Source organism: Marmota monax, unplaced genomic scaffold (assembly GCF_021218885.2).
Source record: "Marmota monax isolate L192 unplaced genomic scaffold, Marmota_monax_Labrador192_F-V1.1 WCK01_AAM20220418_F8-fsc00007, whole genome shotgun sequence".
NCBI classification, from domain to species: Eukaryota; Metazoa; Chordata; class Mammalia; order Rodentia; family Sciuridae; genus Marmota; species Marmota monax.
In genome coordinates this window covers 21285527-21862242 of record NW_026692781.1, presented here as the reverse complement: position 1 = coordinate 21862242, position 576716 = coordinate 21285527, and the positions used below count along the sequence as shown (strand labels likewise).

The window sequence follows — 576716 nt, the reverse complement described above, 5'->3', positions numbered from 1 at the left end:
CAACCTAGGTGCCCTTCAACAGATGAAATGTGGTGTATATACGCAATGGAGTATTAATTGGCCATAAAGAAGAATGACTTTAGGACATTTGTGGTAAATAGATGGATCAGGAAACTATCATGCTGAGTGAGATAAGTCCAATCCCCAAAACCAAAGGTCCAATGTTCCACAATAAAGGGGAGGAGGGATAGAAATTCAGTAGATTAGACAAAGAGGAAAAAAGGGAAGTGGGTAGGAAAGGAGAAACAGTGGAATGAATCTGACATAACTTTCCTATGCACATGTATGAATATACCACGTGAATCTCACCATCAAGAGATTAATTTGAAAAAAAAAATAACTGTTGGTAAATGGCAGAAAGACCAATAGAGGGAAAGGAGCAGAGGGTGGGGAAAGAGAAGGGGAAAGAGAAGTACTGGGGTCTGAACTAGAACATGATATTTTCCATGCTTTTATTATTATGTCAAAACAGATTCTACTGTCATGTAAAAGTAAAAAGAACCAGTAAAATGTCAAAAAATACACAATGTGCACAATTATTAAACAACATAAGTAGGTTTATGGAAAAATAAATTTGTACAAGCCACAAAATCTTGTTTTAATTTGTATCCAGAGCACTCCAAAGAATTGGCTCTCCTTTTAAAATATTAGCACAGTTTTAAAGACTTTTATAATTCTAATATGTAAGGAGAAGTTATTGTAAATACAAATGTTTGCCCATTGGAGATGATGATGGCAAATAGAGAAAAGGTGGTATAAAAAAAAAAGCTTCATCCTGCTGAGGTATGATGACAAGGATAGATTGTAAATAACCAGGGCGAACTACAGAATAAGCACGTTAGACATGAATACATGCTCAGGCTGAGCCAAGAAGAACTAGGGCTGGATGGGCTCATGGGTAGTACTCTATCCTTCTGTAGACTGGTGCATTTAAATCTTGGTGCACCATGCATTCAATGGCCATTCTTCACTATGCTAGGAAATATTTCACATAGACCTACATGAATTCTGAATTATACTGACCTCACCTTCCATTTACCAATTGCAAATGCTCACATTCTTCTTACTGAAGAATATGTAAGGGGTTGAGATTGTGGCTCATTGGTAGAATGCTTGCCTAGCATGTGTGAGGCACTGGGTTTGTTTCTCAGCACTACTTTAAATGAATAAAATAAAGGCTCATTGACAACTAAAATTTTTTTTTTAAAAAAAGGAATATGTAAGAGAACACACTGGGTTCAGTTTTCCATATTTACTAACCATATGGATAGCTTAATGTTTGAACTCTCCTTTTCCTTTGGCAGATTTTTGCATATATATTTTTACATTTCTATGATGGAAATAAATAGGTCTAAACAAGATTTCGTCTATGAAAAAATAATTTTCCATCTGTCATGTTCTTAAAATGAGGTGTGAGTGTGATGTTATCCTTTGGGTGGTAGTTGTAGAACTCTATTTCACATGGAAAAGTGTTAGAATGCCTCTAGCCAGCCCAGCAATAAAAACCTAGTATGCACCTGCTGTATGATGAATTGCCTTCTTTGTATTAAATAAAATTCTGTCAAGTGTATGAATTAAAGAATGGCACTCAGTAATATATTATGAGCTCACACTGTATTGCTCTACTGTTTCTTTTAAAATTATTAAATTCAAGGTGACATTTTAAGATCATTTTTCATACAATAGAGAGGATATGATTAGTTATATATAAACAAATAAAAGGATCTGTTATAAAGCTTTATAAAATAATATCACCAATGTTATGTTTCTCAATGGCAGTATATTATTTATAATTAACAAAACAATAAAAATTAAAATTTGGTTAACTTGCAACCACAATCACTACGTTGTGGAAGACATTTCTCCAAAATGTTCAGAAGCTCTGGACAGCACAAAACAATGTGGCTAGGCTAGACTAAAACTACATGGAGGCGGAAGAGAGATTATAGGGTCAAAATGAAATAATGTTTCATTTCCCAGATGAACTATGAATTATGTAGAGGAAATGCAACAAGTCTAATAGGCTAGTGGATACTAGGCAGCTTTTAAGATCATTGACACCACATTTAAAAAAATCTAAACAAACAAAGATATTGTGTTCATCTACAACTAAAAATATATATTTTAAAAATATCATTGACAATAAGTTTTTGCCTACTTTTTGAAAACAATTTATTATGAATACCATCTAACCCAAATGGAAAGCAACTTAGTGCTAAAGGGAACATAGGAAATGCATGTTTTCCTTAAAACATGACAGAAATTTAAATGATGCACTAGATTTATGTTTTATTTTTTTTCAGTTTTTTCAATTGAAACTTAATTATTATTAATATCCTAAAACAAAGATATATTACCATAAGCATTTATCAAATGACACATTCAAGATAATTATTACCAAATATTTATGTAACAACTTCTTCAGAAGTGCTAAAACCAATGAAGTTATTATAGAAAATTATGCGGAATATAAAGCACATGAATTTTCTCCATTTTTAGGTGTCCCATTTCATTTCTCATTGCCAGTAACCATAAAGAAAATGTATGCAAGAATAAGCTTGAATTATATTAATAAATTATAATTAAAAGAAAGTAAAAGACATTAGATTAGCTTTCCATCTTTGAATAAAAACCAAAATAGCAATTAGCTGATGTCATTGAAATAACTCCATCTGTATCTATTGATCAATCTATGTAACTATTAATATATTTGTTCTCTACTGTGCTTCAATAATTATTTAATGTACTTAAAATAGCAAAATATAACACATACAAAATACTTGCATACCTAGAAATTATACATATATTCTCATTATTGCTCTAAAATCAGATCTACCTCCTCTTTCAAATGATAAGTTTCAGAACAAATTGTGTCAACTTCTAAAAAAAGGTGGCATACGTGTCTAAGGCTTTGAAAAGCCTTTTGCTGAGATACAGGAATAAGATCCATGTGAGGTTACAAGCTATCCAGTTGGCAGGAGACCTGTGTAGCTTTAAGTTTAAAAAATATAGTGTGATTACCTGTGACCAAATGCAGAATCTCACCTTTAGATGGCTTGATATAATAAAGAAGCAAGAAAGGGATATGAGATTTTATTTCCCAAATTAGCAATGTGTGATTTTGAGCTTTTTGATAGATCTATAGTCTCTGCTATCAGGGTAATGATCATTTATACAACAGTGAACAGAACTTGAGAGATTTTCTTCCTCATATTGAGGTACTCAATTCAAGAGAACTGCCTATACTTCAAAATTGTAGGGAACATTTTTTTCCTTTATTCTCTTACAAATCTTGCAGTATCTATTCTGAGTTCCAGGTGAGGTACATTGATGGTTTGAGAGATCAAAGACGCAGCCTCCAGTGTTACAGTAATTTATAATTTAGCAAATACAGTGACAGATTTTCAAATCATACATGCATAAAAGGGAAATCTTAATTGTCTTAAGGATGTAGGCTATTTTTATAAAAGAGAGTGTCAACCAGGCAGAGAGGAGTCTGGGAGTGCTCTTTCCTTTCTGCATTGGACAAGTGCTCTCTAGTTCAGAGTGATGGATAAAGGCTGTAAGTGAGGGATGACAACAGTTCCTATTTGACAGGAACATTTAAATTATTTAGGATATAAAAACTCTCTCTCTTTTAATATCTAGGCAAATTGTATAATTCAATGTGACATTATTTAAGGATCTATGCTTTATAGAGTCCAGTCTAGGTTTATTTAGTATCAACAATCCTTCAGTTAGAGGTATCTCGATAAGGGTGTGCAATAGGTAAGATTTCTTTCTTCTGGTAAATATTATTAATTTTCTGACCCAAAGTTCCAGTTATAAGGCAATTAAACCAGAAAGTCAGTTTTCCTTTTACTATGTTCCTCCAAAGGAAAAGATGGATTGCAGAACAACTTCTTGAATTTCCTGAGCCCACTGATGTAATCAGAGAGATATGTAATTATGATCCATATTGGATCACTCTGCTTAGCCTGTGATCATGATGCTCATAGCTAACATATACCGTGTGCTTACTTAAGGAGAGGTGCTTTTCTAAATTTATTTTGGTCATTTGTTAATTTAGTCATCTTAGAAATCCCATATAATAGGTATAGACAAAATTGAGTAACAAATTATTTAGGAAGCTTGCTAAATATACAAAAAATAAATAAATGGTAGATCTTGAAATTGAAGTTTGACAAATAGCTCCATAACCCGCCACTGTAGAAAAATGTATGCTTGGCTATAGTGGTATAGAAATTTTCAATAGAGTGCACCGCCTAAACAAGGCCAAGGAGAAATAAGAGAAAAGTTTTCAATAACAGATGTTGGGTGAGCCATGTTTTCCATAATGGTAGTTGGATAATGGGTGGGGGAAAAGGCAAAGGGCAAAACTTTCAATGAAGGTTTGTTTAATTAAGTAAATGCTTTCAACTTCACATGAATTTGCAAAAGCAAGAATTTTATATTTTCCTGAGAAATATTGAAAGGACAGTCATATATCTTTTTAACTCTCTAAATTAAGTAAATATTTAAATAATTAAGCACTTAAAATAGAAACTTTCCCAAAGAGATGCTTCACTTAACTAAATATTACAAAATGAGTATGATGAAAATATTTCTGAATAAATTAGATGAATATAATTAAAAATAACCCCCTAGGAAAGTATTTAGTACAGTGATTGCTTGCCTAATGATTTCTAAGCTTCGGATATTTAGGATATTTATATTTTTAAAATTTTATCTTTAAAAAGTGTTGCAGCAATATCAGTGTGAACACAGCCAAATAAAGAGATGAAATTAAAAGGTACCAAATACAGAATGAACTCAAGTATCTTATTAATCATCCAAATAAGACTTCATTTAATCATTTACAAAAGAGAAAAAAACAAACCAAAACCAAAACCTATACCCCTGGATAATCACCAAAATGAAATTGCTGACCACGGGGTTAGTGTATGCTTACTTTTATGAGAAATTTTCCATCTATTTTCCAAAATGGTTGTACCATTCTATACTTAAACCATATTCAGCTTTCCGGTTTCTCACAATTGAAGGTTAGCCATTTTAGTCAGCATAAGCCATATCTAATCGTGGTTTTAATTTGCAAGTCTTGGGTAACAAAGGATAATGATTGACAAATATTGCTAATTCTTCTATCTTCCTTTGAAATGTATATATTGAGTGCTTTATTATTTTTAATTGTCTATTTTTGTTATGAAGCTGTACATATACTTATCTTCTGGATACAGGTCCTTTAACAAGTGTATGTATAAGAAGTTATTTTCTATTGTTGCCTGGCCTCCTAGTTCATTTTTTTACAAGTGTTTTTGATACCACATGTGTTTAATCTTTATGAAATCTGATATACCCATTTCTTTCTGTTGCTATATCTTACTATATTCTGGGTAAGACATTGCTACTTTTCCTAAAACAAGAATATATTACATTTTTTCTTGTTTGGTTTTCAGTTTCATTTCATTATATATTCAGAACATTTTTTATAAAAGGATCCTTGACATTCATCAAATTTACATATAGATATAATATTAAACTATCATTTGTTGAATAGAACTTTTTCCCAGTTAAGATATAAGCTCAACTCATTTGCTCTTATTTTTCAAGATTGCTTAGTTATCATGTTGCCTTTGATTTTACTCATAACATTTCAAGTCAGCATATCTAATTCCAATAAAATAAAAAACAAGCTGAAATTTTGACTAGGATAGCACTGAATACACAGATCAATTTAAGGAATTTTTTACACCTTAACTATGGAATTTTTTAAATCATTATGGGCCTCTCCATTTTGTTATGTCTCTTTCTTTTTTTCCTTTTTGCACACTTTTACAATGTTTAGTGTCAAGTTTATAATTTTTAAACTTCTCCTGAATATTTTAAGCTTTGGTGTCAAGTAGATTAAACATTAGAAATGTTGTTTGACTCATAATTTGAATATCCAAAATGTAATTCATTAAATTATTAAATTATCACATAGTCTAATTCATTAAATAAGAATGTTATCATTATCTCGAAGTTGTAAAAATCACATTTTTTGGCACACATCATTATCAATTTATAGTTTAAATATTTCTAAGTACACCAGAAACAGAGAAGTTCTTCTGAAAATCACAAAGAATATCTAAAACCTCAAATGTTAAAATCATTCTTTATTATGAAAATCTAATAGTTTTCCCTTAAGATTGGAAGCATGGCGAGAGTTTTTATTTTCAAATATATATTAGCCAAAGTATAGTGAAAACATCACCAGTAATTTTAATAGAGAACTTTCAATATAAAGAATTGTTAACTAGTAACAGGGGATTTGTGACTAAGGTATAAGGAGGAAATAAAAGAATAGGAAAATCAGGCTGGGCGTGTTACTTAGTGGTAGAGCTCTTCCTAGCATTCACAAGGTCCTAGATTTGATCTCTGGTACTGCAAAGGAAAAAAAAAGTACAGAAATCAGAAATACATAATAGTCACTATGTCTAGAATTGAAGAAGAATGCACAAGGATGGAATAACTTTATAGAGAGACCACATTTCTACTGATATTCCGACCTTGCAGAGAGGGTAAGACTGTGGTCCACTTCATGGTGAAAACTCACTGAGGGAGCACTGGATAGTGGGTAAGCAAAACTCACTGAGATGTTTCCACTGGGCTGCTGGCAATACTTCCTGGTGCCCAAATACAACTGGATATCTTATGTATCATTGAACTCTATGAACCAAAGGCATAAGAATAAAAAAATAAATAAATCATACTAACACCAAAAGGAGAACCCCCTTTTACCAGTAGTGTTCCTCCAGTACTGAAAATATTTAACATGGAGCCAGCTGACAAGGAAGAAATGTTCATATGGTCCATTTATAAATAAATATGAACAGAGAAGTATGGATTTGGAACTGTGAATAAATAAATCAAATAAACACACATTTCACTGCTATTCAACATTGAATCAGACATTGTCTGATACAACATTTTATCAACATTGTCTTTCCTCAGTATAATGAATCAAGACAAAAAATACATGAATATTAAAAAGAATTATGCCAAATTCTTTTTATTCATAAATAAGCTAATTGTTTACAACCAAAGTCCTGAGGAATCTATGAAAACTATTCATATTATTAACTGAATTTAATAAGGTTTCAGGATATGATGATATCAGATTTACTTCATTTGTATTTACTAATACCAGTCACATTAGATTAAAACAAACACATTTAAAATTACACACATGATTTTCAAGTAGTCACCTGGATGACCTTACTAGCAACTGAGAACATGTAGGTTAGACATTAGCCATCTCATACCTGCATAAACTCCCTGTATGTGAGACCAGCAGAGGAACTGCTCAGCTGACACCTGCCTCCCCTGCAGAGAACCTTGTGACCCTTGTGCAGAGAACCTGGGGTTGTTTTAAATAATTCAATTTGGTGATGGATTTTAAGATAGGGAGAGATAAGTACTTCAGTTCTTTCAGCTATATTTTACAAATTTTGCCATGTTGTATTGCCCTAATTATTCAGTTTGTTCTATTTTCTAAATTCCTATGTGATTTTCAACTTCATCTCATGGGTTGATTAGATTCTATTGCTTATTTTACACATAATGGCAATGTTTATTCTCATTGCTATTAATTTCTAATGTTCCTCCTTTGTAGGACTATAAATATTTTCTGTTCTTGAAGTTTACAGAGCTTTGTCTTATGGCTTAAAATATAATTTAAGTTTTTGACTGCTTCCTTTCTACTTGAGAAGAAAGTTTATTTTGCAGTTATTTGAAATGGAGTTCTATACATTTCAATGAGATCAGGTTGATTGTATTGTTCAAATATTTATATCCTTATTAATTTTGATCTATTAATTTTAAGGTAGTATTAAATGGATAATAATATTACAAGTTTATTTCTCCTGGTATCTCTGTAATATTTCATTTCATATACTTTGAAGTGTTGCTCTTTCACACAATCATAGAGTTACCAGCCCCTTCCTTTTAACAAATATGCAATAAACTTACTAATAAAGTTAAATTATTGACATTTAAATTATTCATTCCATTATTTTCTCTTTCCATTATATTATTGTTCACCTACTAAAATAAAAACTGTATAATAGAAAATAATGATATAATATCCACTCTAACAACTTTAATTTTGTCAGACATTTTCTACATTATTTTAAATCATTATGACATGTAAAATAGATATGATTATATTTTGTTATATTGTCAATTTGTGACATGCAATGTAAAGTGAATGATGTCACCGAGATTTCAGTGAGTGAAGACTTGCCTGACCCCAGAAGTCTTCCTTTGATGTATAAGCCTATTATTGTTTACATTGCATTTTCTAATGCATGTTTGAATTTCTTAAATTCAACCATAAATGACACTTTTAAAGTTTTAATCATTGTTGTCTGATATTTGAAAATCTTTTTAAAATTCATTATCACTGATTGTCTAAATTGAGCTTTAACTTGTTCGTGCCCACCATTAGAATGCTTTCCAATTCATCACTGAATTGTTGGAGAATTCTTGTTTTTTTATTCTGAAAGCACAATCTAGTATAACATAAGTTTTTTTTTTTTTTTTTTTTTTTGAGTTAAAGAGAATAAATGGATCAGATATTTGTGGTTTATTACAAGGGACAGGTTTGTTTTCTCCCGTAGATACTAAGCTATTTTTTATGGAAGTTAGCTTATCTTTCCTCATAGGCACCATGATTACAATAATCACAGAGCAGACCTTTGGATAAGTACTCATAGGACATAATGAAGTACTTAAAGATTTAAATATTTCATTTCCTCATAATTAGAATGAATATGTTCTGTTTTTATATATATGTGCATTTTTACATAGTATGCTACTACCACTTTAACAATTATTTATAGCATCAGTTTTAACAAACCCTTGCTTTTAACTTAGTGATCAATTTGCAAAAGGTACATGAAAAATCTTACAGTGATATGTGAATTATGAAATTCTTTCGTTTTTTATTTTTTTTTTATTCTTGGTACTAGAAAGTGAACCCAGGGGCACTTAAATACTGAGCCGCATTTTTATTTTTTTATTTTGAGACAGTGTCTCCCAAAGTCCCTTAGGGCCTCGCTAAATTACTGAATGTCCTGAAAGTTGTGATCCTCCTGATTTAGGCTCCTGAGTTGCTGGGATTACAGGCATGGGCCACAGTGCCCAGCAATATGTGAATTCCTCTGAATATTTTAATCTATTTACCACAATAAATTTTCTCTGAAAAGTGAATACTTTCATATAGCATGGTAGTAGCTTAAATACAGATGTATAGACTGGAACAGAATGATGTGTGTCCTCTTAAATCCACAGGTCTACAGCTAGCTGACCCTCCACAAGGGCACTAAGAACATGCCTTGAGGAAAGGACAGTGTCTTCCACAACAGGGTGTTGGCAAAACTACATAGTCACATGTGGAAGGGTGAAACTAGACCCCCATCTTTCAACATACACAAAAGTTGACTCAAAATGGATTGAAGACATAAATGTAAAACCTGAAGCCATGAAACTATCAGAAAAAAAACATAGGAGAGATGCTTGGGAATGGAAAGGGATTTTTTTGATAAGATAACAAAAGCACAGGACACAACATAAAAAAGAGATAAGAGGGAGTACATCCAACCAAAAATCTCTGCTTCTGTAAAAATGTGTCTTTTATGGCATTGTTTATTAGCAGGCTTACTCTTTCTGAGCTAGAGTCAGATATTTCTGAGTTCATTCATTTGCCAGATCTCTAATGATGTTATACAATATCTTTTAAAAAACATTTGTCTACATATGATCCTATTCCTATTCAATTTTTCAAGAGTTCCAAAATTATGGTGGAGGGTTTATATTTTATCATTTTTGCCTCTAAAGGATCACCAGAGTTTAACTCTTGTGATATTCCTAAATTCATTGCTTGTTTTTGGTGGAAGAGACTGAGGTTTCCAGATGGAAATGTTGCCTTAAAGAAGTATCTTCATCTTAATGGTTGTAAAAAATAATTTAAATTAGTCCCCCCGAAACTTCCTTTCCTTTAAGCAGCTTTCTTTGAAAAGTTTCCATCTTACTTTTGTAGCAGTAAGCTGTACATATTTTTTAAATAAACCCTTTTCTTTCTCTGTTGCTTTTATTAAGTGCACTCTGTGCCTATCCAGCTGTGCGGGCTGTGGGCCAGTACTGTGAGTCACTGCCCCAAGTTCTCCATACACGAACATGAACTAACACAAAGGAAAATAAAAGATACTGGTCTTGGATTTTGCTTACAGCCAAACATTAGGGAAGGGAGGAAATCTTGTGATTTTCAGTGAAGTCTCATTAGCCATAATTCCTTCAATTATGACATTGATCTTTTTTTATTAGTTATAGGAGATCAAAAGATGGAACTGGGATAAAAGAGAAATGGTCCTCAGAGACATCCTTGATTATGTTTTAGCTAGGAAATCCCTCAACAATGTTAGCAAATATTTTTACAAAAAAAAAATGTCATGAAAGCAAAACATTGGTGATAAAGTGCAAACTGAATATGAGTTTCTCAAAGCCGTAAAATTTTGCAATATCCAACCTTCATATCATATGGGTACAAACTTTCTGCTGTGAAGTCTTTTTCTGTGTTGATTAGAAGGACAGGACCTGAGATCTAGAGGAAATCTTGTAAATTACATAGTGAAATATTTTGAAAATATTGCTCAAAAATTTCACAGATTAGAAAATCAAGTTCCAGAAATTTTAAGGGATTTACTTAGCTTTATTAAGGTAAATTTTGCCAGAATCAAAGCAAGAATTCAGTTTCATGCCCTTGTCTATTGTTATTTCTAGTACATTCCCTGCATTAGTTCTTTTCCTTGGCTCTAACATCAACAACAACAAAATAAATTGTGGTGGTTGGTGTTTAGCTTATTCCTAAGGATACTTTAAATTGTCATTTGATCTACATCACCAGCTTACACTTGGACTGGAGGTGGGTTCAACACCTGGTTTAAATAATGTTGGTGGGACCTAGAACTTTCTAAATTACAGAGCAATTGTACTTCTCATTGCCAATTAGAAGAGAAGCAGATTCACAAACATTCTCATGTCTCATAGATGAGAAAGCTTTAATAAAGCCAGTTGGCTGAAACAGCACATCCCCCACCCCCGCCTCCCAGCTTCTCTCCCTAGGGAGGGGAAGGGTGAGTAAGAGTCCAGGGCAAAAGTGAATCTGAGGATGAAAATATGCCACGTAGCTTCTAGGGAAAAAAAAAAAAAGTCCAGATCTTTCAGAAGAGTAATCAGAACATAAATCTAACGTTCTAACATTTTCAGAAGTTTAGTTGCTCTGTATCTCCAAAATGACTTCTCAGAGTTATTCTTACTTTTATTATTTATCAATTTCTTTCTTAAAAGATATAATTCTGCTTTTCATAGTGTGGACAAGTCTGCCTAGATTCAAAGCTACTTCTGTGCAAAGTGTAGGGCATGAGATTACTTTGAGGGATTACTATGTGGTTATGTAATCAAATATTTGCATGTTGCATACTTTGTGTGTCAGTAAGTTTAAATCAATACAGGGTTCTTTGAGAACCTAATGCTCCTGCAAGTGGCAGGGACCAAAAATCTTTGCTACATGTCACTTTTCCTGGCCATGTTATGAACAGTGAAATGTCTGTCTTTTATCTTTATGACATTTAAATAATGTCAACCACGTGATTCCTGTTATTTTTGATTCTGACTTTTTTCGGGGTCCAAATGCTAACTCCATTTTACTGAATCCTCCTCCAGTAAAAGTTCTGGAAAGTTTCAAGTGCATATAATAAAAAACAGTGATGAAGTACCTTAGGAATGCAGCTTTACAAAATGGCCATGTAACAGTAAACCTACTGGAGCTGGGGAAATACTGTAAAGTGTGGTAAAAACGTCCATCTGAGGGGAGGAAAAGACAATGGGCATTGCAGCTATCACCTCTGTCCTCTTGTACCCCAAATTTAAGAGTGATATCACAAAACTTAAAGATGGACCACAGCTACTGTGGGAGAAAAGGAAAAGAGGCAAGAAAAACAAATACAGGGATATGAAGAAGAAGGACAAAAATTGTGAGTCAAAACTAGCTTTGGAGATTGTAGCTATTAGACCTGGGATAGGAGGTATTGCCTTCTCACTGGAGGTACCCTTGGCTTTGGAACTCTGGAAGGTGGGGTTGGCACACACAGATGGAAGTGAGTCGATCACTGTGGAGGACTTATTTTCAACATTTGGCTCAAAGACAAAAGGTTGTTGCCTGTAGCTATGTTCACATAGTTTTTAACCTTGTTATGAAAGACAAATGCTCTAAGCTCTCAGTCCAATATAAAGTTTGAGTTCCCCTGGTGTCATATTTTAATTTGTTCTCTCAGCCAGAGCCATCTGCCTCTTCCAAATGACTCACTTCTGTATCACACAATGTGCTTGCTGCTTACTGTTCTTTCCCAGAGACCAGTATTCTCATTTTTTAGAAATGCTATTTGGAGGTATTGTATATTTCTTCTGGGTAGAAAAATAAAGATTATCAAGCAAAGAAATGCAAAGTCATGTAAAAAAATAGAAGAAACCTTTATTTAAAAACTGGACAGCACTGTCTGTATCATTTCTTCTATCTATGCAGTAACAAAATTTACTTGGGGGAGGGAAACTGGCTTCTTGTTTTGGAAAGTTCTTTAATAGACTTTTTAGCTCTAGAATGTAAAGTGTCTATAGGGAAAAGTTAGGAAAATACAGCAATTCTATTTCTAATGTAGTCAAGAGTGTTTACCTCAGGGAGAGAGTGTTTCATTATTGTTTATATATTTTATTATTTGTTCTAAAGTATGTGGATTTACTCTATAAGTTGTTGGTTGGTGAGGTAAGAGGAGGGACCATAAGCTATGAGCATCTTTCAGTTCTAAAGTTCTAGGCCCTAGAGTCCTCAGAGGAGGCCTGTACCTAAAAAGGGCAGGAACAAATAAGCCCTCTTCTATGGGAATGACAGAAATAACCTACTTAAGGAACATGGTATCTATATTAAGTTTTAGAGGATTCCAAGTTTTATATTGCGATTCTCCTCTGTCACCTCCAAACTTCATGCAATCTGATGTACACAATAGCTGTGAGGTAATGGGGCCTTAGTGGGTACTTTCTGCCTACACTTGAGATCAAGTGGAACAGGGAGAAGACAGCACCCAGGATGAACAGTGGGCAGTGAGCTGGTAGTGATTAAAAAGAAGGTAGGAGTTCAGAATGAGACGTGAGTGACCAAGAGAAAAAAATACATGTTCCAGTAATCTTGGAATTATAGTGGAAGGTTCTGAACTTGGTATAATTACATTAGATGAAAGCATGAGGGTTTGGGAATACTTGGCATATCTAGGAAAATAAGATTATCCAATTACTTCAGAATGCTGAATATATAAAATTAGAATGTCTAAAAACCTATAAATAATGTTTCCAAAAAGTAATATACTTCCAATGGTTTAAAAGTAAGTACTTTCCATCTGAGCCAACCCAGAGGATGGGAGAAGAGAAAAGATACCAAGGAGATTTGTTGGTCTCTATTACTCCTCTGAGGTTGACACAGTATAGAGGATTGTGTTGCTAGAGGGAAAATTCAGAGCTAGTTCATATCATCCTCTGTACGTAAGCACATCTTTGTTATTCAAGAGTGATGGCATTGTACTCTTCCCATGAGTACAACTAAAGGACCACACATATTTTAAATTAATTTCTGTATCTTTGAATTGTCCATGCATAAACATACTTGAAGACTGGTAAAATAATACAATGTGAACCTTTAATCTTTAATAAAAAAGAACAATCAGTAACAAATTTCAATGAAGCTTTATCTGTTACAAAGAACCCAATATTATTTTATCTCTCTAAGCTACTTAAGTGATATTATTTATTTTAATAATATTTTACATAATTGGTTTGAACAGACTGTGAGCTCCTCAAGGGTGATTGCATATTCATTTTCTTGACACCCTTGAGGGCCCACTGTCTAATAGGCAATCAAATAAGCTTATTAAGTAAAGTCTTTCAAGAGGAACTCAATATTTGAATTACTCTGGATTTCTAAAACATAAAAGGTCTTTGGGCTACTGTAATTTGATGGATTAATATTAAAAACATAAACTCTTAGTATCCATTTGCATTATGTATCCTTTGACACATATACAACATTCCTGACACATATACAACATTACTCAACATGACATGTTGAGTAACCCTGGGGGTTATTCAAGTAGGTCCAAAACATTTTTACATTTGATCTTTAACCTCCGATGATTATTATGCCAGCAACAGTAAAAGTCTCTGGAATCAGAGCTTGAGTCAGTGAGGCCCAATTCTCTTTTCTTTAATTTTTATTTTCTTTTTTGAACATAACATGTTTTCCAAACTAAAAATGCAGGTTTCATTTTTTCATAAGCCAGTGTGCACATATGAGCTGCTGTGTGCATCCCAAGATGCCTCACAAGTGAATGAAGTTTTTCTTTCCTCTTTTATTATTGTTTCTTCCCTCTTTTATTACTATTACCAGATATTATACTGCAATTTTGGCTGAGGCAGATATTACGTAATCAGGAAGAAAAAGTAAATTTTGCTCTCCATTAGACATTCCCTTAAAAAATGTCATGATTTAGTTTTATTTGCACCCATTAAAGACCTTTCTGATGCATTTAGCTGGAAATGTGGGACATGAAGCTAGAATAGACATGTGACTTTTGAACTGAGAATGAAGAACATTGTTATATGGTACAAAGATCAGACATTAGATCAGGTTGAATTCCTTTATATTAGGTGTTGAATTTTATCCACAGTCACATTCAAGCACACATACATATAGTACACATGTGACTGTAACTCAGATATATATCTGGTAGATTTTTTTCTATCCTTTATAATTCATACTGCTAAAAGTGATGCTTACTTCAGGTAAATATCACCTTTCCCATTCACTGACATGATCTGAAATACACACATGTATACACATATAAAGTTGATAAGAGCATACAGAATGCCAAAATAACAATTAAATAAAGTTTCTGAAACAAGGTATCATGCTGGGGAAAATGAAACAGAATTTTGTTAGATAATCTGCCACGGTATGATTTTGATATTTAGTTGTATTTTGTTAACAAAAACTCTTTGATAAAAAATGAGATATTATTACTGGTGAGATTTACAATCTATTAAAAAGTAGAAAACAATAGTGACATTTTTGTTTTCTCATATTCCCACTTTAATTTGAGCTAGATTCTTCTCTCATTCTAAAGCAAATGAGAAAAAAATCTAGCTTAAATTAAAGTCAAAATAATTTGAGCATTAAAAAATAAACTTTTTAAGCAACAAAAAGTATACTAAGAGCAACATTCTAATATAAGTATGCCCTGGTAAAGAAAATTCATCATGGAGCTAAGGATGTAGTTTAAAGGAGAGAGAATGCAACCCCTGTTGTATGATCAGAACTATGACTGAGGCTTGCTGAATTACGTAGATTTGCGATCCCCAAGGCATCTATTCCTTGCTTCAGTTAGAGTGGCAAGAGTGGCATCTGGAAGATTCATCTCCATCATGTCTAAAAGCTTATAAATGAGGAATTTACTCCCTTCTTAGTATTTCTAAAGTTTGGCCTCAAACTCAAATTCCTGCAGTTCATCCTCTAGATAATAAGGAGAAGTAGAAAACCAAATATATTATAAATGCATCCATCAGATGATGTAACAGAGTCTGGCAATCATTTTACTTTTCAAAAAATACACCATTTTGGTATAATAATATAGTAAATTTAGGGGTTACTCTGGGACCTAGTTCTAATATTCCCCAAATTTCATGCTTTATTACAAAGTGAAAAGGATTTAAATAAGAGGGTATATGTGGATTATTGGGGTAGGGATGGAGCCAAAGGGAAGAAAGAGATCAAGGAAAGCTTTATGTCGATGAAATCTAAAAGCAAAAATACTTTTTCTTCTTCTTCTTCCCTCTTGTTTTTCTTTAGTCAGTTGAAGTATGCTCAACTAACAAGTGGAGTTCTTTGCTATTTCTCACTAACCTGAGTCTCAGCTCTTGTTCCTCCCCTTGAATTCCAGGAATCCATCTCATTTTCATGATGTCCCCTCAATTTTCCTGCCTCCTTGGCTGTGGCATTGCTCTGTGCCCCAGTTCGCTCAGTTTCCTGTTCCATACTCCTCAGGTAAGATACTGTGGTGTCAGGGCTCTGCTGACACCAGAATGTAAGAGGCAGGGAAGTGAACATAGTAAAGCAGGTGGAAAAGCAAGAGCTCAGGAGTCAGAGCAAAGTGTGAATTCCTGTCACTCACCTGAATACCTCCCAAACTCTTTTATTATTATTATTATTATTATTATTATTATTATTATTATTATTACTTTTTTTGATACCAGGGGATTGAACTCAGGGGAGCTTAACCACAGAGTCAATCCCCAGCCCTTTAAAAAATACATATTTTATTTAGAGACAGGATATCTCTGAATTGCTTAGTGCCTTGCTAAATTGCTGAGGCTGGCTTTGAACTTGCCATCCTCTCAAGCCATTGGGATTACAGGTGTGCGCCACCACACCTCATAACCCCCTACTCTTTTTTTAAACTGATAAATGGGATAAATTTTATAAACGACTTAGCACAGTGTGTCTGGTCCATAATTAGCACTCATTCATTGCTGTGGGAGGTGATATACGAATAAAGCCATTATCATTATTATGTTGTTTTTGTGACTGTTAAAATTTATTATTATTATTATTATTATTATTATTATTATTATTATTATTATTATTATTATTTTACTATATGGTTTAATCCCTTCTCTAATAATTTTGAGCTAGATTCTTCTCTCATTCTAAAGCAATATATTCTACAACGTAACTACTTGATGATTATCCAATATTTTATTAAACACTTATGTTTAGTTAAAAATGTACTGCATAAGCTGTACTGCCCAACTTGTACACTTTGGTTCTATCTATTGTTGCTACATAGGATTAACTTATCCTTTCATTTATGTTGAAACAAACACACATGTATGTGCCACATGTGTGCTTGAGAATGAGCTAGATGGAAACAATATAAGAAATGAGGCAGATATCATATTATATTAGTCACTTTTGTATTACTACAATGAAATACCTGGGGCACCTAAAATATAAAGAGAAAAGGTTTACTTAGTTCACAGCTCAAAGTCCAAATTAAGTCAGCCCTATGTGTGGGTAGGGGGCCACACATCATGGTAGGAAGTAAGTAGTTATATGTCAAACAGGAGCAGAAAGAGGACAGGTGGGGCCTTTATAAACCATTCCTTCAGGTGTCACACAATAACCTAAGTACCTCTCCAACAGGCCTACCTCACCAAGATTTTACCATCCCCCAACAGCACCATGCTAGGAACCAAGACTTTAGTAACTGAACTCTTGAGGCACAAAATCCATATCTACAGCCTATACCTACAACGGCTAGTCAGAAAAAAATATATATGAGTGTTATAGATACAAGGATAAGACATATTGAAATAAAGGAGTGATCATTTCTCACAAAGAAGTTCTTAAAGCAGATTGTGATTAAGTTGCATTTTGAAAGAATAAAGGATGTTTCACCTTTGAGTCAAAGGTAGAAACAGAAACAGAAGGATGAGGGAAAAATCCAGCAGAATGTGCTCTATGGTGAAGACATGAGGAACTTGGTCACCCCAGTATAAGAGGGCTTTCATGATGGGTGTCCAGGGCAGGAGGCACAAAGAGAATGGGTGCAGATGAGGCTGAGATTTCATCCCAGGAGATGTGTATGTCATGCTAAATTTGCCACATATTACATACTTTTGCCAAAACAATAGGAACTCATGGAATGATTTTAAACTGGAAGATTTCATGTTCAAATTACAAAATATCACTTTGCTTGTGTAAAATGGATTGAAGGGACTCTAATAAAAGCAGAGAACCATTGAAACAGAAGTTAGTGATTCTGGCAACATCTCATTCCTTGAGATAATGACCTTTATTGTTGTTAAATTGACTACAAAAGCAACATGTGCTTTCATGATTTTGTAAGCATCTAAATCATACTGTTCATTAATGGCAAAGCATTTTCTAGCATTACATGCATAAATATTATCTCTTAATTTTGGCCTACTTTTCTAACTATCAAGATATAGTTTTCCTTTATTGATTCCAAATTTAAGAGTATCTGAAATTTTCAGTGACTAAATCTATCACTTAAAATCATTATCACTTAATCTCATTTGGCATTTATTAATCTTTTTTATAGAAAAGGAAACTGGGTGATGGATTCTAATATTACCTAAATTTGTGCAGCTAAAATGTGGGAAAAGAAGTCTGAACTCCAGATCTTCTGAGACAATGTGTGTCTTCAACTTCATGATGCTTTTCATTCAGTGTGCATTCTTACACAGATAAATTATTTAAGAACAGCAACAACAGACTAATTTTCATGTTGTCAGACAAATAGAATTGGAATTTGAAAATGCATGAATGTGGACAATGGAAAATTAAAATGGAAAATTAGCTCCTTTTAAAATAAAATAAAATCATATTTGTTTTTTTTTCTTGATTCATTAGAAAAATATTATGTTCATTAGTAAAATTAGAATAGTGTTTAATTTGTCTGGCAGAAAAGGAAACTTAAAACAAAAACCAGTAAGGAAAGAGTATTAAAAATACACTACTAACCAAATTCTGGCCAAGAAAGCTTCTGTTACATTATCCATTCACATAAAATATGTATCCCTGACATATGTAGAAAAAAATGAATTTGGATTTGATTATTCAGTGGCCAAAGCTTTTCAAATTATATTATCCATGCTTTAAAAATATTAGAAAATAAAATTTTATTATTATGAGTGACATCTTTTATAAATTTCTAATGCTGTATGAACTATAAAGTGAGGTTGAATCAACTTAATATGTAACTAAGCAGATACAGTAACATCTAGTGAGTTTTCATTAAAACTACAGTAGTTATAGCAAAGGAAAGGTTAGAAGGTTTTAAGTTTTCTCATGCTACTCTAGTAACTACAGTGTGTCCATCCTCCAAAGTGAATAGTGTTATGCCTGATGCCAGAGACATTCAGATTATAAGAAAAGTATCTCCTACCATGGCAATGCATCTCATCCATAGAGAGGACCAGTGCATGCAGCAGCAATGCAAGGTACCAAACACGTTTTTGAAGTAATTCTTTTTTTCCATTGGCATTTAAAAATTTGTTTAAATAATTTTCAAGGCAAAAATCAGAACATTTTATAACTCTTTACAATTACTTTATAATTTAGGTTTATTTTCTTTTTTTTGATTTTAAAATCAAAGCATGGAAACCATATCTTTTCATTGCTTAAAGACTTCAAAAGTTCTTTCTGGCTCTGCTTCTTTTTTATTTAATGCTATTTAAGTTATATTTAAAAATTACCAGGTTTGGTTGCCATTTGAAATCACAAAGGGCATATGAATTCTAAAATTATTTTCAGATTCTGGGAACTGAATAATCTGTTTTATGATTAATGACCACCCAAAAAGAAATGTGGTTTTAAACTTGTCATTGCTTTTACTCTTTAAATGATCCTGATTACTTTGGTTGTCACTTACTACAAGTGCTATTATGATTTGGATCTTTAATATCTCCCCCAAAAGCTTGTGTGTTAGGTAATGCATGACTGTCAGGGGTAAAATTATTATATTATGATAGCTGTAACCTCATCAGTGGATTAACCTATTCAGTGGATTAATAATTTGAATAAAATCCTGGGTGGTAATTATAGGCAGGTGGGGCACTGCTAGAGAAAGTAGCTGAGGGCATGGACTTGAGTATGAGATCTTGTCCCTGGTTCCTTGCCCTCTCTCTTCCTTCTTCTTTACTATCATGAAATAAGCAGCTTCTCTCTACTATATCCTTCCATTATAATTTTCTGCCCCACCTCAGGCCCAGAGCAGTGGAGTTGGCTGACTATGAATTGAACCTCCAAAACTATGCATCAATATAAACTTTTCTTCCTCTAATTCATTTTTCTCAGATATTTTGATCACAGTAACAAAAAACTATCAAACACATAAATTGGTACTGGGAATTGGGTTTATTGCTGTGACATATATGACTATGTTGTTCAAAAGCCTTTGGAACTGATTTGTGAGAAGAGTTTGTAAAAGTTTGGAGATGTAGACTTAAAAAGTCTTAGACATTGCAAGCAGAGACTAGTGGGTGATTCTGGTGAGAGCTCAGAAGATAAGAATTTGGTTAGTAAAGACTGTGCTCATGAAGTTTCAGTGGAGAATGAAGGCTCTATTTGTAATTCAACCAGAGGCCATTCATGTTATATTCTAGCAGAGAATTTGTCTGTATTCTGTCCATATCTTGAGACTTTCTGTGAGAATGAATTTAAAGGTGATGGATCTTTATTAAACTGGTGGAGGAAATTTAAAGGCATCACAGAATCCAGGAAGTAGTGTCTTTTAGCCAGACTTACCACAAGAATCAGAAGCAAAAAAGCAAAGGAGAAATATTTTAAAAGCTTACAGTTTGGCCAGGAAAGCTTATGTAAAGTTGGAGATGGGTATCAGAGAGGCTTCCACCAAGATTTTAAAGGCAGGTAAGGAGGACAGGCAAAGTGTAGCAGGTTCAGAATCCCTGTTGACAGCCCATGGGAAGGCAAGGCATGTAGCTGTAAAATAGTCAAACCTAGAATGGAGATCCCAGGTGTTAAGAGATGTCAGGAATGTGAATATCTGCTGAGCAAAGCTGCAGGGAGCAAAAGAAAAAAACCTGGCCAATGGGAGGGCATATGGGCTGCAACCAGCAAGATAATAAGGGAAGGGCTGCCCCAAACCTTTGAAACTCACATCTTGTCATGACCATGTGGCATAGGTGCCAGGTATGAAGCTATACAGCCCAATGTTTGCCCGGGTGGTTTTTAGTCTTGCTTTGGTTCCATCCCATCTTTCTGTAGCCCTATTCTCCTTTTTGGAATGTGAATGTTTATTTTGTGCCATTGAATATTGGTTGTAAGTAACTTACTTTTTATTTTTATAAGAGCTAACAGCCAAGAGTTTCCCTTGAGTCTCAGATGAGACTATGGACTTAAACTTTTGAGCAATGCTAAAACTGATAATATGGAGACTCATGTAGATATTCTGAATGCATTTTGCATGGTGAAGAGGCATGACCTTTAGAGGTGCAGGAGTACAATGTAATGGGCTAGATCCTTAACAACCCTGAAACTGAAAATGTTCATGTATTAAGCAATACAGTAGTGTTTAGAGGTAAATGACTACAAGAGTTATAACTTCACCAGGGGATCAATCCATTTGATGGATTAATAATTTGAATAGACTACTGAGTGGTAACATTAGGCATGGTTGGGGCATGTCTGGGGCATGTCTGGAGGAAGTAGAAAACTAGGGAGGAGGTGGCATGTCTTTGAGCATACCTTTGGCATATCTTCTCCCTGGCTTCTTGCTCTCTTGCTCTGCTACCTGGCTGCCAGGAGCTGAGCAGCTTTCCTCTGCCATGCCCTTCTTCCACAATGTTCTGCGACACCTTGGCCCACAGCAATAGTATCAACCAATCATGGACTGAAACCTCTGAAACTGTGAGCCCGAAAAAACTTTTCTTCCTCTGAATTTTCTTTTTCAGGTATTTTTGTCACTGTGACAAAAAAACTGATAACATAAGGAAAACTTCTCAACTTTTCCTGGAACTACAGCCTGCTGCATTCTATGGTTCCCTGCCCCCTTTCCTCATCTTCAAAGCCTGCAATGGTGTATCTAGTCCTTTTACATCACATTAGGCTCAGGTGGCTCCTCTTCTTCGGTATCCATCTTCCACTTTAAAGAACAACTCTTGTAATTATATTGTTCTTTTCTGATAATCCCATGTGTATTCTAAGGTAGTTGAACTTGCTTACTTCCTTTAGCAACTTTGAATTTCCTTTGCCGTGAAAACTAATATGTTCACAAATGTCAAGGAAAAAAAGAAAAGAAAAAGAAAAAAATTTCAAGGATTGGGACAAGAACGTCTGTCTTTGGGGGCAGAATAACAACCTCCCAAAAGATGAGTATTAAAAGCAAGATAATTGAAAAAAAGTTAATCATGAAGGACCACATATTACATGTTTGGCAAACCCAAAATAGGCAATTATATAGAAAAGAAAGTAGGCTGGAGGATTAGATATGTGGTGGGAGTGACTGCTAATGGGCAAGGAGTTTCTTTTTGGAGTGATTCAAATGTTATAAATTGATTGTGGTAATGATTGCTCAACTCTGAATTTCCTAAAAACCATTACCTTGTACACTATAAAAGGATGGGTTATATATGATATACATATCAAGACATATAAAATTTAAAATAAAATTATATCTATATGTAAAATATATATACATATGCTTTATCTTCCTTAGTTTAAAGAGGAAAAGTGAATAATTATAGCTATCTGGTCACTCAGTAGTTCACAGATAGGTACAAAGTATCCACTCAGCAGCACTAGTGAGTACCTGCTTGTTTTAAAAATAAACTTTAAATAGTGGGACAATGTAGATTTATATGAAGTTATAGAAGGTAAATAATACAGAGGAATCCTTGTATATAGTTCATCACTATTGAAGCATAACTGCAAAACTATCACACGGCTGAGACCAGAGTACTGATAGTAACACAGAAGGACACAGTCAAGATTTGTCTATGGCATTCAGTATAGAATATGGTCTGTAGTGACATATCCTATTTCATATCTAATATTGGTAATTTATGTCTATTTTTTTGGTACTGGGGCTACTCAAGGATGCTTAACCACTGAGCCACATCCTCAGCCATTTTTTTTTTACGTTTTATTTTTTGTTTTTATTTTGAGACAGGGTCTCACTAAACTGCTGAAGGCCTTGCTATGTTTGAATTCATGACCCTCCTGCATCAGCCTCCTAAGACACTAGGATTATAGGCGTGCAACCTCATGCCCAGCTGGACCATATTTTTAATTTATTCTATCAGTCGTTTTTATTAATCTCATTAATAACCTTCATATTCAATATGATAATTAATAATTAGTGCTTCAATATGGTATTTAATTTTTAATTTTCTATTTTTTCTCTCTGAATTTTTTCCTTTTGTTGTATTTTTCCTGATTTCCTATGTACTATTTGAACATTTTTTTTAGATTTCCATTCTTATTTATATTGAATTTGATTCTTATTACACATCTTTTTTGGGATTACTCTAGTTTTTACATTTTATGTGTAATACACACATACACGCCCACACATAAACATCATATTATCCTATTGCTATTTTACCAGGTAATGTATAGAAACCTCATATTTATTTGTTTTTCTTTGCCTTCTCCATTTGTAAAATATTTTCTTCACATTTAGATCCACATTAGAAGTGTTATCATTTTGGCTTTTGTTGTTAAATATAAGTTGGAAAACCCAAGAGAAGAAAGAAAATCTTCAAACATCAAGTAGTTCTCTGTGAAAAAGCATCATTTCCTCCTAGAATCCTAAGAGTTTGTTGTAACACTTCTGTTGGCTTCACAGAGAATACACTCAGCATACTTTATCTACCACAGGTATGTGTCATTGGATCTGCCTTACTATGACCTAAATGGCACGGCGAGATGTATGGCATCCTCAATTTGCTACACTTTCTTCTGTTGCTCTAGGTCCCAATTGAAATGGTAACTTTAGACGTAAACCAATAAATAGGAAAGAGAAATGTTTCTGAATGTAGTATATGCTGCCTTCAAAATCCACAAGAACTTCCTAAGTGGTATGCTTCTTCATCAGTGGCAAGAAGTGAAAGTGGCAATAACTTGTCTTTTACTTCACAAAAGATCATTACAGCACATGCCTGTGCCCAAAAGATTGACCAATATAGCAAACCCCCAAATCCTCTATTGGCCATTGTCATGTGTTATTAGGATATCCATAATGCCTTGCTAACCATGTCTAGCTAGCATGATGTCATAACTACGGCAGAGATGATGACATTTCATAGACAACTAAAATGATCAGTTGACTCTACAGTGACCCTGCAAACCACATTGTGACACAATAGAGGAGTGTGAGTAAGGTAGTGAATGTGCACTATTATATTTGCCATAGAAAACTAAACTGCTTTTAATTCTCTTAATTGGTAAGTGGAAAGAGCAGGCACTTCTATTAGAAGTACAATGTGGTTAAATTTACAAAGATCATCTGTCACTGTCTGGTTTGTGTTCGGGCCAGGCAGATTAACTAGACCTATGATAGAGACTATATCCTACATCTTTAAGTCTTGGATGGTGCTAATCTCTGTAGTTATTCTCTGGATGTTGCGTTGTTTCAGAATTAATATCTTAGCCAGGTCAGGGTAGTTGTGTTTAGATTGGTCAAAATGGTGGTTGTGTAATTACAAGGGTTTCCATTTGGCCTTTCCTATCTTAATGGCTCTCATTCCATGGATCAGAGAACCAATGAGAGTGTTCTGCCAGATATTACTTAAATCCATCTTATTTAAGTATGCTGAGGCTGGGAATTCACCACTTATTGCCTTGCAGTCATAGATTTACATTATAGCCACGGGATGCCCGTTCTTCAGGCAACAGTTACTCTGGCAAATATCTGCAACCCCCTCTGAGGAGACACTGGGGGAATTTTTCATTTAGTCAATGGCCTCTTGGTCTAAAATCAAGCAAATTAATCCCTACCATAGCTACTTTGCAAGATGCTATTCCTTCTGCATGTGGTTTATCTCCTGTTACCCAGTTTTCTTCTGCTAATTACCTCCTAGTTTTATCTCATATTTCACCTCCCTAGAGAAGACTTTCTGGGCACCTTAGGCCAAGCTAAACTCACTAATTTATACTCACAACATTGTGCATCAAATTTTGTATAGTGCCTAATCATATACTAGCTTATTAATGTCTTTCCCACTAGACTGTAAGCATGTCAATGACTGTAAGCTCCATGAAGCAATGATGGTCTGATCACCATGCCTAGAATTTAATTAGCACCTAATAACGTTTCATTCAATAGACTGAATTCCAAAAGCATGCAACATTACAAATGTCATAATTAATAAGAAATCATCATCAGGGTTACACACCTCTTAAAATAACTTTTGCTCTTTCCTAGGTTCTATTCCCAACATGGTTGTGGCAGCTAGCACAGTCAGCTCTTTTCCAGCCCTGCAGTCCCATTCCTTCTCTTTCGCCCATATCTCATTTTATCCAGAACACATTTTATCCAGCTTCAAACCTAATAGCAACAAGAGAACTCAGTTTATCTCTTATTAAATTTAAAACAGACAGTCTAAATTCTCATGATGGGACATGAATATTTAACAAACAAATAATACCCACCCCAACAATATCTTTAGATAACTAATATGAAAAGGGGAAGACTGAGCTGAAATTTATTATAAGAATCAGAATTCTATATCATGAAAACATAATAATTTTGTATTTCTATATAAATGTGATACTATTAATAGAAATAGCATGACCTAACTCTGGCTAAATTACTAGCAAAGCATAGATAGCTTTGTGAGTTTTTTTTCCAACGTATCTCCTGTGTTTTCCTCGACCATTTGTTTTCCTTCTTTCTTGTTTCTTTTTTTTTTTCCATTAGGACTAGGCCTTGTGCCATTTTGGTGGATACTGTGCATGTACTAGGTGCATCTGAATAGTGAGCAAGTCTAGGAAACTAGAAAGGGGGCTATTGAGCAGTGACGATGGGAAAGCATCATTTACAGATAATGTGGGGCTCTTCATTGTAAAGTGTCAGAAAACTTATTTTCAGAGCAGTTTCATTTTAATCTTTGGTTTCTAAGTAGATGCTTACTGTTTTCCCAAAATAGTTTAAAGGAACTAACATAAGTATATGAAATGGTAAACATGACCAAGTATTGCTAACATCCAAATTCACTGATAATTAACTGGTGTAACTATAAACCTGATATTTTGTGTAATTTGTGTCTGCACTATGCATATTAAACACCAGTTGCTCACAGAGTGTTCTCTACTTCTTATATGTCAATACCCTAATACTTTCATTCTCCCTTATTATTCCCTGCACCTTTCATAAAATTATTTTAATCTTCCATTTATTATGCATAAAACCTCTGAGCTTACCATTGAGGGTTGAAATTTCCTCTCTGAGTCCTACTAGGTCTGCTTTATCTCTTAGGTTGTCAATTTTTAAAAAGTTATATGAGTTAATTGTGGCTGGACTAAAGCCAAAGTTTCTCTTTCTGCAGCTTCTTCCTGTCTGGCCTCCTTTTCTCTTCTTTCTTCCTATGGAAAGGACAAGTGTCTGAAGGCATTTTAAGGGATTAACAGGACATAGGCCTTCCCCAGTGAAGTTAATCATTTGATCTAACCAGCAAACTAATAATTTTATGTCCCTCCAAACTGATATTGTTTAAAAATATAGCCAATATTTCATAATGGGGCATGTTCAAATGAATGTAAAAAGGGTTTTATTTAAAGTTATTTAAAGTCTTGTTTGGGAGAGGCCAAATCTATTTACATTTTAACAGTTATAGGGGAACACCTGAGATAAGTAGCAACCATCATAATTTGACCTTTTTGTGCCCTGTTTTAGCAAAGTTCAATTGAGAGATGGCCTGGGTGCCCTTCTCTGGGTCTCCTTTAATTTGGCTCTGAACACACAGAATTCACCAAGAACACCAATGCCATCTCTTTTTCCTTTCCTTTCATTTGTGTCTCCTTCCCCCTACTCTTTGTCCTACGTCATCATACTACCTTAGTTTCAGCCTCTCAAATCCTCTTGGTTGCCACATCTCCTTTTCTTTCTGTGGCATTTCTTTTTCTTTTCTTCTGAGATGAAGAACAAAGAAGACGAATAACAATTAAAAGGTAATGTAATGCCTCCTCTTTCTCCTACTCCATTATTTCCTCCTATGGCTACCAAGCTATCTTTCCAACTTTCAACACATTCATTTAACTTCCCAGCTTGAAATCTTTCTATAACTCCCAATTTCTGTAAAATGCTTTCCAATATCTTTGGGATTCATATATAATATTAATATGCTCATGCATCTGCATTCCTAAACTGAGGCTCTTACAGGACAGAAAAAGTTCAATGCACATGTTGCAGGGCATGTAGGCTTTTGTGCTTATCTTCATTTATTTTGTGCAGAACTTACTAACTTCAGGCAGGGAAAAGACTTGTCATAAACAATTATTGACTAAAACAGCCAGTGGACTGTTTCATATTTTTTTCTGTAAGAGTATACTCTCTAGTTTGTAAAGATGGAAAGCTTAGTTTAATGACATGATGAAGATTAACAAAAAATATGATATCCCTCTCCTTGACCTCTGTCCCAAAATAAAAATCACAAAGTTCAATAGGAATGCTCTGAATAAAAAGATTTGTCTTTGTTATATGATTATAAGAAGTGATTTTAACAGTAAACTGTTCATAAAAAAACAGGGAACAAAGCCAGCACTCTGGCAAAGCTGCGAGGGGATGTTTGGACCAGTGGGTGGTTTTAACTTCATATTAAATTAAGTATCACATATGTGTGTCTAATTAGGTGTGCTAAACTAGAAAGACCTTTCTAGGTAATAAAATATACACTGTTTTTTAAATCACTTAAATATCATTAAACATTATTAGATATGCTTATCTTAGAAGAGTTTTTTCACATAATATGTGGAAAACATTATTATTTATGTTTTAAGTTTTACAAACTACAGTAGAGAATTTTCCATTGTAATTTTGACATTTGGTGGTTTCATGTTTTTGTAGTATTTTGTTGTTTGTTTTATGAAAATAGTAGAACTTCTAAGGGGGAGAGAGTAAGAGATGGCCACTATGCCACATCTGATTTTCTAAGAATCCATATGTCATATGAGGCCACCAAGAAATTCTCTGTACATAGTGTTTACTCTCAATTGTTTAAAAAGATCTCCACAAAAGTGGAAGGTGGGATTCGATACAAAATTAGTTATACCAAAGGAAACTATTTTTTAGCATACTGACATAGAACGGCACATGAAATATAAGGTCAATTGTAAGCTATTTTCTGTGGATTTTAGTGCATATGAGCAAAAATCTTGTGGACATATCTGTAAGCTCTCTCTACTGTCTTTCCTCTCTCCAGTTCACAGTTCAAAGTCTTTCTCTGCCAAACCCTGTAAACATAATAGAAAACAGTTTGTCTTAATTAAGTGAATGGATAATGGAACACTTTTTAGGACCCATTTTTACCAATGGATAATTAATTTAAGGATAACTATTAAATCTATATTTACCTTTCAAAACCACGTTAAATATAATTCAGGATATGTTTGTATCAGAGAGGCTTTTAACTATTGGTGGGAATACAAAGAATACATGAAGAATAGAAATGTTCTTTTAAAAATATGGTATTGATTTATTCAAACAGATGAAAAGAGCTAAATCTTTTCAGTTAGGCCGACTGATGAGTAAGAGGGAAGAGGGCTAAAAGAATTTGAAGGGTGTGAACAAAACACACAGACAGCAAGTGTTTAGCATTATGCAAATGCCCACTGGGTAAAACAGCAACATTCAGGATACACTCTGGTTCTAATAAAATATTTAGACAAAAAAAAAAAAATTGTCATTGGATGAAAAATTCATGGCTTGAATTATTTAAACTGAACAAATAAGAAATGTTAAATGTTTTAGCAGCTACTAGGAAATGTAAAAAGGTCATGTATAAAAACTTACTGGATCATGCAAATCAAACCCCAAATTTTTTCAGGTATCACTTTTCAGGATATCAATTAAATGCTAAGTCAAAGATGTGGAAGATTTCATTGTATCTGGTTGCATGTTTCATTGTGATCTAATGTTCAGAAAGTGGGCAATATGTGTTTCTGCTAAGAGTGTTGAATGATTTAGGCCAGGACTTCTCAATATCCTTGTCAGGTAATACAGGATCTTGAGAACTACCTAGAAGAATGCCATGGATATCTCAAACCCCACTGCCCCTCAAAGCCTCTCAGAACAGAGTATATCTAAATTAATTCAATCATTATTTTTTTAAGTCACAAGTATTCAGAAGACAGGACACTTAGGAAAGACAGGCACCATGAAATAAAAGCAAACTCCTAAGGACTTAAGAATCACTGCTTGGGGCAATAATTGTAACCATGAAATGAGTAACTTTTCTCATTGGTAAAAATCCTCCCTGTGATTTGGTTCATGGTTAGCTAGCACTCTTGATGGCAGAGTTTTATAGTCCTAACAATATAGGGATATGGTTTTGTTCTGTTTTGGTTTATATCCTTTCCAAGACCACTAATTATGGCGACTATTTATTTCTTTAAACTAAAATCAGATTCTAGCATTTGACAATCCCTCAAGAGTATAATGGGAAGGAACACAGCATGGGACAATTCTATTTTGGTTTAATAACAGAGGAATGCAAATCATACCAACTTCAGAGCACTTAATATTCAGTTCTGAGTATGGCAGCTTAGAAAAAACACAAGAGGAAAATAAGGCTTATTCATGTTTCAGTTTGATTATTCAGTTGATATTTAATGAGTCTGCTATGAGGAAGGCACAGTGCTGAGCAGACAGACCAAAATAGCCCCTGCCCTAAAGGAGTTATCCAAAAAGAAGGGGACATTAAACATTCACAAAACTATGAAAAACTGTAAAAGTAATGAGTATCATAAATAAGAGCTATTGGTATTCACCAGAAGGATGAAAAATATTTTAGTATACAGAAATACAGAAGATAAGACATTCCAGTTGGAGAGAATAGACCAAATATGCACAGGTCACAATGGTTTATATAGTTAATGGCTCCCTATGGCTGGAACAAAGCCAGTGCTAAGGTTAGATTGGAAGATGGGATTCAATATAAAATTAGTTATACCAAAGGAAACTTTTTTTTTTAGCATACTGACATAAAACAGCACATGAAATATAAGGTCAATTGTAAGCTATTTTCTGTGGATTTATATTGTGAAATATAAGGTCAATTGTAAGCTATTTTCTGTGGATTTAGATTGTGAAATATAAGGTCAATTGTAAGCTATTTTCTGTAGGAAAGCCACTGTGTTTCATAACAAACAGGTCCAGTGATAGAATATTTGCTTTAGAATGATTAATTTTTTTTTGAAATATGCAAGAATAGCTGAAGTGGGTAAAAGATGTAGACATGAAGAGCAATTTCTGATTTTTAAGCCACAGCATACTTAAAATGAGGGTAAGAAGAGTCTAATGTTTGGGACTGTAGTCAATAATGGAAAGGAAGGAAGACGAAGGATAGAAGGAGGCATTTTGAATTATAAATTGCCACATACTTCCAAAATTTAATGCTATCAAGATATTTTTGTAACTAAATTTCAGTACTTTTCACAAATTAAACTAGTTATAGTATTTAGAAATAACATGCATTCATGCATAATATTATAACATTAGCAACATAGTTTATTTTTGTTTTGTTGTTATTTTGGTTTATTGCTTTTTCAATATTGGGGATTGAGCCCAGGGACACTCTACCACAAAGCTACATTTTTAGCCTTTTAAATTTTTTTTTTAAATTTTGAGACAGAGTCTAAGTTTCTGAGACTGGCCTTCAACTTGTGATTCTCCTGCCTCAGCATGTTGAGTAGCTGGGATTACAGCTGTGTCATCATGTCTAGAGGATCTATTTGATTTTTAACAGTTCATTAGATGTTAGTAATATTCTGCATTGTTCAAAATATTTGTAGAATTCCTAATTTTAAAAAATTCAATATTTGATTCAATTAAAATGTGAATGAATTAATTAAAGTTTACCTAAGTAGGCAGGTACAAATCTAATTGCATCAGTGTTAATGAATGAACAATAAAGCCAGCTAGTAATTGCTGAAGACTTATAAAGTCAGTCTTTGCATAAGTGTTTTATATAATACAACTGTGTGGGAGTAACTTTTGGCTTGCAGCTAGCATCTATGAGTAGCTCAGAGTGCTAGGACAACCTACACTCATACAGGCCTGACAGGCACACCTGCAGAATGGGGCACTCCGCTCTAGGGAGCTGCTTGAGCAAAACCACATCCTCAGTGATTGACGTCAGCATTGCCAGAAAACCCAGAGACAAGGGCCCCAGGACATGGTTCCCCCAACTCATAAGCCCCCCTTTTCATAGGGACAATGATCCTTCCAGACAGCATTCCACTACATAGCAATATCTACAGCTTCCTCATAGTGCAGTTACATTGATCATAAGATGATTGGTTTCTAAATGTTAGGTAACCTGCTTGCTTATGTATGATTGGAGGATGTGCCCTATATCATTCATAACCTCTTCTGCATTAAAGGAGCTTGCTGGAGGTCTGCCACCTGCTTCCGCTCAGCAGCACCCGGTGTCTATATCTTGACTCTGTATCTGTACCCACCGCGACTGAGTGTAGCCGAGGGACCCAGAAAACCACACCTGTGTAAATAATCTAGTTCTTTTAAATGATAGGAAATCCCAAGTTTACATAGCTAAATTGAAATTAATGACACTAGATGTAAAATTCTATTATATCACAAAGGGAAAGTTAAGACATCAACTCTACAGTGACCCTAAGAAATAAGTGATATTGGAGTGCTTAATGTTCTATAAAGCCTTTTAAAATTTAAACCTGTGATAGAGAACTATTTCCCAAATAAAGAATGTTTTACTGTTTTCTTAAGTCATTTCACAGGGCTGCACGTATAAAACTGGAGATTCTCTGTGTGTAGTGTGGGTCAACGACTAAACAACCTAGTCATTGTTATAACCAATTGTTCGTTTCTCTTATATGCTTCATTCTATGTCTTGTCCCATTCCCACACTTTCCTGTTTATGCCCTTAATTTGTATCATCATATGACAGTACTGACCAAATAAAATCCTCCTTTCCAACTTTTTGCACTGCCTGTAATTGGGGTTTTTGTTCCTCTCTGTGGTGTTTGTTGTTGCTGAATACTAGGGAATTGCTTCTTTGACCACCAGAAGTTTTCTTCTTGGCATTTTTTCCTTCCTTTAAACTTGGGAAACATATTATTCAAAATAAGTCCATCCACCATTTGCCACACTGAAAATATTCATCAGAACTTAAAGGGAAGAGTCTTTGGAAATGCCAAAGATCCCATTGAGAGTCCTTTCTACAGAAAGAAAAATACTTATGTTCCATGTACTTCATTTATTCTTTAGTAAATTCAGAGTCAATTTCATTTCTTTATATTTTTACTACTTCTATTGTCTAAGCTGAAAAGCTTTCACCACTCATTCTTGGAAATCAAAAAATGATAGAACTGCCTTGGAAGTCAGATAACCTGATGTTAAATCTGGTTCTTTATTAGGAGCCGATTTTCCTTTCTGAGTATAAAATGGGAGTTAATCGTTTATAATTGCTCCTCCAGTTTTTGATTTCTAGGAATTATAACTGAGTTCTGGAACACAAACCTTGAAAATGATTAAGCAAAAAAGAGAAATAAGCAACAGAAAAAAAACAACAACATAGATTCTAAAGCATGAATTACTTGGAAGTTATATGAACATTAAATTTTTATTAGTTCTTTAATAGTCTTTCCTCAAGTGTGTTTTCTGACTATAAATATCAAAATATAAATTATATATTTATATAATAAATTTATAAAACATTTACTACTTTCAACTTAAATTCTGATGGGATTTAATGAAAATATCATTTCCTCATTTCTTTGAGTTTTAATCTAAATATACAGTCAATTATCATTGTGCTGCATTTGTTCAATAAAATAGTAGAGTCATTTATTTTCCTTTTTTCAAAAAACCATTGTGATCTTTTGATGCACTTATTATTGTACCGGAATAAAACTAAAGTTCTTTTGTATTACCTGCAAGAATCTACAAGAACCCAGCACCTTCCTAATTCCTCAAGCATCTGATGTTAGGTTCTTCATGTACTTGCCACACTCCTGAAGACTGAAGAAACTAATGAGATTAAAGAATTTTGGAAGTTACAAAGCATGAGAAATTATGAAATATAAAGCTCACTGAAAATATAATTATTTAGGGCAACTCCTGTGTGATGATAGGTTCCCCAGAACCCTGAGGCAGCATTGGAAACAATATCCTTCAAGAGGCAATAGTATAATTATGCAGATACACATTGTATTGATGGCCAAGATGATCACAAATCAACCTAGTAAATTGTATGCTCAACTATTTGGTAATTATAATAATCATAATCATTTGAATTGATTGGCTGTGGTCCTCAAAAGCATTCTCTTATCATCTACAGCAATCTTAATTAAGTGGTAAAAGCTTGGTTCCCAATACAGTGATAATGGTAAGTACAAGAGACTTTAAGGAATGAATCATAGTGGGAAGGCTTTGGCTTCATGGAAAAGTTCTCTTGAAGTGAACCATAGGACCTTGGTTTCTTTCTCTGTCTTTCACTTCCTGACCATGAGGTGAATGACTTTGCTTTGCCACACACCTCTTGCCATGGTATGTTACATGACCATAGTCTTCCAAGCAATAGGGCCGTGGGGTGTGGTGGAGCACACCTATGATCCCAGCAACATGGAAGGGGGAGGCTCAGTGGTTATGCGCCCCTGGGTTCAATTCCAACAGACTATGGACTACTCTCTCCAAAACTGAGCCAATCAATAAAAACCTTTTCTCTATAGAAGTTGACTACTCAGGTATTTATTATAGTAAGAGGAATCTGACTAACACACATCATTTATAGATAAGGACATGGAGGCTCTGAAAAGACAGTATTCTAGTGAAAGTCACACAGTTCATGCACAGAACTAAGTGCCAATCAGAGTGCATACGCTTACTAAACATTGTCCTGGCTCACTCCATCTACAACCTCAAATAGAGCACATTTACAACCTCCACAGAGCACAGTTATGTTATTTTGCATAAATTGTTCAAATCTATCTTTTAGAGACTCTTGAATATTTCCTATCACAACTGGTTGCAGGAGATTTCACTCTAGTTTTATTTCAGGTATGAGTTTTAGAAGAAAGGCAAGGCTGTGTTTGTGTCTTTTCCTCTAATGCGTTTTAACATTTACAACACAGTTTGATCCCAGATTCACTTAAGAATGAAATATAATTGCTTTTTTGAGAGTAGTCATATATTTTCATTTTATTACTATTCTATGCTTCATATGCACTTCCACTTACCATTAAATCTCACAATTCCTACACTTAACATCTGGATAAATACATATAGATTCTATGCCAAAGAGCAATACATGGAAAAAAATCCTCTTGGCACTCACCAAAGATTTCCATTTCTTTAAAATTAGACTTTGCTTCTCTAGTAAGTAGAGATGAAAGCATATAATTAACTAATTTTTTTCAACTTAATGTTATTTTCTATGTTAATTCTCCCCCAACACATCTGTGGCTTCTATTTTTGATGAAGCAGTGTCTCATCCTAATGGTAGTTAACTACTGAGTTTTTTCTCCTTTCCTGTGTACATAGGAGCATACATTCAATTTTGAAAACTTTACATTTTTCTGTGTTCTTCTCCTGGTGATCTCAAGCCGATTAAAGCATATATTAATGTATTTTCAGAAAAAAAGATGCTTAATTTGCTCACACAGACTGCCAAAACAAACTGCCATTAAAACAGCATATCCATTTGTATTTTACTAAGTTAATGGGTGTCCCTGATATTTCTCAATTTGGCACTGCACCTAAAAATTAAAAAGGCAGTTGGAAATTTCAGACTCAGTGAGTTAAATGATACATATGACATCAGTATTAAGAGTGAAGAAATTTCACAAAATCCCTATACTTTCATTTCATTTTGCTTGCCAGTTATTATAAAGAAAGTCACTGTGATTTTTACACAAAATTTTTAATGGTATACAATATTGAATCATCTAATTAATTTCAACCATGCAAAACCAGCCACCCAGAAAAATGAAAGCTATACTTGCTAGTTATGAGACCAGGCCATCATTTCTGCCAATTTGTACTTCAAAGCTGAATCATTTTCCCTAAGAAACCTGAGCTTTTTTTTTTCAGACCAGCACTTTTTATATCATATTCTTGGTTTAATTTTTCTCCCCAAATAGCAGCTACTGTGTTTTCTCAAAGGGAATCTCATATGATCATTTGAACAGCTATGATTGAAAGGCCCATGTTTTTGCAGAGTATACTATTTTGTGAAGAGTTTTCATTTTGTTTCTTAGTTGAACACTTACTCCATGTCTGAAATGGTCAAGAAGAAATATAATTATTGCTTCACAGATATACTTGCTAATTCAACTCACCTGTAAAATAAACCAACTAAATGTTTGACAAGTTAGAATTGTTCATGGAGATAGCTCTCTATTCATTCTACAATAACCTCAAATGTTGGAATCATGGACGCAGGGTTACAGCGCTGCAGTTTCTGCCAGACGCGCAAGCACCGCACTCAGGGCTGAATTCTGGGTTCGAGACGGGGAAGGAAGCGGTCCATCTCGGTTCTCCACACCGGTCAGACCACAGAGGAGGCCAGCAGCCACCATGTTGGTAAACTGACGTCACCACACCTGTTTTTGACTGACCGCAGCTCATTCAGCCATAGAACAGGTAATTTCAGGCTGCAATTCGCCTGCGGCTTGCAGACAGATTGCTAGGGTTCAGCGCCTGGGGGCTTCTTAAAATCTGATCTTATCGGAGTGAACACGGAGCGCGGGGCGGCCAAGTCCCGGCTCCCGGAACCGTCCCGGAACCGCCCTGGCTCCGGGCTGCGGAGCCTGCGGAGGCTGCTTCTTGGACCCTGCTAATATCAGAGCAAACACGAAACACCAAGAAGCCGAATTCCAGCTCCCGGAACTGAGCCCGCGGGGACTGCTTCTTGGAGCTTACACTTATAGGAGCTTACACCGAGCACAGAGCGGCCGAGTTCCGGCTCCCGGAACCGTCCCGGAACCGCCCTGGCTCAGGGCTGCGGAGCCCGCGGAGGCTGCTTCTTGGACCCTGCTACTATCAGAGCATACACCAAACACTAAGCGGCCGAATTCCGGCTCCCGGAACTGAGCCCGCGGGGGCTGCTTCTTGGAGCCTACACTTATAGGAGCTTACACCGAGCACGGAGCGGCCGAGTTCCGGCTCCCGGAACTTCCCTGGACCGGGGCTAGGAGCCCGCGGAAACTGTGTCTCGGTCCGGGTCCTGCTGAGGGCAGGTCAGGACTCACCCATTGCTTGGGTTGCCTGGCAAGGGGAACGAAATGCTGCCATTCGCATAGGATACCAACATGGCAGAGATCTGATGTCAGCAGAAAGCGGTGGAGGAGAGATCTTCATCAATACCAGCGGTGACATAAGCAGTTGGTCTTCTGGTAAGGGGGGTGAGGCTCAGTCACCCGAGTCTCCTCAATTTGTCCTCGAGCCGGAGGGAAGGAGCCGGGCCGCCGCCAGCCCCCGGAGCAGGCCCAGCGGCTCGCCAGCGTGGTGACCGCGTGACCCCAATTGGAGAGGGGGCGGAGCGGAGCCGCCACCCACACCCGCCAGGTGGGCAGACCCACGACCCAGTAGTACATGGGCGTGGTAGGAGGGGCAGGGCAGAGCCGCCCTTCGCGCTTGCAAGGTAAACAGACCTGTGACAGCCTGGCGGGTCAGGCCCAGTGGCCTGCCAGTGTGGTACACACGTCACCCCAACTCGAGTAGGGGCAGAGCAGATCCTTATCCCACGCCCGGATCAGGCCCTGCCGGTGTGGTGGTCACGTGACCCCAATTGGAGTGGGGGTGGAGCGGAACCGCCACCCGTGCCCGCAGGGTGAGCAGACCAGTGATCAACCTGCAGATCAGGCCCAGGGGTCCGCAGGCGTGGTAGGAGGGGCAGGGCAGATCCGCCGCCAGCGCCTTCAAGGTAGGCAGACCTACAACAGACCGGCGGATCAGGCCCAGGAGCCTGCCGGCGGGGTACAAACACCACCCTAATTGGAGTAGGGACAGAGCAGAGTCGCCTCCCTTGCCAGGAACAGACCCAGCATCCTGCAGGCGGGGTAGTCACGACACCCCAATTGGAGTAGGGGCAAAGCAGAGCCTCCACTCGTGCCCGAAAGGTGGGCAGATCTGCGACCGACCAGCAGGACAGGCCCAGTGGCCTGCTGGTACGACAGACACGACACCCCAATTGGAGTAGGGGCAGAACAGAGCCGCCACCAGCTCCCAGAACAGGCCCAGTGACCTGCCGGCGTGGTAGCCACGACACCCCAATTGGAATAAGGAGAGAGCAGAGCCGCCGCCCGCACCTGCAGGAAAGATACGCAAGCAGTATGAAAAGACAAGGAAAGAAAGGACCACAAGCAATGCAGGTCAACGCAACTTTAGAAGAGGTAACAGCTGCAGCAGATGGAATGTCAGATAAAGAATTCAGGATATACATGCTTCAGATGATCTGGAGTATCAAGGAAGACATTAAACAGCAAAATCAGACAATGAAAGATCACTTCGACAACGAATTACGCAAACAAATCCAGGAAGCAAAGGATCAACTATACAGGGAGATAGAGGTTATAAAAAACAAGCAATCAGAAATCCTAGAAATGCAGGAAGCAATAAACCAACTTAAAAACTCAATGGAGAATACTACCAACAGAGTAGAACACTTAGAAGATAGAACATCAGACAATGAAGACAAAGTATTTCAACTGGAAAAGAACATAGACAGCTCAGCAAGACTGTTAAGAAACCATGAGCAGAACATCCAAGAAATATGGGATAACATTAAGAGACCAAACTTAAGAGTCATTGGGATACAGGAAGGTACAGAGCTCCAAACCAAAGGAATGAGCAGTCTATTCCATGAAATAATACAAGAAAACTTCCCAGACTTGAAGAATGAGACAGAATCCCAAATCCTAGAAGCCTACAGGACGCCGAATGTGCAAAATCATAAGAGATCCACACCTAGACACATTATAATGAAGATGCCCAACATACAGAATAAGGAGAGAATTTTAAAAGCTACAAGAGAAAGGAAGCAGATTACATTTAGGGGCAAGCCAATCAGGATAACAGCTGATCTTTCAACACAGACTCTGAAAGCTAGAAGATCCTGGAATAACATATTTCAAACACTGAAAGATAATGGGTTCCAACCAAGAATTGTGTATCCAGCGAAATTAAGCTTCAGGATGGAGAATGAAATTAAAACCTTCCACGATAAACAAAAGTTTAAAGAATTCGCAGCTAGAAAACCATCTCTTCAAAACATCCTAGCCAAAGTATTACAGGAAGAGGAAATGGAAAATAACAATGAAAACCAACAGTGGGAGGTAGGACAGTAAAGGGGGGGGGGAAACAATCAAAGAGGAAAACAAACAATGTTTAGTAACAGAAATAAACAAATATGGCTGGAAGAACAACCCATATCTCAATAATAACCCTAAATGTTAATGGCTTAAACTCACCAATTAAGAGACACAGGCTAGTAGAATGGATCACAAAACAAGACCCAACAATATGCTGCCTACAGGAGACGCATTTGATAGGAAAAGACATACATAGGCTGAAGGTGAAAGGTTGGGAAAAATCATATCACTCATATGGACTTCGGAAACAAGCAGGCGTGTCCATACTCATATCAAATAAAATAGATTTCAAGCCAAAGTTAATCAAAAGAGATAAAGAGGGACACTACATACTGCTTAAGGGAACCATACACCAACAAGACATAACAATCATAAATATTTATGCCCCAAACAATGGTGCAGCTATGTTCGTCAAACAAACTCTTCTCAAGTTCAAGAGTCTAATAGACCACCACACCATAATCATGGGAGACTTCAACACACCTCTCTCGCCACTGGACAGATCTTCCAAACAAAAGTTGAATAAGGAAACTATAGAACTCAATAACACTATTAATAACCTAGACCTAATTGACATATATAGAGTATACCACCCAACATCAAGCAGTTACACTTTTTTCTCAGCAGCACATGGATCCTTCTCAAAAATAGATCATATATTATGTCACAGGGCAACTCTTAGACAATATAAAGGAGTAGAGATATTACCATGCATCTTATCTGATCATAATGGAATGAAACTGAAAATCAACGATAAAAGAAGGAAGGAAAAAGCATACATCAATTGGAGAATGAACAATAGGTTACTGAATGATCAATGGGTTATAGAAGACATCAAGGAGGAAATTAAAAAATTCTTAGAGATAAATGAAAACACAGACACAACATATCGGAATCTATGGGACACATTGAAAGCAGTTCTAAGAGGAAAATTCATTGCTTGGAGTTCATTCCTTAAAAAAAGAAAAAACCAACAAATAAATGATCTCATACTTCATCTCAAAATCCTTGAAAAAGAAGAGCAAAACAACAGCAAAAGAAGTAGAAGGCAAGAAATAATTAAAATCAGAGCTGAAATTAATGAAATCGAAACAAAAGAAACAATTGAAAAAATTGACAAAACTAAAAGTTGGTTCTTTGAAAAAATAAACAAAATCGACAGACCCTTAGCGATGCTAGTGAAGAGAAGAAGAGAGAGAACTCAAATTACTAGCATACGGGATGAAAAAGGCAATATCACAACAGACACTTCAGAAATACAGAAGATAATCAAAAACTATTTTGAATCCTTATACTCCAATAAATTAGAAGATAGTGAAGGCATAGATAAATTTCTTAAGTCATATGATCTGCCCAGATTGAGTCAGGAGGATATAGAAAACCTAAACAGACCAATATCAATTGAGGAGATAGAAGAAACCATCAAAAGACTACCAACTAAGAAAAGCCCAGGTCCCGATGGGTATACAGCAGAATTTTACAAAACCTTTAAAGAAGAACTAATACCAATACTTTTCAAGCTACTTCAGGAAATAGAAAAGGAGGGAGAACTTCCAAATTCATTCTATGAGGCCAACATCACCCTGATACCTAAACCAGACAAAGACACTTCAAAGAAAGAAAACTACAGACCAATATCTCTAATGAACCTAGATGCAAAAATCCTCAATAAAATTCTGGCGAATCGGATACAAAAACATATAAAAAAAATTGTACACCATGATCAAGTAGGATTCATCCCTGGGATGCAAGGCTGGTTCAATATACGGAAATCAATAAATGTTATTCACCACATCAATAGACTTAAAAATAAGAACCATATGATCATCTCGATAGATGCGGAAAAAGCATTTGACAAAGTACAGCATCCCTTTATGTTCAAAACTCTAGAAAAACTAGGGATAACAGGAACATACCTCAATATTGTAAAAGCAATCTATGCTAAGCCTCAGGCTAGCATTATTCTGAATGGAGAAAAACTGAAGGCATTCCCTCTAAAATCTGGAACAAGACAGGGATGCCCTCTCTCTCCACTTCTCTTCAACATAGTTCTCGAAACACTGGCCAGAGCAATTAGACAGACGAAAGAAATTAAAGGCATAAAAATAGGAAAAGAAGAAATTAAATTATCACTATTTGCAGATGATATGATTCTATATCTAGCAGACCCAAAAGGCTCTACAAAGAAACTATTAGAGCTAATAAATGAATTCAGCAAAGTGGCAGGATTTAAAATCAACACGCATAAATCAAAGGCATTCCTGTATATCAGCGACAAATCCTCTGAAATGGAAATGAGGACAACCACTCCATTCAAAATATCTTCAAAAAAAATAAAATACTTGGGAATCAACCTAACAAAAGAGGTGAAAGACTTATACAATGAAAACTACAGAACCCTAAAGAGAGAAATAGAAGAAGATCTTAGAAGATGGAAAAATATACCCTGTTCATGGATAGGCAGAACTAACATCATCAAAATGGCGATATTACCAAAAGTTCTCTATAGGTTTAATGCAATGCCAATCAAAATCCCAATGGCATTTCTTGTAGAAATAGAGAAAGCAATCATGAAATTCATATGGAAAAATAAAAGACCCAGAATAGCAAAAACAATGCTAAGCAAGAAGTGTGAATCAGGCGGTATAGCGATACCAGACTTCAAACTATACTACAGAGCAATAGTAACAAAAACAGCATGGTACTGGTACCAAAACAGGCGTGTGGACCAATGGTACAGAATAGAGGACACAGAAACCAATCCACAAAACTACAACTATCTTATATTTGATAAAGGGGCTAAAAGCATGCAATGGAGGAAGGATAGCATCTTCAACAAATGGTGCTGGGAAAACTGGAAATCCATATGCAACAAAATGAAACTGAATCCCTTTCTCTCGCCATGCACAAAAGTGAATTCAAAATGGATCAAGGAACTTGATATCAAATCAGAGACGCGCCGTCTGATAGAAGAAAAAGTTGGCTACGATCTACAGTCGGTGGGGTCGGGCTCCAAATTCCTCAATAGGACACCCATAGCACAAAAGTTAATAACTAGAATCAACAAATGGGACTTACTCAAACTAAGAAGTTTTTTCTCAGCAAAAGAAACAATAAGAGAGGTAAATAGGGAGCCTACATCCTGGGAACAAATCTTTACTCCTCACACTTCAGATAGAGCCCTAATATCCAGAGTATACAAAGAACTCAAAAAATTAGACAATAAGAGAACAAACAACCCAATCAACAAATGGGCCAAGGACCTGAACAGACACTTCACAGAGGAGGACATACAGTCAATCAACAAGTACATGAAAAAATGCTCAACATCTCTAGCTGTCAGAGAAATGCAAATCAAAACCACCCTAAGATACCATCTCACTCCAGTAAGATTGGCAGCCATTATGAAGTCAAACAACAACAAGTGCTGGCGAGGATGTGGGGAAAAGGGTACACTTGTACATTGCTGGTGGGACTGCAGATTGGTGCAGCCAATTTGGAAAGCAGTATGGAGATTTCTTGGAAAGCTGGGAATGGAGCCACCATTTGACCCAGCTATTCCCCTTCTTGGTCTATTCCCTAAAGACCTAAAAAGAGCATGCTACAGGGACACTGCTACATCGATGTTCATAGCAGCACAGTTCACAATAGCAAGACTGTGGAACCAACCTAGATGCCCTTCAATAGACGAATGGATAAAAAAAATGTGGCATTTATACACAATGGAGTATTACTCTGCATTAAAAAATGACAAAATCATAGAATTTACAGGGAAATGGATGGCATTAGAGCAGATTATGCTAAGTGAAGCTAGCCAATCCCTAAAAAACAAATGCCAAATGTCTTCTTTGATATAAGGAAAGTAACTAAGAACAGAGTAGGGACGAAGAACAGGAGAAGAAGATTAACATTTAACAGGGATGAGAGGTGGGAGGGAAAGGGAGAGAGAAGGTAAATTGCACGGTAATGGAAGGAGACCCTCAGGGTTATACAGTGGAGGGGGTAGAGAGAGAGGAGGGGAGGGGAGGGGAGAGGTGGGGAGGGGGGAGGGTGGATGATGGGAAAGGCAGCGGAGCACAACAGACACTAGTATGGCAATTTGTAAATCAATGGATGTGTAACTGATGTGAATCTGCAATCTGTGTATGGGGTGAAGGTGGGAGTTCATAACCCACTAGAATCAAAGTGTGGAATATGATATGTCAAGAAATTTGTAATGTTTTGAACAACCCACAATAAAAAATTAAAAAAAAAAAAAAATGTTGGAATCATGCACTGACCTCTAAATAACGCAGTTACTGAACTGTTAGTACAACTGGAAGGAAAAGGATTGTATTTGTCCTTAAATCTTTATAAACATTTTGCTGACATAGATTTAATGGCTTTCAACCTTCTTTCCCCCAGCTTTTTTTTTTCCTTTAATTTTTGTATTGTAGATAGACAGTATGCCTTTATCATATTTGTTTATTGTTATGTGGTGCTAAGGGTCAAACCCAGTGCCTCATAGATGTGAGGCTAGTGTTCTGCCACTGAGTTACAGTCCTAGGCCTCCCCCAAACTTTTCATAAGCAGAAATTGGGGAGAGTAGTGAATAGATATTTTCACCTTTCTACTTAATATTTTTGAGAAAAAATAGGTCCCTGAATTTCAGTGAAAAATATTGTCTTGAAAACACTAATTATTTTTGCATTACAACCAGTGAATATTCATTTAGTTGCTCATGGTGAGTCCCATGTTTTCACACATATATCTTACATCATTGACTTTTATAAAGTTATCTTAATTAAATCTCTGTTCAAATAAAGGTAAATTTTTTATTTCCCATTTCCCTCCCCACCTCCTCTTCCTGTTTGCTTTCCTGCACATTAGCAATCTTTCTTCTATTTATCTGTGGTTTTTATTTAATTAGTGCATTATGGATATATACAAAGGTGAAATTCACTGTGACATACTCATATATGTACATAGGAAAAGTTTGGTCAGATTCAGTTCACTGTTTCTTCCTTTTCCTTTCCCTTTTCCCCTCTCCTCTATCCCCTACAATGTTTGAGGTAAGTTTCTTTTATTCCTAGGTTCTCTAGGGTTTTAAACATGAATAGGTGTTGGACTCTATCAAATGCATTTTCTGTATCTATTGAGATATTGTGTGATTTTTGTTTTTAATTCCTCTTATGTGGTGAATTACATGCATTGATTTGTACATATTCATTCAAACACCAGGGATGTGTTTTGAGTGCAGTTTGCCAATACAATATAAAGAATTTCTGTGTCTGTGTTCATCAAGGATATTGGTCTGAAGTTTCCTTTCTTTTAGATGTGTCTTTGTCTAGTTTTGGTATACTGGCTTATTAAAATAAATTGGTAATGTTCCCTCCTTTTACATTTCATGGAATAATTTGAGAAGGATTGGAATTAGATTTTCTTTAAAGATCTGTGAGAACTCACTGGTACTGGGCTTTACCTTGTTGAAAGATTTTTAATAGCTGCTTCAAATTCATTACTTGATGTTGGTCTACTTATGTTTATATGTCCTCATAGTTCAATTTGGGTAGGTCATATGTTTCTAGAAGTCTGTTAATATTTTCTAGAATTTCTAGTTTGTTGGACTATAAATTTTCAAAATAGTTTTTAATTAATTATCTTCTGGATTTCAGAAGTGTCTATGGTGATAATTTCATTTTCACTTCTAATTTTGTTAATTTGGGTGTTCTTTCTCTTTTGGTTTGTTTGGCGTAGCATTTATCAATCTTGTTTATGATTCTCAAAGGACCAACTTTGTTTCACTGATCTTTTGTATTTTGTTTATTCTCAGTTTCATTGATCTTATCTCTGATTTTAATTATTTTCTGTCTGGTACTGATTTTGGTCTTAGTTTGTCCTTTATTTTTTAGGGCTTGAGGTGTGATGTTAAATTATTTATTTGGTATCTTCTTATTTTTTAAGGTAGAAAATTGGTACTATAAACTTCCTCTTAGAACTGCCTTCACACTTCCCCCCAAATTTTGATATGTTATATCACTATATGTTCTTTCTGTTTGCTTCTGGGAATTTTTAAAATTCTTCTCTGATTTATTTTGCAAGCCATTCCTCATTTAAAGTGTATTATTTAATCTTCAGGTGTTAGAGTTATTTCTATTTTTTATCTTGTCATTGATTTCTAATTTAATTCCATTAAAATCTCATAGTATTATTTCTATTTTTTGGTATTTGCTAAGATTTTTCTCTATGCCCTAAATATGATTTATTTTAAAGAATATTTCATGTGCTGCTGCTAAAAATTTCTGTTACGTCTGTTTGATTGATAGTATTTTAAGTTCTGAAGAATCTTTTTAATTAATTGATTTATTCTAATTTGATATACATGACAGCAGAATGTATTTCAATTCATAGTACACATATAGAACATAATTTTTAATTTCTCTGGTGGTACACTAAGTAGAGTGGCACCATTTGTGTCTTCATACGTGTACTTACAGTAATGAGTCCATTTCATTCTACCATCTTTCCTACCTCTTTGCCCTCTCCCTTCTCCTCTCTCCCCTTTGCCCTATCCAAAGTTTTTCCATTCCTCCCATGCTCCCACCCCCAACCCCATTATGGATCACCATCCACATATCAGAGAAAACATTCGGCCTTTAGTTTTTGGAGATTGGCTTACTTCACTTAGCATGATATTCTCCAGTTCTATCCATTTACCTGCAAATGCCATGATTTCAATCTCTTTTAATGCTGAGTAACATTCCATTGTATGTATATGATTATGTATATATACACATACATATATATCATAGTTTTTTTAATCCATTCATCTATTGAAGGGCATCTAGGTTGGTTCCACAATTTAGCTATTGTGAATTGTGCAGCTAGAAAAAACTGATGTGGCTGCATCACTGTAATATGCTGTTTTAAGAAGTATAAACTGAGGAGTGGGATAGCTGGGATAGGTGGTTCCATTCCAGGTTTTCCAAGGAATCTCCATATTGCTTTCCAGAATGCTTGCACCAATTTGCAGTCCCACCAGCATTGTATAAGTGTGTCTTTTCCCCCACATCCTCACCAGCACTTATTGTTGTTTGTGTACTTAATGCTGCCATTCTGACTGGAATGAGATGCAATCTTAGAGTAGTTTTGATTTCCATTTCTGTAATTGCTAGAGATGTTGAACATTTTTTTTTCATATATTTGTTGATTGATTGTATATCATCTTCTGAGAAGTGTCTGTTCAGTTGCTTGGCCCAGTTATTGATTGGGTTATTTGGAGTTTTTTTGGTGTTAAGTTTTGAAAGTTCTTTATATATAGTAGAGATTAGTGCTCTATCTGATGTGCTTGTGGTAAAAATTTGATCCCATTCTGTAGGCTCTCTATTCACCTCACCGATTGTTTCTTTTGCTGAGAAGAAGCTTTTCAGTTTGAAAAGCTTTGTCTAGTTATCTCATACTAGACAAAGGTGCCAAAAATATACATTGGAGAAAAGATAGCCTCTTCAACAAATGGTGAAGATTCTTGATTTTATTTCTTGTGATATAGGAGTCTTGTTAAGAAAGTTGTGGCCTAATCTGACATGATGAAGATTTGAGCCTACTTTTTCTTCTATTAGGAACAGGGTCTCTGGTCTAATTCCTAGGTCCTTGATCCACCTTGAGTTGAGTTTTGTGCATGGTGAGAGATAGGGACTTAATTTCATTTTTGTTGCAGATGGTTTTCCAGTTTTCCAAGCACCATTTGTTGAACAGGCTATCTTTTCTCCAATATATGTTTTTGGCGCCTTTGTCCAGTATGAGATAACTGTATTTATGTGGGTTTGTCTCTGTGTCCTTTATCCTGCACCATTGGTCTATAAGTCTATTTTGGTGCCAATGCCATATTGTTTTTGTTACTTTTGCTCTGTAGTATAGTTTAAGGTCTGGCATAATGATGCCACCTGCTTCACTCTTCTTGCTAAGGATTGCCTTGCCTGTTCTTGGTCTCTTATTTTGCCAGACGAATTTCATGATTGCCTTTTTCTCTTTCTATGAGGCATGTCATTGGGATTTTTATTGGAATTGTGTTGAATCTGTACAGTGCTTTTGGTAGTATAGTAATTTTGACAATATTAATTCTGACTATTCATGAAGAAGGGAGTTCTTTCCATCTTCTAAGGTCTTCTTTAGTTTCTTTCTTTAGTGTTCTGCAGTATTCTTGTACAGGTCTTACACCTCTTTCGTTAAGTTGATTTCCAAATATTTTATTTATTTATTTATTTTTGAGGTTATTGTAAATTGGGGTATTTTTCCTAGTTTCTTGTTCAGAGGATTTGACACTGATGTACTAAAATGCTTTGATTTATGGGTGTTGATTGTATATCCTGCTACTTTGCTGAATTCACTTATTAGTTCTAGAAGTTTTCTGGAGGAATTTTTTGGATCTTCTATGTATAGAATCACGTTGTCAACAAATGATAGTTTGAGTTCTTCTTTTTCTATCTGTATCCCTTTGATTTCTTTTATGTGTCTAATTGCTCTGGACAGTGTTTCAAGAACTATGTTAAGTAGAAGTGGTGAAAGAGGGCATCCCTGTCTTGCTCCAGTTTTTAGAGGAAATTCTTTCAATTTTTCTCCATTTAGAATGATTTGCCCTTGGGCTTAGCATAGATAGCTTTTATAATGTTGAGATATGTTCCTGTTATCCTTAGTTTTTCTAGTGTTTTGAACATGAACTGGTGCTATATTTTTTTGAATGCTTTTTCTGAATTTATTGAGATGATCATATGATTCTTATCTTTAAGTCTATTGATATGATGGATTACACTTATTGATTTCCACATGTTGAACCTACCTTGAATCCCTGAGATGTACCCCACTTTATCATGGTGCACTATCTTTTGAATGTTTTTGTATTCAATTTGCCTGAATTTTGTTGAGAATTTTTGCATCTATGTTCATTAGATATATTGGTCTGAAGTTTTCTTTCTTTGATATGTCTTTGTCTGGTTTTGGAATCAGGGTGAGATTTGCCTCATAGAATGAGTTTGGAAGTTTTTCCTCTTTTTCTATTTCATGGAATAATTTGAGGAGTAATTAATTATATAATTATATTAATTAATTATATTAATCCTTCTTTGAAGGTCTTGTAGAATTCAGTTGTGTATTCTTCTGGTCCTGGTGATGGCATCTTCTATTTCCTTGCTTGAAATTGATGAGTTTAACCTGTATGTTGTACTGATTCAGTTTGAGTAAATTATACAATTCTAGAAATTTGTCAATGTCTTTGATACTTTCTAATTTATTGGAGTACAGGTTTTTAAAAATAATTTCCAATTATCTTCTGTATTTTTCTTTTTCACCACAGATTTCAGTAATTTTAATTTTCTCTCTCCTTCTCTTTGTTAGCATGGCTAATGGTTATCAATTTTATATATTTTTGAAAGAACCAACTTTTTGTTTTGTCAATTTTTTTCAATTGTTTCTTTTGTTTCATAACTAGTTGAATTATATACTTCAAAAGAAAACAGAAAACTTTGTTATGCAAGAAATTAAATCAAGAATGCAGAGAAAATTATCATGCAAATACAAACACAACAGAATTTGCAGGAATCTTGGGCAGAACATTTGACTCAACAAAAATGAATTGCATGTATTGTCTTAGTGCCATAAAAATGTCAAAGGATAGAGTTTCCTTTGTTAAAAATTATTCAACAAATATTCAATAAACTACCTCTATTACTATTACCAGTTCTCAGTCTAGGATACCATAAATTGTAAAATACATCAATTTTTTCTGCAAATGAATACATAAATATTATATCAATTATGCTTTTTAAATTAACCTACAAACAACAATTTAAAATTTTATAAACTATTCCACTAGTCATTATTAGGCTGGAAACTATTTTTCCTCAAGCTTTCTATATCCCAAGACAAAACCCGAGTCCCACTCAATTGATTGTGAAGATATAATTTCTAGGCTTAAATACAGTATCATAAATTTAAAAGTTTAAGGTTGGTGTGAAGTACTACTAATCAATACAAATTTACTTTACCTTGAATTCCCTGAAGGTTCCTAAATAAAATGGGAAAAGAATAATGATATAATGATGCAGAAAATATTGGGTCATTGAGCAAGTGTTTCAGCCCATTTAATATACAGGAATAACTGTTAGTTTCATCAACTCAGTGCAGGTTAGGGATGATTTTTACCTGATTTTTTTTGAGGGGTGTAATATTTAAGCAAAGCATAAATATTTCTCAAATCCTAAATTATTTGAAAACATAATAAGGTATTAAGTGGCGTTCAACACATTCTAGTAATTTGAAATAATCATTTAATAGCAAAAAAAAAAAAAACAAAAACCTGCTTTAATTCAAGTGTCAGCACTCATTCTAAAAATCATGTATTCAATTCATGAATTATCATAAACTGTAAATTCTTTAGTCAGACACGAAAGCAATTTTAGCTGCTTTTTGGCTGAGATAAATAATTCAAATAAGTTGTATTTTAAAAATATGGATAATATTATTATTTGAAAAGTAATTTAAATTTCAGCATGAAAATACATCATTCTTACACTAATTGCTTCATGCTTTTTATCTAATATCAATTTAAAGTTTTGGAAAAATGGGAACTAAGACTTTATGGAAATGAATTCTCCTTTTAAAATGTTTATTATCTAATAGATATTGAGTAGAAGATGATTAGATTTTGCATACAAGATATCCATTAAGGGAAATTCATTATATATAAATAAAATATCTTCACACTTTAATTCAACAACTTTTTCAGCAAATGTGAAGGAGAGTAACAGTCCCCTGAAAACAAAAGTATAAATATAACCTTATAAAATTTATGAAATGAGTGGAGAAAACCTAATCAAAAAGCCAAAAGTCAGTCACCTATGACAGAAAATGAACCAATTGTTTATTTTACATTTAAAAGTTTCTAAAAAACAACAAAATAATCCAACAGTGCATGAGGCAGGGATGTAGTTCAGAGGCAGAGTGCCCAGCATGTGGGAGGCCCTGGGTTCCCAGCACCAATAAAGCAATGACAATAACCCTAAATGAGTGCCGTACATAAGAAGAAAAACAAATAACTTTAAACTTACCAAAAAAATACATAACCTAACTTGTAATAAAAGAAGTAAAAAATTAGGCTGTAGTTGGTTTTCACCAAAGAAATTGTTAGATATATTTTTAATTGTAACATAATGTATTAATAGGGTAAGTAAACATAACCTCTCTGGCAATCAATTTACCAATATCGATCAAAGAGTAAAATATATATATATATGAAACCATGTTCAAGAATTTGTTTTATTCTTCAAATGCCCCAAATTATACAAATAAGAATATACACTAGAACATGTTTGTTTATAATAATAAAAATTGGAGAGATATATAGATAAAAGATATCAATTAAGGGAAATTAATTTTATATGTTTTATATATATAATACAATAAGAAATATATATTATATAATGTACCAAATGATGTTACATTTATACAGGAGAATACTATGATATTTTTAAAGCAAATATTGTCTTTATAATTATTGTCATGGTGTTATCTCTAAGATATATTATTGGGCTGAGATTGTACCTCATTATCAGAGAGCTTGCTTAGCCCATGTGAGGCACTGGGTTTGATCCTTAGCACCACATAAAAAATAAACAAAAAAAACCAAAGGCCTTCTGTTCATCTTCAACTACAAAAAATTTAAATAAAATTAAAGCTGTATTGTTAAATGAACCATGTAAATTGAAGAGCATTATAGAGAATGTCTTATAATCTATGTGAACTATATAAATGTGTCAGTGTGCTTTTCTGTACATAAAGTAATTTATGTTTGTGTTTTCATATAGTTTGTGTAGAGATGGAACCTGGGGTCTTGGGGAAGTATGGAGAAAAATCATAGTTTACTTCATATACTCATTCTTTCTTATCATTATAATAACCATATAAGTTATACTATAAAATTACAACAGAAGGAATTTTTCAGTAACACAGGTAGGAGATGAGTGCCTTAGTTTGGGGACTAAAGTGAAGATGCAATTAATAAAATCAGATGGTATCATTTGCATAAGAATACTTAGAAAATAACACGTATGTTGACATATTTCTGGCTTAGTATCTGCTGGACCTCATGATCAGATTCTGTCAAATTCATCCTCTCTCATTTGTAAAAACCTTATTTTTACTTTCATCCATTATTAATTTCTAAAGTTTCATTGATATAAATTATATGCCTTTTTTGTATGTAGTAAAAAGTCATCTTATTTGAGTTGAATAAATAAAACTGAGAAAATTTGCTTGTCTACAACAGCATAATCTACTGGTCCATGGAGAAGTAGCTGAAATAGCAGCACCTGAAAGCCGGTTCATTAGCTGATAATCTAAACTGTGAAAGAGAGTGGGGCACCCAAAATACATATCTAGCTCTGCATGTGTTTTGTATCTATGCTTTTAAAATTTCCTTTGTTCATATGTTAATTAATTTTTAAAATATGCCTGCTTTTTTTTTTTTTTTTTTACTGGGGATTGAACTCAGGGGCGGTCAACCACTGAGCCACATCCCCAGACCTGTTTTGTATTATATTTAAAGACAGGGTCTCACTGAGTTGCTTAGCACCTTGCTTTTGCTGAGGTTGGATTTGAACTCATGAGCCTCCTGCCTCAGCCTCCAGAGCCACTGGGATTATAAGTGTGTGCCACCTTGCCTGGTTATGCCTGCTTTTTAAAGGTATTAGAAAATATATTTGAACTGCTAATAAAATACAACCAACAAAATGTTATTTCCATTAGATGTTAGATTTTTATAAAAGTGAAAATATATTTCTACTTTAGCATATGTTGTAAATTATAGTCTATATCCACCCTGCCATGAATCCCACACACAAAGTGACAGAAGCACATGATAAATGTTTCTGTTCCTTACTGCTGAGGCATGTCTGAACTCACGTCTTCCAATTTGGCAAAGACTTTTTTTTTTGTTCCAACATTAACTATTTTTAATTCATTAGTTTGGCACACTATGATAATAAGTAATATGGAACATATTCTATACCTTAAAGACTTTCCATAAAAATCACAGACACAGAACACAGCTCTAAAACAGTCCTCCGGATGGATTTAATCCAAAAGTAGACCAACTGGTCAAGGAGTACTCATAGAAAACTACACACTTTCTTTTCTTTTTTCTTTTTTTTTTGTCTCTTTCCACTGTTTTTTTGAACTGAACAATGGTTCTTCCAGGTCATTATGTCACCTACCCTAACAGTGACCACATAATGTCATTTCATTTTTATAAAATTCTCATAATGTCACAACACAGCTAAGGATGCACTCAGGGGTTTTTTTGTTGTGAATTTCTCAGACTTCATGTGATAATCAAAATACTTTTTAAAGGTCAGTAATAAAGCTCCAGTTTTTATTTTACCAGGAAGTACAGATCTGTCTTTAAGATAATCAGTTATGAGTAGTAAGTGACTATCCTTAAAATCATCAGGACTCTCATAGACGAAATATTTCACTCTGGCTTTACAACAGCCCTATAAGGATTTCAGGGCAGTGGGGAAAGTGTGGAGGAATTGTCTTTACAGCATACTGCTTCAGGGAATGCCTTTGGCTACCACCAAAGCAGTTCCTAAGCTGATACTGATTCAGTCTAAGAAGTTCCTTTGGCCAGACCACATACATAAGCCACTGTCCACTCTTCTGTATGCTTCTAGTGCAACAGAGACAACAACAAAAACCCGTCAGCAAATATTTTCCATTCTATCAGGCAGGATCTAGATGTACTCTCAGACCTAGAAGTAATAATGAGTCTGGCCCTGGATCAATCAGGGTGTCAGGATCCTTCCTCCTCCAATCTTTCTGTGGTGGAAGGTATGTTAGTGGTATCAAGTGCCAAGAAAAGAAGAAAAGGGTCACCTGTGGGCTGAGGGCATCTCAGTCGTGGAAAGCAGGGAGTGGGCTATAGAGCTGAAGCTGGTCCTTAGAGTGATGGAGCCTGGATTCTCATGATGAGCAGCCTTTGGGCTCTTTCCATGTTTTTTATTGGTGCACTATAGTTTTACATAATGGTGTGGTTTGTTGTTACATATTCCTAACATGCACACAATATGACAATATAATTTGGCCAATATCAGCTCTTCCCGTCTCCTACCTCCACCCCAGTCCCTTTCTTCTACTGATTTGTCTTTATTCTCTTACTTCTCAGCACCTGTCTTTCAATAGCTCATTTTACCAGCCAGTAGCATAAATAAAAGAATAAACAATCTCTCCAATCCAAATAGCATTTTTCTGAAAAGGTATTTGATAATCGGTATTTTATTAATGTATATCAATAATGAATGTTTTTCCACCACAATGGCAATCACATTTCAACATGAGTTTTGGAAGGACACATTCAGACTATATTAGCAAGAAATTTCCAATAATTGTCATAAATTCCTATTAATAAGAAATATTTGAGTTTTGAAAGTCTTTTACTTCTTACCAGATATCAAGGTTCAGGGACTATTTTGTTGTTGTTGTTGTTTAATCAATATTATAGTTAAAGAAGGAACATATGATAAAAGACATTTTACTTGATCTTAGAAAAACACAATGACTATTTTTCTTTTAATCACATATATTTCAATCTGTTGTTGTCCATCTTTACATAGAAAGCTTTAAAATAAAGATGACAGAAACACAAGATGACGTTTATTCACTTCTATATAATTTCTATATAATTCTTTTATAAATCCACATGATTAATGGATTTATTACTTCAGTAGTCATTGAGTAAAGATGTTTTATTGTTTGTGCCCTCTTGAAATTCTGGGCATGTAAAGCCCTAGAATAAAATAAAACTATAGAGGAAGTGTAATTAATAGAATGAAGCTTAAGGTGTTTCACATAGGAGGTTACATTTGGATTGATTTTACAGGAAAACTGTTTCCTAAACAAAGGAAGAAAGAGGCAATGAATACCAGAATGACAGCTGGTACAAACACCCAGAGGTATTTATAAAGATGATATTATAAAGAAATAGTTTAAAAAAAATCCCTCAAAATGTAAGCTGGAAGGGCCTGAGGTAAAAGCAGCACAGAGGTAGACAGCAGTGCTAAGTGGTTCTCATCTTACCCTATAGACCATGGGAGCCAGAGGTATAGCATCAGAAGAGTTACAAGAGGGTGTCTGTCTATTATTACAAATTACAAATAATTTTATAAATGAGGCAATGAACAATGCAGACTTTGAGATCTTGGAATACTAAAGAGAAACTCCTTGGAAAGTTCAAAAGAAATCTAGCCTCCCCTTGGCCAGAAAAGTGCAATGATTTCACCTACAAAACATTGCGTATGTTACAGTGCACACCCAACATGAAGATAGAGTGGTTATAAAGTATGCTCTAAAATATTCTTTTTTAAAAAGGAAAGCATACATGAAAATTAAATTTTCCTTGAAATACATTAACTACTGTGAACATAGATGGCCACAAAATATTTACTTTTTATGAAGCATATTTATTTAGTTTTTCAGTATTTTATTACTATGATTTTTGCTTAGTTTGTTTCATAAAAATGTTACAAAAATGGCAATTTTACCCATTAATTTAGTCATATTTTTATTAGTAAAAATATAGCTCAGTTGATAGAGGGCTTCTCTCGCATGTACAAGCCATGGGTTCAATCCCCAGCACCACTAAACAAACAAACAAACAAACAAACAAGGGGAAAAACACTTTAATTTTGTAATCTTAATGTTTACATACCCAAGAATATAGTAGTAGGTTGCTATGCTTGCTATTGTTCTGTTTCATTATGGAAACTTCAAGGAACCCCTCAAGATTTGCTTGTTAGAAATATGAAATGTTTCTGAACATTTTGGGTGTAAAATAAATAAAAACATCCTTGTGTAAAAATTTTTAACATTAAAGCTTAGATTTCTCTTTCTTACATATGAGGAATCTTAACAATACCACAACATAGAATAAAATTTACTTGAGCTCTCTCAGAAAGTGAAAAATATGTATGATTCTAATCAAATAGCTATGTATTCGAGAGTACTGGATTCAGGAGACATGGTCACTTAATTCCTGGAAGGTGTCTACTCCTACCTTTGACTATGGCATCTAGCAAACTAAATTCACCCAGAGGGGGGAAAGGATTCAGTCTTTTGTTCTCTGGGTCTGTACTCTGCATGGGTAACTCCTGGAATTGCTATAGGCATCTTGCCACCATCATGGAAAATCACCTGTGGCTCAAGTAGAGCATCACAAAGAAATGATACCTGGAACTCTGATTAAACTATTGGTGAACACCTCCTCTTCCTAAGTTTCAAATTTCATATGAACTGGCATAGACCTTTCATTTTTTTTTAAAAAAAGTTTCAATTGTACTCTCTGATACTTGTAATTGAAAACAATATAATTAAAATACATTGAAATAGTCTATAAATAAAAATAAATTTCTCTCAATTTGTATTTTTCATTGTATCATAAGAAAATCAAAAGAGAAAAGAGAGACAGGAGGCATGAGCTCTAATTTGATTTAGTGTGTACAATGTCCTGGACACTGAATACTCACTAAAAGTAAAGGTTCCATGAAAACATGTGTCTCACTTCAGAAAAATAAAATGACTAGGGCTGAAATTGGCACAATAAATAATTTTACTAAAACAGTACAGGTACTATGGTTAAGGTATTCTCTCAAGACAGAATTGCCACAACTTCTGAGGGTGTTTTAAAGAACCAGTGTTAGCAAGGTGAAGTAAGCAAGGTGATTTTAACACATGAGCAAGAGCATGTGTCATGAAACAGCTCATTGTCATCAGGGACTATTTGGCTAAAACATAACATATGACAAGTATTCTAGAGATAAATAAAATTGCAGAACTCATGAAAGGATGATGTGCATATTTCTGAGTTCTGGTCTTAAAAAGACAAGCCCTGATATTTACTGTGCTCAATAAAGCACATAGGGTACATTGGAATGACTGATAGCTGGAAAAATATATCATGCCTAGGTATGAAGAGAATAACAGTCCCAGACAATTATTTAAAATAGTAGTCCCTGAAATTTAAGGGATTATTTATTCAGACTAAGTGATCTAACAATAACAGTTCAAAGAATGTCATGTACCTGAATTTGAGATCTCTAATGGTCCATGGTGGGAGGATATCAGTTATATTTAGTCTGTGTCTCAAATATTCTTTGAAGTTTAGAAATCACACATTCCATTTTCACTGGTTGGAAACTGCCTCTGAAATATGTCAGTGTTGAGGTCATTGGATCTCACTCTTTTCATTTTGCCACTTTACCAACTTCAATAAATTTTATATTCTTTTATAGACATGATCACATAACCACAAGGAGCTTTGTAAACACCAGCCCTATTAAAGTCCAGCAGGTATATTTTAGCACACACTTAAGTTTGGGTGAGGATGCTGGAAATAGTTTTCTTCCCCATGATGATACAATTCTGGGTTAGTACATGGACTCTGAGTAACACATTCCAGCTACAGAACAGTTCAGATTTAGTCCACTGCTCTCAGAGGTGGAATCAATGCCAGTGAACATCACTGACTAGTTCATACCACACCCTGAAACTACCAGAGGTTGATTCTCTTGTGCTTTGGAGGAATCAATTTATAATATTTTATGATAAAAATCATTGCATCAACTAACCACATCCCTTATGCATAGCATGAGGTCAGACTAACTGATTATTTTAAAACCTAGGGCCAATTATGAATGTCTGGAATTTCCTTTTGTCCAGAATAAATACCAAGAAGAGAAATGCAGTGTAAGTTTATGTGAAACTGAGAAAATTAATATCCATTCCATCTTCCTAAAAGACTTTGAAGTCTACAGTACTGTGAGCCTAAGAAAAAAAATTCTCTGGTTTCTATTTTTACTTGTTTTAAGAGATATATATATATATATATATATATATATATATATATATATATATATATATATATATATATATTTTTTTTTTTTTTTTTTTTCTTTTTAAGCTAGTCAGGGTTAAGATGTGAGTTAAATAATGCTTCTGTGTATCAGCAAACCAAGCCAAGCCAGAGATTCTGAAATGATCAGTTGTCCACTTGATAACTGACTGAATAAGGGAAACAAAATAAATATAAGTAAATACAATAATTAGCAGTAAGAAAAATAAATAAAATAGGAGTAAATACACTAATAAATCTTTCTACACACACAACCACGCACATTCATAGCATGCAAAATCCTCAGAAAATACCCTCATGAAATCAAAACAATGTATTAGTGCTCTCTAGACAGTGATGTCAGGAAAATGTCAGCTGCTGATTCCTGTCTGACAATATCGGATGTGTAGTAACTTACATATGTTGAAATTGTTCTTAGCAACCAATCTGGTTTATATTACAATTCCAGAATCAGTTCTTTTATCTGGGAGGCCAAATCTGTGACTGCATAATATATTTTAAATACGTTAGAAACAGGTGCAAATTGAATTCAGAAACTCTGTTAGCATGCTAGTATGAGTGTATAAATTGGCATGTGTTACTTATTACCCATGAAACTTCAACTTTAGTATTTGTTGAAAATTATATCATTAACACTAGTTAAGATTTTTGAGAAATAGAATAAAATAGCAAATGTTAAATTACTTGTAAATCGTTAAATAATATGTAATTATTTGATATTGTGCACAAATTTCTACAGAAGTTCTTGCAGTCTAGTCCATGAATCATTAAAATTCTTTTCACTTTTATTTATCTGACAATAGCTTTAGTTTACTTACTTATGTAGATAATAGATTAATTAGATGTCAGAGTCTAGGTTGATAGTTTTTTCATTGATGATATGTTATTTTGCTCAGTCTGTCCTTTTCCTCTCATTTTTTCCTGATGTTTCAATTCCCAAAGTATATAGCTGTGGATTTTTATTTTATTTTTTGTCATTTATTTCTCACTCTGTACTTTCAATTAGCACTTCCAGTCTGAGGTTATGTCTTCAATTCTGTAAAAAAATACCTTACCCATTTAAAAAAAAAAAATCCCAGGCATTTTCTAAAAGAAGAAATAAAAATGGCCAACAAGTATATGAAAAAAAATGTTCAACATCCTTAACAATCAGGGAAATAAAAATCAAAACTACATGAGATTTCATCTCACTCCAGTAAGAATGGCGATCATCAAAAACAGGAAAAAAAAATGCTGGTGAGGATGTAGGGAGGAAGGATATACTGTCCAAAGTACAACAACTTTGGAAAGAAGTATGGAGATTCCTTTTAAAGACTAGGGATGGAATCATTATATGACTCAGCTATCTCACTCCTTGGTGTTTATGAAAAGAACTAAAATCTTCATGCTTTAGTGATATATGTATGACAATATTTATAGCAATGCAATTCACTATAGCCAATTTATAGAGCCAGTTCAGGTGCTGTGAACTTATGAATGAATAAAGAAAATATGATATATATATATATATATATATATATATATATATATATATATATATATATATATATATATATATACAATGTAGTTTTACTAAGCCCTAAAGAAGAATGAAATTATGTTCTGTGCTGGTAAATGAATGGGACTAGAGAACATCATGTTAAGTGAAATAAGCCAAACATAGAAAGGGTTAATTTTTTTTCCTTAAATGTGGAAGGTATAAGAGGAGTTGGGGGACAAAAAATAAATGAAAAAAAAAGAGAGAGAGAGAGACTTCAGGAAAATAGAAGGCGGAGACCACTAGATAGAGGAAAGGGATTGAGATTAGGGAAGAATGAAAGACATAGGGGCATATTAGGGGATTAAACTACCAAATTATGCGATGTCCATGTATATATACCACAATGAAGAGTGTGTGTGTATTTATATAATTTCAATGCACTTATAAAAATAATCATTACAATATTAAAAGGGAGATTGTAGAGTAGCCCAAGAGGATCTAGGGAAGGATGAAGGAAGGAAAAACAAGATACCAGGGAATGGGACTGATCCAATTGTTATGTGCATGTTCAGATATGACATAATGAATCTCACTATTATGCAAAATTATAAAGCACAAATGAAAAAAAAAATCTCTTTTCTTCCACCTTTCATTATTGTCTTTTAGAATTCTTCTTAGAACCCTGATGACTCTTCTAAGATTACCTTCCATTTCTCAGACTATTTTTTCATGCTTTACTTTTTAATCTCTTTTTTTAATATTTATTTTTTAGGTATAGATGGACACAACACAATGCCTTTTATTTTTATATGGTGCTGAGGATCGAACCCGGGTCCTGCCTGTGCTAGGTGAGCACTCTACCACTGAGCCACAATCCCAGTCCCTTTTAAATCTCTTTACATTGTGTTTTTGGAGAATTCCTCAATACTGTCTCTGAGTTGGATAATTAGTATGTTTACTTTCAATAATTCTAGTTTTTAATTTCCAAGATTCTTAATTAGTTCTTATGTCAATTGTGCCTATTTTCAATATTTTTATTCATTGAATAATTACTGTTCATCTCTTGAAGAAGCATAACTACATCTCTTATTCAATCAGTTGCAGATTGGTATACTACCTTTATTGAACTTACACATAAATATTAATTTTGTTTACTATGCAATTTAGAATTTTATTTGTGCATGTTTTGAATTCTTATTTATACACTAATACTTAATTGGAGGGATTTTTCACTCATTTTTTATCATTATTTCCTTGCATATTTCAAGAACCAAGTTCCATATCTGTAATTCAAATAGCCACATTATATTTAAAAGTAACAAAATTCTTATTAAAATCATTTATACAAAGGAGTTCTCTTAGATAGAAAACTTTATTTAGGAAAATACCTTGTTTTGTCTTTGGGGAGCTTAGTATTGCAATTGTTTCTTCTTTTATATATGAAGTGACTTTAGAACCTCCCATTAAGTGACTATAGAATCTCCCATTTTGTAGATACAAAATGTTTGTCTCCTTTATCCTTTATTGATTTTGATGTGTCTTGGGCTTATAAATTTCTTTAGCCAAAAGAATATTAGCAAATATGACACAATGCAAGGCTTTGCATGGGCTTACATAATTTGCCTGAGCCACTTGAGTTTCAAGTATCAATAAGAAAAAAAAAAAAAAAAACACCCTTGGTAACTGCAGATAAGAATGCCAATCTGTAGCACAGGTAAACCTAGATAAGATGAACTGAACTATAACCAACCCAGAAAACCATGACTGGGAAAATTATATTTTATTGTTTTAATCGATTGAGACTTTGGGGTTCTTATGTAGCACTATAGTAAATTGACAACTACTCCAGAGGAGGAGAATATGAAGAAAGCACAGTTTGACAGAAGGCAATAAAGAAATGCCTGAAGTCTCTCCCTAAGAAATAACATGAATTTCACTGAGCAGGGAGCAGAGAAGAGATGAGGGTTATGGTAAGGTAGAAAAACAGATGCAGAGACAGATTTTGGTATCATAGCAGAAAAATGGAACTTGAATACAATGTATGTTAGTGACAAATTCCTGATATCAAGTTGGTCAAGACTTGACAGTTTAATCTATTATCTAAGTAAATTCAATTTTTTTATAATCCCTTCTGATTTCCTAAACTGGTTGTAAATTCAAATGCCTTATAGGTGTGAGTATATGTGCAAATGTGTGTTTTCAATGGAAAAATAAAGTAGTTGAATGATATACTTCAAAACAAAACAGAAAACTTAGTTATACAAGAAGTGTTAGAAATAAATCAAGAATGCAGAGAAAATTATCATGCAAATACAAACACAATGGAATTTGCAGGAATATTGGGCAGAACATTTAACTCAACAAAAATGAGTTACATGTATACTGTTAGTGCCATAAAAATGTCAAAGGACAGAGTTTCCTTTGTTAAAAATTATTAAACATATATTCAACAAACTACCTCTATTATTATTACCAGCTTTTCAATCTAGGACACCATAAATTGTAAAATATATCATAAATGGAGTATCAAATTTTTCTGCAAATGAATACATAAATGTTATATTAATTATGCTTTTTAAATTAACCTACAAGCAACATTTTAAAAATTGTTTTAAGTTATATTTTAGTTTTGGATTCTATGAGAAGGAGACCCTCGGTTAAGATTAAATATGCAAATGTTTATTGGAAAATGCCTGAGGGGAAATGAGGTGGGGTGGGGCAGAAGAGGATGACAGAGTCTTCAGATCATGGTACAGGTCCATCCCTGATGGAGGAGAGAAGAAAGGAAAGTTTGGATGAAATCTGCAGTGCAGTCCTATTAAAGTTTCAAGGGTCTTCAAGTAAATTTGAATTTACTTGAATATTATATAAATTTGTGAAGTCTTGACCAACCTGATACCAATGTTGTTTCCACATTACACAGTTCAGAACAGATTAGGAAATTAATGCAAGTCTTTAAACCAAATAGTCTGTAAGAAAAGGATTTGGCTCTGAGTCTGTGATGCTAATCATTGGTTAGAGTGGCATCCGGGAAATGTGGCCTCTGTGCATGGGAAATGATGGATACCAAAACACCTGGCATAATTGGCTGCTGGGAGCCATTAGCCAAGTAGGTATGACAATTTCCTTGCCAGCATACCCCATGTTGCTGACATTTTGCAGTGACATTGAATGTAGGTGACCTTCCTCAAGGACCAGGGGGATTAGGGTGTTCCCGGTTTAAGATAATCGGGTTTAGGGCATTCCCAGTTTAGGTTCCAGGTTTAAGGTTTAAGATTATTCCTGCTGGGAATAGGGCGTATCCTGCTGCCTGAGTTCCCCTTGAGTTCTCATGGGATTCAGACAGTATATTTTGGAAATAGAAGCCCAGTGGATGTGGATTTGGGCAGAGAACGTGGATTTGGGCAGAGAACGTGGATTTCCCCAGAACGTGATTGTAGACGGCTGGTGTGAGTTCGGGAATAAAGAGTTGCTGTTTGAATCTACAAGCTGTGTGGTGGCTCGTGATTGTGTGCCCAGCCAGACTGCGGCGTTTGGTGGCCCGTACGGGGAACTTCTGAAGCTTAGAGGTAAGTGAAATTTCTCACCCTTGAGGAAGAGAAAAAAAAATGGGTGAACATTTCAAAAAACAATGTGTTATTGTTTTGATTTATTTTGTTTTTATTTCAAGTTGCCTGTTCCTAGAACTTTCTCAGGCAAACTGGGGAAAATGGTTGACTCAAGGTTTGAAGTTGTTCGCCTCCGAGCAAGATAAATTGTTAGAGGAAGGAGGCACCCCAGTAAGACCAAGAACAATTAGGGCATATGTTGATACAATACAAAAATATAGCCCATGGCTTTTTAAAGACAAGTTATTAAGTATATCAATGGGACCATCATGGTATCCTGTAGAAGGATTTTTCTTCAACAAGAAAGAGATGGCTACTTCTGTTTACTACATTTGTCTAAGATCTTGGTTTTACAGACATCTAATTAATTTACAAAGCTAAAGTGTTAAAATATCAACCACTAAATATAAGATCAAGTACTGTTTACTTATTAAGTTCCATAAGGTAATATATTTAAACATTATGTGTGTTTTCATAATTTGGTAAATGGAAAAATGTTTAATATTGCTTTGTGTCTGTGTCTTTGCTAAAACAAGGTTACTAAGTGTTAAGATTCTATCATGTGTAATTTATATACAAAGAGTAGAAAAATTTTCAGTTGGGTTTCAATTATAGTATTATAGTACCATAAAAAACATGAAAGTCTTTCATCTTATTAAAGTGGAGTAATTTGTCTAAATCAGAAATTTTATAAGAGTTGTTTCAAAATGTGAATTTATAAAAAGGGTTAATGGTTGAAAAAGAGAAAAAGATTCAAGATGTGGAAATATATTTTAATATAAAAGGTTAAAGGAAAAAGAAATGTTTCTAGATGAGATAATCTCTGTGTGGTAAAGTAAAAAGTTGTAAAATGCCATTTAAAAAGATTTTGAGGAAACTAGACTTACTTTAAAAGCTTGAGAAAGGAAGAAAGAAGAAAAAGGTATTTGTACATGGCAGATTGAAACAAAGCTTCTCAATGGAGTTAAAAAAAAAAAAAAGGCCTTTGGTTGAAGGGCAGCCATGTAAACTAACATTAAAGCGATTTAAACAGAATCTAAGCCTCGTTTAAAAGAGTGAAGTTGTAGGTGGTGAAAAAGTACATTTAAAAGTACAGTATAGATGATAATTGGAAGGCTTTAAAAGGTTAAATTGAAGGTGGTTAAAATGCCTTCATGACGGAGGAAAGATTGCATCATTCGAAGCCTAGTTAATCGTAAAGGCATTACTTAAAAAAAAATGGGAAGATAATAGGATAAAAGATATTTAGATGAAGAAGATTAAAAATTTAAAGTGAAAAACTTTAAAGACTGAAGTATAGAAAGTTAAAAAGATAAAAGACAAAGAAGATGTAGAAAGATAAAAAAGATGTAGGGAGACAATAATTTTAAACCCACAAAATAGAAAACAACAACAACAAAAAAAACTAGGAGGAAAATAAGCAACTAAGGGTAAATATACAAACCTTAGAAAAAAAACTAGAAGATAGAAATAAGATAAAAAATGGTTGAAAATATCAAGTAAGGTATTACAGATAGAAAATGCAAAAAGCTAAGACAACTATTAGATACAGACATATACTTATTAAAGCAAAAAGAGGGAATTTAAAAGGGGTATATATCCCCCAAAGATAAACTTAAAATAACCCTTTTTACTCTAAACTTTTTAAATTTGGATTCATCAGGACTTAGTGCTGCAGAAAGGCATATGTATCCAAAAAATGTACATAAGCCTAAGGTACTTTGGAAAGATATTCTAACAGGACAATGGAAAGGTCCTGACCCAGTGATTGTCTGGAGTCGGGGTTTTGTTTGTGTGTTTCCACAGGGAGAACAGCAGCCAATTTGGATTCCAGAGAGATTAACTAAAACAATTTCTACAGATAGAAAAGAAGATGATTTGACTCAAATCCATAACAGCCGATATCCAGAACTCCAGCTTGGCCATTCTTACATCTGCGACAGTGATTAACCAGTGATGCAATTTTTATTTCCTTGCCAGCGCACCCCATGTTAATTATGATAGTGCTGGCATATCTTTGCTGATGGTGTCACCAGTGATGCAATTTTTCCCAAGGAGCCGTCAATTGGCTTGGTGTCGTAGCATTTCTGTATCCTCCTCCCTTCTGCTAGTGATGGTCTAAAATTTGGGGGCCAATGGCTATATGCTGGACCGGTAGTCAGTGACGGGTATGATCCAATTGCAGTGGTATCAACCTAAGACAGGAGGCTGACGCCTAAAGGTCAGTTTTCCGATGACGGGTAAGAACCATATGTTGAATTGGACAACCTACCAGGCACGGTCCTTAAGCCACATTAACCTCACTCCCCCACTGGCACCAAGGCCAAATTTGGGGGCCAACAGAGGTGAGGCAAAGAACCTCACCCCCCCACTGGTGCATAGACCTATCCACAAGTATGGCTGTATGCTGGACCGGTAGTCAGTGACGGGTATGATTCAACTGCAGTGGTATCAACCTAAGACAGGAGGCTGACGCCTAAAGGTCAGTTTTCCGATGACGGGTAAGAACCATATGTTGAATTGGACAACCTACCAGGCAAGGTCCTTAAGCCACATTGCTTGTTGTTTAATTAATCAGAAGGGGGGAGATGCTGGGAGCCATTAGCCAAGTAGGTATGACAATTTCCTTGCCAGCGTACCCCATGTTGCAGTGACATTGAATGTAGGTGACCTTGCTCAAGGACCAAGGCGGATTAGGGTGTTCCCGGTTTAAGATAATCAGGTTTAGGGCATTCCCAGTTTAGGTTCCAGGTTTAAGGTTTAAGATTATTCCTGCTGGGAATAGGGCGTATCCTGCTGCCTGAGTTCCCCTTGAGTTCTCACGGGATTCAGAGTATTTTTTGAGAGATAGAAGCCCAGTGGAGGTGAATTTGGGCAGAGAACGTGGATTTGGGCAGAGAACGTGGATTTCCCCAGAACGTGTTTGTAGACGGCTGGTGTGAGTTCGGGAATAAAGAGTTGCTGTTTGAATCTACAAGCTGTGTGGTGGCTCGTGATTGTGTGCCCAGCCAGACTGCGGCAATTGGCATTGGTCAGTTATCATGCCTGTAGTGGATATTAGATATGAAAGGAGTATTTTCATGGCTGCCACAGTTATACAGTATCTTCTTTTGCAGATTGAGATGAAAGATCAATTTCTTTCTACAATTTATACCCACTGACATTATCTTTAACACAGATATCAGAATTTGAGATATTTAATGAATATTCATCCCAGTAAAGTCTCAACATTTTTAAATTAATATTTGTCTTTTAAAATTGTGTCTTATATAACACTCCGACATATAAAGCAGATAGGGCCAAGATTGTTTGGATCAAATTTGGAAAATGTTTCCTGGAGCGCACACTCAACCTCTTCAGTTCTTTCTCCTGTGGACAGTGTAACCCTTCACCAATATTTTGTCCATAGAACACAGGTCAGAAATAGATTGTGAAATTCATGTTATGTGAGTGGAAACACCTACTTTTGTTGTGATTGTAAACAGAAAGCACTCAATCCAACAATGGGTATTGAATCTGCTGTGTGTTTTTTACTGATGTTCTCCGCTAGACTGAAGAAATGCTCTTCTGGGTTTTGGTTTGAAGAGTTCCTTGTCACAAATGTCTTTTGGTTTTAGTCAAATGCTTTTTCTGCTTTTGGTTTTTAGATGACCATTGCTCTGGTCTTGATTTTCTGTGAATGCAGTGAATCTCATAACTGATATTCAAATGGCTAATTTGAATTTCTTATTATCATAAAATACTGTATTTAAAAAATATTTCTGGATCCAATTTGCTACTATTTTATAGAGGATTTTTGCATCAATGTTCCTGAAGAGTATCATTGTTATTCTGCTATATTCTCCATATGTAATATCTTCATTAGGATTTCTATGGATATTATGACCACAAAATCAGTTGGAAAACATTCTTTTTTTTTTCATTTATTACATTGGGACATTTGCACTTTCTTATTGTTTCTTTTCTTTCTTTCTCTCTTTCTTTTTTTGGGTCAATTTAGTTAGAAGTTCATCTTTTTTGTTAAAGTTTTCAACAATTTGAATTTTGGCCTTATTTTCACTTATTGTTTGACATTTTTCTCGATTATTTCCTTTCTTAAGCCTACTTTAAATTTAATTTTCTGTTGTTTCTACTTTCTTAATGTGGAAATTTCAATCCTGAATCATAGACATTTCTTTTTTATGTATAATTTCAGCATTAATAGTTTCATATCACTGAATGATTCAATTGCTATTTCAATGTTTCTGATAATTCTGGGGGGAAAATTCTCAATGGGGAAATTAATTATATTTACTGAATTTAAAATTTCAAGAAAATTCTTTAGGAAAAAGTTTATCAAATGCATAATCCATCTTCTTCAATGATATGTTGTATTACTATTTCAGTAAATCATGGAAATCAGTAAAACATTAGTCAAAGTTGCATTATACCTGGATTATCAAGAACCATATCCAAATTAACAACTGTACCTCATTTATTATCATTCCTAAGTTCTAAAGTCTGCAGGATATATTCAAAAAGTCCCAAAGTAATTTTGATAAAAAAGGAGACTTTGGTTATCTAGATATTACTACTTTTTCTTCAAAATGCAATAAGAAAACCCAGAAGTGTGGTTAAGTATTCTAAAGGATTTATTGTATTCCTTCATGGCTCTATTCATGTTTCCTTTCTCAACTTCACCTTCTCCAGTCCTAAAACTCCATTGTTTTTAAATCAAAGAACACACTATTAGCTGAGAAGAAAAGTATTTTTGCTTAAGGTAATGTAGAATTTTAGATACTTCAATAAATCCTCATATATTTCAAAAGACAAACATGAAAATAAAAATTTTCTGTGTTACAATTCAACTCATATCAAATTATAAAGTAATATATGATTTTAAAATATGAGAAGAAACATTGTTTTCTTTTCATGGCATCAGCTTTATACTGTTTTGTTGAAGGTACAGAAAAAATGATTGAACATATGCTTCCAAAGGCTGTTACTTAGTTAATTCTTCAGCAGTTCACCATTGTCAGACTATGAAAGTTTTAAATCAGACTTTGAGTAGTCACTGCTATTTGGGGTTATATTTGGCATTTTTAATTCAGTATGATTTCTTATCTTTTCATCTTCATCCTCACATAATGGGCGGCATGTTTTTAAACATAATGGCATTCTATTTTGTGTCACTGGCAAGAAGCCCTATGTGACTTCAAACTTAGACTAATAGACAGAGCTCCTTTTTATCACTGACTATAAGAGAACTTGGAAAATATTTTATAAAATTAACAACCACACTGAAAAAAAAAAACAATAACTGCATTGACTGTATTCTCAGAAACAACAGAATATTTTGTAATTAGGAATATTAAGAATGTAAGTTTAAAAGTTCATCTTTTTATCATGTGCTATCCGGCTGCTTATGATGATTTCCATGAATTTATGTCAATCATAAGAACAAAGTACTTGTTAATAACATATTGTATATTGCAGGCAGCCATTTAAAAGATATTTCTCTCAAATTGTATATAAGACATAAACACTGTATCTTCAATTGGTTAGAGAATCTATGTCAACATTTCATATTCACAAAATTAGAATTAATGCTTGTTGAGTGTGCCATGTGTCAGATTCTAAACCTTTGCCTAAATATCATTTTTAATTTAATCCACTGCATACTCTCACAAGGGTATGAAGTTTTGAATAAATTAGGTAATCTGCCCTGTTTACCCATAGTAGTGGTGAATAGTCATTCTACCCACACAAGTCTGACTGCAGAACCCAGACTGTTAAACTTGTCACCTCTTTGTGCTGACTCTCATTCTTGAATTTTACATTCAGAAAAATAAAAATTTGTAGGGAACTGAAGTAAATTTTACCAAGTACAAAACCTGGAATCCAAAGACATTCAGATCATTAGTTTTGATTATCTCTTTCCTTGTAATGTATCTTTTAATATCCTAGATAATTACGCATCTGTTCTCTAACACAATGTATATATCAATTATAAAGTATGTGAGCATTCTAAAGAATAATTTTCCACCTTTTTTATCTCTAGCATCTATTATAGTACCTGGAAATATAAAGGTTTTTTTTGAATAAAACTTTCAGAAATAAATTTCCAAAATAGTCTTTGATATTCTCACAACTGTAAAGGTGGCATTGCATATAAGATAATTACAATTAATAAGAAAAATATTAAAAATTGGAAAAATTAACTAAATCCAACAAAATCTCAGGATGTATATATCCTGAATTATGGAATTCCAGAGACATGCAATTTATTGCACATGTATGCCATGCTTCAGAGTTTAAGTAGGGGCTACATACATCCCACAAATTGATTTCACATCTGAATACAGACTGGGAAGTTAATAAATATTCACTGAATGTCTAAAGTGGGGTAAACATGTGTCTTCTTAGCATGTATAAAACAACTTAATGTTAGATTGCAATTTTCAATGAAAGATACCCAGCTTTCTATTGATCCAGGTAAAAAAATGATTCATCTGACTGGGGTACATAATTTCCAGAATAGGCAAGATTTCCATCAGAGTGGATTATATGGGATAGAATGAAAACAGTTAAAGACATAAAGTGATGAAGAACAATGTCACACTGGAGAGCAAAGTTTAAGACTGTGATGAAAATAAAAACCAGAAATTTTTATTTCATTATTGACTCATGTTGGGTACTAATATAAGTTATTTAGAACGATTACCTGATTTGTGCTCCAGCATGGACTTTGTGGTAAATATAATAATTATGAGCCCTATTTTGCTAAAGAAAAAAATCAAAGAAATTAAGTGACTTACCAAAATAATATAATTAGGAAACAAAAGTCAGGGTTTGACCTATACTATGTGTCTCTAAAAATTTACAATATTAACCTTAAAATATTAAGGATATCAACAACACATTATTTAAATTCAAATATTGAAATATGTTACATCTAAACAGGCAAATAACATGGAAGACAATCCTAACATTCTGTAATTTAGGGGACTGGGAGATTATCTCTCGTCTCAACAAATTAGCTGTACTTTATATTTATTTTCATTTATCTTTCCTGTGCCTAGATTTGCCAATTTGAATATTGAAAAGGCCAGAGCTGATACATTAAGAAATAACTGCCTTCTTCTGAAACACTTCAAGTTTGCAAAAACCCATGCACATTACAGGTTATTTTTTTTCTTTCATCTGATTCGTTTCACCCTTAGTACACAGTGATATTTACATGATCAAGAATGGGATTAAGGGGCTGGGGCTGTAGCTCACTGGTAGAGCCTCAGATATGTAAGGGACTAGATTTGAGCCTCAGCACCACATAAAAAATAAATTAATGAATAAAGATTAAAAATAAAAGACTTTATAACATAAAAGAGTGAGGTTAAATCATTCATAGTGCTAAATTGAACTTCTAACTATTGCTAACACCAATCAAGGTAGTTTGATAATTTGAGACTGTGTTACAAAAACTAAAATATAAACAACATTAAACTGCATTTGGGATATGGGATTTCAGCTAACTAAAGGGTAGTGCTTAAGGGTGGTGATAAGATAGATATTTTTTTAAAAAAAATTGAAGCTGTAATCCTATAGAATAAAATTTCTAAACATATCAAACTACAAATTTTTAAATCATGTAGCAAATAAAGCTAAATTTCCTATACATAATATTAAAAACATTAAAAAAATAAAATATTACATTTTAGCAAGTCATCAAAAATGTTATAAATGAGTCAGAAATATAATATGTCATTTTTGACTATGACTTATCATTTAATCCCTAGAGAAGGTATCCTAAATTTTGTTTTAAAGGTAAACAATATCCACATGAATGAACAGAAATCATTATAGTTTTATTTATAGAATATATCTTATTTACCTTATTCTCTGATCCCAATATACTAATCCCCATTTCAGAGATCTTAGCCAAATATGTTTTCATAAATTTTAGCATCAATCCTAGTAGACATCAATTATAACATTAGCTAATAGTGATAGCATTCTTATGTGCAACAGAGAAATCAAATAAGATGAATAAGCTTAATATATTCAACTGGTTCTGTTGTACAGAGAAACAGCCTGACCACCCAGTCTGATAAATGCCTGTAGCTTACATGCAGTCTGCCAATATCACTGTCCCACCACAGGCCAAAGGATCAGGAAACCTGTTTCCTGTTAGCTGCTACTTGGCAATGCCCAGCTCATGTGTACACAAATCCAGAATGTTCAGGATTGCTCTCTTCCTGCTCCATTGGAGCTGTCCATTTTATCAGGTACCCCCTTCTGAAGATCAAGAACAAAGGATCAACTTTCTATTAGGTCCTAATTGAAAAGTATGAGGGTAAAGCCCCGCTTTCCATTTAGGAAATGAACAAGATTGAACCAAGCCCACCTCACCCAACTGTTACACAGTCCTAGGGCTCACAGTATCTTCTCCCTCTAAACGGCCATAATCTGTCTAATGTAATACCTCTAAATGTCTAATCTGTCACACCCAAATACTTCATCCAAAAAACATCCTTCTCTATTCTTATATACAATCAATAATGTATTATGTCTCTCATAACTGTTATGGGTGTTATTATTTTTTAAAAGAGAATAGAAGTAAATATTATGCTGACTTTCATCTAAGGAATAATATAAAGTTTAATCCCTATACTAAGTTATTCACAAAAGAAAAGTGAATTTTTGTTATATTAAAAACCTAAACATTTATTTTTTTAAATCTACACAATGTTGAATATAGAAATGAGAAATACAGTAACAATTTTTAAATATAAAATTGGAGGGAATATCAAGTAACATAATGTAAATTCTAAGAAATGAAACAGAGATACTAGCCTGCATTAAAAATAAAAATACCATAATATATACTATAAATCAAATTAAAAGTGGAAGGATTCAGTAAATATTCATGATATATAAAATAAAGGATTCACACACACACACACACACACACACATATACATGTATATTTCAAAGATCTAAAACTCCACTTAAAGATAAAAACTCAATGGAAAGGAACAAAGATATGAATACACAGTTCACAGAAGATATAGTAAGAATTGCCAAAATTATTTAGAATATGTGTACCTTCACTAATAACTAGGAGAATACACTTTAAAACAATTATAAAGTTTCAGTCGTCATATAGACAAAATTTAAAGAAGTGGTAATTATTGTTAGCATAATTGTCAGAAAATGACAACTTTGAAATAATGTTGCAGAGATTAAAATTGAAAGATTTTTGGTAAGGAAATTTCACTACAAATATTTGTGTAGCATAGTTATTTAGAATGCAAATTGCCTGAATTAAGAGTCTGAGTCTTTCATTTACTTGCCACTATTATCTCTGTACCTGGAATTCTTTTACAAAACACACACACACATACACACACACACTTGGATGTTAATAAATAACTTACAGATTGAATTCTTTGCTCAAAAAAAACTTCCTCTTTTCTAAAAATATGACATATTAACAGTTACATTTGTGATATTCTCCTTCCCAAGCAAAACAAAAACATTTGATATATACATAACAATTGGCTAACAAATTAATTCCAAATAACAAAGATCTACTTTAATACAACATGATTATTTTTTCTCTCTAGTCTCCTTCAATTTCTTTGTCTATATTCCTTTATTACTCCCACATTCATCCTAGCAAGCATTTATTATATAGTTATCTTTCATGCATTTTGTTCTGGATTATACAGAAAGAAAAAATAAATACAAGATGGTTTAACCTTTAGAAAACCAACTGAGGAAGTAGCATTTATACAACCAACAAAAAATACAAAGATGATGAACTTTATAAAAGATAAAGTTCAGTGGAGGTACAGGTCAGAGACATTTTTTTTGGCATTTGGGATTGAAATCAGGGGTAACTATACCACTGAACTACATCCTCAGCCCCTTTTTGTTTTGAAACAGGTTCTTGATAAGTTGCTGAGGCAGGCCTTGAACTTGAAATCCTCTTGCCTCAACATCTAGAATTGCTGGGTTAATAGGCATGCACCATTGTACCAAGTGCGAAAGACAAATTGTAACTCTGGTTTTAGAGAAAATTTCATTAAGGATTTGCTATTCCTGTGCATATTACATTTAATTGATACTGAAATATTGTCTGAAAATTATAGGATAAAGATAGCATCACAGTTTTTTTAACAATTATGTTTTTCAAAATGTTTCAAATGAACACAAATTTTGTGAATATTTAGAAGAGTTTAATAGAATTCTTTAGTGAACCCTGGCTGAGATGAATAATTGTTCTCTGGTGTTTCTTTTCTAGAAACTCAGGTTCCTTAATATGGGAGAGTGGAATGAATATGGGTTACATAGACCCATATTTCCTTCAGTTTGATTTGGAATGATGTTACAAAAGATATGGATGAGAATTTTTTAAATTATTTTTTTAAAACTAAAGGAAACTCATAAGAAATTACTATGACATTAAGGGTTTTTTTTTTTTTTGCATATGCATTGTATCATCATAGTAACTAGGAAAAAGAATAATTTATGTAAAATGTGAATTACTTCTATTTTTAGTGCTCATTTTGTTTTTGTTATTTAAATTTTTCAGCAATATTTCCTATTACTGGCTGAATTTTCTCTATTCATAGGTCACTGCCACTTAAAAAAGGCAAATAGTTCCCTTTGCCTCTTTGGTCCTTCAAAACATCCCAACCCCACTTCTGGATCTCTGTTCTGCTACTTGTACCTCTCTCTTGATTGCTAATCCTCCAAACATAGATTTCCCATTCCCATCTCTGCCACAGGCATCCATAAGACCATTGTCCCTTAGGAAAGCATGGAGTTGTTTTCCCTGATTTTTGCATTAACCCAGAAAATAAAACGTCTGGGTCGTGGGGCTATGAGTTGCCAGTTTGGGAGGGCACAAACATGATCACCTAGCTGAGGGATGAAGAGAAGCAACACAGCATAGGTGAAAACTTGCACAGAATAAGGAAGGAAGAAAGACTAAGGACAATGACTGGATAAATATTTTTCTGGTCCCTGAAAGGGAAAAGTGGAGGACCTATACCTGTAGGATACCTGTCACTGACTTTTGGCTGTTTAGTTAACTATTTCTCAATGATTAAATCTTACTTTAATTGCTGCCGCTTTTTTTGAAGTCCTCCCTGTCTGTCTGTGTTAAGGCATACCTTAACACAATTTCTTCCATTTAATTTTACATACATTTTTATGAAAAACCCGTATCTTACTGTTTTGTGTTACTACCATAAAGAAAATCTGATTTTCTTAGCAGGAAAACTCAGCCCCTGCCATAAAAGACAGAATACTTATCTGTAAAATGCTGGAGTTACTGCCTGCAAAGCTCCTATGTCAAAGAAATGTTTCTGAAGGAAGACTCCAGGAGCCAGGCCACTATTTTACTCTTGTGGAGTGCGGTAAGCAAGGTGAAGGTCAGCACAGAATTACCTGACATTGTCCATGATAATAGAGAGGAGGAAAGGAGAAAGTGGGGAATTAAACAAAGAACAGTAGATAGATAAAGGGCCTAGAAAACAAATGGAGTTTTCAGATTTTAAAGAAGTAATTCCAGATATAGGGGGAAATGCATTGTACACTGAGGTGTCTCCAGAATTGCAATTGGCTTGGTAATAGTGGTGAAGATGGTAAAAGGGGTTGGTTGGTACATGGCAACATGGGAGGCCTGCTCTCTAAGTAGCTGTGAGTGCAATACCAATTTCCACAACTGTAATTGTTTAATTATAAACTGTCCTTCTTTTAAGTGTAATCTAATTAAGTACAAGGGCTTTTTTAAAATATTGATATCGCTGGTAACCTGCATAATTCATATTCTATTTTTTCAATAAATAATGATGGAATGAATGGAAAAAGTGTTTGAGAACCTCAGAACACTGTTGCTTAATAAGATTTTAAAAGTTAAGTTCAAGTTGTAAATATGAAAAGTTTTAGAAATCTTTATTCTAAAATTACACTGGAAAAATAAACCATAAATATATACTCAGTATGTATATTTCAAAGCATCACTATGCATTTAGATAAAACTGAGGAAAATTTTTGTTTAAAATTATCAATACTTAGATGTTAAAGATGAAACAATCCTAATGAAAGTAATACTTTGATAACATTCATTATAATTATTGCTTCAAATGTTAGGCTCTGAGAAATTAGTATTTCTTTTTCATTTCTTAAAAGTGTGTCAATTATTATCAGCCAATGAAAAAGAAGTAAAAGATTTATTAATGTTAATTTTAATGAAAGACAAAAATTTTCAATGTTTTACAATTATAGACAACACACAATAGGAATGAGAATGAATTTGAAATTAATGAGAATGAAATAGGACAATAGGAAATCAGAAGGAGTTTTCAATGTGTTTTAGTTAGCCAGTTAATTTACCTGTGTTTTTTTCATTCTATCCAGTGAGTTATTATATTTGTACTTGCATATTTAAAATACCAGAGGGATGCATTTAACTGGAGAATTCAGATCAAAGAAAAATATTGTTTACATAGAAGGAAGCGAGACTGTTCCTGTAAGTGGAGGGCCTTAAGATATCTTTCAACTATCCCAATGTTAACAGATTTGTTGAATTTTAATATTCTTGGCAAATGCATACATGTTCTGGTCCAGATTATTCAAGTTCAGCCATAGAATCCCTGAAAGTTATTCAGGATTATGATTCCTCTAGATTTGCTATCTCCTAATCTTCTGTTAATGCTCATATACTGACATTAGAGAAATTGCATACTTATGAGCTTTTACAGGTCTATCAAATAATTTGAGAAGATTTATACTAGACAGTTAAAAAATTATGCCTGCAAAAAATGGAATTCTTAAATTACTACTTTTTCTTCCTATCCTCAAACCAGTCTATAACCAGTCACTAGAGGCAATAAATACATAAATAAATAAATATAATTTGTATCAATTTATAGCCAGAAAAATCTTTGCAATTGTTCAACTTTCTGACTTTTACAGATGAAGAAAGTCAGAAAGTTTGTGTTGCAGAGATGAATAAAAGTATATATTTATGAATTTTAAGTATTGTGTTTACTTTTAAATTAAATTTGTTTTAGCTGGTACATATAATAATATTATGCATATTATTGGGGTAATGTGATGTTTTAGTACATATATAGATTGCATAATTTTGAAATTGGGTTAAACATACTAGTCTCCTCAAATATTGATTCTTTTTATAACACAAACTTTATATAGTATATGACACAGACTCATTATAAATATATACATGAATACAAACACATATACAAAATCCTGGAGATTCAACCCTTTTGTACATATTTCTTCATATATATTTAAGCACCTGTGTATTCAGGGATAGGGGACAGAGCAGGAATCCATCCTTTTATCTTCCAGAACGTTCTTTCCTTTCCACTATAGTCTTGTTTATAATTTTAAAATGAATGGCTTTAATGGTGTGGATGTTCTCTTAATTTCCTCATTAACAAAGCTAATTTCCTACCCTTATTAAAATAGCTTTCAATACAGTGGAGATGCTTATCTAAGTACCCAAGAAGCTTTAACAACTTTAACAAGCTTTGACATCCCTCCAAGTTCTCTGGTAGACTGCACATAATAGAGGGCAAGGTTGATGGAAGTTACTGAGCAAACATTTAATCTTTTTCTGGGTGTTTTTGTAAATATTTTTATGCTTCTGTAGTGAAGGGAGGGAATCTTCTACTGTTATTCAGAGGGCTGGTGTCAGCACCAACCCTAATTTTGTCATTTCAATCAGGTATCAATTCATCTAGTGAGATGATTTTTCTCACAGCCAGAAAATATTCAAGACAGATATGTAAAATCTATAAGAAGTGAGTGTATCAAAAGGAAATCTCTATAATGGTTTTGGCTCTAGAGTTACTGAATCTTTAGCCTCTAAGAAAAGAATACTCATAATTAGTATATTAATTTTACAGCATAATTCACACAATTACATGCACACTGCTAAATGTAAAGACATGAAATAGTCTCATATATTTCTTATTTCATCACAGATTAAAATTCACTTTGTATCTTGAGCTCTTTATTATAATTTTACATTTTCATCTTTTCAATCTCCACATTAAACATTGGGCCCAACACATAGTAAGAACTGAAATCATGGCAAGTAAAAAGCCCTTTGCATTATTCTTTCAGTAATAGAAAGATGGGCTTCCCAAAGCATCAGTGCTATTATCTTGAAAGGTTACAGTTGAAATAATAATTTTAAGGAAAAAATATCAGGCCTTCAGAGTGGACCAAAATCCTCTTGTCAATCAAGTAGTACTTCCTTTAAAATTCTTTGTCTACAACATGACTGTATCCAAAGCCCAGGCTCATAGTGTGTATGAGCAACCAATTAAGATTCAACATGGCCCATGAGAAAAGGAAAAAGAACTTTTATAACTTGTAGGATAATTCATTCCCTTTAATGTCCATTAAAAACTACAACGATTTCCCTGTATCAACCAGAATAACATGTAAAATTTTATCTTGATAGAAATGTTGCAATACAAACATGATTTATATCTGATGAACATGATGCAATCTCTTGGCATGAGTAGTTTTACGTAAAGCCTGCTGAACAGAAAATGAGGAGCTAAGTAATCATATTCAATTGGTGTCCTATAACCAAACAAATAATCTACAGAATTTCTCACCTTCCCCACATTATTAAAGGGGCTGAAAATACAAATAAGTATTTCATAAATTCCTGTGCATGAATAATGAAAACGTTTTCATGTTTCTAGGTCACCCCAGCTTCTTCTATGATTTCATGTTACTGGAGAACAACACAGGGCAAACTGAAGATGAAGTAAGAAACTGAATGAGCCAAAGCTGTCTTTCTCTCTACCCTCAACTCCCATCAGTTTCTCTCTCCTCCCTTGCTTTAACTGATTTTCTTTTCTTTCTTTCTGTCACAGATGTTACTAATGATGCATCTATTGCTGAAACCAATGTGGAAAATATTTCACAAAAGAAAAACTATCCCTTTAGTTTTATTGCCAGGTATAAATTGATTCCATACTGTCTGGCTATCATTCGTGTTGGTTCTCTTTTTTTCAGCACAAAATGTATTCTCTTGCACTGACATGCAATGTTTTAGTTCTTTGCAATCCTTAATATGACACTGACTCTTTCATCTGAGGTAGAGGAGATACAGATATAATAGAATTTCTCTAACTACTTAGAAAATGAAATATAAGAAATTCCATTTATAAGCCTCATTAACTTTGCTTTATTTTAAAACATTTATATTTTAACTCATTTCTCTTTGAAAATATAAACTATATCTTGATAATTAGCATTATTAAATGTTCAGACAGTATTTTTAAATGCATAGCTATAGACAATTTGCCAAAAACTAACATTTTACCTGAGGAGTAATCCCTAAATGTCTAGCTTTTAGATTGCAAATTATTTTGCAGCTGCCTTGATGCTTGAGCAAAAATCTAATGATGATGTGTTCTTCCCAAAATCTTCCCAGAAAAGATTCCTTTCTCACAAGTCATAGATTTCAGATCCTACTTGAAATATAAATCATTCAAACTTTTAAAATGGCTAATTTGACATTTTTATGATGATTTGTGTTTTGAATAAGTTGAAACCAAGAAAGAAATATTAGAAGATAAATTATCTGGTATATATCTATTTTTTTCACTGTGAATAAGATGTGCAAAGCAAGTTCATGATGCCTCCCCCAGGTACATGAAATGCAGACTTGAATGATCTCACAGATATTTTTCTTCTTTATATTATTTAATCCATAAATGATGTAGGTCATCCTTTAAAAGATAATGAGTATTTGGAATGTTATAATTTCCAAAGCACCCCTCCCACTCCCCAAAGCATATTTATTTCTCTTCACATTATTCCACATTGTTTATATAAAAAAAGAATTACAGAACATAGGAAAACATTTGCAGAAGTATCACATAGCCACTCTAATAGGACACCTTTTTAAATAGGTGTCATTTTACACTAATATGTTAAGGTCTGCTCATCATTCACTGTTTTCAAGAAGTCAGTGCAAAGAATAACTGAATGTGGATTAAGTTTTCCTATAATTACATAAAATTATTTTATCTTATTTCTTCATACCTTCTCTCCAACAGTAGAAGACTTAAAGACTAGACAATAGACTATTCCAGCAGCCCAGAGAATTAGTTCAGAACTCACATGTAAGTTAAAGTTGAAAAATTAGGTGATAAGGCAAATTTAAATTGAAAACAAGGATCCCAATTTAGCAAAAATAAAAGAGATAACAAGCACAATTTTATGTGTCAGAAACACCTAGTACATACAGATTTTGTGTTCAGACAAATCCAATACATTCCAATATAGTCGAAGGGAGAAGACACCTAGCATATAGAGATTATTGCCATACCATATTAAGATTGAATCTATTTAAAGTGCAACTTTAAGTGTATGTTAATGATAAACACTGTAACTGAAAGAAAATTTAGTGATCATTTTCTTTTTTGAAGTATAAAAAATAATATACTGAAGTATAATTGATATATAAAAACTACACATATTTAATGAATACAATTCAATGAGTTTGGATGCATGTGTACACCCATAAAGTCATCACCATAGTCAAGGAAACAGATAAGTCCACCATCTCCAGAAGTTTTCTTGTGTACATTTGTGTTTTGTTTGATGGTTTGTGGTAAGAACATGAGATACACAATCCTAACTAATTTTTAAGGGAATAGTATGGTATTACTCAATTATAGGAAGTATGTTATAGAGCATATCTCCAGAATGAATTCATATTGCATAACTGAAATGCTACACCAAATGAATGACAACTCTCCATTTTTCAATATTTTTCCTCTCCTCAACCTTTAGTAACTACTGCTGTTTTCTCTGCTTCTGTAAGTTTGACTATTTTAGGTTATTCATATAAGTGGAGTCATGCAGTTCTTGTCCTCTGGTGACTAGCTTATTTCACTTAACTTGATGTCCTAAAGTTATCCACAATATTATAAATGGCTATATCTACTTCATAGTAGGAATACATCATATTTTATTTGTCCAAACAACATTTGGGTTATTTCCATCACTTAGTTTTTGTTTGAATAGTGCTGCAGTGATTTGGGGGACTTAAAACATCACCTTGGGATCCTGAATTTAATTCTTTTGGACACACAATCAATAGTGGGATTTCTGGACTATATGGTGGTTCTGTTTTTAACTTCATACTGCTTTCCAAAGCGACTACACCATTTCACATTCCCACCAACAATATAGTACAGTTCTAGTTTTTCTACGACCTCACTAACACTTGTTAACTTTTAATTTTTGATAATTCACCTCCTAATAGGTTTGAAGTGATATCACATTTTAGTTTCAATTTTCATTTCCCTCGTGACTAGTTATGTTTATCATCCTTTCAAATCTCATTGGATATTTGTTTGTTCTCTTTGAAGAAATCAGTTATAAAACATAATACAGTCCAGGGTTGGTGCAAACCTGTAAATCCCAGCAACTCAGGAGGCAGAGACAGTAGGATCACAAGTTCCAGGACAGCCTCAGGCAAATTAGTGAGACCCTGTCTCAAAATAAAAAATAAAAAAAGGCTGGAGATAAAACTCAGTGACAGAATACCAGTGGGTTCAATCCCCAGTACCACAAGGAAAAAAAAAAAAGACATAGTACAGTTAAATCCTGATGTTTGCCATAACTATTTCAAAGCAAAAGTAGTTTAAGTACCATGGACTCATCTGACTGGAAGACAAATAACTTAAGCCCCAAATAAAGTATTGTGTGCACAGATATTTATAGGGTAATTATCATATTTCAAAGAATATTCACTGTCTTCAATATAAAATTTAATTTTGAAATAGAAAAACGATATTAACTTTCTTACTTTTACTTTTGAAACAGAGGACAAGGTGGACACATCTGACTGCTAGGGCTGTGGCTTAGGCAGGTCTGCTTCTCTTGGGTACAGGGTTGGTTCACCATGAGTAAGTGTCAGTGACAAAGCTGGAGTTATCCCTGGTTTCTGTCCTGAAGTTGAAGGTTACTGTGTGGCCAAGAGTTTCCTCCACAACTTCAACTAATGGCTGGCATCAATGAAAGTTTACTTCAAACCTGAAACCAGGGATAATATTATCTTTAAACTTTTTTTTACATTGAGTTCAGTAAAATGTATTATTAAGTAGTTGTATTCTTCTACACATATTATGGAATTTTCACATTGAGAAAAACAAGCAGATGTAAATTCAGATTAGTCTTGCTGTGTGAAAAAAAGTATAACTTTTGTGTTACAAGTAGATTTTTTCTGTTAACTCCCCTTTTATAATGGCATTCAAATTTCTTTGTATCATCTCCCTCTTTTCCCCCTAAAAAACTGAAATACTTCTCTGGCTTTAATTGGCATTTCCATTTTGTTGATTCCAAAATCTCTTAAAGGCCCTAACGTAGGCTAAAGCTCAGAAAAGTTCCTCTGTATTAGAGAAATAAATCCTACTGCACATCTCAGGTAGTTTCAGAGACAATTCAGACTCATTGCATACACAAGTGATCTCTAATCCATTCTCATAAAAACATAAAGAAATCTTTCTCCTCTCTTCTCACTTTTTACAACCAGTCTCCTAATGTAAAATAAGAGAGTCACCCTGGAATCTTGTCTCTGTGAAGCATTATTATAATCTCTCCCCCTGCATCTGCTCTTCTTCCTAATATGCACACTCTCTGAGTAAAATTTCTAAATTAAAAAGCAGCAAACTTTGTCTCTGCTTTTTAAAAATATGCTCACTACTTCTCATTACACCAAGGTAAAAGTTCTTTGTATAATATTTAAGATCTCACAAACTGATTACTTTCTTTCACTCATCTCTATGATACTCATTTCCTACAGAAACATAATCTTTTATGGACATTACAAATATAAAAAAAAAATTATGTTACCAAAAGAACTTTTCCCTTTTGCAACCTCAGGTCTTTGCAAATGCTAATTCAGCTGCCTGGAACTTAGAACTCATTTACCTTCTTCTACCTTTGTTGGGCTGGTGGATGTCTATTTACCTTTTCACATTAACATTAAACATGACTTCTTATGTCCCTTCTTTCTCAAAGCTTTACTATGATTATGTGTTTACATTGTATAATGTCTGACTAGACTTTGAAAAATATGGGTTTAGAAGCATATTTTTGACTACATTTGCCTTTTTGTGTTCTTAGTCCTTCTTGGACACTTTTGCACAAATGATGGCATGGGTATATATCCATTACATGTTAAAAGACTTCTAGAAAAAGGATGATATTCTCATTATAGATCAATTAATGTCAAAGTTTTCTTTCATATTAATAGCTCCTATGGATCTGGAAATCATCCACTTGTCAATTTCTCTATAATCTGAAGGACAATTCTATCATCAGAGGAAGGAATTAATGAGATTTAAGAGCAGAAAGTTAAATTTTGATGGTCATTCAGTTAATTTAATAAAGTGCTGCATTAAAGAATCTGCTCAAAAACTATCACATTCATATTTACTTTTAGCTTCATGTAATCTTATGGGTATATGATATCACCCCCCCACCCTCCACCCCCTTTCTTTTGATGAGGGCATTAACCATTGGAGAAATTATGTGATTTTTCCAGACAGAAAATTTAAAAAACATAAAAAACAAAACTTAAACCCATAGCCTCTGGCTCTGATTTCCAACTTCTTCCCTTTCACCTGATCAAATGAGGTTCAGAAGCATGTTTTTGATAAAGTGTGAAGTCTATGATAATATCTGGTCAGATGTTGAAATGGAGTTTGGAATCCAAGAGATAATTATTGGGAGGTAAAACCTTGATCAGAGGAAACAGGATTGAGTATGGAGGAAAACAGAACATAATGTATATGTAAAAACAAACAAGCAAAAATAACTTGGCCAACCCAAAGGGGAGTTCTGGTGCAATGACTAATGACTGCTAGTCAGGTTAAGTCACACTGTGCAGAAATTTCTAGGCCCTACCATCCTGTCATCAGTCATTTTTGTGGGGCTGCATGAGAGGTACTGGGGCTTATTCAAGAGCTGAGGCAGATCCTCAAATCAGCTAGCTGGCCTCCTTGTGTCTGGATGTCAATGTTTCTCATGACACTGCATTATATTCTATTGTGGGGGAAATAAAAATTTTGAAGTTGTTAGAATGGTGGAGCAAGGGACCAGCAGCTAATTTCCACAGATGCCCTCAAGGTGCATCTTCTCTTCAAGATGATCATAGAGAAGGAGTTGATTCCGAAGGGTATTGAGGTTATATGTGTTTTTAAAAGTCTTACTTCCAGAAAAATTGTGTTCCACCAAAAGTCCATGTGGCTGCAGCCCTTTATGGATTGTCCTCCTTCTCCAAGAAACCAAGCTGGCCTTGTTCAGTGATTATTTTTGAATAATCATCAGAATATGAGAAAATATTTCCTTATGAGTCACATAATTCTATTTTAGTGCCTTGTAAGCAAGTTTGTACATGAAACATGAAAATGAAAAACAGCTGGAGTCAACATTTTGTAAATTAGAAACTTTCTTTAGAAATCTGGAAGTTTACAGAATGTGCAAGATGGTTTGGAATTATTTTTTGTAAATGGACAGACCCTTGAAAAGAAAGGAAAATTTTAACAGCAGGGCAACTTTAAGTATAAAAATATTTCATTCTACTGATCAGATTCCTAAACAAGAAAGATTTTTTAATTTGTATAGCTAAGTATTAGATAGATCAAATAATTGGCTTGTGGTTAGAGAAAAGAACTTTGCTAAAATCAGTTGAAATTACAGCACTACTTTTATTTGCTATTGGTAAGTAGTATCTATACTGTAAAAATGTTTCTAAGCATTCCACATGGGAGTCACAAATATTTTGAATTATAATTTTTGATAAAAAATGATGACTATAGGTAATTACAGAAATTCATAACTAAATTTGTATTTTATGCTTGTATTCACTGAGCTAAAGAAAATATTAATACTGAATCCTGATGACAATGGCCCATTGGCAGCTAATTTCTGGAAAAATAAAGTTATCATTTGGAAGAAGCAATACCTCACAATACACGATCTTATGTTCTTGCCTTTTAAAAATAAATAGGTCCTTCCAAAATCATCATTCTCAAATAGAAATTGACTCAATTAACTTAAGATGATTTTCAAATACTGTATTCAACTTCATGTGTCCTACGAGCTTTTAAATCTTTGCAATATTGTTTGCTTTTAAAATTCTATATTTTTTTTCATCCAAACTTAAAAAAAAAACCAAATAACTGGAAATATTCTCAGTAACAGTCTATAGCTGTTCTTTAATTTTTATTCTGGGTATATTACAGGAATGCTTATGAATATGTCAGCTGGGATTAATGATGTTACATCTGTGGTTGTGTCCAGACTAGAGGCCAAATAAATGGAGGTCAGCAACAAACGTATTTTTCAAAATAGCTAAAAAACATTGACTTCTATTTTCATAGTGTTACAAGAGAACTAAAGAATATAATGTTCATGGAATATAATTTATAACATCCCCCTTTTAATCCTCTTTCTCCTTTATTATGTTTAATCAGCTCTTTTTCCCAAACAAACATGCGTGTTAAAGTTTTTTTCTCACTTCCCTTTCTCTTAAGTTTGGAGATTGACAAAAAAAAATGTTAGGAAATGTTAATAAAATAAGTCTTCCTTAAGATAGTTTAATTTCAGGGTGAAAAGAAGGAGGAATACAGGCTAGCAATAGTAACCTCCTCTTTTGGTGATATATAATGAATATAATCTAATTAATATAATTATTCCTAAGGTCATATTTGTAGGACCCATTCTAATTTAACAATTTTACAAAATGTTCAGACATTATGGGAAAAACATTTCAGGAGTATAGAGCAATTTAGTACTGTGACTAGAGAAGCCAGTACGTCACTCTAAATGTTTTCTCTGGAGGCTCAATAGCCTAGGCGTTAAAGAGCTTTTTAATGACAAAATCACAGTGGTTTGAAACTCACATAGGCTTTCCTTTTAACAGAATCCCATAGCTTCATCATTCTTGGAATTTCTACTCACTACACAAATCCATCTTGGATGTCACTAACTGCACAGTTTGCATCTGGCCTCTATTGCACTTTGCCCTCAGGTCACCTCCAGCTGGCTGGAGGTCAGGATTCCTAGGGCTTCTGCTGCTTGTGATAGGAGCACTTTTCTCTGGGCAGTAGCACCCTACAATTTATGATTATGGTTAAAGGTGACAAAGATGTGATGTTTTGAAGGACTTCAATGAGTGGCTGAGGATAATACAAGAAAACAAAGAGAAAAAAAAAAAAAAACCCTCTAGCTTCAAATCAGATACTTTCCCAGGATTTTATGACACAAAATTAATAGAATGCCACATTATTCAAGTTCCACAATTACATAATAAAACTTTTAAATACAGAAAATTATGTTTCCTGTGGAAACTTGAGGAACTGTAAAGAAGAGGTAAGTGTACTTGGGAGAAACTATGACAGGAAGTGCTATGCTTTTGAATCTTTTTATTTGTTTTATTTATTTATTTGTTCTGTTTTGTTTAGGTTTTCACTCTAGAAATCCTCAATCCCTCAGTTTATATTATTTAAATTTCAATTGAATTACTGTTCCTCTTATGTAGTCACTTCTTAGCCAACTCCCTGGGGAATCAAGGCCTTCATTGAGCTCGATAAGTTCAAAGAATCCAAAAGGTCTGGGCAAAATCAGGTAGACCCCAGGACTAGCTTGGACTCTGGCCCAGATTTTCTCTCACCTCCTGGAGCAGAGAAACAAAGAGAAAGTCAACAGGAGGTTGGGCTCTGGCTGCAGCAGTCCTTCCTCAGAAGGACTTTCTGGGAGTATGAGGGATAGGCAGGGAGAATGGGAGAATCCTTACCAATACTTCTGAAGGAGCAACTATTCCTATTTTAAGGGTTAAGATTGGAGACTGATAAAAGAAGAAATATTTGGTTCTTCCTACATACTCAACAACGGTACCTTATAAATTAGAATTAGATTTGACTGTAAATAATCTAAATATGCAGGTATTGATCATTCTCTCACATAACAAATATCCTGAGGTAGCTGGCACTTCTGACCTTCAGGCATTTTTTGGTCTGTCAGTTTATAGATAACCATAAAATTTGATCCAGAATGAGGACCAAACTTAAATTTTTATGCCACAAAAATATAGCACCAAATTATAGAAAGTAAAAAACCTGAATTATAGTTATTTAATAGCACCATACTGTCCTACTAATTAAATTATCCAATAATGCAAGAAAATAGAATATAAATAATGTAATTAATGGAGTCCATACAAATACTTACAAACATATGCATACATATATCTGTATCTGTTATGGTTTAGATGTGAGGTGTCCCCCACAAGCTCATGTGTGAGATAATGCAAGAAGATTTAGAGAAGAAATGATTGGGTTATGAGAACCTTAACTCAATCAATGAATTAATCCCCTGATGGGAGTAACTGAGTGGTGGCTGATGGTGGGTAGGGTGTGGCTGGAAGAGGTATGCCATTGGGGCATATCTTTGGGTATTTATTTTGTTTCTGGTGAGTGAAATCTCTCTCCTTCTTCCTTATCATCATGTGAGCTGCTTCTCTCCACCATACTCTTCCACCACGTTGCTCAGCCTCACCTCAAGCCCTGAGGAATGGAGCTGGCTGCCTATGAACTGTGACCTCTGAAACCACGAGCCCTAAATAAACTTTTCCTACTACAGTTGTTCTGATGGGTCTTTTAATCTCAGCAGTGAAAAAAACTGACTAATATACTATTTAAATTGCTTACATTATCTTTATGAAAAGATACACAAATATCTAATACATATTCATTAAATATTTTACCTTTTCAGTGCCAAATGTACATATTTCTATATCTAATATTTTTCTTCTTCTAACTCAATTCTTTGAAAATCTCTTTCTCCATATCAATGAATTGATTTTATTAACTCCCAATTTTGCTGCCTAACATACTTAAATTATGAGTTAATTTCACTGTTTTACGTTGGTTAACAATGTTTTATGTAATTCTTCCCCATCAATCTCATCTCTCTTCTCATTCAAGGAGCTGAACTCCATATGTGCCCACAGACATAGTAAGACTGTAGCTGTTGGCTCTACCTCTTCATTGTGAAAAGATCAAATTTCCAACAAAGAACACAGTAGCAGAGAATGTTGAGGAAATTTTAGCTAACCCACTTTTTAAACAAGCATTCATTTATTATATCTATCCTGAGTTTCGTATCTCTCCCATCTCCAATGTTTGATACATAGATTTCAGTGAAAAATTGAAATGAGATTTATTATGGAATTGGTCACTGAATGGCACTTAATGCACTGCTTTATGTCTTTTAAAAATGTAAATTTTGGGAAGATGGCTGCTGCCTATGGGGGTTGCTGAAGTGCTGAGCGTGGTGCTCAGAGCAGCGGCTTTAATAGAGATTTCGCACAGTCTGTTAGAGCTCCTTTCACCGTTAATCTGTAGCGGACCACTTTGCCAAGCAGCAGGAAGAACAAAGAAATCGAAAAAGAGACGCTTGGCTCCCCGATGCTTGGCTGCTCAGAGCCGCGGGTGCTTTGCTCCCATCTGCTTCCTCTTTCGCTTCGCTCCGGGCAGAGAAGCTGAATGTGTAATCAGCAGTGGATTGTAAGTACCCGAGGCAAAGAAAGCTCAGTGCGCCCCACCTATTTTTTTTCTTTTCTTTTTTTTTTTCTTTTTTTTTGAATATTTTTTATACAGAGAGAGTTTGTGGATTGGGATTGTTGGTGGGGCTGTGGTTTCTGTGCCGAAAATCCACTCCGTGGGAGCCGCCATTTGCTTTCTGCTTGCTGTCTTGATGGCTCTGTATACATTGTCCGGCAGCAGCATCTAGAGGTTGGAGCTGGGCTGTGTGCCGAGCCCTGTCCTCCGAAGGCTGGACTGCAGCCTCGAGCGCCTTGGTGGCCTGTTCGCCGCTGCACCTTCGGGCAGAGCCTGCTCTGGGGTCGTTCTGCACCCCCCTGCCAGGGGACCCGTGCTCCAGAGGAGGGGGACGGAGAGCCGCGGCGGCAGCCACTTGGGCCCCAGGGGCCGGGCACCGGACTGAAGAGCTGCGGAGGCCAGGGCGGCTCTGCTACGGTCGCAGACGAGCGCGGCGCCCGTGAGTGTGGCCCAGAGATGGAGGCGACGGCGGCAGGGTTTCATTTCTAGAAATCTGGACTGGAAACAGAAGCAGCAGTTTGTATAATCCCAAGAACTTGCTTATGCCAGGAAGCTGTAAGGGCAACATGAATATCATTGAGGAGATCTAACATGGTGGCAGGCGCAGAGAGATCAAGTCTCTGACATCTTCAACTGCGCAGGCATAGGGAGCCGTAAACTGTCTAAATGCTGTTTGCTCAGGATCACTAGGCAATGCTGAGCTGACGTGGATCTGGGGTGTACAGGCTGGGCCCCTCAGAACACACACACAGAGCCCGAATCGGAGGCAATTAAGCTCCGGTTCGCCTGCTTCATGTGACTCAGCACTAACAATCCCACTGAAATAATTGGTCGGCCCTTAGGAACTTACAGAGGTAAAAGCCAACCGAGCCTTCATAGGCAGTGGCCACAGGACTGAAACGGGGATTGGGAGAGACAGTCAGGACCCACCCGTTGCATTGGTCACCCGGCAAAGGGAACGAACGGTCACCATTTGCATGGGATACCACCATGGCAGAGAAATGGTGTCACGGGCGGAGGAGATAACTGCATTGAAACCAGCGCGACAGGTGTGTAATCCCCTAGTCATCTCTCTCCACACAGCGGGGAAACCTTAAGGGCCACTCCCAGCTCTCCTGTGCACGCAATAACCAGACCGAGGGAATCAGGAGTGGCGCGGGACTCGCGGCACGGAACTCCCGGCTACCGCTCCCACCAGTGCTGACAACTGAGGTCTCTTGCACCAGCTACCGGGGGCATGGCTACAGGAGGGCAAGCAAATTAGCTGGGGGATCTCAGCCCCAAGCTCTACAAACTTAGGGTCTGAGGGAGGCAAACAGGGAGAGTGAGCCCAGGTGTTCATGAAAACAGGGCTCCCAGGAGCAGCAGACCTGGCGTGTAGCCAGTATTGTGGTGAGCGCCACAGGTGAGCATGGCCTGGCTTGAGGAAACACAAGACAAGGCCCTAGACACTCAGGATTGGAGACCCACCCAGTCTAGGAGAAAGAGCTGCTGCACAGTGAATGGTTCCCACCTATTGAGAGGAGAAGCTTGGCCCAGTGGGCACAGCTCCACCTACTGGAAGAGAAGTTAATAGAACTCTAGGACTGCATTTATTATTATTATTATTATCATTTTTTTCTTTTTCTTTTTTTTTCTTCTTTTTCTTTCATTTTCAATTTTTATTTGTTGTTGTTCTTTAACTTTTTTTCAATGTTTCTAATTTTTTTAAAATTTTTTTTATTTTATTATTATTATTATTATTATTTTTAAATTTTAATTTTCATTTTTTATTATCATTATTATTTTTGTTAAAATTTTTTTTCTTTTTTTCTTGTCTTTTCTTTCTTTATTTTCTAATCTTTGTTATTTTTGTTTCTTTTGTCTTTTCATTTCTTTTCAATTTTCTTATTCCCCCTTCCTTGAATTCTACCTGCCTACTCTCATTCTCTTTAGTGACTTCTTCCCTTCCCTTCTAATATCTTTCCTCCCAAGCATCAAATAAATCTATAAGAGTAAACAGTAACTCAGCAGTCAAACAGAACAAGAAGTAACAGGAGCAGCATAAAAAAGCAAGGAAGAAAAGGAGTGCAAACAATGAAGGACAGCCTAAATATTCAGGAGGACCTAGAGTCAGCAGAAAAATGGTCATATAAAGAAGTCAAGGAATACCTTAGACAGATGGAATGGAACCTTAAAGAAGATACAAGACAGCAAATCCAAACAGTGAAAGAACACTTTGAAAATGAATTACATAAACAGATAAAAGAAGAAGTTAAGCATCTTTATCAGGAGATAGAGATTATAAAAAAAAAACCAAACAATAATTCTAGAAATGAAGGAAACGATAAACCAAATTAAAAACTCAATTGAGAGTATCACTAACAGAGTGGAGCAAGTAGAAGCCAGAACATCAGATAATGAAGACAAAATATATCATCTTGAAAAGAGCCTAGCCAACTCAGAAAGGCTGGTTAAAAACCACGAGAAAAACATCCAAGAGATATGGGATAACATAAAAAAAACAAACCTATGAGTCATCGGGATAGAAGAAGGTACAGAGATTCAAACCAAGGGAATGAGTAACCTGCTGAATGAAATAATTACAGAAAACTTTCCAGAAATAAAAAAGGAAATGGATATACAAATTGTAGATGCATACAGGACACCGAGCACACAAAATCACAGCAGACCAACGCCAAGACACATTGTTATGAAGATATCCAATATACAGAACAAAGAGAAAATACTAAAAGCTACAAGAGAAAGGAGGCAGATTACATTCAAGGGTAAACCAATAAGGTTAACAACAGATATTTCATCACAGACGCTGAAAGCGAGAAGATCCTGGAACAACATATTTCAAACACTGAAAGACAATGGATGCCAACCAAGAATTCTGTATCCAGCAAAATTAAGCTTCAGGTACAACAACGAAATAAAAATCTTTCATGATAAACAAAAGCTAAAAGAATTTGCAGCCAGAAAACCAGCATTGCAAAGCATCTTGAGCAAAACACTACACGAGGAAGAAATGAAAAACAATAACCAAAACCATCAGTGGGAAGTGCCTCTATAAAGACAGAAGGCGGAGGGAAAGCTAACCATGGAGAAACAAACTAAATTAAAAAAAAAAGAAGATAAATAATCAAACATGGCTGGAAGTACAAACCATATATCAATAGTAACTCTAAACGTTAATGGCTTAAACTCTCCAATAAAGCGACATAGGCTGGTAACATGGATTAAAAAAACAAATCCAACAATATGCTGCCTCCAGGAGACACATCTGATTGGAAAAGACATACACAGGCTGAAGGTGAAAGGTTGGGAAAAAATATACCACGCAAACGGTCCTGGTAAGCAAGCAGGGGTGGCCATCCTCATATCGAATAAAATTGACTTCAAGACTAAATTAATCAAAAGGGATAAGGAAGGACATTATATACTGTTAAAAGGAACCATTCACCAACAAGACATAACAATTATCAATATTTATGCACCAAATAATGGTGCTGCGACGTTCATAAAACAAATTCTCCTCAAGTTCAAGAATCAAATAGACCACAACACAATAATTATGGGTGACTTCAACACACCTCTCTCACAACTGGACAGATCCTCCAAACAAAAGCTGAATAAAGAAACTATAGAACTCAATATCACAATGAACAACCTAGACTTAACTGACATATATAGAATATATCAACCATCATCAAGTGGATATAATTTTTTCTCAGCAGCACATGGATCCTTCTCAAAAATAGACCATATATTATGCCATAGGGCAACCCTCAGTAAATATACAGGGGTGGAGATAATACCATGCATTTTATCTGATCATAATGGAATGAAACTGGAAATCAATGATAAAAGAAGGAAGGAAAAATCCTACATCACATGGAAAATGAACAATATGTTATTGAATGTTCAATGGGTTACAGAAGACATAAAGGAGGAAATCAAAAAATTCTTAGAGATAAATGAAAATACAGACACAACATATCGGAATCTATGGGACACAATGAAAGCAGTTTTAAGAGGGAAATTCATCGCTTGGAGGTCATTCCTCAAAAAAAGGAAAAACCAACAAATAAATGAGCTCACACTTCATCTCAAAGCCCTAGAAAAGGAAGAGCAAAACAACAGGAAATGTAGCAGAAGGCAAGAAATAATTAAAATCAGAGCGGAGATCAACGAAATCGAAACAAAAGAAACTATTGAAAAAATTGACAAAACTAAAAGTTGGTTCTTTGAAAAAATAAATAAGATCGACAGACCCTTAGCCATGCTAATGAAGAGAAGAAGAGAGAGAACTCAAATTACTAACATACAGGATGAAAAAGGCAATATCACAACAGACGCTACAGAAATACAGAAGACAATTAGAAATTATTTTGAAAACCTATATTCCAATAAAGTAGAAGATAGTGAAGACATCAATAAATTATTTAAGTCATATGATTTGCCCAGACTGAGTCAGGAGAATACTCACAACTTAAACAGACCAATAACAATAAATGAAATAGAAGAAGCAATCAAAAGACTTCCAACCAAGAAAAGCCCAGGACCGGATGGGTATACAGCGGAGTTTTACAAAACCTTTAAGGAAGAATTAATACCAATACTTTTCAAGTTATTTCAGGAAATAGAAAAAGAAGGAGCTCTGCCAAATTCATTCTATGAGGCCAACATCACCCTGATTCCGAAACCAGACAAAGACACCTCAAAGAAAGAAAACTACAGACCAATATCTCTGATGAACCTAGATGCAAAAATCCTCAATAAAATTCTGGCGAATCGGATACAAAGGCACATCAAAAAAATTATGCACCATGATCAAGTAGGATTCATCCCTGGGATGCAAGGATGGTTCAATATATGGAAATCAATAAATGTTATTCACCACATCAATAGACTTAAAAATAAGAACCATATGATCATCTCAATAGACGCAGAAAAAGCATTCAACAAAGTACAGCATCCCTTTATGTTCAAAACATTAGAAAAGCTAGGGATAACAGGAACTTACCTCGACACTGTAAAAGCTATCTATGCTAAGCCTCAGGCTAGCATCATTCTCAATGGAGAAAAATTGAAGGCATTCCCCCTAAAATCTGGAACAAGACAGGGATGCCCTCTATCACGACTTCTATTCAATATAGTTCTCGAAACACTGGCCAGAGCAATTAGACAGATGAAAGAAATTAAAGGCATAAAAATAGGAAAGGAAGAACTTAAATTATCACTATTTGCAGACAACATGATTCTATACCTAGCAGACCCAAAAGGGTCTACAAAGAAACTACTAGAACTAATAAATGAATTCAGCAAAGTGGCAGGATATAAAATCAACACGCATAAATCAAAGGCATTTCTGTATATCAGCGACAAAACTTCTGAAACAGAAATGAGGAAAAACACTCCATTCAAAATATCCTCAAAAAGAATTAAAATACTTGGGAATCAACCTAACAAAAGAGGTGAAAGATTTATACAATGAAAACTACAAAACCCTAGAAAGAGAAGTAGAAGATCTTAGAAGATGGAAAAATATACCCTGTTCATGGATAGGCAGAACTAACATAATCAAAATGGCGATATTACCAAAAGTTCTCTATAGGTTTAATGCAATGCCAATCAAAATCCCAACGGCATTTCTTATAGAAATGGATAAAGCAATCATGAAATTCATATGGAAAAATAAAAGACCCAGAATAGCAAAAGCAATTCTAAGCAGGAAGTGCGAATCAGGCGGTATAGCGATACCAGACTTAAAACTATATTACAGAGCAATAGTAACAAAAACAGCATGGTACTGGTACCAAAACAGGAGGGTGGACCAATGGTACAAAATAGAGGACACAGAGACTAATCCACAAAGCTACAACTATCTTATATTTGATAAAGGAGCTAAAAGCATGCAATGGAGGGAGGATAGCATCTTCAACAAATGGTGCTGGGAAAACTGGAAATCCATATGCAACAAAATGAAACTGAATCCTCCTCTCGCCATGCACAAAAGTTAACTCAAAGTGGATCAAGGAGCTAGATATCAAATCAGAGACTCTGCGTCTGATAGAAGAAAAAGTTGGCGCCGATCTACATATTGTAGGGTCGGGCTCCAAATTCCTTAATAGGACACCCATAGCACAAAAGTTGATAACAAGAATCAACAAATGGGACTTACTTAAACTGAAAAGTTTTCTCTCAGCAAGAGAAACAATAAGAGAGGTAAATAGGGAGCCTACATCCTGGGAACAAATTTTTACTCCTCACACTTCAGATAGAGCCCTATTATCCAGAGTATACAAAGAACTCAAAAAATTAAACAATAAGAAAACAAATAACCCAATCAACAAATGGGCCAAAGACCTGAACAGACAATTCTCAGAGGAGGACATACAATCAATCAACAAGTACATGAAAAAATGCTCACCATCTCTAGCAGTCAGAGAAATGCAAATCAAAACCACCCTAAGATACCATCTCACTCCAGTAAGATTGGCAGCCATTATGAAGTCAAACAACAACAAGTGCTAGAGAGGATGTGGGGAAAAGGGTACTCTTGTACATTGCTGGTGGGACTGCAAACTGGTGCGTCCAATCTGGAAAGCAGTATGGAGATTCCTGGGAAAGCTGGGAATGGAACCACCATTTGACCCAGCTATTGCCCTTCTTGGACCATTCCCTGAAGACCTTAAAAGAGCATACTACAGGGATACTGCTACATCAATGTTCATAGCAGCACAATTCACAATTGCTAGACTGTGGAACCAACCCAGATGCCCTTCAATAGATGAATGGATAAAAAAAAAATGTGGCATTTATACACCATGGAGTATTACGCAGCACTAAAAAATGACAAAATCATAGAATTTGCAGGGAAATGGATGGCACTAGAGCAGATTATGCTTAGTGAAGCTAGCCAATCCCTAAAAAACAAATACCAAATGTCTTCTTTGATATAATGAGAGCAACTAAGAACAGAGCAGGGAGGAAGAGCAGGAAGAAAAGATCAATATTAAACAGATATATGAGGTGGGATGGAAAGGGAGAGAAAAGGGAAATTGCATGGTAATGGAGGGAGACCCTCATTGTTATACAAAATTACATATAAGAGGTTGTGAGGGGAATGGGAAAATAAACAAGGAGAGAAATGAATTACAATGGATGGGGTAGAGAGAGAAGATGGGAGGGGAGGGAGGGGGGATAGTAGAGGATAGGAAAGGTAGCAGAATACAACAGTTACTAATAGGGCATTATGTAAAAATGTGGATGTGTAACCGATGTGATTCTGCAATCTGTATTTGGGGTAAAATTGGGAGTTCATAACCAACTTGAATCTAATGTATGAAATATGATATGTCAAGAGCTTTATAATGTTTTGAACAACCAATAAAAAAAATAAATTTTAAAAAAATTCACACAGAAAAAAAAATAAAATAAAATAAAAATGTAAATTTTATATCATTATTTTTATCTGTAATAAATTATCAAAAATTTTAAACAATAAGAAAATTGTTATATTAAAGATCTTGGACTGAATTATAAACAAAATGCAATGAAGACCATTTATCCATATCTATTCAAAGCAAGGTGGTATAACCACCATTTCAGGTTATTACAAATATAATATATATTTTAGATAATAAGATATGGCACTTGTTGATACAATGCATGGACTTAGCTAACATTTTCCTCATGTGAAAATTACGTTTTGTACATGAAATAAAATATCTCATTCTTTTATGATTTGTTATTTTGATATATTGTAATAGATATGTTCTCAACATAAAAGTAAGAACACTTCTCATTCTCAATTTAAATTGACAAATCATATCATTTTATACCCGTTATAATAAGCAGAGAAGAAAATGTTGATTTTTTTTTTCTCTTAACTTTTGTTTATAGTTCTAGTCACAATTTCAAATTCTTTATTCTCATGTTGATTCTGTCTTCTCAGGTACAGAATTGGAAAGTCTCACTTTGTCTTTTTTTCTGGTACTGGGGATTGAATCCAGAGGTACCATACCATTGAGCTCCAACCCCAGCCATTTTTGCTTGGAGACAGGCTGTCACGAAGTTACTCAGGCTGGCCTTGAACTTGCCATCCTTGTGCCTCAGCTTCCTGAGTCACTGGTGTTACAGGTGTGTACCACTGTGTCTGGTTGAAAGTCTTCTATCTCTGAATAATTTTTGTTTTGTTATTTTTAAAGTGTACTGATCTAATGTGGTAAAGAAGGTAGCAATCCTATGGAAAAAAACAAGAATGTTATAATAAAACTAGAAAAGAGAATCTTGCCTTAAAATCTTATCAATCTTTCAAACATAATCTGCTAATAAACTTTATATTTATTTTTAATTAAAAAAGAAAGAAGTGTATTATCTACTTGGAAATCTAATATTGCAGGATGTATTTGCCATCTGATTAAGGTATAAAATTTAAATATGATGAAATTAATATTCCTGAGCCACTAACTTTCAGAAAACAAAATACATTTTGGCTTTTTAAATAGCTATCAACCATTTAATATGTGACTTTATTTGTTAAACTATTAGTACATGATTATTCAATACATGCTCAGCACAAAAAACTTAATACATGTATAAATTTATAAAACGCAACAAACGTGAAAAAATCATAAGTCACTAGATCTCTATAAACCTTTTGGTAAGTTTATATAGATATGGACTAGTTGAAGACTTACTTTGGATAACTTTTAAAATCTCCCTTAATAAATATCTTAATATTAAATATAGAGGAACAATTTTCATGTCAGAAAATCTTTTAATATTGGTTTCATAGTTATACCTGTAGGTTATCATTTACTTAATCATCACAGTATTTTGAGATATTTAATTTAGGTTTAGTATTTGCTGTTATAAATATTGTAATTATGGGGTGTTTGAATATGACAACAAGAGTTAACACTAGCTAGTACAGAATTGTTTATCACATTTTTACATAGGCTCATTTAATACTTATGACTACTCTGTGACCATAAGTACCTATATTTTACAGATGAATATCAAAGGCACAGAGAGGAGAGGGTTACCCCAAAAGAAGATTATAATGCATTTAGTCTTCCTCTGAAGACCATCTCTGCACCACCACTATGTCATACCTTGCCCCACCAACAACTTCAGTATCATTGCCAGAATATCTTTTTCCTTTAGAGAAATCCCTGTGAGTCATGTTTTGGATGACATTGAAAGAAAGAATAATTTTTAATGAACTTACTACATTGGAAAATAGTTTTCTTAGTATTATTCCAACATTCAAAATTGTAAGAAATCTGTAAGGATTCTGTTTAGCCTCACTCATAAAACTTTTTAATTTTTACTTTTAAAATATCTCTTCAAAATCAAAAGCTGTGTCTTTATTTTTATCTTTAGTTTTTAAAATATTAAATCATTTTTAAAAGTTTAATGATTATTTTTCTTTTTTACTTTTAATACTTTCTCTTCATATCCTAATATGTATTTTCTTAATAATATATAAAATATTTGTGTTTGATCCTCAGACCACATAAAATAAATAAATAAAAATAAAGGCATTGTGTCCACCTACAACTACAAAGAAAAGAAAAGAAAAGAAATACAGATTTAACTTTGGCTATGTCTTCCTAGTATTAATAAAACTCTTATATTTAATTTTAATTAAATGAAATCTCTAAATTGCCATAAAACTGGTAGAATTGTTAAAATTCAGGAGATTATTTCTTTACCAAAATAACACCTTCTGAAAATATCCTTCTAAAATTAATGTACAAATATTATGAAATTTGAAGTTATTGGTTTTTTATTCAGTTATACATTATTTCTAAATGTTATTTCACACCATTGTAAAAATTTTGAAACTCACATATAATACATAAAGCAGTAAAATGATATACCCATATACACTAGGTACTGATTATTAGAATTATTAACATCTCTGGAGACTCTTAAAATTATATTGCAATTACCACATTTCAATTTAATCCCTCTTATTAAGGATGATAAAATATACATCTATGTGTCTCATTCCTCTCACTCCCTTGATTTGTGCTAATAGAGTTGTGTGTAGTCTTCCATTCTATAATATGAAGTGCTACCTGATTTCAGCTTTATACCTGAGAGGATTCAGAACCTCCCACAGGTTTCTTTTCCTCCACCTAAGGTAGTTTCCGCAGTGCTGAGCTCTTTATACTCATCACCTCTAAGTTGTTTGTTGTGAAATAATTTTACTAATATTTGCTTTTGTGTCTGGTGCTGAACTTTCCAAAGCTCTTTGACACATGTTATCATCTAACTGTGGCTGTGATACTCAAAGAAAATTTACCTGGGTAAAACTCTGGGGTATATTTCTTTCTTTCAATGTTTTGTAGACATAATTTACTAGATAGAATACACTGCTTTCCATCTTTGTCTGGACACCAATTATAGTTACATTAAAACCCCAAGACACATCTAGTACCTATTCTTTGTACTCTGGTAAATAACATGCTTTATAACTTCACAGATTCCAGTCTTCATTTGTTTGTCGTTGTTGGCTTTTTTCATTGAAGTTTTCTCCTATTATGTATTTGAATAGAGTTTGTATTCTATGCATTCTGTACTCTTCAAAACCACCTATCCTGTGTGGCCCAGATGTCTTAATTATCACATTTTTAATGTTTTGTAGGACATTTTATTTAGCTGGTATTTTCCTTTTGTTAGGTGATTTGGCTCAAACCTATCCACACATTTCTGACATTTCTTTCAGTCATTTCACTCTTTGTTTCCATGGTAACTTTAATAGCTTTAATTAACTTCATTTCTTCCCCAGGCTCTGTTCTCAATTTATCATTTGTACTCCTCAGAGTCTTTTGATTCCATAAAATTTACTTCTTATTTCTTTACTTCTTAAACAATGATGATGCTAACATATATTACTTTAGATCATAAAACATAATTTTCTTATGCCTTTCCATATTGTGGTGGGGTGATTTCGCTACAGATATTTCATGTTTATATTTTGATTATTCTTTTAAATTGGTAGCTTCACACACAAAAGATTTTTTTTTCTTTTTTTCCCCCTCATTAAACTTATCTTTGAATGAGCACTGACTTCCTGTAAAATATAATCCAAATGGGGACATTTGGAAGTGAGAAACAGAGTGAACTAATTTTCTAGAACAGATATCATTCTGTTTTTACTTTCTTTTATTTTTTTGGTAATCCTACTACATTTCTTATCCTAAAGCCAGGACTTGCCTATACTTTTGCTCTTTGAGAGACTCTTGGTTCTTAGGGCACTTCTCCGTAGTTTTAGGGTCTCTATTTGGTGGTCTGGCTTCTCTCTCCTTTTTCACTCTACTTTTGTACAGTCTCTTTGAGGTAGGGAACCACATCCTGCATAAAATAAATTAACATCAGCTATATTTTTCTTTAGCTTTCCTACATAGTCATTCCAAACTGAATTTCTTTCTGGACATTTCACAGAAAACTGTGATCAATATGGAACTGGGTATAATCCTTCTATTCAAACCACAATTGTGTTCCCCTTCATTTAGGTGATACTAATTTTTGGAAATTATGTACTTGGCTGAAGTTTCAAAGCAACCAGTGTTAGCGCTCAGAATGTTCCTCCTCTGAGTCTGGTCTTCAGTGTTGGCAAGCAGACTATATGGATTGAGGTTAGGGCTGTCTTCCTCATGTCACCAGTAAGATGTTTTCTCCTGATCTTGTATGCCTTTTTGTTGTTTTCAATGAGTCTGAGGGAGAAGAGAAATCTCTTCTCTTTCCTCTCATTTTATTTCCATATGTTTTACTTGTCTGTTGTAATGCACAAACAACTACATTTTATTCACAAACAAATTTTAATATTCTGTTGGTTATAAGATGCTGTATATTTTTTAAAAGCTAGATGAAAGAATTTTGAAGGTTTTTTTAAAATTTTTTATTGTTGGTTGTTCAAAACATTACATAGTTCTTGATATATCATACTTCACACTTTGATTCAAGTGGGTTATGAACTCCCATTTTTACCCCATATACAGGTTGCAGAATCATATCAGTTACACATCCATTGATTTACATGTTGCCATACTAGTGTCTGTTGTATTCTGCTGCCTTTCCTATCCTCTACTATCCCCCCTCCCCTATTCTCTCTCTACCCCCTCTACTGTCATTCATTTCTCCCCCTTGTTTTATTTTTCCCTTTCCTCTCACTTCCTCTTGTATGTACTTTTGTATAACCCTGAGGGTCTCCTTCCATTTCCATGCAATTTCCCTTCTCTCTCCCTTTCCCTCCCACCTCTCATCCCTGTTTAATGTTAATCTTCTTCTCATGCTCTTCGACCCTACTCTGTTCTTAGTTACTCTCCTTATATCAAAGAAGACATTTGGCATTTGTTTTTTAGGGATTGGCTAGCTTCACTTAGCATAATCTGCTCTAATGCCATCCATTTCCCTGCAAATTCTATGATTTTGTCATTTTTTGATGCAGAGTAATACTCCATTGTGTATAAATGCCACATTTTTTTATCCATTCATCTATTAAAGGGCATCTAGGTTGGTTCCACAGTGTTGCTATTGTGAACTGTGCTGCTATGAACATCGATGTAGCAGTGTCCCTGTAGCATGCTCTTTTTAGGTCTTTAGGGAATAGACCGAGAAGGGGAATGGCTGGGTCAAATGGTGGTTCCATTCCCAGCTTTCCAAGAAATCTCCATACTGCTTTCCAAATTGGCTGCACCAATTTGCAGTCCCACCAGCAATGTACAAGTGTACCCTTTTCCCCACATCCTCGCCAGCACTTGTTGTTGTTTAACTTCATAATGGCTGCCAATCTTACTGGAGTGAGATGGTATCTTAGGGTGGTTTTGATTTGCATTTCTCTGACTGCTAGAGATGGTGAGCATTTTTTCATGTACTTGTTGATTGACTGTATGTCCTCCTCTGAGAAGTGTCTGTTCAGGTCCTTGGCACATTTGTTGATTGGGTTATTTGTTATCTTATTGTCTAATTTTTTGAGTTCTTTGTATACTCTGGATATTAGGGCTGTATCTGAAGTGTGAGGAGTAAAGATTTGTTTCCAGGATGTAGGCTCCCTATTTACCTCTTTTATTGTTTCTTTTGCTGAGAAAAAACTTTTTAGTTTGAGTAAGTCCCATTTGTTGATTCTAGTTATTAACTTTTGTGCTATGGGTGTCCTATTGAGGAATTTGGAGCCCAACCCCACAGTATGTAGATCGTAGCCAACTTTTTCTTCTATCAGATGGCGTGTCTCTGATTTGATATCAAGCTCCTTGATCCATTTTGAATTAACTTTTGTGCATGGCGAGAGAAAGGGATTCAGTTTCATTTTGTTGCATATGGATTTCCAGTTTTCCCAGCACCATTTGTGGAAGATGCTATCCTTCCTCCATTGCATGCTTTTAGCCCCTTTATCAAATATAAGGTAGTTGTAGTTTTGTGGATTGGTTTCTGTGTCCTCTATTCTGTACCATTGGTCCACCCGCCTGTTTTGGTACCAGTACCATGCTGTTTTTGTTACTATTGCTCTGTAGTATAGTTTGAAGTCTGGTATCGCTATACCGCCTGATTCGCACTTCCTGCTTAGAATTGTTTTTGCTATTCTGGGTCTTTTATTTTTCCATATGAATTTCATGATTGCTTTCTCTATTTCTACAAGAAATGCAGTTGGGATTTTGATTGGCATTACATTAAACCTATAGAGAACTTTTGGTAATATCGCCATTTTGATGATGTTAGTTCTGCCTATCCATGAACAGGGTATATTTTTCCATCTTCTAAGATCTGCTTCTATTTCTCTCTTTAGGGTTCTGTAGTTTTCATTGTATAAGTCTTTCACCTCTTTTGTTAGGTTGATTCCCATGTATTTTATTTTTTTGAGGATATTGTGAATGGAGTGGTTATCCTCATTTCCATTTCAGAGGATTTATCACTGATATACAGGAATGCCTTTGATTTTTGCGTGTTGATTTTATATCCTGCCACTTTGCTGAATTCATTTTTTAGCTCTAATAGTTTCTTTGTAGACCCTTTTGGGTCTGCTAGGTATAGAATCATGTTGTCTGCAAATAGTGATAATTTAAGTTCTTCTTTTCCTATTTTTATGCCTTTAATTTCTTTCGTCTGTCTAATTGCTCTGGCCAGTGTTTCGAAAACTATGTTGAACAGAAGTGGTGAGAGAGGGCATCCCTGTCTTGTTCCAGATTTTAGAGGGAATGCCTTCAATTTTTCTCCATTCAGAATGATGCTAGCCTGAGGCTTAGCATAGATTGCTTTTACAATATTGAGGTATGTTCCTGTTATCCCATCCGGTCCTGGGCTTTTCTTAGTTGGTAGTCTTTTGATGGTTTCTTCTATTTCCTCAATTGATATTGGTCTGTTTATGTTGTCTATATCCTCCTGAATCAATCTGGGCAGATCATATGACTTAAGTAATTTATCGATGTCTTCACTATCTTCTATTTTATTGGAATATAGGTTTTCAAAATAATTTCTAATTGTCTTCTGTATTTCTGTAGCGTCTGTTGTGATATTGCCTTTTTCATCCCGTATGCTAGTAATTTTTTTTTTTTTTAAAGAGAGAGCGGGGGGGGGGGGGAGAGAGAGAGAAGTTTATTATTTATTTTTTAGTTATCGGCGGACACAACATCTTTGTTTTGTATGTGGTGCTGAGGATTGAACCCGGGCCGCATGCATGCCAGGCGAGCGTGCTACCACTTGAGCCACATCCCCAGCCCGTATGCTAGTAATTTGAGTTCTCTCTCTTCTTCTCTTCGTTAGCATGGCTAAGGGTCTGTCGATTTTATTTATTTTTTCAAAGAACCAACTTTTAGTTTTGTCAATTTTTTCAATTGTTTCTTTTGTTTTGATTTCATTAATTTCAGCTCTGATTTTAATTATTTCTTGCCTTCTACTTCTTTTGCTGTTGTTTTGCTCTTCTTTTTCTAGGATTTTGAGATGAAGTATGAGATAATTTATTTGTTGGTTTTTTTCTTTTTTTAAGGAATGAACTCCAAGCAATGAATTTGCCCCTTAGAACTGCTTTCAATGTGTCCCATAGATTCCGATATGTTGTGTCTGTGTTTTCATTTATCTCTAAGAATGTTTTAATTTCCTCCTTGATGTCTTCTATAACCCATTGATCGTTCAGTAACCTATTGTTCATTCTCCAAGTGATGCATGATTTTTCCTTCCTTCTTTTATCATTGATTTTCAGTTTCATTCCATTATGATCAGATAAGATGCATGGTATTATCTCTACTCCTTTATATTGTCTAAGAGTTGCCCTGTGACATAATATATGATCTATTTTTGAGAAGGATCCATGTGCTGCTGAGAAAAAAGTGTAACTGCTTGATGTTGGGTGGTATATTCTATATATGTCAATTAAGTCTAGGTTATTAATTGTGTTATTGAGTTCTATAGTTTCCTTATTCAACTTTTGTTTGGAAGATCTGTCCAGTGGCGAGAGAGGTGTGTTAAAATCTCCCATGATTATTGTGTTGTGGTCTATTTGACTCTTGGACTTGAAAAGAATTTGTTTGATGAACGTAGCTGCACCATTGTTTGGGGCATATATATTTATGATTGTTATGTCTTGTTGGTGTATGGTTCTCTTGAGCAGTATGTAGTGTCCCTCTTTATCCCTTTTGATTAACTTGGGCTTGAAATCTATTTTATTTGATATGAGTATGGACACTCCTGCTTGTTTCCGAAGTCCATATGAGTGATATGATTTTTCCCAACCTTTCACCTTCTGCCTATGTATGTCTTTTCTTATCAAATGTGTCTCCTTTAGGCAGCATATTGTTGGGTCTTGTTTTGTGATCCATTCTACTAGCCTGTCTCTCTTAATTGGTGAGTTTAAGCCATTAACATTTAGGGTTATTATTGAGATATGGGTTGTTCTTCGAGCCATATTTGTTTATTTCTGTTACTAAACATTGTTTGTTTTCCTCTTTGATTATTTCCCCCCCCCCTTTACTGTCCTACCTCCCACTGTTGGTTTTCATTGTTATTTTCCATTTCCTCTTCCTGTAATGTTTTGCCGAGGATGTTTTGAAGAGATGGTTTTCTAGCTGCGAATTCTTTAAACTTTTGTTTATCGTGGAAGGTTTTAATTTCATCTTCCATCCTGAAGCTTAATTTCGCTGGATACACAATTCTTGGTTGGAACCCATTTTCTTTCAGTGTTTGAAATATGTTATTCCAGGATCTTCTAGCTTTCAGAGTCTGTGTTGAAAGATCAGCTGTTATCCTGATTGGCTTACCCCTAAATGTAATCTGCTTCCTTTCTCTTACAGCTTTTAAAATTCTCTCCTTATTCTGTATGTTGGGCATCTTCATTATAATGTGTCTAGGTGTGGATCTTTTATGATTTTGCACATTCGGCGTCCTGTAGGCTTCTAGGATTTGGGATTCTGTCTCATTCTTCAAGTCTGGGAAGTTCTCTCATATTATTTCATTGAATAGATTGCTCATTCCTTTGGTTTGGAGCTCTATACCTTCCTGTATCCCAATGACTCTCAAGTTTGGTCTCTTTATGTTATCCCATATTTCTTGGATGTTCTGCTCATGGTTTCTTAACAGTCTTGCTGAGCTGTCTATGTTCTTTTCAAGTTGAAATACTTTGTCTTCATTGTCTGATGTTCTATCTTCTAAGTGTTCTACTCTGCTAGTAGTATTCTCAATTGAGTTTTTAAGTTGGTTTATTGCTTCCTGCATTTCTAGGATTCTGTTTGTTTGTTTTTTTATAACCTCTATCTCCCTGTATAGTTGATCCTTTGCTTCCTGGATTTGTTTGCGTAATTCATTGTCGAAGTGATCTTTCATTGTCTGATTTTGCTGTCTAATGTCTTCCTTGATACTCCAGATCATCTGAAGCATGTATATCCTGAATTCTTTATCTGACATTCCATCTGCTGCAGCTGTTACCTCTTCTAAAGTTGAGTTGACCTGCATTGCTTGTGATCCTTTCTTTCCTTGTCTTTTCATATTGCTTGCGTTTCTTTCTGTTTGGTGAAACTGTTGTGTTTTTGAAAATTTTTCCCCCTATATATTTATATTGCTCTTGTATAGTTGAAAAGTCTCCCTTGCAGTGTTGGGCAGCGGTCTGCCTACCTTGCAGGCACGGGCGGCTGCTCTGCTCTGCCCCTACTCCAATTGAGGTGACGTGACTACTGCGCCTGCGGACCGCTGGGCCTGTCCCGGCCGCGGGCGAAAGCTCTGCTCTGCCCCTACTCCAATTGGTGTGACGTGTGTACCACGCTGGCAGGCCACCGGGCTTGATCCGCCGGTCGGTTGCAGGTCTGCCTACCTTGCAGGCGCGGGCGTCGGCTCTGCTCTGCCCCTCCTCCAATTGGTGTGACTTGTCTACCACACCCGCGGACCGCTGGACCTGTTCCGGGCGCGGGCGAAAGCTCTGCTCTGCTCCTACTCCAATTGGGAAGATGTGCCTACCACCCCGGCCGGCCGCTGGGCCTGTTCCACCGGTCGGTCGCAGGTCTGCCTACCTTGCGGGAACGGGCGGCGGCTCTGCTCTGCCCCTACCCCAAATGGCGTGACATGTCTGTCGCGCCAGCAGGCCACTGGGCCTCTTCCGCTGGTCGGTCACAGGTCTGCCTACCTTGCAGGCGCGGGTGGCGGCTCTGCTCTGCCCCTACTCCAATTGGGGTGTCGTGACTACCATGCCAGCAGGTCGCTGGGCCTGTTCCGGGCGCGGGCGGCGGCTCTGCTCTGCCCCTCTGGCTTGATGACAAAGTGAGAGAGACTCGGGTGTTTGTGACTCACTTTCTTTACCAGGAGACCAACTGTTTCTGTCGCCGCTGGTATTGATGAAGTTCTCTCCTCCGCCGCTTTCTGATGACATCAGATCTCTGCCATGTTGGTATCCCATGCGAATGGCAGCATTTCGTTCCCTTTGCCGGGTGACCAAAGCAAAGGGTAAGTCCTGACCAGCCCTCACAAGCCCCGTCTCAGTCCTGTTGCCATTGCCTATGAAGGCTCGGTTGGTATTTACCTCCACAGTATTCAGCAGGACCCGGACTGAGAAGCAGTTTCCGCAGATTCTTTAGCCCTGGGCCAGAGCAGTTCCGGGAGCCGGAATTCGGCCGCCCCAGGCTCGGTGTATGTTCTGATAGGAGCAGGCTCCAAGAAGCAGTTTCCGCGGGTTAATTAGCACTGAGCCTGAGTAATTTGTCTGCGAGCCGCAGGCGAATGGCAGCCTGAAATTACCTGTTCTATGGCTGAATGAGCTGTGATCAGTTGAAAACAGGGATGGTGACGTCAGCTCTCCAAGATGGTGGCCGCTGGCTTCCTCTGTGGTCTGACCGGTGCGGAGAACCGAATTGTACCGCTTCCTTCCCCCGTCTCAAACCCAGAATTCAGCACTTAGTACGGTGATTGCACAGCTGGCAGAAGCCTGCGGAAACTGCAGCGCTGTATCTTTGCGTTGCTATCTCCTCGTTTCCCAGTGCGTGCCGCAGACTCTAGCCGCGGGGTGATTTGCTGAATAAGCAGTGTGACACTCTGTGTGGACAAATCTCTCACGTTTGAGCCCCCGTAGCTGATCCTCATGGGATGGAAATCCTTCCTCTAGGTTTTGGAGCACCCCATTTTTGCTGGAAATTCCTAACAAGATAGCTTTTAGGCTTTCTAACTCGTCATTCTCCCGCACAGTGATGCAGTACACGGGGGTAATGCACTCCCTTCGCCGCCATCTTCCTTCCCTCCAATTTTGAAGGTTTAACAACAAAGAAATGATAAATGTTTTAAGGATACTGACACGTTTACCTTGATTTGAACATTATACAATTGTAAACATGTATCAAAATATCACATAGTACTCCATAAATATGTATAATTTTTATGCATCAGTTAAAATTCTAAAAATTTAAAAAGAAAAAAATTATGTTAGTGATCTTCTAGTGACGGACTTTTGCTTTGTCTTCTCTAGTGATGTATTAATGCAGGATCTGCTATTTTCACAGATCATTCAACTCTGTTTTTATTAGTATTGCTTTAGTTTGGTTTAGATTTGATCATTCTCAGATTCCAATCCAATAGCATTTTGGATACCTTCTCCTCAATATTGGGAATTGAGAAGATATCCACTTCCTTTCTTCATTCCTTCCCAATTCACAGTGAAAAAAACTGGTGAAGCTAATAAAGCTAGTTTAGTTAAATTGGTTTAATTTGACATTTTAGATATAGTTCATCACTGATACTTTAAAAGAGAAATATAGAAGTCTATGAAGTCTCAAACATTTGTGTCGATGCTTATAATATTTGCAATTACTTTTTCTTTACCTAGATTCATTGCCGTACTTCAGTTTTTTTGTGTGAGTTTGTTGTTATGAGATTAATTTTATCATGATCTTCACTTTATTAATTATATATTCAATTACTTACATATATTTTAATTGATTTTACTTACAAAAGAAAACCTGTCAAGCTAGTCCAGTCTCAAGGGGCAATTTTCCCTAAACATTGTTAAGTGGAATTCTATTCTGTTCTCTTAAGTTATGACACAGATTCTAAGATTGGCTCATTTAATCCCTTAATAAGTACTGTGTGTGTGTGTGTGTGTGTGTGTGTGTGTGTGTGTGTGTGAGAGAGAGAGAGAGAGAGAGAGAGAGAGAGAAGAGAGCGTATGAGTGTATTTATGTTTAAAGATCATTCTATTTGCCCTTGATCTTCGCCTTTGAATTTCAAAGACATTGCAAAGCCTCACCAGGCTTGATGGTGCACGCCTGGGATTACCAGCAGCTCAGGAGGCTGAGGCAAGAGGATCCCAAATTTGGAGGCCAGCCTTGGTACCTTAGCAAGAACCTTTGTCAAAATAAAAAATAAAAATAGCTATAGGGCAGGGAGTGTAACTCACTGGTAAAGGGCTCCTGGATTCAATATGCAGTAACACAACAACAAAAAGAAACAAAAAAAGGATATTGCATAATTTTTTTCTAAGTCCAGTTTAGTTTTGCCATGATCTCTTTACTGAGGTTACATTTCTTTATGTCACTGATAATTTCCCAACTCTATATTTGTTTATTTCCCACTATCTCCTGTTTCTCAGATCTCTGATATTTGAGGGTGAACAAGTATAGCATATTCATGGACATGATTTACTCTCAAATTTTGTCCTGATTCTATTTCATCCTGTGCTTTACTGAGGCAAACTTGCATTCCAGAAAACACTGGAGTGTAACTAGTTTACTCCTAATGCTTTTCTAGATTTGGACACCATTTCCCCCAAAGAATTCTCAACATCTATCCATTTGTATAGGAATAAACTACATATTTATGTTCACTAACCTCCAACTGAAATTAGCATTTGCTTTAATGATAATGTGGGTTTAGAAACAGAACAGTAATAGTATAACTGTGACACCATTAATAGATCAGAGATATGTTTTGGTCACATTACAGATATTGCATCAAATTCAAAATAAAATTTATTCTAAATATTTGCAATTACTTTGATATTATAACAGGCAACAGATTCACTGCTTGTGATTTTACTTGTAGCATTAATAAGAAAGAACATTATTCTGATAGCACAATTTTTCTTAATATTTTAAGGAACACATTTAAATTCAGTTGATTTCCTTTGAAATCTATAGCATTGTATTTTATTTTGTGAATTAAAAGATCATCCTTTTGAGACAGAATCTGTAGGCTTCCTTGGGTAAGGAATCTATGGGTAGGGCATCCATGGTATTCAAAACGGAAAAGGAAAGGGGAGTCACTGCAGACCACTATGCCACTCTTAACTAGCCATATGTGTGCTCTGGAACACTGGCCATGGGGAAACAGCTGTCTCCTGGCACTCCTACCATGCTCTATCATTCTCTGTCCTGCACGGACTGTGTGGCTTCTAAGAAAAACTTGACTTCACTTTGAGATATCAAGTAGATCATTAAAGTACCCATAACTGAAGACTATCAAGTAACTTTACTACTCATAAAAGATTCCATCTTGAAGGAAGGTCTGCGTAGCACATCTTTTTGATTGTAACAGATGTACTATGGACAAATCAAGGGGCAGTGAGGGACTCAAGAAACTCTATGCATTCATTCTACTTTCTTAGGCAGTGTCTAGAACAATTATGGAACAAAAGAAGTCAGTTATCATCAGTGTCAAAGACTTTTTTGATATTACAGATGAAGTTCTATTATTACACTTAAAAATCAACTAGTCTTATTGACCTGATTTATACCTGGTCTACACAACTTGAGTTTATAGTGTGTGATAGTAGCCAATATCCCTAGAACTTGAGAAAATTGCATTTTTTAAAAAAGTTTGAAGTATATCAATATGCCAGGAAATTTTTGATTCAAAGAAATACACATTTAATATTAAAACATGGTAAATAAATCAATAAAAGTAGGTATAGGATACAATATAGCATTAGTTAGGGTTTTACTATTCCTCCTACTTAATGATACAAAACACACACATATAATGTCTATAGGAAAAAGAGCTTAGCATGAGCTATATATTTATTGTGTATGTATTTGTGAGGGTGAGCTTTCAAAAAATTTTCTTTAACTTTTTGGCAGATATAAATATAATTCTACCTTTACAGTATTTTCCTTTCCTCTCATGATGCTTAGATAACATATTCCATTATATGAACAGGACTAGTGCTATGGCTTGGATATTAGATGTGTCCTAAAAACCTCATCTCAGAAATATTAAGAGATGCAATTATTAGATTATGAGAGCTGTAATCTAGTCAGTGAACGAATTCATTTGACAGATTAATAATTCAAATGGATTACTGCGTGGTAACTATAAGCAGGTGGGGAAGGGCTGAGGAAGTAAGTCAGTGGGGGTGTGCTCTTGGGGAATTTATTTTGTCCCTAGTTCCTCCCTCACTGTCTTCATTTCCTGGCTGTCATGGAGCAAGTAACTTTCCTCTGCTGCACCCTTCTGCCATGATGTTCTGCACCACCCACCTCTGGCATAGAGCAATGGACTCAGCAGACCATGGACTGAATCTCTGAAACCATAAGTCTAAATAAACTTTTCCTCCTCTAATTGTTCTTTCAGGTATTTTGGTCACACTGATCAAAATCTGACTAACACAAGTATAAATTAAATTGATTTTTCAATCACACAAAAGCTTTCTTATAGTGGAATGTTGTTTGTTAATAACATCACATGGTTAGTCTATAGCTTATTATATAATAGATAAATATCTTATAATATTCTAAATTGATATAATATTTCATTTATTTAAAAAACAAAGAACTTTGTGAAAATAGAAACAACATTCTCAAAATAGAACTCTCTCCTTTAGAGAGAAATTCCAGAGAATTCTCTGTAGTGACATCTTCTCTTAAGCTATTAGGAAATAGTCAAATCTTGACAACCCTACTCCCCAGCTGGGACATGCAACCCTCTCCTTTCCAAGAATTCATCCACTCACATGGACTTACAGTAAGTGAAAAGGCCCAGAAATTAGCTCTCATCATTATATTCTGCATTTTATCTTCCATTACTATGAGTAACAAACATAGCATACTGATTAAGAGTGTGGTCTCTGGAGTTGGACAGGAATGTGAGTAGGTGTCATGCCACTTAGGAACTGTATGACGTTGCCAAATTATTTGATCCTTTTTGTGCCTTTGTTTTCTCTTGTAAAACTGAATTAGCAACACTTAAACCATGGGTTTTCTGGAGAAATACCTGACTTCATAAATACAAAATCCCTATGGTACTACTTGGAACATATTGTATTGTCAATTAATATTACTATTGTTTTTAAATTGTAGGCAATTTATTAAATATCAAAGTTTTCTCAATTGGCTTAATATTTGACTTTGGTTTGTAGTTTAACTCGATCATTACCACCTCATTCTCCTTGTCAATAACTGATTGAAACTTAAGTAAATTATCACATTCTCCAGGATATCAAACCATAATCCCCTTCATTCTAACAAAACTCAAATGGAAGTTCACTGATGCTTTTAAGTGAAACAAAAACAACAACAATAAAAACTTCATTTGAAAGAAAAAAATGGAATGATTTTTCCTCTGGCTATCATATGTATAAATGTGAAGTATGTAGTCAACCATCTCACTATTAGTCTTAACATGCAGCCAACACCTACACACACAGGAGAGAGAGAGAGAGAGAGAGAGAGAGAGAGAGAGAGAGAGAGAGAGAGAGAGACCATAGAGAACCAGAGAAAGACTGAGAAAAACACATTGAATTGAGCCAGCCATAAGGCAGAGCATACCTCTTAACTTCCAAGTGCACAACAGATATTTTAACTGTAGTAAGCTACTCTTAGCTTTCTTCTTCTATTTGGTGAAATTGGTACTACCAGGGATCTTCTTCTGAAATATGAATGTACAAAATATATGTATGTGTATGTACAATGGTTGTGAGACTTTTAGTTGCAACAAACAGAAAATAGACAGCAGGTTTGAAAAGTAAAAGGATTATTTTATATCACATAACTGAAAAATTCTTCCACTAAGACCACAATCTCTTGACATTAAGTAAGCGCCATCGCTCTAAATTTTCTTATTTTCCTGGCATTGTCTTCTTTCCTGTGCCAACATCCCTTTAGTCCAAATCAAGCCCCCTTCAAGAAAGGGCAGCTTCCTTTCATAGAGAACAGATGCCTACCTAAGCAAGAGTGAAGCATCTAAAAGAAAATGATGTTTCAATTGGAAAGGAGAAAAAGATAGGTAATCAACAATGTCAGCAAAGAGTGTTGCTTACCCTTCCTCTCATTAACACCATATTACATACCCTGAGGTAGTAATGATAAGAGTGATGGTACCACTGCTTGGTAGGTGCCACTCACTCTTGTGAACAACACAGATTTATTCATTTAGTCCACATAATCACTATGTTGTGGTGGTGTTATTATCTCCGTTTCACAGAGGAATTAACCAGGACATGGAGAGGTTAGGTGACCTGCCAATTGTTCATCCTAAGAAGTTATTGAGATGGAGTTTGAACAAAGTGATCAGGTTCCAGAAGAAACTGTCTTTACCATTGTGTATTAAGCATCTTTTTATTGCTAGTTTATAAAATTCAATTCAAGCTTGTTTTGTCCTTTCTTCTCTGAAAGCCACTGATAATAGAGCACGTGGGTTGTTTGTCAAAACTTATGACTGTAATTGAATAAACTTCTGAAAAGTCTTATACCTATGGGACATGGAAACAGGAAAAGAAAATGAAGAAGGGAAATGATTAATTATATATTGAATTTTGAGTGAGTTTCCTCTTTTCACAATATGTTGGTTTTGAATTTTAATGGACTATGACTTAGACAAAAAAAAAAAAAGAAGAAAAAACATGCTGAAAGATTTCCACCAGAAAAAAAGGGCATATCACTAATGGCAAATCATCTCCAAATCCTGAGATGACAATGACATGTGAATCTACCAAAATCTTGGCACCAAATTTCTAGGACAGTTTGACCACTATCGTTATAATTAAAATGGCATGAGAATAAGGTGTCACCATCAAAGACTTTGACCACTGATCCCGAAGTGGTTTTGATTATGAATCAGTTCTTCTTAACAATGCACATTTAGGGAAATGCTTATCACCAGGGCTACAACTAAATCCTTATTTGTGAATTTTTAATTCACTCAATGAAATGTATTAAATGCCTATTATGAGCCAGGAATATGGACATATAGCACTCTAGAAAACAGGTGAACTTTTCATTACATTATAGATTAGAATGGTTTGAACAAATACAGAAACATAACCTCTCAGTAGAGTGAAACCAATAGTTGGTGCAACATACTATTGTAGAGAAAAACGATGTGGTATATAATAGTAACCAAACATGTGATAATCTACTTTGAAAATGGGCTTTTGAGATGTACATGGTTCCAAATCAGATCTACAGAAGTTAACCAATGTACAACTGTAGTCATATCTCAAAAGGCATTTTTATATGTCTGCACATTTGCTTATCACTGCCCTGAGTGCTGTAAGGAATTGCACCCTCAACATTTTTACTCTTTCCACCCTTTCAACCAACCTACCACTGATGACTGTTTACTCACAAGGCCATTGATGTAAATACAGTAACATGATATTTAAATACCAAGCATAAAGAGAAAAAAATGCATAAATGATTCTTGGTCAACAAGAGTTAAGAAGGCATCATTTATTTACCACCGTACATCTAAATTACTGGGCTTAGACCCTGGTAAAGTTGTCTACCCCAACAATGAAAGAGTGACTCAGATTTTTCATCTGGCCCCAATAATTAGCATGTTGTTCTGGGAGAATGACTAAGGGTCTTTGCCTAGTCATTTAATTGTATATTATAAGTAAAGGACCCAGAGAGTTTTAACATTCTCTTCCAAATATTATTGGGTTGAGTTTTCCAAGATAACATACACAGAACTTCATGTCTCATACTTTGTTTTTTTCTTCCATAAGAAGGTTCTTTTTTCTATTCTTTGGTGAATTAGAGTTTTGAAGAATCCACAAAAATTTGGAAAATGTCTTATATGAACATTTTGGGAGGAAAATATATATATATATATATAAAAGTGGTCCCTTCCCAAAGTAAATTTCTTTTTATTGTAACAATAGGAAAAAACAACTGCATGCTTCATCATGTACTTAAATTATATCTTGCCCATCAATGTGCCCTACATGTTTGAAAAAATTTCATGGTTACTTTCAAATTCAGGGGGAAGGCTTGGCTTAGAGACAGATTGAAGAATAAAAAAAAGGATATTTAGGAATTAATAGCAATGTTTAAACTTGATCAAAAATAAAATGACACAGCACTATTGAAAACTAAATCTATGAAACTTTGAAGAAATATTCTAAAGCATACAGAAAAACAGCAATCAGAAAGTTAAAAATGAGAATTCTGTGGACAAAATGGAGTCAATGAGGAGAAAAGGAAAAAATCAGGGGATAACAGAAGATTACATTTTCTATTTTCATGAGTGTTTCTTCTTCTTCCTCACAACCATTATATATTTCAGCCTTGTTAAACAGAGGGGTTCCAGGTGATTCGCTTTAGCAATTAAATATTTCTGGATGTAATATGTGTCACTTCTGAGCAGACACTTCAAGTGCATTTTTCTTTTGTCCCTTTTCCATAACATCTGCTTATGTCCTAAATAAAGACCTTTTGTTTTTTGAGTCTAAGTTCTAAAGTGAAAATTATAGGGGATTGTTCTTTTACAAAATATTTTGTCACTGCATAGTACTCTAGATTCTAAAGTCAGATTTCTCAATATTCTTACCTGTCCCCTGTCCTAACTCTCAAAGAATACATACAGTATTAAAAAATAAATAGTTTTATGTGGTTGTTTTGAGGGATTAGTGAAGTTTTATAACTACAACATATTATATAACCTATCATGCAAATTGTATGTGACTGTATTGGAAAACCTCAAGCATGTGGCACTTACTTCATGGCCAGGCAGTAGGCTATGACAAAACTGCTAGGACATTGACATAATGCAGTTTAACATCTTTAAAACTGCACCAGGTCTCAGTTTGGAAACAGACCATTTACCTACTGAGTTTCTGCCTTTGGTCTATAAGATGGTAGTATTGGTTGCCTGTCATGTGCTATTGGCTGCATTAACAAATTTCTACAAGACAGAGATAACTCAGAAGAGAATTGGCTGGATTGCAAATAAAATTTAAGGAGTATAGAAAGTCAAGAATATTGGCCTTTTGTAAAGTTGAGATATTAAATGCTCAAATTTTGAAAACTCGACATTTCTTTCTCTCTCCCATATTCTCATTCTCTCTCTCTCTCTCTCTCTCTCTCTCTCTCTCTCTCTCTCTCTCCTCCCTCCCTCCCTCCCTCCCTTAGTAGAAACTACAAAGGAAATGATTGACAGCTCTGACTACCAAAGGAAATGATTTGATAGAGTTATGGTAATAAATTTCAAAACTAAGTTAAAAAAATCTGTGGTAGAAATATTTCTATCATATAAAAAAACCACAATATCACATTCATTTATATATAAATTGCTTCTACAAAAGCAGAGCCAAAAAAGACAAATAAGTAAATTCAGAAAAGAATAGGTAATACAGCAAAAAAAAAAAAAAATAATCAGTCAATAATTATATAAAAATATACTCAATGTAAGCATTTAATAGCAAGGTAAATGAATTGGAACCACATATAAAATAACCCTAATGCCTGTGCTTCTTGAACTGTAGGGAAAGAAAAATTCACATTCACTTTTGAGAAGAGTAAGAGTTTGTGTAGTCTTTTAAAAGGGAATTTTGGCAATATATAACATTTTTAGTTATGGTTAATGTTATTTCTAAATATATACATCATACAATGCTTGTGAATGTAAACATACTTAATGGATTTTAGGGCATGAATATTTTAAAAAGAAAAGATCAATCAGGAAGAAAGTTGACTGTTACGACACATTCATATAAAATGACAAATGTGAACAGTTAAAAAATGGTCTGGCTCTAGAAAGATAACTTAATTTTTAGTTTTTTTTTTTTCTCTGACATATAGATTGTTTGGAAGAATGTTGTTTAATTTCCACATATTCCTGAATTTTCCAAGATTCCTCCTATTATTGCTTTCCTGCTTTATCCCAATGCAATATGAAATGATATTAGAAATGATTGTAATCTTCTTAAATTTGTTAAAACTTATTTTGTGGCCTTTCCACAAATAATTATCAAAAACTTTGTGAATAAGATAATTTATTAAATTGCATTTGCTAATTTTCATATGGAATTCTTGCTTACCAGGTATTGATAATCTTCATAGTTAAAAATAAATTAATATAGAATTTCTTTCTGCTACCCTTGAATCTGAAATAGAATTTCTTATTTTGGGGAGTAACTTAAATAGTGACTTAGATTCACTTATAACACCTCAGATAAATACATTATACTTATATATTTCCTTTTTTTTTTTCATTTACTCATTCTCAAAGCCTGAGGTCATATTTGTCATGCAGGTCAAATTTGACAATGAGCAGAAAATGCAGCCAGTCATCTAGATGTTACTGTCTGCACAACTTAGAAGCTTTTTGAAAATAAGATGATGACTAATTGAAAGCTTTCTATCTTTGTAATATTCAATAAATATCCTAGAAAACTGGAGCCCTTCCCATTAGAAATAAAATGGAGTGGTGAACATCCAACTGCACTTTCAAAATTCCTTATGTATATTGCAGGTAGGACAAAGCTGAAAATAAACAAAACTTATAGATACTCTAATGACAAATGCATTCCTGAGGTTCCTAACGCATTTTACACACACACACAAATATGTGGACCTGTTTAACTGACATTGTGATTGTGATTTATCTGGAAAGCATTTATTTTTATTATGAGATTTTAAGTCATACACCTCAAGAATTAACCATAAATGTTTAATATTAAAAATTAATTAATTAAAAAATAATCTAACCTAATTAATCCTTTACATAAAAAGAATGTGAACCAATGGTGTGATACCCACTTGATATCCTCCAAAATTTTAACCCACTTATTCCAAAGAGGGCATTCCCAGTACTTAGACATCCAACAAATTAAATACTGGAAATGCTTCAAAGACATATTTTTTTTTCTTTCTATAAACACAGTTATCCAACTTTCCAATTTATTTCTAAACTGTCTTGAGAAATGAAAACATACATAGCAAACTCAAGGCTATCTGCCAAAACTATTTTGCAATTAAATGTGTAACTCCTACATGAAAACAATTTTAATTGGTAAAGTATATTTAAAAACACACCTTTACTTAACTATTCATAGAAATACCTTTTTAGTAATAGGTTTGACAGCAAATACTATTAATTAACAAATAATTGCCAAAATTGACTACATGAATAAGTGGCTTACAACAGACACTTGTTATAATATATGATTGCAATAACATTAAAAATAAAGTTTATTAATTAAGTAGTGGGAATAATGCTAAGGTATGATGTGCTTAAAGAAGGTACATACACAATTTAGTGCCTGATGAAACCTGAAGTTAGTACTCAATAAAATGACATGCTAAAAGTTTTTAATTGATTTTCAATGCAAAAGGAAACCATCAACATAGTCTGGTTTGAAAACTACTACAGATTTTGGAACACCCTATAGTGGTTATATATTAGATCAGAAAACAATTGACTTGGTAATTACAGTAGGAAAGAGATGCTAGGTGAGTTCAGATGATAGTTGACAGAGAAGCAATTTAATGGTTCGAAAGGAGAGTATAAAAAACCCCAAAATAATATATACATTATATATGCTTCAATGTTGTTCTTGGTGAATGTGAAATATCCAAATGTAGTACAAAAATTATGTACTTTTGTTTATGTTTAGACAATAATTTTCAAATGCTATTTTTCAATTTATTGATTGCTTAATCAGTGTACATCTTGTTTTTGAACATCCACCATGTTCCAGGTATTATTAAAAGTGTTGAATATATTTCACATGATTTCTGCTCTCACGAGGTTATATTAAAAACTCCAGATAGAAAACATTGCATATAAAATCAGATGTGAAGACAAATGTAGCAGAATAGAAGACACAGAGACATGCCCATATAGAGCTGCCTCATAATAGAAAAAGGTGCCATAAACATACATCAGAAAAAAGATAGGATCTTCAATAAATGATGCTGGGAGAATTGGAAAGCCATACGTAACAAAATGAAATTAAACCCCTACCTCTCGCCCTGCACAAAACTCAAATCAAAGTGGATCAACGATCTAGGAATTAGACCAGAGATCCTGCACCTACTAAAAGAAAAAGTAAGTACAACTCTCCTTCATGTTCCTGTAGAAACTGACTTGCTTAACAAAACTCCTAAAGTACAAGCAGTAAAATAAAGAATTAATAAATGGGATGGTATCAAACTAAAAAGCTTCTTCATAGCAAAAGAAAGAATCAAGAGTATGAAGACAGAGCCTACCAAATGGGAGAAAATCTTTGCCACCTGAACCTCAAATAGAGCATTAATATATATATATATATATATATATATATATATATATATATATACCTGAAAAATTAATATAATATATATATACCTTTTATATATATATATATATATATATATATATATATATATATACCATTAATATAATATATACATATATATACCTGAAAAATTAACACCAAAAAAAACAAATAAACAAACAAATGGGCAAAGGAACTGAACAGGCAGTTCACAGAAGAAATATGAATGGTCAATAAATATATACAAAACAGTTCAACATCTCTAGCAAGTAGAAAAATGCAAATTAAAACTACATTGAGATTCTATCTCACTGCAATTAGAATGGCAACTATCAAGAATACATGTAACAGTAAATGTTGGGAAGGATGTAGGGGAAAAGGTTCATTCATATGTGGCTGGTGGGAATGCAAATTGGCACAACCACTACAGAAAGTAGTATACAGATTCCTTCAAAAACCTGGAAAGGAATTCCCATTTGCTTCAGTTCTTCCACTTTTTGGTGTATACCCAAAGGACTTAAAATCAGCATACTACAGTGACACAGCCACGTCAGTGTTTATAGCAGGTCAATTCACAATAGCCAAGCTATGGATTCAACCTAGATTCCCTTCAACAGATGAATGGATAAAGAAAATGTGGTATATATGTACAATAGAATATTACTCATCCATAAAAAATAACAGAATTATGTCTTTTGCCAGTTAATAGATGGAACTGGAGAATATCATGGTAGGTGAAATAAACCAATTCCAAAATGTCAAAGCCTGAATTTTCTCTTTGATATGTGAATACTGATATACAATAAGTGAAGGGGAGGGAGGATTGGAAGTTCATTAGATTAGACAATGGGGAATGACAGGAATGGAGGGGGGGATGGAATAGGAATGATAGTAGATGGACATGACTTTTCTATGTTCAAATATGTATACATCAACAGTGAAACTCCACATCATGTACAACGGGGGATCCTAATTAAAAGAAGTTATACTCCATATATGTATAATATGTCAAAATAAACTCTACTGTTATGTATAACTAAAAAGAACAAATAAAGAAATTTAAAAACCAGTTGCATAAACAAATAAATGGAAAATTGCAATTGATGAATTCTGTGATGGAGATTTAGTATGCTTTCAAAGTGAATAACAAAATGGGTGAAACAAAGTTTTTGGATAGGATTTTAGCAAAGGTCACTTTGAGAATTTGACATAATAAGATATAAATAATGAGAGACCAGATATGAGTGTGAATAATGTACCATGTACTTTAAAGAAAGTACCATGTAGTTTACATAAGAAATTTGAGTGTTCAGCATATGTACAGAACAGAGAGATAGTTAATATGGCTAGGACTATTATAAATTAGTGGCAGTATATGAAATAGAAACTAAGGTAGAAGAAAAATTATGCTTTCTAAGCAATAGAACCTAGATTTAATTTTATTCTAAACTCAGTGAAAAAAAATCTGAACTCAGTTTCTTCATTATGAAGTGATTATAACTGTACACCATAAGGCTTTCACAAAGATTAAATTAGTTACAATAAACAAAATAGTACCCAGCAATAAGGAAGCACTCTATAATGATTATTGTATTATTATTATTTGTAATACTGAAATATTGAAAGCCTTGAAAATAATTTGATGGAGAATGTGGGGAGAAGGTACCCTTAAACATTGTTGCTGGAACTGCAAATTGGTGCAACCACTCTGGAAAGCAATATTGAGATTCCTCAAAAAACTAAAAATGGAACCACCATTCAACGCAGTCATCCCACTCTTCATTATATATTCAAAGGGTTTAAAATCAGCATACTACAGTGTACAGTTACTTGAATATTTACAAAATCACAATTCATCATAGCTAAGCTATGGAACCAACCTAGATGCCCTTCATTAGATGAATGGTAAAGAAAATATTATACGCACACACACACACACACACACACAATGGAGGATTATTCAGCCATTAAGAAGAATGACTGTATGACATTTTCCAGTATATGGATCAATCTAGAGACCATCCTGCTAATGGAAATAAGCTAATACCAAAAACAAAAACAACAAAAAAAACCCCAAATATCAAATGTTTTCTCTAATAGGTGAAAGCTAATCCATAGTAAGGAGGTAAAATCAAAGAATAGATGTTCATTGGATTAGTTGCACAAACACGAATAAACCACAGAGAATCTCATTACCATGTACATCAACAAGACTAGGGGCCAAATTAGAATAATTAGGAAATCATAGTATATATTCCATGCTTCTATAATAATATCAAAATGAAATCTACTATCATGTATAACTGAAAAGAACTAAGAAAAAATGAAAGTTAGATTTGGTACTATTATCAATGAATTAAGCAGATGACTAATCTTTCTTATTAGGTAGCAGAAACATATTTGATATGAATAGTAATATTTACTGAATCTAAATGATTACTATATGTAGGGTCCAGGCTTGTAAAATATACCAGAAACCAAAAAAAAAAAAAAAAAAAAAAAAAAAAAAAAAAAAACATGGCCTCTCCTCTCATAAAAGGTTAACATTTGACATGTTCAAAAACGATTAACTACTGTAAGAATTGATTTCTGTTTAGTCAGCTATTTTTGTTGCTGTGACTAAAAGATCTGACCAGAACAATTTTAGGGGAAGAAAGTTTTATTTAAGGATTCACAGTTTCAGGGGTCTTAAAAGGCCAGCTCCATTCCTCAGGGCTCAACTTGAGGCTGAACATCAAGAAGGAAGAATGTGACAGAGGGAAGCAGCTCACATGGTTGTCAGGAAGCAGAGAGAGACTCCACTCTCCAGATACAAAATATATACCCCACAGCCATGCCCCCAATGAACCACTTCCTCCTGCCACACCTAATCTGCCTCCAGTCACCACTCAATTAATCCAAAAGGTATTAATTCACTGATTACTTTAAGGCTATAATCCAATCCTGTCTCCTCCTAACTATGCATTTTCTCACACATGAGCTTTTGGGGGATACCTCACATTCAAACCATAACAATGTACCTTTATACAAACATGAAGTACATCTTATTCTAATTAGGATCTCAATCTTGAGGGTGTACATGATGTGGCGATTCACTCTGGTGTATTTATATTTGTACATAGGAAATTTGTCAGATTCATTCCACTGTCTTTTTCTGTTCTTGTCCCCATTCCCTTTCCATCAGTCCCCTTTGCAAAATCTACTGAACTTCTATTCTTCACCTCTCCCCTTGTTGGGATCTAGTATATTCTTATTTTGTTTCTCATTGTATTCTGTTTGAAGGAATGATAATTAGATGATTTTTTTTAGATTTTGAAATAGGCAACATGTTGAATTCATTTAAATATTGGATTAAATTAAAATGTCAAACTTAAAACAATACTTTGTAATTAAAAATAGAAATGAATAAAATGTTATTGAAAGAAATTTGTAAAAAACTAAATGAGAAGTATAATAGGTTTATGGTTTGCCTGAAATTGATACATAGATTCAATATAACCCCATTTAATATACTTCTATGTTAGTTCTTATTGTCTAACTAGAAATGTTACTAAAGTGCAAAGGACCAAGAAGATTCAAGACAATATTGAAAAACAAAGTTGGAGGACTTGTACTATCAGATGTCAAGATTTACTTTAATGTTAAGGTAATTAAGACAGTGTGATGTTGGTATAAGGATTTTTTAAAAAATATTTTTTAGATGCATGGACCTTTATTTTATTCATTTATTTATATGTGGTGCTGAGAATTGAACCCAGTGCCTCGTACATGCTAGGCAAGTACTCTATCACTGAGCCACAGTTTCAGTCCCGGTATAAGGATGTTTTGTCAGTTTTTTTTTTTTTGCTGCTGTGACTAAAAGATCTAACCAGAACAATTTTAGGAAAGGAAAAGTTTATTTAGGGGCTCACAGTTTCAGAGATCAGAGTGTGGCAGAGGGAAGCAGTTCACATGGTTATCGGGAAGCAGGAGAGACTGCATTTGCCAGATATAAAGTACACACCCAAAGCCCAGCCCTCCTATGCTCACCTCCTCCAGCCACACACTACCAGCCTATAGTTACCACTCAGTTAATCCATATAATGGGATTAATTCACTGATTGGGTTAAGACTCTCACAACCCAATCATTTCTCCTCTGAACCTTCTTGCATTGTCTCACTAGTGAGCTTTTGGGGGACACCTCAAATCCACACCATAATAGTTAACCAACTTAAAGAATACTTAGCAGTGTTTCAGCTGCAAGTAGACTGATTTATGACAAAGAGGACACTGATATTTTCAATAAATATGCATGGGTAAATTGGGTAATTATATGGAAAAGTATTAACCTTGATCTTAACCTCACATCCTAAACAAATATGAATTCTACTCGCATCACCAATTTGTGAAATATAAAGCAGTAAACCTGTGAGAAAAATTAAAAAAAAGAATTAATTAACCTTAATATAGAAAATAATACATTTTGGGCATGATCCAATCAAATATCAATCATTTGTAATGAGAAAAATCAACCCGCAGAAATTTTTTATAGATTGCTGAATGAACCTATAAATGAATAATTGTAGTCTTACACCACATTAGAGTTTTAGGAAATGGGTATCACTGGGCTTCCTCTTTTACTGGTTGCTTCTAAAAAGAGGACTAATGAGGTCTGCTCTTCTTTTTCCACTTTTGTTCTGTGGGGCAGGATTTTTTTTTCTTTATTTTTTCCCCTTTGAGTCTGCTGCATGTGGGAGCTGCAGGTTTGTGAGACCAGCGTTTTCCAAGCACCCTTGGCAGACCTCCAGTCCTTTGAAATTTAGTTCTGCTCTCTAGGCTGTAATGGTTTCCATTCTAAAGCTTAACCTCAATATCATTCATCTTATAAATGTTTGATTTTGGGTTCTTTAAGTGGACTTCAAAATTCTATAACTTGTAAACAATAAGATGACTATGTACATAATAACAGCCTTAAATTTATTTTACCCATTTGTACTTTAAATTAAAAATTCAGAGAACCAAATGTCTCTTTGTCAACTGCTTACAAACTACAACGATCCTATTAAAATGTATGTGGTAGAATATGTCAAAATAATGTTTCTCCATTCACAACTTCACAGAGATTTTTACATATTTTTTAAACAGAACTGAGATCTGTTGCACATTTCCTAAACTTTAAAATCCCTGCCATTTCTGAGGCGAAGAAAATAAAGAGAAAGGCAAAGCATTTTGCCCGTGGCCCTAAGAGTAGGTTCAATGTTACTGAAATTGTTTACATAAAAAAATATTAAATTGAATATCAAATATAAAGAAACACACATTCCTCGATATTTTGGGCAATCATTTCATCGCATGTACTGTTAAAGCTTATTTTAAAAAATTGAGAATAAAACCTTCTTAAACTGTAATTTTATGTGAATTATATTAAAACACTAAGGATAAATTTTATCCATTTTTTGTAAACTATACAAAGAGAGAAAATGTAATTTTTTAATGTAATAAATTAGCACTTTTGTTCATGCAGGGTATTATTTTAAAAAGTTAACCTGTGTATTAGGTTAACATTATTTTTTCAGTTATCTTTTATGTGGAGTAATGCACTAAAATAACAACTAAATAATTATAATATTTTCTCAAATCTCAAAAAAAATGTTGTGTCAGAAAACCAAGACTATAACTCAGACCATCAGTAACAGGTGCATTCTAGAAAGAAAGAAGCTGGAAACAAGTTATACTAACTCTCCTGTTGATGTGCAAATTGTTTGATTTTGAAAAATATTAATAAAAATACTCTCAACAAAGAACTAATGAAGTATTTATGACTTCAAATATATTGATTTTGTTTTCTTCTCACTTTTTTTTTGTTGTTGTTGTTCCAGGAATTGAACTCAGAGGCACTTAACCACTGAGCTACATCCCCAGCCCTTTATATTTTTATTTTGGGGCAGTCTCACTAAGTTGCTTAGAGTTGCTGAAGTTGCCTTTGAATTTTCAATCCTCCTTTCTCAGCCTCCTGAGCAGCTGGGATTACAGCTGTGCAACACCATGCCCAGCTATCTTGCTTTTTGTATTCTAAAAAAATTATTATCCGTTTTTTTATGTATCATAGATAAACTGGTCTATGATAAACTGAACTATCTTATTATAATAAAAAATTAAAAATCTCAAATTTAAAACCTAACTGCTTGTGTTACATATATGTTTCATATTCTCAAGTTTTTAATTCAAGTTATTTTTGTTTTACATCAGTATATGATCTTGCTTTTAAAAGAAAATTTCTTAACCTAAGGTTCATCCACCGTGGTGTTATAGAATGAGCACAAGTAGAGAGCCTCATTATTCCTAGCAGGAAATTGACGGAGATCAACTGCCAACGCTATGGAAGCATTGGCAATTTAGGGGTCAGTATAAGAGATGAGGGACCACAAACAGAGCAGTCAAAAAAACCTGAATAAAAATTGTCTTTTTCTTACCCAGCTCCTAAGGTGCAACTTCAGCAACTCCTAAACTGTAAATTCACAAGGTGCAACTGCTGGGAGTCTGAGAACTGAACTGTGATTTCAGAGGTTGGACAATGCTGAGAAGACTTGAAAACGGGTGTGGCAAAAGTGAAGAATTCAGGTGAACATTCTAGGCATGCAATTAAGGCCAAAACAGACCACACGTGTTCCCAGAACCACACACTAGGAGTAAACGCGATGGCAATAGGTCAGGGCAAAACCTAGAATACAACAACAACCAAAGACTAAACAGAGACCTGCAAAGGTCAAGATCTTGACCAGGAGGTTAATTGCTTCCTAAAACAGAACCCAACAAATCTGTGGTGTTATATACACACATAATATATATGTAAGTTACACATATAAATGGTATGTATTTATAGTTTCATTGGATATGTGTATAATAGATAAATGATTTCAAAAGTTATAATATATGATTGGGATTTTTATCTACATCACTTTCTTCATGCAACTGTGGCTGATTGAGTTCAATATTGTCCTCTCTCTTTTTTAGTTATATCACAAAGCTTTCATCTAAGATACCGATTCACATTTTAACATTTCTGAAATTGGGGTATGCCTTATAATCAATATGTGTCATAATTTAATTAGCAGCATTTTAACTTTGCTATCAATATATAAAATAATATTGCATAATGCTATCCATGTAGTCTTTGGTCCAATGAACTCTGGTGAATATTTGAAAATGTAACTAATTATCTGTTATTATGGATAAAATACAAAGAGAAATTGTTTTAGACAGCCATAAATGTCACCAAACTAAGAAATGATGCATTAAAAGCAAAACATTGACCTGTCAATATAATGATCAGACTGAGCCATGGCTGTCATTTACTAGGCAGATCTTGGAAAATTTCTTATGATTGTTCAGCTTGGTCTCCTCATCTGTAGAACTACATCAATAATAATAATGCACAATCCTAAGAGTTGTGAAAATTGAATAAAATTTAATATGTACAATATATTCAGGCACTTGAAACTATGGCTAGAATAAACTGAATGCTGAATGAATAGTAACCATTTTTATTACTATGATGATGATGATGAAGATATTGAGTTCTTCAATTTCTGTCATACACTGTTTCAAATAAATGTATATACTTATCTTTCATTCCTGAAGAAAGATAAAGGAAGACACACACCAAAAAAAAGGGAGACAGGAATTAAAGTAAATAAAACATCAAAGGAAAAAAAGAAGTAAACAAAGAAGAAAAGATCAATGGAGGAAAGGAAGGACTTATGTAATACAATGATAGATATAAAGGCATCTTCTTATGTATAAGTAAATTTGACAAAAATTAAAAGTCATTTTGTCATTATACCCACTAGACTGTAAACTTTATGTAAGAAAAGATATGACTTTTTTATTTTTCACTCAATAGTTTGCTTAAATGGTGGGAAATATATGATGAAAATAGGTTATAGGTTGTAGAATTCCAGTTTTCTAAAGGAGAAAATTACCAGGTTATGAAAAAGAAATTGGATAAAAACAGAAATGAAGAGGTTCTATTTAACAATATTCAACTTAGTGTTAAAACTACTCAGCACTGTTATGAAGCAAACATTAAGATAAATGATTATAATATCCAAATGACAGAGAAATATAAATATTTATAATGGATTTCAGATTTTAAATGATATCCATAATAATTCTTTCAAGATTCTCATTTGTCTTCTCTGCTGATTAGAAATAGCAAAATTACAAATAGAGTGTAACACAGATCTTAGACAAATAGCATAGAGAGAAAAACAGGAGCTTGTGGGAGAGACTCTGCCAGTGAAAGAGAAAAAAAAAACTACAAAAAAAAAAAAAAGGAAATGTAAGAAAGGTGCAGTCCTCAGAGGTCATTAAAGCAGGTCTGGAGTCCTCACACCCAATGTGACCTGGGTTCACATTCCAGTCCCCCAGTGATAGTACCTTAGGCAAGAACTGTCCCACCCCTTAAACGTATAAGATTTAAAGAACATAATCCGTGGAAATTACTTAGTTGAACATTTGCCATAAAGTAGGCCTCTGTCAATGACAGCTTTTATTATTATTACTATCTTGGTAAATATCTTAAAATTACAATTTATAAAACTAAATTTATTACATGCTGTATCATCTGTTTATAGAACAGGTAAGAATGCTTTTCAGAAAAACATGTAGCATCCAAGATGTTTAAAAAATGATGACAACCTTTTGTGTTTGACTGAGTATGTTTACTTTTGGAAATTTATCCATGTAGGGTATCTCCTCTCCCAAGGACAGCAGGAAAACTAGAATAGACTATCTAGTATACATTTCATCCTCAGTTACAATCATTATAACTTAGAGTAAAAGGGTATTCTCTTTACAGATGCTGCTGTCCTTGAAAATAAATGTCTGAGCCTTATCATTTTTGATAAACAATGTAGAAAACTCTGGAGATCGTTCAGCTTGCTAAGGGATTTGATTTCCTTTATCACTCCTATTCATTCTTTCATAACCTCGTGAAGGGTGCAGCTGTGATGGGGCAAATTAGCTCAAAACAGAGTGAAAACTGACCAAAGATTTGGAGACTTTTTTCTCCTGCTTTCAGAAGAAACACTCTGTCTTTAATGTTTTCCCCCTTCAGCCACTCTGTCACTTTGCAGCCACTCCCCTTGGCTCCTAACAACAAGAATATGTCATGATTCTCAAAGAGGCAGCTGCATGTGGTTACTGTGCTGTGGCCTGCACGCATATCAGGTGGACACCTAATTAAATACTGAGATCGTTAAAAAATAGATGTTCAAGTTCTGTATGTTTGGAAGAAACCAATAGTAAAATGACTACGGCTCATTGTATAGGCATAAAAAGAAAATGTTCGTAGAAAGGGTGACCTTGAAAGTGAACATAGGCACATGTATAGTGAGAAAGTGTCTCAGCTCCTTCATCCTGCAAGTCTTTGACAGCTAAGAGCTGAATGATGTGCAACCTTATAAACATTTTCTCCAATTGTCTGTGACATATTTTGTGTATTCTGCTCAAGTTCCTTCTATCCTCAGATGTTTTAATTTTATATTATCCTTTATTCAGAAAGCAACTTAAGGCAAAATATTCTGATACATTAAAAATATACTAAAAAAGAATGCTCGCCAAGTCATTTATGTGCCAAACACTGATAAAAGAGCATATTTCTCAGTTATATTTTTCTATAAAATTGGATTAAGTAAAGATTGACATATTTAAGTAAATATATATTTAAATAAATTATATGTATCATATACTAAATTTATATGTCTGTGTTATCATTTTAGTACATTTGTATTTTTTCTTTTCAAATTTAATAGACATTTTCTTATTATTTGCCATTTATTCTGAATTTCTTATTTTTTGTGGAATTTATTATTTATCTCCTCACTTACTTTCATATTTTTTAAAAGTATTTAATTGTAGAATCAAAGAAAAGTCAAAACTCTCTCCTTTTAAGTTTCCCATCACTCTATGCATGGAATGCACAAATCAGGCAAACAAATATTAGAAAGGATGAGTTTACGACTATTTCATGTTGTGCAACTTGGTCTCAGAGCATTTTTAGTGGTATCTTCTTCCCAGGCAGAGTGGAAATGCAAAATTATCTTTATGGGGTCCAGATGTGTCTCAAATAAAAAGTTACTCTAGAACTATTTGATGTATTATTCACTTTTTTCCACATTTATCAGGCAGAGAAAAACTTGACCTTGCATTATATAAGATATCTTCTTTATGAAACTGTTAAAACCATCAGGATGGCTGCTCATTAATGGGCTGTCTTCATAGTTAAGATTTCATGGACAGGAAATACCCTGATAGTGAAGACCCACAGAATTTTTCCAAGTATATGGATACAGTCCTTTCAAAAATCCCAAGCTCCTTGGAACTTTGCTAGTTTCCCTGTGTGAAGCTTAAGCTACACAGTTAAATGAAGTGAAGTGTACCTATCCTACAGCTTCAGTGCAGACAGGACTTGAATTTGAAGCATAAATTTGTTCAAAACCAAATTCAGTTAAAAGAGCCAGTCACAAATAGACTTTTTTTGTCAGTACTTCTTTCTGATATGGAAAAGAGCATGTTTATCCCCACTTAAGTAAGTTAAGTCTTAGATCTCTTCAAAAAAGAATGTAAACTATTTGTAAAGTTTTCCAAATATTACAACTCACTGCCAATACACAAAGGGTAGAGACAGGCATAGACTATTAAAAATATATATTTCTAATAATTTTGATAAAGACTGAAAAGGAGGAAAAGTAGTTGATATCAAAGTTTGTAAATTCAAATTTTATCTTAGACATTTTTAGTGATAAATTAGAGTTCTCATTAGCAAGGCACAGAAGAACATTTCAACAATGGCTAATCACCCATTATAATTTTAATAATGTGTAATCATCAGAGAATAATGCACTTAAATTTTAGGTATTGCTTTGTACTTGGTTCAAGTTACCACATTCTTCTTTAAAACCTTACATACTTTTGTTTTTAATTTTTTTCTTTGTATATGGACACAATACCTTTATTTATTTGTATGTGGTGCTAAGGATCAAATCCAGTGCCTCGCACTTGCAAGGCAAGCACTACACCACTGAGCTACAACCTAAACCACATAAACTATTTTCTTCCAGTCTAATCTCTCATTTGTCTACTGTCTATTTTTATGTAAATAAAATGAATTCAAAGTTGGTAAGGTGCATGTGCATCATTTTTCTTCCACAAATATATAAATGTAATATTAAAAATCCATTTTTAAAATCAAAACCACTGGATAGTTACAATCAGTAGGTGTTTGGAATTAGAAAAATGGAAAAAATGAAAAAAGTGGAGAAATTAGAACACTCCTACTTGCTGGTGGGAATGTAAAAATGGTTAATTCACTGTAGAAAAAATATTTAGTACTTCTTTGGGATGTTAAACAGAATTCTCACATGACTTAGCAATTATCATATGACCCATTCTAGGTATATAACCACAAGAATTGAAACTAGGTATTCCAACAAAAACTTATACATGAATGTTTTAGCAACACAATTAATAATAATCAAAAGGCAGGAACAACCCAAATGTCCATCAACTGATAAACACATAAATCAAATGTGTTACCATATTCATACAAAAGATCTCATCCTATCACATAAAGAACATAGAACTATTTGTTGAAGATGCTATCCTTCCTCCATTGCATGCTTTTAGCCCCTTTATCAAATATAAGATAGTTGTAGTTTTGTGGATTGGTTTCTGTGTCCTCTATTCTGTACCATTGGTCCACCCGCCTGTTTTGGTACCAGTACCATGCTGTTTTTGTTACTATTGCTCTGTAGTATAGTTTGAAGTCTGGTATCGATATACCGCCTGATTCACACTTCCTGCTTAGCATTGTTTTTGCTATTCTGGGTCTTTTATTTTTCCATATGAATTTCATGATTGCTTTCTCTATTTCTACAAGAAATGCCGTTGGGATTTTGATTGGCATTGCATTAAACCTATAGAGAACTTTTGGTAATATTGCCATTTTAAATCCATATGCAACAAAATGAAACTGAATCCCTTTCTCTCGCCATGCACAAAAGTGAATTCAAAATGGATCAAGGAGCTTGATATCAAATCAGAGACACGCCGTCTGATAGAAGAAAAAGTTGGCTACGATCTACATTCGGTGGGGTCGGGCTCCAAATTCCTCAATAGGACACCCATAGCACAAAAGTTAATAACTAGAATCAACAAATGGGACTTACTCAAACTAAAAAGTTTTTTCTCAGCAAAAGAAACAATAAGAGAGGTAAATAGGGAGCCTACACCCTGGGAACAAATCTTTACTCCTCACACTTCAGATAGAGCCCTAATATCCAGAGTATACAAAGAACTCAAAAAATTAGACAATAAGAGAACAAACAACCCAATCAATAAATGGGCCAAGGACCTGAACAGACACTTCTCAGAGGAGGACATACAGTCAATCAACAAGTACATGAAAAAATGCTCAACATCTCTAGCTGTCAGAGAAATGCAAATCAAAACCACCCTAAGATACCATCTCACTCCAGTAAGATTGGCAGCCATTAGGAAGTCAAACAACAACAAGTGCTGGCGAGGATGTGGGGAAAAGGGTACACTTGTACATTGCTGGTGGGACTGCAGATTGGTGCAGCCAATTTGGAAAGCAGTATGGAGATTTCTTGGAAAGCTGGGAATGGAGCCACCATTTGACCCAGCTATTCCCCTTCTTGGTCTATTCCCTAAAGACCTAAAAAGAGCATGCTACAGGGACACTGCTACATCGATGTTCATAGCAGCACAGTTCACAATAGCAAGACTGTGGAACCAACCTAGATGCCCTTCAATAGACGAATGGATAAAAAAATGTGGCATTTATACACAATGGAGTATTACTCTGCATTAAAAAATGACAAAATCATAGAATTTGCAGGGAAATGGATGGCATTAGAGCAGATTATGCTAAGTGAAGCTAGCCAATCCCTAAAAAACAAATGCCAAATGTCTTCTTTGATATAAGGAGAGTAACTAAGATCAGAGTAGGGACGAAGAACAGGAGAAGAAGATTAACATTTAACAGGGATGAGAGGTGGGAGGGAAAGGGAGAGAGAAGGGAAATTGCATGGAAATGGAAGGAGACCCTCAGGGTTATACAGTGGAGGGGGTAGAGAGAGAGGAGGGGAGGGGAGGGGAGAGGTGGGAAGGGGGGAGGGTGGAGGATGGGAAAGGCAGCGGAGCACAACAGACACTAGTATGGCAATATGTAAATCAATGGATGTGTAACTGATGTGATTCCGCAATCTGTGTATGGGGTGAAGGTGGGAGTTCATAACCCACTTGAATCAAAGTGTGGAATATGATATGTCAAGAAATTTGTAATGTTTTGAACAACCAACAATAAAAAATAATAATAAAAAAAGAACATAGAACTGAAATATGCTACAACATGAATAAACCTTGAACACATTATGATAAGTGAGTAAATCAAACACAAAAGGGCATATTATGATTTTCTTTATTTGAAATTCCCAAAATAAGTAAACACATAGAGTTGGAAAGCAGAATAATGTTTGTCAGGGGCTAGAGGTGAAAATGAAATAACTGCTAAACAGATATGCACTTTCCTTTTAGGAAGATGAATGTTCTGGAACTAGGTAGCAGTGATGATTGCAAATATACTAAGTTCCCCTGAATTTTACACTTAAAATGTGTTTTATACCAAAAAAGTTGGTATAAAAGGTTGACATTTTTGACAGTCACTGACCATAATGGCCTATAATTACTTAAGAAATTATGTATTTTCATTGGATTTTATAATACTTTTTTACTGAAAAAATGAAAGCATGAATATCTCTGTTTCTTCTTGACAGAGGGATTAAGATTAAGTAAGATGACGGACAGCAAATAAATTCATTCATGGATATAAACCTATAATGAGGCCAATGAGAATGAAATGATATCAGCAAGTATTAATTATCAATGATATTCAGGAAATGAAAATGATGAATGCTGCAGTCGAAAATGTTTGTGGTCCCCAGAATCTATTTTCCATACTTTATTTTAATAAAATTTAAAGGTGGGATGATGAAAATAAATTAGAAACCTATTAACAAAATATTTAATTTCCAAGGTCAATTTTGAATCATAGATTAAATTTCTCAAGGGATAATAGTAACCTTTGTTTAGAATCAGGTTTCATAGTCTGGATTTATTGATCACTGTTCTTTGTTAAAGCCAATCACTAAAAGTAGAGACTACCAAAAAGTTTCAGTATATGTAAAAGTTTCATGATTATTTGTAATTTCTGCCAAGATATCCACAATGAGAAATAGACCTCCAAGCTTTGCTTATGCAAATTATTCAGAAAATATTATTGATACATGAGAGGTCTTCAGTTTCTTGTTGTGCTCTTACTCTGTGTGTGAGCTATGGCAAAAATCCCAGAATCTGGTTTAAAGCAAGAAGAATGAATCTATGTCAACTTTAAAAGAACAACACTTTTGCTGAGAACATTAAAACAATAAGCAAGAGGTATTAGGAAGAGGAGCATAGGAATTCTGGAATGTAAACTGTTTTGTTATTTAAAATATGTGTGTGTTTGAATTCTTCAAAGAGCAGCCCTTCTGTTATCTCCAACATGCACAAATCTACTGTATTGTAATAGCCTGTAGAGCTCTGGGTTTTTAGAGTTTACATATGGCATGTTATCATTTTATGGAATTTAAAAAATATTTTTAAAATTGTATATTTCTTACTGCACTGGTGTTTGGGCATAAGGAAATGCAGTGAGATGGTGGACAAAAAATTAGAAATAAAGTATTAAGAAATCTGAAATTTGACAGGTTCAAGAAATCAAGAGGTGCTGAAGAGGAAGCCTAAGGGTATTTGGTAAGCTTGATGTTGGGACACTGGGTCCCAGAGGAGCTTAAACTCTTGATTGAACTAAAACAATCCTATCCTAATTAGCTCCCTCAGAAACACCAGGAAAATCCTGCAGGACAACTGCTTCAGTGGAAATCACCATACTAGGATCAAAAATGTCAAAATTTTCAACTCTCTTTCATCCTAACCTCGATTTCTTCCACCTTTGACTGAGAATATACTCTTAGCTTCTTATCATATGCTCAAACTTTCCATTCCATTTAAAATTAAAACATCTTAAGGCTTTAGAAGATAGGAATTAACATTTTGGATTATAATTTTGAAATCAATCTCTTGAAATAATGTCTACCTTTAACTCATTGGTTTTCAATGTGTGAAAAAAAATCAAGTTTTGTGGGTCAAAATAAGCAAAATGAAATAGAAATATTCCAAAAGACATTCTGGTCTTGTTTTTAAACTATTAATTACTGTTCTTTGTTTAAATAAAAAGATTGATAATTAGGTAAAATATAAATATTTACATTGCAGTATTTTAATCCTTTTTAAAAATTTTATTCTCACTTTATAAAACAAAAAACAAAAGCTAAAAATCATCTTCTTAAGAATCATTTGTCTGCGATTTTTATACTTTTGATGTCATTGTATCATTTTGGTTTCAGAATAATTCAGGTTCCTCTAAATATGTTGGCAAGTATTTAATCCTGTTGTATTTTTCTTTTAATAGAAAGTATGGAATTGGTTTTATTTTCTTCATAAATGTTTGATAGCCCGTGAAACCAGTGAGGCCCCAAATTTTCTTTTGGGGGGAATGCTTTTATATATAAACAGCACATGTGAAATGTTCTGGTATAAAACTGATTAATTATTCAGATTATCTATTTGATAATTTATATCCTTAAGGAATAATAAATTAAACTGTTTTTTAAATTTATCTGCATAGAATTTTTGGTGGTACTATTATGTTTTTCAAAGTTCTGTTAATCAGCATTTAATTGCTGTGACAAAATACCTAAGAAAAAATAACTTAAATGAGGAAATATGTGTGAGGGCTCACAGTTTCTGAGGATTTGGCACACAATGGCTGGGCCACATTGTTATGCATCTGTAGTGAGGCAGAATATCATGGCAGGGAGAGTATAGCAGAACAAAGCTGCTCACCTCATTGTGGCCAGGAAGCACAGAGAGAAAGGGGAAATGGAGGTGAGGTCAATATATACCCTTCTAAAGTAAGCACCCAGTGACCTACATCCCCAAACTAGGCCCCATTTCCTACAGTTTTCACCTCCTCCCAATAGTCCATTCCATTATTATGAACCCAACAAGGGATTAACCCATTTATGTGGTCAGAGCCCTCATGATTCAATTACTTCCTAAAAGCTCCACCTCTGAACATTGTTCTATCATGCTCCACGCCTTCAACATATGAGCCTTTGTGGGTCATTCCACATAGTGACTGTAATAGTGTTTATGAGGTCAGTAATGATGTTTCCTTTTTCATTTCTTACTTGGTACTTTTTGTTCTCTCTTTTTCCTTCATAAATCCATAAAGAACTTTTTTTTTAAATCGGTGATTGTGTAATACAATCATTTCTTGCTCTCTTTTGCTCCTCCTTGTATCCAATTCACTTTTAGCTGACTTTATAAACTTGATGCTGCCTACAACTTGAAAAATCCTAATGTGCCCTTATGTTGCATAATCTATAACCTAATAAAAATGTACAGACTATTTTGGAACAAGATCCCTGAATGAATGAAAACATAATTAAACTAACTTTTATAGGGAATAATAAAAAAAGATTTTGCATGCAGTGATGCTGCTTCCCCTTATTTCCAACTTGCTCTGCTCTAAGCAGTTTTTTAAACTTTAATTATTTTGGATATTTTTTCTCTAATAAACAAAATTAATAGATTTTGTTTGTTCACAGCATCCTGTGATGTTCAAAATACACACACATAAATCCTTTGCAATAGCATCATTTTGTTTTCCTAGGAAAAACATCCTTAAGATTCAAAATTCAAAAATATTCAAAATTATGATTTTACAGGGTTATCACTGTACCCAGGCATTCCTTATTGATTCTGTAATCTTTCCATATGATTCATTAATTCAAGTTTTTAGATCCTTAATTATTTAAGTTTTTTATAGGAGAATCTCTCTTGATTGAAGTCAGGTTAAAATATATCATATATGCTAAAGCAAATAAAATTAATTATGTTTGGGAAGTGCCAAACTTCTCAAGATATATCGAAGAAGTTCATCACACCACAAAAAGAGGGGATGTCAATGCTTTAATTGATAAGCATTTATCCATTTAGTTTGGGAAACAGCTGGTTTCATATTGACCACTTTCCATCCACACCAAAATAGCAAATGCAATGATTTTTAGATTCTGCTTTTTCTAGTTTCTATGTCTTGCTGACAGACAAAAATATTTTAATAAAGAATTAATTTTTCTACCAATTGTACCATTTTTCTGCCAGGAAAATATAGTTTGGTGTGCCTGGTATATTCTTTGAAACATATTCAAAAGATCATTATTTTCATAAATTATATTACAATTAAACTTATTCCCCAATACACTTAGTTACAAAAATATGTAAATTTTTAAATCTTTGACTATCAACATGCACATTTTAAGATCAGCTTTATAAACTTCATAATCTTAAAAAATAAAAATGGAAAATGAAGTAACTTTCTTCATTCAAAACAAAACAAGTATAAGAAATACAAAGATATAAAGCTAGATTACAGAGATTTTTCAACTTTCCCTGAAATAATATGTGAATTGTACTCTTTCACTGACATTTCAAACAGCTATATGAAATGATTTTCCCAAAGCAATTAAGTATAACAGGCAACTATTCAGCTATTATCTGCTCTTTCCAGTAGAACTATTGAATCTCATCAAATCCATATAATGAGTCTAGTAAGTCATAAAAAGTGCTCAATTTTCTTTTTGATGTGAACAGTTTAGTATTTGGCTCCCTATACTAAGTGGAGGGAGTGGAGCTGGTGTGTAGTGTGGTGGAGTTGGTGTGTAGTGTGGTGAATGAGGGAACAGAAAGGATATGAGGTGCCACAGACCCCATCACCCAGTTCCAACATTACAATCATTCAAACACTATAACCCTTCTTCACCTCATATTACCTGTCTAAAAAATAAGGGCAGATATAATGTGTAAAATATATTTTAAAATGTGAAGGAAATGATAACCCTATTTAAAGCAGTGCTTAAAATCTTCCTGATGTTTGATTTTGATTTCCATTTGAGGAAGTAACTTATCTAATGTGCTACTGTTATGATGAACATATTGGCATTTACTGGATCATTTATGCAATTGTTGTAATTTCCAAGTTGATAAGATTAAACCCATATTGATATTTCCATGAATGTATCCGTTGTTCTGCCCAACACTTTTTGGTTGTTGTTTTAATATAGTGATGTTCTTATGAGAGCTTGCATCTCACATGATTTGGACTGTCAGTTTGAATTAAATTTGCTGTGGATATCGTTTCCTCCTATTAAGAGAGATAAAGTTTATAAGTTGAAACCCACAAAACTCTTGAAACCAAAATAACTACGGTTACTCTGGCATAAAAATTCATGATCTGGCTACTAATATCATCTGAAAATGTTGCCAGACCAAATGACACAAAACTAATTTGTTTTGAGGGTGTATTGTCTAAAAATTTGATGTCTTTTCAGGCCTTCATCATTGCCATTGATTTATGTTTGTGCAATTTATCTGTCATGATTTTAACATCCTTGGAAGGAGATGCACAACTAGAATGTTCTGATCACCAGGACTTCCTGTGCTGATCCCCAAGTTTCTTACATCAGGTGGTTTTGTTTTAGCTTATGAAAGGCTTTGGCCCTTCTTTTCACCAAAAAGTTCTAGAACAGAAAGTACCTTCTACCCCTGAGTTTTTCAATATTGATGTTGAACATTTTAATGATGTCAGGAAGAACTCTGGCCATTTGTCTACCCTACTACATAACAAAATGTGGTCTCTCGTTCCAATTTGAAGTTGGATGTGAGTGGAAAATTGCTTCTCATGCTACTATAGGAACCTTTTTCCTATTAATGGAATGAAGTATATTTCTTTGGGGCATGATGCATGATATATGCATATGATATACTTAAGATATTTTGTTTTGTTAAACCCTTTGCATATTCTAATTTAATTAATGATTTATATGCTATCTTACACCAAGATGAAATAAAACTGAATCCTTCTGCAAGATTAAACAGAGCAAGTTAGACACTTTATAGTCAAGTGATGCTTTGAATCTCAAAGCCCCAGTGTCTTTAGATCCTATGTAAATATTTCTAGAAATCCTATGGCTGCGTATATCTCCAAACCCAGACTTTCTTTCCAGGGTACACTAAAGAGCCAGATCCACATTGAAAGAAGGATTGGCTGTTATTTGGTCAATATTGTTTGGGTGAATGTGATCTACAGCAAGATACTGGAAAGACTGTTTCAGAAATGAGTCTCTATATGTTTATCTCTTTATAATCCTCAACGACTTGAAAGCAGGATAACTTGGCATACTATTGCAATAAAATCCTTCAGAGATGCCTTTCAATTTCTGACTAATGTGTAAAGTCTGTTTTTCAATTAAAAAGTATAAAGACAACTTCTAGTTCAAAAAATAAAAAGCAGTGTGCAGGAAAATATAAAGGCAAAATAAAGATGATATTTTGTTTTCCTATGAAAATGGCTATTATTAAAAAGACAAGACATATTAAGTGTTGGTGAGGATGTGAAGGACAGGGAACTCTTGCATACTAATTAGCAGGGATGTAAGCCAGTAGAACTACTCTAGAACTCAGTATGAATTATCTCTCAGTATTTTTATCTCTCAAGAGATAAAAATAAAACTACTATGCAGCCCAGCAACCCCACTACTGAGTATATATTCAAAGGAATTGAAATCAGGATGTTTAAGAGAATTTGCACTCCCATGTTTATTACAGCACTATGTATAATAACCATGTGGAAATACCTAAGTGTCCATTAATCAATGGATAAAGAAAATGTGGTACATATGCACAATACTCTTTGACCACAAAAGAGGACAGGATGAGATTTTGTCATTTGTGGCACAATGGATAGAACTGGATCACATTATATAAAACAAAATAAGCCAAGCACAGGAAGACGAGTGCCACACGATCTCTCTCATCTAGGGAATCTAAAAATGTTGATCTCATAGAAGTTGAGAGTAGAATGTTGGTTACAGAGGCTGAGGAGAAGAGTGGAGAGGGATGGGGAAAAGTTGACCAATGGGTAATAAGTTATAGCTAAACAGAAAAAATTCTGATGTGTTACTTCAAAGAAGAATGGCTATAGATGACAAAGTCTATTGTATATTCCAAAAACCTAGAAGACAGCTAGTGGTGTTGCTCAGTGGAAGAATGCATGCCTGGCAGGTGGGAGGCTTGGTCCCACCCCCAGAACTGCAAAAACAAACAGGAATAAAAGAAATAAAGATTAAAAACTGATTTTGAATATTTTTCCTGCAAAGAAATGATGTGAGATAGAGATGTTTACCTTGCTTTTAACATTACATCATGTATGTATCACATGATGTCCCAAAAATGTGTATGATTTTTTATGTTTTAATGCACCACTTTTAAAGTTTTTAAAATAGGAGGGAAAAGTGAGATGGATTTTTAAAGAGCATATAAAAAATTTTGTCACATATAGCATCCTCAGGCCAGAACATTAGAACTTTAGGACATTCACTTGTTTTGGAGAGAGGGAAAGAAGATAACATCCATTTCCAATATTACCTGATAGAGGAGGCAAAGTAAGGATAGAGCTCCACAGGGTCAAGGAAGACTCAAAGGCATGGTGAAACCTATAATTATGCTTGCATGTATTCTCTAAGTTAAATTTTACCTTAACTGTCCATTTACTCCACCATTCTTCTCACTTTTAAGACTAGACTTTGTTTTTTTTTTTTTTTTTTACTCCGGTTAAGAGAAAGAAAATATAAAATCTTAATAGAATTAGAAACATGGGCAGCTACGTGATGTTTTCCTTTGCCTACCTCAGAGAGCTTGAATTATTAGTTCTAATTCTTCACTTTTCTGTGATCATCATATTCATCTATCCCAGTGTCTAGAATTTGAGCTTGGACTTGTGACTTACTTTAGCCAATGCATTGTTAGTGACATACTGTGAACTAGACTTGAAACATGTTTGTGTAGATGTGTTTCTCCTCATTCCTGTCTGCTTTTCATTATAAGTATTTGCCTGAGGTAGTCACTGGCACAAAATGGAGCAAACCTAGATTCAATCCAAGCCAAACTTGGAGGTCAGCCCTGCTGAACGCAGGCACGATAAGCCAAACATCCACAAACCACGTGTCATGCACCTGTATTGTAGGACATCACACAGTTGGAGAAAGTGTGTTCTACAGCATTATTTGGCAACAACCAAGTGATCTATTCTTCACTTCAGTGAAGAGGTACGAGAGCCTCCAAACTGGAGAGGGGCACAGGAAATGTTGGAGAAAACATCCTAGTGAACAAAAATTTACGGGTTCATTATTAATAAGGTTTTCCTACCATATGATTACCCTACCTGGGCTAATTGCATGTAAAAATGTAGTAAATGACAGAATCCTCTTTTGAGTTTGGAGGTCCAAGATTAAGGGCCATCTGTGGTAATGCTATTCTGCTAGCATCCAGGAAGTTTTTAAACCTCATTTGGAAATCTGCAAGAATACAGTATGAAAGCTATAGGGAAGAAGTGATAGCATATTATTTACAGGCATATTAAGGCCAGACAAGCACCCCGTCCTCATGTTGCTCGGAAGAGCATTTAAAGTTTCTCATGCTCCACTCTCCCCTGCAGAAGGAAATGAAGGTGTGGGTGGTTTGGAAAAGCACACACCATGGAAGAAGATGCAGACTTGATATCTAACCAGGCAGTTGACAGGATCCCAGAGAATGCCAGTAAGGGATAAAAATATGCTAGAGGCAATTATTTGTAGCTCAAACGATGCCAACATGAAACATTGACCTGTTCTCCTGTAGCTTATTATCATCCACAGGAAAAGGATCTGAACTGCAAACCTCCTGAATCACAGTGCATTAAATTGATTTTTGGACAGGAGATGTTACAAGCTGTAACATGAATCTTAGCTAATACTCCTCAAAACTGGAGTTCCTGCCTATCAACATATTGCTAAGATTTTAGTGGTCAAGGAAGAATTCTTCTCATTGTAGAGAAAAACAAAGATGTCTAGCCCATTTTATTTAGGCACTATTTTAAAAAACTAGGTCAGCATATTATATTTGGAAAAGAGCCAAAAAGTCTGATATTAATGCCATGAGGAAACCAGAAACTGAGGACTGTGTTGTGGTAAATATGATAGCTCCCCTTCCTGAAGAGGTCTTAAGAGATTCACAAACTACTTTATGCTTATGCCTAAGCACGGGATCACCCACGAAGCAAAGCTGGAAAAGATTAGATTATTTAAACATCCAGAGAATTCTTTTTAAAATACTTGCTCATCTTTCAGATGAGGGGGAGAGGGAGAGAGAGAGAGAGAGAGAGAGAGAGAGAGAGAGAGAGAGAGAGAGAAAGAGAGAGAGAGAGAGAGAGAGATATTACATATATTAACTTCTTAAATATAATACCATATTAATCCACATATTTAAAAATCTGTGAATCAGGTTGTTTTATTAACCAGACTACTAAGATTTAGGCATCATCCAAGTAGGAGATACAGAATTGAACTTGAGCCTATAGGATAAATATACCACAAAACAAATACACACCCGCTTATTTATAACTTTGAAATTCCTCTTGTGTATCCTGGTGATATTTGTTTTAAGTACTTGAATTTTGATTTCCTTAAAATTCTTACTATTCTAAGCTCTCTTGTCATTGAAACAAGATCTATTCATCTGTAGTGTGGCTTTTTTTTTTGCCATGAGTTTGCATGTGAATCCACAGAAAACAATTTTTTAAAAACAACTCAAATCATTTTGAAAGATTTCTTAGCATTTAAATGTATGCTTCCAACCTTTAGTTCCCACCTTAAAACAATAGGTTGATGACTTTAAAATAGGTTATCTTGATAATCTGTATATATATATATATATATATATATATATATATATATATATATATATATAAATTTAGGTACACAAATCTACATTTTATGTCAAAGAAAATCAAATATGTACTCCACATTTGATAATATTCTTCCAAACATTTAATGTTGAAAGAAGCACATACCAAAAAATAACCATTATGTATAGTTTCAATTTAAGAATAAAGGCAGATTGAAGATATATTTTGTGTGAAACTAATTGTTGTTCACTGAATTTAAGCAATGTCCTTTGCAATTTCTTACATAAAAGCCCTAAGACCAACTTCAATTAAATGCTTAAAAACATAATTGCTTGATATCATTGAACCTTATTATAAGAAAGTAGCATAGTTGACACATATCTTATTATTGTTCAGATTAGCAAGAGAAAAATTAATCAGTACCTTTGTCATTCAAATCTCTCCTTTAACTGCCATTATTTTAATCATCTTTTTCACTGCTACAAACTAAAGAACCCAACCAGAACAACTTTAGAGGAGGAAAAGTTTATTCAAGAGCTCACCGTTTCAGAGGTCTCAATCCACAGACAGCAGGCTCCATTCCTCTGGGCTGGAGGAGAGGCAGGACATCATGGCAGAAGAGTGTAGTGGAGGGAAGCAGCTCATATGAGGATCAGTAAGTAGAAAGAAAGACTCTACTCACCAGATACAAATATATACCCCAAAGCCACACCCCAAGCCCCTCCTCCTCCATCCACATCCCACCTGCCTCCAGTTACCAGTCAGTTAATTCCATCATGGATTAATTCACTGGTTACTTTAAGGCTCTCACAACCTGATTGTTTCTCCTTTGAACCCTCTCGCATTGTCTCACACGTGAGCGTTTGGTGGACACCACATCTAAACCATGAACACGTATAACTATTTTATTTCCAATTACTTACACATGACTCACCAATTCCAAAGCAATATACTTAGTGAGTTACAAATATGATCTTTTGATATCTCGTAATAACCCTAGAAGTTATTATCATCTCCATTTCACAATAAAGGAAACTGAGACACTAAGAAGTTAGGAAATTTAGGTAGGTTCTGGAAGCCTAAAGCAGAGGATTGCAGTCTCAGCAATTTAGCAAGATATTTTCTCAAATAAAAAAAAAAAGAAGAAGAAGAAGAAAAAAGGCCTGAGGATGTAGCTCAGTGATCATCATCATCATCATCATCATCATCATCATCATTGTCAATAACAAAAACGAAAGAAGAAAATTTGTCATAACACAGCCACTGAGGAAAAGGCAGGACCCTGAACCAGGCAGTCTGCTTTTAGAGACTGTTCTCCAAATCATTACTCTACCACAGATTTCTTTTTGTATTTGTTTCATATGGGAAAAACGTATTTTCAATTTAAGTTATTTATAACTATATCATATGGATATTAAAATCATGGTATCATTAACCAATATGGTAAGCAATAAATAGCATGAACTACACAAACTTCATACTTATAATAAATAAGTTTTTCATGCTCCTTTTAAGTAATTGTTCAACTTATTTTTTTCTTTGCTATCATAATCAAAAAGCCATTTGAGGCATGGTCTTTCTTCGTTTAGATCAATTTTTTCATTTTTTAGTAATCATCCTGTATTGTTCCTTCTTCTGCACTACCCTCTCTCTTTCACTCTTTTATAAATAACCCTTGATATCCTACTGTGAGGAAGTCTTAATACCATGAAAGATTCTCTTTCCACTGAAGTACTTGAGATCTCTGAGCCAGCCATTGAAATATTTTTGAGAATTAGAGAACTATTCTTAAGATAACTCCTCTACAACAAATATAAAATTGATCTCTTTTGCAAATCTGAATTTATGTCTACTCTAGACATGTAATTTAGGCCTCAGAATGAAGACCATTTTTTAGACAAAGATGGTACAGAAGTGTTTCAAACATAAACAGTAGAATCATTAAAAGCAGAAAAGCCTGACTTGAGTTTAGGAAAAGGAGTAGAAACAGAATGACTGAGATAGACAGAATTCCATGTTCCTCTGCAACAGAAGATAAAACTACAGAGCAGTTATTTGTAGTAATAATGTAGAGAGGACTCTGCAACTTCAGACTCAGGAATTTGACCTTAATTTAGCAAAAGAGAGGGTGTCTTCCAGAGATTCAGGGTGAGGAATGGCAGACCACAACATGGCAAACTACTATTTAAACAAGATTAATTTTGGTTGGTGGCCATCACTGATGGATCATCGTATGCACTTGGAAGGTGAGATGGCTCATCTGCAAGGTGATGACTTGATTTAAGAGAACTAGAACCCTTTTTGACACAATAGTTTAACTGAATTTTGTAATGTAGATCAGTCTAAGAAATTTTTTTCAGGTAGTTTTCAAAATCTCCTTCATTAATCCTTAGCAATCAAATATGACTGTTATTACCAATTGTATTAAGTTTACTAAGTTCTTCTCCATGATGCCTTCACATCATCAAGAGCTCTTTTGAGCAATCTTCTAAATAATATCTTTCATGAATCATTTCATAACTACAAATGTTAGTAAGATTCCTTGCTCTCACTTAAACTTAACCTAATTTATGTTGTTTTCAATCTGATTTTCTAATTAATTCACTAAAATGTGTGTACTGATTTTCTTAAAAACACTTAACTGTACTATAAAACTGGATTTTAATTCTATTTTTAAGGATTTTCCAGAAGGCCATTTTGTATTTTTCTTAAGAGATCTTGGTCGGTCGGTCGGTCGGTCGGTCGGTCTCTCTCTCTCTCTCTCTTTCTCTCTCTCTCTCTCCACCCCCTCTCTCTGGATATATTCTAGGAATATAAATGAATATATATTTTTGTATAAAATTCTTCTTATTTTGCAAAAGGGTTTCTAAAACAGAATTTAAAAATTATCTACCACAGTATTACTCAGAATATGAATCTTTCAAAAAATTGTCTTTCTAACTTACTTGTTAAATCTACTTACCACTTAAATTTACTGGCTATGAATTTTCTTCCACTGTCTTACTTAATTCACATTGTGATAGTATTTTTTTTAATAAATATTCGCTGTAAAAATAATCTTAACATTGCAAACTCTTCAAGTTTTCTATAAGTTGGTTGCTCTTTCTAAAGATCCAATGATTGTTAACAAGTTCATCCATTATCTTCTTCTATAATCTATAATATGTTTGGTTAATTAATTTGGTTTTACAAATTAATTTTTATTAGTCTTATAATTTTTAGTAGTATTTACAAATAATTTTAGTGGACCTTTCTCCATGTGTGTGGAGCAGAGAGTACACTTAATGTAAAATTGACTTTTCTTGGAAAGGGCAGCTAATCCTTACAGTATACATCCTTTAATTTCATACAAAATTATTTTTCTAAATCAATAACATAGTTTTGCATAATGTGTGAAAATCAAGTACATCTGCCCTCTGAAATAAGATATTAATTTTTTATATCACTTTAAATCTTGTTTGCTCCTCCATTCTAGATATCTAATATCATTCATTATTTGAGAAAAGGATGGGGGTGGGTTGTTTCTAGAGTAGCTGTTCCCTTGGAACTTGGGAAATTAGATAGGAAGCCACTCCTCAGGCCATTTTTGTCACTGTTGAGATTACTGTTCAAACACAAAAGTACTTTTGAGAATCTAAATTTTCTTTCTCAGTGCCATCTGGACCTGTGGGGCTTTTCTACAAGTATTACCCAGAGGTACCTAGATTTGTTGTTTGTGTAAGCCACATACTGTCCTTCCTGCAGAGATGGAGGTTCTGATAGACCTAAAAACTCCAAAATTCTAATCTCCTCTCAGTGACTGAATCCCTTCTTTTCACCATCATATGACTACATTATCCCTTTAGTGCCAAACGGCTGTGCATCCCCAGAGTCTGTAGTCAGTACCTGTACCAGCTGTGTTGTCTCAGCTATCTTTTAAGTCAGATGTGCACAAAGAACAATAAGGAAATGAGTGCTCAGTCGGTAACAGTGTGCTCCTGTCTAAAGATAATGCTAACAATCTGCTCTGGTTCAGCTGGCTTGGCAACTTTTCTGAACCCTAACCTTTAAACTCTCTTCAACTTTTGCTGAAACTGTCCAATCTAGTTATTTAAACTAAAGAGCTCCTGATGTTCTAACACTGGAGTTGAACTCTTTTCACTTTAACATGCATTCAGGTTGGTCAGATTTTTCTCTTGTAATATGTGACCTAATAAAAGTTTTGCATGATTATTGTAATCCATTTCTATCAGGCTTAGTGGAACTTAAAAACTTTAGTGATGATTTCCTGATGGCAATATTTTTTCCAAGATTTATTCCAAAGCTATATCAATGAACACAGCTGCAAAATCAAAATACAATAATATGTTCCACAATTCATAAGATCAAAAATTAGGAAATGATTTTTTTCAGTCTTTGTGTATGATTTTAAGCAAATAATTAAAACATGTTTATGATCATTGGTCAGCCCCGCTCACACACTATCAGACAAAAATAAATATATACCATGATAGGTTTCCAAACAAAATGATGCAGAAACAATATTGTACATTGGTAATCTTATCTTAATCTTTCTATAAAATTAACTCATTAAATTTTTTCTAAGTAATCAGATTCTTATGATGAAGACTCAAAGGATCAGAATCAAAGTTAAGTAACTTTTTTCTTGTCCTACACAGCAAATAAGTGGAAGTAAAAGCAGAACGTGTCGCTCAACAGTTCAATGTCTGTCTATTCTTTCTACTAAGAATTTTGTAAGAAAACTGAAGAGAGATACTGGGTCACAAAATAATTTTCAAGGCATTGGACAATGATATTGTATAACTCCTGCCTTCAAGTGTTAGTCAAGATGTAGTGGATATCTGTTATTCTATACTTTAAAATTATGAATAGAACACTGACCTAAAGTTGCTCTGTGATGTGATCAAAGGAAGTCAAATTGCTGTGTACTTCCACACGTGAGGCTAACAGAATGAGTAGTCCAGGAAAAAACTTAAAAGACGTGTACCAGGGATAAATGTTCAGACTGATGTTAGTGATAAAACATTCCACACCAAAATCTTTTAAAGAACAGAGTGTGGCCTTATAAGCATGGAGTATGCTTGATGTCTAGTTTCATTCTAAATGCATTAAATTGACAGGTAGATTTATCTGACTATGACAATACATATAATTCTATTCTATTACCTCCAACAACAACTTTTTTCTCTCTACAAAATAGTGAAATACTTACAATGATATCTGTTGAAAAATGTTTCCCAAATATACCTCTTTCTCCTCTACTCTCCCCATGTAATATTTCTTATTCTGGGCCTGGCTTATATGACTTAATGTAAATAGTCTCCACATCCATCTATGTTTTCACAAATAATAGGATCTATCCTTTTGGATGGCCGAATAGTATTTCATTGTGTATATGTCCAATATTTTCTTCATCTATTCATCAGTTGGTGGATACTGAGGTTGTTTCCATTTCTTGGCTATTGTGAGTAATATTGCAGAGCATGAAGAGTACAGAGGTCTCTTAGGCATATTGATCTCATTTTTTTAAAAAAGAGAAATTGTTATCAAACAACATTTGTTATCTTTCATCTTTTTGATAATAGCCATTCTAACTGAAGTGAGGTGATAACTCATATTGTGGTTTTGGTTTCCATTTTTGTGATAACTATTGATATTGAATACTTTTCATGTACCTTTTGAATCTCTATATGTCTTTCTTTGAAAAATGTCATTGGATAGCCCAATTTTTAGTTGGACTGTTTGTATTTTTGCGATTATGTTGTTTCAATTCCTTATATATTCTGATTATTAACTCCTTTTCAGATGTATAGTTTCCAAATTTTTTTCTTATTCTGTAGATTGCCTCTTAAGTCTGTTGATAGTCTCCTTTGCTGTGCAGAATTTTAATTTGATGAAATCACATTAATTTTCTTTTTGCTTTTGTTTCCTGTCCTTTTGAGTTCTTATCAAAAAACACCCTTGTCTGCTCCAATGTCCTGAAGCATTTCCCCTATTTTTCTATGTAGTTTTGATATCATAAGAATGTCAGTCTTGTAGAATGAGTTTGAAAAAATTTCCTTTTCTTCAATTTTTTTTGACACAATTTAAAAATAAGTGGTATTAATGTTCTTTGAATGTCTGGTAGAATCCAACAGAAGCCACCTAGTTCTTGGTTTTTCTTTAATGTGAGAAATTTTTTTATTACTTTGGAATTACTGATCTGTTTCTATTTCTTCATTATTGAATCTTGATAAAATGTATATATCTAGAAACTTGTCCATTTCTTCTAAATCAGTGAGTTGTTTGGCATATTCACTGATTTAGAAGAAATGGACAAGTTGTTCACACCACTTGCTTTTTTTATTTTTCAATCGTAAGAGTTCTTGTTTTGAAAAAAAAAAATTTTACTCTGTTTCATTCATTTTTATTGACTTTCCATGATTTCATTGAGCTCCCTAGTAGTTTTGCTCTTCTCATTTTCATTGATTTCTGCTCTTTATGATCATCTTCTTTCTGCTTGTTTTGGATTTATTTTGCTTTTTCTAGATTCTTGATGAAGACTTAGACTATTTATTTGAAACATTCCACTTTTTTTAATCTTAAATATTTAAAATGATGGTTTTTATTTTTCTTTTTTTATTTAATTGATTTTATTTTTTTAAATACATGCCAGCAGAATGCATTACAATTCTTATTACACATATAGAGCACAATTTTTCATATCTTTGTATATAAAGTATGTTCATGCCCATTCATGTCTTTATACATGTACTTTTTTCTTTTTGTATTACAATTCTTATTACACATATATACCACAATTTTTCATATCTCTGTTTGTATATAAAGTAGGTTGACACCCAATTCGTGTCTTCATACATGTACTTTGGATAATGATGTCCATCACATTCCACCATGCTTGCTAATCCCCTGCCCACTCCCTTTCCCTCCCACCCCTCTTCCCTATCTAGAATTCATCTATTTCTCCCATGCTCCCCCCTCCCTACCTCACTAAGAGTCAGCCTCCTTATATCAGAGAAAACATTTGGCATTTGTTTTTTTTGGGATTGGCTAACAGCATTACCTTCTCCAACGCCATCCACTTACCTGCAAATGCCATGACTTTATTCTCTTTTATTGCTGAGTAATATTCCATTATGTATATATGCCACATTTTTTTATCCATTCATCCATTGAAGGGCATCTAGATTGGCTCCACAGTTTAGCTATTGTGAATTGTGCTGCTATAAACATTGATGTGGCTGTGTCCCTGTATGCTGTTTTTATATGGAAAGCAGTATGTAGGTTCCTTGGAAATCTGAGAATGGAACCACCATTTGACCCAGCTATCCCTCTCTTAGGAAATATTCCACTTTTCTAATGTATGCAGTTAATGTTATCAATTCATTTCTTAAGACCATTTTAGTTATCTCAAAAATGTTGATGTTGTATTTTCATTTTCATTTAGTCAATGTATTTTGTTATTTCTGAGATGTGATCTTTAATGAAAGATTATTTAGGAATTTCTTGCTCCTTTTCCAAATGTTTGGAATTTTTTCTCCACATTATTATCATTATTATTACTACCAGGGATTCAACGCAGGGGCACTTAACACATTCCCAGCCCTTTTTTATTTATTTATTTATTTATTTTTTGTATTTTTATTTAGACACAGGGCCTCGGTAAATTGCTGAGCCTGGTTTTGAAATCTTCTACCTCGGCCTCCAGCACCACTGGGATTACAGGCCATGGCCTCCCAAGCCCCTGGGATTACAGGCTGCCTCACGATGCCTGGCAAGTTCACTGTTCTCAGGGAGAGCTAAACACTGTGGAGGATGAATGAGGTGGTAGGTTTTCTTTTCCTCTCATCTGGGGACTCTGAATAACAAAGCTTTCTGGGTTCAGACAACTCACAGTGGCACATTTCTCCAATAACTTGTATTTAAAAAAGATCGATAATATATGTGAAAATTTTTGATAAAGGATGATATAAATTTATGGCAATATTGTTTTTCAACCAACTTCAGTTTTGCTTTTGAATAACTGAAATATTCAATACTAATGGTATTTATACTGATGAATAGTTTACTGGAGGAATTCAGTGATAATTTAATTGTCACTTTTTAACAAAAGTATATTGAGAGATTGGGCGGGGGGAAATAGAAACATAGAAAGCCTGAGTGAAGTCTTGAGAACAATGGTGCATTAGGGAACCTGAATCTGAAAGCCTTACTTACACTTGAAAGGATGTAGGGGCCTCTAGCATCAACCCATGTCCATAATCATGCCTGTAAAACCTGCACTGGTTGCAATCTAATAAACAGCAAATATATTGAAATAATCCTATGCTCTGCTTCTATCTCACAGTCTTGGGGGAAGTAAAGTAGTAACTACTAGTGAACAGCCTACATTTCTACACAGCTATAAATCTGTGTAAAGTTCCCTGATGGGAACTCTGTCCAATCATCTTTGCAACTCAGAGCCAACCATGCACCGGAAACCTAGAGAAGTTTCAGCAAACTGATATCAGACAAATATTATTGATGGGTATCAAGAACTACCAAAAGTATTCTCTAAAGCCTTATTTTATCACTGAAGCCTTATTTTATCACATCAAAAGTGGTTTGGCTAAAATTTGTTATAAAGTCAAAAGTTCCTCTAGAGTGTGTGTGTGTGTGTGTGTACTCTTAAAAATTATGTATTTTTAGGGCTCACGTAGCACATGCTAGGCCATGGGTTCAATCCTCAGCACCACATAAAAATAAATAAATAAAATAAATGTATTGTGTTCAACTACAGCTAAAAAATAAGTATTAAAAATATGTATTTTGCATTTATCTTGCTATTAATTCAAAATTTATTAGAAAGCAAAAATTACGTATTATATTCTAACTTTATTCTGTTTTGGCCAAAGAACTCTATGACTAAGATCTGCATATTTGTATTCTACTGTCTGTCACACAAAGGGATAAGCCAAATTTTAAAATTCAGCTCTTTTATAGGAATGATTTGAAATATAGAGTTTTAAAAGCCAGGGAAGGGAATATCAGATCTTATATAAGCTCCTGTGTAAGTAGCTGGATAATTTTAATTAGTGGCTAAAAGCACTGTGAAAGTCAAGGTAAAATAGAGTTAAATTCTACAGTTAAAATGAAATTTAAGACAACTGGGCCTGACCTCATTAAGAAGAAATTACCGATATTAATTCTGTCAGATGATATTTATAAGAACCATAACCACATAATTAATGAAATGAGTTAATGAAATCCAAAAATTAAAATTCTTTTATATATGCAGTAGTTTTAAATTTAAACAGTATTAGTGTTATAACAAATATTGCCTTATTTTTACTGTAACCTGTGTTGGATTCCAAACTGAATAATTTCCAAGCATATATATGAATTCATAAATATGAATATGAGAACTTTTCTTTTCTAGATGGATCTGATATAGACATATGACCATGATATAATTATTTTGAAATAGCAGGCAGGTTTCATCATACCTTTCAAAATATGTACAGCTTTGAAGGCAAGAAATGTGTCTTATTAAACTTTTATTCTTCCAAATACCCAACACTATATTCTGCACATAACGAGTTGCAAAATATGTAACATCAACATTGGTAGGAAAAATAAAATAAGAAAAATTAGACTCATAAAATTTATTAGAACTTATTATTTTGTCCTCTTTCACATTTGCATTTACCATTTATATGGTAATCTTCTGGAATAAAAAAAAAGCTTCTATAATAGGAAATGCATCAAAGCAACATGATCACTTCAGAGAAAACAAAAATAAAGCAAGATTCTTGATCCAAAATTGAGGCTTTAAAAGAAAAAACTGAAACTTCCTTTACTGAAGAAAAACATAAAAATCATTCCAAGGATGTTTTGAATAAAGTTGATTAAGAACAAAACTATTACTTTTAAAGAATTATGAAATTAATTTGTGATACCAATTTAAAAAGTTGTAAATGCTTGGGAACCTCAACTTAATGTTAGAACAAACTTTTAAACTACATGCATATATGATAAAAGATAATTTTAATTAATTCTCATTAGATGAGAATTCACTACTAATTCACTACTAATTATTACTCATATTGCCAATTTATTATCTAAATAAATTATCTAAGTGCAAGTGCATGCAATTTAATTGAACATTATCCTGGTGACTTGCACAAAATGTCTCTACAAACTCTCAGCTGTCTATAAGTTAAGTCAATATAGTGGGCTTAAGTAATTTTTTCTGTTCATGTATGAATTCATTTTTAGTTATAAAAACAGAGTATGAAACACAGAAACTTACATTATGAGGAAGAATTATTTTCTCACATGATCACTGTCTGATTCAGCTAATGTGAGCCATTGCTCAAAGGTGTTGGTGTTCTGGGTTGTCACAATTTTGTTTTATTCATAGTTGCAAGATGACTGCAGAGGCTCCAACTATTACCTCATGACTTGCTGAGGCCTAAAGGAAATATCACTTTTTAAGAATCAATAAATATTTCCCAGACACTCTCTAGCAGATTTTCCTTGCCAGTTGTTGTTGTTGTTGTTGTTGTTGTTGTTATTATTATTATATCTTTGCTTTTTAAATCAACCATTGGCAAACACATAGAGTTTCCAGGATGTATTTATACTAATCATTATTCGTTCTTCGGGGGTACTGAAAGAGTTCACCTTCCATGAACACATGAAGGAGGAAAAAGAAAAACAAACAAAAAATGGGATTCTGGTGGCAAGAAATAAGGTACCCAAGAGATATCACCAAAACAAAAACAAAAACAAACACAAACAAACAAAAAACAACTCTCTTAAACTCTCTTAATTATATTTAAGTAAAACTGGTTTCACTGTATTATTCAACTTTCACAATTAGACTTTATTTAAAGACTTGATCTTAAAAGAGGATTGTTTCATGTCTACCTTTCTAGTTTTTGATTCTGTAGCCATATCATATATCTGGGGATGTTGGACTCATCGTGATTTAACATGCTCTTGCAGAGGCTGGTGCCATGTTTATTTCTGCCCAGAATCCCATTTCTAACTTACTCATTCAAAGAATAACTTAAAGCTGTGACAAGACTTGACAAGAACAATTGTAGAGGAGAAGTTTATTTAGGGACTCATGGTTTCAGAGGTCTGGTTTATAGACAGCCAGCTCCATTCCCCGGAATTCTAGGTGAGGCAGAATATCATGGCAGAAGAGTGTGTGAAGGGAAGTAACTCACATTATCATCAAAGAGCAGAAAGCATCAGATCGCTACTTGCCAGATACAAATACATATCCCAAAGGCAAGCCCTCAGTGCCTCATCTCTTCCAGCTATACCCTACTTGTGTCTAGTTACCACTCAGTTAATCCCATCAGGGGAATAATTCACTGATTGAGTTAAGGCTCTTATAACCCAATCATTTATCCTCCAACCTTTTTTGCATTGTTTCACACATGAGCTTTGTGGGGGTCAACTCACATCCAAACTGTAACACTCAGTATTCTGAGTTTTAACATGGTAATATCTTTAGTGGCTGCAGGTTATTGAGTTATATACAGATTTAGTATAGTTAATATTTTCTCTGAGGGATTTTAAAATTGCTTGAAATTCTTATTCTTGAATATCATGAAACATTATGAAGGTGTGCATGCAATCTCCTAAAATAAATTCCTAAAAGTAAAATTTCTGTATTAAAAGGTATACTGATAGAAATTTTGAAATGTTTTCTCAACTCCTTGGCAAAATGGTTTCACTTCTACTTATGTTTAATCAGTATGTAATGCTGCTCACTTACTTGCATCTAAAAGATAGATATTATCAATCTTTTTATAACATTATTTTAGTTGCTTTCAACTAGTGAAATATCTTTTAATTTCATTTTATAAATCATATAGCACTAAGTATTAGGACCTATCCTTAGGACTATGTCTTTCTTTTTTAAAAAAATTTGGTGCTTTTAGATATACATGAGAGTAGAGTATATTTTGACATAGTATACATAGATGGAATATAATTTATTATAATTAGGATCCCATTCTTGTGGTGGTACATAATGTAAAGTTATACTGGTCGTGTATTTATAGATGGGCATAGAGATGTTATGTCTATTTCATTCTACTGTCTTCCCAATTACTATCCTCCTTCTTTCCCAACATTCCCCTTGTATAATCCAACAAACTTCTATTCTTTCCCTCACCACCCTAATTTGTTGTGGGTTCACATCCACATATCAGAGAGAACTTTTGGGCTCTGTCTTTTAGGGACTGGCTTATTTCACATAGTTTATTTCACTTCAGTTCCATCCATTTACTGGCAAAAGCCATAATTTCATTCTTCTTTAAGACTGAGTAATATTTCAGTGTGTATATAAACCACATTCTTGTTATCCAGTCATCTGTTAAAGGACACCTAAATTGGTTCCATAGCATGGCTATTGTGAATTGAGCTGTTATAAACATTGATGTGACTGACTCACTGTAATATGCTGATTGTAAGTTCTTTAGGTATAGACCAAGGAGTGGGATAACTGGAACAAACAGTGGTTCCATTCCAAGTTTTCTGAGAAATCTCCATACTGCTTTCCAGAGTGGTTGTGCCAATTTTCATTCCCACCAGCAATGTATGATGGTACCTTTCTCCCCAATCTTTGCCAACATTTATTGTTACTTGTATTCTTGATAATTGCCATTCTGATTGCAGTGAGATAGAATCTCAGTGTAGTTTTAATTTGCATTTCTTTGATTGCTAGAGATGTCAAATATTTTTGCATACATTTTTGACCATTTATATTTCTTCTTCTGTGAACTGCTTGCTCTATTCCTTTTCTTGTTTATTGATGGGGTTATTTATTTATTTATTTATTGGTGTTAATTTTTTTTGAGTTCTTTGTGTATCATGGAGATTGAAGCTCTATTTGAGGTGTAGGTGCTAAAGGTTTTTTCCCACTCTATAGTCTCTCTCTTCACATTCTATAGGCTCTCTCAATAACATTCTTTATTAATTCCTTTGCTGTGATGAAGCATTTTAGTTTGATACCATCTCATTTATTGATTCTTGATTTTACTTCTTGCAGTTGAGGAGTCTTATTGAGGAAGTCACTTCCTAAGTTTATGTAATGGAGACTTGGGACTACTTTTCTTCTAGTAGGCACAAGGTCTCTGGTCTAATGAATAGGTCCTTGATCCACTTTGAATCAAATTTTGTGCAGGGTGAGAGAAAGAGTTCCATTTCATTTTAACATATGGATTTCCAGTTTTCTCAGCACCATTTATTGAAAAGGATATCTTTTCTGTAATATATATTTATGGCACCATTGCCTAGTATGAAATAACTGTATTTTTGTGGGTATGTCACCATGTCTTCTTGTCTGTTATATTGGTCTTTATGTCTGTTTTGGTGCTAATACCATGCTGTTTTTGTTACTTAGCTATATAGTATATATAATTAAAGGTCTTCTATTGTGATACCTCCTGCTTCACTTTTCTTGCCAAGAATTGCTTTGGCTATTCTGGGCCTCTTAGCTTTCCAAATGAATTTCATAACTGCTTTTTCTGATTCCATGAAAGACATCATTGGGATTTTAATGGGAATTGCATTAAATCTGTATAGTTCTATTAGTAGTATGACTATTTTGACAATATTAATTCTACCTATCTAAGAACATGAGAAATCTTTCCATTTTCTCAGGTCTTCTTCAGTTTATTTCTCTAGTGTTCTGTAGTCCTTCATCCCTTTTGTTAGATTGATTCCCAAGTTTTTATTTTTATTTTTTGAGGCTTTTTTGAATTGGCTAGTTTTCCTGATTTCTCTTTCAGAGCTGATTAGTGTATAGGAATAAAATTGATTTTGCAGAGTTAATTTTGTAGCCTGCTACTTTGATGAATTCCTTTATGAGTAGTAAAAGTTTTCTGGTGGAGTTTTTTTGGTCTTCTAAATATAGAATCATGTCGTAGGCAAATAGGAATAGTTAGAGTTCTTCTTTTCCTATTTGTATCCCATTAATTTCTTTCTACTCTCTAATTGCTCTGGCTAAGGTTTCCAGGACTATGTGGAATAGAAGTGGTAAAAGAGGCATCCCTGTCTTTTTTTTTGAAGTTTTTAGAGGGAATGCTTTCAATATTTCTCCATTTAGGATGATGTTGGCCTTTGTTTTAGCATATATAGCTTTTATAATGTTGAGGTATGCTCCTACTATCCCTAGTTTTTCTAGTGTTTTGAGCGTTAATGTATGCTGAATTTGTCAAATGCTTTTTCTGCTTCTATTGAGATACTCATGTGATTCCTGTCTTTAAGTCTATTGATGTGATAAATTATGTTTATTGATTTCCATATGTTGAACCAATCTTGCATGGCTGGGATCAAACCCATTTGATCATGGTGCACTAACTTTTTAATGTTGTGTATGTGATTTGTGTCAGTATTTTATTAAGAATTTTTTCATCTATGTTCATCAGGGATATTGGTCTGAAGTTTTCTTTCCTGATGTGACTTTGTCTGGTTTTGGTATCAGGGTGACACTAGTTTTATAAAATGTGTTTGGAAGAATTGCCTCTTTTTATTTCATAGAATAATTTCAGAAGTATTGGTGTTAATTTTTCTTTGAAGGCTTTGTAGAACTTGGCTGAGAATCTGTCTGGTTCTTGACTTTTCTTTCTCAGTACGCTTTTGATGGTGTCTTTAATTTCATTGCTTGAAATTGATCTGTTTAAATTTTCTGTCTTCCTCATTCAATTTGGGTAGGTCATATGTGAGAAATTTGCTGATGTCTTCAAGATTTTCTACTTTATTAGAAAATAAATTTTTCAAGTAGTTTCTATATTTCAGTAGTGTCCATTGTATTATTACCTTGTATATTACAAATTTGAAGACTTTGAGTTTTCTCTCTCCTTTTCTTTGATACTTTGACTAAAGCTTTAAGAATTTTATTTATTTTTTCAAAGAATCAACTTTTTGTTTTGTCAAATTTTTAAAATTTGTTTGTTTCTATTATTTAATGTTGGCTCTAATTTTAATTATTTCCCTTCTTCTGCTGCTTTTGGTGTTGATTTGTCTGTCCTTCTTTTTCTATGGCCCTGAGAGGTAAAGTTAGTTTATTTATTTGGTGATTTTCTATTCTCTTAATAAATGAGTTCAATGTAATGAATTTTCCTCTTAGAATTGCTTTCATAGTGTCCCAGAGATTTTGATATGTTGTGTCACTAATCTCATTTTTCCCTAAGTATTTTTTTATGTCATCCCTGATTTCTTCTATTACCCATCATCATTCAATAGCATATTATTTAGTTTCCAGCTATTAGAGTAGCTTCTATCTTTTATTTTATCATTGATATCTAATTTCACTCCATTATGGTCTGACAAAATGCAAGGTATTATATCTTTTTTTTTTGTATTTGCTAAGAGTTGCTTTGTGGCCTAAGATAGAGTCTATTTTAGAGAGGGATCCACATGGCTATTGAGAAGAAAGTGTACTCGGTTATTGATGGATGAAATAGTCTATAGATATCTGTTACGTATAAATTATTAATTGCATTTTTTAGTTCTATAGCTTCTTTTGTTTTTGTTTGAAAGATCTATTGAGAGATGAGATAGGCATGTTAAAATCACCCAGTAATATTATTTTGTGATCTATTTGATTCTTGAAATTGTGAAGGGTTTGTTTGAAGTATGTAGATGCTCCATTGTTTCAGGCATAAATATTCAAGTTTGTTGATATATATTTTCCTTAAGTGTATAAAATAGCCTTCTTTGTCCCTTTGAATAATTTTGACTTGAAGTCCACTTTTTCTGATATGAGAATCAAAATCCCTGCTTATTTATAAGATCCATGTGAATGATATATTCTTTCCCATTCTTTTACTTCAGTCTGAGGATGTTTTTGCCTATGAGGTGAGTCTCTTGGAAACAGCATATTGTAGGTCTTGTTTTTTTAACCCAATCTTCCAGTCTGTGTCTTTAGATTGGTGGGTTTAGAATATTTACATTCACTGTTATTATTGGGAAATGATTTTATTCCCTTTCATTTTGATTTATTTCTTGTTTTTAATATGAATTAGTTTCTCCTTCTTTGATTACTATTCTTATAGTGTAGTTCCCCCTCTGCTATTTTTCAGCATTATTTTTCCTTTCTTCTTCATGAAATATATTATCTAGTATATTTTGTAGTGCTGGCTTTCTAGTTGCGAACTCTTTCAACTTTTGTTTATCATGGTTGATTTTTATTTCATCATCAATTTTGCTGTGTATAGTATTCTTGTTTGGCATCCATTTTCTCTCAGAGTTTTGTATATATTATTGCAAGACCTCCTAGCTTTCAGGGTATGGGTTGAGAAATCAGCTGAAACCCAGATTGTTTCCTTCTAAATGTGACTTATCATTTTTCCCACCTCTGAAACTCTTTAAATTCTATCCTTATTTTGTATATTAAGCATTTTCACAATAATGTGCCTTGATCTGGATCTGTTGTAATTTTGTATATTTGGGGTTTTGTAAGCCTTCTATACTTGAGTTTCCATTTTATTCTTAAGTTTTGGAAATTTTTCAGATATTACTTTATTTTTAAAAATGTGCATTCCTTTGGTTTGTATCTCCGAAACTTCATCTATCCTAATAAATCTTAAATTTGGTCTTTTCATGTTATCTCATATTTCTTGAAAGTTCTATTCCTGGTCTCTTAACATCTTTTCTCCATGGTCAACTTTATTTTCAAGATTATATATTTTGTCTTCATTGCCTGAAGCTGTATTCTATGTGGTCTAGACTGCTGGTGATACTTTCCAATGAATTTTTGATTTGGTTTATTGATTCCTTCATTTTGAGGATTTCTGCTTTTTTTAAAATCTGAATCTCTCTTTATTGAAGAGACCTTTCACTTTCTGTATTTTCTCCCTTACATTTCCCTTTACCTTTCAGATCAATTTAACTATGAGCATTCTATACTCCTTCTCTGATATTTCTTATACTATGATGTTGATGAATCATATTATTGGAGTATCTTGATTTTGTTTAAGGTCATTTGTTCCCTTGCTTGTTCATGTTGTTTGTGTGTCTATCTATTTAACAGTTGGTTTTGAGGCATTCGAGTTTCTACCTTGTGGACTTATAGTGTCCCTGAAGGTTTCTAGTACTCCACTGTTTAGGGGGAGTCAGATTAAAAACAGCAACTAATGCAAACAATTTACAGCATTAAAACGAATAGTTCTTGCTATGAAATATACAATGTTGATTTTCACAATAATCAGAAATGATATGATCAGTTTTTGCCCACAATAAAAACTGTAAGTTTATAAAAGGGTTTAGAAGTTCAAGTGGTGGGGGCTATGTTTGTTGCTCAGCGGTAGAGTGCTCGCCTAGCACATGTGAGGCCCTGGATTTGATCCTCAGCACCACATAAAAATAAATACATAAATAAAAGGTATTGTGTCCAACTACAATTGAAAAATGAAAATATGGTTTTTAAAAAAAGTTCAAGTGGTGAACAGGGATAGCACAGAAGTGATGTAAGTAGGATGTGATGATTATGAAGGAGGAAGAGAGAAAATAAAAGTAAAAAATTAAAGGAAGTGTAAAAGAGAGGATAGAGATTAACTGCTAGCAGAGGAAAAAAGAGAGAGCTGAGGGAAACCAATAAGTGACAGAAAAAAAAAACTGTATAAAATAATTTTTTTTTACAAAGAAAAGGTTACAAGAACAAAATCTATATATAGTAATCAAACATCTGAGTCCTCAAAATATTCATACATGAAAAATCACTAGCTTCAAAAAATGCTGGAAATGAGAAAAAATAAACAAACATAAATATGCATAAGTATCCAGGTAAAGATAGAGTTCATTGAGAGGAAAGAAGAAAAGATTAGGGGTAGAAAAAGGCTGTAGATTCAAGAGGTGAATACAGCAAATTCAGAGGCAATATAGGATGTGTTTTTTGAGGGGAAATCAAAAAAAAAATGTAGAGGCAAAAGAATTAAAAGAAGAGTGAAAGAGAGGGAGAACAATAGAGTTTGGCTGTTAGCAAGGAAAAGGAGAGAAATAGAAACAAAGGGAAACAGTTGTGAAACAGATAATAGAAAATCAAAATATACTAACCAAAAACCCTAATCCTTAAAAAAAAACAGAACATGGAAAAATGCTACCTTCAAGAAATGCTAAAAATGAAAAAGCAGAAACAAATCTGCATGTGTACAAATGTATAAAGGTCATCAAGTATCAATCAGCATACATTTGAAAACAAAACAAAAAGAAAAAATAATAATAGAATAGTCAAGGAGAGTCTCTTCATGCTGTCTGAGCCAAAGTGTTTTTCCATTTCTCAGCTTCCCTTCTCAGCAGGTGTGAGGAGCCATGGAAGATGCTATGGGCTTCACTTGCTGGGTATAGTTTCCACTGGGTTTTGTGAGATAAGTTTCTGCAAGTGAAGCTCCCAGGGATGGGGCTATGGTCTGGTATTGCCCCAGGTGTTTTATTGCATGGAGAGTTTGGGGGCATTAATGAATCAAAGCACTTTTGGGAATGGATCCTACTACTCTCCTCAGTACACTCTTATGGGAAGGGGAGTCAGTCCTTCACCAATTCTTTTGTTCAGGGATACTGCTCTTTTTAGCCTCTCAAGAACTATTTCCAAGCCCCAAGCTCAGTCACTCTGTCCCATTCAGATTCTTCCTTGCCACAGGTCCTGTGTGCTGCCAGGTTCAAGGGACAGAGGCTTTTTCAAGCCTCTGTGATCTGTATTACCCCCAGTCACAATGATCTCCATGCTAGAAATTTGCCATGCCAGAGACTCTCCTGATTTGCTAGACTCAGACTAGATCTCACAGTTGGTGTCTGCCATATTCATGTATTGGGTTCAGCCCCCAACTCACGGTTCTAAGATGCCAGTCTGAGTTTAGTGCCTCAGAGGTACTGAAATGGCTCCCACTTGCTCCCTGGGCACTGGCAGGTAGACTGTGACTTTCTTGCACCAGCTTAATGAGTCAAAGAGCCTCTACATTGGCCCAGGGCAGGCTTTGCCCCTTCCATCCTGGGATTCTTCACGCCTAGACTTGCCCAGCACTTCTCATCTTCTCTGACCTTATGTATTAGAGTTCCCCGCTGCAGCTCAGAGCTCAGCTCCAGCTCTGTTCCCTATCCTTGACTGATGTACCCCAAATTTCCTAGTCTTCAAGGCTCTCTAATATTGAGTTTTTTTTTTTTTTTTCACTCGCCTCACAGAGAAGTAGTTTTCTTACTCTTGAGTCCTGAGTCCTGGAGCTGTGAGAAAAGCCACTTCCCGCACAAATCTACCATCATGTCTCCCCTCAGGACTATGACTTTCTTAATTTACCTAGTCTATAAGTAGGTGCTAATATGATCACTAATTTAAAGAGAAGAATTAGGCAAAAAGAGATATCCTCCCAAAGCCATATGATTAGACACAGAAGTGCCAGTGTTCAAACCAGGTAGCTTGGATCCAAAGCTTAAAAGTGATTACAACTTATTCTTTTATACAGTTCATTTTTAATTTTAGTGTTAAATTTATTCATCTATCTAGAATATATTATGTGTATAATGTATGCATATAATTTTTATTCATTTTAAAATGAATAATTGTCCAAACAGCGGTGAAATACACATTTTATCCATCAATTTTCTTTCCATACCTGGAATAGTTTTTGAAGAATTTGATTAGGAATATTGGATTAATAGACTTTGTGAAATTTCTTTCTCAATAGATTTAAGCACAATCTTTATAATGAACATATTCTTACATGTGCTCTTTGCTAACCCAAGTATTCATAGCTGTGCTAGCCTACATTATATTAAGTGTAATTTAATCTTATAGTATGTGCTAAGAGACTATAAGATTCCTTGTATACTTCCAGCCCCCATTTTTAAATAATTTTAGTTATTTACAGATTTTCTTCCAGATGGATTCAAAATTAATTCTAAATATGAACTTTAAAGTTCTATTGACAAACAACTCTTAGAAATTTGACTTCTAAAGGAAACTGGCATTTTTTCAATGCTGTTGTCTTATCCTGACAAATGGAATAACCCTTCATTCTATTTTATATGTTCTTATTTTATTATTACTTGTATTATTTACTTCATAAAAATCCAACATATTGTTCTTGTTCCACTTACTTCTTGTATTTTATGGACAGTTTTGTGGTAAATGCATATATTTTATTGACAATTTTCTTGTTTATCATCAAGTTTTTGTTCTATTTATTTATTTGTTGGATATTATTGTAGAAGAGGCTCAGAGTTTTCACACTCAAAAAATTAATAATAATAATGATAATAATTTAAACTAATTTTGCTTTTCAAAATGTGAAGGTTCTTTTTGTTAGATATTTGTGACCTCAAAGCAGTACCTTTCTAGACCTAGGTGAAAGGAGTACCTGCCCCAGAGCGTGCTCTTCTGAGAGCCCCATGTAGCAAAAATGCCACTCATGTTCCAAATATGCTTTTCTGCATGTCTTACCCAAAGTGCTCACATCAAAATGTATTTCTCTCTGGGCACCACGAAGATCTTTGTGCTGTGCGGCTTGCCATCCCTCCACATAAAAAGTTACTTCTGATAGTGAAGAGGATTTCAGTAGTAAACCACTTCACCAAGAGAAAGGGCAGGTTTGTTAATTTATTAAATTATTTCTCTCAGCTTCAATCAAGAATGTCCATGTTGTCAGGGTAGAAGAACAGATTACACTGTCCTTAAGATTTTTGTCTACTTGAATTATAATTTCAAATATTTAAACCTATGATGTGTGGCCCTACATTTGTACCCCTGTCCTGGACCTTACAAATGTTATCAAGTGATACAATATAATGGAAGTAAAGTTAGACCATATTCTGCCAAACATACAATTATTTGAAGCAGGCACAAATAGTCATATAAATACATCCTTGTAAGTTCAGTGAGTTCTGAAGTTTTAACATTCCAGGAAGTGCCCACATGGAGGTGAGTTTGAGTCATATTCAACATTATGTCAGTGTCAGGATTCTGTTAATTTTCTAATCAGATTCAAGTTAGAATCATTTGTATGTCACTCTGCACAAGACCAGTCAAAATTCTAATCTTAGGATATCATCCTACCAAATTCTTCCCTCCATTCACACAGACCTGAGCTGCCTAGGCTAATCTGCTAATGCTTAAAAATAAAAAAAGTAATTGACTCTGTTAGGTAGATTAAAATAGAATTTTAAATCTCCATTATGCTACCTCCCTCTGGTATGTGAATTCTTACTTAGTGTCTTTAATATGCTAATTCTTGAATCATATATTCTCAGGCTACTTGCCATAGTGAATAGATTAAAACAAATAGTATTCTAGGTACTGATACAGTAAAATGGATATTAAGTGTAATATAAAGGGCCTTCCTAAAATTCTCCAGTAGAACTAGGCTTCCAGAAGCCTACTGCAGGCACAAACCTTAATGCCTCCCTTCTGGAATACAGTTAATTTGCTTCAATTATGGACGTTATATGATTGAGTCTCCCCATTCTTACTGGGACTCAAACAGTGTTTCTGTTTTTGGCAAGTGATGCTGACCGTTTTGCAATTGACTCTACAGGCCTAGAACAGTACTTAGGAATTCGAATAGGAATCTCGACCAAGAGTCTTCTGTAAAACTATCAAAATTGACTGCTTTATGTCAACACCAGACTGCTAATGTAGGAGCTTTTAAGGTCTGTTTGTACTTGTTCTCAGCAGAATTTCAAAGATGCTCTAAGTTTCAGGAATGGAATGAATCCTGACTTCTAGCCGTCTTTATCTCCCCTAGTTGAAGCTGAGAAATAGTTTTTGTAATCTAAATGTTAGGCTGTATTCTTTACTTCTTCCTTTCTCTCTCCCTTTCTTTCAACAGATTCAGAAAAAAAAAAAAAAAAACAGAGCTTTCCGAGAACGTTTCTCTTCCTGGACCTCCAGGAGTTTGGCTGCCAGCCCTAATGTCCAGAGGGGGGAAAATAATGATGCATTTGGTTCTCTGCAGAGCCCATTACTTTATCCCTGCCCTTCCTCCAGGGGTTTTCTTGATCAGGAGTTAAACAAAGGCTTGTGAAATGAATATCAACCTACGAAGGTTTTCTTAAACTCACCAGCCCTTTTCATTTAGAGCCAAACCACTTTGAGCAGAGCAAGGCCCTGTAGACCATAACCCATTGCCAGACTTCAAGAGGGCTGCACTTCGGAATAAAATGCAATCAATAAAGAAAAAGCAAATTTTATCTTGCAGTTCACTGGCTTGGTTTGATTTTCTCACTGTAGAACTGCAGTGTTCACAAACAAAGCATTTAAAATTACTCAAAAGAAAGACAGCACCCTACATTTTTTTCTAACTTTTGCCATCCACCACTGCTTTCCCAAACCCAGTTGTCATATGCTCTTGAAGGAAGCATAAAAGGGATTTGTTCAAGGGCCCCATTTCCCAGGGGTCCCTTCCCAGTTTAGTGCCCCATGCTTGTAAGAATTAAAGTAGCTGCTCCAGAAAATTCCCTCAACTGTGCCTGTTAGAGGCCCTCCCTTCCACGTCTCCTGCTGAGAGCACTCCAAGTCTGATTTGAGATGTTGGCCAGGAGTGATTTTTAATCACTCACAGGGTTCTCTCTTGCAGAACTGTTCACATCCCTGAGGCTAGTGATGGGATACTGATCTGTAAACAGAAGTGTAATAACTGCCAGATCCTGCAGTCCCAAAAGAAAGATTGCACTGTGAAACCTTGGGAGATGAGATTGTCTAAATTCTGAATTCCATACAGTCAGGGAATTCCCTAGCATGGGACTTTTGCTGGGAGCTATGCCTCTTGTTCCTGGTTTTCAATGATGTTAACCACAAAAGAAACATTGCATGCCTCTATAGTAGTCATCCTTTCTTCTTACCCTATCTCCTCAGGTTTTCCCAGGCTTCTGGTTGATTCTGCCCAGAGATTAGAGGCTAGGGATAAGATTCCAAAATCCAGAGTCCTTGAGATAAATGACCCCTCATCTTCAATTTCTTTTTTGTCTTATTCCTTAAAGGGCAATATAGATTAAATGACTTGAATGAGGTAAAACAGAATGGTTGTGTGTATATGTGTGTTTGTGTGCACATGTGTGACCAGAATTTGTAATGCAGTTAGTTTGCATCAATTAAGGAAGTCACATGACTGAGCCTTCCCATGTCTCCTCTACATGGTGCTCAATGTTCACTGGTAGTGGGACTTTTGCCTTCTACCATGGAAGGACAAGACAAGGTAGATTTTTTATTTCAAAAACAACATTGCCCAGAGAGAGAGTTTTAGAACACATTTAAGAATGTGATAATAATAATAATTTAAAAAATGGGGCACAAGACTCACAGGTTTCTCTATGAAATTGGAGCTTTACTAAAAAAAAAATAAATGTACAGACAAGGAAGGCATTTCTAACTTGTCCAAAGAGAACTTGTCCAAAGACTGTATCTGGAAGATACAGTCGTGATGATCTGACTATTCAAAATTAATTTTAATCTTATTTTGTCTAAGTGACAGTAAACCCTTGTCAATACTAAGGAAAGGGGGTTTATAAGATTATAAAATATGTCATAAACTATTCACATGGATCATCAGTTATTCTCCTCACTAACCTATGAAATCAGGTTCATTTTTAAAAAGAAAGAATCTTAATTTGCCATTTTTATTCTTAAACCTCCCTACAAGGAGCTCTGATAACTGAACAAAGGTTTTATTCTGTTTTCCAGCTAGGTAAATTCAAATAATAAAATTTCAAGATAGAAAAATTCAAGCTACAGGATTGTCATTTAAAACTCCATTACATTTTTTAAAAATATCTTAGTTATTTAGGATTGTGTTTGGTTGCATGCAACTGAAAATTGAATCTTGTATCTTGTTATTTTTTTTTAATTCCTAAACAAGACATTTGGAGATAGATTGCTCAGAATTGGAATAAGGGATCAACCATGTATTAAATAGGGTTTTGTGTATTCTTCTTTGCATCTTTATTATCTGGCTTTCTTTTTTACAGCCCCAGGCTATTGTGCATCTAGGAACCATGCCTGTGTTCCAAGAAAAAGAGGAGAATAAGAATTTCCAACTGACTTGTCCACTTTATATCAAAGACTATTATAAATTTGCCCATAAATATTATTTTATAACTGAAAAGGGGTATGAGTAGTTAAGTAATTTTAGTTAGCCATGAGAAAAATTAAAGTTCTTTTAGCAAGAAAGAATGGGAAATGAGTATTAAGTATACTACAAGTAATATCTTTTGTAGCATTTTTAATATTTGAATTGCTTATAAATTTTATTCAATTTTAGCTTCTAATGTGAGCTCATGAGAAAATCAAACATGTTTTTTTTAATCCAATCCTGTCATGTATCCATTTGTTCATCATTGAGACACAAGACTACAATATAGTACCTTACCCTACAGTATATCATCCTATATGTGTGTGTTTGTGTATTAGGCTAGGTGAGGACAAGAAAGGGGAAAACAGCAACACATTTCTATATAGAATATATATGAGTACTACTTCTCAAACATTAATTTGGTGGGGAAATGAGAAAACAAACCCTAGGTAGGGAAATCTTCTTAAATGGGATGACAGGTAAGATTTATCATGTCTCCAAGAATTTTAAATGATCTCTATAATTTCACAAAAATCTCACAGGGGCAGAAAAGAAGTGGAATTTAACAGCCACTCACATTGGTGTCTACTCTGAATCTGCTCTTTGGAAATAGTTTCAACCTATTTAACCTTAACATCTAGTAAGGACAATATGTCATTTGATGAATTGTAAACCTAGAGTGTTTTTGTTTACTTAATTTTTTGATTGATCATATTTAAAAACTGAATTATTAAACTATCTTAATTAGTGTCAGTGATGTTGACATGCAGAAAGAGACAAGTAAAAGTCCGGAAAGCTATGGGAATAAAGGATATTCTCTAGGAAAGAAAATGCTAACCGAGTTTGCAAGGGGAAAAAATGTGTATTTCCTAATGAAAGTCTAGTTATGTGATAGGCCAGCCCTTTCATGTCAGACCTCTGGAAAAGCAGAGACTGATCACAGCATGCAACTCACCAGGTCCAACCCAACCAAAATCTAACAGTTTTATAAGAAATAGACAGTTTGCAGATATTTTACAGCGACACTGTCTGAGTCTCATGGACCATGCACAGAGACTTAGATCAAAGCCACAAGACATGTTGAGGTTAAGCTCGTGCTTGAGTTTATCCAGAAACAACGGAAACATGATATCATACCACATCAGGGAATAACCAAAGTGGAAACAGCACAGTTTCACTGAAGGGTTCAGTCTGTGGTCAGGTCACGCAAGAAAAGTAGGAGGAAAAATAAATTGCCCTAAAAACTATATTTTCCTTTGTAAAAAATTATCTTTAAATTATGATCTGTAAGTTCAGGAAGATTTTTACTAGAGTAAGAAAAACCAACCACTGAAGACATTTTGTGCAATGAATTGCTTGTAAGTCTTGCTTTTCTCTTTCCTTCCCAAGTCTCAGCATTCTACATCAGAGGCTCAGGTTTCACATCAGGCAAGCATGTTCTGGTAATAATTGCAAGTGTGAACTCTTGTGGAAGGAAAGCAAGGTGATCCCTAGTTCTTCCAGATAACTACATAAAACCTAAAGGACTGTTTTGATAATAAATGCATTCTGCCTTTCTCAACAGCAACATCAATAAAAATGCCAAATCATTTCTCTTCGACTTTCAAAGAATGATAATTATCTTATTTTGTACCTTAAAATTTTCATGCAGATTTTTAATTTAGTGTTCACTGAATATCAGGCCCACATTTATTAATAAAACATCATGTTTACATCCTCTTGATTACTTCATAACTAAAATGAATGAGGATAATATCTTGTACAATAATACCTTGCATTTGGTCATACTACTTTTTTTTTCTGCTGTAAGATCCAGTTTTCTACTTATTACTCACATTCATCTTCTTCTCAATTAAATAAGCACAGATCTTTCTTATCTCTTAAAAATAAGGAAGGTAGGGGTTGAGGATGTGGCTCAGGCGATAGCGCGCTCGCCTGGCATGCATGCGGCCCGGATTCAATCCTCAGCACCACATACAAACAAAGATGTTGTGTCTGCCGAAAACTAAAAAATAAATATATATAAAAAACTCTCTCTCTCTCTCTCTCTCTCTCTCTCTCTCTCTCTCTCTCTCTCTCTTTAAAAAAATAAAAAAGAAAAAAAATAAGGAAGGCACGAGTCTGTGTATAGAGGTCAGTGTTGAAGCACTTTCCTAGCATGTGCAAGGCTCTGGCTTTGATCCCCAGTATCACAAAAATGAAATGAAATTAAAATAAGGAATGAATAAAGGTAATTTTCTCTAAGACACACCAAAGTAATATTTCAGCAGGGATTAGAAGCCTATCTCTTTTTCTCAGATCCCATTTCATCATTTGAATTTGAAAACAACAGTAGAAAAATTTCAGAGACACACCTATTTACTTTCACAGGTAAATATGGATATTCTGGGACTGATTATTTTTCCACTCTGTTTAACTGGTTTTAGCTTCCTAGAATGTTTTTCTTTAAAGGTAAGGATGTTTTCAATCAAAATTGGAAATGTTTCTAAGTGTCATTGGGAACCTCTCTGTTCCTTCATAGCTGTTGTGTACAACATGAAATGAAAGAAACCTAACTTCTGCTGATCTGGTTCCTGGTGTGTACAAGGACATTGATTTCTCCTTTTGGTCTCTTAGATAGACAGCACTTGACTGCTTTAAAGCTGTAAACCTTTAATTCAACAACTAAATAGATCAACTGCCTGACATTTCCAAAATTATAATAGACAAATGTATCAACAAGTCCCCTTTCTCTCTTCTTCGTATGTCATTTCTTTTTTCCTAATTTTTTTCTCCCTTTGGCCTCTTTTTATATTGTTTCTTTACTTGGCAGAATGGTTAGATAAATCACCTCAAATTAAATGTTGAAATTGTGTTTTTACTTTTAGAAAAGAATCATTTTACTTTACAAAATGAATTCTGGTGACAGCCAGGAGTTGCCTAGGTGGCAAACCAAGAATCAGTGGTTTATCTGAAATTCAAATTTAATTTGATTTTAAAAATAGCCAAGAGTTTGGAAACTTGTAAAGGTAAAATCTAGAAGTAATTCTGAAGCACTACAAGGACCATTGTGAAGCACCTGTAAGCAATAAGAAAAAAAAAATTGAACCTAGGTATAATCAGCATATATAAAGCTCTTCCTATATGCTCCCTGCCTTTTCAAGAAAAATAAATCAAACATTTAAAGGAAAAATCTTGTCTTTAACACTTGTATTTTATCCAATATATAATCTGAATTTCAAAAGACAATCTTAGGGATACTTGTAAGTAACCAATAGCTAGCAAGTTAATGTATAAAAATATACTGGAAACCTCTTATTTCCTCACTCATGGAAGTGATAGAAAACTGTTCTGAGATAATGAAAATTTCTTTTTAACATGTTAAAAGCTTCAATTCCCTCTAAATCTGTCTCCAGTTCAAAATTTAGATTTAGAATTGGAAGGATCTGATATCACATAACATTTAAACACAACAGTGTTTACAGGCCTGCATCAGCCTTTTCAAGCAACAGAGGTTGAAGAAACCCATATGGGTGGGGTGGGTGGAGCTGAATGCTGGGAGATCTTCACTGTGGATTAGTAAGTGTTCCATATGCCACTCACTTTCTTCATGATCCCACTTTACTGCTGCAGCCCCCAAAGACTAAGTGCTCTGTCTCCAAAATGCTTATCAGTAACTGTAACTTGCTCTGTTCTCATCCTGTAAATGTCTGGCTCTGTTTCACTATTTACCTTAGTAGTTAAGTCTGTTTTATGTTGCTTGGATATTGGGAGCAGAGCTTTTTTTCTACTACTTGAAAATATGCCACAATAACTTCAACATATTCTTAGAAACATTCAGGTTTTTGTTGCGGTGGTGGTCTCAATTGAGAGTTTTTATTTTGTTGGTTAATTTTTGGTGATAAAACAAAAAATAATAACAATAATGAAAGGCAACTGAACTATAATAATGAAAGGCATACTGAACCATATTATCGCAAATATCCCAGTAGGGAGTAAGTTTCACCATGACTATATTACATCTAAAACTGAGGCATAGAAAGTTCAAGCAAATACCCTATGCCACATAACTTGCCAAGAGCAGACATGGGATTCACTAAGAATCCACTGCTGAACTACAATATTATACCATCTGTCTTATAAATCAAGTCAACAATTAGTTATGAGTTATGCAAGAACAGATCTAGTCCCCCTACACAAGTTCTTAGTTGTTTATTTCTGATCATAAGCTCATTAGGCTGGTAGTTAGGAGATACTAGTTGTTGATTCTAATTTAGATTTTTAAGGTCCCTTTTGTACCCTAAATCCATTTGCTTATAGGAACTCCATTCAGTAGAATATATATATCCACCTTAATTGCCTCCCTGTCTTTAAAAAGTTCAGCTGGGAATGACAAGGATGTGGGGGTGGAGATTGAAAGTCCCTCTCTCTAAATTTTTGTTGCATCTTGTGAAGTAGGTATAAAAGGTAGACTTGGTTCGGCTTAGATACATATGACACCTAATTAATTAGAGACCATATGTTCCATAGGAGATAGAAGATAGAAAGAAAACGGATTAGAAGATGTGGATCTTGGGTCTTGAAGAATGCACAGGACTTAGATAAATAGAGTTTATGAGAAGAGGATTCCACATCAAGGAGACATTCTGGAAACAAATACAGAGGCAGGAATGAAAACCATGTGTTTGCAGGGGTGGGGGAGTCAGAGAAGCTGGGAAAAGCTGAAATAATGTTTTCATTTTGGCTTATCTTTTTTTTTTTTCATTTTGGCTTATCTTGAGAAATAGCAGAGGAAAGATAAGTTGAGGTTAAGTTATAGAATGTCTCAAATGTTGGTGATTAGGGATCAATTGCTGCATAACGAAGTACCACAAACCCAGTGGCTTAACACAACACCCATTTATTATATCAGTTTATTTAGGTCAGAAGTCTGATCATGGCTTAGCTGAATTCTCTGCTCAGTGTCACACAGGCAGAGATCAAGCCCTTGGCAGGGACTGCTAGCTTATCTGAGAGATGGCCATTCAAGCTCTTTCAAGCTCACTCAAGTTATTGGCAGAATTTACCACCTGGTGATTGTTTGGTTGGAATCCCCACTTTCTTCCTAGCTGTGAGTGTGGAGGTTCTCCCAGCAACTGGAAGCTTTCATATACAGGCCTTCTGGAAGCTTGGGAGTTTATAGCTTCTTAGAGATCAGCAGGAGAGTGCTTCTCTGACACTTCATTTACTTTCACTTGAAAGTAGTTGATTATGTCAGGTCCAGCCAAGAGAATCTGCCTTTTGATTAACTCAAAGTCAAATGGTTAGTAAAATAACCAAGAAACTAACATTGTATTATAGCCATGGGTCCTGGCCCCATGAAGGAAAGAGGATTATATAGGCCATATAAACTAAAGGCTGGGAATCTTGGGGGTCCTTTAAAAATATTTCCTACCATAGTTGGACAGAAAAAAATACTATATGATAATAGAAAATGATAAGTTTTTGTGTTTGAGAAATTTTTGTTGTATAAATCAAACGTAGAAAGGCATATTAGAATACAATGTTTAAAGATGATGCTGAATGTTATGTATCTGTGTTTCAGTAACTCATTTCCCCATATGTGAGTGGGGTTCCCCTGATGGAACATAGCTGGGTCCCTCCATGGGAATTGTCCTCTTCCAAAAAGAGCTGCCCCACCTAACACTGCACCTTATCCTCAAGGGAGGCTACATACAATGACTGATCTAAGTAAGATGTACAAATCTTCCCTAATTCAGTACATTTCTATAAAAAAAATTCCAACTACATTGATTCCAACAGGATCATTTGAAGTCTCTATTGCAAAGAAGGTACATGGCAACTTCCTCTGCCCAATACTATTTCCTCCATTTCTTTATAGGTGTTGTTCTGCAGATTTCCAGCATACAGTCTGTTTCCACATAGGAGAGGACAGGATCACTTCTGGCAGACTGGCAAGGAGAATTAATCACTGCTAATAGAATACTGATAAACCCAGTAGCAATGCAATTGATAATAAATGACATAATGGAATAGTTTAGGTATTTAAGAATTTGGAGAAAGTAGTGATAAGGAATATGCAATTGAAAATTCTTATTTGGACATGTGAGTACATTCAGCAATAAATAAAAATAAAACAAATGGTGGCCTGCTAAGGATAGTCTTTCAGTTTAAGGCAAACTATGTGAGACAAGAGCTCCTTGTAAAAATGCAAAACCTGGGGGGAGGTGGGGGACATTGAGAGTAATGCTCCGGACATAAAGGGAAGGCTGGCTCCAGGTAAGGTTTGATTCCTGTATCTGGAAACTCGCTAGGCCAAGAACAATGCTTTTACTGGGAAAAACAGGACTCTGAGACATGATATAAGACATGGTTCAATTAAATAAAACAATGAATACTTTTTCATTTTATATCCATCACGCCAACAGAAGAGGCCTAAACATTCTGTTAAAGGTTTGTACTCTTCATCTACTGTTAGAGGTTCAAGAAGTCTTAAACATGAAAGAGAACATGCATTATTTTGGGGATCAGCACCTACCCATCCACCAGACAAAGGAACCAATAACTAGAGTCAATTCACAATATAACCTAGCAAAGGTAGTAAAGAGCTTTCCTCCTGAGGGATGAAATAGACTATGCCCCAAAGATGTTGCAGCGCTATATACTGGCAGTAAGTGGAAAAACATTTGGTGGCCAAGAGAAAAGAATGATCAATTTGGATATTGGTATGTGGTCATACGCCTGTGATACCTGTTTTTAAAATCTGGGAACACAATATGAATATGCCGATAAGAAGTTTTTTGGATTCTTTAAGAAAGTGATGGTATAATGTGGTGAAATAGACATACATAACTTTATTAGGGTAGATGGTGAAAGAAGATATAAAAAGATTGCGAAAGAAGATACAAAAAGTTCTATCAGAGTGGATAAAATGAACAAGGCCATAGAACTCACCAGTTATGTACCTGAAAATCATACAGAGGACATCTTACGTATCAAAAAGAGAGAATATGCTGTGTGAGGAGCACTAAAGTTGGTGAGAAAATCAGTGGTTGTTGTCCTCTTTAGGATGATGGTGGGTGGTACTGACACAGAAATGGGGTTCCATATAGCAAAGGGAATGACAGACTCATCATACATAGGTCAAGTGGAAGCATTTAACTGTCAGAAGAAAAGTTCTGCAATGATCATAATGAACAAACAAGGTTTGTCTCTCAGGCAAGGTTTTTGAAAACTATGGAGGTGGTCAAGTAAAAATGTAATTCCTAGGACCAATGTAGATGGTTAGCCAACAGAAGGATTGCTCATTCTATAGCTATAGAAACAGTATGGATCAATCTTTATAAATAAAGCACAGATAATCATCTGCTCCCAGTAAAAAGCCATCACCTGTATTCAGAATTGAACAAGTTTTCAGAAGCAGAGCCCATTTGAAGGGAAGTCCTAAGGAAAGTCTTTAGGAATAAGGACTCTGCATAGCATTATCAAGCGTATAGGCTAATTACACTCCTTGACTTTTTTCCATAGAATTTATGACCCATTACTTGAATAATTATACATTGAGGAAAAAATAATCAAGTATTTTGAGGACAGATGGACACAAAACATTATCAACCTGTGTGTGTGTGTGTGTGTGTGTGTGTGTGTGTGTGTGAGAGAGAGAGAGAGAGAGAGAGAGAGAGAGAGAAACTTGGAGCCTTAAAATAAATGAATTCCTGGCCAAAATTCAACTTTCAGGGGATCTCTTGGGTTCTCAGTCATTTCCCTGTTAAGGAAACTTATACTTTGTTACTAGACAAAACCTCTCAGGTGGTCCTTGGCATTTGGGATTGGAGACATTACAGTAGAATAAATAAAATTTAATCAATTGGAATTATACACCCTTCAGCCAAGATAGTAAATTAAAAAAAAATGGGTATTGAATTCTGGGGAAAAGAATGGTGAGAATGGCAGTAATTAGTTGCATTCCTAAAAACCCAAAGGATGCAGAATTGATGATCACAATAATCCCACTCAATTTAGCTGTCCAGTCTTTCAAGGTAGATTGTAATAGATGACAATGGCTCTTGTAAATGATATGTTTTTCTGATCTGGAAAACAGATACTTTTCCATTCTCCTTTCCAGAAAAATAGTCATGACAGGAAATCCTCCAAATGGCCAGAGCTTTGATGATGCACCTGATCATCCACTTTCTGAGGAAAGAAGACTGTTTCTAGGAATAATATTTCCAGATGAAAAAAAAAGTGGTGAGTTTGTTCATTGTTCCCATAAAAAATATTGGAAAATTCATGCCATGGAGATCTGGCTTTAAGTCATGTGAATGGAACTTTGGGAGAGAGCATGGAATGTAAAGATTTTTGTATTACACACTAAAAATCACCATAGAGCATCCACATGGAAGTAGCCAGAAGCAACCAAGAAGATAGAATGACTTGGCCATTTGACAATTGCCACCTTCTGTGTTGAACAAAATGGGCACAAGAACAAAGTGGCATAGTGACAAAGAGGAAAGATGTGCCTACGTCCAGAACCCTTGGCTTCTACTTTCTAAGGCTCTCTAGCTACTATCACTGTCAAATGTGCAATAGGCAAACAATAGAAAATATCCCAAATTTCTTGAATAGGTACCATTCTCTGAGATGAAAAATTAGTATTTGATGGCAAGTTGATTATATTGAACCACTTCTACCCTAGAAAGAATAATATGTCATCATTGAAATCAACATATATTCTGGTTATGATTTTAACTTTCCTGCTGATGCAATCTTAGGAGATATACATATATATATATATATATATATATATATATATATATATATATATATATATTTGACAAGAAATTCCCAAATAACATCACATCGTATCAAAAGAACCTAGTTAGTAATATAGAAGGAATGGTGTGGGAATACACCCATGAGGCTCATAGGGGCAAATTACAATTACAAACTGTTCAATGCCAAAGCTGCACTTCTATTAGTATGAGGGCCTTTTGACACTGCAGCAAAGGTATCAATTTAGAGATTTCCTGTGATCATGAAGGTCCATCCCCTAGGATGCAGTATATACCCTCAATCAATTACCATTTTCATTGATATGTCACTCATAAGTAGAGTATGTTATGTCAAAGGGTAAGTGTAATCCTACTGTAATTCAGTAAGCCACCTGGAGAATTCACTTTTCCAGTTCCTGTAGTTATTGGTTTCATGGTTTCAGAAGTTTTGGTTCTTAGCACTTTCACCAAGGAAAAAGCAAAAATCCCAACTGAGATTTAAGCTATCAATACTATCACTTTCTTTACTCTCCAAGAGATCTTATACAAGTAAAGAAGCACTACCCTTGCTGAAAATAATTGCCCCGAACCTTAGGTAGAAGTAGGGTTGCCATTACATAATGGGTGTGGTCGATCCATTGAAGAATTGCCTGGTAATTTTCCTGCTTAATTTTTATGGTAAATAAGTGAATGTAGCAACTATAGCCTAAAGAGAACATGGAGCCCATACTCTCAGTGGCCTCATTGACAGGGGTCTTGCTCACCCTACTAGGATAAGCATGTAGAGTGGGATTGATACCATCTAAGATAAGAATTTAGAGTGGATAGTAGTAGAAAAAAAATGGTAGGTATCTTTTACTTCCCAAATACTAGCTGCAGAGATGGAAGCTCTAAGTTTCTCCCTTAATTTTTCTTCTGAGAATATCCTCAGGAAAAGAAGACCAACCAGAATCATAAAGGATTTTTTTATTCATCCATGAATGAGTACAGAGAATGTGCTTCTTCTTCTCAGTGTGGAAATCTTGGTGGGGGCAGGGGGCTTCCAGCAGCACAGCTCCCTTTGCTACTGCATGGCAGCCCAACATCAATCTCTGCACAGATCTTTTCTCTCACTCTTACATAAGGGTCATCACTAAGAGCAATCTCCAGTGAGTCACCTGCAGGTAAGTATCCATCACAGAGTCTGTTCCTTATGGAATCCCCCTATCACATTATTATGTTATGATGAATGTAGCATTTATTTAAAACATTAATCAGAATTCACTGAGGCCAACCTGCCTCTCACCGCTCAATGCACTACTTTTCAAAGGCCTTCCCCTAGGTTCTGATTCTTGGAGTTACCCTAGGGCCTTGTGCCCATATTTTCTTCTTCACACTGTGGAGGAGGGGAGTCATTTCCATCTGGGTTCACCCACGTTATCAACCGCTGCTCTGCTTATCTTTTTCCCCAGATGGGAATACTTATGAAATTCCTATTAATTTATAACTTAAATGCCCACAATTTAGCAGCCTTTCCTTGTTAATCTTCTTTTCTTTCTCTCTTGTGAAACCCCGTTGAGGGTTGCATATTTCATATCTTCCATTCTGGGTAATCTATACTTTAATAATTCTCAAGTATTCCTTTTGTAGCCAACCTTCCAGATAAAAGTATCTCTGTTCAGTTCCTACTTTCTGCATGGAAAGCAGCTCAGTATTTTCAACCCTGGAAATATCTCACACATACATTTTCAGAAAATCATGTTAAGACAAGTAAGAATTTAAATTATGCTTTTCTTAGTGAGGTCTCACACTGCTTCAGTTCTCTCAATTAAAGTTGATCTAATACTTTTTTCTGGGCCAACCCTCAGACAATAAATTACTTTGGGAAAAATATAATTTTGGAGATAGGACTGCCGTACAACTAAAAAGAAATGTGAACACAAAGGTAGAGGTAGAACTGTGAATCAAGTAAGAGTTCATCAACAAATTGTGTGCTATTAATAATTCTATTTATAGCAACTCTGTACTGCATACTATTAGTGAAGCAAAAAGCATACTTTGTAGTCATCATTAGTAAGCAGTTTGCTAACTAGTTGGAAAGGCAGTAGGCATCACATAAAAAAAGAATAAATGTAAGATACCAATCATGCCCGAGTAGAAGTTAATAAGACTGAGAATGTGATAGAAGATATTTCTTATTTTTTAAAAATGGATTTAATACTTATAAAAGGGGAACACTGGAAGAGTTGAGAGTCACACAAGTCAAATGCTTTTAAGAGGAAAAAAAGGTAAGAAGAGTACATTTAAACAGAATGTAACTATTTTCTGTTCAGTGTCTATATTGCTGAAAGAAGCAAAATTGGACAGTCAGTCATCAGCCACATACAGTTCAATCCACATCTCAGCTGCCTAAGCACTCATATTTTCGAAGAATTTTTGCCAAGTTTGGTTTTGGTTTAAATTCTTCCTTGAGATTAATTCCAAACCATAGAAAAAGCACAGAGTGTTTGTCTTACCAGTAAGTAACCTGGATTATAGTTTGTGGGAGTCTTGGTTCTCCAGCCTTGCTTAGCCCAAAGACTTCTGGTAGATTTAAGACATTTCAAAAGGCATACTTCGGGCTGCCATGGTGAGGAAAGCCCTGTCCTAGACCAGCATCCTGATTCCAGTTATGCCAGTCTTGTTAGGATTTACTTAGTTTTGGACATACAATTCTAAAAACACTGAATCTCATTTTCATTAAAGATACTAACTATATAGAGCAAAGTTTTAGGCAAATAAATATTTTTTATTTTGTGGAACAGAGAACATAAAATTACTCTGAAGAATACATCAAATTTAATTGTTATTAGCTCATTCAATGCTGTATAAAACAAATACGAAATTCAGCCTTTTTATATTAATTTTCTTAATGCTTTAATATTATCACCTAAAATTTAGTTGAGCTATTAAGAATTATTGCTGTAACAATACCCTACATTCTTCTGTTACATATAATAGTAGCTACCATTTAGTAAGTGGATCTAGCTTCAGATACTTTACATATTCATTTTCATTTTAGGATTAATTTCATGACTAAATACTGCTCATATTTTATAGGTAAGAAGGATTAAAAATAGTAGAGAATTTTCTATGGTTGTAATGGTAGTGAGGATCATTATAGGTATGATAGAATTTCACTGCTTGCCAAATTCTTTGGCTCCCTGTTGAACACAAGTGTTGCGTTCCTATCGAACTCCTGAGTATGCATGTCTTACTTGGTTAATGAAATCACATCTTGCTTTCTAACCAGAAGTGACATGTGGTGCTACCAAGCAGAACTCTTCAGTCCAGTAACTGTCTTGATGTGACTCCTCTTTACTACAAGATCAGTAACGCCCAGTTAAGATATGTTAACCTGGTGCACAGCTTCCTGTAAAGCAGAATATCGACAACCCCTAATAGACATGTGGTGTGAATGAGAAACGTTTTCATTAGTTCTTGGTACTTGGGGGTTGTCCATTGCGAGCAAATCATTGCCTAGAATGATTAGTTCAATAGAAACAATAGGTAGAATCACTATGATTTAAAAGGCTTTCCATTACCCTTATTTTAATTCCTCTTGAGTTATTCATATATAAAATCTTAATATCCTTAATCTGTTTATATTTATATATGTTAAGTTTATATTTTCATATTGCTGTCTACTCAACATATTTATGTGGCATCTTCTGTGAATGAATGATGTTGCATTCATTTACTTCCAGTACTTTTATTTTTTTTCGATTTAAATTCATGACAACATGTATATAGTATATATGTCTTTCCCTTTTTAAGAACTTAGGCATAATAAGTACAACTATTTTTTCCCATTCCACAAGGTTCTTATTTTCCTGAAAGACATTGAATAACTCTTGAATTGAAATAAACAGGACTTTGAAGATAGTATAGGAAATTATTTTGTAACATTTTTGCAACTTAAAAAAATTCTAATGTTTCTATTGATGTTCTGTATAATTAGTGACTATGCAAGTCAGGCTTAATTATCATCACTTCTGTTTATAAGTCCATAGTTCTCTTACTTTTTTAGACTGCACTGACTTTTTTTTCTAGGGAAAAATGAGCATTTCTACAATTAATTTTATTTTTATATCTATATTGGATGCTTGATATTTTTAAGGTTATGTTAATTTAAAAAAGTAAGTCAGTAAACAATTAGATTACTGTATCTCTCAAGTACCTGGTACTTGTTTATTGTGGAACAGTGTTTAAATTTACAGAAAAATATAGGCCAGCTTGGAAAACTTAAGGAGATACAGTCTCATAATAAAAAATAAAAAAGGGATGGAAATGTAGCTCAAAGGCAGAGCATCACTGGGTTCAAACCCATATACTGCAAGTAAATGAATAAATGATTGAACAAATAAATAAATCAAAGCAGAGTTCCCATTGCCTCACATATATTCCCCTATTTTAATATCTTACATTGTATAGTGCATTTGTTGTAATTGGTAAATATTAATACACTATTAATAATTGTTCATATTTCATTATTTTTTTTTGCCTAATTTTTTTTTTTTTTTCTGTTCCAGGATCCCATGAAGGGGATTTAACAGTACATTTGGTAATCACTGTCTCCTTAGGCTTCTCTTTGCTGTGGAGGTTTTGCAGACTGCTCTAATTTTGATGACTTTGTCAATTTTCAGTAGAAGTGGTCAGCTCATTTGTAGCATATCCCTCTTGGGGGATCTGTTTGATTGTTTTGATTTTTATCATCAGACTAGGGTATGGGTTTTGGGGTGGAAGTTCTCAAAGGTAAAGGCCATTTTCATTACACCCTATCAACATGATTGATAATGCTTACCAGGTTTCCCCACTGCAACTTTAATTATTGCTCTGTAGTGTACTTTCTCCACATCACACTGCTCTTCTTCACAAGCAACCTGCACTTAAGAAATGGGGAGTCACACTTTACCTTTTTGGAGCTAAAGTTATCTACATAAATTATTTGGAATTCTTCATTATGGAAGATTTGCCTTTTCTCCCCCAATCTATTCCATCACTTTAAATTAAATCAATAGAAACTCATGAATATTTATTTTTAATTTATTATAGTCCAACAGTGTTTTATTTTCTTGCTCAGATTATTTGATCTTTGGACATTTTAGTCTCTTTTACTTGATGCTTGTATCCCTTTGGGACACCCCAATCATTATATTATTTATTTTACTTTATGTTTTTTTTTCCTTTTTTAAAGAAATCTTTTTTTTTTTTTCAAAAGCTACAAAATGTCCCCAGCTCATCTCGTATATTTCCTTCCCCAAACCTTATTTTTCCAGGAGAATTCCTGGTTCCTATTGAAAAACAGTATTGGAAACCAAGATTTGGTAACTGATGTGTACATTTCTAGTGAAACATTATTGATTTTAGATCCTCTCAGTTGGGAGAGTAAGAAATGTATGCATGTACACTGAGAATTAGAGATATATTTCTATACATATTCTCCATATGACAAATAGTATCTGTATTAAACTAAATTGGAGTCCTACTCATGACTCCAAGTCAAATCCACTTCCATGTGCCTCACTCTAGCCTTCTCTCCTTGCTTATCTGTAACCATCTGCTTCCACAGTAAGACACTAGCCACCATCATTTGCCATAGGATTTCTTAATTGTTTAATTTCAAGAGTATAAAGCTCATGTGTAATTCCTTTTGCTTTATCCTTTAAGATTCCACACAAATCTAAGTATTCTTAGGTCATCCATTTATTAGCACCCCTTTTGGTGTGTTTATTTTTATTTGTAATATAGTGAAATTAGTAGCATTCTGCATTTCACCCTGGCATCCCCAATATCCTAATTATTTTTTTGCTTAACTTGTATCCATTAGTGTTCATTTTTGTGCTGTAAAGTTCTAAGGGTTTTAAAAATGTATATTATATAAATAATATATTTTACAGAATAGTTTCACTGTTATTCAAATACTCTTTCCCCTGAACACTAGGTAAACACTGATTTTTTTTTATCTCAGCAATATTTCTGTCTTTTCCATAATGACATTATTAGAATCACACTTTATGTTTCTTTTTCAAACTAGCTACTTTAAGGTAACAATATGTATTTAATGTTCATCTGTATCTTTTCTTGACTGGATAGCTGATTACTTTTTTCCATGAATAATATTGTAGGGGAATACATTCACAGATGTAGCATGGTTTGCTCATATATTTAAATGTTGGAAGACACCTTGTTTGCTGCCAATTTGAGACGATAATGAACAAAATTGCTGCAAACATTCAGGATAGTGTAGATATAGGTTTTTAACTCATTCGGATACATACCAAGGTCATGATTGGTGAATTAAATGGTAAGAACATATTTAGTTTTGTAAGAAACTGCCAAACTGTTTCCCAAATTTGCTGTACCACTTTATATTCTCACTTCAACAACTGAGACTTCATATTGCTCCATATCCTCACTGGCAATTGTCAGTATTTCAAATTTTATCCAAATAATATTATGTAACTTGGAAGTTCTAGTTGAGAATGATATCATCAAGAACAGTCACAGTCCTAACATTTTACGATATTTTTCTTCTGATAATCATTGGCCCCAGTAAGTTTCTTCAAAGTTCACTTCAGAATATTTTAACCTTAGCTACCATGGTAAACTCAGCACACCATTAACAACTATAACTGTACTTGCATATAATTTTATAAAAAGAAGCTAAAACCCAAATTACAACTAGAAATTAAAGGAATATATGTTAAAGTTCAGTAAAAAACATTAAAAATGTAATAGAACAAACCCACATTCTATCATATGCCTAACACAATTCGCGTTCTACTTAAAATTCCAATAGAGAAAAAAAATTTTGTGAATTAAATTAAATTTAATGATATAAGTGCCATTTATTTTATAGTTACAGAACACATATACTCATTAAGTCATCATTAATATTTATGACAATTTTGATCTTGATAACTTTTAAAAATCATGAATATTTTCCCCATTTTTTTGTCTACTTAAATGTTACCTTCTATTTTTAGTTCAGGCATTCTTAACATTATCTGATTTCTTAGTTTTCATCAAAGAAAATTATTTAAGATTATCTAAGAATGGAGTGAGCTGTAAAGGAAACATTTGAAATAATATGTTAATTATTTATTTCAATAAGAAAATATCTATGCCTCGTGGATTTTAAGGCATTCATATGAAAATCCACTAGTTTCTATTGTACTTTCACATCTATAGGCATAAAGTATTGATATAATAATCAAAAATTTCTGTTAAATAATGCACACAATTTTATATACACTGGGGAAAAACATGTTAAAATTGTTGATAATAAATTATCTCTGTCACCTCTAATCCTGGATCTGCCTGGACTATCACTATAAATATTAAATAGAAATTTAAATATCACACTTTTCTATATACATAATTGTCTTGGCTATAGTTCATATTAACACAACTAATATGAAGTATCAAAATAAAAGTCAATAATAACTTATGAACACATCTGGGCAAGTATATAGATAAAATAAGAATAATATTCTGTATGGTTACTTGTTACTTATACATGTGGACATATATTCTATTCAAAAAAAAGAGAAAAAAGACTTCCATATATTTTTTGAGAAAAATTCACTTAGGCAGAATAGGAATAGGAATTCCTTGATGCATTCCCTGGCTTCACTGAATGAATACCTGGCGGTGATTGTAACTATCTTTGAGATCCTATATCTAAAAAAATAAAATAAAAATCATTATGAAATGCTATTCAAGCTATCTCCTTTAAAACCACATTTCTGTAGTTTGATAATAGCCATTTCATATTCTGCTGATCTGTAATTTTTAAAGCCATGTTTTTAACCCAAGTAGTTGGCACAATTCTGAAGCAATGGCTTTATTCTGGGAAATCTTGCCGCCATGATTAGTGGTTTGACTGCAGTATTTCCAACTCACTGCAGTAAGTTCCCACTGATGTGCTTGTGGTTTCACGTATACCAAAGACTGTTCTTTGATGAGTGCTGAAGGAAAGGATTGTTCATCTCATAATGGTCTTTCTGGCCTCATAGATACCTCATAATCTCTAGCAGTAATCTTGAAATTTTGGCAGTCATAAACAAACATTATTCTTGCCAATATATATTCGTGTTTATAACATTTTCCTTTGATAATTTTGCCTTTAGGAATTGAAATTTTAAAAATATGTGCCTAAAATGTTTCCAAAGTGAATATCCCAAGCTATTTGGATATTTGGTTTAGACCAAATTCAGAATCACATTTCTAGACTCCTCAGGTCTGTACACATCTCTCTCTCTCTCTCTCTCTCTCTCTCTCTCTCTCTTCCAGTGAGAGAAATAAGTGTGTATGAATGCGTATGTGTGGGAATGTAGCCATGGTGTAGATATTTTAATTGTCCCATCAGAATATGTACATTGAGGCACATATTGTTAGTAAAAGACAATAACTTGCTTTTTATTCCACTCTATACCCACTCAGGGGAACGGACTTCAGTTGGTACAAAAGGGCCTCATCAGAGAAGTCTTTTAACATAAAGCATCTGTCTCAAGTATTAAAAATGAGACTTCAGTTTTCCTCATAAATATCATCACAGCTGACCTTTTGAAACAGAGCTAAAGTTTCTTTCTGCTTTAAATTGTTCATTCTCATGAAGAACAATAATGAATTAATGCATTTATTTTAATCATGTTTGGCCTTTCTTGAAAGCAAGCACATTCCAAAATAACTCCATTCCTTTAAACATCCACGAAATGAATTCACTATTGCAATTTTCCTGATAATTAAGGGAAAATATTCCTGGATGCAAGTTAATATTAAATATTATTATATATGTATGAAATGCTATTGAACAGACTTTAGAAACATAGAAACCAAGATGGCAAAATATCTTCCTTCTATTGTTCCACTTATTTTATTTTGTTTTTAGTTAGATGACTTTCATGCATTGCTCTTCTAACATTAGTCCAATTTTCCTTTGGCCTTCTAATTTTAGTTGTGGAACAGTGCGGGAAACAATCTGGTTTTGATGGAATCCCAAATTTTTGTGAGTGTTTGTGTGTTCTAAATAAATTCAACTAGGTCATATGACTCATGTGCTTTCCATGGTCTCACTGGTTTTATTTTCTGGGTAGAAACTAATTAGTCTTATTTGACTAGATAGACATTCTTGGTTGCCTCTTAAAAAGATGAACTATTTGCTAACAGGGATGTATTTTAGGTTTCTTTCTTTTAAAAAAAATATTTTCTAAAGATTAGTGGAAATCTGATCAATTTGTGCAGCAGAGACAAATACTGGAGCCCCTTGTGGTTTACAGAGCCAGCTGTTTTCTCGAGCTTCAGCTCTGTGATTAAGCTTAAGGAGGGGATGCAGAGTGATGAGAAACGCACAGGGTAATGCCGCCTTTGGAAGATTTAACAAGCATCCTGGGGATTTTTATGTTCTCTGCATTTTCATTCCTTTATAGTAAAACAAACATAAAAAAACGTTGCCAAAAAATCTACTCAAGGAAGTATAATTCAACATGTCAAAGGCAAATTATACTTGAATCCATTTAAAGAAAGTATTCTAACATTCACACTCGCACATTGTAAAACCAAACTTCATTGTAAAACCAAAGCACCTAAAGGCAAGTTTCTATAAAAATCCAGATATATGATAAATTCTCTGCAAGTCTGCATATCTCTATGCATGTGAGCATAGTTAAGAATACCTGTGTTTTGACATTTTGGCATAGTATCATCTTATATATTCTAGTATTTTCTTTGCTGGCACTTTCAAAGGTTAGCTTTCAGTTGGAAAGAGGGATGCCTTTGAATTTTTGTGTGGCACATGTCATTGATGGAGAAATTACTCTGAAAAAGTGCCATGCCATTGATACTTCTGTAGAGAAACAACAGTTCTATTCTGGTGTGAAGATTTTCTGAAGTCTGTCTGCAAATGTGTCCCTAGGAACATGAAAACTTGAGAAAGGAGAGGATCTGAATGATATTTTTGCTTTGTCCTGTACTTTTTATGAAAGAGAATTCTATATAAGAAGCATGGTAATAAAATGATGCAAAGATGGTGACAGTTTTGGGATCCCTCCTTCCCTCTTTCACAGGACCATTATCACCTCTGAGTTCCTGCTAGTTGCTCTTTTTACCTGGAAGTCTTTGATTCATTATTTATTTACACTAGCATGTAAATAAAATGTGAAATGCATAGTTCCCTCTGACATTTTTTTCTTAATCTAAGGTTTATCTGAGGGATTTTCTTCTTTTCTACATTAAAATAGCTAATATTTATGAACTTCAGGAGCCAGGATCCCATTATATGACTTTCCTAAACTCAAATAAAAGACTAAAGTGTTCAGCATAATCTCATCATGGCATAGAGATTCACATTTTAGTTCAATGATTCCCTAGAGATCAAGCTAAGCTATTGTAAAGCAAAGGTAATTAATGTAAGTAATCTTAAAAAAAAAAAAAAAAAAAAAAAAAACTACTTAAAAATTCAAGTAAGGTACGTTGTGAAAATTTTAAAAGTGGAGTAATTCCAAATATCCAATATTTATTTTTCTAATTCCTGCTGGTGGCAGGAAGTCATGAAACCCTAGCCAGTTTATTTTCAGGTAATTTTCTTTTAAATTCCTTTTATCTAGAAAAGAAGAAAACTGTAGGCATTATCAGAGAACTAGAGGAAACAAAGAGGAATCACTATAGAAAAAGCCTGCCATAAAATTGCATCATTGTTATTACTCCCTGTCCCACAAATGTTCAAATTTGTCTGGAAAATGAACAGGACAAATATCTGTGCACAGTCACTTTGTCAACGTAGGTAAGTTGATATCTCTGACGATTTATGACTTTTCCCTCATTACTTCTCCTCTCCCATCCCCTGGGCTGTCTACAGTCTCGCACAACTTAAGATAATCTAATTTCTACTAGAGCAGCTACCAAAAACAAATAAGTGGAGTGTATAGGTGTGTGTGAGAGGGACAGAAACAGAGTGAGAGATCAGAATTTGCTGCATGTTTTAAAAAGTTTCCTATATGTACTGGTGATAATTATCTATTAAATTATATAAGGATACTGAGAGCAAATAACTGATTTTTAAAGCATATAAAAAGTGTAATGGGGCTGGGACTGTAGCTCAGTGGTAGAGCACTTGCCTAGCATGTGTGAGGCGCTGGGCTCAATCCTCAGCACCACATAAAAATAAATAAATGAAACAAAGGTATTGTGTCCATCTACAACTAAAAAACATTTTAAAAAGTATAATGAAGACAAAGCATAAGAAAATAATACCCATTTTAAATGGGTCCTAGTATAATATTAATTTTTTTCAAGTATTGGTAGATGCAGCCATAAAATTTTTCTACTTTTTTTCCTTTCAAAATGCAGCCAAGAAACAAATATCTCTCTTCGTTTTCTTTGCAAGAAAGAACCAGTCTGGATTATTTCCAGGCCATCCAGACAGCTATTTCTATTGGAAGGAGTGACCTCTGGAACAGACTAGAACATAGCAGGCTGACCAGACAGAGGGAGGAGTAGGCAACTGTGAAGGACCCCAGCATGTTCTTGTGAAATCTCATTTGAAGATGACAATGAAAAGTTAAGGAAAGATAAATGAACTTAAAGATATTTAAAGCCAATGAAAAATGTGTGCCCACATATGGAATTCAAGTGAAGTTACAGTGTGAATTTCTGACTCTCATTCTTTAATACACATGCTGAACAAATACAGCTCTCTACCCTTTTGAATGTAGGGAATGTTTCTTAATTATATAACATTCATCTCTGAAGCTCAATAATCATTCTTTTGTTTTCCTACTTCAACTGAGCCAGGCTTCCTTAGCCTGTGATTCTATGGTTGTTGTTAGATGCTTTTAGATAATTATCAAGAGTTTTATTTAGCAAATTATTGCTGTGGAGTGTTAACACAACAGTAAAGATTTAATTTACTTATAGAGGATAAAGTAGTTATCTTCTCCTAATATTTATCTAGAAGATATGTTATTCTTCTCTAAGACAGCACAAGAAACCTGAGTTCACATCATGAGCAGGAAGAATGATGAAGAATGATTTAAACTTTTCCTGAATGCTTATGGGTAAAAATGTTGTGGTTGGTACCAAAGAGGATACAAGGATGTCAAAGCAATCCTTCACTTCAAGATGGTGGAACAGAAAATTTCTAAAGAATATTTTATTAAAAATAAAAAGTTGGGTGTTTCCAAGATTATATTTAATAATTTTTGAAAAAAATATTAATAAGCTGATTAAGCCAAAGGTACCAAGAAAATGCTATGGGATTTCAGAATATTTAGTAGGAACAGTGTAAACAGGAGAATCAGATGATAACTTTTACATAATCAAGTCCAGTCAACTTTAATGAAAATAGCAGCACTTAAAAGTCATAAAGAATGTTCTAAATTATCTATAGAGTTGTCTGAAAATTGGAAGAGTTTATTTCAATGAGTTTTGAACAGTCATCTCAACAAATGCCAAATTGTGGCTAAGGTAATTAAATAAGGTAGATTTTTGCAAATTTTGTTACAGTCATGCTGGTAGTATTCATTAACACAAAACAAAATTTAGTGATACAGAAACAAGGATTTCAGCTATCAAGTTATCATGTAATGTCAGAGAAATGAGGAAAAAGATTTTAAACTCAATGCCTTCTTAAGTATGCTATCTTTTGTGTATTCTTTCACTCTGGCTTAAGAAATAGTGTTGCTGAAAATCTGTGAAGTCAAGTGGAAAATTAATCTAGAGAAAGGCAATGTATTTAAGTAATATCCTTATTTCATAAAAATTCATTAGAAAGCAAAGAAATACAAGATTTAATGATTTTAGGGATTGGTGTCTTTGCTGGAGTAAAGGGATCTCCACTATGGATGAATTCAAGAGAAAATTGATTTTGTGGAAGAAAATTTCATAAGCTTGTTACCTTGGACCTTATATAACAACATATGATCAGACCATGAGATAATTGTATAAGAATTAAGGTTTGGGTAAGGTTTTTGAGAAGGGCATTGGAGAGATTAGTTCTTAAAAAATTTGTCTGAAGTTATAAGGAGAAGATACTTACTGTATGAAACACATGAGTCTGTGGAGAACACGAGTCATGCCCATATCAACAATTTGCTAGCTGCTTATGGGGATCCAGTTTAGGTGGAGTCTGAGATTTAGTTGTCAAAAGTGAGTCCAAGATTCGATAAGTTATTTAACAGAGCCTGAAACCCAAAATCCTGAGTAAATATTGAATTTGGAACTATAGTTGGAAACACTGAAATAAAAAAAAAATATTAACAGCCAGTTTTTGTTTTCACGGTTATAGTAACATCAAAAATAATAAAATATATCAGTGGTTAGAAATGCAACATCATAAAATCTATCAGAAATTCTATTTGAAAACGAATTCCCATCAAATCACTAAATTAAAAAACTTCAAATCCAAAACCCAAGAAACAAGAAGAAAGGAAGAAAATTATTGCCATTATCCTGTCTTGATAAACCTCACACTGGATATCTGACACTATAGACACTAACATAGGAAAAGTACCTGAATTTAAACACAGTGAAATACAAATGTTCCCAGGGAAGGTTTTGTTTCACTGGTTTTCATTTAGTAGCTCTATAATTTTCTTTTTCCTTTATGACTATAAAATTACTGAAGGCTGGGAGCCTGTCAATTTAACATATCTATTAGCATATTTACTGCCTGTTTTCCTACCCACATAATACATGTTATTCACATTTATTGAGTAATAAAGGAATTTTATTGTATGAATTTGGGACTTATTCACTGTACAAAGGCAATGTACGTGAGACTTGTGTGGTTCTAAGATGATTAACACTATGTTTTGGATAGATTCAAAACTTCATAATTGCACAATTAGCCATAACAAAAATTATATTATCAAGTCCACATTTTGAGACTGTGAGCTAAGACACTCTTTGTCTTACTAGTTTAAAAAGTCCCCAACAATGGGAAGAAATTATTTACATAATATAGTTATTGCACCAGATGCTTCTAGTGAAAGGAACAAAATCGTGACCTTTCTCATCAGCAGGATCATGTCCATGTTTTCACAACTGAATGATATTTTCTCAAAAAAGCTAAAATGTGTGTGGGCTGTAGGAAATAAAGCTAAAAGTAAAGACTTTTTCTTTCTTTCCTTCCTTTTTTTCTTTCTTTCTCCCTCCCTTCCTGCTTCTCTTTCTTCAGCTTTAATAACCAAGGAAATTTATTGTACATAGCTGCAGATTATGTCTAGAGATTATTTAATGAGTAAATGATACAATTTAATTTATTTAAAAACTTTTATTCTCAGCAAAATCAAACATATCATTGAGTTTACATAGAAATACAATTTCCAATCATATATTCATAAAAACGCACTGGTGAAATCGATGTTCATAATTAATGACCAGTTATGCACTATTTAATCATGCCAGTAGCAGAATTGATTACCATTAAAAATTGGTAAAGTAACATCTTAAATGTGCAAATATCCTCTTAGTACTCTATTGTGTTACCACTGATAATAAATGGCCACTAATATATATATACCTATTACATAAAGCTTTTTAAAATACAATAAAAATACAAATTCTATCTGTTAAAAAAAGCCATTTATGTGGCTTCTAATCATCCTCATTATATAAATTCCAAAATACTATATGACAAACAAAATTATAAAGACTCTTCATTATGAAACATATACTACCTCTAATTAACATATGACTTAGCAGATAACAACACAAACAAGAAGGTTCATATATACCATAAAATATAATGGAAATACATACAATTTTGCATAAGCATATTTGATTTGTTTTACTAGTGAAAATGTACCTTAACAATTGAAGAAATTTCCATGAGTAAAAGAACCTATTTATATATTCATTTATTTTTGAGAGCTACCCTCAAACTAAGCCTATATTTTCATTAATTTATTTTTCTTATAATGTGATAAAGATAAGCCACATTAAAATTTTTACCATCAATTTTTGCCACATGGATATTGTTATTCTGTTATATGATGGGCAAAGATATAGAAAACAAATATTTTCAAATGTCAGGGTTCATCAGCACATCACAAATAAGGTTCTAGAGAATTTTATATTGCTCATGTTCAAGAGGAAGCTGAATAGAAACTTAATTTTCATGAAAAATGAGATTTTGATTCAACAAAACAAAGACAAATGGTATTGACTAAATATTTTGATAATTTATATAGATAGCTATCATAAATTTTAAAGTATCAAATGAATGGGGGATCAGAAAATAAACTTTGGTGAGGAAAAATATCTCTATCAAAGAAGAGAATATGACATGATGATAGTCCTTATTTAGTGACGAGAAATGCATTTGGCAAAGTAAGCATGGTTGCTAGGCATTGCACCTATGGTGAGCAAATATTCCAAATGTTTCACATGATGTTCAGCTGTCATAGGAATGTAACTTAACACATTAGAAATGAAATTTTAAGATTTCATAACTTTTTATTTTTTCCACATTTATGAAATAAATTTAACATTTTTTAATATAACTAATAACAATAATTAATATTATTAGCTTGTATTTACTAATATTTGAAATACATTTGATTGAATTGTTATTGGAATTTCTATCATTTTTTAACCAACTAAAAATTTGTGACCTGGTAGCATAGTAGGCAAAGTTCAAATTTTCCCAACAACGTGAACATTTTATACATAGAATGACATCTGTCAAATGAATGGCAACATGCTTTTTCCTTTGAAAATAGGGCATGTTTAGTTTGGCATTGGTATATTTCTTCAGAATTTTAAGTAGTTTCATTAAGGTATGGCTTTTTGAACATCAATAATAAATTAACAGCCTGGAGAATGAACACAAATTTCAAGGTGCTAATTATTTAGAACTTAGACAAAGCAGATATTTGCATAATCTCTTTCAATTATAAATTCAACTACAACAGAAACAAATGAATTTTAAAGTATGCTATACATAATACTAAGTTGTTTTAAAATAAAATTACAGATCAACAGTGTGAAGAAATTTTATCGTGATGACTTTCAAAATATTAAGATATTAAAATATATTTTGGCACATGTATAATACCTTTCAAAGTAATAATGAATGATATATGTGTATACAAAAAATTAACAGGGATGGACTCTTGTTCTTGACATCAGCACCTACTGTCTACTGGGTCGAGACAAAATACAGTGCCTTCAAGAGTTAGTCCCATTTTGAACCCCTCCTGTAAGACAGAATAAAATCATTAAAATAGAAAATGCCCAAGACAAAGTAAAATAAAATCAGTAAGTAGAAGAGAAGATGAACAAAAGTTGAAATCTTTGTACTTCAATCAACTAAAAAATAATCATATGCAAAATTCTGGCTTGTCGAATTTTTATACAGATGTACATCACTGGCAGTTCTTTTATACTTATTAAAATTTTAATGATTTAAATATATGTGAGGTTATCATGCATGAGAAACAGAAGAAAGTAACAATATAGGAAATTAAGTACTTTTAAGACTTAAATGCTTCTTTTTCAGTAGAACCTATTTAATATTCAATTCTACTGTGGCTTAATCTGTTGAATTTAAAGATAATTATTAATTTAAATATTATCAAGAGAGCTACACCTCATGGTGAGGAGAAGTTCAAGATAGCCTGGTAATCTTCATCATTTTTTCCCTGGTTAACTCTGTCAGAGCCTGGGTAATATACAATTTGTAAATGTAGTGCTGTTTCTGGGTGCAGCAGAGCCCTGTAGACCACTGTGCCTTAGAGAAACTTTCCCAAGTCCTGCTATTGTTCTGCCTTCTTGAACTCCTGTTTCCACCAGCATGTTTTAGAAGTTAAGTTGCTGCTGATTTATTGACCTTAAGTGCGTCACTGCCATGAAAATTTTGTGCTTTTTATTTCCCCTAACATTTTTTATTATAACTTTGTGGCAAAAAAAAAAAATATGTGCTTCTCCACCACAAGCTCTTTTATTTTGCATAAGACAATTGAACTGTGGGCCACTGCTAGGTTTACCCTCTCCCTACATCTTCTTACTGGCCCCTAGTCTATGCACTATGAAAAGTGTAGACTCCCAACAATCAGTGGAACTAAAGGTCACATTGGAGGTTTCCTTGTGGAACCAATTAGACTACGTATTTAAAAGCATTTATCTTTCTAAATGCCAATGCAAGCATTTTCATATAGAGGAGACAGTATTTATAAACCTGCAAGACACCCTTTATTTGTAATTAATATTCTAACCATGCTCTTTACTATATGTATAGCATAAAGCAAGGCTATCACTGCATTTTCAAAACTTCTTTTCAGTATATGAAATACAAATTATATTAAATACAAATACAAATTAAATTCAGTAAAGGTCAGAGTACTGACCATGATTTTTTTTTTAAGATTTGTTAGTATTACAAAAAGAAATATTTTCCCATATTATGCATAGTTTATGCATAGTTTCTAGTGGCCACCAACTACTTTAAAAAGTGAATATTTTAAACTGAAAATATTGGAAATAAACTATACTTTCAAAACATTTTATGTGGATATCTGAAGGGCTATGTACTATCATCTTCTAGTATATAATGAATGATATGGGATAGGTACATAGGTAGAAGTGATAACTAGAGAGATAATTACCTTTGGAAAGGACTGATACCATATGGCATTTTAATTTTATCAGTTCATTCTGAAATTAAACTAGTATCACTTCATTTATCCTGAAAATATTAACTATCAATATGTCATCAGTATTAAAGGCAAAACAGCAAAGTTAAGTAGGTATCAAACATTATTTCAATACTTGTTTGTAGAGCAGAACAATATCTCCATGGTGATTTTTAAAGGATCCTTTCAAAGTTCCCTTAGGAAATCTACTCATCCTAATTAGCACATACATCTTATAAAGCTCCTTGGTTTTATTTCCTCCTAAAATGAAATTTCCTGCACATTTTTGACCTTCCTTCAGAAGTTTCATTTTGAGAATCATAATTTAATTAATTCTGCATCCCTCCAACATTTCCATATTGTCTTGAATCTTAAACTTCTGAATGAAAAATGAGTCCTTTTTTTAGGAATTTATGGGATTTATCATTAACTAGTATCACAAAAAGAATAATTTTATAGTTAACATTAATCATATAAATTATATAAAATATTTTGCTCAACTGCATTGCTTATTGAAATAGAGAAAAGCATATCAAGGAAAAACGTGTCATATGTAACAACTGTTTAAATGCTGACATAAGTATTGAGTCTATATTTTTCCTATGTATAGTTTTTTAATGATTTTAATGGCAGCATAAATAACTTTTTCATTTATGTAATATATTATATATATCAGCTATAATTTTCTATTTTTCTGTTTTCTCTACCAGAACCAACTTCCTGTATTGCAGTTCAAATAAAACTAATTTATCCTGACTATACAATATAATTTTAAATTTTACAATTACTTATTAACTTCCAGTATTTTACAATCATGAATACAGATAGTATCATATTTTTGTGCATAGAGATTTAACAAATTTCTAATTATTTTCTCCTCAGAAAATAATAGACTATTTCAAAGATTTTAATACCAGATACAAATTAAAATATTATTAACAAATTACCATCCAAAGGGAAGCTGTGAATGACTTAAAGTGATTGTTGCAGCATTCTTTCACTTGTGCTAATTACTAGTAAGAAAATGAAGTAGTTAATTTGCTAGATCAAAATGGCATTGAAATTCTTTAAATTTGTATGTTTCCTTTTATTAGTCAATACCTGTATGTATGTTAGCTGCATGTGGTCTTCTTTTTTGATCTTCTGTTTTTTATTTTTCTGTTGATTGTTTAGTTTCCTAATTTTTGTCTATTTCTGTGTGTGTGTGTGTGTGTGTGTAGTATTTATATATCCCAGTGGAACAGATTATAAAAAACTTTATAAAACTATATGTGGGGCTGGGGTTGTGGCTCAGCGGTAGAGCACTCGCCTAGCTCAGCGGTAGAGCACTCGCCTCGCATGTGTAAGACCCTGGGTTCGATCCTTAGCACCACATACAAAAATGAAAAAGTGAAATAAAGATGTTGTGTCCAACTACAACTAAAAAATAAATATAAAAAAAAACTACATGTGTATATTCTTCCTTATAAAAATCTATCTCCAGTTCAAAAGTCTGATGAATATTCACATATATTTCAAACATTTTTAACTGCCTAATGCTTTTGAAATTTACTTGGATATTATTGTAAGTTTTATTTACCTGGACATTAATATTCTCCTAAATTATTCACCATTGACTTGACACCATTTGTGCGTAATTCTTTCATCCTTCATGACTTACCCATCTTGTTTTTTAGCATATTAAATTATTATGGCTCACAAAGTATGTTTCTGGGCATCAATATTATCCCACTGATTAGTTTATAGGAGACATGTGCCACTCGGTTAAAATTATATCAGTTCAAATAACTATATTATAGATTTCAAATAAATATCTAATTTTCTAATTAGTTAAAATGAAATATAGCTTAGCATTTCTGCTTATAGTCTTAGATGCATGAGACATTCTGTGATTTGAAACAATTGAATTCTCTTAAGAATTACTAAGTCAAAATCCTCTGTAAATCAAAGAGGAAAACAATATTTCACTAGGCTTATTAACTCAATGCAGCATCCAGAAACTATTATACTATATTAGCCTTTTACATGATATGCATAGATAGAAATAGTAGCTAAATGTGCACAATAGTTAATTAGGAACAGCAAGGTTACTAACAAAATTCATCAGACTTAAGTAAATAAAACATTATTTTACTTTAATGTGATCTTACAAGTAAATTCTGCACTAGAAGAAACAATCAAAAAGATGAAAAGCACAAGAGTGACTAAATCATGGAAAAAATAACCTTAAATTGTGAATAGTAAAACTTTAACCACAACTAATGATCTGATACATTCATATGAAATTGCTGTTTGAACATTTATTAAATAAAGCATGCAATATTAAGCTTTTAGCTTTAAAAAGGTTGTAAGTTGCTGAAAATAATATACCAACCATCGCTGGCGCTACCCACCATGAAAGCAGATGAGAATAAAAAAAGAGATTAAGAAAATATTAAAAACAGCAAAAACAAAATCAAAAGCACCACAGTTTAAAGTTCTTTGACCAACACATCATTCAATCATTCTGATAGTGTTTCTCAAACTTGAATGACATAAAAATCGTGAGATGGAGGCTCGTTTTTTAAAATCTATAGAATTTTTAAATTTTGTGATAAAAATCCTTCCTAGCCAAGTAGTTTTTATGACCTGCATCACTCTAACAAGTACTGCCCTATCAGTGCCCATGTTTGTGTTGCTCCTACAAACTCATTAGTCCCTGGTTGTATAAACCTAATTGGTTAAATGATGAAAATAAAAGGAGTTGATTTTACATGAAATACATCATCATCAATAATTAATCATGCAGGTTTTGAGTAAATTTTTCATAGTATTTGAAATACATAAAAAGGTAGGGAATTTGCATAATCAGAAAGGATGCTTATTGAAAAAAGCAGAAATTTAATACAGTCATTTTAATTTTAGCCATATAATATCACCCACTCTGTAACATTAAAGTTCTTAATTTGCATTTTGTTGGTGATTCAATGTCATTTTTATTTAATTATTTTTTGCATTCATAATTATGTAATAAATGTAAGGGTAAGTTGTTTATAACTTTTTTGTCAATATTTGGGAAATAAAAATTTAAGTAGGTTGTACAGATCGAAAAAAATTTTTTCATAGAAAAAAGAACTACAAATCATCCAACTTGAAAAATATTGTTTTAACATCTACTTTGAAAACACAAGATAAATACGTTTTCAAAACTCAACTTTTAAAATGTACACAGGATTAAATCTACAAAAATAAGGAGTTCACATAATACTTGGAAAATAGGACAGTTCAAAATGAGTGGAAGGGTATTTGTATTATTTTTCCAGGAAGAGGAACATGTTTACTAATGTTAGATCACAGTTCACCCACTAAGTTTTGGGGGGTGTATGTGTGGGAAGGAGTGAAGCATGGAGAATGATGGAGTAACTCAGGACTAATTAATGGAAACACCCACTTCATATTGCCTTAATGTCTTCACCATCTCTTCTCAAGAACCTTCATTTTATTGGTGTCTATCTGGATTTTACCATATAGAAACTTTTTCATAAATAATAGGGCCTAATACCTTCATCAAAATGTAAGGGAAAATATAAAGAGAAGACTTTAGTCTTTTCAAGCCTGCTTATTAATCATGGAGCATTGTATAAAGCTTTTAAACCCAATTTGCTCAATGTTTCAGAACAGTTTAGAATTCAAAAGTGAAAAAGGAGACAGAAATGAAAACCCAACTCACTACATTCCTAAAGAAGCTGTCACTGGGTGTCTGCTTTTTCAATAATAGCCCAGAAGTTATGAACCACAGCTACAATGCTTCCTTTCAGACAGAATGACTTTACTCTTACAAAGATTTTCCCACATCTACCCATTTACAATTTTGAAATTGTTAAGACTGAGAAATCTTATAAATCTATTGCAATGGCCTTTTAATTTCTGGATTTCAAACAACAATCCATTAGAATCCATGCCATATTGTTAAAAAAAAGGAACCATCGTATTTCCATGGTAAATTGAACCATAAAAATAAAAATCAACAACTTAATCCTTATCAGTCGTATTTTTAGAACTAGATGTAATTTTTAATGTAGTTACTTTTAAGTAATTTTTATATTGACAATAATTAAAGAGTAGTTTTGATATATAACATTTTCTTTGTCCCAAATTTAAAAGAGATAAGCCATTTATAGTTCAATGTGTTAAGATGGTTACCTGCATCTCATCTAATTTTGATTGAATATCTGGAGGGAAATCCCCTGCTCCACAGTTAAATGGGTCAAAAGGTTCAGCTCCGAACAGATCCCGTTCTAAAAGGAAGAAAGTATTTTAGTAAAGGAAATGACTAGAAACAAATTGGGGCAAATCTGATTTCAAAGGCAGGATTATATAAATAAATACAATATTTATATGATCAAATAAGCCTCTATACACTTACATTTTATGTTGATCTTTCTGGAGTTTAGACTAAAGAAGTAAAAATCCATTTTATGAGATTAAAAACTGTTTGATTATAAAGAATTATAATCCAGAGATGTTTCTGTGTCTTTAATGTAGAAATATAAACCTCAACAAATATTTGATAATTAATATAACATTTGAATGTTTGCAACATGTAAAATGTACTAAAATTGACATAATTTTCATCAAGACTTTCCTAGTTCCATTTATTGTTATGTCACAAAAAATTAGAAAGTGATAAGACCGAAGAGATTAGTAAGAAGTTTTACATACTTTTATAACACTTTTTACTCAGAAAAAAACTCAAGGCATTTTATCTTATGTACTATGAAATCATATCATCTTCATAGATAGCCACAATGAGACAAATTTTGAACAAAAATCCTCCTATATCAGCAATAACCCCTGCTCTAACCCCTGAGCTATGAAACTTTTATCCTTATATTTATTTTTAAGAAAACAGCAGGAAAGCAGTATTTTAAAAAAGTTCTTTTTGTGTGTATTCTTGGGTATGTGCCACTTTGTGTCATTAAAGAAGTAATAAAGTTAAAATTATGTTTGTAACTTATAGAACACGTGTGACCTATTATATACTTTAAAAATTTGAAAAATATTAACATTTGATTCCTCTGAATCAATTCAAATGAAATCTGAATTGGAAAATATTAAATAATGTATAGGAAGAATATTGATACATATTCATACCATTGTTTTGCTGAAAACAAATTCCCAGTGGGGTTCAATGGTATATAAGAAGTAATATTTATGCTACTTCTTTTTATCATTTCCTCTAAAATCACTCAGGCACTCTCATCATGAAGGATCCTTGCTTTTCCCAGTTCCAAGTATTTTTCAGTTTCTTGAGTTATAAATAAGTTAATAATTGGTAAAATGTTTGGGAGTTTCTGGAACTGGTGAGTATTATATAAATAAGGGGGACATATAATTCATTATCCAAATAAGGCACTTCTAAAGTGAAAGGAGCATTCTCAACAATTACATTGGGACAAAACTCTAAAAACAGAAGTATTCTCAACAATGGGAATGTATTGTTACTTTCTATGTAACTGATGAATATACTATTACTGTTTTTACCTCCCTCCCTCGGTCTGATAGGGCTCAGGCAATAAATAAAAATTAGAGAACAGAGGAAATTTTGTTTGGAAGCATGTTCTGGTAACCATGATACTACAAGTACATGACCCAGTGTTTTTTACATTGTAGGTGTTTGTTTAAAAGAACAGATTAACCTAAATGACAGACTGCTGATCAGAGAGAATAGAGATTTTCATAAAATAGACTTTTCTCAAATTGGAACTACAGAATCACTAGAGATTTCAGGTGGGTTTTGGGGAGTATGTGGTATGACTGGACATGCTATTTTTTTCTGTCAGGAGGTTTCCCAACTTATTCTCATGAGCCCATGATTCTCTTCCAAGTTAAAGAACAAACCACCTTGCACATTAAGAGACTAATTCCATGTAAATTAATAAACATTACAGAACTCTCTGGTGTTTTTTTTTGTTTGTTTGTTCAGCTCACATGGGTATCAATTCAGAACAAAAATTATAAACAAAATTAAAATTAGTTGAGTCTGATCCAGGGGTAAAAGAATAAAAACTAAGAGGTGGTGCTTCAGTCAGTCATTCTTTGCTCTATTCAGAAAATTTATTGAACACATATATCATGCATTTTCCTAGATAATGGTTTAAAGTAGCAAAGAAAGGACATTATTCATTCATTCACCGAGTTTATAGACAATTAGGGAACATAAGTGAATCTGTGAGGAGGTCTAAATGTGTGAAAGGCAAGGATAAAGAAAGACATGCAGACACACTCATAAGATAAAAAACAAATTAAAAACACTCTATCATAACATCAGGGTGTTGGGGACATTTTCTAAAACACACTATGATATGTATGTCATGAATTATTTCCTCAATTTTGCATTGGCACAAAATATATCCAGAGCAATTAAACATATAAGTCAACTAATGTATTGCAATATATAGTTTAGTTTAAATTTATTTTAACTGATAATAAAAACATAAAACATTTTATTTATGGAATACTGTGTGTGTATGTGTGTGTGTGTGTGTGTGTGTGTGTGTGTATATATATATATATATATATATATATATATATATATCAGGCAATTTTTTAATTAGATGAAGCATATCTGTTAGAGCGTTATACATAGTAGTTGGGCTCATTTTAACATAATCATACATGCATGAAATTTTATGTACTCAATTTTAGTTCCTGTTCCCCAATCTTTCCCTCTCTTTCTCATTCTCCTTCCTCTACTGATCTTCCTTTCACTCTCTAATTTATTTACTTCTGACTGGTAATTTCTACATATACATAAAGGTGGAATTCACTGTAGTATATTTATGTTTGCAGAGAGTGTGATTTTGTTAATTTCATTCCACATTTCCTCTTCTTTCCTGCCCCTCTTTCATCCCTCTTGATCTCCTTCTGCTCCACTGATTTTCCCTATATCTTTATGATACCTGATCCCTTCACCATTTTTTTAAATTGTGCTCTAGCTTCTACATATGAGCAAAAACATTCAATCCTTCATTTTTTTTAATCTGATTTATTTCACTTAGCATAATGTTCTCCACTTACATCCAATTTTTGGCAAATGCCATAATTTCATTCTTTATGGTTGAGTAAAACTTATATATATATATATATATATATATATATATATATATATATATATATTGCATTTTCTTAATCCATCCATCTATTGATGGGTTGATTCTATAATTTGGCTATTGTGAATTGTGCTGTCATAAATATTGATGTGGCTGCATCATTGTAATAAACTAATTTTAGTTATATGGAATAAACTAAGGAATAAGAAAAGTTGGGTCATACAGTGATTCCATTCCTAGTAATTTGAAGAATCTCCACACTGCTTTCCAGAGTGATAGTACTAAATTGCATTCCCATCAACAATATGTCAGAGTCCCCCAGCCCCACATCCTCACCTGCATTTTTTATTTGTATTCTTGATAATTACCATTCTGACTGGGGTAAGATAAAATTTTAGTGTAGTTTTGATTTCCATATCCCAAATTAATTGCTAGAAATGTTGAAAATTTTTTTTCATATTGGTTGATCATTTGTATTTATTCTTTGAAATTTCTTCTTTTGTCCATTTATTGATTGTGTTATCTGTATTTATGTTGTAAGTTTTTTGAGTTCTTTAAGTATTTTGGACATTAATCCCATTCAGAGGAATAGCTGGCAAAGATTTTCTCCCATTCTATGGGCTGTGTCTTGATGCTCTTAATCATTTTCATTGTTGTGAAGAAGCTTTTAATTTGATGGTATCTTACCTATTGGTTCTTATTTTTATTTCTTGAACTTTAGGGGTCTTGTTAAGGAAGTTGGTGCCTAGTTGGTGCCTGCAGTAATATGATGGGTTGTTGACCCTACGTTTTCTACTGCTTTCAACATTTCTGATCTAATTCCTAAGTCTTTGATCCACTTTGACTTTTGTTCAGGGTGATAGATAGGGATCTAATTTCATTATTTTAGAAATGAATATCCAGTTTTCCCAGCATCATTTATTAAAAAGGCTATCTTTTCTCCAACAATTATTTTTGGGACCTTTGTCAAGTATCAGATGACTGCAATTATGAGATTCGCTTCTGTGTCTTCTATTCTATTCTGCTGATCTTCATGTCTATTTTGATGCTAATACCATGCTGTTTATATTAGTGCAGCTCTGCAATATAATTTGAGATCAGGCATTATTATGCCTCCTTCATAGCCCTTCTTGTTTAGAATTACTTTGGTTGTTCTGGGCCTCTAATTTTTCTAAATGAATTTTAGGCCTGACATTTCTAGTTTTGTGAAGAATGTCACTTCTATATTAATGGAGATTGCACTGAATCTGAATATTCCTTTTGGTAGTACAACAATTTTGACAATATTAATTTTGCTTGTCCAAGAACATGGGAGGTCTTTCCACCATCTAAGATCTTCTGCAACTTCTTTTTTCAGTGTTCTGTAATTTTCATTGTAGAGATCTTTCACCTCCTTAGTTATATGAATTTCCAAATATTTTATTCTTTTAGCTATTTAAAATATACAGCACATTTTCATTTTCTGAAGTCACTGTATTGTACAATAGCATACCTACTACTATTAAACTGTAACTGGGTCAATTGAGTAACCTCTCCCCATCCCTCCCTTCTCCCTATTCTCCCCAACTTCTAGTAACTACAGCTCTAATGCCAACTACTACATGATCAACTTTTTAATATTCTACATATGAGTGTGATCACATGCTACTTCTTTTTTCTGTGCCTTGCTTATTTCACTTAATATAATAATGTTCAGTTCCATCCAATCCACCTTTCCCCAAACATCAGTGTTTCATTCATTTTTAAGCTTGAAAAATATTCCATTGAATATATGTACCACATTTTTTTTTAATCTATTCATTGTTAATGGACACTTAAGTTCTTTCCATTTATTGGCTACTGTGAACTGTGCTACAAAAAACATAGATGTCCAGATGTGTCTTTGACAAACTGCTTTCATTTCCTTTGGATATACAACAAGTAGTGGGATTGTTGGATCACGTTACTATTTTTAATTTTTTGAGTTACATCCCTACTGTTTTCCATAGTGGATATACTAATTTACATAATGTGCAAGAGTTCCCTTTTATCCTTCTTCCAGTACTTGTTATCTTTTGTCTTTTTGATAATAGTCATTTTAACTGGAGTGAGATGATTTCTCTTGTGGTTTTGGTATGAATTTTCATGATGATTAGAAAGGTTTAATGTTTTTTTCATAAACTATTGGTCATTTGTATGTTTTCCTGTGAGAAATGTCTATGTAGATCTTCTGTCCATTTTTACATTTTTCCTTTAGCTATTAATTGGTTGAGTTCCTAACATATTCTAGATATTAACTCTTTGCCAGATGTAACTTGAAAATATTTTCTCCTATTCTGTAAGTTGTTTCTTTATTCTGTTGTTTCCAGTGCTATGCAGAAAATTTTGAGTTCAAAGTAGTTCCATTTGTCTATGTTTGCTTTTCTTTCCTATTCTTTTGGGGATTTCCCCCCAAATTCTTGCCCATTTCAAAGTCTATTTTGAGTTGATGTTTTGAAATATTTTCATAAGTTGATTTTAAATGTCCCTAATATTTTACTTAAGTCCTGTAAGTGAATTAAGTACACAACATGAGCAATGAATGATGTTGTGTTCCATAGGTGAAAAGAAATAAACTATAGGTCCTGCCATATATTAAAGCCTTCAACTAAACCTTGAAAGTTATATTCAAAATGTATTAGTGTTAATGAGAAAGAATTTAATAAAGCATAAGATCTCTTTTCTTCAGTTTCCCTTTGGGCTTAGTGACTGATTTATGGTCACTGGAAACTATTTTTTTATATTCTCTGACAGGGACAGATCAATATGCAGCTAAAATATCAAAAATGAACATTTGTTATATGCTTTTTAACTTAGCAAAAAGGTACTTTGGTGTTTCTTCCAGATACATTGAAAATAAAACATAAAAGCAATGTTTTTTAAGCATTTTTGAAACCCTGAGAGTGGGGAACAAAACTTACATATCATTAAGATATAAATTGATTCATAGAATTGATGTAATTTATATATTTTCCACCAAAAATACCTATATAGTCTATGATAACAGTAATATTTAAACTAGGATGTATTAATAAAGTTAAAAAATAGCTAAAATTATTACCTCCAGTTATTTTTTACAAAAATTACTGATAAAATCTCAAGTATAATAAACCTATAACTAAACAATTTTATTATGATGTAAGTAAACCTACACCAAAATATCATTGTTTGTTCAGTAGGTTCAAATTCCAAACAAGGATGTCTTTAGTAGTACTCTCTGAATTATAAAGTAAATTAGCTGCATTTGGCACATACAGAAAAACATAACACTTTAATAATTAGAGTTGTTAGTGAGCTTGGGAAGATATGCAATTCTCACAGTGTTAATTAAAATTCAAAATGTATCCAAATAGAGCAAGAAATATTTATTTATTTAGAAAGCTTACTAATCTCAGCAGATCTTGAAGGTACTGGGGGTGGTTGTGTGCCATTGTGAGTAGGTATGGAGGACTGGTGTGATACTGGAGAAAATGGAATCATATCAAAGATGTCAGTGGAGGGTGACTTCGGTGTTACACTGCCAGCCTGCAATGAAGATGATATGAATTAGGTTGGCATTTCATATAAGCACTTATCAAATAAGTATTTCAAATGTATAACAATACACACAAATAATACATATAAACAACAAATTTTGTTGAATCATATAACTTGACATTCTAAGATCATGCAATAAAATAAAACAAAATAAAATACACATTCTTCAATAAGCACCCTAATTAATTTGACAATAGGTCAGCAGTCAAGCAAAGATGGTATATTAAAATAGGCTAGTTCATCCTCTGATTATAAATAATTTTTAAAAATCAAAAAATTAACAATTTCATGTGGCTCAAACTGTGGTAAAATGCTCATTTGCAAGAAAGCAATGGAAAATGTCTGCAATATTTTCAAAGATGATGGCAAAAGGGTGACAATACTAGTTTATATGGATACCCAAGATGCTAGAATTTTGTATACCTAAAATTATTTCCACTTGTATCAGACAATTAGAAACATGTTAGAAATTATATGTATAACGAAGTGATTTCAGTAATATATTTTGTATAAGGTTATCAATTTTAAATAGAAATAATTGAATGTAAGTAACTCATCTTCCCAAGTATAAAGATTTATATGAAATGAACAATTTATACATTTTTAAAAACTAAAGTATATTTTAATTTGTATTGATAAGTACAATGACAATAAACTGTTATTTATTGTAGTTTATCTCATTTCTGAAAAATTTCATCTTGTTTTCTATAATAAATAGGTGACTTATAAAATAAATTAATAATCACCAAGATACCAATAATATTATTGAATTATCAGATAAATGTTTGTCAGGACTAAACAAATGCAGAGAAACAAAAATGAAAATGTAGCCAAGAAGTAACATGAATATGAAACAATTATCAATTTACCAACCAGTGGAAAAATATATATGTGTGTAACCTCCTATGAAAACTATCTCATCTGATCAGGAATGAAAGAAAAAGAATTTCCCTTCTGAAGAGGGATACAGGAAAAATGTGCTTTTCCTCTACACCATGAACAGGGATTGTTTCAAGTGGTTCTTATTGAAGTTAGAGATTTAAGACTACACTCATTTTTCTGATTCACTGATGTTGCATGAGATTTAAGAAATATACATGAGGCTGATTGTGTACACACAGAGTGAAAGGTTTCCGATTCTGTTAAAATGATTTTAAGTGCATTTCTTCAAGCAGCAAAATTGTGTCACCTTTTGTTAAATATTGAATTACTGTACCCCTTGCCCTTCCTTCTTATTCATGAATAATATACTTCCCATACCTCCCTGGCTTCCATATCTTCTTCCTTTCTTCTCAGGATGTAAAAATATTTAAATCTTGCCTGTCATTAAAAACAAAACAAACTGACCAAAAATGCCTTTACTCTTTATTCCTCCTGCCTGTTGTCTTTCTTTCTCCTCCCTTCAAGACTAAGCTTCTTGAAAGAGAGTAGTTTTCCTTTTCCAACCACTTATTTAATTTCAATCTAAACTTTGTTCTTTTTGCACTGAAATCTACTGAAGCTGCTTGTACCTGTATCACCAAGGACCTCATTTCCCAATTGCCGTGACTGGTGGGTCCTTCAGATACTTTATGTACTTGTCCTATTTCATCTTTTAGATTTCTACATTATAACCACCCTCTATTTGAAACTCTGATATCAGGGAACCAAAAGAAATGAACATGGCACACACAGAGACTCCTATTCCATCACATTAATTCAAGACCTACCTGACTTTTTTATTAGTATAAAAATGGCACATTTCTAGAAGTATAAAAAAATAGGGGGATAATAAAATAAATTTACTGCTTTGAAAATTTACATGTGGTCTTGAAATGCTGCGCTGACTGACTGGCCTGGGAAGGCCACTTTTAGAAGGCGGTGGTATTAACAGTCCCAGTGATAGTCTGGAATCAGGCGAGTTGACAGGAGGGACAGAAGTGGAAGACATGTTTAAACAGGGAGATGAAGCGTCACCACTAGGCCAGAAAGTGGATGAGCATCTCTGAAACCTGTGTGGCTCATGACCAGACGTTCTGTGCAGCAGCTGCGAAAGAACGACAGAGAGAAAAACACTAAGGAGAATAAAGAAGGCAAGGAGGAATGGGAAGGATACATGAAAACGAATGTGTAAAAAAGGGTATTTTGTGAAAATATGATTATTTCATAATAATGTTAAAAAATTAAAACATGTACTTCAAGTTGATTTCTCCTACTGTGAGGGTTCTCAAGATTCTCACTTGCTTAGCTTGATCGTTTTTCAGGGAAATATTTTGTGTTTAGATATTTAAAATAGAATATTGTTTTCATCAGGACCTGAGAGAAAGGGATTAGAGCAGGGAACGAGGAGAGCCCCAGTTTTATTTTGGAGAAGTCCTCGGGATAATGAGATGGAAAGAGAAACTATTACAATAAGAGAAGATTAGTCACTGAAGGAGGAATAACTCTCTTAAATAAGTTATAGCTTTGTAGAATCTACAAAAAATGGGTTACACTATGTGTTTTAGATTCAATATTCAAATCAGTCTTTTCCAATGTTACTAATGGCAAGAGTAACATGTTTTTATTATAATAGGAATTAAGACCCATAGATCTGTGACTTATTCTTCTATGACTAAGAAACATAGCCAAAATTCAGAACAGTATCCAGTCATGATAACCTTCCTTACAAAGTGAGGAGTTTCTAATGGCAAGGCACAATGAAGATGGGGAGAGACTCTAAAAGAATCTCAAATAAATCACAGAGAAAATTTAAAAAAAATAAGCAAATAATACCCTGAACTGGGTCTGAATATCAGACTTTGGAAGGCTCTGGGGGATATTTCCCTAACCACATAGAAACCTGCTCTCAAGAGCTGAGCTGGAGAGAACACTGACCTGCCAGATGCTACAGAAGTCAATTAAAACAAGCCAAAATGAAAGTAACAATTAAGCCTTTACTCTGACTGTGATCCCATTAGTGCAAAGCCAGAAAGAAGGTTCCTGTTTCATCAATGCTCCATTTTCCCCATGAAATGGCTGTGGGCAAAGTTCAGAAGCATCACTGCAGAAGTGGGACATTGCCTCATTGCTGAGGGAGCCTGAACAAGAAGTTCCTAAGGGTTTTGCGCTGTTGTTGGCCAATGGTCCTGAGAGAGCAAAAAGGGTAAAGCAAGGAGTAGAAAAGTACTAACAATTGACTCATAGAGGAGAACAAAAAGGCAGTTTGGGCAAAAGCACTCAAGGCAGTCTCAGCCAATGACCCTGTAAAGAGGCCTCTGAATAAATGATCAAAATGCAGAGATACATGAAAGCATGGCTGTCCAGTGGGGCGAGTGCTTGGCTAAACTCCTCTCTAGCTGTGCACTGATCCTGATGGAATGGGGAGAGCAGCTTCCCCAGAGGGCTTGCTTGGGACCTTTGACAATCCTAGGTGATCAAGGCTGAAAGATCACACACTGGGTGTGGGTCTGGACTTGGATTCCCCAGCTGCCAGTCACACTTCAAAGATTTTTCAACACCAAATAAGACTTAGAGGCAGCCAATTTTGATAAGCTTCATTGTGAAGAGTTACCAAACTAAAATTAGAATTAGAAGAGACCTTAGTGGATGACCTTAGCTGTTTCTCAATGAATGCTTCATCATCCCAACCCCATTCTCTAGTCTTCGTGTACATTCTTTGTGTTACCCCATGTCTTTTAATAAAGTCCTTTTCCTTTAAAAAAAAAAAAAGAAGGGAACAACAAGTTTGAGGGACATCCTCTACCTGGGAGTCACCTCTTTACACACTGTGGAAGCAGAGGGGGAAAGGAGACAGTGTAAAGTGAAATATTTACATTGAACGAAGGGTGCAGTGAGGAAGAAACATCTCTGATCATTTCAGTTATATATCACTCTATTAATATGTATATATAGCTCTAAAATTATTGACTTCCCTCTTGATCTCCATAGTGATATTTCTTCATCTGTTTAACTATATAAGGATAATTCAGGCTATAATTTAAAAAATTCATTTTGAGCATATATCTTTTAGTGAATGATTCTGTCATTAGTGGCCTCCATAATTTTCTGGTTACAATTAAAAGCTCCCTGTGCCAGCAATTTTGTTTTCCAAAATACTCTATAAAACATGTTGGAGTACTATATACATAAATGTATGTATTTTATGAATACATATTAAATTTCAATAAATATTTGCCTAAATTTACTATACTTTATGTAAAGCATAAGTTGTCCATATTTTTAGTAAAGTATAATAAAATAGTAAGTAGTAAATATCCTTAGTATCATCTGAATTAAAAATTAAATGGAAATATTCTATATTGGTTTATGAAATATAATGGCCAAAAGATATTCACTGGATGCTTCAAAACAGACTGAAGACCAACATAACCTAATACAAAAGCACTCTAGTATTTTTATCATGGTGTTAATACTATGGATTTGCATAGTAGTACTTTCTGTGGGAAGGTACATGTAAAAATGATGTTTGTATATAATATGAAAATAATCAAGTATTCAAATTCCCCAATTAAAGACAGTTTCACTTTTAAAATGGATACAGTTGGCATATCTGGTAATGTAATAATTTGGGTATTGTGAGTTTAAGATTAGCACTCTCTCACAGGTCTTCGTTGTGTCATTGGTAATTTGGCTTTTTTTTTTTCCTCCCTGTTTGGGTCATGTAGATCTTTTAAAATACTGAATTAGTTGTTTCCAGGTAAAATAAAGAGATTTCACATAAAATTCAGACTACTCCTTGAGATTTAGCAACATAAAATCGGCCCACGGACTTGGACAAGAATCACTGACTGACACTGACTATCTACTGAGTCTCTGAAGTGGGCCTGTGCTCTCGAATTTATTGCTACCTCTAAATGCCCATATCACACTCTTCTGTCACAGCCTGGGCTTACTGACATTTGGGTTTGTGATCCCTAACCTAGGAATAATTCATGTCAAGAAATTAGATGTAATATTTCTTTCATTATAAGAAAGAAATCTAAGCCGGGCACATTGAAGTATGTGAGTATATGTCAGTAGCACCTAATTCTTCACCAGTGTTAAATAGGAATAAGTATATGGACATAGCAACTAAATGGTATACATTAGCATTTTTGTCACTGGATTAAATGTTTTTTTTTTGTGGTTTGACTAAGTGTAAGATTTCTGGAATTATTATTAGTTTTTAGCAGTTATTTTTAGCTATTTGAGACTGTTCTCTTTTTTTAAAAGACTTAATTACATTGCTTAGATAAAAAACAGCTTGATCTTTTGGGGGTTTCTTCTGTCAGAATTTTGACAGATGGCTAGAAGCCAAATATTTTAGGCTGTCTCATAGGATCACATGGCACCATTGCTTAACACACCCTTTATGCTTATAATTCCAAGTGTTATGATCTTCAGGAGTATGCACAGGATTTAAAATGTAATGCTAAGGGAAAATCTGTGCTTACCTATTACATGTTAATTCTGCAGAATTTGTTAGGTTATTAAGATATATTAATAATGAGTGTCAATATTTGATATTTGTTGTTGCTGAAGTTTTGTAGCTATTTTTTCTAAGTAAGTGTGGCTTTAGGTGTATTTAGGCCATAGCACAGCTTTGTAAATGTTTCAGTGTAGTAAAGTGCCACAACAGTGTTTGAATCCTATCAATCAATCCTGAGCACTTTTAAACTAAAGCAAAAACTGAATTAAAGTTTAAAAAGTTTTGTGATAATATCTGTGGAAATATTGACACTGAAATTTTATTAGTGCTATTAAGTTGCATTGGCAATAGAAATCCCCAAATACATTTTAAATGTAAAACAAACAATTTCCAAGATAAAACAGCTATGAAAATAGTGAAGACTCAAAATTCTATTTAGGATTAAGTTTAAAAAGTGAATTCCTTCAAATTTATAATTTAAACAGAGATACTTTACTTTTTTTCTAGTTAAAAGAATATAAAAAAAAACTCTGATGATGGGACAATATAATGGTAGTGTACAATGTTCTAGCAGACCTTTCTAGATTGTCATGCAGATTCATACTTCCAAAATTCATTCTTATGCCATGTTGTCAACATCACTTCTTAAATAAGTTTCAAATGTAATGAATTTTCCAGTTTAAACTTAGAGCACTAGGAATATTTTTTGTTTATTTGTTTGTTTGTTTTTCAGTTTTCTAGGTCCATAGCTGGCTTATATTCTTTCTCAGTTGTAAGACCTACTATCGAATAGTTCTCACAAGGACCTTGCAAATTAAGTGGAGATGATTATCCACAAAGAATAGAGAAACCTGAAAGAAGGAGTGACTATAAGACTTGACCAGGTACTTCTAGTCACAAATGAAATGAGAATGGATTTACTTCTCATTGAATGGAATTTGCTCGTTTTGAATCATTTTTTACACAACTAGCAATTATGAGAGTGAAGCTGTGGACTGGTAATTCACTTTTTGTGGGCACCAAATGTTCTTGTACCAATGTTCATGTTTAACATTTATGCCTTTGTTTAAAGATTTGCATTGGCTTGTTGTGTAATTGAGACTTTTCACAATCTGCTCTTGCCCATCCTGACTTCAAGAGTAGTTTAGAAAGCACTAGAAAAAATAAACAAGCAGGTTTGTTTACCCACAGTGAAATACACGTTTTAGGTCATAATTGTCTTATCAAGTCTAATCAGGGGCTGCATAGTTGATTACATAAAAGTAGAATTTTATCTAATATTGGGTTTAACTGAAAGAGAATGTTTATTTAACTCTGCAATAGAAAAGACAGTATTCCATAGAACTACAATTTTATTCATTTAACTTCCTGGCAATAGTCTGATTTGGTTAAAAGTTTCTACAGCCAGCAAAGTTAAATGTAAGCACTCAGAAGTAAGAGTCAAAAGGAACAATTTGATTTAACTTTCTATGCCCACATCTTATAATGGAACAATCTTCTGGAGGTGTTCATGAGGCTAGGAGGGCAGAATAAACCCCTTTTCTAATATAAATACAGGCAACACTGCCATGTGAATGTAATAAATGGAAATCAGATTGTTCCTAGATAATTAGAACCAAATGGTGGAAAACCCAACCTCTAATCTATTGCCAAACCACTAGAACACAGCAAAAAGCAAACAGCACAGTCAAGTAACGGAAATTTCTCAGTGTATGTAAATGATCGTTTAAAATAAGGACCCAATTTCTAAAACCAGTGAAAAGATTTCCACAATCTCAGTGTGCTGCAGAGGTATGTATTATGGGTATTATCAAAAGATATTTCATTTGCCAGAAAAGAAACCCATGACTAAACCAATTGGTGGTATTTAGGAGACATGTAAGCATTCTGGGTTGGGCTGGTCAGTGGTGAAGAACCATCAGTCTTGGGAGCCCATGTCACATAACATACTGAAAGCTCATGGAGAATACTAGGACAAATTAATTGTATAAAATAAACCCATCTATATCATAATTTCAGTGCACATAATGGGATTCATTATTCATTTCAATTCTTCCCTAAAATATGGACTGCTGATTAATCCTTGAAACAAAGTATGTGAACTTGACTGTTTTGGAGAATTCTATCCTCTGAACTCAAAACAAACAAAACCTACAAGGTCTCCTTTCCAGAGTCATAAGCTCAATGAACAGTCACTTTGCCAGCTTGGGTGGCTTCTGTGAGGTGCTTTGTGTTCTGGCTCTAGATTCTGTAAAACTGATATTCAAATTTCATAAGAAAAAAACTGATGTAAAACATTTTTAGTTCAAAAGAAATTTGATTGTTCCAACATGATGGCAAGAAATTAAACAAGAGATGCTCATATTTTAAGTTTATACTCTAATTATTTACAATTTTCATTGTCTTTTTCAAATTTAACTTCAATTGCTTGAATCATCAACAACTCCTCTAAAGTGGCAACGTTTCATACTGAATAACTGTAGATAAATTTATTTTTTAATTTTAATATCAGAAAGTTGGTAGCTCATTTTAACAGATATGAAATAAATATACTTAAACTCAGTGTTACATTAGTTTATTTCACAGCTACATAATTAAGCTTGTAAATGAAAGGCAAAAGTGTTTGTTCATAATCTGTTTAAAAAATGGGAGCAAATCAACAAATGCCTGTAACAATATTTTCAAAACCATTTGATTTAATCAGTTATGTCAATAATTTACATTTTAAACATTGACACTTAATTGCACATTTAAATTTTAGCAGTTTAAAAATATTCTTGAGGTCATTTTATTTTGAGAATCAAATAATTTCTACTTTCCTTTGTTCACAGGCACATAATTTGTTTCTTTTGTTCACATACATATTTATTTGTGGTGAGAATATTTAAAACACCCTGGCAATTCTCAAGGATTAGTGGTGGTGCCATGTTGTATAGTATTCTTCCTGTCAAACTGAAATTTTTGTTTCTTTTGACTCAAGTCTCACCTTGTTCAGCCTTCCCCACTACACCTCTGTAGGCTGTAACCATCATTCTGTTTTCTCCTTCTGTGTTAGACTTTTTTAGAGTCCACGTATAAGTGACATGATGCAGTATTTGTCTTTCTGTGCCACGTCTATCTTATTTAACATGATTCTGTCTTAGAGAAGATGTGTATGTTCTAGTGTATGAGATTTAATCTTACATGATTAATTTTTTTTATTTTAATCATGTAAGATTAAGATTAAGGTAAAGAAAAAGCACAGAGATATCACTGTGGCAAAAGAATATAAATATACTACAAAGTTAGAATTTGAGTTATTTTTACAATGATTATTTTCTACCCATGAGAATTAAGTGTAAAATGCAGAGAAAATGATTTCTTCTTTTGATTCATCCTATTAACTGTAGTCTTTGAAGCATGCATTCAGATAGATTCAATCTGAGATGAACACAACACCTAAAATAATTATTAAGTGGGCTTATATTTTAAGAGCCAATTCATTTTAATGACTAGCTATTTTAATAGGTTTTTATTTGTTTTGTATAACTGATTCTACCAATGAAAACTTCTGAATAAATGAATATGCTCACATTCTGTCTTTCATTTACATTAACTTTCTTGCTTACCACATATAATAGCTATTTCAGTCAAGTGGTCAAAAAACTGAATGCAATGATCATCACGTCATTCCTTTTACCCCTTACCATTTCTGAAGGTGAGTTGGTAAACCCAAGAGATAATGAGGACCAAGCCTAACCCATCCTCTCATTAGTTACACCAGTTCTATTCCTGAACATTGACAACTTGGAGGACACAGGAAAAAAGGAGGGGGAATCAGTTTTATTAACATGCCTCAAATCCCTCTAATCCTCCCAAATCTTGCCCCTCAACATGGTATCCTCAGGGTTCTTTCTTCAAAAAAAGCAGAAACACAGTGGAAAAGCTCTGCTTCTGTATCCAAAATGATGACGCATCCATTTTATACCTTTGCCAATATAAAAGCATTTGTCATAGATTCTACAAACAACTGTCTTTAAGACTCCTTGAAAAAGTAACTTCCCCTTTATTTTTATACTTCATCTCATAGAATAGTTTATATAAAGTCTCAACAAAAAGGGTACACATTCCATTTGGGGACCAAAAGTTGAAGAAAGTATTGGAGCGAATTTTCTGTCACTTGGGAAGAATGAGGCAAGAGAAAAATTGTAATCCTTGAGAGCAGTAAACAGTGAAGAGAAAAATTAGGAAGGCATAATTATAATAAAGCCAGAACTCAAAGAAGATACCCCGCCACCTCAATGTGCTTCTCATAGTTACACAGGTACCTTCCTGGGAACCTCTGTCTTTTCAGCCACATCAGCCCCACATTACAAAACCTATGACAAGCAATGGAAAGCCCAACTCTCTCAGTGTGAATGATGGAAAGTGTGAGTTTATAACTAAAAAATTTTTTTTTGACCCATCTCCAGGGCATGCCACATTTGAAGCCATAAGTCCAATTTCTTTCTTTCTTTTTAAGAATTTAACCTTTATTTTTATTTATTTATTTTTATGTGGTGCTGAGGATTGAACCCAGTGCCTCACTTATGCTAGGCAAGCACTCTACCACTGAGCTACAACCCCAGCTCCATAAGTCCAGCTTTTTATAGAAGCATTTTTCATAATGATGAGCTGGTGAACTATTTGAGTTTTTAGATGTAAACAAAATTACATATCTACATATGAAAATTTTCAAAATTCTTTCAAAAGTTTACCTAGACCACAATTGTGTTTCAGTTAATAGTATCATTCAATAAGTTATATATTAATTTTAAATATTTAATAATAACAATAAAATATACACATTAACAGAGATTAATTACAGTAGTACGGAGGATTCAAAAGGAAAAAAAAAAGTCCTAAATACATTTTGCCTACAAAAAATATTGTTTTCAATTTCAATTACTTTCAAAATATATCCTTCTGCACAAATCAAATAATAATGATGTCATACATGGTATTGGGAAAAGGATTTCAAAACTGTGGCAAGTCAGAAATAAATAATTTAACTACAAGTACTTGAGTGTTGTCAGCAGAAGCAACCACTTATTTCAGTGTCTGAAATAAAATTGCCTCACTCCCAGTGGGAACGCTTGCCATGTAATATAAGAAACCATGTTTAGTCTCCGTATCAGTCCATTTCCTATAACAAAGTTCCACACTCCAGGAGTAGACAGGCATGGGTCATTAAAACTGACCTCAGTAAATGCTAATCAATAAGAACAAAAGAAAGAATAAACCACAAACAGAAAGATAATCTTAAACCTTAGGACCACATGGGAGGTTGAATTATTTTAGAAAACATAAGGGAAAGAGCAACATGGAAAACAACTCTGGCCTGAACCCCAGAGGCAATTTTAATTTTGAATTATCCTGTTTTATCACACTTCATCGCTATCTGTGTTTAATTTTAAATTATGGAACACAAAGTATTATAATTTGTTGCAGAATTTACAACTCAGAGAATGTTTTATCACCATATAATCTTGTTTTAAGGAAAGCATACACATATTCAATACACTTACTGGAGATGTTGATACTTGAGTTATTCTCAACTGATTTTCCAAATCTTGTACTTTATTTTTAAGTTCCATATTTTCTGTTTCTAAGTCTTGGATCTAAAAAAGCAAATGAGTACTGAATAACTTCCAGAAGTATTTCTTGGTAAATATTGGCTATTACATTGACTACATTAACAAATAACATTTTATTTTATTTACATATGTATTTTTAATATACTCTTTTGTGCACAGGGGAGAAAATTATTTTACAAAATAGGAATCATAGAGGATTCTAGGTCACTGGAAAGATAAATTCAATTTAAAATACATTTTATGTGTGTGCAAATTTTATGTTCCTAATGTGTCATCTTCGTCTTTTCTTGTTGCACTGTGCAATCTATACCCATAATCTTGGAGTATAACCACAAGACAGTGAAACTTGCCTATGATGTTTTGAAGAGTGGAGAAAGGGTGTAATTTAATTACAAAGGAATCTGATCTGCATGGGAAACCACTTACCCAGCATCTGCTGCTTCTGCTGCTCTGATCCCCATGAGAAGCATCAGGAAGTGAAGCAAAGTCACATGAGAACACTAAGTTCTTGTGGGAATTCAATATAAAATAGTTAAAAACTGTGCAGGGGATCAGGAATGAAAAATTATAGGAACACAGTGAAAGCAGTTCCAATCAGTGTGGGGGAAATTTAATGGCAGGCTTTCTAAATTTGTTTGATGATATGCAAGCTTCCCTGTACTTACAGCATACAAATGTGAAACAACAAGCTTAGTTTACTCACTCTTTTCTGTAACCCTGCAATCTGTTTTCTTGTTTCAACATCTTTTCCTCCAGATTCTAGAAATTTCCTGTATGCCAGGTCAAATGCTTGGCCAATTGTTAAAGTTATCTCTTCAGCCTTTACAAACAAACAAACAAACAAACAAACAAAAAATATTTGCATTTTAATCATAATATGCCAAACTGTACTTTAAATTAATAGAACACATTCACATGAGGTACTCTAAGACATTCATAGGAGGTACTTCAAAGGAGCAATAGATAGGGACAGGGATGAGTAAATAAGTGAAGGAGGTCATGCTAATATTAATTCAATGGCTACAAAGACAATTAGGTGTGTGTTGGGGGCAGGCTATTAATGAACCACGAATAAATAGCTATTGAGTTTAGAAGCAAGAATTCCTTCTTTATGTCTTTTTATTTCTTTTATTGTATTTTTTTCCTAGTTGTTTTCTTCCCCTCCCCAAATATTCAGTGCCTATTAAATGAAAACCCAATGCTAAGTGCAATTTCTCTTGTTGCTCTGCTCTCTTTTTTTTTTCCCCCTAGTAAGAAAATGTGGCTAAATGCTGAGCAGGTAACCTGAATGAGGCCACCTGGGTGGAGTCTGTGGAAAAATTGAGGAGCACATTCTTTAAATGAGGCAAGTTCTGTTCAGTTCCACTTAATCGTTGTCTGGTAGAAATGAATAATTCCAATCCAGAATGGTCAGGTCTTAAGTATGCAAGATGAGGTCAGAAACCCGAATTGTAATGGGAGATCTCCCAATTTTAAGTGAAAGCGAACCATTTGTATTTTTGTAAAGCAAGGTGGATTGAACAAAATATATTTGTCATCTGAATTCATCCTGGTAAATAATTTACCATCTATGATCCATCACCTAGAAACTGCCAAAAATATCCACCAGAAAGTCCACCAACTCATTCTCTCTCCATTCATATCTTCACTAATTTTCATGGAGTCTATCATGAAGTCCACATTAAAAAATATATTTATTTACTATGTTAACATTTAAAAAATTAGAATAAAAGTATGGCAAACATATTGAAGAAGACAAGTATAATGTTTTAATGACAGAAAAACCGATAGAAACAGTATTGAAAAGGCTATGCTTCAATTAATCTACTGAATTTCTAATACTTCGTGATACACTATGATTAACCTAATGTAAAAAACATAATTTATTATTAAGCTTGGACTATTTAATTGATAACATAATTTTTGGAGCTCAAAATTTATTTAAGGAGAGCTTTAGCTATGAGAAAATATTTATGGTGCTTAACTGAGCTAACTAAAACATGCAAAATATGTACATAAAATTGTATAGAAGGCCCAGTTGTCTTACAAATATGTAGGAAAAAGACAAGAAAATAAACTATGATAAGTTACATTAAAAATACCAATGAAATGAAAATGCCAGATACCAACTTATGTATGCTTAGTTATTCAAGCCAATGAAAAATATTTAAGGAAAGAAATTAGTTGTGGTACATACTTGGATCATATGTAATATTTAAAAGTAGTGAAAGTGATAATGATAGGTTGTGTGATTCTCAACATATTTTTTTGTTTCTAATGTAAAAAATTGGGGTAACATGTTTTTACTTTACAATAAAAATATTTATATTTCATTGTGATTTATTGTTTCTCCTTTTTAAATCATGGTTTCAGTGTTTCCTTTTAATGAGTCATTGTGTTATCCTCAAATTCTCACTGTGTATACAATAATCCTTTAAATGATAATGTTGATGATACATCATTAACAATAGTCCACTTCATATTGTTTATGTTAGTGACTTTTTTAACAATCATAGTCTCTTTTTATAACAACAAATACTTATGAAGCATGAAACTGTCTGGTAAGTATTCTGTATATATTACCTTTTTTGATTCACATAATGACTCTGACATGGGATTATTATCTCTACAATACGGATCGCAAAACTTCAATTCTCTATGGTTGAATATCTTGCCTAATATTTCAGTGAGTGGAGAAACTTGAGTTCAAATACAGAATGTCTGATTCTCCAACTTGTGTATACAATACACCACCTATGTATACATATACATTTTGGAGGGGGAGGTGTAGGAGGATAAAATTTATATACCAAGAAATGTACACATCATAACTGTACGATCAGATTTTTTTGATAAATGTATATAAGTACCATATAAATTAAGACATGAAATATTGTCCCCTTAGAAAGTCTTCTGTGCCTACTGCTAGTCAAATCCCATCTATTATGGACAGCTACTGCTTTAATTTCCATTACCATGGTCAGTTTTGTCTATTCTAAATATCAATAAAAAATGAATCAAACAGTACTTGTTCTTTTGTGTCTGGCTTCTTTTAATAATGCAATGTGTTTGAGTTTCATACACATTGCATGTTTCAATAATACATCTGTTTTATTACTGATTTAATTTTTCATGTTATGTATAGACTATAACTGGTTTATCCATTTTCCTATTGGAGGACCTTTAATGGTGTTCAAGTACTTAGTTATTATAAATAAAAAGTACAAACATTCGTGTAAAAATCTTTTTGTTGACATGTACTTCCATGTTTCTGGGTAGATACCTAGAAAGTAAAAATTGCTCTATCATAGGATGAGTCTGCCAAATGGTTTTTCAAAGTAATATAACATTTCACATTCCAACCAGGAGTAAGAGATTTCTAGCTGCTCCACATTCTAACCAACATTAGACATTAAGTCTTTTTATCTTGAGTCATTTTACTGGATTAGTGACACTCTATTAAGGTGTTAGTAATGTTTATAGATTAACATAGAATTCTTATTTTTAATAAACTACATTGCATCTTTTTGACATGTTTAATGCTTTTGTGATCATTTCCGAGAAATCACTGTAATCCAAAAACTCACATGTATTCTTCAATATTATGAAAAATGCAAGTTCTATATAAGAATATAAGTTGACCCACCTTAAGTTATTTTTACACAGCATAAGTAGGGGTTAATTCTTTGTAACTTAAAAATATACTTAGCTAGTTGTTCTAGGACTATTTGTCAAAAAGACTACTTTCTTAAATAAATTATCTGTTCATATTTGCATAAAAAAGAATATATGTTTGGATATTTTTGGACTCTACAATATTGCTATTATTTGTCTGCCATTACATTGGTACTACTCTGCTTGATAAAAATTTTTTTAAAGTAAGTTTTGAAATCAGGAACTATATGTCCCCCCCCCCGACTTTGGTGTGTCTTTGAAGATTAATTTTTTATTTTCATGACCATTTGTTTTATCATATTAGAGGTAATTTCAAATTTCTTCTAAAAATACCATTGTGATATGATTGTGAATTTTTCTTTTTCTATTATATTTTTTAAAATGAAACAGAAAATCTAATAGAAAAAGACACGAACATATATTGGTCCTTTAATCATTATGACACCTTTAATAGGATTCTTTAATCATTACTAGCACCATTTTTTTCTTTTAATTCCCTGAGTACATTTGTAAAGCAGCATAGCATTGCAGATAAATTTTAAAAAGTTTTCTTTAACTCTAACCTTCACCTTTGCCCTTGCCACCTTTGTGGATGTAATGCCTAGATACAGGTCATAAGGACTGCATTTATTTATGTGTATATACATGTTCACATACGCTCTAAGAGTATAATGATACTAAATTTTGATTTATAGCAACTTTTTAGTATGGAACTCTGTATTAAATACCCTATTCCTTTATTTCAACTATATTAATTTCGCCAATATCACATAAAATGTGAGTGATATTAACTTAAAACAATAATCTCATAATATAACGTATTGTGTTCACAACTATGTAAAACATAGTTTTTCCCCTATAATATTTTTTAAATGAAAGCTATTTTTAACTTAGAGATGAAGAGCCAAACATTTTAAGAAACATAAATCTGCCTTCAGAAATAACTTATGAATGATGGGACAGTATTTTGAGTTTCTGCCTCAATAATGTTAAAGTTCATGTCTTTATTAGTATGTCACACTGTTTTTCTACATTAGAAAAAGTGTATTTTAGTCAATAAACTTTATATAATAAACCTCAGAATTCAACTAAAATCATATTCAAGTATCTATGACAGAAATTACACACTCCGATGCTTTACTGGTTATTAGAATAAAATGTCTGGTTATATACAGTATCAGATCACAGAAAAAGATCTCAAATCAAAATAAATAACTTAAAAATTTTCTAACTATAATTTAATTTTAATAGTTCATAAAGCAAAGTATGCCAATTGAAATTTAAAAAATAAAAATGGCTTTATGCATAATATCTCATAATTCAAAAAAAGAGATTCTCTAAATAACTACAACAACTTATTATTTGGGAAATATGTCATAGTCCTACAAAACTGTATTTTTAAAATCAAATAATGTTTCCTGACTCATAAATAAAGAACTTAATGATATGAATATATAATAAGAGAATTACACTTAGATAATTTCATGGTTCTTGATTTAAATTATTTTAAAAATTAAAAAGAGAAACAATAAGTAACTTAAGTTTTTAAAATTTATTCATTTTTTATTCTAATTTGTTATATATGACAGCAGAGTGCATTACAATTCATATTACACATATAGAGCACAATTTTTCATATCTCTGGTTTTATATACAGTATATTCACACCATTTGTGTCTTCATACATGTACTCAGGATAATTTTATCCATCTCATTCTACCATCTTCTTTACCCCTATGCTCCCTCCTTATCTCTTTCACCCCTTGGCCCTATTAGATTTTTAACTCAATTAGCAATGTGGAAAGGTCAATATAGGGCAGTAGTCCTATGTATTTCTAATAATTACACAAAATTTGAGTGCCTGGCTGAAAATATCAAATATGTCAGTATTATAGTAATCACATAGAAATGAATATCAGACAATTTAATTAACTTAAATTATTTTTCTGGTTTACAGTTGCTTACTCCTGCCTTTGTGTCAGAATAAGCCAAATTATTTGTTTCTTAAATAAATTTTGCTATTTCATAAACTGAAGAAATGAATATAGCAGTAAAGGAAAATATTTAATAACAATAAGCTTTCAGATCCTTATTATCAACTAGTTATATTAGGTTGGATTACTAAACTAGGAAAACGGTTTTCATTCCCTGATAATGTAATGAAATATAAAGAGCAAGAATATTTTTAGTTAAAAAAAAAGTTTGTGTCAGAAAATTTAAAAAGGAAAACAAAATGTAATTATAGAATAATACATAATAAACAACTTCTCCCAAATAGACCTTATGAAAGGACTGCATATAGTGATTACTTCTAGTAATAATGTATGATTCTATGGACAATGAACAATTTTTTCTACAAATATTAAGCAGGTAAAGGAGAAGTTTTACACCTTGCCATATTTTCATTGCACTTCACATTAAAAAAAAATTAAGCTGGAGGGGATGTGACAGTTTCATCCGCTTATTGGGAGAAGCAGTATCCAATAAAGAAAAAAAAAAAAAAAAATATATATATATATATATATATATATATATATATATATATGCCAATGCATACATTGGAAAAATTGTGAAAACAAAGAATATCAAAATACTGCCAAAATGGTTACAGTGAAAATATTGGGCTTATAATAAAGAAGCCAAATCAACCATATCAAAATGAATTCTGTATTCTAATATTATTTTTAAGTCTATATGTTGTACTTTTAAAAAATCCTTTTCAGTTATATGCAATACCAGGATACACCCTGACATAATCACAACAGCATGAAACATGGAACCTAACTCACTTCAATTCAGTCCCCAACACTACCCATCCCCCAAACTCCCTCCACTCCACGCATCCCTCTTAAATGCATTTACAGTTTACTTGTTGTTTTTTTTTTTAATTTTAAGTGTCATATGGATACATCTTATGCTGAGCCCCACCGTGCTGCATCCATGCCTGCACATGCAAATATTCAGTCGGATTCATTCCACTCTTCTTTCATTTTCCTGTCTTTTTTTCATCCAAATCAATGCCCTAAGTTTTCCTTATTGATCTTTCCTGTATTTTGGTAAAATTTGCTTTCCCCTTTTTTCTTTCCCAGTCTCTTTTTGTTTGTTTTTCTTTTTTTATTCCCTCTCACCTTATTTTGGGTTAGCTTCCGCATATCAGAGAAAACATCTGACTTTGACTTTTGGGTACTGGCTTATTTTACTTAGCATAATATTCTCCAATCCCTTCCATTTACTAGCAAATGCCATAATTTCATTCTTTTTATGGCTGATTAATATTTCATTGTATATATATGCCACATTTACTTTATCCATTTATCTGTTGAAAGGCACCTAGGTTGGTTCCATATTTGGCTATTGTGAATTTTGCTGCTGTAAACATTGATGTGGCTGCATCACTGTGATATGTTGGTTTTAATATATACCAAAGAGTGGGACAGCTGTGACATATGGTATTTCTAGTCCTAGTTTTCTGAGGAATCCCCATACTGTTTTCCACAACAGTTGCATTAATTTTCATTCCCACCAACAATGTATTAGTGTACTTTTACTCCACATCCTTGCCAGCATTTATTATTATATACATTCTTGATAATTGCCATTCTGATTACAGTGAGATGAAATTTCAGTGTAATTTTGATTTGCATTTCCTTAACTGCTAGAGATGTTGAACATTTTTTCATGTATTTGTTGACCGCTGTATTTCCTCTTTTGAGAAGTATCTCTTCAGTTCTTTTGCCCATGTATTGATTAGGTTATTGGTTTCTTTGGTGTGTTAAGTTTTTGAGTTCTATTTATATTCTAAATATTAATGCTCTACCTGAAGAGCAGGTGGCAAAGATCTTCCCCCATTTTATGGCTCTCTTTGTGCTGATATCCTTTGCTGTAAAGAAGCTTTTTAATTTGATGCTATCCTACTTATGAATTTTTTTTTTTATTTCTTGAGCTTTAGAAATTTTGTTAAGGAAACTGGTTCCTGTGCTGACATGCTGGAGTGTTAGACGGATATTTTCTTCTTGCAGTTTCAGGGTTTTTGGTCTAAATCCTAAATCTTTGATCTGCTTTGAGTTGACTTTGGTACAGGGTGAGCGATAGGGTCTAATTTCATTCTTCTATATATGGATTTCCAGTTTTCCCAGCATCATTTGCTGAATAGGCTATCTTTTCTCCAATACATGTTTTTAGTGCCTTTGTCTAGTATGAGTTAACTCTATTTACATGAGTTTTTCTCTGTATCTTTTATTCTATTCCATTGGCCTTCATGCCCATTCTTCTGCCAATACAATGGTGTTTTTGTTACTACAGCTCTGTAGTATAATTTAACCTCTGGTATTGTAATGCCTGCTGTGTCATTTTTCTCACTAAGAATTACTTTAGTCATCTGGGCCTCCTACTTTTCCAAATGAATTTCTTTTTTGGGTGTTGGGGGGGCTAACCAGGTATTGAACTCAAGGGCACTTGACCACTAAGCCACATTCCCAGCACTATTTTGTATTTTATTTAGGGATAGGGTCGCATTGAGTTGCTTAGCACTTCGCTTTTGCTGAGGCTGGCTTTGAACTTGTGATCCTCCTGCCTCTGTCTCCCGAGTTGCTGGGATTACAGGCATGTGCTGTTGCGCCCAGGTCCAGATGAATTTCATAACTGCCTTTTCTATTTCTAAAAGGAATATCATTGGAATTTTAATGGGAATTGCATTAAATCTGTATAGAGCTTTTGGTAGTGTAGCTATTTTGACATGATTAATTCTGCCTATCCAACGACATTGAACGTCATTCCATCTTCTATGGTCTTCTTCAATTTCTTTCTTTAGTGTTCTGTAGTTTTTAGTAGAGGTCCTTTACCTCTCACAAACCACATACAACAACACATTAAAAGACACTTCACCATTACCAAGTGGGTTTCATTCCAGGGATGAAAGACTGGTTGAATACACAGAAATCAATAAATGCAATTTATCCCATAGAGTGAAGGCAAGAATCACATGATTATTTCAATAGTTGCAGAAAAATCATTTGACAAAGTGCTGCACCCATTCCTATTTGAAATACTAAAAAAATTAGGAAATAAAGGAACTTACCTCAACATTGTAAAGGCTATATATGACAAACCCAAGGCCAACATTATACTGACTGGAGAAAAACCAAAAGCATTTCCTCTAAAAACAGTAACAAGACAAGGATGCCAACTTTCACCATTCCTATTCAACATGGTTAATGAAACTCCAGCCAGAGCAATCAGGCAAGAGAATGAAATTAAAAGGACACAAATAGGAAAAGAGGAGCTCAAGTTATCTCTGCTCATGACATGATCCTATATCTAGAAGACCCTCCCCCAAAAAATACTCTACTAGAAGACTTCTAAAGCTCATAAATGAACTTATAGTAGCAAAATATAAGATCAACACTCATAAATCAATGATATTCCTACACTCCAATGATGAGTCTACTGAAAAAAGAAATTAGGAAAACTATTCCATTCATTATATCCTCAAAAATACTTGGAAACAATGTAATATTATTTTTAAACTTAATGAGATAATGGGCTGAGGGTATAGCTCCATGGTAGAGCACTTGCCTAACATGAACTAGGATTGGATTCAATTCCCAGCACTACATAAAATAAAATAATAAAGTTGCATAAAATCATACTATAAATGAAATGTCTAAAGAAGTTGTATAAATATTAAAACTTAATAATACATGATCTTATCAGTAAAGGAAATTCCAGTTTTGTAGCATACTAACATTTAAACTTCAAGGAAACTGAAAACTTATGGGTCTGATTCTGTTACTATCTATCTAGCTTTGTGATTCTCAGAACTTCAGTGAATCTCTCTGCCTGTATTTATTTAAGATAAGATAAAAGGTTTGGTTCAAACAGACCATGACTTATTTTTCTAAGTAAAATTTTCATTCTGAGATCATTTTAGGCTTAGATTCATTTAAAAAAGAATACATACAGGTCCTGTGTGCACTATATCTGGGTTATCCCAATGGTAACATATTTCAAAAATCTACTACAAATCACAACCAGGATGTTGACAATAAATAGTCAAAATGTGAAAATTCCATCTTTCATCTTGTTGTTTTGTACGTATACCCTCTTATAGCTTGTTCTCAGACTTTCTTTAATCTTCTGGCAAACACTAATCTATTTTCCATTCCTATGATTTAGTAACCTTGAGAATGCTATAGAATAGGAATCATGGAACACATAAGCTCTGAGAACTGAATTTTCTCATTCCCTATTTTCTGGGGAGTCATCAGTGAGCTGTTATTGTATTCATAGTTCATTCCTTTTTATTGCTCAGTAGTGTTCCATGATTAGAATGTACCAGAGTATTTAACTATTCAGCCATTTTCTGTGGTGTTTGTAGATTTTTCCCATTATGAGTAAGCTATTATAAATCTTTGTGTATAGGTTTTTGTGTGAGCATTTTAAGTTTTGATTTCTCTTAAATTTTTTTTCAAATAGTGTATATGATAGTTGCATGTTTAGTTTCTATGAAATTGACAAACTGATTTTCTCCAAGTGTCTGTAGCATTTGGTACTTTTATTGCAGCTTTAATTGTGTACTAAGTTAATTTTGTAGTAAGTTACTTCACATTTTGATGTCAGTTTGCATTTCCCCAATACATAATTATTGTTAACATCTTTTCATGCACTTACTTGCCAATTTTCTATACTTTTCAATAAAATGTTTTTTCAGTCTTTTGCCAGTTTTCTAATTTGATTATTTTTATACTGTAGGTTGTCAAAAGTTCTGTATACTAGTCCTTTGTCTGATAAGCAGTTTGTCAATAGCTTTTGTGATTTTATTTCTGTGTTCTTTACTCTGTTCTATGGACCTATTTATCTATCCATCTACCAAAATTACAGTATTTTGGAGTAATACTTTTTGGATTTCACTGGATTTTTTAAAAGTATAGGTTTATGTTATTTGTTAAATTTGGGGAGTTTTCAACCATTTATTTCTTTGAGTGCTTTTAGAAGGCACAGCTGCCTTCTTTCTCCTCTCTTTCCAGGACTGGAAGGACATACAAATGTTGGACATTATGTTACAGTCCCACAGGTCTCTCAGGTTCTGTTTCATTTTTGTTTCTTTTTGGGCCTTTCTATGTGTGTGCATGCAGACAGGCACATTCATATGTGTGTGTGTGTGGTGTGTGTGTGTGTGTGTGTGTGTGTATACTTATTATGTCTGAACTGTTTAGAATGGGTATTTTCTATTTGTCAGACTTACAAGTCACTAATTCTTCTGATTTCTATTTCTTTGTTTAGGTTTTTTATTTATTTAATAAGACTTTCTACTTCTTCAGCTGTGCTTGTAATTGTTTACTGTCTCACATTTTATGTGGGTAGTTTTAAACTTTTTGTCTTATAATTCTATTATCTCTGCCATAATGGTTTGGGGAATCTATTGGTTCATTGTTTTTCATTTAGTTTAAGATGGTTTTGTTTCTTGGTGTGAAGAAAAGTTCTCAGTTGAATCTTGGATATTTTGGATACTACTAGGGTATGAATTCTAGAAATTATTTAAGTCTTCTGTTTTTGATGGTTTCCTATGACACACACCAGAAGGGAAGTGAGGGTTGAAAAGCCCTGCCTCATAGTTCCCTGGAGGGGACAGAGGTTCACTCCATCTTCAGTGATGGTTCACCATGGAAGGAGGGAGACTCATGAACATGAATGGACAAATATGGTGATGGGAATCTAAACTCTTGGATTTTTGTCCAGATTCTGTTACTACTTAGCTTTGTAACTTGGGGAAACTAAATAAATGTCTGTGGCCATGATTTGTTAAAATAAAAGGAAAGAATTATGCCATTAAGTTATCATTTATTCTTTCATGTTAATACTCTATTTAAAATAAGAATTAGAAAGGATGGCCTATCAAACATTTTTTAAACCTATCAAATAACACTCATGATTTTAATTAGAGCCAATTAAATTTCATAGAGAATGATACAATGAAATTAAGGAAACATTTCTCTTTGAACTCATGAAGCTGATACCAACTTGTGACTTGAGAGATATTTTTTGCACACTTATTTTTTAAAACCCAGGCTTGCATCTACCTGCAGCACAACTGCTTGCTAACTGTAGATTTCCTGAAAAAAAAAATATATTTTGATATGAGACTTAAGAATATTTTAAAGTCACCTCTTACAATTCTTATATGCACAAACTGGTTGTGAATCACTGCTTTCACTTTAATAAATTGTCAAACTTCAAGAAAAATGAAATTTGATATGCTATTCCCAAAAAGAATAGTAGGTCAAAGGAACAGAAATTCTAGTAATCAATTATAGAAATTTATGATTGAGAAGAAATAAGGTCTATGCGATTTAAAAGATATGACTATACATTTTGGCAAACATTTTATGAGCAAGTAGAAGATTTGGATGAATATCATAGAAAGGTATAACAAGTGGTGTAAACATATAAAGAAGTATGATATTTATAATTAATTATGATTATAAACATTACAGGGGACCCCAAGGAAGTGTATTTCTATGGGTACGAAAGGAAAGACAAGTGAGTTAATTGTGTAGTGCACGTGGTAAAGGTTATTATGTTTTACACATAGAACATATTCAACAAATATCAACTTTAATCTTTCCAATCACATAGAGAAAAACATCTGCAAATAATCATGATTATGAAACACTTGAAATATGTAAATGTAATGCATTAATTCAAGAGGATAAATTTCAAAAGCAATTTGAGCTTCATACAAAATATATTTTTGTGTATATAATAGTGTCTTATATGGGTAATCATATTTTTCAGATGAGATATTCCATAATATCCACTGGTTCTTAAAATGTATTATTATACCAAGTAGGTTAGCACATTAGCTTGCCTTTTTAAAGCACTAATGTTTAAAAGATACAGAAAAAAAAAACTTGAGCTACTTTTGGTAAATTTTCATCTTGAGTTTTTCCTTAAGGAAAATTTATGGAGCATCTGTGGTCCACCTGATGCAGAAATTACATATAAATAGAAAGGCATTTGTTCTCAAGAAGATCACATTCTAACACTAGAGATAAATGACACAAAATGATAATAATATTAGTAATACTCTATTTTTGAGAGTGAAAATAGCAAATAATCAACTAAGTTTTATGTCCTTTTTAAACCAATAATATTGAGAATAAATATTCTTCCTTCATTGAAGAAAATGACTGCAATGTGTACTTGTAACACATATTTTAAGTTTCATAGAAGAACTCAGATTAGATTATGATTAGAATTAGTCTATGCTTTTAAAGCAAGACACAGGATTTTCTTTAAGATTCCAGATAATTGATGAATGGTTGCCTGATTTACCTCTTGGAATAGCCTAACTGGCCTTACTAAGAATTTTAGATTAAATTCAAAGCAAGCACACTCACATGTACACAAAATATTACTACCTTTCATTACATTAAATATCTGAATTACAGACATCAAGAACCAAATATTTAAGGTATTAGAGAATTTTTTAAAGGAGCCATGCAGATTTTATTTCATGGACCTTAGAATACTATTCTTCATGAAATCTATCACATTCCAGGAAGACTTAAAAAAAATAAAAAAACAACAAAAAATAGTTTCTCACCATTACTCTTTGCATTATGTCCATATTGCTAAATATTTTTTGAGATTAAAATTACAAATGACTGATTACAAGAGATATAAATGCACAGCACAAGTAGGACTATTGTTCTAACAAAAGAAATTTGCATGCAAGCTTTTCCTCATGAGCATAAGAATTTAGTTAAAGATGAAATCCTGAAGGATATTCTCATGACAGGATGAATCTATTAGTGTACTTAAGTATTTACAGACCTTATTCACTTCCAAATACTTTATTAATGTCGGAAACAAGGCAATTCCTGGCTTGTAAAATGGAACAAACCACCCTAAAACATCTGGCATACTTACACACTTTTCACTGTCAAACACATAGCACAAATGTTTATTTGACTCAGAATCTTTGCATATGAAAGTGAATATCCTCTTGTCAGTTTTATCATCTGCACAAAATGATATTCTATGAAGCTGGCAATTGTGTTGGACTTCCTGTGAACACAGATGGAAATAAATACTGTTGATGGCAATTTTTTTTCTATTTTCTGAAACACCAGCATGTGTTAATAACATATAACTTAACACTTGAAAAGTGTAATAATCATCTGTTAAGCTTTAGTTTAACAATTACATATACCCCAAATTTAAACAAACATGCAATGTAGATGAACCTTCTGACTCAGGATTAAACTAAGATATTCATTTCAATAGTACTCAAAAAAACACAAGAATATAAGAGAATCTGAGTCCCACAGACTTCCAGAGCTTCAAAGCATCTTAAGAGACCATATACTTTAAATCCTTCATGTTTATACAGGAGAACTTTGAGGCTCAAAGAGATTAAGATACTTCAAAAAAGAATTAGCCTAACCTTTTTTTTTTTTTAATCCCAAATTCTTTTCATTTTATGTCATTGCTACTAACTAGCATTACAATTAGAACATAACCTCATCTGGAGAAAAATTTCACCCAGAACATACCACCATTTTCACTCCTAGTTTTTTTTAATTGAATTTTATTTTGCATATCTTCATAGTTATTCATACACTCCTGAACTGTTTATGTCTAGGTAGGTCAACCTTGCAAATTATGTAATGTTCTCAATGGGAGAGGCTTCAAATGACTGCATAAACCCTGCTAATTGGTAGAAAGACAAATAACTGCAACCAGACGTAGAGCTGCAGTACACTAAGTGCACACACATACAGACATAAACACAAATAGTGAATTATAAAACTCATGCAAAACATCAGAACGTACTTAATTAAAGTAAAAAAAATATATAATTAAATAATAATGTTTTACAATACTATTATTTATTCAAAAATTGAGTATTCAATACTACTTATATACTTACATTCCAATAGATCAATATTATTTATTTATCTATCACAGTTTTCTGAAACATGTTGAAGGTGAAGAAAAAAAAACTTATCTATTTATTTAATTATGAATGATGTAAATAAGTAAAAAAACCTACTGTGGCTCTTAGTATCTTTTTCCTCCCAGAATGTGTTACAGTACTAGGAATAGGAATCAGAAAGTCAGGCTACCTGTATTATTTACTGGGTATTGTACATGATTACAGATGGAAGCAACTATAGTTTCAGCCAAGAAAGACAAGTGAATGTCCCCTTAGAAAACCTCATTTTAGTAATGTTTCTCTAAAAGTGGTTTCAGTCTACCCTTAGGACAAATACCTGGGTTGCCCATTGCAAACACTTGCCTCATCTTCACCCAGATCAATCAGAATCTCAGAGATTTTGATCAAAATAAATATCACTAAGGTAATAAAAATTCTTATCCTCTCAAGCTCAGAGTTTGATATGTCAGCTTGTTAAGATTTGATCTATCATTCTGATTTGCATTACTGTTCATCAGACTAAAGATTAGCATACAAAATGAGAAAGATAAAGAAATGTTAAGAGAATTTGCCAACAACATTGCATTTTTCCTTAGATGTAAACCAAATAGTAAACCACCAATGAATTTCTTGGCAAGCCTGAAAATTAAAAGAGAAAGAATAGTGTTTGCTTGTAAAGTATTACTAGATAGCTCATATGTCTATGTCAACAGTTGAGAGGAACAGCTTTGAAGAGAAGGTTCAACTTATATAGGCTTTTTTATACAGAAAAATCAAAAGATTTGTTAATATAGCTGGGTATACCTGTAATCCCAGCAGCTCAGGAGGCTGGGGCAGGAGGATCCAGAGTTCAAAGCCAGCCTCATCAAAAGTGAGGTGCTAAGCAACTCATTGAGACCCTTCCTCTAAATAAAATACAAAATATGGCTGGGGATGTGGCTGTGGCTCAGTGGTGGAGTGCTCCTGAGTTCAATCACTGGTTCAAAAAAAATGTTAATGTAACAGCAATGCAAAAGATATAATGTGGATGAATTTAATTCTTTTTCAATTGATACATATTAATCACATAGGCTTTTCCTTGTAGTCTGTGCTTAGATTGACAATGATCACTAGGTCTACATCACTTTAATAACTACATAATAATGTTAATGGTACATGAAGAGGCAACATCACTGCCATGCCATATAGAAAAATTATTCTAAAGAGAAATGACAAGGAAAATGCAAAACACCATTCATATAGCAGGTGGTCAAGTCTAGGATGTGCTTTATTTATCCACCAACCAGTATGAACAGAAAGCCTTAGTTATAAACAGTGTGAAATCATCCTAATATTTGTGTTAGCAAAGGTATCTTCCAACAAAAGAAGATTAGGGAGCTGAAACTTGTAAGTTCCTTATTTTTGAGGTATTTGAGATTTTTGTTTTTTGTTTTGCTATTACTGTGATAGATCTTTATGGATATTTAATGTAGCATTACTTTTGGTAAAATGGGATTTAAAAAACCAGGAAAACAACAAGCCACAGTGCAGACACACATATCCTTTAATACTATTTCAATGGAGTTGAAACAAAAAACAAATGAATAAACATCTTAGCCCCAGTCATCTACACCACATGCTTCCCACATCACATAACCTTCATCAGGAAAATGAGTAAGAAAAGAGAAAGGGAGAAAGACAAGGTACCGATAAAAAGGATATAGGAGTCAGGTGTTAGATTGCTTTGGGTTCCATTTTGCCCTCTCAATTGGGAAAGAAAAATATTATATTTTCTATAATGTTTTAAAATCCTGCTTCACACATTTAACTATAAACAAATTTATTTTAGAAGTTTCATATATGATTTTTTTTCTTAAAAATATAAAACATAGACCTAAAATGAAATGAATGACAGGGTGTTTTTTCTGGTCCGTTCATGTCTCCCTGGTGTGGTGTGGTTTCTAAGTACATGTGTGTGAACAGGCCGTACTGAAGTTCCCTGGAGCATGCTTGTTCCACCCTCTTCTGCTCTCCACTCACACACCTGTCCTTTTTCTGCAGATTTAAAATGCCCAAGCAGACTGCAGCAGTCACTCCACATTCTTTAGTGTGCCCTGGGACACTAAGGGTCTGCAGAGTTTGTAAATCCCTTTTTCTGTACCAGAGATCGAACCCAGGGCACTTAACCATTGAGTCACATCCACAGTCCATTTCATTTTTTACTTTGGAACAGGGTCTTGCTAAGATGTTCAGAAACTCTATAAATTGCTGAGGTTGGCTTTGAACTTGAGATCCTCCTGCCTTAATCTCCCAAGTTGCTGGGATTACAGTTGTGCACCACTACACGGCTTACCTTCATTTCTTAATGGAATAAAAGAAAAAGAAAGAAAGAAATACTTTACATATATGAGTAAAGAGTAAGATACAATATACTCATATGCAATATCTGAGTAAAAGTCACTTATTATATATTCATAGGTAGTATAATTGAACATACATATCATCTCAAAGATCTTAAAACTCCGAGATTATTCTTCATATTTTTTGGGAATAGAACTTCAGATGCTTCTTTCCCATTCAAAGCTTAGAAAATTCAGTTTTGGGGAGAAAAATACAATTGAAGCTCTTTAAAAATAGCTATTAAGTATAAGAAATGAAGAGTTTTGAATAGGAAATAAAATTGGCATTATTGATTTGAGTAAGGTCATATAGAATAATTATAAGTCTTGGTTTTATCCATTCATCTGTTGATGGGCACCTAAGCTGGTTCTATAACTTGGCTATTGTGAATTACACCTCTATAAATACTGGTATGCCTATATTAGTAGAGTATACTGATTTTAGTTCTTTGAAGTAGGACAGAAGAAGCTGGACACCCAAGAAATTTTCAGGAAGCAGGTTTATCCACTGCTGTTGGTCCAGAGGGGTTGTCACCTAAAATTCTCTGGACCAAGAGAATTTGGTCCATCAAGAGCTATGTAATGTTTTGAACAACTAATAATAATAATAATAATAATAATAATAATGAGAATTTGGTCCAAATTTGAGAGTAAAAACTTAAGAGAACAGAATGATGGTTGATAGGCTACACTTATTGGCAGAAATTTGGAAATGCTCTGAACTTTATATCCAGTGGGAGGAGGGGCTTAGAAGTTTACATAAAAATAATTTTTTTCTTTGAGTTCCCAGAAAGTGCTTTTTGAACCAGACAGAGATCTTATAAATCTTTACCAAGATAACAGAGAGAATATCTTTTTGCACAACAACCTTGACTGTAGATTCTAAATCTATCATACCTTTTGTGTGCAAACCTGGCATTTATAAGAAAGAGGAAGCTTCAAACCACAATTCCCTTTGCAGACATTCTGCTGATACTCTTTGTAAAAATCTGATGAGAGGAGAAGCTTAATTATGGCCAGAGTCTTCTGGGTGGGGGTCTCTGTTCCAATTTACATTTGGATAAGTACCAAGGAGGGAGATAGCTGGGACATCGGCAGTTCCATTCTTGGCCTTTTGAGGAATCTCCACACTGCTTTCCAAAGTGATTAAACTAATGTGCAGGCTTATGAGCAATGGTAAGTGAACCTTTACTTCACATCCTCTGCAGCAATTATTGCTATATGTATTCTTAAGGATTTCCACTCTAACTGGAGTGAGATGAAATCTCAGTGTAGTTTTGATTTGACTTACACTGATTATGAGGGTATTCTTACACAATGAAGTTTCACTCAGTCATAAAGAAGAATGAAATTATGTCATTTGCTGGTAGAGGGATGGAAATGAAGAATATCATGCTAAGTGAAATAAGCCAGACTCAGATGTTGGGGGCTGAATGTCTCCTTTCTTGCAGAAATTAGAAAGAAATAAGGGGAAGAACAAGAAGTGGAAGATATCGTGACAAAAAGGAGAAGAGTAGAATAAAGGAAGGAGATTAAGGGGAAGGAAAGAGGGTTATGTAAGGCAAGCAATTGTGGAAAGAAATTAACAAACATGTGCATATAGGAATACCTCAAAATGAATTCCACTTTTATGTATACCTATAATGCACCAATTAAAAAAAATAGATAAACAGAAGGAAAACCAGTACAATATAGGAAAGGGATCAGAGGGAAGGAAAGAAGGGATAGGAAAACTCTGGGGATTGGGATTGAGGATCTATGTTTTATACATATTTATTTTATGTCAAAATGAACCCCACTATTATGAACAACTCCATTGACCTAATAACAACATAAAAAGATCAACTGATTAATGCTGTTGAGTTGAACCCCATGTAACTGATATTTTATAAATGGAATTTAGATGAGGGAGGCATGGAGATTTGAGAGTAAAAACTTAAGAGAACAGAATGATGATTGATAGGCTACCCTTATTAGAAGAAATTTGGAAATATGATTTTTCAACAATAAAAATGGTAGATGGCAATCACCCAGTTTCTTATCATTTTTTGCCTTTGTTTCTTTATCACCAGTAAAAAATTTTTAAATCCATGAGAATTTTTAAGACTATTTGCATTATTTTTTTCTTTGCTCTACAATATCACCCATATGATTTTTTTAAATGTAATTTCTAGTTTTACATTTACAAGTTTAGGAAAATTTTTTTTCTGCATTCCAGGAGAAACACAAAGATTAAGAGAGGAGCTAAAACAAATAGCTTGGCAAACCCTAAATTATTGGTTAATGAGCTTTACAATAGGTTTTCCCAAATGGTCAGGAAGCCAAGAAATAAAAAGCAAATCAATATGCTAGCAGAATGGGCTGATGATACTGGAGATTAAAATCAGTATTTTTAATTTTGACACTAAGTCTTGCTAAGATGCTCAGACCAGCCTCAAACTTGTGATCCTCCTGCCTCAGCTTCCAGAGTAGCTGGGATTAGTCAAATGCCACTGCATCTTGTTTGAAGGTCTTAACTTTTCACACACCTTTCACTTGAATAAAATACTGTTTTATAAAAGGTCATATGAAGTCATACAGGAAATAATAGGTTTAGTTAAAAAAGAAAAAGTTGCAATGCATACCCATATGCTCTTCACTTATCTGAGGGTAGCAATGTGCCACATTGCATTCACATGATCTATCTTTACATATAGACAGACTCCCACACATGTGGTATTAGTGGCAGTCATCTTATAGTTTTTAATTTTTTTATATTTTGTACTTGTCTGAGGACACACTGTTATTAAAGTGTCAATTCTAAAAACTAAATAAATCCATATTTGTATTTTCTAAATACCTATATTTTATATAAATTGAATATTTTGAATTTCCTGAAATTTTTAATAATAAGAGAACCATTTAGTAGATTATAGTGCATAGACTGCGTGTATGCATTTGGGAAAATTTTGTAGCCTACAATACACCATGTTAGTTCTGAATCAAAAAAAAAAAAAAAAAGAACATGTGAAAATGGCACATAAAGTGCACATTATTGACACTACATATTTTATATTTCAAGATGTGCTTTGATAAGTTCCAAACAAGGACATAAAAATTTAATTAAAAAGTAATTAACATACACACACAAATATACACATACACTGAAACAGCTACACAATTTATAGGGTTTAGAAGAAAACTTTCAACACACACATGGGCTCCAAATGACCTACTCTGGATGGATGTGTGCCAGGATATACCCATTTAATTTTAAAAAGGAAATGCAGGAAGAGGATCATTTTTCTTTTTGATTACATGTAAAACTACACCTAGGTTACTATACTTCTGGCTGCACTACCCTCTGTAACTAATTGTTTCCTCATTATATTGACTTTTTTATAACCACTATTTGCCCAAAGAATATTCTCAGCTCATTCACATATTCAAAAGATAAAGCATCACTGTCACTTGCCTTATTTCAGAGCTGACTACACATATTTCATTATGTGCTTCAATCATTCTTCCATTATCCTTTTACCAATTCCTTTCTTCGCGACTTCCACAGCAGTTACTTTGGCATAGCTATAACTTAAGTAAAATCTCTATGTCTTTGTTGCTATTTAATATTGAGGATGGCTAATAGAAGGATCCTAGATTAGATGGTCTATTTGTGAGATGTCTTAAATCCATGTCTTGAAAAAGTTTGGAGGAATGCCATTGCTCTTTAAGATGGAATTGAATAAGAGTAACTGTGGGTGTATCCAAGTTATAGTCCCGTTGTTCTTAAACATTACAAATGCAAAATTTTCACATTGAGAGATTATGGTTCCATAGGATCACATGGGACCTTACAATTAATTTTTGCAACTGCTTCAAGGCAATTTTCATGCAGGTATTCCATGGACTACAATTTGAAAATGAGGCCTACTGCACATGCACTATACCAGATCTCCTCAAACCTCAATGCACACAGGAATTACCAGGTTTTTCCATAAACTGTGGATTACATATTCAGTGGGTCTGGATGATAGTGCTACTGGATCTTAGACTGTACTTTGAGTTCTTGGAAGCTAGTATTCACATAGGTGAAGGTACCAATGGCATCTGCTGGGCTGTGGTCTAAAAGTTTCAGACCCATGAAAAAAAATTTCACAGTCTGTTCATGGGCTGGGTTTCTTTTGCCTTTATAACTGAATTAATTTTTCAATAAGTATTCTACAGTGATAGAGAAAAACTGACAATTTGAATTTGTAAAATGATTGGAGTTGAATTTTAATGAACTTTTCCAATCACGGTCTACAAAATTATTAAATAATTCAGAGGCACTGGGAATAAGCTATTATATTAGCTTAATAAGGCTGCCATCACCAAATATCATGGTCCAGGTGCCATAAATAACAGAAATTAATTTTTTCACACTTCTGAAGGTTAGAAGTCCAAGACTAGGTTGTCAGTAGGTTTGTTGTTTTTGAGGCCTCTCTTCTTCCATATCCAGTGAAGCACATTGGGTGCATCTTTTTTCATATCACTCGAAGAAGAATTTCTAAATATAAGTGCAAGTGCTGTTGAATACATTCAGTATAAGTTATTGCATCTCAAACACCGGCTGAAGAACAGACTACTCAGAAAGAAAACTCCAAAAGTTTTTCCCCTCTAAAGATCCTGTAGAGTTTTAAATCACCACTGAGAAATAATAGGTTCATCAGTAATGAATTTCAAATATTCATTAAAACAGATATAAATTACAATTAATTAAACATTAGAATGCTCTGATGTGCAAAAATAAGCCTTACCTTTGTTTTGGGTTCTAGAATTTTTACTCCATAAATTGATATTTGCAACTCAACTTTAGGGATTTTCTGGCCTTCAGATTTCTTGATGTGTCTTGCAAACTACAAATAAAAATTATTCATAAAAAACTTAATTCTGTTTTTGTGGAGAATGAACACAAATACACAAGTTTTCTTCAATGTCAGATTTTCATTAAATGAATTATTGCCCATTATAAAGCATTTTGTAAAAATAATCTCAAAGTATTTAGTAATCTCAGCACTTTACCATTATAATTCAGATTGGTTTTCAGTAACTTTATGAAAACATGATTTTCTAATGTACTTCTTTCATGATATTTGGAAAATTGAATTCATACAAAACAATTGAGAAAACTTCCTTGATAAATAGAGATAATTTTGCTTTCCTGTGGATCCTTTGCTTTTAATAGCTTGAGAGAACTTGCAGTCCATCAACTGTTGGATATGCCATCTTTGTTATTGCTAGATAGTTACCTAGTTTGGTGCACTACCCTACCCAATACCAAATTGTTGAACAAAAAGAGACACACTGTTATATCACAGTCAAAGCTAAGAACTGAGGTAAGTACCAGCTAAAACACTGAAATGTAGATCTAGATTCAGGTTAGAATTACAGGCATAGTGAACAGCTAGAAAACAATTTTCACATTTTTTTTTTGTAGTAGATATTGAACCCAGGGCCTTATATGTACAAGGCAAGTGCTCTACTAAGCTACATCCTCAGTCCAAGAAATATTTTAAGTGCTTTCAGAATAGTATTTATTATATATTTGTACTGAGTTAGTTAAATGTATATAAATGTATGTTAGGTTCTACTATAAAATCAAAAAGAAATATCAGAATACTCATTTACTTAGTAGATGCAGTTTCTAATATCTAATTTCTTCCAGCTTTACCAGATTTATTGGTGTAAAAAGTACAGGAACCCAGTTAAATGTGAATATTAAATAGTGCATATATTTTAGAACTTTATTTGAGAATACATACACACACTCATACACATATCCCAAAACACAAATAACAAGTATGCTATTAAGTATAAATATTTTTAGGCAATAATTTAGAACACACTGGCGTTTTTAAAAAGTTATTCATTGTTTATCTGAAATTAAAATGTATTGGGTGTTCTGATTCATCTGGCAACCTCACTGTCTCTTTCCTTTCCTTCTCACCTTGGTCCCTTCACCTTTCTTTCTAAGAAAGGAATGAGATTTTTTAAAATAGCTTCTCTCACCCCTCTTCTAGGACTTCCAAAAGTTATTTTCTAGTTTAACATTTTTTCAGCATCTGGATACTCTTCCTAATAGACTCAAAATAGATAATCTGTAAGGCCAGGCAGAGCTCCAGTCCTCTTTGTGTCATATTTATTTGCATTGCGCATTTCACCCTAATTTAGGGCAGATGTGAATACACATGGTATCTTTCAGTCCTGGAGCAGGGAGTGGTTAAAAGCCTTTTTCTCTGTGCACAGCTTTGCACTGCCATGGAGAGTAACATAATTAATGCATATATGAATGCCTTGAAGTGTCTGCCTTCATATACCAGGGGGTACCATTTGTTTTTTCCCTTGTTAGGTGGTATAACTGTTCAGCTTACTGACTTTCCTGTTCTATGGATGTAGCCTGCTCTTTCTTTTTGCTTTTTCTGCGTCTGGAATGCTCACATTCTACACATGAATCAACTAACTTGTACCAGATAATTTTCTTTTTTGTCTTTAAGAAATGTGTTTCTCTTTAATGAAGATCAAAAATTCTTCCAGTTCTATCCTAGAGAATCTGCATTAATTTTCTTTTCCCTTCACCATTTCCTACGTAAATTGGCATCATCAAACAATTCAGGAGTTTTCACATATAAAAGCTTACAAAACAAATCAGCTGCTCTGCGTCTATGTGGAGGCATCTGTCTAAGCAAAGCAAGTCCCAACTGCTGGCTGTGGAACCATTTATTCTACTTGCTTCCTCCCTTCTGTCTTTTCCAAACACAGTAACAGTGGCTCCCCAGGCCTCTTCCACATCTGGACACAACCATCCCTCTGACCTCTGCTGAGAATTGTGCAACTTTTTATTTTGTAAAACGTCCACCACAAAACGAACAGTAATATTAAACTTAGTTGTCAGTAAGGCAAAAAAAGAAGAATGGAAGGAAGGAAGGAAGCAGGGCCTGATGATACACAGACAGACAGACAGACAGACACACACACACACACACACACACGAGGGGTGAGAAGGAAGAAAGGCAGGGAGGAAAAGGAAGGAGAGAGCATAAAACAGAAAACATCTGCCTCCAAGTTCCTGAATCTTTCCCTCTGCTTCACATCAAGATAAGTAATGGTACTCACAGCAGCTTCAGAGATCATCCAACCCAATCTTACCATTTCAAAAATGAGAAAAGTCCCTGAGAAGTTATGTAGCTTGGTCATAAAATGGGTTTGTAGCAACTAAGCCTAGAACATACCTTTCCAGATGGGCACCCAACTATCCTTCTTGTTAGTGCACGTTTTCTGCATTTAAAAAATAAAATTCACAGCTCTGTTTTCATGTATATCAAGGTTTATACTGGTTATTGGACTTGATTGATGAAAATATGCTGCAAAACCCTTATGCTTAAGAGTTTTTCAACTTCTATTCTAAACAATCTAATGTTCTCCTTCCTGTTTCCTTTTTCCTAAAACTTAAGCTTCCTGTGTTCTCCACTGTGCATATTCCCCTCTGACTCTGCTCCTTTTTTCCTACTTGTAGACTTCTTAATTGTGCTCCCAAGTATTTCTAAGTTTGAAGTTTCAGAAGACATTGAAAGACATGCTGATAAACCCATCTTACATTAAATTCTTCCCCCTATTTACTGTAAGAGTGATTTTGCCATTTCTTTTCATTATTTCTTCAGTGGGTTTGGTTCTTGGTAGAGCTAGCTACCTAGAAGGATCTACCACTAAAACTTAATATGATAATCTAATATAAACAGTCAAAGGGGATGAGGCTTACACATACTGAATAGTATCTGGACACAACAAAAACACAACAAAACCTTTTTCATCAAAAACGATGAGAAATGATGAAGTTTTGCCTGAAATGTATGAAGTACTTAGTTAAATATATATTACTAAGTAGAACTGCTAAAGAAAATTTAAAGGGAGCCCTGAGCTTCAATGTCACCCTTACAGAATTTCTATTTCTCAAAGGACTTTTTAAAAAGTGAAATCTTGACCATATTACTAATGAAACATACACTTTGTGGCAAGAAAAATCAGTTTATACTTTGAGCCTATTATTCTGAGTTACTATTCACTTCTGTTGTTTGTTATATTTAAATTATTAAAGTATTCATAATAATTGAGTGGGGAAATCAGCTATGTTTGTATATAATATGATGAATCTCTAAACCTTTTATTAGTTAAATACTAGTTGCAAAGATAAAACAGTTATGCTGCACAGAAAGAGTGAGGTTGAATGGAAAAACTGCTGGGCTGAGATTAACAGGACTCCACAGTGAATCCCAAAGGCCATATTACCTTGAAGTAACTTCATATAATATCAGTGCAGCTCCACCAAAGTGAGGATTTTTCCTCTAAAATTGGGGCTCAGGAATGCCACCCCATGGTTATCTCCTAGGAAAACTGACAAGTTTTGAATCTGTATTTCAGTACTCATTCATAAGTAAACATTATAAATTGTTTATGAAATATGAGACCTCTGATATTTATGCTAGTTGTGTTAACAAAACAACTAGATAAATCACTATTGAAAATGTAATTCAGTATAATAACAACAATAATTATATAAGTAAACACATAGGAACTGAAAGGGTTTTAAATTATTACATTTCAAAATATTTGGAATATTTTGAAATCTCAGGCTAAAAAACAATTAAGAAATAGAAATTACATGATTAAGAAATAGAAAGTATGTTGTATTCATAAATACAGCTTCCAAAAGTAAAGACTCCAATACTTAACAAAAATTATTACGTTTAAGAACAACTTACAAAGTCTAAATCTCCATTGACATAAAATTCTATATAAAAAATTGCTTAAAATTTTTCAAAAACTAAGCAGATGTTATGAAACAAAGAAACATGAAAAATAGATTATTGAAATCCTTAGTTTTGATCAGCTTGAATTAAATTTAGAATTCTTATTTAATGTTAGAAGGCAATATATTTAACATTGCAAACTTTTGAAAAATAAGTAAATATAAATAAAACGATACCTTATGTGTCAAATGCAGTCAAATCCTAAACTACAACAGATTTCAAAAATCATTCAGAGTATATATGTTTGAGAAAAACAAGCAAGAAATTAAAATGGGGCTGTTTACACAAGGCAGTTAAGCAGAATTTTTTGGTAGAGTCATAGCACCACCTGCTGGCATTTACATGTCAACAAAATTTAAAAGTCAACAGGATCAACTTTTTAAAAATAAGTGCAAATATCTTTGGTATAATTTGAATTGTAGCTCTGACCTCAAATATAGATAAATTAAAACTTACAATAAAATAGTTCAAATTTATTGTTTTATTCATTATCATTAATGCACGAATCTTTATTGGTACACTTTCCTGAGATACAAACTTTTTGAAATCAACCGAGTAAAGATTACGTATTAAACATATAATTGTTCTTGAAGACACTCGAGAGACAAAAGCTACTGTCAATTAGGTATACATTTTAAAACTACACTACATAATTTTTATCTTATTGTAAATCCTATTCATTCAAGCATGTGAAGAAAGAAGTAATACATAGGTATTTTTAACAAGATAAAGATGAGAAGTCTGTTGAAATAGTTTTTCTGATTTTAAAATCTCAGTGAGAACAGTATCCAGATGAGAAGCAATTAGATAAACATGTAGTGTGGCATCTTACATAATATTGTTCTAAGGAAATATCAATTATGAATATGTGGAATTACTTCTGATTTTCTCGGGAAACTTGTTGATTATGAATGTACAGTTTTGTTTAGATTTTCTCAGGAATCTTGTTGTGTTGAGTCTATGGGGCCTCTATTCAATGTCCTCCTCTACCCTATGATTCTTACCAGTTCCTCTATAGCTGCTCATGGGCATGGCCTAATCTCTTATATTTGCACAATATACAGGGTCACTACAAAATTCTGCTTTGCAATCACCTCTAAGTGCATATTGCTGACTGGTGGATATGGATTGCAATATATATTTTTTTATTTCTAGAATTTTTATTAATTTTTTGTTTATATATGACAATAGAATGCATTTCAATTCTTATTACATATATAGAGCACAATTTTTCATATCTGTATACAGAGTATATTCACACCAATTCGTGTCTTTATACATGTACTTTGGATAATAATGTCCATCACATTCCACCATCATTAATAACTCCATACCTCCTTCCCTTCCCCTTTGCCCTATTCTCTATTCCTCCCACGCCACCTCTCCCTACCCCACTATGAATCAGCCTTGGATTGCTATATTATTGCCAGTTTTTGAGTGAGGGCATTGTCCAAGCAAAGTGAAGTCAAGCTACTATATGTCGACCCTTATGAAATACTGCCACTAAAGATTTTAGGGCTTATGAGAAATTAACACTGTACAAAATACAATGTGCTGTATAAAGAAAAATAATTGTGTGTACATATTTATTATTTAAAAATGTCTCCTTGGTCTGGTAGTATTTATTCAATAGCTAATTTTTACCAGTGAGAAGCTATCCCTGCCACAAAACATTTTCTGTTTTTATTTCCATCAATCTGTGATAACATGACAGGTTCCACACACACTAGGCATTAATTAAAGGAGTTTCCTTACCTTTAGTTTCCTTACAGCATCTCTCACAACTTCTGTTCCTTTCGGCTGCTCCACTTCTGTGCTGCCAAGAAACTGAAAATGGTCATTTGTGAGAACACGTGCTATTCCATATCATTTATCACCAGAACACTGTGAACTACAGCACTGCACAACTGAATGGTTTCATAGAATGCAAACTTAAGTTCTAATTAAGTAGAGGAACCATCAATTAATTTCTACTATTTTCAAAACATACGGAAACATAAATATATTACTTGAGCATTTGTAATTCCTATTATTCAGACTTTAATAAAAAAAGACTTTTCTTACATATTTCATTTTCAATTTTTTACTAGAAAGAAAGCAAACTGATGATTGGGTCCAAAGGAATACAGTTGATCTCGACATTAAAAATTTAGTAAGTATTAACAATTAAAAATTTTCTAAAAATTCAAAGCACATAAATATTTTTATTTGTTACTACAGCTAAACTTTGATATATTTCAGATTATAATTTCACTATATTTTTCCTTGTTTTTCAACCATGAAACTCATACAGCATGCAGTGTTTAAAAGAAAAAAGTTTTTAAAGCCCAACATATATTATTCAGTAAGCTATATCTGGGTTTGACTTTTAAAAAGCACACAATTTATAATTTAACTGTTTCAAAATGACCCTGAAGGCAGTCACTGAGAGTGTTAGGTTAAATTTAATGAGTCTCCAAAAAGAAAAGTTTTCCTAATAATTATCATATTTTGAAAAAAAATCTCTACCCTGGAGAGAATTAGGTCCTCCTAAATGGAGTCCATCATTATAAGATGCCCAAGACCAATCAGATGAAATATGCAAGTTTTATTCTAGAAAATATTTCTATGAAATTGCACATATTTATTAAATTAATGAAGTATATAGTTTCCCAACGGCTGGTTTCCCTCTTGTCACATACCACCAACTAGAACACCATTGCCATCACAAATCTACCACTGCTCATATGTGTGCACCAGATTTCCATTAAGTGATTGAGGGGATGTGTGGTGAGCCGCTTCTGCCGTTTCTGCAGACTATGGTCGCCATTACAAGATGGCGCTGGCTCCGCTGTGGTCTGTGACAAACAACTCCTTATTTGGGAGAGTTGGCGCGTGGTTTTTCACCACCCTATGAGAAAGCTCCACGTGGCAGCTTCGCATTGGGGCTTGAGATGCTTTATTAAGGCTGGGAGGGGCATCCGAGAGGGAGAAGAAGAAATATCAAGGGCCTGAATAAACTGCTGAAAGAAGATTCCTGAGTTGTGTCTTCCTTGCGGGCAAGGGGTCGCGACAAGTGGTGCCGAAACCCGGGAACCAGAACTTTCAGCAGTCAGGGGTGGTGCACCGGTTAGTCCCAGGTAAGTGGGATCCGCGACCAAAGCGGGGTTAGTCCCAATAAGTGGGATCCGCGATCAAAGCGGGGTTAGTCCCAGGTAAGTGGGATCCGCGACCAAAGCGGGGCAGCTCCTCTGTAAAGAAAGAGAGAGCATTACATTTTATTGCAGCTGCACTGTGTACTTTCGCTTCTACTTTTGTTTTTGTTTTCTGTGTTTCTTTTGTTGTGTCATTTCGCTTTTGTTTTTTGTGCTTCTTTTGTTGTTGTGTCATGGGTGTTGCTTCTTCAAGCCCAATTTTGTTGGCCCTGGATGGGTTGCTACGTTCAAAAGGACTTAAGGTAAAGCAGAGCACTTTGCAAAGGTTTTTGAGGGAAGCTGATATAGCGGCTCCTTGGTTTGCTTTTTCAGGGAGTCTAACGATTCCTAGTTGGGATAAATTAGGCAAAGATCTTGACTTTGCTTCTGAGCAGGGCATATTAGAGGGTGGGGTGATACCCCTTTGGAAAATGGTCCGTAGTTGCCTTACAGATGGCAGATGTCAGGAAGCACTTACTAAAGGACAGGAAGTTCTAGAGCAATTACATGAGGAGAAATCGGAGACGGCAGGAAGTGAGGTGCCTCAGGAGGATGGGAGTGTGCGGAGCGTGAAACAGGGGAGGAGACGATTGTATCCAGATCTCAGTACGCTGCGCACACCCCCATGTGAAAGTGGGTCAGAGGAAGAGGAGGATGAGGAGGAAGAGCTCGGGAGGCTGTCTCGTCAGCTAGAGAGTTTAGCTATAGGAGAAGGGAACAGAAATAAACAGGGGCTCAAGAAAAGCGATACCCCGGATCCACCGCCGTATGGTGGGGGTGTTTCGGGGAGAGCTTTCCATGCCCAAACATGGAGGGCTGTTAACGCTGAGATGGGTCTTGCTTATCCAGTTTTTCAGGATGACAATAGGGGAAGATTCCATGAACCCTTAGATTTTAAAATTGTGAAGACCCTGGCGGAATCTGTCCGCACTTATGGCATAGATGCCGCTTTCACTCTCACTCAGGTGGAGGGACTTACTAGATTTTGCATGACTCCCTCAGATTGGGCTAGTATAGTCCGCGCTTGTGTTTCCCCAGGGAAATATTAGGAGTCCAAAGTTGGCTGTTTAATGTTTCTGGCAGTACCCAAGACTCGGAGCGAGGTAGGAGACTTAAAATTACTTCACACAATTCACAATTGTTTAATGCTACATTACCCTCCGCAGCAGTCTGTCTCCAATCTCCGTTCCTGTTTCTTTTGGCTAATGATACATCACAGGGGATGCTTAATTGCTCTAATATTACCTGTTATTTGTCTGAGTGTTGGAATGGCTCCTGGACTACGGCAGTGATTATGAAAATTCCAACTTTTGTCCCGATCCCGGTTACTGCGGATCCAGAGTCATTTCCTATTGCTGAACTGATTAGAGCCCGTAGAGATTTTGGAATTACGGCAGCTATAGTGACAGCTGTGGCAGTGTCTGCTGCTGCAGCAGTTACAGCTGGAGTAGCCATGGCCAGCCAGGTACAAACTGCTGCCACTATTAATCAGGTTATTCAACAAACATCCACCATACTTGAATCTCAAAGTAGAATTAATCAACACATTTAATCTGGCATTCTAGCTGCTAATCAAAGGATAGATCTGCTTGAAGCTCAAGTTGAGGAATTGTCTGACCTAGTACATTTGGGTTGTATTGATCAACGTGCACATTTATGCATAACCTCTGACAGATTTAATGATTCCAGGAATGCCTCCCGCATCATTGGCGAATATTTGGCCGGAAATTGGTCCATGGCAGCGGAAGACATGATCCAGTCTCAACTAACCCAGATAGCTGTCTTGAACAGTACCCGTGTCGATCCCGTGACTTTGGGTCAATTCACCGATTGGATATCTTCTGCTTTTTCCTTCTTCAAAGAGTGGGTGGGGGTAGGCATTTTTGGTGCAATGTGTTGCTTCGGTATGTTCCTCTGTTTGTGGTTTCTCTGTCGCCTTAAGGCCCACAGTGCTCACGATAAGGCTATGATCATACAAGCTCTTGCAGCTTTAGAAAATGGCAACTCACCTCAAGTCTGGCTTGCGCATCTTAAACAGTAAACCTTTGACATGGTCGTTACACCCCAAGTTATTATAACATTGCACTGGGATCGACATGACTTTCCTTGTTACTCTCTTAGTGTTGGAAAGCCCTTGCACTCTGCCGGTCTTACTGCCATTGCACGCAGATGGGTTTCCACACTAGTGCTTTTCTATCGTCTTAAAGTCCGTGCCTTTCTTTCAGGGTGCTGTCAACTTGTTTGTCGTTATAAACAGCCACAGTTCAGCCTCAGCTATCCCCCTTCGTCCACCATCGTCACGATACAGGATGCGAGGCAAGGCACTGCACTTGAGTGATCCTTGACGTGGACCTGAAGGAGAGCATGTCCTATTGCATGCGGGTTAGACGCGTCCACGCCCCGCCCCACGAAAAAAGGCGTCGGCTGATATGGCCTCAGATCTGGGGAAGGGCCCTCCTTAGGACTGAGCCATACTATGCAGCCACTTCTGCACAGTGGGATAGGACCTCTACTCTCGCCTGTATTGTTTTAAGAAAACAGAAAGGGGGAACTGTGGTGAGCCGCTTCTGCCGTTTCTGCAGACTATGGTCGCCATTACAAGATGGAGCTGGCTCCGCTGTGGTCTGTGACAAACAACTCCTTATTTGGGAGAGTTGGCGCATGGTTTTTCACCACCCTATGAGAAAGCTCCACGTGGCAGCTTCGCATTGGGGCTTGAGATGCTTTATTAAGGCTGGGAGGGGCATCTGAGAGGGAGAAGAAGAAATATGAAGGGCCTGAATAAACTGCTGAAAGAAGATTCCTGAGTTGCGTCTTCCTTGCGGGCAAGGGGTCGCGACAGGGATGGATGTGTGTGCATTTCCAAAGTCGAAGGGAATGATATAATAAAGTCACAGTATTTCTCATTCTTCCCTCCACTCTTGAAAAAATAGCAAATTCATTAAGAGTCTTAGTTTTTTGAAATGAGCTTTCTGTGTTACCCAGGAAGGAAGTTAAAAAGTAAAAATACAGATTTTTTTGGACAAATAATCCACAAATTTTAGGGTAGCACTAGGAACTTATTTATCTAAAAGCATTGTAATTGATGGCTTGGGCTGAAATCTGTTAGGCAAAATTTGAAATCAGCGAACAGATTATGAGGATAGTTGAAAGTAGATAAAAAGGGTAAGTTGAAAATACAGATGATTGCTGTTCCTGAGAACCTAAGCTGGGTTGCCCTGAGGCAAAGTGAAGTTCTGCTTCTTAGGTTCTATAAGGTACAAAGTTTCTTTTTCTAATAAGTTCAGATTCTACCAAACAAATGCTCCTGGGGCTTAGGTAAGATATGTCAGGCACTGTGACCCACTGTGACCTAAAGATGTTGGTGGACCAGGCATATATAAAATACCAAAATGAATGAGAAATACTCACCTTAAAAGGAATTGAAAACCTGTTCCCTCTCACCAGTGAGTCTGCTCATTTCCTGTGTTTTTTTTATAAGTGTTTTCAACTCTGGCTTCAAGACAGATTCACAGGAGGAGATTTAAACTATTATCAATGCCTACAAGTCTGATTCAACAGATAACATGTGTATGTTTTCCAGCTCCCAAGGTGATTTTAATGTGCTGACAGTTTGAAAAGCAAGGATAAAGGGTTCAAGTTACAGAGGAGGATGTAAGGCAAGAGGAGCTATTTAGCTGAGAGGAAATCCATGGGGTAGACTTCTTCTTCTCTACTTCTCTGAATTGATCAAAGCACTGAGAGACAAGTAGCTCCATCCTCAGCCCTTATTATTATTTATTTTGAGATAGGGTCTTGCTAAGTTGTTGAGACTGTCCTTGAATTTGCCATCCTCCTGTCTCAGCCTCTCAAGTAGGTGGAATTACAGGTGTGTGCCACACTGAGCAAAAGCATATTCTTTATGGATAAATTATACCTGTACTGAAGAAGAAAGGATCTGAAGTATTAGTGACAGTCTATAAGAGTAACCGGAAATATCTTTGGAAAAAGATTCATACTTTGGCAGAAATGTTGAGTCATTAAGTATTATATGCAAATAGGATCACATGGGAAAATTATGGAAGAACTCCAAGGATATTCTAAATGAATCTACCTCTAGCAGTGCTCTAGGAACCTTTTAATATATTTCTTTCACACTGGCTTTAATTAAACCAACTAAGAAATAAAACAGTGGTAGAAGCCTTGAATGATGGTAGAATTAAACTAAAAGACACTTTAATATGAACTTGCTACTTGACCCAGCTTTTTCTTATGTAATTAGTAAATAATTTTAAAATTAAAAAAATAGTCTACCCTTTATATTTCTTGCATATTTTTAAATTATAAAAGTCATAATTATTCTTTCTCAGTAAACAACTCATATTTACATGCGTCTAATTTCTATATAAAATATTTATAAAACTTAAATATGATGTATCTGTGCTAGAATGAGCTCTAGGCTCAGAATCTGAAGACATTAGAAAATTACTTAATCTCTGTCTTATATGACTCTTTTGAAAAATACAGATAATAATACACTTCTCATAAAATCATTTCAACAAGCAACTGCAACAAGAAAAGGAAACACACTGTAAACGGTGACATGTTTTATAATTATGAGGAATTACCATTCCTTTATTTAATGATGGTCTGGGGAAGACACAAAGGTTTAATGGACACAGTTGTGCCTGCTCAGCTTTCCTGGGATCAGTGTCATCAGCTCACGGACCCCTCCTCCAGCTTGCCTGTGCTTTGCAAGTACTGACTCACGTGCAAGCCCTTCAGAGTGTTCTAGTTAGGCAATGAAGTCCGCTTGCCAGTACTGAGAGCTAGGAGCACCTGGGAGATTTTTGCACTGCTCCCATCCTCCTCCCATATCATCACATTCCTTAGCCAACCTCTTACTTAGTCAGGGGGTAGAAAAAACCTTCCTCCTTTGCCTGGAGGCATAAAGGTGTGATGCAGAGCTTCCTGGGGACTCAGGATGAGTAAGCTTCCCCCATGCATACTCTTCTGTGCTATCCTGCTTAGGTTCCTCTGCCTTTCCTGATTCTGTATTGATTTCACTGGGAGCACTCTCTTCACAAAGCACAGACACCTAAATCTTTAATTTGGGGTCAAATTCTGGGGCTTCCAGCCACTGGTTAAATGTTTTAAATGCTTACATTTCAGAAACATACCACCTTATACACAATGCCACAAACAACTAAAATTTACTGGCCTAAGTGCTACTGAAGGCTTGTACAAAGCACACAGGTGGGACGGAAGACTGTTTTTCATCATTTCTATTCTGCGTGGTGCCTGAATGGTGGAGGAAAAAAACTGAACTGAATCATGCCAGGGCCAATGAATTCAACCACCCTTTCTCCATAGAAGAGGTGTCAACTAAACCAGGCCAGGGGAACTGCAGACTGCACCATGCTAGGCATGGCTGAGAGATGAAATGAGGTGCCTACCATGTTAGGCAGAAGTGCATATGCTGTGTGGATCACCTGACTCTCTTCCTTTGCCCGTGTTCTAGGATACCAAGTGTCAGTCTTATAAGTCTCCAGGGAGGAAAATTCTTCCTTAGTGAAAGTGGCCCAAGAAAAATAACACAACCTATGCTGACAGCTGAGGTTCCTACATGGAATAGATGGGTCACCTGATCAATCACCAGCTGACAATCCCTGCCCAAGCATATGTCACTCAAGTTGGCTTTTGAAGGTCTCAGTCTTAAATAGAAAGCACAGCAAGTATGTGTATATATTTTAGAAAACCCTCTCCCCTGAAGAACTGCTAAGAAAACAAACAAGAGCAAAAAAGAATGAGAAAGAAGGAAAAAGAGGGCAGAGAGGAAAACAAGATTGTTAAAACTCTAAAATCAATATAAATGTATTGAATTCATGATAAAAAGAAACAAGACACTCAGAAAAGCAGCATTTAGAGAACAAACGAGAGACCATAGAAATTAAAAATGTGACTTAGATGATTTTTAAAAGTAGTAAGAATACTGTAAGATAAAGTTGAAGAAATTCATCAAGAAATAATTACTGGATGCTTACTATTTTTTCAAGTAATATCCTGGGAGTTGAGACTATAGCAGAGAAGAAACCAGAGTAAATTCCCTGACTGTGAGACTTACATGTTAGTGGGGCAGAAGAACAACAAATGAGATCATATAAATAAGTAAATGGTATGGTGCTCTAGAAGTACTCTGGAAAGAGGGCAACACTAAGGGGCTGAAGCTCAGAGCAAGTGGGTGTGTCTGTGGGTCTGGTGCCTGCTGTGCCATTTTAGAAGTTGGAGGAGACCTCCCTGACAGGGTCAAACAATCCAACTAGAAAGGGTGCAATCCAGCTAGAAATTTGAGTAAGGCAGAGACGGAAAAAGGAATAAAAGTATGAAAGTCAGATATTGATATGGAAGAGAAAATGAAACACAGATGCTACTGAATCAGAAACTCTGATTCTACTTGCATCCATGGAATTCAGAAACTGAATTCTACTCAATCAGAAACTCAGGAGCTGGGCCCCAGAAAACAGTTTCAATGTGCCCCAGGTGATCCTCATGTATGCTTAAATTTGAGAATCACTGTAGAAGGAAATCCAACATCAAATTATACAGAGTTCTAGAAAGAGAATTGGAAACCCTGAGGAAGAAAATTCCCGGCTTTCCAAGAACCAAATCTATGCATTCCAGATTAAAGAATGCTTACATCAGATTAAAGAATGGTTACACTTCTATGTAAAAATACATAGAAGCACAAACAGGTTCATCATCAATACACTGGGGATAAAGATCAGAAAATTCCAGAGAGAAACAACACGTATAAATGACGACAGACTTCTTCAGGACAGCAATAGTGGAAGAAAAATGACTGAATTCTGAAGAAGAAAAAAATGATTTGAGCCAAGTTTTGAGTCTATGAGAAAAAAAAAAATTCATACTGATAGGTACATGGGCACAAAATTCTGCCCGCCTATGCCCCAGAACTCAGTAACAAAAAAACAGTGTAAAATAAAACACAGAGAAAATGAAACCCAGGAAATTGGAGAGATGACAGGAGAGTGTTGATAGCCACTGCAAATATGATAGATCAAAGCACAGCAGTCAGCAGGTTATCCAGAAACAAAGAACCAAATGACACAAGTAAAAGGAAAGCAAAAAGCATCTGCTTCAGTGAGACTTGGGAAAGGACCTGGGAATTTTTTTTTTAATATTGTTTTCTTTTTTGTTATAAATCCTAGAGAAATATTTGTTTAAAATGAACATAAGTTACATTGATGAAGCAAAAAATAAATTAAGTGCCCAAATGACATCGTGCTAATTTTGCACATATTCATCTATTCCTTAAGAATATGAGTATTTCCTGGTATGGTGGTGCATGCCTGTAATCCCAGCTCTTCCAGAAGCTAAGACAGGAGAATCACAAGTTCAAGGACAGCCTGCATAACTTATGAAGACCTATTTCAAAATGAAAAATCAAAAGACCTGGGAATCAATCTCCAGTAAAACCACACACACACACACACACACACATAGTATTTACTACCAGATAAGCATTTACTAAGTTCTAGGGGGAAAAATATTCCTATTTTCATGAAGTATACATACTAGTGAATATTTGTGTGTGTTTGTATGTCTATACTATGTCTCTGTTTAGGTCTACATCATAGACAGATGCTTTACATCTTAGATGGCGGAAGTAAAATAATACAAAAAATGATAGGCAGACTGAGCAAGTATGGATATTAAGACAGAGGGAAATAGGAAATTCCTCTGTAAAAATGCGTCATTTGGGGGCTGGGGTTGTGGCTCAGTGGCAGAGCACCTGCCTCGCACATATGAGGCACTGGGTTCAATCCTCAGCACCGCATAAAAATAATCAAAGAAAATAAAGATATTGTGTCCATCTATAAATAAATAAATAAATAAATGTGTCATTTTAATTGAGACCTAAAAGAAAGGAAAAAGTGAAACTCAATCTCAAGCATATTGATATTAAATGCTTCTGACATGTTAACTAAAGATATAGACTCAGGAACTATGCATACAATGCTGAAGTTTAGGGATGAGATCTGCATAGAAAGATGGGGGTTAAGGGAACCCACTGAGATCTCCCATGGGAGGCTGAGAGACTGAGAAGAGCACAAAAATTATGGATCCCCAGGTAGTTTCCAGGCCCAGGCCAGAAAGGAGAGAATGTTGCTTTAAGGGGAATGAAAACAGTACTCAGGCAAATGGCCAGGGGGATTAGAAAGTGAAATCATTAATACTGCTAATTAGAGTTGTCAGACTCAGCAAATAAAATTATAATAGGTCACTGCTGGTGGGAATGCAAAATGGTACTTCCAATGTAACCATCCAATGATAGCATTAGATAAACTTATGAAAGCAAATAAAATGTCTTCTGTTACTAATATTATTTATTCATTTATTTATCTGGCATTATTATGCTTATATATGTCTAGCTATAGTATGTGTCTGTGTCTATACATATTGAATTTTAGCTACTAATTGAGTTATTAGAAAGGTTGAGATTAAAATACTAGACATGACCATCAAACAACATGGACAGATAGGGAAGACATAAAATATCAGAGACACATTTAGAATATTAGACTAAAAAACTAAGATGATAGCATTACTTCCCTAAAACTGTTGTTGTATTATTTATCTATATTGGAACTTATGACAACATGGCATATATTTTCCCCCAATTTTGCAGAATCTAAAATGCCTTTAAAATATTCTATAAAGAGTTTGATAAATAAAAAATATCTGATGCTATAGACCTGATTTCATATTCTGTACAAGTACTGTAACCCATGCGTCTCTCTGCTCAGATGGAACACTATTGTCTAGGCAGGTGTACTCAAAATAGTTATTTTATAGGCTGTAGTCTGTCTGTTGAAATTGTAAGTATAAAAATGTCATCATTTTTCTCCCATTTACAAAGTATATACCGTAAGGCCTCTTAAGTTAAAAATGCTATTAATATGATAAGTTTGATTAATATATACATTATGGGGGTATATTGGGCATTGAACTCAGGGGTACTCAACTGCTGAGCCACATCCCCAGCCCTATTTTGTATTTTTTTCTCAATTTAGAGGCAGGATCTCAATGAGTTGCTTAGCACCTCACTTTTGCCGAGGCTGGCTTTAATTAATATTTTTCCAAATTCTCACAACTATTTTTCAATTAACTGAAATACAGACTCTTCTTTTAAACTAATGACTGTAAGTGATATCTATAATTAGTTCCTTCCATTTTTTTTCCTGTATTGAATTATGACCACCACAGAATTTTCACAAAAGAATGTGAAAGTTTAAGAATCCTACTCTCATTTGAAAATATTATTAAAATGGACTTTTTTTTTTCCAATTTAAAAGCTGAATGGTTTATGACTCACTTTTATGCCAGTAGAGAGCAGTGTTGGACATCATTTGGATTTAATAATGTCTGCTCTTTCTCAAATGCTTTAGAATCACTCTATCATTAATGTAGAATTGTTTAAAAATGAAAAAAACTAACAAATAACTAAAGAGTTACTGAGTCTAATGGTTAGGACATTATTTAACATAAGAAGGAGCTAATTTATAACAGAAATATAAGAAATACTCATTTATATTAAATTCAAAATATGCCATTTTTATATATTTGTATATAATGTTCCTTACACAGTTACTTTAAAATATAAAGAGAAAATAATTCTTACTTTTTAAAGCATCAAAGATTTAACTAATATCATTTCAAGATTTAAAAATGATAAATTATTGGTTGTTAACCAATTATGTACAAATTAGAAAAAAAACATACTTGTGTGTGTGTGTATCTTTGTAAACATTACAGAACCTCAAATATAATGGAACAAATTTTTTGAGTCAATTTGATACTGTATATGTAAAAAAAAATTAAGAAAAATTAAACTTTTAAGCTACTTAACTGTACCTAATAGAAAAGTCATTCAGGAGTAGGACAGTTTAATTTTATAGTCTTTATTTGGTTGAATTGCCATGTCACAGCGCCAAGTCCCACAGGAAATGTCATTTTGAAAAGCACATCATAAAACTTGATTGCTAATGTTTGATCAGAATCAATAATATTTAAACCTATTACTTGATCACCAAAAATATATTCCTGAAAAAAATTAAAATAATTAAATTAGAGAAAAGGTTATATGCTTTAAATACTGTAAATGTTGCCCTTTAAAGGAGCACCAGGAAATTTTGATAGAGAATTTTTAAAGATTATGGTTAATATTAAAAATTTCACAACATTTATTTATGTTTTGATTTTATATTTCTCAACCTATTGAAACAATTTGCTATTAAATATACTATTTTTATATGGGTGTAGTGTGTATTATGTTAGTAGCCTCTTACATTTAAAATAAGATTACTAAATAAATAAAAAAATAAGATTGCTAAATTTAAGCCCAAACAAACCTACTTGCTATAAATAAGAACCTGTGCTCATTGCACAAGGGACTCCCAAGCTGAATTTGTATTACATGTCAGTAAGAAGCAAGTTTTTGTCCTGTCTCTGGAGGCCCGTCCACAGTCCAACATCTTTCACATCCAAGAAGTGAAAAAGGTGGAGTGAAGAACAGGGAATTCTCCTGTATTTTTATAAATAGAAGCGTTATAAAAATAAGTAAGCACCAACTTGTATAGAAAACCAAAAGCATGAGCTTTGAAGCCACAGCCTATTTCCTCCTTAGAGAGCCACATGATTGTAACATGGACTTTGGAGCTCTTCTCAGTCACTTTCCATTATTTTTTAGGTGTAAAATGAGGATCATGGAAGTGAAGTGACTTTCCAAGGTCACAGAGCTTGTTAGTGGCAGGGCTAGAGCTACAATGTCAGCTCTCCTGATCTGGGGCACAAACTTTTTATGTTTCTATCTAAAATACAACAAAATAGATTGAAAAGTATATTACATATGTGACCATTAGTCAGAATTATATAACTTTCTATGCCATGTCCATTGGGCTAAGGAAGATTTGTTATAAATTCTTCTTATTGTGAGATCTACTCAAAATCTGAGAGAGTCAAAATAATATTTGGTCTGCTCTTCAGTCAGATAACCTGAGTTTTCATTTACTAATTCCACTATTTATCTACCAACTTATCATTTCTTCAGTTTTCTCATTAGTGAAATGTGGAATACAGTGTGGTGAAATTAAATGAGAAAGTGCAAGTGACTAAAATAGGGTGAATATTTGATGAATTCATCTTTGTAAATTAAAACTAAATAATAAAATAGTTGTAACAGGTAAAGAAAAAGAGTCAAGCCCTCACAATGAACTGTGAAGTAAGCAAGAAAAAAAAGTGAAAAAGAAGAAAAGAAAAAGAAAAATGCTATTTTAAGCCCCTAGATTTGATTTTTGACTCTTGAGGAAGTTAGAATCATTATCAACATAAGTATATATTTTTTATAAAAACTGTATTGGCTCCTTTTAAATGTTCATTCTTCTGCGTTCTCATTGCAATTTACTTGCAATTCACATTACAATTTAATCAAGTTTATATATAATGTGAGACAAGTGGATCTATACTTACTGATTCGTCTATTTGTGGATGTCTTTGTATAAGTGTTTATTCTGTTTCTTAGAGAGGCTGAGTACATTTCTTGTTAAATATATTCTTAGAAGTTGCATTATAGATTTTGGTAAATAGGATAGTTCTAAATCCTTTTTAAAACAAATTATTGCTACTCTAATAAATATTTACCCAGTTTCTAGAGAGTTTACCTTTTTTGTTTGTTAAGCATACTGACATATAATTATCAATAAAAGGAAATGCATTTCCTTTTCTTTTCCAATATTGTTATCAATTATTTATTTTCTTATTATATTTGTTATAAAACAATGTTGAATAACAGTGATAATAAGGATTCATATCTCATTCTTAATTTCCACTGAACTTAAGTTTTTGATGCTATAATACATTGTTCAACTTTAAGTAAGCTTCCATAAAGTAATCTTCCCAAATCTGCTTGTGTTTATAAATTCCAAATATACTTATTTGGATGAAACCCTAAAATTTCAAGTAACTTCTCCACTCTCTTGAGCTGAATTTATGCCTATTTTTCCCCTTCTGAAGAAAATATTTTTTAACAAATGCTGCAGTACACCTCCTATTGCTGGGGACATGATTCCTAGTACTTGCACTCCAAAACACTATTTTTTTTAAATTGATTTTTTAAAAAAAATAAATGACAGTGAAATGCATTACAATTCTTATTACACATATACAGTACAGCACAATTTTCCATTGTGCTGAATCTAAAAATCTCTGGTTGTATATAAAGTATGTTGATGCCAATTTGTGTCTTCATACATGTACTTTGGATAATGATGTCTATCACATTCCACCATCCTTGTTAATCCCCTACCCCCCTTCCTTTCCCTCCCACCACTCTGCCCTATCTAGAATTCATCTATTTCTCCCATGCTCGCCCTCCTTATCCTACTATGAGTCAGCCTCCTTATATCAGAGAAAACATTCGGCATTTGTTTTGGGGGGATTGGCTAACTCTGGGAATGGAACCACCATTTGACCCCGCTATCCCTCTCCTCCGTCTACCCCAAAGACTTAAAAACAGCATACTACAAGGACACAACCACATTAATGTTTATAGCAGCACAATTCACAATAGCTAACTGTGGAGCCAATCTAAATACCTTTCAGTGGATGAATGGATAAAAAAAAATGTGGCATATATACACAATGGAATTTTACTCAGCAATAAAAATAACAAAATCATGGCATTTTCAGGTAAATGGATGGCGTTGGAAAAGAATGCTAAGTAAAATACTATTTTATTATTATCATTATCACTATTATTCTCAATATGATTTCTGTATCCTAATCCAAATATATTTCTTGTGCATCATCGAGTGTCAGATACTGGTTTAAACACTAAGGGAATAGCAGTCAATGAAACAGACCCAAGTCCCTGACCTACTAATGCTGCTTTAGCTACACTCTCATCTTCAATGACAAGAGAGGTACCTGATTTTTCTCACAGATTTTATCTCTCCACTCTACCTAAAGCCATTTTATTTGAGAACAATCCAAATAGAAAATAGACTATAACAAAAAAGCTTCCAAGTACACATAGTTGTCAGAGCAGAGGTTTCTGGCTATGAGTGATAGTTGTTTGTTTTGAAATCTTAAGCCATTTTGAAGAACACCTTATCTTAAGCTACAAGTAGATTTTCTCTTTCATACTTGAATTTCATAGAAAATGAGTGATCCTATTATGGGACTTTAACTCAGACTGCTGTCCTCATTTCTTTAGAAAGGGAGGAAAATCCACTTTGCAGATCTTCATAGGCTGTGCATACTGCCTTTGAATAAAAAAAATGGATCTGGGATAATGAGACATCTGAAATACAGTTTTATTGATTTCCAATAGATTTTTGGTCAATAATGAGTCTGGCCTGATGGATTCTGCAAAGCATTGGTTTGGGTATAACTCCTATTAGTGTGGTATGGTGGTTAAAGCAATGAATTCTAGATCCTGCCTCCCCCAGGTTTGGAGATGCAGACCCAATCAAGGAAAGGCAAAACAAGCAAATAAAAACCCCTCTGAGCCAAAATAGATTGACATAGCTTAATTGTTATCGACTATGAATGTACCGTTCTACTCCCTTCTATCAGGTAGCCCCAGCCCCAGAGGCACTACAGAGAGCAGGCTCTGCACCAGAATAGGCCTTCTTTTATTCAGCAGTTGTTTATAGAAAACTTGCTATGTGCCAGGCACTTTCCCAGGTAGTTGGATATAGTTATAGATAGAAAATTCAAAGATTCCAGTTGATATGGCCTGGTAGAAAAATGTGAAAAGAGGCTTTAAGGTCATAATCACATGGACTCAAAGTTTGAATTTTGGTTCTGCCACTTGCTGGGCTAATGAAGGTAAAGATGCCTGAGTTGCAGTTTACTCTTTGGTAAAATGTAGGTAAGTACAATCAGATTTATAGGTGGGTTATGCATAAATTTGCACAGGCAAAGTTCCTATAGTAGGCATTCAATAACTATTTGCTTCCAAAAACAAATGCTTCCAATAAAGTGCCCAGATATGCATTATTTGGTTCTAGAACCTAGAGTGATGCTGGAATATCAGGGTTTATGGTTTTGTTTTTTTCAGCAAAGGTAAGTTTTTTTTCTTATTATTTTAGAGTCAACATAATTCTATGAATAGGGCTTAAAGGAATAAACAAATCTGCTAGGAAACTAACTCTGGTGCCTGAAATGACAGATGGGGAACAAAAGAGTGAAGCAGATATGTGGTGACCTAGCAATGTTTACAGTGGAGCAGAGGAGGAGTGAAACACTTTGGTTTTGCATAACTGATTAGATCCATCATCCTTCAATGAGTAGGCCTTGTATTCAGGTGCAAATATGAGGCAGTATGCTGTTCTATGACAGCAGCTAATAGCCTAATTCTTTCTTCCCCATTTGTAAAAGTGAGCAACTATACTACTTCCACTATCACAATTAATATTCTCTTTACAGTTGGGCCAATTTTGTATGCTTTTAAATTTAATTTGGTAATTTTACTTATGTTCTTAAGTCCACACTTTTTCTTTTTGAAGACAATTTTATTTAGTTTTTTCCCCCCCAACACTCAAAGGCAATTATCACTAATTAGCACTACTTAGTCTTCACTGTAATGTTTAATCACTTTTGTTTGAACCCTACTACATGTAGATCTCATTTGATTTTCCTTGGCCTTTACAAAAATCAATGATAGCATTTTCCAGGGCAGCTCCTGAGAGTATTTTTCAGCTGCCCTTTGAAAGTTCTAATTCCAGTATTAACATAGACCTTTATGTTTTTATTGGAACACTTCTAAAAATTTAATAACCTGATTAGTGACTAAAATTCCAAATTACATAAGAACTTCCCTTTTTACATACAGAACTGTATTTCAGAATATTATTCTCAAAAAATTAGACCTTCCTATTTCCTATGATACATTTGATTAACATATCAAATATTCAAGCTTGCTGCTTGCAGACTACAGAACTGGATTTTGAGATGAGCCTTAACTCTGCATTTCCATTTATGAACCATGCACTTAATAGTTACATATGAATAATGATTAATGAAGTAGGCACTTCCATTTATTAATATGTCTGAAGTTTAGAGTAAGCCACTTATTCTAAACCTATTTTTAATTTAAGAATTTTGTGACATGCCATTTCAATTCCTTGCCCATCAGGCTTAAAACAAAATACAGGCGCTGGGGTTGTGATTCAGGGGTACAGCGCTTGCCTAGCATGTGTGGGGCACTGGGTTTGATCCTCAACACCACATAAATATAAAATAAAGATATTGTGTACACCTATAACTAAAAAATAAATATTTTTAAAAATACATTTAGTGACTCAATTCTGAGATTAATTGGATTGTTTTCATTTAAAAGTGATAAATTTCTGCCTGGGGCAGTAGATCAGTGGTAGACTGCTGGCCAAGCCTGAGTGAGGCCTGAGGCTTGATCCCCACTACCACACACAATCTCTCTCTCTCTCTCTCTCTCTCTCTCTCTCTCCCTCACACACACACACACACACACACACACACACAGTAATAAAAACTATTAAAAGCACAAATAAATTAAGTGTGGTCAAGCATATGATAGCAATAGAATCATGACATATATTTGCATCTCATTTTAGGGCCAATCTAGTATAAATTTCCAAATTACATGTGATCAGAGGACGGAAGAGAAAGGGAAGGAACTAGTAAGAAGATTGAGTAAATTATATGTTACATTTTAAATTCAATTTGATAATTTTATTTATTTTTTAAGTCGATAGTTTTTCTTTTTGAAGACCATTTTATTTGGGTGTTTCCCAATACTGAAAGGCACTTATCACTAATTAGCACTATGTAGTCTTCACTGTAATGCTTAATAATTCTTGTTTTTACTCCATCATATGTAGATCTTATTTGATTTTTCTTGGCATTTACAAAAATCTATGATGTTGACAAAAAACAATGATAGCATAATGAATCCCACTATTATGTATAATTATAAGGCATCAATAAAATAAAAATATATATGTGACTATAGATGTTACAGATTCTACTTGCTGTATGTAAGAAAGAAACAAATGGTATTCTTTCTTTGCTCCACAAATGTATACTCTTTTATGAATATTCATGTTGAAACAGCTGCACAAATCCAAGATGCATGGCTATGAAAAGTCCAAATAAGCTCCAAGGCAGAATTTTAGAGAATCTGAGAGCTACCACCATTTTATCATGACTTGTTATCTGAAAGTAGACTGCCTTTCATATAGCAGACAGGTTGGGAAAAGGCCTAAGTCCTCCATGACATCACATTGGAGCCAGAAGGGCCCCAGTGTCCAGAACTCCATCTGTCAAGCTCTTCTCCATCTACAGAACTTATGCTTGCAGCCTGCAGGATGGAGTGTAAATCCCTGGATGGCTGGGCAGATGCTTAGGGCAAACACAGGGAGAGAGCAAGTATCTTTCTCTACTCTTAACCATCATGGCCTCTCCTCAAGAAGCAGGTTGGGTTTACTGCTGTAAAAAACACTTCCTGAAAGAGGAAGTTCAGGGTGAGGTTGGTTCTTCTTCACTTTGATTTAATCCTCAGATTTTTATTAGGATGGAGAATTTATCAATATATGACATAAACTATGTGTAATACATAAGGCCTGTGCAAACATAGAAGTCAAGGGGCTTTCCTTTTGTTAATTGTTTTTGACCTCAAGATTGACTGTTTACTGAAAGACAAGGTCAAACTTCACTCTGCACAATGACTGAGAGTTTAGGGGAATCTATGGCATCACAGAGATTAAGATGGAATCTTCATTGTGTACATCGTGTATCTAATTACCATACTGTACCCTATAAATATGTACAAATATTATGCTCAATCATAAAAAATAATATATCCATAAATGGAAAGAGAAAAAATTCTGACTCTTGGTTTTGCTGTTACTAAGACATTTTGGTGAATATAATTCGCATCTTTAAGTCTGTAACTTTATAAAAGGCAGCAGTGAGACTTCTGAGGAATGCTTGAGGCAATGAGACAATACAGCTTAGCATGTGCTTAATATTTAGTAAATTAATATTTAAAATATTTCTATCCCTGGTTCAAGTGGGAGAATGAAAACTATTTTATAGACATAAGCCAAAGAGTCTTCTTAACTAAGTTGTTTCATCCTACATAATCCAGGTAGATTGTAGAAAACAAATGCAATCAGCTTCTGGCTTTTAGCTACTGTTTTGAAATTAGATAAATGCAAGTGAGAAAGAAAGGCTATTTTTCATGCTAGTTTTTCAAATGATTTTCATGTTCCATTTTAATTCCAGGAATTTAATAAGTAAAAATCTGAAATTTAAAAAACACAATAAAATGTTTGCCTATATTACTAAATATACTCATGACACTGTAATTAAATTTAAAAAAAAGGAGGAGTGGATAAGTAGGGTACCATTTATCAAATGTCAAAAATTAAAAATCATAGGAAACATCTCATTCAAACTATTAGACAGTAATTATACTGCATATAATCTTTTCCCAGAAATCTTTCTTCTAAATTTAATAAAGTAAATAATTTGCTAAGTTACTATAACCATATCTGTTAAACTAAGTAGTACAAGTGAACTGTGTAGGTGTGGGATGATCTCACTAATAAGATCACATGGTTGGCCCACCACATGGGAAAAAAAGTTAGTGTGAGGTATCCACAGGGGCACACTGGTTCAGTGACTACTAATTGGTGAAACTCTAAAATTTGTCCTGTTAAATTACCTTGTTTAGGAAGGTCCAGGTAAAGCATTCAAAAAACATGTATCAATCAAATTATTTCAGTGTCTCTAATTTATATATCCCTAGTTCAATAGAGAATTTATTTATTAATTTTGTGGCAAGGCATTTAACATCTTGGTTATAAATGAAATATTGCAATAATATAATTCCACTGCTAGTTTCAAATAGCTCATCTTTACCCTATGGTTGAACAAAAACATAGGCCATAGAGGATGGATGGGGCATTGCCTCACAAAACGATGTAATTCTGTATTATTAGGATATCACATATTTTATTATGCTTCTGTATATTATTATATGCACATTACACTCTATACATATAATGTTCTTCCTAGTATGGAATTATTTCAGGAAGAATGACAATGAACAGGGAGTTAAAATATAGAAAGAATAAATGAATTAGTGACTCCGTATTATAGATGACTTCAACAAGGACAGAAAAGGGGATGTATTTTGATGATAAGAGACTCAGCGTTGGCAGATTTGGGGAGGAGGACAGTCAATTCACCTGCCATAGCAGGTGATATATAGAGAGGTGTGGGCAGAAACACCCACCCTCACTTTAGAAAAGCAACAGGGAATTTAGTGTCCTTCAGAGAACACTGATTTTCATGTGGTGCAAAAAGCAGCAGCAAGGTTCAGAAGAAAGATTGAAGACAAGAGGATTTCATGGATGACTTATCTTGGGTTAACAGGGGTTCAGGAACAGTCCTTCAAAGAAAAAATTTCACTAATAAAAAAAATCACCCTACTACATATCAAATGTATTTAAAGTGGCTTATAATGATTCAGAAAATAGAAGATTGAATAATTTGGGGACAATGAAGCAAGAAAAAAAAGCCAAAATATAGAGTAGAAATAGTTGATAGTCAAAAGCCATGTTATCCTGTAAATTTGCTAGAGGTTATTCATAAACTAGGCTTTGACGTAATTCAGTAGCAGCATAAAGTAAGAAACAAAAACTGTATGATTCATTGTTGATGAAGCATTGTAAAAAGAAAAGCTGTTTCATATACATGATGGGGCTTTGATTTGCAGCTGGATTAATATGTGATTTCACTGGTAGAAGTGTTTGATAGTTCATTAAATTTCAAATAGCCTACTAGATATTTGCTTTATTTTTACAATAGCTATGAATATGAAAAACAGCTTCACAGTTATGATTGACTTTACTTCAACACCTCATCTTCTGTAGTATTTTCAAGTACTCAGGAGAAATACCTATCAGAATCAATCCAAGAGAATGTATTAACCACTTTTGCCTTTAAATTCTGTTCTGCAGTTGCTTGTCTAATGTTCTTTATGATTAACAGATCAATATTTAGTTTATTCCATCATGAAATAATTCTTGGATGTTAAGTGCATATCTGCTACTTAGGTCTCCAAAGTATCATTGGTAGCATTGCTTTTGAGATATTCTGTAGCACTGAATTAGGGGAGGGTGATTACAAGGGGAAAGATTCATTGGGCAGATTAAGATAAACATTTTTAAAATAATTGTCTAGGCTTTATATATTTATATATTATATTTCAATATAAAACTAAATATGAAGTTAGAATGTGGAATTAATCGCAATGTGACTGTATTAATAAAGCTTTATATTATACAGTATTATCAAAATACATGATAATTGAATTACTAAGGCAAGAATTCATGTGGCATTAGCAGTGTAATTGTGCTCTCACTCATTTGTAAGAAAGATTCAGCAAATAGTTTTACATGTAAAGTCCATGGCAGTCTTATTCACGTCTAGTTTTATTTATTTATTTATTTATTATTAGTTGCTCAAGACAATACAATGATCTTGACATATCATACATTTGATTCAAATAGGGTATGAATTCTCATTTTTCCACATGTACAGATTCAGGATTATATTGGTTATACAGCCACATATATACATACAGCAATACTAGTGTCTGTTGTATTCTGCTCACATGGACCTCGGAAGCAAGCAGGGGTGGCCATAGTCATATCAAATAAAATTGGCTTCAAGCCTAAGTTAATCAATAGGGATAAAGAAGGACACTATCTACTGTTAAAGGGAACTATTCACCAACAAGACATAATAATCATCAATATATATGTCCCAAACAATGGCACTGCTATGTTCATAAAACAAACTCTCCTCAAGTTCAAGAGACAAATAGACTACAACACAATAATTATGGGTGACTTTAACACACCTCTAGTTATATTTATAAGAAAAGGAGATTTGTATGGTTAGAATACTGTGTTCCCTCCCTAATTTACGTTGAGACTTCATCCCCAAGGCAACAGTATCAAGAGATGGGGCCTAAAGGTGGTAATTAAGCCATGCAACTCTTCCTTCATGAAAGCATTAATGCCCTTCTTACAGGGATTAGGGCACTAGCTAGTCCTTTATTGTCCTGACACTCCTTCAGCTATTTGAAGACAAAGTTTATCCCTTCTAGAGGATACAATGTTCAAAGTGCCACCTTAGAAGCAGAGATCAGGCCCTCACCAGACACCAAATATGCCCATGACTTTATTTTATATATATATATATATATATATATATATATATATATATATATATATACACACACACACACACACACACACACACACACACACACTTTTCAGCCTCCAGGACTGCAAATAGATAGATAGATAGATAGATAGATAGATACAAAGATTTCTTTTCTTTACAAAGTACCCAATCTCAGATTTTTTTGTCATAGCTGCACTAATGGATTAAGACTGGGTTTTCCTAGAAAACTCTATGCAGTGTAATGTTTCAAAGCAGGGGTTTCTATCCTTATATCAGATAAAGCAGACTTCAAGCCAGAGTTCATCAGAAAGGACAAAGAAGGACATTCCAGGCTGCTTAAGAGAATGATATGTCAACAAGACATAGCAATTGTAAATATTTATGCCCCAAACCATGGAACATCTACATACATCAAACAAACCCTTCTCAAGTTCAAGAATCAAATAGACCACAACACAATAATGCTGGATAGATCCTCCAAGAAAACACTAAATAAGGAAGCTGTAGAAATAAAACATACATTTGATAATTTAGACTTAATAGACATATATAGAATATTTCATCCATCAATGACTGAATACACTTTCTTCTTAGTAGCACATAGATCCTTCTCTAATACGGACCATGTTATGTAAGCAATAAGCAATATGTTGGCAAACAATTGTAATATACCTTAATATGTTTTTAGCATCTATAGGGTTATTTTGATAGCTCCCTTTCTATTGATATTAATTTTTGTGTTCTTGCTTTTTTCTTGTTAGATTTTTGTCAACTTTTAGTTGTATTATTTATTTTCTATTTCATATATTTCTGCTTCTATTTATTCTTTCCTTCCTACTACCTAATTTGAAAAGTTCCTTTAAGAAGTAATGCCCTGGTAGCACTTTAAAATTCTCAGATTAAATTGAATTACTGCATATATTATAAATATTGTAGAAAGTATAAGGAAAGAGATTATTTTTAACATAAATTGATTTTCTCCTACTTGCCACACACTGTGAAAGTTGTTTTCAGATATAACATCCTATTGGAAGGAAATGGAAATCTCATAAAATGATCCATAAGTCTGTAGACTAAAGCAGACAATTTTCACTTTTAGTAAGATAACTAATATCTCTTTCTACATTAATTCAAATTGTAAACATTACCTCAGAGGAAAAAGTGAGTAATTGACTCTACCGTATTCATATAGCACTAAAAAAAGCAGCATCTATATTAAAACTGAGTCCAGGATCAAAAAATGCACAATAAGTTTTCTAACACGTACATATAATCTTTCCTTAAGAATTCTCACCAATCATGATAAATGAAATGCATATGGAAACCTCTTTCCATGGCCCTCAGGTATAGCTTTCTCCCCTCTTCTTCCCTCTTCTCATTGGAACTGGCCTCGTTTTATCAGGTTCCCTTTCATTTTGCTAGCATCTCCAAGGAACCTGCACAAATCCTTCTTACCCTGCCATGGCTTTCCTATTTACTCTGAAGCTAACAGAATAAGTAGACCATCTTTCTGAAATCAGTACAGATGAGAAACAAATGTACTTTCTCAACAAAATAATGTTTTTAAGTCAAGAGATTTAAAATGTAGAAAATATGGCTCTGGAAATCCTGGTGTGCAGAAGAGAGAACACAAAGAAGGAAGACTGGGAGAGGTAGATTGGGAGGGGAGGGGGAGTGGCCTGCCTGACTGAAAACTTCTGGAGAGGCAGTGACAACAGGACACTTGTTCTTGTCTGTTAATGGAAATTTTCAGGAATAAATTGAAAGAAACTACTTATCATAACAGTGGAGCTTATCAAGCAGTAAGATAGGACCATCCTTTCCTAATTGAACAGAATTGAGGGCTATCCAGTTATATGGGAAGAAAATTCAGGAAGACCAAGTGTCATCAATTTCTTTATTCCCCTTGAAATTTTTTCCACCTGTTTTAAGACTCGGGGGCATCTTTAACAGAAGACATTCTCATTCCACACAAAGAATTTAGAATTCTCATACCTAGTGGAATGCTCTAATGACTAGAAACTCATGCTGTAAATGCTATCTACCCTTGAGTACAATAATGATTACCAATGGTCTAACGTGGGGATAGTTAGGTTCTCCAAACTTCAATTTCCAATCGACATAGGTAAGTAAATATAGGGTTGTTCTAACTATAGTACTTACCTTATAGGAACACCATGAGAATAAGAAGAAAATATGTGCCTGACAAATTACAAGCAGCCAAAATGCTAGTAGGATTATTATTAGTGCTGAAGTATAAGTTTATGAATCAGCACAGACCAATGACCAGTCCTACCCTTACTCAACTTGGTAGAACATGGAACGTTTCAAGATATGAATTCAGGAAGCAGAAAATTGGAAAATACAAGGATTTTCACTGAGACAGTGTGGATGAACAAATGGAGAAAGGAGGGGACTAGAAGGAGAAACTACCTAATTTTGATTCCATCAGAACTTACTCAGGATGGACATTCAGAAAATCTTGATGGATGTGTCCATACTGTGCAAATGTATCCAAGAACAGTTTGCAAGAAGCATTTCCACAACATGGGAAAGTTATTCTTTATTTTAGAATAATCAACTTTATTTTGTCTTTTGTCCTCAAAGATATATTTGTCTAGCTGACACCAGTACAATGGATTATTCAATTCATGACTTTTTTTCTTAATCTCCTAAATCATCACCTTTGTACAACTTTGATGCTTATTAACACTGCCACAGCTGGAATGCAGAAGCCAAGAGAATTAAAACTAACAGCCCTCATCTTTGCTGATTATTATTAGCTTCCTATGAAGATTGGTTGGGAACAGGCAGACACTATTGATTAATACAGGCTTTATCTGTGCATTTTATTTGTTTTGCTATTTGCATGCTTCAACGCAAAGAAAATAACCTTATCTTTCTCAAAGCTTCTCAAGAATACTACAGTCAAAATACAGACTTCTAGGCGGCATTTCCATGGATTAAATGTTTAACATGCTCAAAAACAACTGTCTCTTTTTTAATGTAAAAATTTTTAAAATGTCAAATATAAAAATAAAATTTGTATACATAAAATTACATTATCTCCTAATGTGCTTAACTAATATAAAAGTAGTTAGAGTCTATATTACCGTACTCTTACATTCCTGAAGCTAGAAAATGTAGAACAAAAAGGAAACATTATATGTCAAACTGGTTAGAATCTAAAAACATGATATGCATGAAAGGCCAGGCTTCAAGTTTTACATGGTGTGATCTTGGACACATAATTTATGCTATGAAAGATTTTATTCTTATTTATAAGATCTAATCATATTATTCTGACTACCTCACTGTAATGTAAAAGCACAAAGAGAAACGATAGTAATATTTGGCTGAAACAGGGCAGTTTGCTAAGGGAGCAAGGCCAGTACTCTAAACGACATACACAATTTTGTAGCTCATGGGAAATCACTTTTTGCTGTTTATGATTACTTTTTAGACATTTTACCATGAGACAGTATGAGATACATGCACAATATAATATTGATTATCCTTGCTATTTGGTACTTGAAAGGGACTGGCTTATCATTCTGGGGCTGGAGGGCGGGGGTGCTCATTTTGCGTATTCTCAGGTTTTAAGAGGATTACTTATGTGAACAATTTTTTGCAAACACAAGACAGCTAGATTTAAAAGCTGGTTCTGGTTGTCCCTGGTCTGTAAGAAGTTCTAAAGGCATAGTGCTTGTACATATGTACATTTGTATGTATGCATACATGTGTGTAATGCTCATGTGTGTACAAATGCTACACATACACATAGATGGGCTTAATTACAATAGATTTTAACTTCAGACATTAATTCAAATCCTTGGTTGAAGAGCCAATTGGAACAGGAAGAAGTCTGATTGACTCCATGTGAGAGAAATGAGCCATAATGAAATCCTCATTTTAAGCCCCTTCTCCACAGGAAACTGAGACTCCACTAGCTCCTGTGCGAATCTTACTGGAGAAAACAACCTTTCTTTTGAGGATGTTGAAACTTGAAAAGAGTAATCTGTTCTAACATATGTGCAAAACCTCAAAGTCATTTTTTTAAAAAATATATTCGTGTGTTTTCCTATTTATAACATGTTCTGGCAGGAACTGGTACAGCTCTTCAAATTAGTCTTTGAGTTGTTTACTATTTACTTAATGATCATAAATACTATGCTCTATATTTGAGGGTTTTAATGATTTTAGATAGTTTCAACTTACGTATTTCATAGGACCTGAAAAATGCAATGCCTAGAACTAAGAAATATCTTTGACCCAGTATCTCAGATTCCTGTCTCAATTTCAAGTCTCTGACTGTAGTTCTGTTATCCAGGAATGGAACTAAAGCAATATCCTGTTAATTCTTAATATATTTTACTAATACACACACCAAATTCTAGCTACATGGAATCTTTAGACCTTCTTAAATGTTTTACGTCCTGATATGTCTCTGGAATACTGTGCATATTCTCTATAATGGGTCCCTCACCATGATCTCTAAAATAATTTCTCCTGCTTCTTTATCTCTCTTCAGGAATTTCTCTTTACTCTTCTCATGGACACTCCTCAGTATAACTCAAGATGTCAAAGTGTGTAATATATCAAGCTAACTATGCATACCACTGGGATACTAATCCTTGGCCAGTTATCGTACAGGGGCTTTTGATAACAAAAACCTTCCCACATATGTTGTTGGTTCATAATCTGGAAATAAGTTTTGTATGATTCACAAAGGAACTTAGAGATCTGTGTTTGTAAGGTCCCCAGGCTCCTCATGTTTTGCATATGACCTTCCTTTTACCTTAACTTTTCTTACCTTTATTAGAGCTTTGTATGAAACACAAAGGGCTTATATGCCTTTTCAATCATCAAAGTAACAAACTTTGTGTAACCCTTACAGGAGGCATCTTCCATGAGTTTTGAGAGCATGCATTCTACATACCCTTCTACTTATGTGCACCCAGAACTTGCTAAAGAAAAGTAAATATTCATGTCTTCTTGATCAGATATTCTGGAATAACAAACTTGCCTCTTTTAATTAGGTTAAAAGGTTGCTAGTATGTGCCCTAAAAAATTAAACAAACTCACTCCAAACAAAATAATAGATTTCATTTCACTATAAAGAGATTCATGGTGAAAAAGATAGCAAAAACAATTAGACATTTTAAAACTATATCCATTTTCTACTGTGGCCCCTGAAAGAGACATTGCACCCACTTCCTCAATTAACATTCTGTTGTTTGGATCATCTACTATAATGTTATGTGTGTTTGCATTCTTTCTGATTTTTTGCAGCACTAGGAAATCACAGAAGAACATTATTTTAAAAATCTATTAAATAACTTACATAATAATATTGATTTGTTAATTCATTATAAAATTTCAAACTGAAGTCATACAAGTATTGTTGATACAATGCTCACAGGTCTGTGCTCTGTTTCACATTTCTACCAAAACTTTCTCTAGTTTATTAACTTTTCCAAAAAGTAGATAATATATTGTTAACATTTTTAATTTGCTCCTTTAGCTTGTTATTGCCTCACTCACACACAAAAATATAAAATAACCTGTAGAATTCTAAGTTCATTGCTTAAGTTACTTAGGTTTTCCCTCTCTCTTTTTTTTACACACTTTTTAAAGCAATTAAATTCATTGAGCTGTTTCTCCTGCAAAACTTAAGCATATTCAGTCTTGCTCTTTCCCCCAACAGTTCCTGAAGTAGATTTTTCAGTCTGAATATTTGCAAATTGAAATAGCTTCTTCACTGCTAAGACTTGCTTTGTTTTTATTCCATCATCTCAGCAAATGTTTGTGTGAGCAAGACTGAAGTAATATCATTTGAATGAGCAATAAAAACAGACATGTAACCAAGAAGGTGATGTGGCAATCCTTGGAAATCAGCACAGGCTCTGAGGGAGCTAGAGATCAGCTTTTAATTATTGAGGATTATAACTAAGGATTAACTAACAGCAGACCAACCTCCTTCTTCACTTCTTTCCTGCCCAGGGTAACAATTCTCATCTGAATGTGCAGAGTCTGAGGTGGAGTAACTTATGCTTGCCTGAATTTAAATCTCCTAGGAAGTAATTAACCATTGCTGCAGTGCCTATGTCATTAGTGAGTAATTCTGTCACAGATAAAATCTGCCTGGAAGACAGGGCCAGGAGAGAAGGAGATTGTGCAAGTCTATTCAGCTTAGTTCTACGATGTCATAACAATGGGTCTTGGAATGGTCATGTTATTAAAGTATGCAAGAATTAGAGACTAAACTCCTAATGAATATGCCACATTCTAAAAAATCCCATCTGTAGTAGTGGTTAAATGAAACTGTGGAAACTTTTTCCGTTGTAACAATTTTTATTAAGTCTTTGTTAAACTCTAGGATAACTGAGAGAAAAGAGGCAAACTAAAATTTAGCATAAACCATGTGCTAAAGTATGCATAGGTATTACCATATTTAATTGCCCCAAAGACTTTATAAAGAAGATATTATTTTTCATTTTGTAGATGTGAAAACTGAGTTTTTACATCTAAAAAAACAGAGAATTTTAATACTTATTTTTTAGTTATAGGCGGACACAACATCTTTGTTTGTATGTGGTGCTGAGGATCGAACCCGGGCCACATGCATGTCAGGCGAGCGTGCTACCGCTTGAGCCACATCTCCAGCCCTAATTTTCTGACTACTTTTCCTATGGGATTCTTCATAGTAGACCTGAGGATTTTACTTTCTTGTTTAAAGACATTAGAGAATTTTGCTGAGGACTTAAACTAGAATGGATCTAGTAGAGAGGGATAACGAGGTTGATGGCTGGGGGTGCTGAGAAGAGGATGTATGATGTTATAATGTAGGCACTGGGTGTAGTCCTGCAGGGCATGAACAGTTGGCTCTTGCTTGAGGTCCTTTGTATCTCTTCAAATGGATCCAGAAACTGAGTACATTACCACAGTAACCACTGAAAGTTATTAGTGATAGTATTTGGGGCAGAGGTTTAACGGCAAAGATGTGGATTACTTCTGGGGATCCTATGGTGTAGTGAAAATGTACTTACTGGCAAATATACTGGCAACTTAGAGTACAGAGTTATAAGAGATCAGAGAGGATGCTCAAGTACAAGGAACCTCCTCCCCCAAATCCTTAAGTTGCAGATTTAGTTGGGGATGGGGATGAATGATATCAAATAAGTCTTCCAGGAGGGAAGAAAGAACTAAGTTATTTAACTCACAGACATGAGGATTTAGCAAGGAATTATGGTGGAGTCTATGTGCAAGGTAAATGCAAGGAGAGCAAGAGTGCAAAAGAGGTGGCAAGAGAGAACTAAACAGTCCACACTGGAAACAAACAATATTAAAAAGAGGAGGCTGAAGGATTAAGAGGACAAGTTCAAGGCCACCTTTAAGAAGTGAGGAATAGATTATGAGGCATATGTAAGGTTAGTAAGGATTTTTAGGTAGGGAAGTAAAATCATTTGTTTTTCATTTTTAAATGATTATTTCTATCTTGAAGAAGGGTAAGAACTGGAAAAGAGAAGAGATACTCCTGAGATGCAGAATCTAGTGCAGTGGTCTGTGTGAGAGAGCTGAGGACGACCTGCAGCAGTTCAAGGCCGGCTAACTAGCAGATACAGGTCAGAGCAAGAACCATCATCATGCTGCATGTGAGATAAATACAGATCCCAAGGATTAGCATTTATACATTTTTATAGCATTTTGACAAAGAATCTGCATCTTTTAAATGTATTTAGGTAAGATTTCTGAAAACATCAGTCTGATAATTTGGGGGGGGGAAGTTTACAATTTCTTCACAGACACTCTGAGAGGCACTGGCCTATATCATAGCAGCTATGTCAAAAAGTGGACATTTCTGAGATATTTTTCAGAGACACATGAAATCTTCACATTTGATTAGTAGTGCATGAGGGAGAGAAATGCTGCATAAAGCTGATACTGGGGTTAGCGAGTGTTGTTTCTGGCATGTGTATCTGAAACATCAGTCAGTCCATGGGCCATGCTACAAGGACAGAAGCAATGAATCCATCCTCCTTCTACAGAGATTGGCCTGGGAAGGGCACATGACCCTCTGCATCAAATTCAACAGGGCCAGCAAGATTCTTTTCAAGGAACTGTGCTGGAGCTTTTAGAGAAGTAGGTCTAAGAGTGGTAATAATGGAAATCTGACACTGCCAGGGGCCATCCCTGGTCTGAGAACAGAAGCAACTTAATGAAAACTGAAGTAAAGAGCTTATCCTGATGACTTCAAAGGAGCCCGGAATCAAGCTGCCCTAGAAACAGCCCTCCCTGTGAAGTGTCCTTTTATGTAAACCAGTCCATTCAGCTTCTTATTTAAGCCAGATTGAGTCAGTCCTGCCGCTCAAAACCAAGAGTTCTTAGTGGCAACTCTGATGGAGAACACTGAAGGAGGATATTAAAGAATATCACAAGACTGATTTGGGATATGTCCTTATGTTACATTAAGGTCATCCAGAAGCCATGTGGCGGCTGGGCACATGTTTTACGTCTAGAGTTCAGGAACGAATTCAAGGCAGAAAAATCCTTGAGAGATGGATAGTGATTGAAGTCATGGGTGTAGGTGAAATTGCTCAGGGGCAGTAGAAGAAAAAAGGAAGAGGCCTAAGGACAGATCACAGACCAACAGCAATACTTAGAATAACTAGAGCAACCAGGCAAAGCAACTGAGAAGTGATCAAAATAAAAGTAGGATAAACACAAGAATGCAATGAGATCCCATATAATGAAAAGGGAAATTACTTGCAGATATAAAAAGAGACCAGAAAACAAAATGACCTAGGGCAATCAACACCAAAACACATTCATTATGTTATTAAAATATAAGAATAATGTGTCAAGTGTCCATACAGAAAATGTAAGACACCTTCAAGACACCTGCAAAACGGAGGCATTTAGGTGTTTTCTCTACAGTGGAATGAGGGAAGACTGTGTAACGGTGACTAATGTTCTCAGGGTAAGATAGATCCAAGCAAAAAGATTACAAGCAGATATTCTCAGAAGAGAAATATTCGGCCCAGCACAGTGGCGCATGCCTGTAAGCCCAGTGACTCCAGAAGCTGAAACAGGAGGATGGTGAGTTCAAAACCAGACTCAGCAAAAGCAAGGTGCTAAGCAACTCATTAAGAACCTGTGTCTAAATAAAATATAATATAGGGCTGGGGATGTGGCTCAGTGGTTGAGTGCTGCTGAGTTCAATCTCCAGGGCCCCCCACCCCAAAAAAGAAATATCCCTCAAAATGTTGGAGTCACTGGGTCTATTTTTTAAAAAAATATATTTTAAAGAAGTAAAACCATCATTTAAAAAGAACTTAGGAATGGACAAGAAATGGTAAGCAGTGAGATGGTGAGCTGAATCAATTTCAATATGTACTTATGGAATTATGATGTCAGAACAAAGTGTAATTGTTGCAAATCTTAAGAAGTAAAACCGAAAAATAAGTAACAAATACAGGGGAGTTGACATGCTGGCAGGAGGAATGTAAGTAGGCCATTTACCTCCTCATTCACACATTCACACTGCCAAAACCCCAAATGTGCCATTAAGGAAAAAACATGGGGATGTCAGACGCTTAATGACTTTCACAATCATCTCCCTTTAACCTTAGAGCAATCTTGTAGGAAATAATATTCCATTCTGACAAACAGATCCATAAATTTAGTAACTCTATTGATTCACACTGATTTCTTTTTCTTCTGTTGAATTTCAAGTAAAGTTCAATGCTTTTTATTCCAACATAGCATGAATATTATAATTTCTCTTTTATAAAGTTAATTCCACCCATCTATGTATTCATACCTATTCTGCTTAATGAGAGATATGAATAGTTCCAATCTTCTGGGGCTTTTGTGAGGATTAAGGGAGATGACAGATATAAATATTTAGGTTACTAGTATAGAGTTGTTTATATAATGTGGAAAGCTATTCTTTTTATCTATAGGTTTTTAAACTCATAAATTCTTAAACTCATATTTAAAGAGATTCCAGAAAGACTGATAATCAAAACACTGGATCATTTGTGCCTGATAAGATTATTTTGAGCATTATGTTAATTTCAATACTTCTATCCTTTTCTTACTGCTTGAATTTTAATAATTAGTATATATCATATTTCTGATATAGTTATTATTCTCAGAAAGTATAATACATTGTAGACCTAATAATGGGAACAATTGATTTGTCTGTGATCTACCTTTTGCTCTCTATATTTTGAGATTCATCATTTCTCAGACTGTGGTTGTATAAATTATACCAGGTCTTTCACTCCGTGGGGATGTTTCTTTCCACGGCTTTGCTATTACAAATGTGCAAGAAAGGAGATGTTCTGATTCTATCTGATTGACATGCAGACTGATCCTGGAGTTTTCTTTGACTTTTTTGAATACGATACACACTTGCCCGGAAACTGAAGAAACAGGCACACAACAGGAGATTATTCTTAAATGTAAAAATATGCAAAACTGCTCTGCAGATAAAGTTTCCCAAAGTTCCTAACATTAGAAAGACAAAAATAACTTTAGCTTGATTTAAAATAAATGTATTTATGTGTGTATTTCCTAAGGAATAAAAGACTGTTTCTTCTCAACTGTCTCTTAAAATGTAGGAGAATCGTGTACTGGGATCTTACTTTGTCTTTAGAAGTTATTTTGTGTCTCTGGAGTTAACTGGCCACCTGCCTTATCTCACACCATGTAAATAAAATAACAGAAAGAAACTAGAGGTAACTTGCCTCCACCTAACATCTTTCTCATCAATACAGCCCTACCTTGCCATCCCGAGTAGACTGCTTTCAGAATTCCCATGCATTCCAAACATATAGAAATACTCAAGTACCTGTATAAAATGGTGTAGTACTTGCATATAATCCAAGCCCACCCTCATGTATTTATAATTTATCTATAATTTACTTCTAATAACTAATACAATGTAAATGTTATAGAAATAGTTATTTTACCATATTGTTCAGAGACTAATTACAAGAAAAATGTCTGTACTTGTTCAACATGGACAGTTCCCCCCCCAACTAATTTTGTTCTGCAGTTTGTCAAATGCACAGATGTGGAACTTACGAAAAAAAGAGGGCTGACTACATTTGAAATGCAACCATTGTAATCCATTAATGATGCTTATGCTGTGTGCAGACCTAAATCCTCTCCACAGCCCAGGTGTTTCCTGTAACATTTACCTTCTGTAATAATCCCTTCCCATTCTTGTCTCTCATTTCTCCTCTCTTTGCTAGTTTTCTTGTATTTAGCATATTCTGACTTCAGTCACTCATTACAGCCACTCATGAAAGGAGCTTGATAAAAGCATTAAACATCTTGGATTTTTTTTTCAAACATGTTTTTTCTTCTTCTCTTATACAACACCCCACTTTTCCTTTGTCCTCAGTGTTTTGAATTTCACATTCCAGGCTTCAGAATGCTACTGCTTGACCCTTTTGAGATCAACTCAGATCTTTCCTTTTTCAAAAGCATTCTTTGGCTATGAACATGCTTTCTTGTTATTTCACATAACACCAGACATATCCATGTAGAAACATGAAATAAATGATAAATATACCCACATCGAGTATATTCTCCAATAATAAGTTGTCGTGCTTGAAGAAGTATTTAGAAACACAGGTAACACCTAGGCATTTTTTCTAGGGATTAGGTAAACAGAAATAACATTTATAAAAAAGCAGAATAAGGGAAATAAAATATATTATAGAAACTGAGACACTGTGGCCTCAGGGTTAGGAAGGCAAATATATAGAGTTTATTTAGTCTGCTTACCTCATGCACATCTCTGCCAAAGTCCTGGCTGGTTTTAAATGATGTCCAGAGCATCACTTAACAGACAAGGACTCCACAGATGAAAAAATTTGATACATGACAGATACAAAGGGCAGATTTGTACATATATTCTATTTTGTCTTTGTTTTATTTGTTCACAGCTAAATAGGTCAATTTCTTTAAAATTAGGAACCATATATTGCAATGGAAAGCAAAATAGATATTGAGACCTGATTCTTACACTTAATTTTACTACTATTTTCCTGTATAAATTTAAGACAATCACTTAACCTTTCTGGGCCTCAAATTGCTTTTTCAAGAAAATGACAGATTATAATAAATTCTGAAGTCCACTTAAATATTAAAAGTTTTTGAATATGTAACTCATACTAATATTTTTTAAACAAATTATTTAAAACAACACCATAGTCCACAGTCACATGCTATAATATGATGATTTTGGTTTCTATTCACTGATTTCTAGCAGCTGTATATACTCTTTTAGAACATTCTTATATGCAGAGTACTAGTTTACAATCAAGACCTTCAAAATTATGTTCAATAACTATTGCAATTATGTGAGAAAATTTGTTTGTGGGGGGAAATAGGCGTTCTCTTTGAAAGGGCTTTTAAGCACCAAACTGGTTTTATTAAATTCATTTCAAGAATTGAGAAGTCAAGTATAATTATGTGTTTATTCTCATTTCTTTCTTCATTTATCCTTGCCTTTTATAAGTTCACACCAAGTATAAAATCACCATTCAACAAACATTCAGCTACTACTATGCTCTTCTTACTTGTTTTTTTTTTTTTTTTTTTGCATTTTTAGCATGAAAAATACCTTATCACTTCCCACTGTATAGAAGTCAAGGGAAGAATAACATTTTATAGATTTTTTTACTGTCCTTTTAAATATGTAGCAGTATACTTTGGGCGCATAAAAGAACATTTCAAATGACTGCAGGTGCAGAAATATCAATGTATGTTTTAGAGTATATTAATTTTTAATTGGAGAAAGTGATAGTTAACATTTAATTACAGATGCTTATTCTTCAATTTTCAAGTATTTAGAATGAATATATGTGATATGTATATTAGCATTATTAAATACTAATTGACCAAATAATGTTGTTCTACTGTGTGCATGTATGAATATGTAACAATGAAGCACACTATTATATATAATTATCATGCACCGATTTAAAAAAGACCAATTCTAAAATCTAAGAAAACCTATAAGCTTCTGTTTAAAATTTTTTTTATTAAGTTCCTATGCTTTGAGATTGATTAAGTTAAGAATTCATTTTGTAATAAATCAAATGGATTATATGAAATGCAATTGAGCTCTTTATGTTCCTTCTGTATTTCCCCTTGTATCTACCACCAGCAAAATTGGCAAATACTTATGTTTACTGCCATCGTACAACTGCTCTAGAGAATGTCATGAATTTAAAAATCTAACCCATCTTGGATGGCTTCAGTAAGACATCAAATCAATTACAGAGATATAGCTTTTGCTTGATTTGCAATGATTCCACAAAGTTCAATTTAAATATGTTGTCCTTCCTGGTTTCTTATTTTGACATTTTTTTAAAAACATTTGACAGAGATACCATTTATTTCTAACATGTAGATTTTTTTCAATTAACTCATAAACCAATATTAACATTTCATTGAATGGCAATTTTTCATGTATTCACCAAAAATGATTTAAGAAGCATTACCAAATTGATGTGATTATATTAAGATCTTTCTCTACCATGACTCATTAGGCTACATAATGTTGTAACTTTCCTTCTTCATTAACTTCTTACTTGTATGACTTCCTGACACAGTTTTTAAAGCTGTGCATGAGCTTCCTCATATTTCTGCATTTGATTTTAAGACTAGGACAATATTTGCATTAAACATTTCACTACCAAATGCCGTTGTTAAAAACTCAATAGGAAAGTATAACCACAATGGTAGTTTTCTTTAATGGTCAAAACACTCTCCTCTACAAAAGTCCAGCACACTAGCACTATTATCTCCTATTGTGACTGCAGGAAAGGTCATTCTTTCCCCGATGAAACTCTCAGGGTGGCCACTGCAGATACCCTGACTGATGTCATTGTTTCTGATGCAAACAGAACAGATAAAATACATGACATGTATTCTGAGTGGTTTGGTCACTGTTTTTCAGATAATATAGCAAACCCTAAATTATTCTCAAGGACTATGACTAATGCCAACTATGGAGCTGATAAAATATTATAGCAAAAATATTAATAATAATTTTATGACACATTAGACAAAGATATATAGTATATGTGACTATATGTAGTTATTTAAATCTCATGAGGCACAAGCAAATAATCTCATTTTATAAATGAGAAAACTCAAGGATAAAAATTCACATAATTCAGATAGGAGTTGAGAGTGGAAATTTGAACGCAGATGGTTTGAGAAGAGGCTGCTCCAGTCACTGTAACAGGATGAAGCAATTATGTGGCTCTACAATATGGGGAGCATCAGTGGAGTTGTTAGTGTGGAGTTTGCTCATGGGGGTGCATCTGAGCATACCACATATCTAGGCTTCCATGTCCCTATTATAATTACTATTGAACAGAATTACTTATAAATTTCAAATATAAGATGCCAAGATGTGATTTTCAATCAGCTATGAAGTATTAGCACACTCAAGTTCCAACATCTTACAATCACATTTTATCTTGTTTGTGTATTGTTTTTATTAATAAAATCATACAAACTAGTATGGAACAATGTAATGTTTTGATACATGTATACATTGTCTCATATACAAATCAGTAAATATATCTGTTTCTTGAAATATTTATCATTTTCTTGTGATGACAATAATAAATTCTTTTATTCCACTTTCCTGAAATATACAATACATTATCAATTTGTTTTTGTCTTTGCTCTTTTATTTTTTTTATATTTTTTGAAACAAATAAGAACTTATGGGTCATAAACGTGGAGGAAGATTCATTGTAAAGGTTGAGAAAGCCTAGATAGAAACTATATGACTTCCTAATTCAGCAAGGCTTCTCTCTCATAAAACAGGTTAGTGGCAAAGGAAGCACGTTTCATAAAGAAAATAATGCCTCTAGAAAGCATTGAAATATGATGTAATCTTCTTTTCTAAACTTCTCTTTATCACTTACACTTTGTTTTGATGGTTGTCATCTATGTTGTTGTTCAAAGTCCTTTGTCCAAAACTCTTTGCTCCACATGAGTCTTTTCTCCCTCCCAGGAAGACATAATTTTAACGTCAAGGTCCCTGTTCATATATGCCTTGGATTTGCTCATTTTTAGAGGTTGGAAGACAATAAAGAGATAATCAAGCATCATCCAATTCAGTTGTGCCACTCTGGTATCTAACCACAGGAACTAAAATCAATGTACTATAGTGATACAGGTATGTACATGTTTACTGCAGCACAATTCACAGTAGCCAAGTCATGGAACAAGCCCAGGTGCCTGTCAATAAATGAATGGATAAAGAAAATGTGGAATAGATGCACAACAGAGTTTTACATGGTCATAAAGAAGAATAAAAGCATAGTATTGCATGGTAAATGGATGGAACTGGAGATCAGAAAAACGCCAGGCTCGAGAAATCAAGGTTGAAAGTTATCTCTCATGTGTGGAATCTGGAGAGACAAGGAGGGATGGAATGACGGTGTCATGTTGTGAAAATAGAAGGGAGTTCAGTGGAGTAAAGGAAGGGGTTGAGGGGAAGACGCACAGATAGGAAAAGAGAGGAACTGCAGAATTAAATTGACCATATATGAATATTTCACAGCATTTTCTACTTTTATGTGTATCTATAAAACATCAATTTAAGAAATAAGTAAAAACAAGGAAAAGCAATAGAGGAAGGGTAACAAGAAGAGGGAGGAGAATAGGAAGAAAAGAAGTCCTCGGGACTGAAATGGAGCAAATTATATTCCATGTATGAATGATTGTGTCAAAATAAATCCCACTATTGTATAGAATTATAATACACTAATAAAAAAATTTTTACAGATAATCTAGGGGAGAGTTTCAAGATGGCGGAATAGAGAAGGTTGCTTTCCTGGCTGCTTTGTGGCATAAAACCAAGAAAGTGGAGAGGCAGCTTCTCGGCAAAGTGGGTAAAAAAAAAAAAAAATGGGAGGGGACTTTACTGGAATTTAAAACTGGACAAAGCAGATCGGGAACTCAGGAGGTTGCATATAATAAGGAAGAAATCTCTAGTGCCACAGCTGCTACCATGGCCAGAGGCACCAGCCACAGCCATCCCTTCACAAGCAAAGTGGAGGGATAAGGGAATTAAAGACACTGCATTTTTAGGAGGCTGAAAGTGTCTGGGTAGGAGAGTTTAGATACTGCCTGACTAGACTGAAAGACGCTCTGCACAATATCCTTGTGCCAGAAAGAGGCCGAATTCCTATTGGCTGCATGTGGAGGAGAGGAAGGAAACATTTTGCATCCATGGTGCTAGAACCAGTAGCTAAAAGGCTGATTCCTGGCAAATCCAAGTTTGGCCCAAAATATAGGTGTGGCAAACACACTACACAACATAGAGTGTGCTTAAGTGACCAGGAGAAAATAAAATGTGGAGAGAGGTTTACACAGGGAAATATTGGTCATGGAAACCCACCCAGTTCTCCTCCAACCTCTCCAATCCAGCTGCTTGCAGGAAAGGCTGGGAGAGACATGCCTGAATGGGAATTTGAAAGGGCAGGGATAGGAGAGATTGGGTTTGGACACTGCATCCAACACTAGGAAACATGGGGTCTTCAGGTGACATAGCGGAATAATAATTGTCTTTTCCATCACAGTGGAACCCAGGAGAGTTCCCTAACTGCAGACTTCCAGTTAGGACCTGCAACTGCTGGGCCTGGGAGGTGCAATGATTTAAAACCTCCAAACCAACTTGTGTTCAGAGAAGAGCCTGATGCCTACCTAAATCTAAACCCTACCTCCAGGAGTTCCACCTACAGGATTACCTCTCTCACTGCAGCAATGTGGAGGGTGGAGTGTTACACTCCAGATGACCCCACCTAATACTGCTGAGAAGCTGAGAATCATTTAACCATCAATGGAAAAAATTCTTTAACTGTTCACTAAGATTTTTTTTCCTTTCCTGTTTTTTCCCTCCTTTTCTGTGTTGTGACCTTTATGATTCATGGATATGTATACATACACATACTTGGCTTCCCCCCCTCCTCATTTTTAGCATTTTTGAAGCCAGTTAGTTTATTTGGATCAGTTTTTTGAGGAACGAGATGTTGATTAATATACCTCAGTTCTGTGTTGTATTCTTTCTTTATTTTTAATATTGTAAATTTTACTCTATTTTTTCTTACTTGTTTCAATTGATTCTCTCTCTTCCAATAACAGTAAATCTCTATTATTCTCTCTTTTACTCTTCCTATAAGTTTTATTTCTATCTTCTCTCCTCTTCCTTCATAATCATCACATCCCATGTCACTTCTGTTTTCCCCATTTATCATTTGAAATTGTAAACCCTTTAGTTGCAAACTTACTCTTTTTACTGTAAGCAATAACTGACCATATCATTTCTGTTTATTGTAACATTGTAGATGCCATAGCAGAAACTATTTGGTTTAATGCTGTATATTGTTTGCATTGGTTGTTGTTTTTATTTGTCTCCCCCTAAAATGTGAGGTATGTTCAGGGACATTATAAGTCCACAGGGTAGAAACTCTACTGCCTCATAGCCATACTGTTAGACGAGTAGACACACAAAAACATGAAAAAAGCAAGGGAACAAATTGCCCCAAACAAACCAATATGCTTCAATAATAGAATCTATCAATACCACAGTGAAAGAATGTCAGAGAAGGAGTTTATAATATGCATAGTTAAACTAATCTCTGACATAAAGAACACTGTAAGTAGTGAAACCGGAGAGAAAATACAGGGAGTAAAAGATCACCTCAATAAGGAGATAGAAATTATGAAAAGAAACCGAGCAGTAATCCTCAAAATGAAGAACTCAAAAACAATGGAAAGCATCATAAACAGACTATGTCACTTGGAAGACAAGAGTTTCAGGAAATGAAGACAAAATATATAAAACTGAAAATGAAGTAGACCCTGGAGAAAAGGTGTTAAGAGACCACAAACAGAATTTCCAAGAAATATAGGATAACATGAAAAGGCCAAATAGAAGATTTACTGTGATAGATGAAGGCTGGAGAAATAAATCAAAGGAATGCACAATCTTTTCAAAAAAACAACATCAGAAAACTTCCCAAACTTAAAGAATAAAATGGAAAAGCAAATACACAGGAGGCTTATAGGACTCCAAATACACAAAAATGCAACAGACCCACACCAAGGGACATTATTATGAAAATGCCTAACACAGAGAATAAGGAAAGAATTTTAAAGGATGAGAGAGAAAAATGGTAATTTGCATGTAAAGGAAAACCAACCCAGATAGATCACAGCTGATTTCTCAACCTAGACCCTCAAAGCTAAGAGTTCTAAGAATAATGTATATCAAGCTCTGAAAGAAAATGAATGCCAACTGAGAATACTATACCCAGCAAATTAGGCTTCAGAATTGACAATAAAATAAAAACCTTCCATGATACACAAAAGTTAAAAAGAACTAACAACTAAAAATCCTCCACTACAAAACATACTCAATTAGATATTTCATGAGGAAGAAATTAAAAAATTAAAAACCAATAAAAGGAGCAACTACACTAGAAGAATAGCCAAAGGAGAAAATAACTCAAATTAAAAACCAGAAATAAATCAAAATGACATGGAATAAAAGTCATTTCTCAATAATAACATTGAATATAAATAACCGAAACTCATACATCAAAAGCCAAAGACTGAGCTGGGCTCAGTGGTACACACCTGTAATCCCAGTAGCTGGGGAGGCTGAGGCAGGAGGATGGCAGGTTCAAAGCCAGCCTTAGCAAATATAAGGTGCTAAGCAACTCAGTGAGACCCTGTCTCTAAATAAAATACAAAAGAGGGCTGGTGATGTGACTCGGTGGTCTAGTGCCTCTGAGTTCAATTGGCAGTATACCTGCAAAAAAAAAAAAAAGCCATAGACTGGCAGATTGGGTTTAAAAACAAGACCCAACAATATACTGTTCCCAGAGACTCACCTCATAGGCAAAGATATCCACAGACTGACTGTAAAATGATGGGTAAAAAGATATTATTCACATGGATCTCATAAACAAACAGGAGTTTCTATCTTCATATCAGATAAAGTGGACTTCAAGTCAAATTTAATCAGAAGGGACAAAGTTTCATACTGCTTAAGAGAATTATACATCAAGAATACATAACAATTGTAAATATTTGTGTTCCAATCAATGGATCATCTATATACACCAAACAAATCCTTCTCAATTTCAAGAATCTAATAGACCACAACACACTAATATGGGGTGATTTTAACACACCTCTCATCACTGGATAGATCCTCCAAACAAAAACTAAATTAGAAGGTATAGAGAAAAGAAGAGGTGAGAACGACACTCAGACCAACCAAAGCCCCACACCACTGCATCCCCTATGTCCAGCACCTGCCATCATGCCACCATTACCACCATGCCCAAGAGAAAGGCTGAAGGGAATGGTAAGGGAGATAAAGCCAATGTAAATGATAAACCACAGAGAAGATCCACAAGGTTGTCCTTCAAAGCCAGACCCCAAGCCTAAAAAGTCCCTTGCAAGGAAGAAAGAGAGGTACCCAAAAGGAAAAAGAAAAGTTGACACTGGCAAGGATGGAGACCATGCAGAAAATGGAGATGCCAAAACTGAACAGAAGGTGTTGGAAACCTGAAGGTGCTGGATATGTCAAGTGAAGTGTGTGCATTTTTGATAACTGTGTACTTTTGGTGACTATACAATTTGAAATACTATTTCTATCAAGTTTTACAAAAATGCAGATTTTTTTTTTTGCTTTTATTTTTTAAGCTATGTTGTTAACACAAAAAACAAATGCTTCATTGTGTTGGGGGGAAAATGCATATGTCACTAGTAGATGTCTCCAAAGCTGGATTGCTGTGAGGGAAAATACCTTTCTCTGCTAGTCTTGAGAGACTTCCTCTTGGCTTCCAAGAAGAGGGATTCCCTGATGTTGGCACATATAGCTACCTTGGCAAAAAAAAAAAAAAATGGAAAAACCTCAAGTACATCTTTATGTTGTCCTCTCCCTTTCTGCCATTGGCATAGACTTAACTCCCTTAAACTCAGACTTGTTGTAACCTGATTCAAAACAATTGGTTTTACCAGTGTGTTGGATAATCTGGACTTTCCAGTGAAATTGTTGAAACAGTGTCCCTCAGATGGGCAGCAGCTCCTTTTCTAGATTGTGGATCTTCAGACTAATAATTCTGCTATTTTCATTTCATTTATTTAAAGTCAGGATAGGTTTGTGAAAAGTTCTTAAACACATGCTAAATGTGAAAGCTCAGCCCTCACTCTAAACTTTCCCAATTCAGAGCATCAAATGAAGACTTCATTGAGTTTTATAGTGGCTGTATAATTTTGGTAGTCCATCCAGGAATGGAGTTTGAAATTTGTTATATACTGTTAACGATTGTCTGCCCATGTCCTGCCTGAAATACCATGATTGTTTATGAAAAATATCTTTAAAAAAGCTGGATACAGTTTGGCTTCCAAAAAACAAAACAAAACAAAAAGCTATAGAACTAAAAAAATGCAATTAATAATTTAGAACTAAAATACATATATAGAATATTTCATACATCATTAACTGAATATTTCTCTACTCAGCAACACAGATACTTCTCTAAAATAGATCATATTTTAGACCGCAAAGGAACTCTTAGCAAATAGAGAGAGAGAGAGGGAGAGGGAGAGAGACAAACCATTCATTTTATTACATCATAATGAAATGAAAATAGAAATGAATGGTAAAATAAAAAAAATAGAAGCTATTCTAACTTCTGGAGACTAAATAATATGCTATTGAATGGCCAATGGATAGCAAATAAATCAAGGATGAAATTTAAAAAAATACTTAAGAGATAAATGAGAAAAACAACACAAAATATCAAAATCTCTGGGACACTACAAAGTCAGTGCTAAGGGGAAAGTTCATTGTATTGAACTCATTCATTAAAAGAATAGAAAATCAAAAACTAAATAAACTCACATTACATCTCAGAGCCTTAAAAAAAGAACAAGTCAACACCAAAAGCAGTGGAAGACAGGAAATAATTAAAATGAGTTGAAATCAATGAAACTGAAACAAAAGAAACAATCCAAAAAAATTGACAAAACTAAAACATGCTTCTTTCTTTGAAAAAATGAGTAAGATTAATAAACTCTTAGGCAAGCTAAAGAAGAGAAAGAAAAAACACAAATTACTAAAATTCATGATAAAAAGGAAATATCAAAACAGATACTATTGAAATATAGACAATAATCAGAAACTATTTTGAAATTTTATACTCTAATAAAATAGAGAATCTTATAATCATAGATAAATTTCTAAAGACATAAGACCTAACCAAACTGAACCAGGAGGACATAGAAAATTTAAACTGATAGATTTCAAGCAATGAAATTGAAGATGCCATCAAAAGCCAACCAAGAAAGTAAGATCCAGGAACTGATGAATTCTCAGCCAAGATCTACCAGACCTTCAAAGAATAATAACACCAATCCTCCTCAAATTATTCCATGAAATAGAAAAGGAGGGAATATCTCCAAATTTATTCTATGAAGCTAGTATAATCCTGATAACAAAACCAAAGACACAGCAAGGAAAGAAAATTTCAGATCAATATCCTTGATGAACATAGATGCAAAAATTCTTAATAAAATAATGGCAAATTTCATACAAACATATTAAAAAGATAATGCACCATGGTCAAGTGGGGTTCATCTTAGCAATGCAAGGTTGGTTCAACCTATGGAAATCAATAAACATAATTCATCACATCAATAGATTTATAAACAAGAATCCCATGATTATATTAATTAATATGGAAAAAGCATTTGACAAAATTCAGCATCCATTCATGTTCTAAATACAAGTAAATCTAGGGATAGTAGAAACATACTTCAATATTGTAAAAGCTGATATACCAAAGGCCAACATCAGTCTAAATGGAGTAAAATTGAACGTATTTCCTTTAAAAACTGGAACAAGACAAGGATGCCTTTTTTCACTATTTCTATTCAACATAGTCCTGGAAACTCTAGTCAGAGCAGTTAGACAGTAGAAGAAATTAAGAGGATATGAATAGGAAAATAACTCAAACTATCTCTATTTGCTGAGGACATACTTCTATATTTAGATGACCAAAAAAAAAAAAAATCCAGGAAACTTCTAGAACTCATAGATGAATTCAGTAAAGTAGCAGGACATAAAATTAACACCCCAAACTCGATTGCATTCCTATACATTGGTAATGAATCAACTGAAAGAGAGATTAGGAAATTATCACACTCACAATAGCCTAAAAAAAAAGTTAAGTACTTGGGAATCAATCTAACGAAAGAGGCAAAAGACCTCTACAACAAAAACTATAAAACACTAAGGAAGAAATTGAAGAAGACCTTAGAAGACGGAAAGATCTCCCATGCTCTTGGATAGGCAGAATTAATATTGTCAAATGGCCATACTACTAAAAAACACTATATAAGTTTAATTCCTTTCCTATTAAGGTTATGATGACATTTTTCACAAAAATAGAGAATGCAGTCATGAAATTCATTTTGAAAAATAAGTGGCCCAAGTAGCTAAAGCAATCATCACAAGAAAACTGAAGCATGAGGCAACACAATACCAGACCTTAAATTATAGTACAGAGCTACACAAAAATGACACAGTATTAGCACCAAAATAGACTTGAAGACCAATGGTAAAGAATAGAAGACACAGGGACAAACCCACATAAATACAGTTATCTTATACTAGAGAAAGGCTCTGTAACATACATTGAAGAAAAAATAGCTTCTTCAACAAACAGTACTGGGAAAACTGGAAATACACATGTAAGAAAATGAAACTGGACCCCTATCTCTCATCTTGCATAAAACTCAAAGTGGATCAAGGACCTAGGCATTAGACCAGAGACCCTGTCTTATAGAATAAAAAATAGGCCCAAATCTCTATCATAAAATCTCATATTATGAGGAACTGACTTCTTCAACAAGATTCTTGAGACACAAGAAGTAAAATCAAGAATCAATAAATGGGATGGTACCAAACTGAAAACCTTCTTCACAGCAAAGGAAAAAATCAAGAGCTTCAAGAGAGAGCCTACAGAATGGAAGAAAGTCTTTGTCACCTGCATCTCAGATAGACCACTAATCTCCAGGATATATGAGAACTCAAAGAATTTAACTCCATAAAATAAATAGCCCAAACAATAAATGGGTAAAGTAACTGAACAAACACATCACAGAAAAAGAAATATGATTGGTCAAAAAATATGTGAAAAAAAATTTCAATATCACTAGACATTAGAGAAATGCTAATTAAAACTACACTGAGATTTCATCTCAATCCAGTCAAAATAGCATTTATCAAAAATAGATGCAACAATAAGTGTTGGTGAGGATGTGAGGAAAAGGGTGTACTGATATGTTGCTAGTGGGACTGCAAGTTTGTGAAACCACTCTGGAATGCAGTATGGAGATTCCTCAGAAAACTTGAAATGGAACCACGATTTGATTCAGTTATCCCATTCTTTGGTATCTACCCAAAGAAATTAAAATCAACATACTACAGTGATTCTGCCACGTCAATGTTTAAGCAGCTCAATTCACAATAGCAAAGTTATGAAACCAACCTAGGTGCCCTTCAACAGATGACAGGATGAAGAAAATGTGGTACATAAAACACAATGGAATAGTACTTATCCATAAAACAAAATGAAATTATGGCATTTGTCGGTAAATGGATGGATCTGGAGACTATCACGCTAAAGGAAATAAGCCAATCCTCAAAAATCAAAAGCCTACTATTCTCTCTGATATGCGATGCTGACTTGCAATAGCTGGGGTAGGGGAGTGGAGGTTCTCTGGATTGGGCAGGGGAGTGGAGGGAAGGGACAAGGAATGGAAATGGAAAAGCCAGTAGAATGACCAGGCATAACTGTTCTATGTTCATATAGGAATACATGACCGTATAATTTCCCATCATGTGCAAACATAAAAAAATGGAAATTTATACTCCATGTTTGTATAATATGTATAAATACATTCTACTATCATGTCTAATTAGAATGAACAAATAAAAAAGAGATGATCTGGGAATGCTAACAATTTTATTGCTGCATGGTACAAAATAGGTAATGTCTTTAAAATTGTATTCATGTATATGTATGTATACATATGTGTGTGTGTGTGTGTGTGTGTGTGTATGGTTCTGCGGATTGAACTCAGGGCCTGTAGCATGCTAGGCAAGGTTCTACAACCTATCTGAATCCACAGCCCCATTTTTAGATATCCTAAAACTAGATCTTTCATAGAAGAACAAACTTTCTTGGAGCAGTTATATATTTTAGAATAAAATATTTAATAAATATTTTACATGAAGCCTGTTAGTGTTCTTTATCAAAGAAGTAACTATTGTAAACTAACAGAGTAATAATAAAAAATAAATTTTGCCAGTGTGTCTCCTTTGTAGAAAGGACAATTAAGCATTCTCATTGAAAGTCAGAGGGAATAGGAAACACTATTGTCTCCCTTGAGGGTGACCTTTTCTTTAAAAATATTCTGTTTTAATTTTTCATTGTAAAAGCAGTAGGAAACTAATAAGCAATCCACCTACAGATCTCCTCTGCTTTATTTTCAAATTGTATCCAAAGTGTCACTGCTTTTCTTCTCCAGCTCCTACCCTGCTCCAAGCGAAATCTCTTGCCAGAACTCAGTGCTTCCACATTTGATTCCTTACAGCCAATTTCTGTTGATAATTTGTCTCAGCTTTTTTACTCTTTCTTTGAAACCTCTACAAAGTCACCAATTCCCAAAGTTTTCAGAGGTCTAAAAATACTATAAGAGCTTAAAGACACCCTTGTCCCCTAGCTCTGCTTCACTGTGCCTTTTGATGGCAGTCACCGAATTTCCCACAGGGTCGCCTCCCCAGCTAGTCCTTGAGGAACATCATCCTCCTTGTCCTTGTCCTGCATGTCTGGAACACTCTTCTCCTTCACAGGAACATCTCACTTCCTCATTTTCCCATAAGGCCGCTGTTCTCCTCTAAGATCTTTCAATTTATGTAAAACAGTAGCCTGTTTTCTACTCCTCCGATTCCAATATTCTGTTATCTTGCTCTATTTTTCTCTATAGCAATTATTTCAACCTGGAATATTATAATAATATATAAAATATTATATCAATATTACATTGTAAGTACTAATATAAAAGATTGATACAGTATGTTTGTGTCTTGTTTTGTCTTGAAATGTTGTATTGTCTTTGTGACAAAAATATAGAAGGGTCAGTTCCTAGCAAGAGGTTCCAGCATGCCCTTCCTAAAGGCCTATCACATACTCCAGACTTGCCTGGTCAGCTTCCCCCAATCTTTAGTATGTATGTAGATATCCTACCTATTCTATTTCTTGGATGGACCCTGACTGACCAGGTCAGCTTCAGTATTTCATACTGACGCCCAGCTCCTGCCATATTTTGTGCCTCATACTTTACTGACTCTCCTGGTCTCCTACCTTTAAGACTTCTCATCTTGAAATGGCCCCTGACTTTGTTTTGCTCCTGAATATTACCTTGTTTCCACTCTTATAACATAGGAGTAACACACTTCTCTGAATATCTACATCTTTCTGTGCTTTTGAATGACAGAACATGATGTGTCTTTTATGTTGGTTAATATTACAGTATTTCTTTATGATAATGAACACCATAAGAAAATAAGCAATGTGTTATAAAGCTGTGAAGTGTCAACCAGCATCCAGTAAAGTTTAAGCAACATGCCTTCTACTTAAAAGCAATTTAAGGAAGGAGTATGTTAGAGTCTGTAAACAAGTCAAGATGGCGCCTGGCATTTTGCAGAGGGAGTGGTTTTTGAAGTAATGCCAGCGAGCCATTAAGTGTGGAGATTCCTTATTGGTTGACTGCTGTATCTAGTTTATGTTAATTAAGATAAGCTGTGTGGAATGTATATATACCCCTCCTGTCCTACAATAAACAGCTCCCACTCCTGCTGTATCAATGTACACAAGTTGCTCGTCACCCCCCGGTTATTTTGCTGCAGCCGGACTGTGGCAGATGGTGGCCCGTTAAGGGGAGCCCCGGGATACTCAGGGGTAAGTGACAAAAAAAAAATGTAGCAAATTGAGCTGGTCATGGTGGCATACCACTTAATGCCAGAGACTCATGAGGCTGAGGCAGGAGAATCCCAAGTTCAAGGCCAACCTCAGTAACTCAACAAGGCCCTAAGCAACTTAGTGAGACTCTGTATCAAAATAAAAGGAAAAAGGGGCTAGGAATGTGGTTCAGTGGTAAAAAGCCCCTGAGTATAATCCTCAGTACCAAAAAGAAAAAAATAAATGTAGTAACCTGAAAAAAAGAGTAACAAAATGAACTTTTTAAAAAAATATTATTAAAGTTTTGTTCGTTAATATTCTTGGATGGTACTTACACTCATTAAAATTTTAGTTTATTTTTCTCATTTCCAGGCTAGTTTTTATTTTTAGTTTCAATAATGCACCATTAAAATATTTTTAAAGGAAGATAATTTATTTGTTCTTTTCTTGCCTACAGGAAATTATATTGCAAATAATTTTAACAATAGCCAAAATTACTAGAAGAAAACACATGCATGAAATATATGACAAACAGAAATTTAAAATGACATACTTTGTAAACAAGAATCATTTATTTGGATAAAAAAATAACTTCCTATATCATACATTACTTAGCTATTTTATTTATGTAACTTTTTTTCAGGAATCACTTACCAGGGAATGTCAATGCATACTCAAAATTTTTCTAATATCAACCATAAATAGTAATAATACTATCCAAAATAAAATTAAATAATATTATATGAACTACTTTTACCTTTGCATTATAGGGAATGTAATGTTTTGATAATGCTTCAGGTGTATGCATCCATGTTTTGTCTGCAACAAAGAAAATACAGTCATTGTTAAAGTAAATTATGGCTTCCTATGGTGTCAGTCATGCATTAACATCTATAGGGAGTCTGAGCATTTCTAATTTTGAGTTCCCCATTATAAAATAATAACTAGTCAAATATAACATCAATGTAGCTGGAGAATGATTATAGGATTCTTTTCTGGTATAAATGTCCCCCACTTTAAATTTTTTTAAACAAAAATGCTGAATTTTTGAAGAATATTTAGAAATAACATCAGTGAGATATGAATAATATCAATTATTCAATTAAAGACAGCTATTTTTTCTTTAATTTACTACAGGTTTTTTGTTTTAATTCTCAGGACAGTAAAAAAAAACTCTCTTTATTCATTGTGATTATGTTTTAGCATCAAGATTTAAATATTCTAAAGAAAAATTTTTATATTAAGCTACCAGTTGCATTTGTATGAAGCTGAAATAAATTAATCTACAATTTCATTAAGAAATCAATATAATATTAGAATATTATTCTAAATTTAGAGAAATATTGATTATCAGAAATTATAAATATAAAAAATCTTAGATGATAACTACAGTGAATGTTTCTTGGATAAGTGTAATAATTATTAGAAATGAAAATGGGACAAAATCATAGATTTTTAAGACTAACTTACATTGTACATTACTTATTTTTGATATTTATATATTTCATTCAATTTTTGAATATTATTAATACATTCAATATAGTTTCACAAATATTTTATGAAGTGTATAAGAAGGGAAAACATTAAAGTTCACACAAAGCAAACTGACTTCTTGTTTTTTGAAACTGCATTTGTTTTGGACTTAGATTTCTTAATCTTCAAATACATCTTGTTGTCTCCATTTGTGAAGTTTTGTATTTTAATCTCCAGGGGAGTCTAAAAAAATTAAATCAATATTATAAATAGAAAATAATTAAAGATATATTTTACCATGGAAAGGGATTATCAGATTACTAACCAAGTACTTTCAACATTCAATTGAGAACATTTAAAATAGTGTTTACAGAAACTAATTAGATATCATTAAATTAGAGCTTTTCAAACTGAGGGAATTTGAAAATATAGGAAAAATTATATATATTCATGACACGTTAGTTATTTGAAGGACATTGGACCATATTTTTATTAAACATATTTATGGGTATAAAGCAATATTCACAAGATCTTCCCTGATAAGACATAAGAATCAACAGCATTGGGGCTATTTCTCTCTATTGGAGTGGACAAGTGAGAACTGCATTTCAATGAAATATTTTGAAAAGCAATGCTCTTCAAGCTTCAAAATGCAATATTGACAATAACATTTTAGGGTTTTTTTTACTTTTGCTATGAATTTTATCTTATAATTTTTAAATTGCTAATGAACAGTGACATGTTTAATTCAAGAATAATTTGTACTTAGACTTGGCATGTAGTCTTTCTTACTCTTGAACATTGAAGAAGTAAATCACAATTCTGTATACAAAAACAATAAAAACACCAAACATTTGCCTTTTGGAAGCCTAAAAAGATATCCAATTTTTCTTTTTATGGCTTTGCACAATTCTTCTCATGCCTCCTTCCCATAATATACAACATTTCTCCAGGAGTTATAAAAAGTCTGACTAAAGTCTTAATATGAGTCTCATACCAATCCTGAGGCAGAGAGATAATTGCTTTCTCTCAAAAGCCACTATTATTTGAAAACTGATGATATTGCCTGTGTTATAGTCTCACATTTCAGTGACCTTGAAAGAGGGTAGGTATACCTAGGTGTTTCTGGTTTCAGACTAAAATAAACACAGTATGAAATTACCAGTGGATGAGCTACACAGTTTCTTCAATAACTAAAATCTGCATTCACAGAACATAAAATGTGGATTTTTTAGTGGTTGCTCATTATACAATTTCTGTTATAGGTAGTGCATTTATGAAACCTGAAGGACTTCCAAAATGAGTTATTAGTGTCATCTGAACTTATACTTTGTTAAAAGAAAAACAAAACAATCAAAGAATAAAACTGTTGATATTAACTCACATAGATGTTTTGGGACCTTGAGAAGACATTACAGATGATGGTCTTTGGTCACTAGTTGTGTCCACAGAAGCAATTAGATAAAGAGAACTAGTATAAACATGGGAATATAGACATTCCAGAATGTGTTGCCCTTCCTTGAAATTACATTAAAATTGCTAATTCAATATTGAACACTCATGTGAGAGAAAATATTGACATTCTTAAATGCTTGACAAATGTCAAACAACTGAATACTGGATCAATAAGCTTAAATTTTTAAAATGCAGTTAGATTAGGAGCTCATCATGAAAGATGCAGTAACTTCAAATATATATATTAAGCTCTGGTGATTATATATATATATATATATATATATATATATATATATATATATAAATATCTTATAATTTTCATTATACGATTATATATAAATTATCTTATAATTTATATATATAATATATAAATATTATATATATACTATATATATAAATATATATAGTATATATATATTTATATATATAATCACCAGAGCTTAACATAATGAAAATGCCTAATTTGAGTATGTTAAATTTAAAGCTAAATATTGTTGGGTGAAATAATACATTTGAATGGCATTTTTCATAAAAAATAAACTAATTCTTAAATATTTAATTTTATGTGTTTAGACATTAGGATTATATTTACTCATTAGTACATCAACTGGTAACTTAAAGAAGTAAAGTGTAATTTGTTGAATTATTCAATAGCACTATTCACATACTATATTTTATACTTTTTTGCTAAATGGTTTAATTTTGATGGAATAGGTAGAAGATTTTCAAAATTCAAAGAGACTGCTAACTAAGGAAGTCTCTGTAAAATAAATACAACCATCATTAAAAATTAATCTATGATTATATGAGACTAACTTTTAAAGGACTTTTCTAAATAGCTCAAAATGTTGCAATTCCAGTCTATTCAAACCTTTTCAGTCTCTGAATGACTATAATACTGTTATAGTATTTGCAAAAAACAAAAAAAAAGTGAAATATCTGGCTAATTCAATATAAACACTATAATAATAATTCTGAGACTTAATAAAAAGAAACAACTATGTTTAAGTTAAAGAGAGAATCTTTCTTTCTTTGGTTTCTGAGGCTTTTAGTAGGGCTATGTGAAATGACCAAATAAACTGGGTATCTATGAAATAAGAAATAGGCTTTTCCTAACAGAAGACCATTTTACTTTGTTTAGAATACTCTGCACAGTATATATTGTTATTAGTTATTAGAAATATCACTTGAATTATACATTCTCTAAGACTTTCAGGATATAGGAATTCTGTGATAACATTCAAATTCCCCACCTCCAAGTAAAATTCAGCTAATAGTACTATTACTTAAAACCTGGAACAGAGGTTCTAAGATTTTTTTCATTTAACAAATGGGACTAAGAACTAATTGCCAAATTTAAGCAAAACTTCTGGTATCAAATTGTAAGTTAGAGCTGGAGCAAAATATTGATCATTCATTACCAAATAAGGATATTTAATCATTAGACTTGTAAAATAAGAAAAGGTGATAAAAATCAAAAAAGAACTAAGCAAAGGAGGAAATCAGTGCTTTTGCTTCTGGATTCTACAAACCACTCCAATTTTCCCCAAGGCAGCACCCCACTGGGTGCAAATGAGACCAAAAACAATTACTGGTTACTTATATCAGTACCCAGTCCTCTGGAATAGCCACTCTGTATCTCCTTAAAATAAATAGTAAATTAGAAACAAGCAGTTGCAACTTCAAAGCCATGGGATGGGGAATTGTGTGTGTGTGTGTGTGTGTGTGTGTGTGTGTCTTCCAAGGTCAAAAATGTTTTCCAAAAATAAGGTAGTGTGATTATAGTGGTGAATTGTGATGTAAGGTTTCTATTACTTTATTAGAAATACTATGATATATCATAAAACTATTTTTACTCTTACTAGTAAAGAGAATAAAAAGAAACACAAAAAAGAGACATCATTTTACTTTGGGGATATGTTTTAAATCAGCATGAAGCTATAGACAGCAAACAATGTCATTTTGCTTCCTCTTACTCAGAAAAATAAGCAAAATAATATATTTCTAGCTTTGCAGTCTTGAAAAGTGTTTGAAAGGTCACAGTATCTAAACTCCCACTGAATGCATTAATCTTCTGTACCATATCCAAATGTTCGAATGGCTCTCACTTCTGTGACACAAATTTAGTAATTTGAATAATCCATTATACTTTTACAGGACACTGCTGAAATGCTCTTTCCTACATACAATCAAGGACCTTATAATTCACACCTATTTCTCCTTTATTAAAATAGTCCCATGGCTAAACGGCAACCCTCAAACACTGAAAAGCAGCTGCTCCAAGGGTCCTCAGTTATGGCTCCCATTATATATCAAAAGTGCTGATATTATTTCAGCTTTTATCATCTGGGCATATTATAAGGTGTCAGCTAACTATTTAAATATTTGGGAGAGAAACACACTAGGCCTGATTGCGTGAAATAGAACAGAACACTCTGGTCCCTAGTTCTGGACTGTTCATTACCCATCTATTAGAATATAAGCTTTAGCTCTTAAAAATCACAGTGTTGATTATTAGGCCTTTTTTTTTCTTCACTAAATAAGCACTTAAGGTGCATCTTTCAAATAATGAAAATATATGAATAATAATAAATAATTATGTTTGGGGAGCCCTTAGTTGGCAATTTATAATATTAAAATTATAGTGCAGAATATAACCTAGCTGGTCATTTTCCCCCACATATTTGTAATCCTATTTTGTCAGTAATTTCTTCCTCTTTTCAATCATCTATGAATTTGATTAGCATTGTTTAAATATTTGTTTCCAATTCATCATAAACCAGGGAGCCCTCTGCCCTATACTAGAGAACTTCCAGAATTAAATGCACACATTATTTTAGCTTCACTGAATTAGACAAAAAACATAAAATATTTCTTTCCAACATAAGTATTTCATAAAATATTTTGTCAAATTCCATTTTTCTTGCCCGTTAAAAAAAATAGCACGTAACTAGTTAGTTGTTTCATTTATGCCTTTGTTGATGATTATGATACATTGAATTTATCTTTATTTTATATTCCTACCATAGTATTAATAGCAAACTTATTTTGGTCTCATTATTATCAATTGACCTATCATGAAGCCTCCCATACAATTCAGTAATACATCAAGTGGGCATATACATACACACATACATAAATACTCAGGAATGAATTTATATTTTGCAACCGTATGTAAACCCAGGCAAGTTAATATTATATGGCTATATAAACTGAACTTAGGACTGAGTTTCAAATTAATTTATTCTTTGCAATTTTACAACATAGCATAAAATTTCCAGAGAACATATTATCACATATGTATTGTGAACTAAGTGTATTAACCCCACTCTTTAATTAGAGTGATAACCAAAGAAGGTTAATTAGCAATATTTGCAGATTAACATTGTTCTAATCTAATTTCATTTTTGAGCCATGTGGTCTCATAATGGGAAAAACCAATTTCCAAACATCTCTGCTTTATTTTTAAAGCAATGTTGATTTGATTCCTAAGTCCTTTTTAAAATGTGCATATTTACCTTTCTTCCTGTTAAAAGCACGGTTCATGATGAGGCTCTTTCAAATAAGCGTTCAGTTCAATCACAGTTTGTATCCTACAAAAATGACAAAGCATTAAAACATTTTGAAGGACTGTTGACCAACTTCTTGTGTTAATATATTTAACAAACCTTTTAAAAAATTTTTTAAAATATATACAAACAATATTCTAAAATGTATCAAGGGACAATGAGTAAGAATAATATTATGATTGGCACAGCGATGAAAAACAATATATTAAGTAATATTGGCTAAATTATGTTGTTAAATTGAGTACATGTACAAACATGTAACAACAAATCCCATCAGTACATGCAACTATAATGCACAAATAAAAAAGTTGAAAAAATTTTTTTTCAATTGAAATTCTATGAATTGTTTAATGTTAATTTTTTACTACTATATCTATCCATTATTAATTATATTTATTTGAAAATTTAATGAGAAAGAAGATCAATACTTTTCACTGCACTTGTTGGTAAGAAGTATGGTCAAATTTGGGGCTCTCGTTAACAGTATTGGTAGATAAACAAAAGCTTTTCAATTGTGCCTTTAGGAATAAAATCTCTTTTTGTAAATCCACTCAAACATATAAAGACATATATTTTTTATTTCACTGAGCCCATAGGGGTTCCATGATGTTTTCAAAGTTCCCAAAGCAGGTGACATATGCGCAGTACTGGTTATAAACGTAAGGCTGCTTTGCACTTTAGGTGAGGCAGGAAAGCATCTGGTGCATACTGAGCTCAGAAAGTATCAGCAACTGTAACTGTGTTCGATACAGCACAGGCCTCAAATCTTCTTTATATGCATTATTATTGATGACAGAGGTCATGTTAGTGTTCAATCAGTGTTATGTTTTCCTATGAGAACTCTTCATCAAAACCAGTAGCTTGGTTAGGGGACTTTATGGTCTCTAAAGAGGTTGTGCAATTGAGAGATTTTCATTTTATTTATCCAGAGTATTCATGTAAGAAACAAATACTTTATAGATTTTGTGCTAAGAAACTCATAGCCATTAGGGACTTGGAAGGCAAGTAAGATTCAATATTTACTAGTACTTCTTTATAATCTATATTCAGAGTCCATGAAAGAGCTATCTTGGTGTTGAAACAGACAAAAGTAACACCCTTGCTGCTCTGGCACATAAATATTCTTGAACTGGAAAACCTCTCACTTTTATTTGATTTCCATATATTTCAAGGAAACTCAACTTTGTTAGAATTAAAAAATAATATTCTTTCCAGAACTTGCATTTCTCACATTTCTTGGTTAATTCAACTCCATGAAATACAAATATCTCTTTAGTAATCTGCTCTCACAATAATTCAGAGACCTGCTTCAAGAGAAATTAAAGGCCATTCCTGTGCTTAGTTTAAGAGCCCAGTTCTATGGACTTATGTTTTCAGGTAACAGGAGAGTAACTGAACTTTGGGTAAAACCCTCCCCACAACTGCCCAGACATTTCAGTGGATAGGATACAAGTGACCATGAGCGATACATGATTCTGAAATACCTTCCCCCATTCTACTATGAGATTCAGAAACTTAACACCACTTCCTGCTCAGAGACCCTCATGATAATTTTGTCAAGTTCTTTATTCTGAAGTATACTGGTCCACAAAAGAAGCCAGGGTTCCCAGGCCACGCTCCTCACTCAGATTCTGATTCTAATGCACTGCACTCTGTAATCACATCTGTTCTCTCTCCCATTTTCTGGAAACATTTTTCTGTCATCTGGCATTCACAGGAAATCAATATCAAAATAATATTGTTTTTCTTTTTTTCCCCAGAAGATTCCCATCACTTTGCTGCTCTTAATTCTAGTTGTTGTTTGAGGAAACTGCTTCCATTTTAGTCCTCACAAGAGTTCAGAGGGTTTTTCTCCACAGATAGTATTCCAATGAGGATGTAGGTCTTGTTTTTTAATCCAATCTGCCAACCTATGCCAAAATTGAATCAGTGGACATAGAAAATTTAAAACAGATCAATTTCAACCAATGACATTGAAGACACCATCAAAACCTACCCACAAAGAAAAACCCAGACAAGCTGAGTTCTACCAGACCTTCAAAGAAGAGGTAACCCCAATCCTCTTTAAACTATTCCATGAAATAGAAAAGGAGAAAACCCTTCCAAACTCCTTCTATGAAGCTAGCATAATCCTGATACCAAAACCAAACAAAAACACATCAAGGAAAGAACCCTTTAGACCAATGTCCCCCATGAACATAAATGCAAAAGTTCTTAATAAAATGCTGGCAAATCACACACAAATCATATTAAAAAGATAATGTACCACAATTAAATGGGGTTCATCCAGAGATGCAAGGTTCTTTCAACATAATTCATCACATCAATCGAGTTAAAGACAAGAATCACCTGATTATCTCAATAGATGCAGAAAAAGCATTTGAGAAAATATAGTATGCATTCATGTTCAAAACAAAAGAAATACTAGGGATAGTAGGAACACACCTCAACATTGTAAAAGTCATGTGTTAAAACCAAGACCATTGTCTTTTAAACGGAGAAAACTTAAAAGCATTCCCTTTAAAAACTCAAACTAGGAAAGGATGCCCTCTTTCAGCATTTTTATTCAACATAGTCTTGAAATTCCAGCCAGAGAAGTTAGGCAAAAGAAAGAAATTAAAAGGATACAAATAAAGAAAAGAAGAGCTCACTCCCTATTTGCTGATTAAATGATTCTATGTTTAGAAGACCCAAAAAACTCAACCAGTAAACTTCTAGAAGTCAAACAATTTAAGCAAAATAGCAGGATATGAAATTAAGACCATAAATCAATTGCATTCCTATAAACCAATGATGAATCAGCTGAAAGAGAAAGTAGGAGGACTATTTCATTTACAATAGCCTCAAAAAAAAAAAAAAAACAACTTTCGGAATCAATCTAACAAAAGACGTGAAAAACTTCTACAATGAATACTACAGAACACTAAAGAAAGAAATTGAAGAAGACCCTAGAAGATGGAAAGACCTCCCATGCTCTGATAGGCAGAATTAATATTGCCAAAATGGCTATACTACCGAAAGCACTATACAGATTTAATGCAATTCCTATTAAAATTTCAATGATGTTCTTCATAGAAATAGAAAAAGCAGTAATGAAATTCATTTTGAAAAACAAGAGGCTAGAAGAGACAAAGCAATCCTTGGTGAGAAAAGGAAAGCAGGAGCACCACATTACCAGACCTTAAATTTTATCACAGAGCTATAGTATGAAAGTGAGCATAGTAATGGCACAAAAACAGACGTGAAGACCAATGGAACAGAAGACACAGGGATAAACCCACATAAGTACATTTATCTCATGCTAGATAAAAGTGCCATAAACATACATTGGAGAAAAGGAAGCCTCAATAAATGATGCTGGGAAAACTAAAAATCTATATGAAACTGAACTCCTATCTCTCACCCTACACAAAACTCAACACAAAGTACATCAACAACCTAGGCATTAGACCATATTCCTGCACCTACTGGAAGAAAATGTAGTCCCAGCTCTCCATCATGTCAGCTTAGGAACTGAATTCGTCAACAAGACTCCTAAAGCACAAAGAGTAAAATCAAAAATCAATAAAAGGGATGGTATCAAACTGAAAACTTTCTTCACAGCAAAGGAGACAAACAAGAATGTGAGGAGAGACATACAGAATGGAAGATAATCTTTGCCACCTGCACCTCAGACAGAGCATTAATCTTCAGAATATAAAAAGAATTCAACAAACTTAACACAAAACCAAATAATCCAATCAATAAGTGGGCACAGGGACTGAATGGACACTTCAAAGAAGAAGAAACAGGAATGGTCAACTAATACAAAAAAATGTTCAACATCTCTAGCAATTAGATAAATGCAAATTAAAACTACACTGAGATTTTCATTTCACTCTAGTCAAAATGGCAACCACCAAGAATATAAGCAACAATAAATGTTGGCAAGGATGTGGGGAAAAACGTGCACTAATACATTGATGGTGTGTCTGCATATTGGTACAACCATTCTGGAATGCAGTATAGAGATTTCTCAGAAAACTTGGAATGAAACCACCATCTGACCCGGTCATACTACTCCTCAATAAAAATCAGCATACTACAGTGATGCAGCCACATCAGTGTTTACAGCATCTCAATTCACAATAGCCAAACTATGGAGCCAACATAGATGCCATTCAACAGATGAATGGATAAAAAAATATGAACACAGGAATATTACTCAACCATAAAAAGACTTATTTTATGACTTTTGGCAGTAAAGCATGGATCTGCGGACTATCATGCTAAGCAAAATAAGCCAAACTCCCCAAAAAATCAAAGATTGGATGTTCTCTCTAATTTGTGAATGCTTACACAGAACAACCAGGAGATCGGAGGGGAAGAGTAGAAGTTCAGTGGATTAGATAAAGAGGAATGAAGGGAAGCAGAGGGTATAGGAATAGGAAAGACAATAGAATAAATCAGACATAACATTCCTGTGTTCATATATGAATACACTGCAGTGAAACTCCACATATGTACAATCAAGATAATGTGATCCTAATCAATAAATAATTCAATCAATAAATGGGTATGTGTGTATAATATGTCAAAATAAACTCTACTGTCATGTATATATAAAATAATTTTTTAAATAAAACAAAAGAACTAAAGATGCCTTCAGGAGATCCTGCTGTCAATTGGAATGCATTCTGATCAAATGGCTAAGCCTGAACAAAGAGTTACCTACAAAGATTAGAGAGAACAGACCTTATAATTAACATGGAAGCTTACAACAGGGAAGAAATTTTCATATTTCATAAGACAACAATTACTATGAAACATTTCTATTAATAGGGGAAATTAAATTAAAATTAAAGACCAAACTGTTGTTTTGGTCTCCCTTACAAACATTCAGAAAAAGATCATGATTTTTTTCCAAGCGACTTCATGTATTTCAAAACTATGCCCAATGATATTGTAAAGAATAATAAAAAAAAAATCAGCATTTAACATAGTAAAATGCACAAAGGAAAGTATCTTCAATAGCAATCCGGCATGCAAAGACATAGAAAATACAGTCCATAATGAAAAATCAATCAAAAGAAAAATCAATCAAAACTGACCCAGAAATAAATGAGATAACAGATAGACAGATGATAGACAGGTATCAGTCTGAGTCAAACTTCTAGGAATAAAAACAAAATGTGTAAGATAAGAATACATATATAAATTAACGGCAGATGAGACCTTGTAGGAGAATGGCGAAACTGAAAACACAGATATATAAACTAGTCAAATTTGACCCAGAGAGAAAATAGGCTAATAGGATTGAGGGCAAAAAGGAGAAAAGGAGAAAAATTTACGACATACTACATCATAACTAAACTACTTAGATTCACTGACAGAAAAGAAGGAGGGGGAAAAGGGGACTGGGAGATGATGCACAGAGGTTTTAAAGATGAGGATAGCAGAACTTTGCATATCTGAAAAAAATGCAAACTAGAATATAGAGTGCAACATCTTTGAAATAATAAAGGAACCAAAATTCAATTAGAAGAAATACATGATCTGAGTATATATGGGGAACAGTAATGATTTATTTTTAGGCTCATTTTAAGTTTCTTATATATCACAGTTAAACATATTTGCTTTTATCTTTGATAAGATTCCAGAGGCAAGATCCTATTCTAAATATTTGTAGTATATTGAAAATAACATTAGACAACCTTAGAAATTCATTCGATGACTACAGGGTCTGGTTATGTTTAAACCCCTAATAGAGTATTTAAATGTGACCAAGAAAAATTTGTAATTCATAATTTATGAATGATTTATTGAAATGCTACCATTCACTTCTACTTTGGAAAAGTTGTAAATCACTTTTTTAAAGTTTTAAATGTATATATTAAAGATAGACACCATTAGATTTTTTTCCCCTCAGTACTGATGACAGAAACTGGAGGCACTCTACCACTGAGCTACACAGCTACACAACCAGCCCTCTTAATTTTTAATTTTGAGACAGGATCTCATTAAGTTGCTGATGCTGGCCTCAAACTTACTATCCTATGTAAGCCTTATGAGTTGCTGGGATTACAGGTGTGTGCCACCACATCTGGCTTAATCTCAAATTTTACTTAAAAATCAGCAGTCACAAAGCACTGTGAGGTGAGATTAACTTACTTCATAAATTTAGCCTTTTATAAGCTTACTATTGTAAAAAGTTTGGCATTAAAAAGCATGTCTTTAAATAAATTCAGCACATTCATGTCTGAAAATTGATTGACTCAAAAAGAATCTGCTAATATTTATAAACTAGTTTAGAAGTTTAGTGTATCCTCTTAATGAATGACAGTTTTCTGCTATGCCACCTGTTACTCAAGATTTTATTGAAAAAAATTACATCATATTGTTATGATAAGGGAAATTAGATATGTGGAAATAATAAAACAGTCAGTTCTGATTTTATTTTTATCCATGTGAGTGTATGTGAAATCAAATTTTCCTGGAAAAACATTCACAGTATTAAAAGAAAAAAAACCCTAAAAATTTATTAAAACATAGCTTATATTAATATGCCACAAATCAGTTTAAACTCCTGCTGTTCATGAAGAATCTGAAATGAAATGATACCGAAATAATGAAGTCTAATCATGATATTTAGTTCTACATAGAAAGGTAGTTACTAGGTGAAGTTAAAAAAAAATAGTAATTGCTTTTTTGTGAATGCATAGTATACACATTTTTTACCCTAAATCTTTCACATATTTTAAAAACATGTAATTTGGTGAGGTAATTTTTATAGGATGTGAGGTAATTTTTATATCTTAAATTACCTCCCACTGTTTGCTGAACACTCTAAAGGAGTGGCTAACTATTGAAACTTCATTGCTTACAATGGATAATGAAGCTCACAAATTTCACTAGGAGAATTCACTTCACTTTTGGCATTTCTTGATTTGACTAGCGTCTGTTGTAAAGGTTCTCTACTTAAATCTCCCAATTGTAAGACATCTTACAATGTTTTCTTCATTGATTTTATGACCATAAATTGCAAGTGCCTTTGCATTTATAGATCAATACTGAGTGGAGCCAAGAAAAAGAATCAGTGCACAGACAGCAGTTTCCCATTACCGGGAGAGGAAGCCACATGACATGTGGTAAAGAGAATATACATTTATAGCTTGTGGAGAAACAGCAACAGTAGTATTTTCTGAAATTCCCTCACTTAACATATATATGCTTATCATTATTTTCCTTTTACCTAATGTTGACCTATATCTTAAAACATGCATTAAAAAGTCTCTGTCCTTTTTTTAGTTGTATTTTGAGACCATTTTATGTGACAAGCACCATACCAAGTATGGAAGATAAAAATAAGTATGACATGGGCCCTGCTTTCAAAAAGCTTGCCAGCTGGGGAGGTAGGGGGGAATGGTGTGGGACTCTGTGGATGAGGACAAGCCCTGGGAAGGAAGGAGATACCATTGAACTCAAAAGGAAGACGCAAGGAATGACTGTTGAGTTCAAAGGGACAGCTTCAGAGAGATTGAGAATAGTAATTTCCTAGATGTTTCAAAGGCTAAAGGTATAAAAAAGAAAGAATGTTCTAGGCAGAAAGGCAAAACATGTGTGCTGCATGTTGATGAGGCAGACAAAACCCCTAGTCATCTGGCTAGTATCAGGGAGCCATCAACAAGCCTCCCCTGAGGCTCCTGTCTACCCTACTTTGCAATATCCTTGACTCTGGGCAGGGAAAGGTCTATCAGGAACACTTAGGGCACTCAGTAAATTGGTCACCTCTGCAGAATGCCTAACATGAGAAAACTTAAATGTTTAATGCCCAGAAATACCAAGTTTGTGGGCCAAAATAAAATTACATGCATTTACTCTAATGCCAAAAGTGAAGTCAAAATAAAGTGTCTAATGAACTAAAAAGGAAAAACGGGAACACAGAGTCCATCCTTCCTGACATTTGAAGCACAAAACTTAAATCATTTCATTCTGACAATAATGAGGTATTTTCATATGACATTTGCACAGCTGTAAATTCTCGTATTGTACATAAGTATCTTGCAAATAAGTATGGCAATGTTGGGACATCGCAAGATTCTGTGCCGGGACTTGGTAATGCAGGGGTACACCTTGTTCCTCATATCAGCCTGGAAGGTGCTTTTCCGTGAGGATGTTTATAGTCCTTTTTTATGCCAACCACCAAAGAATGAAAGCTCCAGGGAAGGAGCTACACTGGAATTCCCAAATTGCCAGAGCCATCTCTTTCCTGTCAGTATGAAGACTGTCCCAGCAGACATCCACAAGCATCTAAGATTCTGAGGTAACATTGGCAGGCTTTTGGCAATTGGCTTCAATAATTAGATGTTGAGATTTTTTTCATTACAACTCCTGAGTTTTCTATGGGTTTTTTCACCATTATCTTGTGTCCGTAATGAAAGTCAGCTACCTTCCTCTAAAATGAGACAGTCACACAGCAAATAGTTCAGTGAAGAAAAATATTCTTGAAGACCAATAAAACCTTTTCATAGATTGTAAAGCTCCCTATGTTGAAACTCATACTATTTTTAATCAAATTAACTTGGAGAGATTGTATGTAGACGCAAAAAGTAGCTTCAGTTTAGTTTCATTTGGAACCACAGATTTTGAAGTACAAATGTAGAAATCCTAATTGATATTTCATCTGGTTTTATCATAGCAATTTTATTATAACAGTATACTTTTTCAATTTCCTTTGATTATCCATATCAGCACTACCTCCTTTTAGGCCTGCTGTTTTAGTTATTTCACCAAATATTTCCATATCCACATCCTAACTGTGAGGGAGAACTTGTGGGATTCAATTACACAGGTAACATCATCTGTCAAAACTGCCTAAATTCCTTTGAAAGACTAAACAGCTTTAATGCACAATTAGTGCCATTAGAATCTAAGTGTTAAGACTAGAATATGTGAAATATATGTTTCTTAAGATCCAGTTGATCTATATACACAAAGCAACAGCTATAAAATTTTTCTTTCAAATTTTCTAACTTTTATTAGGATGTCTCACTTGAAAGATTAGTCTTATTTAAATCTCTTGCTTTAATGTAAGCTATTTATAGATTGGTATTTTATAGAGTAAGCAGTTAAAAAAAATACTTACATGAAACGCTAAAACTAAATAAGTGTGTCCAGACTTACCATTTAAGCATTTTCTAAGGTTTAAGATAATATCCTTTACCAGCTTTCAAGGCAACCCTCAGAAGAAAACTCACCTTTTTGCTTATGTACAGAGCATCTCTTGGTAATCTAAGAGGCTGCACTAGGAGAAGATTGAGCTACAGGGAGAAGGAAAGTGAATCCTCTAAAACAGAGTCTTCAAGTACTCACACAGGCAAACCACCTGGTCCTTCCTATTGAGGACAGCGTGGATGCTGCTGCCGTGCTTGCTGACACGCAGCAGCCCTTGGCCACAGTGCATACTTTCTGCTTCTGTCCCTGTAATCATGCAGGTTCTATTTTTAATTTTAGTGGGACAACAGCAATCTTAAATTTTCTAACCTTAGTTCTTTGGTCTTTCTACCAATCTTTTATGTCTAGCTACAAAACATTTCTTTTCAGAAATCTCTCTGTGTTCTTCACCTTCTTGAAAATGGTGAACTTTACCCTAGCTCTGTGATTCTGGAAAAAAAGCGAATGTTAAACAAATTCTCCCACTCCTTTGTATCCTAGAAAGAGCTTACTTGGGGTGGGGGCAGGTGGGAGAGGGACAATCTTCCCTGTAGGATTTAGATGCAATTTTCAGAGGACTCTTTTGTATCTGTAACAAAGGTAAATGTAACCCTCTGACTTCCCATTCTTTGCTTCATGAACAATTAGCTGAACTGTTTGTATCCACGGCCCAATCTGGAAAAGACACCTGCTTGAGTTGAGCTCATCTCTTTCACCCAGACCCCTGACTTTGACCCAAGCTCAGTCCCATCAGCAACAATTCTTTCTTCCCTGCTTCTTCTAATAATAATAGGTTGAACAGGCTACAACATCCTCTGACCTACTGTTCTTAACCACATCACCCTGAGTCGTCCTTTCCCACACCCATGTCTTTCTAGCTTCATTTGCTCCTAATTATAAAAGAAACACCACTTTCTGCCTAACCTTTGACACACTTACTGATCCCATGGTGGACATATTTCTCCTACTGCCCCTGTCCCTCTCCCCTTTTTGCAATAATCCTTTCAAAGAAAAGTTTACCTAAGTCCAAATGAACTTTTTATTTGACAGTCCATTGAATATAGTTAGAAAAATTTCTGGCAACTAACCCTAACCTACTTTAGTGAACTAATTTACAAAATTTCCTTTCAAAATATCCACTCAAATGAAGCTAGCCCTCTTATTCTCTTACACTAATGACTGCTTTCACTGTACATCAAATACAAGTCCCTCAAATGAATTACACAAGAATGGCCTAGAAAAATAAATGAATCTGGATGCTTATAACTTTGTTCTCTGCATCCCTGGTACATAGCAAATATCTATAGTAAATAATTGCTGAATTACAAAAAAAAAAAAAAAACAAAAAAAAAAAACATTGGAACAAGTTTTCTAAAATTATACATATTTTATTGCCATAAAATGTATAACATAGTTTACTAAATTTGATGAAAATATATAACAATTTTTAAAAAGTCAAATTATTTTGAAGGTAGTTTCAGAAAAATGAAATTCTTTAAGGTTATTCATTAAAATGAGTTATAAAAAGAGACTATTGCCTTGTTAAAAATAACCCAGAGAATTATGATAAAATATATAAAAGATAAAGTACATAAAGACAAAGCACATTTTAATCAAAAATCCATATACAGAAACGAATTATTTTTATAAAGTCATCCATATTTTCAGACTAAAGTTTCACTGAGGTCAAGTAAGTACGATGATTTTCTCAATACCAATAATGAAGGAAATTTTGACTTTAATAAGGAAATAAAGCAATATCCTAAACTTAGGCTTAATCTTTATTTGAAACGAAATCCCAAGTCTAGAAGGAAATTATGATAGTGTCCAACAGAAACTATCATTTAATGAAACAATTAATTTATAGTATCCTTGACAGAGCCTCTGATCAATTTTTAAAGGGACCACTAGTCCCCCAGTTACAGTGATTAATCATTTTATTGATGCAATAATTTGTTTATTCAAATCTTTAAAAATATTTCTTTCATAACTAATATACACTAATATACCTACAAGACAAAGGAAGCAATATTTGCAAATGAGAAAAGAGTAAGTTATTCATAAGTGAACCAAATGGAAAATAATAGTATAAAAATATAATGGCTAAAAAAATTTAATATTTTTATTAGTATTCTATACTTATATGTAATAGTGGGGTTGATTGTGACATATTCTTAAGTGCATATGATATAATTTGGTCCATTTCACTCCCTAGTGCTTCCCCCCACTCCTGTCCTTTCTCCTCTAATGCCCCCCCTCTACTATGGCAGTCTTCCTTCTGTTTATTTATAGCTTTTAAAATCATATAGTTATGTATAAAAGGATTCACTGACATATGCTTATACATGCACATAGCACAAATTGGTCAAATTAATTCCCCAGTTCTTCCCCTTTCATTACCATACTTCTTCCCTTTTGGTCCCCTACTTTGACTCTACTAATCTCCCTTCTATTGTCACAAAATCATCTCTTTTTATTCTTTTATTTCTCTCTGGCTTTCACACAGGAAAGAAAACATTCAACCCTTTACTTTCTGAGTCTGGCCTATTTCACTTAGCATGATATTCCCCAATTCCATCCGTAGAACAGCAAATGATGTAATTTCACTTTTGTTAACAGCTGAGTAGAATTTTATTGTGTATATAAACCATGTTTTCTTTATTTTTCTTTTTTGCAGAGCTGTGGATTGAACCCAGGACCACACACATGCTAGGCAAGCACACTCTCACTGATCTGCATTCCCAGCCCCCCACATTATCCTTATACATTCATCTGTTGTCAGGCACCTGGGCTGGTTCTATAACTTAGCTATTATGAATTACATTGGTATGCATGTATCCCTATAATACATTGATTTCAATTCTTCTGGATAAATATCAAGGAGTGGGACAACTGGGTCATATGCTTGTTCATTTCTAGTCTTCTGAGGAATCTCCATACTGCTTTCCAAAGTAGTTGTACTAATTTGCAGTCCCATCAACAATGTACAAGTGTACCCCCACCCCATTCTCACAAGCAATCATGTTATTTATATTTCTGATGATTGCCATTCTAACTGGGGTGAAATGAAATCTCAGGGTAGTTTTGATTTGCATCTCCCTGATTGCTAAGGAAGTTGAACATTTTTTTTTCATTTATTTTTTGGCCATTTCTATTTCTTCTTTTGAGAAACAGCTATTTAGATCATTTGCTTATTTATTTGATTGGGTTATTTGTTTTTCTGGTGTTATGTGTTTTGAGTTCTTCCTATATTCTGCATAATAATCTCGATTGGTAGAATAGCTGGCAAGGATTTCTCCCATTTTGCAGACTCTCTCTTCATGCTCTTGTTTTCTTTGTTGTGTAAAAACTTTTTTTATTTTAATACCATCCCTCTTATAGACTCTTGGCTTTATTTCTTGATCTTTTAGAGTCTGCATATTGTGTTGGAGTATTACCCCTGTGTTTTCTTCTATCAGTTTCACTGTTTCTTGTGTATCTCCTAAGTCTTTGAATCATGTTGAGTTGACTTTTGTAGGAAGTGAGATACAGGGATCTAGTATCTTCTACATATGGACATCCAATTTCTCATCACCATTTGTTACAAAAAGCTGTCTCTGCTCCAACATACATTTTTGGTAACTTTTGAAGAATCATATGACTGTACCTATGTGGATTTGTCCCTGTCTTCCAGCTTATTCCACTGGTCTTCATGCCTGTAATGTCAATATCATGTTGTTTCCCTTACTGTAGCTCTGTAAATTTGAGATTTGTATTGTGATGCCTCCAGCTCATTCTTGTTGCTCACGTGAACCAAATGGAAATAAATGTTAATTAACAGCATAAACACACAATGGCTGAAATTTTTTTAAATAAAAATAAATAGACTAAACCAAAGAATAGGTACAGATTATAGATGAATGACTGTGTTCAAAGATTAAATGGAGGAATTCTCCTACAGGACTACAAAAATCAAAAAGAGTAAATTAGATATATCCAAGAAATACCAAAGACAGAAATAAAGCTGTGAAAATACAAATAGTGGGAATGTCATAAAAGAAAAAATAAAACTGAATATGAAAGAGGAAATACTTATCTAGGCATAAAGAGATGATTGCTGAAATAATAAAAACCAAAATAACAATAAACATCATAACCATTTTCATGCTGAGAAAACAATTGAGCAGTATTTTCAAGGTACTCAAGGAAAAAAAAAACATCTGCACTATAAATTTTTTATGGAGTAAGTATAAAACAATGTTTAGGAATAATAATAATATTGGAAGACATTTCATCCCTCATAATTTTTGCTACTGAAAACCCAATGCCAAAAGTACTCTAGAGAATACTAAGATAATAGTCCTTTGCATTAAAGAGAAGCTCTAAAGTATAACCAAATTGCCAATTTATAAATTGTACCAAAGAATTTTGGTTTTGAACAACAAAATCAAAAGTAGGACTAAAAAAGGAAAAAGAAAAAGAGCTATATACAATAACAAAAGATCAAGAGGTAAATGTATACACAAATAGAGAAATATAGATATTAAGATTTATATCCTGCACACATACAAATGTACATATCCCTAACAACCCATAACTAAAAATCTAAAGATTTTCCATATCATAGAACACAGAAGAAAATCCAAAGAGACATGAGACATATTTAATACTGACTTCTTGCTGGGAAATCACAGATGTTAAAATTTAAGAAATTAATGAGTGAATTATAAGCATGAAAACATGTGTTAACAGTAACAACCTTAAGAACAAAACTACAATATGCATTTTTAAATCAGACAAAGCTTTATCTAATGGATAACAAGAAACAAAAAAAAAATACATTAAAGCGGACTCATTAAAAATATGAAAGGAAACAGCAAAAATAAAAGTCCACTGATTTTATAATACATCTTATTGAATTAAATACACTTTTTGGATGGCAAAGGACCCCTGATTAAATAGAAAAATAATATTTTACAATTAATATTGCCAGGCATAGTGGCGTAATCCCAGTGGCTTGGGAAGTGGAGACAGGAGGATCACAAAAGTTCAAAGCCAGCCTCAGCAAAAGCAAGGTGAGAAGCAACTCAGCAAGACCCTGTCTTTAAATAAAATACAAAATAAGGCTGGGGATGTGGCTCAGTGGGCAAGTGTCCCTGAGTTCAAAATAAATAAACAAAAAATAAAATACATTATTCATGTCAGACTATCTTAAAACTAATTACTATTTAAAGTAAAAAGAATGAAAAACATATCAAGAAAACATGCAGAAAGCTCATGTTGCAGGCTCTCCCTCTGTATGTGTCTCTGTATCTTCACTTGGCATTCTCTTAATTAGGGCACCAGCCATATAGGGTCGGTCCCTGCCCTTATGACCATATCTTACCTATACATCTGCAATGACACTATTTTTCCAAATAAGGCTGCATTCTTCAGTACTAGTGGTCGAGATTTAAAATTAATTTCAAGGTAAACTGGGGGAAGGGGAGCACAGTCCTGCTCATAATAGTTATTAAATCCAACAGTATATTTAAAATGACATTGATAGTGCAAAGTTTATGCTAGACACTTAAGGGTTATTCAACATATGAATATTTGCTTATTTTATTTATTATGTTAAGAGGCTGATTAAGAAAGAATGTAATTAACTGAAGAAATACACAAACATTTGTTCAAATTCTTCAAAATTCAAAACATCTATGGAATTAATAATAAAAAAAAGAACTCTTAACAAACTAGGAAATTAATCTCCCTCATTTTGTAACCTTCAGCAAGTAGTACACTTAGTAGAGATTTTTAAAATACTCTAATCTTAAAAACTCAGAGCAAAGTCAGCTTTGCATTGTGGTATGAAAGGTACTTAATTGTAATATAAGGAAATTAAAGGAGAATCCTAAGTGATATTGAGACATAAATGATGTAAAGTTGTTACAATAAAAACAGTGTAACGCTGGCCTGAGAGCTAAGAAATGGCTTGGAATAAACAGTTCATAAACATCCCTATAAATATGGGACCTTAATATATAATTTAGGTATGCCACAAATTTATAAGGAAAGGATAAACTTTTTATCAGACAATATTCAAAAACTTGGCTTTTTATATGGGGAACCAATAGAATACTAACACTACTCAAGGTAGGTCTCCGAATGCATTAAAACATTTACAAGTAATAAAAAGAAAACTAAAAATTGAATACAGGAGAATGTACAAGGATATAATTTTGACCTAGAGAAAGAAAATATATTTTTGAAAAACGATAAGCAAAAATAAAAAATATAAAGTGCTATACACTAAAAATAAATATTTGATTTCAAAAGAAGATCACCATGGATGAGTTAATAAACCAATGACATATTTAAGAAAAGATATTTGCTTGCTTTAAATCTGACACAGAAATAAGATCTAAAATATACAAAGAATCCCTTATGAATCAGTAAGATTAAGTCAGTAAACCCCAAAGGAAAATGAAAAAAGGATAAAAACTGTTAATATTCAACATAGGCTATGCTAAAGTCTTTCAAGAATATGAACAAATCTTCAAACATGCTGGCAATTAACAAAGTATAAATTTAAACTATATTCGTTTATACTAATTTAGCTGGCAATACTACAAAACTGTATTCTGCCCACTATTGGTGATAATGCAAGTTTTTAACAGTGATTCCCATGTAAAGGGAATCATCATTTAAATCTTGAACCATCAGAATTATGTGAGTGATATTGAAAAATGTTACTGCCAAGAATTCATCCAATTCATTTAAATCAGAATGTGGACTCCTAGTTTTCATCTTAAAAAGCAAGACACAAAACAAAACAAAAAACTTCAGGTAATTCTAAACTGCAATAAGCATTAAGGATAACTGAGACATAGCTTGTTTTAGGAACCGTTGGTGATGATTTCTAATTAGTGAGGTTTATTAAAAGAACAATCCATAGTGCTTAAACAAATTGAATGTTCATATTCTTTGTAACTGAAAAACACCATTATTGGATATACATCCTAAAGGAATTCTGAATTCTCATAGGTCCACAAGAGACTTGTGTGATGAACATTATCACAGTACCATCTGTGCTGGTAAGGATTTGCAGGCAGTCTGGAAGTTCATCACTAAGAGGGGTAGAACATCATAGAGTACTACACAGGATAATTGGTTTAAGATGATGATTAGACATGTACTAATCTTGAAAAAAAACACTGAATTTAGTAAATAAAGTCAACCTTAATAAGCCCAAAATTATTTAGATCAACATAATAAACCCCAAATCAAGTAATACTTGCATGTAAAACAATACCAATTGTAGAAGAATGAATATAAACTAAACAATGCACATCAAATAACTGACATTGGTAAAGACGGAAAAAGAGGAAAACAACATAACAGAATAAAACAAAGGAGAAAAAAGGACAGGGATTTTGAATAGAACTTATCAATAATGGTCATGTTCAATGTCTTAAAATGTTTTCCGAGTATTTTCCCAAAAAACTTTCTGAAATTTTGATTGCTTTTTCTACTGTGTCATATCCTCAGACTCTTTGCAGTTTTGTTTGATTTGTATTTCAAAGGGAGAGCTAATTAGTCTGAATTGATGGATGGATATTGAGGGTAACAGAAAGAGAAGCCAAGGACAACTATTAGGTTTTTCTTTTTTTTATTTTAACCAAGTGAATTATAGTATCATTATTAAGAATGGGATACTTGGGGAAAGCCAATTTCAAAGGTAGAATTCCCAAGACTTCTACTTTGAATATGAGAGTTCTGAGATACCAAATGGACATCTTGAGGGTTACTGAGTGAGCAGTATGATCTAAGAGTTGTATGCAAGTTTGTAGATAGGGTAAAAATGAAGATAATTTGCAAAGTAATCACTTAAGTAATAGGAGTAACTATGCAAATGATAGTTGAGCCTAGCTGTATCTACTCAGAATAAAAAAAGTAAGCTGGAAATAGATGAGAAAGACTCTTAAATTCCAATGAAAACAAAGATATGTGCTGCTCTGGTTTCTAACTGAAGAATCATTTCTCAAGAGAAAAAATGATTAAGTGATATTGAGAGTTCACAAAGGGGAATCCTAAAACATAGCTATTCATTTCACACATGGAAGCTATTGGTGATTTTTGCATAACTGCAGTGGACAGGGGCAAAGATAGCCCAACTGGTGTTGGTTCATGAAAGAATAAAAAGTGAGAAAGTGAAGATGAAAAGCAGAAAAACATACAGAATTTTTCTATAAATGGAAGCAAAGAAATAAGACAGGGACCCAAGGGTCACCTTGACTCAAGGAATAAACATTATATTAGAAAGTATTGCATATGGAGATGCTGATGGAAAAAATATGTGAACCAGAGAAAACTAGTGATACAAAAAAGAGAAAGGATAAATGCAGAAACAAATTCTTGTATAGGCATGAGGGGATATGGTCAAATCTACAAGTGAAAGGTCTCTCCTTAGATAAACAGGGGGGCAAATAGCTCATCATAGGGGAAAGGATGACTGACTCCATCAACACACAAAAATAGTTAACAGTTCAATGGATGTGGTGATGGCAAAGTGTGGAGTTTCTTTCCTAATTGCATGCATTTTCTAAGTAAGAAGTAGGTTATTAGCTCTGAGTGAGAATGACAAAGAGGCCTAAGGATAGAGAAAAGAAAAGGAGTGGTGGGAAGTGGGAAGAAAATAATTATCTCAGGTGGTAGACTGAATTAAAGAAGGAAAGCAAGTTCTAAGCAATTTTATTAAACTGATGAGAACTGTAATCCAAATGTAAAATATGACTCATAAGCATGGTTGTGCGTGTTTATATTTGTGCATAGGTGTGTGTTTATTCTGGGCAGTATCTGCTTCAGTGTACAAGAGTACACAGTCATCAGCAGAGATTGGGTTTTTTCCAGGCAAGTTTTCAGAGGAAAGGGGCAAAGGTTTCTTGGTAAGTTATATTCCATACTGGAAGCAAGATTTACCTTTGAAATTGGTCCAGTCTTAGCGAATAAGTGTAACAATTATGTTTCCTCTTTTTGGGAGGGCGAGGGGGAGAATAATACTGGGGATTGAACTCAGGGGCACTCAACAACTGAGCCACATCCCCAGCCCTATTCTGTATTTTATTTAGAGACAGGGTCTCACTGAGTTGCTTAGTGCCTTGCCATTGCTGAGGCTGGCTTTGAACTCACAATCCTCCTGCCTCCGCCTCCCAATCTGTTGGTATTATAGGTGTGAGCCACCCTGCCCAGCTTGTTTCCTTTTCTTATCATACGTCCTTATACTTTCTTATCATACTATAATCAATGAATGTAAGTATTCACTTAAAATTTACTCTTTTAAGAACATTTTCAAATTACCACCATGTAAAAAACTTGTTCAAAAATTAATGACCAAAAAAAGAAAATATATATTATACATACTCATATATTTTGATTGTCAAATATATATATACATATACCTATATATATATATGTGTGTGTGTGTGTGTGTGTGTGTGTGTATGATTTTCTTGAAGACTCTAAGAGGCAAATTACAAGAAGAAAGACAATATTTTAGTGTCCCTGTGCTTGATGTGAATCTCAGCACAAATGAATATCAGTGGCAAAAACTACTGACTCTCTTTATAAATTAGCATCGTGAGTTTGAAGTTTTAGATTTCCCTATCCTTTGTATCAGTAAGTTCTCTTGCCAAATTTGAATTAGATCCCTTTGACCCTGATCTACCAGATGGAATGAGCAAGTGTGGTCTAGGGAGCCAAGAACACAATGCCATCTGCAACTAGAGTGAAAAGAGAGAAAGGCCAAGTGGACCTGAGTCATCTGTACCTACAATCAGCAAACATTTCATTTCTAGCCCGGAATATCTTTTCCTACTGGAACCTTGGAACTCTGGCTTATGCCTTCATAACTCTGGCCTCTAATCGACTTAATGGGGTGATTTCCACCATTTCCACTCCTTGGACTGTACACCAAAACCTACCTAAGGGCAATGTTTTCCTTTCAGGGAGTTACTCAGAAAAGAAATGATAATAATACAAACCACTTATAGACTCTTAGTTTCTGTATCTTGGAATATATCAATAATTATCATTATTTACTCATTGAAAAGCAAAAGGAACACAGAGATCTTCTTAGTACTCTGAGATTTGCATTAAATATTGATCCTCTTCCTTAACTATGACTTTGTTTTTAAAGTATTAAGAGATAGGGTAGGTACTGAGTCACTTCTACCAACCAAACCCTACATAATAAAGCAATATAAGTAGTTACTAGAAAAGTCATTCATGTAAATGTTTTCATGAAACCCTAAAGGTAACAAATAGATGTAAATAATTTATACTTTGGGGTAAACGAATTTTATAGAACAATGATAAGGATAATATTTATAAGCATTTACAGTTCTAAATATATTAGACCTTCTTGAATCTTGCCCATTTCATCAGTGTTCTGTATATGTGTACTCAAAAAAAAAAAAGGAACAATTAAAAGAGTTGTCTTCTATCAGCATGTTGTAAATTGGCTAATCTTAACACATAAGCATATTTGTTATAAATAAATGGAAGAAAATAGTGAATGACTTATCTTGAAAAAGAGAGAGAGAGCAGGCAAACATTTTGATATTTGAGACCATTCAGCTTGATTACTTATCAGACAATCCATACAAGACTAAATTTAATAATCTGTTGTGTTACCACTTAATGCTGTAAATCCTAATACTTCCGAAAATGTATTTACTGCTTTTGAAATATAACACATCAGAAAGTTAATGTAACATTAAAGTTATACCTATAGACAAAAGATTAATACTAAACAATGATAGTGTAATTACTTTGAATTAGTGAATTTCAACTTCAGGGTGCACCTGTCACAATATTAGCAGTGAGAGCAGAATAGGGGACCAAACATTGTAATATTGAAAAACTTGAAAATAGTATATTCATTATGTTCACCACAGAAAATACCAAATAACCCTTTCTCTCACCAAACTCTATAAAATCCGAGTTTGTGAAAACTTCAGAAGATAAACATGAGCCAATTCTCTTGTATGATGAGTTTGAAAAGTTCATAAATATGCATGCACAAACAGCTCCTGACATTCCGGGGAATCTAACATGGGATTTGAGTCTACCTCTTTATTTTGCATTTTTACATCTTAAGACTGTTGTCAAGAAGAATCCCCAAAGGCCTGCTCTGCCTTCTGGCCAGTGACCTGGAGGTGAAAAACCTGTTCCTCCTGCTATTCACTGGTGAAACACACAGCTCCTGGATCTGGTCCTTTCTTTTCTTTCATTATCTTAACACATAAAAGGAGGAATCACAAAAGCATAATCTTCAAATTTAGTGATAACCAGACAGGGAAGAAACAAGTTCAGGAATGACAAAACTAGTTGGTCCCTAGCTTTCTTCTATCTAGAAAGCTATGTGTGCATCCTAAAAAAATATTAATTACTCTACATAAGGATCTGCAATTAGAACAATACTTAAATGATTATGAAACAATCATCTCAGTTTTTCTAATTGTTGTCTTTAAAAGTTTCTATTAGAAAATATTGTATTTACACATGTTTAACATCCTAAATAGATGTTTGCTTCTAAATTAAAACTTCATTGTTATGTTAATGACAGATACATTTCTACCATGCATAGAAACCAACCACTTCCCTGTATTTGAATTGCATTGATGCAATTTAAAATTTATTCATTTTTTCACAGTACAGTCTAGCAAGCATATCAAAGGGAAGAGCAAACAGTGAAGAGAGATAAGAGTAAGTTCCCCAGTGACCTTCTTTACAAGTGCAGAGCAAGGCACACTTTAAAAGCGTTGTGTATTTAATTATGATATTAATATCTAGAATAATAACCCCAAAACCTAATATAAAATAAACATGTATTTTTTAAAAGGTATTGGGACAATATGAAAGTTTAAACACATTTTAAGCGCTGGAAAACTATACTCATTTAATTCATCTATCAGAATTATCAACAGATAGCCATTGCATAATGATAAAAATTCAGTATATGCCCCATTACAAAGAAGTCCTGCCTTGGCAGGGGCAAAATCAAAGCTTTCTTTTAAAGAGAAACAAATCTGGAGTTCTCTGGTTTCCAACCAATGCTCTTTTTTTTTTTTTCCTATTAACATTCTGTTCTCATAATGCAAACCATATGTGACAGCATGCAGCCTGAGCTCACTCCTGTAACACTGCACAAATATGCTCACTCAGCAATACAACAAAAGTGACGGAATAGTTGTGATTGTCTTTGATCAACTCTATACCAGCATTAACCAGGTAGAATAAAATAACAGTGTGTCTTTCCTCTGGAATAGATCATGTATTTTAGATCATAAAGTAGTTTGATATTTCAATTAAAAAAACAACTAGGTCTTTAAAAATTTCAAATTTAGAAATCATCACTCAAAACCCACTGTTCATGATTTAGATGCCAATGGCGCTCTGTATTCAGCTAAAGAGTCATTGAATTTTGTAGTTTAAATAGTGACATACACTCATTTACTGACTAATTCGCTGAAAGGCTAAGGTAAAACTTCTTACTTGCTTAGCAAAAAACAGAAACAAAGATGGAGAAATGTTGTTGAAACTTAATGGTTTTCAGCTGTGAGACAGATGGTGCCTGAACTTCAAGTCTTACTGAATAGCAATGTCTAGGCTCCTGAAACATGAAGTGATTCTCCTCTGCCTTCGTTGAATTCCCATTTTGGACTACAGAATAGCAATTTGTCCTGAAAGTTTATCAAGTCCAAGTGTACCTACTAAATGGAAAACATTTTTGGCTTAGAAAAAAATCTCATGTCACAATATTCTTGTTATTTCTTTTATATTCAGTAAAACATAAAAGAGAGTTGAAGAAAGCATTAATAATTCATCTTGGCCCACTGGGTGCACTGATTTTTAGCACTTGAGAAAAAGTATATAAGTGTACATACATATATGCATACAAATAACATATATATCTACAGTGATTATAAAAAAACTACTTTTAATAGTAAAGAATAACTTCAAAGTTTGTGTATTGCAACTGGTTTCCTACATCAAGATTATTTCATGCCACTAATATTCTCTTCTTGAAATATTCTTGATAAAGTTCAAAATAAGTAAATAAAATTTGACTATATTTCAATTTCAAGGTTTCCACAAATCAGCTAGCAGTTACATACTTAAATATTAGGATAAAAAATGATAATTAAACATCTAATGTGAGTCTAAAAGTCCCTACTTTCTCTTTAGAAAAACACATTTCTTTCCATGTTCTATATATGCTAAATTATATAGAGAGTACTTGGAATGCAAGATCACTAAGGTATCTTAATGGTATTTATGATGATAATATAATATGTGTCACTTTCTTCATGTATGTACATTATTAACATTAGCTTATATAATTATTAATTTGTATATATTAATATGCAAACTACAGGTATGCAAATTTGATTACACTTAGAGGAAAGAAATTAGTAAAAGTCTCAATGTACATTATCAGAAAAGGAGAAGGAAAGAGGGAGGAAGAAAAACAGAGAAAAGGAGAATAATCTATATTTCTGAAAGAATAAAAAAATGAATGAACTTTATAAAGGCTTCTTGAACTACTGCTTAACTCTGCCTCCTTTATAGTTCAAGCAAAACCAATTTCTCACTGAATTTGCCAATAAGGTAGCAATAATTCATTTTGCCCAAAATCTCCTACAATCTTTCCAATGCATTATTTCCAGGCATGATTCCAAAACTCTGAATCTTAGAGTAGTAATGGGAATTGGTTTGCAATACTTTGCATTTGCAGAAATGTATTCCCATTTGGAAAATCTATAGGGGAAATACCCATTTTAATTTTCTAGCTTTATCACTGCACTGCATAGTCCATGCTGCACTTACTAACCCATGGAAGCAACGATATCTCACAGCACTCATGCTATCTGCATTCTAATACTGTTATATGTTGAGTTTCGTAAGGCTGTTAATAGAAGTATATTTGCTACCTAATTAGTATTCATTCTACACTATTTCCTTAGAGAGCAAAATAAATAGATGTCTTGGGGAGGCTGGCCAAAGCTACAAATCATAGAAACCCAATGGGATGGGGGGAAGAATACAAATAAAAACTATGGAAGAAGGAAAAAGGAAAAGTAGTAAGACAAAAATGCATTAAAACACATTTTCTACCCTAAGGTTGTTAATATTATTACTTGAAAATATAAATGGAAGTACAGGACTAACCCATTTTACAAGATGAATATTCTATTTTTTGTGCAAGGCTGGAGAAAATTAAGTGGGAAGAGACAAATACTGTTGAAAATGATGCATTGAGGTTTAACACACCTCTACTGTGCTCCTTTGAATTCTTTGCCAGGCTCTGTACATCCAGATGTTTTCATGTATGTTCTCATTTAATACAGTCACTCTCTGAAGCAGATAATATGATTTTTATTTTATAGATGAGGATACAGAGGTTCATGTAGGTAATCAATATTCCCAAATTTGCACCACTAGAGAAAGATAGTAAATATCTGATTTCAGTCTTCTGAGGGAAAGTCCTAGAGAATTTTTCTTCTATATTACAAATACCATACAAATGTGATCCTTACAATATGTTTTCAAAAGAAAGATCATATTTAAGTAAAATAATTGTTTTAGTATTTTGATGATGTGGATAAAAAAACTTTTTAGGGTAATGCAGTAGAACTAAGTTTGGAATTGCCAAGGAATAAAAGGATACATGCCCTGATTAATTGGAATAGTATAGAACAAAGAATTACAGAAATATTTCTGTAAAACAGATTAATTATAATTAACAATGCTACTTTTACATGTGCTGTCCTTTATCAACTTAAACTGTATAGCACACATTTTCTGTGATATTTCTAGACTATTTATTTTACCACAACAAATGACCCAAATGACCAAATATTCCAGAAATTCTGCCCTCACAATTCAAATAATATCTCCATGAGTTTACATTCTGTCTGGAGCTGATGTCTCAAATTATGCCTTCAACCAAGGTGTATGATTTTTGCTTTGACCAGCAGATCCCTTTATACCTACTACAGCATCAGTATATACTACAATAAATTAAATCTTCTAAAATACTGCTTTTTACAATAGCAATAACCATAGCAGCTCTTATTCCCAAATTTGTCAAACATCTAGGAAAAAGAATACCAACATGTCATTTAAGTAAAAACATGCTCCATTCATACAAGTTAAAAGATAGACTTTCTTTTGTATAGAGACTGAAATTTAACATTTTTAAGTCTTGTTTGATAAAAGAAGGGGGATGAGAGAATCCTAGTGGGTAGAACAGACTCTGGAACTGAAACAATTTATATAAGTTGAGTCATTGTGGCAAAAGGCTGACAAGCAACCTAAACCCAGACATAACAGTAGAATCCAAACAAAATTCCAGTTAGCCATACCGAATTGAGTCTAGATGACTCAAAGCACAGTGTCCTCTGTAGTTTTATGCTACCATCTTAACAGTGATCAAACTTGGATTCAGTTTCTCTTATGTAGTATTCTTTGAGGATACCAGTAACAGAATAAAAGTAGCTTCATAGAGTCTCACTATCTTATATTACAAGAAATTGGAAAACAAATAGCTCCTTGATTAGCAATTACATCAGCACAAACTATTAGCAAAGACCCTATTGTCTTTGATTCTGCTCTCCTAGTCTCAATATGATAACTTCTGTCTTTAAGGTGCACATTGGAGAGCAGGCTGTCTCTCTTTTGATTAGATCACCTACTAATGTAGGTAGGAGAATATTTCATTTTATAACAGAAAAAACAAAAACATTCTAGAAGCTTCCAATTCATGAGTTTCATGATAGGATGACATCACTTCCAATAAGAGGAAAGTGAATACTGGTCCTCTTAGTCTCTGGTGGACTCACTGACAAGGAAGGGTAGGGGGAAAGTTGGAGACAGGGTAGCTAATCAGGTCTACAATGTGTGAATCTGAGATCATCATAGATGAGTTTACAGATATCAGGTATTATTCCTTGCAATAGAAGCTGACCTACCTTAAAATTACCTGACATGTTTATTTTTGCTTTACTGTCCTTCCTCAAGCATCAGTAAAATCTATCAAAAAGATAAAAAAAAACTTGTTCCAACTCCTGAGATTAGTAATGATTTACAATGGAAAACACAGTAGAAAAAATAAAACATGAAAATACCTTTTACATTGCCAAAAATTCTGTCCTGAATATTTTGAAATTGGAGACTTCTACTAAAAACTAGTTTGGGGCAGTAATGTAGGCTCATCCAGATCATGACAGACCTATATAAGATTCTACTGGGAGTGGTAGAAGTTAAAAGAGATGCCAAAAAAAAAAATATGTTAAGGACTCAAACAATCCTTTTCCATTGCAATCTACTCTATTGAAAAACTGTTATATTTATTTTTATCAGAGCTAATAATTGCTAGAGAAATCAGTACATAATCATTCTTGTATTAGAGCAGATACATTCATAAATGAGCCTCTTGAAATGCCTCCCATTTACTTTCTCTGAATTGTCTGCAAATGAAACCCTGCTTTGTACCTGTATCTGCCTGACCTTCTTTCAATGTTTTGTTTTTTCTCTTATTAAATTTGCTCTTATTAAATTCTTCATTGTTGATATTGTTTGCTTGTTTGCTTGTTTTTTATAGTTTTCATTTTCAGGCATCAAGAGATCTGGGTAGACTGTAAGACAGGATCATCAGGCTAAGGAAGAAAACTGGAATTGAGATAAGGCTGAGCTGCATCAGCTTCAAGGTTCATACATCAACCACCACAAGAAACATCAAAAGGCCTGGATCCACAAACCAGGAACATGAAGTTCTGTCATGCACTGGGATCCTTTCCTTCTATGCCAATAGGAAAGTTACTTTTACTACAAATTTGACAAAATAATGAGTGTCAACATATAAAACAAAAAAGTGACAATCAGTTAAATTCTACTTTAAAATCCCTTCATATTCTTACAACTCTTTCCTTCAAAATCCACTATGTAAATATTTGTAAGATCATGTCAGTGTTAGGTAAGACAGTGAGGAATATTTTTTAGCAGAAGTTGTATATATCCTAGCCTGAAATGCACATTGCAGAATTTCAATAAAAAATTATTACCTGCTTATGATGTACCAAGCACTGAGCTTGTCATTCTCTAGCATGTCGGCTCTGTTATGTGCTAGTGATTGGAATGCTGATGTGAATGCACAAATGACTGATACGATGTGATCATGGATAGATGCCATGTGGCAGTGAATAAAAGGACTGATCCAGAAGTTCAGGCAAGGCAGAAATCACTCCTGGCTGGCTGATGGAGGAACTGGCTTTTTCAATTAGATTTATGGTAGAAAAACGACTTTGATAGATATTGATATTGGATACTGATAAAGGAAAGTATGTTTTGCCAATATTAATGTGACAGGAAAAACAGTACAATTGTTGTTTTTTTAATTTTAAATTGAGAGATAAAATTGTATGTATGTATCACTTTTTGAAGGATGCACATATTGTAGAATGATTAAATCTAGCTAATTAGCATATGCATTACCTCATACTGCAAGTCAATTTTGTGGTGAGAACAATTTATAACCACTCTGGGATTTTCAAGTATACAACATATTTTGAACTACTGTGCACTATTGTTCAGATTTCCTGAAGTTATTCCTCCTATGTAACTGAAATTTTATATCATTGGAGAACAGAATCATTTGAATAGGAAGGTACACAAGGTAGGAAGATCAGCTACAGGTTTACTGCATTGGTGTGAGGTAGAGACAATTAAGGCCTAGAAGTAGAATTAGAAAGAGGAGAACCTGGCCACAGGCACTAGAAAAGAAAATACGTTGCTACAAATGTGTTTCACAAAACTTTCTAGAAGGGCATTTTGGAACACAAGAACAAAAAGCCAAAAACATATAGAATTGACTTTCCCTTTCTGAAAGAAAGCAAATTTTAGTCTTATTACTGACTGACATAGTTTAAATTCTATTCTTAACTATAACTAGAAGAAAAAATCCATTTGTTTCTTAGTTTAAGCTATTTTATAACAGCATCATTTAGTAAATGGTACTTCCTAAAGAACTGTATATAGATTTTTAATCTAAACTTCTAATAACATAAACTGATAAAATAAACTGGTTTTACATATTATTTCCATTACCCCTTAGGCTCAGGAGTCACAATCAGCTCATTTTCTTTTGGAGACATGGTAGCCATTATATGTCAAGTTAACTACAGTGCCATAGGGAGTTCCCATTGTAGGTCCACAGTGTGTCAGATGTAGCTTCACAGCAGTCTTTAAACATTCAGAGAACTTCCAGAATCAGGAGATAAAATAAGCATATAAACTATGCCAGCTACAAGACAATGGGGCAGCAGGGTTTGTGAGGAAGCACTTTCCAAAATTAAGGCATTTAGCTAACCACACTGCTAGCAAGGTAGTGTGGCCCAGGTAAGGGAGGCCCTCTGCTTTAGCTAACTCTATTGCATCTCTCTTGTTTCTTGCTAATTATTATTTCCCTGGTGCATATTCCTTCTGAGAACACTATACAAATCCAACACAAGTTAAAATATAAATAATTTAATAGTGAAAACTTTGAATAATTAAGAGATTTTTGTTGTTACTGCTGTTTTCTTTATAGGGCACACAGACAACCATTCTCCTAAGACTGTTGATCCAAACTTTCCTTGATAACTCCTCCTTGGTACAAAAGTGAGAGATAGGGCCATGAGAAAGTGGAAGAAGGGACAGACTCTAATCTTTGAAATAAAATTTGGAGCTTAAACAGAAGTCAGGAGTTTTATAGTACAATTATTTAATCAGCAAAGCAAACAAGCTGACTCATACTCTTAAGTTGCAGGATATCAAAAGAAGAGTTAACAGCTAGAGATTTTAGTGTAAGCCAAACACCATTTACATACTTCATGAATATTATCTCAAACATCTGCAACTAAAATTCTTTTGGATATGTCCTCTTCTTATGCAATTTTATAGCCAAGGAAATAGAGAGGTAGAGAAATTCATCTATAGTCATTTAAGTAGCAAATTAGAGATTCATTCCCAGGCTCTCTGGTCTTTCCTATTTTCCCCAAAATATCTCAGAACCTATTGAGGAGTCAAAATTGAAATAACAACAATAAAAAAAAATTTTAAAGACTTCCAATAAATTTATACACTTTCTCTGAAAAAAAATTTCTTAATGTTTTTGTATCATCTTTATAAGCATAACATAAATAGCTTTTTGGTTATCCACAATCAAAACTTTATTAAATTCCTTTGTTCTTCATTTTGCAAAAACTCCCCTCAAGTGACCTAACTAAATTTGCCTTGCATGATTAAAAGTCATGAACAAAGATCAAAATAACAATGAAAAGAAACAACACTTCTTTATGGACAAAGTAATTATGTTTGTGTACTAGGTCTCTATATTTAATTCAAAAACACCAAATGGAAGAAAATTAATTTTGACCTTTACATATAAATTTAAAATGTCACAAACCATTGTTTTAATTCCAAATGTGTCTATTACTTTACTTTTCACACAAAAACTTTAACCTCTGTAATTAATGTTAGAAGAAACATTCTTACTGGCATTTAAAAAATAAAGAACATTCCCATTAGTTGACGTTTGATATTTTTCACTGTTTTTATAAAAGGCTATTTTTTATGTTTTGGGAAAACAATGGTTGTAAACTGTCAACACATCATTGCAAAGTCTAATTCAAAATGTCTGCTTGCTCAGGAAACAGAAGCCATTTTATATCTGTAGCTATATAAAACCCACAAAGCTCTATTAGTCAGGGCTCTTGCAAATCCAAATAAAGAAAACTACTCTAGCACAGGTAGGAAAGAGGGGGACATTATTGGTTCACTGAACTAAACCAAAGCATGTGGCAAGCTCAGTGGTAGACAGCACTGGGCCCTGGGCCTGTGCTCAGGGTGGACCGGGCAGCATCAGGCCTCCCTGCTCTCCACCTTGGAGCCCAATCTTAATTTTATGAAGATATAAAAGCTGTTGGTTCCTTTCAGACATCTTTCAAGATGATTCACTGTGGAATCGATGTTTAAGCCTGAATGTCAACACCCCTTGCAGAAGTTCCCAGACCCAGGTAATGGGGCCCAAGTCTCAGCAGCAATTCTGTCCACAGGAGTCCTGGCACTGTGGAATAGTGGCAGGTGTACTGGATTTGGAGAAAGGCAAAGCTTTAAATCCCAGCTCAGAATTTAGATTAAATATCAATGGTCTTCCTTAAATGTAAAGGTCATGATAGCTACTTATGTTTCAATTATGATTCAATAAAAGAGCATGTTCCAGGGCATATACAGAACTTGATACATAGTTACCACTTATTATATGGGCTGGGACAATAGAAAGTAAAAGGAAATGTGGTTTCCTCTAAACCATGGAGGATCAAGTACACAGGCAAGTATTTTGTAAACACAATTAGACATCAGTTATAAAATGTTCATCTCCAAACTTTGACTTATCAAGTTCCTTTACCACAAATTGGGCCATTGTTCTCTGTATGGCCCACTAGAGCTCAGGATGCTATTCCAAAGCCTTTGCCCTCTCAGTAAACAAACCAAAAAAGAATAGGGACCACTTCTTACATGGCCCTTTCCTGACCCTGCCCCCTACAGTTCCTAGAGACACTCAGAGCACAGAATGAAGTCCCAACAAAAAAAGGGTAAGAAATGTAGTTCAGTGGTGAGAGTGTTAGCCTAGCATGTGCATGGCCCTGGATTCAATCCCCAGTACTAAAAGAATAAAAGTAAAAATAAAAACAAAGAAGGCCCAACATACATCTGAGGACCAGTTAATAAGATTTATTCCACCATCTAGTCATTGACAGAAATGAAAAATTTCAATGATTATATAAGTAGAATCTCATCATTTTATACTACCAATAATAATTCATATAGTAACATTGTGAATAACAAAGCACATGACTATTTGTGGGTCTACTTTCAAGTTGACAACAAGCTACTAAGTCTGAAAAACACTAGTTTTAGTGTTTTTCTTCTTTCAGAAATAGTGGCTAGTGAACACTGTGGTTAATAAAAAATTTAAGTATAACAAATAATATGTGATAAATGAAGACAGTGAGTAGTTCAGTTCAAAATTGAAATACTGCAACATGAAAATAAATTCTTATGTGAATATGATGCTTCCCCAGATACATCAATTTGTCCCTGAGGACTGAAGTATGACATATGATTAACTTTTAAGATAGCTCACCACCTTAGACACCTGGGGCTTTATTTAAATTTTGAGACACTACTACACTTCATTTTGGCATCTGAAGTCTGAAAGAAACTTTAGCTGTATCCACTCCACCCTCAACCTAATGCAAAATAACTTCTAAAGCTTCCCAACAATAGATTTATGTTCATGTAACAGGAACCATAAATTGTGTGGTTTTTTTTAACTATTCTAGCTGCTAGGAATATTAGAAACATATTTTTAGCACAATTTTAGTTAATGTGGTAGGTTTTTCAGGATATATATTTCATGAACTACTTCATCTTAGTTTTATCTTTTTTTTTAAAGTGTTATCTCGTATTTTTAACCTTACTTCCAATTCTCTTAGATGTTATGGATCTCCTATGTATTTTGGAAAATAAGGTAGGACACAAATGTAATAAGGAGGTTATAAATGACCTTCCTCTCCTATCTCTGATCCTATTTGGTACAAGGCAGTCTCATTTAATTTCCCTTCATCATATTGCTCATACAGCAATCAATCAGTACTATCTGTAGTATTTTACTTCTTGTTTTGATTTTTTCATGACATATGACATGTCTGTTACAAGTTTTTGGAAAATAGAGGGGTATAGAAAAAGAAAATGAAAGTCCCCTTTCCCTAGGGTCCACTCCCAAGAGCCATTTCCTGGAGAGCACACTGGCCACATAACAACCTGATATATGTGATTTAGAATGCACATATATAATTAGCTTGTGTGTATGTGTGTGTGTAGCATTTTTCATCACTTTAAAGGTCAAGTACCATTATTCTGTATGGACATACTATAATTTATTTACACAAACACAGATATTTTCTGGTCTGGGGACACAGAAAGAATGCAGAGGATATTCCTCTATACATGTCTTTGTCTGCCTATGCATTTCTGTAGGACAGTGTTTTCCTCTTCCAAATTTGATTTAATGGTTCTACTCTGCTACCAGACAGGAATTTGGACAATCGGAGGACTAGAATACTATATAAAGTGGAAAGTGTGCTTTGAGGGGCTGAGGGTTAGTTATTCTATTAGTAACAGTCATGTCTCTTACATTCTAATCTTCATGAAATCCACCTGTTCTCAACCCAAAAGCCTTTTGTTTTTCTGAATTTACTTATTTCCTGGATTACTGAGATTATTAACTTACTTTCACTTCCAAATGTGTATTGAACACCAAGAGTTTTGGGGAAATATGTTTCCCTGGGGATATGAAATGCTGACTGTTTTCCTTGATATAAGGAGGCTGATTCATAGTGGGATAGGGATTGGGAGCATGGGAGGAATACATGAACTCTAGATAAGGCAGAGGGGTTAGAGGGGAAGGGAGGAGGCATGGGGTTATTAATGATGGTGGAATGTGATGATCATTATTATCCAAAGTACAGGTATGAAGACACAAATTGGTGTGAATATACTGTGTATACAACTAGAGATATGAAAAATTGTGCTCTATATGTGTAATAAGAATTGCAATGCATTCTGCTGTCATACATAAATTTAAAAAAATCTGTAAAAAAAAAGAAAAAGAAAAAGAAAAGAAAAGGAATGAGATGTGATTCCTAAACAAGAGTGTATGGTAACTTAAAAGTCACAATATAATAACATTCCTAATTTGAAGAAATAATGTTCAGAGAGTTACATTTCTTAAAGAAAATTTATCTCTTTGTGTTTATTTTGACTACTCATGTATTGGTATTTGTTCATACAACTTTGTATTTTCTTTACCACACATTTTTCATTTCCTTGTTCTGCCCCTTCTGGCTTATTACTGGACAGCCACTGAGATTGACTGAATTTTTGTTGCTGATTCTTCATTCTGCTGTAGCAACATGGATACGCCCTCAGTGTGACCACAGGGTGGTACGTTTGGGGCTTGGCCAATGAGATGTTAGAAGATGAAGTTCAAGTGGGAGCCTGAAGTGTACTTGCACTGTTGCTTCTGGGTATGATTTATAATAATTTTGGATGGTTTCTCCCAAAGTAGGGGTATTATATGTTAGAGTTCCCATCACTGTATTTTTTAAGTCAATGGTCATGGTCTGTTTTGGTTTTCCAGGTTTTGAATTTCCTTTTCATGGTAGGAGAAGCATTCAGGCTTTGCTTGCTGCTGGATGTTAGCTTCCTGCCTGAAGGAAGCCCAAAGCATATCTTCTATCCCAGAATGATATTTTCCTTCATATCTTTTTAGTTTTGTTGTGCACTTCAATATTTATTTTGTGCTTACTGGGCGTTTCTAACTATATGCAACAGAAGGAGGGGTCAGTCCACATTAGATTAGTTTGATATTTGCTCAAAGTCAATCAAAAAGTCTGTGCCTAATTAGCTCATTTAGTCATAAGACAAGTAAATTAAAATCACTAGAAAAAACTGAGCACAAAGTTAGGAAAAATAATCATTCTGTCACAATCATTCTCATGGGTGGAAATATCTCATATTAAAAATTATACCAGTCATAGGTGAGTAGTATGTAATATGATATTATTTATTAAATCGTATGATACTATGCATTTTGGGGAGTCAAAAAATCAAATGTGAATTTTAGGAGATGGACTTTCAACAGGAAATATTTAATAAATAATAAAACAAATAAATAATAAAAAAGTGAAAAGTATGAAAAACGACAAGTAGATAATACTGATATGAGACTAGAAAAATCATTCCAGATGAGGGGGACACTAAAAGTCAGCCTTAAAGAAATCACTGCTTCCTTCCTACCCTCCACCTTCCCTTCCCATTGCAAATATTTGCTGAGCATCTCCTGTTCTTATGTTGGCACGGATCTGGGCTGGGAAGCAACCCCTAAAAACAACAGATACACTCCCCACTTGCACGTAGATAACAAACTGGTGTGGGCAGGGAGGCCATGATAAAATAAACACAGAGTTTTAAGGAGTGAAAAGTACTACAAAATATAAGGTAGAATAAAGGGGTAGAAAGTGAAATGGTGGGGCATAATTTTAGATCTGAGGTAAGTGAAATAAAATGATTTTTGAGTAGAACTGAATGAAGTGAAGAAGTCAAGGAGACTTCTAATAAAAGCTGAAGGATAATGCAAACCTGACATTTTGAAAAATTGCAAGAAAATGAGTGTGCAGTGGTGTTCAGGTAAGAGAGACAGTGGTAGAGGCCAGAAGAGGAAGATCCTGTAGGGCCAAGTAAGTGTGGTAGGAATGTAGATTCCATTCTCCATTCTCCTTGGAGAGTTAAGCAAAAAGGTGATGTGATAAGACCTTTTAATTAAGAACATTATGCCAATTAAATGGAAAATCCACCTGTGGGGAGGAGAGGTCCAGTCTATGCGTAGAAACAGAGCCATGAAAAAGGCCTGGCGGAAGTGAGAGATGAAAGCAGTCTTCCATAGTGCTGCCAGTGTAGCAATGAAAATGAGTCAGATTCTGTATATATTTTAAAGGCAGAGCCAATAAGCCTTATTAGTGGATGGAATGCAGGTTTGGGGTCTAGGAGATGTGGGAGAAGATGAGATATCAATTATTGTCCCTGGGTTTGTGAAAGGGAAGAATAAGTAAAAAGCCAACTTGGGTGGGGAAGGGGGCATTGAGTTAAAGCTAAGCTTATGAACACCTCTTAAAATAATGATATCCTACAGTTCTGTATTAGAATATCATGGTTGATCTGCAAAAAAAAAAAAATTTTGTTTAAAAAACACTCTTAAATCAATAGTCCTTCATGCCTAAGTGCTGGTTCCAATGACAACAGAGAAAGAAGCTGGGCAATAATATAGCTCATACCTATTGCTCTTTTCTACAACCATAAAAAACAGAGGGAGTGCGACCTCTTAAATATACGTTTTGCTTACTTCCTATGTGGTTTTAATCCTGTCCTGACCTGATCTATGACAGTGATTTTTTTTGTTCAACAAATGGAAGGGGGATAAATAAGGACAATCTATGTAAATGTTTAAAAATATTCAAGTCCGTATTAAATCTAGAAAGATGATATAACTGGTTGGATTTAGCTTAGTATACACATTGAACACCTTATCTAGCAATCACCTATATATGGGATAATAAGATCTAATTTATAGATGGCCTAAAATATCTTTTTAATGTTTCAACAATTAAATTATTAAAATCTTAGTGGTTTCCTACATTAGGTAATTCACTTTAAAAATTCATCAGATAACAGCAGATATTCTAAATACTTTGCTTCCAGCAGCAATTTCTAACCTCTTTGCTTTAAATTAAAATTATTTTAGTTTTTTGAAGAAATATTTCCATTTATATTGGTTATAAATCATGCTAAACAAAATAATTTTAAAATGCCCAGAGTAAATTGCTATTTAAATTTTAAATCCTTCACTCAAGGAGAAAAAAAAAAAACAAAACACTTCTTAACAACTAGAAATTTTATGCTTAACTTGTGATCTGGACACAGTCCTAGCTGCATCTGGGTAATTAATATTTGTTTTAAATTATCAGGCACAACACACTAGTAGCTGACCTCTTTAATCTTGGAACAGATTAAGATATTTTAAACAATTTTTTAAAATTCCTTAGCTCCTCTATGTTGGTGTAACTTGCAAGTCCAAGCAATTTGATTGCCAAGCAAATGCTGAAGTCAACACAGGGTCTTTAAAAAAAAAAAAGGCTTTCTATCTCTATCTAGAACAAACAGATGATCCTCCCAATGTATAATAAACTCTATAAGCTTGATATATAAAACTATCAATTAGACTGTGTGCGCTCTGAATGGTAAGCAACCCTACAGAGCATTCCCTAAAAGAAATCAATAAATTTAGTTAGTACTTCATTCCTGGGAAATAAAAATCATCTGATTGTTATGTCTTGTTGGTGTATGGTTCCCTTAAGCAGTATGTAGTGTCCCTCTTTATCCCTTTTGATTAACTTTGGCTTGAAATCTATTTTATTTGATATGAGTATGGACACTCCTGCTTGTTTCCGAAGTCCATATGAGTGATATGATTTTTCCCAACCTTTCACCTTCAGCCTATGTGTGTCTTTTCCTATCAAATGCGTCTCCTGTAGGCAGCATATTGTTGGGTCTTGTTTTATGATCCATTCTACTAGCCTGTGTCTCTTGATTGGTGAGTTTAAGCCATTAACATTTAGGGTTATTATTGAGATATGGGTTGTTCTTCCAGCCATATTTGTTTATTTATGTCACTAAACATGGTTTGTTTTCCTCTTTGATTATTTTCCCCCCTTTACTGTCCTACCTCCCACTGTTGGTTTTCATTGTTATTTTCCATTTCCTCTTCCTGTAATGTTTTGCCAAGGATGTTTTGAAGAGATGGCTTTCTAGCTGCAAATTCTTTTAACTTTTGTTTATCATGGAAGGTTTTAATTTCATCTTCCATCCTGAAGCTTAATTTCGCTGGATACACAATTCTTGGTTGGAACCCATTTTCTTTCAGTGTTTGAAATATGTTATTAAAGGATCTTCTAGCTTTCAGAGTCTGTGTTGAAAGATCAGCTGTTATCCTGATTGGCTTACCCCTAAATGTGATCTGCTTCCTTTCTCTTGTAGCTTTTAAAATTCTCTCCTTATTCTGTATGTTGGGCATTTTCATTATAATGTGTCTAGGTGTGGGTCTCTTATGATTTTGCACATTCGGCGTCCTGTAGGCTTCTAGGATTTGGGATTCTGTCTCATTATTCAAGTCTGGGAAGTTTACTCATATTATTTCGTTGAATAGATTGCTCATTCCTTTGGTTTGAAACTCTGTCCCTTCCTGTATCCCAATGACTCTTAAATTTGGTCTCTTGATGTTATCCCATATTTCTTGGATGTTCTGCTCATGGTTTCTTAACAGTCTTGCTGAGCTGTCTATGTTCTTTTCCAGTTGAAATACTTTATCTTCATTGTCAGATGTTCTATCTTCTAAGTGTTCTACTCTGCTGGTAGTATTCTCAATTGAGTTTTTAAGTTGGTTTATTGCTTCTTGCATTTCTAGGATTTCTGTTTGTTTGTTTTTTATAACCTCTATCTCCCTGTATAGTTGATCTTTTGCTTCTTGGATTTGTTTATGTAATTCATTGTTGAAGTGATCTTTCATTGTCTGATTTTGCTGTCTGATGTCTTCCTTGAGACTCCAGATCATCCGAAGCATGTATATCCTGAATTCTTTATCTGACATTCCATCTGCTTCAGCTATTACCTCTTCTAACGTTGAGTTGACCTGCATTGCTTGTGGTCCTTTCTTTCATTGTCTCTTCATACTGTTCGCGTTCCTTTCTACTTGTTGAAACTGTTGTGCTATTGAATTTTCCCCCTATATATTTATATTGGTCTTGTATAGTTGCAAAGTCTCCCTCGCAGGCGTGGGCGGCGGTTCTGCCCCTCCTCCAATTGGGGCAATGTGCCTACCATGCCGGCAGGCCGCTGGGCCTGCTTTGCCGGTCGGTAGCAGGTCCGCCTACATTGCAGGTGCGTGCGGCGGCTCTGTCCCTCTGCGGGCCGCTAGGCTTATTCTGTCGGTGGTCGCAGTTCTGCCTACTTTGCAGGCGCAGGCAGCGGCACTGCCCCTCTGCAGGCCTCTGGGGCTGTTCTGCTGGTGGGTCGCAGGTCCGCCTACCTTGCAGGCGTGGGGGGGGGAGCGGCTCTACCCTTCCTCAGGCCACTGGGCCTGTTCTGTCTGTCGGTTGCAGGTCTGGCCTGTTCTGATGGTGGTCACAGTTCCGTCTACCTTGCAGGCACGGGGGGGAGGGGGCGGCTCTGCCTCTCAGCAGGCCGCTGCTCCTCTTCTGCCGGTGGGTCGCAGGCCCGCCTTCCTTGCAGGAGTGATTGGAAGCTCTGCCCCTCCGCGAGCCACTGGGCCTTTTCTGTTGGTGGTCACAGTTCCGCCTACCTGGCAGGCGCGGGGGGTGGGGGGCGGCTCTGCCCCTCAGCAGGCTGCTGGGCCTGCTCTGTGGGTGGTCACAGTTCTGTCTACCTTGCCTGCGCAGGGGGAGGGGGCGGCTCTGCCTCCCAGCAGGCCGCTGCTCCTCTTCTGCAGGTGGGTCGCAGGCCCGCCTACCTTGCAGGAGTGATTGGAAGCTCTGTCCCGCCGCGGGTCACTGGGCCTGCTCTGTGGGTGGTCACAGTTCCCTCTACCTTGCTGGCGCAGGGTAGGGGGCGGCTCTGCCTCTCAGCAGGCCGCTGCTCCTCTTCTTCCGGTGGGTCGCAGGCCCGCCTACCTTGCAGGAGTGATTGGAAGCTCTGTCCCGCCGCAGGCCACTGGGCCTTTTCTGTCGGTGGTCACAGTTCCACCTACCTGGCAGGCGCGGGGGGTGGGGGCGGCTCTGCCCTTCAGCAGGCAGCTGGGCCTGCTCTGTGGGTGGTCACAGTTCCCTCTACCTTGCCGGCGCAAAAAAAAATTGAAGGCATTCCCTCTAAAATCTGGAACAAGACAGGGATGTCCTCTCTCACCACTTCTGTTCAACATAGTTCTCGAAACACTGGCCAGAGCAATTAGACAGATGAAAGAAATTAAAGGCATCAAAATAGGAAAAGAAGAACTTAAATTATCACTATTTGCAGATGACATGATTCTATACCTAGCAGACCCAAAAGGGTCTACAAAGAAACTATTAGAGCTAATAAATGAATTCAGCAAAGTGGCAGGATATAAAATCAACACGCATAAATCAAAGGCATTCCTGTATATCAGCGACAAATCCTCTGAAATGCAAATGAGGACAACCACTCCATTCACAATATCCTCAAAAAAATAAAATAAAATACTTGGGAATCAACCTAACAAAAGAGGTGAAAGACTTATACAATGAAAACTACAGAACCCTAAAGAGAGAAATAGAAGAAGATCTTAGAAGATGGAAAAATATACCCTGTTCATGGATAGGCAGAACTAACATCATCAAAATGTCGATATTACCAAAAGTTCTCTATAGGTTTAATGCAATGCCAATCAAAATCCCAACTGCATTTCTTGTAGAAATAGAGAAAGCAATCATGAAATTCATATGGAAAAATAAAAGACCCAGAATAGCAAAAACAATGCTAAGCAGGAAGTGTGAATCAGGCGGTATAGCAATACCAGACTTCAAACTATACTACAGAGCAATAGTAACAAAAACAGCATGGTACTGGTACCAAAACAGGCGGGTGGACCAATGGTACAGAATAGAGGACACAGAAACCAATCCACAAAACTACAACTATCTTATATTTGATAAAGGGGCTAACAGCATGCAATGGAGGAAGGATAGCATCTTCAACAAATGGTGCTGGGAAAACTGGAAATCCATATGCAACAAAATGAAACTGAATCCCTTTCTCTCGCCATGCACAAAAGTTAATTCAAAATGGATCAAGGAGCTTGATATCAAATCAGAGACACGCCGTCTGATAGAAGAAAAAGTTGGCTACGATCTACATACTGTGGGGTCGGGCTCCAAATTCCTCAATAGGACACCCATAGCACAAAAGTTAATAACTAGAATCAACAAATGGGACTTACTCAAACTAAAAAGTTTTTTCTCAGCAATAGAAACAATAAGAGAGGTAAATAGAGAGCCTACATCCTGGGAACAAATCTTTACTCCTCACACTTCAGATAGAGCCCTAATATCCAGAGTATACAAAGAACTCAAAAAATTAGACAATAAGAGAACAAACAACCCAATCAACAAATGGGCCAAGGACCTGAACAGACACTTCTCAGAGGAGGACATACAATCAATCAACAAGTACATGAAAAAATGCTCACCATCTCTAGCAGTCAGAGAAATGCAAATCAAAACCACCCTAAGATACCATCTCACTCCAGTTAGATTGGCAGCCATTATGAAGTCAAACAACAACAAGTGCTGGCGAGGATGTGGGGAAAAGGGTACACTTGTACATTGCTTTTGGGACTGCAGATTGGTGCAGCCAATTTGGAAAGCAGTATGGAGATTTCTTGGAAAGCTGGGAATGGAGCCACCATTTGACCCAGCTATTCCCCTTCTCGGTCTATTCCCTAAAGACCTAAAAAGAGCATGCCAAAGGGACACTGCTACATGGATGCTCATAGCAGCACAATTCACAATAGCAAGACTGTGGAACCAACCTAGATGCCCTTCAATAGATGAATGGATAAAAAAAATGTGGCATTTATACACAATGGAGTATTACTCTGCATTAAAAAATGACAAAATCATAGAATTTGCAGGGAAATGGATGGCATTAGAGCAGATTATGCTAAGTGAAGCTAGCCAATCCCTAAAAAACAAATGCCAAATGTCTTCTTTGATATAAGGAGAGTAACTAAGAACAGAGTAGGGTCGAAAAGCATGAGAAGAAGATTAACATTAAACAGGGATGAGAGGTGGGAGGGAAAGGGAGAGAGAAGGGAAATTGCATGGAAATGGAAGGAGACCCTCAGAGTTATACAAAAGTACATACAAGAGGAAGTGAGGGGAAAGGGAAAAATAATACAAGGGGGACAAATGAATGACAGTAGAGGGGGCAGAGAGAGAAGAGGGGAGGGGAGGGGAGGGGAGGGGAGGGGGGATAGTAGAGGATAGGAAAGGCAGCAGAACTCAACAGACACTAGTATGGCAATATGTAAATCAATGGATGTGTAACTGATGTGATTCTGCAATCTGTATATGGGGTAAAAATGGGAGCTCATAACCCACTTGAATCAAAGGGTGAAATATGATATATCCAGAACTATGTAATGTTTTGAACAGCCAACAATAAAAAATTTTAAAAAAAATCATCTGAAAAGCATGAGTGCTACATTTCTCTAAACAATTCAGGGACATTTCCTCATAATGCCCCATCAGTTAACAGATATTAATGAATCATTTGAAAAATATAATCCAATAGTTTTAACATACTAAAATAAGAATGTATTAGAAAAGTTATCTTGGCAGAACTGGTATGAGAAAGTTGATAAAAAGTATAAAATCATGGTGGATAATGTTGTGGTGCAGGTAAGTAATAAGGCATGTTAGTTTATTGAAGAACAGTTGAATTTTATTGACTTTTTACCTTTGTACAAGGATTAAGGATATATACATCAAGAGAGAGGAGAGTAGGCCCTCAAAAGTAGTTCACTATCTTAAAAGTGGTTTCAAAATGTTTTCTTCTTAAATACTGCATGTAGAAAATGTTTAAGCATGTGCCCCCAAAGGTACAAATTAATTATGCATATATAATATGGATTATATTAAATATTAAATTATATATACAAACTACTATATTAATATTAGTGCATATATTATGAGATATATGTATATATAATTCAAAGGTATGAGATAAGACTTTATTTTCAAATACAAATTGTAATATTTCTCCCCTTGAATTCCCCATAGGGATTAAGTATCCTACTTTGGAAACCAATGATCAAAGAAAACAGATAATCAAATGTGCAAACTGTGATAGTTATGTGAGCCTACTTCTGTGATAAGAGCTTAAGGGGAACATCTAAATGAGTAAGGAAGATAATCCCAAAATAAAATGATCAGAGGCTAAGGGCCTAGACTTGGATAAATTAGGAAGATCATATCTTTGACACTGTAGTATCTTTTATTATTATTGTATTATCTCCTGTTCAATTTTGCTAACATAAAAAATGTAATTATAGGATTTTAGAAAAAAGGAGATAATAGTGGCATAGTTTGTGAATTCTTCTATAAAGAGAAATAATACAGCCAAGGTAGAAAAATGAATAATCCAGGAAAGAAATCTACAACAAAAGTAGGTACATGACATGATAGGCTGTATTCTGAATTGGTCTCCAAGATTGTTGCCCCTAATGTATATGCCCTGTCCAATCTCTCCAAAGTGTAGGCAGAACCTATGAATGTAATTGGATATCCTACTCAGGATTGCTTTAAAACATGGTAAAGATAGAGAGATTCAGAAGATACAATTAAGGTTGGGGGGGGGGACAGTTGAACTTGAGATAATAAAAAGAAATTATTCTGGGCCCAGTACATAAATTATCCTGGGTGGACCTAGCATAATCATTCAGAGCCCTTAAAATATGTATGTAATCTGGTCCCTTTGAACTTGCAAAAGCTACCTTCCAGGATGAAGTTTCATATTAAAAGTAAGTTCTGGGAATAGAAAGAAATTGAGATAAATTGGAATAATGTTGATTCAATTAAAAGTCCAGAAAAACCGGGGAGAAAATAGGACCTGGATTAATTTGATAGGATGAAGTTATAATTTTTTTTTTGCCTTACTGGAAAATCACAGGATAGAGTTTTAGAACTGTGACACAGAGAAGACACTGTAAGCCATTACTTTCATTCAATTTTCATTCAGTTTTCCCAGTGTCCACATCAATGTCTACAGGAGCTCAATTCACAATAGTTAATCTATGATACCAACCTAGGTGCCCTTCAACAGATGAATAAATAAAGAAAATGTGGTATATGTACACAATGGAATATTGCTTATCCATAAAGAAGAATGAAATTCGCTAGTAAACAGATAGAACTGACTGTCATATTAAGTGAAATAAGCCAATCTCCCAAAACCAAAGGCCAAATGTTCTCTCTGATGTGAAGATGCTAACACACAAAAGGCGGGGAGGGAAAAATAGAATTTCATTGGATTAGACAAAGGGGAATGAAGGGAATGAAGGGGGCATGGGAATAGGAAAGACAGTAGAATGAATCAGACCTAACTTTCTTATGTTCATATACAAATACACAACCAGTATAAATATACATCATGTTCAACCACAAGAAGGGGATCCAAATTAGAATAAGTTATACTCAATGTCTGTATAATATGTCAAAATACATTCTACTGTCATGTATATCTAAAAGAACAAACTAAAAAAATATGGGGAAAAATATATGTACTGGGCCCTTTCTAAAGAGAGACGCTCTCTTTCTGACCTTGAAGAACAGCCTCTGGAGAAAGCTGCCTTTCAGACTCCTAGAAGAAAAGATTTTGTCTCTCCTTTGCTATATCTGAAGAAGAAAGCTTCCATAAGCTGCACAGATAGAAGAAAATTAATTCTGACAACAACCTGGGGGGGTCTCTGAAGCAGGTTCTTCTCTAGCACAGCCTGCAGATGGGATGATGCTCAGCCATGCCTTATGATACCCTAACCAGAGGACACAAGTAAATCCATGGAACAAAAGCTGTGAGGTCACAAATAGCTGCTGCTATAGGCAATTATATGTGTTGTGCAGCATAGAATTTGTTATACGACAAAGCAAATTAATTCACAAGCCATCTGCAAGAGTTCCATAGTGCAACTGAGGGATGGCAAAGCACTGACAGCCAGAAAACACTTATGGTATCAGCATCAGATTGGAAAAAATAAAGGAAACCAAAGGACCACTTAACACACCAGCATAACCAACAAATTGCCAGTAAAAGCCACAGCAATTGAGAGAGCAAACGGAGCAACTGAGAGAGCCCTTGGCAACTCTCTAGGGACAGCAAAGGGTTTGCATTAAGATCCAAGAGTCAGCGTAATCTGGTCCCTTTGAACTTGCAAAAGCTACCTTCCAGGATGAAGTTTCACATTAGAAGTAGTTCTGGGAATAGAAAGAAATTGAGATAAATTGGAATAATGGTGATTCAATTAAAAGTCCAGAAAAACTGGGGAGAAAATAGGACCTGGATTAATCTGATAGGATGAAGCTATAATTTTTTTTTTTTTTTTTTTGCCTTACTGGAAAATCACAGAATAGAGTTTTAGAACTGTGACACAGAGAAGATACTGTAAGCCATTACTTTCATTCAATTTTTTTAAAAAAATTTAATCTCATGCCAAAAATTAAAAATGGAAACAGGATTCTTTGCATCTTATATAAAATTATAATAATATAAAAGAAAATAAGGTGTGAATAACATTCCTACAAGCAATGAAAGCATGCCCAAAAGACTTGTGAATGAATCAGATTAAAACTCTATTATCATTTTTCAAAATAAGCAAAAAGAAATTTTAAGAAAATAACAGAAGATTAAAAAAAAACACCATGAATATATATTAGGAAAACTCAGAAATTAGGTGATAAAAGTTAGAAAATTTAGAAATAAAGGAAATGATGAAATTTAAAAAGGAAAAATAAACCAGAAAGAAGTAAATACAATGGACAATGCTATAATGAACTAGTAATAGTTCCTAATATTCTAGTCATGTTACAGTGAAACTTAAATAGGAAAATAAAACTGGAAACCTAGATAAAAACTCTCAGGCATTGTGAAAAATCTGATTGTAATCAAAGTTTTGATGGCATTGAAAACAGTGCTTTGTGGCAGAAGACAATGGAAGAAAATAAAACAAGATTATAGAGTTAGGTGAAGCAAATAACTTTCTTTTTTTAAAAAATTTCTTCATAGTTGTAGATGAACAGAATGCTTTTATTTTATTTTTATTTTTATGTGGTGCTGAGGATCGAACCCATTGCCTCATGCATGTTAGGCAAGCGCTCTGCCGCTGAGCTACAGCCCTAGCCCATAAAGCAAATAACTTTTAAATATTAAAGAGCAGACCAACTGTTATCTGCAAGTGAGAACAAAGGAAATATTAATCCAATCAGCTCTTCCTGAAGATCCACCCCCAGGCATCGAAACTAAGTAGAGAAACAGTGACATGAGGCTACTGATGAACAATAAATAGGTCTTCAAAAGAAACTTTCAATTTTTTAAAATAGAAAAATTGTACCTCGTTTTTAAGTATATAATGTTTTATGACTTTAACCTTAGAAACAAAGGTAATATTTTATTAAACGATAAGTGAAATTTAAAAGGGCAATTTCCAAAAACAGAAAACAAAATTAAAATGACCATAAATGTATATTCAATTGGTAATACAACCAGACAAGAGTTATTTCATGTGACTTTAAATTGATTATAATTTCCCAAAGGACAAACAGAGCTCAAACAAATTTTGAACTCATTTCTGTAGCTATACAGATGAGCTGGTAATGAAATTGTTATTCTGAGTCTTTTTTGTTTGTAACATGACAAATAAACAATCCAATAGTTTTATTCTATTATTATTTTTAGTGTTATTGAGAATTAGAAATGCAGGCAAAAGGAGCTATACATGTACAACAGCACTGGTTACGGACAAGCACCACAGTCCTGATTTTGAGTTGGAGTAGTATGAGCTCAAGACACATTTTATCTAAAAACAAAACAAAACAAAACAAAACAAAAACCTGACTAACCTTGACTTTTAAAAGTCTAGGAACTACTAACCCCAGTGGCAGTGTGTATCTTAGCCCTAAGGTTTGTATCTTGAAAATATATTTTCTACTAAAGAGACCAAAGCTCTAATACAAAGTCCCAGGCAGGAGTTGTAGAAAATCTAAGAATAAGATTAAAGAGACTCCAATGATTAAAATGACAAATAAATTATGCAATAGAATAACTGCAATGGGTTAAAATATGTCAAATATGTCTATTTTTTTTTTAATTTTCTGTCAGCACTTAATAAGCCCTAAAGTTTATTGATTACAAGGAAAGTGTAGTAACTCCCAGTAGGCTTAGCACCTAAGAAATAAATGTCAAGGTAAATATGTCTAAATTCATAATCTAATAATAAAATTCATCAGTCACCAGTGAAAGAACCTAGAAAATGAATTCAGTATCTTGAAATCCAGTAAATAAAAGGAAAGAATCAACTATTTGTCTTGACTTTCCTATATAAAGGATTTCACTACTTAATCTCATAGTAGATGAAGGGAAGTTTTTCTCTTTACAAACCTGCTGCTAATACATATAAAAATATTGACAGAATTGGAACATGCATTTTCAATCCCTAATAAGTTAGTGGAATCATTGATCTTGATTGCTACTGACATCAAACAAGAGAAACAAGCAAAAGTTATATAACTTCCAATAAAAGAACACATCACCAAGCATAAAATAGACTTGCCAAAAGAAAATCAAACCTGATTCTATTCAAAACTTTATATCCAGCTAACATATTACAGGAAACTCAGAGAACTGAAGAACATGATAAAGCACTCCACAGGGATGCCATCATTAAAATCCAGACTGTAGCAACTACAGCACAAACAATCAGGCTTCTTCAACATTTATTTGTTACAGAAGGGGAAAAATGGAAGATGAAAGACAAAATTATTGATTAAAGACATGAAAAATTGCAAATTCTGGGCATGTTAGGGAATATGGGTTATACTGAAAACCAACAAAATCAAAACATTATGATGTTTACAAGACAATTGGGAATTTAAACAATGACTAGCTACTGATGCCTTTAGGAATTATTATTAATTGTTGAATGTGACAATGGCATATTAATTATAACTACAATATGTTTTCTCTTAGAAATTCACATAGAAATATTTGTGGACAAAATGATATGATGTTGGAATTTGCATTAAAATGATACCTGGGTGTGGGTAAGGAATAAGTTTACTGGAGAACAGTATAAGCACAGAGCCATGCCATGAAATTACTTAAAGGGAATGGTGGACACCTGGGGGTTCATGACAAGACACGCTGCATCATTGCACCTGTTTGAAAATTCATGCAATAAAAGTTAAGAGCAATTTACAACTACTACAATGAACTCAATTCAATCCATTAGTAATTCTGATATTTTTAAATTATAAAAACTATACACACATAAAATTCTAAAAGTGTTGCAATTTTTGAACGGGGATGGCATTTGTTACTACTTTAGTAGTTCTTGTCATCAATTCAAATCACAGTCGCAATTTTATATGACATTCAAGTTTAACTAAAAGATTTGTATCAAAACCCAGAGAAGTATTCCTGTAATAACAGCACATCTAAGACCACATACTTAAAAAACAAAACCAAAAATCCTATAGTAAATAAAATATAACCGCCCCTTATAAGGAGCAAGAAAATATGGGTGAGCATGAATTTTTTTTTTACATTATGTTTTTAAATTTAAAACAATGCTTTCTCACTTAAAACAATGCTTTCTCAGGATCTATAAAAGAGTAAGTTTTAAGAGGATACAGTACTCTTAAAATGCAATTGAGTCATAATCATGGACTCTTTGGAGAAGCAACTGATTGATTTCAAAATAATAAAAGAGGCAAATATGTGAAACAGCACTGTAGCAGAAAAAGTGTTTCCTTAGGAATAGAGAAAAGTAGGTTCTAACTTTCTCTATCATTATCTTTGTGGCCTAAGGGAAATCATACATTGTGTGGGATTTAATTTTTTTTTTCATTAGTACCAAAAAGTGAGAATATATTGTTTGTATAAACACATCTAAATGTTTTTTTTAAACGAAAGCTGTTTTCACATATTTAAAATAGGATGATTACAGTAATATTAATACATTACTATATATTGAGTTTCATGCTATAGAAAAGCAGAGCACAATTTCTTAGCTAACAGATATCTGCAAATTCACTCTCAGCTAGTAAAACCTGATTTTCTTTTCATACTAGGAACAGTGAGTGAACTGGAAACAAGCATGGAAAAGAATCCATATTTGTTGACTTAAAAAGCAGACTACATAGCGCTAGAGGTTAGTGAAAACCTCCTCTCCCAGGTAGTGTTTTTCAGTGTGGAGGTCAGAGAGACATTTGAGGAGTCCAGGGGTCTGGAAACTGAAAGCAGAGAAATAAATAGAGCCGTATAGGGAAAGTGGCTCTAATCAGCAAGGGACAGAGATCCTCTACTGCTCTCATGTCTGGTCACAAAGAAAGGCAATTTTATTGTATAACCTCTGTGCCCTAGAAAAGGCTTAGAAAAGTTAAAACTACTTCCAGTAAAAGTTGAGAAAATATCTTTTTAAAGGATGCTAAGGATTTTGTTAACTCAAGATTCCCATATAGACACTGGTTGACGACATTTTATTAAAACTTTCATTTAAATCTGAATATTTTATTTGTTTCAAATGAACATGTACTAAGTTTATATTTTAAAAAATCAGAAGGTCTCAATTTAAACTGTAAAGCAAGTCTCAAGTTTCTAGTATTAAATTTCATGCTTGCCAAAGAGCAAATCAAATATCAAATTGTCTAGGTCTACTGTATTGCAGAAGGGAATAGAAAAGAAGGCCTATATTTAGTTTTGAATTTACTTATAAATACACACACACACACACACACACACTTTTGTGAATACATACATATATATATATATATACACACACACACTTTTGTGAATATATATATATATATACACACACACACACATATATATATATACACACACATATGCAGTGTAGATATATACATACCATATATACATGTGGCATGAGTTTGTGTGTATACAAACATATACCTAAAAGTGTATGATGATAGCTTAATATAGTCTAATACATTAACCAATCCATGTACCTGAATTTATTAAATTTAAGGGTCCATTTATAATTCCGGGGTGAATTAATTCCTGGGCAAATTAATCACTAATTATCACTTTGAAAGAAAAATGAAAGATTCTGTGCTAAAGTACCAAAAGAAATTAAGAGAATTTTCAGATGAATAAGTGGAATATTTTAAAGGACACAGGTCTACTGTATTGCAGAAGGGAATCTCTTGATTAATAGAGAAGGGATTTTCTTTAAAGAAAAAAAAAGAGATTAGGTAAGACAGATGAGGTCAAGAAAATATCAGTGACTCCAAAGGTTATTTAATGGTTACCTACATTATGAATGTATTTGCCACATGTTTGAATTTTTAACATACAAGAAAAATAAAGAGCTGGGCATGGTGGTGCACACCTGACATCCCAAAAAAGCAACTGGGGAGGATGAGGCATGAGGATTTCAAGTTCTAGGGCAGCCTGAGCAATTAAGTAAGACTCTGTCTCAAAAGTTAAAAATATAATAAAATAAAAAGAATTGGGGGAGCTAAAGGGTAAAGAAATTAATAAGAGGTTGAAGAAAGAAATTACATAATGGGATTAATATTCACGATACATAAACTCAAAAAACTTAACACAAGTAAAACAAATATCCCTATGATTAAATGGATAATGATCTAAACAGGCATTTCTCAAAAGAAGAAATAAAAACGGCCAGCAAACCTATGAAAAAATGTTCAACATCTTTAGCAATCAGGAAGATGCAAATCAAAACTACACAGAGATTTCATTTCACTCCAGATACAATGGAAATCATCAAGAATACAAAAAAAAAAATTGTTCATCAGAATATGGGGGAAAAGGTACACACACATTGTTGGGAATGCAAATTAGTACAATTACCTTGGAAAGCAGTACAGAGATTCCTTAAAAAACTAAAAATGAAATCACCATATGAGCCAACTCTCCCACTCTTTGGTTCTGATTCAAAGGAACTAAAGTCAGCATATTATAGTAATACACATATACCAATGTTTATAGCTGCACAATGCACAATACCCAAGTCATGGAAACACCTAAGTGTCCCTCAACAGAATAATGATTTTTTTAAAAAAATGTGTATACATGCCACAGTAGAGTTTTCTTCATCCATAAAGAATTATTTCCTTTTCTGCTATATGGAACTGAAGAATATTATGGTAAGTGAAATAAACCAGACTCAGAAAGTCAAAGGTTAAATATTTTCTCTCATATGTGGAAGATGGGTAAAAATTAAAAGGAATAAAAAAGGGATCACATGAAAACAAAAGGGAGATCAATAGAGTACAGGAAGGAGATCAAGAAGAAGAAAGGAAACAGCATGAGAAGTACTGGAGAATGAAATCTACCATCATTATGCAGTTTATGTCTGAATGTGCTTCAATGGATCTCACTTTCATATATAATTATCGTGCACTAATTAAAATAATAATAATAATATGACAATAATAGAAGGGAGAGAAATAGAACAATTGATCAGAGGGATAGGGTGAGAAGGGAAGGAAATGGAGGGTACTAGAGAATGAAATTGATCAAATTATGTAATGTGCACATATAAAAATGGTATAATAATTCCCACTATTATGCATAATTATAATGCATCAATAAAAAATTTAAAAATTAACAAGAAAAATACATGGAAAGATATCCATGTTCATTGAAAAACTTACTAGTGTTAGCATATTCATAAATATTCACGTGATCCAAAGAAATACACAAATTCAATAAAATTCCTATTAAGCTCATAGTCATTTTTACAGAATCAGAAGAAAATTCTAAAATTAATATGAAACCACAAAAAACCCAACTATCTAAAACAATTTTGAGAGAGAAGTACAAAACTGAATTAGTCATCTTTCCTAATTTCAAAATATATTACAAAACTACATTGATCAAAATTTTATGGTACTATAATAAGAATAGACATAAAAACACATGAAATGGAATAAAGAGTGAACCCAGAGATTAAAATATGGTATTAAATCAGACTACAAAGTTTCTTCATAGAACAAGATATTCGTCAACAGAGTGAAAAAAACCTATGGAGTGAGAGAAAATAGTCACAAACTCATGTATCAGATATGGGATAATTTTCAAAATATATAAAAGAATTCCTATAACCAAGTATCAAAATAAATACACATACACAGGAAGAAAAAAAAACTAAGGAGCTGAAGTTGTGGCTCAGCAGTAGAGCTGCTCGCCTAGCATGTGCAAGGCCCTGGGTTCGATCCTCAGTACCACATAAAAATAAATAAATAAAATAAAGATATTATGTCCAACTACAACTAAAAAATAAATATTAAAAAACTAAACGCAATAAATAAATAACCCAATCAAAAAATGGGCAAAGGACTTCAGTAGACCTTTTTTTCTTTCTTTTTTATTTATTTCTTATATACATGACAATAGTGGAGTGCATTGCATTCATAATTATCCATTCACAACACAATTTTTTGTAACTCTGTATATAAAGTATGCTCACGCCAAATTATGCCATTATACATGAGCTCTCTTATTTTTTTTTGCATACAATTCTTAATACACATTTATACCACCATTTATCATATCTCTGTTTGTATATAAGGTATGTTGACACCAAAATCACATCTTCATACATGTATTTTGTATAATGATGACCCTCTCCTTCCACCATCCTAACTATTCACCTTCTCCCTCCTTTTCCCTCCCACCCCTATTACCCTCAGGGCATTTGCAGGGAAATGGATGGTATTAGAGAAGATTATGCTAAGTGAAGTTAGCCAATCCCAAAAAAAAACAAATGCCAAATGTTTTCTCTGACATAAGGGAGGTGACTCAAAGTGGGGTATGGAGGGAGAACATGGGAGGAAAATTACCAGTAGACTTTTTCCCAAAGAAGAAATACAAACAGCTAATAAGTATAGGAAAGTTGCTTAATATTACTAATCGTCAGGAATATGCAAACAAAAAGTATAATGAGATATCACCTCCAGTTTGTTAGAATGCTTATTAACAAAAAGGTAGAAGACAAGTCTTGGTCTAAACTGGGAAAAGCTAATCCTTGCACACTGCTGATAGGAATATGAACTTCTATAGACAGTTAATGGAAAACTGTGTGGAGGTTTCTCAAAATTAAAAATAGAAGTACTACATGATCCAGCTATTGTATGCCTGGTTTTTTATCCAAAATATTTTAATTGGATCTATGAAGATATATCAACACTCCCAAGTACACTGTAGCACTTTTTGCAATAGCCAACATATGGAAAATATCTAAAAGAAATACCACCAGATGAATGGATAAAGAAAATGTGATGCATACTATTTAGCTTAAAAAAAATAGAAGGAAATTCTAAAATATATGATAGTGCAGAGAAACCTTGAAGATGTTTTGCTAAATAAAATAAGCCAGTAACAGAAACAAAAATACCACATGATTCCACTTAAATAAGGTTTCCAAAATAGTCAAATTCACGAAGTGAAGGCTGGAGTGGTGGTTGCCAGGGGCTAGGGGACAGGGCTGGGGGTTAATTATAAACAGACATAAAGTTTTAGTAAAGCAAGATGAACAAGTTCTAGATTGGTGCTGTACAATATTCTCCTCATAGTCAACAATAATGTATTATAAACACAAAATAAAGTTTATTAAGAGTGTAGATCTCGAGGCTGAAGTTGTGGCTCAGAGGTAGAGCTCTCACCTAGCATGCATGAGGCATTGGGTTCAATCCTCAGCACCACATAAAGTAAAAATAAAGACATTGTGTCCACCTATAACTAAAAAATAATTTTTTTAAAAAAAGAGTATAGACCTCATGTTATGTATTTTTACCACAGTAAAATAACATCATCTAAAACAGTTAAACATTAACTAGTTTATAAAACCAAAATGAATATCATAGGTACTCTTTAAGGAATATGACTTTTTAAAAATGACAATTCATCACTGTGAAAGTAATATGTATGATGTGGACCATATGGGGCACAAAAGAAAATATAAAGAGTAATAAAAATTAAACTATAATCAACTTGAGATAAATACTATAAACATTTTCAAAAACTGTGGGAAAAAATGTATTTCTTTAATAAATCTGAAAACTATCTTATTTTCCTAAATAAGACATTTTATTCAATTAAAAATATATTTGGAAATATAAACAAAAGTGAGGGAACAAGCTCTTTCTTAAAACACAAATCTACTTTCCATCAATGAGGAATTGGGACTAACTTATCAACAAGAATCTTTTGGATTCTCATCTTAAACAATTGTTTCCATGAACTCAATTTTTCATTAAACCAAATTTTCATTAAGATTAGCTACTTATCTTTAGGGCATTTGATTAAGTATGAAGCAATTCTCTAGACAGTGTTCAGTGAATATTTTTTCTTTTAACTAATTTGAATGTATTAGTTATATAAACTATAAAAAATGAAAAAAAAAAGTTCAGTGCATCTCCCTTTCTGCTGACAGACCTCACCTAAGCTATCTCAAAAGTCTAGAGTGTATAGACAATTTATGACAGAAATAAGTGGCAGAATGTTGGGGTAATGCTAGCAAATAGCACTAGCTTGAGCAAGCATGAAACCAGACAACAGTTCTTTATAACCCAATGAGCTATGCATTAGAAGCTCCTAACACTCTCCCAGAAATATTCACTGTCAACTAAAAAGCAGCCATATCATGTCCTAAGAGATAATAAGAAAAGGGGTTTCCTACCTCATGAGTGACATAAGGAAACAAAAGTGATCAAATTGACAATATTTTGATGTACAATAAAAGTATCTTGCATTTATAAAATGTTATATATATTTTGATTGCACGAACTCCCACTGTTCCAGTTTTACAAGTAGAATTTAAGTAGTTCGAAAAATGTCCTAATATAAAGACATAAACTGGTGTGAATATACTGTGTATAAAACCACAGATATGAAAAATTGTACTCTATATGTATAATAAGAATTGTAATGCAACCCGCTGTCATATATAAATATAAAAATAAATAAATAAATAAATAATAATTTCCAGGTATCAAAAACTTCTTAAAAGCAGATCATATAATAATTTTTTAAACTTAGTCTTCACCATCATGATATGGCATTTACTGAAGAAAGCCAACATCTGATTAAATGTGGTAAATGTTTTTTTGTTGTGGTTGACAGGTTCTTGCCATGCTGTTCAGGATGGCCTCTACTTGGCAATTCCCCAGCCTCAGTCTCTCAAGAAGCTGAGAGTACAGGCATGTGCCATTGCACCCGGCTGGCTTTGTGTGCTTTAAATTCACCTTTTCATTGAATATTATATATATTAAAGTGCTCACTATCTGTGACTTATTCTCATAAAAAGCAAATCCTATCAAAGAATAGTCACAGTCTTCTTTTCCAGGATGTAGGACACAAAGCCCACAAACTGCTGTAGGTGAATTAAAGCCGCATCTGAGGCCAAGTTTCTGATTGTCAGTCCATGTCTTCCAGCACAAGAATAAAAAACTACAAAATTGGTAAGAACTGAAAGGACATATCAATTGAATCCTTACAGAGTGTCTAGTCTTGTGATTTCTGTAGTCAATCTGAATGAGATAGGCTGCTATCCTGTACTTGACTTATTTCCTGTCACCTTAGTTGACCTTTGGTTGAAATCTCACTTTTTAAAAAATTCGCTTACTTGATAAATAATTAACATACCATAGATTTCCTTGAAATGCAATCTCAATTGCTTTTAGGATATTTACAATATTGCATAAGCATCAACACAATCTAACTGTGGAACAATTTCATCATCCCAAAGAACCACATTATTCCCTCCCAGAGGAAGAATAGAAGTAGGGGGAAAGGAGAAAAAAGGGTGTAGAGTAGGAGAGACAGAGAGAAATTTCATATAAGAACTTGATCTTAAAGAATGAAAAGGATTCTTTGTTTTTTTTAAATGCTGGAAATATAAACTCATAATTTTAAAGTGTATTTCTTACTTTTTTTCTAGATAATTTATTTTTCTTCTTAGTCATCGGTCAAAACATCACTTTATTAATTAATCACAAAATGGGCAAAAGATCTTCGGCAAAGGGCTTTGTAAGTCAGAGATCTCCTCTACCAGAGCACTGGGGCATCTTGATTAGTTTTATCACACTGCCAATGATGAAGTTCAATTATAACTGAGAATGACTGGACTTAGTGCATGTTACACCTCTGGATATTTTAAAACCATACAAGTATTTTCCTTTCGTTCTTAATCTAACACTCAGTTTTAAGACTAAACTTATATTTTCTTTCAGTTCTTAACAATCTTTTGCTTTTAAATTTTTATTCTAATTAGCTATACATGACAAGAGGATGTATTTTGACATATCACACATATACAGAGTATAACTTCTCATTCTTCTGGTTGTACATAATGTAAAATCATGTCAGTCATGCAATCACATATATACAAAGGGTAATAACATCCGTTTCATTCTACTATCTTTCCTACCCCCATACCCCTACCTTCCCTTCATTCCCCTCTGCCTAATCCAAAGTACCTCTATTCTTCCCTAGATGCCCCCAGTCTTAGCTGCTTTATTGTGAATTAGCATCCACATATCAGAGAAAACATTCAGCCTTTAGTCTTTTGGGATTGACTTATTTTGCTTGGCATGATATAATCTTTTGCTTTTTACCCCTGTGATAGAAAAAGATGAATTTGACCATTAGAAAACTGGCATCAATTGCAATTTTAATTCATTTATTTTCAACTACATCTCCTTTTCTAAGGGCATACTCTAGGTTTTTCTATTTGTTGCTTGCCCAATTTCAAACACCCTTTTTACTGATTTGCTCTGCACTGACCTAGGATGTGGGCAGACATTAACATTTTCCCCAAACTCACTTTTTCTTTGAAATTTGCTAGGGCAGCAGAATCAGTGTCACATTCTCCAAATTACCATGCAACTCTTCAAAAAACCACCCGCCAGGAATTATCATTAAACTTTTCAGTATCTTGAGCTACATTTCACAGACAGATATATAAGCCCTGCAGTCTTCAGAGATAAAGTTGCTTTATTGCTTAGATAAAATAGATTTCATTAGAGATCATTCTTCCTAGCCCTGAGATACAGAAACCTTAGTAACCTTCATTCTATAGTCTTTTTTTTTTTGAGCTGCAAAATGTGCTCATTACTCTTATCTGCGAAATACACTATTCCCTTATATTTATTCTTACTCTAATCAGAGGCTACAAAGAATTCCAGAGAAAATTATCAGGATCATATTAATCTATAATTAGAAATTTTAGTTATTTATAAACTAATTCTGGGACTGTGAATCAAAACCAATAAACTTTGTGTAAGTTCATAAATAGTATTTTAAATCATCTTAACACTTCATTCTCACATCTGAAGACTTATCCCATGGTGACACGTTTACTCTGGTTATATCATTATTCCATAAAGATATAATTCAAATGTGATACAAAGGGGTTGAAAAGGGTCTCCAGATACCACTACTCTGTTAGAGTTTCATTTCATAATTATAGAAGAGCCACTCAAATTAATTTCAATTAAATTATAAATTATTCTAATTATTTTGCATTTGTGTTTGGAAGAAATCAGAAGAATTTCTATCATTGTATAATTAAAATACTCCTTTTCATAATTTATAGTATTGCATTCTTTGGGGAACTGACACACCACTGACAACCAGGCTGTCCAGCTTTAGCCTTCTTTTGAGTGCTCTGGGAGGGCTTTCAAGCCCTTCACTTAATCCTTGCTAAATTAAACTATAAAAACATGCAACTAGTAAGTTATAAGAATGAATTTTAAATGGTTACCTAGCTGTAGTCAATACTGCAATTAAAATGTATTCATGTGTTTTTTTTCCTATAAAGGATATGGAAAAAAATTCAGCAGAGTAGACTGAAACTGAATACAACAACCTAGTCACCAACTAGAAGTATGTAAAACTCCATCAATTCTAACTAAATACATTTTCTTTATAAAGCAACACCGAGTTAATTAAATACATTAAAGTAAATTTCATTTTTAAAAAGCAAATTGAAATAAGAACACCTCTTTAAAAAATATATGAACCCACTTACATAATATCATTTGTCCCCAAAATAATTACTTTAGCATTTAACTTTAGTTAGCATGTAAGATGATGATATAGATTTTAAAAATTATACATCTCTTGTTTAAAGATAGTATTGGAGAATTAAAAATCTGATAGTAACATAAGTTCACTATCTCAAAAAATAACCCAGTATTAAAATTAATAGTAAATATATCCATCGATCTCTTATTTTAAACAATATTAACTGGGAAGCTATATTGTGGCTGACATTATATGAGTGACCAAGATAGAAATAACTTATGCCTCAGTGTTTGCTTATGCACTCTCAGGAAAAAAAAAACATTGTGGGGGAGAGGGGTGGAGAGATAATTGTACATAATAATTGAGAACAAATTTTAAAAAGATAAATGAAGTGCTACGGGAGTCTATTATAATAGCGTCTTAACCATTGTTAAAAAAATCAGAAAATTAATATTTAAGGTACAATGTCATGAGCAGTAAATAAAATCACTGCTTTGAACTATGTAAACTCTGGTCAGGGAGACACTTCTTCTGGGAACCCTGTGGTGTAAGAGTGCCAGGGGGAACATCTATTTGCAAGATGACTCCTGTGGATGAGGAGAATTCCATTCTTGCCTTGAATTCCATGCTTGCCTAGTTCAAAAGCCTTGAATTCAAATCTCAGTTTCCTGGAGGTAGAAGAGATGGGCACAAATTGCTATTGACATCAAGAAGGTTTTTCCACACTGAAACCCTTTGATGCTTGTACCTTATATAACAAAACCACCCAAGCTCTTGTTCCTGGTTAGAGCCAGCCTCCACCACAGCTGGATCACCCACCAAGTCCTACTTCCGCCTATAAATGAGTCTTTTTCTTTATTTCTTATAATTTCTTGTTTTCTTAATCCAACCCACCTGCGTTAGGAGAACTGTTTTGCGCTGGATGGGTTGCAATACTACAACTTGAAATATTTTAGTAAAATATTTACCATGCAGAAGGAAGCATGGCGGCAAAGATTTGATTGTGAAGAAATGTGGCATTTTAAGAAAATAGACCAATAAGGATGAAGAGTGGAGAAAAAGGACAGGATGACAAGAGATGTGGTTGAAGAAGAAATGAGACATTGAAGAAACAGTTTGGCACCCTAAGCCTTGCAATGGGAAGCAACTGAAATTATCTGGGAAATATCAAATCTGCATGTAAATATGTTGAGGGTTTTTGTATCTACATTTATTAGAAATATTGGACTGTTATTTTCTTTTATTATAATATCGTTATCCTATACAGTGTGATGGTGCCTGCCTATAATACCAGCAATTCAGGAGGCTGAGGCAGGAGGATTCCTAGTTCAAAGAGAGCCTCAGCAATGTTGCAGGGTTCTTAAGCAACTTAGTGAGACCCTGACCCAAAAGACAAAACCAAAAAAGGAAAACACCCTTATCTGGTTTCAGTATCAGGGTAACAGTGACTTTGTAAAAGAAGTTTGGAAGTTTTTGCTTTTTTTAAGAGTATAAGGATTATAATTAGAATTAAATTTTACTTTGTAGAATTAAAATCTACTTTTTAGAATATGGCAACAAAGCCATCAGGCCCTGTGCTTTCCTTTGATAGGAGTTGATTTACTAATTCAATCTTCTGAATCATTATTGGTCTATTCAGATTTTCATTTTCTTCAGCATTTAGTGTTAGCGAGTGGTATGTTTACCCATTTCTTCTAGGACATCAAATGTGTTTATGCATATTTATTCACAGGAGTCTGGATCCCTCACATATCTGTGGCTTCAACTGTATTCTTTTTTATTTCTGAATTTCAGTCTTTTCTATTTTTTAACCTTATGCAGTATAGCTAAATAGTAAACCTTTCAAAAAAATCAACTCTTAGTTTATTGATCTTTTTATTGGTTTTCTGCTCTATTTCATTTACTTCTACTCTTTTATTATAAATTTCTATTCTTCTGCTAATTTTGGGCCTGACTAGTATTATTCTATTCCCTTGAAGTATAATTTCATGTGTTTTTTTTTTTTTTTTATCATTCTTTTGTTTTCGATGTGTGTGTTTATAAACTACCTGGCTAGTACTAGTACTGTTACTGCTTCATTGCATGTTTTGTATGTCAGCTTTCCATTTTCATTTGTCTACAAATACATATTTAAATTTCTATTTTAGAGAGCGGCCCCATCCCGCCGCGCCGGCAAGGTAGACTGAACTGTGACCACCCACAGAACAGGCCCAGTGGCCCGCGGAGGGGCAGAGCTGCCAACCACACCAGCAAGGTAGGCGGGCCTGCGACCCACCGGCAGAACAGGCGCAGCTGCCTGCTGAGAGGCAGAGCCGCCCCCTCCCCCCGCGCCGGCAAGGTAGATGGAACTGTGACCACCCACAGAACAGGCCCAGCGGCCTGCTGAGGGGCAGAGCCGCCCCCTGCCCCACCCCACCCCCATGCCTGCCAGGTAGGCAGAACTGTGACCACCGACAGAAAAGGCCCAGTGGCCCGCGGAGGGGCAGAGCTGCCAACCACTCCTGCAAGGTAGGCGGGCCTGCGACCCACCGGCAGAACAGGAGCAGCGGCCTGCTGAGAGGCAGAGCCACCCCCGCGCCTGCAAGGTAGGCGGAACTGTGACCACCATCAGAACAGGCCAGACCTGCAACCGACAAACGGAACAGGCCCAGTGGCCTGCGGAAGGGTAGAGCCGCCCCCCCCCCCGCGCCTGCAAGGTAGGCGGACCTGCGACCCACCAGCAGAACAGCCCCAGAGGCCTGTAGAGGGGCAGTGCCACTGCCTGCGCCTGCAAAGTAGGCAGAATTGCGACCACCAACAGAACAAGCCTAGCGGCCCGCACAGGGACAGAGCCGCCGCCCGTGCCTGCAAGGTAGGCGGACCTGCTACCAACCGGCAGAAGAGGCCCAGTGGCCTGCCAGCGTAGTAGGCACATTGCCCCAATTGGAGGAGGGGCAGAGCTGCCGCCCGCGCCTGCGAGGGAGACTTTGCAACTATACAAGACCAATATAAATATATAGGGGGGAAATTCAATAGCACAAAGTTTCACCAAGCAGAAAGAAACGCAAACAGTCTGAAGAGACAAGGAAAGAAAGGACCACAAGCAATACAGGTCAACTCAACATTAGAAGAGGTAATAGCTGAAGCAGATGGAATGTCAGATAAAGAATTCAGGATATACATGCTTCAGATGATCTGGAGTCTCAAGGAAGACATCAGACAGCAAAATCAGACAATGAAAGATCACTTCAACAATGAATTACATAAACAAATCCAAAAAGCAAAAGATCAACTATACAGGGAGATAGAGGTTATAAAAAACAAACAAACAGAAATCCTAGAAATGCAGGAAGCAATAAACCAACTTAAAAACTCAATTGAGAATACTACCAGCAGAGTAGAACACTTAGAAGATAGAACATCAGACAATGAAGATAAAGTATTTCAACTTGAAAAGAACATAGACAGCTCAGCAAGACTGTTAAGAAACCATGAGCAGAACATCCAAGAAATATGGGATAACATCAAGAGACCAAATTTAAGAGTCATTGGGATACAGGAAGGGACAGAGTTTCAAACCAAAGGAATGAGCAATCTATTCAATGAAATAATATGAGTAAACTTCCCAGACTTGAAGAATGAGACAGAATCCCAAATCCTAGAAGCCTACAGGACGCCGAATGTGCAAAATCATAAGAGATCCACACCTAGACACATTATAATGAAGATGCCCAACATACAGAATAAGGAGAGAATTTTAAAAGCTACAAGAGAAAGGAAGCAGATTACATTTGGGGGTAAGCCAATCAGGATAACAGCTGATCTTTCAACACAGACTCTGAAAGCAAGAAGATCCTGGAATAACATATTTCAAACACTGAAAGAAAATGGGTTCCAACCAAGAATTGTGTATCCAGCGAAATTAAGCTTCAGGATGGAAGATGAAATTAAAACCTTCCACGATAAACAAAAGTTAAAAGAATTTGCAGCTAGAAAACCATCTCTTCAAAACATCCTCGGCAAAACATTACAGGAAGAGGAAATGGAAAATAACAATGAAAACCAACAGTGGGAGGTAGGACAGTAAAGGGGGGAAAATAATCAAAGAGGAAAACAAACCATGTTTAGTAACATAAATAAACAAATATGGCTGGAGGAACAACCCATATCTCAATAATAACCCTAAATGTTAATGGCTTAAACTCACCAATTAAGAGACACAGGCTAGTAGAATGGATCACAAAACAAGACCCAACAATATGCTGCCTACAGGAGATGCATTTGATAGGAAAAGACATACATAGGCTGAAGGTGAAAGATTGGGAAAAATCATATCACTCATATGGACTTCGGAAACAAGCAGGTGTGTCCATACTCATATCAAATAAAATAGATTTCAAGCCCAAGTTAATCAAAAGGGATAAAGAGGGACACTACATACTGCTCAAGGGAACCATACACCAACAAGACATAACAATCATAAATGTATATGCCCCTAACAATGGTGCAGCTATGTTCATCAAACAAACTCTTCTCAAGTTCAAGGGTCTAATAGACCACCATACAATAATCATGGGAGACTTCAACACACCTCTCTCACCAATGGACAGATCTTCCAAACTAAAGTTGAATAAGGAAACTATAGAACTCAATAACACAATTAATAACCTAGACTTAATTGACATATATAGAATATACTACCCAACATCAAGCAGTTACACTTTTTTCTCAGCAGCACATGGATCCTTCTCAAAAATAGATCACATATTATGTCACAGGGCAACTCTTAGACAATATAAAGGAGTAGAGATAATACCATGCATCTTATCTGATCATAATGGAATGAAACTGAAAATCAACGATAAAAGAACGAAGGAAAAAGCATACATCACTTGGAGAATGAACAATAGGTTACTGAATGATCAATGGTTTATAGAAAACATCAAGGAGGAAATTAAAAAATTCATAGAGATAAATGAAAACACAGACACAACATATCGGAATCTATGGGACACGTTGAAAGCAGTTCTAAGAGGAAAATTCATTGCGTGGAGTTCATTCCTTAAAAAAAGAAAAAGCCAACTAATAAATGATCTCATACTTCATCTCAAAATCCTTGAAAAAGAAGAGCAAAACAACAGCAAAAGAAGTAGAAGGCAAGAAATAATTAAAATCAGAGCTGAAATTAATGAAATTGAAACAAAAGAAACAATTGAAAAAATTGACAAAACTAAAAGTTGGTTCTTTGAAAAAATAAACAAAATCGACAGACCCTTAGCCATGCTAGCGAAGAGAAGAAGAGAGAGAACTCAAATTACTAGCATACGGGATGAAAAAGGCAATATCACAACAGACACTTCAGAAATACAGAAGATAATCAAAAATTATTTTGAATCCTTATACTCCAATAAATTAGAAGATAGTGAAGGCATAGATAAATTTCTTAAGTCATATGATCTGCCCAGATTGAGTCAGGAAGATATAGACAACATAAACAGACCAATATCAATTGAGGAAATAGAAGAAACCATCAAAAGACTACCAACTAAGAAAAGCCCAGGACCAGATGGGTATACAGCAGAGTTTTACAAAACCTTTAAAGAGGAACTAATACCAATACTTTTCAAGCTCCTTCAGGAAATAGAAAAAGAGGGAGAACTTCCAAATTCATTCTACGAGGCCAACATCACCCTGATACCTAAACCAGACAAAGACACTTCAAAGAAAGAAAACTACAGACCAATATCTCTAATAAACCTAGATGCAAACATCCTTAATAAAATTCTGGCAAAACGGATACAAAAACATATCAAAAAAATTGTGCACCATGATCAAGTAGGATTCATTCCTGGGATGCAAGGCTGGTTCAATATACAGAAATCAATAAATGTTATTCACCACATCAATAGACTTAAAAATAAGAACCATATGATCATCTTGATAGATGCGGAAAAAGCATTTGACAAAGTACAGCATCCCTTTATGTTCAAAACTCTAGAAAAACTAGGGATAACAGGAACATACCTCAATATTGTAAAAGCAATCTATGCTAAGCCTCAGGCTAGCATCATTCTGAATGGAAAAAAATTGAAGGCATTCCCTCTAAAATCTGGAACAAGACAGGGATGCCCTCTCTCTCCACTTCTCTTCAACATAGTTCTCGAAACACTGGCCAGAGCAATTAGAGAGACGAAAGAAATTAAAGGCATAAAAATAGGAAAAGAAGAACTTAAATTATCACTATTTGCTGATGACATGATTCTATACCTAGCAGACCCAAAAGGGTCTAAAAGAAACTATTAGAGCTAATAAATGAATTCAGCAAAGTGGCAGGATATAAAAGCAACACGCATAAATCAAAGGCATTCCTGTATATCAGAGACAAATCCTCTGAAATGGAAATGAGGACAACCACTCCATTCACAATATCTTCAAAAAAAAAAAAAAATACTTGGGAATCAACCTAACAAAAGAGGTGAAAGACTTATACAATGAAAACTACAGAACCCTAAAGAGAGAAATAGAAGAAGATCTTAGAAGATGGAAAAATATACCCTGTTCATGGATAGGCAGAACTAACATCATCAAAATGGTGATATTACCAAAAGTTCTCTATAGGTTTAATGCAATGCCAATCAAAATCCCAACTGCATTTCTTGTAGAAATAGAGAAAGCAATCATGAAATTTATATGGAAAAATAAAAGACCCAGAATAGCAAAAACAATGCTAAGCAGGAAGTGTGAATCAGGCGGTATAGCAATACCAGACTTCAAACTATACTACAGAGCAATAGTAACAAAAACAGCATGGTACGGGTACCAAAACAGGCGGGTGGACCAATGATACAGAATAGAGGACACAGAAACCAATCCACAAAACTACAACTATCTTATATTTGATAAAGGGGCTAACAGCATGCAATGGAGGAAGGATAGCATCTTCAACAAATGGTGCTGGGAAAACTGGAAATCCATATGCAACAAAATGAAACTGAATCCCTTTCTCTCGCCATGCACAAAAGTTAATTCAAAATGGATCAAGGAGCTTGATATCAAATCAGAGACACGCCGTCTGATAGAAGAAAAAGTTGGCTACGATCTACATACTGTGGGGTCGGGCTCCAAATTCCTCAATAGGACACCCATAGCACAAAAGTTAATAACTAGAATCAACAAATGGGACTTACTCAAACTAAAAAGTTTTTTCTCAGCAAAAGAAACAATAAGAGAGGTAAATAGGGAGCCTACATCCTGGGAACAAATCTTTACTCCTCACACTTCAGATAGAGCCCTAATATCCAGAGTATACAAAGAACTCAAAAAATTAGACAATAAGAGAACAAACAACCCAATCAACAAATGGACTAAGGACCTGAACAGACACTTCTCAGAGGAGGACATACAATCAATAAACAAGTACATGAAAAAATGCTCACCATCTCTAGCAGTCAGAGAAATGCAAATCAAAACCACCCTAAGATACCATCTCACTCCAGTAAGATTGGCAGCCATTATGAAGTCAAACAACAACAAGTGCTGGCGAGGATGTGGGGAAAAGGGTACACTTGTACATTGCTGGTGGGACTGCAAATTGGTGCGGCCAATTTGAAAGCAGTATGGAGATTTCTTGGAAAGATGGGAATGGAGCCACCATTTGACCCAGCTATTCCCCTTCTCAGTCTATTCCCTAAACCTAAAAAGAGCATGCTACAAGGACACTGCTACATCGATGTTCATAGCAGCACAATTCACAATAGCAAGACTGTGGAACCAACCTAGATGCCCTTCAATAGATGAATGGATAAAAAAAAATGTGGCATTTATACACAATGGAGTATTACTCTGCATTAGAAAATGACAAAATCATAGAATTTGCAGGGAAATGGATGGCATTAGAGCAGATTATGCTAAGTGAAGCCAGCCAATCCCTAAAAAACAAATGCCAAATGTCTTCTTTGATATAAGGAGAGTAACTAAGAACAGAGTAGGGTCGAAGAGCATGAGAAGAAGATTAACATTAAACAGGGACGAGAGGTGGGAGGGAAAGGGAGAGAGAAGGGAAATTGCATGGAAATGGAACGAGACCCTCAGGGTTATACAAAAGTACATACAAGAGGAAGTGAGGGGAAAGGGAAAAATAATACAAGGGGGACAAATGAATGACAGTAGAGGGGGCAGAGAGAGAAGAGGGGAGGGGAGGGGAGTGGAGGGGGGATAGCAGAGGATAGGAAAGGCAGCAGAACACAACAGACACTAGTATGGCAATATGTAAATCAAAGGATGTGTAACTGATGTGATTCTGCAATCTGTATATGGGGTAAAAATGGGAGCTCATAACCCACTTGAATCAAAGGGCGAAATATGATATATCAAGAACTATGTAATGTTTTGAATAATCAACAATAAAAAATTAAAAAAAAAATATGCGGAAAACTTCAAAAAAATAAATAAATAAAGAAATAAATTTCTATTTTAATATATTCTTTGACTCACTGGCTTTTTAGAAGTATATTTAACTTTCACATGTGTGAATTTCCATAATCCCTCCTATTGATTACCAATTTCACACCATTGTGATCAAAAGAGATATTTGATATAATTTCAGTCTTTTAAAATTTGTTAGTATTTGTTTTGTGGCCTAACATATGATCCCTCCTGAAGAATGTTCCATGTACACTTGAAGCAATGTGTATTCTGCAACTATTGGGTGAAATGTGTGCATACATCTGTTAGGTCCACTTGATCTAAATGTAGATAAAATCCGAAGTTTCCTTTTTGATTTTGTATCAGGATGAAATTTCCGTTGTTCAATATGGCATACTGAAGAAATCTAATATTATTTTATTGCTATATAACTCTCTTTAGATTTGTTAATATTTGCTTTCTTTATTTCTGTATTCCCATTGTGGGTTCATATATATTTACAATTGTTATATCTGTGTGATGAATTGTTCCTCTTATCATTAATGCACGGCCCTTCTTTGTCTCATTTTACAGTTTTAGACTGAAAGTCTCATATAAGTGTAGGTAGGCCTGCTCTCCTTTGGTTTCCATTTGCATAGGATATCTTTTTCCATCCTTCTAATTTCAATCTACTTTTATCTTTAAAGGTGAAATGAATCACTTAGAGGCAGCATACAGTTTTTTTATTGCATCTTTTTTTAGTGATTCATCCAGCCTAATAACATTTGATTGGAAAATTTTATCATTTTTTCTTCAAATTAATAATTGAGAGGTAAAGATTTGGGACTGCCATCTCATTAAAAGTTTTCTAAATATTTTGTAGAGCCTTTGCTCCTTTCTTTATCTGGGTGCTCTCTTCCTTTGTGATTAGATGATTTTCTCTAGTGGTTAAGTTTTGATTTCCTCCTCTTCATATAATGTGTAACAACTATATATTTTTGCTCTGTGGTTACCATGAGGCCTACATAGAACAGTGCAGTTAAAACAACTTTTAAAGATGATTACAACTTAATTTTAACTGCATACACTTAATGCTTTTATTTCCTGCTACACATTTTATGCTTTGATGTTAAAATTTACATTCTTATATTATATATTCCTCATCAAATTATTATGGCTAATATTTTAATGCTTTTTCTTTTATCCTTCATAAGAAGATAAAAGTGATTTACAAACCACCATCACAGTATTAGAGTCTTCTGAATTTGATTGCATGCTTAATTGTACTAGTGAGTTTTATACTTTCATGTTTTTGTTTTACTAATTATGGTCCTTTATTCTCAGTTGAAAGAACTCTCTTAGGTACATCTTATAAGAGAGTCTATTAATAATGAACTTTCTCAGTTTTTCTCCATCCAGAAAAATTTTTATCTCTCCTTTATTTATAATGAACAGCTTTACTTGTATTCTTGATTGGCAAGGTTTTATTTATTTTATTTTATTTTTTTGGTATAATACTTCAGTATAACACCTTAGCCTATGAGATTTCTTCTGAGAATTCTGCTTCTAATCTTATTGCAACTCCCTTATATAAGATATGCCACTTTTCTCTCACTAATTTCAAGGTCTTATCTTTGGTTTGATTTTTAACAGTTTGATTATAACATGTCTTTGTATAGTTTTGGTTAAATTCAGTTTACATGGAAACCTTTGATATGCTTATACATGGATATTTTTCTTTCTCTAGATTTGGAAAGTTTTTGCTATTTTTTTTTAAGTTCTCTGATTCACTGTCTCTTTTCAATTGTGGGGACAAGTGCATGGAATACTGCATACATGGCATACCTTAAGGGCTTCTGAGTGTCAAACCATTCCCCAGTGCTAGGAGTGTGAGCAACAAACTGCTTACCCAATAGGCACAGCCTTGGGCGTGAGGCTGCGTGTTGCAGTCCCTGTGCTTGCTCCACAGCCTGCTCCTTGATTGGTTGCTGCAAGGACAGTTGGCCAGAAATTGTATTGGTGGCTGCCTATAATCTGCTTTGCTACTACCTGAATATATATACATGGTAACTGTGCAATAAAATCAGACCTGCTTCCTGCTTGGTCTCCGGAGGTCTTGAATAGAGACTCCACAACCACACTCTCCTCTACCCTGTTCCATGGACCTCTTCCTGGAATGAGAGATAGCCCATGCATTCACTCTTAAACTTATGTACCTGGAAAACTGATGTTTCTTAAGTCTCATAAGATTCCTTCATGAATTTTCATTCTTCCTTATTTTCCTTTCTTACTGTATATTTTCTTACAATCTGAGTTCACAGAGTCTCTTGCCTTATCAATTCTGCTATTGACACTCTCTATTTCATCTTCCACTTCACTTATTGTGTTTTCAGCTCCAGAATCCATTTGATAGTTTATAAAAATAATAATTTCCACTTCATAACTTTCTCTATTTGGTCATTTATTGGTTTTCTGATTTTCATTGAATTATTTCATTGTATTTTCTTATAGTTCACTGAGCTTTCTTAAAAAAATAGTCTTTTTTTATTGGTTGTTCAAAACATTACAAAGCTCATGATATATCATCTTTCATACATTTGACTCAAGTGGGTTATGAACTCCCATTTTTACCCCAAATACAAATTGCAGAATCACATCAGTTACACACTCACATTTTTACATAATGGCATATTAGTGACTGTTGTATTCTGCTACCTTTCCTATCCCCTACTATCCCCCCTCCCCTCCCCTCCCATCTTCCCTCTCTACCTCATCTGCTGTTGTTCAATTCTCTCCCTTGTTTCCCCCCACCTTTCCCCTCACAACCTCTTATATGTAATTTTGTGTAGCATTGAGGGTCTCCTACCATTTCCATTTGATTTCCCTTCTCTCTCCCTTTCTCTCCCCCCACTCGTCTCTGTTTAACATTAATCTTTTCCTCATGCTCTTCCTCCCTGTTCTGTTCTTAGTTGCTCTCTTTATATCAAAGAAGACATTTGGCATTTGATTTTTAAGGATTGGCTAACTTCGCTTAGCATAATCTGCTCTAATGCCATCCATTTCCCTGCAAATTCCATGATTTTGTCATTTTTTAGTGCTGTGTAATACTCCATTGTGTATAAATGCCACATTTTTTTTTTATCCATTCATCTATTGAAGGGCATCTAGGTTGATTCCACAGTCTAGCTATTGTGAATTGTGCCGCTATGATCATTGATGTGGCAGTATCCCTATAGTACGCTCTTTTAAGATCCTCAGGGAATAGTCCAAGAAGGGCAATAGCTGGGTCAAATGGTGGATCCATTCCCAGCTTTCCCAGGAATCTCCATACTGCTTTCCAAATTGGCTGCACCAATTTGCAGTCCCACCAGCAATGTACAAGTATACCCTTTTCCCCACATCCTCGCCAGCACTTGATGTTGTTTGACTTCATAATGGCTGCCAATCTTACTGGAGTGAGATGGTATCTTAGGGTGGTTTTGATTTGCATTTCTCTGACTGCTAGAGATGGTGAGCATTTTTTCATGTACTTGTTGATTGATTGTATGTCCTCCTCTGAGAAGTGTCTGTTCAGGTCCTTGGCCCATTTGTTGATTGGGTTATTTGTTATCTTATTGTTTAATTTGTTGAGTTCTTTGTATATTCTGGATATTAGGGCTCTATCTGAAGTATGAGGGGTAGAAATTTGTTCCCAGGATGTAGGCTCCCTATTTACCTCTTTTATTGTTTCTCTTGCTGAGAAAAAAACTTTTTAGTTTAAGAAGGTCCCACTTGTTTATTCTCGTTATTAACTCTTGGGCTATGGGCGTCCTATTAAGGAATTTGGAGCCCGACCCCACAGTATGTAGATCGTAGCCAACTTTTTCTTCTATTAGATGGCGTGTCTCTGATTTGATATCTAGCTCCTTGATCCATTTTGAGTTAACTTTTGTGCATGGCGAGAGAAAGGGATTCAGTTTCATTTTGTTGCATATGGATTTCCAATTTTCCCAGCACCATTTGTTGAAGATGCTATCCTTCCTCCATTGCATGCTTTTAGCCCCTTTATCAAATATAAGAAAGTTGTAGTTTTGTGGATTGGTCTCTGTGTCCTCTATTCTGTACCATTGGTCCACCTGCCTGTTTTGGTACCCGTACCATGCTGTTTTAGTTACTATTGCTCTATAGTACAGTTTGAGATCTGGTATCGCTATACCTCCAGATTCACACTTCCTGCTTAGAATTGCTTTTGCTATTCTGGGTCTTTTGTTTTTCCATATGAATTTCATGATTGCTTTATCTATTTATACAAGAAACGCCGTTGGAATTTTGATTGACATCGCATTAAACCTGTAGAGAACTTTGGGTAATATCGCCATTTTGATGATGTTAGTTCTGCCTATCCATGAACAGGGTACATTTTTCCATCTTGTAAGATCTTCTTCTATCTCTCTCTTTAGGGTTCTGTAGTTTTCGTTGTATAAATCTTTCACCTCTTTTGTTAGGTTGATTCCCAAGTATCTTATTTTCTTTGAGGATATTGTGAATGGAGTGGTTTTCCTCATTTCCATTTCAGAAGTATTGTTGCTGATATACAGGAATGCCTTTGATTTATGCCTGTTGATTTTATATCCTGCCACTTTGCTGAATTCATTTATTAACTCTAGCAGTTTCTTTGTAGACCCTTTTGGGTCTGTTAAATATATTATCATGTCATCCGCAAATAGCGATAATTTAAGTTCTTCTTTTCCTATTTTTATGCCTTTAATTTCTTTTGTCTAATTGCTCTGGCTAGTATTTCAAGAACTAATTTGAATAGAAGTGGTGATAGAGGGCATACCTGTCTTGTTGCAGATTTTAGAGGGAATGGCTTCAGTTTTTCTCCATTTAGGATGATGCTAGCCTGAGGCTTAGCATATATAGGTTTTATAATGTTGAGGTAAGTTCCTGTTATCCCTAGTTTTTCTAGTGTTTTGAACATAAAGGGATGCTATAATTTGTCGAATGCTTTTTCTGCATCTATTGAGATGATCATATGGTTCTTATCTTTAAGTCTATTGAAATGGTGAATAGCATTTATTGATTTCCGTATATTGAACCAGCCTTGCATCCCAGGGATGAATCCTACTTGATCATAGTGCACAATTTTTTTGATATGCTTTTGTATTCGATTCGCCAGGATTTTATTGAAAAGTTTTGCATCCAAGTTCATTAGAGATATTGGTCTGTAGTTTTCTTTCTTTGAAGTGTCTTTGTCTGGTTTCGGGATCAGGGTGATGTTGGCCTAATAGAATGAATTTGGAAGAGCTCCTTCTTTTTCTATTTCTTGAAATAGCTTGAAAAGTATTGGTATTAATTCTTCTTTGAAGGTTTTGTAAAACTCCACTGTATACCCATCGAGTCCAGGGCTTTTCTTGGTTGGTAGTCTTTTGATGGCTTCTTCTATTTCTTCCTTTGTTATTGGTCTGTTTAAATTGTGTGTGTCTTCCTGACTCAATCTGGGCAGATCGTATGACTTAAGAAATTTATCGATATCTTCACTATCTTCTATTTTATTGCAATATAGGGTTTCAAAATACTTTCTAATTATCTTCTGTATTTCTGTAGTGTCTGTTGTGATATTGCCTTTTTCATCCCGTATGTTAGTAATTTGAGTTCTCTCTCTTCTTCTCTTCGTTAGCATGGCTATGGGCCTGTCGATCTTATTTATTTTTTCAAAGAACTACTTTTAGTTTTATCAATTTTTTCAATGGTTATTTTTGTTTCGATTTCATTGATTTCTGCTCTGATTTTAATTATTTCTTGTCTTCTACTATATTTGCTGTTGTTTTGCTCTTCCTTTTCTAGGTTTTTGAGGTGTAGTGTGAGTTCATTTATTTGTTGTTTTTTTCTTTTTTTGAGGAAAGAACTCCAGGAAATGAATTTCCCTCTTAAATCTGCTTTCATTGTGTCCCATAGATTCCGGTATTTGTGTCTGTATTGTCATTTGTCTCTAAGAATTTTTTTATCTCCTCCTTTATGTCTTCTGTAACCCATTGATCATTCAGTAACATATTGTTCATTTTCCATGTGATGTAGGATTTTTTATTCCTTTTTTTATCATTGATTTCCAGTTTCATTCCATTATGATCAGATATGGTGCATGGTATTATCTCCACACCTTTATATTTACTAAGAGTTGCCCTATGGCATAATATATGGTCTATCTTTGAGCAGGATCCATGTGCTGCTGAGAAGAACGTGTATCCACTTGATGATGGTTGATATATTCTATATATGTCGGTTAAGTCTAGGTTATTGATTGTGCTATTGAGTTCTATAATTTCTTTATTCAGCTTTTGTCTAGAGGATCTGTCTAATGGCGAGAGCAGTGTGTTGAAGTCATCCATAATTACTGTGTTGTAGTCTATTTGACTCTTGAACTTGAGGAGAGTTTGTTTTATGAACATTGCAGCACCATTGTTTGGTGCATACAAATTGATAATTGTTATGTCTTGTTGGTGGATGGTTCCTTTTAACAGTATATAGTGTCATTCTTTATCCCTTTTGATTAACTTAGGTTTGAAGTTGATTTTATTCGGTATGAGTATGGCCACTCCTGCTTGCTTCTGAGGGCCATGTGAGTGGTATGATTTTTCCCAACCTTTTACCTTCAGCCTGTGTATGTCTTTTCCTATCATATGAGTCTCCTGAAGGCAGCATATTGTTGGATTTGTTTATTTGATCCAGGTTACTAGCCTATGTCTCTTGATTGGTGAATTTAGGCCATTAATATTTAAGGTTACAATTGAAATGTGGTTTGTACTTCCAGTCATGTTTATTTATTTATTTATTTATTTTAGTTTGGCTAATTTTTAATTTTTGGTTATTTTCCTCCCCCTTTACTGAGATACCTCCCACTGTTAGTTTTGGGCACTATTTTCCAATTACTCTTCTTGTAGTATTTTGCTCAAAATGCTTTGCAGTGCTGGTTGTCTGGCTGCGAATTCTTTTACCTTTTGTTTATCGTGAAAGATTTTAATTTCATTGTCAAATCTGAAGCTTAATTTTGCTGGATACAGTATTCATGGTTGGAATCCATTATTTTTCAGCATTTGAAATACATTTTTCCTGGATCTTCTCGCTTTCAAAGTCTGTGATGAAAAATCAGTCGTTAACCTAATTGGTTTACCCCTGAATGTAATCTGCCTCCTTTCTCTCATAGCTTTTAATATTCTCTCCTTGTTCTGTATGTTGGCTATCTTCATAATTATATGTCTTGGAGTTGGTCTATTGTGGTTTTGAATGTATGGGGTCCTGTAGGCTTCCAGGATTTGGCAATCCATTCCATCTTTCATCTCTGGGAAGTTTTCTAGAATTCTTTCATTTAGTAGGTTATCCATTCCTTTGGTTTGAATCTCTATGCCTTCTTCTATCCCGATGACTCTCAAATTTGGTTTTTTTATGACATCCCATATCTCTTGAATAGATTGCTCATGAGATTTAGGCATCTTTTCTGTGCTGACTATATTCTTTTCAAGTTGACAAACTTTGTCTTCATTATCTGATGTTCTGACTTCTACTTGATCTAGTCTATCTGTAATATTCTCATTTGAGTTTTTAATTTGGTTTATCATTTCCTGCATTTCTAGAATTACTGTTTGATTTTTTTTTTAAGATCTCTATCTCCTGGTAAAGCTCGTTCTTTGCCATTTGAATTTGTTTGTTTAATTCATTTTCAAAATATACTTTCATTGCTTGGACTTGCTGTCTCATGTCTTCTCTAATATTCCTTTCCATCTGAGTTAGGTATGCCTTGAGTTCTTTCCCTATCCATGTTTCTGATGCTTCTAGGTCCTCCTGTAGATTTAAGTTGTCCTGCATTGTTTGTAATCCTTTTTTCCCTTGTTTTTTCATGTTGTTCACGTTACTTTCCAGCTCTATTTGATTGCTGTGTTTCTGCTCTCTCCTATAGGTTTGTTTTGGTTTTGTATATCTCTATTGTCTCTCCTTTGTATTGATAGACTATGCGTGCTAAAGTGGATTCCTAAAAAACAATAGTCTTGAATTGTCAAGCAGTTCATACATCTCCATTTTTTTGTGTTAGATGCTAGAACTTTTTTTGATTCTTTACTGATGTCATGTTCTCAGATTGTCCTTCATGCTTGTGGCCTCTATACATTTGAAGTAAACTTCTTCCAGTCTTTGCAGATTGGTTTTGTCTAAGAAATCTTCTTTGCCGTCAGCCCAACCACAGGTTCTGGGAAGGCTATCTGGTGTGGACCACAATGAGCTTGATGCTGAAGTCTTCTGTCAGGTTTGCCTGCCACTTCAGTCAATAAGTTTGGATGCCCTGGAGTTGGATTTGTTACCTGGGTCTGTGGAGGTAAAGCTATGGCCACAAGAGTGGGCCTAGAGCTGCAGAGGTAAGTCTTGGCTGGAATATGGTACCAAGAGAACTGGCCTGTAATGTAATCTATGAGGACTGGCCTAGACTCTTGTGTGTGGGTATGGGCCTGAGATATAGGTCCATTAAGGTTGGCCTGGGCCCTGGATCTGTGTGGGCAGTTTGGAACCTAATCCCTAAGAGCAGCCCTGAGGCATGGATCTGTGAGAACAATTTCAGCACTGGGATGGGTGACACTGGGGCTTAAGTTATAGGATCAGTCCAACACTGAGCTGTCCTAGAGTCTGTCCACAAGTGCCAGTCTGGGGCCTGAGGCTTAGCACAGGATCAGGCCTGAAACCTAGGGCTATCTGTGCTGATTCTTGCTCTGGGATGATCTAGAACATGAAGCAGGCCTGGAACGTGGAGGATTAGGGGCAGGTCTGAAATCTAGGGCCACTAGGGTCAGCCATACAGTCAGATGGGCCTTGATAGTGAGTCAGCTGAACAGGCCTACAGATTGAAATTGTGGTATCTGGTCTAGTACTGTGGCAGCTCTAGAAACTCTGAGCCCAGAAACTGGCCTCAAGTCTGGGGTCTCCAGGACCTGGTCAGTGCTGATTTTTAGAGGGGGAGGCCCAGTGTTGAGGTCCAAAGCAAAAGTAAGTATTCACTCTCCTTTCTGCAAGTGGATGGTATCTCTCATCAAGATAGCCCTTTGGGCTTGGGAGATGAGGAATGTAGTAATGTAAACCTTTCCTTCTGCCCAAGTTCATGTGCCTTTTCTTCTTCTGTGCTATCCCTAGATCCTGTTATCTCTCACCTGGTCTCCTTAGCTCTAGTGAAAGTACTTTTGCATGTGAATAGTTTTTTCAAAATGGCATTTCTGCAGGGGCATAAGTGCTAGAAAGTCCTATTCTACTATCTTTCAGATACCCAGTCTACCTTTGAGATTATTAATTTACTGAGGGATACTTTAAAAAGAAATAATGATCAAATTTTTAATTCACTTGACTTCTGATTTACTCTTTTCTATTCAAGCAATATCTCTCATATCCATCTGCTGTTACAGATTAATTGCTCTCTGCTTCATTTAACTCTTGCTATCTCAGTGCTACCATCTATCTTCAGTGAGAGTAAGAAAACAGACCATACTAAAGAAAGAACTATTTTGATATTTGGTCTCCTGGTAATAAGTTCTCTGATTCTCCTCACCATTGTTAATCATCTGAAGACTTAACAGTTTTCCTTTAATCCAACCTCATATACTCACTCTCCACACCACAAAATATGGTTCTGCTGGTTTAAAAACATGATTGCTCCTCTAATGTACTCCAACTAAGCAACCAGTTATTTATCCCTGAACTCACTGCTTGTCCAGCAATCTGAAATCTTTCTTTTGAGATTGGTGCAGTCTTGGGGCCACACACACCTTTGATTAACAGTCTTCCCTGTGCAGGTATTGAGATATGGTTTCCTTCAGAAGTGCAATATATTTTTGGCCTACTGTGTGTTTTCTGCTTATTTCCCAACATAGTCATGAATTGAATTATATATAATGTATTTATTTTCTGTTGTATCCAGGGTTTTGAGTTGTGAGTAAAAGATTGTTGCATGTGCTTGGTTTATAATAAGAAACAAAAAAGTCTATAATTTTCTTCTCAAAAAGTAATTTAACATCAAGTATGTGTTTAACTTATACAAGGGAATGTCAGAAGTTCTAATAGTTTCACATTTCTAAAAACTTAACTATTGTGTTCACTTAGGGCAAAGAGCTAATATATTTATGTTTTACTATTTCAATAATTTGTTTTCATCCTTTCTAATGAAACAATTTAAGAGATTTACTTTGAACTTTCTTTATAATGGTATATATTAAAATACCTGTATATAAAACCATAAAACTGAATATTAGGTAGGAGAAAAGCTATGTTAAGGAATCTGAAATGAATAAAATACAAGGGGGCAGGAGGTATTAAAGTGTGGGAGAAGATGAAATTGTAACATGTCTAGCATAGAGCTGAATGTCAGATCATCTATAAGAAGGCAACCAGGGAACAATGACGAGGTGTTTAATTGGCTTTTTTATTGAAAACCTTTCTTCAGTGTTAATATGTCTTCCTCACAAGTAGGGTACTAGACAGAATAAGAACAACAGCTGCATTCAACTCTCATCTCTGTCGTTTGACTGCAGGAAAATTTATTTACCTGTTTATGACTAAGCTTTCTCACCTGTAAACTAAGTTCCCTAACTCAAAATTCCACTGTGATGATTAAATGGGTCAATTTGTATAGATAGAACAGTGACTAATACATACTACACAATATGAAACTGTAGGCTATCGTGATTATTATCACTGTGATTATTGTGATGCTAAGTATTCCATAACATATTTTTGAAACTCATTCAGGAGTTGAGAAAATTCCATTCAAGGACTGGGCATAATCAGCCCATAAACTTCTAGCAGATAGGTTTTCCAGAAAAGTCCATGTTTGTTGTCCTAATTAAGCCAAAATTTTGCATACATAAAGTTGTTTAGTTATTCTTTACATTAATAAAGTGATATAAGAGATATAAGCTGGCTTTGGAAAACTCAGTATCCTCACTGAAATATGTTTGGGCTTATTTCCTCTTGTAAGTATCATTATCTATATTTTCTTATGATAACTAACAGAGAAATTTATTTCTAGTATGCTTATTATTAAAATCTATTCAACACAACTTTAAAGAAAGAGCATCTGTTTATTTTATACTCATTAGCAAGTAAAAGGATGTTTGGGTTTTGTAATTAAACAGAAAAAAAAATTATACTTCAGGCCAAGATTAACACATAGTTTTTAATGATGAATCAAAGCAAATAATGTTGTTTAAGCAATTATCAAAAAACATTTTTTTAAAAAACTCCCACATAAGGATCAAATAATTTTCTTTATTACAGGTAATTGCCAGCATTTGTCCATGAATTAAAGTTATTATGAGTATAAGGAAGAAAGTTTTAATTGAATCATCGTATCACCCAGGATGTGTTAATGGAATAGTTGTTTAATATTCTGAAAACAGAAGAACATGCAAATATGTTCTGTTCTCACAGCACACCCATGGATTTGTAAAGTACATTTAATATTACAGTTCTAACTTTGCGTTCTAGAAATCTAAATACCACTTTAGTCTTACATAAATTAGTAAAATCTGAACAGGAATGTTACGGCTAATCGCCTTACATAAGGCAACCTGGAATTACCTGTGACGACTTACATAAAATGATCTATTTTCTGTGTGTTATTATATTGCTCCCATTCACTAATAATGGTTTGCAAAATCAAATGAGAAAAACTTCAATCTAAATTTATTTTCTACATTATTTCCAAAAGTAATGTTTCCCCAATTTATCAAATAGCTACTTAACCTTAGGACATGCAATCTATATTTCCTTACATATTTCAAGATATTTTATAAATACTGAACCAGGTTTTATGGTCCTTTATCCTCTTGCAATTTTTTTATCCTAAGTCAAAAGATGCACATTCTTTGTAAAGCAATTGCTTATTTTGTAAAATACCTTTGTAAATATCTTATTTCAGGTACATTTTATGTGCTGAAATTTATCCCAAAAAAGTATTTTTCTGTTTATAAAAGCAGTATATGCTCATTGAACACACTGTGTTATGAAACCAAAGATAAAAGAAGACAAATAAAATCATCCAGAAATACCCAGGCTAATATTAAGTGCATTTCTTATAATATTTGTTATTAACTGTAGCCAAATATATAGTGTTGAGATGTTACTGTAGATACAGCTTGTCCCAGTTTTATTCTTCTCACTTGTCATATCTAATGATACTTCCTATGACACTGAAAATTATTTCCAAAGGTATTCATTTAATTCTGCTATATTCCATTATTAGATATAGTAATAATATGAAAGTTTTCCCCAAAAATTTCCAATTTCAGGTACCATTTATACGTGATGGCTTCCTGACTCAACTTTACCAGTATTATATAGACAATTAGACAACAAGCTTTTGAACATATTGATTTGGAGTTCCTTAGCAGCTCAAATTAAGAAATGTCCAAAACTGCTGGGTGCAGTGGTGCACACCTGTAATGTCAGCAGCTCAGGAGCCTGAGACAGGAGTATTTTGAGTTCAAAGCCAGCCTCAGCAACATAGTGAGGCCTTAAGCAACTCAGTCAGACCCTGTCTCTAAATAAAATATGTATATATTTTTTAAAAAAAGGACTGGGGGTGTGGCTCAGTGGTTAACTGCCTCTGGGTTCAATCCCCAGTATAAAAAAAAAAGAAAAGAAAATATTGAAAACTGTATTCTTTTATTTATTTATTTATCCATCTTTCTCTCTCACACACACACCTACAGTCTCACAGCCTACACTGTCATCTACATATACTCACAAGATTGTAACCTGAGCCATCATGTGATTCCTTTCTTATCATCCTTTTCCTTTAATTCACATATCAATTCCACTTTTGTCAAATATCAGAATTTTATTTATCCTCTCCATTCCCACTGTCGTCTCCTTTTGAAGCCACTACCATTTCAAACCCATATAATTGCTGTGTCTTTGCTATCTTTTTCCTCCCATGTTACTCAGATTATTCCTCATCTCCACATTGCACCGATTGTGATTTTTATAAAACACAAATCTTCTTAAGTCATTTGCCTGCTTAATTCCCTCCTGTGTAGTCACCACCACCCCCACACACACGCTATTAGAGTTAGGATAATGTCAAATTTCTTAAAATGTTTTCTTATTGTCATCTGCCCCATTACTTTCTTTGTCATTATCCCTTCTCCCTCCTCCTCCTCCTCCTCCTCCTCCTCCTCCTCCTCCTCCTCCTCCTCCTCCTCCTCCTCCTCTTCTTCTTCTTCTTCTCTCTCTCTCTCTCTCTCTCTCTCTCTCTCCCCCTCCCTCCCTCCCTCCCTCCCTTTCTCTCTCCTCCTCTCCCCCCACTCCCCCAGACCTTGCTAGGAACACCAATAGTATTTTGTATTCTCCCATATTTGGTTAAATACTATTCCCCACAAAACTGAGACCTACTCAGAATCTCAGATGATCTCATTAGGAAATAGGTTCTTTGCAGATATAATTAGCTCAAGGAATTCTGACAAAAAATCATCCTGAATTTCCTATGGGCCCCCATCCAGTGACTGGAATATTTATAAGAGGAACAGAGAACACAGAGACACACAGGAAAGGAGGCCATCCAGAGACGAGCTCTGTTGAGTAGAGCTGAGGCACACCAGAAGTCTCCAGAAACGGAAGGAAACAAGGAAGGATCCTCCCTCACAGTTCCTGGAGGGGTAGTGACCTGGCTGACACCTTGATGGATTCCCCAACTGTTTGAGAATGAATGTTTGTTGTTTTAATTCCACCTCCCCCAGTTCACAGTTCTTTCTAATAGTAGCCCTGGGAAACAAATATACCACCCATCTTATAATTAATGCGATATACAATGGCTTTATTTTCAGTTCTCAATAGAATACAGGGTCCATAAATAGCAAAGAGTAATTCTGTTGTTTACATTTTTATGCTCACTGCCTGGTGTGAAAACTGGAACATCATACACACACACACACACACACACACTCAAAAGATATATTTACCAAAGAAAGAAAAAGTAAATTTCTCATGATAATAGATACTTACTGAGATCTGAGCAACATTATCATTATCTACATTCCTTTTACTGGCAAAAGCTTTATTTTTGGAGATATTATTGCCATTGTGATTTGATGGCTCTTGAACGCCTCTTCTGAGAAGGGAGTTTTGCAATATCTAATGTTTTTATTTATGCCACACCCACTCCTGATCCTAGTCTCAGAGCTCTGAAGTTCCTTCTGGGACTTACCCTCTCTGAGTGCAGGCAATTTGGAAGAACTGTGCATCAAGTACCAAGGTTCCTAGGAGAGGACAATGACTGAGGCTCGGCCAAAAGCACTCTTTTTCGTGAATGGGGTGCAGAGAAAGAGGGCAACATTAAATGCATTACTGGTCCAGAGTTAGCTCCAGAAGTACCCATGAATCTCTCTATATATAGGAGTAGATTTATTTATGAGTAGATCTTTGGAACGGTCTGACTCCTATCTTTTCTGAGAATAATTTCATCTGATTACCTTCTGATTCTCTAAGCAAAACTATATTCTTTCTGGAAATTGCTCTTTTTGTTTAAATACTCAGAACTAATGTCTCCTACTTGCAATTTAAGAACAGTAATTATACTGTTCAAATGTAGATGTGATCAATAAATATCATAGACTGCTTACTTAAGTAAGTGTTGTGTTATAGATGGTTACCTGATCAAAAAGTTCCTAGTTTAGATTGTCAGGCCATGTAAATGATGAACGATGCAATATGAAGTTCATGATTTGCCTTTATTTCCTGAGAAGCTACTTTCATTTCTTCATGTATTGCACATAATAATGCAAACCCTACTCTTCTCCTTCATCTCTTTATAAATGCAAATTTAAATATAAAAGTTATTTGTTAATTTTTTAAAAATTTACTGAACTAAATATTCTCAATTAAAATCATGAGCTAAAAATAAACTATTTTATAAATACAGTTACCACTAATAAGTCAAGGTTCTGGTATAATGAATGGTACTGTCTTTGCACAAATAATTTTTTTACAGTAAACTAATTAGCACTTTGCAATATAGAGACCAATATGTGATGAACTACCACTTGATATATCTCATTATTTCATTAAGATGACAATTAACATATGAAGGAACCATTCCTGGCAATTACATATTATTTAAGTATCCAAAACATTTTTTTCTTCGAAACTCTTTACTAAATGAAAACCAATGTTAACACTGTATAGACAAAGACTAATTTGAACATCAAGATAAAAACAGGAATAGGCTTTACACACATAGAAATAATAAATGTTAACTTCAAAGGGTAAATAAAAAGAAAACGATTTTCTTTAATTTCTTCAGTGGCTTAACAGTTCTTTGCCTTTTTATCTAAACATATAAAACATCATCTGAATGATGTTTTGAATCAGTCTTCCACTGAGGGATTTGCCCAGAGAGTCTCTTCAAGAAGCGTACTGTTAGCCTTACCTAGTGCAACAGAATAAACAGAGATTTTCATATCTAGATCCTTTTGCCACTTTCCTTACATTCACCACATTTTTGTCTTTGATTTATTTTACCTCTCACTATTTTGAAAGACTATCCTCTTCTTTACACTCTCCAGCTAATCTACTACAATGTCCATAAGAACATAACTTTTAAGACTGCAAAACCTTAAAACCACCCATGATAAATACATTTGAATTTAAACTTTTAAATTTGTTCTTTTTAGTTATACATGACAGTAGAGTATATTTTTGACATATTTATGACATATTTTTGACATATTTATGACATGCAAACATGAAGTATGTGTTACTGTAATTGGGATCCCAGTCTTGCGGATGTACATGATGTGGAGAGTCACTGAGTTGTATCCATATATATACATAGGAAAGTCTTGTTAGATTCATTCCACTGTCTCTCCTATTCCTATCTCCCCTCCCTTCCCTTTATTCCCCTTTCCATTTCTTAAGTCTGAAGTTGATTTCTAGCATGACATTTCATTGGTTAGTACCTTCAGTGATGTTAAATGAAAGTGAGGACAATCAACCTTGTTTTCTTTGTTCCTGATCTTATTTATAATGCTACTAGCATTTCCTCCATTGAATAAAATGCTGTCTTTATGATACCAATATATATACATTTAGTACTATTAAAAAAGATATCCAGCCAGGCATGGTGGTGCAGGCCTGTAATCCTAGCTGCTTGGAAGGCTGAGACAGGAGGATTTTGAGTACAAAGCCAGCCGCTGAGGCACTAAGCAACTCAGTGAGACCCTGTCTATAAATAAAATAAAAAATAGGGCTGGGGATGTAGCTCAGTGGTAGAATGCCCCTGAGTTCAATTCCTGGTACCAAAAAAAAAAAATAAAAAAGATATCCATTAATTCCTATTTTCTTGAATTTCTAAAAATCAGGGACATTATATTGTTTTTCAGATTTGTCAGCCTTTATGCAGTAATTCATCCCAATGCTAGTCCTATCTCACCTTCCTTCCCTTTATTCCCCTTTCTCTAATCAAATGAACTCCTATTCCCCCGACTTGTTCTATGTTGGCATCCACATATCAGAGAGAACATTTGAACTTTGTATTTTGAAGATTGGCTTATTTCACTTAGCATGATTTGTCTCCAATTTTACCCATTTACCACCAAATATCATAAAGTCATTTTTTTCATGTCTGAGTAATATGCCACTGTGTATATATATCACATTTTCTTTACCCATTCATCTGTTGTCAGGTACCTAGTTTGGTTCCATAGCTTAGCTACTAGGAATAAAAGTGCTCTAAACATTTATGTGACTGTGCCCCTGTGGTATATTGATTTTAACTTCCTTGGATATATATCCAGGAGTGATATAAGCAGATCAAATGGTGGTTCCATTCAAAGTATTTTGAGGAATCTTCATACTGCTTTCCAGAGTGGTTACACTAATTTGCAGTCCAACTCGCAATGTCTACGTGTACCTTCTCTCCCCACATCCTAACCAACATTTATTATTACTTGTATTCTTGATTACTGCCATCCTGACTGGAGTGAAATGAAACCTCAGTGAAGTTTTCATGTGCATTTCTTCAATTGCTAGAGATATCGAACATTTTTTTTCATGTATTTGTTGATCATTCATATTTCTTCTGTGAGTGCCTGTTTAGTTCTTTCGCCCATTTATTAATTGGGTTATTTGTTTTATTGGTATATTTTTTTTTAGTTCTTTATATATACCAGGTTAATGCTCTGAGTTGCAGGTGGCAAAGATTTTCCCCCAGGTTCCCTCTTCACGTTCTTGGTTGTTTCCTTTTCTGTGAAAAATCTTTTCAGTTTGATACAATCAAATTTGTTGATTCTTTTTTTTTTCTTTTTATTTTTTTATTGGTTGTTCAAAACATTACAAAGCTCTTGACATATCATATTTCATACATTAGATTCAAGTGGGTTATGAACTCCCATTTTTACCCCAAATACAGATTGCAGAATCACATCGGTTACACATCCACATTTTTACATAATGCCATATTAGTAACTGTTGTATTCTGCTACCTTTCCTATCCTCTACTATCCCCCCTCCCCTCCCCTCCCATCTTCTCTCTCTACCCCATCTACTGTAATTCATTTCTCTCTTTGTTTTCTACCCATTCCCCTCACAACCTCTTATATGTAATTTTGTGTAACAATGAGGGTCTCCTTCTATTTCCATGCAATTTCCCTTTTCTCTCCCTTTCCCTCCCACCTCATGTCTCTGTTTAATGTTAATCTGTTCCTCCTGCTCTTCCTCCCTGCTCTGTTCTTAGTTGCTCTCATTATATCAAAGAAGACATTTGGCATTTGTTTGATAGAGCCCTGATATCCAGAGTATACAAAGAACTAAAAAAATTAAACAATAAGATAACAAATAACCCAATCAACAAATGGGCCAAGGACCTGAACAGACACTTCTCAGAGGAGGACATACAATCAATCAACAAGTACATGAAAAAATGCTCACCATCTCTAGCAGTCAGAGAAATGCAAATCAAAACCACCCTAAGATACCATCTCACTCCAGTAAGATTGGCAGCCATTATGAAGTCAAACAACATCAAGTGCTGGCGAGGATGTGGGGAAAAGGGTATACTTGTACATTGCTGGTGGGACTGCAAATTGGTGCAGCCAATTTGGAAAGCAGTATGGAGATTCCTGGGAAAGCTGGGAATGGATCCACCATTTGACCCAGCTATTGCCCTTCTAGGACTATTCCCTGAAGACCTTAAAAGAGCTTACTACAGGGATACTGCCACATCGATGTTCATAGCAGCACAATTCACAATAGCTAGACTGTGGAACCAACCCAGATGCCCTTCAATAGATGAACGGATAAAAAAAAATGTGGCATTTATACACAATGGAGTATTACTCTGCACTAAAAAATGACAAAATCATGAAATTTGCAGGGAAATGGATGGCATTAGAGCAGATTATGCTAAGTGAAGCTAGCCAATTTGTTGATTCTTGATTTTACTTCTTGCACTTTAAGAGTCTTGTTGAGGAAGTTGGTTCCTAAGCCAACATGATGGAGTGTTAGGACAACATTTCCTTCTAGGAGGTGCAGGGTTTCTGGTCTAATTCCTAGATTTTTGATCCACTTTGAGTTGAGTTTTGTGCAGAGTGAGAGAGAGCAGTTAAATTTCATTCTGCTACATATGGATTTCCTGTTTTCCAAGCACCATTTGTTGAGGAGGCTATCTTTTCTACAATGTATGTCTATGGTGCCTTTGCCTAACATTAGCTGACTGTATTTATGTGGGTTTGTCTCAAGTGTCTTCTATTCTGGTCCTTTGGTCTTCATGTCTGTTTTGGTGCCAATACCATGCTGTTTTTAATACTATAGCTCTGTAGTACGATTTAATGTCTGGTATTGTGATGCGTACTGTATCATTTTTCTCACTAAGGACTGCTTTGGCTCTTCTGGGTCTTCTATTTTTACAAATGAATTTCATGACTGCTTTTTCTATTTCTGTGAAAAACATCATTGGAATTCTAATAGGAGTGACATTAAAACTGTATAGAGCTTTTGGTAGTATGGCCATTTTGACAATATTAATTCTGCCTATCCAAGAACATGGGAGCTCTTTCCATCTTCTAAGATTTTCAATTTCTTTCTCTAACGTTCTGTAGTTTTCATCATAAAGGTTTTTCACCTCTTTTGTTAGATTGATTCCCAAGTGTTTTTATTTATTTATTTGTTTGTTTGTTTATTTTTGAAGTTATTGTGAATGGGGTAGTTTTCCTAATTTATCTTTCAGCTGATTCATCATTGATGTATCAGAATGCAATTGATTTATGGATATTAATTTTATATCCTACTAATTTGCTGACTTTGTTTGAGTTCTAGAAGCTTTATAGTGGAGTTTTTTGGGTCTTCTAAATAAAGAATCATGTTATCAGCAAATAGGGACAGTTTGAGCTCTTCTTTTCCTATTCATATTCATTTAATTCTTCTTTTGCCTAATTGCTATGCCACAGTTTTAAAGACTAGATTTAAAAAAAGTGGTGAAAGCATTCCTGTCTTGTTCTAGTTTTTAGAGAGAATTCTTTTTCCAATTAGAATGGATTTAATAAATATAGCTTTTACAATGTTGAGGTATGTTCCTGCTATCCCTGGTTTTTCTTGTATTTAGAACATGAATGGATGCTATATTTTGTCAAATGCTTTTTCTGTTTCTATTAAGATAATCATGTGATTCTTATCTTTAAGTCTATTGATGTGAAAAATTACATTTATTGATTTCCATTTGTTGAACCAACCCCGCATCCCTTGGACAAACCTCAATTGATAATGGTGCACTATCTTTTTAATGTGTTTTTGTATGTGATTTCTGTCAGTATTTTATTAAGATTTTTTGCATCTATGTTCACTATAGATGTTGGTCTGAGGTTTTGTTTCCTTGATGTGTCTTCATCTGGTTAAAGTATATTTATAATCTAAGATCAAAATTTTCTCTTTTTGTAAACTTTTTTTTTTTACTTTCTACTTCTCCTACATTTACACTGAACTTATATTTCCTTTAACCCTATCCTTAAATTTCACAGTCCTTGTCCATAATCAGTCCATAAATCCCTTTCTCTTTTCTTTATTTCCAGTTTAGCCTAGTATAAAAGTTTAGCAATTTTGTTGAGTTTTAGGAGTTTTCTGTTTCCCACTCTTTCATCTTTTCCATTAGTTTTAAATGGATAAAAATCTATTTTGTTCTGACCATTAGTATTAGTCATCCTGCTAGGTATTTTGAATCTTAAAAAGGACCTATTCAGTAGAAAAAGAGATTGTATAACCAAAAAATAGAGAACATAAGATGTTTTGCAATTTCATACAATTATATAGATGTATGTGAAGTAATGATTAAATATAAAGTTGAAATCAGGAAGTCAAAAGTCAGATCACCAGGGACTATTTCCTGCTAAGTAACTGTCATCTGGCTTATAAAGAAGGGAGAGACCCAAAGAAAAATGTTAAGTAAAAGTAATGACCTTATCCCATGTGGGTTTCATATCCACTTGGCAGGAAAGATTTGAAGAGGAAAGGGTTAGAAAGACTTGAACATTTAAGGGTTATTAAACTACATTTGGAAGCTATCATAAAAGCCTGAAAACAGTGAGACATTAAAAATAAGGAGTTGTAAGTGATAAAAATTCAGAGAATAGAATGAAAAAGAATGGCTAATCAATGTAAGGACAGACGTTTTAAATGAGAAGAAATTTTACTTGACTCTAAGTTTTCCAATTTGATTATTCAGGTGAATAGTAATTCTGATCAGAGAGGCAGTAAATACAGATGAAAGATCATGATTTTGAGAATGTGAGATAATGATTCTAACCTCTGATCTACTGAGTTTGTTCCATGTGTAGACACAGCATACAAATGGAGGTAGCCGGAAGCGAAGTCAAACGTAACAGGTCACTTCTAAGATGATTTCCAGCAATCTCTGCCTGCTGATTTTTCTTGCCCCTTTGTGATCCTGTGCTCTTGAAATGTAATCTAGACTCAGTAACTTACTTCAAAATAATAGGAGACTACAGAAACAGCGGTATATTCGTTTTCTGGGGCTGCCAAAACAAATTACCACACATACACTGGCTGCCTTAAAAGAATAGAAATATATCCTGTCGTCATTCTGGAAGCCAGAAGTCTGAATCAAGGTATTGAAAAAGCTACACTCCCTCAGTAAACTAAAGGCGAGGTTATGTCTCCTTTGTCTTCCAGCTTCTGGTGGCTTCTCCACTGCATGTGGCTACATCAACAGGTAATAGATCTGAAGTCCCTGAGTGTCTTCACATGGCCTTCTTTTTTTATATCTTTCATTATTTTATTGGTACATTATAATTAGAAATAATAGGATTCACTATGCCATATTTGTATATGCACAAATTATAATTGATCAATCTCATTCCCCAGTACTATCCTTTGCTGTTCACCTGATTTACTTGTTCTACTCTGCTGAACTCCTTTCTGTTGTTGTTACTGATGTTGTAATTAGTAAATTATAATTAAATATATAAGCAGGAGTGGTATATTTGTACATGGACATAACATAATATGGAAGATTTCCTTCACCAGTACTTCCCCCTCTCTTTATCTTTTAAGGACCTGTGTCACTGGAGTCAGGGTTCTACTGATTAATTCAAGATTATCACATACAAGGATCCTTAATTATATATACCCTATCTGTCTAATAATTTTACATTCACAAGTTAGGACTTGAGAATCTGTTTGGAAACCAACATGAAACTCACTACAGATGGGACGACACTTCCCAGATTTGGTTATAAAACATGCAGCTCCACTGGGAAGTTAAATACCCAAATGGCCGCTAGCCATTCCTTGAATCTGAATCTACCCTTAAAGTGTCATGTTGAACTATATTCATTTGTTCATCATGTATGCTTCATTCAATACACTACAACCTCCTGGGATGGGGATTATGTCTTCTTCATTTTTTTTTCTATAGTTCATGGTTTAGTGCCTGGCAAATAGCAAGTGTTCAGCCAATGGTGATTTCAAGGAAGGAAAAGTCTACAAATTACTCTGCCTTTCTTTAATCTGGGTTCTATTTGTTCTTTTAAGACACGTATCACTAAATTAATTCTTAATTCTTAATTATTTAGGGTAGCACAGATCATCTGATTCTATAAATGAATAATTATATGGCTGGGGTTGTAGCTCAGTGGTGAAGTGCTTGCCTCACATACATGCATGAGGCACTGGGTTCAATCTTCAGCACCACGTTAAATAAATAAATAAGTTTTATATATATAATAATATATACATATATATGTAGATGAACACAATATTATTTATATATATATATAACTTTTAATAGTTTATATATATATATATATAAACTATAAAAAGTTAGTCCTCGCTATCTAATGATGAAATACAAATTCCAAAGTATATCAACCCAAATCAAAGAACAGAGAACACACTCCCCACTACTTTGCTCTCTCTACTCTATCTGTCTAATTTCCTGATAATCCCCCATGCCTTCCCGGCCCTGCCCTTTGCTCTGAATTGACTCTCCATTTCTTTTAACTACCAGTCCTACTTATTCTGGAAATCTGGCTTCCCACTTGTGAAGAGGCCTCACTTCAGCAACTGTTCTTTCCTTTTACTTCTTCTGTGGCATTTGGTACACTCTGCCTCTACTGGAATTACTGAAATGTGTTTCTTATCTTATCATAGTTTTATTGAAAGTCAAAGTAACAAGGAACTATTTCTGTGCTTCTCTTTCCCTAATCTCAACTAACACCATTCCCATTGCTCAATAATCACAGTGGTTAGGTTTAGTGTCACACTAAGTTTTCAATAAACATCAGTTAAACAAATGGATACATGTCTTCATTGACAAATACTGCATTTTCAGTCATGTGGAAAGATTATGCATATATATATAGCCACTTTTCTTCTAGGCTTAGTTATATAAGGGAATATGCTTGTTAAATATATCTGACTAGGAGAAAGCTACGGTTTTCAATCAAAATTTAAAATCCTAGTTTTGAGTTTTTCTTCAATCCAAAGTAAGTTTAGTTAATAAAAATTTTTGAATGATAAAATAGTAGTCAATAATTCAACAGTCTTCAAAACTGAGTAAGGACAACTTTAACAATTTCTACCTTCTGTGGGTAAACTCAACAACAAAAAGCCTTTAAAACATCATAATCATTGACTCAGTGATGCTATTTTAATAACTCTACTAAGATAATAATAACTCTACTTTATCTATGTTTTTACTGAATAATAAAGACATATACCCTAAATATGCATATACAGTGATGGGGGGGGAACCAGGGATTGAACTCAGGGGCACCCAACCAATAAGCCACATCTCCAGCCCAATTTTGTGTTTTAAAGACGGTCTCACTGAGTTTTTGCTTAGCGCTTAGCTGTTGCTGAGGCTGGCTTTGAAATCAAGATCCTCCTGCCTCAGCCTCCCAAGCCACTGGGATTACAGGCGTGCACCACCACACCCAGAACATACCCTAAAATATTTTAAAATCATTTATATGTCAAATGATACAGTGTAAAATATGAAACATAAATTCACATTCCCAAAGAATAGAACAAAGTAGGTGTATTACAAAAATAATAAAGAAAGCTTAGAGTATAGTTCAATGGTAGAGTAAATTTCTATCATGAGTTTGACCTGCACACAGCACAAAAAAAAATAAAAAAAATAACCATAATATTATCAACAAAGATACAAAAATATAATTTATCACCTCAATTTGGTTTAAAAAAGAAAACCAGCAAAGCAAAAATCAAATGACATAGAACAACCACAAATGTTATTTTTTAAAAAAGGTATTTGTTTGTGTTTTGTTTTGATTTTTTTTTTTTTTTTTGTACCAAGGATTGAACTCAAGGGTACTCTACCACTGAGCAACATTCCTAGCCATTCTTTTTCTTTTTTTTTTTTAATTGATACAGAGTCTCCCAAAGTAGCCTAAGTTAGCCTTCAATTTTTAATACTTCTGCCTCAGCCTCTTGAGTTGCTTGGATTACAGGGGTGCACTGTGGTACCCCATTTATATCTGCTCTTAATTTTATTTTGCTTTAATGTATTTTATCATTTTCCTTTAATAATCTTTTTAGAAATAGTATATAAGTAATGATTTGTTCTTACCTGAATATGCTCAAATATAGTTGAAAGAATATATGGACACTTGGCCTTTTGTAGCTTCAATCATATAGCTGCCAACAGAATTCTTCTTCTATCACTTCCTCTCCTATGTATATCAGATAAAATAAATACAATAAAAATGAAATTAAAATTGGGCTTAATAGAATTCATCAGTAATTACATTCTTTTATTTAGAGAGTACATTATATCTTCTAAAATTTTAATTATACTTCTTGTGAAAGTTCAAGAAAGTTTCCATATGGTAGGGAAATAATAATAAAACATATTTTTTAAAAAGATAGAGTGGCAGGTTGCTAGATGATGACAAGTAGCAGTACTGCCACATACCTAGTGAGTTAAAGTTTTAACTCGTAGGTATGTTACTGTTATAACCCAGTGGTAGTTGGTGGACTATAAATGCCTCTCTCCCTTGAGCTGTGTAAGTAGCTCAGTTATCTCTTTCACATAGTAGCTAATTAGACTAACTGAGCTCACAACCTGCTCATGATTCCCAAAGTGATACAGAATATGAAAAAGCAAAGATTTATTTTCATTCCACTTCAATTATGATAAAAAGGCATTTAGATAGTTATCCTTCCATTGATCAACATGTTAAAACCAAAACAGATAGTTTGGGTTAAGACTTTTAAATTTTCATCCCAACAGACAAAATGAAAAAGACTTTCCAGGTAGATACAACAACACAAATGGTCTTCCCTTAATTCAGTCACTTCAAATGTACCTCCAACAAAAATCCATATGGTAGCAGAAAAAAATCACAGAATAATACCTCTTCTTGCCAAAACACCATTTTTTTCTGGCAAAAATAAGGAGATTATATATAGAGAGAGAGACACACACACACACACACACACAAATTTGTCTTGCCTCCACCATGATATGAGTATCAGTGACACCATACCTACATTTTTTACTTTCTTCAATAATAGAGTGAGATCAAATATTATTTTATTCCTACTTCTGTGTTTGTATCTAAGATTTATATATATATATATATATATATATATATATACATGTATACATATATATATACATACATACACTGAAAACTCTTCTTTCATCTTAGGTGCAATCTTCTTTAGAAACTTGTTTATCTATTTGTTCACTTTCTTTTCCTTTTCTATCAGAGCTTTAAAAAGATCTTAATTTAACTTCCCCCAGAGGCAAATCCTGATGTAACAACTCAATTACAAGACAATTTATTTGTGAGATGATCCCAGGAAACACCAGTAGGGAGAAAAGAAGTGAGACAAGTACTGTAAGGCCTCTTATTAACAGAGAGAGCATCATCAAGTCCATCAACACTGTTGGCAACTACAGTGTAAACTGGCTGGGGAAAATCTGATACCCAGTGTAGACAGATACATCTCACCTGAAAAATGAAAGAGTAGGCATTGGGATACACCAACCCTCATTAATCATTAGCTGAGTCATGCTCCCAGTGGTGTTAATTCCCTGAGACTTCCCGCCTGCTTTGGTTGGCAAAGTTGTCTTTGGTAGTCAAAGAAACCCAAATGCAGGAATATCTGATAATGGAGATTCTGCCAGTGTGAACTGCAGTGTTAAGGGGAACAGCATATAGGCAGTTCATCAAGAGCATCTGCCCCAGAAGACTGCAATTTAAACATCTGAATTAAAATATAAGCAATATAAATTAAAATATAAGTAAATGTTAACCAAAATATTCAATAAATCATATTCTAAAATATTTCAAGGCCACATATCGATACTTTATATATTAAAGACAAATAATATTTGCCCTTCCAGTCTGATGATATTTGCTAAATCATATGGTATTCTCTTACTGATCACTAGACTTTGGAGTATGTGAATGATAAAATTCATTTTATCTTTCCTCAAAATGTAAAGACTGCTTTGTCCTATACTGCCAGCTATGAAAAAAGGTCTGTCCGTTGAGGATAGAGAATTTTAAACATGATACATAGTGAGAAGAAAACCATGAAACCATGTTATGATTTCCAGAGTGATTTAATAAACAAGATTATATTTTTCTTGTTTATTGTCTTAGGGAAGAAGAAAAGGGGGGTAAAAACTAGTTCTTTTCAGGATGAGGGTAATTTGTGACAAATATTAATCTAAAAAATTAGAGAGAAGCTATCCAAGATAACATAAATGTTAACCAAAATATTCAATAAATCATATTCTAAAATATTATTAAAAAGTAAACATAGTTGGGCTCAGTGGCACACACCTGTAATCCCAGCGGCTCAGGAGGCTGAGGCAGGAAGACTGCAAGTTCAAAGCCCACCTTAGTAAAGGCAAGGCGCTGAGCAACTCAGTGAGACCCTGTCTCTAAATAAAATACAAACTAGGGCTGGGGATGTGTCTGGTTGGTTGAGTGCCCCTGAGTTCAATCCCCAGTACAAAAAAATTAACATGTTCCTCAAAATGGTCAGTTCAACTTAACATTCCCAGAGCTTTTATTTGCATTTCAGATTAACTGAAACTTGATCTTACTATAGGAAATACTTTTCAAAGTAGAATATTTTATGCAATGTGACAGAATAAAGAAGCCCAGAAAAATACCCACATCAAAAACAAGAATGAACTTGTGCCTACTTCTGTCTTTCTTTTTGCAGGAAAATGATATATATTCTGCACTGGATCTATTATTGCAAGGGTGACATGATTATATTTGTTCATAGAAAGAACACTTAGAATATTCTTTCAAAAAATGAGATTGGCTTATGAGCTGCTCTTTTGAACATGTTTTTATTTTACATTTTAATATAAAATCCTGCTGTCCAATTCAAATGCTTTTTTTTAAATTTTAGTATGTTTAATTTGATACTGTTTTGCCACTATTTATGACATTCTCATACAATTTGAAGATGTATAGGAAATAAATGAAGACAATCATTCCTTTAGCAAAATTTTCATTTTTCCCAATAACACTGACTTATGAAAAACATTATTAGAATTGCAACACAAACTGTTAACGTAACACTTGTATCTTTAAATTTTCCTGTATAATAAACCAAACTGAACAAACAAGGCAAATGAAAAGTCATCTCTACTTGTCAGTAAATGACACACAAATCACAATTATTAATATTATCATTTCTACATAGTCCAATAATTTAATATTATTTCAATTTAATCCGAAAAATGTTGCAAAAAAATCCTACATAGTCATCTCCCACAGTCTCTAAAATTCAAAATACACAAATCAGATATTTGGATCTAATGTTTATTTTTTTTTCTCCTTTTTAAAAATGACTTCAAGTAAGAAATAGAGCAACGCTTACTGTAACAGCGAGACACCTAGCATTACTGGTCCTTCTTATTTCCCTTATCACCTACATGCAGTTATGTCAGAGTAAATTACACTCCACTTAATAAACAGACTCCAGTTTGTTTCCTCTTCTGGTTTATGCCCCCAGTTACCCATCCGTAACCAGCCATGATCTTCTCAAATGTTTCCACCCTAAGGTACAAATGTGGTGACTTAGGAATCTGTCCTAAGTGGCTTGGGGCAATCATTTCCTGTGTATTCCAGTCTTCCCATTAAGGCTACAGCATACATATAATCATGACCACACCCCTATTCTTTAAGAAAAATACATTAGAAAAATCATTTAGTCCACTTAACTAATATTAACTAAGTATATCTTGAATGCTTGATTGTTTTAGTCAATAATAAGAGGAAAATAAGTCTATATTCTCTTTTGCATTTTTTCAATGTAATGAGTGCTGTATAAATAGTAAGGTCAGGTGCTACAGAAACATAGAGTAGCTTCCGGAAAATCTTCCTTAAAAAAAGATGGAACCCGTGAACCTTCAGTTAGAAACTAGCTACTAAGTAGGAAAAGGCCACAGGTGGGAGAGGAAGAATAAGAAACAACTCGCCAAGTGGCAGGAAAGGTAAACAGTACATTGACTTGAAAGTAAAATACTTAAAAGCGATTGTCCTGCACAAAGCTCTAGTGACAACTTGAGACCACATCAGGAAAGCTTGTGAACACTGCGCTGTAAAATTTGGATTTTATCCTAAGGTGACAAGAGGATGATAAAACAGAGAAGTGCTACAGTGTGTGTGTGTGTATATATATATATATATACACACACACACACAAATATGTATATATGTGGGTGTACATATATATAAAACATATATAGGTACATATATATGGTTAAACATATATGATATACATGTATATACATATTTGTATAAATGTTATAATAACATTGAGATAGATAGATAGATAGATAGATATTATTTTAGTAAGATCTTGCTGCTAGTGTGGCTCAGAGCAGACATGAAAGAAATCAGATCACATATCGGGGAGACCAATTCATATCTCAGCAGATTTTTCAACCCAGACTCTCAAGCCAGGAGATCCTGGAACAACGTAAACCAAGTTCTGAAAGAAAATGGATGCCAACCAAGAATTTTATATCCAGCAAAATTAAGCTTCAGATTTGGTGACAAAATGAAAACTTTTCATGATAAACAAAAGTTAAAAGAATTTAAAGTGAGAAAGCCTGCAATACAGAGCATTCTCCACAAAATATTCCAGGAGGAGGAAATGAAAAACAACAATGAAAATCAGCAAAGAGAGGAACTACACTAAAGGAAAGGCCAATCAAGGTCAAACCAAGTCAAGATAAAAAAAACAAAACAAAAATAACCCAAAATGTCTGGGAATACAAATCATATTTCAAAAATAACCCTGAATGTGAATGGCCTCAACTCCATCAATTAAAAGACACAGACTGACATATTCAATTAAAGAAAAAAGACCCAACAATATGTTTCCTTCAAAAGACTATCTCACTAAAAGACATCCACAGACTGAAGGTGGAAGGGTGGGAAAAAAAAACATACCACTCACATGGACTATGTAAACAAGCAGCAATATCCATCCTCATATCAGATAAAGTGGACTTCAAACCAAAGCTAGTGAAAAGGGATAAAGAAAGACATTTCATACTGCTTAAAGGATTCATACATCAACAAGACATAACAATCATAGATACCTATGCCCCAAACAATGGGACATCTATGTATGTCAAACAAACTCTTCTCAAATACAAGAACCAAATGGACCACAACCCAATAATACTAGATGACTTCAACACACCTCTATCACCTCTAGATAGATCTTCCAAACAAAAACTAAACAAATAAACTATCTAATTCAATAATACAATCAATAATTTGAACTTAATAGACATATATAGAATATTCCATCCATCAATAAGCAAATACATGTTCTTCTCAGCAGCACATGGATCCTTCTCCAAGAGACCATATGTTATACCACAAAGCAAGTCTTGTCAAGTACAAAACATTGAAGATACTACCCTGCATTCTATCAGACCATAATGGAATAAAACTAGAAATCAATGATAAACATTAAAAGAGAAGCTACTCCAACTCCTGGAGACTAAACAATATGCTATTGAATGACACATGGATAACAGAAGACATCAGGGAGGAGATAAAAACATTAAAATCTTAGAGGTAAATGAAATTCTTATACAACTTATCAAAATCTCTGGGACACTATAAAGGCAGTGCTAAGAGGAAAGTTCACTGCATTAAGCTTATTCACCAAAAGAAAAAAAAGTCAACAAATAAACGACCTAACATTACATTTCAAAGCCCTAGAAAAATAAGAAGAAACCAATACCAAACGTAGTAGAAGACAGGACATGATTAAAATCAGAGCAGAAATCAATGAAATTGAAACAAAAGAAACAATTCAAAAATTGACAAAACAAAAAGTTGAATCTTTGAAAAAATAAATAAAATTGGCAAGCCCTTAGCCACTCTAATGAAAAGAAGGAAGGAGAAAACTCAAATTACTAAAATTTGTGATGAAAAAAAAATCATGACAGACACTACTGAAATACAACTAAAAAATAAAAGACAATTAGAAACTATTTTGAAAATGTATACTCCATTAGAATAGAAAATCTTGAAGTCACCAATAAATTTCTAGAGGCAAATGATCAACCCAAACTGAGTCAAGAGGACACACACAATTTGAACAGATACAGATCAGTTTCAAGGAAGGAAAATATAAGATGCCATCAAAAGCCTACCAACCAAGAAAACATTGGGACCAGATGGATTCACAGCTGAATTCTATAAGACCCACAAATAAGAATTAATTCCAACACTCCTCTAATTATTCCATGAAATAAAAAAGGAAGGAAACCTTCCAAACTCATTCTATGAAGTGGTATCACCCTGATACCAAAACCAGGCAGAGATACATCAATGAAAGAAAATTTCAGACCAATATCCCTGAAGAGCATTGATGCAAAAATTCTCAATAAAATTCTGGCAAATTGCATATAAAAACATATAAAAAATAGTGCATAATGATCAAATGGGGTTTATTTCAGGGATGCAAGTTCGGGTCAACATAAGGAAATTAATAAATATGATTCATCACATCAATAGACTTAAAGATAAGAATCATATGATTATACCAACTGATGCAGAGAAAGTATTTGACAAAATACAGTACCCTTTCATGTTCAAAACATTAGAAAAACTAGGGAAAGTAGGAACATATTTCAACACTGTGAAAGCTATCTATGCTAAACCAAAGGCTAACATAATTCTAAATGGAGAAAAATTGGAAACATTCCCTCTAAAACCTGGAATAAGACAAAAATGCCCTCTTTCACCACTTCAACATGGTCCTTGAAACTCCAGCCAGAGCAATTAGACAGACAAAAGAAACTGAAGGTATACAGATAGGAAAAGAAGAACGCAAACTATCGTTATTTGCTGATGACATGATTCTATACTCAAAGGATCCAAAAAATTCCACCAGAAAACTTCTAGAATTAATTAATGAATTCAGTGAAGTAGCAGAATATAAAATCAATACCCATAAATCAATTGTGTTTCTATACATCAGTGATAATTTCTCTGAAAGAGAAATTAGGAAAATGACCCCATTCACAATAGCCTCAAAAAAAAAAAAATACTTGGGAACCAACTTAACAAAAGAGGTGAAAGACTTCTATAATGAAAACTACAGAACACTGAATAAAGAAATTGAAGAAGTCTTTAGAAGATGGAAAGATCTCCCATGCTCTTGGATAGACAAAATTAATATTATCCAAATGGCCATACTACCCAAAGCACTATACAGATTCAATGCAATTCCAGTTAAAATCCCATATTATTCCTTATGAAATAGAAAAAAACAATTATGAAATTCATTTGGAAAAATAAGACACCAAGAATAACCAAAGCAATCCTTAACAAGATTATTAAGGATAATAATCCTTAAATGTATTATGATGCAATATCATAATACTGCATCATAATACCAGACCTTAAACTAAAAAGCTATAGTAACAAGAATGGCATGATATTGGCACCAAAATAGACATATAGATCAAAAATCCAGAATAGAAGACACAGAGACAAACCCACAAAAATATAGTTATCTCATACTAGACAAAGACGCCAAAAACATACATTGGAGAAAAAATAGCCTCTTCAACAAACGGTGCAGGGATAACTGAAAATCCATGTGCAGCAAAATGAAAATAAACCCCTATCTCTCACCATGCACAAAACTCAGCTCAAAGTATATCAAGGTCCTAGGAATTAGACCAGATACCCTGTGTTTAACACAGGAAAAAGTAGTCCCAAATCTTCATCACGTCGGATTAGGCCCCAACTTCCTTAACAAGACTCCTAAAGCACAAGAAATAAAATTAAGAATTAATAAATGGGATGGACTCAAACTAAAAAGCTTCTTTTCAGCAAAAGAAACATCAATGAGGTGAAGAGAGAGCCTACATTTGGGGAGCAAATTTTTCCTACACGCAGGTCAGATAGAGCACTAATCTCCAGGATATATAAAGAACTCAAAAAACTTAGCACCATAAACACAAACAACCCAATTAATAAATGGGCCAAAGAACTGAAAAGACACTTTTAAGAAGAAGATATATATTTGGACAACAAAATATGAAAAAATGTTCAACATCTCTAGTAACTAGAGAAACGCAAATCAAGATTTCATCTCATACCAGTCAGAATGGCAGTTATCATGAATACAGACAACAGTAAATGTTAACAAGGATGTGGGGGAAGAGGCACACTCACACATTTCTGTTGGGACTGCAAATTGGTGTAACCAATCTGGAAAGCAGTATGGAAATTCCTTAGAAAACTTAGAATGGAACCACCATTTGACTCAGCTATGCCACTGCTCAGTCTATATCCAAAGGACTTAAAATTAGCATACTATAGTGTCACAGCCACATCAAATGTTTACAGCAGCTCAATTCACAATAGCTAAACTGTGGAAGCAACCAAAAGGCCCTTCAATAGATGATTGGATAAAGAAACTGTGATATCAAAAGGCCCTTCAATAGATGATTGGATAAAGAAACTGTGATATATATATATATATATATATATATATATATATATATATATATATTTATATATATATTTATATATATATTTATATATATATATATAAACTGTGATATATATATTATATATATACATACACACACACACAATGTAATATTACTCAGCATTAAAAGAGAATTAAAATTATGGCATTTGTAGGTAAATAGGTGGAGTTGGAGACTATCATGCTAAGTGAAGTAAGCCAAACCCAAAACCAATGTTCTATCTGATAAGTAGATGCTTATCTATAATGTGGGTGGGGAGGGTAGCATGGGAGGAATAGAGGAACTTTGATGGGGCAAATGAGAGGGAGGGGTGAGGAGTGGAAATGGGGGAAGGAAAGATGGTGGAATGAGATGAACATCATTAACCTAGGTACATGTATGACTGCACATATGTTGTGATGTCATATCATGTATAACCAGAGAAATGAAAAGTTGTTCTGCAATCATGTACAATGAATCAAAATGCATTCAGCTGTCATATATACCTAAGTAAAATAAATTAATTAATTTTTAAAAAGAAAAAATTAAAGGGAATCTAGTAGACTAGAGAAAAGGGACAGGTAAGGGTAGTAGAGCACGGTACTAGCCAAATTATACTGTTGTACTGTGTGCACGTATGAATATATAACAATAAATACCTCCTGGTATAATTATAATGTACCAGTTTTTAAAAACTGATTGTTAAGATATTTTTAAATGTGAAAAAAAAAAAAACTGTCAAAAGCCACACTTAATTTTTAGAAGACTTTATAATACTAATAAAAGCTACATATCATGTAAATATATTTCAGAATTCAGGAAAGCAGCTATTCAATAAAGGCCCTTATTAAGCAGTTTTTAAATAGTCACACAATAAATACTATTCAAATGAAAGAAGCCAAGAATTGGTTGATTATTTAATGAAAAGATAGATTAGAAAGTATTCATTAACTTGGATTATATAAATAGTCACTAGTTTAGATTTTCTAGTCCTATGAAGCCTAATGTTACTCGTGATACTCTCCACAAAGTGTGTAATATATTTAAATGCAAATTTTAATGAGCTATAATTCAGTCTTCAATTTCCCACAATTGGTTGGGGATGAGGAGAATTTTACTTAATCTTGTCTTTATCCTAAATTAATTGCAATATCACCATAATTGGATACAATTCACTTTAAATTATACACTCAATAAAATCTGGGAAACTTTTCATATCATTATAATGCAGCACCAAAAGTATACATATGAATCTACTGTTAATCATATAATTATTATTTTATGAATGAAGAAACAGACTCAGAGATGCAAATATCACAAGTGTCTTATATAGTGACCGGGCATGTTTGAATTCTTTTCTTTAGCAAACATTTTCAGAATGTTCTACAATTATTCTGTATGCTTCTCTAATGCCAAATGTTAGTGTACTATTTTGAACTGCTGCTCATTTATCAGGTGACATTTTCACAACACTACATCTTTCATTCTTCATTTACTTTAGTATATACTTACATTGTGCTCTCTTGACACCACCCCAACCCTTCGCCACCCCCAAACATTCTGGGAATAGCATTCTGGGTTTTTTTTTTTTTTTTTTTTTTGCACACCCACACTTTTTCCCTTCTTCCCGCAGACATATTTGGGTATGGACGGCAATGCCAGTACCAGGACAGGGCAATAAGAGCATGATCCTAGTCATAAGCATTCATGAAAAAAAGTGTGGATAAAGTTACAATATGCAAGATAAAATCAGTGCCTTTCTCTAAACCTTGAAAGAAGTAAACTCTTTCCCCTTGAGTTAATTAACTGCACAAATGAAAGCCTGAAATTTATTTGGACATTATATTTCTTGACTTGAAATATCCAGCTATCTTACCCTGGAAAGCAGGGTAGTGAGAAAGAAATAAATATATGACTGCCTGGGCTGGGGTTGTGCCTCAGTGGTAGAGCAATTGCCTGGCATGTGTGAGGCACTAGGTTCGATTCTCAGCAGCACATAGAAACAAATAAATAAATAAAGTTTTATCAATAACTAATAATACACACACACACACACACACATACATATGTGTGTGTGTGAGAGTGTGTGTTTGTATCTGGATTCAGCCATGCTTGAAGACCACTATAGAACTTTTGATTACGATAACCAATGTATATTTTGTTTCAACTAAGTTTTAGTTGTTTTCTGTCAAGTATAACCAAATAATTACTCTTAAATGTACACTACTTACAGGGACACTACTTATAGGGACATACTTTATTGAATTTTATATGGCTTTCCCTTAGTTGAACTAACATCACAAAATAATAATGGGACAAAATGATTGATATGCTGAAGAAAATAAAATTTTCCTGCAAAATTATTATTCAACCACTCTTTTGTTGTTTTGAAAATACGCATTTTTGTTAGAGACTTTGAAAGCACACGAAATTTCAAATGAGCCTTTAGTAGGTTTTTCAGATAAATAGGGAGAACTTTAGAGACTTCAAAATTTTTATGTTTGCTTAAGATGCAATACAGTGTTTCACCAAATATAGGTAGGAATATTACAATATTAATTATATCTTTCTTCTGTTGAGAATCATGGAGGAGATCAAATAGTAAATAAACAGATTTAGCCAAGATATGAACAATTTCATAAACTTCATGTTCAATATTGATGTGAAAAATTTCCTCATTTAAAAATTACACACAGTGAATGATATCTCATTGCTGAGGAGTTACCATAATATTTTACAATGTAAAGCAAATTAAAAAAAACATATTGGTTGCTGAATAGAATTATTCTAACCTTCTTCTACTATGAGAAGGTAATTCCTTATTTCTTTAAAGCTCTGTACAAGGATAGTAGCTAAGTAAATCTTTTGTGTCCTACTAACTGGGCAATGAAGTTTCTACAGTGAAGTATCTGCTTTGACATCTGGACCTTTAATAGCTTTCCATGCCTAAGGATTTGATATCTTCTGTGTGATGTCTGAAGAGCCTATTGAAAATAATCACTTGAAATATCAGCACTTGTAGAACTAGAAATATAAACTCAACTTTATTTTATAAGAAAGTTATAGATATATCAGATACCTGAGTCTACAGTTTCACAATTTCATTTTGAAGACCGGGTGCTGGACCATGTCACAGTATCACAAAATATAACATATTAAAAAGTTTTCCCCAAATATCAACTATTAAATGCATAAAAGTTTAGCTTATGAAATCTCATTTTTCATTTTTGTTCCCTTATAAAAGTGTTATGACCGTTTTTCTTCTCTGGGTTCAAATATATATATCACTATTTACTGCTCCCCACAAGTACCTGATCATCTCTAGATTTTTTTTCTCCATTTTTCCCCTTTCCCTTAGCACTAAGTCCCAACTCAAATAGAATTCCACCAACTATAACCACTGAAGAAACAAGTCATGCATGATAAATAGGTATTTGAATGATTACCTTCTCCATCCCCATAAAATATCATCTAGACTATAAAATTAATATATAAATTACTTATAAAGAACAAACACTATATATACCCTTCTGTGATCATCTTTTTGTTAAGACTTCTCTACATTTTCTTCATCAAAAGAAGTTTTTTCTGCCTTAACAATACTTTTAAAATTTCTTCTTTTCCAACTGATCTGTGATATTTGAAGATAGTTTTCCATCTGTGAGCAAAGAAGACAGCAATCATTTTGTTGAATTTAATCTCCCAAGACCCAATGACATAGTTTAAAGGAGATTTAGTAAATCTCTTCTTTGTTCACAGATTTATCAGAAAAAATAAAAGTGATGGCAATGCCAAATAATAACATCAAGTCTAACTTAATTTGATGGCTAAGTATGTTGCATGGAAGTTAAATCAAATGTTCTATAACTTATAGCACATTTTGCAACACTACGTTATCTTTCTTCCCTCTCTCCTAGGGGCATGTGTGAAAGCTGTAAGCACTATACAAATGTGAGATCACTTTACCAGCAACAAAAGATGCATTCCAGGATAAGTAATGACTTGTGCTGAAGAAGTAAAATGTTCAACCAAACTTCCCTTTTCCAGTAAGTAGAATAAAAATCTGCCCTTCCATGTAAACTTTCAGTAAGACATTTCAACAAGGAACCACAGAAAATACAAGAACATGCAATAGCAAGAATTTCTAATTTCCAAGTTGTGATTCATTAAAAGAAGAAGATAATCAAAGAAAAATCTTCCTAATTTTCAGCATCTATTCGTTAAAGGGAAAAAACTAGCATCGGCCATAGGAAATCACTCCCCTGGAGAACTCATCTCTGGAAAACTGGACAAACCAGTCTTCATCTCTTTGCTGTGCATGAAAACACTTAAAATCAAATCAGTAGGAAACATTATTTCAGACAATGAAGACATTGCGTAATACAGTTAATGAGGACAATACTGCCAGGAGCACATTCTTCTTTCTAGTGTGCTGTAACCATTTACAGCAAGTGAGCTGAAGGGAACAAAAATCTTCCAATCTCAGTTTGAGGCACAGATGAATCAATGACTTAGTATGATACATGTACCTCTCTCTGTAAAATATGGCAAAGTTGCTGGGATACTTTATAATAAGCATATTCTGATATTTTAAAGATTATTCTTTCCTCATCTTCTCCCTAGTTTTATTCATCTGATTAACATTTATTGAACACTTGCTCAGTGTCTGGCATTGCATTTTGGACTGGGAAAAGAGATGAAGAAATTTAGCTTCAAATAAAGTAGAGGAGACATACATGCAAATGAATTATAATAACTTGTAATAAATGCTAAAATCAATGTCAGCCCATTAAACAGTTTCATCTAACTTAATTCTTAATTTCTAAGTAGTAATCTGTACAAATTAGGTCAGTCTCTGATGATGAATTGGTAAGGTTCTTTTCATTTTTCCAAGTGCTTTCACTGACATAATTGCATTTTATTTTCCAAACAACCATGTCCCATATATAATATTCCATTTTTCCTCTTTTACCAAAGAGAAACATAACAATGAGAATTGAGTTAGTAGCATCAGAGCCACGACCACAACTTTATTTCCTTTTTACACCTGGATGATATCACACATAGTTTGCATACTAATCCTATGTGTTATTTATCCTTTGATTGCACTTTTTTGGTAAGCTCTTAAAGTTTTTATTGATAGTCCTGGAATAGAAAAGCTCTTATCCATTTTGGATAAGGGGTAGTCTTATAAGAAAACTATCCTAAACTATGAATTGTTTATTGTCAATTAAAATAATGGTGAAGTTTGGTCTTTTTTCTATTAATATCTGCCAAGAATATCTGCTATAGAAGAAAACAGATACAGTATGAAGTCTGAAACTATGTGGCAGATGTGTGTACAAATGAATGGAAATTACTGCCTAATCAAGGAAACCATAGTATTCAAAATACTTGTATCTTGCCAGCTGCATTTTAAATGTGGCAATCACGCCCTTGCTATAGGTCTGAATTATACTGAAATTGCATCATTTTCTTTATGCCTGGTCCACAGTAAATGCTAGATACATGTTTGGGAAGGATTTGGGTGAGGAAAGGAAAGAGTTAAAGTAAGAGAATCTTATTAGTAAGTCAGGAGCTCTACTCTGACAACAAACACATAAACAAGGGGTGGGAGAAGACAGAGACAGAAGTGGGTGGAGAAAGGGAGAAGGGGAGGAGGGGAGAGAGAGAGAGAGAGAGAGAGAGAGAGAGAGAGAGAGAGAGAGAGAGAGAGAGACTGTTATTTAAACAGAAGTAACTTACATTTGAAAGGCAACTTCATCTCCCATTTTAAAAACTCTAGCTGTGCTTTTAGTGGATACTATCTGAATAATCTGTGAGCACCTGCTAAGGGATTTTATAGAGAAGTAATGTTTCCAAGATAGAGACAATACTCTGAGATGTAATCTTTGTTCCTTTAAAAAAAAAAATGAAATAGTCTTATATGCTTACAAATGCCATCAATATCAAGTAAGTGCAATTTCCTGGAGAAGTAACTTATGTATTTTTAAGTCCCACCTATGGGTGGAAATTAACCCATAAAATGAAAATGAAATTGGAAGGGAAATATATAAATTAAATGAGGGAGGTGATAAGTAAAATTTGCAACAAAATCCAAAGACAGCCTCAAAAACAAAATGAGAAATAAGTATTTCTTATTCACTGACTGCTTTGCTCAAAGCAAAAATACATGGAAGGTCAACTATGAGCAGGTCCCTGGTGTAGGCACTGCAGGTGGTCCTCCAACCACCATTCTCCGCATGCCCAAGTAATTTCTCACCATATTCAAACTAGCCATCTGTATGCTCAGAAAACGACTATTGCTGCTATAAATCTCATCTGCGAGCATCCTGCTCTCCTCCTCCTGCTGAAAGAATAACCCTATCTGAGGCATTGAGCATAACCCTCCTCCTTCTAAAGAGACCAGCGTGAGCACCTAGGTTAAGACCAACTGATCTAAGTCTTCTACAGGAACCTGAACCCCACAGCAACAAAAGCTCCACCAAAACAGAGAAACTGAATTACCATAACAGAGAACATGTTCTAGATTCTGAATCAGTCTCTGTGACTAGAAAAGAAAACAAAAGATACATAAGAAGAAGATGCTTTACAAATGTTAGGAGACAGTAGAAGTCATGCAGAATAAGAACTGTGAGTGATCAGAAAACGGGTCAGAAGAAGACAAAGAAATATGATCCAGAAGAGAGTGTTGGGAGCCACAGAAAAAGCAAGACAGAAGGGAACCTTTCTCATTACAAAGGTAGAGAATCAACTCTGTCACTAGAGGGCAGAGAGGGAATCTGCTTGGAAGAGCTGCGCTGGTTACTTTCCATTTCTTAATCTCAGTCCATTTTCCCTGGAAAAATCCTTAAAGACTGTACACATGGCCAGAACTCCTGTCTTCATCCCCAAGCTTAACCTTACCTGGGTAACCTGAGTCTTTTTCTTTGTAACCCAAAGAATCTAACACCATCTCTTCTGTCCTGTCTCCTTAATATTCCCCTTAAGAATCAGTGATTAAAAAACAAAACAAAACAAACAAAAAACAGCAAAAACTTCATTATATCCAACATTGTAAAATAATTTCATATTTATTCTACTCAATTAATATATTCCCAAGGAATTATAATGCACCAATGAAAAGGTGGGGGGGAAGGTCATATAAATCTGTAGATATCTATTCTTCTGTAGCTAATTCAAAAGCAAAAACAACAAATTTCTCCTGTGATATTTCTTTCTTCCCAAGAACAATAAAGCAATATAATGGCTCCTGTATTTTTTGTTGTGCTTAAAGCATTGTGTGGTTTATTTTTTTTAAACAAGGCTAAATTAAATGTATTCTTAAGACTGTATCAATGTTGCAAAAGAAATAAATAGATAAAATTTCACTCAATGTTATGGATCCCCACACATTTTTCCTAGATTATTCTTAGTTATATATTAGATTTTAGTTTCCAGCCATAAAATATTAGGTACAAAACTTTTTTCATGCTTACAAAATATACCCTGCATCTGAGGGGAAAAAGGGGGGAAGCAAAGGTTGAAAGAGAAAAGAGAAAGGCATGAGAAGTAGAAAGGAGTAAGAAAAGATAAAGATGCCAAGGGAGGAGGAGGAACAAGGTGTGCTCATAATTACAAGGACACCCACAGAACATTACTACATCCTTATTTCCAAGGCTTCATCGTTGGATTCCCAAACCACCCTACCCCACAGACAAATCACTTTAGGGAAGAGAATACCTACGCTTTTCCATTCCTCATTCAATCATGTTCTGCACTCTGCTGACTGGCTGATGGACAAGGCTGATTGCTGGGCCCAGAGTAACAGCCTCCTTCCTCCTGGAAGCCATCCATTGTGTTAAGGGGGTATAGACATTACATTCCTAATTCTGCACCCTTGTTGAGTTTCAGTATGCAACTATCACTATCCTGGTACCTGTATCTGTGTTCCTAGTATCATATCATACTTTTGTCACACTCTTTCTTCAGAAACTAAAATTTGACAAATAAATCCCATGCACTGACATGAGCAGAGCTGGACTACAAAAAGAACACCTGTTATAGCCCTAGGTGTCTCCATATTAAATACCACCTGAATCTCCACTATTGTGCCATGCCCTGAAACTAAAGCTCCCTGATGCTCCATGCTGGACTCCTAGAGCTAATCTATTTCCTCCAAAATGCCTGGAGGTGGTCTAAGGTAACCTTGGCAATAAGGCTTCTGTCCATCCATTGGAACTGGACTGCGTGCCCTGCAGCTGAGACAAACCCCCCAGCACCTGTCCTGTCCCTCAATCAATCCTGGCCAGTCCACACAGACACAAATAGATGCTAAGATCAGAGAAAAACTGAAAATGGGAACATCCTTCTAGTAGTTATGAAGTATTTGTTTAACCAGTATTTGTTTAATTTTGGGAATGTATCCATGCATTAGTGATATAACGATGAGTAAGACAAATTTTGTACTTTACTGAATTTATGTTTTATTTATCTGAACATGTAGGCTAAAATTTAGGAACATATAAAGATAAAATCATGGTTCATTTGTTACCACACTAAATAAAAACATATGTGTTTATAACTGTTACCAAATATACAGGAAGTATCTGGAATGCTAAGGAGATACACCATATTTTCTTGAATGGGAGAATCAGAGGTTTCAAAAATAAGAAGTTGCCCTACAAAGCAAATGTAACTAAAATACAGAGAAAAACATGCAGGAGAGAGACATGCAAATGAATCAAAAGGTAATGAGGGAAGTAAAGAGTGTGTTCAGAAGCAATACGTGGCTACTTCAGCAGTTATCCCAGAAGTACATACAGTTAACACTCAGGTGTGTGCAAACATAAACTTCGTTTTCTATCTGGAATTTGCAGATTACATCATGAACTTAAAGCATTCCAATCTGGAGAAAACATTTTTTGCCTTTCTAGGATTTTCAGTACAGTTATTTATTTTAGCATAAACTTTTGTTGTTGTTGTTTTTCTTGTTGTTAAGTCCCAGTCCCTGTTCAGTGCAAAACTTCTAATTCAGAGCCTCCTTCCCTCCTTCCCCAGCTCTCTTTCTGTCCCTCCATCTTCTATACCTTCTTTTCTTGAAAAGCCACCCTGGAGTTACCTGTGAATTTAAATCTGACTTCAGATTTGAATGCCCCTCCCCACATAAGTGCCCCTTGCATGGAAGGTCATCTCCAAAGCATATAACAGAGCACCTCCTTGGGATGATTAATAAACCTCCCCAGTGGTTCAGAGAATCGACTCTGGAACAGACCTTCCTTTAAGGGAAGACTAGCGAGTTGGGATTCCAGAATGCCCCACAACTGTCACCACAGAGGTATCTGGAAGGTATTTCTAGTTACCTGCATATCATGAACACCATCTCTTTTGCCAAGGATAATATTTTAGTGTTTTATCTAATTAGGAATCAATGCTTTCAGTCTTACCCCAGCCACTTCTGAAACTTGAATCATTGATTGGAGTCTTCAAAAATCATCTGAAGACTCCACGCATGCTGATTAAAGTCAATTGATAAAAGTATGTGTATGTGTGTCTAATGTATGTGTGTGAGTGTGTGTATCATGAGGTCTATATTATAGAGTATCAACATAAATTATTGACATTATTGGCAATATTCAGAATGAGATTATAATCTCCCCTCCTTGGAGAAAATCATAAGCTTTCATGGGATACATTAACCAGCATGGTATTCCACAAAGAAAGAGAAAAGATAAAGGTGAGAGGACAAGGTGAGAATACTCCATGGCTGTTCACTTCAATGCTATAGTCTACCTTACTCTATCTTAAATGTCCTGACTATAGAACATTATAAATTAGTTGGTTTTCATCAGAACACAGATGTGGATGCTGAGGGCCTACTACCAGGTTCAACCTGCTACTCTAAAGAAAACACTTGGAAACTTTCACTCAAAAACTTTCACTTTCTACTCTGATTTTTCTCCACAGGCATCCTGCACTAAGGAGTAGTCCAGGTAACCCTGGGAAACAGCAAGTGGTTTCAGTGAGCTTCCCCTCTGTCTAACAAAGTGGAAATCCCAACACAGAACGCCATCTGGGATGTTCTTGGGACCTGAAGATTCAGTTTTGCAAAAGTGCTGTCAAATGCTTAAGCACTGTGAATAAGATGATCAGGTGCAAAACAATAAGGAATTATTTATTTATTTAACTATAATGAATGATTCTCTTGAACATCAGAGGGAAAAGTCAGCTAGCTCTAAATAAGGCAGATAATAAAGTAGCAACAGCACATAGCAAGCCCTCTGCATGTAAGTTGAAACTTTTTAATGTATCTTTTAAAAAGCAATACTAAGTTTGATATATTTGATAGAATCCACTCTATGAAATTCTATATAATACAAGCACATAAAGTATGATTAACAGAGACTACTGCCACTGGTCAGCTCCCAAGGCTGCCACAAACTAGACACATCCAAATAAACCCTCATCTTCATGACTGCCAAAGCTGCTCTTCAAATTTCTCACCTTGAAAATGTTATTAGTTCTTCATGTGATACCATCTTTCTTCCTTTCACTCAACTTTTTACATCCTGTCACCACATCCTCTGTATTTTGTTTAAAAAAAACTGCTAAAAATGTATTTTGTCTTCTCCACTCCTACTGTCAGACACTAATAATCCTGTGCTTTAAAAACTGGACAAATTCTCCTTGCCTACTGTTTTCTTTAGTCTTTGCACCACTCTCCCATTGGGATAGTCATAAATGCAAATCTTGATTCTCCAGCTCACTTATTAACTGTCTTTTATGGTGTGGATGTAAGTGTACCCCAAAAGCTCACGTGTGAGACAATGCAAGAAGGCTCAGAGGAGAAATGATTGGGCTGTGAGAGTCTTAACCTAATCAGTTAATCAATCCTTAATAGGATTAACTGAGTAGTAACTGGAGGCAGGTCTGATGTGGCTGTCGGAGGTGGTTAGTTGGAGGTATGGCTATGGGGTATATATTTGTATATGGCAAGTGGAGTTTGTTTCTCTCTCTCTCTCTCTCTCTCTCTCTCTCTCTCTCTCTCTCTCTCTCTCTCTCTCTCTCTCTCTCTCTCTCTGCTTCTTGATCACCATGATGTGAGTTGCTGCCCTCTGCCACACACTCTGCCATGATGTTCAGCCTCATCTTGAGCCCTGAAAAATGGAGATGGCCTTCTATGGACTAAGACCTCTGAAACCATGAGCCCTCAAATAAACTTTTCCTTCTCTATAGTTGTTCTGGTCAGATCCTTTAGTCACAGAAGTGAAAAAGCTAATCAAAACTCTATCCTTCAATGTTTCCTTAGAATATGCAGAATAAATTTTACACCTCTTCAAATTTGATCACTGAAGTCATCTTTAATTCCGCTTCAGTCAACTACTCCTTGATTTATATCCATTGTTTTCAACAGTAACCATCCATTGAACTCAATTTCCCATGGAACACAAAATTATTTAAAGAATGTACAAAGCCATACGTGCACTGAGTCATCATCTATAGACCAAAAAGGTCACAGAGACATATTATAATCATTCAAAGGTATAAAAATAAATCTTCAAACATACATATTGAAGCAATAAGATGTTGAAATTTCAAATTATTACAAAAACAACAGACTTCCCTCACCACCAAACTATTTTCTAGAAGAAAAAGCTGGCAATTATGTTAATGGAGAAGACACTGGAAAATTGAGAAAGGGATAGATTTTCAAAAGGCTATTTCCATAGCTGTAGAGAAATTAAGAGTAAAAAGGACTCCCAAATGAATTGGGTAACTATTTCATCCACTTAGCTTCACACTCTAAGTTTTTCTTTTGTTAATTAGACAGAGGCCATTTCTATTAGGTATTTCTTTCTTGTTCTCCTTCACTGGTTTGAAATAAGAAGTGATAATTCTCCAAAAACTCCAGTAACATATTTAGTGGGAAAAGCTAGTGTGTAAACTAAAAGAATAAAAATGTTCCACTCTCTTTGGCAATATTAGCCATCAGCCTTCCAGTTCAGATACCAAAAAAAGGAGAAGGAAAATATCCATGTCCCTCAATGTCCAGAAACTTGTGAAAAAGAAAAACTACAAAAACACAACCATCTAATAAAACTTAGCATGAAGCTAGGAGGATGATACACATTCTTTTTTGTAAAAGGGCCTGGAGTCTCCTGTCAATTTAAATCTGACTTCAGAAGAACAAGCAAGAAGCCATTAGCAGGTTTATCTGTAAGTCCTATAAGCACTGCACATCTGTTTGGCCTCAAAGAGAAACATAAGTCTGCCACTGTTTTGTTCATAAATATGTGCAGGTGAAAAAAGCTTCACCAATATTACCACCTGCAGAAATAAAAGTCAGTTTTATAGGTAGAACTCAAAATAAATTCTGAGAAACATTAGTTCTGTGAAATGTAAAGGGCATTTTATACACACACTCAAACTAGTTCCATTGTCAAATATGTTTGGGAAATTCTTGATCAAAAAAATTTTAAACATTTTACTATAGTACATCACATATTTTAACATATTAATGCGTATTTTGAAGCTCAGAAAATGAGCCATTCCAAATGAATCATTTTCAGGAAATGAGTCAATTACTACAACTAAACTCTTGACTGAAATGCAGAAGGACATAACAGGCAGATAATCATGAGCACATTAAGTCAGGTTCACAAACATGCCATGAAATAATTTTTATTTTTTAAAATTGAGCTGACAATATATGGCAGCATTTGAAAGAACATTTTGTCATTAAGAAGGAAATAGATTTAAATCTGGAAGGGGTAGTTGGCTTGAGTGCACTCACTGCAGAGGGAAATGCCTGCTGGGGGTCTAAGAACTTTGATATCTCCTTTTTTCTTTGTCTCAAAACCCTGTCCTCATTATTAAATTGGCATTAATTGGCTTTGAGGACAGGAGCTGAACTATCAGTCACAAATTTTGGCATCTCAGAGGGAACATTAGAGGAGCCCCCACTCTGCTTTCTTGGGGAAGCCTAGCACTAGAAACAACTGCAAGCAGAGGATTAACTTTTTGAGAGGTGACTGACTACTGGAAAGTTAGGAGATATGCCAGCATGCCTGGGATCAGACCTAACCAAAGGAGCTAATCCTGTAAGTAAAAGGAGGGACAGAGGGGCTCCCAGCAACTGCCAAAGCCCCTTTTGCTTCAAGGAACCTCCCTCATTTCTTCCCTGCACTGTAAGAATGGCTCCATCTCTGTCTACTTAAAAAGAAGGAGACACTGAATGCAGTAAAGTCTCCACACTTAGACCCTTGATTTTACACTTCTGGTTGCCCCTATGTGAGAACATCTGGTCCACTCGTGGGGAAATCTATGGTGCCACTGATGTAGGAGTCATAATGGGAGTTAGAAACCTGGGGAGATTTTTCTCTTATCTGGTCTGCTTTAAAGGTTATTATAGATTGTTTCTTGGAGATGGTCTTGGCTGAATGTGTATCTAAAAGATGATTTTTTATTGTAACAATTTGGTATCTGAATGGGTTTTTGAAGCATTACACAATCTTGCAGTTAAAAGTTGGGTTTAGGTAATTGTTTAGTTTATGATTTCAGATAATTCATGCCAGAGAACTTAAATACTTAGGATGGAAAATTAAAGAACTCTACTTCCAAGTTGGCAAGTAACTCCCAATCATTTCGTTTTATTTTCTCATCAATTTTTGAACTGGGTAGCCTGGGAAGATTTCATTAGGTGTACCAGTGCATTAATTTGGGCAAGGATAATAAATTATGATATGATATCTGTTCCCATCAGTGTGTAGGATTTAGGAAAGGAAAGTGTTGAATTTGGATGTTGGTCTGGCTTACTGAAATGACATTGAATAGCAACAGTGTTGGGAATTTTTAAAGCTTAATTTTGGATATACATGGTAGTGTGTGGTTCTCTTTTGGAATTTTTTTTTTCAGGTGATTTAATGTATCTTAATACTACTTTAGGAACTTCAGAACAAAGGAAGTGGCTTAATGATCCTGAAGGAATTTCTTCTGATGGTAATTTTATATTATCAAGTAAGATCCTATTTTCAGTTTTGTGTGAGCAAGTTTTTCTAGTGTAGGAAGATATAAAAGAATGAGATTTTGTGAACTGTATCTTAAACTTGTGTTATAATTTTCAACATCCAAACCTGAAAATTGTGGCTTATGGTTAAAATGCCTTAGGCATGAGGCTTCTGCTCAGAATTCCAGTTTTTTCCTGGTACTTCCAGACCTCAGCCAGGACTTAAGTTGAAATGCAAATAGAAGAAGCTTGCAAGCTCAGTAGGAGACAGATCTAAGGCCCAAGGGGAAAATAAAAAAAAAGTAAAAGTGAATTTTTACCTGAACTCAAACTAGACTAAACCAAAAAGTAAATTGTATGGTATTTACTAATTACTGGCCGGTCATTTTTTCTAGGACCCTTGCTTTTTCTTAGATTCTGTATTTCTTTTCTTTTGAGCTCATGATTTTGATCCTACAGACCTAGGTTAATATTTTTCTGATCAGTTCTATTTTTGATCAACTGTGGAGTTGTTTTTTTTTTTTTTCTTTTTAAACATTGCAATGGAGATTTCACCTGAGAAAAGCTACAATGTCTTTACTATTGTGTTATGTGTGCACACTTGTGTTATGTGTTGTATATCTGTATGTGCGTATGTCCATATGTAATACACAGGATATGAAGATTGGCAGATATATGAGGAGCACTCATGAAAAATTAAAAAAAAAAATGGATCCAAATATCTTTGATTCTCGTGATTTAAATGGTTCAATTTAAATTGGGTAAACAGATAAAAGTGAAGATGTCTTTAAAATTAAGCTTCTAAGTTTTTCCTAGGTGATGAAAAAACTAATAAAATGTTGATGTCTATGAAATAATCTGCCTAAATTCAGAAATTTACAAGGATTGTTTCAAAATGTGAACAGAAAAAGAGGTTAACAGATGGAAAAGAGAAATTAGAAGGTTCTAGGTATGGATTTAACAGAGGGAAAATATGTTTCTGGCTAAGAGAGTCTATGTGATTAAGTAAATAAGAGGGTTTTAGTAAGTGATAAAGAAGGTCTGTGTAAGTTAGTTATATTTGTAAGTTTTTTGAGCAAGTAATCCTAAAGAAATTAAAAATTATACAACTATGGTTAAACAACAACTGTCATTTTGCAATATTGTAATATGTTATTTCTTTAAGAACTAAATTTGGTTAATATAAAAACATCAATGTAATTGTGGTGCTATTAATGTATTCATATCTTCCAGGTATACAAGACTGTACAGTAGAAGCTTTAAAAGAGCATTATATCAAGCTGGTGTTCTAAAGTTGTATGGTAATTTTAGGCTTAAAAGAAAAATATGTTGGAGATTTATTTATATCATTTGTGTTCTATAACTGGACTTGTTATCAATAAGATATGTAAAGTTCTATGTTACTTTTTACACTGAGATACAATTTAAATGTATTTTTAAGTTAATGAGAGCCTAATCTGTGTAAATGTTGGTATTGTAAAACACAAAAGTACTTTGCTACTTTTCTACAAAAGGTTAAAAGCTTTCAGCCTTTCTTTAATTCATGTTTTAGATGTGATATTATATTGTGTTAGCTAACATTTATGCAAACTTGAGCAACAATTTATGTAGGCTTTATAAAATGATGTTTAAAAAGCAAAGATCAGCTTCAGAACTACAGTACTTAAGATTTATGAAGAGCCCCATCTTACCTGAGATGTATGTAACTTCCAAGAATAAGTAAATTGGAGGCTACAAAAGAGATTCTTAGGCAGGAATGCCTGATAACTATCAAAAGGAACTGCCAGAGTAGTTTTTAGTTTAAAGCCTACAGCTATTTCTAACCTACACAGGTAGGCTTAGTGTTTGCTAGTATGATTATCCAGCCCTAAGTAACAGAATTAAAGGTTTCTCTATTAAACACAGAGGTCATACTAGTCAAAGGATTTTGCAAGATCAGATGACATTAAATTATTAAACTGTATCTTAAAGGGAAGGACATCTGTAACCCTAAAAGTTAAATGTTATGTTTACAGTCCTGATAATTGGGGATGTTAAAGCCTGGTGACGGAACTTCTGTACAGTGACAAGTTCCAGCTGCTGCAACACTTATTCAGTACTCATGGTTTTTGTTTCTCTCATAGAAGCACCCATCCCCAGATGACAACCTGTTTTTCCCCAACCAGACTTCAAACCGAACGGACTTCTAAAAGGGAACTCATGTCCCCCACGTCATCGTCCCCCATGTCGTCAGGCCCCCTCATGTTCAACACCCCTTTTCAGCTCTGAAGCAGCCAGAATGAACCGTCGCCCCTTCTCCTTATAGCAATAAAGAGTTCCTAAAATTAGGGGGGAATGAAGCCAAAAATAGATAGACAGTGTAGATAGGTAAATCGAGTCAGGTTGGATCTAGGAGGCCAATTTTGAGTGAGTCTGGGAAGTTGAAGACTGTGCCCTGAGGATTAGTGTTTATCAAGATGTAGAGCCTGCCCAAATAGGACCCAATTGAGAGAACCATGATTGGTTCCCAAGTTTCCAGACAAAGGGGAGAATGAAAAACCAGCCTCTACCTCAGAGCAAAGCCTGTCCAAGGAAGGGACATGACCTTTGTCCTTGGAAAGACCCACAGAGCACTCCTAGGCACATTCCCACCCTGCTAAGTGGTTTATCTACAAATAACAGGAGATATCTGCTGCGCCAGGTGTCCCTGACTCAGTCAGGCAAGGTGAGGATCCGTAGCAACCCCCTAGCAGCCACCAATCAGCATGAGACAGGGAAATACCTGGGATGCCAGATGACCCTCCCAGTATTTTATGGTGGTTGATAACATGTTGGGAAAACATGTACACCCCTCTTGGCTTAAACCAATCAATTCAAATGAATCCCCCTCTTGTAGTAACCAATCACTTTTCCCCAACTTGTTCCCACCAGTGAATGTGCTAATCATGTTTCAGAGTTGTTATTTGATTTCCCTGCGGTGTGTGATGATTTGCTAAGAGATGCTATGATGTATGTGGGGGTCCCTGCCTTCTCCAAAGAATGTATAAAACTTCTGCAAATCCTGGGCTTGAGGCCTCTCAGTGTTACCAGTTGCTGTGTGTGCACGGAGGACCGAGGAAGCTCGCAATAAACACCTCTTTGCTGCTTAAAAAAAATAATAAATAAATAAATAAATCTGGAAAGACAGGCAATCTTGATGAAAACTAAATTTTGTTCAAAGTCCGTTTGAATTAAGAAAAAATTCTACTGAACATAAATGGCATGTGTATTTTTCTAAAAGAACTGTGCCTCCTCCCCATTATAATAGGATAATTATCACCGTTTACATCAAAGTTGCTTACCAAATCAGGTCATAAAAACTGCATAAATAAGTGTCACTTTCCCCCAATATGTTTTTCTTTTCATAGAATTAATCTGAAAAAAAAAATTAGCTAGATTTATTTTAGGTGTGAACATTTGACAAATCATAACAAACATCAAATGCATAATATCTGAGGATATCCTCCATATTTTTTTCAGTAATGATGATAAAGTCACAACAATCTCTCTATGCAAATAATATCACATCATTTTCAAGAACAAAATCATTTGATGTTTTCTGCATGTACATACAGACCCACAGGCCCTGCATGAGCTGGCTGGATGCCTTCTCCCTCCCCCTGCCACCACCCCATTCCATCCACATAAATCTTCTTACTGAGTCTCACTCAAGCCAACATCATTTCTGCTTTAGGGGCTTTATATGAGTGCTTTTCCTAGAACTTTCATCAAGTTCAAGCACCTTACCATTCCTAGAGAGTCTGATAGTTTGAGGTCAGAAGTAGGTATGAATATTTCTTAAAAAATGACAAGATAGAAAGAGGTCCAAGATGGAACAGGTGAATAAATGACTGACATAAATGAAGACACCTACTCCGACCAAAGATATTTACACAGGAAAACAATTTGTGCTGCATGTAACTGTAGCACCTAATTCCTCACAGTCAAGATAATTATAATTGTCATCTGCTCAATATTACACAGTATAGTACTATTTTTAAAAGGCAAAGAACTTTAAATTATTCATTTATTGGTGAAAACAGTTAAGGTTTCTAGTTTACACAATCATAAAATTGGAACTGTAGTCTGTTGAGTGTGCTGAATGATCACAGTCTTCAGTTGTATGGTAACTAAACAATTTATGATATATTAATATCAAGACTGTTATTTGGGCTATTTATTTTTCAACTTTTAATATCAAATAATAAAATGAAATATAAACTTCCATAATAATATTTCTAGAAGGAAATTTGTGTTTTATTGTTCTGCATTCAAATGAGGATGTCATGTCTTGCTATCTTTCCAAATATAGCAGCCAAATGGTTTCCACTTAATCTACTCCTCTATCATCTTGCCAGACAAGAACTCTGTCAAGGATATAGGAATCAAACATTGTGCAAATCCTCACCCATCCAAACACACACACACACACACACAAGCTTCACCACTGACTTAGTCAACATTAATAATTAAATCAATCTTGCTCTTAAGAAATCAGAATAAAAGTTTCACAGGTAAAGCTGTTCTTACTGTGAAATGACTTTCCATTATATGATGCATTCAAGATTTGGTGCCAAAAAATGTGATAAAAACTTTGGAATGCTGCAAGTAGTTTTCAGCTGGTAGAATAAAAAAAAATGTAAATTCTTGAAAATCAGTGTTAGAAGAAAACCTGAATTTGTCTATGATACTTAATTGGTAGTCTCTAAGAACTGTATGTAGTAAGTAAGCAAATATAGACTTTTGGAGCTGTGATTGATGGTCTTTCTGCCTTAAAATTATTAATAGTTCAGAATAAAAGTGAAGTCTATTTTGTCCAGAATACATTCTCTTTAGTCATGAGTGACACTGTTTATAGCACAACCAGAGCATTGAAGAATGAGCTAGGTACACTCATCAAAGCAAATGAGTGAGGGACTAACGGCAGGATGCTAATCAAAGAGAATCAGAGATCAAGAGACCGCAGAGTATGCTGCCAATAGGGAAGCAAAATTCCCCAACATCAAGAAGGCTGCATCACGTAACAAAATATCAACAAGTCTTGATAATCAAGATATTTTTAAAGCCACTATAGTCATAGAGCACTGAATAATCACAGAACACTGAAGACCTCCACAGAGTCTCCAGCATATTCCTTAGTCTGTTTATTCTTTCCTCTCTGCCATAATAACTTTGATACATATGATTGTTTAATTTCCAGAGTTTACTAGTGCAAAAGTAGCATCACAAATTGCATTCAGTCTTCTAAGTCCTATAGTACTGTTCATTTTACACAGGGAAGTCAAGTCTTTTCCTTCTAAAACCATGCTAAGGAAAAAAGAACGATCAACTAGTTCAAGTCTACTACCACCCTTCTCTCTATAAAACCAAAATCTAATGGTAAATTGGCAAAAAAAAATAATGCAATTAATCCTGCTTTTATATCTATAGTAACTAGGAAGTCACCACTTTTACTTAAAACAATGAAGTGAGGCAAATTTTTCCATGAACTAAATTTGATCATGATCTCATTAATGGCTTTAATTTTGTATAATGTAGAATCATGAAGCAAGTATGATAATAGAATGCATTCATTGAAAGTGCTAAAGAAGAAAAACATTCTAAAGTTTGGCTTGGTTAGATAGATATTGAGTTAGTTGATAATAGCTTATGTCTGCATTTTTATTTTCATTTTAAGAACTGTGGAACACAATACCATTTATTTCTCCTTAAGTATATCACTTAAGTAATATGAACAGGTACTACATCTGCTTTGCATACTACTTTATTTCCAACTGTTGTACAGTGTCTTAAGTATAACTATAACACAGACTATATCTACTGAAAGAATAATTAATATTAAAAAGTAAAGAAATGAGAGCAGGGTGGAAGCATATCAGCTGACAAATACTTTATGAAACACATATCTGGAATTTTATATATTACTTTGCTATCCAAATCCAACTTAAATATTAATTTTTTTCATGAATTATAACTAACAAACCTTCCAACCCTTGTTTAAAACTGCCTTATTATGGTTTTCAAGTATTTGGGGAAAAATATTGGTTCTCTTCCCAAAATAAAAATAATCTAGAACCCAAAAGAATATAATTGAGATCATTTCCAACATACAATGGAGTTGCTGCATTGAGCACTTATTTTTCATGTGTCAATTAGCTAATGCTTTCTGATTGAAATGAACACCCATCATTCTAAGTGAAATATACCAGACTCAGAAAGTCAAGATCGAATATTTTCTCTTACAAGCTGAAGCTAGAGAATAAAAGGGAATTTAAAAAGCGAATCTCAAGACCATAAAAAATCTGTAGAGGAGAAGTCAGGGACCATAGGGAAGGGGAGGAAAGGGAAGAGGGAAAAATTAGGGAATTAAGTAGACCAAATTATGCTATGTGAATCTAAGACTATATCACAATGAATTCCACTTTTATTTATAGCTATCATGTACCAAATTTTAAAATAAATGAATAGAAGGAAGACCTATGGGTACAGGAAGGGGATTAGAAGGAAGATGGGGGAAGGGGAAAAAAGAAATACTAGGAATCTAAGTGAAGAAAATTATGTCATATGCATTTATGAATATGTCAGAATAGACCCCCTATTATGTATAAGTATAATGCATGAGTAAATAAAATATTTTAAAAACACATGTCCAATGTTCATGATTTTGATTAAACTACTGAATTTATAGCAGATGATCTCAAACTGTTGTATTGGTATTTGAAGAAAGCTTGTTTTGGGGTTTGTGGCATGTGTGAGACACTGGGTTCAAGTCTCAGCACCATATATAAATAAGTTTAAGTAAAGGTCCATTGACAACTAAAAAACTATTATAAAAAACAGAAATCTTGTTTTTAATTTTAATGTTATGAAATACTATTTAAGAATTAGGCAGTCTTAGACTTTATACTGTGCAAAACTTATTCTGACATCATTAACTATATCTTTGCCCCAAGTAAGTTATTTATGTTTCAAGAAAATAGAAAAACAACCAGGGAACATGGTTGTATGTACATATTCCTTATTTGTGATTTTATAACTTTTCTACCCAGACCTTTATTTTTTTTTTTTAGGATCGCACAATTATTGTCAAAGATAAATATGTCACTTTAATCCTTCATTAAGTCATCTCAAAATATTAATTTGTTATTTTTAAACTCCTAATATTATTGTTAGCCATCTTCCTTCTATAAGAAGCAACTTTGCCAAAGTTATAATTAATAAGAAGTTATCTATAGTCTTCATAATGTATAAAATCTAGATTATCAATATTAACTCTTTTTGTTTCCTATCTCTTGCTTCAAAAGCATGACTATTTTTCCTTTATTTTTTCAATTTCCTTTTGCTTTTCTCTTTGCCAGGATATGCATGATGTTATCACTGTCATCAGGAATATCTGTTATAAGTCACATCATATAAAGGTAAATAGAATATACTGAATATAATGCTTCTTGAGTACTAAATTTGTTTGTTCTTTTATTTGGTATTTTCCAGGACTAGTCTACCTAAAACATAATCCAGGAGTTTGATCTGTCTCCAAAATGATCCCCAAACTATATCCCAATATACACATTAATCAATGTCAATTCCTAACCAAGGACCTATAATTCATCTTTTCAGCTGATTTTACTGGGAAGACTTCATTTTCTGCTTAACAACAGAAGGATCCCCATCAAACAAATTTATCAAGAGATAAAGCTAAAAGAAGACTGAATTTTAATTAAATTGAAAAGGATGTTCCTATATTTAGAACCATACACTTCATGACACAAAGCAAAGTTAAGTTAAAGGGTAAGAAATCTGCTTAAAATCATACAGTATATCAGTGGTGCATAAATTTATATTAATGAATCTAACTTAATGATACAAATATGCAAAACAAAAGAAACAATGATACATCAATGACATATGTATTTGTTAAAGTAATTTTCTTGTACATAATTTTACTTTAAATGAAAAGTAAAATTTTCAAATTATTTCTTGATATTAAGTTTTAGTAGAAATTTTACATGTGTTTACTAACAAATTTTTGAAGCCATGTGATTATAGTGAAATTACTTTGCAGATATCATTCTGAAATTCTGTATAACAATATCTTTTAGCTTTTTTTAAAGTTGTATTACTTCTTTGAAGTGATCTATTGTTTACATATATTTAAATATTCATATATGGACTAAAATTTTAGAATTAATATATTTATCTTAATATCTACATAATTTATAAAATAGTCCATTATCACTATAAGTTTCCACAGTTGGAAACATAAAAATGTATTCATTTAAAGGACATTTTTAATAGTTTTTGAAATGTTAAATAACTATGCAATAAGACCATACAATATTAACATGTATTTTAAGGGAAAATGTTTAAAAATTCCATCACTGAAAGCAAATATTGTCCTTACTCAGCCTAGAAGCTATTCATCAAATTCTCTGGCAAGATTTTCATTCCATTTTCTACTCTCTCTACTGCATGGGAGGTTTCTGGGTGTCCCAGTGATCTACGGCCTATATAAATGCACTCTAAGAAGTCCTCAGTTGCCTAAAATTATATGCAATATAAGGTATGTATATAAATATATATCTTTGTTATTCTCAAATGGACCTAAAACCCCAATGCTGTGTGTTAAGAATTGCTGCTTAGCATACATTGCTATTTCAGTGTGCAAGCTCACATGAATTCATGAGTGGCTTAAACACACATACACTTTTTATTTTCTTTAGTTACAATGAAGTTATTGCTTATCTAAACTAAACAGTAACCAGATGAACTTCTTTCCAAAGTATCTGATTAAAGTTTATCTAACATGTCTTGATTTCAGTCCTCAAAGCTGCAGTCTTTAACATATGCCTGAGTTTCTCAAGGAATCATGTGTGAAATATAAAGCCAATAGGTAATGCCTTTTGGAATTAGAACTTTATAAACACATAAGGAGCTCCGTTGAGATTCCTTAGCAAAATGGGTTAAAATACTTTTAAAGTATTTCTTTTATCTTTTGATTTAACACATAAAAACAAATAAGCTTTTTGAAAATAAGCTTTCAAGTACAGTGATGACAGTACCATACTAAAGTGAAATGAACACAGGGGAAAAAAACAAAACAGAAAACACCTCATCTGCTCACCTTGCCCTGCCTCAGAGATGGGCTAAGTTGATAATTTATAATCACACCATCTGATGGTCTTCTCACTTTTTTATGATAAGAAAACCTCACTGGCTGGCTAAGTAGCTTGAGAGAACCCAACAGTAAACAAAGCATAGGGCTTCATTTGCAAAACAAGATTGATTTGCTATTTTGACAAGTAAGAATGGGAGCGTGTGGGTGGGGAGAAGAAAAGAAAAAGAAGTTATTCTTTATTTACATAAATAAAAATATATAAATAAAACCTACTTTTAAGTTTGTCATTTTCTCAGATTTATAGTGGTAATGATCTTGAATTTTTAAGCCAAGTGTACTGTTTGTACTCATAAAATCATGTACTTGCCTATTTTTTAATTTTTATGCATCAGCCTTTTACTTCAACTTTTTATTCAGTCTTTTAAAGTGGGAGGTGGTGGGAAGAGCTGTCTATCAAGGATTCTTTATAATAGGCATATTTTCTTTTTGATAACATCCCAATGCATGTGATGCTCATTCTTGTGTACCCTTTTAACTTCTGAAAATGTATGCTTGAATGAATTATTAGAGTGAGATTTCTTAAGCCTAAAATATTGTTTAAAATGATTAAAAATATATGACATGAAATTTATCATTTAATTATTTTGCTCACAACTTTTATGGTTTGGGTCTGAAATGTCCCCCAAAGTGTCACATGTTCAGAGGTAGGATTTTTGGAGAAGTGATGGGATCATGAGCACTGTGATCTTATCAGTGGATTCATCCCTTGATGGCTGAATGTACTAGCAGGAGGTGGCACCTACTTGGTGGAAATAGGTTGTAGGTCACAGCGGGCATGCTCTGCAAGGGTTCATCTTCTCCCAACTGTTTCTACATCCTGGCTACCAGGACCTGGGCAGGTCTCCTTTGCCACACCCTTCTGCCATGTTATTCTTCCTCACCTCAGGCCCAGAGCAATGGAGCCAGCTGACCATGGACTGAAAACTGTGAGCTATCTTCCCTCCTTTAAGTCATTTTTCTTGGTTATTTGTCACAGTGATGCAAAGCTAATACACAACTATTAGTCCAGTAGTTTTAAGTATATTTGCTTTGTTGTGATCCAAACTTCAGAACTGTTCATCTTGCAAAACAGAATTTCTATTTCCATTAAACATCAACTGCCCCTCCCCCCAGTTCCTGTCAAATACAAGGCACTTTTAATTTGATGGGAAAGTACAAACTCCTTGAAGAAATGAGCTAAAAATCTTTTTTGTATTTCTTCAAAGTAGTCACTGCATAGAATTTTCTGCTCAAGATATGTGTTGGTCATTGACAGTATTTTTTTATAATTAGCAAAAGAAAACACACTACATTATTTTCTGGACATCAGTGGCACCTATGAACCAGAAATTATTTTTGATAATGAAGACTGCTTCAAGTAACCTGCCTACATTTTGTGTGCTCAGACCTTATTAATAACATTAGATAGCAACAGAATGTCAGACACTGTTTTGTGTGTTTTAAAATGTATTTATTGTTCTATTTTTGACAACAAATATATGGGTAAGTACTAATATTAGCACCATTTCAGATGGGAAATTGAAGCAAGCTACTAGCCTAGTTCATGATCATTGTATGATTATACAAATTCGAAGTTGCACTTTAGTATGGGGAAACATCTGAAGATAAAAGGTCAATGAACATCTTAGTGTCCATTTTGATGTTGCCAAGAAGGATTCTTCCTAAGATCCAAAATGATAATAATTTCAGTGCATGTGCTTCTGGTCTCTACATTGTAGAATGAAATGCTCATGGGCTTTGAAAAACTGAGGTTGAGCAAAATTCTGTTCCACCGCTCCCTAACTTTGGACATAACACTTAAACACATCCTATTTGTTAAATGGGATACTCCCACATCCCTGCTTCATGGCGTATCTATATAGGAGAAAAAACATGCCAACAAGGATTTTGCTAATCACATTAAGTGTAAGGTGATTCTTATGTCTGAATGAATACATGAGAAGAGGGTATACCAGGCAGTGTTAAATCATAGCCACTAGAGTGTTCAATGTGAATACCAGCTGAGTGGCCTTGCAAATGATTTAGCTTCCTTGTGACTTATTTTATTCATTCATAAGATTAAAAGAGGCTGGGGAGTGATCTTGATCAAATTATATTGTCACATGGTATGCATGCATGAATACATAATAACAAATACCATTATGTACAACTACAATGCATTAAAAATAAATAAATAATGCCATGACTTGTTGTAAGAATAAATGATTTAGTACACATATAGCACTTAGAATAGTGCATGATATATAATGAATGTTTGGTAAATGTCAGCTTCCACTTTAGTATTTCCTATTACAAATTTCAGTTTTTCTTATCTCTACCAAGTCCTTTCCTAAAATAATGAATGTAAAAGGCCTAGTAAAGCATTTGCCAAGCAGTAATCACTCAACAGATGAATGTTAGTTGGACATTATACAACTATCCATTTAATATACCATGAATTTTCCAGGTTACCATTTTATCATAAGTTTTTGCACACAAATATAATTGGTCTCACAAAATCTAACAATCACATTCAAAGGGAATAAACTGATTTAACTGATTAAATTTAAAGTATAAATATATGTATTATGTGATAAATGAGTGTTATCTTATTTTGTAAATTATCAAACTTATTTCCTTCTATTTTGTGTCATTTTCTTAGAAGTTCAATAATTACAAATAATTTCAGAATTTTGGCATTTATATAGTTAACATTTTCCTACTTTGGTTCCTCAATAGTGATGTTGAAGATTGAAGAAATGCATTCAAATTGAAATTTTACTGAAACATGCTTTCAAACGTATTAAAAGTAGGTTGACAATGTTAGTCAGGGATGTTCAGAGAAACAGAACAAATATGGGGTGTGTGGGAGTGTAGGGGTATATTGGAGAGAGAGAAAAAGGGAGAGAGAGAGAATTGTGGTGTGAATAATGAACTCATGCAAAAATTATGGAGGCTAAGAACACCCAAGATCAATAGTCAGCAAGCTGGGGACCCAGGAGAGCTGATAGTGCACTTTCAGACTAAGTATAAAGGCCTGAGAACCTGGAGAACCACAAGGAGAGTTCCAGTCCAAAAGCTTGCAGGCTAGACACCCAAGAATATCTGATGTTTCAGTCTGAGTCTGAAGTCCAGAGAAGATCAATGATCCAGCTGCTCCACACAAAAGCAATTCCCTCTTGGTTTTTTTGTTCTATTCAAGTCTCTATTGGTTGCATGTCCCCCCCCACCCTACATTAGAGAGGCAAATCTACTTTATTCAGTCTATGAGTCAAATGTTAACCTCACCTAGAAACACCTTCACATATATACCCAAAATGTTTAACCAAATGTCTGGGCATCCAGTGGTCAATCAAGTTGACTCATAAAATAAGCCATCACTATCAGTGATATATTTATCATTCAAATTAGAACACAAGGAAAAGGGATCTAAATGGGTAAGATGCTAGGTCCTAATACAAACTCAGATTATCTCTGCTGAATAGGGATGCATTTTAACCCTACTAAAAGGTTGGGGATTAGTTAAGAGAAATTTTTTGAGTATAAGAAGCAAGCTACCTTCTTTTCACAAATCTAAAATCACACCTTAGGCCTGGGAATGTAGTAGACATGAAGCAAATATTTACTGAAAAAATGAGGACCCTAATATATGAATATGTACAGAAATTCCCACATGACCTGACTGACAGAGCATTATATGACTATGTCAGTAACACTTTGCTTCTAGAGTTTGATTACTCATGGGTGTCCAAATTGATATAACAGGATGACATGATGCTAATTAAAGCATCAAATTCATCCTGCACATTAGAATACATCCCTGTAAATTTTTAATACAGATATTTGGGGGCTTTTTTCCTACTTATTATGAGAATCCCTTAGAATGTGTGGAGTAGAGTTCAGGCTCCTCTGCTGTAAGGTAAACTTCGGTGCAAAATTTCAACCACTCAACTCAGAAACACAGGCTGGATAAGTGACATGCTACTAGAAATTTAGGGGATATATGAAAGCCCAAAAGCCTCCGTAGCTACTCTGAAATGCAATGTGATATAAAGAACATAGGGATTGGAATCAAAAGGATGTATTTGAAGTCTTAGCTCTTCCATTCATAGCTTTGGGACCTGAACAATTAATAGTACCTCTTCTCATATTCTTAGCTGTTAACATTAGTCATGTTTTTCCTTTCCTCCCTTTACTCTGCCCCAATCAATCTTTCACAAACTCATTTTTGTCACTCACAGGTTCTCTCCATTCCACCTGTCTTTTCTATTCTAACTAAAACAAACTTTTCTATATCATATCTGCCTTACCAAAAAATATTTCTAGTTATTCTTTTTGTCTTCCTCAAACTGTACTCCATTCTCTGCACTATTTTTCTAAAAACTGATAGAAAAATTATATTCATTCTTTAAAAGAATGAGGCTGTGTTCTGCCTTTGTCATAGTCTTATGACTTACCTAAGTCTGCAAGTTTTTAGTTTTCTTAACATCCATTGAATTTGTACTCAATACTACATTTTCCTTGGAGCTATTTAGAGCATGTCAAGATACGGTTTCTCTATGAAATTACGTCGCGGAAAGAGACAATTTTTTTTTTCTAACCTCTGCATTTTCGAGTACATTCCTGGAAATGAATATTTGCTGACAATTAGATTATAAAATTAAGATGATTTGCTTTCCAGGTTCATTCATTGTTGTACTGAAAATGTGGACTGAACAGATGCCACAATTAGCATAATCATGATTTTTAGAAACCTGTTACAACTACATATTATTAAGCTTGTTATATTATAAAATTCAAAGTTTCAAAACTATTTAAGAAAAAGAGATAAAAGGCAACTTATTGGAAAATAAAAACAACATACCTTTATTCATAAATAACCAGGTCTTACATATAAAAAATATCTGATGGAAACAATAAAAACCCTCTAAGAATGATTAAAGAAGTTCAACAAGTGAATTTTCAAAAATTAAGTAAATTTCTATACATACTAATGATCAGTCTGAAAATCATATTAAGGGAACAATCCCTTTCACAATAACATCAAGAAGAATAAAATAACTAAATTAATTTAATTTCAAAAGTATGAGATGTGTACTCTGAAAATGATAATCATTTTGTTGAAAGAAATTAAAGAACTGACTAATGAAAAAGATACACTAGGCTCATGTGTTGAAGATTTCATATTGTTGAAATGGCAATATCCCCAAATTGATCTATAGATCTAATACAATCTGTAAAAATTAGCTGCCTGCCTTGAAGCAATTAACAAGCTGACTCCAAACTCCTATAAAAGTGCAAGGAACCCAGAATGGCCAAAGCAATCTTAAAAAATCAGAAAAAAGCTAGAAGATACACTTTTCAATCTTAAAATCTACTACAACACAGCAATAATTAAGGTACTGTGGTACTGTCATATGCTAGACATATAGATCAATAGACAGTCCAGAAATAAACCCTCACCTATATATTCAATTGATTTTCTACAAGGGTACCAGGACAAATCAATGGGGAAAGAATAGTCTTTTCAGTACACAGGGTTCATAAAACTGGATATACATATACAGAAGAGGAAAGTTGGACCCTCATATCATAGTACACACAAAATTTCCTTCTCAATGATTTGTATAAATTGTTTAGGAAAAAACCTAGAAGTAATTTTCATAATTTAGGGAATAGTTTCTTACATATGATACCACAAGAAAAAGCAATATAAGGTGTATATATATGGATAAAGATACACACATATACATGCACATGTGTGTGTGTGTGTATAAAATCAAATCTTTTCATCTAAGTTAAAATGTTTTATGCTTTCAAGAAATACAACGTCTTTCTTTATAAGTCAAGAAAATGAAGACAACCCATGGAATGGCAGAAAATATTTGCAAATTATACATTTGATAAGAGCAACACTCAACAATAAAATGATAACCCAATTAAAAACTTGGCTAGAGATCTGAGTACACATTTCTCCAAACAAGATGTACAGATGACTAATAATCACTTGAAAAGATGCTCAATATTATTAGCTGTTAGAGAAATGCAAACCAAAGCCACAGAGAGATGGCATTACAAAACCACTAGGATGGCTAAAATGAGCAAGACAGATATTAATAAATGCTGGCAAGCATGAAAAGAACTTGGAACTCTCATGCACTGCTGATAGGATTGTAAAATAGTGCAGCTGTTTTGGGAGCCAGTTTGACAAGTTCACAAAATATTAAACACAGAGTTACCATGTGACCCAGTGATTCCACCAAGGTATATACTCAGAGAAATACGTCCATAAAAATGTTGGATGCAAATGTTCAGAATAGCATACTGCAAAATAGATAAAAAGTGGAAGCAACCCAAATTTGTCAACTAATAAATACAAACATAGAATGAGATATGCTAAAATGATGTCCACTTCAGTCATCAGATGAGTCCCTGTCACCAACCAGTCATATACACTCAAATACGTTGCTTAACTTTTCAACTTTCTCAACCAGAAAATTCAGTTAATAATGACCTCTATCGCAGGGGTAGCAAGGTAAGTAACATACGAAACCAAATACAAATTTCTGGTGCCTAAGTCCTCAACGTGTCAACTACTGTTGTTGCCTTTTCTGAGTCCCAATTTCCTTATCTGTGATGGCACAATAACAATACCTCCTCTACCTTGGATCCATGATGCCATGAATCAAGAGCAATAATGCCTGACATTATGCTTTATCAAATGACAAAAACAATGCACCCCCTAAATGGAAAATATTTTAATACTGTTATTTATCAGACACTCACTATGTATCATAAAGGGTACTACTTGTTCTTGTTTGTGTTCTTAAAGACTCTGCTATTAGCCCTCATTAGAAATGTGTGTATACTTGAGTTTTGCAGCCTCTAAATGACAACTCTCAGAAGCATTAGGAGGCATTAATTGACTCCTCAGGGGGTCCCTTCAACCTGGAGATTCTGCAATTGGGCTCAAGCCAACCATCCCATTACAACACGTGGGTTTAATGCTACTCTGAATTAAGTACATCATCTTAAACAATAGAAGCTTGATAAAAACACTGCTAGAATTAGGTCCTAAAAGATAAGGATTATTTCTGTTTTCAGTGCCAAGGTTAAAAGGAATTTCAACTCTATGTGATTCATCCTGGGTGTATTAAATCATGGCTCTCAATAAAAATAGGCCACATTAAACTCTGCTAAAGAACATGCTCAAGGCAGGAATGACCCCTATTCACTTCTTCTTGGGTGATGGCTTTAGACTATAAATTCCAAAGAGCAGGAATAAGACTTCAGGGTCCTCTTCATAGAACATCAGACAGAATGACAAATTCAATATATACAAGTAATATTAGGGGTTATTGCTATTAACAAGAGTTGAAAGAATTTGAAGAGGAACACTGTTTTAGGATGAAACAAGGCCAAAATTCAAGAATTTTCTCCTCTCTTTTATCACCTGTACTACTCTTCACTGACTTCTTTATACCCATGCCCACCTCTCTTTCAACTGTGACATAAAATCTGTCTCCATTCTGCCCCATCCACTCACAGGAAGCCTTGCTTTAATAGCGGTCCACACACAGCACTTGCATTTTCTAAATTCCCACATACTACTGAAGCCACAGCAATTTACATTCACCCCAAGACTGTATTCAACCTCTAAGGAACACATTTAGCGTTTACTCAACCTCTCTCAGCACCTGAGCATGGTCACTCTGTTTTCCCTTTTCACATCTGTTCCTTTGGCTTCTGGGCACCAATTCTTCCTGCTTTTTGTCTGAGCTAGTTCCCTCTCACAGGCTCCTATGAGACTCAACAAGTTAGCTGAGGTTTAATGTAGCTCCTTGGAGGGATCTGAGAAAATCGGTAAAGTAAAAAGATCTTGAAAACCATTTTCAAGTGTTCTGTTGTGACAGCAGGAGCAAGTGACACATGGGGCAAAATGCTTAGGAGAGTGGTGTGATGCTAATGGTTTAGGAAAATGGTCTTGTGCAACTGGAGGGAGAGGAGAGAGTCCATCTGCTTCACAGCTAGCTCCACAAACTGATCATAAAAATAATAAAAACAATTTTTCAAAACCATACTTAGTAAGCAAAAAGTGTATTTTTGGCAGAGCATAAAGTACATACTTTGAGGTTTTAAAGAAGACCAATGTTCATAAGCACTGCTCAGAATTTTGGCATAAAATTTATTATTCATGAAAATAAGATGCTAATTGTTTTTATAACAAAGCTGTAGTCTTTTGAAAAGTATAATATATTGCAGGTACATTGTGTAATGTATCTATTCTGCAGCACGTATCTGTTTAAAGAACATAATCTAAATGTGTGCAAACATAAATGCACGTATACATACGTACTCTGTATGTATGGGAGCGTATTTACAATAAGCACAGCCTTGATCAATCACATCTACATTGAGACTCTGTCCTATGAAGCTCAAGTGTGATGAGAATGGCCACCCAGGAAAAGACCACCCAAGAAGAGGCACACAACTAGATGACCCTGTGGTCACAGAAGTGCAGAAATACTCACAATCTGAAGTCAATTTTAGAAATGTGTTTCCCCTCATCTCTGCCTGTGATACAAATGCCAGGAATTCATCGTTTCTCAACCCCACAAAATAAACAGGCACTTGCCTTCTTATGAATTCCTCTGCTATCTTGTCCTTCAAAGATGGCTCCAATCTAATTTTCTGTATAAATCTTTTTTCTCTTGAATCCTGTGTGAGCTTTGTGTAGCACTTTTAAAGGACGATTAGAAGACTAGCTGTTCTAACAATGAAGATCCACTAAACCAGCTCAGGGCTTCCTTTTAATCATCCATTCTTCATTCTTCTCTTCTAAGCAATTCACCATTTAGTCAGGCAGTCACTCCTCTTGTTACATTCTGTACCAGCAAGCCAGCTATCAAATGTGGGAGGATAGTCATTAAAATTTAAAAGAAATTCGCACTTAGAAATTGCAGTATAGGTGTCCCTAAGTTCTTTTTCCATTTGAAGAAGTCAACATTGAGATGATCTGTAATGAGGATTGTTTGCATAGAGAACACTTTGTAGGACTTCACTCATGCTCAAGGAAAAGCCCTCATTTCCGGGAAAAGTTTGACAAATAAATGTATTTGTCTAAAATTTCAGACAAAATAATTTACTTTAACCCTTAAATCCCAAGTTTTCAATTCTGTGAATATTTCAATGAAATTGACAGAGATGCAGTAAAATTAAGGTTGAAAATCGTAACTATGTATTCATATATACTCTTTATATATTTTTGTAAATATATATGAAATATAGACATAAATATTCATATGTTCTAGTGATTCACCAATTACTTTTCTCAAAAGAATAGAATTCTGAAAGCATGATATTTATTGCAAAGTGACCATAGTGGCATATTTGTTGCTCAATTTAGGTTTCTTATAGGTATTTCATAGTTGGGATGATGAGATAAAATGAATTAAGTGGATATGCACCTTTTTTACAATTCTCTTTAGATGTCTTTTACCTAATAAACAGTCTTTTCAGATAAAGGGACTTCTATTCTAAATGTATGCTCTGCTTTGGATATGTAGTAGCCCCTAAAAGCTCATCTGTGAGAAAATGCAAGAAAGTTTGAAGGTGAAATGATCAAGTCATGATATTTAATCTAATCGGTGTGGTATTAACTGGGAGGTAAATGTAGGTAGGTAAATGCAGGTAGGATGTGCCTGGAGTAGGTAGTTCACTAGGGGTGAGCTTTTGTAGTTCATATTTTGTCCCTAGTGAGTGGAGCTCTCTCTGCTTCCTAATTACCATATTCTGAGCTAGGTTCCTCCTTCACACCCTTCTGCCACAATGTTCTGCCTCACCTTGGTCCAGAACTATGGCATAGGTCATCTATGCATTGAAACCTCTGAAACCATGGGTGCCAAATAAACTTTTCCTCCTTTAAAACTGTTATTTTCAGGTCCTTTAGTTACAGCAATAAAAAGGCTAACTAAAATAATGTATTCTATAGTAGCTTTTATTTTTCAGTTAGTATCTCTTTCCTAATATGCTACTCAACTGCTTAAAAGCAAATATTTAAATCTGGATCAAAGAAACACATTATTTGTTTTAAGCCTGTATAAGTCACCTGTCATTCTTGTTTCCCTCCTTTCCTATCTCTAAAAATGGGTTCAAAATTAAAGCCCACATTTCTTCATGAATCCCCTCTCCAGGGCTTTTAGCAACCTACATGAGGCTTTCACTGGTCCCTGCATTTTATTTCCTAGAAACCTCTTTCCTGTTCTACTGGGCAGAGGAACAGAACCTATAAAACAAGGAGAATGGCGTCTAGATTTCTTGATGCCCAGTATAGTGTAGCTCTGGCTTTTCTCTCTTAAGTGCCACCAATTTGGGATATTCATCTAATATTATTACATCTTCTTTGCATTTTCAATCTTTTGAATTCATTCCCTCTTCACTAATTCAGTGCCAGCTCCCTAGGTCATCATTGGAAGTGTTTTGGCAGAAGACTCAAGAGACTTCACTGAAATATGTATTATCTCTTTACCATTTAGAGTGTCTTAAAAGTAATTTCAAATATCAAAGCTTTAAATAATAAGCATTAAGTATGCATATGTATCTTGGAAATAACAGGATAAAAATTAGCATATATTTTTATAGAGATGTATCAAAAAGAAAATGAAATTTAACTCTAAAATTAGGGGAGGATATCTCTGGCATTAAGCTATTTCATGTTTTAAAATATTCCTTTATTGCTAGGCATTGTGGTGGTACACACCTGTAGTCCCAGCAACCTGGGGGACTGAGACAGGAGGATCACAAGTTGTAAGCCACAACTTAGCGAGGTCCTCAGCAATTTAGTGAGACTCTGTCTCAAAATAAAAACTAAAAAGAGCTGGGGGACGTGGCTCAATGCTAAATTACTCCTGGGTTAAATCTCCAGTATCCAATCTAATTAATTAACTAATTAATGAATGAAAACAAAAAAAAATTCCTTTACAAAGTATGCCTAAAACCAAACAATCTATAAAGTAAGATGGTCTGAAGTCAAAATTTGTATTTGTAGTATTTCACTTATTTATTTATTTGTTTGTTTGTTTGTTTGTTTGTTTTTCTATGCTGGAGATGGAACCCAGGGCCTCACACATGCTAGGTAATCTCTCTGCCACTGAGGTACCTCCCCAGGTCTCACCTATTTCTTCATTATAAATACAATACCTAATGGTTCAAATAGTGGTACCCAAACTATGTGCCCAAATCCTAACTTCTGGTACCTGTGAATGTGATTTAATTTGGAAATAAGGTCTTTGTAGTTGTAATAAGATGAAATTTGTGGATGAGATCATTCCCGATTTAGTTCCATTGGATCACTGACCAGTAAGTGTCCTTATAAAAAGAACAGAGAGGAAGATTTGAGATACAAAGAAACAAAGGGGAAAAGCTACTTGAAGATGGGGCCAAAGAGTGGAGTTATTCAGGTAAGAACTTTCAGCCACCACCAGAAAGGAAATAATCATGTAACGGGTTTTTCCCCAGAGCCTATAGGAAAAAACAGTTCTGGAAAACATTGGTTTTGGACTTCTGGCTTCCAGAACTGTGAGAGAATAAATTTCTGCTATTCCAAACCATTGACTTTGTGGTATTTGTTGTGGCAGCCCAAGAAATGAATACACTATATGATTACTTATTTACATATTTTTCCTTGTATTCTTTGTACTTCCAAAAATGGACTTTCTGGATTATTACAGGGAAAATGTCATGCATTCTGCTCATACTACAGAACAGAGGAATAAGTAGAATTGGGTAAGCCAACAAAAATGTTTAGGAAAGAGCCTAGTCTAAAAAAAATGCTATAAAGGGTCAGTACTGTATAGTACAGACTGTAAGTTCTACAATTAGACTAGCAATTTCTATTTTTGGTTTGATCATTTATTTTAGTTATATGAGCTTGGACAAGGTATTTAACCTCTCTGAGCCAAATGTCCTACCTCTTCCATATACTGAAAGTAAACAGTACCCTATTATTATATAGATGAGAAAGAAATTTGATAATCTATGTGAAAAATCTTTGCACATCTTCTGGCATGTTGTAAATAAATACATGTTGAATAAATGCCAGCTTTAATTAGTTACAATTAAATTTTCATGAAGGGTTACCTAAAAATTGATCCTTTAGATATAAAGATATAATTTCCCATGGGACCCTCTGAGAGGGCAGCTTTCTCCCTTATCTCCAGTGCCAGTTGCTCTAATTTTAAAGAACTTCACTGGTGGAGTGGGGCAGTCACTCAGTAGGTGAATGCCTGGCTAGCATGCACAGGTCCTTGAGTTCAATCCTCAGTAGTACAAAACAAAAATTAAAAAGGAACTTCACCCTTAAAATTGATATTACATAAGATATTATTTGTTCAGAGAGCCATGGGGCAGAGAATGTCAAGAAGCCTCTAGCATTTGCAAATGGCCCTTATTGACAACCAGCAAGAAAGCAAGGACCTTAATCCTACAATAGCACAGGAAACTGAATTGTGCCAACAACAACCTGTGCACTTGGAAAAAGACCCCAATAAACTTGTTTTCTTGGCCAAAAAAAAAAAAAAAAGAATGTCCTCTAATTAGGAAATAGCAACTTAACTATCATCTATGGTTAACTGATTCCTACTTACTTCACTAACATAGAAAATAAAGGGTTTATTACCCTAAAGTCATGCTTAAATTTGTCCCACCATTTCCCATGTCACTACCTCCTGAAGGTAGCTCATTACCTCTCTTGACCTCTATGATCCTACATTATTCTGATATAAAAAATTACACAAATACCCATTTAGTTTTTTTAGGTTAATCAATATTGAGTGACACTTGAACAAAGTCCTTTTTAATTAGTGATCAGCATGTGAACAGTATTTCAGAGTTCACCTGAGAACACTAGATCATCCGTTTCCTGATAAAATCCTAATCCTATAAACAAGGCATTCATTCCTATTTTACAAATAAGGACACCAAAGCTCAAAAAAAGCCTAATGAATTGTCTAACGCATGGAGTAATGTTAGTCTGATACATAGTATCTTCCTTTCAAGTTTTTATTATGAAAAATTAAACATATATGAACAGAATAACAATAAATCTTGATGAACCCATCCCCTAACTATAACAGCTATTTTGAAGATTTGAAATTTCTCAAAATTTCCCTATTGAGATAACACATGTACATTTCAAGTCCTAGTTCTTCGGTACTGCATCATTTCAAATGTATACCATGTCTTAAAACAAAAAGGGGAAAAGAAAAGCAGAAAAAAAATATAGAATGAGAATGTTCCATCCAAAGCACCTTTAAATTCATAAGGACAAAGAGAACAAAACCAGGTGATAACACTCAATTGATCATAAGTTGGTCACCAAAAACTTAGTAATCATGATCTAAAGAGCAAGTCTAAAAACTCATTGGCAAAAGCAAAATCTAAGAATGCATAAGCCCAATAAATGTGTCCCATATAAAGGTATTTTAGGTCAAATATCTACTTTTAAATTGATATTAAGTATAAGCTGCTCTTAAAAGTGTATAGTATCATAAGAAACAAAATCTTTAAATAAGAAAAATGGGGAACCTATTTCTCTCCTAGTTATAGTAGTGAGCAGTTTTAATTTTAAAAAAGCAAAATATTCCTAGGAGTCAATCACCATTTTTACCTGCAAAGATCATAAAAGGGATTTCTTTGCTAGTAGTCATTATGAGGTGACTGTGCCCAACTGACATGTCAATGAAAAAAGAAAACAAATTGAACTATGAATATAATTTCTAAAAAATAAAACTGGCAGGAGTAAATGAAGATTCAGAACTTCCAAACAGAGTGGAGAGAGAGCCAGGAGCAGAAAAAAGAAAAGTCATTCTAAAGAAGCAGTTATATTTTTAACAACTCTTCTGAGGCCACCCTGGCATAAGTACTGGACAGATGGGTGTAGTGATAATTATAAACATATTTTACCTTATTTTTTTGCAGCTATTAAAAACACTTAAAGTTTAGAAGACTTTTCTCAGATGCAGCACAGTAGATTTCATAAAATGTAGGTTATGTATTTTATTGAAACAATGACTTCCACACAGACATTTACAATTTCTCAGGGTAAACAACTAAATGCATCAGTCTTACTGATGGGGGGGGGGGATCTCTGTAAGAGAGGAGCTTTCTGGATTAATGCATCCCTTGTTGATGACAAATGTGAGGGCCTGGAGGAATTTGAACTCTAGAGGGGGGGTTCAATCTCTGACAAGATCCTGCCCTATAAATTAAAGGAGACCAAAAAAGAGCTTTCAGTAGGATGTAACTGAATAGTTACTGTGCATTTCCATGAACGCAGAGAAAGGAGGCTTAGATAATAGACTGAAGTTTACAAATGCTAGTTTTAAAAATTAAAAAAAATGAAAAATAGGATTTTGAAATATGCAGTGTTTACATCTTCAGGCTAATCTTTTGACCATTAATTAGCCCAAACATATAGAGTTGGAATGACTTGCTTCTAGGTGCAGGCAGTAAATTTCCCTGTCCCTCACTTTCAAGTATAAAGAGTTGACATAGAGTTCTTAATTGCAAACAACATAAAAGCACTTTAGTTAATTTAGGTAAAATGAAATTTGTGGAAGGACATTACAGACTTACAGACAGATTCTAAGATGGAACCAGGCTGTGTAGTCAGGAATCACACTGAGATAGCATAACACTAGTCCTGTGGAATCCACACTGCTACCATCACCAGGCACACACATCAAAGTCCACTTTGCTAACCCAAATCTGGACATCAAATACTAGATTAGAAACTCCACTATGCCTGCCCCTGTCAACAAAATCTATTTGCCAAATTTATCACTGTTAGAATGCCCTCCATGGTGCTTGTTTCTTATCACTAATTTTTGAAGGTGGGAAAGTAAGCTTTTATTTTGGAAAATGACTCACAAGGAAGGATTTCCTTAATATACATGAAATGCATCAAAGATGTTAGGAGGAATTATCAAAAACATCAAAGGTGTCAAAGACATCAAAGATGTGAGAACATTATTATGGATTCCTCTGGAGTATCTTCACAGTGGTGTTTGAAAAACAATGTCTACCATTGACTCTAAGTCCACAATCTGGACCTACCAACCTCTCACCTTATCTCCTGCTACTTTTCCCACCAGCCACAAAGGTCCTTCATGGTTCTCTAATATGCAAAGCTCTTGCAACGTTAGGATTTCTGCCTCTGACCATCCCTCTTCCTGGAACCCCACACTCTTAAATTTATGCACAGTGACTCCTGTTTTGATCTCAGGTCTCAACCTAAATGTTACCTCCTATGGGAAGTCTTCCCAGGCCACTCCATCCATAGCCATCCACCATCACACACCAGCCACATTGTTCCTATCACCAGGTTCTATTTGCTTTATGGCACTGATCACTAATTGATTTGCTTTATTTATTTCCCATCTAACTTGTCAAAATGTCAGTGCCTGTGATCTGATTTGTCTTTTGTGTGTCTTTGGTTACCATGTGATGGTTCAATACATGTACACATTATGTAATGTTTAAATTAGGTTAAGCATATCATTTCTTCATGGTAAAAATATTTGGAATCCTTCTTTCTAGCTCTTTGAAATATATAGTAGATTGTTGTTACGTATAGTCACCCTACTGAGCAATAGCACACCAGATCCTTGCTCCTTTCATACTGGAACTCAGTACCCACTGATCAGCCAGCCCTTCCTTCCCCATACTCTCCCTGATCTCTGTTAAACACCACTATACTCCCAACTCCTATGAGATCAACATTTTTATATTCCACATATGAATGAGATCATGTGGCTCTTGTCTTCTTGCTCTAAGCTTATTTCATAACATAATGATCTCCAGTTTCATCTGTGTCTTCACCAGTGACAGGACTTCATTCATTTTTATGGCTGATTAGTAATCCATGGTACATAGATACATTTTCTTTACTCATTTATCAGTCAACAGACATTTAGGTTGTTTATACTTTTGACTATTGTGAATAGTGTGGTAATAAATATGGCAGTACAGATTTGCCTCTTTGATAGACTGATTTCATTTCCTTTGTTATTGCTTTTCATTTTCCTGATACTGGAGATAGCAGCCTGGTCCTTGAACATACAAGGCAAGCACTCTGCCACTGGGGTACATTCCTAGCCCTCACTTCCTTTGAACATAAATACAGTAATGATATTGTTGGATCATATGGTAGTTCAATTTTTAACTTTTTAAGGAACTTCCCTATTGTTTCCCATTGTTACCAGCACTTGTTATCTTCCTATAATGGTCTTTCTTACTGGCATGATGTGATATCTCTTTGTAGTTCTGATTTGCATTTCCCTGACCTTTAGTGATGTTCATGATTATTTCATTTGCCTTGTGGCCATTTGTATGTCTTCTTTCAAGAAATACCTGTTTAGGTCTATTGCACATTTTTAATTGGGTTATTTGGGTAGTGTGTGTGTGTGTGTGTGTGTGTGTGTATGTGTGTGTGTGTGTTTGCTATTGAGTTGTTGGGATTCCTTATATGTTCTAGATATTAATCTCTTGTCAAATATACAGTTTGCAAATATTTTCTGCCATTACGTAGGTTTTTCTGCCATTCTGTGATGCAATTCCATTTGTCTATTTTTTATTTCCTGTGCCTAAGGTTCAGCTGCTTCTCAAAGAAAAAGAGGCAGCAGGGCAGAGAAGAAAGAATATTGTCTAGGGAAAAAACAAACTGTGAATTCTATAATTACACATTTCTGAGTCCAAACCTGTACACCAAGAACTCATTATACCCTTGTAAGATTTTTGAGATCATTAAGTGTGACCACAAATGTAAAGGGCTTTTTATAGCAAGATAGGTATAAGTGCTTCATAACTGGAAGCCATAAAAATTAGTATTAATTTATGAGCAATGAAGTCACGTCTGAGTTCATATTCTCTGAACAATATGCGAGGGGAGACACATCCTTAACAAAATCTAAATCAACGAGTTTTCCTGTATACAATGAGAGAGCTCGAATTTCATGCACAACTAAAATTTACTGGGATTTTCTGTGACAAGGATGTTTCACACAAAGATTGAAGCCTCTAAATTTCTTTCTAGATATTGATGCCAAGCCCACTTCAATCTCAAAAGATTATGCAGTCACTGTAAAATAAGATCAAAAATAGACTATTATTTCCACTTTTATGTATTTTGAAGCACTTGTTGAGTCAAATGCTAAACAAAGTTCTAAAAGCACAAAAGCCATTGAAAATAACCCCTGCCTTCAAGCCACTCTGGTTTCATAAAAGAAAAGCACAAAATGAGCAGCAATGTGATCCACAAATTGCTACAGCAAGTCAGAGGGATGGTACCCGGTCCAAACTGCAAAAAAAAAAAAAAAAAAAAAAAAAAATTAAAAGGGTTTTTAGAAGAAGTGATTCTGAGCAGAATCCTAGCTGAATGATCAAGAGGAGTTAACCAGAAAGTACAAAGGGCCAGACATGCCCAGAAATTCTTTGCAGATGAGGAGGAAATAGTATCTGCAAAGATCCAGTGGAGAGTTTAAGGAGGACATCTCTGAGAAACAGCAAGGTTAAGAAAGAATAGGGTCATAAAAGCCCCAAGAAAGGAGCATTTTAAAGAAGGGGCTGTTCCTAACCCCCTCCAAGAATGCTAAAAGTGCAAATGATTAATTTCCCTTACTTAGTCTATTTTCCCCCAAAAGAGAAAGAATTTATTCAATTAATTATCACAAGACCTTTCTAGTCTGGCACTAATCATCAGTTTGGGGTCAGAAATTATATTTTAAAATAAATGCATGTGCGTTAAACATTATATTTTCATCAAAGCTCAGACTCGTGTTCCTTTTTAAATTCCTTTATATTAGCAACTTTCCTGAAAGTAATTGTACCTTGTCTTTCTCTGTGCATGCAATGCCTTTGAGTCACCTTTCTTTGGCAATTTTCTCTAATTCCTCCAAACAGCATTTTTCATTTCCTCCCATAAAGTGACAGCACTTTCTACATTACTTCTATTACAGCTCTTAGCAAATTGCCTTTTAATAAGTTTCCTTCTTGCTAACTAAGCTTCTGGAGGGAAGGTTTGATCTTTGTATCCCAAACATGATATCCCTCCCATAAACTTTTTTAATTCTAGAACAGCTTTAGAATTACAGAAAAGTTGCCAAGGCAGTACAGATCCCCCTGTGGAACCTTTTGAAATTCAGATTTAGAGATGGAAGGTCAGGGGTAAGTCTCAATGTTATGGATTCCTAATAAGTTTCAACCTCATGCAAAGGCTGCTGGGCTGTGGTCCCCAGTTTTGACAAGTGCCAGACACACTAGGGGAAAGTTCTCAGTCCTGGTTACAAATTGTAATCACTTGGGTATTTTTTTTTCTTTGTTTTTAAATTCCAATGCCTAGGCCCCATCTCCTGGGGTTCCTGTTTAATTAATCTGTCATAGATCCAGTAATCTATATTTCATTAAAAAGTCTTCAGGTGATTTCAATGTGCATCCAGAGTCAAAAACTCACTTGCCCTAATTCAATGGACTCTCATATCCTAGCAGGCTCTCAATTTCCTCCTTTGTACAACAGAAATAATAAATATCTGAGAAGTGGTTTAGGGACTAAATGAGAGAATGAAAGTGAAGCACAAAATGCAGTGCCCACTACATTCTTTGTGCTTAAAAATGTTCATTTAAGATTTTTTTTTTTTTTAGTCATTTTCCTAAGCTGTCTTCCCAGGGTTAGACTGCTCTCAGATCCCCAGCTGTCAAGAGAACACTTAAAAAGGTCAAAGTTCAGAGCTAGGGTGGAGTTACTATAGAAATCCCCAAGTCTTTAGGGAATGCAGTTGAAGCATCTTTTGATTGATTCAACAGACCCTGCAGCTGAGCCTCAACTACAGGGAGTCCCTGCCTGTGTAGGACAGAAACTGCTTTGTATGGGACTGTCCAAAGTGTGGCTACTTAGTTCTAAGCTGCTTTTCATAGAACAATGAATGATCACATCTGCACTACAGCTGGTCTTGAGGAGAAATCTCCAAGACTGATCTGGTTTTAAACTGCTGTTCATAGGCTTAAGGGCAAAGCTCCTAACAAAATTCAAACAGGGGTCATATTGTCATCAAATTCAGTAAGAGGGCTCTAGCAATTGTAAAATAACATACTTTTAGATGGACTTCTTCCAACATACAACCTTTCTCCAACCCTAAGGAGGATAAAAGTGATTTGAATTTTTAACAGCTTCTGAATGTTAAAGAGTTACCTCATCTTTATTTTCCTTGAACCTACAGTTAGGAGATTCTCAGGATAATTTGAAAAGACAGAGCTTACACATTAAAAGATGCCATTCATAACTACTACCTTCTTTGAATTAAAAAAAAAATACAAGGATAATTAATTCTGGCTTGACCTAAAGCAGTTAGCATCTCTGCATCTTTGTCCATGATATTTTCACCTGCTGAAAAAAAAAAAAAAAAAAAACAGCAGGAATGCTACTTACAGCCCCTTCAAAGCCCCTAAACTTTTGCCTCTGACATTTCATAATATCAGAATAGTGTTCTGATTGGTCTCACCATCTCCAGCTGAACTCCCCCACCCCAACTATCTGCCACACTATTGCCACAATATAAAACTGATCAGATTACTTAAATTCCCAAATTCTTTAAAATGGTATAGAAACTTCTCCAAGATTTGAGCATTCAAGAAATGGAATAATATGGCTGGAGTTGTGGTTCAGTAGTAGAGCACTTGCCTAGCCTGTGTGAGGCCATGGGTTCAATTCTTAGCACCACATATAAATAAATGAATAAAATAAAAGTCCAGAAGCATCAAAGAAAGAAAGAAAATAATTATACAAGTTATTTTATGACTGAATTTTTCTTTCTACAATATTTTGTGGTGAGTTATAATAACTTACATTTTTTGATTATATGAAATGTTTGTTAAAAATTTAAATTGCTGGATTCCATCCCTGGTCTTTGGATAAGGAGTCCTAGAATATTCATCTTAACCCTCTAAGTGACTCTTACACACAATAAACTTTGAGAGTCACTAACCACAGATAATGTTTTCAAAACATTATGGTAAAACAGTCAAAAATTGGAGGTTTCAATTATGTTTATTTTGGCTGGACAAAAGAAAGCATAAGAACAGTTACAAAATGGAATGTGTTATCATTCCAGCTGATGAGACTCTGGCATCTTCAAATAGATCTTGAATAACTAGTCTCAGGGATGTGGTAGTCATTTTGTATCAAGAAAGGGGATGAAAGAGATCATTTCTAGGGTCTATCTCAGCTGTAGGATCATAAGACTGTATAATTAAAGAAGGTTAAGGCTAAATTATATTTTGGAGAAAAAAAAAAGAAGCATTACCTGGAAGAAGAATTATGAAACTGGCTGGATTTGTTTTTAGGGAGTAGTTTATTGGTAAGGCAGCTCTCAGAGCTAACCAAAATCTTAATTAATTGAACATCTTTTTCCTAGAAAAGATTAGCAATGAACTGGGTTTTTTGTTTGTTTGTTTTTATTTTTGCTTTTTTTTTTTTTTTAAGAGTTTTTAACTAATCATCCTGTGGTCAAAATGTCTTGGACAGAGTGAAAGGACCCGACAGCTTTGGCATTCCTGGCCCACTATGACCAGGCTGGGGGACAGGGTCTCTGGAACTATGTAAATACCAGATATCAAATTTAACTTTTCATTTTCAAACTAAGAAGAGGAAGCCCAGAGAAGTGTGCTATAAATTCACATGGTTGGTTACTGACAAAATAACTATCTTAGAAATCTACACTTGGACACCTAATCTGTTACTTGGGTAATAAAGATTCCTTTAATATTACAAATTGCTTTTGAATCAAAATCCTAAAAAGTTACAGAATCAAAGAAAGTCCAAATATGAGAAAGTTTCATATAATAAATGTACCACATTGTAAACAAACAGCTTGACATAACTGCATTTAAAAAGTAGATTGACATTTCAAGGATAGCTACAATAATGCCCCTTATGTTCTCAGAGTTATAATTTAATTCTGTTTGGCAGGAAAATCAGTGATTACTCTTACTTTCTGACATTTTAAATAAAGATGCCTTCCAAAAAGGAAAATAATATTTTCAAACATACTTCTTGTGCTATACATACTTTACATATATGTGTGTGTGTGTGTGTGTGTGTGTGTGTGTGTAAAGTGTGTTTATATATATAGATAGATATAGTTTACAAATACATGTCAGTATTTTAGTGGATATGTACATTTACAGATCCTTATGCTATATATACATTAATGATGGAATATTGTAGTTTTTTAAATTTTTTATAAAATCTGACACATCTTATTAATGCTATTTTAAAGACTGACTTAATTTATCAACCATATATTTAACAAAAAACATTCTTTTTTACAAATACCCAACTAAAGACTTTGAGATTCAACGGCCTAAGTCATTTCATTAAGTTTTGTAACTTTAAATACCATCTACATGTTGAATTATATCTCTAGCCTAGACATTTCTTCTGAACTGCCTATTCAACGAATATCAAACTTACCAGGTCCAAAGTCAAATTCCTAATCTCTTCCAAACTCTTCCCCCAATGTTTTTGTTTGTTTTGGTTTTGTTTTGTTTGTACAGAGAATTGAACTCAGGGATGCTCTACCACTGAACCACTGAGCTACATCCCCAACTCTTTTTATTTTTTATTTTAAGACAGGGTCTTGCTAAATTGCAGAGTTTGGCCTTGAACTTGTGATCCTACTGCCTCAGGCTCCTGAGTAGCTGAAATTACAGACAGGTGCCACTACACAGGTTCTCTTCCTTCAATGCTTGTCCTCATATCAGTTGTTACGGTTGACATAATACTAGATTTCTCTGTTAACATTCTATATACATCAGCAAATCTTGTCCCCTTTGCAAAAATATATCCTATCACTCTTCACTATCTTTGCTGCTACAATCATCATCGTCTTCCTCAAAAGCCTCCTGACTGGCATCCCTGCTTCCACCTTTGCTGCCATACAGATATTCTCCAAGCAGTAGTCAGACTGACACACTATACGTTTACCAACTTGCACTCTCACACTGAGTATATGCCCCGGAAAGGTACTCTAGATCCTCCCACTTCATTCTTCTGGACCTATATGACTTAATTCCCTACTACTCTCCTGCTTGCTTACTTTATTCCACCCACCCAGTACATCGGGCAGTGCATCCAAAACTCCATGAAAAAAAAAGCTGCTGTTTTTCTCTGCAGAAGGTTCTCTCCCCACATATCTCCTTGGCTTTTTTCCTCACCCCCTTTGCACACCACTGATTATGCCAAACTACCACAGGAATATATACCTAGAGTAGCATCTATATCAGTCAGGGTCCTAGCCAATGGATGCTCCACTTAAAACTGGGCTCATTGGTGAAGAGAATTATGAAAGACTATCAGGGAGTGGAAAAGATGCTATAAAACTAAAAGGGAACCTAAGAGACAGTAATACCAGAGATACTGCCACCACCAGTCCTTAAGGAATATGAGGGAAGAAACATATTAGAAACCAGAGAAAGACCCAATAGGGAAGGCTACCTTGAGAAAACTAATGGTGATTGGAAGAGGGTAGCAGGCAGCCTGAAGCACTTGCTAGAGAACAGACCTGAAAGAATGAGTACCCTAAGTTCATACTTCTCTCTCCCTCAGATCTTCTCCAGAAGACCTATCAATATAATTCATAATGGTTTCCATGCTAAGGCAGAGAGTAGGATGGAGAGGGGTAGAGCAGCACCTCATTCCATTTCTCCCTATCTTTCATACATAGTGAATTTCTTTTCCATAGCCCATATCATTATCGGACATCTTATGTTACTTTATTTATTTGCTTGTTTCTGCCACGAGATTGATCGTACCCTGAGCACATGGGCTTGTGTCTACTTGTGTGCAGTGATCTCCCTATGACCTAATATAGAACTGGCACACATTAGGCACTCAAACAATATTTGTTAAATGAATCAATCTTATATGATAGTGATTTTCCACTAAATTGTTTTTTTTTAAACATACAGTATAAACCATATTTCTTTGAGAAAAACTCCAACAACTCTGGGTAAGCCAGCAGGTGATTTGTGAATTGATTCATGTTTGACATACAGCCCAGATATTTCCAATTTTAAAAAATGGAAAAGAAAGTAATATATATGCTACATCCCAAGAGGTAAGGAAGTATTAAATGTTTAAATATCCATCTATATACCTGCATTCACCATGAATAAATCAAGCCAGATCTCTCATAGGATACTTCATCTGGCAAGAATTCATTACAGAAAAGCTCTTTGAGGAACAGACATTAGTAGGACTTCTGATTTCCTGGATTTCTATCTAAAAGTATTAAGACATTTGGGGGAATCACTTTATATGTAGCAATCACAAATGCATTACTTCTTTTGTTTGAGCTTTCCAGACTACCCTGAAGCGGGCACAATTAAAGGAAAAGATAAAACAACAGACCAGAAGGGCAAACCTCTGTTTTACTTGTGAAAATTGAGGAACTCATCTTGGTGAGACCCTATTAGCAAGTAATATACTTGCTCATTCTATTAGCACCTTCTACACCACCCCAACAGGAAAGGGAAAACAGCAATTAGCGTAACGTATCTTTAGGAGAAACAGAAGACAACTCTGGATTTATCCCTAGAAAAGATTCTTCACACCCACTCCCATTTCATGAAGAGAATAATCTTATTCCTTGGAGATCTCTGTCTTCATTTTCCTAGAAGGATGACAATAAATAAGACTGAGAGAAGATAAAAAGAGATGGAAGTAAATAGTTCAAGTTATGTGAGGTGTTTTAAATTTACACTAATATTAACCACAGAAGCACAATTTCATAGACTCTAAGAGCAGTAGTGTGTATTTTCATCCAGTTACAAATCTTTTCCTCTGAAAGGAAGTAAGACACGTTAGTATAATTGCTCTCCAATTTAAGAAATAATCTTTGAGTTCCTCAGAGAAATCTATGTGTTATCGAGACCCCATTCCAAATGTTTCAGTTTAGGGGTCCATCCAGGTACTACAAATTTTTAATTTTATATAGTGAGGGTAGAGGAGACCTTTATGAAAATAAATTTCAAACCACTACAAATTTAATTAATTTTAAAATTATTATAATATTCATAGAATTCAAGATAACTGCATACATTTTCATATAATTATTAACATGTTTCTATACAGTTTTTTTCCTTTTTTGATGTTTTGTTTTCTTTTGTCTCATACTCCTTTGTGTCTTCATATTTCAAATATGTTATATAATCTTCTATCAAATTGAAGATAACTCAATTCTTCCTATATTGGGGTCAGTAAAGATTTCTGTCTACACAGGTGCTTCTGCCGCAGTCTGGCTGGGCACAATTCAGGAGCCACTTGTCAAAAGAAACGAACTTTATTTTTAGAACACACACACCACACCACACAGCTCCTCAGGAAAAACCCTCAGAGCCCAACTGCCACCACCAGCTTCCCACAAGCCTCTCCACCTCCCCCACTCCTACTGCTCTTGCAGCCGATTGGCATGGGCAGAGCCAAAAAAAGTCCCCCAATGAGCAGCTCTGTGGTCTGAAAGGGCGGGGAAACAGCCCAATGAGCATCACCGCAGAGGAGCCAATCAGTTGGCAGCTAGAAGTTTGCTGGGGCTGCTGTGAGCCAATCATCAGCTGGCAGCTGGAAGTTTGCTGGGGCCCCTTCGGCTGTGGCTCTCAACAGCTTCCAATTCCAGGTGCTCTCAGATGCATGCATGTCACTAAATGACCTCTGATTACATACTTCAACTGATGGATCTGGATACAAAGGCTCATTAGGAAGCAGTAGTAAAGTTTGTGGGGACATTGCTTTATCAGAACCATAGAAAAAGCTTACATACACAGTGAAGTAACTTCGAACAGTATAAATATTAAGACTAACCATATGGAATTGCTGATGTTCAATCATTTACAACTTCCAAAATTAATGCTTCACATGGTTCACACTACTTTATCTCCCTAAACGCAATGTATCCACCAGTTCAGCTCCCTGTTAGCTAGATTCTAACATTGTTCATGGCCACTCTAATACCACTTTGTATTTAGGGAAATCTAATAGAGAGGGGAGAAAGAATACAAAAGGACCACAATCTTTATTTGATTATGTTTATAACATCTTAACTGCAAATTTACCCGTGATCATGTAAACAAGGCCTAGGGACTTGGACACAACCTGAGAAGGTAAAGGGCCCTGAAGCTAAGGTCCAATAAGTTTCTAGTAAATCACATCTGCTACCTCAGTCCTGTCACTGAAAGTTCCATCCTCTGACTAGTCCATGGAAACATGAAAAATAAACATGCCTCTCTTTTCTCCCAAAGAAATAGTTCCCACATGTTACAAATAAATGATTTCAAATTTTATAGTAACAGCAGAGTATAACCTTATTCATCTATTACTAGGTTCAAATAATGCTATCCAAATAATGAAAATTTCTGTTAAACAAAGAATCCTCTGTGAACACAGGAATCTCATCTCCCTATTATTCCTTAGGGGTATTCAACAACTGCATGTTCTGTACACTAAGCACCTTGCCTTCACATGGGCCCTGTAAAACACTGCACCCTCTGATAAAAATGGTCTCAATGCAAAACATAAATGTGTGCTTTATCTGGAACCTGACACTGAGCTATTTGCTAACTGGCCCTACAGTAAAATAGCTTTTTGACCATATGGTTTTTAAATCTGACACAAAGCACCACACAGAGAACAGAGTTCAGTTAGAGCCCTCCACCCATTTTAATAACAATCTTTTTTTTTTTTTCCTTTCCTGGTTTTCCAGATAAGTCTCTCTACTGCACACTAATGCCTTACATAGGCAGATTGTTTATGGGCTGAATTCTGCTGAATCAGCAGCACAGGCCAGGGGAACACTGCTGAGTATACGCAAAGGCCACCATCTGTTGGAGAGCTTCTAGGAGCAGTGTCATCAGCATGAAACACAGTGTCAGCCCTAATAACTACAGGATTGCCTTGGAAGCTAAAGCCAATGACGGAAACTTACTCCAGAAGGTCATTAACATCTGGCTTCTTTGCAATCATTCAGAACACTGCTACAGAAGGAGAATGAATCAAACTACATCAAGCATTCACTCTATATTTCAAAAATAATATAATCATCAAATATAATCAACACAGACTTTAGATTCAGATTCAACAGAACCTCATCTATACCACTCACTAGGTGAGAGGCTGTCGTTGATAAGAATAGGAACAATACCAATAAGGCTTTCATTTATTTAGGGGCTACTATGTACCAGAATGTACCTTTTAAGTCATAAATCTTCATTCCCACATCAATGCAATAATGAAGATCTTATTATCTAAAAGGCAAACTATTTTAACTCTCTCATTTTTTCAATCTATAAAAAAAGAGTAATTTCATTTATTTTTTCAAGATCTTAGTGAAAAGTAAGGATAATATAAAGTATTGAGCATTTAATAATACATGCATGAATTAACGAAACATTCATTTTATTAAAGTATCATTAAACTCTTAAAGAATATACAGATGGTATATTTAATGACATATTAGATCTGCACTCAATACATACAGCAAAAGTTTAGAAAACCTCAAAAATTTCTTCAGATGAGCTATGACACTGCCTTGCTGATTTCACAGATTTAAGAAACAGGCTAACAAAAATGAAGCAGAGCAGTTTAGTGGAGTGCCTCATCTTTAAATCAGTCAGCATGTATTAAAAGCCCACTCTAGTGTGATAGAAAACTGCTACAAAAGGAAAACACAGCCCTTCTGGAACTGTATTTTATCATGCAGAGCATATATGGCTACTGCACTATTTTGTCATCCAGAACCAGGCATCTAAGATCACAATGAAAGGAGTGGGAAAACAAAGCATTAGCTTAGAAAAATCATTAGTCATAGATCTGGAAATCAAGGATTGTGGTGAGTTGAGACGGGTGCAGTATACAATTATCAGACTAAAACCCATCTTCAGCATAAAACTGGTGTCCACATGTCAAGCATCAAAGTTAGCTTGTGGTTCTACTCTCTCCATACCCCACGCTTCTGTTTATCCCCTACCTTCTTAGACAAAATACCTCAAAGGTAGACAGGATAAAGAACCCAAGAGAAGCTTGAGAATATAATGGCTACATCATCACATAAGTTTTTTTGGGGTCCTAGAAATTAACAAATAATTGTCACTAAGATAAAAATTACAAAGAATGGAAAAGTAAATTTACCTGAGTGTTCTATCTTTTATCACCACCCAATTCAAAATAAAATGTCTTACTTAAATCAGAAATATGAACATCTAGAAACAAAGAAGATAAGAAAGCTTACCAGGAAAAAAAAAAAAAAAAAACTACCCTCATATGGGGGGAAAATATACACATACATACACATATATGCATACCTACATACATAATTAAAAATGTATTACTTACACATGCACACACATTGAGAAAAACAATAATAGAATAAATGAGGTAAGATCTGAACATTAGGTTAATATAGGTAAATAATATCCTACTATACTTGCAAATTTATGCGAGTGTTACAATTATTTCCAAATAAAGTTATAAAAAGAAAGCTGTCAGAAAATTCCATAAAATAAGGTGAAAAACAAGTAAACTTTCTAGTATTCTGTCCCCTTAAAATTCAAGAAAGCTTACTGTAATAATTTCTATTGTATTTTTCCAGAGGAAAACTCAAAATCTTAGTTATAGTCCATGAAAAATACTGGGTCAGTCTACAAAACTGAGGGTTTTATTTTATATGACTCCTATGAATAAATATGAATATCTGACAAAAACAACAAAGAGACTCAAACTTAAAATAATTCTAGTTAGCCAGACATAATACAAGAATGAATAAGACTTGAAGTAATAATAGCTAAATTATAATTTGTTCTCTTTTTAATGACTTCATCATATTCACAGGTGCCAGTCTGAAATACAAACAGGGATTACATTGCACTCTCCAAGAGGACTACTAAGTACTACCATGGCCTCATATATTTCTGGCAAATATGAATGCCTCATATTTTTTAATTAATTTTTTATTTATGTATGATAGCAGAATGCATTACAATTCTTATTACACCTATAGAGCACAATTGTTCATATCTCTGGTTGTATACAAAGTATATTCACACCAATTCATGTCTTCATACATGTACTTTGGATAATAATGACCATCACATTCCACCATCATTTCTAACCCCATTCCCTTTCCGTTCCCCTCCAACCTCTCTGCCCTATCTAGAGTTCATCTTGAATGCCTCATATTTTGCCAAATTAGAGAACATGCTTCAATATTATGTAAAGATGTCCAAATGTCTGCAGTGAGTTTTGGGAAATACAGATTAATAAAAATTTCTCCATGCAATAGTGTTGTTTAGTATTTACACACTTGCCACAGATTTCAGTAGTTTAAAAATGGGTCAACCTTTCTAAAAGGAATCAAATTTTAAATTGCTGAAATAATTAAGCTCAATTATAAACCTAAGAGTTCTTTACTCACTATATTCAATGTGCTAAAAGTTTGACTTCGGCATCTATAAGGAAGAGAAAAATTCTCATGTGTCATTTGAATTCATCTCGAAGAGAAAGTCCTGAAAATTGTGTTGGCACTTTATATGTTCACTAAGCAATTATCATTAAGGGATAGGTTTCAGAATGCTCCCTTGAAAACAAGTTAGGGGTATCAGAGACTCTTCACAAATTTAGTTAAGAATATTAATATTCAGTCATTTACTCATTTAGTCCTGTGTAAATGCAAAAAAAAAAAAAATGCTGAGCATCATCCCAGACACTCTGGGCCATTGTAACATGAGGGTCCAGACTGAGGGCCTTCCTAAAGGTTGTCTTAAATTAAATCCTTATTTTTCTATTCCTGTCATTAATTCTCTGAAATAAATTTACGATAAATATACCTGGCACTAAATTTTGTGATGTTATGCCTGTTACAAAGTTCTACTGAAAAGACAGGAAAGATATAAAAGTAACATTATTATTTTCAGGAGGATAATTTTATGACTCAATTATTATAAATGCTTTAGCAGAGTCTATTTTTGTTTTTGTTTTTCCTGTCTGGTAACTTTCTGCATAGAAGGTATGTCACAGGAAAGAAAGAGACTAGGATGCCTGACAATTTTCCCATGTCATAAGAGCAATTTCCCCCTTAAAAATTAGAAACTCATGTTAGGATTCAGGAGTGACCCCAGCTAACCCTAAATGACTAGTTAGTGAGTACAAACTTTAAAAAATAAGATATCAGTGACAGTAAAAGCAGCCTTCTTTTCCCCCCAACTTTGTACACACATGCACATGTGCAGGCACACACACACACACACACACACACACAGGATCTTCAGATTTCTCTTCAATGGTACATTTTCCTGCAATTCCCACACACAAACTCCTTAAAGGAGGAGGGATTTTGAGAAGGAAGTGATTTCTCTGCAGGTGGAAAAAACATCGAGATTCTTCAGGATATTGTTTGAATAAATATTAAAATAACATTCTTTCATAAAAAAGCAGTTATTTATATTTCCAAAAATTAGTTACTTCCAACTGCAACTTTCCAACATGAGCACTGAAGTCTCCTGAATAGGAAAGAATTCATACCAGGACTTTGGCCCTGTTTGGGGCAAAGGAACAGATCAGAAAGCCGATATACTTGACTTTATAGCACATGACTTCCTCTAAGCTAAGATGGCCATCTGGCCATAAAATGCAAAATAAAATCACAAGAAACACAACGGTGATTCAGGAAAAAAGTGAGATATTACACTTGTTTGTAGAAGATTAAAAGACAAGCTTAATTAAGGGGAGAGGCAAATGGAAGTTGAACCTGGAAGGGAGCGCAGCCACTTACAAATGAATTCATATTAGTTTATGGAAAACAGCAAAAGAGAAAACAGCAAAAGCAAAGGTAAAATCTTGTAAGGGTACAATGACCCAGTTGGTGTAGAGTGCCATAGTCATGCAAACATAAGGACAGGGCAAATGGTGAAGGGAACAGGGAGTTGGGATTAAGGGGTCTCTACAGAAGGTGGGATCCTGAAGGCTTTGGGCCAGGATGAAACACCACCAGAGCAGCAATGAATGAGAGTGAGAACACAGCAAAAGCTGGGAGAAAAGTCAAGAAAGAATTTCAAGTAACCAGACAAGAGGTATTGAAGGCCAAAACGAGGGCCAGGGAAGTAGTGGGAATGGAAATTGGCTGGCTCTAAGGTACCTCTCAGCCATAAAGTCTACAATTTTAAATAAATGTGACCTTTACTACAAAGAACTAAGTGAGGGTAGCCTAAGAAACTTTAGTCCATATGCATTTCCAGAATAAACCTCTATGAAGCAGCTGAAATAACAAAAGATTGCAGTGCTGTGAGAAACTCAGCAATAGCTACAGAAATATCAGGTAAAAGAATAGCTTTGAATTTGGATTATCATAAAGCACCCGGAATATTATCCCCAGACACATGTTATAAACTGCTTAAAATGGCATTCCTGAGGAGATCAAGAATTAAACAAGCTGTAATCAGCTACAACTCTCTCCTTTAAGTAAGCTATGACTGAAGTTTATGCCATAAGAATTGAGCAGAATGCAGAGGTCACAATGTCACTTCCTCCAGAATCCCACCCAAGAGCCAATGCCAAAAACTACTCCCATCCCAAAAAAAGAGTCCTAAGCCATCACTTATTATACTGTTACCGTCTAGGATGATTGATATTGAATAGAGATCACTGTGTATGAAATTTGAAAATAATGAAGCAGAATAACTTTTAGTCACGTTCTGGAAAAGTCCTACTTAAAATTTGAAGCCTCTGCAAATCATTTTTATAATGCACAATTTGTTCTTCAATGCAGTGGAAGACAGTACTTTATATGATTGTAAGTGATTCCTAAATAACCTTTTAACTCTGTCACCCTTTTTCCTTTACTGTTCACTTTAAAGGATATTCAAAAACAAAATACAAGACCATGACATATTTCTCCCTTAAATATATTTAAGCTTTAAAAATGTTTACTTGAATATCACAATCTGTACAAGTAACACTCAGATATTTTCTATGATGCAAGAAAGACTAAACATAAAAAAACCCTTTAGCATGATATGACACATAGGTTTTAGTATCACTAAATTTAGTGGTATAGATGTTATCAAAACTTTACATTTTAGTAATTTTTTTCTTGCTCTCCAATTTACAGTGTATTAGATCTATTACTTTAGCTAGAATTAGTATTAGTATTAAATATAATATTGATATCTAGAACATAGTTTACATTGGTTTGAAAACAAAAAAGGCACTTCATCTTTGTATTGGATTCGCCATTTTTCAAATCTTTAAAAACAGGCTTAATTAGTTAAAAATAAAAATTAAGAAAGAAAATTAGAAATTAATTAAGTATTAGTGTGCTGAGAACAGAGTAAATCAACATTAAAATGAATGCAACACTTGAGTTTTGCATTCAGATTTCACATCAAACAGAGTTGCATGTTAGTTCTGAAAAGGAAGTGATTTAACTACATGGTGGGGAAAGCTCAGGATAGGTAATTCTTTTAAAATAGTCCATAATAGAAATTTCTTTTAAAGTCAACAGGAAATTCATTAAACATGAATATATACTAAGGACGGAAATAAGAACATTAAGTATAAAAATACAGGAAACATTTTTTGAAGTAGCCTAAATTTCATTGTGAAGGACAGTATTGTTGTTAGTCGTTTACTTGGGGAGAAGAATGCCAAAATTTTATATTTCAAAATTAAATGTTATCAGTAAATATTTCCTAAGTAAGATAGGGTTTGCATAATTAAAGAAATTTTCTTATGAAAGAAATCTGAATTTTGCAAATTTTAGATAAAATAATAAAATTTTAGTTTATGTGATTTCCATTTAAATTGAAGATTACTCACATCCAGATATTAGAGAATAAATGTTGGGGTATTATGTGTGGGAAAAACCCATATATATCAGACTTCATGGTGCAGCATCTATTGTGTAAGTTCCACTTCTTTTGTTTTTTAACAAATGAAAAACATGTTTACACGCTGCTTTGCATTGGTCTAAACACATGTATTTTTTTTAAATGACCACAAGATAAAGTAATGAATGAACTTTTGTCAAGACATAAGGAAAAAGATTTGATTTTTGCAATTTTGAGTTATAGATATTCATAAAGGATAAGACTTCAATGCACAGGACATCTCCCTCAACAACAAAGAATCACCTGGTCCAAAATGTGGATACTGCTGATGATGAGAAAACCTGGGCTAAACTCACACCACAAAACATATGGAAAATGTGAGGCTTGAAGACAGGAAAAAAAAAAAAAAAGGGAAGGGTACAGTAAGTCAAATAAGATGGAGGACAAGATAAAAAAGAGATCAGAATCAATAAAAGAAAAATCTAAATGATATTAAGTATTTGCTCTATAGTTAATACAAGAAATACAATACCAGGTCATCCTGTACAAACATACAAAAAGTATGTGGGCAAAGTTTGCAAACATCTATCAAAGAAAACTGATTTCTAATTTTTTAAAGCTACATTTCTGGCTTGATAAGCAAACTGATTTTACACAATTATTTTACACTCTTGTGGACACATTTCCCATTCCTCAGAAGTTCCTTGCAAAGAAAATACTAGAGTTAAGTGGGGAGACCAACTCTGGGCAGCAGTAGTAACTACTTGGGTAGATTTGACCCAATAAAAAAAAGAATGATCTTCAGTTGTACAAGCAAATCTCTTTAATTCCAAAGAATGTTGATCTCCTCCAACACAAGATAAAAGAATATGCATTATGATCCCATTTTTAACTTTTTAAAAACCAAATTTATTGTTTTCCATGTTTGGAAATAGTTAAAATTTTGTGTTGGGAAATGCATACTAAACTATTAACACTGGTTATCTCTAAGAAGCCTGGGTGCAAGGGAGTCATGAAGAAAAACATTTATATTTGCTCTGACTTATAAGTGACTAAAACTTTATAATGGGGATGTATTCATGTGTAATAACTTTGATTTTTGCAAAGTATAGGTTTTTCCAAAAGCAGAATGCAAAAATTCTGCTATAGCCTATTAACATATAATACAAATATCTGGTTTTATGAGATAAAAATTGTTTAAATATTGCAATAACAGCTTTAGTCATATTCCCAAGATGAATCATGCTAGATAATGAAATCTTATAGAATTTACTTCATAGCTCAATTTTTATACAAAATAAATATCACTCACGTGTTAAATAAAATACTGAACTGTATTTTTATACATGGAGTATACCAAAAGAAAAGAACAAATGAATTCTATCTGCAATCATTGCTATGACTAGGAATTTTATTGACACTTATTTTGATGCCTGTCTGAAGATTAATCAACTGATATATTAAGACATTTAGGACATTGTGAAGAGCTTAGAAATTATCCTAACATTTATGAAATATTTACACAAACTCTAAAACAAATTCCATACATGTTTACAACTTTCATGTGAATTACTCTAATTCATATATATTCATATATAACATATATATAGAAATAGTCAATGAAGAATTAATTATTTGATTTTTTTCCATTTTGCTTTTTTAAAAATTCTGATAAGGAATAATTACACTTTGGTAGATGTTAATTGATTTTCTTCATTTATTAACCTGTCATTTATAGGACAAAAAAAAAAAAAAAACTAGAAGAAATTCAGTTATTTCACCCAACTAAAATTAGGCAGGTATCATAAAATTTTCTCACTCATCAATTAAGGTAATTTGCAATAAACAGCCAAGTAAAATTCTGGCTGATACTAAAGATTAGCTTGCCAAGGTATAAAAAATGAACAATGAAAAACTAGAAATGAAAAAGCTCAATCATAAACTCAATGCCCAAACAAAATTAATTTTATTCTTAGGAAAAAAAGTCTGGTTCCAGCTAGTATCATTTTCCATGCAGTATGCACATACTACAATAGAGAAAAGAATAGCATAAGCCTATTAATATAGTTAATAGCATATGTTAAATACATGGTGAATACACACATTGTTATGTGTGCTTAAGTCATATACTCATATGATTAGGCATATATTACTACATATTTTAAATAAAATCTGTGTCCTTCCCAACTTTCCAAGGAATGTTATCTATTATAATGATACCAACAAGTGAATCAAAAACATGTTTACTCCTTCTCATACTGTAATAACAAGTGGCATTTTTCAGCACAAAAAACATTTTGACAGGTCGCACCCTAATGTGGAAAAATAATCTTGAAATAAAAAAATGTAAGAGATAGAAAAAAAATAAGTCTAAGCAATTACTCCAACAGACAAAACATGTAAAACAAATTATTAGTAAGTTATGCTAAATATATTTCTTCCAGCTATCACCAATTCATAGAATTTGCTCCCCAAATCATCAAAAGACCCCCTGACTATATTATATCAACAGCATTTTACTTCCAAAATATTTTTAAATGAATTTTTTTTTTATTTCATTAAGCAGATAATTCCAGTTCAGTCTGAAAAAGACCATGTTCTTAGGAATGAAGCCCTTACCTAAGTCTGTATATATGCACCATCCTAAATAACTATAGGGAAAAAAAAAAAAAAAAAACAGGCAATGAAAACTTATATCATGCCTTCATAGGAAATGAGATGAGGTAGAGAGGTTATCAATATATAAAATATATTGTGCCAGTCATGCAAGGCCACTGCAGGTCACGCTGCAGAGCTTGCTTTATTTTCTGCTAGTGTCTCTGACCTGAAAACTTGACTTTTTCCAAGTATTGGCACTTAGGTAATGAACTGCAATGTACAGGTGTGCCCCTACCCCAATTTGTTATCTGACATCTGCATAATTCAAACAGCTCTTCCCACAGCATTATTTTAAAACAAGCATCTTGGGTGAGGCATCATTCTAAACCAGATCTTAAAGTCTTTGTTTCTTCGCTTACTCACCAAATATGTGAATTCCTGTTGTATCAGGCACTGTTTAGGTCTTGGGTCCCTAGGAAAAAACAAATTCCTGATCTGTGTGTCTTCCATTCTAGTGGGCAAGACATAAAAGCATAATAAATAATTACGTTGCTTAGTACATTAGATGATGAGCACCACTGAGAAAACTGAAACACAATAGATGGTGGTATGATTTTAAATATGGTGGTGATTTCTGAGGAAAGAGCAAAAGACAAAGAAATCAGCTACATGTACCACTGGGGATGTGCACTCGGCAGTACATGGACTGTGTTCACTGACGTCATCATGTGGGACTTTCTAGGTAATTATTGCTTCTCTGTAAAATGAGCCATAGGAAGATTTTGTGTAGAGAAGTGACATAAAGCAGGACACAGGACACTAAAATGGAAAAAACCTGCTGCAGTGAGTGCTGCAATTTTAGTATTAAAATTTTGTTGAAAAACAAAGAGAAAAAACCTATTGGGCAAAAAGCCAAAAAAGTGTCAAAGGTCACAGAGAAGCTGGCTGCTAGCTAGACAAGTTATACTTCTTTCATTATACTAGAAGTTTCTTGCCACTAAATCCTTAAGCCTGTTTTATCTGCATTTAAAAAACAAAAATTGAAGTTGTAAAAGATTCTTTCTCCCTCCCTCCGTTGTATCTGGCACACAAATTAAAAGGAGAGCTATATTTTCAATTAAGAGCAGTACATAGGATTTCTTTTTTTTTCAAACAGTGAATCTTATGTTGTGGCAGTTTATCTATATTTTCCCCTAAATGATAATCAGTATCAGTACAACTTTTTTCTTATTATCTTCCATAGAAGTTTATTCACATTTTGCTTCTTATTGGTAGTGTTTCTTACATGCATATTTGTTCATTCATTGACCCAAGAACCCTTGCACACTCAAATGTTCCACACCAACTGGTATGCTGAGTACTGGGGGAAAGAAGATAAAAAACAAAAAACAAAACAACAACAACAAAAAAAAAACACTGAACATCTGAAACAATAGCATGAGGGCATTTAAGTAATAAAGAAGGTTAAATGGGACTGGCAACCAAACACAGTGTAAACTACTTTCTGTGCCCCAAAACCTTTTGTGAAGAAAAGAGATAATAAAATAGCTCATAGGTTTGTTGTGAGGGTTTAAATGACTTAATACACGGAAAAAGCACTGGGGCTGGAAAAAGTGCTGATAAAGGCCCTGAGACATTGCAAACACTCAAGAAGTATTAACTATTTCAATTATTTATGGTAAAATTTGAATAATGTTCTACAGTTTTTCAAATAGCAAACAGAAACTCCAGATAAAATGATTTACAAAGGTGTTAGATGTTCTACAAACTAAGTTTTATTGGAGTATATTATCTTATCTTGTGGGAACAACCAGAGAGAGGCAGGAAGAGGTTGTAGAATATGCAGAAAACTTAATAAGTCATGACAAATAGAGAGGAAGAGAATAAAGATACAGGGCATGCTTAGCTGGGGTTGTGGCTCAGCAGTAGAGTGCTCTCCTAAAACCTGCAAGGTCCTGGGTTCAATCCTTAATACCACATAAAAATAAAGGTATTGTATTCAACTACAACTAAAAAATAAATATTTTTTTAGAAAAGATATAGGACATGCTCCCCACACATGCACAGAATAACAACTGGAGAAAAACTATACAGGAAAAAGTTTGACTCTAATATTTCAAAGTAAAAATAAATGCTTCTCAAGAACAAAGATATTCTCCTACTTTACTATGCTAGTTTATTGAGGGATTCTTGTTCAGAGGTTTCTTCATCTATCCCCAATACCATTTTATATAGACAGATGAAGTGTCCTGATGAAGGTTATCAAGCTGGGTGGCAAGAACAACACAGAAGATTCAAGAAAGTCCATAACTAAAAATGCACTAAAAACAACTTTCCAGAAAATGCTGGAAGACACCATGTTAGCACTAAATCCAGGAATGATATTTCATCAAATTAATTTATAATGATTCTTTCATATGCATTTCTTCTGTTTCTTGTTCCTTGTTATGAAAATTTAAAAGAAAAAAAAAGCCTTAGCTATACTTTAAAGTCCTTGTTTCTTAAAGAAAAGCAAAGACATGCCTTGACAGAAACACAATAACAAATCTAGGTATGCTAATTTTGAATTACATTGAAGGAGCTGTCTGAGAAGACATCTACACAAGTGGACTTAGACATCTACATGAGTGCTGTATTTCCCTCAATGCTCACTTTTCTATTAGAAATATTAAGTCAAAAGAATGTTTAAGAAAAAAAAATGTTTAACATCAACCACACTTAAGATATGAATGGATTAATAAATGAATAAACAACACAAATGTGTATATATTTATAATGTATAATGCTTTTAATAAACTAAAATTATATATTAATAATTTTCATTGTAAAATAATGACATTTTTTCTAAAACTATTACTGTAACTTTTTATTAAATAATGCTTGTCATATTTAGTTCTAGGGATTTCTACTTATTTTTAATGATTGATCAAATTCAAAATGGTATCAGGATCAGCAACCCTCAACCTGAGGTCACAAACAGAAAGAGGCAACTCCACAACACAGTTTTTTACCTTTAAAACGAGTTTTGTAGAAACAATGCAGATATTGCCTTGGAAAATCAGGCATAACAGAGGATGTTTCACTCAGCTCTTTCACAGCTGTGACTAAAAGAGCCAATCAGCACAATTGTAGAGGAGGACAAGTTTATCTGAGGGCTCATGGTTTCAGAGGTCTCAGTCCACAGACAGCAGGCTCTATTTCTTAGGACACAAGGTGAGTCTGAACATCATGGCAGAAGAGTGTGGCAGAGAGAAGCAGGTCACATGATAATCAGAAAGCAGAGAGAGAGACTCCACACTCCAGATACAAAATATATACTCAATAGCCACACCCCCAGTGAACCACTTCTTCCAGCCACACCCCATCTGCCTCTAATTATCACTCAGTGAATCCCATCAAGAATCAATTCACTGATTAGGTTAAGGCTATAACCCAATCATGTCTTCTCCAAACTTTCTTGCATTGTCTGACACGTGAGCTTTTGGGGGACAGACACCACATTGAAACCACAACAGAGGGAAACCTATAATTTCTCATCATTTGACCAAGGACTGAAGTTCATTTTACTAAGCCTATGAAATATGTATTCATTTTCTGAAACAGAGCTGTGTAAACATGGAAAACCACAACCAAAAAATGAACATGAAGCTCTGGCCAGCTGAGCCAGTCCATTCTAGAAATAGTTGATGAATATTAGGTGCAATTTGGTCTTTAACACAGAATGGTTCTTTCAAAATATTTTTCAAGTCAGTCTTATCTTTTCCATTCCCTGTTAAATAGCAATAACATAGATTTTGATTACCTCTTCCTAAGAAGGGCAAGATGTCCATTTGGCATAGAAACTTTTGGTTCGGATTTTCCTCTTGGTGTATATTGCTGGATTCTAAGATTCCATTTCCCCTTAAATACCAGTGTTCTAGAGGATCTGAACTCATGGCACTAACAATCACCTCCTTTTTGATTACTCCTAGATCTTCATCTCCATCCCAGGAGCTCCCTCTGTTTCCAAAAGGCATATCATAGGGCATCTTCCCCTGAGTGTTCCCCAAACATTTCAAACTCAAAAATCCTTAACTTTTCCTTTTAATTATGTTCTCCATCTTATTGTCTTGGTGAGTTTTACCATAATCTAGTCCATCCTAGGTCTATAATCAACATATAATCCTCCCCATTTCTTGTCCTTGAAATACAAGCATCCAATCAACCAACAAGTTCTAAAAATTAAACATTACACCAATTCATTTTTCTTCCATCTCATCGATATCTCTTAAATCGGTCTTCTTAAATTCAGGTCTTCCTCATCTCTAATACGCATTATTTTAATATTTCCTTCCTTAGATCTATGACTTTATACTCATAAGTCTTCCCTCTGTCTTCCCCAAAGGTTTTGTAATGGCAAATTTTCTCCTTTTATTTTGCTCTTATGATGCTTAAAAATCTTGATTGGTCCCTACAGGTCACAGCCAGAGAACTCTTAACAGAGGCACATGTCCACTTAGGGAAATACAACATCAAGCTGAGGAGTATGTGAAGTGGCAGGATTAATACTTAATTGTCCTAGAAGATTGGCATTGCTGTATTGTAATGAAAACATAACAATCTGACTTTAAAACAAACTTCATGGAGTAAAGGGCCATGAATTTAATATTTCAAAGGAACCCCACGTGCAACAGGCAGATTAAGCATGTCTGTCCATGTTTCTCTCCCATTAAGGGTACTTTGGAATATAGTGCATTAGCTGGTATATAAGAATAAAGTTTAATTACCCATTTAAATTTCAATAATTCCAGTTGGAATTTGTACATCTTTTCTATGCAACGGCTCAAGCTATGGGACACTCTTCTACAGCAGCCGTGATGACACACAGCTGTTCAGCTCTTCTCCAAATAGATTCAGTAACAGGGCATCATTGATGCATAATCAATCTTGATTCACTGTCAGAAGCTTTCTTTCTTGTATTGACAAGGAATTTCAAGATAACAAAGATTTCCTCTTAACACAGAGCCCTTGGTGATGTTACATATTAAAAAAAAAAAAAAAGAAAGAAAAAAAAAACAGGATTGAAAAGAAAAATACCAATGGATTCAGACTGTGAAGAGGAACAATTTCAAAAACAACAGTGTAAAGATAGAAACATTAACTTTTCGTTGATTTTCAGAAGCTTCATGTGGTCTAATAAAGGAAGGACGAGGAAATCTGATGCTACATGCCTCCCAAATACAACAGAGAAAGCATGAACTCTAATAACCTTGAGGCCAAGAGAGGGCACAGATGAGGGGCAACTACATGAAAATTTATGGATGTCACTGTAGATGCTAGCTTTTATACTTCCCAGCAATGCATACAAAATTCATATCATTATCTTCATTTCACATTCAAGAAAACAATTCTGAAGAGGCTGAGTATCTCTGAATTTCCTAAGCAAAGATCCCTTACGCGGTCAGTGATGGAGCAGGGTGCAAGACTTCTCACCATGGGAACATTTGATAAGGGGCCTGGGTTGATCAGTATCTCAGTCTTCAACAATTCATCTTGGGCATTCTGTAACATCCTGCAGACCACAAGCTTCACTTCATCTTTTCTTGCAAAAATTTAGTACATAAGATATACGGGGTAGATAAAAAAAAAAAAAGTAAAACAAACTTCCAGTGGCTTTCCGCTTTGTGGATGTCTCTCTCTCTCTCTCTCTCTCTCTCTCTCTCTCTCTCTCTCTCTCTCTCTCTCTCTCCCTCCCCCCCTCCCTCCTCCCCTCCCTTTCTGACAACATATTTTTGTCTTTCAAATTTTAACCAGGGAGGATTTTTTTAAAAAATGTTAGAGGATAAAAAGGTAGAAACAAATTTGTGCAAGGTTTTCATTATAATAATGAGAATTAGTGTATTAAAGACTTTTCTGATAGTTTTCCTGTGCGAATATACAATACAAAAATGCAGCTTTCCCTGAGTCCTTGATGGAAATAATGCATTTTAAATAACAAACCTAAAACAAAAATTCTGTCCATGAGGTCTAATTTACTTTAATGTCTATTTAGATGTCAGGAATGAACTCAGATACAACTTTTTCCCATAATCAAAATTAGCTGAGTCCACACACATGTGGATGCTAATGCATGCAAACAGGAAATAATGACCTAAAGAATCTATATTTTAGGCCTCTAGTAATCATGAACCTAGCTATTGGATGGAAAATAAACCAAATCTTGAAAGGACTATGATTGACAAAGCAAAGGGTCACAACGGGCACAGGTGATACCCAGTTTATAATGTACTCATCTTTTCTGGGGGCTCAGACAATCAGCTGTCTACTGGTGAAAAATCACCTGGCTCATGGTTTTGACAGAAGCCATAGCCAGATGATTTATGTCTCTCTGGTTACTAATTTTCTGTGTAGATTCAATCAATCCACAACATTCCACATGTATTTTTAATTGCACCATGAATTTGAAATCATGAAATATACAGGATTCTGCTCTCAAGTTCTTCCTGCCCTCATACCAGTACACAGACCTAAATCTACAGCTGAACATCATGGCATATTATGTGAAAAAAAAGAGAAATACAATGACAAACAAGTATGTAGCACATGATCACAATTATAATTCAAAAAACATTTAAATGTCATCAAAACAGCCAGGAAGACTAACTTTTTTTTTTCCTTATGCTAAACTTCAGTATTCTTAAATGTGTTTCAACAGCATATAACTGAGAAAAAAGTGTGGATTCGTATATGTAAAAAACTTAATAGTTTTCTCCTACATAATTTTAAAAATAGGGTTTCTTACTTTGATTTATATTAATAATTTTATATTAAAAATCTCTTTCTACCATATTTAATTTATTTTAAAAAAATTATAACAAGATCAATGGCACATCCCATCAGCTTATGAGGCTGGGCAGGGAGACTGCAAGTTCCAAGCCAGCCTCAGCCACTAGGGCAACCCTGTCTCAAAATAAAAATTTTTTAAAGGGGCTGGGGATATGGCTCAGTGGTTCAACTCCCATACCAGTTAAATGTATGCAATGTTTTAAACTAGTGTGTATATTTTTTGAAAATGTATAACTTTTGATTTGATCGAGATGGTCAAAACAGATAAAAATTCTATATCCCTCTAATTTTTTATCTTATATAAATAACAAATTATGTAGATTAGTATATTGAAGTTGTTCCACTTGTATTTATCATCAGAAAGTCATCTTGATAAAAAAGCATATTTTAATCATAAGGGAAACAGTATATATTTAAATATAATTATGAAAATTATACTTTATATAATAAAACCAGCTACCATTTTTTGACCACCTGCAAAATGCCAGCCACTGTGCTATATGTATTAGATATGATGTTTTTAATCCCTCAAGAATGTTGCATGTAGTTTTTAGCTGTGCTATGTTACAGGTTAAGAAAGAGAAGAAGCATACAATTGATTTACCTGCCAAAGGACACTCGATTTGTAAATGGTAAGTCCTATCTATGAAGAAAGCAAAGCTCAGGCTTTTTCTGGTACAACCTTAGGTTTTATATTGATCATACAGAACTATAATGATATACATAAACACATATTTGAGATATTAAATATTCTAAAATATGAAGTGCCAGTTTTGTACTCTATAGTAAATAAAATATGCTCATAGCGCGTAATAGGAACATGAATATCTGCTATCAATAAACTTACTTGTATAATAAATAGAATCTCATCATCCTCCCACAGTGAACTCATTGTATTTCTAAGTGTTGTAGACCCTATACATTCATATTTTTGAGTCCCAGCCCAACTCTGTGATGGCATTTGGGTGTGAGGACTTTAGAAAGCAATTAGGTTTAGAAGAGGTCATAAGAGGACCCTAATAATGGGATTAAGGTGCACTTATAAGAAGAGACACAAGATAGCTTGCCTTCTTACCGCATGTATCTTTGCTGCCACATGAAGACACAGAGAAGTCAGCAAGACAGGGAAAGACCTCACAGAACCCAATCACACTGGTACCCTGATTTTGGACTTCCATTCTCTAAGAAAATAAACTTCTGTTTATGCCATCCAGCCTGTGATACCTTGTTATGGCATCTTGAGCTTACTAAGTCAACAAGATACACAAAGAAACAGCTCCATAGGTGCCCACAAACCTGCTGGTCAGATGTGGTCATGATGCCAAGTCCCCTGTGTTCTCTACTGCTCAGCTTCCCATCTGCCCATTTATAAAGAAGCAAGTATTTGCCTTCTAACAGCTCCATCCCAAGGATGCAATTCTTCATGCTCCCAAACTTATACATCTTTGTGGTGCCTGTTCCTATTATTAACACGACAAGTGTTGACATTTAGAGTTTAATTGAAAAGTCTTAAGTAGGACTGATTTCCAAAACCCATGTGAAACATTTATCCAGCACACTGACCTCTCAGTTTCTCAACTCTGTATACCCAGTCATCTTCCTCTATTACATTCTTCAGGCAAATCATACACTGCTCTTCTCAATTGGAACAATTACCTCTGACATCAAATATTCTGAACACAGACTCTCTCTATTTCTAAGCCTCCTTCTCTCCCCTTACCAATGTTTCATTCCTCTCTCATTGTGTTCACTTAGGAAACTAGTCCCTCAACATTGTTTAGAATTCTCATATGCCACCCTACTTTACATTGTTTCTTTTTCTCCACAGTGGCTTATGTGAAAAGTAGGTCCACATTCTCACCTATCTAAAGGTAGATGAAACTAAGGAAAGGTCCCCCACTTCAAAGGGTAGGCACCCTTGAGTTCACCATAATGCCCACCAGCCAGCATAATATGTATATGCTGTACGTCTACTTGCTGATCCCTAAAGGCATTTTATTTGCCAAATCTGCTGTAAGCATAAAGAAGTCTCTTTCATATTGAAAACCCCCCGGAAGTATAGCAAGTTCCTTTTCAGTTTCCATACTATGCCTCCTTTTCCATACATAGTTATGCCATGAAAGAGTTGTTTTCAGTGTTGTTTCAAATACTCACGCACATGCACAATTCACCACACACACAATTCCCCCCAAATTGTTTTCTTCAAGCAGTCACCCATGACTTTCATGTCAGGCATAATAGACTCAATTTTTCTTCTTTTCTTTTGTTATTTATTTTATATTTTATATTTTACCTTCCTACACTATTTAACAATTTTGATCCCCCATTCCTTGTCATAAGACTCTTTTTTATGTTAGCTTCAAACGACATCACATCCTCCTGCATTTTCTTCTTCCTCACTGTTCATTTCTCCCAGTTACTCATAGGATTTGCTTTTCCTACTTCTGACCTCAGTTGTAGACTTTCTTTCTACAGTAAGCCATTGCTTTTATTATTCTCTAAATCAAAAAAACTCATATTTGTAAACTGAAAATTAAAACCTTCATATAAGTACAAAGTTATACCCATACTCACATAAGCACCACATATGCACCACATAACTACACCTGGTCAAATTTTTTAGCTAATACTATATATCCAATGCCTATTGATCATCTAGAACAGAAAGATCCATAGGCAAGTCAAGATGTTCTCAGATTTAAAATCATTCTTTTCCTTCAGTAATTCTACTGGGATTTATTTTGTTAACAAATGATACAAATAGTCTTCCAAACAGGAAACTTTAGAATATAAACATTAACACCATTCTCCCACCTACCTTCCACAACTACTAGCAGATAAACAAAGAACTCATAATTCTTTTCTCCTAAATATCACTGGAATAAGCTCTTTTCTCATTGTCATCACTGTAAACTACACTGTCTACCTTCTCTTGCCTAGACATATAATCAATAATCCATGTTATTTGTTTCCAGATCAGACTTAGCCTCACTGGCTTCCCCTCTAGCAATTTCTGTCTCTTTTCCTTCTCTATTCTCTACCTCTACTCTTACAGTCTTCTCATTCTATTGCTGAATCATATACTCTCTCCTCCTGTAAAATTACCTACACACCTAAAACACTCTTACCTTCTCATTGTGTTCAAGAAACCTCTTTTAATAACCAGACTATATCAAATCCTTTGTCGGTAGAACCTTCTCAAAACATCTAGGCTAAAACTACCACAAGAGATCAAATGTCTAAGAGTTTAACTTACCAAAAAGGAAAAAAAAAATGATAAAATAAACTGCTCAAAGACAGACAACTCTGAATATAATATCTTGATTAAGAAATTGGTTTTAGTTTAAAAAACTATTTAAACAAACATAAAGACTATCCTAAGGAAGAAAATGTTCTTTGAGGCTCTCCAGCCATCCTCTCATTTAAAAAAAAAAAAAAGTTATCAATATACAAGTTCATGTTAGACAACTAGAAATTGTTAATATTAATGATGTAATAATATCTTAGACCTTATTTACTATAGCCCTATAATTTGGATAGATGGGATAATAGGATTAAGAAAATGTCAAACTGTCTCACTGTGGTAGCCTTTCATCACTATAATAGACCCCTGAGATAGTCCACTTACAAAGAGGAAAGGATTATTTTGGAGGTCTCTGTCCATGATCAACTGGATCTATTATTTTTGGGCCTGTAGAAAGGCAGAATATGGTGGAAGGAGCACATGGCAGATTAAAACCACTCACCATGTGGCCAGAGAGCAAATAAGAGAGAAAAGAAAAAAGCAGATCCCATGACCTTCAGGGCATGCCTCCAAAGCTCTAAAGATATCCCTTCTTGCCCCAGTTCTTAAAAGTTTCCATAAGCTCCCAAGAATGTGTTCTTAGGGAATAAGCCTAAAAAAAAACAAAAAAAAAAAAAAGCAGGCCTTTGGGAGAAATTTAAGATACAAATTGTACACTCACCTAGCATTTTAATTCTCCTGACAAATCAAATTAAACAAAAGTCATAACATTTGTAGACACAACTTAGTCAATGAATTAAATTTTATATTTTATTTTCTATTTCTATCCATTTAAGTAGGGTAACATGGAAAAAAAAGGAATCTTATCACATGGGAGTTCCAATTCACTAGGCTTAAAAGTAAGAGATGAACAGCTAATTTTGCTATCAGAAAGGAAAAAAGGAAAGAATCAAGTATCAGTCAGAAGTCTAAGTGTTCTGGATGCTCAAAGATGTTTCATTCTCGCTGGGATTGTCCTCTGAGAACTCCATGGAGGTCACTGCACATTCTGCACACTTTCTCAGTTACTCTGGTGGTTGAGATGGTTACATTCTATAAACTGCCTTCACTCCACTATCTGCTGCCTGTGGAGACTCAAGCAAGTTTCTCATTTACAAATTACAAAAGAAAAAAAAATCAGTACAACACTTAGAACATGGCAAAGCACTTTGTAAGTAGTACTTTTATCATTGCTCTCTTATTCAAAAATTCTTGGTGGTGCAGATTCAGAGGTATAAGAATATAGGCTAATGGGCTGGGGATGCAGCTCAGTGGTAGAGCACTTGCCTAGAATGTGTGTGAGTACCTGGTTGGGATCCCCAGCACTATGAAGAAAGGAGGGGGAAGAAGAGTGCAGGCACCATGAAGACCCCAGTAGAGAGACAAATTGGGTGGTGCCTTCTCTAGTTATTTCAGCACAAGCAAGAGTTGAAAATTGCATTATTTGGATACTTATCCTATTCCTCATTTTTATCTAGTATAGCCAAGTTGTATTTTCTAATAAAATTTCCAAAGTAGATCATCAGATTTGCTTTATGATAATCTCCATACCAAGTGGCTTTTATTCACATTCAACAACCCCCAAGAATGTGGCCCCCTTTTAAACCAGAGGAAGGTCACCAGAGGGCACCTCTATTATGTAAGGGTAAAGGGAAGCCCTGTGACAATCCCTGAACAACATTTTCTAAAAGAACAATAATCCTCTGAGAATTGCAGAACTTTGTATCCTCTGGTCTCTCTTGTCTAGCATTCCCTCTGTGGGGACTTCCTCAGTTGCTATGACTTAAGGTCATGATCTCATGGATAAAGCATCTCAAGCATGTTTATTGCATTCTTATGCAAAAACAAAACAAAAAAACTAAAATGGACATCTCAATCATAATGATGCAGGAGGTCTTATTACCTTGTAAATGTCTTCATCAATAACTGCTTCTTAGATGTGACTTTCATTTTCCTTTGATATTCGCGTTATTGGCAATGTCTCTCCCAGCCTACAAGTTTCCAGCATCCACCCCCATACCAATTCTAATATGCTACCATTCATGACCAATGTTCCAGTCACCACACTGCTTTACTGCAGGCTTTCAACATCTGTAGTGTTCCCACCCACAGTCTCACCAACTGCTCTCCCTCATCTGCATTGCCCACACAACCTTCTTGCTCTCTATTTCTCACACCCACACATTCTCAACCAACCTGCTTATTGTGAAACTTGCCTATTCTTTTAGACTGTTATTTGTTCCCAGATTCATTTGACTATTTCAGTTCAGGAGCACATTAATATCCTATAATACATTTCACTCCTGATTTTGTCAATTCTGAGCTTTGGATAATTCCTACTACCTTTATAACATGAGAACAAGGAGCCACATATATCTCCATAGTTTAAGATATTACATTACAAAAACTAATATGCTTAATGCTAAGTCATCAAATATGCCAAGTCAAAAAAAATTCAATTGCTAATAATTCCAGTGAACTAAAGTTTTATAAAACTAGTGTTTAAGAAAAAAAAAATTCATGATACTTGCTAAAGAATAGTAAGGTAGACTTTATTTAGGATCACAATAGGTATTGAAAAACCAGCCTCTACCTCAGAGCAAAGCTTGTCCAAGGAAGGGACATCACCTTTGTCCTTGGAAAGACCCACAGAGCACTCCTAGGCACATTCCCACCCTGCTAAGTGGTTTATCTACAAGTAACAGGAGAGATCTGCTGCTCCAGGTGTCCTGACTCAGTCAGGTTAGGTGGGGATCATAGCAACCCCCTAGCAGCCACCAATCAGCATGAGACAGGGAAATACCTGGGATGCCAGATGACCCTCCCAGTAGTTTATGGTGGTTGATAACATTGGGAAACCATGTAGTTCAGCACACCCTCTTGGCTTAAACTAATCAGTTCAAATGAATCCCCCTCTTGTAGTAACCAATCACCCCTCCCCAACTTGTTCCCGCCAGTGAATGTGCTAATCATGTTTTAGAGTTGTTATTTGATTTTCCCGTAGTGTGTGATGATTTGCTAAGAGATGCTATGATGTATGTGGGGGTCCCTGCTTTCTCCAAAGAATGTATAAAACTGCTGCAAACCCTAGGCTAGGGGCCTCTCAGCATCACCAGTTGCTGTGTGTGCGCGAGGAGGACCGAGCTAGCTCGCAATAAACACCTCTTTGCTGCTTACATCGATCTTGGTCTCTGGTGGTCTTTTGGGGGTCCCGAATTCGAGCATAACAGTATAGGGATCACTGTGATGGGATTTTATAGTGGGGGAGATTAAACTCAAGTCTGAAACAGATCAAAGGAAACTGAGAATGCATAGCCAATGAGCAGAAAGGAGAGCCACGGAAGAAAAATTTCTATGAGGGGACATTACAAGTGACGGAGCATTCTGACTAAGCCAACCTAAAAGGATTCCTGCTGAATGCAGGCCAGGATGATCAGACATCACCCAGGAGATGTTATAAAGTAAGTGTTATGGTTTAGATATGAGGTGTCCCCCAAAAGCTCATGAGTGGGATGATGCAATCCCCCAATGGGGATTAATTGGATGATAACTGTAGGCAGGTAGGTGTGGCTGGATGAGGTGGGTCAATGGGGGCATGCCCTTGAGGTTCATATTTTGTCCCTGGTGAGGAGGGCCCACACTCTCTCTCTGCTTCCTGGTGCCATATCCTGAGCCACTTTTCTTCACCATACTCTTCCACTATGATGTTCTGCCAAATCTTGAACCTGAAGCAATAGAGCTGGCCATTTTATGGATTAAGATCTTATTGAAACCATAAGTCCCCAAAGAAACTTTTCACTCTCTAATTGTTCTTATCAATCTTTTGATCACAGCAGAAAAAAAAAAAGGCTTTCTAGAATAGTAAGGAAATAAATTAGAAACAGAAAATGATTGATTGATATTGAGATGGCTTAGCTGTTCAGCAGGATTCTTATCACATCTGGACAAACACAGAAGTTCAGAAGGTATTAGTGGGGAAGAAGATGGAGAGAAACTCTTATTGATCACTAATTATAACTTGAAAGTCTGTAATTTTAATACCTCTTGGAATGGATCTACAGTTCTATCTTTCTTTAATTTTCCTTCCATAAGGTTTACCTTTTATATTTAAGTAGTTATAAATTAGCATTAACAATAGATTACAAGTTATAAATTACTCAAACCAGGCATTGAGATTTCTTTAATGTTTTTGATGTATATGTAACATTTTCAATAAAATCAACAAACAGGGACACAATTTTGTGAACTGATTTATATTTCATATGGACCCAATCTCTATTGAATTGTGTATTGTCTGACCTGTTAGATTGTTCCCAGGTTTGCTTCACTCTGTTTTCTCCTTAATTTACTCATCTCAGAATAAATTTGGTTAGTAATATGACTGCTCTATTTACTGTATTAAAAATAACTAATATTTGTTTATTTTAATAATATTTTTATAGATGAATCATACTAACGACGTAAAATATTTACAAAATTCAAGTGCCCCTGAACTTTCTTTAATAATTAAATTACTACTGCTAACAGTTCTAAGATGATTATTCACAAAATTAAGACATAACTTCTATAATTAGAATATTTTATATTCTAATTAATTACAAACTCTTTTCAAGTTGGTTTGTAAAAATAAAGAAATTCATCTCACTCAGCAATAATTTCAGAAATATGGTAGGTTGATTCAGGGACCCAATAAGTCCTTCAAGCACCCAAGTTGTTTACATTTTTATGTGCTATCTTTAATACATTTGCTTTACCCTCAAGCTGGATTTCTTCTTCACAAAAGATAATCCCCCTGTAGCAAAATGAAGCATCTTTTCCAGACAGGAATAATATCAAAAACTCACATTTGCCTTCTCATCCAACGTTCCATGGCTAAGTGTTAGTGAAATCTTTCATATGCTACCTCTCCTTAGTTCTGTCATTTCATATAGTTGAATAAAACTGAGACAAGGAAAAGGTGTCCCCTCAATAATTGATCACTGCCAAGGGAAACAGAAACACCATGATTATTAGCTTAACCATTTCACTTGAATGAAAAGTGAGATTGTTTTCCCCTGAGTTACGTGGGGAAGAGTGAACCTGTGAATAATACCAGAGCAAAACGGAATAAGAGATGGGTTCAGGTAAACAACTAATAGTATTTGCCACAATAACAAGGACGGTGATGTGGCTCTTAGAAGTAAAAATATACTTCTTGCAAATGGAAATGCCAGAAATGGAAAGGAGGGTCAACTTTAGGTAGCGAATGACACCGGGTTTAATCCAGTGTCATCCAAAGGCTATCTGGAGATTCAACAGGGGAGAGAAGCAAAGAAGAAGCAATGGTGGTCGAGGCCTAACAGAAAGCAGCATACTGAAAGTGTTATCTATATTTGTGATTTTGAACCTATTATCAATTTGCTAGTATAATCCTACTGCCTTAAACCTACACGGGTAAAGGAAAAATGTTCCCTTCATCTGTGAAGGTTCTCTTCAATCAACTGACAATGCACATATTATGTAGAAGAAAAGTGACTCAAATTTATTCTTGTACATGGGGAGAAATTACAGCATGGGAGTCACACTTAAAGTGTAAGTCTCCAAGAAGTTCCAGGTGGTTGAAGTTTAAATAACTTCCCCAGCTACAGAAAGGAACTGAAACTGGAAGGAAAAGGCATTGGGGAGTCCTGGAGGGCAGTAATAACAGCCAGGGGAGGAGGGGAGAGAAATATGTACAGGAACAAAGGTGGTTGTATAGATAAAGTCCATTAGGTAATCCCTCAGAGCTGCCCACAGAAGATTAGATGAAGAATGTTCAGGGGAGTGTCTGACACATAGTTTCTTCTTTTCTCCAGTGGTTAATCTTTCCTGGATAATGCGATTGCGTAATAACTGCATTCCTTCTAGGATGATAGCTTCAGAAGAAGCTGCTCCCTGAATCTGGGGAGAGAAAAAGGACTAAGAGACAGGGAGGCTGGTGATAAGAGAAGTTCTAAGATACTTAGAAGCTGATCCTTTAGTTCGAGGTGGCCATACTTGGAGGTTTGGGGCATCATTTTCTGAGCCCCAGCAGACCCATCTTCTTGAATTTTAGGTAGTCCAGACCTACTAACTGAAGTCTGAATGTCAAGCTCTATATATTATCTCAAATTAATATACTGAAAGAGACTACTTCTGTCAAATATCTTGAAAATAAAATGAATCATTCATTTCAAATAAATATCAACAAAACTAAATTAAAATGAATGTATGTCACAGAATTTTCAAGTTCAAGCAAAAAGAAAACTACAGGATGATAAATTACATAATTTATATTTTAATTATAGGTCTCCTTCATAATGCAGTAATGTGCTACACTTGTATGTATTCTATTTTATTTTCTAAAATTTTTCAGTATATCTTTAAATATTTAATTGGTAGTTGTGGAGAGCTGCTACACAGAAGTGAGCATGGACCCTTAGCCTGAGCTACGGAGGTGTGAGACTGGTTTCTGCCAAGCTTGGAAACAGGTGGATCTCAGCTCCACTTGGCAGGGGAATGGTGCTCTGGGAGTGGACTTCACCCAATGACACTGGGCTATACCTCCCTGAAACCCAATCCCTTGCCTCAGATTGAACTTTCTGAAACATCTTTCTCCCCAGTAAATAGAGGATTTTCAGGTAACTTGCTCTCTCTTTCCAATGAACCCTTAAGGTTGAGAGCCGTCCCTGATTCCTGCAAGCAAAAGGTATTTCTGTGTGTTGCATGCTTCTTTCGCCGTTTTCTTAAAGAAGTTATTGAGATAGCCAGATTTTGTGAACCCAGCATAGATAGCCAGCCTGACTAGCTGGCGATAGGTAGTGGTTAGTCAATAATCTACATTATTTAATCAAACATACAACCGTAAATAACTCATTGATGTGTAGAAAAAAAATTAAATTTACATATGTACAGAAATTATTTTTTCCAATGAATGTCACAGAAATTCTTAATGCTGGCATGGGTATCTATTACCAAAGAAGACATAGACGAACTTATTTAAAACATCAATTATTTATATCTGAAAAATGAAGGATCACCATAAGAAAATACTACCAGCCAAATCATAATTCATCCACATACACTTAATGCAGTGAAAAATCAATTTTTAAAATTTACCTATTTATGAAATTTAATGAAAATGTGAAAGAGAATACAACCTCCTGCTTGCAATTCAGATTCTAAGTTGTTTGAACTAGAGAAATAGAAAATAAAATGGTAATTTTTCAAAACAGTTAAAATTCTTAAGTTCCTGTGTGTAATTACTGATGATTATGGATACAAACATGGAGAATTAAAGGAGAGACGTCTCTATGTTTCCAAAATCCACAAGTTCCTCTGCTAAACCATTCTCATGGTTTCAGGCCTCCTCACCTTTCCCAACTGCTTTCTGAAACTCCTTCTTTTACCGGCCTAACTCAGCTATTCCTGTTTGACTGGTCTAAGAATCACCTCCACACATTCGCTCTTCTCTGCTACTTTCTCAACATGCTCTCCAGTGTTTCCAGAATTATAAGAAAAACCAAATTCTATTTAAGTTAGTTTGACATATTTCTCTGTCACCTACTAACAAAGGACAGAACTACAAAAAGAAGCGGTATTCAACAAATACTTATAAAATTCAACTAGATCGTATCAGAATCATGGATTAATCAAAGCTTCATTTTCCAGAATGAGAAATAAGGGAGATTACAAATTTATAATAATTTAACAGAAAATCACTGGATAAAAATCTCATTGAATATGGAAGACCCAAAGAAAGATTTATTATATCAAGCCTAAAACATTGTTCTTTAAAGCCTCACCTGCACTACTCTAAGAAATTTCATTTTCCCACATCAATAATATATTTCCTAGTCTATTTTATGTAAGCAATTAAGCCTCTGATAATTAACATGTTATAAATTTAATAGTAGTTATGCCTTTAAAAGGATTGAAGATGATCTTGTCAATATGATAGTCCTTGCTGGTTAGCTCTTAAAAGTTTTAAAGGCTTTTCTCCCATGTATCTGGAGTCATATTAACATATGAAAACAAATAATAATTCATACATTTTTTAAAACTACCTATTCTAATTAAAAAGCAATACTACTTTATAATTCTGAAATATCAATTGACCTTTGTCATTTTGGCTAGTATTTATGTAATTTCAAATAAAATTCATTTACTCAAATATAACTCCTTAACAATTCTCTCCAACTATATTTTGAGAGAACACATTGCACAAAAAATACTCTTACAAATTATATTATTATAAAGAACATAGGATAAATTGCTTTGAAATTAATTGTTATACAATTGTTCTTTTCAATAAGCCAAACTTTCTCTATGTGCATTATGTGTATTATCAATATAATCAGCATTTATTCTGAAGAATGTTTTTATAATTATATTAGTTCATATCTTCAAAGGGTAATAGGAAAATACAACTAGCAATCAAAATTCTGCATTTACTACACAATTCTTCAAAGCAAACAAAAAATGAAACAGAGTTCAGAAGACAGTAAGAACTTTGTTCTTTTAAAGACACTTTATAAAAATTTCCTGTTTCTAAAATAAAACTTATCACTACTTACAAATCTATATTTTAACTCATCTAGGTTGAAATCTGGGTAAAAGAACTGATTTGCTATTAAAAGTTTATTTTAAAACATAGCATCTTCTCTATTGTTATGAATGGCTATGAGAGATAAAAAAAAATAAAAGTAAATTTATTCTCGTATGTCAACTTCTAATTACCCCAAATTTGCATGTTTGCTACCATAACACAGATGTTCTCTTTGCTCTTTTTTAAAGAGTGTAAATGCTCTTTACCTTTTAAAGTAGAAACCAAGTAAGATGGTGTGTCTTGTCATCATTCATAAAATATTAGGCAACTTTCTGAAATATTACATAGCCAAATTCTTAATAATTCAGTTATTGGACTATTTATGCTCTTAAATGACCATATTCATATCTAGAAAAAAAGTAAACCAAAGATTGAATCCAAATCTTTCAATCCTACTTTTTCTTGTTATCTCTGGCAAAGCTTAGTAAGACATTCAAAATCCTTGGGGTACTGATGGGTGAAGTTTCAGGAAAAAGGTCAACTATAACATCTGATCATATTATGAAAAAGCTGTGTTAACACCAGTAAAACAGTACATTTATTCACAATTCTCACTTCAGAGAGTACCCTATCAACTTATCAATAGTAGCTACCTTGTAAGCAGTGAATTTACCTTCTTAGACTAGTTAACTGCACATCTTCCTAAATTCTACTTGAAAAGAGTAGAAAAGGATTTCCATGAGGATGTCATTATCACAGCCAGTAATCAAGAATGAGGATAGATCTTGCTCATTATTTAGCTTCCTTTGCAGATACAAATAAAAGGCTAACCAGGCCTTTTTAAAAGTTTTTTCTCTTTTTATTAATTTATTTATTTTAATTAAGTATATATGACAGCTGGATGTATTTTGATTCATTGTACAGAATTGCAGCACAACTTTTCATTTCTCTGGTTGTATAGGATGTAGTGTCACACTATATGTGCAGTCGTATATGTACCTAGGGTAATGATGTCTACCTCATTCCACCATCTTTCCTGCCCTCATGCACCCTCCCTACACTCCCTCCCCTTTGCCTAAAATTCTTCCATTTTTCCCATGCCTCCTCCTCCCTCTCTGTTATGGATAAGCATCCACTTATCAGATAGAACATTGAGTCTTTGTTTTTTTGGAATTGGCTTACTTCACTTAGCTTGATATTCTCCAACTCCATCCATTTACCTGCAAAATGCCATAATTTTATTCTCTTTTAATGCTGAGTAATATCCCATTGTGTATATACACCACAGTTTCTTTTATCTATTCGTCTGTTAAAGGGCATCTAGGATGCTTCCACAGTTTAGCTATTGTGAATTGAGCTGCTATCAATTGAACATTGATGCGGCTGTGTAACTAAATAGTAGGTTGATTTTAAGTCCTTTGGATATAGACTGAGCAGTTGAATAGCTGGGTCAAATGATGGTTCCATTCCAAGTTTTCTAAGGAATCTACATACTGCTTTCCAGATTGGTTCCCACCAGCAATGTATAAGTGTGCCTTTCCCCCCACATCTTTGACAACATTTATTGTTGTCTACACTAAATATGCCTTTTAATTTTGAAAAAAAAAATCTCAAAGATCCCTAGCAAAAATTACCCAGGAAATATTTTAAGTTAATTATTAAAATTACAAGCAAACATATCAATTAATTGAAACTACTTCCAAAATCACAAATAGAGAAACATTCAAGGATATATACACTTCATAATTGTAAATACACGTATAGTTTCTTAGTTTGTTTGTTTCTTTTTCTCTCTGGGTTTTTTTGTTTGTTTAAACCGGAGATTTAACCCAGGCTTCCAAATGCCAGCCAATGCTCTACCCCTAATCAACCCTTTTTCTTTTTCTTTTTTGTTTTGAAACAAGGTCTTACTAAACTGTCCAGGCTGGCCTCAAAGAACTTTCAATCCCCCAATCCTTTTCTTCCTCTTGAGTGGCTGGGATAACATGAGTATGCCACCATGTCCAGCTGGAAGTTACTAAAGTCTATTCTGAACCACTTTGTCAAAGAGTATGTACCAAAGATAATATGTCAGTATATTCATATGATGTTAATAGCAAAAAAAAAAAAAAGCAAAACAAAGACAGGTATTATTGCCTAGATTAGCTCTCTTGGGTACACCCTAGAAAATACATAAAAAAATTATTGGAAATTCTTAAAAGGCCATTTCAATCTTTGTGATGTAGGATAAAATATAGTGGCAATCACAATTTCTACATATTGACTCATTTTTTTCATATTATATGAGTGAGGTGTAGCATACTTTCAAAAACTATTATTAAATATGCACTATTTAAAGACAAAACTAATTTCAAACTTGACCATAACTATACCATTTCAGTGTCAATAGACACTGGCACTTATTTTCCTGCACAATAAATGAATCAATTAACAGTGTTCTGATGAGAAATAATCATGCATGTAAGCATTATTAGAGTGGCTGAAAACATTTTCAAAGCATAAAACAAACACAAAATTAGCAAATAACAGAGCTGTAAACAATCTAAGCACTGTTTTCTAAGTCTTATTTTGGAAGAATGACTCAGTCACTCTTTTTAAAAATAAAAACCTGATTTCAAATTCCTATCTCCATTCTTTGGAAGCAAAGGGATTTCCATGTTCAAAGTTTATACCACTTTTCCTCTTCCAATCTGGAAACCTTTTAGGCTCCCATAGGAACAAACTTAAGCTTCCTGATCTCTAAATGCATTAAAGCAAACACTATTAGACCCACCAGCCTCTAATATGTTCAGGGACCAGGGCTCGTGGCAGCTATGCAATTGGCTTCTCTAACCACCTTTGAATTCATTATTATATTCAAATGAAATAACTTTTTTATTCTTTAGAGGTTTTAGAAGACAAATTACAACACTGCAGATCCAATAACAAACAAATCACTCTGCTAAGTAGAGTTTAAATAAAAATCATCATTCCATTTCACCATGGAAAAAATAATTTTAAAAAGAAAAAAAAACAGACTTTTATATTAAAATTATCACAGACTATCACTGAACATTCATTTGTTCTTTGATGGTTTAGAAAAAATACCAATAGTGTTAAACATAAATTCAACCCAACTATTATATAACATATACTCCTGCTTTTTATATGTTCATGATAATGTAAAGCCTAATAATAAAAGCTATTTCTAACCATTTTGGCATAATATTTCATAAGAATTTATTCATACACATTCTGCTTTCTGTACTTAATTGACCTTTTCATTCGAAAGAGTTAAGTTAAACATTAATGAGTGCAGCACAGTACATTGAGCAGGTAATATATTTCACAGACATATGAAACTAAAAATTAAATATTTCACAAGTATCTTGAAAGGATCAACAATGAAGTTCATAAATTATAGATGTCAATATAAACAATAAATGATATGTTGGTAAAATGCTTAAGAAGTAAAATAACATGCAAAAATCAACCGATCTGAGAAGTTCAGTGCTGAGATCTGAATACAGGACCAACAATTCAAAATAAGCATGGAATAAATACTGGTTGAATCAATAAATAACTGCAAAATCTATCTTCTAAAGTCTTAAGGAAATTGTTGGACTATTGGGAAAAGAAAGTTTGTAAATCATAAATGTATTTTAGTCTCTTAAGTGTTATTTCTGAGAAGAGAGCCAAATATATTTCTACAAATATATTTATTAACTTCTCCTAAAGGCAAAATTGAGCTGAAATTAAAAAATAACTGGTTTCAAATATAAATATAAGCTGAAAGAAATATAAATGAATTTGCTGATTGTTCTTTTCTGTTTGAAATAATGACTCAGCCTTAACCATAACAAAATCTCACCCAATATCCTCAAAAATAAAGTTTATGATTAAATTAAAGCTATCAGCTTTGCAAATTAAATATAGATGTCATCATTACATGTGTATTCTACACATAAATATTCCTATTTTATCCCCATAAACTTAACTGGAGTCAACTGAGTCAGAAGCCCTGTGACCTTTATGTCTAAACATTTTTTAACATTATTTCATCTCTTTAATTCTCACAGTAAGCTTGTAATTATGTAAAGGAAAGTTTCTTTACTTTGCAAGTGGAAAAACTGAAAGCATAGTCAAGGAAAACACTTTGCAGAGGGTGATTCATAAAGTCAGTCTCAGCAAGCAGGATGATATTCACAACCTCAAACTCAGGAATCCAGAAATACAAACCACATTTGTGTTTTTTACCATTCAACTCCCATGCCCAGAATAGTAGACCTACCTCCCTGAAAAGCAAAAAAGATACACATGAAATATAAACAAATTTAATATATAAAAAGAAGGGTATGAATCCCAGATAAGGGTTTGAGTCATGTCAGGTCTGAAATTAGGACTTTTAACTATTGGGCAAATGTGTGAAATACTGAGCTTGCCCCAACTTCTACTTCTTCAGGTGAAAGAGCAAGATCTGTTGAGATTACTTCTGAAACACAAGGAAGTCATGCTGGATGCGCTTTTCTCACTTTAATTCCATGACCCAAATCTGTGCTATTTGAGAATATCTAATTGAATTATTCAATTTTGGTAGAAAACCATCTGCTCAAAGCCCAAGTCTTCAGTTCTTACTGGCCATGAAAACAAAGAAGTAAGGTCAAGGTCAAGGGACTGAAGTTGCAGCAAACCTAGTCCAACTTAGGGAGACAGATAGCAACAAAGTGTGAACATTTGCACAATATCATCAGAACAAACAGCATAAGGTCCCAAGCTATTCCACTCTAACACTGATAAGCAAGGGTCAGGCTTCTCTCCTCCAGCCCTTCTTACACCTTTCTCAGTTATGTTCAACTGCAGTCTGTTTTTTTCTGTTGTTGTTTCCCAAGAAGACTGATTTGGTCACCTAAAAATTTTCATTGTAAAAGAAACCCCTTGTTTAAACCCAAGTACAACCAATAGCACCCTTTCCAATTATCCCCTGCAACTTCCCCAGTTTCTTTCATGCCTGGCTACTGAGCTCAGTCTAGTTTGGCTGCCTGCCAGATTCCTCTCTTCTTTCCTTGTCAGTCGTAAAAACTTGGAAAATACTCCTGGACAGCTCAAGGAGACCTTTTAATTATGCAATGTAGCAGTACCTTAGCCTATCCGGGTTTTCAGTAAGGCTTGTGGTCACCAGCAACTCCGTTCTTCTAATTGGTGGGTTTTCTAGTAAGGCTACTTGTTTATATGGGGGAAGGAGAGAAAGACTGGCAGAGAAAGGAAGCAATTTGCAAATCTGAAGATTTTACAATTCCTCTCAGTTCCCTACATTCTAACATTCACTCTATCTCCTAATCTGCCCTCCTTTTAGGACCAGATCATCCACGTGATTTTAAAGATACAAAATCATCAGTATCCTGACCTTTTAGTAGCCCTAGAAATTACCAAGATAGTCATAACTAAAACACTCTCCAAAACTTTTTACTCATAAATGTTGGTGCAACATTTCCTTTAAAAGCGAGCACAACACTAATTTATTAAATCTTTCCTAATCGATTGATTCACATTTTGTCTAACTTGCACACTGAAAGACTGCACGTAAATGTCTGATTGCGATTGCAAGCAAGACAAACTCAGTTGATTAATACTGCCAAGACCCAAAAAGGGGTCCCTGGGCGCCAGCCCTCAGAGTTTGCCCAACGTACATAGGTAGTGGACCCCGCCAAACCCAACACCAGCTATGTCTTCCTTACTCTACCTTGGCACGCTATTTCCAGCTGCAGCATCCAGCTTCCTGTTCATGTCCCATTCAACATTGTAAACACATTCCAAGAAACCAGCCTGCCCAGAGTTCCCTCCTGCACACAGGGAAGTCAGCGCTGCAGCCCCAGCAGCCTCAGAATGGAGAACCGACTGCGTTGGCTTGAGATCCGTGTAGTGAGTAAGGAGTGAGGCCACCGGGAGGTGGACCCAGGCAAGGTCTCGACACCCGCTGCGCCTGGCGCCCCTCTAAGTGTAGCGCCCTCCAGCAGAGCTACTTGACCCAGCCAAAGGGTGACCATGTGGACACCGCCCCGGAGTGTGGGCCCTCCCTGGTTCTGGCCTTTAAAGTGTCCGCGGCCCGGCCTGGTAGCTTCGCGCCTCCCCGCCCCCATGCCCACATTTTCCCCTGGAGCCAACAAAAGGGAGGCTGCGAAGGAAGAAGTTCGCTCTTAGGTCTCCTCGCGGTGACCTGGTGATGACTTACTTGTCCGCTTAGCCGCGAATGGTCTACGCACCCTCAGCGGGACGGGTCCAACAGCCTCCTTCCAGCTCCTGTGCACCAGCCCAAGCCACCCGGACCAAAGTTACCACAAAAGGCTAAGAAAGGCTTCAGGAGCCCAGAGAAAGCTGAGCCCCCGACCTCGTTGAGCTCCTCCATCATCCCCCAAGCGCTCCCATAGTAGGCGTCAACAGGTTTTAGCCTGCTCTCCTGCCGGACGACTCCCGGCGCTTTTCGCTGTCCTAATTTTTGCAACCTGCCGGGCAGAGGCGACGCGCAACCCCGCGCCCTCCTTCCCCAACACGGGTGGCTGGGGCTGACCACCGCCCGCCGCCCCACAGGATGTCTAAAAGATTATACGGTACCTGGTTGGAGTCTGGGCTCTCAGGCAGGGAAGACCCCTGATAAATCACGGTCTTTCCGTACCTTGCTGAGAGATGCAGTCGGGTCAGGCTTTGGGCAGGGGCGTGGAGAGCTGCTGGGTCTTCGGAGCTCCAGCGATCTCCGCTCCAGCACAGCCCGGGCGCCTTTCCGTGGCCGACAGGGAAAGTTTCTCTACGTCAACACCGCGCAGGACTCGGGACCCTCTGGCTCGGGTCCCCTCCCTCTTCGCGCTCTCTGCCCCCTCCCTCCTCTTCCTAATCAGCTGAAGCCAAAACTGGCGCTGGTAGTGGCTGGGGCTGGGGCTGGGGCTGGGGCTCGGGACGCCGGGTCGCTCCCGGCTGGGAACGCGGGGCTCCCCCTCTCGGCCAGAAGGAAACTCTCACAGATTTCGGCTTGAGCACTTCTGTCGGTCTCCTTGGACACTTCCACACGGGACGTCTGTGTTCAATCCGCGGACTTTCTTTCTTTCGTCTCCAACGATCGTTTTCTGCAGGCGCACTGGGCACGCCGAATGGAGGGGCTGGGGCACAACGTGCAAGAAGCGGGTCTGCAAAAGGAGGGGCAGTACCTTACCCTGTCCTTAGCCTGGACAGAAGCAAAGGCACAGTCTCCCACTCCACCCCCACCCGCACCGCGTTTCCTTTGAACCTCCTCCCTGAGCAGCCGGATCACGACTGTTTGCCTGGATTTCCTAACACAATTTCAAAACACCTCTGCAGCTTAATAGTGGGAAAAGTGTCAAACAACACGGATATGGGTAAATTATGCCTTCTTCACACCCTTTATCAAGAAAACATTGACACAGTTGCTGCTGCTCTTGCTGTACCACTACAGACTTTTAAATTTTTCTCCTCATCCTTTAAACTCAGTCTGAAGCTCTGAACTTTGTTGTGTCCTTTTTTAACCATGAAAACTGCCTCAACCGCTAAATCATGATTATTGGCTCCATTTAGATGTTTACCTCAGAATTTAGGACTTCTGTATTGGGTTTGAGTGAAAACATTGCTCTGTGGGAGGAAAAGGGAGAGAAGTCTCATGTAAGCGATTTAAGGAGAATAAGAGGACCTTTACTAAAGTTTTTGGAAATGCTTCTCAGAATTTTGCTTACTAAATTTTAGTTTGAATGTAAAAATAGATAGCAAAAGGGAAGGGGAGGGCGTTTTACAGGTTACCATTTACAGTATGTTACACTGGTAGCCAGGGCTTACAGTCAGGCCAGATTCCATTGATGAATCCATCTTTACTCAATTGCCCTAGGACACTCTACCTAGTTTCAGTTCACAGAATAACAGTCATGTTTACAGAAGTTAAAGTACCATTAGGCAGAGAAGATAATAAAAATTTGGTTCTTACATTCCTCCATGTTTTACTGTAATTAGAAGTGGATGGATGATACTGGAAATTTTCCCCAAAAGACTTTGTAACTGAGTTTTCTTCTCTCTGAAACTTTCCAATTAAGAAATATACAGCTTCACATTTTTTAAATGGAAATTGTGTTTGGGATCACCTAACTCTAACCAAACTCCCTTATTTTGAATATAAGGTAACTGAAGCCCGGTAATCTGAAGTGATTTTCCCCAAAATTTCATGGTTGGGAAGTATTAAAGGTGGGATCAGAGAATAGGCCTGCGGATACTTTGGCCAGTCATCTTTGTTTAACTGTTTTCCCATTTGTTACAACAATTAACCACACACTAAAATTATTATAATGAAAACATTATTGTAAAGACAATGCTAGGTGCTTTTTTTATAAATAATCATTGAACAATTAATCTATGAATAATCACTGAAGTTTAAACAACATTATTTACATTATCATTTATTATAAACATGATTAAAAAAATTAAAAAAAATGGTAGTCTAATACTTAGGAACAGGAAGTTGACTGGGTGACCAAATTCATTGTATACTTACAAATATGAGGTTTTGTTTTTGTTTTAAATACAATTACTATTGTATTTACTTTTACTAAAGATTATTCTAATAAAGAATTCTAAATGCCCAAGGATACACAGGCAAACAACTGGAGTGTGCTAACTTCTTCCTGAGAAATACTAGATCAGTCTTCAATACCTATATCTTCACCTAAACTAGTACAGGGCCAAATAACAAATCAGGTTGCAGAGATCAAACATTGTAAATTCTGTCCTATAAATTAATGGAAAAGCTCATGGCTGGTAGGTATTAAAGCTAGGACTAGAAGTTAGGTCTATGAATATTTGACCCATGGTCTTCTTTAATTGTTTTCCCCTTTATCACAACAGTTACACATACATTAAAAATCATTTTAATTTAGTTAAATAAAATAAGCATGTACTTATTCCTTATTTCAATTCCTCTGATAGCTTTAAAGAGAAGGATTTTCCAACACTTTCTCACTGAACTCAACATTGAGAGTTCTCTGGGTTTTTACAGAACTTACTCTTAGATTCTCAGAGATACGACCCTATGTCCTTCCTCTCATTAAGAATTCTCTCATATTCCAGTCTGCTCCTCAATTAGCTGCTGAAACAACTTCCTGAAGACAGTGCATAGCCTTTCCTGTAGAGGCCTGTGCTTTCTTTTCATGATACTTAAAAATTATGGCTAAAAAGTGCATCCAATATGGGTGAATGAGTGAGGATACTCAAATCTCTAAACTGTCTTTTCCAAATCATTGCATACAATACCCAAAAATTAACTTTTACATTTCCTACCAATGTTTAAGATTTCTAGACTTGCTATTGCTTTGTAAATTTTGTGACCTGACTTTTGATATGAACTGCTTTATGAAATGGCTTAGAGGTATAAAATCTCAAGGATGTCAAAACTGAGTTTTTAACAACACTAAAACCAAACAGAACAAGATTTTAAATCAGATTTATATAGCATGCCCCAGAAAGTGTAGAAAGGATATGCCAAGGAAAGAGTTGCATAAGGCAGGCAGGACAGCACCATTAGAAAATGCCAATTCTACCTATTGCAAAACATTAGATTTCCATTTGACAATACTTTACATTCATCATAGTTGCACATACGCTGCTAAGCATTTGGCAGCCTTCTAATTTTAAAATTAATTTTCTTTCTCATACCAGTTCGAAATTTCTTCCCTGAACTAAAAGGACATCGACTAAGGCTAAAAACCTCCTATTATGTTCAGAATAAGAATTTTATTGTTGATTATTACAAAAACAAATAATATATGCAATTGTTTAGTTCTGTATTACTTCAAATGTATCATAAGAAATTAAAAAAACATGATGGAATTAAAAATTCAGTCTGAAAAGGGGGCAGGTTCCTGTGTGTTATGTACAACAATGAGCAATGTCTTTGGAGTTCCTAGGGGGATCTGGGTTCCAGTATTAATAAGTGTTATATTTATTTTCAAACTTTCATCACTTTATCTATCATTCTAAAAGAACTACTTTATTTTGATCTTTAATTAAGAACAGGAATCATGTGCATTAAAAAAAGAAAATTAGTAGAGGCAAATGCAAAAAGGAAATAAATATCACCTGCATTCTTCCCACTAAGAGTACCTATTGCTCATATTTACTGTATACCCTCCAAGGTTTGTTGAGGTCCCTGAGAGACTCTCCAACAAATAGAATCCATTAAATACAATCTTTCATGATATCTTGGACTTCTTTTAAAGTAATGTTTATAAAGACATGCAACAAAACCAAATCTCTTATATTTTCACTTAGTATTATGTAGTTTTAGTTTTGCTTTCCACTAATTTTCATATGGAGTTCCTAGGGGGATCTGGGAAGTAGAAAGATAAGGCTTTTTCCTCCCCTCTCCCCAAATAGTATCTAGGTGTCCAAAACCATGTACTGAATAACCCATCACCTAGTGCTTTTAGAAGTAATTTTTGTCCCATGCTAACTTAGAAATAAAATGTGGTATCTCCCTACAGAACTTCCAGATGTGGTCAAAAATGCAGTATGAAATGAGACTGCTAAAAAAGGCCCATCACCCACAGAAATTCAGCCGAGATCCCTTGCCATTCAAGCCAGTGGAGCCCTGGAACCTGGAGAAAGAGCTACTTTTCTAACTGCACAGCCATCCTCAGTCCTAGCTAAGGATCTACAGAGCAGGTGCTCTGGGTGGAATATATTTGGTTTGACAAAGGCACCATATGAGCTAACAACAGAGTTTTCCCATTTTCTTTCAAGTTTGTCTTTCCTAATGAACTTTGGAATCACTGTTACATTTTCTTATCACAGCTTTCTCTTCTCTACCTTTGACCCCAAAACTCTTCTACTAGACTTGTATTCAGCTTATACCTCAATTTACTTGAACATAGTTCATTATTCAATTTTTTTTCTTCTGATCTTGCAAGAGGATGCTTTTCCATTTTGTGAGATCTATTCTACAACTATTTGTATTATTTCTTTACCTTCCCACCCCTAAATCACTACTCCTTAAGTGAAAAGGCCATTATCCTACAAGAACTGCAGACACAGATAATACTTGGAACACACAAACACTAAAGTAGGAAAGAGGGAAAGCACAGATCTTAGTCCAAGATCAGCTTTCTATTTCTAGTTTCAGCTCATGTGTATTCTCTAGACGGTACTGAGTAAATGTCTTTATGTGGGGTCCAGCCATAATCAAAAGAGAGTATCTCGGGACCACTTCATGAGAAGACCTGGCTTACTGACCAGGAGTAGTCTCCTGAGGCATGCTGTCCTACCACAACATTTGCAGACCTGGAAAATTTGCTCAAAGCGGTTTCACTGTCATGAAAAATTGCTGCATTTAGAAGATATTTTGTTCATTTGAAAACTCACTTAAAATGCAAAAATAGAACAACCAGAATTTTTGTATAAAATATCTTTATATAAATGTTTTATATAAAATATAACATTTTATATTTAATAATAATATCAAATAAAAATAAAATAATTATTAAATAATTGTTCCTCAACAGAGTAAAAAGATAAATGGTCTAAAAATAATTTGGGGCTATAGAAAGCTTTTTATTTGAAAATCATGACTTGAAGTCTTTCACTAGAATGCTAATTTCTAAATTCCTCTTCAAAATCCTATATCAGAATTTACCCATGCCTGATGATAGGGACTGAAAGAAAAATGAAGCAAAGCAAGGCACCTATACGCTTGAGCCTGACATAATGTGATTTGGGAAAATGTCATCATGCTTTAAAATGTAAAGGGGACATTGGTCCTATCACAACCTAACAACAAAAGACATTCTCTCACTGAGTATCTTTTTCATTATAGGGGTGAAATTAATTCTAACAGTGGCTTTTCTGTTAAAGGCAAACTGTGGCAAGAATTGCCAGAACTGAGACTTGTCATGTTGATTCTGAGTCAACTACCTCTCTGGCTTGGCAATCTGAGAATATACAGAGATAAAGCTTTATCAGCTCAATGGAAATTGGCTAGTTTACAAAGGGTGTGACTGCACAAGACCATTGTTCAATTTCAAAAATGAAAGTCTCCCAAAGCAATTTCAAATTACAGAACTCTTGCACATATGCCAATAGTGCAGGTAAAGATCATCCTTTTCCACATAAAAATAAATTCCTTAAGACTTTTAAATGAACACCACTATCTGTCAATACTATCTGTCAACACCACTATATGTAATGTTTGAGATGATACATATTATACAAGTCAAGAATATAATACATTTTCATACCAATTAACAAAATTAAATTGTTTGATTGAAACTTTTTTTTGTTCTGTGCCATAAGTTTCAGGGAAAATTAATAAAATGTTAATGTATTTATGGATTTAATCTTATAAAATTGCTCTTAAAGTTTCAGTAAGCCCTGACAGCTTCAGATATTTCTTTTTCTTTCTTTTTTTTTTTTTTTTTTTCTGGTAGCAGGCATTGAACCAAGGTGTGCTTAACTACTGAGCCACAGTCACAGCCCTAGCCCTTTTAAGTTTTTATTTTGAGACAGGGTCTTGTGAGGTTGTTTAGGGCCTGGTTAAATTGCTGAGGCTGACTTTGAATGATCCTCCTACCTCAACCTCCCAAGTTACTGAGATAACAAGATAACAAGCCTGCACTACCATGCCCCAACACACCCAACCCTCAGATATTTCTTATAAAAGTGAATTTTAGGCAGTTGACTTATGAAGGAAACTACATAGCATAAAGTTTTTCACTATTGTTTTGTTTCCTTTGGTTTTTCATATTTTATTTCTTTTGAGGCAGTATCTTTAAGTATTTCCCAGATTGGTCTCAAATTCATGAGTTCCTGGAATTCTCCTGTTTCAGCCTCCCTAGTAGCTGGGACAAGAGGTGTGTACCAATGGGCCCTGTTAATAGCATGAAAGGTTTTTTTTTTTTTTTTTTTTTTTCCTTTTTGCAGTATTGGAGATTGAATCTGGGGCCTGTGCATACTAGGCAAGCACCCTACCTACAGCTGAGTTATATGCCCAACCCACAGGAAGAAGTGTTAAAGCATGAATTTTGAATTACTTAGAAACTGTGTCCTGCCGTCTGTTGAGTGTGGAACCTTGGATAAGTAACTCCTCTTTATTTAATAATTATTTTTGCATTTTTAAATCAAATTTCATTGTTGAGACTAATTGAATTAGCATATTCTGCCCAATAAGTTTAATATCCGTGATAGTTGTAAAGGGAAACAGGTAAAACAATTAAAATTTTAGATATATTAATATTAGTTTGTCTTGAAACTGAATCAATGTAAGTCTAAATAAAAGGAAAACAAAAACTGTTTTGGTTTGGTTTGATAACCAGACTATGGATGTATAGATTTTTCTTTAGGGAAATAAAAAATATTCCTTGTATTATTTTTACCAAGAAAGAAGAATTTTAGTTATTCATATATTTATTTTATTTGATAACTAATTTAGCTATTGTCAGTTTTCTACCAATGTCTTTTTTTTTACTTCAAAATCCCACGTAACCTTTAAGTCTCCTAACCTTCTTCTAATTTGTACTAGTTCTTTGATTTTTCCTTACCTTTCATGACTTGGATACTTTTGAAGGGTCATAGAATATTTTGTAGAATGTTGCTCAAACAGAGATTATCTGCTTGTCTGCTCTTTTCTCATGCTTACACTGGGGTTATGAGTCTGGGGGAATACATGAGTGTCCTTCGCATTGTACCATACTGGGGTACATAATGAGCTCACAATGATGACATTGACTTGGTAAAAGTAGTGTTTATAAAGTTCCTCCAAAGTAAAGCTACTATCTTTCCCTTTGTAATTAGTAAGTAATGTGAGGGCAGAAGGGGATGTAATTTGAGACTACACAGGAAAAGTGTCCTGTTTCTCCTTAAACTTTCACCCAATAATTTTAACATGCACTGATGGAGCTTGCTACAGTAATTATTACTTTAGTGGATCTAATAGTAGTTTTTCCTTAATTTCCTTTTACAATTTCTGCACTTGCTATTAGAAAAATTACTTTGTAAGGAAGAATATTTCATCTAGAGTCACTTTTTAATTTAGTTTAGTTCAAATCTTGAAACAATGTTGCTCAAAGGACCAGAGTAACTGTTCCATGAAGAAGCAGGGATGATGGAAATCAGACCTGCCCCAAAAGTTCCATCATCATTCATTCAGCATTCAGTATTGAGTACTTTTAATGCCAGACACCGAGCTATTGTAGGAGAAATGATGATGAATAAGCAGAGTCACTATCCTTAAGGAGCTCACAGTCCAATAGAGGGAAACTCATGTAACAAATGAAGTAATAAATAAGTGCAGGTTAGGCGATAAAATAGAAATATGTTCCTTCATGTTGTGGGGCAGAACATGCTAACAATTTAGAAAACAGTCATATTGTCAAAATGTGAGATGAATTTTGGAAGGCGATTGAGTGTGCAGCATGCATGCAAGACTAACAGAGGTGTGCAAGGTAGGGAAATAGCATGATGAAAGGCTGAAGGGTCTGAAAAAACAATATAAATATTAGGAAGTTCAAATTCCTTAGTGTGTTGCTAAGAAAAATAAAGGGTTTGAACTTCATCTTGCAGGGAATGAGAGCTACTAAATGTCTTAGAATTATTTTGTTTTAGAAGAAATCTTCTGATGAGAGTTATTGAAGCTGTGTGAGATTGGAGGTAGGAAGGTCAGTTAAGGAACTTGAGCTGTCTTATAGACAAAATTGGTATCATAAGATGTTTAAGCTGCTAAAAACATGAGTATATATATAAAAAAGGCAAACTTTAAAGTGATATTGTATTAGGAAAATGTACCAATCACAGGGTCTTATAGTTTTGATTTATCTCAATACATTTTAGGCACTGATCATAATCCATTAATATTTTTGAGTACCTTAAATTCTGTGTTATTGGAGTTTGAAATACTACTCAGTTCTGAGAACAGTAAATGATATAATTCCACTATGGAAAAATCTAGATTTTGCAGCCTCTGCTTTAGTCTAGCTGCCTTCACAACTTTACAGTGTGTACTTTCATGATATCCTTGCTGGTTTGTAGAAAATTTTTAAAAATATAGGTGCTTCTAAGGGACTTATTTAATTTACATCCCTAAGCTTTAATTTATATGGAAATTACCACACTTTTAATTATTTTAAGTCAATATTTAATCTCAGCTATTAATAAAATTTAAAGTTGTGAAGGTGACGACAATGGTTGAAAAAGTTAAACAACAACAACAACAACAAAAAAAAGATAAGACTAAAAAGCTTGGGAATAAAGGTAAATAACAGAGCAACATTTTAGTCATTACTGAAAAACATGGAGTCTAGATAATGCAATATTATAAGATTTCTAAAAGAGCTTTGATTAGATACTTTGTAGATACTATCAAGATATGAAGAAGAAATGCATAAGAAACAGCAATTAGACTATAAGCTACTGAAGATAAATTAGTAATGCACTGATCTTTGAAATTATGTATAAAATCATTAAGAATTCCTTGAGTATTAAAAAAAATACCAATCTATACAAATATTTCAGAAAGGTACATGAGAAACTATGTGTATTCATCCGTCCTAGAAGAAAACAAATTCCTCATTCAAACCAGATAATTTGAGAAGAACTTAATACAGAGATTACTTTTAAAGGTGTGGGCTGAGTTGAAGGAACACTATAAAGCAATACTTTGGGAAGCCATTACCATCCCTATACTTGAAGGAGCAAAACAAGAAGGAATGGTTACCAGAACCTAGAGAGAAGAACTATTCAGAGATAAATGCGTGATAAAACTTGTGACCTTCCATAAAGGAGCAACCTAGCAGGAAGAGGATGGGAGAAAATGAGTTGACATCACTCTTTTCCCACATTCCCATTTTTTGATGGTGCTTCCCAAGGGCCAACATCAACAGAAAATCCCAAAGCAATGGAGTTGCTATAGGCCAGACTCCTGTGGAGCAGAGCAGGGTAAAGACAGATGAAGAGTGAATATATCAGATTAAACTAAAGATATTCAATACATTTTAATTAATATTTTGTAGGATGCCAGACTTGTCTTAATTTAGATTGACCTTCATTGGAATGTAACTCTCCTTACTTACAGAGGGATTTGATCAACATGATTTGGGAGACTGGTTTAGGATTTATTACACTTGGGGAAGCATAGAACTTAGCATGTCAAGTATGCATTATATTTTTAAAGTAAATTTTATAATTTTTGGAAACAACATGCAAAAATATATATATAAATTAGAGAAAAACATATGGCCTTTGGTCTTTGGCATTGGCTTATTTGGCTTAGCATGATAGTCTCTTATGACTTTTTATTTTCTTTTTTTTACTTTTTAGTTATAGGTGCACACAATATCTTTATTTTATTTTTATGTGGTGCTGAGGATCAAACCCAATGTCTCACACATTGTAGGCGAGCACTGTACCTGTGAGTCACAACACAGCCCCATCTCCTATGACTTTAAGACCAATGTGATTCTACAACATGTACAATCAAAAAAAAATAAGAAATTTTACCCCGTTTATGTATAATATATCAAAGTGCATAAATATATTTATTGTCATGTAAAATTAGTTAAAGCAAATTTTAAAATTATAAAATTATAATATATAAATCATATATCTACTTGAGAAAGTGTTTGAAGATATCAAATGTATATAATGTAGAATGAAATAACACACAAAATGGGTATAGTTTATAGACTTAAAAATTTTAGTTCCTTAATGGGCATCATGAAATCCAATTTGATATAAAATAAATACAAAAACACATGACATGTGTTTAGAAAAATCCTTCACATAATATCCGAACATCAGAAAGTACTTACATGCCTTTGGGCAAAAGTAAAATGAGTTTTTATGAGATTAATATTTAACATTTCTTTTTCCAGTCAAGTATATCATGTGTAAATCTCCTTTATTTGTGTTTTTTAAGTACAGTGCTTAAATTTTCACACAAATAATTGAACAGTATCATCTTAATTCACTTCAAATAATGTTTAAGAGTAGAAGTAGATTATACTTTTAGTAGGTTAATTTTATTACAATCTGTTATTCCATTTCAATATGGAAAATTTTATTTTGAATCTTCCAAATGAGACAATATTTAAATATACACTTTAAAAAATAGTGTAAATTAGTTTTACAATTTTTCAAAATATTTTATTTTGTATCAGTTAAACATTAGTTTCTGTTACCCAAGCCCTGATCAAAAGTATCTCTAAAAGTTTGTTTTTTTTGGAGTTATTTATATATCCTGGAGGTTAATACTCTATCTGAGGTATAAGTAGCAAATACTTTCTCCATTCTGTAGGCTGTCTCTTCACATTCTTGATTGTTTCCTTTGCTTTGAAGAAGGTTCTTAGTTTGATATCATCCCATTTGTTAATTCTTGATTTTACTTCTTGTATTTTAGGAGTGTTGTTAAGGAATTAGATTCCTAAACCTATATGATATAGATTTGGGTTAGGATATATAAAGATCTTAAAAAAAAACACCAAAAAAAAAAAAGATCAATAAATGGGCAAAGGAACTGAACAGGCACTTCAGAGAAGTAATACAATCAGTCAACAAATATATGAAAAAATGTTCAACATCTCTAGCAGTTAGAGAAATGCAAATTAAAACCACACTGAGATTTCATCTCAGTTCAGTCATAATGGCAATAATCAAGAATACAAGTAACAATAAATGTTGGTGAGGATGTTTGGAAAAAGGTTCACTCATACATTGCTAATGGGACTGCAAATTGGTGTAACCATTCTGAAAAGCAGTATGAAAATTCCTCAGAAAATGTGAAGTGGAAACACCATTTGATCCATTTATCTCATTCCTCAGTATATACCCAAAGGACTTAAAATCAGCATATTATGATGATTTGGTTACATCAATGTTTATAGCAGCTCAATTCACAATAGCTAAACTATGGAACCAGCCTAGGTGCCTTTCAACAGATGAATGGTTAAAGAAAATGTATATATCTACACAATGGAGTATTACTCAGCCATAAAAAAGAATGACTTTATGACATTTTCAGGTAAATAGCTGGATCTGGAGACTATCATACTAATAGAAATAAGCCATTCCCCCAAAATCCAAAAGCCAAATGTTCTCCAAATGTTGTTTCTGATATGCAGATATTAACTGATAATAAGGGGGCATGGGTAGGGAAGAATAGAAGGATTTGGGATTAGACAAAAGGGAATGAAGGGAAGAGTGGGGAAATGGAAACAGGAAAGATAGTAGAATGAATCACACATTACTTTCCTATGTTCATATATGAATACATGACCAATGTAATTCCACATTACTTACAACCAGAAGAATGGGAAGTTGTATCCCATGTATGTATAATATGTCAAAATGCTTTGTACTATATCATGTATAACTAAAACAAACAAATTTTTTTAAAAAGTGTTTTTTTCAAGTAAGTTTTCATTTTTAAAGAAGAGAGCTAATTTTAGGAACACTTTCAATTATTTGTTTACTGAAAGTCTTCCAATTTTGTAATTGTATCTAGCAGAACTTTTCCAGGGCTTTCAATCTTAATATTGGCTTTTAGGAAAGTACTAGTATTATTTTCATTTTCTTGGCAAAAATATGTTTAACTGATATTATAGCTCCAGTTATAAAACTGAGTAGACTACCTCCTTTATAATTGATTTAGACCAGTCTAAAACTAATAATTCAAGATCATCTTTGAGACAGGTAATGAAGTGACATAGAAAACCACAGCAGCAGCATTCCTGAGAGCAACTGGACCTCTGTCTTCGTTTTGCCCCTTCAGCACTCCTCAGTGAACTCTACCAGCCCAGGATAGCATCTTCTGATGTTGAGTAAGATGTTGATTTTTCATGTTTCCTTGTACCCATTGCACTGGTGGTGACAGTATTTCCCTCTGCCCTCTGTATGAACTGGTGTCTGTATGTACAGGTGCATGTATTCTGGTTTTGCAGCCCCTAATTGAGATTTTAGAAGCACCTACTACAAACAAGAACTTGAAAGGGAAGTGCTTTTGATTTCTAAGAGATAGATTCTTTGGGGAGAAAAAGTTACATTTTAGAATTTTTTTAAAGCTGGGTTTTGCATATGAAAAATGAAATTGGCAGAACTAATGCCAGGAGCCAGAGAAGAATGATAATCTAAAAATCAATTTCCCTGCCCAAAACAAACAAGAAGGAGTGATCTGTGCTCTCTGTACAATGGAAAATCTTTTCATGAACACTGAACTACCTAGGAGGCTCAGGACTAGGATTTCCAATTTCCAATCTTCCCCAATCTTTCCCAATTTCCAATCTTCTCCCTATCTGGACAAGATGGGGGAAGCTAAACATTCTACTCTCCATGGTTGACACACTTTACAATGTTCCATACTTAACCCTTTTTTGAATCTCTAGTTTTAGGTTTCTAGTACAGCAGAACAGCAGGAAAAAAAATCTCATTCAGTGTGCTGTTATGCAAATTTCTTAAAGATAATTATGTTTGTAGGTTATTCAGTAATAATGATGAGTATTTTGCAAGACTTCAATGATAAATTAAGAAATTAAAAATTGTTATCAGCTTGCTTATTGATATTTCAGCCAAAATAAAATGAATTTTCAAATGGTATATGATAGAAACACTGATCCTATTACCAATCTTTAATTCACATAATGTTGAATCTTGTGATTAGCTGGCCTTGTGAATAGCATTACTCCAAAGAATGTAGTTTAAATCCAGATTTAAAAGAACAAGTTGCTTTCACTTTGTTTCTCTTAATACCCAGGCCCTATGCTGTGCGAAACCTAATCTAGGTCAGAGGCCTTGTGGGGATCCACTGGGGAGAGGAAAAAGTCCTAGAGCATCAACAAACCCAATCACAGTACAACAGGAAGAATGAGGTCCCAGACATAGGATCTAGTTGAGCCATTCCAGCAACTGTTTCCCACCATCCTAGCTGAGGCATCAGACATGTGGGTGAAGAAGCCCTGGTGGATGTTCCAACTGGAACAGCAAGGCAGGCTTTATGGACGTGTGACTTGAGCAGTCAGGAAGGTTTCTGTACTTTCTTTAAGGATCCTGTGCTTGTGTCACTGCTCTGCAGCCACCAATATGAAACCTTTAATGTTTTACAAACAATGTCCCACACTTTTTTGGGTATTGGTCTTACAAATCATGAAGCCAGTTCTGTTGAGCAGATATTATGCCATTTGAAGCTGGGAACATTTTTTTTATTTATATAGTAAATATTGAATACTAAATACAATCATTCATTTAACAAATAAATAAATTAATAAATATATAAATGAACAAATAAAAAACAAACATAAAATAAACAAATAAATCATTCATTTATTTGTTACTCAATAATCAATTTAAAGTAGAACTTTTTTTTTTTTTTGAGTACCAGAGATTGAACTCAGGGGCACTTGACCACTGAGCCACATCCCAGCCCTATTTTGTATTTTTATTTAGAAACAGGGTCTCACTAAGTTGCTTATTGCCTCATTTTTATTGAAGCTGGTGATCCTCTTGTCTCAGCCTCCTGAGCTGCTGGGATTACAGGTATGCACCACCATGCCTAGTAGTATTTTTCTTTTTAATCTTTGTCAATCTGATATGAAAGAAATGATATCTTATTGTTTTAAAATTTTTATGACTTGATTGTTTTTTTCTATTTGTTTATTTTCATTTTTTCTTTTATATAAGACTAAGACCCTTCCTTCCCTTTACAGATAATAGAATTCCTCAGTGGTTGAGAGTCTAAATTCAGGTCCAGTATTTCCCTATCCTCAGTAACAACTTACACTTTTCATACTGTATTTGCTTTCTCTTTTTATTTCCAGCACCTAAAATTATTAAGTGAATGTTTTGTTAATTCTCTAGCAACCTTGGAATATAATTATTTGAATGGTTGACTGTATCCATAGTGGCCAGCAAAACATTCCATTTAATCCTTCTATTCACATCCTGGTTAAAACCTTCTCTTGGTGGGATCACTGCAGAGATTACAGAGTGCTTTGGAACCAGGGTCCTCAGTGAATATCACTCTAACAATAAGTGTTCATTTTCTTAGTAGTCTCAATACGTCTTGGGATAAATGACCATTCTTTATTAGTGATAGTTCCCAACTAGTGGTATAAACAAAAGTCTTTCCTCTATGCTTTATAGTTAAAATAATCTTTTTAAACATTATGTGATAAAAAAAAGAGTCTATTATAAATCTTTGAATCAAATAATAAGATTATGTTGTTAAAAAACACCCACTTAAGATATAAAAAAATTGTTTAAAAGTCATTGGAGTAATGTAAAAGGACTTTAAATATAATATAAAAATACCACTGGTAGATGAAAAACTACTAATATTAAAGTCTTCTAACACTGATTGAATTAGAAAATCTAGTTCTAAGAAATCTACAGCAATGGATAAATTGAATACCCACATATGTATACACACTCAGCACATATTTTGTACTATATTAATACTGTGTTTCAAGGGGGGGGGAAGTGTTCACCTTATTATTATTACTATTTACTTATTGGGATGACAATCTTGCTCTGTTGCCCTGGCTGGCCTCAAAATCTGGAGCTCAAGCAAGCCTCCTGTCTCAGGTACCTGAGTAGCCAGGACTACTGTGCCAAGTTTCAGATATTATTTTAAATAAAATAATCAAATTGCTATTTATACCGTGTCTTTGAACTTCTTTTGTTAATTTGTTTGTTTCTTTGTTTGAAGATGACTTGAACATCTAACTTATAAAAGACACTAGAAAAGTCTTACAAAACTGCTTCTTCTGAATAAAGCCGATACAAAGAGTCATTTTAGCTAAAATATTTGTCATAGCAGAGAGGTTGGAAAAATAGCTAAAATGTTGTATTTTCTTGGTTGCAATCAAGTTTGAACTTGGCCACTCTACAAGGAGAGCCAAGAAAATCCAATATTTGAAGCAATAATGGTTTACAACTTTCCCAAACTGATTTGAGAAGCTTTCTGAATCATTCAGAATAAATACAAAGAAGATACATACAATCACATAAGAATGGATGAAAGAGAAATGCCAGAATTTTAAAAAGTCGGAGGAAGGAAAAAGTATATTTTTCTCTTAAAAATAAAGCCTTAGAAATGATTTCCTAATAAAAATTATGAAAATGTTATATACTGGCCATTTTAATAGTCCTGAATGAAAATAATCTCAACTTGGATTTCTATATGTAAACATATGTAAACATATTCTATAAAAGGAAAAGAAAAAATGTTTTCTAGATACAAATGACCTCAAAAAGTAATTATCAGTAGAGCCAAAATTGATGGATAGACACTAAATTGAGTTATTTTTCTTTCTCTCACAAGCAAATTACACTTTACATTTATGTCAGTCTGAACAACTTGTATATAAATTTGTCTAAACCATCATCTAATCTGTGAGACTCCTTTTTGAATCTCCTCACCTATATAGTAGAATAACACTTTTTTCTTTCTCTGCAATCTATACTAACTATAGTATTTCTTCAAATGAGTTGTAGAAATTTGTTGAAATCTGACTCTTTAGTACAAACTTGTGGCTGGCAATTGTGTTAAATAGTTATTTTAGAATATTGTGATTAAAGTAGTCTTATTCATTTTTTAAATTTTGTATCTTTATCAATTATCATATTGCCTGACTTTAGTATGGATTCACTATGTGTTTGATAAATAGATAAGTGATTGAATAAGTAAATGACTTTTGTAGTAGAGGCTGTGAATAGAAAATAAAAAAATACATGTATACAATCTATTTTCTAAAGTGGTTAAAAGCTAATTAAGATGACAAGACTTTTGCACATTAAATTGTTCAGCAAATTTGTATACTTTTAAATATCAGTAATAAAGTTGTATTATAGCCAAGTCCTCTGAGATTTACTTTTTAAAGTATTTTTTAAATACTGTAAGAAGAAAAAAATCTAGTTAGTTGGTCTTAAGAAAAATCTGCCTAATTTTATGCATCCTTACTTTGCTTTCTTCTCATTTACATAGAAGATAATGGCACCTGAAAATTTTTTGAGAAATGAATTAATTCTATAGAGCACTATATTTGACATATTGTGAAAATGAGCATTTCCTAATAAACCCTCCCAATTATTTTGGAAATACAGTTCTATACCTGTAACCTCAAAGAATTGTAACATCAGAAAAGGATAAAGGTAGAGATGAGCATAGAGGTTGAGCTGAGAAAGCATCTTCTCAGGTTTCCCTGGCTTTGTTATAGCTGACCATGCTTCTGCTGGTGTAGTGGTGTCCTTGTTGTCTTTAAGTCCTACATGACCACAAGAGTCATGGAGGAAACTGACCAATCCCTTTCGTCCCCTGAAACCTCAATTTGAATCAACTGCAATTTTATATCATTGCCAAAATGCTGCCTTTAATAAATGATGTCATCTGGATCTGTACCGTGATTCTTTTTCTCAAACTAGCACCCAGTATTTCAGTTCATGATGAAATAAATTCCATTTTCTTATAAATGATCCTAGTCCAACAAAACAGTAATGATGCCATACAAGGGTTCAAGGATGCTGCTTCTTAAGATTCTCCTTCCTTATCACCCCTCCCCATTTCAGTCTATCAATGGAAAACCACTTAGGTGACTCAGACTTGTTTGGTTGCTTCACATATTTATACTATTTTTGGTATAAAAATTGGATGCCAAGCCCAGCACAAAGACCACAGTTATATTTTTAAGAAGGCTCCAATGATTATTTATCTCTACCTCCTCAGTTCCCTTGTACAAACGTCATTCCTTTCTGTACCAATCCTTGCTTCTTTCATTCCATTTTGCACAAGTACACACTTTAAGTTAATGTTTAGTTCTTTTCATGATTATCTGATTCTTGAGGGTAGAGATTTTATCTGATTCACTTTTGTATCCAATAGCACCTAATAGAGTGAAACTAAGTGGAAGTCAAATGCATATTGAACACCTAAAAAAAACATAACTGAAGAAGAATAAACTAAACACAGCAATGCATAGTGCATAATTACTCCAAATGTATTTTCTCATTTAGGTAGCAATGTCTCAGGAGATACTTTCTTATTGTTTTGGGATTCTGCTCATCAGATTGTATGTAATAAAATCTGAAAACTTGGAGGCAACATAAAGAATTCCCCCAAATTCGTTTTGTGACACTTGAGCATTAAACCCAAACACATGCCTTGTCAAATTTTATTGCTTCTGTGCTATCACGCTATTTCTCTTTTGAAATTTACACATGGGGACCAAAAATAAAGTGTATGTTTAAAGACAAAATGCTTAATAACAATGTCATAAAAAATAATCAAAGAGACTATATTCAAAGCTAAAAATGTGATTTTGTTTAAAACCCAACTTAGTAAAACAGTTTGTATAACTAATGCTACTGATAAATAAGCCACATGCTAGAAAAAAAATGCAAGCAAGCAAGTAAAAACAATAAATAAAAATCAACTTGTTCCATATATACCTATGTGTGAAAACATCTGTTAATGCTGGTAGCTCTAAATTGACCTCTAATTTTGAGGTCTAATGTTACCTTCTAGAATAATAGACAGAGGGACACTCTATTAAAGAAACAAGCACATTATTGTACATGGATTATGATTTTAAAAGGTTGGAGTTTTTTAAAGTTAGCTGGAACTCCCTTCTATGCCAAGTGTAGAAATTTGTACTTTTCCTGAAACAACTCTTTGATCATGCACTGAAATGACTAGATTAAAGGAGCATTTCTGTGTTATCAATTTGCTGTTACTATAACAAAATACCTGAGATAATTAATTCATTTATTTATTTAGTGCTTCAGATTGAACCCTGGGCTTCATAATTGATAAGCATGAGCTCTACTTATGAGCTATACCCCTAAACTGAGAAAATTAACTTAGAACAAGAAAGACTTGTTTGACTCACACATTTAGAGATCTTAGCCCATAATTGGGTGTACCCATTGCTTTTAGACCTCTGGTGGGAAGCTCAGATGGCATGGTGTGGAGTCTGTGACACAGCGCATATGTTTACCTCTTGAGCAAGAAGCAAAAGAGGCAGGAGAAGGAGAACGGGGTCCAGAAATCCCCTTCAAGAGCATACCCCAGGGACTTAAGAACCTCCTTATGGGTCCTCCTAAAAATTCACCACCCTGGAGATCAAGGCCTTTGACTCATACCCTTGTGCAGAACTTTCAATATCTAAACTATAGACTCCTCTTAAAGAAAAATGAAAAATCTTACCTATCTACTACAAATGGAAAAGAATTTCCTAAATTTGAAACACTTGTTTATAATGCAGAAATATATATATTTTTGCTAAACTTCACTAGTAGAATAACTAATGATAATTTGATTTTGTCAATTTTATGATCAAATAAGAATTATGTTACTTCATTTTTTGATAGTACCTTGGGAAGATTGCCACTATAAGTTCCTTAAAAAGGAATAAACTAATGAATTTCACAGTGTTGTGTAAGTTTCTTTAATTGAGTAACAGCTCTCAAGGGAAGAATTTTCTATTTTATTGTACATGTATTTTACACTTGTTTGAACGGGTTCTAGTAACACCTATTGATATAAGTTTGGGTTTGTTTGTTTGTTTGTTTACAATGCTGATATATGGTTTCAGGCAAACAGAAACCACTTCAGTATATCAGAGAAAATTTAACACAGAGAATGTTTATACAATTTAAAAGTGGAGCTAAAAACAAAACAAAGGATGATAAGATAATCCAGAAATTTTAAACTACAAAGTCGTTATCATCATCACTATGCTGGAGGAATAAAGTTGTTACTAGAGCCCAGAAACCAGGACCACCTGCTAGAAAGCAGAAAGTGGACTTATACAGTGGGACCTCAGTCCAAACAGTTGTTTGATGATAATGAAACTACTGAGAAAAGTTGTCCAATACTGGAAATGTCAGGAGAAAAGGAGAGCTATGGTGGGAGTTGAGCCATATACCCTGACCTCCATTCAATTCTGCGCTGTAATCACATGTGGATGCTTCTCCTTGGCACCAGCAGAAAGTCTGTGCAAAGGAGTTCTGGGAAATTTTTTCCTTTTTTTTTTTTTGTTTAGAAGAGAAGAAGTTGGAGAATGAAACTGAGAGAAAACAGGCAAGTGACATGCACTGTGATTTTTAGAATACTTTTCATAGTTAATTCTTTATATTGCCATTTTCCATCTTAAGACAGAATCAAACTCATGTTTCTGATTTCATTTTAAAAGGTTCTCATTAAACAAGTTATAAAAAAAATAAACTTCTTAGAGCACAGGTCAACATTTTCATTTTTGAAACTACAGATCTAGAGTTCAAGAGACAAAAAATGGAATTAGCTACTATATTTTGAAAAGATAATAATCTATTTTTAACTATTGCTTAGAATAATACAAAACAACATGGATAGTATTTTAATACCACAAATATTAAAAGACATGGTATCTGACATTAAACTTTATAAAAAAACTTAACCCAAAGTCCCTATGTCCCATAGTTTAAAGATCCACACATTTTTTTTCAAATTTGTTTTAGAGTTGTCATTTAAAAAGAAAAGTTATGCATACAACTAAATGCCCATTTCCTCAGCCAAACTCTAAACCTCTTTTTGTTTGAAGGCATATATACTTTCTAAATATATTATCTATGTATATTTATAGTATACATGTTCAGATGTTAAATTTGCATAAATTATACAAAGTATGAATAAACTTTCAGAACTTGCCTTTTTTGCTTAGCTTGTTGGAATGTCTAGGACTTATCCATTCTTTCAGTTTAATTGTATGTAGTATGCTATTGTATAGTGCACTATTATTTGTAATCTTTCCTATTGCTTTGTAGAAAGTTACATCTAATCTTTTGGTGATCGTATTGGAAACATGCTCTTTCAATCTCCATTGTACTTTTGTCTAAAATGTCTTAATGGGAAATAAACTTTTTTCTTATATATAAAAAATATTGTTTTATCTGGTCTTAGGAATAGAGGAGAATACTTGGAATAATAGAAAGCACCACCAAAACTTTTTCATAAGCTAAACAGTTTATTTTGCATGTAAACACACATAAGTCTTCCCATTCAGAGAAAAATCACAATAAAAAATTCTTGGATAAAAATACTTTAATTTGCATACATTATACATTTTCTTCTGTACTGGGTGATTAATGACTGCAAAGAAGCCTGAACTCATTTTATGTGGAGAATATTGGTAAAGGGAAAGACAAAAGAAGTTATGAAAAAGAAATAACTTAAAGTGGAGATTCTAAAAGAACATTGGATCTCATTAAATAAAAAAAAAATTCTTTCTTTTCTATGCGACTGGTAAATTGAAAGTTGGGTATGTGCATGCTATTATTCATTCACTCAGTCATTTAATCTTTTTATTTTCCTTCTTTATTTAGTAAAATGTATTAATGAGTGTTGAGAGTCAAGATGAAGACTTCCCTTGATTATGGTGGATTGTTTTGTAGCACAAGAAATAAAGTTTGCATGAGTTTGCAGCCATTTTCTCTTATGTCTCTTGGATATTCTTCCTAGATTCTAGATTTGGTTCTACTTTTCCTTACAAAAATTGTTGATTATTGTTAATACATAAACAATATTAGCAAATATTTTCATACCAGAATTTTGGGACTTATACTCTGGAAAACAATGTAATTTGATATTCTAGAATACTAATCATATTTCTTATAACAAGCAAGGATTTTTTAAAGAAATCACCTAATCAATCATCTCTTTTGTGCCTGAATTATATTTTTGTTTATGTAACATTCTCTTAAACACCTGTTAGTTGCTTTAATCGGTTTGTAACTTGGTGATGAATTCATTAATTCATTCACTTATATACCCATTTATATGTATTAACTGTTTTTTTTCCCTAATTAAAATCTGGGAATAGAAACTTTGTGTGTTTTTTTCAGATATTTTGTTCTCAACTCATATAACAGTGGACAACATGTAAATGATATGTTGTTTGTATTTGTTGTAGAAATAGAGCAATCAAGCCCAGGACAGTTAAGGGATCCCCCAAATATTATGAAGGTTCTATCTCCCCCTACCTTAGACTCCATAGATTGAGTTCTGGACCCCTTCTCTATCACATCTTCCTATGCTGCTGAGACATTGATTCTTTTTCTTATCTCAGTGCCTAATTTTACTCATAGATTTCATTAGGCCATTTAATATTTTAGTTATTCTCAAGTTGTATAATTTTTCTTATAACAAAGCCTTTTGCTTTAATTTTTATTAGAAACTTACATTTCATATTTCTTCATAGCTTATCATTATATATTTAGATTAAACTATACATACATATTTAGTCAATATACAAGCTTATTTGTTATCATTGTTTCCTCTTTATTTTTCTTATTGTGAATTCACAGCTCTGTCAAATCTGTGCCTTAATTATATGTATATGTATATATGTATATATTCCTTAACTATTATTCCCAAACCAAACCCTCCGAATCCTTGTCTAGCAACAAATCTCTTCCTCTCTGCTAGGAGACTGTTATCTAGTCTGACTAAAGAATGCTCAGGTTATCATCCTTTTTTTCTCAGTAGTCTGAATATTAATCCATTGCTTTCTATCAGATCAGAAGTCGGACACAAGTGGTTATTTTTCTTTACGAGTAAACTGCTTTTTTTATACCTAAAAGCTTATAAAATTTTCTCATGATTTTAGAGTTCCAACATTTTTACCATGATATGACTTGATATAAATCTTTTGTCATCAGCACCACTTGGAATTTGATGAGGCATTTTAGTCTGTTAGCTTAAAAGTGTATTTGGCTTGCATAAAATTTCTTTTACTCTTTGTTTGATCATTTTCTCTTTTCTGTGTATTCTTCTCCCTGTCCTCTGAAACTATTATTCTTCAGCTGTTGCCTCAGTTGTCTCTGTCCTGTCCTTCAGGACTCTTATTTTCACTCATATTTTCTATTTGCTGGTGCTTTTGTGCTGTGTTTTGAGCAGTCTCTTTCACTTAATCCTCCATTTGAGATTTCAATTGTGGTCCTACTCTAATTTATCTTCAAAGTGTTTTAGTGCAAAGATATGTTTCATTTCCCCAAATATGTTTTCTATGTCTTCTTAAACTTCTTCCTCAGAGGTTTTTATTGTTTTTGAGACAGGTTCTTGCTATGTTGCCCAGGCTGGCATCAAACTCATGATCCTCCTTTCTCAGCCTCTAGAGTGACTAGGATTACAGAAGTGTCCCACAAGGCCAAGGCCGAGGTTCTATTTCTATAAAACACTATGTCAGAGGTTTTGCTTTCTTCTTTCTATGGGCTACTGAGCCCTTCAAATGAGTAATCATGTATTTAGTCCCACTGCATATCAGGTACCCTCGCCCATCAGAGGTTGAGAGTTATGGTATAGATGTGGTGTTCTCCAAAAGCAAGAAGAAAAAGCAAGAAGGTTTGGAGGAGAAATGATTGGGTTATACAGCCTTTAACCTAGCCAGTAAATTGATCCCTTATGGGATTAACTGATTGGTGATTAGAGGCAGGGGGGGTGTGGCTAGAGGGAGTGGTTCATGAGGGCATGGCTATAGGGTATATATTTTGTTCTGAAGTGTAGAGTCTCTCTCTCTGCTGCCAGATCACCATGTGATCACACTCTTCTGCCGAGATGTCCTGCCCTACCTTGATCTCTGAGGAATGGAACTGGCTGTCCATAGACTGAGACCTCTGAAACCCTGAGCCCCCAAGTAAAGTCCCACCCCCCACCTGAATACAATTGTGCTGGTTAAGTCCCTTAGTTGCAGCAGCGAAATAGCTGACTAAAACATTGAGTTTTCTAGGAAATAAACACAAATGGAGATTTGTGTGTGTGTGTGTGTGTGTGTGTGTGTAGTGCTTTTTATAGAGAGTGATCTTTGGATCAACATCTATGGAAGGGAGACAAAGGAAACAACTGAGCAAAGAAAGAAGTTGAGCCACAGTTACCATCCCACAGAAGGATTCTGCTTTAGACTGTGGTGAGCTCTGGCATTGGAATGGCTTATTCTGGGTAGGGCTAAAGGGGATGGACCTTTTCTATCTTGCATCTATCAGTAATCTGACAAAAGTTGCTTCCAAAGGCATGAGCATGTGTTTGCAAAATTTCTTCAGCTGAAGCAATGCTAAAGGGAACTTATAGCTGAGTGCTAGTTTCTGGCATCACTCTTAGAAGCTGGTAGAATACTTCTGTTTTTCTTGAAGGGAATCTGTGTAGGGCGTCATAGTGCATATCAAGGACTCAATGAGGGAAGTGAGCCAATTATCAAGGATATTCGTTCATATTATATATTCAGGAAGCAGGGAAAAAACTACCTGGAGGGTTAGTGAACCAAATGAACCTACTGTGAGTCAGATCTGGGCCTAGGGCCAGCTTCTTGTGAGTGTGACCTGTATAGTCATACAAGGTTCTATCATTAGAAATATACCATGTTTGGTTTAATGCTCTGCTTCTGTTATCTTTACATTTTTGATATTCTTTTCTTTTTTTTTCTTTTTACTAAGAGCCTTGTTTATTAATTTTGTACTGGACCTCATAAGTAATGTAACTGGTCTTACCTGGGCCATAGGATCTCATTCTTTACCTGGCCCATGTGTCCTCATCTAACTCATAGGTCATGATGACCTATTGTGTCTCTGGTTTCAATGTTAACTTGGACCCTATGTTCAACTGTCCTCTAAATACAGCCCTCTCTTCCAATGTAATCAAGTAAATAAGTACGAGCCCCTTAGCAGAAGGCTACAGGAATGTTGAAAGAATAATTACTGTAATAGTTAGATGGTCCTTTTCTTTAGGCAAGTCAATGAGTTTTGGTCAGAAAATTGGTCAAGGAATAATACCTTTTTATTGTTGTCACCTCCCTTGGCCTTGTGATCATTCATCCTTGAATTCTTATGACTGAACAAAATAAATAATACCCTTCATAGTTTTCTCCTGGGCTGCCTTGTTCTAAATACCATCTTTATACTTCTCCTCTTGCTACCAACATCTGTAAGTCAGTAACTGCACTCCATTGTGCATTGTTGTGGGCTCCTGTCACCCCTTTGCTATTAGTGATCTCAGTTCATCAATGACATTGCTACCTGTCAGTCCTAGCTATTGTAGGGCTACTATTGAACTTCTTGGTGATGTTGGTATCCATTTTATGGGCACATTTTTTTTTTTGTGTGTGTGTGTGTGTGTGTGTTACTAATGATAGCAAATCCTTGAGATCCTCCTGTGGAACATAATTATCTTCTGGGTTTTCCAGGCATACATATAATTTTCACACACTAAAATGCTCTCTTCTGTAGACCTTTTACATTCTTCTACTGTCTACCTAAGTACTATAGAACTTATAACTCACACAAAATGTGGCTTGCAGATTTTTCACAGTCTAGGAGCTAGTCAAGAAGTTTTTGTACTATTTTATGGGGGACTTCACAGAATGAGTCATATCTCCTGAAAGAACATTCCCATATTAAATTTTTTTTCTCCAAATTACTTTTGAGGCCTATTACTTGTCTAGCCCTATAAAAGTCCTATCCAAAAAATAGTATTTTGGCTTTTGGTACTGGTAAACCCAGGGGCACTTTTTCACTGAGCTACATTCCCAGCCCTTTTTATTTCGAGACAAGTTCTCGCTAACTTGCCCAGGGCCTCACTAAGTGCTGAGGCTGGCCTGCAAACCGTGATCCTCCTGCCTCAGCCTCCCGAGTTACTGGAATGACAGACACACATAGTCACACCCAATAGTGTACTGGCTTTTGAAGAATATGTTGGTAGATCCTGCAGTTCCTTCAGGGTATGGTCTCTTTTCTTCATTAGCAGGCTTAGCATATTTCTAACAGGGGCCATATTAATTTACCCTGAGTAATGGTCTAGAAGTAGAAAGGGAGATGGGAGCACGTCTTGAAAGAGATGCATAGTATTGCAGTGTAATTTGTGAATTTGAGCACACTGGGCCTTATATAGGGAGACATATGCCTTTTAGAGCATTCAGAGGGGCATGAAAACTTGAGATTTTTTAATATATAAACTCCTACATTTCACCTCATATGTTAGGATTCTATTCTTTTTCAGCAAGTCCCTGGCCTTTTTATAGGAGAATGACCAGTTGGGAGTTTAATCTTTGGAACGTGACTATGTTATGATTAAACAATCTTCTTTAGCCTCCACCTTTACTTCCCTTGTGCTGCAGAGTTGGAAAGCCTCTCCTGCATGCTAACATGCTACCAGGTAGGCTCTCATATAGCTTTCATACAGCTTTCAATTGCCAATATACTCAATTTCTGTTTTTCTTTACCCTTTCTTCAAAAAAGTTGTACTTGTCAATTGCCACAATTTCCTTGTCTTTATGGCTAAAATTTTTCCATTTCTCTAAGGCCTGAAGCATCTTACTAGCTGATGCATTAACCTTCTATTCCTACACAATACCATCTCCTACATCTACAGAAACGGTTTTTATACTAGCTTTGCTACACTGTCCTGTATTTGCTAAGACTGACCCATTCTATTCAATGCTATCTGGTAGCAGAGAATTCAGGTCTAAAATTTAATCTTAGCATCTTAGTCTGCTTTCTGTAACTACACACCAATATCAACTGTTTCAGGTAGGAAAAAGAACATGAGCTGGATATTGACATTAAGGATATTTATTAAGAGTCTTGCCAGGAACATGAAAGAACGAGAACTGGCCAGAAGAAGGTGGGCTCTGATGCAATCCTAAGTTCTCAGCTGGCTCATGAGGAGACACAGCACTTTCATGGTCCTTCCATGTTTTCCTGAGTTAGGGCAAGTTGACCAGACCTTTTACTCCCCAGTAGGTTAGTCACTTCTTAAGACTGCCCTTGGTAGAGACATGTCCTTATGGTTGGCCATCTTCTTCATGCAAGATGCTACACAAAGAAACTGAGTCAAAGACCACCTGTAAGTACACTTTGAATTCTGGGGAATATGTTCTTCATTCCTGAAGGAAATCAAAGAGTATACCACACAAACAGAACTTTAATTTCAGGCAGTGCTGAATGTGATAAAAACGACCAGGCTCCCTGCTTTATAAGCTAGTGCAGTAGCCATATGGGTTGTCAGACACTATCTTGGCAATCAGGAAAAAAAGATCACACTGTTTCTTTAGTTTTTCTAAGTTTTTTTTTTAACTTATTTTATTTACTTTTTTTTTTAATGTAGTCCTGAGGATTGAACCCAGTGCCTCACACATGTAGGCAAGCACTCTACCATTGAGCCACAACCACAGCCCAAGATTCTCTAAGTTTGAAGATTGAAGAGAATTTAACTTCCTTCCCAATTTCTCAGAAATTTGGGGAATAGAAAGATGAGACATAGTCACTTTAACTCCTGAGGACTTATCGCTTACTGTGGAACATGCTTCACCTATCCGCGGATTCTTTATTCAGTTCTTTGTCTTCAGCCTACCTTCTATGTAGGTAGGAAAAGTCTTGAAACTATTTTGACTTTGCTCTGGGCCTGGCCAGATGTCCCCAGGAAAGAAACTGAATCTATCTGTACACTATATCCAAAATGCAGCCACTTCTTACCACCTCACCTCCACTAACCAAGGCCAACATCACCATCTATGCCCTAGAGCACTGTAATACCCTCATAACAATTCTTCCTGCTTTCACATGTACTAGTTTTTTTCCCTTTTTCTGTTTTTTTTTCCCTTTCCCTTTTCTCTAACTTTGCTGGTTTGAATGTTTTATGATTTGAATGATTTCCTACTTACCACTACACATGCTTTAAACCTCACTATGCTATACACTACTATAATCTTTGCCTCAAGTGGCCAAATATATTTTAAACATTTTAAAAAGAATAAACTTCTTCATATTTACCTACATAGTCACATTTCCAGTTCTCTTCTTCCTGTTGCTTAGATATTTCCACATGGTCCATTTTTTTCTGTCTGAAGGACTTGCTTCAACGTATTTTTTGATTGCTGGTGATGGATATTTTTGTCAGTTATATGTCTCAAAATGTCTTTGCCTTTGTTTTTGAAACATACTTTCTCTGGGCAGAGAGTTCTAGATTGACAGGTTCTTCTGAATGCCTCAAAGAGGTCAGTCTAATTTCTTCAGGCTGGCATTGTTTCCAGTGAGAATTCAGCTGTCATCTTTATTTATACTCCTCTTAATGTCATGTGTCTTTTTTTCCCCTGCTATTTAGACTTTTTTTTGTCACTGATTTTAAGCAATTTGAGTATAATGTGGCTTGATATAGTTTACTTCATGTTTCTTGGGTTTGGATTCATTGATCATTGTGGATCTGTGGGCTTATAGTTTTTGTCACAGTTGAAAAAAAAATATTCACTGTTTTTTAAAATTTTTTTATCCTCTCTCTGTCCTTTTGTTCAAGGGCACCAATTACATTCACAATATCAAGGCTCTTGAAATATCTCACAACTCACTGAAGCTGTGCTCATTCTTTAATCTTCTCTCTGTATCTTTCATTTTTGAGTTTTTCTTTTTTTTTTTAATTTTTTATTGTTGGCTGTTCAAAACATTACACAGTTCTTGATATATCATATTTCACAATTTGATTCAAGTGGGTTATGAGCTCCCATTTTTACCCCATATACAGATTGCAGAATCACATCAGTTACACATCCATTGATTTACATATTGCCATACTAGTGTCTGTTGTATTCTGCTGCCTTTCCTATCCTCTACTATCCCCCCTCCCCTCCCCTCCCCTCCCCTCCCCTCCCCTCCCTTCCCCTCCCCTCCCCTCTTCTCTCTCTGCTCCCTCTACTGACATTCGTTTGTCCCCCTTATATTATTTTTCCCCTTCCCCTCACTTCCTCTTGTATGTACTTTTGTATAACTCTGAGGGTCTCCTTCCATTTCCATGCATTTTCCCTTCTCTCTCCCTTTCCCTCCCACCTCTCATCCCTGTTTAATGTTAATCTTCTTCTCATGCTCTTCGACCCTACTCTGTTCTTAGTTACTCTCCTTATATCAAAGAAGACATTTGGCATTTGTTTTTAGGGATTGGCTAGCTTCACTTAGCATAATCTGCTCTAATGCCATCCATTTCCCTGTAAATTCTATGATTTTGTCATTTTTTAATGCAGAGTAATACTCCATTGTGTATAAATGCCACATTTTTTTTATCCATTCATCCATTGAAGGGCATCTAGGTTGGTTCCACAGTCTAGCTATTGTGAATTGTGCTGCTATGAACATCGATGTAGCAGTGTCCCTGTAGCATGCTCTTTTTAGGTCTTTCATGTGTGTTTAAACACAAATGTCTCTTCTGCACTGTCTAATCTGATGTCCACTCTATCTGGTCTTTTTTTTTTTTTTTTAATCTCAAACATTGGAGTTCTAAGCTTTAGAATTCTGATATATGTCTTTTTGTTATCATTCCTACCTCTACTTAACATATTCAGTCTTCTCTTGTTTCTTATACTTGGGTAATACAGTTCTAATAACTGTTTTCAAGTTCTTATCTGCTAATTCTATCATCTGAGTCATTTCTGGGTGTTTCCATAGATTAACTTGTGTTCTCCACTGGGGCATATATTTTCATGTCTCTTTATATGTCAGATTGGATGTCAGACATTAGGCATTTTACCATATTAGGTGCTAGATATCTAGTTGTTCCATTAAATATTCTGAATTTTTTTTTTCTGAGAAACAGTTATACTATTTAGAAATCATTCCATAGTTTGAATCTTCCTTTTTAAGTGTTGTTAGCCGTCATCAAAGAAACATCTAGTCTAAGTTTGTTACGGTTTAGATATGAAATATCTCCCAAAAGCTCATGTGTGAGACAATACAAGAAGGTTTAGAGGTCAAATGACTGGGTTATAAGAGTTTTAACCTAGTCAGTTCATTAATCCCCTGGTGAGGATTAACTGGGTGGTCACTGTAGAAGGTAGGGTGTGGCTGGAGGAAGAGAGTCATGGGCAGAGATGACTTTGGGGTTTATATTTTGTTCTTGGCAAGATAAAGCTCTCTCTCTCTCTCTCTGCTTCTTTGTTCCATGTCCTGAGTTGTTTTCTTCCAACATACTTTCCCCCCCGATAATGTGCTGCCTTACCTCAGTTCCTGAGGAATGGAGCTGGCCATCTGTGGACTGAGACCTCTGAAATAGTGAGCCCCAAAAGAAACTTTTTCTCTTCTAAAATTTTTCTTATCAGATCTTTTGGTCACAGCAGTGAAAAAGCTGACCAAAACAAGGATTAATTTTGTATTACCCATGAGGTGGACACCTTTTGAATATGCTAGCCAGTTCACCATCCATTCATCAGTTTTCTACTCTGGCTGTTGGAAAACGAGACTATTTCTGACTTTAGGTGAGCTCCTGAGAATTGTTCCTTATAATCCTTCTGTATTTCATGGACATTGGGTAGTTTTCTCATATGCCTGTACTGAGTAGTACTCAACTTAAAACTCAAATCAGTGAAGACTCCAAAGTATACTCATTCTCTGAAGCCTGTTTCTGTCCTATACCCAGCCCTAAGAACTTCAAGCCCCTTTACCTCCTTGGTCTCCCAGCTCTGCTGTAATCAGGGAGTTCATTAAGTCCTTCTTGTGTCTCATTTCTAGCTCAGTGAATATTTCCACGTGGTTAAGGTAGGGCAATCATAAGCCACATCTTGTTCTTTTTTCTCAGAGATCACTGTCCTTTGTTTCTGGATTTCCAGTGTCTTAAAACTCATTGTTTGTGTTTTACAAAAATTTTTTTCTTCTCAGGAAGAACAGTACATCTCTACTATATTACTTCATTTTAGCCAGAAGCAGAAGCACATTACTATATGTGAATGTGATTTCTCTTGACCACTTAAAATTTCAACGGTGTATTTCAAACACTACTATTATTATTTTTTTTTAAAAAAATCACTTGAAAAGAAGTCCAAAATTCATGCTTCTTTTTAGTAGGGAATCATAGTTGGTTTTGACTTGTACTACGAAATCTGAGAGTACTTGTTTACTCTTTACAGCGGCCAGGCTTAATCCTTCCTTCCTTCCTTCCTTCCTTCCTTCCTTCCTTCCTTCCTTCCTTCCTTCCTTCCTTCCTTCCCTTCCCTTCCCTTCCCCCACCCTTAGTATCAGGATTACATTCAGGGACACTTAACCACTGAACTAGATCCCCAGAAAACCCCCCTCCTTTTTAAAATTTTTTTTTTTTTTATTTTGAGACAAGGTCTTGCTTAGTTGCTTAGGGCCTCACTAAATTGCTGAGGCTGCCTTTGAACTTAAGATCCTCCTGCCTCAACCTCCTGAGCTGCACAGGAGTGCACCATCATGACTGGTTCTTTTAAGATTTCTAAAAGAGATTTTTTCAAAAAAAAGTAAAAGGCCTCCATGCTGTGTTACTTCTTGCTTTCAGCCGTATAAGGTTATCAGCAATTTAAATAATTTAATCAATCTCAGGTCATACTTACAATTAATGGAATTTTTTCGAATATTATAATGATAGAAACGAGAAACTGCTATGCTTCCCCTTGTCAGTGTTTAAGTGCAGACATCTTTAATACATTTTTACATTTCAATTTTTGGTGGTTCATTTAATAAGTAGATTTCTAAGTGATAGCACGATTTTTAAACACCTTATATAGACTAACATGTCTAGTTTTCAGAACATTAGGAAATAAGTTTTTACTGTTTTACCCTTTTTCTTGAATGAGAAAAAGAAGCAAAATAGAGTCCCTCTACCAAGATGTAATAGAGCTGATATTCAGGCCTGTTATCCTACTACTGTCACTCATTAAGATATCAGATTTCTATGTTCCTTTGCCTTTTATTTCTTTAAAATTTGAAGTTAAATATTTATTAGATACACAGAACAATATTAATTTTATATTAGTGCTAAATAATGGCATAAAATCTTATACAATTACAGAATTTTGAGTCAATAAAACTAATTTTATCTAATTTGTTAATTTTACAGATGGAAAATAAATTAGTTATGTTGCTCTAAAAACTGGATAGGGACCAAATAAGTTATTATCCACAAATTATTCTAGACATTTAAGTGAAAATACCAAATGGCCTAATAAAGAACAAGTATTATTTAGATGAAGAGATTCTCATTTTATTCTTCCTGCTTGCCTAGTCGTAAGTGGTGAGAAAGTCAGAGTTTTAGGATTAGTCCCAGACTTGCTGGTTTATAATCTGTATTCTTATAAAGCCCCCAGGTGATGTGTGGGCACAGTGAAGTTTGAGAAGCACTGTTCATCCTGGTTGTGCAGATGTGTCCTCCTTCTGTTCATTCATCTCCCCAGTAAGGAGCTGTGATCTGACTAATTATCCTTGATTAGCAACCCTTAGAGGAGGAGGGAGAGCAGTTGAAGCTTGAACTCCAAATTACCGACTTCAAGCAAGATCTATCACCTGCTTGGTTTCCTAACAAACTCCTACTCTCCGGCACTTTCAGGATAACTGAAACGTGGTAATCTCCTGGCAAGCAAGACTTTCTGTACCTGAAAATATTCAGATGTACTATTTATGCTTGTGATTTCCTGATTCTCTTTCTCTGATTTCTACAGATTCCTTTTGCTTTAAATATTTTTCATTATAAATTTGGAGAATATATATAATATAATCAATATAATCAAAGTTGCAGACATTAAATGATTTTACTGTTTGTAATTAAGTTGTCAAAGATCATGAAATTAATCACAGAATTTAGAATTTACTTTTGTTGTAGTTGGAAGTGTTTTAGATTGTCTAAAATCAAATCTTTGAAGTATATTTAAGACTTAAAAAAAAGTGTGATTGAAAGACTATATATCAAGAGGCTATTTTGAAATAAAACTTTTTGGGGCTGATCAGGTAAATTCCAGCATTGAATTATTCCTACCATATAATGGACAGTACTAGAAGAACTGTATTATTGAATTTTTCTAAGATCCACATGCTAAGTAATGAGATATATAAGGGCGTCATAATTTTTCATAGACATTAAGAGTTCTGAGTTCTTGGTTGATTTGCTTGCTAGGAGGAGAGGCCACCTCAGTGTTGTGAGTTTAGGCTTTTTCCTTTTCACTAGAGAGGGAACTCTAAAATGATTCACAGGGACCTGACTCTCTGACTAGCCCAGTGCCAAGAACTTACTACATTATACATGGTCTGGGGAATGACTGAGTAAGTATTGTGTGTGGTTATTTGACAAGTTACTGCCCTCTATTTACAGACAGTACCATATGCCACTTTTCATCCTAAAATTTTAACCATTACAGTTACTAAAAAGACAGAAAACATGAAAAGCCTTTTTTGTATCTCTGGGTTCTGTATTTATGGATTCAACCAAGCATGGATATAAAAATTATTCTGAAAAACAATAGCTGCTGTATTGAACATGTACTGTCTTATTTTCCTTGTCATTATCCCCTAAACAATAGAATATAACAACTAATTATATACCTCTACATTGAATTAGGCATTATAAATAATTTAGAAATGATTTTAAGTATGCAGGAGGAACTGTGTAAGTTATGTGAAAGTACTATGCTATTTTACATAAGGGATTTGACAATCTGTGGGTTTGGTTGCAGGATTCCTGGAACTAATTCCTGGTGGGTATTATGGGATGACTGTAAAATAAACCTATGGCACTATCCCTAAAGGGCTACACTGAAATATATACATTGGAAGTAATTGTCTTTCTACTGCAATGGCTCTAAATTCTGGCTGTAGTTTACAATTAGTTGGAGAGATTAAAATAGCCTCCAACTCAGATTAATTCTATCAAAATTTGTATGTTACATGGTATAATATACTTGATTATTTTTTTAAGGTTCTTGAGCCCTAAAGTTATGCAAACCAATTCATAAACTGCAAGTGAGCCATCTTGCCAACAGAAAACACATCAGTCAGTCAATGGACAGGAATGTAATAATTATGTGGACAAGTAGAAATAATGGGGCACTAGAGGTTTGTCATATTGCTCTGAATTTTTTTCCTGCTTGTATTCCACATCTATTTTGTGCTTCACTCTATAATACAAATATTTCTGTCATAAAGTAACTATAGGTCAGAAACCTAGTGCTTAATGATCTAGTTATATGTGTGAGTACCTAAGCTAATTTCAAGGTCTATAACAACTCAAATTACTTGCCTTGTTATTCCACAACCCAGAACTTGCTCTCATAGTAGTCTCACACATAAACTGTGCTTTACTTTCTGTGGTTTTACTTTTTTCTTTTTCCTATCTCCTTCTACTCTTTCTACCTTTAATTCCAATGGCATTATTCCCTCTTACTAAGAGCAAAGGAATTTCTTAAATCTCAAGTCTAGCAGTAGTCCTCTTTGTGAAACTAAGGAAGCACTCAAGGTTTCAACTATGACTTGAAGACTCCAGTTTTACTATACATGGGTCTTTGTTTCATTTCCTTGAAACATATGGTCTGCAATTTGAAGAGGCTGTATCAGTATGGATAGGATAGATTATGCTGCCATAACAAATAGCTCTCAAGACTCAGAAGTTTATTCCTCACTCACGTTGGATGTTCATCACAGATCAGGTATGACATTTTAAATAATTTTACTTCATTATTCAAGAAGATAATGCTGCTTCTAGCAGAAATAACAAGAGTAAAAGTAGAAGAAGGAAAAGGAATATGATCTACATGTTGACTTCTCAATTGTATGCTCCTGTGCAGTATATATCCTTTGTCCTCATGTTCCACTAAGTTCATCAAATAATATGAGCATACATGATATTATATTGATATCATAGGGAACTATGATTTCCCTTCCTTAGCCAGGAAGGACGGTGAGTATATATGCACAAAAATATACTCTACCATATAGGGATTATGTCAAGTAAAATTTTATCTATTATTTAATTGTTTCTATTGTATTGTTTCTATTGTAGTCTATATACCTTTTATGCTCATTTACTCATTTGTTTATTCATAAAACTAGGAATTCCTTCAGTCAAGAAATTTGTTTTGTTAGTTCTTGTTTCCTTAGCACCTAGTTGGTGTCTGATATATAGCTGGCATTATACAATTGCTTACTGAATGAATTAAAGAAAAACAGTATTGAATCATAGTTGTATCTAGAGCTTGCTGAACACTTTTTCTTATAACAAAACCATATGTTTCTTTAAGTATAAATACTTTGAGTTTGGATAGTTATGCACTCAGATTATATCCTGATATTATCTAGCAAAGACATTTTATCATGTCCAACATGTGGCAGATCCTGTATCCAAATCATTAATGTATCTTTCTAGGAATGTATCTGGACAATAATAAAATTTTGACTTCTGCCAAAAGCATTCTGGGCATAATTCTTAAGATCTTTAAAAAAAAATGCAATGGGGAGTTCGTCTGCCTCACTCCTTTCATCAGTAAAATAAAGTGTGTCACAGTCACAATGGAATTTGAAGTATTTGTGGAAAGATGCTAAACAGTATTTACATAATTTACATGCATCCTTAACAGACAAGGCTCCCTTTTGATTTCTCAAAACTAAATATGCACAGTTTAGTATTTTTGTAGGGTTAGGTATTAGAAATTTGATTATATAGAATAAATATATATCATCTAAGAGGGATACGCATCTGAAATGATGTTTTCTTTTAATAAGTTAGGTTAAATTATATTTTGTGTTATATTATTATATAGTAGACAATATTATTTTGCATCATGACATTCTATCTCAATATAGAAAGGGAGAAAAGACATAACTTTCAATTAATCTCTATAAATGTGTATTAAACCTTTATTTTTTCATTTAAGTAGCATTGCATAAAGACATGAATATATATTTTAAATTTTTATAGTAAATATTGAATTTTTATTTCCTCTATGAGAATAATTATTGATTAGGTAAAATGATATAGGTTAAAATGAAAGAATTTTATTTATGTGAAATGGAGTATAGGATTGCATGAATGTCTTTGGATTTAGAAAGAAGTAAAGCTAAAACCTCAAAGAAAAAGAGAGTAAGGGGCAGATCTCCTAGCTGCTCACTGATGCCTGAAATTGAGCTCCGGAAGCCAAATTTATTCCACTAACAGGTTTAAATTTCTGTAAAAATGCCTCCTTTTCCACAATAAAAATCATCTCTTTTAAATTGTAAATGATTTGAAAGGAAGAGACAGAATATTATCATAGCTACACTCAGGTTTTCTTAAAGGGAGTATCTAAATATGGATGAATCTTATCACAGGAAACTAATTAGTCAGAAACTAAGAAATCAATGCTGCTATTTAAAAGGTGCCAAAAGTCTCTTGGTTCTGAGGTAGACAGTGGTTCATCCTGGAGGAGATCATACTAAAAAAATGTTCTCTTAATCTTCGTGGCAGGAAGGATTCAAAGTCTCCTGGGAAGGATATGGAAAAATTAGCATAAAACCTGAAGAAACTTGCAGAATAAAGGGTATAAGAATTATTCTCTTTCATTGATGAGTTTTTTATAGCCACTTTTCTGGATTGAGTAGTTCCCTACTTAGGTCTTTGAAGAAAAAGATACTAGATACTAGCCAAGGAAACTCACCATGCTGGTCAGGGTAGGAATCAGGGACCATAATGATGGGGATTTGGAGGAGCTGGACCAGCTCCGTATGTGACCAGGTTTGGATTCCACTTCTGATCTAGCCAACCTAGCAAGGATAGAAGAAGCTCACATATAGAACATTCCCAACCATGAATAAGATGGTAAGGTTGGGGTTGCTGCACTTCCCCCTTGGAAGTACCACTTTGACCTGCTCCAAAATTTGGAGCACCAGGAAAACAGGAAAAACTTGCACAAATAGTGCCCGAAATGAATTTATGATTTGTATTAAGAATAGTACCATTATGATATATTTACACATACAGAAAGTTATCAAAAACCATATTAAATACATTTGAGTACCTATTTGATAATTTTGACAAATATTTACATTATGCCAGGCTTTTTTCAGATGTTTTCTACCTTTAATATGTCTTTAAAGTCTCTTATATATTCATCAATCATCATTTATCATTAACTTTTCTTTTTCTTGGTGTTACACCAATTCCTTTATTTTCCTCCAACTTTATTGAAGTTTAATTGACATCAATAATTATCCATTATCCAGTATTTTACACATACACACACAAATATATTTCTTAGATATATAAAATATATATACATATCCATAAATTCAACTTAAAAAAATTTGATAATGGCATGTAAATATATCAACTTGACACATTCATCTGTAATTACTATTTTTTCAGGATTAAGATTTAAGATATGTTCACATGGATGGATGAAGCTACCACAATTTTTTTTTTTTATCATAAGACTATACTTGTTTATATTTCTTTGTTAATGGACATTAAGATTCTTTAAATTTCCCCTTCTAGGTTTCACTTGAGATGATAATATGATTTTTCTCCTTTAATTTCTAAGTCCAACAAAGTATATTATTATAGTTTCTGAAATTTACCTCTTTCCTTCTGGAAATTTAACAAAACTTGATCATTTATTTTTTATATTATCTGTACCTTCTTTGTACCATATTTGCAAGTAGTAAAGCAGACCACCCAAACTATGGCTTCTTCTGCTCTGAGTTATTTATTTATTCAATCATTTATTTATTTGTTTATTTAATAAGAATTTCTTTTTTAGTTGCAGATGGGCACAATACCTTTATTTTGTTTATTTTTTTAAATGTGGTGCTAAGGATCAAACCCAGTGCCTCACACATGCTAGGCAAGCACTCTACCACTGAGCCACAACCCCAGCCCTGATTTAATTCTTGGTAAGAAATATGACCTACTGTACCCCAGACTAGTGAAGGGGGTCCTGCCTACTACATTCATATCTATGTCTGTCTCATGGCCCATCATCATTGCTGTCCCTATGGCTTTCTTTCTTCTTAATCTGTCTATGTTCCTTGAGGTAAGCTATAAGTACTGTTGACTTTATCTGTTATCCTAGTGTGGTGGGCAGAATGATGGCCACAAGAGACATCCATGTCCTAATTCTAGGTATCTATGGTTTGGTTAATTGATAAAGAGGAATTAAGTTTGCATATGGAATTATCTTTGCTAGTCATCTGACCTTGAGATAGGGAGATTATCCTGGATTATCTCCTGGGCTCAATGTAATCACTAGGGCCTTTATCAATAGAAGAGTGCTAAAGAGAGAAAAAAACAGATGTCAGCAGAAAAATGTTTTGGCCTGATATTTTTGGCTATGAAGATGAAGAAATGGGGCTGTGAGCCAAGGAATGTGAGAGATCTAAGGAAGCTGACAGGGCAAGGAACCAATCTTTTGCTTAGCTCCAAAAGGAATGTAGCCCTGGTGACCCCTTGTTAGGCCACTGAGATCCATTTCAAATTGCTGACCTAAGAACTATAATAAATTTGTGTTGTTTCAGACCACTGAATTTTTGGTAATTGTTAACAGCAGCCATGGGAAACCAGTGCATGAGGGAATAAAGCAGTAGAGCAGGCTACACCTACATTTCTGGTAACTTAGGAAGCTTTGTAACTCATCTCTAGTCCTTAAATTTCCTTCCCTCATATTTAAATTTATAAAATCTAGTTCCTCCAAACATTATATACTTGCCTTTAATCAAGTTAGCATGCAAATATTATTTATTATCATTCATTGTTTCAGGACATATTTACTGAGTACCAGTCCCACTGTGGTAGCCACTGAAGACAAAAGTGCCAAGACAGAGATAAATGATGTTTTCTTTCTTCAAGAAAATTATGGTTTGGATGACAACATCAGACATACATACAGGTAAAAATCAAATGAGTAGCATATTTAATAAACACTAGAAATTCAAAAGAGGGAAGTAGGGATCAGATATTGTTAAACAGAAAATCTTTTACAATAAATCTGATTTGGAGGGGACTGCTTAAATCAAAAGCAAAGGCATATAAATGTGTACAGTATATTTAGGGAGGGTACATGACTGAATCTCAGAGGTCATCAGTGATGAATCATAGCACAGTATTTTTAATAGATGACATATTCTAAAATTTCTGAAAAAGAAAAATGTCCTTACTATAAATTCTTGTCCAACTTAATAAGATGGATTGGGGATGTTGATGAAGGAACATCCTTCTTATAAATTACTTTCCTTTACTTATCATTTTTTTCCCCACCCATATTTGGCTTTTGTAAGGATTTTGTTTCATTTAATTTCAGGCATTGGAGAGAGATGGGTTAACCGAATCACTCAGTTACTTATTTAGTAATCAGTTCACTCAGTGATTTGTCCACCACTGAGGTAAGTTTCAGAGATACAGGCACTAACAAAAGTAGTTCTAGCTTTCAAGATGGTCACAGGTGACAGAGAAAGCAGACATATAACCAATTAAATGTTAGCATGTAAGCAATGATTGGCATAGGCATATAGTAGCTGAGGGGGGCACTCATATGAAAAAGCAGTCATTTTTTTACCTGCTAGATTTAGGAAGAGCTTTCTACAGGATCTGAGCAGAAAAAGGTGAACATATAAAATTCTTAAGGACATATTACCAAAAGTTTAGCCTTGTCATTAATGTCAATCCAATAATGAGGACATAGTTTTGAGAGAAAGGAAAAAAAAAATATTGTTTTGCTAGCAAAGGAGAAACACAGGGGACTCCCGGACCAGAGTCTATGATTCTGTCTATCAGGGGGAACAGGGTTTATTATTTTTTTAAAATATATTTTTAGTTGTTGATAGACGTTTATTTTATTTATTTATATGTGGTGCCAAAAATCAAACCCAGTGCTTCACACATGCCAGACAAGAGCATTACCGCTGAACCACAAGCCCCAGCCCACAAAAAAAGGGTTTTTAAAGAGGTGATTCAAAGGCGATGTTCCATGTGTTCTCTGTCTTCAGTTAATTCACTGTGTTAATTTGGGAGATGGTTAATTCTTAGATCTTCTGGTTCCATCCTCAAAGTCTGAAATACTCCATACCTATTTTTGTGGTGAGTGTGGTCAAGGACAGAGAATCCTGCCTCTGATGTGGAATAAAGGTAATCATGTTTCCCCTGAGATTATAGAGCAGGAGATTAGGGATGGAGAGAGATTAGGGAAGGGGAGAAGGAGAGGAAAAGAAAGAAACTTCTCCACTTAAAAAAATAAGACACAAAGTAGAATCTCATCATTCATGTCTTCATACATGTTCTTAGGCTAATGATGCTCTATATGTGTACTATGAATTGAATTGCCTTAGAATAAATAAATACATTTAATTAAATAAAATTTATAAGCAAGAAACAAACAAACAAAAAATAAGACATAGTGACAGAGCAGGGGCTATATTCAAAGCATAAAGTGGACCACTGTTACAGACAGAGTGGGGAGATCGTTGCAGGTAGTGAAGCAATATGAGAAAATCATGGAACATTCTTTAAATTCCAATTGTATTTCATTGTCCTTGGAATGTGGTATAAAATGTTGAATGCAGAGAAGAAATATCCTGGAGGGGAGGACAGAATCCAAAACATAGAAGACATTTAGAATTTATTTTGGCAGCAAAATAAGAGCCAGTTGATGATGATTATGATCTATAAGCATTTTAGAAAGATGACTCTTATGAGATTAGAATAGCAAAAGTCTGGAGAAATTTGTTTTCTGGACCCTAAGAATAACTGAACTTGCACAGAAGTCATATTTGTTTTTTTTTTTTTTTTTTTTTTTTGTACTAGGGATTGGATCCAGACATGCTTAACTACTTAGCCACATCCTCAGCCCTTTTTATTTTATTTTATTTTTAAATTTTGAGACAGGGTCTACCTAAGTTGCTTGGGGACTCACTAAATTGCTGAGGTCAGTTTTGAACTTTCAATCTTCCTGCCTCAGCATCCCGAGTCATTGGGATTACAGGCATGCACCACCACACTCAACTAGATTTGTGCTTATTCTCTACACAATCCTCTTATACTCCTTCTTCACTTGTGTCTTCTTTACCCCTCAACTATCCAGTGTTGTGTATAGTTAATATTTATTGATGAATGTGGTCAAATACAGATAAAATAGTTGATATTTACAGAGTAGATGTTGTGTTAAGATCTGGGCACAAATTATTACCTACTTCTTCCCTTGAAGTAGATTGTACTAGATTGAGAGGTTAAACAATCTCGGGTTAAAGAGTCTTCACCAACCATGAAGAGGGCATTCACAAATATTAGAAAAAAAATGGCACCAGTTAACACAAATGTCCTACCATCCATTGAGGCAGAATTAGACAGGCAGTCAGCATAGATAGGTAAATCAAGTCAGGTTGGTTCAAGGAGGCCAATTTTTTTTTGAGTGAGTCCAGAAAGTTGGAGATTGTCCTCTGAAGGACTGAAATGTTAATTCCTTCAGAGCCCTTCCTCCACCCTTATCAAGAATCTCTCCCTGCTCTAACCTATTGCTAAAGTAACCTGTCCCAGGAATTGCCCCTCCCTACAGGAAGCTATAGGTTGTTAATTAATGATTCCTTGGCTGCTCTATACTGCCCTTCCCCCTTCAGCCCACCTGTTTCCCACCTTTTGGCCAGGCCACCGAGCATTTCTGGGCCTAGTCCAATGCCGAGTCACATAGGCAGGAAGGAGAAAGTGAAGGGAAGAGGGCAGGTGAACAAAGGAAGCCTAGAACATTTAAAAAGGGCAGAACACCTGGCTTCTTGGGATCCCAGGATACCAGCTATGACCCCCTTCACCCTCCTGGGAGAAGTCTATGTTACCCCCTTTTGAATAAACTCCGCCTTAATAATGCTTGCCTAGGCGTGCTTCTCTAATGGTCAAACTTCAACAAGTGAGGAAGGAGATACCAGTGGTATTGAAGCCAGACTTAAAGACAGGTAGTCAGTGTAGTTAGGTAAATCAGGTCTAATATCGAGTAAGATCCAAAATGGAGGCCATGTTGAGAATGAGTTCCGGGAAAAGCAGAACAACTCTTGGAATATTAATGAAGTCCAGGAAAAAGAGGACAACTCATGGAATGTTAATGTCCCCAAGGCCCAGAGCCCATCCCAAAGAAATGTTAATGAAACAGCTCCCAGCAAACTTGAAGATGCTGACCCAAAAGTCCTAAAAGATTACTTCTTTGGCCCACCTGTGCCCCACCCTTCGGGCCTTCCCACCTATATTCCATCACTGAAAGATAACAGAACAGAGGACAGGAATGGGGGGGTAACCAGATGAAGACCCTAGGTATAAAAAGAGGAGACAACCACACTTCCATGGATTCCACCTCTTGGGTCCCCTTCTTCCTCCCGGAGAAGTCTTTTCTGCTGTCCTTTAATAAACTTCTACTTTCCACTCTGACCTTGCCTCAGCATGCTTCTCTGGTGTTATACTTCAGCATTGGGGAAGCAAGGACCCGGTCAACAGCGGTAACAGTATCACCATTTCCACACATGTCCTCATGTACTAAAGATATGGAAGATAGACTTGCCTCTTCTAAACTGCAGACAGCTTGTCTTACAGGAAATAAAAACAGATGAAATAATTTTACTATGGTGAACTAAATTAATTAAAAATTTAACTGATACACAAATTGCATGTTGCAACAGTAGAGTTTGTCACCAATCCTAAAACTGCCAGTGACAGGGACAGGGAGTTAATAATTGCATGCAACTGACATTCTGAAAATAAACAATGCATTTTGTGTGCTTTTTTCCCCCTCTCAGGGAAAAAAATAATTAAAATCTACATTAATGTTAAGAGTCTAGAGGTGAACAAAATTGAAAGGCCATTCCAATAAGTCAATAATGAATTATTTTAACACATGTAATGAGCTCAGCTTTTCAAATTTGAACTTGAAGTAGTACACAATGCTTGCCTTGTCCCAATTAAATAATGGCTATATAAATATTTAAAGATTATCTGTTTAACTATGCGCCAAATTATTAGCCTGTCTTGGCTTCATCCAGGCTTTGAAAATTGTTACTAACATTATATTTTTACACACTAATTATTTTGGCTTTCACATCTCTACTTAGAGATAAAGAAATTAATATTTAGGTAGTTTGCTGAAATCACACAATTAAGAGGTCAAGGCACTTGTATTTGAATTCAGGCTAACTTGACTTTGAAGTTTCTGTTCTTATCTAGTCTGCTTCTATCACTACCCTCAGGTCTCCTTTCAGTGTTCAAAACCAAATACTGCCTTCTCTAATCTTGTTACCTTCTACTGGGAAAGAGCCAGAATTTATTTGGTAATATTAAAATAAATTATAGTCATTGTTTACTAGTTAAACTCATCGGTGATCTCTGATTATATAAATGATGAAATCCTGTGTGATCCAAAAGCTTCTACCCTCACCTCTTACTTAGAAAGTTTAGATTGCAGAAAAGAATGGTGTCTGATACATCAGAGATAAGAGACAGAAAGTTCTGCCATTACTTTAGCACAAACTTACTTGTCCTTGAGGAAAACTCTACCATATCTTTAGTTCCTTGAGACAATAGCTCCCTTCTGACTCTTGCTCTTTAAAGCTGGTTCAGGTTACTGTCATTTGGAAATGAAAGGCTCTAGATAAGTCCTATGGGGGTTACTGGAGCAAGACCTGCCTGGGCTTATAGTCAGACAGACCCAGACTCAGAATCTAGCTCCCCAGCACCTTATCTGTTTGATTTTAGGCAAAATACCTCTTTGTGTAATAGTTTTCTCATTTGTTATGTAGAGTAATTTTTCAGTAATTGTGAGGATTAAGTGAGATGCATTTAAAGTGTTTGGCATATTATTAAATAATAAAGATATTATTAAATAACAAAGGCAGTAAAAGTAATGTAGTATAAACGCGTAAAGTGGAAAATTCAAGTTATGGATGCTAGAGATAGTTTTAAGCTACAATTACACAAGTAAACCTGAAAAACCAGCCTCTACCTCAGAGCAAAGCCTGTCCAAGGAAGGGACATCACCTTTGTCCTTGGAAAGACCCACCAATCAGCATGAGACAGGGAAATACCTGGGATGCCAGATGACCCTCCCAGTAGTTTATGGTGGTTGATAACATGTTGGGAAACCATGTAGTTCAGCATGAACACCCCTCTTGGCTTAAACCAATCAGTTAAAATGAATCCCCCTCTTGTACTAACCAATCACCCCTACCCAACTTGTTCCCACCAGTGAATGTGCTAATCATGTTTTCGAGTTATTTGATTTTCCCATGGTGTGTGATGATTTGCTAAGAAATGCTATGCTGTATGTGAGGGTCCCTGCCTTCTCCAAAGAATGTATAAAACTGCTGCAAACCCTGGGCTTGGGGCCTCTCAGTGTCACCAGTTGCTGTGTGTGCGCGGAGGACCGAGCTAGCTTGCAATAAACACCTCTTTGCTGCTTACATGGATCTTGGGTCTCTGGTGGTCTTTTGGGGGTCCCAAATTTGAGCATAACAAACCAACCACTTAGTTCTACTGATCAAAGTATTAAACCTCTTACTATTTTGTCTGTTCATTTCTCATTTTTTATCTTCTAAATATGACAAATCATTATTTGAACAGTTGAAAATTATATGATGACAAAGAATTGATTTAGAGTGTTGATGAACTGAAGAGTTATTGAGTTAGTATAATCTTATTTAAAATGATGACATAAATGTTAAAAGCAAGATATTGCATGATTTTAAAGAGATTATTGTTCTTAGACTTAGAAATGGAGAAAAATAAGATAAAACTGATAAAATGGTGTAAGGAGCTTCTGCCATAGACATGCTGGGATATGCTGGGATTCGCTAAATTGCTGGCCATAAGGAACAGCAGCCATTGAACTGCTTAGGGATGTCTGCTTGCAATTGATAAAGAGCTGTAGGGGGCACTAGCCATAGACATGCTTAGTAATAACTGGTTACAATTGATAGGGAACACAGCTCCATGGACATGTGCAAAGAACATAACCAGTTGCAATTACATCACCTCACTGGACATAACCAATGGACATTGACTTTCACAGGATGTAACCAATCGCCAACAAACACCAACAACGTGGAACTATATTTAAATTGCCGGTACTGTCATGGTGAAGAGTTTTGCTCCAAGGACTCCGTGAGATGGGTCACCTTGCTGTCCATCCCTGGACTGACTCCATCATTCCCTGACGTCCAGCAGTTAGCTGGAGAGAAGCACTGGACAAGGACAACATCTGCTCTTTGCCTAACAGAAGTTGTGTGGCATAGGAGGTATTTTGGGGCTCGTGGTTGCCCTAGGGTTGTGTGATTTTTCTTACAGTGTTTAATTAGTGTGCACTGAATGCTAGTTAGGGTGCTCCCACACACCCAATACTTTTTGCATTAATTGTTTATATTGGATGATTGGTGTGATGGAATATATGCTTGCATTTAAAGACAATCCGCCTTTAAATTAGTTATTAATAGCGTCACTTGTGACAAATGGCAAATAGAAACATGGCAATTTCTAGACTCTCTTGAGTAGTCACCTGGAAATGATGTTTTTTTTTTAGTTCATTTAAATACTAGCTATAAAATCATATTGCACTCCATCAGAAGAAGTGTTTTAAATTCACTTAAGTTCCAGGTAGGAGCTTTTCTCTATACTTGAGGATCAGCTTTTCAAAATGACCCTAACGTGAAAAGATTTGGATTATACAACTTCAGGCTTTTTGAATTATGTTTAGGCAAAGGGCTGGAGTGCCTGTGTAAATGTCTTCTCTGTATTTTTTGTATTGATGAAAATAAAACAATAAAGTCAGCACATGAAATATGGACAATAATAATGACATTTCATGTATTTTATGAGCAGTGAGGACAATATCAATGTCTATTTGCTACTATTAACTTATTTTAAAAATAATTTTGAAGCTTCCCATGCATTCTTTTGAATGCAATATTTGAGGAAAATGATGTGTAAACTGAAAAGCATTTTGTTTTCCTCCAGCAAACGTGCCCTGCTTTTCTAATACTGCCTTAGAAATTTGGAGTTCTGCCTCCATTTCCTAGGATGCTGACTCAATCAAAACCTCACCATACACTAGCTGAGTCCTGCCCTTCTTCATTCCATCCTATTTGATTCAGTCCCTAAAACAGGCATCATAATTCACTTCTCACAAAGGCCATGAGAACATAATTACAAGGCCAAAGTTTGCTTTACTTCAAATGGTATCACACTTTGTGACAAAATCTTTACTCACTTTGTATTGTTCACCTATTTTTTTTTCTTTTTCTAGGCCATAATAATTTTTTCCTAAAATGCCCTAGAAAGATTAAACCATTAAAACATATATACAGGAAAATTACTAAAGTAGAATATTTTTATATGAAACGTTTTCTGTCACTTTTACATAGATTCTTGCCCTCTTCAATATCATACTAACCCAAATTATCTTTGAAGAAAATTTATAGAAGTAATAATCATAGATTCTCTTACACACTTTCAAGTGCATGTGCGCGCGCGCACACACACACCACACACACACACACAGAGCAGTTTGGACACTGTTACTGTGAGACAATATGCCAATAAGAGAATGTTTTCTCTGATAAGCCGATGCTGATCCATAATGGGGTAGAGAAGAATGAAGGAACTTTGGATTGTGCAGAGGGGAGTGAGGGGAGAGAAGAGGGTGCCGGGGTAGGAAGGACAGTCGAATGAGAGGACATTATTACCCTATATACTTGTATGACTGCACTACCAGTGTGACTCTGCACCGTATTCAGCCAGAGGAAGGAGAAGTTGTGCTCCATTTGTGTACAATGTGTGAAAATGAATTCTACTATCATAGATAACTAATTAGAACAAATTAAAAAAAAAAAAAAACAAAGGAATTACACAATACTAATGCTTCTGAAGGAAATATCACTCCATTTGCACTCTAGGGCTCACTGAGACAACATGAAATTTGACGGATATTCTATTTATTCAGAGACAGAAGAATAAAAAGAGGACTAAAAGTATGGTGCCACCATGTACTTTAACTGAATTTAATTGTCATCACTAGATCAAGAGATAGATTTTTTGTAGCAAACATTGCGATTGTTCTTTTGGACTCTCTCTCTATCCCTGGTTTATAGATAGCCACTTTGTCTTGAGTCTTCACATCATCTTAATGGTTCCTCTCCTTCTAGTCATATTCTGAGGTACTATGGATTAGGTTTCGACAGGGATGGGGGAAATTCAGTCCATACAACACCAAAGTACATATTTTTTTGCAACCATAATGGAGCTTTAAGTATTATCCATATTTTGTGAACTCTCCAGTGAGCACCAGGCCTTACAAGGTTTTGAATCTCCAGCATTTCTCAGGATAGATGTGGGCTTGGAAGATATGGATATAACATCAAAGGAAACATTTGCATATAAAAAAATCAGATAAATCAAAACTAATTAATGATTCCTAATTGATTTCTGATGAAAATTAAGAAAATGTCCTTGAAGGGTGGATCCCTTATATGAGGAAATAACAAAGAAATTTATTAAGAAACAGTCTGTGTGTATGTGAACAACATAGATAAATGGTCATCTTAGGATGATAGTTTCCTATTTAACATGGATTTTTTTTATGTGTTTGTATCTAAAAAAAGGAAAAGAACAGATGTATTCTTAATACTAAGGTCTTTCCCAAACTAAATAAGACCCTGTTATGAAGCTTGATTGGTTGTGTTAGAGCCTGGATGCTTCTTAATGTCATAGGAAGGTTGAAAATATGTAAGCGACTGTCTACCACCATGTAAAGTGGACTTTCTATGTGCTGAAAAATTTGTTACTGGGTATTGATACTGAGGAGTGTAGCAGTAGGTTAGTATAATGTGACTGGTGGCAATTCAATGATGAGTTCTGTACCTGAGCTTAAAAATGAGTTTAACAAGGAAATAGAATATATATATTTAAGCTGAACATTTAGATTCCAGCATGAAGAGGCAGATTTCTACATGTGTAATTTTACTGAAGAGTTGGCTTTCAAATATTTGATCAGTTAAACTGTAATTTAAGATGTGCAAATACATACACAAACATGTACACGTTATCTGCCCTTCTCATGTGTGATGTAATCTAACATTTCCTGTTTTGTTTAATTCTATTCCATTTCAGTGTATTTTACTAAAGTGTTGCTTCTGACACAGTAGATTTCATACCACACTGAGGCTACACCCAGCAGCTTGAGAAACACTTGAAAATCCCTGAATGGGAACTAGGGAAGGGGTTTCAGTTCCCAGCTCCTGGTGTGCCACATCTACCTTGCTTAAGGTGCCTCAGGGAGATAAGGAGGTCAGAAGAGGCTGACAATCTGACTCCAGAGAAGCATCATTATACTGGAATCAATAGGGCATATGAAGAGTCAAGAAGGAAAGGGAGTCAGAGTTAGGAAGAGAAGGGTATCAGGGCAATAAAGCACAACACAGAAGAGCCATTATGGGACAGAGAGAAGAGGAGAATAGGCAGAAACAATGAATGACCCTATTAAATTGTAGTGTTCTAGAGAGTAAGCCCTGGAGTTGGAGGAGTTCTGTTCAAATCTTAGCTTTGCTACTTGCAAGTGTTTAACTTTGAATGAGCATCTAATCATTCTATGCCCCATTCTACAATCTATAAAATGGTCTCTGTGATTTATGGATCACTTAAACACAAAAGCCTATAAAAGTACTTTTCATATAATTCACTTAATAGTCACACCACCTTAATGAGATTGGTTCAATTTTTATTCCTTTTGTATCTGTATTTTAAGTTATTTGAGGAGAATAAAATCACAGGAAATAGTTCCTGTTACATAATAAATATCCATTATATCAAAATGGTGATATATAAAGATTTTCTTTTCTTTTTTTCCCTCAGCACTGGGGAATCCAGGGGTGCTCTACCATTGAGCTATACCTCTAGCCCTTTTTGTTTTTGCCAAGGCTGTCTTCAAAGATGCTGTCTTCCTGCCTTAGTCTCCTGCATCTCTGGGATTATAGGCACATACCACGGTGAGTGACTGAGATAAAAAAAAATTTTTTTGGATCTTTTTTAAAGAATAAAGTAAACCAGGCAAAGGAAACCCACATAATAACCAAGTGTCACACAGGTTCTCATGTATGTCATGGGGTGATTGTGTTCCTTTATTTATCTATAAAGGGGAATAAATTAAAGTTGAAGAGTGAGCTAATGAATATAAACAATTTATTATTGAGAAACATTTCTTTATGGCCCTTTGCATGCTTTATATTAACTTTTGTTTTGGATTGTCTTTTTAAGCATGTGCTTATAGGAAATAGCCTTGGGAGACAGAGAATGTCTCTCATCTTTAGGGCAGAGGCCAGTGTATCATCTTATCGTCTTTATTAAGATGACATCTTGCTCTAGGACAAAAGCTAAACAAATTTGCTAATAATCCTCTATAAAAAAGATTGCGGTTACCTAAATTTGAGGTTTCCCAGCTGAAGTCTAAGAACCTACTATGTGTGCAGCATCCCTGTGCGTCTATCTTCGTCTCTCCCTGGGGATCCTAGGAGATACAAAGAACAGATGCAGACGTGAAGCTCATGCTGCCAACTGTGCCATAAGCAACAGCGCTCTTCAGTCTGTGACCCTGAAGTCTATTCTTTCCTGTCAGCATCTAAGAAACAATGACAGGCTAACTTGTTAGCTTGCAAGCAGGGAAAACATCTCAGACTATTCAGTTTTTTTTTTTTTTTTTAATAATTAGACAATGCTGGCCACCTAATAAGTCCATGAAAGCCTTTTAGTTCCATGGTATTTGTCAATGTGACGATGTGGCAGAGAATCAATTTAATTAAGCAACTTAATACATGCCTGCTACATGCTAGTCATGAGGCAAGGTGCTAGGGTGAAAAAGCTGATCGACAGATTCTCTGATTTCATAGTCTGGAGAGGAAAGCATCTGAATATACATAATTATACCATGTCTAAATACAATGACAGAAATATTCAGAAATATCTAGAGCTGCATACAAGAGTGAATCTCTATCTCTGCCTAAAATGTGAGAAGGTGTCTAGGTAAGTTGTTCAGGGCAAAAACCACTGAATTTTAACAGTGAGTGTGGACTTGTTACAGTGTCAATAATAATTTGCTATTATCTTGTTATTGTTTACTATTACAATTTGTCTTAGGTTGAGAAGTATCTCTCTGTTATGCTCAAGTTCAGGACCCCCAAAAGACCACCAGAGACCAAGATGTAAGCAGCAAAGAGGTGTTTATTGCAAGCTAGCTCCATCCTCTGCATGCACACAGCAACTGGTGATGCTGAGAGGCCCCAAGCCCAGGGTTTGCAGCAGTTTTATACACTCTTTGGGGAAGGCAGGGATTTCACATACATCATAGCATCTCTTAGCAAATCATCACACACCATGGGAAAATCATAAAACAATTCTAAAACATGATTAGCACATTCACTGGCGGGAAAAAGTTGGGTAAGGGTGATTGGTTAGTACAAGAGGGGTATTCATTTGAACTGATTGGTTTAAGCCACGAGGGGTGTAAGTGCTAAACTACATGGTTTCCCAACATGTTATCAACCACCATAAACTACTAGGAGGGTCATCTGGCATCCCAGGTATTTTCCCTGTGTCTCATGCTGATTGGTGGTTGCTAGGGGGTTACTATGGGTCCTCACCTACCCTAACTAAGTCAGGGACACCTGGCACAGCAGATCTCTCCTGTTATTTGTAGATAAACAACTCAGCAAGGTGGGTATGTGCCTAGGAGTGCTCTGTGGGTTTTCCCAAGGACAAGGGTCATACCCCCTTCCTTGGACAGGCTTTGCACTGAGGTACAAGCTGGTTTCTCATCCCCAGGAACGTACATTGAAATCCTAACCCTTGGTGCTTGTGAATGTGACCTGATTTGAAAACAAGTTCTTAACAGATGTAACTAAGATGTAAGTTAAGTTGATGTCATACTGGGGTAGGGTAGACTCTTAGTCCAACACAAACGATTTGCTTAAAAGAAGAGAAGACATAAACACATTGAACAGAACAAGGAAAGACTTACAGACACCAGAAGAAACATGGCCATAAGCCCACAGAGGCAAAAATCAGAGCTACATAAATCTATGCTAGGTAGAGAATTCCTAGGATCCAACAAACACTGGAAGCTGGCAGTGAGAGTGCAGCTACTGACACCTTGAACTTATATTTCCAGGTACTAGAAATGTGGCTAGAATAAAATTTCTGTTGTTTTAATTCATATAGTTTGTGGTATTTTGTTACAGCAGCCCAAGGAAACAATATAATATACAATTTTTACTGTTATTGTCTTTGACATTATTATCTTTAGGCAAAGGTGAGAAAAGGACACCATAGTCAGACAGAAAAGGAATAAAACCAAGAATGATAAGCTCAGGAAGCCACATATTGCTTAATTTCACTGTATGGTGAAATCAATGACAGCTGATGAAGCTAGAAAGTTATCCTTGGGCCCAGATGTAGTGTTGTGGATGTAGCATTTGGATGCTGACTCTCATACAGTCCAGTTCTAGCTCCTCCACATATTAGGAGTGCTATCTTGGTGGTTTAACCATCTTCTCTGAGCCTCAGTGTCGTGTGCAGAATAGGATAAACATTGCTACCTTGAGTGGCTATTTGGGGGAATTTGGGAAACAAGGATAAAGTCCATGGCAAATATTTGATACATGGTTGTTCATGGTGCTGTCAGATTTGTATTTTAGAGAGATTCTTCTGACAGCTGTGGTGATGATGGAAATGCAGATGGGATGGGTGAGGTAGCTGGGAAAGAGACATCCATGTGGAAACTGTTGTATCAGCCTAGGTGAGAGACCAAAGAGGCTGAGCCAAAGCAGTGATACAGGGGGAGTAAAAGGGAGGACATGAGTGAGGAGGATGTTTCCCTATTTAAATTAATTGGCCACTATTGACTGATTGAAAGAGAGCAGTGATGAGATGGAAGTAGTCTTCAAACAAGTTTATTACATGCAGAATGGCAGACCAATGGAATGAAATTTATATATGAACAATTCAACATTAATTTGACTTAGTTTTTTGGGGGGGAAATCCCAGCAAGTTGGATTACCCAAATGTAGTGACACTGCAACTTGACCATATAAAGAATTGCATTAGAATTGCCTTCAATGTCTAGTGACACCTTAGAGGCCTTAACTTCAGTTCTATGGAACTATACAGAAACACTATCCTCTGCTCTTAGAAAGTCACACACAATACAAGGAACCCCCACCCAAGCCCAAACCTAAACAAATAGAAGCACAGGAAAACTATGCTTGAAGTGGTTTCTTCTGCAAAAAATACAAGTAACATTTTCTTGAAAATGTATTTGGTTAGAAGCTAAGAAAATTTTGATATATTCAGAAAGATATAATGAAAAAATAAAATTTGAATATTAAGTTTTATGAATCCGAGAATTTTCAGATTTTAGAATTTAGAAGCTTATATTTATCACATAAAATCACCTTCACACACACACACACACACACACACACACACACACACACATTTTAAATATAGAAAGGAAAGATTTGAGATTTAGAATAACAAGACCATTTGACCAAATAATTCAACATTAGATGCTTCAAATGTAGGTTCAAAAAATCTAAAATGACAAGTACCAAAATTAATTCATAACAACTAAATAATGAGCATGAAGTTTACCAAGTGAAGATGACAGATTTCTGAGAACACAGAAGTCAACACCCTTTCCTAGAGGTCTCCTCTCATTTGATGCTTATCTGAAAAATGCTTGTGTGATGTAAACATCACTGAACTATGACAGACACCACCAATTTGCCTTTGGAGCCAGGAATATTAATGCTCACTTTATTTTCATCTTCATGGTACATTTCTTATGAACACCATGTACCATAGTTTCTAGATCCATGTACTTTCAGCTCCAGCAATTCTAGTCTAAGAAATAGTCCTCAAATGAACAAAAACTTTGGACTCAAAGATTGTTTTCCTGGTGTCATCTGTGGATTTGTCTTCGCAAGCTTGAACACTTTTATTGAGTAACATTTGTGGTAGCAAATCTTTGCTCTTTGAAGATGAATTGTTTTTTTAAACACCTACATCATTGAAAGATACTTAATGTTGAATAATATTAATGATTAAGTAACAAAATTAAAAAGATTTTATTTTTAAAACATTTTTAAATTAAAAACAAAAGAAAACAAAAGAATCCCCAAAAACATTTAAAAAACCTGTTATAGTCATACAGTGAATTTGGAAGAAGATCTGTCATTCATAATAAAATGCAGCATTAAGATTGGATGTAGCTTTTCCTACCTCCAAATGTGGGGTTAATTTCTACAAAGAACATGAATAAATAACAGTGTTTTTAAGAAATTTTGATAAATTTCTTTAAGAAAAAATGATTTAAAAAATTGAAATTTGGGAAACCTAACATAACTTGTATAAAATACTGTTTATCTTTGTCTTTCAGAAACAAAAGATGTGTTTTTTTCCTTCTCTACTTGATTACCAGGTTTGTAGGGATGAGGAATGCCAGATACAAATGACAAGAGGCAGTGGTCAGAGTCCATTTGCCTCTGGGAGCCAGTTGACCTGTACCTTTCCATCCTGGTCTCATCAGGGAACCCGATTCTGTACCCTCACTCATTGTTGGGCCTTTGGAGGCCTCGCCCTCCACATTTCCCCCTGCCTTTAACCAACATAATGAGTTTTAAATTATTATAGTAATAATAATTAATTGGAATAAATGCCTTTGTTATTTGCACATGTGCTCTCTTGTAAGTGAAGTGCTTTCTCACACAGCAAGTGTGGTGATTTTCTGAGACAGCAAAATAGCCCTGTGTATACCATGTATATCAGAGTGTGGAGAATATCAAAAGGAAGTAATTCCATATTGACTGTAGAAAAATGAACACATTTAACTGTATTAACTTTTGGTGAATTGAAAATGTATTCATTATATAAAGCATATAAACACATGAATTAAGCTAGAGAATAGAAATAATTTATTTGATGGCTTTTTTATTGCCTCATAAATCAATGAAAACATGCCAATTATTGTATTTTAATACACTCTAAAGTATTATTTTATAAGACTGATAAACATATCAAAATGACTATCTGCACAATTTTGCAAGGGCATAATTTAAATTCTGGACCCTCAAGCAAAATTTGTATTAAGTCTGTCATTTATAATATTTGACTTGTCATTATAATTATTATTGATAGTTGTTAACAATTTGATTATAAGCATACCTTGATGGGAGTGTTATAATAGTTAGGAGCCTGGGTTTTAGAATCAAGCAGATTTAAGATCACATGTTCTTTATACTATCTGACAAAATACAATATCTGGCCCCTCTAAGATTTAGATTTCTTATCCCACATCTGCATTAAAATCTACTTCATAGCTTGTGATAAGAATATGGTGAGATGTTAGTACAGTGCATGACATCTGACATATAATTGTCCATAAAATTAAAATGATTGTTATCTTTCTATATTATTCTGTAGTCAGATAATTATAGGTGATTCATTATTCTTGTCATTATACATATTTTTAGATTATTTATTTTTCCTTTCCTATGTTCTAATCCTAAATGAGTCCTTATCATATTTCCCCAAAATTTAATATATATTCTTCTTTGTCCATATATTAGTAGTGTGTCAACAATACCAATCAACTTTGTTTGACTTTGGAATTCATTAAAATAACATTAAATTGCTAACAGAATGAAGAATGACTGAAAGATGAGTGCTATGAAAACTACATAAGTAAGGTCACAATTAAAATCATGAATGACAGAGTTGAGCAAGGAGGAGGACTCTGATGATGCCACCATTGAATTCTTGTTAATCATTTTACTTCTGAAAAAGTGCCATTATTGTCATGGAGTGGCTAGCACAGAACAGTAGCACCATTTTTGCCATTATTGCCATAAGCACATATGGGAATTATACACTGGCGGCAGTTCACTACTGAGCTACATCCCCAGCCCTTTTTATTTTGAGACAGTCTCTGTAAGTTGAGACTGGCTTTGAACTTGCAACCCTCGTATCCCAGCCTCCCAAGTCACTGGGAATACAAGAATGTACTGTTTCGTGCCCAGTTAATATGCTTTTTCTTGACTGAGCTGTTAGGTCACAAAAACAAGTTTCTAGTATTTCCAGTTCAATAATTGAAGATAGTTTCTGCTCTCCATCAAGACTTAGAGTGGAGAATTTTCTAAACATGACAAGTTCAGATACCATGTAATAAAAAATTAGCTAGTGCCCACTACAAACAATGAATTTTAAAAGGCATTGTAAAGACAATTTTACATACACTCAGGTTGAAAGAAATTGACAACTACTATGGCTAGACGAATCTTTCAACTTGAATAATACATCTCTACAATTTTCTTCTTTAGAAGAAATTATTCAGGATCAAAATTAACTACCAAATTAGTCATAAGGAAATAGTGATTATTAACTAGTCATGATAAGATCAGGAATATTGTAGCTATTAAATTAAAATATTACTTAAATAGAAATTAGGCCAATACTCTACAATCTCTATCTGAAGATTAAGGCCAAATAAATAGTTCTTAATTAATTTTATAAGGCTAACATTACAATGGTACCCAAATCAGACAGACAAGAAAAAAAAAAGCAGTTAAAATGTCTCACATAAACAGAGATACAAAGATCCTTAACAAAACATTAGCAAATCAAAACTAGCAACGTATAATAAGAATAATATAGCACAACTAAGAATTATTTATCTCAGGTATGCAAGTCCAGTTCAAAATGAATTAACATGAACCATTGCACCAGGTTAAAGAAGAAAAATCACATGATCATTTCAATGGATGCAGGAAAAAGCATTGAAAAAATCAAGCACACATGATAAAAGCTCTCAGTAAACTAGTAATTGATGTCAACCTTCTTAACACAATGAAGAATATCTACCCAAATGCTGTAGTTAACAGCATACACGGTGGTGAGAAAATTGCAGCTTCTCTACCGAGACCAAGAACAAAGCAGGATGTCCCTTCTCACAACTGTTTTTCAACTTCATACTTTGGGTCCTAACTAATATAATAAAATAAGAAAAGGAAATAAAAACTATACTTATTGAGAAGGAATAAATAAAAATCATTTTTGTTCACAGGTGGCATAATTGTCCATGTAGAAAATCCCAAAGAATCAACAAAAAGCTACTGAAATTTAATATTGGTTATAGCAAAGTTCTAGGGCAAGAGGTTCATATATGTGGTCAATCACTTTCCTATATATCACCAATGAAATAGTAGAACTTAAAATTAAATGTACAATATCATTTCACTAGTTTTCCCCAATAATATTCTTTGCATATAATTTTATCAAAATCGGTAGAAGATCTACACAAGGAAAACCATAAAACTTTGGTGAAAGACACAAATGAACTAAATGATGGGCAGATGTCTATGCTCAAAGCTAATAAGGCTCAGTTTTCTTCTTTTTTTTTTTTTAATGTTGGTATTGGGGATTGAATCCACAGCTTTGTGCTTGGTAGGCAAGCACTCTACTGCTGAGTTACCTTCTCCTGTCCTCAGTACTCTTAAGATGTCAGTTTTCCTCATTTGGTCTATAGTTTTAATGCAATCCCAACCAAAATTCAAGCAAATTATTTTGTGAATATTGACAATGTAATTCTAAAGTTTATGTGGAAAAGCAAAAAAAAAAAAAAAAAAAAAAAAAAAAAACAAAACAAAACAAAAAAATAAACCCATAGCAATGAACACAATATTGAAGGAAAAGAACAAATTCAGAGTACTAACACTATCTGACTTCCAGACTTACTATAAAGCTACTGTGATATAGACAGTGTGGTATTGACTAAATAATAGACAAATAGATCAATGGAATAGAAAACTCACAAATAGAACCACATCAATATAGTCAACTTCTCTTTGATAATGTATCAAGGCAATAAAACAGAGAACAAGATAATCTCTTTAACAACTTTTGGTAGAATGACAATGTTCTGTGCATAGTGTGTGTATATATATATATATATATATATATATATATATATATAGCCTCAATGACTCAGTAAGTCCCTGTCTCAAAAATAAGAAAAAATAACAAGGGTGAGGATGTAGCCCAGTGGTAGAATATCCCTGGGTTCAAAATTGGTAGTACTACAAAAAAGAAAAACAATACACACACACACACACACACACATACATCAGAGAGAGAGAGAGAGAGAGAGAGAGAGAGAGAGAGAAAGAGAATCTTATTTATTTCACAAAAATAAACTCAAAATAAATTAAAGGCCTAACTGAAAAGCACAAAACTATGAAACTCCTAGGAGATAGAAAATCAAGATGGCCTTGGGTTTGAAAATGACTTTTTAGATATTAAACTAAAGGCACTATGCATTAAAAAAATGAATTGATAATCTGGACTTGATTTTTTTAAAAATTAAATTTTTCTCTGAAAAAAACACTCTCAAGAAAATAAAAAGAAAAGCCACAGAATTCAAGAAAATATCTGCAAAAGACATATCTGATTAAAAAGCTGATATGCAAAAACTACAAAGAACTCTTAAAATTCAACATAAGGACAACAAACAACCAAATTAAAATGTTGTTCAAAGTCTTTAATAGAGATCTCACCAACAAAGAAATATAGATGAATGAACATATTAAAAGATGTTCCATATCTATTATGATTTAATGGTAATTGTCCCCTAAAGACTCATATGTTGAAGGTTTGGCCCCCAATGAGCACTGTTCAGAGGTGGGGCTTTTGGGAAATGGTTGGATAATGAGGTCTCTAAACCTCATCAATGGATTAACCCATCTGACAAATTAATATTTTGAATGGACTACTAGGAGGTGGTGAAAACTATAGGAAGATGGGATATAACTAGAGGAAGAAGGTGGTGTCTGTATCTTGTCTCCCTCAAACCCCTGTGCTTTTTTGGCTTCCATGAACCAATCATATTTTCTCTGTCATGCTCTTCCACCATGATGTTCTGCCTTACTTGAGGTCCAAAGCAAGGGGGTAGTCAACCACAGACTGAAAGCTCTGAAACTGTGAGTCAAAATAGATCATTCCTCCTCTAAGTTGTTTATGTCAGGTATTTTCATCATGGTGACAGAAAGCTGACAAATGCAGAAAACTGGTACTGAGGGTGGGGATGTGGCTGTGAATATACCTGAACACGTGGTTCAGAAGCCTTTGGAACTGATTTGTGGAAGGAATTTTGAAAAGTTTGGAGATGTAGGCTGGAGAAGCCTTAAAATATTGCAATCAGAGCTTAACAGAGGATTCTGAGTTTGCTCTGTTTTACACTGGCAATCTTAACCTCTCTAGTGAGTAGGTGAAACATTTGTCTTTTTGTATTTTGTTATTTCACATAACATAATGTCCTCTAAGTTCATCCATGTTATCATGAATGACAGGATTCCCTTCGTTTTGAAGGATGAATAGTATTCCACTTTGTATAAAATCTCATTTTTATTCATTCATTCATTGATGGATCCTTAGGTTGTTTTGATTTCTTTGTTATTGTGACTAATGCTGCAAAGAATCCGGCAAAAAAAAAAAACCTGATTTGGAAGACCAGAATGCCAATAGGAATGTGAACAGACTGTGCTCAAGAGGTTTGAGATGAAAATGAAGACTCTATTGGGAATTAGGCTAGAGACCAAACATGTTACGTCCTGGCAAAGAACTTGTTTGTATTTCGTTCATGCCTTAAGACATTGTGTGAGGCTGAATTTAAAGGTGAAGGACCAATCAAACTGAAAGGGGAAATTTCAAGGAAACACAGCACTCAGGCAGTGACATGGGTATAACTGGTTTTCTTTACCCAGGTTTACTGTGGTAATCATGAGAAAAAAGCAGAGCATAGAGATTTTAAAAACTTGCAGCTTGTCCAGAAAAGCATGTATAAAATTAGGGCTGAGGGCCAGGTTCAGTGGCACATGCCTGGAATCCCAACAAGTTGGGAGACTGAAGCAAGAGCATCACAAGTTTGAGAATAGCCTCAGTAACTCAGTAAGTCCCTGTCTCAAAATAAGAAAAATAACAAGGATGAGGATGTAGCCCAGTGGTAGAATATCCCTGGGTTCAATTGGTAGTACCTCAAAAAAGAAAAACAAAAGACAAATAACAAAATGAAACAAAACAAAAACCTGGGGACCAAAGAAACTTAAAAAAAAATAGCACTGTAAAAGAGAAACCAAGTACTCTGCAGGGAAACAATCAGAAAGATGCATTGAGGGCATCTCACTGCAGGTTCAAAGGTGTGAAAGTGAAAACTCATTTGAAAGATTTTGAAAAACAGCATGGGCCACCTTACTCTCATAGGACAGAATGCCTAGGAAGTTGTTTCCCCATAATTTACTTCACCATGTTCATCTGCCAAGGCACTGAGAGGTCACTGCTGCTGTGGCCCATGGGGGCCCAGCTATAGCTTCTGCTGGCTGTAGACCTACTGTGGTCCATGTGTTACTGATTTTTCAGGCATGAAGAATGCAAGAGTTATGGGGGCAGGAAGGCTTCCACTGAGATTTCAAAAGAAGGCCTGTGAGTTCAGGCAGTGTGTCCCAGGGTCAGATTCCCTGTGGGCAGCCCTTGAAAGTATGATGTGTGAAGCTTTGAGACTGAAGCCAAAGCTTCAGTAGAGACCCAAGGAAGTTATGGACTTTAGTAACATTGAACATCTTTTTGCCCAGGAAATCTATTGGCAGTGATCAGAACCTGCCATGTGTGCCATGAACAGCAAGGCCATAGGGCAGGGCTGCTCCAGTCTTTTGTGGTCCATATTCTACCACTGTGTGCCCCAGAGGCCCGTTAGAACTATGGACTTAATGCTTGCCTGGCTGCATTTCCATATTGCTTTGGTCCCATCCCTTTTTTTTTTTTATGCCCCATCCCTCCTTTTTTGAATGGGAATGTTTACCTAATGCCACTGTATATTGGAAGTTTGTAACTTCTTTTTGTTTTTGTTTTTGCAGGGGCTCACAGTTCAGAGATTTCATTGCGTCTCAAAGAAGACTTGGACTTGGATTTTTGAAAAATGATGGAACTGTTGAGATTATGCTGATTCTCAGGACTGAATGCATTTTGTATTGAAAGATGAATAAGAGTCTTTGGGTGTTACAAATGCAATGTTATGGTTTGAAAATGAAGTATCCCCCAAAGACTCATATGTTGAGAGTTTGGTTCCCAATGCAGCAAGGTTCAGAGGCAGGACTTTTGGGAAAGGATTGGATCATGAGAGCTCTGACCTTAGAGTGGATTAATCCATTTGATAGAGTAGTAATTTGTATGGACTAAAAGGAGGTGGTAGAATTGTAGGCAAGTAAGGCTTAATAAAAGGAAGTAGATCATTGGAGTATGACTTTGTTGTCTATATCTTCTTCCTGATTTCTTTCTCTTTCTTCTTCCTCATTCCCCATCTCTCTCTCTTCTCCCTGGCTGCCATGAGCAGTGCACCTTTTTCCTGTTATGTTCTTCCACCATGTATGGTTTAGATATTAGGTGTCTTCTAAAATTCATGCATAAGAAAATGGGAGAGAGTTTAGAGGTGAAATGATTGGGTTATGAAAGCCTGAATGTAATCAATGCATTAGTCTGTTAAAAGGGATTAACTGGGTGGTACCTGTGGACAGGTAGGGAGTGGCTGGAGGAGGTGGGTTACTTGAGGGCATGCTTTTGGGATACACACACACACACACACACACACATATACCCCTATATGATATAGAGTAGAGCTTTCTGTGTGCTTCCTGGTGTGATGTCTGGAGCCACCTTCTTTCGCCATACTCTTTTTCCATGCTGTTCTGCCTCACCTCAGACACATAACAAAGCAGTTATCTATCTATGAACTGAAACCTCTGAAACTAAGAGCCCTCAAATCACTTTTTCCCCTCTTATGGTTCTTGTCAGGTCTTTTGGTCAGAGCAGCAAAAAAAATCTGACTAAAACATAAATTGGTACCAGAAGTGGGGTTGGGCTGGGGTTGTGACTTAGTGGTAGAGCACTCATCTAGCATGTGTGAGGCCCTGGGTTCAATTCTCAGCACCACATAAATAAATAAAGGTATTGTGTCCATCTACAGCTAAAAAAGAAAGAAAGACAGAAAGAAAGAAAGAAAGAGAGAGAGAGAGAGAGAGAGAGAGAAGTGGGGTCGTTGCTGTGATTAATCTGACCATATGGTTTAGAAGCTTTTGGAGCTTTTTGGAATTTGTGAGAGAGATTTTGTAAAGTTTAGTGATGAAATTTGGAAAGGCATTAGAATACTTTAAGTGGACCTTACTGTGTAACTCTGGTGGGAGTTCAGAAGACCAGAATGCCAAATGGAATAGATAGTAAAGAGGGCTCAGGAGGTTTCAGAAGAAAAGATGAAGTCTATTGGAAACTGGATTAGAGACCATTCATGTTATGTTCTGGCTAAAAATTTGTCTACATTTGCCCATGTCCTTAGACTTTCTGTGAAGATAAATTTGAATGTGATTAACTCCTTAATCTGGCAGAAGAAAACTTTTAAAAGGTAAAAGGTGAATGTCAGTAGAGGGGGCAGAGAGAGAAGAGGGGAGGGGAGGGGAGGGGGGATAGTAGAGGATAGGAAAGGCAGCAGAACACAACAGACACTAGTATGGCAATATGTAAATCAATGGATGTGTAACTGATGTGATTCTGCAATCTGTATATGGGGTAAAAATGGGAGCTCATAACCCACTTGAATCAAAGTGTGAAATATGATATATCAAGAACTATGTAATGTTTTGAACAGCCAACAATAAAAATTAAAAAAATAAAAATAAAAAAATAAAAATAAAAAGTAAATACATTAAAATAAAAATGATACCTAAAAAAAAAAAAAAAAAAAAAAAAGGTGGCATGGATATTTCTGTCACTTCTAGTGAAGTGTATTGTGATAATCAGGAGCAGAAAGCAAAGCAGAAAAATTTGAAAGGTTTGAAGTTTAGCCAGAAAATGGTAAAACTGGTGCTAAGGAATGTGTGGTTGTTAAAGACACTAAAGAAATACTAAAGACCACCCAGAGACAATAAGAAAGATGGCTTGAGGTTATCTCAGGAATTGGCAAGACCACACCCATCTCAGACTCAAGGGTGTATAAGTAAAATTTCATTTGAGCAGAGACATGTGGGGCATTCTGCTTGCACAGGAGGGCCTCAGAATTTTTTTCAACATGGTCACAAACGCAGGTGCTCAGAGGCTGCTGCAGCCATGCTCCCTAAAGTCTTGGCTAGTGCTGAAGATGATGGCAGACCTTGGTGGCAACCATGAATGCAGGCTGCTGGAATTACTGTATCATGGAAGGCCCCCCACCCCCTGCCAACCCCAGATATCATAAGAAGATCTGGGAGGCCAGTCAAAGTGCAGCAGAGTTGGAGTTACTGGGGTAGCTGCTGAGAGGGCTGTGTATGGAGATGTGAGAAGGAAGCCAAAGCTGCAGTGGAGACTCCCAGATTAAGAAATTCCAGTACTGTGGGACATCTGCTGAGGAATGCTACAGGAACTGAGCAGAAACAAGCCAACTGAGAAGCCATGTGGGCTGCAAACAGCAAAGTCATAGGGATGGAATTGCACAAGCCCTTTGGAGAGAACATCAGGATGCCATGTGCTCTAGACACCAGACAAGGAACTCTAGGACATGTTTGCCTAGCTGGATTTCAGTTTTGCATTGGTCCCATTTCTTCTTTCCATGCCCCTATTTCTCCCTCATGGACTGGAAATATTTATTCTGTACCTTTATACATTGGATATGTGTAACTTGCTTTTGATTTTCACAGGAGGTCACACTAGGAGTTCACATTAAGTTTTGGTAAAGACTTTGGACTTGGACTTTTGGGCAATACTACAACTGTTAAGACTATGTCTTGAAAATGTACTAACTGTAGTTTGCATTGTAAGATGGGATGAGCTTTTGGGGGACAGGGGCAGAATGTTATGGTTTATATATAATGTGTCCCAAAAAAGCTCATGTGTAAAACAATGCAAGAAAGCTTAAAGGTGAAATGATTGGGTATGAGACCCTGAATCTAAACAATGCATTAATCCTTTGATAGAGATTCACTGAGTGCTAACTATTTGGCAGGTAGGCTGTGTACAGAGGAGGTGGGTCATTGGGGGTGTGCCTTTGAGGTTTATATATATATTTTGTTGCTGTTGAGTGGAGTTCCCTCTCTGTTTCCTGGTGCAATGTCCTTAGATGCATTCCTTCACTACTTATCTTCACCACATTTTTTCCTCATGCTACTCTGCCTTTCCTCTGGCCCAGAGAAAAAGAATTAGCCATCTATGAACTGAGATCTCTGAAACTATGAGCCCCCAAATAAACTTTTCCTTCTCTAACTAGTCTTGTCAGATTTTTTTGGTCACAACATGGAAAAAGCTGACTAAAACACAACATGACGTTTTACCTCATCTCAGGTCCAAAGCAATGAAGCCAGCAGTCAAAATCCTCTGTGAATCAAGATAGGTCTTTCTTCCTCTAAGTTGTTTATGTTAAATATTTTGGTTGTGGTTATTTAAATCTGACTAATGTATCATTACATATCATCATGGAAATGCTCATTTAAAAAATTGAGGTACTCTTTACTCACTTATTAGAGTGTCTAGAACATGTTAACAGCAAGTACTAAAGAGGATGTGTAACAACAGTAATTCTCATTAATTGTTGGTATTGATGCAAAATTGTACAACCAATATAGAAGCATGGCAATTTTTATGAAACTAAACATCATATTTCACTCATGTAATCTATGAACCATATTCCTTGGTATTTATTCAGAGAATTGAAAACACATTTCCATTCATATGAAAATATGCACATGGATGTTTATAGCAATTATATTTATAATTTCCCAAACTTGGAATGAACCATATGTCTTTCAGAGGTGAATAGACAAATATACTATGATACATCTATACAGTGAGTGTTATTCAATGCTTAAAAATGAAATATCCAGCCATGAAAATATGTAGAGGAAACATAAATGCATATTACTAAATGAAATGGTCTGAAAGAGCTATATTATGTGTGATCACAACTAATTTTCTGGAAAAGGAAAACTTATGATGATTAAGAAGATCAGCAGTTGCCAGGGGCTTAGGGGGATTGAGCAATGAAAAGGCCAAGCTCAGAAGGTTTAAGACAACAAAACTATTTTGTTTGACTATATAACTCTGTATACATGTCATAAATTTGTCCAAATCCATAGAATTCAAAGAGCAAACCCTAATATAAGCTGGCTTTGGATGGCACTGAAATGCTTATGTAAATTCTTCAGTTGTAACAAGTGATCAGCTTTGGTGGGAGATGTCAGTGATGGGGGTGAAAGGGAGCACCTAAGTTAGGCTAGGCAGTATACAGGGAAATTCAATTTTTCCCACTTTTGTTGTGCAACTAGCTGCTCTAAAATAATAAAGTCTTTTAAAATTCTTACTCAAATGATTAAAACAATGAATTTCTGTAAATAAGTTTTGATAAATGAGGTTTTCTGGTTAAATGTTCACATGGATAACAATAATAGCAAACTTTCTATCTTCTAGTTATTTTCTATCTTTTAATTGTTTATTATATTGATTCAAACTGGACGAGGTCTATAAACAGAGAAGCAATACTAACACTTGGGATTTGTGTAGTTCTTCATGCTTGGGGAGATTTTCATTCCATTCTTTTTTCCGGTCCACTGAAGTTCACATGGAAATTATTGTCAGCATTTTCATTTCATAGGTAGAGAGGACACTCAAATTTTCTCCGTTCAGCTTTTTAGAGTAAATTCATTTTTCTTGTGATATCTTTACCTTTAGCTCAGCAATGAGTTTAATCAATCTAAAAAGTTCTCTTAAATCCCTCTATTCAGAGTGCTTAGAAAAAACTGCAGGATATGACACTTGTGTAAGCTAATTTATAATTGTTAACTCTTAATCTCAGTTAAGAAAATGTGTGGATGGAAAGAAAAATGAAGCTATTTTCTAAAGTGAGTTTGGAGTTCAGGCATTTAAGCTGCAACTGAAATCTAGGCTCTTGTCCTGGACCATTTACTGCATTTATTGTATGTAACTCCTTTTTTATTTTTTATTTATTTATTTTTTGTGTGGTTCTGGGGATTGAACCCAGGGCCTTGTGCATGTGAGGCAAGCACTTTACAACTGAGCTGTATCCCCAGCCCCCTATATAACTCTTTTTAATTGGTGATTTGGGTTGGCTGGAGGGTCCTATCTACTCAGGTCTAGAAGACTTCTAAGTGAACTCAGACAAAAACTGCAAACTTGATTGTCTTTCACTCAGTTTATCTTTTCCTGCAGTAACATTGACACTCAATCATGAGTTAGTTTCTGTCAGTAGACATTTTAGAAAGCTTTGCCTCTTTGAGAATTTGTGTAATATCCCATTTGATATATACAGCACCCAAATAAATCTAAGTCATTTGATATAGAATAGTCAGTGCCTGGAGTACATCCCTGAGGTGAAGACATTTCTCTGAATATCAAATGACTGAATTTTCTTCTTTTTTTATTTTTAATTTTTTTATATGTCTCTCAGGATGAAACTTGGAATAGAAGGATTCTGAAGTGGCAAGATCAAGAAAGCACATATATCCTTAAAAATCAATTAACTTTTACATTTTTAAAGAATTATTTGTTGCCATACCCCCAATACAATTTTCAATCTATATAACATCTAGCAGGGTCAGATAAATATAATCTTATCTTTTTTTACTAGTAAGAGTCTTGTGTGCAAGTGTGGTTCTGTGTATGGTTTATGCACAGCCCTCTTGCCTATTTTCTCTCCATCACTTATCTGAATCCCATAGTGTCAAGCTGTCACAGATTTGTTTTATCTACCTCTTTGTGCTGTTGTCTCCTAAGAAATAGTTTTCTTTTTTTTAGTCACAGAGGAAAGAAAAACTGTCTATAACATTTATATATTGATTAAATAGACCAATTCTAACTTTTATCTTGGGATCCTCAAAGGTCTTCTTCTTGGAAGATAAATAACTTAAAACATCTTGGCTATTCTCTCAAAGTCAGCTCTCTTCAAAGGAAGTTTTTCTATGACATTTTAGAGCTTCATGTGATTTTTAGTACCTTTTGAGTTAAGTTAAATGAATGAATGAAGTTAAAAACATTGTTGAGTGTCATGGTGGTAGAGCTTCTGTTTGAAGGATTTTTGCAAAATATCCCCTTAATACAAAGAGAGGAAAAAAGATTATTCTCAAAAAAGAATATGCCTTAACTTTTTAGTACACAACAATTAGATAAGGAAAAGCAGGGGTACAACGAGGGCGTAATGGGATTTCTTTTTGTATAGATTAGATGGCTAAGCTGGCACACACACACTAACTGTTGTAGGATAGAGGGTGCTTAATATTAGAGACACAAAACAGTCATTTTATTTTTCTAGTTTGGCACTTAGCCCAGACATCCTGTTGTGACAAGTGGATGATATAAAACAACAACAGTAACAAAATATCAACTACTAACCTTAGTAACAGAAGTTAAACGGAAGAACTATGGGGTTAAGAGGTATTTTAAATATTACACAATGCCTCTTTTCTTGCCAAATTAAGTGATTGAGGAAAAGACATTAGGTTGTTAAAAAAGCAAATGCTAGTCTTACTTACTTAGATTTCTGTTTATTGTATTCTTTCTCCTGTGGTATTTTTCATTCTTACTTATTCATTACTCATTTGCTGTATTTTTGATGACAATGTTCTCATCAGCATTTTTATTTGCAGAAGGAAATATCTTAAAATAATTTTCATACCATAGTCTCAAATGCATAAATCACTATGTGTTACTTTGCTAAGCAAGCTGGAGATTCTGATCTGCAAACTTGATTATACAATTCAGTATATGGATATATAATAACTAACAATGCCTTTGAAGCCCCCTTACTTGAAGTAAAGCCTAAATTTTAAAACTTTTCTTCAACTTTGTTATCTAATGCTCATTTTTAAAATCAGAAGTCAAAAATTTTCACTGAGTACCTAAATGTGTTCAAGGAACTGTGCCTAATACCAAGCAATGGCCTGGAGAGCACAGAGAGGATGTGGCTCTTCCTACTCTGTGGAAAATGAATATGTGACTATTTCAAGTAAATAAAATTAAATGATGATAAATGTACTAGACTGTCAGTAGATCATAGGAGTATATAACATGTAACTCACTTTAGTCCTAGCCTGAGAATTCAAGAAGTGTTTCCCCTTAGGAAGTGAGGCTGAATTATGAGGAGCACAGTACCTACCTAGCTGTATCTCTTATTTTCATTTGAAAAAGAGTAGCATTCAGGCACAAGTACCTGCAAAGACTTTGAGAGGAGCAACAGTCCAACAGGTGTGAGAAAATGGCAGAATTCCAGGAGAGGAGGACATGGAAGGAATAGTAAGGGAGGTGACTCAAAACGGGGTAGGGAGGAAGAGCATGAGAAGAAAATTACCTCTAGATAGGGAAGAGAGGTGGGAGGGAAAGGGAGGGAGAATGGGAATTGCATGGAAGAGGGAAGAAGACCCCCTTCCTTATACAGAATACAGGTATGACAATGTAAGAGAAAAAAGAAGTGGGTCACATTAGATTGGGTAGAGAGAAGTGATGGGAGGGGAGGGGAGGGGAGGGGGAAATAAAAAGAGAAGGAGTGTCCTGTTAAAAGCCTGGAAAACACATGCCTCTTGCTAGGCAGGACCTTGTAGATCAGGCTAAAGATTCTTAGAAGGGACCACCAGGAAAATGTTAGTGGTAGCAAAAATAAAAATAGATTGCTGATACATTTGTAAGGCAGAATCGTTAGGAAGGAACTGCATGAGAGCAAGGATGGCAGGAACTCGGAGAGTTTAACTTACTTGAAGGATACCAGGTGATGGTGTCAGTACCAGAGACTAAAAAATGAGAAAAATCAAGTTTGTAGATCAAGAGCAAGAGGTAAGATTTGGATTTATTAATTTGTGTGTCTCTGAAATATATCAATTAAGGCACTGAGTGGGAACTTGGAGCTTGACCTGGAGAAATGGATTTCAGTGTCTTCAACTACAATATGATAGATTTGTTATGCTTTAGTCTTAGCTATTATAGTAAAAATAAATTCAAATAGAATGGCTTAAACAAGACAGAAAACCATTTCTGCCTCTTCTAGAAATACAGAAAAAGGTGGTCCAGGGCAGCCAGGAAACTGTTAATTTCAACACAAGATTTCTACTTCAACTGGTATAGCATGAGTGTATTCCAGTCTAAAGGGAAAGGAAAGGAGGAGGTTGCTTATTTTCTTTTAAGGAAATTGGAAAAGAAACATGTCACTTAACAGTCAACTTAGGCAAGAAAAGTGCTCCCTGGGTTTGGCAACATAATATTCTGTAGTGATCGTGCTGTAGCAGATTGAAGGGTGTTTATTATGAGCAGAAGTAGCAAGCTTTCAAGGAAACCTGTCATGGAGAGTAAGGCAGAAGCTGGAGGAATGGGAAGGATTAAAGTGGGCTCCTTTAAGAGAGGAGGATTCTGACGTATCTTCCTCTTAAGGACTGTATTGATAGGACATATCGTTCTGTTCTTAAGGCTAAATAATCGCATGCATTCAATTTGAGGACCTTGAGGAAAAGGCATATTTGACAGTGGAGTGATAAGAATGAGGACAATACAACATGGTAGCAGAATGGCAGAAAGGGATGGAGATAGTTGCAGGAACATTTTTGGACTTGCTGGCAGAACATTTATCTAGTTCCATTTGCAATTTTCTATCTGCAAAAGAAAAAAAGAAAAGTCCTCTGCTAAGAGTGATGGAGGAGGTGGTACCAGGAGTTACAGTGTTGAGGAGATTTGAAAACACCCTGGTGGCAGGGCAGCCAGGTGCACATGAATAGGTTGTGCCCCCCTCATCTCGTTTGCAGGACTTGCCATTCATGCAGGTCTCTGTTGGAACAGTGCAGTCTAGGGTTGTGAGCCATAGAGCCACTTTGTGTAGTGGAGGCCTGGGCATTTTCAGAGTGTGTCAGTGGAAAACTGGCTAGAGAGACACATCTATGTTAGTATGCAAGGTTAAGGGTCATCTGCAGTTGTCAGCCGGAATTTATGATGTACCATCTTTTCTATCATTCCTTAGCAATGAAATCCATTCCCAATCTTTTTTTGAGTTCTCATACTTTATCATATCATGAGCTCTCTACCTTAGATTCACCTTTTTTTCCTTACTCTGCCTCATTTGACAAATTTGTTCAAGAATCTACTTTTCCTTAATAATCATTCTTAAGTATTTTTCAATTATTCTCCTACTTTGTTTCCTTTCATGTTATATAGCTTGAAACTTAGTTTCTTTTTTTATTAATTTTTTTATTTATGTATGACAGCTGAATGTGTCACAATTCATATTACACATATAGAGCACAATTTTTTCACATCTCTGGTTGTATACAAAGTATATTCACACCGATTCATGTCGTCATACATGTAATAATAATGTCCGTCATATTCCACCATTATTTCTAACCCCATGCCCCCTCCCTTCCCTTCCTACCCCTTTGCCCTATCTCAAGTTGCCTATTCTTCCTCCCTCCCCCTCCCTCCTCCATTATGTATCAGCCTCCTTATATCAGAGAAAAAATTGGCATTTGGTGTTTTGGAATTGGCTAACTTCACTTAGTATTTTCTTCTCCAACTCCATCCACTTATCTGCAAATGCTATGATTTTACTGCTGAGTAATATTCCATTGTGTATATATGCCACTTTTTTAAAATTCATTCATCTATTGAATGGCATCTAGGTTGGTTCCACAGTTTAGCTATTGTGAGTTGTGCTGCTATAAACATTGATGTGGCTGTGTCCCTGTAGTATGCTGTTTTTAAGTCCTTTGGGTATAGACCAAGGATAGGAATAGCTGGGTCAAATGGTGGTTCTATTTCCAATTTTCCAAGAAATCCCCATACTGCTTTCCATATTGGCTGCACCAATTAAATGATTAATATCTAAATTTACTTATACATTTTGTATTCTACACCTTTCCTTTATGTGTGCTTTCTTCAGTTTTCAGGTTCGCATTTCCTTATAGAAACACCTCTTCCCTCATTCTATTTGGTTTATATGGCTATTGTTTTGTCTGTCTTAGGTATTATATCTTTCAAAGTAACTTTTAACTTATTTTTAGTACATTAAATCAGGAGACGAGGTTGTAGCAGAAAGGGGCCAACTCTGATTAATGATGCCTACTGTGAACAGAGACGGGGAATGAGGCACTTATGCCCCGTGTCTCATTATTCTTCTTATTGACTTTATCAGAAACAAACAAGTAACCAATATGATGACAACAAATTATATTTTCTCTGAAATATAATTCTGGTTTTACTTATACCCAGAGACTCTGGGGAAATTCTGCACAAATCCTGAAGTCCAAGAAGGGAAACCAAGAGCTATTAAAGGCACAAAAGTTGTGCAGTTCACTGAAATCTTACATCTCAGTGGTGGTCCCTGATAAGAGGTTAACAGGCCAAACTTACTAGCTCACACACACACACACACACACACAAAAAAAAAAACAATTCAGATATCTGAGTTCAATGCGCTTTATGAACTCTCCCACTTGACTGATCCTTGACTATTCTTCTAGAAAAGTATTGTCCTTGTAGGGAGTCTGGCCTGATTTCTAAAAATATATGACATTTATTATCCCCTTTCCACATATTTAGAAAATAAAGGAATGGTGGAATGCATAATGCAGAGAAATGGAGGTGGCTGTAGATTTGGTCTTTAAACTTGTAGTCTAAATGTCAAGAATCCAAAATGTAAATAACTCAAAATGTAAATAGGTTTTTCAGGCTCAATACAGTCACACATTTAACTATGAGGAAAAATAGCCTATTGGTACCAACCATCATCCAAAGAGGTCTAGACAGTGTTTCTAAATGAAGTGATCTAAAGAAAAATTTCCTTCTCAAGTCATTTTATGAAGTAACTCTATGCTAGATTTTGGGGTAGATGAATGAATTTTATGCTTCATGAGAAAGTGAAATGCTTATCTTTCTAGAGTCTTGATATATGTCTTTATGCAAAGATGAAAAGTACTATATTTGAAGTAAAATCACAATGAACTTCATCATTATCATAATTAAATATCAACTATATAATGTCTTTCCTGATATTTAGAAAAATATAGATTTTTTTTCAGTCAATATCAGAGATCTTCAGATGCAATTCTCATATTAACTAATGATCAGCAGCACTTAGTAACATGGCTGATAGTTGAGTCTCACTCAAGAAACCATCTGATATAAAAGATTTCAAACTGTGCACTGTGGAACTTTCAAGTTAACCTTAACCTTAAGCCTCCTAGGTGAGTGAGGAGACACACACACACACACACACATAGATATATACATATATAATTTCAACATATATACATATTATTACTTTATCATATATATATATGTGTGTGTGTGTGTGTGTGTGTGTGTGTGTGTGTGTGCATGTGTATGTATTCTGTTGCCCAGGTGAAAATTTGTATATACATATAAATATAAGTCTCCCAAATGTCCATTCCTGACTCCAAGGTTGAGTCTTAAATACTTCTGACCAATCAAAGTAATCCTTCTGCCTTTCTATAGTTACTGAATTAGGGATAGGTATGTCACTCTTTCTTGAAGGTTGAGATGCAAAAGGGGATTTTTGAGAGTTTCTTAGAAAGTAAGTAGATAGTGCTTATGGAGGGTGATGAGTTTCCAACTCTGGATGTCAATGAGAAAGCATCTTACTGATTGCAGCTGACAGACGTCTGAGGAACATGAGGATGAGATTTCGAATGAAGCCAGCATGAAGGATGATTGAACCTGAAGAAGGAAAAACTCTTGCCTTTGATATCATTGTTGAGCTCTGAATCAACCAGCCTGAAGCTTGACTTCTTTCTGACTTTATTTTAACCAATATAAATCCTATTGTTTAACAATGTACATGTTTTTCTGTTACTTGCACCTGAACTCATCCTGACTGACACATGTATTGTATAGAAAGGAAGTAGCTTGTAAAAAGGCACAGTGGTGAGAAAAGGCTTGGCATATCTGTGGAACAGCAAGGATGCTACCAGCAAATTGTAAGTCAAATAATTCTAGGTGCTGATTAGAAAGAAATTATGCATGCAAGCATAAATAGTTTAAGGGAATGAAAGTTTAGCTTAATGAAATTAAGGTTTTGAAGATGTCAGTATTATGAGATAATGTTAGAATTTAGAGTAGAAGGAAATGGTGTTTCCCAGGTGAAAATTTTCCACTGACCTTGAGAGTCTGATGAAGATAAAGGTAAATGAAAGAGTCTAGGCATTTAGTAGCAATTGATAATGCCAGATGTCTTATGAAACAGAAAACATGAAAGTAGCTTCTCCTGAAAGGCCTTCAGAGAAAGAATCATAACCAAGAAAGATTTATTCTAGTTAAGCCCAAGAAATGAGACAGAGTTTGAGTTAAAAGGAGAGTCTGGTAAACATGAAATGTGATTCCCAGAGAGCAGAGTGGAACAGATTTTCAGGAAAGATAGGTCTTGGGTAAGTTCTTCCTACCCCCACCCAATTCACTCTCTCTCTCTCTCTCTCTCTCTCTCTCTCTCTCTCTCACACACACACACACACACACACACACACACTGAAAAGCAGACAATCAGCAAGGGGACACTAGGAATGATTAAGAGATAAGAGGCAGGAAGAGGATATCTGACTTCAAAATATTATGTGACATTGTCATTTCCATGCTAACTGAAGTTTGCATGAAGATGCCATTTTTCGAAGACAAATATGTAAGGAGAATTTTGTAGAAAATCAGAAGAAATCCTTGAGCATCTGTGTAGAAGATCAAACTAGTTTCAAGAACCCTCTTTTAGAGCAGAATAGTAGGAGCTGGGACAGGATGTGTATACTCTTAAGGAAATAGTAACTTACTTTTGGTGTTACATCCCAGGGAGAAGAGTCGGTGATCACCAAAAGATGTGAGGCCTTAGTCTCTCTAAACGGAACACACAGCATTGTTTTTAAGGGTACACTATGTTCTTTTGAATTGGTAATGTAACCAAAGAAGAAAAATAAGCTTTTCAGACAACTGGCAATCCACAGACAAAAAAGATCCTTTTCCTTTCTTGGTTATCTAACCTATCTGTCCAGTGGATTAAATTTCTTAGAATGTGAAGAAGTTTTTCTTCAAAAAAGTTTGTAAATAAATATTCTTCCTTCTATAAATATATTATATGTTTTTAAATTGCTTGAGGAATTTGCTTATTATTATTTTTTTTAATCATGAAACTAAACAGCCCCACAAGGGGAAAAAGTTCATAGTGCTATGATTGGATGTGGTTTCTCCCTTGGGAGTTTATGTATTGAAAGGCTAGACTCCAGAGCCATAATACTGAGATATAGTGAGACTTTTAGAGGTGAAGTTTAGTGCGAAGTAATTAAGTCACTGAGGGAGCTGCCCTTGGAAAGAATTGACAGAGTTATCATGGGGCCCTGGTTACTTCATATGAGAGAGTGTTATATAAGAGGACCCTTGAATGTCACTTTGGCTTGCTGTTTTGACTTGTGATCTCTCCCTTTTGCACATACTCCTTCCATGATGCCATCTGTCATAAGAGATGCAGCTACGGAACCCTCATCAGAATCAGTGTTATGCTATCAGAAATTCCAGCCTCCTACACTGTAAGCTAAGTGGACCTCTTTTCTTTATAAAGTATTTAGACTTAGGTAAAAAAGTGAACAAAAAACAGGGTTATAATTAGTTTATTGAGTAAAAAAAAATTTTATCCTGTTGCATACTCAAAACTAAAACTCCAAGCTACTACAATCAAAAGGTATATATTTTACAAAATGAATTACATCAATAAAGATTTTGGATAGAGGTGCATGATTTAGTGATATAAAAAACTTACCATATTTCATAGAGTAGTTTTCTAAATAAGAAAGGCATCATTGAAGTAAAAAACAACTACATAATGGAGATATTTCTGAGAAATTTCCTCTTTCACTATATTCTATCATCTGTTTTTAGATCATAATTATAATTATGTTGTTCTCATTCCTTCAAATATCTTCCATTTCTCTGTGAATTTATCAAATTAATACCCATTTTTTTCACAGCTTCATTCAATTTTATTTTCTCAGTGGAAACATCCATAACTCTACCTGTCTTTAGTGGCTTCCTTTCTCTTACAGTTATTCCTGAATTATGCCTAGTTTTGCTTAATACTTTTCTAAGTTAAATGCTTATTGACTGTAAGCACATTATGTGCAGAGACCTTATATTAGCTATGCTCCATCTATTTCTTTAACTTTCTAGGAAATTAATAGTGACTTGCCTGAAAGGACTCTTGTGAGGATTAAATGCTATGATGTATGTAAAGTATAGCTGTGGTAACAAAAACAACCAAATAAAACAAATATAAACCTCCGAATCATGTCATAATAATTTAACATTTAGGAATTCTTATAAAATATACACACACACATATATATGTATATATGTATATGTATATATGTATGTATACATAATATTATATGTACACACATGTGTACATATATACTATATCTATTAACTTTAATTCTAACACACATTGCGTGCACAGCCATTAAATTGTTTTGAGTTTACTACTGATTTCCTACTGGACAATGTTTCACAATTATATGTACAATAGTTCAATAATGTTAGTTTACATCCTTTAGAAGCACTGGGAGGGATGACCCAGGATCATCCATTGTTAAGACTTTCCTTTAAATTCCACCTGATTCAAATCTAAACACAGTTTAGGATACTCTATACTATTTTTAACTGTAGTGGCAAATGCCACTGATTCCTGATAAGTGATTCTCTGATCAAATCAGTTGAGTAGAGTCCATTTAGCTGGTTTTATAGGATTTTGCCTCTCAGGATAAGTAGCTGTTTTCATATCTATACACACTTGTCATCTTTCACAGTGATTAATAAATTCCCATTAGAATGATGGATCTCCATGGTTCTCTCTACAAAAATATTATTATATTTCTTAACAAAGAAACTTTTGGGACTCAGAGCTTCTGGTACACAGGCAATTTGACAGTAATTAATTATTAGAGCATGTTCAATACATTAAAAAGTCTTTAGTTAAAATATAGAGAGCTTCATTTAGGTAATTATTGCTTGAAACAAAAGCATGTGAATATTAGATTTGAAATATTAATAATTATGCATGAAAATTGGATTCTATGAACATGTTTGCAAAATAAAATCCCAGTGAGAGTGTTTAGGGATATAAAATAATTGAAATAAAGTTTAGAATATCCTTTTGGCTGGTGGTATATTTTTCCGATGCCTTCCTTATATCTCTGCAGCCTGCATACTTAGAGCAATATTTACAGATAGCAGGAAGCAAAAAATATGGAATAAATAAATAAAATAGGTAATAAGGAGACAGAGTTGGGGGAAAAGTTCTGAGTACAGGGAAGAGTGATTAAGAAGTGAGGAAAAAAAAGTTTAAAATCTAAGAAGTAGAAATGCTTATTCAGAAAGAAATTAGGACAGAGATATCTCATTACCTCTGTATTCTTTGTTTGGAGTTGCTACATTTATATGATAGCCAATATTTCATTATTAGTGTTCCCCTGGGCACTTGCCCACCATGTGTCTGTGCCCACAAGGCTTCACTCCTTCTTCTTTCATGGGAAAAATATAGCTCTTGCTCTCTCTCTTCATGGTAATACCTACTTCAAGTCTACTAAGTAAACATTTACTAGCATTTCCTCTGTGCAAGTCTCTAGGCCAAGGGAAACAAAGAGGTGGTATAGTCTCTGATCTCAAGATAATCAGCTCAGAGAGACCAGCATTTACAAACAGTCAATAAAATGCATTAATGGTTGAGATGGATGTCTATTTAACTTGTCATGGAAATTTTGAGAAGGAATTTGACTTTATACTATTGAGAGCAACGTAGAGAGGGAGAAAGACTTATTATTACATGTGTTAGTCAGCTTTGTGTTGCTGTGGACAAAAGACCTGACAAGAACAATGTAGATGAGGAAAAGTTTATTTTGGCTCATGGTCTTGGAGGTTCTGTCCATGGTCAACTGACTCCATTGCTCTCAGCCCAAGAGGAAGCAAAACATCATGGCAGAAAGGCCCAGCAAAGGAAAGCTGATCAGCTCATGGCAGGGTCAGGAACTAGAGAGAGAGAAACAAAGACAGAAGGGGACACAGGGAAGATGTAACCTTCCAGGACACATCCTAGTGACCAACATCCTCTAGTCATGCTCCAACTAGTTACCATTAGCACACAGTCAGTCCATTCAAACTAGGATGGACTGATTAGGTTGCAACTCTCACAGTCCAATCATTTTACCTCCAAACATTCCTGCATTAGTATAGCAGGTTTTGGGGGACACCTTGTATCCAAACAATAACACTACATTCATTATTTATGGTTCATTCTCTGTGATGTGTGCCCATCCAGTAAAGACCCATTCCCTTGCTGATTTTTACTGATGTACCCTGCCACCGCCAGTGACTTAGCTTAAATTTCTCTCTATATATTTTTTTATAACTGGGTGTTATGGTTTAAATATGAAGTGTCCCCCCAGATCTCATGGGTGAGACAGTGCAAGAAGGTTTAGAGATGAAATGATTGGGTTATGACAGCCTTAAACCAATAGTGAATTAATCCTGATAGAGATTAACTGGATGATAACTGTAGGCAGGTAGGGTGCAGCTGGAGGAGGTGAGTCCCTGGGGGTGTGTTTTGGGATTGATATTTCATTCTTGTTGAGTGGAGCTCTTTCTCTCTCTGGTTCATGGTGGCCATGTCCTAAGCTGCTTTCCTCTGCCACACTCTTCCACGATGTTCTGCCTGCCCTTGGACCCTAAAAAATGGAATCGACTGTCTATGGACCATTTTATTCAGCATTATTTTTTTTTTTGCTTCTGTGCTGAAGACCTGACAAGAACAACTTTAGAGAAAGTTTATTTGAGGGCTCACAGTTTCAGAGGTTTCAGTCCACAGACAGCTGCCTCCATTCCTTAGGGCTTGAGGTGAGGCTGAACTTCATGGAGGAAGAGTGTGGTGGAGGGATGCAGCTCAAATGATGATCAGAAGCAAAGAGAGACTCCACTCACCAGATACACAATGTATATACCAAAGGGCCCCCAGGGACCCATCTCCTTCAACCATGCACTACCTGTCTTCAGTTACTACTCAGTTAATCCCACCAGGAGATTAATTCACTGATTAGGTTAAGGTTTTCATAACCTAATTATTTCTCCTCTTGCACTGTCTCACACATGAGCTTTTTGGGGACATCTCATATCTAAACCATAACAGACTGAGACCTCTGAAACTGTGAGCCCCCAAATAAACTTTTCTTCCTCTAATTATTCTTGTTGTGTCTTTTGGTTATAGCAGTGAAAAAAACTGAATAAAAAAATCCATTGGGAGTCCTAACAGTCCTAGATAAAAGGTAATGATGATATATACTAAGCAGAGAAAGAAGGTAGGGAAATTAGTATCTGGGGGAGCAGCCTTAAGTGCTGATTAATGCTTTCAAGAAATATTTATTGAACATGTATTACATACCTGGTGCTACTGTAGGTTCTAGACATATGGTAGTGCACACAACAGGAAAAAAATATTATCATGGAAATTTAGGTATCCTGTATAGGTTAATTAACAAATAAGTGTGAAAAATGTTTAGCATGTCAAATGATGGTTAGTATTATGGAGAAAAAATGAAGCAGAAAAGAGAGAGAGGGATCCTTAGTGCAGGGTAGGTCTACATTACATAAGATAATTAAGAACGTTCTCACAGATAAGGTGACATCTGCGCAGATCCTTGACAGCTGTAAGGGAGTGAGCTATGAGAATATCTGGAGGAAGAAAATTTCATACTGAGAAAAGAATAACTGCAATGGTCCTGAGGTTCAAGGGACAACAAGTAGGTATTAGAGGGCACAGTGATCAAGAAAAAGATAATTTTAAAAATGAGATTACAGAGATAACAGAAAGCCTGATTGTGCAATAACTGTGGACTTTCCAAAAAGATGGAAAGATAACCAAGGCCAACAGGAAGTCAGTCAACATTCTGAGTATCCCTACAAGAGTTTAGGTAGCAGCCAGAAATGTGTCTTTCCCAGGGACAGAAATTCAATCTAAGGAAAAAGCTTAACCCACTCTCCTATTTTTAAAAATAAAATGGACAAGAAAAGACATGGATTTGGACTCTGAGTTGTTTCTGTTCTGACCCTAACTAGATACCTAACCTAGAGCTAATAAATTAACTGTGGATTTCTTTTCTGTTTTTCTTTCGAAAGGAAGAGCTATTTCCGAGATGCTATCTTACCTTTAAACATCAATTTAAGGCTAAATGGCAAGTGTTGCAGAGATTTATTATTTTCAAGAGAGCCCACAATGCCAGGTTCATTTTAAGATTGCCAGTATTGTTTTTAAGATTTCCATGAAATAACATTTCTTTCCACTTATTTTGTGCTTGGTGAGAAAAACCTTACTTCCCCAGTTAGTCTTATAGCTTGTGTTTTGAAGACCTCAGGGCCGAGACAGAGCATGGCAAATCAGAAAGCATTCTCTTAGAGGTCTGCATACAAACGCTCATCTTCTGTTCACTAATTAACACTGGTGGCATCAGTATGAGTGGGTGCTGTTAAAACATGCAGAGAGAACCTTGCTGTGGAAGAATTATGCAGTCCCTGTCTCATTTTATCCAGACCGAATCCCAGGGGAGCCTGTTGCTACCTCTGTTATGTCAAAAGCCTCCATACTCACAAAATGCATTGTATTTTCTGTAAAACCATCCTTTTATAAAATGACTTTATCATATAGGCTTATATTCTGAGTATAACAGAAGCCTTATAGTCTGAGTTCCTAATAAAGAATAATCTCTTTATTGATAATTTTTCAGTTTCTGCAAACGGGCATTATCAATTTTCATTATACTATTTCCGAGCAGATTTTTAAAAAACAAAGCAACAGATTGCAAGATTTATGGAAAATAAACATTTAATAGAAAGAGTGATGAGAGATTTTATGAACATAAAATTAATTGCTCTAGAAGCAGAAGGCGTATCAAAAAAGTAGCTTTTATAAGAAAATGAAAGATATCAACTTCAGAAAAATTTAGAAAATGGAGGTGCTAAATTAGGAAAATGATTGACACAAAGTGAACTTTATTTCTATAGTTTAAAAAGTGTCAACTGAATAAGTTAACAGACAATGTCAGTAAAAGTTAAATAACTTAGTTCTTAACAGTAAAAGCACAACCAAGCAAAGTAACCTGGAGATACATTATAGAGATATGGACATACTCCTGGGGACAAAGCTTCACAATTGTAATAGAAAAACTTATAAGTAGTTATGTCATTTCTACCATCCTATCTTATTTTTCTACTAGAGTAAATATGTTAAAATTACTTGTGATCTACATTTCAGACATTTAAAGATCATGTTCATACATGAGTTAATGTAAAACTTGCAGCTAGGTTTCATTGTTAAATTCAAGGAGATTTTTTTTTAACTATAAATTTACACATAATTTATCACTGAATAATCCCAGCTTTGAGATAAAACAATACAACTGTATTCAATTTTAGCTAACTACCTTTCTTTACCTATGAAGCATGCATTATTCTGAAAATTTTATTACTATTATTAGGGTCATGGGCTCCAGTGCCTGGGTCTCCACCAGTGAGTTACATTCCTAAGTCATAGTAACATACTTTTAAAGTGGTCCCAATGAAGGCAGGAACCTAATATCAGTGACTTTATTGCAACTTACCTTTTTTTCCCATTTTTTTTGATGATCATAATTATACATAATAGTGGGATTTGTTATGCCATATTCATACATGCAAATAACATTATTTGATCAATCTCCTTCCACAGTACCTTCCTTTCTCTCTCCTCCTCCCTCCCCCACCCACTTGCTCTTCTCTACTATTCTCCCTTTTATTATTATTATTTTAATTAATGCATTATCATTATATACATAAACAGGATTCGTTGTGGTACATTTGTACAGGGGCACAGCATAATTTGGTAGTTTTTGTTGCCCCAGTTCTTCCCTATGCCTGTCTCTCCAGTCTCCTTCTTGATTACCTTGTCACTCACCTTTTTTATGTCCAAAGAATCCCTGAGTGCAAATCTTGCTGACCCTGAGGATGAACAAGAGTGCAGAGCAAGAATTTTGGAAAGTGAGCATACTCACTAGAACTTCAATACTTCAGTGAAAAGAGTCAATGTTGGTTGTTTGGATTTTCCACAGGATACAACTGTAATGGTTCTTTCCTTTAAAAATCCCCACACCACACTCCTGCAGCCCTTCCTATATGACACAGCTTCGTGGAACCACAATTAACATATATGTTACCTTTTGCTAATGAGAAATAAGAGAATGGAAAACAAGGGAGGATTTGGAAGAAAATATGAGGCATGGATTAGCAAACTTTGGTGGTTGACGAAAAGCAGAGGATTGAGAAAAGAGAGAAATCAATAGCAAAATCTAGGTGAGTTAAAACCTAAGTGAAAGGTACATATTAAAAAAAAAAAGGAAATTGAGGAGCAAGTTATCCATAGGGAAAGTACAGAGTGTATTGAAAGGTCAATGCTCCAATGCAAGGAAGAACAAAGCATGCTCAGTTGAACTGAGCATAAAGAGTTATTCAAATAAATTTTCAGTAGTAGAGTGCTATTATGTTTTAAGCTAATTATTAAATGTTTTTTATGTATTGAAACTTAATTACATCAGTTTTCATGTGATTGTGGCTAGACTGGGTGAAGCATGCATGACCTACCTGGTCTGACCTGGTTAAATATAGCATACAAATGAAAGGTGGAAAGCTTGAAAGAAAAAAAAAATAGGAAGGAGGTAAGAGCAGAGTGAATTGAAAATACTGCCTTCAGCCTGAATGCAACATTTACTGCTCATTTTGCAGCTCATCTTGCCTGTTGAAAGGCTACCAAATTTATTCTCTCTTTGTTCCCTTGGTAGTCTGTTAAGGGATTATGTCATTTAGCATTGCTCCAATTACAATGTCCTGTAAAGATGTAGTCCTCCATAAAAGGAACCAGAACACTGGCAAAAATTGTCAAAATCAAGTTTTTCAGGTCTCTAGAAAGTAATCAAAGTCTTGTAAAAATCAAAGTAGCATTTGTGGAAGAAAAATGACCGAATATAAGAAAAAACACTGAGTCTGTGACTTTTACGTTTTTACTTTTACTATTTTCATTCTCATCTCCACAGATATGTGGTAGCTGAGAACAGCCACTATAATTCTCATGAAATCTGGAAGCCTAGCCGCCATTGGAGGGGAAATAATGGGTATAGAACTCCTCAAAGCCCACATATTCAAAATGTTACCAGAAATACAAAAGAATTTTTTTTTTATGATAAAAGAGTCATTATGGAACTGGGATGTAGTTTAATGGTAGAATGCTTCACTTGCATGGGCATAGCCCTGGGTTTGATCCTCAGCACTTCAAAAAAAAAAAAAAGTACATGAGAAGACAGAACAATCATAAACAAGCATGGATCTATCAGAAGAGCACCAATATGCATGAGGCAAAGAGAGCCAAGATTGAAGGGAGAAATAGACTATTAAAAAAAATTCCAGCATCACAAATGTATAGAACAATCAGGCAGATGATCAATTAGGAACCAGAAGACTTTAATGACACCAGAAATAATCTAGACTGAACAGGTATCAGTAGACACTCTACCCAAGAACTACTCAAAAGTACTGGGTTTCCCTGTGCCTGAAAAGTTGCTATAGAAGGTAACAGGCTAGAATCATTCCGAAAGGTCACTACTCAAACTGCCTTTGGGGATGAGAAACATCTGAATAAAAAAAAGACAGAAAAAGAAATAGTAAGGTCCCAGGATTTACAGCATAGATTGAGGGAATAGTTCATGGGAGGAAGGTAGGAAAGGATATATATTTGAGTGAGTATGGTAGACTAAACTGTTATTCATAAGTGTTCACTCTCCTACCTTCTCTTACAAAGAAGTTTTGTTCCTTTGATTTGGAGTTGCCCATATGATTTGCTTTGACCACTGAGATAACTGCAGATGTGATACACCATGAATTTAACATTGCTCCAATTACAATGTCCTGTGAAGATGTAGTTCATGGATTGGAAATATGCTTATACATTCCTGTTAACCTGCCCTCCCATACACCTCTGCCATCATGAGAAGAATATGTCTTAGTTAGGTCCCTCATCTCACAAGAAGAATGAGGATGAAAAATAGGTGAAGTCAGAGCGTGCCAAGCTAAGCTACCCTCGTTCAGTCAACTCTCAGTCAAATCATGTAATTCATATGCAGAAACTAGAGAGAAAAAAAAGTGAGAGAGAGAGAGAGAGAGAGAGAGAGGTGAGTATTTCAAAAATAGAAGGGAGGATGAGAAGAATAGAGAGATAGAGAGGCAGAAGACCAAGAGGGAGGGGAGAGTGCAGGGAAAGGGGAAGAACTGGAGAATGGAATTGACCAAATTATTCTGTATGCAGATATGCATATATCACAATAAAGTCCAATTTTACATACAATTATAATAACCAATCTAAAAATAAACAAATATAAGGAGATACATAGAGTAGATGAAGGGGACCAGAGGAAAGAGGAAGGAAGGGAAAGAAACACTGAGAATTGAAAAGGAGCAAACTATGTTATGTGCATTTATGAGTTTGTTGAAATGAACCACACTGTTATATATAACCATAATGTGCTCATAAAAACCCCAGAGACTTTTGAAGATTTATGTTGATTGTTATTTTAAACTACTGAATTTTGGGGTGGCTTATTAGCAAAAACAGATGATTGACAGAGGGTGATGTTCCCAGGACCCTAAGAAAGTTTCCTGCAAGACATGGAGTCATATTTGATGTTAACTAATAATAGACTGGACCAGGCTTCATAACATATAAGAAAAGACACTTCCAATACCCACCATTGGCCAGATTAGGTTCTGCACAAGATACTGTTCAGAGCTGGTTTCTAGCAGACTATCTTTTGGTATATATAAATAAAAAGTTATGGTTATTTCCTTTCAGTGATAACTACTTTAAAATGGTGAAATGAAGTAACTGAAAGAGCTAAAGAAAAATATGTTCATCACAAAATATATCACCCTTTCACAGAATCACTAGGGGGCTAATTGATCTCAGCACTAGTAGAGTAGTTTTGATCATTTGTGGCCACACAATAGCACTCATCTACTAGATAATAGAGTAGTATGTCCTTGGTTTTATCTAAGCAGTTTGGTTAGATACATGCTGTCTTACTATGAGGCAAAGCTTTTGCATATTGCTAAATGAACATAGTTTTAGTAACCCATTAAATCAATTTATTCTTTGTAATTTTATGTTTACATCTAAAAATATACAGATGAGAATGGTAATTTTTCTATACAGAACATATCGTACCTATAGTAATAATTAAAAATAAGACGAAGCACAATAATATAAATCCAAATTGTCTTTGTCATTTTGATGTTAATTTGTTTGATTTGTTAGAGACACCTTGGGAGAGATATTCTTTGCTTTCTTCAGAATGGATTTTTAGTCCTCTCTGTTTATAGGGTGCCAAAGAGATTAGATAGTTCCTTTAGTCATAAGATGGAGAATTTAAAGTGATCAAGTAGTAGTCACTACTTTTTCTCCCCCTGTCAATTGATACTATGTTTACCTGGAATTGATATAAAGCCAAACCAAACCAATCAATCAAGAATAAACTGTATGGTTGAGGCTTAAGATGTCCTTTTATTGAGGGGTACTAAACATATCCCAAGGGAGCTCAGAATACAGATTGGACCAGTCTTTTTATCTAACCCCTCAGGAAGGGGTGAAGTGGCATGGGGAAAATTAATTTCCTTGGATATCTGTTGTTGAACCCAGGAAGTAATGACCCAGAATGTGACACTGTGGCATTAAACTAAAGAAGGTTTGAAGACTTTAATAGCAATATTCTTTCTCTTACTTGCCTGTATCCCCCAAGACCACCCATAGAAACTAAATTCCCTCTCCCCACAACCAAGTCATAAAACTAACTTCCCCTGATTTTTTGTATAGGAACTGGTCATGAATAAATTCTCAGGCTTACATAGTCTGATATTAAGTCATAAGACACTCATACCAGAAAGGGTTCTGCACTATACCGAGGAAGAAAGAATGATTACCCAGAGAAGTGAAGAAATTCTGAACACTGTGTCGTGTAGTATGGCTGCCCAGTCTTATGGGTACCATACCTTTTTGCCCATACATTGTTTCCTCAAGGACAAAAAAAATTCCCTGGAGGAAATAAAGACACCTAAATTAAGGGGAAAAAAGAGTATAAGTTTGTTTTAGAGACCCTGCAAAACAGGATCAGATCAATCCTGATTTGAGATAAAGCTATCATCTCTCATTAAATTATCCTGAACTACACATCCATGGATTTAGGTCTGAACTCTAGAGAGAGAAAGCTGAAATGAAAAAGAAAAAAAAAGGGTCTAGTGACAATTGATTTCAATTTTACAGAGGACATTGAAAACATTACTTGTGTCCTTTATAACCAAGGAGCAAATTTTAAATTTTAAGTGCAGCACATAATGTCTAACAGACTAGCTTACATGTTGGAAGAGGAAAGAGGGATAGGTCTTGATTCCTTTAGCATGAATGATGCTACCTTTGATGCAAGTCTTGACAGCACTGGCAGTTGATTTTACCTGGAAACAGCAAGTGTGTGAAAAACCACAGACACAGCCAGCGATAACCACAATAAATGGCCAATGAGCTTCTAGGAAATACTGCTCTGAAGAAAGTGAAAACTATCAGAGTGTATTTTGAGGGAGCTGCAATTCTTGCAGTAAAGGGAGAACCAAAAATAGGAAATAGTTTTTGTTTGTTTAAAGAATGTTGTTATAATACTATTATTATCCTCAGTTTGGTGTCATCTGGTGAAACACAATGAAAATACTGGCTTGATGTATAAATAATATGTTGTTTATGATGTTGATAAATAATATGTTTAATATGTCTCTTAAAAATTTGGAAAATAGAGAAAAATAAAAGTATAGAAAAAAAGCTATCTGTTATTCCAGATATAGAATATTTAGACAGTTTGTGGAGAAAAAAATGGGTTAAAAGGAGACATTGGAAGCAATAGTTTCTATTGTACTACATGTTCAGAGGTGACCTCTCAATACATGCATTTCCCATTAAAAGTTTTATGCACACTTCTACTTTTCTGCTGTAAATTCAAAAGCCAAAAAGAAACATTAAATAATTAGAAGTAGACAGATTTAAAAGGTCAAGTTATTGTAGAATAGAGTTAAACAATACAAATTCCTGAAATAATATCATGAGAAATGTGAAGAACAGTTTTATAATCACATTCAGATATTTGAATATATGCAAAAAAGAGAATAAATCATTGTTAATTTTCAACATGAAACAAATAAGAAACATGCCAAGAAATTATATGGCTAAAATTTTCAGCCATGTCTTCTTACCTGCCTTTAAATCTATTGCTTTTGCTACTTCAGCATGTGGACTTGGAGATTTTAAAATCACTAACTCCTGCACAACTACTCAAACCTCTATTTCAAACACAAGAGATTTGACTCACTTTAAACAATTTTTGTTTTATTATTCCTGGAAAAGTTAAGAATGAATAAATTGAATTAAGAATGATCATAAGCTTGCTCAGTGTGTGAGAAGCTCTGGTTTCAATCCCCAGCACCACAAAAAGGAAAAAAAAAAAAAGAATTATCACACACATTCTTTTTTTAATATAGCAGGTAATCTTGATTTCCATAACAATGCATTCTTATATAATACAAACGTTATCACCTAATTTATGTGCTATATAGCTTTTGAATTTGTCTGTTGGGCTCTTTAAAGTAGTTTGCAACCTACAGTATTCTGTCTACTCAAAAGAATAAATAAAAAGATTAGTAACAAGAATTTGAAAGAGAAAAATGATTATTTATTTATTTATTGTCCCTTTACTCAGAAATACACTGTAGCTCCCATTGGTCATATTTTAATAACTGTATTTAAGCCAACCACTTGGGGACAGATATACAAGGTGGATAATGTACACTAGTAATAAAAGAGAGAGAAAAAAATAACAGTATCATTTTCACAGGCTTATTATTGATGTCTGGGGATATACCTAGGGAAAACGCTAGTATAACTTATTTGCAAATTTAAGAATATCACATTTATAATAAAGCCAGGTCTACACAGATACAATTATTTCTATCCTTAGGGATAAATGAATCCTTGCTTAATGGTTTCATAAGAAAATGTTTTGTTCAACTTTGAGACTTGCATAAACAGATATTTTCAAGTAAAGATAATAATGAGAACTTTTTTGCATATTTTCTTACCATATCTTAAAAATATAATGCATATTTTTGAAGTAAGTAATTGGTGCTTTAGCAATGAAATATGTAAATAGAAATCTAGCTAAAATTAAAGTATAGCAGAAACATCAGCTTTAAGATGTATGTAAAGTGCATGTACTGCCTGTTCTGTTTAAATTTTATAGAGGAAAAATGATGATGTTGTTCAGTCACTTAAATGATTGTTAATATTTTTCATGCTTATGAGGTAAATTATGATAAAATTGTAGCATTGGGGGTAATTGCTTATGTTATGGTTTGGATCTGAAATGTCCCCCAAAGACTCATATGTCTTGATTTTCAAGGTAGCAATGTTCAGCAATGGGGCTTTTGGTAAATGATTGAATCATAAGGGCTATACCATCACCAGAGGATTAATCCATTGATGGATTCATAATTTCATGGCATTATTAGGAGGTGTTGGAAATTTTATTAGCTAACTTCCTCCACTAGGAGCATGACCTTGAAGGTATACCTTGTCCCTGGTGCTCGGTCTTTCTCTTGCTCTGTTTGTTATAGTCTGGATATTAGGTGTCTCCCAAAAGCTCCTGTGTGAGACAATGCAAGAAGGTTTAGAGGAGAAATGATTGGGTTATGAGACCCTTAACCCAATCAGTGAATTTATCCCTTGATGGGATTAAATGAGTGGTATCTGAAGGCAAGTAGGTTATGGCTGGAGGAAGTGGATCATTGGGGGCATGCCTTTGGGGGTATATATTTTGTAAGTGGTAAGCGGAGTGACTATCTGTCTTTCCTGATCATCATGTGAGCTGCTTCCTTCTGCCACCCTCTTCTGCCATGTTGTTTTGTCTCACCTTGAACCCCGAAGAATTAAGCCAGAGGTCTATGGATGAGACTTCTGAAATGGTGAGTCTCCAAATAAACTTCCTCCTCTAAAATTGTCCTTGTCAGGTCTTTTAGTCATAGCAGTCAAAATGCTGCTTCAGGTTTAGCATGAGTTGAGTGGCTTTACTTTGTCATGGTCTTCTGCCATGATGTTCTTCCTCACCATACGTACAATGGACTCAACCAACCATGGACTGGAACCTCTGAAACTTTGAGCCAAAATAAGCCTTTCCTTCTTTAAGTTTCTTTTCTCAGGTATTTTGCCACAGCAACAAAAAAAGGTGATATACAGAGTTTACATATCAATAAAATATGATGGTCACCCTGTATGTTAAGGTATATAGTGCAATAATAATTTTAGTAGACATATCTGAACTTATCTTCCATCTGTACATTTTCATTCATCATAGTATTTTCTTCATATTTAGCAGAACTTAAACAGGAATCAATCTGTGTCTTATTCTCTAAATCTGAATAAGTTTTCTACTTTTTATTTTTCTAATAAGACAAGAAACCTGGATCAATAGTTTGAAATACAATTCCATTCTTATTCAAAAGAAGAATTCTAAATACCTTGCGGCTAATTGTAGCATCCCTGGAATAAAAATATGGTTCCTGGAATGATTAATTTGGAGAAGATTTTGTAGTTTCCCACTGCTTAGCCAAAATCTAGGCAGCCTTCTTTCTGACTTGAGGTCTCAAACTCCCTTTTCTTAGAGCCTTTTATTTAGAAAACCTAAAACTTTACATTCTTTCTTTCTGTGAAAGGTAAATCTTTTGAAAAACTTCTTGCCAGGTTTAAAGTCCAACCAAGTCTTTCTTGACATCTCTTTGAAATGTAAGCATTAAGGGAGATGCTTCCTCCCAGCTTTTATGGGATATTAGGGGTCTGAGTTTGGTGGGTACCTCACTTACCTCTTTGCCTTGAAGATATGTGAAAGTTTATTTTCCTTCTGGGTAAGATCCATTAACAAACACAAATCTATTATGATCCTCACCCCAGAGTGCTCAAACATCCTTCCAACCTGTGTTTCAATAGTCTGAGCTCATGCCATAATTTTGTTTCGTTTTTATTGCAACACCCTTTTAATAAAGTCTTTCCTATGGGTTTAACCTTGGTGGTGTTTTGACAGGGTACAAAATTTTTAATTCTCTTCATGCTTATCTACACATTTATCCCATCTGGCATACTTCTTTATCTTGTTATATCAGTTTAGGAATTTAGTTAAAGTGATTTTCAACTCCTTTTTTTCTGTCGTGATTTTTCAGGAACAACTATGGTCATGAACCAACTAATAAGAATTGGTAGAAAACATCACAAAACTATTCGAATAGTTCCTCTTCAAAAGCATGCTCTCTACCTTCTGTTAAGTTCTTACTGTGAGCAAATCTCTGTTCAGTTGCTTTATTCAAAGATTTTAACTTATCGATAGTTTACCTTAAAAATACCTCAGTATAGACCAGTAGCACTATATTTTGAACTCTCATTTTACTATCAGGAAATGAAACTAATAAATGATGTGACTGACCTACAGAATTTTCAAACAATAAAAGAATGAAATATAAATGAAACACAGCTGTAACACCAAAGAAAAAAAAGACAGTTATAATACAATTGAATGCACTATATCTCATAAAACATCATGTACAGTGTATACTCAAAGGCATAATGATATAGCCTGACATTTTCACTGATGTTTTTATTACTGTGATTGCAACAGCCACACGTACAGACTGATACAGGTGAGTTGTCATGGTGCTTCAACCAGTAAAAGTAACTTTGCCATTGGTGATATACTTTTCTGAAATTCTAAGCCATACCTGATGAAAATTTTAACAAAATGAAGTATCTTCCATTGACTTATGTGTCACTTGCATTGCTGAAAAATTAAGTGTTCACTAAGATGATGGAGAAATAGCTTATGTTTTTATTTAAAGCAGAGATGAAACCAGGGCTCAGTATAGGCCTAAATAAAATATTCAATAAAGTATAGAAGGTCTATATAGCAGATAATTTGAAATTTTTTTGGATTCAATCCAATACTTTTTTGTAAGAGACTCTCCCGTGTCTTGTAGGACATCTTGAAACTGTGACTGTCCATCACTAAGCATTCATTAGTAAAAGTTCTATTAACAACTAAAAAGTCCCAACAAGCACTCATCCCCTGTCAGAGACAAGATGAATCAATGTTTGTTGATATTAACTTCCATCAAACTTTTATGAAGTGTTTAAATTTGAAGTAGCAGAATGAATTGCTTATAATTTAAGAGTAGTTAAATAACAGTTTAAAGGCTTTAATCAAAGGCCCCTACTTCAACCACAGGTATAGCAAACCATTCAATTAGTGTTATCTAAGTCTCTAGAGAATTTTTTAATTCACATAATTAATTGTCAAAATAATCTTTCAGTATCTAGATGAGGGCTAAACAGGATATGTTAAATATAATGTATGTTAAATATAATGTATGTGTGTCATTAATAAAATTTGAATGTCTGATGAGCTCAGCAGGCTTTCTAGGAGCACCCTCATTGTCTCTTTAAGCATTATCCCCTCTTTTGCTAGAGGATTTGTTTCCTGATTGAACTAGAAAAGTCCAATAATCCTGCTAGCAAAATATTTGTTGAATTTGCTCCAGGTGAATATTACTTCAACATGCTAGTTGGAGTGCCTAGAAATTTGAGTCATCTCTTAGTTTACATTAGCATGGCTTTATTTTTGTGCCTTGTTTTGAATGTGGAAAAATTCAGGCTGAGACCTACTGTCATGCAAACATACCACCAAATAGAGGAGTTCCAGAAGAGGAGAACTATACCTTCCACCGACTTCAAATTGCTGGCAATGGCCAAATTGAATTGAGTAATCTGTAGCAGTATTTCTTACCCTGGGATGACCAGTGTATTTTGCTCAGGAATATCTAATGTATATTGATATGTGAAGTTACCCTAAGAGATTATGGTTAATTGGTCGATTGTGTAGTCTAAGCATTAGTTTTAAATTTTTTTTTCAAAGTTCCCAAATGTTTTTTAAATTAATTAATTAATTTATTTTAATTAGTTATATATGAGAGCAGAATGCATTTTGATTCATTATATGCAATTGCAGCACAACTTTTCATTTTTCTGGTTGTACATCAGACCTGATTCAGCACTCTGTTCAGGCCATTTGTAAGCACTTAAAGTTTGAGAAGTATTTCTCCAATGTGTTATCTAACTAAACAACTGTTAGGGGCAGTTTTATTCTCTCCCCTGACTGGCTATGGTTGATTAAAAACTAAATATTCTTATCCTTAAATAGCAACCTCAGTATCTTCTTTCTCCCCTAACAAACAGAAAATGAACAAACACCCTCCCTCAGAATGTCCTAAGACTTTAGAAAACAGTTCTCAGCAATGCATTCATGCATTCATTTACAGATTTTTTCTTTTACATATTATTATTTACTAGTAAGTATGGACTGTGCCAGGCCCTGTCCATGCACTGGGAATACAATGAAGAGTGAAATTGACACTTGGTCTGTCTTGCAGAATTATAGAACAAACTAGAGGAGAGATACAATTAAATAAATTATTCCTATAAGAGGGTGCATGATGGGCTGAATTTTTTCAAAAATAGGATGCATGATACTCTGTATGCATATGCAAGGGAATTGTACCCAAGACAGGAAGTCCTCTGGGAGGAAGCAATCTTTAAAATGAGTCATGCAACATGAGGCAAGCAGGTGAAACTGGGGAGTAAGGGTAGGGAGAAGGAAGATGCTGGAAAAAGAAGCAGAGCAGGGTTGAGGGTACTTGACATGCTTGAGGATCTGAAAGAAAACAAGTATACTGGTTTATATTTATCCCTTCCTTATTCTTGTAAGGATAATCTATTTTGTCATGATATTTATGACCACTAATAAGTGTAACTGTAACTGTAACTCCTTTCAGTCTGTCTTCTGGTACCAAGACTTTATTAAACTTGAACTCAGGGTCCTCCCAGTTGTGAAATCCAGTGGTATTTTCCCCACATTCTCAGTCCCTTAACATAATCCATGTAGCAGAGGAGCTGGTTGTACAAAACTTGGTTAAGAGAAACAGCTCTACAAATCTACTTCTTAATGTGTGCAAGGGATCAGAAATTCCTTTTTTAAAAGATTATTTGATAGTCAAAGAGAAAGTTGGGGGATTCTTAAGTTATTTCACAGTAAGGCCAAACTGTGCCTATTACTCAGAGGAAAGATTGCTGAAATGTTTTGCCCCTTCTTAAAATCCTTGATGTACAATTGATTCCTAGGCTGTCAGTGGGTAAATTCTCCTTTTATGCATCAAGGCCATTTGTATAAATGATTAAATCTGATTAAATGGGATAAGGGAAAGAAAGAGCCCTCCTTCCATCTTTCTCCTCCTTAGCACTGATTATAGGGCAACCATGTCTAAACAATTTAATTTCATTATTACACAAGTTCCTATAATAACTCTAGACAAAAGTTTTATATATCTTTTCCACAACTCATTAACAATACACAACCTAGTAGTTTCTTACTAAAATATCAAATTTGAGCCACTTACAACATCTTTCCTGTGCCTCATCTCACCCAAGATTGATAGCTATAATGTTCTTCTAAAATTGATTACATTTGAAAATTTAAATAATGTTATTATCCTTATTCTTTTTTTCTCATCAACTTTTGACTTTACATCTTGTTTTTGTCTTTGTATTTTTTTTTTTTTAGATTTTAGAGACTTTCTGCTTTGTCCATCTCTCTTCCCATTTTTCTTCTTATCAAGATGAACAATATACCAGAGTAGCAACATTTCTTCTCTCTCCTGTAAGAGAATTAACTTTTAAAAATACTATTTAGTTTGAGACTAAAGGTTAAAAAAATCCATTAACTGAAACCTTTATCAAGAGTTTCTTATACTTTCAGAAAATTATGTCACGGAAATGTTACTTTTATTAGCTGAATCCATACAATACACCTTTATCAGTGCTTTATATTTTGGAAGGCTATTAAGTGTTTGTCCAATTTTTTAATAGATGTAAGCCTATTGAAATCATTTATTTCTTCTTGTGTAAATTTTATAAATTGTGTTTTTTACTGACTAGGTCCATTTCATCTAAGTGGGAACTGTTGTTCATAATATTCCTTTGTTATCTGCTTTCATTTCTCATATTAGTATTTGTGTCATCTCTCCTTCTTTCTTGATTAACTTAACTAGAGACTTATCAATTTTATTTATCTTTTCAAAAAATCAACTTTTGGTTTTATGTTATATACTAATTTCTTCCCTCTGAGTTCCTTAATTTCTGCTCCAATTTTTAATATTTATTTTCTGCTTCAGAATTAATTTGACCTTCTTCAATATTCCTAAAACAAGAAATTAAATTTTGACATTTGTATATGTGTGTGTATGTATGTATACACACACACACACACACACACACATATATATATATACACACACACACACAAACATACATACACAGAGGGAGAGAAACACACATACTTAAAATCTTATTTTTTACTTATTTTATTTGTTTATGTTTTTAATAACTTTATTTTATTTATTCATTTGTTTTTATGTAGTGCTGAGGATCGAACCCAGGGCCTTGCACATGCAAGGTGAGTGCTCTACTGCTGAGCCATAAACCCAGCCCCTTATTTTTAAATATATGCATTTAATGTTATACATTTCTCTTAAGCATTGCTTTTGTTCCATTCTAAAATATTTGGTTAGGTAGTATTTTCATTTCCCTTAACTTCAAAAAATTCCTTAATAATTCTTAAGTTTGAAAAATATTAGATAATATAAGATATTCTACTTTTAAATGTATTCTCTGAATCATAAATGCATTTTTCTTTTCATTTACATGACAATATTTGTTTGTATGCTCTCACCTCTTCATTATCTCACTGATGATTTAACTACTATTTTCAGTCTCCATGTTCTTTTAGCTTGTGTTTATGAAGAAAACAAAAGAGAAATAAGTATAGCTAAGATACACTAAGACAATGTAGGAAGAGAGGGGAAGAGAAATTTTTAGAGGGAAATAGGAACAATTTTTCTAGTTTAATTGGAGAAATTCTACTTATGAACTTCTCTATTTTCTAAGGAGAGTGGATGCTGTTAATTGAAGAGATTTTCCAAAGCAACATGATGGAACAGGTCATATATAGTACTAGGTAGGAGCTGGGGAAGGAGTCTTTGTAAAAAGGAGAGAGAAATTCAAAGATCTTCCCCAAAAGTCCAGGTTGGAGGAGACCGAAAGCAAGCCTACCGGCTCGGTAAGAAAATGTGACATAAGCTAGATGTCTTGGTGGTTGCTTGAGTTCAAATGAAATTAGGAGTAAAGGTAATTCTGCAGAGATTTGGAGTTGCCTGGGCACTTTCAGTAGATCTTATTTTTAATGTAAAACTAATAGTACATTATGTAGTTTGCTAATAGGTTTCTTATAATAGGGTTTAAGATAGGGGACATGCTATGGCTGATGATATCCAAACAGTTTAAAATGAGTAGGCCCATGTTTTGGCTAATAGTTTATTCATTGTAAGAAGTGTACATGTGGACATTTCTCTTTCTGCAATGGTAAACTGAGTGATTTAAAACAATTCACTTTTAAATTGACTTATTCACATTTGGAGTATAGTTTATTGTTTCATTTTTCTAATACCCTTTGTTACCCATTTTACTCAAGCAAGACAATGCAGATACTCAATAATAAATTTAGATATTTATATGAGAAGGTTTATCTTTTTGTATACATGACAAAAATATTTATTGTGATTTATAAGATTTTTGCATACATGTGTCTTCAGCTTATAAGATCTAAAATGCAACTGTAAAGAAACCAATATATGTTTTATGAAACTAGAAAATTGTGCATAAAAAATATTGACTATACTTAGATCAACTTCCTTTATTTCCCACCCCATCTTGATTGACTTTAACCTTCAAACAGAATCTCCCATTTCTTAAAGAACTTAATATTGTTGAGGCTGACACCGTAACTGGGTATACCACAGCATTTACAGCTCTTATCTCTTATGCAGTTCTGCCTCTCTGATTCCATTATAGTTATGGGTGGCACATAAAATAATTTTGGACAATAACATGTATGTACAAACTCTAAGAGGTTTTGTTTCACAAATAAAAAGAGTTTCACAAAGATAAAGTCTTTTGTACTCTCCTCCCAGTTTTTGCCTGTAATGTGGGTATTGTACCAAATGAGCAGAAGTCATCTGGTGACTTTAGTGTTTTGATGACAGTGGGCTGAGAAATTCAGAAAATGTAGGCACTATAAATAAAAGATGTAAGGATAATTTATATGTGAAATTATCCAACTTTAGTTTCCATGATGATGTGTAACATTTCATAATTAAATTAAAACCTTAGTATCTGACAATTCCAAAAATTACTATAATCCTGGTATCAAGGGGGAGCTGTGCTGACATTCCATTTTAAAACCAAATTATTTTTAGCTTTAGAATAATTTTAAGTTCAACTCTATAATTCTGAGGTCTCTGAAGTTGTTAATTCTTGTCATTCTATGAGGCAGGCCTGAGGATGGTAAATGGGCTAACTGTACCAATCTGATGTCAAAGCTAAATGAACAAAGGGACTTAGGTAACTTCAGGACACTCAGTCCACTGGTTGGCCATCGATCTATGGCAACATAGGCAATTTTTCCTTCTTAGCAATCAAACTAAATTTGTGAAAATGAAAAAAAAAAAGCAATGAGAAAGGAGACTAGGAGGAAGTTATTAGACTGAAAAAAAAACACAGAAAGTAGGGTTGAGAAACACTATAATGAATTTCCCCAAAGAAGGAATACAAAATTTATATGAGCTTCATCAAAGAAAACTTTTTTTTTTCATGCAGTGGAAACTATAGGGTTAGCATTCTCGTATTCTAGATGAAGTGAAGTTTCTAGCTTCTCCCAGTTTATGTTTTTCAGTGTTTTATGAACTTGCATGCCTGTGTGTGTAATAGGATTATTTTGGTTACAAATGATTTGTATCTGTGGTGTAGATGAGTCTAACATAGATTCCAGGCACTGAATTGGGCTCCCAGACATGAAAAAACAAAAACATTTTTTATTCAGTCACTTCGCTGCTGCAACAAAAGATCTGACAAGAACAATTACAGGAGGAAAAGTTTATTTGAGGACTTATAATTTCAGAGGCCTCTGTTCATAGATGGATGACTCCATTCATTCCCCAGGGTCTGAGGCAAAGCAGAACAAACATAGCTGAAGTGTATGGTAGAGGAAAGCAACTGAGGACCTGGAACTAGGAAATATACCCCGAAAGGCACACCCCCAGGGACCCACCTCCTCCAGTCACACCATATCTGCCTATAGTTACCATCAAGTTAATGCCTATCAGAGAATTAATGCATTGATTAAGTTAAACATCTTATAACCCAATCATTTAATCTCTAAACTTTCTTGCATTGTCTTACAAATGAGCTTTTGTGGGATATCTTGTATATAAACTGTAACATTCAATCCCTGTAAAAATCAAAAGCAAGTTGCATATATCCAATATATAAAGGCACAAAATAAACATTTCCATTTTGCAAGGAAGAAATAGGGGCATAAAAAGAAGGGATAGGACTAAAGCAAAACTGAAATCCCACTGGGCAAACAAGTCCTGTAGCTCCATGTGCATCTGGAACACATGGCATCCTGATTCCTCTTCAAAGGGCTTGGGTAGCTTCATGACCTTCAATGGCTTTGCAGGTTGTAGCTCACATGGCTTCTCTGTTGGCTTGTTTCTGCTCAATTCCTGCAGGAGACATTCCATGGTACTAGCATTTTTTAATCTTGGGGTCTCCACTGCAGCTTTGGCTTCCTCTTTACATCTCCACACACTGCCCTCTCAGCAGCTACCCACAGTGACTCCGACTCTGCTGCAATTTGCCTGGCCTCCCAGATTTTCTCTTGAAATTTTGGTGGAAGCCTCCATGACCACATAACTCTGGCATTCTGAATTCCTGAAAAACCAGCACCACATGGTTGACACTAAGGTCTGCCACCATCTTGAGCAGTAGCAAAACTTCCAGGGTTCGTGGCTGCAGAAACCTCTGAGTGCCTGGGTGGCTGAGCATGTCAAATAACTTCTGAGGCCCTCTTGGGCAAACAGAGTGCCCCACTGACCTCTGTGCAGATGAATTTTCACTTGTACATCCTTGAGCCTGAGAGGGTGTTGTCTTGCCAATTCCTGAGATGTCTTGAAGCCATCTTTCCTGTTGTCTCTGGGCAAGGACTTCAGCATTTCTCTAGTGGCTATAATGTCTTTAACAATCACATGTTCCTTGGCCCTAGTTTTACTCACAGTTTTCTGGCCAAACTACCAGTTCTTCAAATCTTTCTGCTTTTCTTTCTGTTCCTAATTATCTAAATCAACTTGGATAAAATCTGCCAGCAATATCCATACCACAATCTGAATATTCTTGATACTGCTAGTGATGGAAATCAATCGGGGCAGAGTTCCATTTCTCCCGATGCAAAGAGTGAACACCCAAGAAACCTGGAGGCAAGAGTAGAAAGCAAGTTTTATTTTAAAGATAGAACAGAGATAGACTTCTCTGCAGAGAAGGCATCCAGAGCTGCTATCCAGAGAAGTGGTGGGGTCCTGCCCCCTGTGTACATTTTAGATTTTCATGTTCTCATGCTTTCCTTCCCCCTTATCTTGCTTCTCTTCTCTCCCCATCCTGTGTACATGACCAAAAGGTGGGTGGGCCAAAAGATGAGATGGGGTGATCCAAGGGTGAGAGCAAAGCTGCCCAAGGGTTTGGTTGTGGTAGAAAGGAACCAGCCAGGAAGCATTAATTAACAGCCCCTTGCTGAGATGAACAATTCCCTAGAGGCAGGTCACCTTGACAACAGGTTGCAGCAGGAAAGGGAAGGACTTTCAGCATTTTATTTCCTTTTCTTTCCAACCAGCCCCCACCTTCCCAATCAAACCAAATTATTTATTATCTATAGTGAATATCTTTCTGCCACTCCACCTTACTGACTCACTATGTTGATCAAAAATTTCTTCCACCAGATTAAGAAGTCCATCACATGTAAATTCAGCCTCATAGAACATCTCAGGACATGGGTAAAAGACAACTTCTTGGACAGAAAGTAACATGAATGACCTCTAGTCCAACTTCCAATGGCATCCCTCTTCTCTGAAACTTGATGAGCCATGTTTTTAACAGTCCACTATCCTATCAGCATGCTAAACCACATGGTCAGGTTAGTCACAGCAATGACCCTACTCATGGTACCAGTTTCTGTTTTAGTCAACTTTTTCATTGCTGTGACCAAAAGACCTGACAAGAACAATTAGAGGAGAAAAAGTTTATTTGGGGGCACATGGTTTCAGAAGTCTTAACCCACAGATAGCTGGTTCCATTCCTTGGGCCTCAAGGAAAGGTAGAACATCATAGCAGAAGTGTGAGGCAGAGAAAAGCAGTAGGGGACACGGCACCAGGAAACATGGCACCAGACAACAGAAAGAACTCTGCTCAACAAAGGCAAAATATAAACCCCAAAGGCACATTCCCAGGGACCACCTCCTCCAGCCACACTCTACCCAGTTAATCTCTATCTGGGGATTAACACACTGATTAGGTTAAGGCTCCTATAAACCAATCATCTCACCTCTAAACCTTTTTGCATTTTCTCATACATAAACTTTTGAGGGACATCTCCCATCTAAACCATAACAATTTCCTTAATATGCTTCCACTAATATGACTCTGCTCCCAAAAACTCAGACTCTATAATTTAAAGTTACTAATTCACAGGGAGTAATATTTGGCCAGTCTCTCCTCCCCTCCCCTCCCCTCCCCCCCCTCCCCTCCCTCCTCCTCCTCCTCCTCCTCCTCCTCCTCCTCCTCCTCCTCCTTCTTCTCTTCTCTTCTCTTCTCTTCTCTTCTCTTCTCTTCTCTCTCTCTCTCTCTCTCTCTCTCTCTCTCTCTCTCTCTCTCTCTTTCTCTCTTTCTCTCTCTTCAGGTATCTGATTGATGATGTCCAGGGAGGCAAACACTCTTCTAAATTAGTCAAGGTAACTGCATGTGTTTTTGTTCTTTGCAAATAAAACAGTCAAATTAACTTAAATATTAAATCTGATATATTATCATATGGTGATAAAAATGCCTCTTCATATTTGTCAAGAAACTATGAGACCCAGAATTTTTGAAACCTATATTCTTAACTGTCGTATACATTGCTCACAGATTTTCAATTTGAATATTCCAAGAGTTCCACTCATATCATGAGTTCCAAGTGGGTTCACTGAATAGTAGGCTAATATGTGTAGGTAATATTGCCATGGATCAGGTTTGGTCAGGGTTAATTTCATTTATTATAAAGTATGTCCAATAACCAGGGAAGGAAAGAATTATCTACAGGTTTCCTTATAAGCTCTAATAATCTTTTATATTATAATTCTTAATTCTCTGAACAGTCTTGTTAAATCTCTTTCTAATTAGGTGGGCTCAACACCTGTATTCTTGAAAATCTTATCAGGTTTACTTCAGAATATTTAATGGAATGATCTGTTCTGGTTCTGTATGTATGAAGAAGCCTAGGTATTTTCTGAGATGCAAACATAGATGCACAGATGGTTTCTTGGCCAAAAGATAGTATCTTTTATAATCTTAAAATAAAATATTAAATGTACCAAAATTTTCTTTTTGTATCTGAAGAAAATAAAATTAAGAATTAAGTGAATTTTTGCCTCATTAAAATGTTACTAATATTTTATGTTTTATTATTAAGCTATCTCATCAGTACTTGAACTGATTAGTATTTTGTTGAGAAAAATGTACTCAGAAAAAAAAATTATAAACCCTAAGGGAAAAAAAAATCCATGTTTCAAACATATGTATAAAAGAAAAATCCATTTTTCTTTTAATATGTTATATTTTAAAAAGTCAAAAGTTGATTTAGTTTATTATAAAAAGCCAGAAAAATAAAACCCAGTTAAGAAATCTAGGAATGAGTCAGGTACTGTGGTATGTGCCTGTAATCCCAGTGACTGGGAAGGGGATGAGGCAGGAGGATGGTATAAGGTCCTTGCTTAGATCTGGAGAGCCATCTTAAGTGACAGCTGCCATTTTAAGAAAAAAGTTTCACTTTCCTGCCCCAAGGTGGGTGGAAAAGTCTCACCACTCCCTCATACCAACCCAACCCTGAACCGCCCACTTTAGGACATGCCCACTCTGATTCCTGAGCTTCCCCCATAAAAATCCCAGAACCCAAGCCTGTTTTGCCTTTCTCTCCTGTAGAGATGGCCTTTATTTGTCAGCAGTAACAAACTCTGGTATGTATCTCTGCCTGGTTTCTGTTTTCCATTTCTCACTTACCCGTCTCTTATTCCTCGCTTTCCCTTCAGATGGGACATCAAAGTCAGCCTTGGCCACTTAGCAAGGCCCTAAGCAACTTAGGGAAAACCTGTCTCGAAATAAAAAATAAAAAATAGGCTGGGCATGTGACTCAGTGTTTCAATGCCCCTAGGTTCAATCCCTGGTACCAAAAAAAAAAAAAAAAAAAATCTAGAAATGGTGACATAAATAATAGAGGCATTCCAAAAAGAGATATGATATAAACTTGGAGTTGTTTTAAACTGAATCAATACTTTCGACATGTTTTTATTTAAAGATACTCAATTGTTATTACTAATATAATGAGTACAACAGTTTCATGGACAAATTGGCACAATAGTATTTGGGACAAAAATGCATTTATTAAAATTTGATTAATATAAACAGAGAAAAATCCCACAGCAAATGTTCCGTTAAAAAGAATTTGAACTTTGGAAAGCTGGAGAGATAGCAAATAATGATTTGAATGATAAGGAACAATTCCTAAACTATTCCAAAGGCAATTATTTCATTGTAGAGTTTACTATTAAATAATGCATAAAGGAATCTTAAAAAGCACAACAAAAAGTTCTCAATAATACAAAATTATGACATTAATTTTGAAAGGGAATGAACTAAGCAATACTGCAGGACATCGTAAAATCCCATAATAGCATGGAAATTTGTAAGATGCTCTATTCATGCTATTCTTTGACATATTTGGCAAAATAAAATTTAAGAAGTATTTTGAAATTGACATACTTACTTTGAAATTAATAAAGTGACTAGATTTTAATATTATTGGTTTGAATCAATATTCTTCATTCTTATAGAATGTACTATATGCTATGTTACACGATCAGTTGAAGTTTGATGGATTCCAAATAGTTTTTTTTTTTTTTATGTTTACCACAACTCTTGAGGTTCTTGCAATTATAATTTTGTTGTTTCTAATTGCTGGAGATAGAACAGGTAAGCGTGGAAGAAAATAAACATTCATGGAACACTATTTTGTGCATACAAATAGATGTTGACTTGCCAGTTAGCTGTGAAGCTAACTAGTTTTCAGATTAGTTTACTAGTCATCCAGTCAGACACAGAGACTATGACATACTGCAAGGTGGTGGATTATATCCAGAGATGCAGGGACCATGAGGAGAAGAAGGGATCTAGACACATTTCAGTAATTCCCCCAAGACTGGTAAAATTAAGCATTTGGCTGACCAAGTAAAGCAGCATTTCTTATGTTAGTGGGTCCCAGCATGAATTCTAAGGAATTCATTTGGTGCTTATTATTCTAAGTGGTGTTTAAAAATCATACAAATTAGAAAGGGAGTGAATTAAGCAATACTGCAGGACATCGTAGATAAGGTAAGAAATAATCCAACAATCTCAAAAAAGGGTTTACATATTTTATTATTTTAATTAACTAATTAATTCATTTATATATTTTATTATTTTAGTTTACAAACTAAACTAATCAATGAGAACCTTTCTCCTGGAACATCTCCCTTGTTCAACAGTTTATGTACTACACTTTTGTACATGTTCTCCTAGACCAATTAATGATAAATCTATTGTCTGAAATCCCTATTTCAAATATTTGGTGACATAAGAATTTGCCAGCATAAAGGCAAAGCTTAGGTATACATGAAATTTTATTTTTGAAGATATTATTACAAAGTAGAATTATACTTTTTATAATTTTACTTTATTTCTCTGAGTCATTTATAAATCAAAAATGCAAAAAGCTATAAAGCTATAATTTCACAATAGATATAAACTCTTGATTATAATTAATTTGTGGTAATAAGATTACTCATTTCTATTTAAAATGATGAAAACAAAAGCCTCTTTAGTAAGATTATAAACCATAATATATTAAAGTATTATATGTGTGTGTGTATTTATTTATTTATTTTGATTTGTTTATTTTATTTTATTTTATTGTACCTGGAATTGAACCCAGGAGCGCTTAACCACTGAGCCATATCTCCAGACCTTTTTTGTGTTTTATTTAGAGAAAGGATCTCATTAAGTTGCTTAGGGCCTTGCTAAATTACTGAAGCTGGCTTTGAACTTGCAGTTCTCCTACCTCAACCTTCTAAGCCTCTGTGATTACAGGTGTGTGCCGTTGTGTCTGGCTGTCTCTAAGAAATTTTTATTGATAAAAGAAAATTTTTATTTTTTTAACAATAATTTCAATGTGATTGAGCTATACCTGATAATTGAATGCGTTACCATTTTTACTAATGTTAATTTTAGAACTGACCTTAGTTGATTATAAAAGAGTTTAGAAAATGTTTTCATTGTTATTTCCTTTTGATAGTTTACTTATTTAAATTAATTATTATCTTTTTGGGAAAATCAAATTGTGCAGATTTTATTATCAATTTTGGCATCTTTTCTATTCATGATTTCACACTTTAAAAATAATAAGTCAAATGAAAGGGGGAAAAAAGCCTTCAGACTGGAAAAGAATGGAAGAAAACACCTCTATTTGTAGATAATATTATTGTTTATGAAAATAATCAAAAGAAATCTGCAGAAACAAATAAACAACAAACAATAGCCATGAACTATTATGGCATCTTTGGTCTGCCTTGAGCCAAGAAGGTGTTGATATAGCATTGCACTGTGGCTCCTCCCATTCTGCACCACAAACAAACAAAAAAACAACAACAAAGAACTTGAATTAGTGAGTGAGTTGGGCCAACTTACGGGATACAAAATCAACACATAAAACCCAATCATTTTGGGCTGGGGTTGTGGCTCAGTGGTAAAGCGCTTGCTTTGCACATGTGAGGCACTGGGTTCTATTCTCAGCACCACATAAATAAATAAGTAAAAACAAAGGTATTGTGTCCATGTTTAACTAAAAAAAATTTTTAAACAAAACCATCAATTTAGATATACTAATAATGAACACGTGTAGAGCATTTACAACTGCTCCAGTGGAAATGAAAAACTTAGGTATAAATCTAATAAAATATTTACAAGATTCTTATGCTGAATATTACAAAATACTTATGAAAGAACTTAAAAACATATGTAGGAAAGACATACTCTATTCATGGATTTGTATACTCAACATGCAAAGATGTCACTTCTCTCAAAACTGGTCCCTTAAGGTTTAATATGAGTTCCATCAAAATCCTAGCAGGATTCTTATTTTTAGACATAGACAGTCATTCTAATATTTATATGGAAAGAAAAATGAACTATAGTAGCTATAAACCATTTTGGCAAAGCTTAATCACATGGGAGGAATCACTTTACCTGATACACTGAATACTACTCAGCGAAAAACAAACTATTGATCCCTGTGACACTGTTGAAGGAGCTCAGGGAAATTATACTGATTGAAAAGGACCAATCTCTAAAAGCAAAATGCTGCATGATTTCCTTTGTGTAGCATTCTTACAATGCCAGTATTTTAGAAATGGAGACTAGATAGTGCTTGACAGAGTCAGGATTAGGGGAGGAGGAAAGGGGTTGTGGCTAATGAATGAGTACTTTGAGGGCTCCTTGTGATGGAGTTATTCTGTATCTTCACTGTGATGGTGGTAGACATAAATACACAGATGTGACAAATTATAGAGTTGAATGAGTGTGTGCATATATCTATACACACACACACACACACACACATACACATATATATATATATATATATATATATATATGCACACACATTATTGTACATAAAACTGATGGAATTGGAATAAAGTCAATGGATTTTACCAATGTTAATTTCCTGGTTATGACATTGTATTATAGTTATGAAATATGTTTTCCATTGGGGAACATTGCATGAAGAGTAAAGAGTATCCTCTGCATTATTTCCTACAGTTGTATGTAAATCTAGAATAAAGAAAAAAATGAAACACTAATAAAATACTATTAATAAAAATGCATTTTGTAAAACATTAGATCTAGCATTGATGTTGTTCTTTTTTGTCTTTAATCTTTTAGTTAAGTGGTCCTTTAAGAGAAGACGGTGGGGGTCCAACCCTGAGCTATTATGGCATCTTCACTCTGCCTTGAGCCAAGAAGGTTTTGATCTGGCTTTGCACTGTGACTTCTCCCACTCTGCACCACCCACGTGATCACTGCCTTCAGGGTCTAGGAATTCTGCTATCTCATAGCTCTGGACTTGGGTGTAACACACATAAATCTGTTCTATATATACACACATACTTACATGATTATGTACATATATCTATATAGCATATACATATTTCATTATGTATTTATAAGAGTTATAAAGATTTTTAGCCTACTTTAAAAAATTAATAATATTAAATATCATCTGGTGTTGACAAATAGACCTTTATAAAATTATTTTCTAAGGTAAAATTAGCATGGAGATACACACACATACACACACATATCTCCAAAATAATTAGAAATTTACACAATGTCTATTATTTTGCTACTTTAAGAATGGTCTAAGAAATATCCTTATTCATATATTGTATTTGTGGTAGAATTATTTTCTTTCAAGATTTCAATACTGGAAATAATTTTATATATATTAGTTCCCTTCCTCCTATTTATACTGTTATTCCTTCAATTCAGGCCTTGTTCCTACATGGATGGAGTAATAACCTCCTATTTTTCTTTTGCTCCCATTTATCCTACCATGGTCAAGATTGTGAAGTTATTTTTTTCTAAAATAGAACCCTGATAATAATTTCACCTTCTTGCTAAACTAAAGCAGATAGAGCCAATAACTCCTCACTGTCTGTAGTTCAAATTTCTCAGTCTGAATTTAAGGCATTCAGAGATCTAATCTCCTTGTCTTTTCATTACTTCTTCACTTCTCATTTTTTAGAGGTGCAGCACTGCAGCCAAACTGGACTCTGTAATGATGCCTTAACATGTTTTGCATGATCCTGCTTTATACCTCTTCTTATTCTGTTTTATGTTGACTTTTTTGGATTTCTACCTTTTTTTCTTTTTCCCTGGCTGGGCATCCAACCCAGAACCAGGACCTCATATGTACTAAACAAAAAATAACTCTACCACCTAGTTATACACCCACCCTTTACCATTCTTTAAAATTCTACTCATTCACAAAGCTTTTCATGAGCCAAGCTATCAGTTACAGTGACTCATTGCCTTCCTGAATATCCATGGTAGTTTAGCTTTTAAGAAACAATACACCCCAATGATTATAAAATTAAACAAATTAAATAAAGTATTTAATTGCCATCTCAATCTAGAAAACCACTGCGCAGAGGAACCCTGAGGTCAGGATTTGTGTTTTGTTTTGTTCACTGCTTCTGTCGTCCCCAGGCCCTCTAATAGCTACCATAAAGCAGAAAGGAGGCAGAAGATCAGGAACCACAGAACAGGAACAAGGCACCAAAAGAAGGTTTTATGGGGATGCTCCCAGGAGAAGTTCACTGGTCCAGGAAAGGGTGAGGGCCAGGGAAGCTGCAGGTGAGAAAGGCAAGAACAATGCTGTTAAGGGAAGCTATAGGTGGGAGGGCCTAGGCCATCTAAATTGCAGCTACCAACAGCAGGTTGGCTGAGGCGAGTTTAGGGGCATCTGTCTGTTGTGGGTTGGTCGGGGTTGACTGAGTTGACAGGGCAACTGCTTTTGCAGGCAGGAACCCATGGTGGTTGGGGTTCTCGCATCTGATGAGTAGGGA

The 576716-nt window shown here is 34.5% G+C and overlaps 2 protein-coding genes across 18 annotated transcripts; one reads left to right on the top strand and one right to left on the bottom strand.

Moving 5' to 3' along the window:
- Positions 1 to 185929: 185929 nt before the first annotated feature.
- Positions 185930 to 473017, bottom strand: Gulp1 (GULP PTB domain containing engulfment adaptor 1). Of its 17 annotated transcripts, none has more exons than XM_058580316.1 (15): positions 472361 to 473014; positions 381019 to 381121; positions 292794 to 292868; positions 287957 to 288063; positions 287105 to 287166; positions 238530 to 238601; positions 232728 to 232826; positions 224566 to 224703; positions 211664 to 211780; positions 211387 to 211467; positions 210892 to 210984; positions 201758 to 201982; positions 199806 to 199944; positions 193493 to 193587; positions 185930 to 187876 (listed from the first exon to the last, which is right to left on the bottom strand). In XM_058580316.1, exons 4-15 carry the CDS (start codon positions 287976 to 287978, stop codon positions 187805 to 187807), a joined length of 1215 nt encoding a protein of 404 aa, XP_058436299.1. In that variant the 5' UTR covers positions 287979 to 288063; positions 292794 to 292868; positions 381019 to 381121; positions 472361 to 473014; the 3' UTR covers positions 185930 to 187804. The 17 variants fall into 17 exon arrangements, with proteins under 17 accessions (XP_058436299.1, XP_058436294.1, XP_058436296.1 ...); XM_058580311.1 differs by lacking the exon at positions 287957 to 288063 and adding an exon at positions 447543 to 447591 and having other exon boundaries at positions 472361 to 473013; XM_058580313.1 differs by lacking the exons at positions 287957 to 288063; positions 472361 to 473014 and adding exons at positions 447543 to 447591; positions 471492 to 471839.
- LOC131424277 (uncharacterized) lies at positions 228919 to 242042 on the top strand. The gene is made up of 2 exons (XM_058580322.1): positions 228919 to 229128; positions 238865 to 242042. Exon 2 carries the CDS (start codon positions 240142 to 240144, stop codon positions 240994 to 240996), a length of 855 nt encoding a protein of 284 aa, XP_058436305.1. The 5' UTR covers positions 228919 to 229128; positions 238865 to 240141; the 3' UTR covers positions 240997 to 242042.
- Positions 473018 to 576716: the final 103699 nt, after the last annotated feature.

Coding starts and splice junctions, on each gene's coding strand:
- Gulp1 (XM_058580311.1), bottom strand. CDS start 292,821: ATGAACCGTGCTTTTAACAGGAAGAAAG. Junction 211,468..211,663: donor TTGCAGGGTTACAGAAAAGA/GTGAGTAAACTA, acceptor AATTCCCACAAG/AACTTAGTGTTCTCATGTGA. Junction 201,983..210,891: donor CTCAAGTATCAACATCTCCA/GTAAGTGTATTG, acceptor GTTCTTTCGCAG/CTGCTGCACAGAACGTCTGG.
- LOC131424277 (XM_058580322.1), top strand. CDS start 240,142: ATGGGTGTTGCTTCTTCAAGCCCAATTTTGTTGGCCCTGGATGGGTTG.